General features: G+C 42.4%; 8 protein-coding genes, 4 long non-coding RNA genes, 2 other non-coding genes and 3 pseudogenes across 32 annotated transcripts; 7 read left to right on the forward strand and 10 right to left on the reverse strand.

Annotated features, from left to right (window-relative positions):
• Positions 1–5,658: 5,658 nt before the first annotated feature.
• Positions 5,659–7,438, reverse strand: Tmem158 (transmembrane protein 158). The gene has a single exon (XM_076575537.1). It carries the CDS (start codon positions 7,165–7,167, stop codon positions 6,310–6,312), a length of 858 nt encoding a protein of 285 aa, XP_076431652.1. The 5' UTR covers positions 7,168–7,438; the 3' UTR covers positions 5,659–6,309.
• A 24,980-nt stretch (positions 7,439–32,418) lies between these two features.
• On the forward strand, positions 32,419–32,609 carry LOC121831273 (U2 spliceosomal RNA). Its single transcript, XR_006074644.1, has one exon. It is a non-coding gene; the product is annotated as a U2 spliceosomal RNA (small nuclear RNA).
• A 12,595-nt stretch (positions 32,610–45,204) lies between these two features.
• On the forward strand, positions 45,205–49,726 carry LOC143274157 (uncharacterized). The gene is made up of 3 exons (XR_013052590.1): positions 45,205–45,878; positions 46,376–46,463; positions 49,450–49,726. It is a non-coding gene; the product is annotated as an uncharacterized LOC143274157 (long non-coding RNA).
• A 3,273-nt stretch (positions 49,727–52,999) lies between these two features.
• On the forward strand, positions 53,000–57,970 carry LOC143274386 (uncharacterized). The gene is made up of 3 exons (XR_013053032.1): positions 53,000–53,268; positions 55,017–55,098; positions 57,724–57,970. It is a non-coding gene; the product is annotated as an uncharacterized LOC143274386 (long non-coding RNA).
• Positions 57,971–79,240: 21,270 nt separating this feature from the next.
• Positions 79,241–227,971, forward strand: Lars2 (leucyl-tRNA synthetase 2, mitochondrial). Of its 9 annotated transcripts, none has more exons than XM_076577447.1 (21): positions 79,241–79,351; positions 119,963–120,214; positions 133,787–133,915; positions 148,562–148,653; positions 150,673–150,733; positions 166,829–166,918; positions 169,248–169,391; positions 175,100–175,207; positions 175,572–175,743; positions 180,857–180,961; positions 184,113–184,228; positions 187,480–187,763; positions 189,411–189,509; positions 193,946–194,083; positions 210,006–210,106; positions 210,540–210,722; positions 211,993–212,162; positions 213,731–213,808; positions 214,915–215,026; positions 224,360–224,487; positions 226,640–227,971. In XM_076577447.1, exons 2-21 carry the CDS (start codon positions 119,981–119,983, stop codon positions 226,817–226,819), a joined length of 2,724 nt encoding a protein of 907 aa, XP_076433562.1. In that variant the 5' UTR covers positions 79,241–79,351; positions 119,963–119,980; the 3' UTR covers positions 226,820–227,971. The 9 variants fall into 9 exon arrangements, with proteins under 9 accessions (XP_076433562.1, XP_042137862.2, XP_076433560.1 ...); XM_042281928.2 differs by lacking the exon at positions 79,241–79,351 and adding an exon at positions 113,096–113,693 and having other exon boundaries at positions 175,572–175,731; XM_076577445.1 differs by lacking the exon at positions 79,241–79,351 and adding an exon at positions 113,164–113,298.
• Positions 152,007–156,721, reverse strand: LOC143274387 (uncharacterized). The gene is made up of 2 exons (XR_013053034.1): positions 156,605–156,721; positions 152,007–153,723 (listed from the first exon to the last, which is right to left on the reverse strand). It is a non-coding gene; the product is annotated as an uncharacterized LOC143274387 (long non-coding RNA).
• Positions 227,972–244,884: 16,913 nt separating the features above from the next.
• On the forward strand, positions 244,885–298,999 carry Limd1 (LIM domain containing 1). The gene is made up of 8 exons (XM_006990792.4): positions 244,885–246,808; positions 273,904–274,005; positions 291,180–291,247; positions 291,965–292,027; positions 293,599–293,729; positions 294,175–294,226; positions 294,878–294,946; positions 296,397–298,999. Exons 1-8 carry the CDS (start codon positions 245,413–245,415, stop codon positions 296,532–296,534), a joined length of 2,019 nt encoding a protein of 672 aa, XP_006990854.3. The 5' UTR covers positions 244,885–245,412; the 3' UTR covers positions 296,535–298,999.
• LOC102926144 (dynein light chain 1, cytoplasmic pseudogene) lies at positions 272,031–272,590 on the reverse strand (annotated as a pseudogene).
• On the reverse strand, positions 291,442–303,662 carry LOC121831012 (uncharacterized). Of its 3 annotated transcripts, XR_013052528.1 has the most exons (3): positions 303,242–303,662; positions 293,447–297,394; positions 291,442–292,506 (listed from the first exon to the last, which is right to left on the reverse strand). It is a non-coding gene; the product is annotated as an uncharacterized LOC121831012 (long non-coding RNA). The 3 variants fall into 3 exon arrangements; XR_013052529.1 differs by having other exon boundaries at positions 291,442–297,408; XR_013052530.1 differs by having other exon boundaries at positions 291,442–297,408; positions 302,846–303,662.
• On the reverse strand, positions 303,334–303,406 carry Trnar-acg (transfer RNA arginine (anticodon ACG)). The gene has a single exon. It is a non-coding gene; the product is annotated as a tRNA-Arg (tRNA).
• Sacm1l (SAC1 like phosphatidylinositide phosphatase) lies at positions 303,615–374,285 on the forward strand. 2 transcript variants are annotated; one of them, XM_042281926.2, is made up of 21 exons: positions 303,704–303,849; positions 306,412–306,479; positions 323,073–323,170; positions 325,994–326,068; positions 327,926–328,053; positions 332,757–332,906; positions 336,125–336,184; positions 337,877–337,910; positions 350,827–350,928; positions 353,167–353,252; positions 354,532–354,618; positions 355,341–355,409; positions 358,126–358,205; positions 361,303–361,401; positions 363,164–363,302; positions 366,661–366,730; positions 367,036–367,108; positions 368,096–368,189; positions 368,300–368,392; positions 369,015–369,072; positions 372,471–374,285. In XM_042281926.2, exons 2-21 carry the CDS (start codon positions 306,433–306,435, stop codon positions 372,605–372,607), a joined length of 1,779 nt encoding a protein of 592 aa, XP_042137860.1. In that variant the 5' UTR covers positions 303,704–303,849; positions 306,412–306,432; the 3' UTR covers positions 372,608–374,285. The 2 variants fall into 2 exon arrangements, with proteins under 2 accessions (XP_006990853.1, XP_042137860.1); XM_006990791.4 differs by lacking the exon at positions 306,412–306,479 and having other exon boundaries at positions 303,615–303,849.
• On the reverse strand, positions 358,628–410,774 carry Slc6a20 (solute carrier family 6 member 20). 5 transcript variants are annotated; one of them, XM_076575539.1, is made up of 12 exons: positions 409,958–410,774; positions 401,806–401,946; positions 398,405–398,496; positions 396,124–396,351; positions 395,006–395,089; positions 394,612–394,722; positions 390,428–390,669; positions 389,456–389,618; positions 384,271–384,475; positions 383,143–383,302; positions 381,953–382,118; positions 358,628–364,669 (listed from the first exon to the last, which is right to left on the reverse strand). In XM_076575539.1, the coding sequence occupies exons 1-12, from the start codon at positions 410,199–410,201 to the stop codon at positions 364,553–364,555; spliced, it is 1,953 nt and encodes a 650-aa protein (XP_076431654.1). In that variant the 5' UTR covers positions 410,202–410,774; the 3' UTR covers positions 358,628–364,552. The 5 variants fall into 5 exon arrangements, with proteins under 5 accessions (XP_076431654.1, XP_076431656.1, XP_076431657.1 ...); XM_076575541.1 differs by lacking the exon at positions 358,628–364,669 and adding an exon at positions 374,282–375,446 and having other exon boundaries at positions 409,958–410,667; XM_076575542.1 differs by lacking the exon at positions 358,628–364,669 and adding an exon at positions 375,453–379,320 and having other exon boundaries at positions 409,958–410,666.
• On the forward strand, positions 385,432–387,643 carry LOC121831010 (Y-box-binding protein 1 pseudogene; annotated as a pseudogene).
• Positions 410,775–413,344: 2,570 nt separating the features above from the next.
• LOC102925207 (large ribosomal subunit protein eL42-like) lies at positions 413,345–425,413 on the reverse strand. Its single transcript, XM_076575546.1, has 2 exons — positions 425,288–425,413; positions 413,345–414,643 (listed from the first exon to the last, which is right to left on the reverse strand). The coding sequence occupies exon 2, from the start codon at positions 414,553–414,555 to the stop codon at positions 414,235–414,237; it is 321 nt and encodes a 106-aa protein (XP_076431661.1). The 5' UTR covers positions 414,556–414,643; positions 425,288–425,413; the 3' UTR covers positions 413,345–414,234.
• On the reverse strand, positions 423,640–463,646 carry LOC102924685 (sodium- and chloride-dependent transporter XTRP3A). Of its 2 annotated transcripts, none has more exons than XM_076575543.1 (11): positions 463,454–463,646; positions 449,198–449,338; positions 447,583–447,674; positions 445,431–445,658; positions 442,446–442,556; positions 441,278–441,519; positions 440,112–440,274; positions 429,525–429,729; positions 427,992–428,151; positions 425,288–425,453; positions 423,640–424,663 (listed from the first exon to the last, which is right to left on the reverse strand). In XM_076575543.1, exons 1-11 carry the CDS (start codon positions 463,644–463,646, stop codon positions 424,514–424,516), a joined length of 1,851 nt encoding a protein of 616 aa, XP_076431658.1. In that variant the 3' UTR covers positions 423,640–424,513. The 2 variants fall into 2 exon arrangements, with proteins under 2 accessions (XP_076431658.1, XP_076431659.1); XM_076575544.1 differs by lacking the exon at positions 463,454–463,646 and adding an exon at positions 462,763–463,215.
• Positions 463,647–465,647: 2,001 nt separating this feature from the next.
• Positions 465,648–467,459, reverse strand: LOC102924371 (nucleophosmin pseudogene; annotated as a pseudogene).
• A 25,710-nt stretch (positions 467,460–493,169) lies between these two features.
• On the reverse strand, positions 493,170–517,602 carry Lztfl1 (leucine zipper transcription factor like 1). 3 transcript variants are annotated; one of them, XR_013052527.1, is made up of 10 exons: positions 517,460–517,602; positions 512,867–512,991; positions 509,281–509,475; positions 507,874–507,934; positions 505,986–506,057; positions 504,575–504,640; positions 504,411–504,488; positions 495,717–495,893; positions 494,312–494,443; positions 493,170–493,627 (listed from the first exon to the last, which is right to left on the reverse strand). XR_013052527.1 is itself a non-coding variant. In XM_006990787.4 (10 exons), the coding sequence occupies exons 1-10, from the start codon at positions 517,586–517,588 to the stop codon at positions 493,609–493,611; spliced, it is 1,026 nt and encodes a 341-aa protein (XP_006990849.2). In that variant the 5' UTR covers positions 517,589–517,601; the 3' UTR covers positions 493,170–493,608. The 3 variants fall into 3 exon arrangements, 2 of the variants coding, with proteins under 2 accessions (XP_006990849.2, XP_076431660.1); XM_006990787.4 differs by having other exon boundaries at positions 494,312–494,415; positions 517,460–517,601; XM_076575545.1 differs by having other exon boundaries at positions 494,312–494,415; positions 512,867–512,987; positions 517,460–517,531.
• Between the last annotated feature and the right edge of the window lie 41,966 nt (positions 517,603–559,568).

Raw genomic sequence — 559,568 nt, forward strand, 5'->3', positions numbered from 1 at the left:
AGGGCTTGCCTAACCTTAAACAAGTTGCTAAAGGTCTCTGAACTTTAATTTCTATGTCCTTGTATGAGGAATAAATGAGTTTCTGCATGGTGTGAGTTTGGGGTCCTGAAAGAAGATCCTCAGAAATTCAATGGAAGACTCAATCCCTGGGGAAACCCTCTTGGGAAGAGGGATGGGAGATGGGGGCAGGGAGAGAACATAGGGAGGGTAACTCAGCAAGGGTGTTGTCCCAGGGGCTCAGTTCCTCTCACAGACACCTTACTTTAAAGCTGGGAGCTTGGGTATTCATCAAACTCAACATGGTTACTGGGAAACAAAACTCAGTCCTCTAGGAGACAAGTGTGCACTCTTAAACATTGAGCCATCTCTCTAGCCCTTCTACTTAGCTTTAAAAATTATACAATTTGGTTATACAATTGATTATAATTAATTATACAGTTAATTATTTCAACAATGCCATGAAACCATCACCACTCTGTCTCCAGAGCCTTTCCACACCCCAGGCAGAAGCTCTACACTTCTTGGTAGCAGGTCATCTTACAGCATGGCCATGAGCTTCACCTGTAGTCTGTGAACCTGAAAAAGTACAGAGAAGTGACCCCTCTGGGGTCAGGTACTGTCTCAGGATGTACGTAGCCCTCCTTTTGTGAAGGAGGGCAGAGGAGTGCTTTGCTCTTGGCTCATCAATGGCAAGGCAGGTGCAGAGCAGGTGTCCTGGTGCCTCATGTCATTACCAGGCTGCTGGTGGCTTTGGCAAACCCCCAAATACTGTGGAGCTTCCTTTATCAAGCAAGTATTGGAGAGCCAGGGCTTTTACTGGAGGCAAAAGGTAGGGGCTTCTGATGCCACTGGGGACAGCTGGTATAACAGGGTCAGCTGAATCTCAGGGTAGGACCCCAGAGCAAGCCTATCACCCCCTGAGGCTGGCGATTGGATAGATGGGGAGATGACATTTCAACAGAACACTTTTGAACCTGGCTTCTAATCTCAGGCTCCCACCCAGTCCTGATGGGAACAGCATATAAGAGCAATGTGAGGCCACAGTGAGTGCTGTGAGAACCCTGTCCATCTAGATGCCTGTTATAGAGGCAAGGGGACTGTAGGCTACCAACAGGCCTCAGGTGCACCTTTCTCTGGAGAGCAGGGCCCTACAGTGGTGAAGGTGTGGCCACTGAGAATGCAAAAGGTCTTGACTTATAGCAAGAAAGCGACACCAACCATGCTTAGGCTGGAATCCACAGTAGCTGAGAGACAGCTCTGATTCACACCATCCATGCAGGGTCCTATTTCCTTCACTCCCCTTCTCCTGACAGTCCTGTTCTATACATAGGACACTCTCCTTTTCAGATTCTACCTCTAAACAACTGAAGCAGTAAGGGTCCATTACAGATGACACCTGGATTGTGGTGAATATCTTGGACCCACAATGGGTCCCATCCATTATGTTATCCCCAAGTCTGGCCTGAACTCACTCCTATTGTAGGTGAGGTTCTGGATGTCCCACCTGCAGCACCCACCCCAACAGCTGGGTCCCAGAACCACAGCTTTTACCCAGCCAGATGGAGCAGAGGCAGGTCTTTGGATGCAATGTCCCTCCTGCATATTGTGTCTCAGAATTCATTTTCATACCCACAACATCAGATAAACTCAGACAATACAAGCTTCTCCGTGGTTATTACTTGAGGAGATGAATCACACTGTTCATTCTCTAGAGTTGTGTTCTGTTCCTTATCAGCCTCATCTGAAATCTCACAAGTGAAAGCTTCTGGCAGGAGCAGGGGGAGTCACTCCTGGTTTGATGTGACTGCTGATGAAACATGAAGGATGTGAAAGATCGTTCATTCTCTCCTCTCCATTTCCCCTGGATCTTTGGCTTTCCATAAGTTTCAGCCCCTTGTGAGGCTGATGCCTGACCTACACATCAGGTATAGACCATTTAAAACTGTGTTTGATAGCACATGCCTGTAATTCCAGTGCTCTGGAGGCTAAGGCTGAAGGAGCAGTTCTAGGTTAGCCTGGGCTACTTGTGTTTTTTTTTTATTTTTGGTTTTTCGAGACAGGGTTTCTCTGTGTAGCTTTGCGCCTTTCCTGGAACTCACTTGGTAGCCCAGGCTGGCCTTGAACTCACAGAGATCCGCCTGGCTCTGCCTCCCGAGTGCTGGGATTAAAGGCGTGGGCCACCACCGCCACCGCCCGGCTTAGCCTGGGCTACTTATGAGACTCTTCTGGGTTGAATGTGAAATGCCTGCCCCACTCACCTACCCAAGCTTATATGTTTGAATGCTTAGTCCCCAGCCAGTGGTGCTGTTTGGGGGAAATTATGGAGCTTTTAGGAGGTGGGACCTGACTGATGGAAGTAGGTCCTGAGAGTATGAAAATATAGCCCAGTTATGGTTCCCTTCCATATCTGCATCCTGCCTGATGCAACATGAGCAGCCACCACAGAACTGTTGGCCATGACTTTCCGTACCACGATGGACTGAAATCTCCTGTGAGCTAAAAATAAATTTGATTGTAAGTCACTTCTGTCAGGTGTTTTCCTCAGAATGACAAGAAAAGTAACCAAGAGAGGCCTTGACTAAAAAAATAAGTAATAATCTTTTTTCCCCCCAGACAGTGTTTCTCTGTGTAGCCCCGGCTGGCTGCCTTGGAACTTGCTCTGTAGATCACGCTGGCCTTGAACTTAGAGATCCACTTACCTCTGCCTCCCAAGTGCTGGGATTAAAGGAGTGCACCTCCACCGCCTGGCCAGAATAAATCTTTGTGTAACACTCATCACAAGAACTCCTCTGCTGTCCTCCACAGACAGAAGGAAACTCCAGAGCTGCTGATGGGAGAAGCGGGTACCCCTTAGGAAAGACCCATCTGAAGAGGAGAACCCAGGAGAGGTCGGAGTGGAGGCTGCGGAAGATTCAGCAGTGAGAGTCATGATGGGGAGGATGGAACAGGCTCCGCCAGGCACCCATGAAGTCTAGCTAAAGGCTCTGTAGACCTGGAGGAGTCTGGGCTGTTAGCATCTGCCACCACCCTCCTTTTCTCTCTCTATCCCTCCCACTATACCAAAATAGACCCTTCCTCAGGTTGCTGCTTGTCAGGTTTTGGTCACAGCCATGAGAAAAGTAATGAATGCCTGATTACAACATGGGTACATGAGGCCTGCATGTCATGAAGACAAGTGCCAGCTGAGACTGGATTTTAGAAGCAGGAGCACGTGAAGACAGAAATTAGCACACAGGAGGCTTGTCAGGCCCTTGGGTTATCACCTGTGAAGGGAAGGAGTGGAAGTCCAGTCTCTGGGCAGTCTCCGTGGAAATGCTGTGGGGAGTCAGTCTTGAGGATCCAGGACCAGGAGGTAAAGGGCTGGGTCTCCATGCCTAAGGTTGGTCACCCATTGGAGGTGGTACCTGAGGTGGGTAGAGTAACTTGGAGCCTAGTAACTGTCTTCAGCTGAGGACACCAGTGCTGCTAACTGGGAGCCTATGTGGCTCTGGTGGTAAATACAGAGAGCTATGTAGTGGCCTATGGACACAGCAGTGGTTATACCACTGGCAACCCAAGCTGTCCTCCGGAGACTGTGAAGCTCTGAATTGGCAAGCTTCATGTGTCCATAGGCTACAGAGATATTACCTCCTTTCCTATCTGGGAGCTACAGAAACATTCCACTAGAGGAAAGCACACACTGAATTTCCCAGGACCTGACCCCCTCTACCCAGTGGGTTTCTACTCAAAGCGCAGAGGGACTTGCAGGCCCTGTCCTCATTCATTCTCTAGGAGAACCAGCTTGTCCGTCAACACTCTTTCTCCCTCCCTCCCTCTCTCTCTAGTCTCCACTAGCAGTTCTTTATTCTTTCCCATTTTAGATTTATTTATATTTGATAGTGAATGAATATTTTGCCTGAATATGTCAGCACACAATGGGCATGTCTGGTGCCTGTGGTCAGAACCCAGAACTGGAGTTACAGATGGTTGTGAGCCGTTATATGGGTGCTGGGAATTGAATCTGGGTCCTTTGTAAGAACAGTGAGGGCTCTTGACCGCTGAGCCATTTCTCCAGCCTCAGATCTTAATATTTTAGACATCTGTATGTGTGTGTATGTGCCACATTTGTGCGAGTGCTTGGGGAGGCCAGAAGAGTATGTCAGACCAACATGGGTGCTGGGAACTCAGATTTTCTCAAAAAGTAGCAAATGCTGTTAATCACTGGGCTATCTCTTCAGCCCCAGATGTTGGTATTTTAAGCCCATCTTTCAAATATATTTATTGGGTATAATAAACTTACACACTTGTTTATGTGTAAATCAACTACATACATAATTTAGAGTTCTATTAAGTGGCTGACTGTCTTATTTAATGCAGTCTGGCTTTTTTGGGGGGTTTGTAGTTATGCAAATTAGCCAATGGCTGGGGTAGGTCAACAGAAAAGCAGACTTTGAGTAGCTAGCTTGGATTCTCCTAGGAAAGGAAGTTGCTAGTAATACAAAATACACCAAGGAGGCAGAAGTCTTGGGTTTCATCTCAGTTCTGTCTTATATAGCTGTGTGATTGTAGGCAAGATGCTAAAGCTCTCTGGAAAAAGAGTGTGTGTGTCGATGCTGATTATTATTGGCCCAGGGACCACATTTTGAGAACTATAGCTCTAGAACAAGTTCAATATTTCAAAAGCAGGGATGAAATGGAACAAGGGAAAGCATCTTTATTTTATTTTATTTTTTTGACAGGGTCTCATTATATAACTGAGGCTAGCCTTCAACTGTGTCAGCCTCCCAAGTGCTGGGATTACAGGTGTGAAATGCCACATCTGTCTTAAAATCTTCTTACATTTACTTTTATATTAAGCTGCTTAAGGACTTTTGTTCTGCTGAAAACACAAAGAATCTGAAACTGCCACAGAACAAGGAGTGAAGAAACACTTGTGATTAGCAACTGGTGACCAGAGGGTTTAACAAAAGCCTTTAAACTTCTCAGAATTTGATACTAGCATTTGAAACATGCCATCTGCTTAAGTTAAGCAATCAAGATGCAATCTACATGTCTTCAATCAGCCATTTCCAGGGCTGGGAAGATGGCTCAGTGAAGTGCCTGGTACTCAGGCATGAGGACCTGCGTTCAGATCCCCAGCATCCATGTGGAAAGCTGGACTTAGTGCTGCATACATGTCATCTTAGTACTGGGAAGACAGAGACAGGAGGATCCCGGGGTTGTGCCAGCTTCCTGTTCAGTGAGAGGCCAACATTAAAAAATAAGTGGAGAGTGACTGGGGAAGACACTTGACATTGACTCCCCCACACAAGTGCATGTAGGAGTGAGTGCATTTGTGGGCACATGAGTGTGCATACACACACACACAAACACACATATACACCACACCCACTGAGGTGGTTCTGTGAAAGACACTTGGCTCACAGAACTATTGATTTTCCTGGAGCACCAAGTTAAAAACAAACTATGCTAAGTGCTGTGAGCCTCTGCAACCTAGGAAAAGTGCATGCATTTTGGGAGTCAGTGAGCCGAGAGGAAATTCCCACTGGAAGCATTCTGAAAGTGATTTCACCTGTCCCAGCCAGGGAGACAGATGGCGTCTCTCCTTTCAGGAATTTCTTCGTGTTTCACTTGCATCGTGGATCCCTTTTTCAAAAACAAATAAAGGAAACATACACATTTCTGGAGGAAAATGTCTGTATTAAAAGCCAGAAAACCACATTAATACAAGAAGAAACGCCCACCAGGCCATGTCACTGAATAGATCGACTTGAAAAAGATTCATAAAGTTATTTTTTTAGCAATAACAATAAATCCGTGTCAAATCCTTCCCTTGCCCTCCCCCCACCCTTTTTTAAAATAAATAAAAAACAAACCAAGAAGCTTCAAGTACAACTATGTTCAAATACAAAGAGCTCCTGTTACTACAGCGATAGCATTGGAATCTTTTTGTTTTGTTATTTTTTTTTTACTAAAACTTTCATTTAAAACAGTTATTAAATATATAAAACAAATACACAGGATCAGGTCACTTTCTGCCATGAATAAAGGGCATGTGGGCGCAGGGAGGGGGTGCCGCAGGGGAAAGGGCCTTTTCCCTGTGTCCTCGAGCCACGCGTGGATCCCACCCTTCAGTCTGAGAGCTTGCCCCTGCTTTTCCGAACCAGGAGCGCAGCACAAACCTCGCTTTCCCACCTCGTTGGGGCCTCTCCGCGGTCCCCTCCCGGGAAAAGGACGAACACTAAGGACAGTACGAAGCGCCCCTGCCGCGTCTCCCTCGAGGAAGGCGCGTGCGAGCGCGTACACAGCGTGGACGCAGGGTAGCGGGGGTCACTTGGGGGCCACTCCTGAGGTCACGGCCGCGGCGGCGGCAGCTGCAGCAGCAGCGGCGGCGGCGGCGGCGGTGGTCCCTGCAGGTACGGCGGCGGGAGCGGCCGCGGGGGCGCCGGCGGTGGTCCGGCGCTGCTCCATACCGTTGGGCAGGAAGCCGGCAATGATGGGCACCGGCCAGATGAGGGCGGCCACGCTCCACACCACGATGACCAGGGTCATGAAGCAGGCCACCAGCGTTGACTCGATGGGCTTGCGGTTCAGCCGCCAGCCCGGCTCGCCCTGCAGCTCCTCCAGGCTGAAGTCCAGGCAGCAGAAGTGACGAGGTTCGCCCTGCAGCCACAGCGGCCCGGGTTCAGCCGCAGGGTAGGCAGGCAGCGCTGTGGGAGCCCCGGCTGGGGCCCGCAGGCGGCCACGCACCCAGCCGCAGCCCACGCACAAGCGCAGGTCTTGCTGCGCGCCGCCGGCCGCCAGCCCCAGATGCTCGATGAGCAGCGGCGGCCCGACGCGGTGGAAGGCGGCTGCGAAGAAGGCGCGGCCGTGCGCGTTGGTAGAGAAGAGCAGCAGGTCGCACTGCAAGCCCCGCGGGCGGCCCCACCGCACGAGTAGCGAGCTCAGCATCTGCCGTTGCACGCTGATGTTGCAGGGCGCTGCCGGAGCCTCCTCTGGGCCCGCGCGCTCGGGGGGCGCGGGTGCCGCCGAGGCCAGCAGGCGCGGGGCGGCGGGTTCGCCCGAGAAGGACGCGTTGGCCGAGGCGTTTGGGGGCGTCCCGGGAAGGTCGGGCGCACCCGTGGCTCCGCCGTGCGCCGGCGGCAGCGGGCAGGCGGCGGCCAGCAGCGCAGCAAGCAGGGGCAGCATGGCCTGTGGCGGGCGCCTACGCGCGCGGGGCGGGCGGCGGCTGCATGGCGCTCGGGCGACTGTCCGGCGAGGGAACCGTGGGGCCGGGAGGGCCGAGGAGGGTCGCTGCCAGCGTGTTGGGGCGACACTGGCTCACGGGCCACGGGGGCTTCTGCAGGATCGGCCCGTCGAGGTTCGGCCGCTCCCCGAGCAGGGGCACCTGGACGGCCGGGTGGCTCTGCGGGCCGGCGGCGAATCGGGAGAGGATTCCCCTGCTCGGCTCCGCCTTCCGCGCGCCCGGCCCCCCGCTCGCCGGGTGCGGGGACTTGGGGAGGGCGGGGCTGCATACGCAGGGGCGGGAACTGGAGACCTGCGGAACGAAGCAGCGCGTGGGGGCGGAGCGAGGGGAGCCCCGGGGGCGGGAAGCCGAGAACACGTCAGGGAGCCCAAGACTGTCGCTTTGTCACGCTGCTGAGGAGAGCCTGAGAGGCCTCTCCTTAGGACTCATCAGCACCCCATTACTGCCTAGGAGAAACTGAGATGGGGAGAATGTCCCTAGGCTACCTCAGGAGCCAGAGACAGAACTCTGCACCATTAGTTCCTTGTACCTTTCTCAGATCTGGATTCTGGCTGGCTTTATTGTGTCTCCTGCACTTGTCTTACTGGAAGAGAACTCTTAAAAAAATTCCAAGAAATCTGAGGAGTCTTGGTGTGGGGTGGGACTATGGGAATGTAAATTCCAGAGATTGAATGTTTGAGGCTCACCACTGAGAGTCCTATTCATAGGTGACATTGTCTTGCAGGATACCTGCAGTCTAGTGAGCACATAGACTACAATTTGTATGTTAAGAGTCCATGAATGTCAGAGTCTTCTGGAATGTGTATTGTGGGGAGAGAGCTGTCAAGAGTAATCCATCAAGATACAATTTATATTAAAAAGCCCACCTGAGTACTGGGTGTGATGGTGCAAGTCTGTAATCCTAGCGCTTGGGAAGTCTGGAGTTCAAAATCCTTGGAGAGGCCAACCTGGGCTCTCAACAAACAAGCAAAATCCCAGTATTGAGATGGTGAGGAGGAGAATTATGAGTTGGAGGACAGCCTGGGCCACAGTGAGACTCTATCTCTAAAGAACAACAACAAACTCTTTTGGGAAGAGGATGCAGCTCAGTTGGTAGAGTGCTTGCCTAGTATCCTAGCATACTTGAAGCCCTGGGTCCAATCCCCAGCCAGCACTGCCTAAACAGCACAGAACAAACTGTCTTTTCCTTGTAGTTTGGCCTCACACTTGGAAACTAAAGTCAACTGACTCCCAAATGGTTTGAAGCCATTGTGGAGAGAGAGAGAGAGAGAGAGAGAGAGAGAGAGAGAGAGAGAGAGAGAGAGAGAGAGAGAGAGAGAGAGAGAGCGCTCCAGCCTCATAACCGGTGACCAAAGTACCAAGTCATTCTCTGTTGGTCTTAGTTCCCTGTCTGACAGTGGGGCACTGGCACCCACCCTGCAAGGGGCTGTGGTAATGAGTGCTTGCAAGCCAGCATTTGCCCTGCCTTCTCAGTGACGCCTAGTAGGTTACACAGTTCCTGTCAGTCCAGCCAATGTGACTGGAGCATCCTTGGTCTCTGTAGAAAAGGTTGACCTCCCTTGAGGACAGGATATACCTCCATTTTCCGTTTTTTACACTTTGTGTACCCAGATGGAGCAATGTGCAGTTTCATGTTTTTATTAAAAATGACTTCTTTTAATCTTGCATATCAGAAACAAAATATATTGCCTGATGTGGCAGAATTGTTTAAATATGAGCCACGTGGCTGATATATGTCTCAAAACAAGGATATTAGGTGATCCCTAGGGTTGAAAGAGGCCTAGTCATCAAGGAGTGAGTCTTGAGCTAGGCCTTCATCCATGACAGCAGGTGACATTTTCTGGGACTTCAGGCAGGAGCATGCTAAGCTCCCTAGGGCTCCCTGTTGTGGGATATTTTGATCACAATCCTGAGACTTGCCAATAAAGTTAAACCTTGAATCCGGGGGTGGAGCCAGCAAGTAGCTGACCAGAATTGGCCATAGAGAAGACAGCAGTTTGAATAGAGAAGACGCACAGGAAGGAAAGGGCAAGGACTTGAGTTTGACACATCCTTTCCGTTCTGGGATGAGGGAAGAGATGCGTCTCTTGCAGTGTCTCTGGTCAAAAAGCAAGGTCAGCAAGTTGCTACTCAACCTCTTTGAGCTAGCAGGTTTTTACCCCAGTCTTTGACTCCTGAGTCTTACTGATAAATAGAATGATAAAGACTTAATTTAAACCTACATATTGAAGCAGGAGCAGAGCTGGGGCCATGGGACCAGAAGCCCTGCCGGGCCGCAGCCTGAGTGGCCAGGCGGGCACTGACTGTGGGGTCGTGGGACTGCAGCCGATTAAAATATCAGTAGATTCACATGCTAAGCTGACAGAAGAATTTCAGCTCCCTTACTGGATCTGTACAACAGGGAGGAACAGCTCGGAAGGGAAACAGACAGATTTATTTGTAGGTGGGCGTGATGGCATGCAACTGTAACAGCACTCAGCAATTTGAAGTAGGACCAGGAGCTCAAAGCCAGGTTGACATTATTCAAGTCTAGCCTGGACTACCTGAGACCCTGTCTCAAAAACCAACCAACCAACCAACCAACCAACCAGCCAACCACAAACAAAGAAACAAACAAGATCTGTTTGGAGAGTCAAGCAGTCACTGTCAGGTTGTTAGCAACATAGCCCTTCATTCCTTCATCCAGACCACATTCCCAGAACCTGGCAAAGGCTGCCACTCTGCCCAACCAGAAGTGTGATTTCCACTCAGAGAATCATATGATTTCCAGTCTCTAGATGGACAAAAAGATGGCAATCTTTTTGGACAATTGAGATTTGAGAATAGGAAATAAGTTACTTTCTGTCTTGGACAGAGGCTCTGCTAATACATGTTGCCTGACAATTTTTAATAGCTGACCAACTGCTATTTTTGTAGCACTCTTGAGGGTCATTTGCTTTACATAGGATACTCATCTTCACAACAGCACCATGATATGATATCTGTGTCATCAGGAGAAAGCAGGCTTTGCCTCTGTTTCCCAAATGCTGGATTTACAGGTGAGTGCCACCATGCCAGGCTCACATTACCTTTCATAGCCATCACCATTGTGTGTGTTCTTCTCTTTAGTTCATTAGGGACATGGGATACAAACTAGGAGTATAGAGTGCCCAAGGCCCAGTTGTTGCTGGGTCCTAAGGGCTCCCTTGTGGGAGAGGGTGAGAAGGCAAGTCAATGACACAGATACCAGGAGTCAGGTGAAAGGCAAACCACAGACTTGTTTATTCAGTAACAGGGAAAGCCTTATATACCCTCCTCCCAGCACCCAGGCTGTGTCCCGATCTGGTGACATTGCGTGGTTGCCCCTCATTGGCTAGGCACAATCAGAACCTCTGACAGCACCTGTTGCTAGGCCCTCAGGCAGACTCCACGTTGACTCATAAGGAAGTACGTTGTGTGCAGGCCTTGACAACTGGTTTGAGCCTTATCTTCCTGCACTCAGTCACTGAGCTGATCTGTCTACTGGTTAAGAACTTGGCCTGAGCTATAGACAGTTCATGGGTTCCTGGCCACCACCTCTGTCCCTTTCCTGCTCTGTTGCAGGTATGCAGGCTTCCTTCTGTCCTAGGAATACATGGAGCACACTCTAGCTTCAAGGCCTTTACCCAGGCTGTTTCCCCTGTTTCCTGAGATCTATCTTGGTTTTGTCCTCACTTCCTCTCAGTCTCTGCTCCACTGTCAGCTCTTCAGAGATCTTTCCTGGCCTTTTACTACAGCAAGTATCTATCTCCATACGCACGTTCCATTTCCACACCACAGCACACCCTCCTCGTGACCTGTCCCACAGCATGCTTTCTGTGTTTGCTTTGTGTCCCTCCTTTCATTTGAATGTCCCTTCTCCCAAGCAATAGACCTGGGCATGGCACACCGTAGGGGTGAACGAATGAGCACAGCTGGGGAGATGACTCATTGGATAACATGCTTTCTGTGCAGCTATGAGGACTTGAATTCAAGTCCCTTGCACCCATATAAAAGCTGCACACAAAGGTGCCCATCTGTAACCCCAGCACTGTGTGCATCCTGGGGTCTTGCTGGGTATCTAGTCTAACTGAATTGGTGTGCACCGTGTTCAGTAAGAGACCCCATTTTGAAATATAAGGAGAGTGATAAAGGAAGATGCCTAATATCAGCTTCTGTCATGAGGCACACTCAGCCACATACATGTATTAACCTCCACACCCATGTGAGCCAAAAAAGCCAGAATGAGTGAGTGAATTCAACAGCCTGGATCAATATGGTAACATCTTAGGGAGTAGAGAAGGTTGGAACAGCCTAGATGTTGTTTATCAGACTGAAGAAATAACAGCTACTGAGACAGGGAGAGGGAGGGAGGGGAACTGTGGTCAGGATGTGATATATGAGGGAAGGAAAAAAAATAGAAGAGCTAATTAGACCACCAGGCGGTGGCGCACGCCTATAATCCCAGCACTCAGGAGGCAGAGGCAGAGGGATCTCTGTGAGTTTGAGGCCAGCCTGGGCTACAAGCCGGGGCTACACAATAAAACCTTGACTCAAAAAACAAACAAACAATGCTAATGAGACCCCCCCCCATCATCTCAAATCGTGGACGAGGTAGGTGCTTTGTCAATAAAACAGGGATGCGCAATTTTGTACAATTATAAAACAATTGAGTACTTCAAAGAAAGTAATTAGTAAAAATGTGCCACAATTTCCTATGTCCCTCTCTGTATTAGCTAATTTTTTCTCCTGATGACTATTGAAGCAATAGCTTTGAAAAAATGATCTGGGTTTTTGAATTCCTCTCATTCACCACCTCAGAGTGCTGCAGGTGCAGTCATGCCTCAGTTCTCTCTCATTCTGGATGGAATTGGCATATGGTTGCCACATATAAACTGGGAAACAGGCAAGAACCATGAAAGACTCCCCGCCCCCCCCCAAAAAAAAAACAAAAACAAAAAGAAAAATTAGATAGAGCAATGAAGAAGGTAGAAACTAAGGCCTACGCCATATCAAAGCCCATTGCAGAAGATGTGGGCTTAGCTCTGGGTGCATGTTTGGGGAAAGGCTTAAAGAAGTGAGAAAAGGACTGGGAATGTGGCTTAATAAAAGAGAACTGGTCTCACATGAATAAGGATTTGGGTTCAAATCCCATGACTGAAAAAGAAAATTACAAAATTCATGTCTTTCTTAGTGGCACACATCTTTAATCCCAGCATTCAGGAGGCAGTGGTAGGTGGATCTCTGAGTTCGAGGGCAGCCTGGTCTACAGAGTGAGTTCCAGGACAGCCAAAGTTGCTTAGAAAAACCCTGCCTCAAAAAGAAAGAAAGAGGCCGGGCAGTGGTGGCGCACGCCTTTAATCCCAGTACTCGGGAGGCAGAGCCAGGAGGATCTCTGTGAGTTTGAGGCCAGCTTGGTCTCCAAAGCAAGTTCCAGGAAAGGTACAAAGCTACACAGAGAAACCCTGTCTCGAAAAACAAAAAAATAAAAAGAAAGAAACGAGAGAGAGAGAGAGAGAGAGAGAGAGAGAGAGAGAGAGAGAGAGAGAAGAAAGAAAGAAAGAAAGAAAGAAAGAAAGAAAGAAAGAAAGAAGAAAGAAAGAAAGAAAGAAAGAAGGAAAGAAAGAAGGAAAGAAGGAAAAAATGGCTTTGCATGCCTGACCCACCTCCTAAGAAATCTCATTCTCATACCATTACTCAGGTCTTGTATTGGAACCTGATACTGGGCACCAGCAGGCCATGGAAACAGATCTGGGAGCTCCTGGAGTTTGGTGGGCTATGGTTGTTTCTTGTCCTGGTTTCTGTTTAGTCTATGATCCCCTAGGGTCTCAGCCAGATCTCCAAGGGTTTGTGGGCATATTTAGCCTTCTGACTCCTGTGGTTTCTGGGGACACTGGCCTCTGAAGAATTCTGGCAGCAATTACAGCATGCACAGTTCATTTGGTAATTAATCATGGGTTCCTGGGGGCAAAGCTACTGTTGTCAGTTTAAGTGGTTACTTGGACTTATTTCGGTCTTGGCATATTACATGGCCATGTGCAAATATTATACCCCTGTAATGGGCAGGGCCACTGTTTTTGTTTTTTGTTTTTTTGTTTTTTTTTTTTCATGTTGGGCATCTAGTGAGATTCTAGCAAGTACTTTCTGAAGCTCCTGCTGATCTGGAGAAGTAGAGGGTGCCTAAGAGAGAGCCAGGAGGAGGATGGTGTTGGAGGAACACATGCCCTGGGCTGGGCATGGTGGTATTGCCTACACCAGATAAAATCTGTCCTCTAATCAACAGTGTGTGTCCGTTACTGGATTAAGAACTTGAAGTGTGTCCTTACCATGGTTCATGAAGAAGAGATCACAAATGAAGTGAACTGAATGCTTTGTTCCCATACAGCAATGTAGTGATAGAGCCAAGATGCAAAATTTGTCTTAACATTGTTCTTAAATGCAGTACTACTGTGTTGCCCTCCCCAGCACTAACAACCTGTGGGGTAGAATTATTCCCCCATTTTCCTGGACAGGGCCACTGGCAGCTCTTCATCCTTCCAGCTGTCTACTGTGTACTCGGTCTCTGTTCATGAATTATGCCAACACTGAAATACTTAAGGATAGTTTCACAGTCTGAGACATTGTGATAGACAAAGTTCTGGGTTATGGCTTTACTGCTAACAGGTCAGTCTCCTGAACTCAGTTCTCCACAGAGACCCAAGCTCTGCACTCATTGTTTTCAGGACCACTGCTGTGTTTTGGGTAAGTGTCCCCCAAAGTCCTGTGTGCTAGAGGCTTATCTTCCAGGTGAAACGGTGGGGGTCTCTGAGGTGGTACCTAGGAGAGGCCCTTAAGTCATTGGGGATGTGCCCTTAAAAGGACTTGTGGGATTCTGGCTCCTTCTTCCTTGGGATGAGATATGAGGTATTTTTTTTTTCTTGGTACATGCTTCCAGCATATGTCTGTGATGTTTAATCTTGATTGTGGACTTGATTGTATCTAGAATCAACTGAGAGACTCACTTCTAGATGAGTCTTTAAGGATATTTCCCAGAAAGATCACCCCCCCCCCCCAGTGAACACAACCAAAATATAAAGTAGTCTGTGGGAGAAGCAGTGCTACTGCTCACCTTCCACCTTTGCTGCTTGCTGGTCAATGCATTACCGCTGCTGTCACTGCCACCAGAGCTCAGCTTCTTTGCTATTCCAACATGGACTAGAAGACCAGCAGCTCTCCAGGTCTCTTCCAGGCTTACACTGACAGATTGCTATTGGAGGGTTTTGTTTTGTTTTTTTTTTGGTCAGGACTACTGGTTCCCAAATAAACGATATGGAGACTTATTGTTAATTATAAATGCTCAGCTGATAGCTTAGGCTTGTTACTAACTAGCTCTTACAACTTAAATTAACCCATCATTCTTATCTATGGTCTACCATGTGGTGGTATCTCTTTTCAGCAGGGCATGTTCATCTCCTGCTTCTGCATCTGGCTGGCAACTCTGCCTTTCTTCTTCCCAGCATTTTACTACTGTGGCTTTCCCACCTAACCTCTCCCTGCCCAGCTATTGGCCAGTTGGCTCTTTATTAAAACAATGGGAGCTATACTTATTCACAGTGTACAAAAGGATTATTCCAGTTTGGAATTGTCGAGGCACCCAGCCTCATGGATTGGGCAGCTATTGAGTTCTCAGACTCTTCAGTATGCAGACAGCCACTGTTGGACTATGTAGCACCTATGGTGTGAGCCTATCTAATAAACTCCTTTTATTACACACACACACACACACACACACACACACACACACACACACACACACACACACACATACACACACAGCTGTGAAACAAAGTAAACATTGCCTCTTTATAAGTTAGTTATCGCAGACATTTTGTGGTAGTGATGTAAAGCTGATGGACACAGTTACCAGGGTGCCTGGGACAGAGTTGGTGCCTGCTTAGTGTTTGTCAGCATCCAGGACTCAGCAGGGACTGCTTAGCTTGCCACCAAACCAGCTTCAAGCTTCCTACATGCCTAAGAGCTTTCCCATGAGCCTCTGATGGGTTTTTAAATGATGACTTTAATGTTTCTTAGAGGTATTGAAGAGAAAGAAAAGACTGGAGCCATATCATGAACCATACCCTCAGGGACAGCGGAAGTGTTTCTGTGAGACATTTGCTGATGAACACTTTTTTTTTTTGTTAAGAATTAATGTCTGTCAGATGAATCAGATAGAATCTGTTTTTAAACACAATTTTGTAATTAGTAATATATGCATTTCTCTAAGTTTGTGTGCTGCTTAAAACAAATCCTATTTTGTGGCTCTTTTATCCACCTCATAGTGAAATTAAATGCCATTTAGCCCTGATGGCTGTGAATTTGGAGGGTTTCAATTTGGCACACCTGGGAGATGGAATTGGCCGTCAAAGACAAAGCAACGGAATGTTCCCCTCTGCCACTAACAAGCATCATAAAAATCTACTTCATGCTGCCTCTAAACAGCACCACATCCCCCTCAAATGGAATAATTGACATTCCATTTATAGGGGTGGAGAGGAGATGGGGGAACAAAAGCCCATTTGGGGGAGCTAGGAACATTGTAGCACAGTTTTTACAGCCTCACGTGCCTTCTGACCTAGGTCTGCATTCTGAATTCAGCGGCAGCCACATGATTTCAGGGGAGCATGGTTTGCTGAGGCATGCTCATTCATGCAGGTTCCTGCTTGGCTTGCTCTTTGTGTTGCAGTCACTTCTCAGTGTCTCCAGTCTCTTTTTCTATTATAGTTTCCCAGAATTTGAAAGAATTGTGACTATTGGCATGACCTTTGAAACCTGGCAAACTTGACTTGTGATAGTATTTTGTCTTTCTGTGTCTCAGTTTTCTTCTGAAATGGGCTTTGATGGCTGCTCTATAATGAGAATTGAATGAAATCTCCCTTGTATCACCGTCAGTTCAGAGGCCAGGGTATTTGGTGAGAGTACTCTTTCATGGGACACAGGCCTGTAGCTCATTGTTTGTCCTTATGCTGCTGTATTTTCACCTGAGGAAAATAGTCACTGCTGAGCTGGATGTGGAGGTGTGTGACTGTACCTGAGTACTGGGGAAGCTTGAGGCAGAGGATCTCAAGTTCAAGACTAGCTGGGGCTACCCACTGAGACCATTTTTGCACATGGATCAGAGAGGGACAGCTTCTGGCTTATAAGAAGTTGGCCTCCTGTCCATGTGGAGCCATCTCTGCCAGTCAAGCAAACCTGGATCCAGCAGCCATGAGATTGGAAAGGATACCAGAAAACCCATTGCCTGAACTCCTTATTTTATATGTGTGGAAACTAAGGCCCAGGATGGAGTATTGCCCTAGCTGAAATGACAATCTGGTTGAACCTAGTCTCCTGCCCAAATGGATGCCTCTTTAAGTCTAGTCCTGTTCTGTGCTTTTACAGCTCACGTGAAAAAAGACTCCTATTGCAAAGTGAAATCAATGAGCCTTTCTAATTTATTTAGGAGAGAATAGGAAAATGATGAACTTGGTGACTGCCGTGATCACACTTCTAACTCGATTTTCAAGGTGAAGAATAGATTACATTGGCTGAAAACATGCTAAACAAACTTCCCTTCTGATACAATTAAGCCTTGCTCCTTCCTGCTGAGGACCTGGACTTACTTGGGGACACAGTTGTGAGAACGATACTCAGGCTGGACAGATCTCAGCTTCAAGTTCCAACAAAGTCTACAGATATGGGCAAGGCCTCAGAGCACCTTGTTTAAGTGAGGGCCATCACTTTGCTGAATAGTGGAGACTATTAGAAAAAGCCTTCTCCCTACAGACTATGAAGGATTCTGGATGACTTGTTTATCAGTTATTCCTCAAAGCTATAAAAAAAGAAAGACAAAGCAAAAAAAAAATGATCTTAAAGCTACAATTGTTGTGACGGGTTGAATAAAGAAACACAGGCAGGTGCGGACATGTGCTGTGGAATATTATTTTAAGGTGTGTTACATTTGTTTATGCTGTGGAATATTTGTTTAATGACACAAAGATGTGTAGCATTCTTTTATGTGGCATTGGTTTAGCTCTGTGAGGCTGTGTTACTTTGTGTGTCTAAAACACCTGACGGTCTAATAAAGAGCTGAAAGGCCAATAGTGAGGCAGTAGAAAGGATAGGCAGGTCTGGCAGGCAGAGAGAATAAATAGAAGGAAAAATCTGGGAGGAGAAAAGAAAGAACAAGAGAAAAAGGAGAGGAGATGCCAGGGGCCAGTCACCCAGCAACACAGCCACGCAGCCACAGAGTAAGAGTGAAAGTAAGATACAAGGAGTAAGAAAAGGAAAAGCCCAGAGGCAAAAGGTAGATGGGGTAATTGAGTTAAGGAAAGCATGCTAGAAATAAACCAAGCAAAGGCCGGGGCATTTATAATTAAGAATAAGTCCCCGTGTGTGTGTGTGTGTGTGTGTGTGTGTGTGTGTGTGTGTGTGTGAGAGAGAGAGAGAGAGAGAGAGAGAGAGAGAGAGAGAGAGAGAGAGAGAGAGAGAGAGAGAGATTTATTTGGGAGCTGGGTGGTGGGCCCCCAAAAGAGAAAGAGCAAAAACAACCAACAACAGACATGGGTCTGTAATTTTTTCAGCTCTATGTCCCTTCTGTACTTTCTTCAGGCAAAAGTACTGCTCTTTCTTAAGTACACTCTGCTCACCCGTCCACATGGCAGGTCTACCAGTGAGAGTATAACTGGATTCAGTGCTGGGCAATCATGGTGCCTCAGTCATGTAGTCTCAGAGATGTGCCTTGAGGATAAGCCTAGCTCCACAGACCAACCTATTAGAAATGAGAAGCCTCGGCATAGCTCCACCCAACTCTCCTCCACCCACCCCTCCCCTTGTCCTGCTCTCCATTCTCCTTTCCTGCTGCTGAGAGCCTGTGTGCAGCAGGAGGGGAAAAGGGCAAACAACAGGAGCTGAGAGATGGAGAAAAATCCACATCACCATTGGAAGCTCTAGCTCTAGGTGCAATTGAGACCTGGCCACCCTAGTTGTGGGCTTTGGAATTTAGTTTCACTTAAGCTCGCTCTTAAATTAATCTTAGCTGTTTTAGAAGTAAGTGCAAATGTGACAGAAAGTGGACAGCAGTGATGTGTTTGTGGCTTACTCTATCTTATGTTGTGGTGGCCACCCAGTGGACATGTCACAGGCTAAAAAAAAAAAAAATCACTAAGAAGGGATATGAGTTACACAAGTAAATTTACCCTCCAATCACAATGCTTTTTTGTTTTGTTTGTTTGTTTTTGTTTTTTCAAGACAAAGTTTCTCTGTGTAACAGTCCTAACTGTCCTGGAACTCGCTTTGTAGACCTTGAACTCACAGAGATCCACCTGCCTCTGTCTCCCAAGTGCTGGGATTAAAGGCGTGAGCCACCACTGCCCAGTGTCATAATGCTTTCGTGTGTGGTGCTAGGGATGGCACTCAGAGCCTTTCATTCCCACCACTGAGCAACATCTTTAGCTCAAATCATAATTTTTGCCAAATAACCCATGTCACTTAATGAAACTTCTTCCTTTTATCCCTTAAAAAAGATTTTGCTCATTTTTTGTTTTTATTATATATGTGTGTGTCTCTCTATTTGTGTATGACATGTATTTGTAGAGACTAGAAGAGGGAGTCCGATCCCCTGGGGTTAGACTTACAAGTGTTTGTGAGTTGCCTGACATGTATGCTGGGAACTGAACTCAGGTCCTCTGGAAGAGCAGTAAACTCTTTTAGCTGCAATGCATCTCTCTAGTTCTCCTTTTACCCTTCAGAAGACCCTCTGCATCCTGCAGTAGAATATACTCTGATCTCTACTGGAATCTGTGCTCCCTGAATTGCAATCAGAGACATCATAAACACCTTTGTGTCTAGCAGATGATTGAGACTCTGTGCTGTTAAGTAAATGTCTTCATTCCCAATGCTCTAATCTTGATTGAGAAGCCCATCTACTTCCTCTCTTCACACTCTCAGAGGTTTCCTCACGCTGCTCATTGAACCCTTTGACTCTAACAACAAGAAAGAAATGTCTTCATAAATTCTCCGATTAATACTTCCTTCGCCTTTCCAAGCTCAGGTTAAACTCCTGTTCTCTATGGTGTTTAGGATTTGAACCCAAATCCCTCAGTTTTTTGTAAATCTGTGCCTCAAGATCCTATTTATGAAGAAAGAAACAGGCTTAGTTCCCTGATGCTTCCCATATATGCTCTATGATGGCAGAACCCTGAAACAAACCAAATGTTCATAAATAAGGGAAGGTCAATGCAGGTGATATGGAATGGTGTATGGTCACCACAATGGCATTGCCAGTATTTGGCTTGACACCACATAGGAACCATTATGTGTATGCATGAGAAGCATAGAGCACAGAACCACAGAACATAGGTGATCAGACAGTCTTTACTGACAGATGTCACCTTCCTAAGACAGTTCACATTGGAGGAGGCCATATTGCAGTAATTCCATTGAAAATCCATCATCTGACTCATGTTTGTCCATGTGCCCTCCAGTGCCTGTAGTGGTCTTCATGAATGCTTCCCAGCCTCACTGTCTTCATTCTCCTCCCACTTCATTTGCTTAAGGAATTTCTAAGTCTTTCAGTTACTTCTATTCTCAGCAATATCCTGAGCAGCAGTTCTGTTCTCAGTCATATCGTATTTCCCAATGCATCTTGGGCCTCTGTGGCCAGAGCCATCAAAGCAACCAGATTTTTCCTCCATAATATATGTGAGTTCTGGGCTTTGGTGCTACAGTGTGTCCTTTGAGAAGATCCCATCTCCACTGAGATACCTTCTTAGACCCAAGGAGTACCAGAATTCTTTGGAGGACCCAGGAATGCATAGATGCTGCCACATCCTCCTTTGTAACAGTTCTCAGATGACTCCCCGGAATGCTGGTGCTCCTAGTCTGTGGACCCCACTTTGAGAACCCCTGGATTGAAACATTTCTTCTTGACACAAACAAGAGGATATAGGGAGAGGATCATCTGGAAGGGGCCTAAGGACAATGTTGTTGACTGTGAAAGAGAGGACTCATGACTTTGCCATCATTGTTTTCCTATAATATTGGTGGGAACTTGAGGATCACTAATGTAGTATTCCCAGAGGCTAGTCAGACGGATTTCAGGATTTCACAGAGGCATTTTCTATCATCAGTGTCTCCTGATGGCTGAACCACCCTCTCGAGGGCAGGGCTAGTTCTCAGGCCAGAGAGGGCTGACATTGAGCCCTGAGAGGCAGGTCCAGGCTGGGCTTGGTTTCCCCCTTTCTCTTCTATGTATCTCTTCTAGGTCTCGTGGGATTCTCTTGGCTGACAGCTAGCTGAGCACTTCACACTTCATTGAAGAGTCACCACAATAATTACCGGATCATTAACTGGGGATTTGAAAAGACACTTCAAAGCATCTCTTCCACAATTGCTAAGACAGGTGTGAAAGTCTATCTGGGCAAAGAGTGTCCAGTTTAAAGGAACTTGAGGACAGAAGGGTAGGTGTTGATTAAACTAGGCCCAGTAGCAGCAGATCAGGGTGACCTTCTAATTAGGGTATGCAGACAACCTGTGCATTGGAGAGGAGGCCCAACAGCTTAAAAGGAAACACAAAATGTGAAGACATTACTTTCATGAGGAATCTGATCTAATTAGGTCTTCCAATCCCTAGTGCATACCTGCTTTGGCAAGAATAAACCAATTTCCTCCACCACAGAGCTCATTTAATGAAAGTTAACAAGGTAATATAACTGCTAATCAGGTGTCCATGTGGCTGGCATTAGGGTGGGGCAGACTTTTTTTGTTAAAAAAAAATCTTACAGCAAGGAAGGTAACAAATGACGATGTCTTAAAGGGGCCGACTACTAAATTGCAGCCACAAACACTCTCCTAAAGCTTTATTATGGATGCACCAAGGAAGTAATCAGTTGTTTAGGTCAGAAGATTTAATCAGGAGCCAGTCACTTCCCAAAAGCCTAGCTGGCAACCAAGTCTCCAGTAGATGAGGTCAGGGGTGGGGTGGGAGGGATTTCTTACTCAGACCATAGCACAGACATCTCCAGTGTTTGCATGGATGTGTGGCCTTTCCTGACTCCTGGACCTTGTATTCAGAGATCCTCGCTACTTGCAGCTGACATCAGGGGAGCCAAAGACTAGAGTGCAGGGCCCCACCCAGCCAATGTCACAGAGATGAAGCCCTGCACTTATAACTTGGGGCCCTGTCAGTAACTCATGGGTCAATCTGGAGGCTCCCAGAGCACTTCCATGTACTGGTCTCAGTTTGTAAAAATCTCCAGAGAGTCTGCCCCATGTACAATAGGTAAACCAATATCTCTCATGAGTTCCTGATATTATTGGTCTCCTTCCTTCCTCTGTTCCTGACTCCTACTGTCATTGGACACCCCCACCTCTACCCCAAGTCTCTACTTGGTGCTGGTGCTGTTCCCATCAGGTATCACCACACCTAACTTGGCTCTGTCCTGTTTTTCTATATAAAGTCCCATCAGCTTCAACTTAGAGTAGAGCAAATTTCCAGACCTGGTTCAGCAGAGCAAAGGACTTAACAAGAATGCTGTGCTATGAGCTGTGTGAGCTCTTTCACAGATACTCACACTGTTCCTCATGGTAAAAGCAAATCTCACATCCCATTCCTGACTAGCTCCTCTCTCATCTAGCTTCTTACTCTCAAAGAGTTTAAAGACTCCATCCATGAGGGCAGCCCCCAGTGGCCCAAAGCTCCTAGTTGGAAGTGGGGCACGAAGAGATCCCCTGAGGCAAAAGAGAAGGGATAACTCCTACTGTGTTTCAATGCTATATATGGCTTTGGCATGAAAATCAATAGCCAGAGATTAGACTGTACAGGCATAGCCAATTACACGCATATTTAGACAAATCATGTGCAAATAACACATGTGACTCTGCCTGCGACAGCACCTGCTTCATTGCATCTCTTAGGAGCCCAGAAGTTTAAGCAGAGATCACTGGTCAAGTGTGGTGAAGGTGGAATCATAGGATGAGAAAGGACAGTAGTGGGTTCTTTACACCACCTGCATTCTGGGGGATTTTGCACATGTCATTTAAAGATTTCCCTGGACTAGGTTCAGTGATGGGGACAGAGGGATTCACTGAGACTCAAACATGTCAATAGAGAGTGTTCATAAGCTCTTGAAAAGCAAAGAGGGTACCACATACAGAATGCTGTGGGGCATGAGTCAGTCACCTACCAGAAAGTTCCTGGAAATAGCAGGCTGGAACTGAGTGTGGAGGGTGAATAAGAAATGCTAAGTTCAGTGGGGCAAAAGATGTTTGGTAGCTGGTGGGGAAGGGGGTATAGTCCCAGCTACTTGGGAGGGTGTGAGGCAGGATGGCCACTAATTCAAGGCCTGTCTGGGCTATTTATTTAGCAAGTTCAAAGCTAGCCTGGGCAGCTTAGTGAGAGCCCCTATCTTAAAACATCAAAAGAGTGCTGGAGATCTAGCTCAGTGGTACAGGCATGCGTGAGGCCCTGGGTTCAATCCCTAATACTGCAAAGTAAATTAATTAATTTTAAAAAGATACTAAGAACTGTCAAGTATTGGGCAATTATGACAGCACTGGGTAGGGTATAGACAGTATGGGTCAGGGGGACCTAAAGATTCAGGAACTAGATAAAAATTGTGGGAGTCTGCGATAGGTCTGCTGTGGCCGTAAAGGGGACTGACATAAGGATGTGGGAAGAAGGTAAACAGGAAGACGAATCTGTTAGGGATTCATCTGGGCATGTGAACTGGTGGTTGTCTAAGACCCTGGGTGTCTGCTGCTATCCTGAGATGAACTCTTCAGCTGTCTGTCTGTAACTTTCTGCAAGAGTCAGTGCTCCTGGAAGAGCCTGAAGGGAGCAGGGAAGGGAAGGAGACAGAATCCTGTGGAGGGTGGCCTGGGCCCAAGCCCGTAGAGGACATTGTACCAAGTCCCCATTCAAAGCCAGAGCACAAAACTTCCTTATTCCTGCCACAGTGCATTATTGGAGAAATTATTTTGGCCACTCCACGTAGTTAAAAGGATATTTATTTAATGGTGTAACTCACAAATTAAGTGAAAGGTAGGTCGCAGGGGTTTGGGAAAGGTGTATCACAATCCAGCGGTGTTCTCTGGAGCTCTGCTCAGTCCACCTCCAATATTCAGTGTCCTGGCACAGAGAGAGCACACAGAGAGAACGCTGGCCCATCCAGCTCTCGGGTCTCCAGGCGCCTCCCCTGGCCCCGCCTCGCAGGCGTGACAGTTGCCAGAGTCTCAATGGGGGTTGGAACTTCCAGATCCAAGCTGGAATGGCTACCCACTACATCTCCCCCTTTTTGTCTAAGTAAGAAGGTTCTAAACTAATACAAGACTATATACAAAGGAATGGTTATCAAATATTGTCCAGGAATAATGAGGGATAATGACCTAGATAAGATGTAACTACAACCAATGCAAACAATATCAAGCAAGAAACACATACTAAAATCCAGAGAAGTATAGAGCATAGGTAAATGGCATGTTAAAAAGATCATTCAAAGATGTCCTTTCCTAAAGAACCTGAATCTAATACTTAATATGTTCTATCTAAGATATTATATATACTAAGTTGTAACTATAACTGCTAGTCTTCAATCCTACCCACTACAGTGCATCTTAAGCGGGGGTGGAGGGAAACAGCAGCCACTTCAGGACTTATAAGAAAGCAAGGAGAAGCCGGGCAGTGGTGGTGTGTGCCTTTAATCCCAGCACTTGGGAGGCAGAGCCAGGTGGATCTCTGTGAGTTCGAGGCCAGCCTGGTCTACAAAGCGAGATCCAGGACAGGTTCCAAAGCTACACAGAGAAACCATGTCTCGAAAAACAAACAAAACAAAACAAAACAAAAAAAAAAAACAAACCAAAACAACAACAACAACAACAAAAGAGCAAGGAAAAGCATGCTCCTTCAAAGAGTGACGCAGGTGATGATCGGAAAGGTGGTGAGAAGGACATGGAAAATAGTCAAAACCCATCTAGAGATGCAAGACCACTCACCAGAGTGTCCACCGACCACATGGAGTCCTTAACCCTCAACACTGACCTAAGTTCAGAGAAGTTAAGTATCTTGGCCACAATTACACAGCTAACATGGTGGTGATCCCTGGAACCTGTGACTGTAGGTGTTCACTCTGTCTTATGAGATCATTTGCCACCAAGGACTATGCGGTACCAGCCACATCCATGTGAAAATGACTTTATTCTGTTACCCAGGAGCTGTTGTTATTCCCAATTTGTAGGTCAGGAAACAGGCATGGAGAATCACCTATCCAAGGAACAGGGTCAGTAAGCAGAGTGTGTACCCAGGTCCATTCCAACTCTCTCCTTTCCCCATTTTAAACCATAGTTCACAGTTCTGGGCTTTCATGGGGAGAAATATTTCCTTGCATTGCACAGACTGTTCCAGAATGTGTGTGGACTGAGGTCAGGGAGGCCAGTTTTGATTTACTGTCAAGATCTGGTATATACACACCACAAAGCAGGCCACCTTGGCCTGCTCTGTGAAGGGTGTGGGTTCTGCCAGTTCTGCTGCCCATGATTCCTGAAAGGGCAGTTTAGCAAACAACATAGAGAAGGTGCTTGTGGCAATAAATTACCATGTTTAAAGGGATTAATTTTATCCTCTGTGTTCTGAGGCCCTGAACAATTCAGCAAACAAAGGCAGGTTGAGTAGGTGCCTCTGTGAGTGGGCCATGAAGGCGCGCGCGCGCGCGCGCACACACACACACACACACACACACACACACACAACATTGACTTTAATAAAATGTATCAAACATAGAATGTGTTGCTACCCTTTAGCACCCCCTGCGATGCTGTGCAAAGCCGGGGTCACCTGGAGCTCTCTTCCTTTCATCCAGTGCAGAGGGACACACATTCTACAGAATGTCTTGGATAAAGCCATGTTGAAGCATGTTATTAATCTGCTTTCTGTTGCTATAATAAAATATCCAAGACTGGGCCATCTGTAAGAGACAGACAATTATTTGACTCATGGTTCTGGAAGCTGGGAAGTCTAAGAACATAGCTGAGATGTCTTCTCTGTACTGATGAAGGCTCTTTCTATACCACAGAGCATCAGAGGGCATTGATGAGACCAGGAAACATGCCAGCTCAGGGTTATTTTCTTACAAAGCCACTAAAACCATCTTAGGGGCCCAGCTTCTCATATCTAATACTTTTTGTTTGATTTGTGTGAAGGTTTTTGTTTGTTTGTTTGTTTTTGTTTTTGTCTACTTGACATAGCTAGACTAATCTGAGAAGAGGGACTACTTCTATCGAATTGTCCTGTAGGCAATCCTGTGGAACATTTTCTTGATTAATGGTTGATGTGGGAGGGCTCAGCCCATTGTAGGGGGTGCCACTCCTAAGCATATGGTCCTGGGTTGTATAAACAAACAAACAAACAAACAAACAAACAAACAAACAAATGTAGGCTGAGCAGGTCGCCAGTCAGCAGCCCTCTTCCATGGCCTCTGCATCAGCTCCTGCCTTCAGGTTTCTGCCATGCTTGGGTTTCTGCCTTGGTGATGCTCAGAGACACTGCTCAGAAGCCTTCATCCCCAGTTCTTGTGTTTTAAGGCCCTTTAGCGGCTTTTCCCTTCTGTGCACTGCTTTTCTGTTACTGGTCATGTGTCTGTGAGAAGCTTTTGTTTTGAAACAGGGTTTCATGGAGCCCAGGCTGGCCTCAAACTCAGTATGTAGGATTTGTATGTAGGATTTCAAAGCAGGATAACTTTGAACTTATGATCCTCCTGTCTCTACCTCCTGAGTTATGGGATTACAGGCATGCACATCATGCCCAATTTTATGAGGCACTAGGGATGAAACCCTGGGTTTCATATACGTTAGGCAGGTACTCTGTAGACTGAGCTCTATCTCCAGTTCAGTTTGTTCTTTGAACTCATACTCAAAATGATCTATACAGCAGACATTTGGCAAATTCTTTGGGATGCTCAGGAAGAGGGGAAAAAGGAGGGGCAGTGGGATGCTTTGGGTCGGACTGGAGAGAGCCATGGGATTAAGTTGTACACTGGCCTCTGGTCACTGACTCAGATGAAATATGATCATATTTAAAGCAATAATTAATCATTTCAATTACATTGCAGATGCTGAGATGTCCAAAGGCATCCAGAAATCCCTTCAAACACTTAGGGCCAAGGTTATGGGTGTCTCGTTCATCCCAGAACATTCAGCTAGGAGTAAACAGGCAAATGTGAACAAGGCATCCTGTCTTAAATACAGCAGCAGAATGTTCCAGGCAAGTTGTCTTCCTCATTGTGGGTCAGAGGAGCTTTAATTGAGAGCCATGTTTTTGGTCTGGCTGTGTTGTTATGAAAATTGAGAGAAACTCCAGTTTTAGCCATACTCTTGGCTTCTAAGAGAGACACTTTAGAAATCTTGACATGGACAGCACTCCTCTCTTGGAGAAATCCCTCCATACTCTGTGCCTTTGGACAGCAGTCCTGTTTGTGTTAAGTGAGGTGGGACTTCAGTAGCTACAACAAATTGATTAAGCCAGGAACTTCAGTATCTCCACTTCTCACTAGGGAACATCAGTGAGGGTCTAAGATGGTAATCAGTCCCTGCTTGTTTTCTGAGCTAAAGACATGTAAGGCAAATACTCAGATAGCTTGGTGCCACAGTGCACGGTTTCAGGGGTACCACTTCTCTCTAAGGCAATCTCTCGCAGTGCTATGGGCCAAGAATTGGGAGAATAGTTTTTCAGATGCTGTAGCTCAGTGTCTCTCACAATGCCACAGTGAAGGGGTCAGCAGGACTGAAGATACCCGAGGCTTTGATCTAGGTGCACATCTGTATTGAGCATTGGGCCATCTCCATGCCCATCCATGTAGGTGATTCTGTGACAGTGTTGGAGCCCCTCCACACTTGGTATTATTTTTTTGCTCACAGGGAAGAATCTAGAGACCAAGGAGTTTGTAAGACATAGATTCAAAAATCATTTCCTTCAGCATCTGCTCTATTCCATCAATCACTCAGGGCAAACCGGATTCAGAATCAGAGATGATTAACAGGCATGAATAGAAGAGCTAAGACTCCCCAAGGGTCCACTAGCGAGTGTGGCCACCATAACTCATCACATTTTCAAACATTCCACGATTTATCAGGATTTCTGATATACACCGACTCCCAATGCTCAGACCCATGCTGAGACCTGGCCTTGCATAACCCTCTTCAGCCCTTCCTTATTTCTACCCACTGTGCTCCCGGCCTGGCTTCTAAAAGCTGGTTAGCTTCCTTAATGCAGCTTTCATTTTCCTTGTCAAATTCTTCCCTCCATACATGCTCTTGCCAATCTAGAATGTTCTTCTTTTATTGTTTTGCCTGTTTTCTGCTCTCCTCAGAGGGGTCTGCATAGATATTGGAGGCTTTCCTTAGTCTCCTCAGAGCTCCCATAGTTTCCTGCATTTCTTCCTTCAAAGAGCAAAAAGACCAATTAAGCAAAACCCATCTTATTTTTCTTATTGGCCTGTCCAATCAGGGAACTCCATCAAGTTCAAGCTGATCTCCCTGCTGTTCTATCTCAGCATGTGGCCCTGGTCTCAATGTTTCAGTAATAAGCACAATAAAGCAGGCATCACTATCCCTCCCTCCTGCCTTTTAAAAGTTTATTTAATTTTATGTGTATGAATATTTGTCTGCATGAACATATACACACCACATGCATTCCTGGTGCCTGACAAGGCTGGATGAGGGGTTGGATCTCCTGGAACTTGAGTTAGAGATGGCTGTGAGCTACCATATGGATGATCAGGATTGAACTTGGCTTTCCAAGAGCTCTTACCCCTCACCCCTTACTATTCCATTTCACAGAAATGGAGAGCAGTGGGTCTCACCCAGAATCAAGGTCAGTTTACAGCATAGCCAAGCACCCCACCCCACCACCTTGTGCATCTTGTATACATGTCACCAGGCAGACTTGCTTCAACCTGCTCCCCACACACTGCTTTGGTGTAGGCTCCGAGAGCTGCATTCTCTTACCAGAGTGGACATGTCAGGCTTCTGAATCTGTGACAAAAAACTCTTGGTTAAGCTTTCTAAGTTCAGTTGCCTGTGAACCTCCAGGAGAGGCAGTATACTATTAATGTGTTTCAATAAGGCACAGTCAGAGACCCAAGCTCTGGTCACATCATTAAGGTTCCTCCATGACTCAGATATTGATCTTAGTTAAGAAGTGATGTCTATGCAGAACTGGAGGTGGCAGAAGGATGTGGCAATACAGGCCTCTGTGAGGAGGGACGATGATGGTAACCTTGTTTATTCAAATTGCCAGCACTTTCCTGTCACACTAGAGTCGTGACTAAGTTTTCTTTTTCTTTTTCAATTGGTAAAATATATCAGCAAATCCTTAGCTCAGGTAAAAAACTCAAACCTAGGAGCCAGACAAATGGCTTACCCTGTCTCTTTAGCAGTTGCTTTTAATGGGTGTTGAATCAATATCATTGAACCCAAGGCTTCCCAGAACAGACACGGCCAGATGCCCAGTTCTGAGGTAGGGGAGAGCTGGAAGGTAATAAGAGATGAACCACACAGCACTGAGCTGTGAGGCAGTAACCAAGCAACCAGCACACTCACTCTGAAAGGCAGGACAATGAGCAGGCAAGACATAGTGGCCATCAAGGCTGAGAAGGATAGAGATGGACACAGGGAGCTTCAAGGGCCAGGGAACACCAGGGGTGACAGGCCCAGACAGCTAAGACTGGGATTTGTAAATTCAGCATCACTAAATGAAACCAAAGATCCTTGATATAGGAGCCAGGCTCTACACTGCAGAGGAGCTTCCCAACACTTTCATTTAAAGTTGTTTGTTTTAAATTTTGTAATTACATTTATTGTGTATTTACACTCAGGCATACATTCATTCAGGACAAGCCACAGGAATTGGTTCTCTCCTTCCACCATGTGGGTCCTGGGGATTGAATTCAGGCCATCAGGCTCAGCAGCAGGCTTCTTTTCAACCTAAGCCATCTTGTGGGCCTCAGGTAAAACTATTTCCATAATTGATAAGTAGCACATGAGAATAATTAGCGAAAGAAGCTACCCCACCATTCTCCTATTGGGTGACAAATGAATAAAAGAAAGTTAGTAGCCAAGCTTTTCTGCCTTAGATCCAAAAGCCTGACCTGCCCCACCTTGGAAGGATGAATGAAAGTGGCTGCCAGGCCTGTGAAAGAGGCCTTCAAATTTTCAGCCATCAGGAAATGAAAATGAAAGCTTAAATGAAATTTCATTCCATGCTCCTAGGATGACTAAAATCAAAATGATGGCAGAGCAGCCGCAGACTGGAACACAGCACGGCACAGGCGTCTTGGGAAATGGGTGGTTTCTTATGAATTAAACATGCATACATCTCCACCATGATCCAGTAGTTCTATCCTCAGATATTCCTGTAAGAGAAATGAAAACACATGCCCACGAGATGGCTTGTGCATTAGTGTTTTTTCTTTTATTATTATTATTATTATTAATTTTACAATACTATTCAGTTCCACATAATAGCCACATATTCCCTTGCTCTCTCCCCCCCTCTTCCCTCCCCTTCCCTCCAGCACACTCCCCATTCCCACCTCCTCCAGATCAAGGCCACCCCCGAGGACTGGGATCAACCCGACAGACTCAGTCCAGGCAGGTCCAGTCCCCTCCTCCCAGACTGAGCCAAGCGTCCCTGTATAAGCCCCAGGCTTCAAACAGCCAACTCGTGCAACGAGCCCAGGACCTGGCACCACTGCCTTAGATGCCTCCCAAACAGATCAAGCCAATCAACTGTCTCACCTATTCAGAGGGCCCGATCCAGTTGGGGGCCCCTCAGCCTTTGGTTCATAGTTCATGTGTTTCCATTCATTTGGTTATCTGTCCCTGTGCTTTATCCAACCCTGGTTTCAACAATTCTCGCTCATATAAACCCTCCTCTTTCTCACTAATTAGACTCCCAGCGCTCCACCCGGGGCCTAGCGTGCATTAGTGTTTATAGGTGACTTTATCCACAATAGTAAACTCAAAGACAACCCAAGTGCCCATTAATAGAAAAAAAGATGAATTTTCCATATAATGAAGAACTTCCATCAAATTATACTGAAGCTATAGTATAGGCAAGCCCATGAATGACACAGATATTCTACAGAGGCAAAGAAGAGTCTATATTCACTTGTATGCTATCGGGAACAGTCAGAAGTTAGGGGATGGTGACAGGGATTAAATGTGGTCGATGATGGGGCAGGTGACTTGGAGGAACTGTGATGCTGAAAATTTTTCTATAGTATATTTTGGGTGATGTTTGAGGGTGAAAATTTGTCAAAATCCGTCAAGCTGGAAAATCTAGGATTTGCACATTCATTAGTACTGGTTATGCCTTCACTTGAAAAATAATAAGCTATAGAGCTGGGTGTGGTGGCTCATATTTGTGTGAGGCAAACGTGATAACCACTACACTATGGAAACAACACAGGTGGCTCATAATTGTAATCTCCACAGGAAGATAATGAGTTTGTGACCAGCCTGGGCAATAATAAGAGCCATTGGCAAATGAATCTAGACATACGTCTGCTCCCAAAGCAGACATTATGGATTGATTTTCTCGTTCTGTGCCTTTGAGCTTCAACAGGACTTAAAAATATATCACAAGATAGCTCCTTATGATTATTAATGCTGCATGTCAGTGTGACAGGACCTAGAATCACCTAGCAGACAAACCCCTGGTCACATCTGTGAGGAATTTTATAGACTGGGTTACTTGAGGTAGAAAGACCCATTCTGAGTGTGAGTGGCATGATCCCATGGAATGGGATCCTGTGTTGAATAAAAAGTAGAAAGTGAGCTCAGCACTAACTCATCTCTTGCAGCCTGACTGTAGATGCAATGTGACCTCATGCTTCTGGTGTCATGTTAGGCATCAAGGGCAGTGTCTCTTTCAACCTGTTTTCTCATTTGGTGAGGCCTGGTAGAATTCAAGTGATCCAAATAAAACCCATTAGAGAAAAGTTATAAAATAATTAAAAATCCTGCCACAAAACCCACTTTGAATATGTTTCCTTCTTGTCAGGAGTAGAGTGCAGGTCTTGGTTTTCACTGTCTTGAGTATTTCTCTAAGTTAATTAACAGTTTTATATTTCTTCTTTTTTAAAGGTGGCATAGCCCTCCAAGGTGCTACATTGTTACTTGACCCTTAACTCATGGTTACCACCGTCCCTCCATACTTTTCATTTATTTACTTGTCTGAGGGAAAGTTTGGGGTTCTGTTCTGTAGCTGACTTCCACTGAGTGCCTGCTCTACATGGATGTCATGATTACCATTTCACAGATATTTTATTTACTCTTTACAAGCTTCCTACAGGACAGCTACTATTTGATGTTTTATAGATAGAGAGACCGAGGTGTGGGGGCATCAGAGAGCCCATTCAAGGTCACACAGCAAGCGTCAGTGTCAGAGGGAACGAGATGGACACCCTTCCAGAGTGGTAAGCAAGGTGGCCTGTGTGTTTCCTATGACATTCTAGAGGGAACCTCAGAAGCCAGCCACAGTGGAAGCTGGCTCTGCAGGCTTCTCACTGCCAGCCAGAATAGCTCAGGCTGGCTAGGTCAAACCCCACCTGCCATTTCCAGCAGGCCTGCCTCAGCACGCACAGGAGCAGAACAACCGAGTCAGAGGCCAGTTTGTTTGTCACAGGAAACGTGCTGTGGCTGCACTTGGTGACTCTGGTGATGGGGGGCAGGTGTTGTTGCACAGTCAGCCTGACAGTCTAGGCTTCCACCCACAGAGATGGATAGACAGGAATGTCCTGTCATCAGGGCCTTTGGCCTTGACTCCTCTGCCTCTGCCTTAGAGGTAATGTTTTGGGTGTCATGTATTATAGATAGAGATGAGTTTTATTTATGTAAGTTATATCTAAAAAAATTGATTTTTAAGCTGGGTGGTGGCAGCAGTGCACGCCTTTAATATCAGCGCTTGGGAGGCAGAGGCAGGTGTATCTCTGTGAGTTTGAGGCCAGCCTGGTCTACAGAGTGAGTTCCAGGACAGGCTCCAAAGTTACACAGTGAAACCCTGTCTCGAAAAACAAAATTGATTTTGAAAACTAAACAAGACTACAGGTGGTATTCTAGTTACTACCCAATCTGCTGCCCCTTGCAGGGTACTCAATAAACAATAAACAAACAGATAGATTCACAACATCGCTTCTCAGCCTTTTGGCTAAGATCAAGTGTAGATTCACAACAGACAGTCCTGGGTTCTTGCCCCCTCAAGGCCTGGCTATTCTTTAAAAAAATTCTCTTTTATTATTTTTATGTGTATGGATGTTATGACTGCATGTATGTCTGTGTACAATGCCTGCAGTGGTTAGAAGAGAGCATTGGATCCCCTGGCACTGAAGTTAGAGATGATGATGAGATTCCATGTGGATCTGGGACTCAAACTCAGGTCTTCTGGGAGAACAGCCAGTACTCTTAAACACTGAGCCATCTCTCCAATACTAGGGCATCTGGAAGATGGAACAAGGTTTTCTTCTACAGCCAAGCATTTGTGAAACCTTTGACCCATTTAAAACTCCACTTTCTTTCTGCTAAAGCCCATTTAGTGGATTATGCCACTTGTCTCTGAAATGTTGGTAAACAAAGTGGAGTTTTACGACAACTGACCCTAGAGAGAAATGTCTAGGGATGGTCACAAGTCAACACTTGGGTTTGTGTAAATTATTTAATAAGTGAACTTGCACCTCCTCAAATGTTACCTTCTAGATCTCTTCCTGGCCATTGGAATCAGGTCACCTGATATCCATAGAGTGAATGGATTCAAGACCCTTTGGAAAAATCACCCAATTGTTATCTTTGGGGACCACCCTTCTCCAGCTCACATTTTCACTTAAGTTATGAGGCTCAGTGAAGGGAGTCCAAGCCCATCTACTGCAACAAGGGTGGATATGACCTACCCCATAAAAGTACCCTGCCCCACCCATACTTAAGCTGGGTCACTTTCCCCATCCATTCCAGAATTCTAAAGAAATTTGAGATTAAAAATCTGCTTTTCCTTTGGGATTGGTTGGGCTGGAGTTGTTTAAAACCCTGGATCACCTAGTGGTTAAAACTCCATATCTGCCCCTAGACTTCAGAGTTGTGGAAACCAATTTCTTTCCCTCTATTCTAAAAAACAAGAGTCTCTATCATGTATACACAACAACAACAACTGAAATCAGAGGATGTATGTGTCTGAGGAGAAGTCTCAGTGAGGAAGGTGCTTACTGCACAGCTTGAGGACCTGAGTCCAGACACCCACGACCTACACAGAAACCAGGCACGAGGTGGATGTGTGTAACCACAGTGCTGGGAGCGCTGAGAATGTGGATCCCTGGAGTTTGATGGCCAGCCAGTCCAGTCAGGTTCAGCGAAGAGATTCTATCAAAAAAACAAGGTGGGCAGTGATTGAGGAAGACACCTAAAGTTGGCCTCTGGCTTCCACATGCACACACACACACACACACACACACACACACACACACACACACACACACACACACAGATGCACATGCCACACACATAAATAAATAAATAAAAATAAATAAATAAAAAGGAAAGAAAGGAAGGGAGGAAGGAAGAAAGAGGAAAGAAAGCCTATATTTAGCACCATGACACTCATAAGGTCATTGACTTAGTTTTTAAACTGTTTTTCAGGCTAACTCTCTGGATCCCTATCCACTTATGTGCATACCACCTCCCCTTTCCCTACTCAGCACATAATTTAACAGGTCCTGGTTAATGAGCATGCCATTTGATTTTGTTATAAACAATTTGCATAATAATTATTGTGATGTGTAAGGAAAATATATGCTTGATAAAGATGAAACTGAACTGCCGGAAAGACCAAAAGCCCTCTGCTGTTGCCCTCTGCGGGGCTCAGTTTTATGCTACAGGGCAGCCCCTTCTAGAAGCTCCCAATGTCCCATCTTCTGGCTGTTTTCCGTAGAGTTAGTTGTTTATTTTGTAACACCCTTTTCATTCCTTAAAAACAATAGTCTTGGGGCTGGAGAGATGGCTCAGTGGATAAGAGCACTGTCTGCTTTTTCAGAGGATCTGGGTTCAATTCCCAGTATGCACATGGCAGCTCACAACTCCAGTTCACACAGACATACATACAGGCAAAAATGCCAATGCTTGTAAAATAAAAAAAAAATACATTATTGAACAAAACAAAAACCAAAAAACAACAGTCTTGCAGAGCAGTGGTGGCGCATGCCTTTAAACTCGGCATTTGGTGTTATTTATTAAGCTGCGCTGTTTGTATGAGAGAAGCCACGAGGCATAACAAAACCCATATAAGAGTTTATTAAGGGAAGGGAATGGAATAGAAAGGGTATGCACAGGCCTATGGAATGATCTAAGGAAGAGAGAGAAGTAATAGGTGGAACTCGCCTTTATAGCCCCCCCCCCCCCCCCCCCCCCCCCCCCCCCCCCCCGCCACGTGCGCATATGGGCTTCTGAAGCTGTGCCACACATGAGCATAGATTATGTGATCACAAAGCACACGAATTACATAGGACATAAGGCCCTAGGATGACTAAGCACCTTGCCTGGCTACTGGACAGCACATGAGAGGTCATGTAGCTGGGGGAGTGGCTAGGAATTCTAATTCTTGGGAGGCAGAGGAAGGACTCTATGAGTTCAAGGCCAGCCTGGTCTACAGAGCTAGTTCCAGGACAGCCAAGGTTATACAAAGAAACCATGTCTTGAAAAATCAAAATCCAAACAAAATTTAAGCATTTACCTAATTATTCTTTATCAATAAAAACTCAGGAGTCAGATATCGGGGGTAAGAACCTGAAAGATCAGAGAAGCAGGGGAGCAGCCACCAGTGACTTTCGTTCCTTCCTCTGAAAGGGCAGGCTGAGATCCTCTCTTAGCCTCGTCTTAGTATTTCCTGTCTCTGATCTGTCCACAGTCCTCCAAACCTCTATGGTTAATTTTGGTCAGCTAGTGTCTAGCTTTGCCCTCTGACTCAAAGCAAGCTTTATTTTCAGAATGAAATCAAAATATTACACAACACAAAATAACAGTCTTCTATGTAAAACCAGTAGGATCATAGCACAACCACTAAATCAAGGGAATACCACATTTACTTGCCCTAAATTATAGCCATTTTAGTTTTATGCCATACTTGGTATTATAGTGAATTTTTGGTTCTGGTCATATTAGAACCTCCATGTCTTACTAAATTCCATGAGGAGGCTTTGGAGCTTTGCCGTCCAGCACACAGGGGCCCTAACTGTATACAGACACTGAACACTTGCAAAGAGGCACTACTCTGCCACTGCCTGCAACAGGGCAGCTGTGGTGGGTCACTGAGATGACCCCACTGTGAAGGTTTATGTGGTAAATGGTGTGAGGGGCCCAGGCAGCCTTGAGGCTCCTTTCCCGTACTGAGGTGACAGGAATTTGCCCTGGGGACACAGCTTGTAAATGAGGTCTGTCCTGGCAAGAGCTCCCTACTCTTGCCCCATCTCTGCTCACTGCCTGACTTGAGTCTGCGTCTTCAACCGGTCTGTTTTACTGTTCCCTTCAGGTCTCCGGCCTGGCCCTGCAAAACCTGTCCTTTAGGGGTTTTGTTTAGGAGCAAGCCACAGCTCTCAGCCACATAAGCTCCTTGAATAACAGGAGGAAAACAAAAAGAGAAAAGAGGTTGACCTAGCCTTGCTGTTGGAAACCTAGTTATTTAAACATGGATTTGATGCTTGCCCTAGGCCTGCACCTGTCTTGTATTAGTTAATTCCAACATGGAAACGTCTCCAGGGTTCCCATGGTAATCGCTATTTTTACCTGTAGTATTTAGGACTATTGTTCTCTGTCCCCTTTTCAAAATCCTTTTTTATTTTTTCCTTTCCTAGAGAATAGAATAATGAATTTATCAATGTAAAAGTCTCATTACTAAGAAATGATCATTGTCAGTGTTGATTGCCTACCTCTAGGACATAAATATCAGTAGTAAAATCTTACCTGATGGAGCATGCAGTGCAAGAAGGCAATACAGCCGAGGAAGCAAAGGACAACTGAAACCTGTGGGAAGTTCTGTGGAGGCTCTGCAGAAAGCTGCATTTGTTCCAGATGGGATCTGGGGCAGCATTCGGGCAAGAGAGGTTTCCTAGAGGAGTAGGTATTTTATTCTTTGGCAAAAAGGGGGTGGAAATAATGATTCAGAGGGGTGTGCTAGGGCAGGGAAAAAAAATCCCTTCCCCTATAAGGTATTTCTTCTTCCATCCCAGACTCTTGCTCTGGGATGCTCTGCTTTCCTTACACCTCTCATTAGTGAGGATATATTGGTGATAAATTTTAGCAACATTAATATTTTTTGAAAAAGTTTGTTTATCTAATTCAGAAATGTGGCTTTGTAGGCTGACAGTTATTCCTGCCACCACTCTGAGGACAACCCTCAGGTCTAACATTGTTCCTTTATGGTGAGTCTGTGTCTTCTTTAAAGATTCCTTACAGGCATGCCCAGCTGTGGTGAGGGCTGTACCCCAGGATATCTGTGAGTGTGGCCCAACATAAAACCATAAGTTTTCTTAAAATATTGTGAGAGTTGTTGGTTTTGAAAAATAATTTTTTTGTTCAGTTCTACTGACTTTCCAATTCTTTTATAAACATTTTAATTTCTATTCATTTCTAGAAGTTTTTTTTCAACTCTTATAAAACAACTGTTTACTTGTGGGTTTTTTTGCCTTTTACTCATTTCTTGCTTTATTGGATCTATGGTTTGATTCATGGAATTTTCTTCTGCTCGTGGGTTGGGTTTTCTTTCAGTACACATTCTTTCAATATCTTTGGTATGCATTGTTTTTTTCTTTCTTTCTGTTCAGAGTCATATGTTTTCACAATGTTCCCATTGATTTGACCATAGTGAATGTTCGACTATATTCTGTGACAAGTTGCCTGTTTTAATTGAATATCTGTGTAGATCACTCCTCTAGTAACTAGGTAAAACACAAAATGGACTGGGTATGGCAATGTACTCCTGTAACCCCAGTGCTTAGGAGGCTGAGCATAACAATCACAGGTTTAAAGCTGACTTTCTCTACACAGTGAGACCTTATTTAAAAATGCAAAATAAACAGAAAATCTTTTATTGTTTTCAGGCCCTGGAGAGTATACAGTCTGCCTGGAGCCCACAGCCAGAGAGGTTGGATAGTGCAAACAGAGAGAGGGAGAGAGAATGAGAGAGATCACGTGTGAGAGATAATGAGGAGAGGGCAGGCAGACTTCTGGGCTACACTTTTCCTGGGCCCAGGGCATTATCCAAACAGGTTTCCCATGGAAAGTTTAATTGGTGTGTTTAAAGCAGGCAGGCACGAATTTTCAGAGGTCACAGTTACTAAAACCAAGTCCCTGTGGTGTATCTGCATAATCCACTTGGATTGCAAGAGCCATTGGAGCCAAACAGGCTACATACACTGAGCTGTCCAATAGGAAGGGTCAGCAGAGAGAGCAGTTATATAAAGCAGATATCTCTGAGTAATTGGAAGGAGGAACCATCACACACACACACACACTACACACACACACACACCTCTACACATATATCCTCTCTTAATTTTCAATGAGATGTCTTAGTCTTCATCTTGAGCTCAAAGCCCTTTGGCTTTTCTTTAAGTTGGAAGAATTATCTCTCCTTTTCTATGATTTTTCCCCCTCTATCTTTCATTTTTATTTTCTGTTTTTGTTTTTTTGTGACAGGGTTTCTCTGTGTAGCCCTGGCTGTTCTGGAACTCACTCTGTAGACCAGGCTGGCCTCCAACTCAGTCATCTGCTTATTGCTACTTCCTGAGTGCTGGGATGAAAGGTGTGCGCCATGTCGAGTTCTCTGTCTTATAGATGCCACTGCTCAGTAACTCATTGTTCCTCATTCTTGGATGCCATCAGGACAAGTTTTTTGTTGTTGTTTTTGTTTTTTGAGATAGGGTTTCTCTGTGTAGCAGTCCTGGCTGTCCTGGAACCTACTTTGTAGACCAGGTTGGCCTCGAACTCACAGAGATCTGTCTGCCTCTGCCTCTCAAGAGCTAGGATTAAAGGCATGGGTCACCAGGGCCCACAAGGACAAATTCTCAGAAATTGTCTACTGGTAGCCTGCCATCCTTTGGTGCTTTAGCATAGTAGACACTAAGGTAGTACATGGTTCTTTCTTTTCTTTTTTTTTTCTTTCTTTTCTTTAGAATAAATATTTCTTCCACACAAGTAGCTTCTGGCATCCTAGGTTTTTATGGCATCATGTATCCCCCAATTTCTTATGTTCCTAAGGTTCAGTTATTGATGCTTTTTGACAGAGAGGTGACTATTTCCTTCAACAAATCAAATTTGGAAATATATGATATATGAGGCATTGTTACACCTCCTACAGTAGCTAACATAATATACTCCTCAATATTTACTGGACAAATTAGCACACAGTGAAAAAGGAGATAAAATTCCCTGCCTTGTGGGTGCTTCTGTCTTATTCTTCACCCACTGAACAAGAAGACAGCAGCAGGTGGAGAGATGGTTGATCCATGACTACAGAAAATGTAGTTGGCAAAGGTCAAAGCTAGAACCTGGATATTTGCTGCCAATCCCTCTGCTCTACCCCAAATTCTTCCATGACACTGGGACATTCCTTGTGCTTTGAGGACTTACCTTGGTTCCTCAGGAGCCTCGTAGAATACTGTAGCCTCCTGCTTACTCATCCAGGTGTCTGTTTGTGCCCTTGGTGGTAGGTAGGTACCAGCCCTAGGATACAGACTCAGTCTGCTGCACAAGTCCTAACCAAGAAAACTACTTTTCTCTTCCCAGTATAAGTCTTTCTGAAGCAGTTCTGGCTAAATATAACATGATGCCCTTTGGCAGATCTCACCAGTATGGCAGGTGATTCACTGACACTCAGTCAAGGTGCCCAGGGGTATGGTCTTTACCATGTAGTTAAAAATAGTCACCGTGCTGGAAGGTGGTATAGATGGATTGTGTGAGTCCATCTGGCTTCCAATCAGAGTTTATCAGGAGCTTGGACCCAGCCTGGCAATGGGTGGGTTTTCCCAAGACCTCCTGAGGCTTCTGGCCTTATCACTTCTCATTATTGAATGTATGGAGTGTCTCCCATACACTCACAGAGTGGGCCAGGCAGAAACAGGAGTTTGGGGTTAATTAGTAGCAAAGGCAGCTCTGTGCCTTGTGCTTGCTCTGTAGAGGCTCTCTTCTCAGAGGCACAAAAACAGAGGTGGGGATTTACTGAGGATTCTCCTAGGAGTAAATAGATTTGTGACAACCTTTAGAAGAATGCCTTATGCTAAGTACTTACTACTATCGTTGGTTATTTTCCTTTTCAATTCATACTGGAAAATTCCCTAATGGAGAGAATAAGGTACCAAGGAGTCTGGATGGAGTGAAGAAGAAGCCAGGCAGACATAGCCATTGAGCTGGTTTAGCCTGGAGAGCTACCTAGGGAACTCAGAAGCACAAGGTGGGTGCTGTGCCTTTTTATTGGTACATACTGTGTACAACTATCTTTTGTTTTAAAGGTATAATTATGTTATATTACAGATTGCTTACAGATGATTGTTGTGGTGGTTTGAATGAAATAAGCCCCACAGGCTCATATGTTTGAATACTTGGTCCCTGTTGTGGGATATGTGTACACTGTGTGAAGATATATTGCTGTGATTGGTTTAATAAAGAGCTGAATGGCCAATAGGAGGTAAGACAGGACTTCCAAGTAGAGAGAGGAAGTATGAGGAGATAATCGAAGTCCATAGCCGACACCAATGATACATGGAGGGAGACATATATACAGAATGAAAGAAAGGTAAAAAGCCACATAGTAAAATGTAGATTAATAATAAAAAAAAGCAGGTTAATTTAAGTTATAAGAGCTAGTGGGACAAGCCTAAGCTAAGGTCGAGCTTTCATAATTAGTAATAAGTCTCCATGTCATTATTTGTGAGCTGGTGGCTCAAAGAAAAATCTGCTTACAGGTCTGTAGTTGGTGGATCTGTTTGGGAAGGATTAGGAGGTGCAGCCTTATTGGAGATGTATCATGGGTGGTGGAGGTGGCAGGGTGGGGGTGGCTGGCTTTGAGGTTTCAAAAGCCAGGCCATTACCAGTTAGCTCTTTCTGCCTTTTGGTTGTTGTTTCAAGATGTGAGCTCTCAGCTACCACTTCAGCACCATGCCTGCCTGCTTCCTGCCATGATGGTCATGATCTCTAACCTTTGGAAACTGTAAGCCCCCAATGTTCTTTCTTCTACGTGTTGTCTTCTTCACAGAATCTTAACACAGCAATAGAAAGGTAATAAGACAATTGTATCTTCAGAAATTTCACCAAGATGCCAGGATCCCATTTTCGTGGGATTTATTTCTTACCTTCTGGCATCTGTGTTTTCCCAAGGCCTTCAGAAGCATCTGCTTCTTTCTCTTGGATTCTACAGGCATGACACCATCAGTATAGCATATGTCTTATGAAATGGCAAGGTGAGCAAGGTCCTTGTAGCATAGCAGAGGAAGAGAGTTGCTATGACTCTGGGCGAACAGTGAGGGTGTACCTCTGTTCCTGTCCAGGAAAAGCAAAATGCTTTCAGTTCTTCTCTGCTTTCCAGGATAGAGACAAAAAACAAAAACAAAAACAAAAACAAAAAAAAAAAAAACCGAAAAAAAAAACCAACCAAACAACAACAACAACAACAACAACAAAAAACCCTGATGGTAAATGTGTTCAGATATGGCTTCTCTCTTTCAGTGTTGCTACTGAGGCCTGCCAAAGGGGAAAGGGCTGACTGTAGCTAGAGTTTTCCGCTTTGCCCACAGTCAAGACAAATCTTTGTCACCCGCCAGTCCCACAGCCGCTCAGACCCAACCAAGTAAACACAGAGACTTATATTGCTTACAAACTGTATGGCCGTGGCAGGCTTCTTGCTAACTGTGCTTATAGCTTAAATTAGTCCATTTCCATAAATCTATACCTTGCCATGTGGCTGGTGGCCTACCAGCATCTTCACATGCTGCTGGTCATGGCGGCATCTGGCAGTCAGTCCTTCTGCCTTCCTGTCCTTTTATTTCTCCTCTCTGTTAGTCCCGCCTATCCTTCCTGCCTAGCCACAGCCGATCAGGTTTTATTTATTGATCAATCAGAACAACTTGACATACAGACCATCCCCCAGCACAGCCAAGTGCAGACCATCTCAGACACCTGCACTCAGGCCCATGGTCCTAATCATCCTCTATGCGGACCTGCTGGGTAACGCCACAAAGAACCCAAGAAGGGCTCCCACAGGACATACAGAACATCCCACAGCAGCTGACTTCTCTTCATCACTTGTGTTTTTAAGTGTAGGCAGCTCAGGCTTTATTGGAAAGAAACTGATGTTCTGTGGTCCCCTTAGTGAGAATGATGGTGAATGCTCTAATTACATTGCACTCCCTACCCATGAGAGCTACAGCTGATTCCACACTAGTTATGTACTTTACCAGGGCAAGCACTGACATGTTTCTGAGAGATAGACCAGTATCACTACATCATTACAAGGAGCATCTTCCTACCATGAGTAACGCTGGCATCTCCCCAGAATAACTGTGCCAAGGAGTGTTTGGCATTCTGCCTTGACAGGTATTGCCAGAGTGGCTGCAAATGGCTTCTTGGCCACTTGCATGGATAGTGCTAGCCTGGATTGGACTCTCCTTGATTCCAGTTTCCTGTCTCATAGTAGCTGATGTATAAGAGACCACACACACACACACACACACACACACACACACACACACACACACACACAGTCTTATTTATGATGGTGTTGGAGTCATCCCACTGAATAATCTTTTATCTATAGCATTTTTCTCTTGCCTTTAAATTTAAATTTAAATCTTGCCTTAAAAAAAAGATTTATCTCATTACTTATTTATTTTTACATATTAGGTAGCTTGTTTCATCAGATATCTTTGCCATTATAGCATCATCTTTACTTAGAGGACTTCCCTCAGACACATGCCTGAGAGTGACAGGATGGTGCACCAGATTAAGTTCCTTCAGTATCCTTCATGTATTTCTCAAAGGCTGGTGAAAACTACCCCACATGCTCCTTTCCCAGAGGGGATCTGTCTTAGATGGCCCTCTTTCACCTTGTTAGCTGGAGACAGGCCCCAGCTGTATGACTGTGTCCTAAGAAATGTGTCCAGGTCATCTTTGGTCAGGGTTTGGGTCAAGGCCCACATTAGGATCTCAAGACCTCAGACCTGGTGACAAGATTTCTGGCTGCACATGTTCTAGATCATGCCCATCAACCACTGCTTTGCCCTGTGATGTCCCACCACAGTGACCCAAGTCTGGCCTGAGGCTGTAAACCATTGTTTTCAGCCAGGTAAAGGTATTGATGTGCACCTCTATGCAGAGAAGTTCTGTAACCCATGGCTAAATATGTGCTGCTCCTGACCATCTTCATGAAGAACCCCATCTGGGCATTGAAGTTCTCAGGCAAGGTTCTCCACACATTCTGTATAAGAGTGTTCATTTCCATCTCATGCCATCTTCCTATTTGCTTCAGAACATGGCAAGTTGCTTCCAAGCAACTGGTTGTAGAATGTCTTGATTTATTTTTAATTCATCTCTCTCTCTCTCTCTCTCTCTCTCTCTCTCTCTCTCTCTCTCTCTCTCTCTCTCTCTCTCTCTGTATGTCTGTGTTTGGGTATGTGTGCACATGCAGGTACCTGTGGAAGCCAGAAGAGGATGTTTGACTCCCTGGAGTTGGAGTTCTAGGTAATTGTGAACTTTCCAATGTCAGTACTGAGAACAAAACTCAAGTCCACTACAAGAGCAGTATGTGCTTTTAGAAGTTGAATTCTCTTCAGCTCCACTCTCTTACCATTTTTTTTTTTTTTTTTGGTTTTTTGAGACAGGGTTTCTCTGTGTAGCTTTGCGCCTTTCCTGGAACTCACCTGGTAGCCCAGGCTGGCCTCATACTCACAGAGATCCGCCCGCCTCTGCCTCCTGTGTGCTGGGATTAAAGGCGTGCGCCACCACTGCCCGGCCTCTTACCATTTTTTTGCTTCCTTTTTTCTTCTTTTGTTCCTGACTTTAACTTTGCTTCTTGACCTCCACCCCGTCATCCTCCTCTTCTTTTTTTGACATATCTATCTATCTATCTATCTATCTATCTATCTATCTATCTATCTATCATCTATCTATCTATCTATCTATCTATCTATCTATCATCTATCATCTATCATCTATCTGTCTCCTTTGTGATTATGAAGTGGAGGTCTTTGGTGATTGCTTCTTAGGAACTTCCTACTGCAGAAGACGTTCAAAGTCTTCTTTCTCATCTCTCCAAAGAACTGTGCTGCTGTTTACATCCCGTGGAGTTGTAATCAGAAAGTACTAACCAGCCTAGATTAATGCTCTAAACAGTTTCTGTGTGGGTGGGCAAGGCAATTAAAAGCTAGACATGCTCAAGTCTTTTAGCAGATGTCTAGGTGGTAAATGTGCTGTCAACACATCCAGGCAGAGTTCTGCCAGCTTTTGTTGGAACAACACAATTCTCATGTCTGCAAAGGAAACTCTCATCATTTTATCAAATCAAATGTCATACTGGAGAAGAGTATTAATGGGAATAGCAGACAGGGAAAGAGCAAAAGCAGCAGGTGGCTTTGTGTTCCAATGACAGGCAAGAAGATACCCTGTTACAGCACGATTATTCTGCAGGACTTTTGAAAACAAATCTCTAAATGAGTCTTAGTTTAGGACGTTGTCTGAGTTAGGGTTTTATTGCTGTGAAGAGACACCATAACCACAGCAGCTCTTACAAAAGATAACATTTAATTGGGATTGGCTTATGCTTCAGAGATTTAGTCCATTATTGTCATGGTGGGGAGCCATGCAGGAAGACATGTTGTTGGAGAGGCAGCTGAAAGTTTTACATTTGCATCGGCAGGATCAGGAAGAGAGAGTGCCACTGGGCCTGGCTTGAGCTTCTGAAACCCCAAAGCCACTCCCAGTGACACACTTCCTCCAGCAAGGCCACACCCCCAATAGTGCCACTCCCTGTGCACTTATGAGGGCCATTTTCATTCGAACCATCACAGATATCTTCAATGCTTCTTCATCAACTTTGAAGGAATCTTCAGAACTGTCAGTTTACAGCTTAGGATCACTTAATGTCATTTCCCTTAAATTGCTTTTGAGCTTCTTTTCTATACTGGGACTGTTACCATGAGCTTTGTGTAGGTTATCTCACTCTTCAGCATAGTGGGCATTGTTTCTACTTTTCAGATGTCTGGACTGGGTCTTGTAGAGAAGCATGATCACAGTCACAGAGGCAGAATTCAAATATGAGATTGAGTAGTACCTCAAGAGCTCTTTCTGGGCTGGAGGGATGGCTCAGTGGTTAAGAGCACTTTCTACTTTTCTAGAAGACCCAAATTCAGTTCCCACCACTTATAATAGGTGGCTCACAATTGTCTGTAACTCCAGTTTCAGGGTATCTGACACTTCTGGTTCTCTCTCTCTCTCTCTCTCTCTCTCTCTCTCTCTCTCTCTCTCTCACACACACACACACACACACACACACACACACACTTACACACAATTAAAGATAATGAAAATAAATCTCTAAAAAATCCTCTGTGTAATTAGGGTTTCTGTATCGTTTCCATTACTTTTTGTTTGGAGCTTGTGTTGGTTAGTTCTCATTGTTAACATGACTAGGCTTAGAATGTCCTAGATGACATATTTGTAGGTGTGTCTGTGAGGGACTTCACATAGAGGTTCAACTGAGGAGAGAAAACCCACCCTGAATAGCATCATTCCATGGACTGTTGTCCCAAGCTGAATAAAATGAAAAAAGAAAAAAAGAAAGAAAGAGAGAGAGAGAGAGAGAGAGAGAGAGAGAGAGAGAGAGAAAGGAAGAAAGAAAGAAAAAAGCCAGCTGAACACCAGCATTCATCTCTCTGCTTCCTGACTGTGGATGTAGTGTGACCAGCCACCTTACTTTTCTGTCACCTGGTGGAGATGGATGATATTCCTTCCCTCAAACCATGAACTAAAATTAATTCTCCTTTTTTTCAGGTGTTTGGTCACAGCAGCAAGAAAAGTAATGAGTACAGAGCCTTTGGATTCATCTTTTCTAATTATTCATAAAATACAAACTATATGAGGAACTATTGTCACCCCCCTGTGCTGTAGAGCGTTGATTTAATCAGTATTTATTGTATACATGCAATGAAATGCCACATGTGCAGTTTTCATATGTAACAAAAATTTTTTACATTGTGGAGATGAAAATGTTAACTATGCACGTCATTCTATATAATGTATATAATTACATAAATTATACTACACCCCATAAATATATAATTAAAATAATTATCAAACAGGATGTGATGGATCACATATCTGTCCCTTGGCCAGGACCAAGCCTACCACAAAGGGTTGAGCAGAAAACAAACTCTATTCCTGTGCCTTCTTGGGCTTGTAGCTCTGTTCTTCCTTACCTATATTGATCAGTCTCACTACCTCCTCCCTTAGCCATCCAGAAAGAGGAGGTTCACATATACCAGCTCATTCAAGTGCCTGTCTTGGGCACCTTGAGATGCCAGTTTGCCCTTAGCAAGGATACGGAGATTTATTTCTATGTTGTGAGGTTGGTATCATGATCTTTGTGTTTTCAATCTTCCTTTTCCACTAAACGTGCTGTGAATGTTCTTCCATATAATTAAATATTCCTAATCAACATGCTTTATTTTACAACTTAATGACATTTGATCTCTTGAATGAATCACTATAACTTATTTAGCCATTCTCTATGGTTGTACATTTAGTCCTTTCTAGAATTTTGCTATATTTACAATGAATTGAATTTACAATGAATTCTCGACAACTTTCCATAGTACTAGAATCTGAATAAGAGCTTCTATGGGTAATTATTTGAAGATCTGAGAATATTTTGATAATTGCTGTCAAACCGTTTTTTCAGAATGCCCATATCAGCTGCAATCCCAACAAGTTTAAGAGTCTAGTTCACTGTACAAATGTCATCATCAACATTTCAGAAAGAATTTTGTCAAGCCTGATGTGGTGGTTCATATCTATAATCCCAGGATTTAGGAGGCTAACCATGAGAATTGCTTTGAGTTGCAGGTCCACCTGTGCTACAGAGACCTTGTCTCAAATAATACATAAAGAAGGAAAGAATCGAAGAAAAAGAGGAAGGGAAAAGGGAAGAAAGGTGGGAAAAAAGACCTTGATTAATTTTTAGCAAAAATGGAAGTGTGGTGTTGTTTTCCTTTGTATATATAAATTGGTGGATTAAATATACTCTGCTGTATTGTCGTTTCTGCATATTCCATGACTTGCCTATTCATGTTCTTCAGTCATTTTTTGTTTTTCCTTTTGTACTGTTGACATTTTATTACTTCTTCCAAAAAACTACTATAGAGCTGGAGGGATGGCTGAAAGTTTACATTGGCTGCTCTTCCAGAAGTCCTGGATTCAGTTCCCAGCATCTACATGATAGCTTACAGCGATCCAGCTCCAGGGGTCCTGAAGCCCTCCTTCGGTCTCCACAGGCACAAAGCACAGGTGGTGTGCAGACACACACTGGCCAAAACACCATCCACATAAAATAAAATAAATAAATCTTTTAAAAATCCATTATACTTTAAACTGTAGGTGATATGTACAAATTCCTCATCCCACTTTGTCATTTACCTTTTTTTTTTCTTTCTGTATTTTGACATCTAAAAGTGAAAAATTGGGGTTAGGAATGCAGCTACGTGGTGTAGCCATTTGCCTAACATGGGGGAACCACAGGATTAACACAACAGCACTAATTTTGATGTGGTCGTGTATCAGTTTAGGAGCTGTTTTCCTTGGTTTTTGATCTAGAAGAGTCTTTGTCTTCACAAAGTGATTCTGAAGGTGTCTGGAATTTTTAAAAACTTGAACATAGTTTAGAGGAAAGAAACAGAAAGTTAAAGGATCCAAGCATTAAGATACTTTTGAACTTTAGGATAGTGTGACAGCTCTCTTCCAAGTGGTGACTTGGGATCCAGGCTCCTTGCCCAGAGTTCTGTCACTTCCAACATGTGGCATCCCCTGAGTCAAGCAGATAAAGGTGACCTCATGTGGCAGGAATTTATGGGCCAGGCCTTAAAACAAAGCCTGTCACATATACTCACATTCTATTGGCAATAAATCAACCAGGCCGTATGTAATTTCAAGGGATACTGAAAAACAAATGAAAAGAATATTTGGAAATGAAGCTCAGCTCTGTGTCCAGAAGAGGAAATGGCATCAGTTAGAATTCTCAGTGCTATCCTGACAGCCCTAATCCTCTCCTCTGGTGTCTATGGTCGTCAACAGCAATAGTGTGGAGGAAAGCATAGGGCCTGGACACAGGTGTCATATGCAAGCTCCTTGCTGGCTCTACAATTCTGAATATGTCATGTTACCATTCTCAAGCTCAGTCTCCACTTCAATGGAACGAGGAGCTCAACTAGCCACTTCTACCACTGCCATTGAAGACATGCCCCCCAGAATCCCAACATACTAAATGGATAAAAAGATGGTTGCTCTGGCCAGAGGCAGGAGAGGGGCTGTCTCCTTCACTTCTCAGGTTAAAGGACCTTTTTAGGCTGCAAGTCCCTACAAAGCATACTTGGAAAACCGATAGTCTACATCCCAATGGGGCTGCCCTAATTATCAACGCTCAGGCCTCTGAATAATACAAGCAACGCTTGAACTGATCCTTCTTCTGTCACCTCCTAGAACTGGGTATCTATCCAAGAGCCTAGTGTGTGCTAGGCAAGTGTTCTACCACTGAGCTACACACTAGGCTTTGACCAAATCTATTGATCACCTATCTGGGGTGTGGAAAAGTACAATGGTTAATTAGGTCTGTGGTGTCAAAAGCTAGGTGTAAATCTCAGATCTGCTACTGTATAACCAAGGGCTTGGATTTTGAGCAAGTTTTTATTTCTAGTTCTATGAAAACTGGGAAAATAATCTCAAGACCTTGCCACACGCCCTTTGCTTGTATTCTTTCTCTTTAACACATAACACTTTACAGTATAGCATATAAGTTATTTTCCACCCTGATTTCTGTGTCTCCCCATTAAAATGAAAGCCACTTTGGTCTGTTTTCTTTCTTGATGTGTGCCTAGCACCTGTTTCCCTGATCATCACAAATCATCACTAGGTAAATTTGTTAAATGATGTGGATACCCTTAAAGCAGCCTGAATGGGGTGAGGAACATTGTAAGCATTTAGAAAATGTTAATTGGTACAATTTTTTATGAAGTGTTATAGATGATGATACTGTGCTGAAAAAGATCAGATATCAGGCTTGGTGGTATATGTGTGTGTGTGTGTGTGTGTGTGTGTGTGTGTGTGTGTGTGTGTGTGTGTGTGTGTAGCCAGCCTAGGCTACACAGAATAAGTCAAAGAGAACAGGGGGTGGGGTGGGGTGGGAGTAAAGGCAGAGGAGGGAATGGAGGAAGGGTTAGCGAGGAAAAGAGAGGGAAGAGAGGAAGGGAATAGGAAGGAGGGAGAGAGGAAACGGTCAGAAGCTGTTGCCACCTTTGTGAACTTTTTAGTTTGGAAGGGAGACAAATATAAGACAAAGAGCAAAAACTATAAATTGTGGTGAGTCCCCTAAAATTTTATGGTGCTATCAAAGGATACGACAGGAAGATATCATTTTCAAGGCATAGGGAATGTTCAAAACTGGCTTCTCTGTAAGGAAAATGTTTAATCTGAGATCTGACAGGTGAACAGAGGTGAGTCAGGCATGGAGGGGCAGCATTCCAAGAATGGGGGCAGCGTGGATCAGGAAGGTACATGGAGCTTCTGAGGTCTGAGGGAAAAGCAGCTAGGCAGGAGGCAGAACAGGAGCTCAGCTGGAGGGTACAGGACCTCCTCATTCCAGAAGGGCTGGGTCTACTCGGCAATGGGTCCTGTAGGCCAAGATGTGACTTAAGCAGAGGAGTGGCATAATCAAGGTCCCAGGACTTGGAGAACAGCTAGGCCAGGAAAAGCAGTGGCAGCTTCCAGGCAGCACTTGGCACATGCTCCTCTTCCTGTCATTTGTTTTCCAGGGTCTCAGGTTGCTTAGTCGAGTTTTCCTCCTTGGTATGCTAATCAAGGTATACTATTTGATCTGGAAACAGTAGGTCTTTCTAACAGACAGTAAATGTTGTCTCTTTCCTTTGCAGTGGAACAAAAGCAGACACTCTCCACATTCCAAATCTGACTTGAAAATGCTTTCTCTGGCAAGGTGCTTTCTAAGGTGCCTGCACTTTGGAGATGGTGGTTCTGCTTTGTAACTGTGGCTTTTAACCTCTAAAATGTCTACATTGCTAATTGTTTGCCCTAATAGGGAAAAATGAAACATCACATTTGTTTTCTATTATTTTTATTTTTTTATTATTTGTATGTGTATGTTGTGGAGGCATTTGCATATGTGTGTGCATGTCTGCAGATTCCCCTGGAGGTGGTATTATAGACAGTTGTGAGCAGCCTGATGTGACTCTGGTCCTTTGCAAGAGCAGTACATGCTCTTAACCTCTGAGCTGCCTCTCCAGACCTGACATTTGTTTTTAATTCAACAGGTATATATGAACTTTCTTCCTTAGCCTGGAGGAGACCACCAACCCTCTCTTCTTCTCTATAAGAAAATATATCCTTTTTGCAATTTTGTTTGTTTCTGTTTTTTAATACAGTGTCTCATGCAGCCCAGGCTGGCCTTAAATTCATTGTATAGCTGAGGATGACTTTCAGCCTCTGATCTTCTTGTCTGCACTTCCCAATCCTGGAATAATAGGCATGGCCGCCATGCCTGGCCTACCTCTGTCATTCTCATTTGAAGAATTTGGAACTTTGGCTTGTTTGAGTTTTGGCAAGAGCAGGTGTGAGGAACTGCCAGCTTACATTAGGGTGCAGGTGGCAGAGATAACAGAATTGGGAACTGGGTGGATCAAGAGAGATCCTGGAGGTAGAATTGATAGGACTTGGTAAAGACTGAATGTGGTAATGAGTTGGCAGCAGAAGGATGGCTCTAGGGGCCTCTATATGAACAGCATGGAGTATTACCCATGTAAAGAAATGGAAGACAGAATGCCCTTGGAAATTGCTTTATCCCACGGCATCAGGAGGTCCCGGGGTGAAACTTAAAGTTCAGGGTTGTGACTGAACAGCCTGGCAGAAGTGGGGGGTGGGGTGAGGATGATATGGGTTCTTCATGACTCAGAGGTGAATTTTCCTCTGTAGACATGTCTGATGATGGATTGGCACATAAATGGTAGAAAAGCTCCATTGCAGAGTCCCCATAGACAGCGTCACTGCAGGAGCTCCATCACTTGTCTCCTCCATGCTGGGAGCGGGGTGGGGGTGGGTACAATGGGAGGGTGGGGATATATTTCATATCACATGGACACTGTGACATCAGGTTGTTTGGTAAAAGTGAGGATCAGGCTGAATAGCTAAGAAGAAATGTGCAGGGAATTGAATTCTCTTTGAAAGATTAAGATGCAAACAGATGATTGCCAGACCTCATATAAAAAGAGGTCTTTGGGCCTGGAAAGATAGCTCAGCTGGTACAGAGTTTGTACAAGGCTGCACAAACCCAAGGCCTTGAGTTCACTCCCCAGAACCTGTGTAAAAAGCCGCAAGTGGTAGCAGACACTTCTATTCCCAGTGCTAGGGAGGCAGACACAGGTAGATCCTTGGGGCTTGCTGGCTGGCAAATCTAGCTGCATTGTGGAGCCCCAGGACTCAGTTAGAGACTTCGTCTTAAAAAACAAGGTTGATAGCCCCCGAGAAATGACACCAGAGATCGACCTCTAGCCTCTATGTGCAAGCACATAGATACAAATCTACCCTGCCTCCTGCTCTGGCCCACACTCTACAACCACCTGTTCAGGAATTCATAGCTCGATGACTGTTTAAATCAGTCCTAAAGAGTGGAGATTTAATTAGTAACTGTCAGCTCCTTTCATTTGTGTCCCCTTCCCCACTTAGGACCTTTTAAAAAATTTTAGTTAGTGAAAACCAAATATGCACTCTTAGATAATCACATGGGCCACCCCACTTTTGCTTCATGTCCACAAACTCTAGTCAGAGATCTTATGAATCCATTTCCTACAGGCCACCCTTCTCACTCTGCTTGCTTTTGAGTTTCTGTCAAATTAGATAGTCTTTGCTGACTCTTTTTTTTATAGCAAGCTCTGAATAAATGGCATTTCTTGGTTCTCACTGAAGTGGCCTTTTATTCTATATGTGACCTCTCATTGAAACTACCTTGCTAGGGAGCTGGAAATCAGGGAAGGCAGTTGTGGGTCTTGATTGCACTCTATTTCCTGGGTTGGTTGTGCATTAAAGGCAATGCAGCTACATCTAGCCATCAGCCCAACACTTCCCGGTGCATCAGAGAAGGATGGGCCATCTGCCAGGACACACTCTCTAGTAAGAAGCTGTCTCACATGCCTACATGAACACTATCCTAAAGTCACTTGCAAGCCATGGGTGCTACTAGTGTATTCATAGAGTCTGGAAATGTACAATGTGAGACTTGCATGTTTTCAGAGTGCATTCAGGGCTGTCTGGAAAGAAGTCTCAGCCTGGTATTTTCACTCTCTAACTGTTACCTTGAACAAGTTACCTGACTCCCGGGAGCTTAGTCTTCTCATGCTCATTTTGCAGTCATGTCTTCTATCAGCTGCATCTATCCCCTAGGTCACTTGTTACATATTCTTTTTCTAGGCTCTATCCCAGAATTAATGAATCTGAATCTCTGGTGATGGGCTTGGAATCAGCATGAATAGCTAGCTCCCCAAATAAGCTTTCTCATTACAGTGTGAGAACCTTGAGAGAGAGAGAGAGACTACAATGACGGTCAAGACCCAGGATCACTCCTCACTGAAGCCTTGAGAACAAATACTTTCAAGGCAAAGCAAAGAGTAATAAACATAGAAATCAAGAAACAAAGAACTGTGGGAAGAAGGGATGGGCTCCATTGTGGGACTCTGAGAAGCAGATATTATAGAATCAGCTTTCAGTTGAGTCTCAAGGGAGAGGTAGAATTCCATTTATCATGTGCACTTGAGAAAAGGAATGGAAAGTGACTGTAGACCACAAGGATTCTGTCTCTGTCCACATTTGCTTTATAAAAATCATTTCAATACTTAGCAGCATAAAATACCCACAATTATTTTACATTCCTGAGTCCAGAGCAGCTGAGTGATTTGATAAATCTGACCTGCTTTACTCAAGTGTCTATAGCCAGCAAGCAGGTCAGCTAGTGTGTCTAGGATGGCCTCATTCATGCTTCTGTAATTGGCTAGTTAACTGGGGTAAGCTAGCCTGGGCTGCTTCAAAATCCAAAGAAGCAGAACTTGCAAGCTGTATTGTGAACTGAAGTTCTGTAGGGGGATGGGTGGAGGGAGGGAGTCACCCTTACATTAAAGATTTTAATGCTCAAATTAAAAATTATACAAGGCTGATTAACAGTTTAAAACTTTATAATGATGGAGACTTAGAATATTGCAGATCCAGAGCCAAATTGTCTTGGACTATCTTTACTCCCTTAATCATCATTCATTACCCACCTTTGTGTCTGACCTCATGATTATCAGTTGAAACCTTCTAGGATATATTGACAGGCTAGCTTTCAGCAACTAAACGAATGTTGTAAGAAAGCATGTGAGACCTTATTAGAGATTTTTCCCACTTTACTGTAACCCACCTTGTAGTTGGAATTGTCTTTGGGCTGCCAACCAGCTCCCAAATAAAGACAGACAGACTTATTATTAATTATGAATTCTTGGCCTTAACTTAGGCTTGTCCCACTATGCTGTGGGATGGTCCTTCTGTACACTGTGAACATGTGTTGCTAACATTAGTGGATAATAAAGCTGTTTGGCCAATGGCCAGGCAGAATAATGTTTGGTGGAAAAATCAAGCTGAGGACTGGGATGAAGAGGATGGAGTCAAGAGATGCAAGTCAGCCACCCAAGGAGCAAGATGCCAAAGAACCAGTAAGCCACAAGTCAGCTACCCAAGGAGCAAGATGCCAAAGAACCAGTAAGCCACAGGCCATGTGGCGAGGCATAGATTAATAGAAATGGGTTAATTTAAATGTAACGGCTAGTTAGTAATAAGCCTGAGCCATGGTCAAGTATTTATAATTGTGATTATTTGGAAATGGCTGTGGGACAGGGCGGACAAAAAACTCCATTTACACCACTAGCTCTTTTAACTTAATTTAAACTGTTTCTTTTTTTGTTTTTTGTTTTGCCCTGGATGTTGGGTCTCCTGGATCTGGAATTACAGACAGTTGTGAGCGGCCATATGGGTGCTAGAAATTGAACCTGGGTCCTCTGGAAGAACAGTCAATGCTGTTAACCACTGAACCATCACTCCAGCCCCAATTTAACCTGTTTCTATTCACCTATATTTTGCCTGGGGCTTTTTACTTTTCTTACATTCTGTATGTCCTACTTTCCTGCTTCCTCTGTGTCTGGCTGGCTGGCCCCTGGAGTCTCTTTTTCTTTCTTCTTTCTTGAGCTTACATTTCTCTTCCTACTTACTCTCCCTGCCCAGAAATCCTGCCTATACCTCCTCCCTCACTATTGGCCATTAAGCTTTTAATTAGCCCAATCAGATGCCTTAGGCAGGCAAGGTAAAACAGCATCACATCCTTACATAGTTAAACAATTGCAACACATCTTTACATAGTTAAACAAATGCAAGACATCTTTGCATAGTTAAACAATTATTCTACAACACCATCTACCTGATGTTTCCACCATTAAGTTTGAAAAATGTCCTGGTTTATGACTGCATTTTTTCCCTGTATATATAAAAAGTTCATGAAAGATTTTCCATATTGAAACATGTTACTCTTGTCAACCCAAGTCTGTGTTCTCAAATTACAGTCACACATATTTGGATCAAGAATAAACTGTCTTAATTCCCTTTGAGATGAGAACTGTGTTTTGTATGTTACCCCACTTCATGGATAGCCCAGGGGCATCCCCTAAGAAAAAAGAAACCTGAGATTTGGAGAGTGTGAATCTGTGGAAAGGAGATGGCCTGTTTCTGTGGTGCTGAGTTACGCTGTGGGAAGCCTGGCCTCAAGCCCAGAGGGGAGAGTAAGAACCTTGGTGTGCAGCTTAGCTTGCCCATTCCTGTGGTATAAATACCCCCACCATGGCCCAACTCAAGCTGTCACATGATGTTACTGAATAGAGTTGAGAAGAGACACATTCTGAGTCTGATGGGCTAGAAAATCCAGCTGCAGCATACGGTGTCTTCACTGGGGAGAAAAGAGCCAGAGTCATCCATGGGGATGAAATGAGTTGCTGGCTGACCATGGCACTCACACACCCCTCCCTTAGTATCACTGACATTTCTTTCTGAAGATTTTGAGCCACCTGCAGCTAAGAAAAACTAGTGGAGTGAAAGGAAGGAGTGAAGAAATCTTATATTCCATCTCAGAGAGAAAGCATCCAAGATTGTGGCAAGTGTGGTGTCTGAGAAATAACAGACTCAACATGGTGGCAGTGACTGTGGGTCTTAGAACAGCCTGAGGGAATGTGGGTTTCTTGGTCATCAGGGCCCTGAGAGGAGAGGTGACTGGGTAGGCAGTGTGAAGTGATTGGGAACTCTGTTCCCACTATATTCTCTCTGAATTCGTCTGTCTAGAACCCAGCTGCCTTATCTGTGTTTTCTGGGTGGTACTGTTTAGGGACGTTTTTTATAGGCATTGTTTTATGTATCCCAGGCTGGACTCAAATTGGCCATGAACCAAGGATGACCTTGAATTTCTGATCTCCTCCTCTACCTCCCAAGTGCTGGGATTGCAGGTATGTGCTTGCCATGCCACTGTTTTGTATTCCTGTTTGCTCTGACACTTGTGGTCTTACTGCCTAAGAGTGACTGTCCATCCCAAATCTATCCTCAGTGACAGCAAGGAACTTCCCTAGCCCTCCTTTTCTGTGCAAACTAACTCGTACAGAGCCAGTTTATCTCTGACCCCTACACAAATCCACGCAGAACTGTGTACCATGTAAAACCCTCTTTCCATTGTGTGCCCACTAGGCTCCAAAGCCCATCAGCATTATTGAAACTGATGACTTTATGCAGTCCACTATCCAGCTTACCTTCCTACAGAGGCCCCTCTCATGGCTCTGGCCACAGACTTTAGTATTTGCTTTTGACTTAAGGACTTTCTAACTAAGAAGTTAGCTGGCCTGATGAGGACTCATGCAGGTGTCATCTGAGAGGAATGTGGTTTCCTGAGTATCACAGACCAGGAGTCTGCTACAGTTTCTAGATAGGCCTGGACCATGGTTTGGGTTAGTAAATAACTGAGGTTAGCAGCCCATCTTCCTCTGAAGGCCCATAGTTTTGGTATATGTGCATGCTAGTGTGTTTGTATAGGGTGCCTGATTATAATCATTCTAAGGCTCAGGACAGCTGATCCTTAGGGACTTGGGAACAGAGAACAGGCAGACATGTAAGCAGGCCTTGCTTCAAGTGGGGTTAACAGAGGCAGAAAGTCAGGTGGTGGTGGTGCATGCCTTTAATACCAGCACTCAGGAGGCAAATCTCTGTGAGTTCAAGGCCAGCCTGGTCTACAGAGTGAGTTACAGGACAGCCAGGATTGTTACACAGAGCAACCCTGTCTCAAAAAACCAAAAACAAAAACAAAAAATCCTCCCAGAGGCAGAATTGTTTGAGCTAGGGGTTTCATTGACTTCACCACTGACCCTAAGCATAGCCCCCTCTCCATTTCCTTGTAAGGTCTCTTTGAGAGCATTTTGTTAAATGCTCTCCCACACATGCACTGCTCCCTGTGCCTTGTGTTCCTGCCGCTTAGCTTGTCACCAGGTCTCCTCCCTGGTGTTGAAACTGAGGCAAAATAAAATGAGGTGTGAACATACTAGGGGAGGGGTGTTGAAGCCCACAGGCTACCAGACCACATCAGGCAGCTCATTTGCTAGTCTGAGAGGTAAGAGGTGGAAGGCCCCTCCCTATACTGTCCATCTCACCCATCTCAGGAAAGAGGCTGGTCTTGAGGGGATCCCTTTCCCTTGTCCTTCTTCTCCCTACATTGATCTGAAGGTGGAAATGCATTATTGTCCGTCCACCATCTGCTTTGGGAAGGAGCCAGAAAGTTGCTAAATTGTTGCTGCTGCTGCTGCTGCTGCTGCTGCTGCTGCTGAAAGATGGCCTGTCTGCCCATTCTGATTGTCTACTGTGTGGGCAGTAGCTGGCATGATGAGACCCTAATTGGAAGAGAATCCTGTGACCTCCAAAACAATGAGCTTATTTCTCAGGTGCTTGGAACAGCGGGCAAGGAAAGTGCATGTGGCTGCTCTGGGAAGCAGGTGATTTTTTTCCTCAACAGAAGTTGCTTCAGCATCTGTAGGAGGTATTGACTGCGGGTGCTGTTCAGGTCCAGAAAATTGGTCTCAGGAGGGGCAAGAGAAGTGACATTAGCAACTTGGGTCTTTCAACAGTGGCTCTAATGAGGCAGAGCAGGGAAATCATCCTTCCACTTCTCAGGAAAGTGGTCTTGACTGCAAACAGATCACATTTAGTGGAGCCTAAATTATGCCACTGGAACTATGTTAAGAGTCCCCTGAGGATATTTTTTGGGTGAGAAAACTGTTACGAATCTTGTTTGTGGGGATGGTCACTCAATCATGTACACCTGTCAAAGTTCATGAAGCTCTAATGTCAAAGGCTCAGCCTTACTGTACATAAAGAACTCTTGTAGCTAGAGTTTTCCTGCCTGGCCCACAGTCAGGACAAATCTCTCTCACCCACCAGTCCCACAGCCACTCAAACCCAACCAAGTAAACACAGAAACTTATATTGCTTACAAACTGTATGGCCATGGCAGGCTTCTTGCTAACTGTTCTTATAGCTTAAATTAATCCATTTCCATAAATCTATACCTTGCCACATGGCTTGTGGCTTACCAGCATCTTCACATGCTGCTTGTCATGGCGGCGGCTGGCAGTGACTCCCTCTGCCTTCCTGTTCTCTCTATTCTCCTCTCTGTTAGTCCCGCCTATACTTCCTGCCAGGCCACTGGCCAATCAGTGTTTTATTTATTGACCAATCAGAGCAATTTGACATACAGACCATCCCCCAGGAAACTCTGGCTTTGGTTCTGATTTTTGACAGTGTTTTGCTAAGCATCCAGGCTACCCTGAAATTCAATATCTAGCCTGGATGGCTTTAAACTCATGATCCTCCTGCCTCAGTCTCCTGAATTTCAAGATTGCAGGTGTGATCCACTATGTCTAACAAGGATTCCTAATTTTAAACATGCACACAAAACACACATTCAGTGTCCTTGGAGCCTCTGTTCTTACACAGACCTTGGCAGTCTCTGCATAGTCTTGTGTGACCTGTGCCCTGCTTAGAATTCCTGGGGTGTCTGTGTCCTTTTTGTTGTTGTTGTTTTGTTTTTTTAGGAGGAACAGTTCATTGGCTCATCATTTGAGAGAACACTGTCTATCAGACAAGGAAAGCATGGCACAGGATGGACTTACATCTATGGCAGCAGGAGCTTGCTCACCTCTGGGTAGGTAAAAAACAGGCAGAACAGGATGTGGGTTAAGGCTATACCTCCTCACTCCCCACCACCACTGATCCATTTCCTTCAGCTAAGTCCCTCCTCCTAATGGTCCTACAACCTCCCCAGAGCAGCACCACAAACTGGGAACCTAGAGCCTGTGGGAACATTGTACATCCAAACATAACATTTCACTCCTGGCCCCATAAACTTATGACCATATGGTAATACTTTCAGCCCAACTTCAAAAGTTCTTGTACACTTAAAATTCTGACATTGTTCAAAGGTCCAAAGTCTCTTCTGAGATTCAAGACAAATTCTTAGCTGTGAGCCTTTGTAAAATAAAACAACTAATACAAGTTGTATACATCTAACATACAATGGTTCAGATCAAACAATCCCATTCCAAAAGGGAAGAATTGGTGGCTTAGCCAGGAAAGATCAGGCCAGACAACACTGAAGCCAACAGGGTGGACACTAAACCGGGAGGATCTATGTCCAGCATATGGATCTTGTGGTTATTGAATGAGAAAAGAAATAAAACGGAGGACATGATTGCTCCTAGGTATGGTGGAGGAGAAGGTTTAATTGTAGATATGAAGAAGAGCAAAGCCAGAGGCAGAGACATCTGGGAGAGTCTAGAGTGAACATGGCTAGACTGAGCTGGGCTATGTGAGGAGAGGAGAGAGGGGAGAGTCAGGAGACTAGGACACGAAGAGGCCAGGAGAGTAAAGGGCAAAAAAGGTAAAAGGGCCAGTATAGCCAAAATGGTTGGATTATATAAGGAAGACCTGCAGGGAGAAGGGCAGCCCAGCCCCTGGGCTGGATAGTTCAGGGTAGGGGGCAGGGTATGGCTGGCATACCCTGTAGCAGGTAGGGACTGAGGGATGCTGGGAGAACCTGACAGTCAGGTTGGCTTTAATATGTTAAATAGGAACCTCAGCCATTTGTCCTGGGTTTGAGACTTAAGAGTTATGACATAATCTCTACTCCAGTGGGCTTCGGCACCCTTGTCCTTCATATTCAGTTGCATATAGCATGTGTGACCATTTTCATGAGCTGACCCCACTCCATGCCTTTTGACTAGCCCACACTTCTGATATTTCCACTATCAGGGAGTCTCCATTGCAACCTAGGCCTTATATTTCTAGATTTATGCACAACTTATTTTTTTTTAAGATTTATTTATTTATTATGTATTCAATGTTCTGCCTGCATGTATGTCTACAGGCCAGAAGAGGGCACCAGGTCTCATTACAGATGGTTGTGAGCCACCATGTGGTTGCTGGGGATTGAACTCAGGACCTCTGGAAGAGCAGCCAGTTATGCACAACTTATTTAGGGGTTCCAAGCAGGGAATCTGAGCTTGCTTTGCATGGCCTCAGGGGCTTTCAGGAACCTTGGTGCAAACCTCTATGACCTCAGAATTCTTGTACTTTGCATGTATGAAAAACTAGCACCATGAAGATGACACCAAGGAAAGTTTGAGTTGTAGCCTGGTCCCCTTGGACAACAGTGCTGTGTCAACTGTGTCCCTTCAAAGATGAACCTAGTGAAACACTTCCCTTAGTGGCCCTGCTCAGGAAGGATGCCCAAGAGGCTCTCTTTACTCAAGTACTCTTTTTTCAATTAAAAAAAAATCCAAATGAGTCTGCATCATTACACCCCCAAGTTCTCTGTGTGTAGTGTTTGCTTTAAGGCACCCTTTCTATCACCCTTTTTTATAGCCCCCATCCTACCTGCAACTTTAACTCTGTTGGCAATTCTTTCCTCATCAAACTGACATTTTTCATATTATTCTGCTCCTTCTCATTGTAAATCTGATGGAGGGCAGTGACCAGTAACCATGCCACAACCATGCCACAACCTGAATGCTGCCCTGTCTCAGAATTTCCTTCCCCAAACAACTTACTCCATTACTTTTGAATGAGCCTCACTTACAGCTTCAGAACAGAGACAGATGCTGTCAGATCCTTTGACTGAATGCAACACAAATGATCTCTAGCTAAATTCCTGATATTGCCCTTTCTGAAACGTCACAAGCCCAGCCTCTGTTGTGCACATTCCTGTCAGCATCCTGGTCTTCCAAGCACCCAAGAACAGTTCATTAAGCTTTGCCTATATCATTCTAAGAATTCTCTAGTCCACAGCTCTGAATTCTTCCATATTTCTCCCCATGTCAGTTCTGAAGGCCTATAAGCCATATGGTTGGGAATAGCATGAGAGTTACAAGCCTCACAAAGCCCTTTCCCAGGGTTATGAAAATGGAAAACAATTGTTGGGAAGAGGATACTCTTCCACGGAGCTTCCAGAAAACTGTGCTTTTCAGTGAGGCAGCTGCCTGTCAGTCACCCATCCTTCTCTAAGTAACCTCTACCCTCAAATCACTGGTTTACTAAACTAGACTTGGGTGCCATAATTTCTTTGGTCATTGGTGCCTATCTGGGGAGGATATATTTGTTCATGTCTTCTCAGGAAGCCACACAGCAGAAATAAACACTGGGGATCAGATTCTTTTTCTTTTTTTCTTATTGGTATCATCCATGCCTCTAGCTCATGGGCTCTATGTACTTTCTTTAAAGCAGGGAGGAGAAATAAATGCCAACATAAGACTGTGAACACAGACATCTCTGAATTCCTGGAGGGCACTGACAGTCCTGATGCATGAACTAAATCTGACTAGTGCAGTCAGAATTGCAGGATTTTTGTCATCCCCACCCCCTTCCTACCCATTCCTCATCACTGAAGCCATGAAGAGTCTTTCCCATCTTTCATTTCTGCATCTTTGGGGACAGTGTTGAAAGAACACATCCAAGATTCTGCACTTTCTCCCCTGCTACATCCCCTAACTCCCGCCTCCTTCCCAGTTCCACAGGCACTGGTGCAGTCTGCAAACCCCCTCCCTCCATGTAAAGATCAACCTGTAAATGTGTCTCAGGGTTTCAACTGTGCCACTGATGCCCCTACTCCACCTCCTAATATGTTTACATGTGAAATCACCAGAGTAAAGACAGGAAACTTGAACCTGAACTCTGGATACAGTCCCTTCATGGGTGAGGCCCAGCAATGTTGGCTAGAGCAGGACGAGCCCTATAGCCTCTGTGAGTCGTGTTGTTTGCAAGAGTGTGGGGGAGGGGAGAAAATGTGAAAGGATTCATTCTGGAAAAAGTGAGAATTCACAATCTAGTTCATATTTTTTTATCAACAGCTCACCAGAGGTGGGACTTTGTGTCCTTCGTATTTTTATTTCCTTACAGGAGTCATTATGGTACTCACACAAGAATTTTTAGTCACTGCTTGCCAGATTAGTTATTTCCAAACCTGTTTCTGACAAGGAAAAGAGCCAAGTCATTTCAGGCCAGGACACCTCTTGGGTCCTAGTACGAAATATGTTGGTTTACTTGGAGCTTGGTGTAGGCCTGGAGACAGCAGCTTGCTCTGGCAGGAGGTTTCTGAATTGACCCAGATTTCTAAGTGCTCCTGTCTTATGGCTGTGACTGTGCCCACCTGCCAGGTTGAAGAATCTTGAACCTTTCTCTTCCCACATGATCTTTCCCAGCACCAGTTCTGCTATTTCCTGGGTAGCTGGTGACGCACAAGGCTGTTCCCTCTGGAGAAGAGAACTGAGAGGTGCAGCAGGTTGCCACATTTCAAAGCTTTCCAGAACTGATTTGGTTAGAGGACATTTTTTTTTTTTCTTAAAGAGCCTCTTCTTGAATGTAGGCCAAATAGACAGCCTACAACAAAAAGCTACAATATAGACACTGTCCCTCTGACTTCATTATATTGCTCCCCCCTTGGCAGCCTTCTGTCTATTCCATCTGGCACCACGATTCCCACCAGAGGCAATAGGTCCAGGCTGTTTATGGCTCGTGACAAGGCTGCCTGCTCAGCTGCCATAACAAAATTCCACAAGTGGGGACTTAAATAAGAAATTAATTCTTCAGTTCCGAAGTTTACAAATTCAGTCAAGGTGTCCCATGTTCTTTACGAAATCTCTGGAGAGTATCTTCCTCCCTCCGCCCTACCTTCAGGCGGTATCTGGCAACCCCAGGTACTGGTATTGTAATTCCATCACTCTCGTTTCTGCCTTCATCAGCTCAAGTCATCTCCCTTGTATTTGTGCCTCTGTGTGCTCACATGGCTGTTGTAGAATATTATTTTAGGATGTGTTACATTTGTTTATACTGATATATTTGTTTAATGATGCAAAGATGTGTTGCATTCTTTTATATTGCATTTGTTTAACTCTGTGAGGCTATGTTACTTTGTCTGTCTAAAAATACCTGATTGGTCTAATAAAGAGCTGAATGGCCAATAGCAGGGCTGGCAGGCAGAGAGAATAAATAGGAGAAATCTGAGAGGAGGAAGGTACATGAGAACAAGGAGAGGAAGACACAAGGGCCAGCCACCCAGCCACACAGCCAGCCACGGAGTAAGAGTGAAAGTAAGATATACAGAAGTAAAAAAAGGAAAAAGCCCAGAGGCAAAAGGTAGATGGAATAATTTAAGTTAAGAAAAGCTGGAAATAAGCCAAGCTATGGCCGGGCATTTCTAAGTAATAATAAGCCTCCGTGTGGGATTTATTTGGGAGCTGGGTGGTGGGTTCTCAAAAGAGCTAAAGAACAAAAGAGTAAAAAGAGTAAAACAACAAACAACACATGGCCTTTTACAGGCACCAGATTTAAGTATAGAGCGCATGCTAATGCAGGATTACTTCTTAATAATTACATAAAACATATACAAAAACCCTATTTCCAAATAAGACCCAAGTAGACCTGAATTTGAGGGAGACCACCACATTGTTAAATTGTGGGACTGCGGGGCTTGGTGGAACCTGGAGAAAAGCTCTCCAGCAACACTGTTCAATCTAACACAATGTGTTGGTTAGTTTTGTGTCAACCTGATGCAAATTAGAGTCATTTGAGAACAGATCTCAATTGAGAAAATGTTCCCATCAGACCAATATGCTGTTGGAATATGAAGCAAGGGCTGGAGATCAAGTTCAGCAGACTCAGCTTCCCATAGATGGGTTGTGGCAGTCACTGCCCTCTGAGAGGGAAGGTACCTACAGCCCTGTCTTAGTTGGAGTTACTATTGCTGTGAAGAGACACCATGACCATGGCAACTCTTACAAGGAGAACATTAGATAAGCTCCCTTACAGTTTCAGAAATTCAGTCCATTTATTGTCATGGCAGGGAGCATGATGGCATGCAGGCAGATGTGCTCAAGGAGCTGAGAGTCCTACATCTTGACTCAGAGGCAACAGGAAGTTGACTGACTCACTGGGTGGTATCCTAAGCATAGGAAACCTCAAAGCCTGCCCCCACAGTAACACATTTCCTCCAACAATGCTATACTTGCTCCAACAAAGCCACATCTAATAATGCCACTCCCTATGAGCTTATGGGGACCAAATACATTCAAACTACCACAGCCCCACATCTTAATAGACTCAAGTACTGGTACTGACTATATTCAAATTATTCCTCTACTTTGCAAGAAATTGCTGCCAAGGAAGATGGATTAACAGATAACTTTACTACTGTTTCATGAACTTGGATTTACTTTTTAATTATTTATTTATTAATTTATTTACTTGTTTATGCACCCATGTGTGTACATGTATATGTGGAGGCCAGATTGCCACATGTTTTTTTGAAACAAGGTCTATCATTGAACCTGAAGTTCACCCGTTCGGTTAGGCTGGCTGGTCAGTGAGCTCCAGGGAGCTTGATGTCTGTTTCTCCAATTTTGCCAGCTCTGTGGGTATCCATTTCTTTTAAAAATGTATTTATTTATTTCACTTCAATGTGTATATGTTTTCCTGCATGAGTTTATGTGCATGCAGGAGCCAGTGGAGGAAAGAAGAAGGCACCAGATCCTTTGGAGCTGGAGTTACAGGAAGCTGTGTCCTACTCTTGGGTTCTAGGAACCAAATTTGGGCCCTTTGCAAGACAAGTAAGTGCTCTCAACCACCAAGACATTCTTCTCTCTTTTTCAGGCACTTAGTAGTTGACACCTTTGTGGATATCAGTCTCCTAAATTTTATATGTTTATTTTGTATCTTTGCAAAATGTAATTATGAAGTAAAATATGTGCTCTCTATACAATATATACTCAACATTTTTATTTTATAAGGTCTACAAAGTGAGAATGACAGTTTATACTTTGCCAACCTTACAGGTATGTGGGTTCCCACAATGGTGGACACTCTAACATTCCCTTCAGCAAGAGGCAGGCTCAGATAGAAAGGAAAATCTTGCCCTCTTGGGAGATGTGGTGTCTCTTCAATATGATGTATCTATAAAATAACACTGTGAAGTGCAGTCTGCTGTTTAAGCCTTAGGGACAGGATTGCCAGTTGGATATTTTTGCACCTCCACTCTTAAACAGAAGCTTTATAATCAAATCACAGAAGTTAGTGAGATAAAATTGGCCACTTATTGAGACATTCTGGGCCCTCCACCAAGATTTTCTTTGTTAATTAGAAACTGACAAACCTCCAATCTCCCCTAGGCTTGGCACTGATCTGGATGGCCTTGTGTAGAGAGAAGAAAGATGCAGTGCTGAATGGCCTCTTGTCTTCCCACAACCCTCTTTCATTGCCTCAGGTTATCCCCATCACCTGGGAGTTGCCTATGCAATTTTTCAAGAAATCAATAATTGATAATTGCGTGTACTGACAGAAGGCTTGGAAAATAAATCTAAACTGATTTTAGATATTTCTGATAGATATTTTCTATAAAAATGAGAAGAAAACTGTTTGGAAGCTGTGCAGATCCCTTTATGTGTAGGAATATGACACAAAGGCTTCTCTGGGTGTGTGGCTCACGGTCCTAAGGGTGGGGGACTTTGCAGATCCAGTCTGCACACTGAGCAGCATATCTTAGAGAACTGAGGGAATATCAAGACAGTTCATATTCAGAGTACTCTAACTCTCCCCCTCAATGACTGTTAGACCTGGTTCTGTGTCAGATTCAGCTCATGGTGTGAGCACTGTATTGGCTGTTGGGCCTCCAGTCTGTGTTATTCTAGAATGGCTCTTCAGCCTGCTTGAGAGAAGAGGACTAGTTTCTTTGTACAATGCTTTGGATTTCCCAAGAGTCTTTCTTCACAGTATCACTTAACTTGTTTTTCTCTTTCATGTATGGCAGATTCAAGTCTTGGCATTTCTCTTTAATCTCTATTTTCTTGTTGACATCTGGAATCTATAGTCCTAGGTCATATGTTAGGAAGTGATCTCAGATGTAACTACTCAGTGGAAGTAGGGCATGACACAGAGTCCCATGCTCAGTAGGGGTGTCCTTTCTCACAATGTCCTTTCTCAAATTTTCCCTGGTGATCCCTTACCTCAGCCATGGCTCCTCTCATGACCACAGAAACAGTGAAATCAGTGAGGATGAAGCTCAGAGTCCTCCCCAGACCTGGCGTCCACGTCTCATACCATTCATTCCTCTTTCTTACTATTCCTAAGGGGCCCAGACTGGCTGAGTCTAGTCTCTTGGTCTTCCTTTGTTGGAGTGATGCTATGCTGCTCACAGTCTCTTCTAACCTGCAGGTGCCCACCCACTCAGCCGAGAGCCATGGTCAGTGTCAGATGCTTGGCTGGGAGGTTGGTACCTCTGAAGTCAGCTGATAAAGAGCTAGGGTAGCTATGGAAAGAGGGGCTGTCCCTAACAGAAGGCCAACCTAGGAACTAAAGCATGGAACATTGTGGACAGGCTCATAATTTGGTGCTAATTCTTTCAAAAATTTGAAATGGGAAATAGAAAGTAATTTTATTTAAAAGATTAAGAAAACTAACCCTGAACACTTTCCCCTTATGTTCCTAGGGTGGCTTCCTGAGGTTTCTTCTGAATTTTTTCCTGTGACAGTCACTGCCAACCTGCCTGTCTCCTCCAATCAGTCCCTAGCACCTGGTGCATCATCTGGCATATAGATGTTTCTGGAAAGGATTACTGACTCTCCTGTAAAGGATTGCAATAGTCACATGGCTTTGAGGGTAGAGCAAGAAGAGCAAACACTGCTGATCTCAGGCCCTTTGAGACACTAATGACCATGCCCCTGATAGCTTAGGCCCATCTCAAAAGACCAAACAAACAAACAAGTGGCCTGAAAAGGTGACTGTTGGCTGGGGTAATCCCAGGGACTTCTGCTTTTCCCCAACTCTCCTGGGATGATCTCTCTACATCCTAAGTTATGTTGTTCATCTCTTGTCTTAGGTTAACATTTAAATCTAACATTTCTACTCTGAGAAAGAGAGGGAGAAGCTGGAGGGGAGATCTGATGTTGTCTGGAACTGGAACATCTAGGAAGAGGAGGAAATTAGATTGGAAACAGAGGCTATGGGTGCAAAGGGCTTCCAGGGATTCTCCTGGCTACCTTGAACAATTTATAGCAGCCAGATCTGGTTATTTCCCACGCACCTGCATATTTTCAATACTTAAAATTAGGTACATACATATAAAGAACAAAATAAAAATAGAAAAAGTGTTTTCCTTGGAAGCATGTGGACTTTAGTTCAATCTGCAGAACCCATGTAAATTTTGAGCATGGTGAACACTTAACTATAGCATGTGGGTCCCTGGGGCTTTCTGGTCAGCCACCTAGCCTACCTGGTGAGCTCCAGAAAAATGAGAAACTCTGCAACTTAATTTTTTTCCCGTTGTTAGAATAAAATACCTTGAAAAAAAAAAAAACAATGTAAAGGAGAAAGTATTTAGTTTAGCTTACAGTCTATCATGGTGGGGAAGTCAAGGCAGCAGAAGGTTGAAGCAGCTGGTCACATGGTAATCACAACCAGAAAATGATGAGTACTTGTGCTTATCTCACTTTCTCCTTTAAATGGTCCACAACACCAGCTCAGGGCACGGTTCTACACACAGTGGACAGGTCTTCCCAACTCAATCAACCTAATGAAGGCAAATCCTACAGGGGTCTGTTTCCTAGGTCATTTTAGATTTCACCAAGTTCACAATTAAGATTAACCATTGAAGAAGAGAAGACTAATTATTAGATATTGGTTTTATTTAATGTTTTACTTAAAACACTGCTTGTACTGCCCATTTACGAAGTATGATTTCACCTGCTACCTGAAACAGAATGACCTGGAGAAATAGCTGAAATAATGGGCTGTTGCCTTAACAACCTACTGACTGCCAGTATGCTTCTGAAAAAACTCTTGCTTGCTTGCCTGCCTCACCTTGTGGTTTTAGAGTATAAAATGAGACTACAAACTAGATCCAAGATCAAAGCCTTTTAGGAGCTGTCCCAGCTTCGGTCCACCCACTGGTGACATCTGTCTTCCACTCTCATTGGTGTCAGAGTGCCTATCCAGAAAGATTCCCACAACACTATCACTGAGTTAGCTCACTAGTTAAGAGCACACACTGCTCTGTTCCCAGCATCCATACCAGGAGGTTCACAATTACCTGTAACTCCAGATCCAGGGTAATCTAATACCTCTGGCTTCTTCAAGCACTGGTACATGTACACACATGTAATTGAAAATAAAATAAATCTTTAAAAAATAGATTCACCATCATACCCTGCCTCAAAAGTAAGAAATGACACCTAAGGTTGTCTTCTAGCCTACACATGCCTACACACACACACACACACACACACACACACACACCCCGAAACACACACATTACCTAGTTGTAGCCTTGGGGACTAGGACCCCATAACACACTGTCCATCACAGTCCAGACTCAGGTCTTTGTCCATGCTGGGCAAGCACTCTGTCAACTGAGCTGCATCTCCAGACTGAGTTCGGTGTTTTATTATCAGATTATAGGATGCTTAGCTTTTACCAGCTGGATTTGCCGTATGGCACAGTCAGAGGAATAAAGGTCTGACTTCTTTACCAGCTGCTTTATAGTCCTTAGAGAGTCAAACTTAACAAGAATAAAATTCATCTCCTGCCCCTACCAGCTGTATGTGATCTCTGGAGATGTTAGAGCATACAGGAAGAGGACAGACAGGGAAATTCTATAATGTGGCTTTCATTATATCATCCATAATGGGGTGGGATTTTGTATTGCTACAACTGTTCTGGGGTCTTCACGCTTCTATAAGTCCAATAAACTCATTGGCTATAATAATAATAATAATAATAATAATAATAATAATAAATTAATAATGATAATGATAAATAAAAAGATTCTAAATGTGTCCCCATCCAAGTTCTTCTGATGACCATCACCAATCTCACAAACTGCTAATTCCTTGCTTTCTTGTTAAAAGTATTTATTTATTTGGGTAGGTGGGTGGGTAGGTATGCATTTTTTCATGATGTGAATATGGAGACCAGAGGACAACTTGAGGGAATTGATTTTCTCCTGCTACCACGTGGGTCCTAAAGTTGAACACAGGGCACCAGGAGTGGAGCCATCTTGCCAGCCCCTCTTCCCTTCTTACTGCTCTACTGCGTCTTTGCTCTAAGTGGCATGTTGAATGGCTTGCCCTGGCAATCAGTCATGACCAGGACTACTCATAGGCTGAACACATACTTACACTTCTACTGGCATCACGCTGTCACCTGGGTTCCAGTGCCAGCTCTCCTGATAGTGACCCTCTGACCTTAAGTCCTGGGTCTTCCTGTCACAGCTGGCGCCGGCCTGAAACCAGGGCATGCTGTGAGAACCTGAGTCCCTTGTCTGTACAAAGTGTTGCATGTTTAACAAAGACAGGTTCCTGTCAACAGGAATCTGGGTGTAGGAAGGACACATGTGTTTGCTTTCATGGTGGTAAGCTTGGAGTAGGCTGGGACTTCATGATAAGATCTCCAGGATATTCTCTGGAGGCCACAGTGAGAATAGAGCCCTGCTATAGAGGTGACCTAGAAGGTCTGTGTTGTGGAATACTGCACTCTGGGCATGAGGTGGCTATTGTCTTCTTGCAGCTGCAATTGCCTACAGTAATCCTGTTCATTAACTTTCTGCCACAATGGGAGGACTCAGAAAGACCTACCCCTCTCTAAGCATTCATAGAGAGTTAATGATTGCTAGGAGGGGGGTCTTGTGGGCTCCAACTCTTCCTACAGATATATACATAATTAACAGTTGTTAAGGAAGAATGAGAGGCATCTTCTTTAGTGGTGTAGTTTTGTAAATTGCCCATGATCCTGTAAGTAACCTTAGTTAATCATACTGGTTTACAAGCTAGACTTTGCTGGAATCATTTCTTTTGTCTGTTGTTGATGCTCTGCCTTGGGGTGAATAGGTATTTATTCCTCTCTCCAGAGAAAGTTCACAAAACAGGGTACTCACTCTGAATAGCTGTTGACTGATATTCTTAGGCTCAGCTTGGCTGGGCTGGGATAGCACTGATATTTGGATCCAGGCAGAAGTACCACAATTCTGAAACATGCATCTGTTACCATGGTACCTGTGCTGGTTAGTGTCAGGACAAAGGGAACTCCAATCCCCAAACTCCAAAAAGCAGTCCATATATCTAGAAATGAGCTCAACCTGGACTATAGGAAGATTTCTGGTGGTTAGATAAAAGCCACCATACCTTAGGAACTTATGAACCTGATTCCCATCTGCCCAAAGGAGTAATTTCCCTTACCTCTGGCCGAAGGGACATATGGTTTCATTTACCTAATATACCTGTGGTTGCATATCAAAGCACATGCTGGCCTCCAGGCTCCCCCAGTATCACAAGTACCTCTTATACATTTCAAAGTTCACTTGAGCATCCTAGCCCTTCTCATCTCCCAGGCCTCCCTCCTCCCAAATACCCATTTGTTCTCTTTATAAACAGCAAGGTTTCCCCTCTGCTCCTGCTATTCTCACTTTGCTCTCTCTGCTCTCTATCTCTGGTTATTCTTCCCTCTCTTGAAGATAGCCCTGGCCATGTTCAGTCTACTTCCTTTTCTCTCTGCTCTGGATTCTTCCAAATGCCTCTGGCTGTTTTTTTCTCTTTCATATCTACAATAAAAACTCTCCCCTTAGACATGCCATGTAGTGGTCATGTCAGAAGTTCCTTTACTCCACCCCTTACATAAATCTGGTGCTGAACCCTTCAAGTACACTTAGTTTTTTTTTTCAATTTGACACAACCTACAGTCACCTGAGAAGAGAGACTCTCAAATGAGGAATTACTTCCATCAGCTTTGGCCTGTGGGCATGTATACTGGCTAGTTTTGTGTCAACTTGACACAAGCTAGAAGAGAGATCATCAGTTGAGAAAAATGTCCCCACCAGATTGATCTGTGAGATATTTTCTTAGTTAGTGATTGACATGGAAGGGTCCAGCCCACTGTGGTTACTGCCACCCCTATGTAAGTGGTCCTATGTTGTATTAGAAAGCACAGTGTATGTATGTTCAAACCATGGGGACCAAGCTAGTAAGGAACAATCCTCCATGGCCTCTGCTTCTATTTCTTACTTCCAGTTCATGCCTTGAGTTTATGTCTTGGCTTTCCTTGGTGATGGATTTATAAACGCTAAGGTAAATAAATCTTTATCTCCCCAAGTTAATTGTGATCATTATATTTTATCATAGCAACAGAAACCTTGACCTATATAGCATGTGTGTGGAACATTCTCATTGTTTATGATTGATACGGGAGGGCCCAGACCACTGTGGGTGGTGCCATTCCTGGGAAGGTAGTCCTGTGTTGTATAAGAAAACAAACTGAGGAGGCCATGGGGAGTAAGCCAGTAAGCAGTGCTCCTCCATGGTCTCTGTTTCAGTTTCTGTTCCTGGTTCCTGCCTTAGCTTCTTTCAGTGATGACTATGATATGGAAGTGAAAGCAAAATAAAGCCCCTCCCCGCCAAGCTGCTTTTGGTCATGATTTTATCACAGCAACAGAAATCTAACTAGGTAGTAACAGACAGTAGGAGGTGACTAGCAAGAGAAACCATCCCCTGATGTCTCTTGTCCCATCATCAGGAGGAAACTTACAGAGCAATAGGCAAACTCCAGGGCAGGATTTAGGTCCAGCTCCAGCCTCAGGAGGACAAGGAAGGTAGGTATCCCCTATTCATATCTGGTCTCAAACAATGAGAGTTCCGGAAAGCAGAGCTTTGTACAGGTGATGAAGATGCAAAGGGCAGCTGAAGTCCCACATTACCATCTGCCATCCTGACAGCCATGGTGGTTGCTATCCTTGATGCTTAGACGTGAATGAGCCTAAGGGCAGATTAAGCTGCCACCTTCACCGCCTTCTCTTGTTGACCCTAGAGACTTGTAAGATGAGAATCCTGTTTTCTTCACAGGGGAATTATAGCAAAGGGAGATGTGGACGGGATTGAAATAGCCAGCCAAGGTAATATGTCTGCAGACACATTTTGTTTGCAAAAAGTAAATTGTCTCATCAATATATGTCCTTTGAAAACTAAGTCTTCACCTTCCAAGCTGGTGATGTGGCTGTGTCCCTCTCATGTCAGGGAAGTGCCACTATTTGGAATCATCCATTAGCCATATTATTATGCTAGTGAGGATGATGACTGTGACCCAGGACCTTGCTAGCAAGTGCTGGCTGAAAGATTTACCCAGCTCACTGAATCCACCCAGCATGAGTTGGTTCTGGAATGTCTCTCCTCCAGACAGGGAAATAAGCCTTGGAAAGGCCAGGATCTGAGGCAAGTCAATATAACTGGAGTGGTGCAGCTTCAGACTTAAACTTGGATGTGTTTGGTGGCAAATCATTCCCTCAGCAATGTTGTAAGACTGTGTCTATCTATATGTAACACATGGAATTCCACTGGCCTGGATGCAAACTCAAAGTGTTTTGCATTCATTTTGTTCAGAGTGTCCTTGGGCACTGGAATGTAGTGACTGGAGGAGTAGTGGGCAGGTTCTGTCTATCATTCTCAGAACTCAGGTGTCTAGCATTCCAGGGTCCCTAGATCCCACCTCTGATGCCAAAGGAGTAAAAGGGATGGAGGCTTTGACTGCTAAAACATGCCAGATGCTCATATGTGCTGTATCCTCAGACTCTAAGCACCCATACCAATGGAGGCCATTTGTGTCATTCTTTATTGTGACATCCTTCCCATCAAGCATGTTTCTTGTACATCTTTCTGCAAGCCCAGATCAAAATTCTCCCAACTGTATGCAGATGCCATCAGACAGTGGTTTCTCTACTGATATGTGATGTGCCTGTGTGGCTCACCCCTACAGAGTAGCCTCTGTTCCCCTGAGGCCCCCCCCACGGCCGCCTACCTTGCTTTCACCACCATTTCCTTCCTGTAAAGAATTATGTATCAAAGCTACTGCATCATCACAGCAGGTTGGAAAGTGTAAAACTGCTGCTCTGGAATGATGCTTCTAGAGTAAAATTAGCACTGAGTATATTTCAGTCCTAGCTTTTTGTTTTAAAGATACAACCATGCATTTCCAAGCCTCATTTGCATATGCCCATTGAAACACTGATTTTTCCATGAGCTCTTGTTGCTACCACCCATGCTCCTATCATGAGATCCCATGAGAGCCGTCTGCATCTCCTCTTATGTCCATTTCACATGGATGGTCTCTCAGAGGCAGGGCCTAGACAGCACATAATCAAAGCCACAGGAATGAAATCCAGTCTATTTATCCCTTCATTACTGGCCAAGCTATCTACTGTGTGTTAGGCATTGTGATGGGGACCCAGTTGTGAATGGACATTCTGTTCAGGGAGCCAGAAGGAAGCAAGCATATAGAATCAGCATATAGCTCCCATTCAGGAAGGAGGGGCCATGAAGGACACTGAAATCACAGAGGAGAGCGGGGAGGGTGGAATGGGCTACTGTGCCCCCACCCACTTTTTAAATGTCCTACTTCATCCTGAGATTGATTGTAAGGCCATTGCTATTTATTACTCTGCCAGCTCCCATCCCAGAACCTTCTCCACGATGAGCACAGCATGGTCTATGAAACACAGAGGTCCAGAGGCTTTGCAATAAGTGGGGAAAGCAGATCTTATGAAGTCATCCAGGGAGGCACTAGGGTGCATCTGATACCTGGGATTCTTCCATGCTACCCAGAGGTGACAGGTTTCCCACATCTTGTCATTTAGCTAACCAAGTCGAGTCCTGATACCAAGTATAATCCAGTCATATGGTTTAGGAGATTTCAGTGGTAGGACTGTTTACAGAGTGTGGGTGGGTTAGGCAAACTCAGAGACCAGCTACAAAATCAAGAGACCAGCCACAGACCTCTTGCTAGCCCTGAAAACTCCAGAAGAGGTGGAGGGTATTCTCTGAGCTCTGTGAGTGCTAGGACTATGAGGAAGCACCCCCAAAGCAGCTATGGTTATGGGGCTACTGTAGTGGTCAGAGCAGGGGCCAAACACTGAAGGACCCCTCTGGCCTCTCTCCTCCACCTCTCTCACTGACTCTCACTGGTAGGCCTAACCAGAACAGAGGGCACCAAGCCCCCTGGCTGTGCCATCCTCAGGATAGGCCTTCTAGCACTCAGAGTAGAGCAGAGAATGAGTGAGGAGAGGAAGAGTGAGTGGTGAGAGCACCCAGGGATGCCTTCCCTCAGGGGAGCTGTGTGCTTAAACCACATTGATTATTCATTGCTGCTTTCTGCAGACCTGTGCTTAAGTGGCAGCTGGAGAAAATCAAGTTCTCCAGAAGCAACGCCCTGGGAAGAATAATGATTAGATACTAAGAGCCAGACTCCATGAAATCCCAATTCTGGAATTAAATGTTCCCTGGCTCTAGGTATTGGAGAGCTTCCAGAAGTCAGAGGGGTCAGCTTTGAGACCCTCTAGGGTGTTCCCAGCTCCAGTATTAGCATAGACTGGCCCATGTTTTCTAAAATGGTCATGGAAATCTCGATGTAATGGAAGGTGTTATAATTTGCCAAGTAAATTTTATACTGTCAGGTAATTCAAATGTTAGCAAGAGGGTCATCACTGGCCCTGGGAAGACATGTGACATCCTGAAATGCTTAGAAGGTCATTAATTGATAATTATTTAAGCCTGATTCCAAGAGCTTATGAGATTACTGCATAGCAGGAGGCTTTCTGATAAAGAACAAAAGCATATCCTTTCCCTCTCACAACAGTCAATCCAAACACACCTGTCAATCACCTGGACAGGATCATACCCATTGGTAAACCGTCTGTTCGAGAGACTTTAAAATAGTACAAAGCCTATCTAAAATGTAGATTAGGACAGTGGTCTCTCTGGGCATTGCTTATTCTCACCCCATTAAAGGTTGCTCTCCAGTGGTCTCTTTGGCCCACTGTCATCCCTTGAGGGTGTCCCACTTTACTCTGTAATAAACTTGTCTGCCTTCTACACCTCGCTCAGTCTATGTGTCACATATGAATTCTTTTGGATGAAATCAGGAGCTGTGAGGAGACCAGAGATCTAGTGATAATGCCAGAGATAAACTGAGAACAGCTGTGTAACCTCTGCCCGAGGAGACTTCTAGGTAACTAATAGGTTAGGTGGGCATTACAGCTCCTGTCAATTCTAGATAATTAAGGTATGTAATGAGTCTTTCTATCCCACCAAATAATGAGAGACTTCTTATTAATTATGAAAGCTTGACTTAGGCTTGTTCCTAACTAGCTTAAATTAACCGATTTATATTAATCTACATTCTATTACGTGGTGTTACCTCTCTTTCATCTTGTACCTCCTCTTTCCTCTCTGTGTCTCCTGGCATCTCCTGTGGACCTGGATTCATCTCCTCTTCCTTTCTCTCTCCTGAAAATCCCACCTATACCTCCTGCCTAGCTATTGGTTGTTCAGCTTTATATTTCTCTAATCATAGCAACACATTTTCACACTGTGTACAAATATCCCACAACAAAGATGTTTTAAAGCCAGAAAGAATTTGTTGTAAACTGTGAATGTTATTTAATTTTGGAATCAGAAAGATGGCTGAGCAGATAAAGACATCTGCCACGAAGCACGACCACCTGAGTGTCTTCCCTGGGACCCCCATGATAGAAAAGAGAAGTGACTCCTGTAAATTGTCTTCTGATATCCACATGTGTGCTGAGGCATGTACATGCCTACACACACACACACACACACACACACACACACACACACTTTTTTAATTAAAAATTTTTAATCTATTTTTTTTTAAAGTCCTCCTTTCCCCCAGCTAAAATCTAGGTTTCCACAGGAGGCCAGCTGGCCTTGTGCTTTGAGCAGAACAGTATAAGAGATTCTAAAGTCAAAGACCAATGTGAACAACAATCAAGTATGCCTGGAAATCTTATCTTTCAGAGCTGAGCTACATAGGGAGCTTTCCTGATAAGGTGCACACAAATCAGGACACTGACAATGGACCAAAGAAGCTATTCCAGCAAATCCAGCTTGGTGAACCAGTGAGTTTACTGGAGTTACTTATAGGGGTATGGGTGAGGGTCTACTTACAGAGCCATAGGAGTGGTGTTATTTGCAAAAGGAGGGGGTGAAGAGTTACTCAGAGGCAAATGGGTGATGTGAAGGCAGTTAAACTACCAGGTACCATAAGGGCAAGGGGTGTAAGACATTGGCGTGATGGACTGTGTCCTCTTTGGCTGCTGTCTTCTCTGCCTGCTTCTTGTCACTACTGTACAGTGTTGCTATCTTTTAAGTCATTTTTTTCTTGTTCTCTGACAAGAAATTTTTAAAGAAAAGATGTTAAATCACAAAAATTGAAATCCTATTCCTTCTAAGAAGGTAACATTTGGGTTTGTGAGACCAGATGTATTTGCTATGTAAAACTCAGAAAAAACGGTACACAGGAAGGGCTAAAATTAGATTTGGATGAATGGATGACTAGATAACATAAAACTAAGAAAGTCAGAGTCTCCGAGTTGATCTATACGGTGAAGCAAAGAGCCAGTGGAAGAGGAAAGAAAGTTGGCAAAGGAGGTGAAGGGAGTGGAGGAGGGAAAAGTGGGGAACAAGATGGGGCAGGTCCTGTGTGGTCTTTGGGAGTCTGAGAGAGAGTAAATGTGTGGAGAGGAGAGTAAGACAACCTTCACTTACTTCCAACAGTTGACCTAACCTTCATTTGGCTACAACCTGCACCATGGCAGGGTTTCATGGAACCCTGTTTTCCTGTCCTTCCTATGAAAGAAGCAGAGTAGCCCTTGTTCTTTCCAATCCTTTAGTGCTGTGCCCCCTGGGGCCTTGGGTTCTGGATCTGAGCCCAGAACATCTGCATGCCAGATAAGCACTCCATCACTGAGACACACCGCAGCTTTGTTCCAATCCTTTAAATCTCTCTTCTTCCTCTGGCTTGGAGACTTGAGTCTGCACTTGCCCATTTCTTATATTCTTCCTATCCCTTACATCCCTAAGCATGCCCGTATTCGACCCTGGAGAGAGATCTTGTTCTGAGAGGACCCTATCAGGGGTTTTTGTGGTGGTATTGTGTTCCCCAAAATGTTATGCACCCTAATAAACTTATCTGGGGTCAGAGAACGGAACAGCCACTAGACAGGCTAGAAAATGGTGGCACTCACACCTTTAATCCAAGCCTCCTGGAGGCATGGATCTCTGTAAGTTCAAAGCCACACTGAAAACAGCCAGGCATGGTGACTCACGCCTTTAATCCCAAGAAGTGAGCCTTTAATCGCAGGGAGTGATGGCAGATCGCAGAAAGGTATATAAGGCATGAAGACCAGGACCTAGAAGCATTTGGCTGGTTAAGCTTTTAGGCTTTGAACAGCAGTTCAACTGAGATTCATTCTGGATGAGGACTCAGAGGCTTCCAGTCTGAGGAAACAAGATCATCTGGGAAGCTGGCCAGGTGAGGTAGTTGTGGCTTATTCTGTCTCTCTGATCTTCCAACATTCACCCAAATAACTGGCCTCAGGTTTGATTTTATTAATAAGACTCTCTAAGATTCCTTCTACAGGTTTTGTCTTGTAACCTTTCTTTTTCTGTAGTTTTTGAAGGTACAGTCCACTGTAGTGAGGAAGGCATGAGGCAGCTGCTCACACTGCATCTACAGTCAGGAAGCAGAGATGAATGCCGCTGTTCTGCACCCTTTCTCTTTTTTCATACAGTGTGGGATCTCAGGCATGGGATAGTGCTGCTCATATTTAGGGTAGGTCGTCCCACCTCAATTAACTCAATCCAGAAAACTCCTCGCAGACACCCAGAGGTTTGTTTCCTGGTGGTTCTAGATCCTGTCAAACTGACAACTGTTAATAATCAGCACTCTCCTAATCCCTTCTTGACCTTAGGACTTAAGAATGTTGAGAGTAAGACACAAACCTAACCTGTTTCTTCTACTCTCCCTGCCTTCTGGGCACCCTGACATCTCTTCTTCTAGCTGCTTTGCTATTTTTGTCTCTACCCCTAGTTTTCTCCCTCTACTAGGCCAACCCTACCTTAGCTCCAACAGGGATTGCAGTAAAACACTCTTACTTGTGAAGAGAAGTCTGTATCCCAGGCCCTACACTGAGAACAGAGGGACAGAAATGAAAAAACTCTTGTCCTGGAACTTAGGGTGGTAGAGAAGAGAAGCAGAGACAGAGGCATGAGAAAAAGGTGTTCAGTGAAGCATCACAGGAGCCTTTGGGTAGCTGCTGGAATCTAATTAGGCTCAAAAGTGTGAGTGTGCCCTTCCCCCTGTCATTCAGCTCACTAGGAGTTCTGGGACTTTCCAAAGGACAGTAAAGATGACCAAATGTCACCATCTCAACACACTCTCATTACCAAAATGCTCATCCAAAGTCCCTTTCCCAGCCTCCTCTGTGTCCCCTCCCACTCCCCACACTCAAGTACTAGGTTATGCCAGGTCCATGGATGAGTGAACAAAGATCCATTGCTCCTGGAAAAGCAAGTTATCTATTGCAAATGTCTACTCTCTCAGCAGCAGTTACCTGAAAACTTCTTAGAAAACCTGGCCTAGGAAAATACCCCAATTAACTTTGTAAGGGCAGTAGTGACCAGATAAGAACCCAGAGGCTGGGAATACTTAGTGCTGGCATGTGTGACTAGCATTCATAAGACCCTGAGTTCAAGTCCCAACATGGAAGTAGCACCCAGTGGCAATGGATGAAGGAAACTGCTGTGCTCTTAAAAGGAGGAAAGCAAAAGCCAAGCACAGGTCATGCTTTGGTGAGATCCCTTTAAAGGAATAGAATATAAAGCTGAATAGAATTCAAACTGAAGCTTGGGATATGACTGTTGATATAGGGCCTCCCTGCATGCAGGAGGCCCTGGGTGCCATTCCCAGAATCTTGTAAAGCAGGTGTGGTGGTGCACACCTGTAATCCCAGCACTGGGGCATTGTAGAGGTGGAGGCTTGAGAATCAAGTTCAAGATCATCCTCAGGAGCTAGTCTGGGCTACTTGAGACTCTCAAAAACAAACTTTTAAAAAGGCAAAATTTACAAAAACATGATCCCATAAGTATTTTGCTGGAGTGTATCACCCATGAGTGGGCCCCCAAGTTTAAGCTTTATTAGATTCCCTGTAATTCTCAGTCTAGGTGGATGTGACCATAGGAAAGCCAGCCACTCATTCCCACATCAGAAATCCTTAGAAATCTTAGAGGGGCTTTGGGGTGTCACAAGGTGCGAGATGAGGGAGATGAAGCCAAACTAACTTGCTGTATAGGTGCTGGCCAGATATGACTGAAAGTCATGTTAGAAAGGTCTTCCTAATCTCAAAGAGCAAGGCTTATATGGGAAGAGAGGTAGCTGAGGGTTTTGCTCAAGGCAGCACTGTCAGAAGCTGTGATGGTGAGCTGGGGAGCCTGTGTTGATGAAGCAGTGGGGCAGGGAATGACCATGGACCTGCAGGGTAACAACAGCCCGCTTTTTAGCTCTTACAGTCTTATTAGAAAATTGCATTGGAGAGATCTCCTGCCCTCTCCTCCCTCTAGAGCAACACGGTCAGCTTTTTCCTCTCTCTGATTACCCTCATTTTGTAGCTCAGAAGTGAACTAATCAGAAGGCTGGCACTGCACAAGCTACTTCAAGTGCAATTTAGAATCCAGCATGATGAAGAGAGTTGTCAGGAGTGTGATTGTAAGGCAGCTTTCAAAGTAAACGGAAGCTCTGAATCCAGGGATGAGAGTACCGAAGGTGGGAGGGGAAGCTGAGACACCACTCACCATCATTATTTCCCACTTCTGCTTACCTGCCACACAGAGAGCTAGCTTCCTTGCCTTTCTGACTTGCCCAGTGGGCACTGTTGCTGCTGTAATAACCCCACATTTAGTGGCCTAAACATCACAAGTTAATTTTGTTTGTTTGAGACAGAGTCTCATACAGCCCAAGCTGATTTGTAACTCACCACTATGTAGCTGAGAATGACCTTGATGATTTTTCTGCATCCACCCTCTTGAGTACTGGGACTACAGGCATGTACCATCATCATCAGCTCTAGGTTAGTTTTCTTAAAGCCCTGGATATCAGAAGTAAGCATGAGTCAGTGGACCCAAAGCAAGTTTTCAACAGAGCTGTGTCCCATTTGTTTTCTTGTCTTTTCCAGGGGCTGTCATACTCCTTTGGGATGTCATCTTCAAAGTGACCAATGACCAGTCTTTTTCATATGTCATCCCTGCGATGCTAACTCCACTGTCACCCTCTTTCCTGTTAAGGACCCTTGTAAGTACATATTGCCCACGCCCGAATATTCTTATCTCCTTATTTTAAAATCAGCTGGTTAGCAACGTTAGAGCCTTTTGCCAATTATATTAACACACATTCTAGGGGTTAGGGCGTTAGGCTGTAGCTATGTTAAGAGTCAGTACTTCCTACTGTGAGTCTGTTATTTTTCTGGAGAGAAGCATGTACTGAGTGTCTGATTTTTGCACATCATGTGTTTTTCTTTGTAAACCAGAGACAAATTAGTCCACTGAGATGACCTGAGAAGGGTTATGGTTTGGAGGGAAGGACTATTCCTCAACCAAGGGAGGAATAGAGGATACTGATCCTCTCACTAAATACTGCTGCTTCTATCTCAGATAGCATCAGAGCACAATAAAGACTGGAAGTTAGATGGTGAAAAAAGCTTCCTGATTTCAAGATTGTAAATAGACATCTATCCCTCTTCCTTCTCCCCAGTGGTAATATTTTGTAGGTAATTGTTATAGAGTCTGGCCACTGGGAGAGCCTCGATTAAATCAGGGAGAAAAAGTATCAGACTTAGCCAACAGAAGAATTAAGCAAGCAAATTCAGGCAGATGTACACAGGTCAGGCCGACTTTGCAGATAGAAGGAGGAGAGTGGAGAGAAGGTGGGAGATGTTATCAGAGGGGGAGGATAGGGAAAATAAACTAGAAATGTCAAATGCTCACATTCTTGCTACCAGGATACAGAGGCAGCCGAGAACCCAGTGGGTGTTCAACTAAACAGGGTTAAGGTTCGGTCAAGGATGGACTTCCCGCCTCCACTCTGTTCCAGACTTCACTCTGTGTTACCCTGACAACCTCCTCCTTCTGGTATTGACATTAGAGTCAGAAAGACGGAAAAGCAAGCAAATGAAGAAAATAGTAATTAGAGGTGGAAGCAGCTGTGTTCTGGCTTGTTTTATCTTGGAGGAAGCTCCAGGGAGGAGCCCGAGGGTTGGGGAACAGGGAGCTTTGGGCTGCTGCTGCAGATAGAAGCATGAGGACTGGAAGGACACACTGGTGATATGGAGTCTACATGCCAGTAATGTTGGAGGTGTCTCGGAGGGAAGCTTAGGTCCAGCCAGGCAGTATAAATTAAGTCTTAGAGGCTGGTGTTCTGATGTCTCTCCTGCTGTCTTTAAGTTAGTCAAGGAGGCCCTCAGAGCCACAGGCTCAGGAAATGGTAGGCACTGGGTCTTGCATGGATTCAGAGTCAACAGATCAGGCCAGGGCTTTCTTGTCTCCTTTTCATCACCTAGAGTAGAGTGTAAGGAAGGGGGAACAGGAAAGGCACAGAGGCAGTTACTGTTCTCCTCTCTCCAAATCAGGAAACTGAGACCATAGGGGATGTTATGTTACCTACTTAAGGTCATAAAACTAAAGTGATCAGGATCCAAAAGCAAATCTGATCAATTCTAAGTATCCTTTTGTACTTCACTCTGACACACAGTAAGGTTCTCAAAATTTAGCCTGTATTAGAATCCCTTGAGAGTCGATCCCACACCTACAATTTTTGATTCAGTGGCTTTAGGGTTTGGTCAGATAATTTGCATTTCCTTTTTTTAAATTAATTTTTACTCTTCTTTCTTTGGTATGGTTGTTTTGCCTGTATGTATGCCTATGCACTACATGTATGCTGTGCCATAAAAGGTCAGAAGAGGGCATCTGATCCCCTGGGACTGGAGTTAACAGCTGGTTGTGCTGACATGTGCATGCTGGGAACCAAACTAGAATCCTCTGGAAGAACAGCCAGGGCTCTTCATGGCTGAACCACCTCTCTAGCCCCCAAGACTTTGCATTCTAACAAGTCTCCAGATAGTATTGATTTTCTGGGTCCTGGGACCATACTTCGAAAACTATTTACATAAAATAAACCATTAACCCTTGGGCTTTTTAGTATTCTCTCTGTAAAGTAAGCATCTGTACTGACTGAGAACTCCTGCTTTTTTCTCAGAGTTACTTTAGCCAGAGGGTAGGTGTAGCAAGAATCTTAGAGAGTCTTATTAATAAAATCAAACCTGTGAGCCAGGTATTGGGGTGAAGCTGGAAGATCAGAGATATAGAACAAGCCACAGCTACCTCACCTCGACGGATCCTCAGCTGGTCTTGTTTCCTCAGACTGGAGGCCTCTGAGTCCTCATCCAGAATGGGTCTCAGCTAAACTGCTGCTCGAAAGCCTGAAGCTTAACCAGCCAAATGCTTAACCAGCCAAAAGCTTCTAGTTTCTGGTCCTTATGCCTTATATACCTTTCTGCTTTCTACCACCACTCCCTGGGATTAAAGACTCACTTTCTGAGATTAAAGGCTGAGTCATCATGCTTGGCTGTATCCTTGAACAGATAGATTTCTGCCTCTGGAATGTAGGATTAAAGGCATGTACTACCACTGCCTATCCTTTATGTTTAATATTGTGGCTGTTCTGTCTCTGACCCCAGATAATATTATGCACAATATTTGGGAGAATACAATACCACAGGTAGGGATAAATTTGAGGAGGTTCAGGCCTACCCTTCTGACTTCAGGTGAAGAAACTTCCCTTGAGTCTCTTCACATATGAAGGCTGCACACAATATTTTACTGGAAAAGAAGTAGCTACCTGCATTAGTTACTATTCTCTTTGATGTGATCAATCATCACAAAAGCAACTTAAGAAAGGAAGGGTTTATTTCAAGGAAATATAGTCTATCGCAGAGGGAAGGCATGGTGGCAGGAGCATGAGGCAGTTGGTCATGTTGTGTCTGCAGTCAGGAAGCAGAGAGAGAGGAATGCGGGTGTGCAGCTCATTTTCTCCTAGTATTCAGTGTGGAACTCCCATCTGAGGGATGGGGCTACCCACATTCAGGGTGAGTCTTCTCTTTTTAGCTAAATATATCTGGAAGCACACTTACAGATACAGCCAGAGGTCTGTTTCCATGATGATTCTAAATCCAGTCAAATCAGCAGTTAGGATTACTCATCACAGCACTATAAAACATAAAACCTTATAAATGGGCCAGATAGATGCGTCAGTGGATAAAAGTGCTTACCTTATAAATCTCAAGATCTGAGTCCAATCCCCAGATCCCATAGTAGAAGGAAAGAACCTCCAAAGTTGTCCTCTGACCTCTATGCACTGGTCCACACACATGTCCATATTCACATATGCATATTATACATACACATACTAATAACAATAAATAATTTTGAAAAGATTTATAAACAATTGAAGTAAAAGCTGTTAGAATACTGTTTGTTCTTCTATATTGCTGTCTCTTACAATAACCATTCATTCATTCATTCATTCATTCATTCATTCATTCATTCATAGACAGGGTCTTATGTATCTAAGGCTGGCCTCATACTTGCTATGTATTGAGGATGCTCTTGAGCTTCTGATCCTTCTGCTTCTACCATCTGAGTTCTGGGATTAGAGGCATGCACCAATACACTTGATCTATGAAGTGCTAGGGATTTAAACTCAAATCCTTATGCTTGCAGAGCAAATACTTTACACACTGAGCCATTTCACCAACTTCTGCCTTGTAAATAAATTTCTAGTCACATGAACCAATTCCTGCTTGTTGTTTCCCTGGGAGCTATGGCTGACACGTAGCTAGAGCAATACTCCTAGAGAAAATGCCATGGAATACAAGCTATGAATACTAGTAAATCTTCAACTATTAAAAAAAATGGTTCTACTGTCAATTATATTTGGGAAACCCTTTGTTTAAAGGATACATTCAGAGATCTCTGCACTGCAGAGCTTACTGTAATCTGGCTGTGGATCTTGCTATACAGGACATCTGGTGCCTTGTTGAAGGCTGCTCAGGGCTTACTGAAAGCTTTCTAAGAGTGAATCTTTATTCTGTTTTGAAAGTTTTCAAAGACCTGTTTGGCCTCTCTTTTGGAGGGCCTTGTTTATTGGAGATAGAGGTCTCCTTGGGAAGGGGATTCTCTGTATTGTACTCTTTCATCACAGCGGTTTTGTGTCTCTCAAGAAAGACTTCCCATATTGTGAGATGGAGCCCTAGACAACCTTCCCTAGCTCTGTCTGCAGGAAACTCAGACTCCTTGGCTCCTCTGGAGCAGAACCGACAAATTATTTACACTCGCCCGCTAGAGGATGCTGACAAGATGCTTGTGCTTCTGTGAGCATATGTTGGTGCAGTTCTTGAGGTCTTCTGCTCAGGACCACTGCCTCTGCCTGCTGTGGGTGGAGCACAGGTGCTAAGGTATTGAAGATACCTCAGCCATCTCTCCAGAACAGCAGGAGTTTACTTTGCTGGTTGCAGGCTACTCATCTGCCTAGACCCCATTTAAGGAACTTGAAGAATAATCAGCCCAAATAAGTAGGAAAATATTGAAACCACCTCTTCCAGGATGCCTTTTCAGATTTTTCCTTCTCCCACTCCAGAGAGATGTATCCTTCCTCTGAGTTCTTCAGTGGCCATGATTGCCACTATCATGGATGATGGGAATTCAGTCATCTGTCTCAACCATTAAACCTTTAGTCCCTGAGAATATACATTTAGTGTCTTCCTTCTCAATCCACAGGACCAGAGATGTTTAACATGAGCTACTCAGATGCTGTTGGATGGAATGATAAATCTGTTCATGTATGACCAGTTCAATTCACAGAAATGCTGTTGTCTTTGCCTCTAGATTTGCTGATCAAAGTTAACATGTAAGAGACAGGTGGAGAGGTGTTAAGCACTCTTTAAAAAAATTCTCTTCCAAGCACTTTGACAACCTTCATTTGAAGAGCAATTGGTTAATTCCAAATGATTTAAATGTATTTATTCAAGTAGATTCAATAGGAACAACCCCTGGTTGGTAAAATTTTGTTAACACTTTGTTTACTATTTGACTTTAGAAATAATTCCCTTCTGTCTTGCTTTCTTAGCCCCCTTCCCTTTGCATTAAGGCAGGGTCTTGCTAGGAGCCCCGGCTGCTCTGAAACTCAAGATTCTTTTGCCTTAGCCCTCTTAGTACTGAGATTACATGCTTTATTTTTTAAGTTTCACTATTCATTCAGATAGACCTTTACCTCAAAAATTCACAGAATGGGTGAGCCATCAGTGGTCAGGCATCTTGACTCTGCTTCTACATTGCTCTAATGTTACCTCCAACTCTCACAGCAGCTATTTGTTATTCATGGTGTGATCCACACATGGGTGGTTGTCCTCAGCATCCTATGGAAGTCATTTAGAAATGCAGAATCTCAACCCCACCCTAGACCATCTGGTCCTTGGGTTATGCATATGAATATTCACATTAGATGTAGATGGTATGGGGACTGAGCCAAGAGAATGTGACTAAGTACATGCTCTGCACAATCTATCATCACTAATAAGTCAAGGCCTTTACTACATCTGTACACTGTATACCTTGGCAGCCCCACTCACAGCCCCAACTAGTATCAGTGTCTGTGAGTATTCAGAGTTTACCTGGTGTCGGCACTGCTTCTATTTTTTCTGTGTCTGCTCTCACTTGACCCTTAAAATAAAGCTCTGCCTGTCCTCTTTTGCAGATAAGAAGTTGAGGGTGACAGAGATAAAATAGCTCCTTGTTCTCAATAGTCCCTGGCCTGTGATAAAGGTTCTACATAAAGAGCTGTCTTTGAGGGACAGATTATTCTATTTTTAAACAGCTACAAAACAATCCTGTTGATGATAGACTGCACTGTGGTGATCACCTGATGTTTCTGACTCATTGTAGGCTCTAGAATGGTTTCTTTGCCTGAGCAGAGAGTCAGAAAGATAACACCTCATTGCCTGTCTCATCCCATAGATGGTTCCCCCTTCTGGCCCATCTCCTCCTCCCCTCCTCCTCCTCCTTCTCCTCCTCTTCCTCCTCTTCTCCCCTTCACTCTCTTCCTCCTCCTCTCATCCTTTCCCTAACCTCTTCTTTTCTGTCTTTCTTTTCCTTTTCTTCCTACCATGAAAACTCAGCTTAGTCACTATTTTTTATCCTTTCCCTTTGGGCTCCATTAGAAATTTTAGATGCTGCTGATGGCAGTGATTTTATTGTTATTGTGTGGTCAGCCAGGAAGTCCTGAAGGTTGCCTTTACTTATTTATTGTTCTTTTGAGACAGAATCTTACCCTGGAGGTCAGGATGGCGAAACTTGTGATCCTCCTGCCTCAGCTCCTGAGTACTAACTAGGATTGAAGATTAAGAACAGAGTACTTGGTCAAATGTGCAAGGCTCTGGGGTTTAATCACCATCACTGGAAAAAAATAGACTTCGGGGTGCTCCTTAGGTATAGATTCTGAAGAATTAGTTTTAAAATAACAAAATACAGCTATGTTTGTCACTGTCTCTGCTTAGAGTGTGTTGGCTATCAGTCCCTGGAAAGTCACAAACATGTAAAGCAATACCATCAAGTCCCTCAGCTACTGAGAGATGACACAGTTGTGTTATTGTCATTAATATCAGCTGATCAGTTCCCACATTCCCTCCAAGTGTCTGGCACTCATTAAATTAAATTCTTTCCATGCATGTACTACTTGTGTTTTCATCACTTTGACAAAATACCTGAGGGAAACATTTATTTTTGGCTCATGGTTTTGCAGGTTTCTGTCCATATTGGGCTACCTCCGTTGTTTGTGGCCTGTGATGAGGCAGAATATCATGGCAGAAAGGCATGGTGGAGCAGAGCCTTGACTGGGAAATGTCCTCTATAGGCTTGGGTTTTGAATATTTGATTCTTAGTTGGTGGCTCTGTTTGGGGAGTTCAGGTGGGTGACCTTGCTGGAGGAAGTATGTAATTAAGAACAGACTCTGAGAGCTTAGCAGCCTCTCAGCACTTCCAGTTCACACTCTGCCTGTATTTGAAGGTATGAGCTCTTATCTCCCTGCTCTTACAGAGCCTGCTGCTTCTTGCTATGCCTCCCCTACATGGTAGACTCCTATCCCTCTGGAACTATAGGACAAAATAAACTCCTTCTTCTAAAAGAAGCCATGGATGACCAAATGCTTTATCATAGCCACAGAAAAGTAATCTATATACATACCTCCTGGAGGCCAGGAAACTGAGATGGGCAGAGGAAGGGGCCTTGAGCAAGGCATAGCTCCGAAGAACCTACATGTATAATTAGGCCTCATCTTCATCACCTCCAATGATGGCTCAATCCATTGGTTAGAACAGAGCCCTGTGGATCCACTAACTGAAAACCAAACCTTCAGCATACGAGACTTAACAACACAGAATCTCTACACCCCACAAACTGGACAGAGTTGGAAACTGAGGCCTTTGTTCTCCTTGCCTGCTGTGTGATTTGAGATGGAAAATAAGACATTGAATCTTTGGGATCTAGCTGAGCACAGGACTGTGTGTAAAACTATATTTGCTAGACAAGGGTCAGGGGAACGTGATCATTTGATTTCTTTCACTTACAGACTACTTAGGAAGACAAGATACATAAACATAGATTTAAGGAACAGTTAGCTTGATGGGCAGCCAAAACGGGAGGATTGCCAAGAATTCTAGGCAAGCCTATTATTGTGGTTTGAATATGAAATGTCCTCCACATGCTCATGTTTTTGAACACTTGGCCCCAACTGGAGGGTGAAAAAGTTTGAAAAGGTTGTGAATCCTTCAGGAGGTAGAACCTTGATGTAGAAGTGGTCACTGGAAATAGACATTGAGATTTTATAGCTCATACACAGTCCCTGTTCACTCTCTGCTTCCTGGTGGAGGATGCAATGTGACCAGTTGCTACCTGCCCATGCCACTGTGCCCTACCCCTTCCTCCCTTAATTTGTATCTCGTCAGGTATTTGGTCACAGCAATGAAAAGAGTGACTAGTACACCTATATGGTAAGTTTCCAGGTCAGCCTGAGCTACATGGTGAGATCTTGTGTCATAATGAATTAATAAAAATACAAGATATCTCAAAACATGTTATGACTAAATGCCAAATTAATGACAGATCTGCAGGAACTCAGTGAAGTTTGTTCACTAAAGTTGTGGATAAATTGCAGATAATCACCAAAATATGGGCAAGATACACTTAAAACACTTGGAAATAAGTGTGTGTTGTCCATAGCCTCTTCTTAGGCTTATAATAACAAATTCTAAATATCTTTAGGCCAAATGTAACTAATACAGTTTTATAAATTCCATCTTTCTTCAAATAAGATTATCTCTTTCTAGAAGCAATCACAGGCCTAAGGAGATTTATAGCACTTGAAAGGATTTTTTCCCTTCCCTTTTAATGAACAGATTAAAACTTAATCCCAAGGTCTGTCTCTGTGTCAAAGTATAATTATGGTATGAGTCATTCCAAGTGGGACATTTTCATGTGCACTTCAAAATCATTAAGCTTTGGGAAGGAAAAAAATACGACGTTTTGGAAGTTAATTAAGGAGGTGATGTTTGGTAATGAATCCTTTGCACTATGGGGCTCTTAGGGAAGAAAGAATTTTACCCCAGGATTTCAAAGCCCAGGTGCATGGCAGCAACTTCAAGAAAAACTCACATTTCATCTCTTCATTGCTACCTCTTAGACAAGGGGATCCTGAGGTTTTGGCCCATAGCCCACAGGTCAGCAAGTACCAAAGTGGAAAAAAAGGCCTGTGGTGGTTTGAATGAGAATGGCCCCCATAGGGTCAGGTGTTTGAATACTTGCTCTCCAGTTGGTGGCCCTGTCTGGGTAGGTTTCAGAGGAAGTATGCTGCTGGGGTTGGGTTTTGAGAGCTTAAAGACTTACACCATTTTGAGTTCTTTCTGTTACCTGTTTGAGGTTAGAGATGTGAGCTCCCAGGTATTCCTGCCACCGTGACTGCTGCCAAGCTTTCCTGAAGTGATTGTGATAGACTCTCATCCTCTGGAACTGTAAAGCCAAAATAAACCCTCCCTTCTACAAGTTGCCTTGCCCATTGTGTTTTATCGCAGCAATAGCAAAGTAACTAATACAAGGACCATCCAGTTCCTAAGCCCTTCCTCAAGGAGCAAAGGTGGCCGTCAATAGGGAACTGTTTTTTTGTTGTAATGCCAAAGAAAGAATAACTAAAACTTCACTGGTACTGGCAAGATTGCTCAGCAGTTAGGAGTACTTGTTGCTCAGTCCTGAGAACCAGAGTTGAGATCCCTGCACTCATGTCAGGCGGCTCACAGACCCCTGTAACTAACTCTAAGGCAGTGGTTCTCAATCTGTGGGTTGTGACCTCTTTGGGGGTTAAATGAGCCTTTCACAGGGGTCATATCTCAGATATCCTGCATATCAGATTTTACATTATGATTCATAACAGTAGCAAAATTACAGCTGTGAAGTAGCAATGAAAATAATTTTATGGTTGGGTGTCACCACAACATGACACCCGACTGTATAAAAAGGTCGCAGCATTAGGAAGGTTGAGAACCACTGCAAGGGATCTGGTACCCTCTTCTGGCTTCTGAGGTATGCACATATACTCACATAGACACATACACACAAATAAATAATCAAATAAAATTTAAAACTTTATTGGTGCTCACAGAGTGAAACACAACCAAGGCCTGTTGGAGCAGCTGAGGCTCCACACCACAGCAATGCCCTTCAGAGTAGGCATCAACACCCCTCTCACTTTTCCTTTTGCTTGTAGAGAGGACAGCCGGTTATAAGGGATGATGGCCAGGTGACATGCTTGTTGCTTTTTCAGACATTTAACTCCCTTTCTTCAAGCAACTCTGTGCAGCAAGTACAAAGGGAAACAGTCTGGCTTTAGTGGGTCAGAGCTTAGACTCTGGAGCTAGACAGCATTGAAACATTTCACAGCTGTGTGGTGTGCTGACTAGTTTTATGTCAACTTGACACAAGCTAGAGTCATTTGGAAAGAGGAAACATCAATTGAGAAAATGCCTCTCATAACACTGGCCCGTTGGCAAGCTTGTGGTGCATTTTCTTTTTTTTCTTTTTCTTTTTTTGTTTGTTTGTTTTTGAGACAGGGTTTCTCTGTGTATCCTTGCACCTTTCCTGTGACTCACTCTGTAGACCAGGCTGTCCTCAAACTCACAGAGATCCACCTGGCTCTGCCTCCTGAGTGCTAGGATTAAAGGCGTACGCCACCACCGCCCAGCACATTTTCTTAATAGTGATGAGCATGGAAGGATCCAACCTATTGTGGATGGGGCCATCCCTCAGCAGGTTGTTCTGGGGTATATAAGAAAGCAGGCTAAACAAGCCTTGGGAAACAAGCCAGTAAGCAGCACTCCTTCACAGATTCTGCTTCACTTCCTGCCTCTGGGTTCCTGCCATGTTTAAGTTCCTGCCCAGACTTTCTTCAGTGATGGACTGTGGTATGTAAGTATAAACCAAATAAACCCTTTCCTCCCCAATTTGCTTTTAGTCATGGTATTTTATCATGGATATAGAAACCCCTGAACACTATTTGTAGTCTCTCAGTTCCCCAATTTCTATAAAATAATGGTGATAGAGCACTGTCCCCAATCAGCTGGATGATGTTTGTTTGTTCTATCCAGAAGAACTCATGGCCGGTCTCAGGTATAACAGGAACTTTATAAGTGTTACAGCCCTCATGCAGACCTGTGGCATGGAGACCCTTAATCTTGCAAGTGTTACAGTTCTTTGTTCAGCCTGTGGCTATTAAGATACTAAGCCTTTGGTGGCAGCCAGTATTAGCTTTCAGCCTCTGGTCTGAGATATTGGCCCTATGACTTGGTATCTCTCTAGAATGCTTCTGGTGACCAGAGCCTGTGGTTCTCTTCTCTGACTCCTTGCATCATTTTTTTCCTTCCTTAGTCATCTCTCCACTCTCTCCTATCATTACTTCCACATCCTTTCTTCCTGGCTTGGTTGCTCTTGAATGGTTCTGATACCCCTTCAGCCATCAGAGAGTGATTGCCTGATCTCTTCTACAATTCAGTGTCTTGCTGTTGAGAGGACTCAGGATACCCATCTCTGCAATTGATAGCTGCCTGGGACCCAGTATGTTGTTCAGGAATTGGGTACCAGGTATGTTTGGGCTCGTTCAGGTGGGGATATCAATTTTTCATCAGTCGCTAGGTGGGTCTGGTACTGGGCTAGTGGGTGGCACCAAACAATCTTAAGTCTAAGGCATACCTACAGGATCTTGATCTACTGGGCTGGCAGTATTTTAGGTGAGAATGTACACTGAAGTGTTTTTGGGCTTTTTCTTTTCTTTTCTTTTTTCTTTCCAATACAGGGTTTCTTTGAGTAGCCTTGGCTGTCCTAGAACTAGCTCTGTAGACCAGGATGGCCTCAAACTCACAGAGATCTGCCTGCCTTAGCCTCCTGAGTGCTGGATTTTCTTTTCTTTTTGGTATCTTTTTGTGCATGTCTATAAGTGACCTCAAAAGAAACATGAATACTACCAATTTTGAAATCACACATCAACTTAGCAAATAGATAGTCACAAATACAGAACCTGTGACTGGCAGGAATCTCTTGTAATTCTATGTGCAAAAAGATCACACTCAGCTAGTATGATGTCCATGCTTATAATCACAGCACTCAGGAGGCTGAAGCTGGAGAATCTGGTGAGTTCTAGAATTCTCTGGGCAACATGGTGAGACTCTCTCTCAAAAATATAAAACAAGGGCCAGTGAGATGGTTCAGTGGATTAAGGTACTTGTTGCCAAATCTGACAAACTGAGTTTAATTCCTAGGACTCACATTGTGGAAAGAAAAAATGAACTCCCAAAATTGTCCTCTAACTATCACACACATGTTATAGCAGGAGCACCCCCTTATACAATAATAAATAAATGTAATAGTGATAAAGCCTAGAGGCTGTTGGAAGATCAGGGGCAGGAAGGAACACCTAGATTGGAGGTTTGTAATAGGTACAGTATTGCTGTGGAGGGACATGGAAGATACTTGAGAGAACAGGCAACATGACTTCTATGTGGAAAGAGGGAAAAGGGCAGAGTCTATGTTAGTATGTGGGATAACAGATGGTTTTACTACAATGAACAGAAAGCTCAAGATTGTAGCTAGAGTTTTCCTGCCTGGCCCACAGTCAAGACAAATCTTTGTCACCTGCCAGTCCCACAGACGCTCAGACCCAACCAAGTAAACACAGAGACTTATATTGCTTTACAAACTATATGGCCACAGCAGGCTTCTTGCTAACTGTTCTTATAGCTTAAATTAATCCATTTCCATAAATCTATACCTTGCCACGTGGCTCGTGGCTTACCGGCATCTACACATGCTGCTTGTTCTGGCGGTGGCTGGCAGTGACTCCTTCTGCCTTCCTGTTCTTTCTTTTCTCCTCTCTGTTAGTCCCACCTATACTTCCTGCCTAGCCACTGGCCAATCAGTGTTTTATTTATTGACCAGTCAGAGCATTTGCCATACAGACCATCCCACAGCACAAGATGTGGCTTAAATGAGTCTGTATTATTAGCTCTTGTGCCTGGGAGCTCTAAGAGCAATGTGGGTTTCAGGCAGAAAGTGATCTGCCAATCATTTTTATGGCAATCTTAGCAGGTTTCCCATTCTGGTTCTAGATGCGGGTGAGGAGGAGAGAGAGATAGGGTGGAATACAGGAGAGACAAGAGACAGGGAGAGAGGCAGGAACACCCAGGTAAGAGAAATTGAGAAGGTGGGTTGGAGGCTGTTGAAGTCTGTCCTGCTATCATTGTGTACCAAATCCCTGCTTCAAAGTCTGGCTGCTGTGATATTCACGGAACAATTTGAATGAACACCACAGCAGAGCAGGAAGTGAAGGATCACAGGACGGTGGGAAGTGAGGATATATGGTTGGGAGGTACACAGTGGTCAAATATCTTAAAAAGAAACATTGGGCCGGGTGATGGTGGTGTATGCCTTTAATCCCAGCACTCGGGAGGCAGAGGAAGGCAGATCTCTGTGAGTTCAAGGCCAGTCTGGTCTACAGAGAGAGTTCCAGGAAAGGCTCCAAAGCTACACAGAGAAACTGTGTCTCAAAAAACAAACAAACAAACAAAAAACAGAAAAAAAGAAAAAGAAACTTTGGAAGAAAAAGGATTTTTTCCCTATTCCTATTCTGTGGATGTCTATTACAATATAGAAAAGGAGGACTGACCCTTGAGAATTGACTCTCAGAAGACCCCTGGCTCTGGTTTAAACCTCTCACTGGGTAGTCATGAATTTTAACAGTGTTGATTAAAGCACCTTGAAGAACTCCACCTCTTTACCTGGGAAAATATGATAAGCATGATGATGATCCATGGTTATAATCAATACATTTCTTGACAGCCAGGTGTGGTAGTTCAAGCCTTTAATCCCAGCATTTGGGAGGCAGAGGCAGGTAGATCTCTGTGAATTCAAAGCCAGACTGGTTTACAGAGCAAATTCCAGCCAGGGCTATACATAGAAACCCTGTCTCAAAAAACCAAACCAAACCAAACAAAAACAAAAAACCAAAACAGCAACAACAAAAACCCAAAACCATGTCTTGACTTCCTTGTGATCTATATGTAGTAAAAATTCCTTTGACTTTTTTCCAATCTATTTTCTTACCTATCAACATTCTTTTCTAATCTGTAAACCTGTACAGTGCCTCTCCTAAGCCACATTATAATCTAATTTTCTTCCTTCCTTCCTTCCTTCCTTCCTTCCTTCCTTCCTTCCTTCCTTCCTTCCTTCCTTCCTTCCTTCCTTCCTTCCTCTCTCTCTCTCTCTCTCTCTCTCTCTCTCTCTCTTTCTTTCTCTCTTCTTCTTCTTCTTCTTCTTCTTCTTCTTCTTCTTCTTCTTCTTCTTCTTCTTCTTCTTCTTCTTCTTCCCTCCCAAGTGCTGGGATTAAAGGTGTGTGCCACCGCCACCTGGCATAATCTAATTTTCTAAGGAAAAGTTCCTTGAGTGAAAATAACTATCCCAGAGACTGGCAAGATGACCTGAGTTTGAGCCTCAAAACCCATGTGAAGGTAGCGGAGAGAACCAAATCCACAAAGTTGTCCTCTGACTTCCACAGCAGTGCTATGGCACATAACCACTTCTCCCCACATCATGACCACCAAAGATAGTGGAGACTACCTGAGGCCCAGTTAGCATCCCTTTCTGGTCAGAAAAAAACCTGTTAACTACGTGAGCTGAGTTTCCAGAAAAAAAGCCACATGAATTTAAAACACTTTATAAGCCTGATTAAATGATTGTGGGAAGCTAGAACATATAGGTTGGAAGCCAAATTATCTTGGGTTGTCTTAGCCCCTGAAACAGTCATTCACTACTTTATGTGTGACCTAACATCCTGTGACTATCACGTGGAATCATTTGGGAATGTACAAGCAGGACCCTTACTTCCAATGTCCAGATGTCATTGGATAACAGGTGAGGCCTGTAGCAGATTTCCTCACTTTACTGTAACCCACCACTAGTGTTCTGGTGTATTTGAAAATTGTGGTTGATATATTGTGCACCCCAATAAGCTTATCTGGGGGTCAGAGAACAGAACAACCACTAGATAGACATAGAGGTCAGAAAATGGTGGCACTTACACCTTTAATCCTAGCATTCCGGAGGCAGAGATCCATCGGATCTCTGTGAGATCAAGGACACACTGGAAACAGCCAGGCATGGTAACACATGCCTTTAATCCCAGGAAGTGATTGCAGGAAGCAGAAAGGTAAATAAGATGAGAGAACCAGGAACTAGATTCCTTTTAAGCTTTTAGGCTTTAAGGAGCAGTTCAGCTGAGATCCATTCGGATGAGGACTCAGAGGCTTCCAGTTTGAGGAAACAAGATCAGCTGAGAAGTTGGCAAGGTGAGGTTGGATGTGGCTTGTTCTGTTTCTCTGATCTTTCAGCGTTCACCTCAATACCTGGCTCTGGGTTTGTTTTAATTAATAAGACCTTTTAAGATTCGTGTTACAGAAAATTGTCTTGGTTACTATGTTGGAATGTAATTTTTGGGATAACCTGAATCTGTGTTCCCTGGCATGGTCATTCATATTTGGCTCTAGAATAAATCACTTCTTATTCCCTTTGAGGTGAGAGGGGTTTTTTTTGTTGTTGTTGTTGCTGTTTTTGTTTTTTGTTTTTTTTTGCATTGACAACTATCTCACAACTCAGTCTACATATTTTCTGGCCTTTGTCTCATGGTTTTCTATATATTCTCTTCAGGCACGGAGGGGAGAAATTAGTAGCAACCTGCTCCCTCTGGCCAAACAATAAATAATTATATTTTCCTTACCAATTTCCACTTCCTAATTTCCCATGGAATACAGGGAAATGAGGTGCTGAATTGAGTCAGGATTCAGATAACAAGCAGAAGAGAAGAGGAGAGGGCTTGGTTCACAGGCAAAGGCAGAAGAGGGAGAAACAAATGAACAAAAGGCAAGTTAGTCATTTCCAACCTGTTTCCTTGTAAGGCATGAGTGGGAGTCAGAGCAGCAGGGAAATAATGGATCAGTTAACACTGGAACATTTCAGGTTACTTCTTTTGTGTGAAGATTAAAGCAGACAGAAGGAACTTTATTATCAGCCCAATTTCCATGGGCCTGTTGGGAAACCTGCCCATTCTCTCTCTAATCCTAATTTCTCAGGTCAACTAAACAGCTTGACTTCAGCTTGGTGTGACGGAACTTTGGTGTGATGACTCCACCTGGCCTGGAACCAACAGCAAGGCTTAGAGCAGGCTAATAGCTTCCTCTAGTTTTTAATTTAACTAGAATCGTTCCCTTTGGAGGATGTAGAGAGAAGCCCTTTCATTTTCCAAATTTTCATAAAATACATATGCATACAATTTACCACTTTAACCATGGGAGGGAAGCAAAGAATTCCACCCCAGCCTTCTTTTTACTTTTTGTTTTGAGACAGGGGCTCATTAAGTTGCCAGGCAGCCTCCTGCCTCAGCTTCCCAAGTATCTAGAATTATAGGCATGTACCACCAATCCTGGCTTATTGTAGTTATTTTTTATTTTGCTTTGTATTTTTCAGAAAAGGTCTTGCTATATAACCCTGGCTGGTTGGTAATAATCCTGCCTTCACCTCAGAACTATTTGAAATACAAATATGTACTACCATGCCCGACTTCTTTTTCTTAAAAAAGAAAAAAAAATGATGTAACACACTCAACACAGCTAGCAGCTTGTCTCTTTTATTTAATAATGCATCTTTGCAGCATGATCTTTAAGAGTGAAAGGATTTGCTTTCATGCCACTGTCTTTGATGTAAAAATAGCTACTTTTCAGAAAAGCAAGTGACTTTTAGGAAAATTCCACTTGAAACAATCTTCTAAAAATGTCAATGTTAACTTTACTTCATAAGAGGACAGAGAGATTTTGAACAAGAATAAGGATGGAGGTTATATGTCCATTTATGAGAAAAAGGGCACTTTGGTTATGTATGAATGCAGGCATTAAGAGTGACAGGTACTAGGTAGGCTGCCCACAGACCTTCTCTTCTCCCTCTATTCCCCCAAATCCAATCCCACAGTCTCCTCCCTGGCACTGCAACAGAAAACCAGATGTAGCCTTCCTTCCCTTTGCCCACATCTCCTGTGGGTCCCACAGACCATCTTTTGCTAACCTCCCTCCCCTGACTCATCACTGTGTCTCAGCCCCCAAACCTAGCAGGCACCCCTTGCTAAACCACAGGCCACCCCTGCCAGAAAACCAGGTAGGCTACCCACAGATCTTCTCCTCTCTCTCTCTCTGTTCTTTCAGACACAATCCCCAGTCTTGTCCCTAGTGCTGAAACAGAACACCAGCTGCAGCCTTTCTTCCCTTTTCCCCATCTTCTGTGGACCCCACAGACCATCCCCTCATAATCTCTCTACCACCCCCACCCACTTGTTGCTTTATTCCAGACTTCAACTCCAGCAGGCAACCTCTGCTAACCCAAAGGCTGCTCCTCCCAGGGCAACAAGTAGGCTAAAGACAGGCCCACACCTCTCTTACTGCTCCAGAGAGCCAATCCCTCAATCTCATCCCCAGATATGTAGCAGAAAACCTGCTGTGGTCTCCCTTTCCTTCCTGACTCATCCCCAAAGAATCACAAAGACCTTCTCCAAACTTTTTTTCCCTAACCCATCCTTGTTAACCAGCCTCTAACACCAGCAGGTGAAAGACCCTAGCCCTTCAGGCTTACACCCCCAAGGCTCAAGAAAGAGAAACTTCAAGCACCAGGAAATGAGAAACTAAAAATCTAGTTCCAAGGGCAACCTAACTCAGCCATTACTCAATCTCCCCTGCAACCATATAACAATATAAAGAGATTTCTATTAAGAGATGTGCTCAACTGTGACTGGGATAGTTGCAGGTGTTCCAGGAAGGACCACTGTGACCTTTGTGTAAATTCCACTCCCGCCCTGATACCTCCCTTGAGGTTTCAGGAAGAATGTATCTGTTGACATAACTGTACCCCCTCTGTGATCACTCTGTAACCAGACCATGATCTTGTGAAACGAAATTGTATGGGAATTGTAATCTTATGGATTTTGTGGGTTTTTCCTTTAAAAGCCCCCATGGGGCTGCAGTAAGATGTGGCTCTTGCTCTTTGGAGCAGAGTTTGCCCTTCTGTACAGAAGCTTCAATTAAAATAAATTCCTCATGCTGTTGCATCAACTGGACTGGAGTCTGGGTTCTTGGGGCACCCACTTGAGACCCTAAACTTTGGGGTCCAACACAGGCATTCCCTGTGAACACATCAGCTTAACAGGCCAGGGAAACAGACAACACACAGCCATCACACTCTCCAAAATTCAGAGAGGAAACAGAAACCAAGGAACACCCACACAACAAACACAAATCCAGAAATCAGCACCTAGACCTATAATCATCCCAAACCCAGATGCACTAGAGTAAAAACACAATCAATAAGAGCCAGGGCAATATGTCTCCACTAAAGCCCAGCTATCCTACCACAGCAGACCCTGAATATTCCAGCATAGCTGAAGCATAAGCAAAAGACTTTAAAACAGCCTTTATGAACATGATTGGGGTCTTTAAAGAGGAAATGAATAAATCCCTTAAAGAAATCCAGGGAAACACAAACAGACACTGTAAGGAAATAAATAAAACTGTTCAGGACCTGAAATGGTTAGTAAAATCAATATAGAAAAACCAAACTGAGGGAATCCTGGAAATGAAAATTTTAGCAATTCAACAGGAAGTACAGAGAAAAGCTTTACCAACAGAATACAAGAGATGGAAGAGAGAATCTCAGGCATTGAAGATATGATAGAAGAAATGGATACATCAGTCAAAGAGAGTGTTAAATCTAAAAAGGTCCTGACACAAAACATCCAGGAAATCTGGGACACTCTGAAAAGATCAAACCTAAGCATAATAGGCATATAGAAAGGAGAAGACTCCCAGCTCAAAGGCCAAGAAAATGTTTTCAACAAAAATTGTAGAAGAAAAATTCTCTAACCTAAAGAAGAAGATGTCTATAAAAGTATAAGAAGCATACAGAACACCAAATAGATTGGACCAGAAGAGAAAATCCCCTTGATCTATAATAATCAAAACACCAAACATAGAGGACAAAGAAAGAGTATTAAAAGCTGCAAGGGGAAAAAATCAAGTACCATATAAAGGCAGATTTATTAGAATTACACCTGACTTCTCAGTGGAGACTAAAAGCTAGAAGGGCCTGGACAGATGTGCTACAGACTCTAAGAGACCACAGACGCCAGTCCAGACTACTATACATAACAAAACTTTTCAATCACCATATATGGAAAATGAATACATAGCATACCCAAACTTATGGAACACAATGAAAGCAGTGGAAAGCTAAGAGGAAAGTTCATAGCACTAAGTGCCTACATAAAAAAATTGGAGAGATCTCATACTAGCAACTTAATAGAGCACCTGAAAGCTCTGGAACAGAAAAGAAGTAATCACACCAAAGAGGAGTAGACAACAAGAAACTGAGTACTGAATTCAATAAAATAGTTACAAAGAGAACAATGCAAAGAATCAATGAAATGAAGAGTTGGTTCTTTGAGAAAATAAACAAGAGAGAATAAACCCTTATCTGAACTAACTAAAAGGCAGAGAGAGAATATCCAAATTAACAAAATCAGAAACAAAAAGGAAGACATAACAACAGACACTGAGGAAATCCAAAGAACCAAAAGGGTATATTTTAAAACCTGTACTCTACCAAATTGGGAAATCTAAAAGAAATAGGTAATTTTCTCAATAGATACCACTTACCTAGTTAAATCAAGATCAGATAAACAATTTAAATAGGCCTATAAACCCTAGTGAAATAGAAGCAGTCATTAGAAGTCTCCCAATGAAAAAAAAAGCCCAGAGCCAGATGGTTTTAGTGTAGAATTCTACCAGACTTTCAAAGAAGATTTAGTACCAGTATTCCTCAAATTATTCTCAAAAAATATAAGCAGAATGAACACTGCTCAATTCATTTTAAGAGGCCACAGTTATGCTGATACCCAACCACATAAAGACTCAATAAAGAGAGAGAATTATGTTGTGCCCAGATCGTGACCCCCAGAGAGACCACCAAAGACGAGCATGCCGGAATGCAAAAGCAAGGTTTAATCCTGGATATCCAAAAGCAATACAAGCCTAGGCAGGGACTTCGTCCAATACATCCAACGCAGTGGAGGCTGGAGGAAGCACCCACCTGTCTGCAAGCTCAGTTTTTAAAGGGAAAAGTCACAAAGTTACATCATTTAGGGGTGCTAGTACAGGTACAATTCTGATTGGCTCGCTTCTAGGGACTTCTAGAAATTACTTCTAAGGGAGTGGTTGCCTGCCACCATTTCTCATTGGCTGCCCTCAGGTGGGGGCATTTCTGTGGTCAGTTACCCTGGAAACCAGGGAGAGGACATTCCATAGTCTGGCAGGCATTACCTCGTGACTATCTTGTGGCTCTGTACTTTTACACTTCCTGGTTTCTGGAATCTGAACTGACTGGTCTCAGTAACTTCTGGCCTGTTCCAGTAACTTCTGGCCTGTAGCTAAAAGGAGCAGTCTTAGGCCTTTAGTTTTGGGGTGAGAGCATTTTGGTCTTATTTTGGTTCCACATTTCCCCCTTCTCATGTGCCTAATGGAACCCAATCATGGGTTTTGGACAGTTAGCTCCTAAGTATCCCTCTCTAATAATGGCCATGTATAGTTAGCCATCTTGTCTCTATGCCAGGGAGTTTTCTTTTGACCCAGCATCTCAGCCTTTTCTGAACAGGGAATATGGGTGATGTATTCTCTTCTGGAACTGCTTCGAGCTGGCATTGGGGCGCCGATATCAGGGGGCCCCAAAAGGCTGAAAAGCTAGTCAAAGACTGGGTAAGGGGGCATTTGTCAGAAGCATGTAGCTGCCTGACCCCATAGGGACAGGGAAGAACCATGTTAGCTGGGCTGGTCCACATCAGCTTTTAGCAAGTTTGGAGCTCACAGTCATCTGGAGCAGTGGAGTCAGCAACTGAAACCTGGAGGTGACTGCCAGCCAAATGGAAATCTGTTGAGACAAATTTAAACTAGGAACAGAAGTTAAAATTTATGAACTTATTTGGAACCCTTAGGTCCATACCCTTAGTAATGGGAAAATTAGTAGTCCCAAGACCAGGAGAGAGGAAAAAATACCATCTTTAGGAATACTTATCTGGGGTCCTTTCAACCTCTGTGAAGTGGGTCTAGGTTTTTATGACTCTTTTGATCCTTTGAGGCCTACTTACAAAATGACATACATTAGTATTACCAATCTATACTGAAATCCATATTGTCTGTAAAACAGCAGAAGTGGACTCATGCCTTTGAGTCCCAACAAGAACTACAGATTTGGGTTAAAAGCTTGTGCATTTTCCTTCTGTCCAGAAAGCCAGGTATAAATTGGACAGAGAATTTTGGCCTGGTGAGAGGCACTTTTAGGTTTACATTTATACATATTTAGATGACATCTAAAACAAATCCAAAATATTGAGCTTGTGACTGAACAGTAAGTAGTCATTGCTCTACCAGCTCATCAGGACTCCTAAATGTTAAGCTCTGAGCCATAGAACAGGAGAGTAATCTGAAACTTATCTCATTTTGGACTCATATCTGAACCTTTATGACTTACTTAAACTTTTATATCTTAGAACATTTTCCTAAAAGTGAGCTAACAAGAAAGCTATAGCCTTGCATGAGGATCTGGTTGATGCTGCCATGCTGACAAAGTTAGAGCTAGCCTAGCCATCAGTACTGTCAGAGATCTGAGAAGGATAAACTATATCTGAGTGCAGACCAAGAAGCTTCCAATCCTGGGTAGGGACCAATCCCTACCCAGGTCTCCATACCGTTGGAGGCACAAGTCAGAACAGCATCAGTCTTCTTCCGCCATCAGGTCCATAAGGCAGAGTATTTTTCCTGTGGAATCGGGACATGGAAGACTGACCTTGATCAGGCAAAAGGGTGCAATCAATTCCAGTGTCCTACTGCTCATCCACAGTCTGGGCTGGGTCCTGGCGGCAGGCGTTTCACCTGGGCATCTTGCCCTGTGGTCAGCGTTGTCATACTTCAGGCAGAGACGTTGTGGTGCCTCGTATGTAATCTTCTTCGGAGACCTTGGGTCACTGCTAGGATCTGGAAGCCTGTCTGATATAGTAAGCTTTTAGATCAACATTTAAATGCCATATTCTGCAGATCTCTGAAGTATGAGGGCTGTCCAGGTATATCTGAATAGACAAACTTTGTTTCTAATTACTTGTTTCAAGCTAAACCCTGAAAACATATGCAAGGGACTAAGTAAATGAGTAAACTTATCCCTGTAATACTTACCCTGACTACAATTAAAAAACTTGATTACTTATGACTGATTATTTATGTTCTCTAACAGTCTACAATAAGTAGCCTAAAAACAATGCTTTTAAGTTGAAGCTCTTCTAGCATCAAATACAGGTTCAGTAAAGAAATCAAAACAAAATATCATTATACAACATTCTTAAGCCTGAATGTACCTTGGGTAAGAAGAAACATTTTTTTTAAGCCATTGGTTTTTAACTATAAAAACTGTTCTTAAAAGACTGAGATCTCTCAAATGTCTTCCACCACTGCAACTAGACTCTTTTTGGAACTCCAGTCCTGCCATACATTTGCAAACCTCAGCTGTTTCCTATGATTCCTTTATGTTGCAAAGTTTGGCTGCCAGAGCAAGGTATATTTCTGTGTATAAAAGCATTGATGTGCAGCTTTAATATTAATTAAATACCTTATTTATTAAACATATGTTGCCATCTATTTAAATTCTCTAGAAACTTGCTGTTGAACACTTGATAAAGACATAAGTATTAGGTGTTAACCTGAGTAGATCTTTATAACCTTAGTAAAAGATGGCTACCAGCCACATGGCTGCCCATGAGGTCACCAGCCAAGATGGAGGGAGCCACATGGTTGCTGTTTAAAGCTCGTTTTTCTAAACAGTAATTACTTGTACACATACACACAGTTGGATCCAAGTTACACACATACATACATACAGTTAAAGCTTGCTTTCATTTTCAAGTCACATGCCTGTATACATACACACATAAGCAGTTTGCAGAATCATTAGCCATTTTTAAGATGAAAACCAATAAGAATTAACTTTCAAATTCAGTGTTTGCAGGTATAAGAAACCATAACAAACAGTTTACATCACATCACCTCTGACCTTCTACGACCTTCCATGTACCTTCAGTTCATTCCTTTGATCCCTCAGACATTTACTCTAGACAAATTGTGCTTTTTCTTTTCCTTTAAAACAGAAACTCTTACCAAAGTCTTTCTTGTGATTTCCCTCAGTACTCTAGATTATATTGTAAAGTTACAATATTTTAAACAAGAACAGAAATACATGCACATACCATAACAAGAATAACTCTCATTTTGCATCAGCACTGTACCTCAGACAAACTGTTGGTGACATTCCATTCTTGGAGCCAGACCTTGATCAAGTTTTAGCCCCAGGGCAGGTCTTGGGAGCCCCACCCAACAGCATGGAAGAGGAGGACGGGAAAAGCAGGGAAAGCATGCACCATGGAGACAAAAGATGACTCCACGCCCTGGCTGGGCCCACAGACCTGTAGGCCACTCCTCAGCTGTGACCCTGGAGGGGCAGTTAGTTCTCCACCAGGCCCCACACTGAGCTCCTTGAGGCTCCTGCTGGCTCCCGCCAGCTCTGCCCCATGTCCACACAGGAGCCCAGCCAGAACCTGCCGGCCATATCTGGGCCCCACAGTGTTCACAGCCCGCTCTAGCACACAGCCATGCCTAGTTCCCATGCAGCCAAGCCTCTACTCCACAGCTTTTTGAGCGAGCTGGGGCCCGAACCCGCTGCATCTAGGCCCCGTGATGCTCACGGGCCGTCTAGCCCTCTCAGCGGCGCCCTGGATCCCCGAAGTAGCAGCTGTGCAGCCGCAAGCTTTCTGCTGCCTGCACTCTGGTCAGAGAAAGCAAGGAAGCAATGTTAGGTTAGTCTGTGCCAGTTCAACCACCGAAGGGGTCTCCATCCCTTCGGCTGGCAATCGGCCCACAAGTCCCAATGCACACACAAGCTCAGGCATAAAACACTCACACATGTGGCCACAGTTCTCACACATTTATACATTTATGAAGGTATAACAAATAACACTGACGAACAAGATAGGCAGACAAAAAGGAAGAACAAGGGCCCTACAGATGGTCCAGGCAGACGAGAGTCCGGAGAGGGAGCCTCGATAATGCCAAAGACCTACAGATGGGACAGGGACAATTCAACAGAGTCTCCCGATCCCCAGATGGATCCAAACAGACGGACCCCTCATGGGCATCTCCCGATCCCCAGACGGATCCAAACAGACGGACCCCTCACGGGCATCCTAACAGACGGACCCCTCTCGGGCGTCCTATGATGGGGGGACCTGTAAGGACCCCCGCGTCCTGATGAGGGGTTGGAACGTCTTCCAACTCCTCCAGCGTCACCTTACAGGCGCGTCCGCCAAGGTGAGCCTGTCAGATTCAACCGCCGGCTTCGGATAAGAGAATGAAAGTAACAGGAAAACAAAGACAAGAAAATGGAGCGCTCTTACCGATCGGTGCAGATGAACCTCCGGAGCTCTTAGGTGTCCCGGCGGGGGGTCTCTGGGGATCCCGGAGAGCCCCCAAATGTTGTGCCCAGATCGTGACCCCCAGAGAGACCACCAAAGACGAGCATGCCGGAATGCAAAAGCAAGGTTTAATCCTGGATATCCAAAAGCAATACAAGCCTAGGCAGGGACTTCGTCCAATACATCCAACGCAGTGGAGGCTGGAGGAAGCACCCACCTGTCTGCAAGCTCAGTTTTTAAAGGGAAAAGTCACAAGGTTACATCATTTAGGGGTGCTAGTACAGGTACAATTCTGATTGGCTCGCTTCTAGGGACTTCTAGAAATTACTTCTAAGGGAGTGGTTGCCTGCCACCATTTCTCATTGGCTGCCCTCAGGTGGGGGCATTTCTGTGGTCAGTTACCCTGGAAACCAGGGAGAGGACATTCCATAGTCTGGCAGGCATTACCTCGTGACTATCTTGTGGCTCTGTACTTTTACACTTCCTGGTTTCTGGAATCTGAACTGACTGGTCTCAGTAACTTCTGGCCTGTTCCAGTAACTTATGGCCTGTAGCTAAAAGGAGCAGTCTTAGGCCTTTAGTTTTGGGGTGAGAGCATTTTGGTCTTATTTTGGTTCCACAATTACAGACCAATTCCCTTCTGAACATAGATGCAAAAGATACTCAATAAAACACTTGCAAGCCAAATACAAGAACACATTAAAAAAAAAAGATCAAGTAAGCTTCATCCCAGAGATGCATGGATGGTTCAACATATGAAAATTAGTAAATGTAATCCACCATATAAACATACTGAAAGCAAAAAATACAATCATCTCATCAGATGCAGAAAAGGCCTTTGACAAAATCCAACATCTCTTCATGATAAAAGTCCTGGAGAGATTAGGGATACAAGGGACATACCTAAACATAGTAAGGGCAATTTACAGCAAGCTGACAGCCAACACCAAATTGGAGAGAAACTCAAAGAAATTCCACTAAAATCAGGAATGAGACAAGGGTATTCACCCTCTCAATATCTGTTATCTGGAGCAAGAAAACAACTGAAGGAGATCAAGGGGGATACAAATTGTAAAGGAAGAAGTCAAAGTATATTATTTGCAGATAATATGATAATATACCTAAGTGACCCTAAATATTCCACCAGGGAACTCCTACAGCTGATAAACACTTTCAGCAAAATGGCTGGGTACAATATTAACTTAAAAAAAAAAATCAGTAGTCCTCCTATACACAAGTGACAAATGGGATGAAAAAGAAATCAGGGAAAAAATACTTTTCATAATAGCCCTAAATAATATAAAATATCTTGGGGGTAACTTTAATCAAGCAAATGAAAGACCTGTATGATAAAAACTTCAAGTCAGCTGGGCAGTGGTGACGTATACCTTTAATCCCAGCACTTGGGAGGCAGAGGCACGCAGATCTCTATGAGTCTGAGGCCAACTTGGTCTACAGAGTGAGTTCCAGGATAGGCTCCAAAGCTACAAAGAGAAACCCTGTTTCAAAACAAAACAAAACAAAAAAAACTTCAAATCTTTGGAGAAAGAAATTGAGGATGATATCAGAAGATGGAAAGATCTTCCATGCTCATGGATAGGTAGAATTAACATAGTAAAAATGGCAATCTTACCAAAAGCAATCTATAGCTTCAATGCAGTCCCCATCAAAATTCTAACACAATTCTTTACAGTCTTTGAAAGGACAATACTCAACTTCATATAGAATCCAGTACAATAAAAGAACTTCTGGAGGTATCATCATCCCTGATTTCAAGCTGTACTACAGAGCTGTAGTAAAAAGAAAATCTGCATAGTACTGGCACAAAAACAGGCACATTTATCAATGGAGTCAAATAAAAAACCCAGACATAAATCCAGACACATATGGACACCTGCTTTTTGATAAAGAAACCAGAATTACACACTGGAAAAAAGACAACATCTTCAACAAATGCTGCTGGTCAAATTGGATGTCTGCATGTAGAAGAATGCAAATAGATTCATATTTTTCACCCTGCACAAAACTCAATTCTCAGTGGATCAAAGACCTCAACATAAAACCAGATGCACTAAACCTGATAGAAGAGAAAGTGGGGAGTAGCCTGAATGCATTGGCACAGGAGATTACTCTCTGAACAGAATGCTGATGGCAGAGGCACTAAGATCAATGGTTAATAAATGGGACCAAATGAAACTGAAAAGCTTCTGTAAAGCAAAGGATACTGTCCATCAGACAAAGTGGCAGCCTACAGAATTGGGAAAGATTTTTTTTTATACCAAATCCACATATGATAGAGGACTAATCTTGAAAATATATAAAGAGCTCAAGAAATTAGATATCAAAAAACCAAATATTCTAATTAAAAATGGGGTACAGATATAAACAGAGAATTCTTAATAGAGGAATCTCAAATGGCTGAGACATGCTTAAAGAAATGTTCAACACCCTTAGCCATTAGGGAAATGCAAATCAGAGTGACTTTGAGATTCCATCTTAAACCTGTCAGAATGGTTAAGATTAAAAACACAAGTGACAGCTCATACTGGTGAGGATGTGGAGCAAGGGGAACCCTCCTTCATTGCTGGTGGGAGTGCAAACTTGTATAGCCACTATAGAAATCAATATGGTGGTTCCTCAGAAAGTTGAGAGTTGATATACTTCAAGACCTAGCTATACCACTGTGGTGGATTGACTAAAAATGGCCCTCATATGCCCACAGGGAGTGGCACTATTAAGAAGTGTGGCCTTGTTGGAGTAAATGTGTCACTGGGGGGTGGGATTTGAGGTTTCAGAAGCTCAAGCCAGGCCTAGTGGCTAACTGTCTCTTCCTGCTGCCTTCAGGTACAGATGTAGAACTCTCAGCTACCTCTCTAGCACCATGTCTGCTTGCATGCCACAATGTTGCCTTGATGATAATGGACTAAACCTATGAACTGGAATCCAGCCTCAATTAAAAGTTTTCCTTTATAAGAGTTGCCTTGGTCATGTCATGGTCATGGTGTCTCTTCACAGCAATAGAAACTCTAACTAAAACAATCACTTTTGGGCATATACCCCAAGGACACTTTAAACTACCAAAGGACACTTGCTCAAACATGTTCATTGCAGCTATATTCACAACAGCCAGAACCTGGAAACAACCTAGATGTCCCTCAGTAGAAGTATAGATAAAGAAAATGTAGTACATTTACACAATGAAGTACCACTCTGTTGTTAAAAAAAAATGACATCATGAAATTTGCAGGCAAATAGATGGAACCAGAAAAAAATCACCCTGAGTGAGGTAACCCAGACCCAGAAAGATAAATATGGTTTGTATTCACTTATAAGGAGATACTTGCCATTAGGCAAATGATAACCAAGCTACAATCCATTGACCCAGAGAGGATAGGTAAAGAGAAAGGGTCTAGGTGGTGCACAGGGATCTCCCTGGGAGAGGGAAATAGAAAAGATTTTCTGAGTGGATTAGGAGCAGGTGGGGACCGGAGGTTGGGCACAAAATAGAGGGAGAGATTGCAGGAAGAGACAGATGGGATTTTGAGGACATTTGGGGGTGATGTGGGAACCTAGTGCAGTGGGAACCTAATGCAAAATATGCCAAGGCAATGGTGGCACAGAACTTGTGGGAGTAGCCAACCAATGTCTGATTTGACTTAAGGTCCACTCCATGAGAAGGCACCCATACTCAACACTGCTTGGGTAATGAAGAACCAGAGACTAGATAGCCCAGAGACCTAGGGTAAAATCAAACACTATTGATAAAAAAAATCAATAATTCCTAATGATATTCTGCTATACTCATAGATCAGTGCCTTATCCAGTCATCATCAGAGAGATTTCCTCTGGCAACACACAGCCAGACATTAAGTGGAGAGAGAGTCTAAGTTGGAGGTCTCCATAAAATACCTCTCCTCAGAGCTCAGGGAATCCACGGAAGAGGAGGAAGAAAGATTGTAAGAGCCAGAGGGTATGGTGGACACCAAGAGAACAAGGCCTTCTGAATCAACTACACAAGGTCCATAAGAGCTCAGAGAGACTGAAGCAGCAAGCACAGGGTCTACACAGGTCTACACCAGGGCCTCTGTGTATATATTATAGCTATTATCTTAGTATTTGTCTTGGGAGTTCCATTGCTATGTGAAGAGACACCATGACCACGGCAACTCTTATAAAGGAAAACATAATTGAGGTAGCGGTTTCAGAGGTTCAGTCCATTATCATCATGGTGGAACATGGTGGCATGCAGGCAGATGTGGTGCTAGAGAAGTAGCTGAGAGTCCTACATCTTGCAGACAATAAGAAGTGGTCTGTGTCACTGGGAGTAGCTTGAGTAAAGGAGACCTCAAAGACCACCCTCACAGTGACACACTTCCTCTAACAAGGCCACACCTCCTCTAACAAAGTCATACCTCCTAATAGTGCCACTCTCTATGAGCTTATGGGGACCAATTACATTCAAACTAATACAGTATTTTTTATGGAACTCCTTATTGTGAGAACAAGTGAGTCTCTGACTCTTGTGCTTGCTCATGGTACTCTTTTCCTTCTGTTGGGGTGCCATGTCCAACTTCTATATAGTTTTTGCATCATCTTGTTATATTTTATTTTGTCATGTTTGGTTGCTATCTCTGAGAAGCCTGTTCTTTTCTAATGAGAGACAGAAAGGGAGTGGATTGAGGGGGGAGGTGGGAAGGAACTGGGAGGAGTAGAGGGAGGGGGTTTCGAGGATTATGGGGATCCAGCCCCTCGATAGTCCCCTCCCAGGGTCCGGGAAGAATCTACAACCAGTTGATAATTAATCTTTGATGATAAGAAATGAATCTATGTACACGAAACTCCTTAGTCCATATACTTTATTATTCTGTGACAGTTATAAGCTTGTATTCTGCTCTCATATTTAGGTCATCTTTAGTCTGATTTCTCTCTACACTTGTCTGCAATCCCCTCTAGTTTCTATCTTAATTCCTTCATCTAGTTCTGCCCCTTCTAGGTTCTCATCCATCTTGTTCCTTCCCATATCATTTCCTCTCCCATCTCCTTCTCTCTCATCTGGCTCTTCCTCATCTTCCATCTCGTTCCTCTAGTACTCTCCTGTAGCCCTTCAATCTACTTCTTCCCCATCTCAGTTTATTCCTCTCAAGTTCTTACCCATCTAGTTCTTCCATTCTCTTCTCTCTTCTCTGTCCTCTCGTGCCCTGGGAATCCTGGTATATATACACTTACAAGCAGTATTCCCTTAGCAGTGCAAAACCAGGCTTCCAGGGTCAAATGGAGGGGTGATAAGAATCACACAGGGAGGCAATAACTGTTAATTATCACTTGCAACCCCAAAGGGAAGTGACCAATGGGGAAATGAATTAACTAAAGGCTAAATTCAGGTAATATCTAAGAAGAGGGTTCTTATGTGTTCAACTATAATCTTAAACGTGGTTGGTAGAAAGTGTTAAGAATCTATAAGTTGGTAGGTCAATGGGAGAAATAAAACTGTCTTCTTTTTTCCTGTAGCTCCTGTCTGTCCAAGCTATCTGCTATTTTTCTGCAGGGTGGGGGAAAGTGTGCTCAGTCACTAGGCAACCTGTGTACAGCTAGATGCCTCTGGTGATAGTTAAAGGGAGATCTGGAACTGGTGGTAAGGTTTGGGAAAAGAGGAAGTAAGGCTTAATTGGCACATCCGCCAGGCCTTCTCAAACAGGTAGCCTGGATGCTTAAGTTTGTTCTTAGAGAGTACAGAGGTATCTCTGATAAGGTACTTTCCTCCATCCGGTGATGGACCTGGCCGGATGCTACCAATAATGATAATTACAGGGAGGCTTGAACTGGGAGTTCTGGCTGAGCATAGCTGTTAGCACAGAAGGTTATCTAAATGTTCCTAGAAGTGGTTAGGTAAGTAGTTAGAGGTCTATAAAGTTAGTAAGGCTGTAAGAAAGGAGGGGTCTGAGCTAAATTGTATAAAACTATTACTTAATGTCTACCTGACCTAGGTGGTGTCCCCTTGTGGAATTTACCTTAAGTCAGGAGACTCGCCTGTGGGTTGTTATCACTGTTAATCCTCGGAAATTGGGTGACCACCTGGGCGATGTCTCCTTTAGTCCTTGAAAGTGGCTAGGGGAGATATCTGATTCCAGAGAAAGCCTTTCCTGAGGCTGTTCTCCAAATACCTGGGATGTGTGTGTCCAGAGAGTGATCAGTCCACACTGTTAGCCCTTCTTAGGGAAAAGTCAATTGGGAAAACTAGGAAGGCACACATGATTTTCATAACAGAATATAGCTGATATATAACAAGCCAAGTAACACCAAAAACTCCTTGGGATTTGGCTTCCTCTGGAGGAATTCCCTGATTCCTCCAGGTAGTGACTTTGCCATAACCAGCTGAGTTCTTATGATATTCCTGCGGCCTGCAGCAAGGGGGAAACTATAATCAGGATCTGTCATATGGAAAAGAATCCATTTTTTAAAATTTTTATTTTATTTGCATCATTGTGTTGCAGAGTATTTGATCACATTGTAAACCCCAAGATTGCATTATTTACTGAAAAAAAAAAACAAAAAACAACCAGCTTCTAGTTGTGGTGTGGCTCAGCCCTAGCACACACCTTTAATCCAAGAGTTTTCTGCTTGAATATTGTCAACAGGATTAAATAAAATCAACCATAGGTCAAGAGGGGGAGCAAGCAATCTGCTGACAGGAAAAAAACATAGAGGGTAGTAGGAAGTCAGGAGGAGAGAGAGAGAGAAGCAGAAGGAAGGGACATTTGGTTAGAGGAGGTTTTCTTCTTTCTTTCTCCTCTTTCTCTTTTTCTTTCTTTCTTTCTTTCTTTCTTTCTTTCTTTCTTTCTTTCTTTCTTTCTTTCTTTCTTTCCTTCCTTCCTTCCTTCCTTCCTTCCTTCCTTCCTTCCTTCCTTCCTTCCTTCCTTCCTTTCTTTTTGATAAGGCAGGAGAAAGCTCTCTTTCTGGGGCAACAGTAGAGGAGGAAGAAGCTGAGTGCTTTCTCTGTCTTTTTGAACTGGTAGGTTTTCACCTCAGTATCTGGCTCTTGAGTCTTTATTGATAAAATAAAATTATAGAGACTTAGTTAAAAACATTGGTGTTTTTGTCTGCTTGTATGTCAAGGAGACACTGCCAGCCGCTGCCATGACAAGCAGCATGTGAAGATGCCGGTAAGCCACGAGCCATGTGGCAAGGTATAGATTTATGGAAATGGATTAATTTAAGCTATAAGAACAGTTAGCAAGAAGCCTTCCACGGCCATACAGTTTGTAAGCAATATAAGTCTCTGTGTTTATTTGGTTGGGTCTGAGCGGCTGTGGGACTGGTGGATGACAGAAATTTGTCCTGACTGTGGGCAAGGCAGGAAAACTCTAACTACAGTGTAAGGGTGTTAGTTACAGACAGTTGTTATAGACAGTTGTTAGCTGCCATATGGGCACTGGGAATTGAACTTGGGTCCTCTGGAAGAGCAGTCAGTGTTCTTAGGTGCTGATCCAGCTCTCCAGCCCAAGAATCTATTTTCAATAAAAGATAAAAAAAAAAAAAGAGTGACAAGTTCATCTCCTGGGCAGTGCTTCCATGGTAACACCTTACATGAAGCACCCCATCTTGGTGGCAGAGAGATCAAAAGATCTGGGTTGGAATCCTGGCTCTTCCATACACTAGGTATAAGACTACAGGCAAGCTGTGTCCCATCATCTTCAAAGTGAGGGGATTAGGTTGCAAGTTATATTCTTTGTAATCTTTCATTTTGCAATTTGGGAACAGATACCCATATGACAGGCTGAAGACTACTTTGAATTTGTTGTTGTTGTTGTTTGCTTTTTTTTTTTTTTTTTTTTTTTGTAGGTGGACATTTTCTGTCCCAACTGTCAGCTCCCAAATCATGACCTGGAGACTTATTATTAATTATAAAAATGTGGTCAATAGTTTAGGCTTGTTTCTAACTAGCTCATAACTTAAATTAACCCATTTCTGTTAATCTATGTATTGCCATGTGGTTCATGGCTTTACCTGTCCTCCACCGTGTCTTGCTTACTCCGTGTCTCCTGGCGACCCTACCTTTCTTCTTTCCAGCATCTTCTGTATCTGACTGTCCTGCCTATATCTCCTTCCTAGCTAATGGCTATTTAGCTTTTTATTAAATCAATAAAAAGGTGCCTTGGCAAAGACACATCTTCACAGTGTACAAAAAGATTATTCCACAACAATTTTTAGGTAAGGTCTTACTATGTAGCCCAAGCTGGCCCGACACTCATTGTGTAACTCAGGCTGGCTTTTAACTCAAGGCAGTCCTCCTGCCTCAGCCTCTTGACTGCTGGGATTTCAAGAGTGAGTAACCAAACTTTGCTTTGTTTTTTGATTTTTGAGACAGGGCCTTGCTTTGTAGCTCAGGCTGGACTTGATTTTCCAGGCTCTCTATCTCAGCTCCCTAAGTGCCGACATTACAGGTGTTTGCCACCATACACTGATCCTAGTTTTGAACCCCAAACCTTTCATTAACTTGCATCATGGCCTTGAGCAAGACAGCCAGCTCCCTTTGGCTTCAATTTTTTCTTGTCCTAATCATTGTTGTTTTGAGAAAGGATCTCATGTAGCCAAGGCTGCCTGGAACTATGTAGGGAAAGATGACATTGTGTTTCTGATCCTCCTGTCTCCACCTCCTGAGTGCTGAGATTATAGGCATGCACCATGTTTTAGGCAGTGCTAGGTATTGATCCCTGGGCTTTGGGCATCTAGGCAAACAACTTCATCAACTGAGCCACATCCTCAGCCCCGTGCCTCAGTTTATATATTTGTAAACTGAGAAAGCTACATTAGTATTCAGAATCTCTCACATTCTAGCATAGTGAATCTCAGACTTGAACTCAGACCTTAACACTTTGGCTCATGTTAAAATGCAGGCTCTGAAGCAGGCTCCCAGAGTGGAGCCTGAGATTCTTATTTGTGCTGATAAGGTTTGATGAGGTTTGATGCTGTTCTAGGATAAAATGGTGTTTCAAGCTTTCAAGTATCAGGAAAAAATTTTTTTTCCCTAAGACTTGGAAATGGATGAAAGGTTTCTGTGTGTCCCTGGGTGGCACACAGAATAGAAAGTTTTATTCTATAGGAGTGTGCACCCTTGCTGGCCTCCCTATGGACTACACTCCTCTATGTAAGAACAGAAGCTAAGATGGAGAGTATGCAGTAATGGGATGGATTGTTTATGGAGGTACAATTGACTTCAGCTCTGCAGGAAAAATGGCTCTCAGACATTGTTTTTTGCTTTACTGGACATCAACCATTTTGCAATATTAGCACATTTTGATATTCTGAACTTCTCACATGTGTTCTTAGGATTCTCTCTTAAAAAAGATAAAGTATAGTTTCACCAACGCTCCTTTGAAATTCCTTAATTTATTATAGGCCAGAAGTACTTGCTCAGATGAGTGCAGGGCGATGGGGCACATTAAACTCCGAAGTGTTTGTTGAGGCAGCTTGTTTTCCTATCTGCCAGTATACTTTACTCCTACTCTCCTCTGGGCGATATGGTGGATGAAAGTGCTTCAACAATCACCAGGCCCATAATAATCAAAAAGTCAGACAAACCAGCCCAGTAGACAGCTTCTGCAGCGCTAAGATTAAACCCTGACCTTGAACCTCTCCAGAGCTCTTTTTATCACTTGCCGCCTTTATTCTTTAGTATCTCTCCGGTTTCTGCTACAACTGTAATAATGAGACTTCCAGGTAACTAGAATTTGTTCAAGTCAAGAAAGCCGCAGGCAGGGCGAGGCCTGGGCGGGGCCGGCCCGAGGCGGGACCGGTCTGGGGGCGGAGTCAGCGCCTCCGCTCAGGCACCTAGCTCCGCCTTCCTGGCTCCGCCCCTCCTGTCTGTGTCCCCGGCCTCCGCTTCTGATAAAGTTGTTGTTCTGCCAATATGGCGGCGCCCAGAGTGACTCGCGGGGTTTCGTTCGTGCAATGCTTTGGGGAATGAGGCAGAAGCGAGCTGCGGGCCAGAGCCTGTGAGCAGGTAACCCCCAGCTGGGGCTCAGGAGGACGAGAGACAGGCCCTGCTTAGCCCCAATCACTAGGGGCAGGAGGTGAAGTTGTGGACTGGCCCCGGCAGTCCCTTGCAGTTTTCCAAACCCGGAAAAGCTCCGAAATTCTAATTTTCAGTTCTTTCTGCCGTGGACCCTGTTGACAGCTCCGAATTCTTGCTCAGAGAAACGCACATCTTCACATAACTTTGAATCCTCCTCTACTCCTCGCCTAACCCCGGTCCCTAAATCTTCACTCCGGAGTTGGGGGTTTGGACCTAGTCAAAGATCATGCAGTAGTACATCTGGATCCACAGTATATTAGGGCCTGTCCGTCCTCAGAAGTCATCTGGATCTACCACCTTACAGGCTCACAGCTTTAGAGAAGGTGGAGTTCCAAACAAGAAATAACTTGCTTGAGGTCCTGCAGGAAATTAGAATTAGCATCGCCTTTTAACATTGTGTTTTGCAAAACATGTTTGTTGGGGTGAGGTGTGTATGTTTACTTATTTGTTTTATTTCTTTGAGACCGGGTCTTGCTGTATATTCCAAGTTGTTCTGAGGTTGATACGTAGCCCAAGCTGGTCATGAACATAGAATCAGTCCACCGGTTCAGCCTTTTGAATGTTGAGATTGGACATGCACCCACCTTCCTGACCTAACTTGATTTTTTTCCCCCTTTTTTGGAAACAGGCTTTTATGAAGCTGGCCTCGAACTCCCTAACCCTCTTGCCTCTGCCTCTAATTAGGTTTCTTGCATATTTTGGGAGCACATGGATGCTTTATGTGCTTCTCCTTTGTGTTCTAGTTCTTCATCTGTTTCCTACTGTTTTCCTATTTATAATCATCATTTGGGCCCATTTCTCAGGTCCGTCATATTCTCAGTTACTTTAACCTTAAGCCCACATAAAGTGAGATCAGGTCAGGGCTGAATTGAAAGAGGAGTACAGGGTGGGGGTTGGTGGGCAATGTTATGGAAAGACAGAAGAGACAATATTTCAGCAAGTAAGGAATTTAAGATGAACCAGAGCTAAGGAAGAAAGGGTCCAAGCTAATTGTAAATGTAAGTTGTGAGACACATCTTTCCCATTTAGTGTATCCACACTACCTTCTGCTAAAATGGCTGCTCTTGATGCCAGGAAGAGGCAATGCCTGTTAGGACTTCCATAGAGAGTTACTTAAAGTGGCCCCAGAATCATGCTTAGGAAGTAGGATGGAAACCCCGAAGTTCTCATAGGCATCAGTGCAGACAGACTGTTTCTTCCTAGCATGTTCTAATAAATAAGAATCTGAGGGTGATTGATCTTGGGCCTATGGTGAAGAGTGTGGGCTTTATTTTTTGCACAGCTGGGAATGGAACCAGTGGCCTCAAACATTGCCAGGAAATTACTCTACCACTAAGCTATATCCCAGGCCTCCATATTTACAGTGTTTATTTGTTTTATTTTGTTTTTGGTGCTGGAGATTAAACCCAAGGATATGCTGAACATCAGTTTTACATGCCTAACCCTTGGATTTTCTTAACAGATTTGTTTTAATTTTATTTACAATTTATTTTTAAGTGTGTGTGTGTGTGTGTGTGTGTGTGTGTGTGTGTGTGTGTGTGTATGTGTGTGGCTCTGGAGGCCAGAGGCATCAGATCTTTCTGAAGCTGGAGTCATAGGCAGTTATGAGTCACCCACTATGGGTAATGGGAATCAAATTGGGATCCTGTGCAAGAGCAGTCTGTTCTCTTAACTGCTGGGCGATCTCTCCTGCCCCTTGCTTGGTTATTTAAAAGCTGGGTCTCATTGTATAGCCCAAGCTTCCCTGCAACTCATGGTAGCCTGCGTTGCCCTGGCACTCTTCGTTTTGTTTTGCTTTTTGGGACAAGGTTTCTCTGTGTAACAACAGTACTAGCTAGTCTGGAACTTGCTTTGTAGACCAGGTTATCCTGGAACTCACAGCGATCTACCTGCCTGCCTCCTGAGTGCTGGGATTAAAGGTGTGCGCCACCATGCTTGGCTTTGTCTTGGGACTCTTGACAGTCATCTTTCCTCAGCCTCCCAAGCTACTGGCATTCCAGGTGTGAGACATCACCGATTCTTAACCACCCTGACATACATACGTTGCTGAATTGTTTCAGAGAAGTCTTCTCAATTTATATTCCTACCAGCAGTATATACAAATAATTATTTTCATTCAAACAATTTTTTGCCAGTATGATAAGCAGGATATTTAATTGTTTTTATTTCTTTGATTAGTTGTAAAGTTGATCTTTTCGTATTTTTTTGGCCTTTGTTCTGTCTTATCAACTCCCCCCACCTCCATTTTCTGGTGCCATGGATTGAATCCAGGGCCTTGGACTTCCTAAGCAAGCACTCTACCACTAACCTGCCTACATCTTTGCCTATTTAAACATGGTTTTGGGTTTCTCTTCTCATATGTCAACTCTTTATGGAGCTGTAGTTTGAGACAAATAATGTCCTTCAGCAAATTGTTTACTCGTTAGCAATTTGTTCATATATTTCTAAAATCTTTCTTTCTTTCTTTCTTTCTTTCTTTCTTTCTTTCTCTCTCTCTCTCTCTCTCTCTCTCTCTCTCTCTCTCTCTTTCTCTCTCTTTCTTTCTTTCTCTCTTTGTCTCTTTCCTCCCTCCTCCTCTTCCTCCTCCTCCTTCTCCTTCTCCTCCTCCTCCTCCTCCTCCTCCTCCTCCTCCTCCTCCTCCTTCTTCTTCTCTCTCTCTCTCTCTCTCTCTCTCTCTCTCTCTCTCTCTCTCTCTCTCTCGACAGGGTTTTGCTATGTAGCTTAGGCTGGTCTTGGACCTAAGATCCTCCTGTCACAGCCTCTCATGCTGAGATTACAAGTATGTTCTACTACACAATTTATATATTTCTGGCATACAGATATTTTATGGTTTTAGAGTAAGACTGATTATCTGTGGCACTTTTAAAAAATTCTTATGGGGCTGGAGAAATGGCTCAGCAGTTAAGAGCACTAGCTGCTCTTCTAGAGGTCCTGAGTTCAATTCCCAGCAACCACATGGTGGCTTACCACCATCTGTAATGAGATCTGTACCCTCTTATGGCCTGCAGGCATGAAAGTAGAACACAGTATACTTAATACATAAATAAATAAAAAAATTCTTATTATCTGAGTTTGATGATGTGTGGTGCCTATAAGCATAACATTTGGGAGGCAGAGGCTATGGGGCCTATTCAAGGTCATCCCTATCTGCAAGACTAGTTCAAGGTCAGCCTGGGCTATATGAAACCCTGTCTCAGATTCCCACTTCCCCCTAAAACATTGTGATTTATGCCAGTTTATGGTTTGAGGTGGAGCTTTAATTTAAAATTTTCTCAAATACATTGAAATTAGTCATTTTCAAAGCGAGCTGTGATGGCACACATGTAATCCCAGCACTGAGGAGGCTGAGTCAAAAGAATAGAGAATTGGAGGACAGCCTGGGCTATAGAGTGAGATCCTGTTATTTTTTATTTTTTTGATGTACAGATGTGCATGCACACATATGGAGTCCAGAGGTCAATATTAGGGTTTTAAAAATTTTAATTATTAATTTTATGTATATTATTTCATTAATGTGTACATGCATGTGCATGAGTATATATCTCTGTATCATACGTGTGCAGGAACCCTTGGAAGTCAGAAGAGACATTGGATCCCTTGAACTGGAGTTGTAGATGGTTGTGAGCTACCCTGTCAGTGCTCTATAGGATCTGTAGGAGCTGTAAGCGCTCTTCTACAACCAGCCATCTCTCCAACCCTCAGTGTTAGGTGTCTTTTATCTCTCTCTACATTAGTTTTTGCAACAGGGTCTCTCACTAAAACTGGAGCTTAGTGATTGGCTAACTTGGCTGGTCAGCAGGCTCTGGGGGTCCTCCTATTTACACAAATCCCATCCCCCAGTGCTGGGGATACAATCATATGTGCTGTCATACCTGTAGGGATTTTTCTATGGGTGCTGGGGATTTGAATTTGGGTTCTCATGCTTATACGGCAAGCACTTTACCCACTGAGCTACCTAAGCCACAGAAATAGTTCCCTATTACTTCCTAATCTGCATGGGATTTTTCTCAATGAACTTTAATTACATTTATTTATTGGTGGGCATGTGTGCCATGGACACAGCTTTCAGGAATTGGTTCTCTTCTCCATCATATGGGTCCCAGGGATTAAACTTGGGTTGTCAGGTTTGGTGGCAGGAGCCTTTACCAGCTGAGCCATTTCACCAGTTCTCATTGTGAGCTTTAAATTGTGGTGATATTATGTTCCCCAAAATATTGTGCACCCTAATAAACTTATCTGGGGTCAGAGAATAGAGCAGCCACTAGATATAGAGGCCAGAAAATGGTGGCACACACATGCCTTTAATTCTAGCATTCCAGAGGCAGAGATCCGCCTGGATCTCTGTGAGTTCAAGGCCACACTGGAAACAGCCAGGAGTGGTAACAACAGCCTTTAATCCCAGGATGTGATGGCAGGAAGCAGAAAGGTATTTAAGGCTTGAGGACGAGGAACTAGAGCCTGGTTAAGCTTGAGGCTTTTGAGTAGCAGTTCAGCTGAGATCCATTTGGATGAGGACTCAGAAGTTTCCAGTCTGAGGAAACAGGATCAGCTGAGGAATTGGCGAGGTGAGGTGGCTGTGGCTTGTTCTCCTTCTCTGATCTTCCAGCATTCACCCCAATACCTGGCTCCCGGATTTGATTTTATTAATAAGAACTTTTAAGATTCATGCTACATTAAATCCTTGTATATACTTAGATCTGTTTTAATGTTTTCTAGTTCATTGATTTAAGCAAAGGAGAAGTTATTAGAGAGCTTGATAGAATGCAAAGCTCATTGTTCATTCAGCAGGGAGTTATTCTGCATTCATATTGTTCCTGTTGGAGATTACTCATTGGCATTTTATCCATCATGATGGGTAATAATCATCAAATCTCAAAATATAGCAAACAGCGGTTCAGGTCAATTTGTATTTTATTATACTATTCCTATTTATGAAAGAGAATAGTCCATATACTCTGCTTATGTGCCATCTAGGAAAGAAATGTCAGTTATCTGTCTAGGTGCCTTCTGTTAATGAGAGTCTTTGGCTTGTAGTGGTTCCAGAATATAAAATAGGGCTGGAGAGATGGCTCAGCTGTTAAAGAATAGGTTCACAACCAAAATTAGAAGAAAACCATAGAATCTCTGACTCACATAGATAGTTCTAATCATATAGAAGTCTAAACCCTAAAAAGAAATGTAATTGTCCTCCTTATATAAAGTTGGCCATATAGAATTGCTAATAGCCAGCTTTATGTAGTTTACTCTGATTCCTAAGTAGTCATATTTACCTATTTTAAAATACCCAAGCCCAACTGATAGAGGAATATTCCCTGCTCCAGTCTGTCACCCATTTCAGCCCTAAAAGAGTAAGAAATATTAAAAATAATGGAAACTGGTATGACAAGAACTTGGGCAGATCAACTTATAACAATGCCAGTGCTATAGTACCATGTTATGTGAGTGTGAATTCCTCTTTTAGAGCCCATAGTAACCTTCCTGGAACATTTGACCCAGTGCCTTCGTGTGACAGTCCAAACCCTAGTAGATACGGGAAGGATTTTGAGAGAATCAGATGATTAACACCAGTTTGGAATGCCAGGTTTCCTTATGTCTCTCTTGTCTTTGAAAGGTCTTTCTATTATACAAAAAGGCATAAAGTTTAGGATGTTTAGTACTAATCTTAAATGTTTGATGAAATCTTACCTCAGCCCCTTAAGAGAGGTAGATTAGGAAAGTTTTTCATCAAAGTCATTTCTGCCATTCACCTGAGGAGGAAACCAGTGATGTATCAGAATTAAAATTTCACACAGTGTTGTAATCCAAAGAGTTATATGACAGCACTGCTGCATGCTATGTTATATGTTTATTTGTGTCTTATCTGATTCTCTGTATGTTTAGTTGCTGTGTAAGACAGCACTTTGTCTTTTGTTTTTGCCTGCTAGGGATGGAACCCAGGGCTTTGCCCATACTAAGCATATACTCTGTCTTTTCTGCCTGAGACTCTTTGTTGCTATGTCTGTAGTGCTTGGAACAGTGTGTGGACATGATCATTCAATACGTTTTTGGCAAATGAAGAAACAAGTAATTACTAGTTTTTGAAATAATGGCTATTTCCTGGCTTAGTCTATAAAGGTCTGTTTAACTCACTATATATATGTGAAAAATGTTAACTTAGTTCAGAATTTCTGGTCCTTCTGGGAGATGTGTTCAGATCCCTTCTGGTATTTGAGTTCAAGGCTAAGACAAGATGTGCTTAGAGCTCTTCTGGGTTCAGACAGACAGCAGTTGATAGGCTAGGTAGACTCTGGAGGGAGGAGCTCCATCACCTCCCATGCTGACTGCAAGTTCTGTAGCAACTGGCCTTTGTGATGGACTCCCTTTGTTTCTGAGAGGGTTTTGTATCTTTGGTATTTGGGGCAGGGATTGCCTTTATGTTTTCCAATAAAAAGTTTGTATCTAATTCAACATAACTTCTAAATTGTTCTGTTAGGAAATGATTATCAAAAGAAGAAGAGAAAGTATATGAACAGGCAATAAATGCTGGGCCTTAAGACTAATCTTGAGAGAGTTCTGAGTGGTGCATATCATGTTCCTCTGGCCTCTTTTCTAGGGTCTTCCCTCCTGAAGAATGGCGTCAGCTTATCAGAGGCTGAGTTTTTATGCCTCTCCTCTGAGAAGGCAGCTCATTTGTGGGCCACCTGTCATCCAATGGGAAAGAAGAATAATTCCAGGGTGTGCCAGAAGTATTTACAGTGCTACAGGGAAGTGGACGAAGGAGTACACACTGCAGACAAGAAAGGATGTTGAGAAGTGGTGGCATCAACAGATAAAAGAGCAGGCGTCCAGAATTTCAGAAGAAGACGTGAGTGTTCCGAGAGGGTTGATGTATCAGTTACTTTCCTTGTTGCTGTTGCCAAGGTGTAACTTATGGGAGGAAGAGTTTATTGTGATTTACAGTTTGAGGGAATAAAGTCCATCATGGCATGTCAGGGAAGGGATGGCAGTCTGGCAGGAATGTGAGGTGGCTGGTCACATTGCTTCCATATGTTAGGAAGGAGAGAGTAGACTGGAAGTAGGGCTGGGCTTTAGAACCTCAAGGCTCACCTCCAGAGAACCATTTCCTCTGGCAAGGCTCTACCTCCTAAAGCTTCCACAACTTTTCAAAATGATACCACCAGCTGGAGACCAAGTGTGCAGACATGTGGTCCTATGGGGGACATTGCACATTCAAACCATATCAATAGAGAAGAGAAACTAAGGACTTAGACTCTGGACTCACACTGTTTGGTTTAGAATAAGTTATTAAGTGTAACACAAATTGCTGAATGACCTTATTAATAATAATAATTAAAAACAAAACAAAACAAAACTCAGAGCCAGATATTGGGGTGAAAGCTGAAAGATCAGAGAAACAGAACAAGCCAGCCACATTCTTACCTCTACGAAATTCTCATCCTCAAAAGAGAGACTTCTTGTTTACTCACGCCTTGTATACCTTTCTGTGCCCTGCCATCTTCCTTCCTTCCTAGTGCTGGATTAAAGGTGTGTGCCACCACACCTGGCTCTGTTCCCAGTGTGACCTTGAACTCACAGAGATCCAGATGGATCTCTGCCTCTCAAATACTAGGATTAAAGTCATGTGTTACCACTGCCTGACCACTATGTTTAATATAGTACCTAGCTTTGTCCTCTGATACCCAGGCAGGTTTTATTGGAGTACACAATATATCACCACATTTCCCCCGTTTTTTTTAATCTAAAATAATAAAAGAAGGTTATAACTAATATAAGAAAAACTAGATACAATAAGTACAATAACTATATTTAATATATACAGTCAAGAATTAGATCAACAATGTCTAGTCCATTTGCATTTGACAAATTCAGTGAAAATACTCCATTATGTATCCTATTTTGGTGAGTCCAAAATGTACCTAATTCACTTTCTATCATAACTTATATTACCGACCCCAAACTATCTTTTGGTGTCTTTCAAACTTATACACTTTATACCTCTTTAATGAGTTTCTGTTCTGAATTTGTTAACAAGGAAAACTATAACTATCTAATCTTCAACTATCTCAGAGACCTGAGAAGGAAGTAATATTGACTGAGTAAGGAGGAAGTGCAAACAAGCGACTTCCAACAAATGTGAGAAATGACAGAAACAGCTGGCTGCCTGGACAGTCACCCAAGGTTCCTCTGCAATGTTGGGGCATCCATCTTCGGCCTATAGGCCTAGCATATCTGACAGATTCATCTGTGAAGCAGGATTTTCTAAAGGGTCTTCCTACCTTGTCTTGGCAAGGATTGGCAGTCCTTTCTTTTGTGTCCTGCTTGTCCATTTTGGACAGCATACTGTCAGCAGTTGAGGTAAGGGCACTTTCTTGCCCAGTGGTTAACTTTTGTCACAATGAAAGTAAACTCCATATTGAGTTTCTTCAATGCCCATCAACTTCTCTGAAGTAGATTGGTGCTGCCAGGAGCAGATATGTCTCATTGTCATAAAAAAAGAAAAAAAAATCTATGTCATTAAAACATCTTAAATGCCATATTCTGTAGATCTCTGAAGTATTTGAAGATGACCTATCTAAAATATATTTCTGTTTGACCTTGAAAACATACCTAATATAACTACAAGTTTGATTGTAATGACTAACTACTAACCTGCATTTAGTTAATAATAACTTTCAAGGACTAGAAAATTGCATTGCCTTGTTAAATGAACTGTATAGGTACAATACCTTGAACGGAATTAGAAATCTATGTATAGTATTTTCTAACAAAATCAATCTGAAATTTATATCAATATACATAATTTATATACAATATACAAAAATCCAATCCAATTTAAAACTAGTAGTTATCTTTTAAAAGTAGATTCAATAATCTACTTTTTTTATCTTATCTATATCCTCTCTTTTTTCTTTTCAGAGTAGATTCAATAATCTACCCTTTTATCCTATTATTTCTATATCTTTATTTTTAAAGACTAGATTCAATAATCTACCTTTTATCTATATCCTCTTTTTCCATGTTTCTTCAAACAAGAACACCGAATCTAATCTCTTTGTTTAGCTTTTTTTCCCTGACCATTATCAATTAACAATTTGTAACCAACCATCCTGAACAATGACAATTATCTATAACCCATTGAGACAAAAAAACCACCCACCCCACCTCTTGGAAATGTGGGTGTCATGTTCTTAAAATTACTTCCTGCTGTCTGGGCGGGGGTGGGGTGGGGTGTGAAGGTATCTTTAGGGGATCCCGAAAAGAAAAATTTTGGGTTAATTGTCAAGTCCTAGGAGAGGTAGTGGTATCATTTGTTGTCCAGTCTCTGCATAATGCAAAAGTGAAGGGCTTGTCTGAAGTCCTTGCTTGAGTAGTCTGTGAGGCTGGATCATCTCAACTAGCCACCTCGAAATTATCCTGAGCAGTTTGTAGTCCAAAGACAATCTTTGGGTGGTGTTTATCATCTTAGTGGTATAATCATCGTCCTGATGGAATCGTCATTGTGGGGCCCCATCATCTTTTTAGAGACTTCAAAGTCTCTGTTAGCCATGGTCATGGTTCACTGCAGAAAACTGATGGAGACTCAAACCCAAAATCATGTACAGGAAGCTAGGTGAAGCCTTTTTTTTTAGGATTAGTTAATATTCTATATGATCACTAATATTATGACAGAAGTTTTATATTTATATATATATATAAATATATATATATATATATATGCCTCTGCCTCCCGAGTGCTGGGATTAAAGGAGTGTGCCACCACTGCCCTGGCTTATAAATTCTGATATACAATTCATACCTTAAGAAAAGTTTTAGCTGGGTGGTGGTGACGCATGCCTTTAATCCCAGCACTCTTGAGGCAGAGCCAGGCGGATCTCTGAGTTTGAAGCCAGGCTGGGCTACAGAGTGAGTTCCAGGAAAGGCGCAAGGCTACACAGAGAAACCCTGTCTTGAAACCCCCCCCCCCCAAATTTATCAATTTTGATGGTATTTATAGCTTTTTTTCTCCTGTAGAAACAAAATCAAGGGTTAGGGATTTAGCTCAGTGGTAGAGTGCTTGCCTAGTAAGCGCAAGGCCCTGGGTTCGATCCTCAGCTGGGGTGTGGGGGGTGGGCAAAAGCAAAACCTCATCCCCAGCGTAGTATATATCTTGGTTTTCATTCTGAGGTCAGTGCATCTTTAAAGTATACAGGCTGATTTAATTCTGTAGGTTTTTTTCTATTATCCAATATCTCTCCACAGCTGTGTTCCTTTGTCATTAGCACTGAGAAAATTCAGAGTTAATAGAGCATTATGTAATCTATTTCTGGGGGTTTTTGTTACCCCTTTCTGTTTATTTAGCATATCCTTTAGAGTTTGAGTTGATCTTTCTATGACTGCTTGGCCTGTAGGATTGTGTGGTATATCTGTAATATGCTTTATAGTGTAATAAGCAAAAAACTGTTTCATTTTACCAGAGACATAATGCTGGAGCATTGTCAGTTTTAATTTGTACAGGTATACCCATGATGGCCATAACTTCTAGCAAATGTGTGATTACAGAATCAGTCTTTTTAGAATTCAGAGCAGTTGCCTATTAAAATCCTGAATAGGTATCAATGGTGTACATATTTCAATTTTCCAAATTCTACAAAATAAAACACACTCATCTGCCAGATTTTGTTCCTCTCAGTACCCTTTGGGTTACATCCTGCTGGTAGTAGAATTCAATTGTAAAAAGAACAAGTAGACAGAAAAGGGGAAGTACTGTGGGATGTCTTTCTGTACACTGTGAATATGTGTTGCTATGATTGGTTAATAAAGAATCTGCTCTGGACTATCACGAATCAGGTTATAGCCAGGCAGGAAATCCAAGAGAGATACAGGAAGACAAAAGGCAGAGGCAGGAGAGACGCCTGCCTGCCACCCAAGGAGCAACATGCCAGCATACTGGTAATATACCACAGCCATGTGGCAAAACATAGATTAATAGAAATGGGTTAATTTAAGATGATAGAGCTAGCCAGAAACTTAAGCCATTGGCCATACAGTTTGTCATTAATGTAAATCTCTGAGTGATTATTTTATAAGCGGCTGTGGGGATGGGCAGGACAGGAGAAAACTTATGGCTACAATTAAGTGTATGGCATTAAACCAAATTATCGAATATCTCTATGCTTTTTTTTTTTTTTTTTTTTTTTCTAAACTGGAGGTGATAATAGCACCCACTTGGCTCCAAGGAGGATTGTTGGGAGGAGCAAAGGAGGTGATGCAAAATTAGGACGCAAAAAACTTTGCAGTGTGGTGTTGTGTTCATGTTAGTGTTGTACATGGTTGTGTGACAGACAGCCCTATGGTAGATATTCTGGTATGCTTTGATTGGGGGAAACTGAACAAAACCGAAGTATTAGCAGGTCTGGGTCCTTTTTGGCCCTGTATGGTAAGATGGCATCCATGGATTTAACAGGTCATATGTGAAATTACAGGAGAGGCCTGTGAATCTATCAGAAGGTTGTATGAGCTGAGAATATCTGTCTCTTTTTGCTGTAGACTTGGCCTATGCTCTGCCACTTGAGCATCATGGTCTGAGGAGGGAGGCCAGCCTGTTCTTTAATGTGATCTGAAGTTGGGCATCTCAGTGGATCAGTGGACCTTGGCTTCTGGTCCCAGTCGTCTGCCCATATCAGTTGTATCATGCATTTGGCTGTCATTAATTTCTTTTGAGTATTCTATGTCTCCTGTTACAATTGGATCAGAGAAAATACTAGAAGACTTTTATATTTATATCTTGACTATCCCTTTGTAATAGTAGCAACCCAATAGTAGAAATGTTTGTGGAATTAATTAGGTGAGGCCAGAGACAAAACGTTGAGTTGTCCTTGCAGCTAACACTGTACTGGACTTCCTTTTCCTGTCTCCTGACTCCCACTGTAGTCACACTCATTCCTTCTGTGAGGGTGAGAGCTGTTCATATTCACCTGAAAAATCGTTTTGGCATTGCTTGGAAAGAAGATCTGGAGTTAGAGAGATATAGTATATAACAAATAAAATGAACACTAAAAAGGAAAGTTGAGTAATTTACAGAGAAAACTTGGCCATTCCCTTAACTCCTACAATTCTCAGCTCCTCTCATTGTTTATCTTACAAGTTTGTTTTGAAAATCAAATGAGAAAATGTGGCTGAACTTTTTCTAAACTGAAGTGTCAAACAAACAAACAAACAAACAAACAAATAAATAGATAAAATCACATGCTGTTTTACCAGGGACTGAGAATCTGATTGAACACTGGACTATATGAAGCTTTAGTTTTCACCTCACATTGATATTAAGTACATTTGAAATCCACCTCACATTGATATTAAGTACATTTGAAATCCACCTCACATTGATATTAAGTACATTTAGAAGCCAAGTGTCTTGTCATCATCATCAAACCACTATTAAAAAGAAAAATGAAACAAATCCCAACTTCCATTTAGTGAGCATTTTACCATGTACCATTCCCATTGGTTGAATTTCTTAATATCAGAACAACCTTGAGAATGGGCATTGTTACCTAGGGAGTTAGAACACTGAAGTCCAGGTAATGTGCCAAGCTGGGGTCCACCCAACCTCCTGAGAGCCCTCGCTGTCTGGAAACTCTCTGTATCAGTCATCAAGGGAGAATAAAATGAGCCTAGGTAGACATGGGGATTTTGTCTGAAGCCTCACATCTCATGGCAAAGTGAGGGTCGGAACTGGAGGCCCTGTATGCCAGTGGGGACTGTTACAACTTTAAAGAGTGATTCAGCAGAGAGGCAGAACTCATGTTCTAAATAACAGTCTGATGGAAATATGGGACCAGCTTTTAAAAACCATCCTCTTCTCATTGCTGGCATTAGTATTTTCTCTTAAAGGCTTGAATTCCTGCACTTTTATGTAATTATGAAAATTTCCCTTTCAGTCAGATTCCTACTCAATTATAACACAAATTCCTGTCATTTCTTCTCTCTTTTCCACCTCCAGATGATAGAACTCATTTCATTGTCACAGAGGAAAATGACTTACTTAATTTACACAGAAAAGCACAAGGCAGGGACAGGCAGTAGGCTGGATGTATTTTCTTTAAAAACAAAAATGTTCATGAGTATCAAGACTTGGTAGCATTGCTTTTCTGCCTCTCTCCTATGAACTCAGGTTTGGAGTTCAGCTTGGCTAGTCTTTGATGAATTATTTGATGTTGCCATTAATTTAATCTTCATTGAACAAGCATACAAAAAAGGAGAGGCTAGTGAAGAAGCTGTGTATAGATAATGTTAGAGAAAGAATGATAATTAATATGATATAATAAATAGTACAAGAGGATAGGGCGATTATAATAGAAAATTGCTTTACATAATAACTTGAAAGTCAAAAACTAGAAATGTGGCACAGTCCTGTAGTCCCAGTACTCAGGAAGCCTGAGGCCAGCCTGGGCTACAAAATGACCCTGTCTCAGAAATCAAAAAAACCCTACAAGTAGTATATATCAAGGATTTAATTACTTTTCTAACTCCCAAGGAGCGTGATTACAGTCTTTTCCTGTAGTATTCAAAATTCCCAAAGAAAACCCATGGGGTCTAATGCATTGCAGGTAGGAGAAAGAATTCAGTAAAGGAGACAGTTTTATTTTTGTGTTTAGTGGAAATAGAGCTGTTTCACCTTTCATAAGAGCTTGTTCACAAGGGAAAAGGATTTTCTGTCATTCACCTTTTCTTCTCCCTGATGCGAAGGATGAAGCCCATGAGCTTGCACAGCTAGGCAAGGCAAGTACTGCATCATGGAGCTAAACCACTGGGCTGACATGATCTTCTTAAGAGCAGTGAAGTCTCCTCTCTCATGAGATCTCTATTCCCTGCCTGTCACTCTGCTTATTTAAGTCATTATTCTTCCAGTGATACAGAGGATGCTTTATTTTTGTATTCTCCAGATTCTGAGAAAAACTTAAAAAGTGTTTTTTTCTCTAGGTGGTATTGCTTACCTATTTACCTTTTTCATTTCTGGAGGATGGACAGGACAGAGAAAAGTTGTGCTTTGTGTGTTTTGGGGGGTGGGAGGTGGTTAACTTTTGTTTTTTGTTTTTGCTAACGATTAAAAACCTTTGCTGAAGTTTAAGAACTTGGCAAGAAGCTGGACATGACATGGTGATGTACACCTGTAATCCCAGCACTCTGGAGGCAGAGAGGCATGAGGATTGCTGCATGTTTGAGGCCTGTAGCAAGAATCTTAAATGGTCTTATTAATAAAATCAAACCTGAGGCCAGTTATTGGGGTGAATACTGGAAGATCAGAGAAGCAGAACAAGCCATAGCTTCCTCACCTTGACAGTTCCTCAGCTGATCTTGTTTCCTCAGACTGGAAGCTTCTGTGTCCTCATCCCAATGGCTCTCAGCTGAACTGCTGCTCAAAAGTCCGAAGCTTAACCAGCTAAAAAGCTTCTAGTTTCTGGTCCTCACGCCTTATATACCTTTCTGCTTTCTGCCATCACTCCCTGAGATTAAAGGCTCGCTTTCTGGGATTAAAGGTGTGAGTCACCATGCTTGGCTGTATCCTTGAACACATGGATTTCTGCCTCTGGAATGTTAGGATTAAAGGCGTGTGCTACCACTGCCTATCCTCTATGTTTAATATTGTGGCTGTCCTGTCTCTGACCCCAGACAAGTTTATTAGGGTGCACAATATTTCAGGGAACACAATACCACTACATTTCCCCTTTTTTGTCTAAAATTAAAAAAGGCTTATAACTAATACAAGAAAAATTATATCCAATAAATATATACAATATACACAGTCAAAATTACATTAATAATGCCTAGTCCATTAACATTTGACAGATTCAGATAAAAACTCCATTATATATATTAACAGTCCAGTAACATTTGATAAACTCAGACAAAAAAATTTTCATTACTTATCCTATTTAAAACAAGTAGTTCCTTTTTAAAAGTATTTTTTCTTTTCATAATAGAGTCAGTAATCTACCTTTGTCACTTTTATATCTTCCCCTTTTTTCTTTTTAGTGTAGATTCAATGGTCTACCCATTTATCCTATTATTTCTTTATCTTTTTTTCTCAGAGTAGATTTCGATGATCTACCTCATATCTATATTCTCTTTTTTTTAAACAAAACCTCTGAATCTAATCTCCTTGTTCAGCTTTTTTCCTGACCATTAACAACTTGTAACCAACTATCATAAACAGACAATATCCATAACTCATTAAATGATCAAAAAACCATCCACCCCACCTCTTGGGAATATGGGTGTAGTTTTCTTAAAAATTACTTCCTGCTTTAGGGGGTGAAGACATCTTTAGGGAATCCTGAAAAGAAATTTTTTTGGGTTAATTGTCAAGTCCTGTATGTATCATTTGTCCAGTTGCTGTATAATGAGAAAGTGCAGGGCTTATTTCAAGTCCTTGTTCAAGTAGTCTGTCAGGCTGGATCATCTCAGCTGGCCATCTCAAAATTGTCCTGAGTGGTTTGTAGTCCAAAGTCCGATCTTTCAGCTTAATGGCTTTACCATAGTCCATGTGGATTCGTCATTGCGGGATCCTGTCATCTTTTTGAAAATTTCAAAGTTGCTGTTAGGTATGGTCATGGTTCCCTGCAGATTTTTTTTTTTGTGCCTCCTCTGTGGTTTGGAGCAATCACAGTCTGATAAATGTCTGTCTCTCAGAACCATGAATGTTCTTCCCTAGAAGAGAAAATCTTGACAGCAATTTCTCCCTACCACTTGTCTTGCCAAAGTTTTCCAAACTGACCTTTGCCGATGCTTTCTTGTAACATGATGGTCCTGGCAATTCTTCTCTGAACAAGCAGCAGTAAACCCTTCGTCCCAGGTAGCAGCATCACCGCAGTGACCAACAGGATGAGAAGGAGCCAGCAACTAGGAGCAGCAGCAGCTGCCTCCATGGTCCCTACCACTGTTTGTGGCTCGGCCTGGGCTGAAGCTTCTCCCAAGTCTCCTAGGCCGGCCTCAAACTCGGGATCCTCCTGCCTCTGCCTCCTTCGGTAAATCCAATGGCATGCGCCACCACAACAGGTCAAGTGTAGCTCGGGCCTGAGAATTCGTACCACAAACGTTGGGTGCCAGATGTAGCAGGAATCTTAAATGGTCTTATTAATAAAATCAAACCTGAGGCCAGTTATTGGGGTGATGCTGGAAGATTAGAGAGACAGAACAAGCCACAGCTTCCTCAGAGGCCAACCTGTGCTACATAGCAAAATTCTACCTCAAAAAAACCAACCAATCAACCAATCAAACAAACAAAAAACCCCACTTGGCTGGAATCTGATTTTTTGTTCTGCTTCCCTGATTCAAGTTGTGTATTAGTTATTTTTGTTGTAATGAAATATCAGGTAGAAGCAACATAAGAAGAGTTTATTTTGGCTCACAGTTTTGGAGAATCCAGTCTAGATGAGGGGAAGGCAGTTGGTCATACTGTATCTACAAAAAGCAAGCAGAGACAGAGGAATGCCGCTGCTCATCTTTCTCTTTTTCAGTTCAAGTCCTGAGCCCATGGAACGGTACTAATTACATTTAGGCTGGGTCCTTAGTTAACCTATGTTGACTAACATGCCTTAACTTTGCTATTCTTGGTGCTTCTAGAACCTAACAGGTTAATAGATGGGTTTGTTTGTTTTGTTTTTTTTGAGACAGATGTTCTCAGTATAGCCCTGGCTGTCCTGGAACTCACTCTGTGGACCAGACGGGCCTCGACCTTACAGAGATTTGCCTGTCTTTGTCTCCTGAATGCTGGGATTAAAGGCTACCACTGCCTGGCAACAATTGGTATTAACCATTGCAAGTAGGCTCTGTCCATCATCAGTCATGCAAATACTAGCCAACAATGTTTAAAACATTCCCTCCCACACATGCACAGGAAGGGCTATGAATTTCTGTCTGTGTTTATATTCATTGCTTTGGGAGAGCCTTGATGCTTGGCTAAGCTCTAGGAAGAAGCAGGGACCAAAAAGAGAGACCTTGAAGGCCAAAATTAACAATAGTGTGACAGTAGATGGCCCATTCTCATTGACCACCAGCAGCAGTTACCTGTCACTCTTCTAGATGCCCCATTGTATTACAAATTCTAATTGGTCTTATTAATAAAAACCTACAGTCAGTTTCATGGTGAAAGCTGAAAGAACAGAGCAGCCAGCCACTAGTTCTTACTATAAGTAAATTTGTTGCAACTCTGTGGGTTTGGTCCTGGATTTTGGCACCAGAACATGAGTTTTCCAACTCTGGGAAGAGGTAGCCTGACCACTTGGGAGTCAGGTGATGGCTGGGCTGTGATGAGACAGCAGCCCTGGAGGGCTAGGTATCCTGGGAAGCTAGGAGCTGGGAGCTACTTAACCTCAAGCCACTTGGGGCAGCTCTGCTCTGGAGGGGAAGTTTTTCTGACTGGGAGAGTCAGACCTGGAACTGCTTCAGCAGGGAAGGGTATCCTGACTGGTCAGGAAAGTCAGGCCTGGAGCTGCTAGGACAGCTCTACAGGGAAGGGTATCCTGACTGTTAGAGAGAGTCAAGCTATACCTTGTGATGGGGGGTGGTCTCCCTGCAGGATATAGCAGTCCTGCTCCTCTCTTGGAGAGCCACTACAGCTGAACTTTGCTCAGCCCCCATTTAAGGGGGCTTCCTAGCAGATCTCTGCTTCTCCAGCCTAAGAAATTGCAGAAATTCAGCTCTGGAGAAAAGTGTTGCTTTTTCAGCTCTTTCAGCTCTCCCTTGCTTTGTCCACTGAGGGTCGTTTTAGCAAGGATCTTCTCTACACCAGTGAATGAAGATTTTCACACCCAAAACTCTTGAGAAAGAGATTTATTTGGGAAGGAGTAGTTCAGGAAAGTAGCAGCCTCTACCTGCCTAAACCAGGCAGAGTGGTTTATATAGGATGGCTTGGGGGTGGAGTCAACCAGTGATTGGTTAGTTTTTTTTTTTTTTCTGCCCAGGGATTGGCCAGTTTTGTGGGATAGGGACAGAGATGGCCCTGATTTCAGAGCCAAACTGTGTTTCTTTCACTGGCCTTTTTTGGCCTTTTGACACTGCTTCCAAGGCCAGGACACATTTATTTCACTGACTCTGATTCTAGGGACCAAGATTGTTTCTTTGGTACTAGTTTCAGAGTCAGGGCATGTTTCCTTGGTTCTGGGTTTGGGGATAAAGTGTTCACTTCTCTGGCTCAGGTCCCAAACCCAGGCTGTGTTTCTTTCCATGGTCCTGGGCCCCAGGGCCAGGGTTCTACCTTCCTGCTCTATGATTGGTTGGTTTCACAAGTCAGTTGGCCAGGGGCAGAGATAGCTCTGATCTGAGCCAAACTGTGTTTCTTTCACTGGCACATTTCTTTTGCTGACTTTGATTCTAGGAACCAAAAGTGTTTCTTTGGTACTTGTTTCAGAGTCAGGGCATATTTCCTTGGTTCTGGGTTTGGGGATAAAGTGTTCATTTCTCTGGCTCAGGTCCCTAACCCAGGCTGTATTTCTTTTCTTGGTCCTGGGCCCCAGGACTAGGGTGCTACTGTCCTGCTCTGTGATTGGTTGGTTTCACAAGTCAGTTTGCCAGGGGCAGAGATGGCTCTGATTTAAGCCAAACTGTTTCACTGGCCTTATCTGAGCCATCTTTCCCTAGTTCTGGGCTCCAGGGTCAGGGTGGATTTCTTTAGTCAGCCCCTTTTCCCTACACTTACCTCTATGAAATCCTTAGCAGAAAGAGGGAGATCCTGTCTCTATGAATCCTGAGACTAAATGCCATGCTATCCTGTCTCCTCCTGCCTTATATTCCTCTCTCTGCCCAGCCATATTGCTTCCTGTCTCCACCTTCCTTGTACTGGGATTGAAGGCGTGAGATCCCAAGTGCTGGGATCAAAGGTGAATGCCACTACTGCCTGGCTCTGTTTCTCTTTTAGACTGGATCAGCTTTGTGTAGCCCAGGGTAGCCTTGAACATCACAGAGATCCTTCTGCCTTTGCCTCCCCTAGTGCTGAGATTAAAGGTGTGTACCACTACTGCCTGGCCTCTATGGCTAACTGGTGGCTTAGCTCTTCTCTCTGATCTTCAGGCAAGTTTTATTTGTTAGATCTCACACACACACACACACACACACACACACACACACACACACACACACACATCACCATACCCCATGGCAGAATTTGAGGTTTAGTTAGGGGAGCCTCCGGTTACCTGGACAGGATTTGTAAAGTCTGCTATGGGGAACAGCTGTGTCTTTGCTAGAAGGTGCTTCCCCAAAGGCCAACAAGCATTCATTTAAGAGTTATTGCAGTCCTTTGGGTGGCAAGATGTGAATGTAGAGATGACACATAATCTTTGGAGCTATACATGAAGTACAGTGATACAGCACTCACCTAGTATGTATGAGGCCCTCAGTTCTGTCCTCAGCACTGCAGAATTTTCTACAAGCACCAGAAGTATCAGGTCTCCCATAAGTAATCAGCTCCATGACTAGACCCATTTTTTTGGGACCTTGTCCCAAAAGACATGCACAAACTCTTGACAACATTTGCCATCCCGCCAGTGGAAGACTGAGGGTGCCCAAAGGTGGTGAGTGAACTGTCATCATTCTAGTCAGATGTGTAGATTTCCTATGTTTTTCATGCTGCTGCTGCTGGAAGCTGGAGAATCATATGACCCTGATCTGTGTTCACGTATTTATCACTTCTGGGAAACAACCAGTGGTGTTCCTTTTGTGGTTGATTTCATCGTGGTTTTTCCACTTTAGCCTTTTCTGTGAAAAGAGAAACTCCAGTGCCCAGGAGAGACTTCACGACCCATCTAGTGCCTGGAGACCCTGTTGTCCACAGTGGATCTCAGGTGGATGCAGTCAGGGGAGCTGGGGAAGAGACTAGTTATGGAGATCTCTTTGTAATTCAACCTCTTCTACTTGAATAAAGTGGATCTCTGTGTTAGAGGCTCATTTGGAAAAACAGTCCTTCAAAACTTAGATAGAAACTCCTTTAGGAGAGTAGCTTTTAAAAGAGGGAGAAAAATTAAAAGACATTAAGGCTAATTAGCACTTACACATTGTTTTGAATTATTGTGGACATTCTTTAGCTTAAACCAGGACCTTTAGATTTTGGAGATGTTAACATTTTTGTCAATTTACATAATGAGAACAGGTTCCCCCCCCCCTTTGTTTTTTTGTTTCCTGTGTGCTGCCCTGGTTGTCTTGGAACTAACTCTGTAGACCAGGCTGGCTTCAAACTCAGAGATCTGCCTGCCTCTGACTCTCAAGTGCTGGGATTAAAGATGTATGTTACCACTGCCTAGCAGGTTTTTTTTCTTTAAAGAAGTTTTTAAAATGTTAAATTATTACCTTGAGTAAAGTGCCAAAATATTAATGTATGCAGAGCTTCCAGAAAATATGTAATAAACACTTTCTGTCATCCTTTGTCACTCTTTCCTAGAAATCAAAGCCCAAATTCTACGTGCTCTCCATGTTCCCATACCCTTCTGGCAAGCTGCACATGGGCCATGTACGAGTCTACACCCTCAGTGACACCATTGCACGGTTCCAGAAAATGAGAGGCATGCAGGTAAGGACAAGTGCCTGCCTTGCTCCAGATGGGAGTGTGGTAATATGTGTTTAGGAAAATGAAGAAAGCCAACTCTGAAGTGTGAACATGAACAGCTCAGTTTCCTTATGTGTAGAGAAGCTTGCAATGAAGCATCTGGGTGAACTGGGACAGCTACAAGGTGGATGTTATTTTGGGGGTGGACCTTGGGTAGGCTTGGGGAAGGCAGGAACAGATGTTGCTAATACTGCTCTTTTCTCAGGAGGAGCTCCACCATAAGCAGTCATTGTACAGGGCAGTGAAGCCAGTGATACAAAGATGGATAAGTGCTGCATTCTGGTCAACTTTTCACCTCTATAGCAAATACCTGAGATGCTTATCAAGAAAAAAAAAGAAGGCTTATTATGGCTCCTGGTCTTACATGCATGATTAGAGGGACCCAGTGCATTTTGGTTTCTGCTGAGGATACTGGATAGCCATGGTGAAGAGCACGTCAGAGCACTGCTGCTAATCCCATGGCTAGGAAGCAATAATGAAGGGTTGGGGTTCCCAGGATTTTCTTCAAGGGCATAATCCTCAGTTATCCAAAGACCTCTGTTAGACACACCTCTTTTGGTGAGTGCTACAGAGGAGCAAACCCAGAGCTTCACACATACCAGGCAAATGTTCTACCACTGAGCCATATCCTTAGCTCCTCTTCCTAATTTTCTTTATTTTATTCATTAAGTTGCTCAGATAGGCCTTGAACTTAGGATCCTTCTGCCTCAGCTTCTGGAGTAGCTGGGGGCTTTTGCCACCAGGCCCATCTAGTCCCTACCTCTTGATGATCCCACCATTGTTCAGTAGCACCACCCTGGGGACAAGACCTCTCGGTACATTTGTGATCCAAGCTATAAAGCTTTGTGTGGTAACATACTCCTGTAATCCCTGCACTTGAAAGGTTGAGGAGGAGAACCAGGAGTTCGAGACCAGCCTAGGCTACATTGTAATTCTGGACATCACAAGAGTTTTGTTTTTGTTTTTACCCCTTGTTATTGGATGTTTTTTATATTCTTTGATGAAAACTTTTATTTTATAGTAGGAAAAATAAAATTTTATAAGAAACAATACTGGGGGATTAATAACTGTGAGGAATGGGGAAGAATTCCCTAAAGAGGGAACATCTTATTACATTTATGTATTGGTAGGGGGCACATGCCTGCCTAAGCCCGTTTTCTTACACCACTTGGGTACTGGGGATCAAATTCAGCGTTGGTGGCAAGAATCTTTATTTTGCTGAGCCAAGCCACTGGCCCTAATAGGAACCACCTGCTAATGACCTTGAAAGACAAATAGGACTTAAAAGAAAAAAGAAGATATGCCCTTTCCTTGGCTGATGTGAGTTTGTCCCAGTATAGTTAGTTTTTCTTCTTCCTTTTTAAGATTTATTATTTTTTTTTGCAATTACATCTATGTGTATGTTGGTATAGGCATGTGAATGCAGGTGATTAAGGAGGTCGGATGCATCAGATCCTCCTGGATCTGGAGTTACAAATGTGGATGCTGAGAACTGAACTCAGGCCCTCTGCAAGATCAGTAAGTGCTCTCAACCACTGAACCCTCGATGGTTAGCTTTAGTTAACTTGACACAATCTAGAATCACTTGGGAGAAGAGTCTCAATGAGTGGCTCTCAGGTTAGGTTGTCCTGCGGGCACATCTCTGGGGGATTATCTTAATTATATTAGTTGAGGTGGAAGACCTGCCCACTGCTATTGGCATCACTCTCTAGGCAGGGGATCCTGGACTGTACAAGAGTAGGAAAAGAGAGATGAGCACAAAATATATTTTGTTTGATACAGGGTCTCACATAACCCAGACTGACTTCATACTTGCTAGGTAATCAATGATGATCTTGACTTTCTGATCCTCTGTCTTTACTTTCTGAATTCTAGGGTTAGAGGGATATGCCGCTATGCCTGGCACCAAACTGGGGCGTTTCAAGTGAGAGCCAATTGTTACATTTGCTAGTCCACCATTGGCCATTGCTTTTCTGAACCTATAAGGCCCTATGCAGGTGGCATCTGGTACTTCCTACGCCTTTAGGGAAGGTTAAGTCTATCTCTTGAGACAATTGGTTGGAAATTTTTTGTTGGCAGAAAGCAGCCCATAAAAATGAGGTCATGTTTTCATGTTTCTGTCACTTGAGGATTAATAGGTTTATATTGCTAAACTCAGAGGTTCCATTGGAATTTAAAGTTGCCACAGTTATTTGTCATCCTGGTTTAGGAAAGATATTTTTCTTAGACACTATTTTACAGTATTCCTTTAAAAGAGGCAGGACAGAGGGTAGAAAGATGCTCAGCAGTTCAGAATACTGACTGTTCTTGTAGGAAATCTGAATTCAGTTCTCAGAACTTGTATGGCTCACTGTAACTCCAGTTCTAGGGTATCTGTACTTCTGGCCTCCACTAGTTCCTGCACCGGGTGTACATATATTCACACATATACATATAAATAAAAATAAAGTTTAAAGAAAAGAAATAAAAAGCAAGATAGGATTAATTGGCTCTTTGTCTAAAGTACAATCTTTTTCTTTTTCTTTTCATTCCTAAGGATATAACCTTGCACGTGCTAAGAATGTGGGCTGTCACTGTGCTATACCTCTGGACATCCTTAAAGTATAATTCTGTAACTAACCTTCAACTGTATTTATCTTTTAAAAAATTAAGCCACATTAATTTGATCAGTGCATGCTGGCTGCAGGCATGTTCCTAAGCTGGAACATTTAAGCAAACACATGTTATTGGTGAGAGAATGTCAGGAAGCCTGCTAGTAAATAGGTAAGTGAAGGGATGTATGTGAGAGTCTAGTTGTCTTGGGTAGGATGAAATATTAGCAAAGATGCACATGAGGAATCAGGACTTTGCAGGTAGCTCATGGCCAAAGCAAGGGGGTGGGGGTGGGGCACTGTCTACTACCATAGCTGAAGTCCAAAGTCAGAGTGCACAACATTGGTCTGACCCTGTTCTGCTGCTTCCTAACTGGGGCACCTTGCATAGTCACTTAGCGCCTCTGACTCCCACTTCCCTAATTTGATCTAAAGGAAGAGATTTGGATCTAGCAGCAGTGGAGTAGTTCATAGGTGAGCACCTAGACCCTGGATTTGGTATCCAAGGAAAAGAGAAGGAGGGATGCAGAGAGGGAGGGAGGGAAGGAGGGGGAGAGAAGAGAGAGGGAGAAAGATACTGAGACTGATTTCTCCTCAGGTTTCTATGAGGTCAGATTAGGTAGTGTGGTATGCCACGTGTCTGGTGCATAATACATCCCTTAATAAGTGATAGCTGTAATTATGATTTATACTGATTGATTTGCTCTGAGCTACTCAGAAAAGTGACTCAGCTCCATTTAATCAAGGCGTCCCTACAGTCTTCTGCTGGGAGCAGGCTACAGGGCTGCTCTGGTGAAGCTGCTACTGTTCATTGTTGCCAGTGATTCCTTCTGTTTGTCCACTGGCTGAGTCTGCGCCTTGGATTTGAACCTATTACTTGTTATTAGAATAAATATCAGAGTATTAGTCGGGGTTCTTTAGAGGATCAGAAACAGAACTGATATAATATATATATATATATATATATATATATATATATATAATGTACACACACACACACACACACACACACACACACACACACACACACTCACTTTCACTGCACTGTGAGCTGGTCCTCTTGCCCATGCCTGGGTGAAAGGCACTGACATGTGGCTCAGGGTTGTTACAGCCCAGGGTGTGAGGACTTAGGCCCATCTTAGAAAACAGTGATTCCCTTGATTGGGAAGCTATTACTTAGGCCCAGATTTCAAGTCTTGACATTTTTCCTCCACCAGACACATTTTTTCCTGTGTCTGTGCCTGTGACCAGCTAACCTGTATGACTGTCTGATTGTAGTCCTCCAGAGGTAATCCAGAACCCTTAAACTATAACTTACATACTACCTTTAAATATGTTTAAGTCCAGAGTTATTTTGCATTTGTTTTCTTTCTCAACATGTTTTCCTTTGTTTTATTTTATATGTATGGGTGTTTTGAGTGCATGTATGTCTGTGCACTAGTGTGCTTGCCTGGTGTCCAGGGATACCAGAAGAGGATGACAGATCCTCTGGGACTGGACTTATGGGTGGTTATTAGCCACCATGTGGGTGTTAGTAACCAAACCTACTGGGTTCTCTGGAAGAGTGGCTAGTGCACTTAACCACTGAGACAACTTTCCAGCCCCTTTATAATGTTTTTTTCTGCCCTGCTGTCCCAAGCCTCCTGCATCCACAGTCCTTAATGATCCACAGTCCTTAATGATGTACATAGTTTTTCATAGGAATATCCTTGTTCTCATCTTTGTGTTTTTCACCCAGGTGTCTCCTTCTTAGAGTACTTCTCACTCTCCCCTATAAGTAAGTCCTTATTATTCTTCAAGATCTACTTAATCTTCCTTGCACTGTAACCTGCCTTCAATTTTGTAGCTCACATTTATCAGCACTTACGGGTAAAACCATAGACTACCCTGGCTAAGCTCATAGTTCTCTGATACTGTCTTCTGCCTAATACTGTTTTAACTGTTTGGGACAGAGAAGGTCCCTGACTCTCTGTTAGTAGCATTTCAACTGTTTAATGGTTACTTGGAACACACTTTTTTTTTTTTTTTTTTTTTTTAAATGCAGCTTACAAGATCCTTTGTTTCCAGCCAGACATGGTGGTGCATACCTATAATCACAGTGCTGGGGAGCTAGTGGCAAGAGGAATGCTAGTTTTGAGGTCAATGTAGGCAACGCAGTAAGACCTTGCCTCAAATTAAACAAACCAAACAGCATCAAATAAAAGCAGTGTGCTCCTACTGTGAGCTGATTTGATTCATGGCCTCTACAGAAGGTGACAATGCAGATAATCATAGTGTCCTTGACTTAGCGGTCTTTTTAAGATTATCACTGAGTGTGAAAACTAAACATTTGAAAACCAGATAGAGGCACTTTGCAAATAAGCTTGATGTCCTGAGTTTAATCCTCAGAACCCACATGAAGGTGGAAAGTGAGAATCAACTTAATAAGGTTGTCCTGTGACCTCCAAATGCACTCCATGGTGTGTGCCCTGTACCCTCACAGTAAAAACTTTAAGCACTTGAAAGCCGTCAAGGAAACAGTGGATCCCCGAGTTTGGGCCCAAATGTGAAGCTTTCACCACCATGGCAGCACTCAAGCTTGCATGTTCTGTAAGCTCTTCGGAATGGCAGTTTCTCTTGAGTTTGCTAGGGGTGGAGGTAGGACTGGGAGTGACCACATTTTGAAAAATCAGTCTAGGTAGCTGGGCCAGGTTTCAAACAGGATGGATGGGTGGCATCTCTGCTGAGCCAAATAGATATGGCTGTCTAGGTTTGAGACCAAGTCACACTGACATCAGAAGAGAGCTAAAGGTCTTTAGCAGCTGACCTTAGCCATAGAAATGTGTAGACTGAGTGAGTACTGTGCGAGTGAGTAAGTACTAGGTGGTTTGGGGGAGGTAAATCAGGGCAGTGATGATGCCTGCTTTACCCAGAGGTGATGAGCAAGAAAACCCTTCAAACATGTAGTGCATCTATGTGTGATGCACACCCCAGAAATTCCAGAACTTAAGAGGGAGAGGCAGGAGGGTCAAGAAAGTAAAGCCAGCCTGGACTGTGTGAGACTGTCTCAAAAGACAAACAAAACAGTGTAATGCAGTTTTGAGTGTAACCCAATTTCAGTGGCCACAATAAAGCATTCCTGAGACTTGCATGTTTACTCAAGGGCCATTTGAAGCCAGAATTAAATTCTTCTTTTTCTGCAGTCAGAGAAGGCTCTGCTGTAAATTGGTTGGTTGCTCCTTAAACTCAAAGGCTGCCTGATGATATACATAAAGCTTAGCTCCATATGGTGCTTTTGTTGTGTTTTCATATATTATATGCACAGATGGTTGGAAAATAAATTTTCTGCCTCCTACCTCAGCTGGTATCCCCAGCATTCTGGCCCAGGAGTAGGGTGATGGAAGTATCAGAGTACTCATTCTCCTTACAGTGGGCTTGGACTAATTAGTTTCAGGCAGAGAGCTCATAGCCTTGTCCAAGTGTAGGAAGAAGTTGGGGATCAGTGACTAACAGCTGTCTAATCACTGTGCAGTCACCCACAAAGGCTAGGTGCCAGGGACATTCTCAGCAAACAAGTGGTTGTGGATGTTTCCTCAGTTTTCAGCTAGTTGATGGATGTCTGTGATGTGCCCATAGTGCATGGTGTGGCATTTAGTTCCAGACTTTCAAATCTCTATGGCATCAGGAGGTAGGCAGTGGATTTCCAGGCTTATGCTCTCAGATGTGGTTTGAAGAAGCGAAGGCATGTCCACCTAGCACCTTGATTGGAAAGTGCCTGACTCGCCTGCCAGTCAGGTTCTTCTGCATTTCCACAGGAGGCATGCCCTTTGGGTATAGGTGTTTTTTCTTATTCTGAAGTAGTCACTTGATTTTTACATCTAATCTGTAATAATGGTTGTGTATTACACTGGCTAAATGAAATTAAACACTGCATTTTTCATTTCTTGGAAATATAGTGCTGAATCCACTCCAGAGAAGCCAAGACACTGAAAATAGCATTTCTTTGTGAAACAGTAACCATGGTGCCTGCATCGGAAGCTGAATTGGTTTCAAATATAAAGCTTTGTTTTATGGGTGAGGGAGAGAAGCTGGCCATTGCTACCAGCTGGCTGGCCCTGTTCTGGAGGCATGCTCCTGTCTCTGGGGGAAAGGCAGGGAATCAGATGCCTCAGTCTCCTTCCTGCCCACATTTAAACCCCTCTGCTCAGCTCACTCTTGCTTCCTGTGTTAGAAGGACAAATGACCTCTTGCTTATTCCCTACCCTCTTCTTAAAGTATTTTAAAATTGTACATAAAATTCCACTTTCCCTCTTTTGTAAAAGAAATACAAGATAGATAAGGCTGTAGCCTTGACTCCCTCAGCACCATGTCCCTTTTGCTGAGTAAGCTTGCCACTAGCCTACCTGCCCACCCTGAAATGTCTAGGTTCTCAGATCTGGAGGACAGGACTGTACACTAGATGTTAGCCAAGACCCAGCTCCCAGTCCTCACTCTCTTTCCAGCTCTGGTCTGACTTGCAGAGCTCTGACATTCATTTAACTATATTCTGGGTAGCAACTTCTGGTCTGCCATGATGCTAGCTGGTCTGACTCCTACTTGGGACCTCACACGGAGATGTTCCATCTGCCATCATATCCAGTTCTGACCCTCCTTTGAGAACTCACATCAGGGTAGCCCATCTTCCATGATAGTAGTCAGCTCTGATTCCTCTTTGAGACTTCACCTAGAGATGGGTTCCTACACTCCCATCCCTGATTGCTTTGTATTAAACTGTGTTTCTCAAGCTGCCTGCCTAGTCTTTTGTTGTGATTGACTTTGTGATCCAGTGAATTTAATTAGGTTTAATTACTAGTAGCTATTGCCACTGAAGAAAATCATTATCTCTGTCTCTGCCATCCACCCCCAGTAAACACTGACTGCTCTAGCGGGAGGGGGATCATGGGCCTTCCATCCTACTGTGGCTGGTTTTGAGGCATAGGCAAGCTAGGTGCAATCGGAGGGCAGGTAAATGGAGAAACCAGGGAATCTCCTCCCTGGCTCTTGCCTCAGGCACTGCCCAGCTCCTTGTGGCTCCATCTGGTAAGATGAGCACATTTACATGCCTGCTCTCACATCAGCCATGGGCACTGCCCACTGCTGCTTTAGTCTCTTAGGTTCTAGGTGGCCATGGTGTCTCTGTCAGCTTTGAGGTAGTGATGCTGTCCTGCCTTTCTGAATTTTGGGGTGGCTTTACTGTCTTTGTAGCTTCTCATCCAACTTACACACTTAGAGGATTTGTTCTAAGAACTAGATTGTGTGGTTTTTCAACTTTCTTGTTCTTCTTTCTCCTCCTCTTTTCTTCATTCCTCCCCCACCTCTCCCTACCCCGACAGGGTTTCTCTGTGTAGCTCTAGCTGTCCTGGAACTCATTCTGTAGACCAGGCTGGCCTCAAACTCAGAGATCTGCCTGCCTCTGCCTCCTGAGTGATGGGATTAAAGGCATGTGCCGCTGCTGCCTGGCTAGAGTGTACTGATTGCTAATTTAAGTAACTGGGACTTCTTGATTCAGCCTCTGAATAATTTTACATTTATTATCTTAAAATTATCACTTTTTATCTTCTGCCACCTTCCATGATGTCACATTCCCACTGTTCTGAAATTGACATGATGGATTTTTAAAGTATATCTTAAGTAGGTTTATAAAAATAGATCAAATATCTGGAAAAAATGAAGCTATAGGAAGCATTCACACCTAAGAAGAGGTTAGCTTAGGGAATAAAAAGAGGTCAGCTTAAATCAAGAATGCTCAGGGTCTGCCATGTATTACTTTATTTCAAGAAGGGGCCTTGTTATGTTGCCCAGGCTGGCTTCAAATTCTCAGTACTTCTTCAGCTTTTCAAATAGCTGGGATTATAGGTGTGTATCACCACAACTACCTGGGCCCTAGCATATCAATGCAGATGCCCATTTTTCTTTATGGTAGATTGGCATGTTGGTACATGTACGCTATAGGTGCAATAACTTACTTTAACTGTGGAAGTTCATTGATATAAAGGGAAATGTCATTTTAAAACTAACCAGAAGAGGAGTTGGAGAGATGACTCTGGTTAAGAGCCCTGGCTGCTCTTCCAGAGGACCAGGTTCAATTCCCAGCACCCACATGGCAGCTCAAAATTGTAACTCCAGTTCTAGAGGACCTGACACCCTCACACCAATGTACATAAAAAAATGGAAAAAAAATCTAACCAAAAGAGTGTAAAGTTCTTCTAGTGAATGGTTTGGACAATTTTTGCACAGAGAAGCCAAGGGTAAGAAACTATAGCTATCTTTTTTGTTTTGTGGTATTTGAGATTAAATCTAATGCTTTGTACATTCTAAGCATGCCTTCTACCACTCAAAGCCCAGAGATAATATCATGTGCTTGGAATGTGTTACACGATGGCTGAGTTTTATTTTGTTTTTGAAGCAGGGGCTTACTGTGTAGCCCAGGCTAACCCTGAATTCATGATCCTCCTACCTGAACTTCCTGATGCTGGAATTACAGGTGCATGCTATTGACTAGGATACAGTCTGCCGCCAGAGGGACAGAGACACTTGGGTCTATTGCAGTGATGCTTAGATCTTTACTTCCTATTTCTCCCACATTGGGAGTGAGACATCCTACAGCAAGGAAATGCGCTCTACATGTGGCCCCAGGGCTTATGAGCAGGGACCCTTCCTGGTTTAAAGAAATTTAACTTGCAGGGACATTTAGTCCAGTGACCTGGTGGATGGTGGAAGGAACGCTCCTGACTTTGAGTTATAGGAAAGACTTCCCAGAGTGGGTTAGACAGTTGAATTTGTTAATTTTTGTGAAGAATTTGAAATATTAAGATTTTCTGACTTTATGTTCATAGACAGCTTGGATAACATGTGATCTAAAAATATCTTCTCATGTTAATTCTATCTGAAAATGAAAATAGAAATGAATAAATTTGTTATATAAATGCAGACTCTGTGTGTGTGTGTGTGTGTGTGTGTGTGTGTGCGCACATGTGTATGAGATGTGTGATATATGACAGTCTCTTGCTGTATTGACTTTATCTAAAAATCCAGATAGCACCTAACAGAATGTTAATGGGCAGAAACATTGGACCAGTGCCATTGGTGGTTCTGACAAAGACTCCAAGTGATGACTAAGTTTCCTTTTCTGTAGAACAGTTACACAACAGCTACCCTGTTCTTCCAAGGAAGCAACCTGGGAGAATTCAGTGCAGCTCAAGCATAACTTAAGTGCAGGCCTGGCAGTGTGGAAGAATTCCTGAATAACCCAGAACCAGGGATTTTAGTTCCTGAAAAAGAGGGGGGAAAAAAAGCAAACACAGGAAGACGGTCTTCTATGGATACAGCAGTGTTCCAGAGCAGGCTATGTGCCAAGGATGCTTGTTTAATGAGGCTTCCTGGCTCCTGGGTACTGAAACTTAGGTTAGACCAACTTCAGCAAAAAGGGAGGTTTCGTTTTGATAGATGATAGTAAAACTCACAGGATCCAAGGAAATGTTGCAGGGGCTTAGGCACTCTGGGTACTGGGACCAGGTCCTTGAGGCTCATCTGGGTCTGGACCTGCTTCAGCTTCCATTCTGCTTTCTCAGATGTCACCACGAGGTTGTCCTACCACTGGGAATCCTTGTGAGGAGAGTCCCTACCATTGCAGTAGCTAGTCTGTCTTCAGAAAAGCCTGGGGAAGGGTCCAAACTCATGGGTCCTTCTCTATTATGGAAGAGTTTTGAAATTAGCCATCTATACCAGAGCTGTGTGAAGATTAAGAGGAAGCAGTTTCTGAGATGGGGGATGCTTTTAGGGAGGATGGAACACCCCATATTTCATGGAAGGAAAGAGACTTCATGTCCCAACTGTGTTGGGATATATCTAGTCAAGTTCCCAAAGCTGAACAGAATAGATTTACTCAGCAAATGTTAGAATTTTGGTTTTAGAGATTTGTATACATGCTGAGGCAAGAGCTAGCTCACAGTAGGCAGTAAGGGAAAAGGACCCATGCTGAAAACTATACATCTCCTATATATGCTACTGTGGGAGTGGGTGTTAAGGTAAAAAGAGAATATAAGGGTTAAAAAAAATGAAGCCAAGAGCACTAAAGATAGAGACAAAGATACTTGCATCTGTATATGAGATATCCAAGTGGACCATAAAAGACAAATAGGCTCCAGGAAACAAGACCAGTGATAACAGGCTAGCTGGCTAGCTTCCAAAAGACCTTTCCCTTTTGGGAGATACTTGCTAGGTACTGTTGCTTATTACATATTCTTGCTTTTAATGCAGCTAATTATAATAGTCTGAGATGTAGTAAGGATGGCTGATAACATGCCAGCACATTATCAGGAAAGAGATCCCAGACAGTACTGTAGACAAGGCAATAATCAAGAACACGGCAGTGAGAATGAAGAGAGCTCCATATAATTAACAGTACTTGGGACACCCTAAAGGTCAGGAGATAACAACAACAGCAGTGACTGTAGATAGTCAGGATGAAGACTAACAAAGCCAGGGCACTCAGTGCAATTAACATTAAGCAAGACACCTACAAATGGGAAGGAAGTAACCCTAGCCAAATAACTGACAGCTTGCATATAGTCATGGCCAGTAAGCCAGAGTCAGAGGTGGACAGAAGGGCCTTCAGCTAACCTTAACTAGGGGAGCAGTGCATGAACATCAGATGATTGTCTTATTGTTTGGACCAGGGGAACATGTTGAATGTATGTGGGCCTTCCTTTGGCTTCACCCATGAGAACCCCAAGAATTAATTACCTCGGTCTTTTGTCCAATATCTGCCATTGCCCTATAAAAACCTGGACAAAGGAAATGTTTCTTCTGTCTTGGAAACTCCACCCTCTCTCAAGAGTTTCTTCTCACTTTTTCTTTTTCTTTTTTTTTTTTTTTTTTTAAGATTTATTTATTATGTGTACTGTGCTCTGCCTGCATGTATGCCTGCAGGCCAGAAGAGGGCACCAGATCTCATTACAGATGGTTGTGAGCCACCATGTGGTTGCTGGGAACTGAACTCAGAACCTCTGGAAGAACAGCCAGTGCTCTTAACCTCTGAGCCATCTCTCCAGCCCTTCTATGATAATTCTTAATAAGGCCTGTTTCCATCTTGCATACTCCCATGAGAATCCGTGTCATTAATCTTCATTGGTGTGAGACAGCATTACTCAGCACCACTGTCCCAGGTTGATTTTCTTATAAACCTGAACATCCAGCATCTTAAGTCCTTAGGTCATGCATAACTTGACTGTGAAAGGTCCCATCACACTCAGAAACTCTGCATCAGTGCTTTTGTATTCTGTACAGATGCCTATGATATAATGTTAAATGAAAAAGGCAGGTCACAAAATACTTTGTGTAACAGGTTCTGTTCCCATAGAAACTACGTATTCCTGTATATGTTTGGATGAGTATTTTGTCTGCATGTATGTCTATATACCATGTGCATGCAGTGCCCACAGAGACCAGAAGAGGGCATCGGATGCCATGGGACTGGAGTTATAACAGTTTTGAACTGCTGTGTGGGTGTTGGGAATCAAATCTGGGTCCTTTGGAAGAGCAGCCAGTGCTCTTAACCATTGAGCCATCTTTCCAGCTCCAGCTGTATTATGTTTTTAATTTGCAAAACATCAGTGAAGAAAAAAAAAGAATAGGAATCTATTTCCAGTTGACTACAGAAGATTTGGGGACTTTTTGCTCTTGTGCACACAGATAAGCACTAGAGAAGCCAGAAAAGTTAAACCCACAGGCATCCTTCAAAGGAAGGAGATGCTTACCTGTCTTTCTGGAATGCTTGGAATGGATATAGTTTACAACCTGGTGATCCTTTGCTATCTGTTGAGCCAACCTCCACCCACATCCCCCAGAATTTATGCTTTACTTATCCTAGACCCTTTTACCTAAATCTTGAGCATTGCTTCTAGGCCATGAAACCCATCCTTATGAGTGATGTCATTTCTGCCTTATATCAGTCTAAATGACTTCAATGTTAACACCCACAGTCATTATGTTTACCTCAGTCATTCTCCTTAAATCCTAAATCTTGGGCTCCATTTCTAAGTCAACAGTACCCATCTTCTCTGTGAAAGAAACTTAAACACATCTTAAACTTTGCTATACTCAGGGGACTGAGTTAACTGTTATCAAAAAACTTTTTATTTCCCAAAATTGCTGTGCTTAAATATGGCTAAAATAAACCAACTGATGTTAGACTCTCAAAGTTTGGCTGAGCACCAGTTACCTAAGTTGGACTGATCGAGTTTCATTCTTCTCTTACCTGGATTATTTCCCTACTGCCTGCAAGGACTCTGTTGTGGAATATTTGTTTAACCAGCCAAAGATGTGTTAACATTTGTTCATGCTGCATTTGTTAACTATGTAAAGACGTGTTGCATTTGCGTAAATTAAATAAAATTAACCTGGGCCCAGAGAGGCGGGGTTAGCAACTGGTTGATAGGAAGTAAGAGAGGGGAGCTTAGCTTTTTTTTTTTTTTTTTTTTTCCAGTTGGGAGTACAGTACAGAAGGGAGTGCCTTCTGGGATGCCAGTAAAGAGAGAAAGTTAGCCAGTGCTCTCTCTCTCTCTCTCTCTCTCTCTCTCTCTCTCTCTCTCTCTCTCACTCACTCACTCACTCTCACTCTCAAGTTTTCGAGACAGGGTTTCTCTGTAGCTTTGGAGTCTGTCCTAGAACTTGCTCTGTAGATCAGGCTGGCCTGGAGCTCACAGAGATCTATCTGCCTGCCCCTGCCTCCCGAGTGCTGGGATTAAAGGTGTGCACCACCACCTCCCAGCTGCTACTCTCTCCTAAGCGCGAAGGTTTTCACCCTAGCCTTTGAGACTTTTATTAGAACGATAGAGATTTGGTTAGAACTACCTTTAGCATCAGCAACAGAGCCATTGCCTGGGGGAACAGAATTCCCTCAAGGCTAAAGTGCAGCCACTGTAGAGAAGGTAAAACAACAGACCTACCCTCCATCCCCAAGGAAATGACCTACTACCCAGTTCTTAGTCTTAAATGTGGCTGGTGGCTGCTGCATTGGAGAACACAGTTCCATAACTGGAAAATTCTAGCATGAGACAAACATTTTGAAAGCCTAGACATTTTATTTTTCCAAGACAAACAATCTGGGTTTTGGTGGTCTCGTTAGACATGGTCTCACTATGTAGACCAGGCTGGTCTGGAACTCATGGGGATCTGTCTGTCTCTGCTTGCAGAGTGCTGGGATTAAAGATGTACAAACCTATTGAGGCAGGATATCTTAAACCTAGGTCTCTAGCCCGCTTGTTCCTAGGGTTCCCTGTTTCCACCTTCAGAAGAAGCGGCAATTAGAGATGGACTGCCATGTCCACTGGCATTTATGTAGACCCTGGGGATCCAAACTCCCATTCTCTTGCTTTGTGGCAAGCACTTTAATCACTCTCATCTCCCCTGCCCTGTTCTGGTTTTTTAATGAGCCATGGTTTACTTTGGAGTGCCTCTTCCTGAGCCAGTGATCTGTTTTAGTTAGGGGGGCAGTGTTCTAGCCTTTCTCTTGGCCAACTATTTTTTCATACTGAATTTTGTAAGGCTTTATATGAAGCTTTCTGGATATCACTCTTAACCCTTTACTCCCACCTCACTGTCCAGTTATGAAGATGGTCTCAGGTTTTATGGGATGATTGGTAGAGGTTCTGCATCTGTACTTGGAACATATTCTTTATTCTTCAATGGACATGTTCTTTGAAGAGACTTGCTTTATCATTTTCTTTGAAAAAAAAATTTTTTTTTTAGACCAGAAACCTGAATCCCTGTTCACAAGGCTCTGTTAAAAAAGAAAAACAGTGATAGGCGAAGGAAGGAGGGATCATGACAAACGTCCCTCCTGGAACTCAGATACCGTGTGAAAAGGGCAGCCTGTTAGAGTCAGTGGAAAAGAGCAAGGTAGCAGAAGGAAAGGTGGTCTTCCTGGTAAGGCATGACTCCTTTTTATAAATCCATGGTCATGTTTTCTCTGTCATTTCCACTTTGTTCTTTATACCAGGTTATCAACCCCATGGGGTGGGATGCATTTGGATTGCCTGCCGAAAATGCTGCCATCGAGAGGAATTTGCACCCAGAAAGCTGGACTCAAAGGTAAATGTTTAATGCATACTCAAACACTTGTATATGGGAACCTTTTTAAAATATTTTTAAGTCTATGCATGAGAGAAACCAGGAAGCAAAAAAGAACAAACACAAAAACCACCACAACATTGGCAGATTGCCAAGAGGAAAATAAACAGGAAGGTGTGCACTGGTGTTTGTCTAATTAGTTAGTTAGTTAGGGGGCAAGGTGCATGTGTCACAGTGGCACATATGGAGGTTATGGGACAATTTATGGGAGTAAGTTCTCTTCTCCCATTTTGTGGGTTGTGGAGATCAAACTTGGGCTGTGAGGCTTGGAAGAAAACACCTTTACCCACTGAGCCATTGTGCAGCTCCTGATGTTTGCCTTTTAATACTCTGTATTCCTAAGAAATACCAAGGAAGGTTGGTGTTTGTTTATTCAGAGGTTGTTTGGATGCTTGTTATTTACCAAGCTATTCTTTCTTGGAGCACTTACCTTTATGAAGAAAGCAAAGTGGAGAGAATTGCATTTGTTCAGTTTCAACAGGCTTCTTGTCTTTTAGACCTGAGTTTGACTATATCATTCTCATTTTCTGTGAAAATTTAATTTTTGTTTTCATCATTTATGAGCAAGGAACAACTTAGTGTAGCTAAGTGAGGCTAGGTATGGCTTTTTCTTAACGCCCCATGGCTCAGACTTCCCAGCCTCTCCCTGCTGGTAAAGTACAGAACACCTTATACTAGAATCTTCTCACCCTTCAGATGCAGAAGGGCAGTTCAAGGGCCTGTCTTTGGAGCCTCCACTGACTCTTCTCTTCTCCTTTCCCCTCCTCTCCCTTTACCATCTGCCCCCCTTTCTTTAAGAAGAATATACATGAATGTATAGGTATGGGACCCCATACATGTGCTCAGCTGAACATGTCCACTGGGAATCCAAAGCAGGATGTCAAGTGTCTTCCTGTATCACTTTACTGTTCTGAAACAGGGTCTGTCATTGAGCTGGAAGCTTACTGTTTTAGCTAGTCTGGCTGGTCGGTAAGCTCTCAAGACCTGCCTGGCTCTATCTGCTCCAAGGCAAGGATTACAGCATGCAAGCCATGCTTGGCATTTTACATGGATTGTGGGGATTTGAATTCAGGTCCTTGTGCTTGTAAACCGAGCACTCTTATCTCCCCCCGCCCCCACTATCCCCCACAACACATACACACAAAGTCTCCCCAGCCCCTTCACCAGTCTTATTTCTACCCAAGGCTGCATGGCAGGAAACTCACTGTGTTCTCTTTCCATCATATAATTAATTCTAGATTAATGGAAGTGATATAAAAGGATAAAAGGATAAAATGACAACTCTAATAAAGTAGATCAAATGTGGCATAAGTTGATTCCCAGCAACAAGAACTAAATTGACTAGTGCACTTCTCTGTTATCCAATCTCGGGGCAGGTTTAGGTTCTGATTGACAGAACACTGTGTGGTTTCTTTTGAATTTCCCAAGTTTGTACATTAAGAGTGGTGTGTGTGTGTGTTTTGTGTGTGTAGGTGTAACATTCACACACACAGTTCTGGGGATTGAATCCAGACCTTACACATGCCAGGCAAGAGCTTCTTCCACTGAGCTCCAAGCCAGTCTGGACATAAAGGTTTTTATTTGTTCATTTGTTTATTTATTTATATTTTAGATCTCTTTAAAACTTGCTTGCTTGACTTAACTCTATATAGAACATAGACATATGGAGAGTCCAGGATCATACATTCTAGAGGTTGCTTGTCGGAGTGGCCAGGGGAAGGAGCTGCCTTCAGGGCCAAGACCAAGGTGACATCTAGTGATGAGCAGGTCCAGATCCTGTATGTCTGCTTGCATATTGCATATTGATATTTTACTGACTCTTACGGTTTGGCCTTTTGTTTTTCTGCCAGGGCAAAGCAACAGTTAAGGCTTCCTTGACTGAGCTAGACTTTTTAAGTTTTCTAAAACATCCTTAAAATGTAGTTCATCTATGGCCCTGACTTCCTCTCAAAGTCAAACTTGCTTCCCTTTGTTCCACAGCAATATTAAATACATGAAGAAACAGCTTGACCGCCTCGGCCTGTGCTTCAGCTGGGACAGGGTGAGTTGGCCTTTCTTCCTGGGGGCTCGGCTCTGTTCAGGGAAAGGCCTGATTGTGTGGGGCTCTTCCTCCTGTTCGTGTTGGGAGAAGGAGGGGAGTTGAGAGGTCACAGGAGGGAAGGCTTAGTACTCCACAAACACAACAGAACCTGAGTGGGTATTTTGCCTGTGAATAAGTAATTTTCTGTGGGATTAAGCTAAGAGAGTTAACTTATTTGACTTCATAATGGGCTGTGCTGTGTGTAGCAAAGGCTTTGCACAAGGATTTCTGGCTCATAGAAAGAATTTAAAGGGGTTATTGGAATCCACATTAAAGTGATTAAATATTAACCTGCTGGTCCTCTGGGTGATTAACTGGCCATATATTTATATTTTATTCTGTGCTCAGAATCAGTAAACACACAGTTCTGCCACATACAGTCTTTGGTCTGTATCTCTATCAAAAAGTTACACACCTAGGGGCTGGAGAGATGGCTCAGTGGTTAAGAGCACTAACTGCTCTTCCAGAGGACCTGGGTTCAGTTCCCAGCACCACATGTCAGCTAACAACTGTCTCTAACTCCAAGATCTGGCACCCTCACACAGACATACATGCAGGCAAAATACCAATGCAAATGAAATAAAAGTACCTAAGTTATTATTATTTTTTTTTAAAGTTACACACAAAAGCCATTGGGAAATACCAGACTCAGGAGGGTTCACAGAGGATCATGCCAGCTGTGAAAAAGACCTTTAGAGTCCCAGGCATTAGAGGAGTAAGCTGCTGGGTAAAAGCTGCTGTTTGTCCTTCAGTGAAAGGCCCCATCCATGCTATGATCCCTCTTATCACCCACTCACTCTGCAGACTGAGTGGGGTTTTACTGAAGCATTGGGATAAATGTAAATTCAAGTCCCTTCCCTTCCTAGCAACCTCTTGAATGATTGATACAAGATGAGTATGGTGGAAAAAGACAAAGGCCGTGCTGCTAAAAAGAACAACTGTCCATTTAAATTTGTTTAAAAAAATTGTTTTGTTTTGGGGCTCTCCCATAGGAAATTGTGGGGGTCTGCCAAGGGAAAAACTGGTTGTGACTTTTTATTAGGGGTGAGGGTGAGGGACTTGGACTTGGGAGTGAGGATATTGTTGTAGCAGTAGGGGGCTACATGTCTCTCCTTCCTGAAATTGTTTGCCCAAGGTGGAATAATTTTTTTAAACAAATTTAAATGGACAGTTGTACTCTAAAGGATCTATTGACTATTTAGTGTCTTGATTGTAAAACAGGATTCCTACAAGATTACACATGACCATGTTCAGTCTTTATTGGTCAGCCCCAAGCCCCAGTGACACACTTTCTCCAAGGCCATGCCTACTCCAATAAGTTCACACTTTTTAATCCTTTCAAATAGTGCTGCTCTCTAAGCATTCAAATACATGTGCCCTTGGGGTCCATTCTTACACAAACCACCACACCATCCCTTGTCTTAAAAAACCAAAAATAGCAAAACTTTTAGGACACACCTAGAAGTTGGCAGGGCACTGCAGATGTTTTGCATATTATAAGATCACAATCAGGAATTGACACCAGTATGATACTGTTAGCTAGAGCTTAGCTCTTACTCAGATCCCCTCCCACATCTGCAGTATTGTGCTGTTTAGTCACTTGCAGGTTTGTGTGACCACCAGCTGCTCCATTGTCTGTTTGATAGGAATGTCTAAGGTCAGCCAGAGTCATCTCTACCTGCGGTCCACTTTACATGCCCATTTTGATGCTTCCTGGAATTGTAGGGGTGGTGGTGGTGGTGGTGAGGTATTGTGGCTCTCTGTTTCAGAAGTTTCATTTTGGTAGGATGGTTTGAATTTCTGGGCCATGGTGAGGTAGAGCATCATGTTCAAGCAGAGCTGTTCCCTCATGGCAGACAGGAAGCTGAGACAGTTTTCTAGGAGTCTCTTTCTCTGCCCTGGCAACTTAACACTGTCCTCAGCATCTATTCCAGTGTGGATCCTTTGGTTTTAGTTTTGCCTGCTGTTTAGTATATGAATGCTCTTGCCCAGGATCCTTCTCAAGAGCTGACTTTCTCTAAGCTCAGGGCCTATGCAGCCCTCGGTCCCACCTTGGTCACCAGTCTTTGAATCTTTTTTCTTCTACTTTCTGGAAAACTTGTTGTTTTTATGTAGAACCAATGTTGTTTTTAGTATTGGTACTAATTTGTTTTTGTATTTTTAGATTTTTTATTATTTTCTTTAATTCATCCAGCCCCATTTTTCTTCTCAAGAAAAGAAATGCCTTTTCTTAGCTAGGTGCCTTTTCCTTATTTTGCTGTTATGTTCATCATAGACCATATATGTTCAGAAGTTTTCTGGAGTACAAACAGATATTTAATGAAAATTCATTTTTGCTACCTACAATGTCTTTCACAGTTTAGAATGTTGCATCCTCCTTGTTTGTTTCAGAATCTCTCCTGGACTGAGTTTTCTGCTGTTTTCTTCCTTAAGACAGAGGTGGGATAGTGTGTGATTGAAGAGACCCATCAGTCCGAGGGGAGGAGAAGGGACAAAATGAGGAGGCCAAGGGCCACTTTATTTAATTGACGAGATAAAGCTGTGCTCTTTGCAAGCCATAGTCCCAAAGTCTCATAGAAACCAGCAGATGGCTAAGGGACAAGTAGCCACATATTTGAAAAATAAGATAGCTCGGCAGTGCTAGCTTGTCCCCAGACAGAAAAGACATCGCCTTGTAGTCAGGTCACAGCTTCGTTCTCCCTGACTCCCTGGGTAAGAAGGCCTATAGGAGGGCCCAGCTCTTGAGCTATGTGCTCATTGTCCTTACAGCAAAAGATGAATTCTCTGGATTGTGAAGCATACGTTCCTAGAATTAATGTGTTTCTAGTGAGCCAAGATGATTGTGAAGTGTTCTCAGGACCTCCTGTGCTTCACTCTTTCAGATGTTATTCCCAGAGCAGTGTGTGCCGTGTTGAGAAGAAACTGAAAGCTGAATGCAACTAGCTCAGCATCTATTAAAGGGAGAGGAGAGAGGGAGAAAGAAGAGAGAAAGGAGTGGGGAGAGAGGGCTTTTATTTGTGAAGCACTTACTTTCTGGAATAATTGGTAGACTTTCTGAAAAGGTGTAGACTGTGTTTATGTTAGTCAACTTACCATTACTAACAAATACCGAGATTATCGATTCACAGAGAGAAAAAGACCATCCTGGCTCACAGCCTAGGAGGATCCATGATTGATTAAGTCTGTGGAGAGGAATTAGCATATCATGGCAAAGAGCATGCCAAAGAGCAGAGCTGTTCACTTCATAGGCAGGAATGGATGGCAGAAAAGGGAGAGGAAGAGACTGAGGATATGGCCCCTGAATGAAAAAAAGAAATAATGTCTGAGTGAGGTAACCCAGAGCCAGAAAGACAAACACGTTATGTACTCACTCATAACAGGCTACAATCCACAGCCCCAGAGAAGCTAGGTAACGAGGAGGACTCTAAGAGGAACACATGGATTTCCCTGGGAAGGGGAAATAGATGAGATTTCCTGGGTAAACTGGGGATGGGTGGAGGGAGTGGAGTGGAGGGGAACATGAGAGATTGGGTTGATCGAGTTGAGGTGAGACAGAGTGGGAGAGTAATGAAAGAGATCTTGATAGAGGGGGTCATTTTGGGGTTAGGGAGAAACCTAGTGCCAGGGAAACTCCCAGGAGTCCACAGAGATGACCCCAGCTAGGACTCCTAGTAATAGTGGAGAGGGCCTGAACTGGCCTTCTCCTGTGATCAGATTGGTGGCTGCCTATTGTAATCAGAGAGACTTCATCCAATAACTGATGGAAGCAGATGCAGAGATCCACAGCCAAGCACTGGGCTTAGCTCTGGGAGTCCAGTTGAAGAAAGGGAAGAGGGATTGTATGAGCAAGGGGAGTGGGGGAAGATCATGATGGGGGGAACCCACAGAGACAGCTGATCTAAGCTAGAGGGAGCTCACTGACTCTGGACTGACAGCCAGGGAACTTGCATGGGACTGACCTAGGTTCTCTGCTTGTGGTGACAGTTGTGTAGCTTGGTCTGTTTCCCCCAGCAGTGGGATCAGGACCTGTCCCTGGCACATGAACTGGCTTTTTGGAACCTGTTCCCCATGCTGGGATGCCTTGTCCAGCCTTGATGCAAGGGGAGGAGCTTGGTTCTGCCTCAACTTGATGTGCCATGCTTTGTTGATGCCCATGGCAGGCGTGCCCCTTCTGAACGGAGGAAGAGTGGATGGGGTGATAAATGGGAGGTGAGGGGAGGGAACAGGAAGAGAGAAGAGAGGAAACTGTGGTTGATATGTAAAATAAATGAAAAATTTAATAGAAAAAAGAAATAAAAAGGAAAGAAATAAAAAAAAATGACTGCTCCTAGATATGGTGAAGGAGGAGGTTTATTATACATATGAGGGAGAGCATAGCCAGAGGCAGGGACATCTGGGAGAGTCCAGAGTGGACATGGCTAGACTGAGCTGGGCCATATGAAGAGAAGGGGGAAGGGAGAGGGGTGAGGAGTCGCTGACCAAGAGGTGGTCTGGGCTAAGAGACTGGCCAAGAGAGTCAAGGGTAGACGAAAAGAGAAAGGGGGATTGGAATAGCAAAATAGCTGGATTATAGGGAAGGGCAGCTGGGAAAAGGGCAGCCCAGACCCTGGGCTGGAGAAGTGGGGGGTAGGGGGTCTGTATGCCATCTAGGAGGGCCCTTAACAGATAGGGACTGAGGGATGCCGTGAGAACCTGGCAGCCAGATCCACTTTGATGTGATAAATAGGCACATCAGCTGATATTCAGGAGAATGGGTCATTGGTTGAAATCTGAAATTTCTTGGGTTTGGATGAGGACAGGTATTGCCTTCTGCCTCTCAAGCTCAGAAGGAAGAAGTAATCTTTGAAGGAAATGATATTGAGCTTGTTTCAGATTCAGTGGCCTAATTTAGCAAGCCACAACAGGTAAAAACAGTGATATCAGAAAGTTTTTGAATGGTATCTTTGTGTCTGAAAAGGGAATAGTGCGGCAGGCTAATGAGTAAGACCTAAGTTACCCAGCTCCAGAAACAAGACCCTGAATTATAAGTATGATTTGGGGTGTCTTTTGGGACAATGAAAGACTTGTATTGAGAAAAAAAAAGTGATCTCATGCCCTGTACTTAGCCTGTGTTTGTACTAGATTAGACCTTTTGTTGGCTGTGAGTTTTCCAAATTTTTCTCACCAGTCTGGATAAGGCTGGGTGTCTACTATGGATAGCACTGATGCTTTACATCTTGCATAACGGTAAACAGCTATTAAGAGTGCCTTCTATACCTTACAACCTGAATAAGACCCAGTCGGCACTGAGGGCTTTGTGGCATCCCCTTTGTCTATACAAGTATTTTTGTTTCCATCTCTCTTGCTTTCTCATCATGGTGTAATTTCATCTGTAAAGAATTCAGGGCTGGAGAGATGACTCCATAGGTCAGACTGCTTCCTGTGTAGTCATGAGGTCTAGAGTTCAGATCCAGCACTCATATAACAAGCCATGTGTCCCACACACACCTGGAACCCCAGCTTAGAGTGGGGTGGAGACAGCAGGACCATTTTGGCTTGCTGTATTCCAGCCTGGCTTGTAAAACGAGTTCCAGGTTCAAGGAGAGACCTTGCCTTAAAGGACAGGTAGGAAGTGATAGAGGATGGTAGTGTTTTCTTCTGGCATCATATAAATGTACAAGTGTGTACACACGTACACACACACACTGACAGAGGGAGGAGGGGAGGGGAAGGAGAGGGAATGAGAGGAAGCGAGCCTGAGAGCAGCTAACATGCTTTAGCATCGTGGATTAGCAGCTCACACATTTCACATTTTCAGGGCTATGTTGGGATTTCTTTCTGCCTCGGGCTTACCTGTTTCGGTCTTTCCTTCCCCACCTTGGATGGTGAATACAGTTCAGGAATAGTGTCCTCTTCATCCCAAACACACAGGCCCTGCATCCTTTCTGCCTGAGTTCACTTTCAGATACCATGGTTACAATTACAAAACGAAAAGTCATTATTGCTTCAAGGTCCTGGCACCTTATTTACATATGTGACTAAACATTGAATTGGAATGGTTGAACCACTAGAAATAGCTAGCCCTACGGGGTAGCAGATATATTTTTAAATGAAGTTTTTAATTTTAAAGGAATCAAAAGCATCTTAAAACAAAAAGTACTTAGAGGTAGGCGAGTGCCTGACAACCAGGTTGGGGAGAAGCTTCCATTGTGAGAGCTCAGAGCCAGTTGCCTTGACAACATGTGGCAGACACTCCAAGTATTTGACTAAGCCAGTCTCCTTTTAGGTCCTTCCTTACAAGCAAAGCTGTTTGTCTGGCCAGTCTCTAGCTCTGGGTTTCTGGTGCTCCCTCAGAAAAATGAGTGTTTCCTTTGGGTGTTCCCTGTAGAAGAAACTCACTTTTAAGAGGGAAAGGTGGAGCTTTGTTTTTGCCAAAGTGATTTTTGCCTTCCTCCACTTGAACCCTAGCCTAAAATAAATAAGTTAATTAATTAAAATTTAGAAAAGAAATCACGGGGTTAGGAGCTGGGAAATGGTTCAGTCACTAAAATGCCTGCTGTACACGCACAAACACCTACATAAAGGCTGGGCGAGGACTGGGAGTGTGGAGCTGGGGGATCCCTGGAGCTTGCTTTCTAGCCAGCCTGGCCACACTGGTAAGCTCCAGGTTAGTAAGAGAACTCCCCCACCCCCACCCAAAAAAAATAAAATAAAATAGAGAGTGACAGAAGATGCCTGTTGTTTACCTCTGGCTTCTACGTGCACATATGTGAACACACACATGAACATGTGTGACCCCCCCTCTTCACTCCCCCTCACCTCACACCCCTGCATACTTTCTGCTGGGCCATCAAGGTACTTTTCTGTGACTTTTTCTAACTTTATGGTTTCATTTCTTGGTCTTTGTCTCAGGTGAAATTGCTCACACTGTGGCAAGTTTCTCCAACTCATTCTTAGTGGGGCTGCAGATGGCTCTGTGGTCACCAGTTTGAATTGTGGGTTATAAAGAAGGTGTTTTCTTCTGTCTCCGGGCCCTCATCTATGTCTAAGAAATTGCCTTTACATTGTCAGGAAACCTGCCCTGTTGAACTTGAATGTTTGAGCATGTTTCAGATTACATAAATTGCATCAGTATGCCTTTTAGGCTGAAAAGAAATCGCAACTCAAACTAGTGAACTTCCTCTGTAGCTTTATGGAGAGTGTTCTGTCCCTAAATGTCAAGGTAGCAAAGCTGTCCATTTGTTAGATTGCCTTGATGAAGTTCTTGTCAGTTGGCAAAGAATAATTACCAAGAAATTTAGCAAATTGTTGCTTTTTGTCTGCATATAAGTAGCTCCTAGGAGCTTGAGTAGTATGGGCAGGAGAAATTGTCAAGATACCAGGTACATGGTAAAACTCAAATACACACACACACACACACACACACACACACACACACACACACACTTCTAAAGAAGAGCTATTTTCAGTAAGAAAGATGGTGTCTTCAAAACTGCAGGCCTTGATTTTCCTCCTGTTAATATTCTAAATTTTCTTTAAGAAATGTAGAATTCAAACCTTTCAAATAACTTAAGAACTTAGTTTGTGACCCCAGATTTGGAAAGGAAGACCTTTAAGAAAAAAACACACACTATAAAAGTGCACTGTCTAGCATTTGTCAGTTTTGGTTTTCTTTAAATGTTCGTTTTCAATCTAAAGATAGTACCGCATGGAAAAAACATAGTTGCATAAAAAAATGCATAGTGCTTAGTCAAATGTAGGTTCAAGATTAATTAATTACACAGATATTAACACCTTTTCCTTCAATTCTGCAAAGAGGTGAGCAAAGAAGGAATAGGAGGTTTGATGCAGAACTGTGGCAAAATGGAAACTGACAGATGGAAAGAAGAGGAACAAAGGAAAGAGGCCAGGAGAAAGCTGCAGTGAGGTCTCAGTAAGCTTGGCTAAGGGAATCATGGGGATCATGGTTCAGAAAGAAGGAGGGAGAAGGGAGGCCACATACATGGCCAAATGTGGTCCTGAAGATGTCAAGGAGTCACCAGGAAAGATGTAGCTTAGATGGAATGTAGCAGGACCTTGAGAGGAGAGACAGCCCTGGTCTGGGAAGCTGGTCAAGGTAAAGGTGCCAGCAGCCTTACTTTGCTTCTCCCAAGGGGACACATGGAAAGGGGTGAGGTAGACAGACATGGAATGAGATGCTTACAAACTTCTCTGAAGAGTGGTGAGACTGACTGTAAAGTTCTCAGGCTTCTCAGAGGTGGAAAAAAGGTCATCTTCCTGGACCTGAGTCCTGATGTGTAGATGAATCTGGAATGGCATCTCCCTGTCATTCTCTGTTGTGGACAGTACTCTGTGAGTCTGTAGAGCTGAGTCATGAGTGAATGCATGTGCAGATCCATTTTTTTTTTCTTCTCTAACCCCCCTGTCCACTGGTGTGTCTTAGGATATAGCTGACCCCATGTCACTGTCTTCTCATTGGTGAATTAAAGAGAGCAGAAGTATAAATGCTAAGCCAGCATGACAAGAGACCACTGAGCGTAGGACCTCATTGTGAAGCCTTCTGAAAGGCTACTGTTCTGTGTTTCAGGTCTGGAAATTGCTAATGATAAACAGTTCTCCATTTGTCTTTGGAGTTTTGGAGACTCTGCACACAGACTTCTTAAATCCCTGTGTTGTGTGTTGGGGAGGCATTTCTCAAATGAGGTGCTGTGAATAAGCCAGACTAGGATTCCAGGAACAATAGTACACTCATTTTTTTAAAAACCTGTTGTATTTATAAAATTATCTAGAAGTCTTCCTCAGGCCAGAATTGCTTTGCTTTGCTTTGTTTTGGAAAAGGGCATCATGCTGTAGCCCAGGCTACCCTGAAACTCACTGTGTAGCTCAGACTGGCCTCATATTCATGGGGATTCTCCTGCCTCAGCCTCCTGAGTATGAGATTATAGGTGTTTATTACCACATTAGCTTTGGCCTTGTCTGTTTTATAAATATGATGACCCTTAACTCTTGGAATGAATGTTTTGTTTTATGAAGATTCATGAACCTTCGGTACACCCCTGAGGGGTTGGCAGATTTGGAAAAGCAGGCCGGTGCTCCTCAGATCTCTTCATCCTTACAGTGGTTGCAGCATCTGTGTCGGAACACACTAGTAAGGTCAGAGGAAGTTGTCTGACCTGCAGTGTCCCAGGTCATCCAGGGCTTGGGGCCCTAATTCTGTCCTGTGCTCCTCTATTCATCTTCATAATCTGACAGCCTGCTTGAGAAGTCAATATAATTTAGGGGCATAAATAACAAGGCTAGACAGCCTGCTATGTCATAAATGAGGGAAGGGCACTTGGCCTTTAGGATTCATCCTAGTTTGATAGTGAACTGCTGTCCCCCATTTGTTCTTGTCACCTTCCAGTCATTAGTCTCTCTTACTAACAACCTTTCTTGAGATTTACTTATCGTTTGGACTTAGGTGGCTTAGCTGTGTCTCCGGTGCAGGGTCCGTCATAAGACTGTCATCTAGGCCAAGGCTGAGGTATATGTCTGGTGAGCTATCTTGCTGACCTTCGCTCTTTCCTCCCTTGTACTAAGGATCGACCCCAGAGCCTCTTGTGTGCTTCACAACATTCTACCACTGAGCTGTGTGGTACTTAGCCTACCTTTCTAACACTACTCCCAGCTCCTTGCCCTTGGACTATCCTGCTGCTTCCATCTTCTGAGTAGCTGGGATTACAGTCCTGTGCCACTCCCCTTCTCATCATTACACTAAGGAGTGATGCCTAGAACTCACTATGTAACCTAGGCTGGCCTCAAACTTTCAATCCTCCTGCCACAGTCTCCTACTACTAGCTTTCTCTAGAGAAAAAGAAAAAGCTCTAGACAAAAACAACAGGAAGAGCTGATTCAGACCCAAACCAGGACTGTGCTAAGCTATCAATCACCCTCTATGTCCCTCTTCTGCATAGGGATTGCTAAAGGGCCTCTGAGTGTCCTTTCCTGACATCAGACCCACCTAGATGTTTCTTGAGCAAGGAGTAGCTGCCTGAGGCCACACCATTGGAGCACCAGGTGGATCCTGAATGCCATGATTCTAAAATACAGTGCAAATGTTCTGTATCACAGACATAACCTCAACCTCCTGGACATCATCAATGCCAAATCACTGGGCCTGAAATCACTGTCACACTGGCTTAATTGTTAGGTTAAATTATTCAAGGTTATTAGGTGGGAGTGGTTGGTTTCCAAGAGGTTGTTTTGAGCCTCTTTTTTTTGTTTGTTTGTTTGTTTTTCAAGACAGGTTTCTCTGTGTATCCCTGGTTGTCCTGGAACTCACTTTGTAGATCAGACTGGCCTGGAATTCAGAGATCTGCCTGCCTCTGCTTCCTGAATGCTGGGATTAAAGGCATGTGTGACCACCGCACAGTTGTTTTGAGCTGCTTTGTGTTCTGAGAGAGTATATCTTCTGCCTTGGGTTCTATGTTTACCTATAAATCTGTGAAATATTTTTTACACCAATCCCAGGCAGTGTAAAGTGTAGGATCACAATGTGGAGGAGTCACTTCACTGAGATCCCAGATAGACAGCTAGATGGTGCTCTCTAGAGCTCACAGAGTATAAAAGCTGACATCTTGATAGAGAGCTATGTGGAGTGAAGCCAAATTGTAGCTGCTTTCAGAGCTATGCATTTGAATTACCTGACTATTTGTGTTGAAACCAATAATACATTAATGCAGGTGTGGGCTTGTTTGTGTTTGAGTGATTTTCACACATGTATGTATGTGCATGCCTGAAGAGGGTGTTGGATCTCTTGGAACTGGACTTACAGACAGGTGTGGGTTGCCAAATGTATGCTGGAACCAGTCCTTTGCAAGTGCAGCAAGTGCTCTTGACTGATGGGCCAGCTCTCCAGCTGTGTGAACTCATTTAAGCAGGGAAAAGTAAGGTACAGAAATGTTGGGGGACATGGGGACAGTCAGCCCTGTTTGCTTTTTCTGTGGTCTCATCAAGAAGTCTTACCAAACTGTGCCTTCTATGCCTGTGGGCAGATGAGGATGGAAGGGAGCCCCACCCCACAGATAGAAGGTGTCTGAGTGGGTCCTGCAGATGTGGTTGAATCTGAATATTTGGGTTCATGGGCTAGATTCCAAGGGTGATCTTTAAATACTTCTGTGTGTTGATAACTGTTTTATTGGGGGACAAACCAGTATATCCCATATGTCTCTCTGACTTCAAAATAGAAACATTTATTACATCAACTTATTACATGAGATTTTCTAAGTCAGACCACCACTTGGGGGCATATTCAGTCATTTAAACTCTAGATGCTAAAATACATCAATTGTTCCTAGCAGACAAAGGTTTCTGGCGCTTTGCCAGCTGTGTTCAGCGGAGGGACCAAATCTGACAGAGGAGGGAAACTAAGTAAATAGACTAGCCCCAGGAGATGATATTTAATTTCCTTTGTTACTTCTTATGGACCACCTACTAGAGAGTTGCCTCGTTAATGTTCCTGTGATCTGCTTGTGGCTTCAGACTTAAATTGAAATAATATAAAAACTTGGATCAAGATTGCTCTATTAGCGTTTAAAGTTAAAAAGAGTGTATGGTGCCTCACCTCTGTAAACCTAACACTTGAGAGGGTGAGACAGGAAGATTGCCCTGAGTGTAAGACCAGCCTGGGTTACATACAAGATTCTATCTCAAAACACAGAAAATGCAACCCATGTATAGCTGAATAAGTTGAAGGGACTGTCTTTTTTTTTGGGGGGGGGGATTCTTTTTTTCCTTTTTTTTTTTTTTTTTTTTCTTTTGGTTTTTCGAAACAGGGTTTCTCTGTGTAGTTTTGGTGCCTGTCCTGGATCTCACTTGGTAGTCCAGGCTGGCCTGGAATTCACAGAGATCTGCCTGGTTCTGCCTCCCGAGTGCTGGGATTAAAGGTGTGTGCCACCACCGCCCGGCCAGGGGACTGTCTTTTATGTTAACTCTGTAGTGTTAAAACATACGCCCACTAGATGGTAGGCACCTAAGCTCACTCAAGGTGCGCGCGCGCGCGCGCGCGCGCGCGCGCTAACACACACACACACACACACACACACACACACACACACACACACGAGCGCACATGTGAACACTCAGTGGTGACAAAGAATTGTTTCTAGCCAAGTAATCATCAGGGAGCAGAGTTTCTGCCTTAGAGAGAGGGGAGACTGTTAATATTTTCATGGGTGTTAAGTCCTATGGTCTCTTGACTGAAGAACTATGTTTTGAATAAGTAGTTCACAGTGAACACATGAAAAGAGGGTTTTGTTTTTTAATCATTTGGCTAAACTAAAAGCTTTTAAGTGATGTAATTTCAAAAAATGCCTTTGATGACTTTAGAAGACTAGAATTCACTGTTTTCATTTTATTCTGTTCCTAATGGGCTGATCATGGAAGGTTCCAGAAAGGATGTGTGACTCTCAAAATGTACATTACTTGACTTAGTAAGAAAGCTGGACTATCATGGTAGGTAGGTTTAGCATGGAGAACACAGTACTCTCCTCAGGCCTAGCCTCCTTGGGTACAGCAGTGGCCCTGACCATCAGCAGCTAACATTATGTTTCCTACAGATGGAAACAGACGCAGAAGCAACAGTAGAACAGGTCAAGTCCAGATGTGAAGTTAGGGAAAAAAGTGGGGCCCAAACTCCACACCCCTCTTTCACCTTAGCTGATGATGCCCAAAAGGAATATAGGTGAATGGTTGGCTAGGTAAAGATCTCTCTCTCTCCACTTACTCTACCCTTGCTTTTCTACTTCAGGTAAAACTGATTTCTAAAACCACAAACCTAGTTGAAGATAATGCTGTTCTATTGCTATGTGACTTTTATTCAGTGTCTGGAAGCAGATCCAGGGGCGTAGAGAGTGTATTATAAAACAATTCATTATAAAATACTCTCATTATAATGCATATTCTTTATAATTCATGTTATATTTTATTATAATGTATTCATTGGAAAGATTTTGATATTTTATTATGAGCAACTCAAATACACACAAAATAAGCTGTTAATGGGTCCCATCGCTAGTTTCATTTTTTCTTATTTGCTTTACATACTTCTTTAAAACTACAGTGGATAGCCGGGCAGTGGTGGCACACGCCTTTAATCCCAGCACTAGGGAGGCAGAGCCAGGTGGATCTCTGTGAGTTCGAGGCCAGCCTGGACTACCAAGGGAGTCCCAGGAAAGGCGCAAAGCTACACAGAGAAACCCTGTCTCGAAAAACCAAAAAAAAAAAAAAAAAAAAAAAAAAAAAAAACTATAGTGGATAAAGATTTTTTTTAAAAAAGATATTTCTACAATAGCAAGGTCTAAGAAAATTTTCCCATAATCCTCACCCACCCTACCCTTCAATTCAATCTATTTTCTTTGTGTATTTGTGACCTCGATGCAATGAGAATTTAACTATGAAACTTAAATGAGGTATACAAATTTGCATACAGACTTTTACATGTCTAACTTATTCTTAATTCAGCAGCATTTTTGGGGTACCTCAGTGTTAGAGAGCATAAAATGATGAGTAAAACAAAATAGAAGATGGCTCCTGACATGTTTGTTAAAAATGGAAATTTTAAAGATACTTGACTAGAAAACTAAAGAGAATGATTCTGTGCCATGCTAGCAGGTCAAGGTTGAAAAGTCAGCATTAGTATTGATAAAGTTGATTTGGAGAGGCAAGCTACTCCTTGTCAGTTAGTCTGATTCTTGAGCTGGTAGAGTTCCTCATGCCTGGCACCCCTGTATACCAGGTGTCTATGGAGTCCCTGGGAGCTGGTGATTCATGTATGTGGCAGAGAAACCACAGCTTAGGTATTGTGGGGGTCAGGCTGCTGGGGACCACCATTTGATTGGCTAGTCAGTATGTCTTATCATGAGGAGATGGAAATGGTGGTCAGAGTTGAGTTATTCTGCACCTTTAAAAAAGATTCATTTATTTATTTTATGTATATGTGTATTTTGTTTGCATTTATGTCCGCACACTACTCAAGGGCATCGGATTCCCTGAGACTACAGATATAAACAGTTCTGAGCTGCCATGTGGGTGCTGGGAATTGAACTCAGGACCTGGAAGAACAGACAGTTCTCTTACTGAGCTGATTCTCTCTAATCCCTGTTCTGCATTTTAAAAAACTGTTTTCTGGGCTGGGGTTATAGCTCCATGTTAGAGCACTTATTAGCATGCCTGAGTCGTTGGGTTTGATTTCTATTACCACGCCAAAGTTTTGTTTTTTCATATTAGCACTCTGTTATTTAAAACAACAATAACAAAACAGCATATAAAACAACCAAGGAAAGCTAGGAATGCAACTCAGTTGGTAAAATGCTTGCCTAACATGCAGGAAGCCCTGGGTTGGATCTCCAGCAGCACACAGTTCAGGTGTAGTAACTGGCATGTGCCTGTGATCTCTGCACTCAAGAGATAGAAGCAGGTAGATCAGAAATTCAGAGTTTGAGGCTAACCTGGAATACATGAGATCCTGTCTCAAAAGGAGTGAGCGAATAAATCTAGCATAAGAAAGGCAACCCTTTTAGATTACTGCTTCCTACTATACCTGTCTTCCACCTGGGTTTGAAGCTTTCCTCACTTGTTCATCTTAAGGAATACAGAAGTGCTCTGCATTTGGGATAAAGTATACCTACCTTTCCTTGAAAGTCAACTACAAATGGAGCCATTTGAGACACACTTTCCTGTTATCCCCTGTAGGCGGACTTTTCCTTCCCACCCTCCAGTTCCCAAATAACTGACAGGGAGACTCAATATTAATTATAAACACTCAGCCGATAGCTCGGGCTTATTACAAACTAGCTCTTATAACTTAAATGAACCCATATCTCTTATCTAAGTTCTACCACGTGGCTCATGGCTTATTACCTCGTTGTGTACATGTCCTGTTTCCTCTGTGTCTAGCTGTCAACTCTCAAGACTCCTCTCTTTTTCTTTTCAGCATCCTCCTTGTCTGGCTTGCTTGTCCTGCTATAGGCCATTCAGCTTTTTATTAACCAATGCGAGTAATACATATTTACAGTGTACGAAGATTGCTTCACAGCAACCCCTTTTCTCTTTTTCCACCTATGGCAGTGCTGAGGATTAACTTCAAGGCCTCGGGGTTGCTAGGGAAGCACTCTACTACTAAGGGACACACAGCCCTGTATCCACTTCATTTATGCTTTTTAAAGTTCAATAGAAAAAAGAAGTACATGGCGGTTATAATCTGGTTTGACTTTACCAACTTCAAACCTCGTCAGTTTGTCAAGGTCCATTTTAAAAATTCTATATTAAATGTGTTTTTCAGGCAGAAAGTAAACTTTAGGAACTTTTGATTAATCTCCCCATATTTGATTCATATTATACAATAAAGGGAAAATAATGAGGCTATGAAAACTATCAGACCCTAGGTTCTATGTAGACACAGGATTTAGTTTGAAATGAGAATTACATCACACTGAACAAATACTCTTGACATTTATAATTGCTTTTCAGATGAGCTATATTCTTGGTCCCCAGCATGTGTTTATCCTGGCCAAAATGTTCAATAGGTAGATTGGAAAGCTCAGTAGTTAAGAGCACTTGCTGCTGTTCTTGAGGACCCAAGTTCAGTTTCCAACACCCGTATCTGACATCTCACAGCTATCTGTTAACTCTAGTTCCAGGGGATTTGACAACCTCTTCTGGCCTCTGTCAACAATGGCACTCATGTGCATATACCCCATACCCACACATACAATTTAAAGTAAAAATAAAATCTTTTTTAAAAAAAGTTCATAGCTGTTTTCTGTACTGTAACTTGTTAGTCATGGGTGATAGGCAAATGACTTGAGAGTCTGTTATCATTGAACATGTCTAGGAAAGGTGGGGAAGACATTCCAATAACATCAGCTCTTTCTTCCCAGAATAAATGGCTGTTCCCTCACTTTGAGAGTTAGTGGAAATAGGTTGGTAAATACTGTGCAATTTAATTGCTTTTAAGAACTGAGTCTCAAAGCTGTGGTATGTGTGGTGGAGTGCTTCAGGGCCGGACTGTGTATTTATTGCCTCTTCCTTTTTTGGCAGGAAATCACTACCTGTTTGCCAGATTACTACAAATGGACTCAATACCTGTTTATCAAACTCTACGAAGCTGGTCTGGCCTATCAAAGGGAGGTAAATTCATGTTAGCTACCCTTTTGAATTTTTATAAATTCTCTCCATCTTAGAATCATCACTTTTAGCCAGGTGTGGTGGCACACACCTTTAATGCTAACACTGGAAAGGTAGAGGCAGGTGAATCTTGGTGAGTTCAAGTTCCAGGCCAGCCAGAGCTACATACTGAGACCCTGTCCCAAAAATACTAAGAGAGAGAGAGAGAGAGAGAGAGAGAGAGAGAGAGAGAGGGAGGGAGGGAGGGAGGGAGGGAGGGAGGGAGGGAGGGAGGGAGGGAGGGAGGGAGGGAGAGAGAGAGAGAGAGAGAGAGAGAGAGAGAGAGAGAGAGAGAGAGAGAGAGAGAGAGAATATCATAACTTTTACATGAGAAAGAAAGAAAATCCTGTTTGTTTGCATATACTGGTAAAGATGAGTGCAGTCTCAAGTTCATAGACTCATCTGCAGAAGACCTAGCACTATCAAAAATAAAACTATTTTTTATACCTACTAAGTAAAACTTTTCCTTCAATCTGTCTGATATTAGTGATAATAATAGATGGGCCAATCTTCTTTGGTTTATGAACCTAAAAATTTTAGGTCCTAGTTACTTAATATCTTGGTCATCTCTATAAAATTATGAGGGGAAGACTTGGGGACCCTGTGTTAGAGGAGATAAACTGTTCCATGCTCCTCTTTCTGTCTAATTCCAGATGGCATAGCTTCAAGTTTTTGGTTAACTATACTACTTACTATTTAGTATATTAGTAACTTACTACTTACTAATATAATAGTATATTTATACTATTATAAAATCATAATCTAGATTATAACTCATGGATTAGCTAACCTCTCACCACCCTGATTTTTATGCTGATGTGGAAAATATCCAGAACTAGTCAGGTTCCAGCATATCTTGAAGGAGCCACTGAAGAGACTATAATAAAGGGCTAACTGTGCTGACTTTAGCCCTGTCTCAAAGGGGTGGAAAGTAAGGATACCTCTAGCACAGGCTAGAGGGCAGTGTTGGGTCCCTGACCAAGCAGGAGAGGCTGTCTGACAGTGTTGTAGCCTTTAGTAGCACCTCCCACAGCCCACCAGAGTTCCTTACAGAAGGCAAACCAGCCTGCAGACCAGACTTGAGGTGGATGCAGACTGTAAACAGGAAGGAAGAAGGATCTGTGAGGCAGTTGCTAGCACAATCTCTGATGGGAATTACTAGGAATACTTTTTGGTACTGAGGAATTGCACATAGTCTACCATTAAATTTTTAAGCAAAATATCTTAAATCAGGTAGTACAACCCTTAGACTCCTCTGTACTCAGTCCTTTTACCAGGAGGTACCTGAATGTTCACTGTAGTAAGTGTAGGCAGAAGTATTTGTTTTAAACCAAGACAGAAACTATCAGGAACTCTAGAGAGTCTTCCTCATGGTTAGGACCATGTGTTTTTCCAGCCAAGTGAATCTATGGAGTAGGACTCAGAGTGATTACCTTGGGGTACAGTGCTGAAGGCAAAAAGCAAAGCAGTTTTCTTGAGGTGCTGAAAATGTTCTTTATTTTGACATGGATAGTGGTTACATGTTTACTCATTTAAAAATTCATTAATTGTTCACTTAAGACTTGTCTACTTTCTATATAATACACATTAATTTAAACTGCAGTCTTTAAACATAGACGAGTTCCTCCCCTTTCTGTCAGTGTCTCTGAGACCTTAGGTATGCTATATTGCTTCTTTACTCCTCATATTCATTCTCTGTGATATGATTCTCTGAGGGTAAGAGTCTTCTTACCACAAAGCTGGTTGTGAGAATTAAAGGGCCACATATAAGCCAAGGGTGATGGCACACAACTGTAATCCTGGCTCTCAGAAGACTGAGGCAGGAGTACTCAAGCTAAGCCTGAGCTAGACAACCACTTAGCTGTAAACCACTTAACGTGGGAACCATCACCTGGTTACCACTCAGTAAAAGTTAGTGTTGTTAGTAAAATCAGTATATTTATTTCTTCTGCAGTAACCCTTTTCTTCTAAACTTCAAATAGATACCATTTTTTTCTTCTTTTCCAAAGTGTTCTAAAATTTCAAATCCTGAATGTCCATCCTGTCATTCAAGAAAAACCTAAAGTTGAGTTAAGACATATGCTCAAAGACTTCCATCTTCCTCAAGTCTACTCTAACAAGGGCATTTCATGTGTCCTTGTCACAGCTTGCTAGTGGCCCATTCACCAGGCAGCCCACCCTAAAGATGCCCTCAGGCTTGGAGCCACACTGTTCCATTACAACTTTGTTTTCCAGGGGCACCTCCACAGGGCATTCACCACAGTGTACCCCTCTGTCTCCTGTGTCCTAACAGGCTTTGGTTAACTGGGATCCAGTGGATCAAACAGTGCTGGCCAATGAGCAAGTGAATGAATTTGGCTGTTCATGGCGTTCTGGAGCCAAGGTGGAGAAGAAATACCTCCGACAGTGGTTCATTAAGACAACTGCATATGCAAAGGTAAGTGGTGGTAAGAGACTCTCAGTAATGCCCAATATGTGGGCAGTTCTGTTGAAGGAGCCTAAGCAGAGCCTTTAGAGATAGGAGGCAGAGAGCCTCAGTGTTCACATACAGGGTGGTGGGCAAGGGTCTTGAAGTTTTAACAAGAAAGGCACCTAGAGCTCATTCCAGGTCATTGTTTGCTGAGCTGTCACAAAGCAACAGTAACTCTGTAATTATGCATCCAAGAAGGAAAAGAGTAATGAGTCTTTGTGATGCTACAGAGGGCTTGAGTTCTAGTTTCACTGCACTATTGCTTATAGTGACCTAGAAGTGAAGAGCTGGCTGGTCTCTAGGAGGGAAGGCCAGGGTAGGAATGAGCTGGGCCAAGTCCAGAGCTCCAGAGGTGACTCTGATATATCTCTGATCAATTGTGAAGGCTACCCTAGGTCTCAGTTTCCTGGTGAGCGAGATGAGTGATTAGACCTGATGATGGTTCAAGTACCTTCTGGCTGATTTCTGTATTCAGAGATTCAAGACAAAGCCAACAGTAGAAGCAGAATTGCTTACTAAGTCATAGTGGCCTGGACAAAGTCATGAGTTCTATATGTGTGTAATACTCAGTGCTTCTATGTAATACTCAGTGCTTCTATTTTGACTTAAGTCTCAAAGGCAACCCATGGCATGCCCAGACAAAGTCTATGACTTATCTGCAGATAACTGGGGTTGGATATTATGTACAGGGCTCATGTACAGAGAAAGCACAGAGTTCTAGGCAACTTCTGATTTCCACATTCTGGGCCAAACCCAAACCATGTCCCATCAGCTCAGCAGACCCTCATTGTCCTCCATCTAAAGACTGTCTGCAGTGAGGCTCATTTTTTTTTTTTTTTTTTTTTTTTTAGTTCATTTTTATACAGCTGATCCTGGGCATGGATCTGGAAAAGGTTCAAAGGAGCTTATTAGTCAATGCCTGGAGGAAAGCAAAGCTGAGTGTAGCTCTCTGCATAGGTCCTCTCTGCTAGCCTCAGATCCACCTTGTCCCTCCAGCCCTCCAGAAACTCTCTGATGGCATATTGGAAAGGAGGGGTGCCATTCCCTTCCCTGACCTGCCATGCAACTCTAATGGCAGTGTTGGAAGGCCACCTGGTTAGCGCCTGTGTTTTGACCTCTGCTTTGAGTTGGTAATGTAATAACCTGGCACCAGAGGCATTGTTCTTTAAACTGTCAGCTGTGAATTTTCAACTGTTCAGCAGAAATGCTGAGTTGCCATGGTAACTCTTGGTTCTTGCTGAACTCCTGTGCAGATTTATTGAAAAAGCTCTTAGGAGGTCGGCACTGAAAATTGGGAGAAGAGGGAGAGTCCATGATGCTGGCCCAGGCAGTGGCTCTGGTAGGAGAGCAGAGCAGACCCAGGGCTGTGTGGCACATGGAAACCCTTGGATTATGCCTGGCTAAGAGAGGCATTGAATCTCCAAAGGCCATGTTTGAAAGCATGGAAAACACCCTAGGACTGAGGATAAAAACAGACTAGAGTGGCCTTACTGAAGATTAAAAGTAAGCCTCTGAGAGACTCAAATAGAACTTCTAGAACAAAATAGACCCAAAGGGGGTCAAGCATGATCCAGTGCCCTTGTAGGGTATCATCTGCAGTACCCAGCATGTAATAAAAATTACTACATCTTTTTTTTTTTTTTAAAAGCAGAATACTGTGACCTTTAATTAAAAAAAAAAAAATTTAGACATGGACCAAGTTAGTTTATAAAACCAAGGCATTTGTTATATAAATGAACAGGACTTAAAAAGAAAAGATGATCACTGAATTTCAGGAGAACAGAAACCACCCATAACAGTGAACCAACTGGAAATGAAAGCTTCAGTGTTTGGGCTGCAGAGAGACAAGCAAGAGTGGAACAGATCATAAAGCCAACATTGTGTTGTGAGGACACTCCCTCATGACAGCCCCACCTTGTATTGGGAACACATATTGAATGGCACTAGCAGATAGATGTGTGCTGGGGGTTGAGAAGCTAAGAGATGAACATTGCCAGTTAAACTTGAGAGTCACATGGGAGAACTCAAAGTAGGTCTGGAGAGGTGATTAGGGGCTGGATCAAGTCTGACAAATTTTGGCTTCAGCACAGGAACCATATGAAATAATGAAATATTGTAAAGAAGGGAGTAATGTCAGAACCATAAGGTAGTTCTTTTGTTTTTTGTTTTAAGATTTACATATAGTTTTAAAATCATGTGCATGTGAGTACAAGTGCCTGGGGAGGCCAGAAGTTCTGGGTCTCATGGAACTGACGTTACAGATGGTTGTGAGCCACCCAGAGTCAAGAGCAGAAAGCACTCTTAACCATGGAGCCATCTCGGTAGTCCCCAGAATTTTGTTTTCATAAGAACATTATGGAGTAGATAGTTGTGGCTTCAGGCACCAGTCCAAATGCTTTTGCAGTGGTCCCAACATGCAGAATCTAGACTTAGCTAGAAGAAGTAGGGGATTAGAAAAGTACTCAGAGGCAGAATCCCCCGAGCTTGGTGATCTATTGGATGAGAGGATGCAGGTAGCGGTAGCATCCAGGAAGACCTGACTTGATGGAACATTCAGGGTTAGACCACTCTCTTGGATAGAGGTAGTCTTCCTGGGTAGAGGTAATCCCAATAGGAAGAGGTAGTCCTCATGGGAAGAGGTAGTTCTTTGAGTCTGAGATGGCCATCAGACACTTGAGTGGAGAGGGAAAAATATAGGAGCTTGGAAAATTTGGTCCAGATTCCTAAAGATCCAATGAAATAGGAAGGACCCTTGAAAACCTGGTATAATTGTCATGAATTAGTGAAGAAGCCCAGCTGTGTGGCTAAGGATGAGACATTGGACCAACTAAGAATGCTTTCAGCTGCAAGCAACTGAAAACCCAAGTTGTGGTGGTTTAAACAAGAGGAAGTTACTTTTCCCACATAATGGGAACCAGTTGCTGGGACCAAACTGGTACAAGAGCTCTGACAGCATCTCAGTGCTTCTCTTGGCCTTTTCTTCCTGCTTGTGATCTTATGGTTGCTAGATGGCTACTGCGTCTTCCTTCAGATCTACATCTCCATTCAAGACAGAAGCAACAGGAGCAGCACAAATGAGTCCTTTTATCTGGAAAGCAAGAAATTTCCCAGAACCCCCCCCCCAATAGAATTCCATTCATGTTTTGTGTCACATGGCCATCCCCAGCATTAAGGGGGAGAGCAAAGTGGACGTGGGCTTTTCAGCTTCTGCAGTCCAAGTGGAGGAGGATTGAGCAGTGGGTGCTGGCTTGGCCTGAGGTCTGTCTGGCACAGGATCTTTAGAGCTCTGTGTTTGCTCCAAGGCTGTCCATATGGTCAACTTAGGAGCTAGGCTATGTCCAGGAGCCCTCTCATTCACTTGTGTTCCAGAGTCTAAAGGGGACTCTGAAACAGAAAACCATTTTATTAAAAGCTGTTGTGCAGTGTGTTATATTCCTTCCTTTCACCACTGCCCAGCCCTTCAGAGTTGATGATCGCAGCCACTGACTGACACAGAGAGTTGAGGTAGGAGAGCAGACAGTGTGGGGTGGTGTCTCATGGGCAGCTGTGCTGCCTTACCCGTGAGGGAGGAGGGTGGATGGTGTTTTCCATGCAGGAGACATGGGGTTTGGCTGTATTAGATGTCTCATTCCCATTAGCAGTTTTAGCTAACTGTTCTTATTCAATGGTAGTTTCTGAATTGTGCCCTGCTTGGGAGTCTATGGAACAGGGCAGAGGGAGATGCATTCTTCCAACTTGTGACATATCTGCTTCCTCACATTTACTTTTGTGAATGAAAGCTGCTGAAAAGAACTCTATTTCCACTGAACCTTCTACAAGGCAGGTTCACTGATTAGAACTTCAGACGTGTGGAGAGGTTAGAATGTTGCAAATCCATACCCACATTTTCTTGGAGCCACTGTAGCCCTCTTAGTAGCCATTTGTTGCCCCCTCTGTACTTAACCTAAAGTCTTTGTGACCATTAGCTAAATCCTTGGCATTGTATAAACAGAATTCTAGTTTTTCTTTGGAATGTATAAACAGACCACTAGTTTCCAGCCAATCAAAGTGCTAAGAATGCTGTCAAGTGGGCTCCGAGGCCCCGGTAGAGGTTTCTCACGTTGCTGTAGCTGCCTGCCTGCTGCTCTCACCAGTGTCTTTACAGAGTGCCTTGATTTATGGCTTTCCTTGTTCTGTTACTATAAAAACTTCGTCAAAGTTTTACCATGTTAGAACATGGAATTTGGTGTAAACTAAATCTCTGTTCTTGGGCTATAGTCACTCATATTTGACTCCAAAATAAAGCCATTTCTTCTCCCTTGGGAGGTGAGAGCTATATTTTTGTTTGTTTGTTTTTGGTTTTTGTGGACACTTTTATTTGTGTATGTTTGTGCACAGGGTCTCTTGCTGGCCTTGAACGCCAGATCATCCGGCCTCAGCCTACCAAGTGCCAGGATTGTGTGTTCCACCAAGCCTGACTCTTCTGGATTTCATACCTCATATACATATAAAAGTCTAAAATTTTTGTATTCTGTGAGCCAACTGGATTTCTATACCTGTTATTTACGTGATGGGAAGAGGAAGTACTTGCCAAGGGTAGAGATGTGAGATGAGATGAGGACTGCTCCCACAAAAAGGGGATGGAGAGCTGTGGCCAAGAAAAGCTGCGTGTTGCTGCTCTGTCATCTGCTGTGTTGTGGGGTGAGGCATTCCCTAAAGACCTGCTTATCCAAAATTAGCCTTGAATAAATGCATTTTTTTTTTTATACAGGGAACTGAAAAGAGCTTGTTTGGTGCTTCAAAATATTGATTTCCTTTGGCCAATTTAAAAAATTATTTCACTTTGTAAAAATATTCATAAGTTTACTTAGATTTGAGGCCAGCATCTTTCCAGAATTAGCACATGAAAACATTCACATTTCTTCCTATTTGAGTGTTTGGGCCTCATTTCCATCTGAATATTTTAAGCCTAAGCCCCTCCACCAGGAGTTTTCCCACCCTTGACCTGCAATCTGGGAAGAAAACAAAACAAAACCACTGACTGCTAAACATGTAACCTCAACACTCTGGAGGAGGGGGCAAGAGGGTTGGAAACTCAAAGTCAGCCTGGGCTAAGACTCTATATCAAAACAAACAAAAAGAACTAGCAAAAGTAGAGGAGGAACAGGAAGAGGAGGGAGAGGAGGAGGAGGAAATGATCACAAGGTGAGGTTCTGTTGGTGTGGCCCAGCGGTGCTGGGGAGGGCCATACAGAATTGTGTGGGAATTAGCAGCAGTCAACAGGAATATTCTGTGGAGGGGAAGGTGGGGAGGGGTGGAGGAAAATGTGGAGGGAACAGTGGAGGGGTGGAGCTCATCAACAGATTGTGAACTTCTTCTGACCCCCAAACTGGGGAAGAGAACACTGCAAACACTTTCAGCAGTGATGTGAACTGGGGTCCTTGTCCATTGGCTCTCTTTCTTCCATGAAACCTTGAACCTTGAGCAGAGGTAGGTTAGGTTGATCTCACTCATATGGGCCTGTGAATTGAGTGCCTCTGTTGTCTTTTGCTACCTCTCCTGAGGCATGAGAATGAGGGAGTCTGATGTCCAGAACTTTCTTCCATGTCCCCACTTTTCCTACCTCAAGCCCCACACCACTTGTTCTTGTGTGAGCTTTGCACTGCTACGTTCCTGTTCTTTTCTTATTTCCCCAGGCCATGCAGGATGCGTTGGCAGACCTCCCAGAGTGGTATGGAATAAAAGGCATGCAGGCCCACTGGATTGGAGACTGTGTAGGCTGCCACCTGGACTTCACATTAAAGGTAATAACACACTGGCACCCCCCAGCATTCTTGTCCACAGATCTCTCTTGCATTTTGGAGCTCTTTGAATAATGCACAGCAGCTCTGCACCTAACTGCAGCACTGCCCAGCAAAAAGAGAACCAGGAGGGCATCTTTCTGAGCAAGCTTTCTCTACTTTATCTTGCGATGCCTGATGCTGAGTGCAGAAGGGGAACTAACCAAGGAGCCCCCCTTCTGTTCTTCTGCCTGGCCCCTCTTATACATTCCTGGTCCTGTGGTCAGAAGCTGCCCTGGCTGTTTGGAAATGAGGGAAGGGGTGGAATGAGGAGCCACATAGCTCAGGAGGAGGACTGAAAATGAAATGTCATATTTTATCCTGCCAGGTTGATGGACAAGACACAGGAGAGAAACTGACGGCATACACAGCCACCCCTGAGGCCATTTATGGCATTTCTCATGTGGCCATTTCTCCTAACCACAGGCTTCTACATGGCTGCAGTTCTCTGAAGAAAGCCTTGCAGAAGGCAGTAGTCTCTGGCAGAGGTGAGCTAAGTGGTGAGCACAGGCTTATGGAGTTACATCCTTCATCTGGGTAGCAGTTCCCAAGACCCATACACTTCCCACATGTCTGCCATTTTTCATCCTCTGTTCTTCATCTTAGCTGTAATTTTTACTTTTTTATCTCAAAACCTGAGGCTAAAACAACTCGAGCAACATTAAGTTGTCTGTCCTGAGTTTCCCCAAGTCTCAGCCTTTCTGCATCTAGAATTTTCCCAGAAGCTCAGTTCTTTACCTTTTGATTCAGTATTAGTTTAAATCTGTCTTCTGATAGAGAATCATCTCTCGAATTTTTAATTCCTCCAGCAAATAAAACTTTACTGAAAAAGGGCTGGAGAGATGGCTCAGTGGATAAAGGTACTTAATAACATCATCAAGCCTGATGACCTCAGTTTAGTCCTCATGACCCACATGGTAGAAGGAGAGGGCAGACTCCTGTAAGTCCTTTGACCTACACACACAGACAGACACACACAGACACACACACAGACAGACACACAGACACACACACACACACACACACAGACACACAGACACACACACTGACGCACACACAGACAGACACACAGACACACACAGATACAGACAGACAGACAGACACACACACACACATACACGCACACACGCACATGCACATATTGTGGCACACGCTCCCACTCTTCACCTCCCATAAATAAATAAATGCACTAAAATTTTAAAACATGAGGATAAAAATTGGCAACATTCAGTTGCCTGTTCTGGATTTCCCTGAGTGATTGCTGTCACTGGGACTTCTGGCCTTTTCTTTGGCAAAGAGAAGACCACATACCTTTGATTAGACACAAAACTGCAGCCAGCCAGAGGGGATGTGGGTGAAAGGACACCCTTGTTGGTTAGAAGTAGGTCTCTGGAGAAGGATTAAATGTCTCTGCAGAAATCTCATCTTTATGATTTCTTGTACACCATGAACTTTAACCTGTAGCTCACATCTGAATTATTGGGTTGTCAAACTGTTTAGGATGATGTAAACTGGAGAGACAGGGTCATGACAATTCACTTCTGCTTCAGACAGTGGTTGTTTCCTAAGTGCAATGAGAACAACTCTAGTCACCCGCCCTGCCTAGGAGCCTGCTATGGGCCCCCGTCTCCTGGGTCAGAGACAGGTTTTTACAATCCTGACTATAGGTTCCTCTGGGCTTAGGACAGAAGACACCCAACACAAGGCAGCACACAGTTATCTCTGTCTCTCTGCCTGTAGATTAGGGTGTAGCTCTCAGTTACTCCTCCAGCACCATGCCTGCCTGCCACCGTGCTCCGTCTCTGTGCTCCTGCCGTGATGACAATGAACTAACCCTCTGAACTGTAAGCAAGCGCCAATTAAATGCTTTCTTTATAAGAGTTGCTGTGGTCATGGTGTCTCCTCACAGCAATAGAACACTGACTGAGACGGCTGGGAAGCAGAGAGAGAGGTGAATGCTGCTGTTTAGCTCACTTTCTCCCTTTTATTTAGTCTAAGACCCACACATTCAGGGTTGGTCTTCCCCCTATCTCAGTTAATTCTTTCTGGAAACTCCTTACAGATATACCCAGAGATATATTTTCATGGTGATTCTAAAATCCAGGAATGTTGACAATGAAGGTTAATCATCTTGGATTTTTTTACTCTGCTTAAAAAAAAGAAAAAAAGAAAGAATTAATTTCAACTGTTGGAAGGGAGAGCTCCCTTTTGCATAATTTGAGATTCCTTGAAGCTGTGATGGTTGAAAAGTAACATTAAGAGCCGGGCGGTGGTGGTGCACGCCTTTAATCCCAGCACTTGGGAGGCAGAGGCAGGCGGATATCTGTGAGTTCGAGGCCAGCCTGGGCTACCAAGTGAGTTCCAGGAAAGGCGCAAAGCTACACAGAGAAACCCTGTTTCGAAAAACCAAAAAAAAAAAAAAGAAAAAGAAAAAGAAAAGTAACATTAAAAAGCTAAATACTGTAAGTATCCAGGTCATACATTATCCCCCTCATAGTTCATTTGGGCCCACAAAATGAAGTAATTTTAATAATTAATGAGCTAATAAATTATAAAAGATTACAATCTCTGAGTTGAAGACACCATAAATTCAAAGCACCTTCACATGATAAGCTGAGGAATTATCTTAGTTGCTTTTCTTATGCTGTTTTAAGACACTATGGCCAAAGCAACTCTTAGAATAATTTGTTTATTGGGCTTATAGTTTCAGATGATGAATCCATGACCATCATGGCAGGGAATATGACGCTGGAGCAGTAGCTGAGAGCTTATGTCCTGATCCACAGGCACAAGGCAGAGAGAGAGAGAGAGCTAACTGATAATGGCCTGGGCTTTTGAAACCTCAAAACCCACCCTCAGTGACGTATCTCCTCCAACAAGGCCGTACCTACTAATCCTTCCCAAACAGTTCCACCAACTGAGGACCAAGTATTTAAACCATCCGCATTTAAACCACGGTAGTATCTACGTACGTATGACCAACAGCATGTTTGAGACCACTTGTGTGCTAGTGTACCAGACTGGCTTGGTCATTTCATTTTGGCAAATTGAAAGCCATATGTAACATTCTATTTGGAAGAGCTACTTAGTTGCTTTCCCCTCCTCTCAATAATCCTAAAGTCATTCCAGATGGAAGATTATGCTTGGCACTGAGTTTTTCCAGTTCTGATCTTCAGAATAGAAACATCCCTTTTCAGTTCATTCAGTCTGAATCAATTCGTTCAGTCTATAGATCAGTTAGTAATCAAGACTCTGGTTTTGTTTTGTGATACTGTATGTCCACAAGACCAGTATGATGTGTTGAGTACAGTGCAATTTTCTCATTCCTGTTATGAACCCATCTCTGCTGTGAGCCCATGCTACTACATGCTGTCTATATCCAGTAAAAAGGAACAGTTCTTGGGGAAAAGAGCTTACCTTTTTCTACTTTTAGGTAGTGTCTCATTATATAGTGCTGGGTGGCCTGGTACTCACTAGGCAACCCAGTCTGTAATGACCTAGCCTTCCGAATGCTAGGAATACAAGGGTGCAGTTCCAGGCCGAGCTTGCCTTTTCCCTGTGAGAGCCTGACTTAGAAGTTGCTTCTGCATACAGCCCATGGCCAGACCTAGCTACAGAGGAAGCTGGGCAGTGCTGTTGCTTTCTCTGTAGCCAACTAAACATTCTGTTGCTGAGCCATTGGAGGAGGTGAATGTAGGGGTCAGCTGGTAGCCAATGACAAGAGCTGTTTCTCTGACAGGCCTGTGTCTGCATTCTGTGCCTGTACTGCTGTTTCTCCATTCTCCACATTAGTTATCACCTAATGACTTTTGCTCTTATTTTGTCCTCTCATTGCCCCACTTTCTAATGTCACATCATAATTGTAGAATTTGCAAAAACGTATTTCCTCTTTAAGGAAAGACAATATAGAGTTAGAAATATGGATCCCTGCTTGGAGATGTGGGGCTCAACTGGCTCTGGCAACAAAGGTTTAGCAAATGGATCAGGAGTGCAGGCTGTACCCCAACTTCCAAGGCCCATGTTGAATTCCACTCTGCCATACCTTTCTCCTGGATCCTGCCTTTACCTTTTTGAAATAGAAATCCTGATTCTTGGCCAATTTTAATTTGAGGGCGTATAGAATCTGTTCTAGATAACTATATGAATGTTTAAAACAAGTGTTGTTAAGTATGTTGTTAAGCCAGTCAGTGATGGCTCTTACCAATGGTGATGTTGTAAATAAATGCAAGCAAATTACAGCATTTGTCAGTTACCGTTCTTTCCTCTGGACTTTGGGTATTTATGCTTCTAGTCCACATATTCATGGAGGATGTCAAAATGTATGGCTCTTTCCCTGCTACTGTTCATTCATGATAATAAATGATCGGGTAAATTGCGAGTCATTTGCCTCATAAATATTTGTAACTGGGTCATGTATACTGTGATTACATTGTTCTGTTTGTTTACTTGTTTATTTTAGAGACAGGTTCTTTCTGTGTAGCCCAGGTTAGTCTAGAAGTCACTGTGTAGCTCAGGATACCCTTAAACTCACAATCCTGCCCCAGCCTCCAGAGGGCTGGGATTATGGACATAAACCACCAGGCCCAGCCTTACTTTCTCATTCTTATATAACTTTTTTTTTTTCTCTAAAATTCATAGTCTTTCTCTGTGTGTGTCTCTACCTTTCTCTCATTGTGTTCTTTGAATTTCTGGCAGAATCTCACCACATTCTGTCAGCTCTTTAAAACTCTAGATAGAGTTTTCTCCAAACTCAAACAATCTTATTAGTTCCTTCATTTTCCCAAAGATACTCAGGATGCTGTTTGGTTCAGGTCTGACTTGGTCACCCTTCAGGCCTTAGCTATATGTCTAAAGTTCCTCTGACTCTGTGTGTGTGTGTGTGTGTGTGTGTGTGTGTGTGTGTGTGTGTGTGTGTGTGTGTGTGTGTGTGTGTGTTTGTGTGTGTGTGTTTCCAGACAGGGTTTCTCTATAGCTTTGGAGCCTGTCCTGGACTAGCTCTCCTGCCTCCGCCTCCCGAGTGCGCCACCACCGCCCAGCTGACTTCTTTCTTGAATGTTCTTGTGTCTTTTCTTTTGTTGGGTCCTTGTCTCCTGGACCCTACACCTGTCTCTTTCTTCATTTAGCCTTTTATCTTGCAAGAACACCCATATCGCACTATCTCCTATGAAAAGGGTCCATGGGAAGGAACTGTTCTGTCTCTGCATGTCTGGAAATCTCTTTTCCTGCTTTCTGTTCCGCTGTTTTTTGCTTGCTGGCCACATTATCCATTTGCTTTAGAAGTTTATGTCTCCTCTTTTCACTACAGGAAGGTTTTGTGTGTTTTATTATTCTCGCTGCTGGAGATAATTTTGAAAAGTAAAAGGTGGTAATGAGATGGCTTTTCCGCCTGGAACTCTGAAACATCCTTCTCACTTCTTCGTGTATATGGGTGGACAACACTTTTCTCCCATGCTTGTTTAGTCTTCTTATTTCTACTGGTGTAAATTATCTGCTAATATCCTTCAATGGACCAGCTTGTTAGCAATTAGCACACAGCATGGGAGATGTTGGCTGCTTTTTCTCACTTGTCTGCTCTAGGATGTGTCTAGCTGATGGATCTGCCCTTGTTTCCAGATTGCCTCACACCAGTGGTGGCTGTGAACATCCTCACCCTGCAGGAGGTCCCCATCGTTATCAAGGCCAAGGATGACTTAGAAGGTTCTCTAGATTCAAAAATAGGTATGTTGCTGTTTAGATGTCATCTCATGCTAATGCATTATGCGGGTTTAAGGGCAAAGGGCTCACAGTTCTTGCTGTCACTTAGAGGAGTTTACCATTGATTCTGTGATGGGTTTTACCTCTTAATGAAACTTGTGTCCCTTTTTCTTCATTCTCTTTGGAGCTGAGGATCAAATCTAGGGCTTCACACATATCTAGCAAAGCAATTTACCATGAGCTGCAACTCCAGTCACTTATCTTCTATGTAATCATTATTTAGTTAAGAACTACGAATTCAAAAGCATGGTGGTACACACTTGAATTCCTAGCATTCAGGAGCCTAAGGTGGGACAATCACAAGCTTAAGGTTTTTTTTTTTTTTTAAATATATTTTATGTGTATGAGTATTTTGCCTGCACGTGTGTCTGTGTACCATTTATATGCCTTCTGCCTTTGGAGGTCAGAAAAAGGAATCAGATCTCCTGGAACTGGAGTTACAAATTGTTGTGAGCTGTCATGTGGGTGCTAAGAACTGAACCCAGGTCCTCTATAAGAACAACAAGTTCTTTTAAACTGCTGAGCCATCTCTCCAATCTCGTATTACAAGTTTTAAGCCATACAACATGGTAAAACACATCTTTAAAAGGCAAAAGCAAGCATACAAACAACAACAACAAGAAACCCTGTGTATTTGAAAGCATATTGTGGGGATGGTGAGACAGCTCAGTGTGTAAAAGTGCTTGCCACTCAAGCCTGTCAACCTGAGTATAGTTACCAGAACCTGATCAGGGAAGTTGTCTTCCAGGTGTTCCCATGTGCCTGCACACAAACATATACACACACTCATAATAATAAATAAAACAATTTTTAATTTTTTAAAGCATATTAGGTATATCATGCCTTCCTGGTTGCTATTGAGTATTTAAAAAGCCCAGGCTCATGGATCATGAGTTAGTTTTGAAGACTTGGACACATGATATGGGAGATAAAACAACACAGACTAAAAATCTAATTTCAAAATCCAAGTCAGGTTTAGTGACTCAGTCCCAGTGCTAAGAAGCCTGAGGCAGGAGAATCTTGCATCTGCAAATGGTTATAGGATACCATAAGATCCTGTCTCACAAAACCAATCCAAACCAAACAAAATAAAACTCACAAAACTACCAGCAAGTGTAGAGACAGGAGTTCCAAGTACATCTGATCCATATAGGCTAGGCTTTAGCATTGTGGAGGAGGCTAATCTGAACTACCCAAGAAAGAGTCATGAAGCAGTAGACAGAGGCATAGTTAGAAGCAGTCTTATTCGTAAGTAATCCTCATCCATTGTCCTGGAACAGGAAGGGGACCTAATGAAAGTGCTATCTAAAATCTGCCTTCAGAACATACCGATGCTCCTCTCACCTGTTTCCTGTGGGAGATCACAGCTATGCTGCAGAGTAGCAGGCCTTTGTTATGATGTTACTATAGATCGATAGATAGATCGTGTTTTCCATGTTGCTACAAACATGCAGAGCAAGTAACATTTCGTATTGGAATGACCTCAGGTCAGTTTGTGAAGTGTTTTTAAGAGGTTTCAAAGCAGAAAGCCGCCACTGAGCATTCGGGTCACTTCTGACCATTGTAACCATGCATTTTATAACTAGTAAGATGTTTTAAACAGCCAGCCAGAGTAAACAGGGAAGAGAATCTTGATATGGCTGTTTGGGGCAGACAAGGGGGTGTTTGACATTTTGGGCTAAATCACTGATGCAGTATTAAAGTTCTAAGGATTTGGATGTTTTTAAGTGAGCATGGGAAGTTGTTTTTCTGTTGTCTTGATTTCCCTTAGTTGTGTAATTAGTATTTTCTAAAGTGTTGTTTCTGAAACCTTCTAAGGACAGAAGCAGAAACACGTAAAAAATAAAGCAGAATTTTCACCATCCAACCTGCACAGTTAGAATATGTCATATTTTAGAGTTCTCTTCTTTTGTTGTTGTTTTTTGTTTTTCTAGACAAGGTTTCTCCATGTAACAGCTCTGGCTGTCCTGGAACTCACTTTGTAGACTAGATTGGCTTTGAACTCACAGGGATCCACCTGCCTCTGCCTCCCAAGTGCTGGGATTAAAGGTGTGTACCACCAGCACCTGGCCTAGAGTACTCTTTGGACTGTCACTGAGTCACCCTAAGCTGGACAATGAAAATTTGGTGAATGACCATCATCTTCCCTGTGACTGTAAACACTTGTTGATACTTTTTGCCCTGCATCCTCACCCCTCAGTCCATTGACATTCATTCACTTGACTTGGTGCTTCTTGTCACAACTCAGTTGGAAATGACACAGCTTTGCACCATACTGTGGAGCTTTAGACATGTCTCTGGACCTTAAGCCCCCCCTCTGGAACTCTTTTGCAGAAGAGCTAGCTTAGCCTTTTTGTGTGACCCTTCACTGGTGGGTCATGTCCAGCATTCTCCATGAGAGAGGTGTCAGCACCAGGAGACATTGGGCAAATTTGGGAGATATTTTGTTTGTCCCTGCTGAAGAAGTGGTCTGGGAAGGGGCCAGGATGGTGTAGAATGCTCCCTGTACTACTGTGCTCAGAATAATCCATCATGTCAGCAGTGCCACATTCGGAACCCTGTCCCACAGAACCACCAAAGCCTGCTTCTGTGACAGCTGAAGACAGAACAGCAGGTTTTCCTCCTCTGAGTGAGTGGTTTTCTTGTGTCCCACCTCATTTCCTCAAGAATATATGCGGTTGAAGAATAAATGCCTGTTCAGAATGTTCTTCTGATCTCAGGGACGCAGCTTTCAGTGTCCAGACTTGGGGGATCTTTTTAGGGTGTTAAAGTGCTCAGCACTGCTTCCCAACAGGAAGCCACTGAGGAGATTCAAGAGGCTCCCCTCACACCTTTAATGTAAAGTTTCAGTAGCATATATGGTAGATTTTTAGGCTTGCAACTATGTTTTTAAGAACCAGAAAAACCAGAGAAAAAGACCTAAAGGAAATAACCCCAGCATGGTGAACAGCTGAGCTAGTGTCAGGCTCTCTGAGGCCGAGTCCCATTACCCTGTGTGGTGGGGCTTCCTGGCTTCTCTTCCAAGAAGCTAAGACCATGCATCAGTGCTTGCCTGATTCTTTGCTCTGAGCACTTAAGAGGAGATGATGTTTTGTGTTTTTTTCCCTCTGAACAGGAATCCCCAGCACCAGCTCAGATGATACCAGGATAGCCCAAACCCTGGGCCTGCCCTACTCCAACGTCATTGAAATTTCATCAGATGGCACAGAGAGACTGATCAGATCTGCTGAGGTTGGTGCCCCCGGCCTGTGCCTGAGAATTAACTTGTGAATCAAGACCCTGAGATTGGTGTGAAGACATGCTCTTACGGTCATAGCGCAGCCTGCCCCTTTACCCTCTCACCCCAGCAGCCTTGTAGCCTTGCTTGGCTTCTCAGAACAAAAAATGATTCTTCAACACCTAGAAGTTTCTTAGCTTGAAATCTAGTCCAACCCTAGAACAACTTCATTTGAGAAATTTTGCTTGAGCATGATATTTCCAAAAGAATCTTTAGCTTCTTGGAGAGGTGACTGGTGCTGACTCTTCTTCCTGGGGAAGATGATGCCCACTCCAGATTATCTGTTGTTCCCACCTAAAGTTTAACTCAATTACAGAAAGTTGTGAGTTGTGTTGGCTTAGTCAAGGTTATCTCTTGTTTGATTTGGTACATTTGGCAGGATGCGAACCCCACCAGTGCTGAACTGAACCAGAAAGTATGGTGGAAGAGGCAGTTTTGGGGTAGGAGGCTAAAGTGGGAGGTGGCCTAGGTGAGTCTCAGACTTGAGCATATAGATCAGCATCATGCTGGCCTTGTTAAAACACTGACTAGCAATACATATTCAGAGATCCTGACTCTTCCCAAGAGTTCTGTTTTCAGCAAATTTGCATAGTGCTGGTGCTGCTGCTGGTAGTGCTGATGGTCCAGGGACCACTGTTGAGAATCACTGGGTTTTTTTTTTTTTAGCCTTGCTGCTAAAAGTCTGGTTCCTAGATCAGTGACTCAGGCCCCAACCTTAACATGAGATCCCTGAGTGATTTGTATGCACATTAAAACTTGAGGGCACTGGCTTAGAGGGTCATTTTTAAACTTGGCTACACAGTGGAAACACTAGGAAAGTGTTTTCAGATATTGGTGCTTGACAGAAGAGCATGGTGGTGCATACCTATAATCCTAACATTTGGGAAGTAAGGCAGGAAGGTTAAGAGTTCATGTCTATCCTGGCTACATAGAGTTTGAAATCGGCCTAAGCTATGTGAGACACTGTCTCAAGAAACAAAACAAATAAAATAACAATCTGATGGTTGAGTCTCGACCCAGATATTTCAACCTAATGATCAATGATAGTGAGGACATGAGTAGTAGACATCAGGAGTAGTTATAGTTGCCCAGGAGATTTGAACATAAGCCCTAATCTGGGAACTGCTGGCTCAGCATGTTAGTCCCACACCTGGCCAATGATGAATCACTGGAGAAGCATCTACTGGTTGTCTCCCTGATTCTGGTTCTGGTTCTGTTATACCTAAAGATCCAAGTGTTTCAGGTTTGGGACCACTTAGCTATAAAGGTGTTCTGTATTTCTGTCTTCCTTTCTGTTTCTATCTGTCTGTCTGTCTTAGGGTTTCTATTGCTGTGAAGAGACACCATGACCACTGCAACTCTTATAAAGGAAAACATTTAATTGAGGTGGCAGCTTGCAGTTTCAGAGGTTCAGTCCATTATCATCATGGCAGAGAGCATGGCAGCCTGCATGCAGTCATGGTTCTGGCAACATCTTGATCAGAAGGCAACAGGAAGTACACTGTGACACTGAGCAAAACTTAAGCAAAAGAGACCTCAAAGCCTGTCTCCATAGTGATACACTTTCTCCAACAAGACCACACCTCCCAATAGTGCCACTCCCTATGAGCTTATGGGGGCCAATTATATTCAAACTACCACACTGTCTATCATTTTGTCTATCTATCTGTCTGTCTGTCTGTCTGTCTGTCATCTATCTATCATACATCTACAAGAGAATAATGACCAGCCTTCCCCTTTAAAAAGAGAGACAGTGCCTAACTTCATGTTTGTATCTCCAAACATAGATCATGTTCTAAGATATTAATGCCTTTTATTCTTGGCCCTCATTTATGCAGCCTACAGGAGGTACGGCAGAGCCAAGCCTGGGTGGTTACAAGGGATCCCCAGCTCTAGGAAGTGAGGAAGGGGATATCTGTGGCCCAAATGAGGCTGTCTCTCTGGGGCCCAGAGAGACCCCCATTCCTCTGGATGGGACCCTGAGCATTAGTTATCCTCTTTGTCTGCTTTCAGATAGCTATAGGTAGTCTTTGAGTCATCTCCTAGCTCTTTGCTGAATACTCAGCCAAATTCTGTCAACGAGGGATGGAGAAGGATGGTGGTGCAAAGCTGATTTCCTTCATGAACTTCTGGAGCAGAGCACAGTGGTACATGAAAAGATAAACTTTAAAGAGAGCATGTCATGCTTTGTATCACAACTACATGATGTCAATAGTACAGACTCGGGAATCTCTCCCCTAGAGCATAGCCACCGCTTTACAATAAACTCTTTGAGAAAACTCTTCCTATCAGCAGTAAGAGAGGTTACTTTGGTAAACATGGCTGGACTCTCTTTCCATGACATGTCTTGTGACCGTGAGCTCCTTAAGAACATGAGCAGATTACATTTATCTTTGTGTCTCTGATGCCTGGCATACGACAGGACTGATCCCAGGTGCCCACATTCTGAATATTAGTCTTATGGCTCACTTGATCCAATTAGTTTGGCCTCTGGAGAGCATCTGTGAAGAGAGAACTCTACCTTTGAACTAGTAATGTTCAGCTCGGTTGTCTATGAAACGGGAGTATTTAAATACAGAGAATGATTTGTCTCTTCAAGCTGAGGCAGTTAGGGCCCCTTGCTTGCCTTAAGATATAACACTGAATTTTTATTCTCTAAGAAGAAAGAGTCATTAAAATGCATATTGTACAGCTCTTCACTGGTAGTTAGACACTGATAGTGATTCTCTCTTCAGGTATTACAGGGCATGGCAGAATGGGAGGGCCACAGAACCAGGGCCAGCTGCCCACCACAGTGGGCACAGTGCCCATAGCCAACTTTGCTTCTCAAGGCTATTGGAAATATTTTAATATCTTCAAAATTTGGAGGTAGAGCTGGAGAAATGGCTCAACAGTTGAGAATACTGTTCTTCCAGGTGACTCAGGTTCAATACCCAGCACCCACATGGCAGCTCAACAGCCATTTGTAACTCCAGTTCCAGGATCTATCACCCTTCTTCTGACCTCCATAGGCATCGGGTACAAATGTGATGCACAGACATACATGAAGATAAATACTGGAAGAACAGAAATGCATCCAGGGCTCAGGGGAGTCCTGATGTGGCTCTGCCCAGAACCAGACCCTTATGAGAGTCACGAATTGATGCAGTGGTTACAGGGTGCTGAGCAGGGGCAGAGATTTTCTTACATTTGTCTCTCATCTCAGTTCACAGGTATGACCCGGCAGGATGCCTTTCTAGCCCTGACTGAGAAAGCCCGTAGGATGAGAGTGGGTGGAGACGTGACAAGTGATAAACTGAAAGACTGGCTGATCTCAAGGCAACGCTACTGGGGCACACCGATCCCCATTGTCCACTGCCCGTCCTGTGGCCCCGTGCCTGTGCCGCTGGAAGACTTGCCTGTGACTTTGCCCAGCATCACATCTTTCACTGGCAGAGGAGGCTCCCCACTGGCCTCAGCTTTGGAGTGGGTGAACTGTCCCTGCCCAAGGTGAGGAGCCAGAGCCAGCACCCTGAGGTATCTAGGACACCCTCCTCTCACTGGGTGCTAAATGTTGCCTTCTTTATGGGCCTAAAGGGAATATCAAAGGTGTTTTGGAACCTTTGAGACAGCAGTCTAGAACCTGGCCCTGAAACACTGAGTCAATGGAGGGAAGACCATAGGTTTTCATTATATTGCACTGTCTGTCATTTCTATTCCACAGACCTTCCTCAAAGTAAGAAAGGGTGTTTCTCTCCTGCCGTGTTCCCAGTACAGAGCCTCTGATAGCCATGGAGGTCTTAGTACCAGTCATGGAGTACAGGAAAGACAGCCTCTGTGTTCATTCTTTACTTTGCTGAAATACACCAGCTTTCTTTCCTTTCTCCTCATTTTGAAGTAGGATTGGGTTTTTCTAAGATCAGTAGAGTTCTTCTAGTGTGATTTTTATGATGCTGTTATCAGCTGACTAAACAACAATAACAGACATCAAGCCATGTTTTTCCTCTTTCCCTTTGTAAAGGAGTGCTCACATTCAGTACAGCATTGCAGCCTTGTGTGGTAATATGGCTTCTTAATAGGACCACAGAATTTCTGAAGGGCAAAGCCCAGGCCTCAGAGTTGACCTCACTCTCTGAGTGAATTTGATGAGCACCCAGGGCTGTGAGCAACCAAGCAGGACAGCACAGAGATATAGACAGTAACCTTGGGACCAGCAGCTGAGGCTTCTTCATATATTTACTTTTGAGTTCTAAGGCCTTGGACCTGTTCCTTTGAAACCTCACTACTCTCCTGCACAGTAGGATTTGGGGTAGTCTGTCTCATAATTCCCTGGTGTTCTGGGAACCTGATGAGATAGCATCTGTGACACCTTTGGCCTAGTTCTACTGCACCCAGACCAACCTGGTGACCTTGTGCCCATCATCTGCCCAAGCGCCTCTTCCTTACCAATGTGGGCTTGGTATCAGTGATAACATCTAGTTGTCTTCAAGCCCAAGGAGACATTAATTGAAGTGAGCATCATGAGTGCCAGCCAGATGTGATTGCTTCTGCGTAGTGGGCCTCTTTTTTCCTTAGTGTTTTCTCAGGTTGGGCAAGGAAGAGAAGGTACCTTTCTCTTGCAGTTACTTCCCAAACTATTGTCTGTGGTCAAAAACAAGATTCAATCCAAATAAAGACCTGGGTTTACTTTAGAGAATCACTGTGGAGATTGGTACCCCTCTCTGGGGACACACAGGATTCCCTAGGAACTTCTCTGACAACTTCTGCCCTGAGGGACCCCACCATACCCAGGCCTCCTGTGCAGTTGAGGCCTGGTTTGATCATCTCACCTGAGGTGGGGGTAGGAGACCTGATTCCTTCTGTAATATTCATAAAGCCAATGTGGACTACTTAACAAATATGGGATGTAAAATGCAACCCTTCTTTTCATTTTTAAATTGAAAATAGACTCAAGCTCTTGTGTGCTTAGTGAATGGAAGGTTCCTCTGTTCCTCTTGGAGACTCCATCCCTCTTCTCCTAGCTCTCCTAGAATACTCTCACTCAAACTTATGCTGCTTGAAGTGAAATATTAGGAGGCCCAACACCTCAGAAGGACAGCTGGTGGGAAACTGCACTGAAATCTAGAAAAAAACCAATTGATAAATTTCTTTTCTCAGGTGCAAGAGATTAGCTAGGAGAGAGACGGACACCATGGACACCTTTGTGGACTCTGCATGGTACTACTTCAGATACACTGACCCTCACAACACTCATAGGTAATGTCCCTACTGTGTGACAGATAGCACTTTGCTTCCTCCACGAAGCAAAACCAAGATGGAATTAGATATGCAAGGGAGGTGCTAGGGACATGCCTGAGAGGATAGAGAGAGGAGCTGAGCTGGCAGAGAGAATACCCGCATCATATGTATGTATAGCTGGTACCCAGAGACAGTAGAAGGTATGGAGAATTCAGAGGAGCCCTGGACCACAGCAAAGTTCCAGATGCCCCAGTAAGTCCTGTGGAAAGAATGCCCAGTATACATGTCCATTTAGAACACAGGGTGGGCAGATGAGCCCTTGTACTGATGCCCTCCTTTTCTTCTCTTAGAAGTAACTGGATACCAAGGCTGGACCAGAGTAGTTTGTTCCATAGACACAGTGGTGGATATTGTTGGTCAGCTGTGCACCTCATGCCAGGCTCTTAGCTTGGGGAAACTTAGGGACAGAGCCTTTGCCTAGCATGGAAAAGCCTGGGGTTCCATCCCTAATAGCAGAGGTGAAGGCTTTTTAAAAGTATGTTAAGTTATTATTAATTTAGATTTCTTAGCCTAGTAAATTTCAACTATAATACAGATTGAAAAAACAGCTAAAGGAAGAAGATGTGAACAACCTGCACTTATGGGACTGGAGGGATGCCTGGTCATGGACTGCAGGAAGACAGGGCAAAGTATTGAGGAGAGCTAAACAGCTTAGACTCTTACCATACATGATCAATAAATCTCCTGAATTAGAAATCAATAACAAATACAAACATTTTTAAATAATTAAAGTAAAAGTAGAACCCAAAAGTGTTGGCACATGTGTATAATCCCAGAAATCAGGAGGCAGGAACAAGGAAACCAAGAATTCAGAGCCAGCCAGGGCTTCACAAGACCCTTTGTCAAAAAAAAAAAAAAAAAAAAAAGTGACTAGATTGGCCAGATGTGGTGATGTCTGTAGGAGGAAGTTTCTGTCCCATCAGAAGCTCCCAAATAACCACACCAAGGCTTATATTAATTGGAAATGCTCGGCCAATAGCTCAGGCTTAGTACTAGCTAACTTTTTTTTTTTCTGAGACAGGATTTCTTCATGTAGTTTTGGTGCCTGTCCTGGATCTCACTCTGTAGACCAGGCTGGCCTTGAACTCACAGAGATCTGCCTGGCTCTGCCTCCTGAGTGCTGGGATTAAAGGTGTGTGCCACCACCACCCAGCTACTAGCTAACTCTTACATTAATGTTAACTTGTATCTCTTACCTATGCCACATGGGTTGGTACCTTTTCTCAGTATGCCCACCTTGCTTCTCTCTGTGTCTACTGGTGACTCCTCTCACTCTTCCCTTCTTCCTCCCAGCATTCTCAGTTTGGCTCTCCTACCTAACCTTACCCTGTTCAGCTATTGGCCAGTCAACTTCTTTATTAAACCAATCTCCTGTGAGTATCTGTATGCTATGAGTGTGTTGCTCTGATTGGTTAATAAATAAAACACTGATTGGCCAGTAGCCAGGCAGTAAGTATAGGCAGGACAAAGAGAGAGGAAAATTCTGGGAAGTGGAAGGCTGAGTCAGGAGACGCCATGAGAAGTATGATGTAAAGTACCAGTAAGCCACAAGCCACATTTCAAGGTATAGATTTATAGAAATGGGTTGATTTAAGATATAAGAACTAAATAGCAAGAAGCCTGAGCCATTAGGCCAAACAGTTTAAATAATGTAAGCGTCTGTGCGTTTATTTGGGTCTGAGTGGCTGCAGGCCTGGAGATAACTCCAGCTACACCAGTCACAGTAACATATATTCATACAGTGTAAAGGAATATTCTACAGATATCTTTAATCCCAGTACTTAGGAGACAGACAGATGGGTATGTATGAGTTCAAGGTCATTTGTTCTACATAGTGAGTTCCAGGCCTCTATCTAGTACAGAGTGAGACCATGACTTTAAATTAAAAAGTGCCAAGTTTCAGGCCTGGGGTTCAGGGAGAACTGAGACTAAGACCACTCTTTTTCGTGATGTACTTTCAAGTGCTGTTCGATTTTTCAGCTCTGTTTGTTTCTTTGACGAGGCAGAAACAAAGAAAAAAGAGCAGTAAGTAACCAAGCAGAGCTGGAATGGGAGCTAACGGGAGCTAACGGAAACTGTTCCAGAACCAGGAAAACCTTGACAGGTTGCTCTTGAGCATGGTAGAAATGTCCTGGAACTGTATTGTCCACATATGAAGGGCTTCCATTCTGGACGTGGTGATACATGCCTGTAGTTCCAGCACCGGAGGTTGAGGCAGGGTGGTGTAAGGGGATCTTGTTCTACAGAATGGCATCTTATGTTGAAAATAGGCAAAGAAAGTACTCCCTATCCTAGACTAGCAGCAGAGTGGCATATTTCTGTTTAAACAAATGCTCAAGCTACATTCTGAATAGCAGAGTTATGGCTCCATGATTTGTGTTCATTTCAGAAATGAGTGGGATCCTGAGTAAGTGGAAGGATACAAGGAGACCGGGAACTTCAAAGCAGCTCTGCGTGAGCCATAGAGGAATGTGAAGGAGGCTTTGCCTTTCCTGGCTGCTTCCCAGCTGTCCTGAGCCCTGCATGGCTCCTCTGTGAACAGCACAGGGATTCACACCTCTCCTGGCATGCTGTGCCTAGATTCAGCAGAGAGGTGTCCTAGGTAGAACGTAAACTGAACACTTAACCTCATTTATCCCAAACTTGTTTGTTAGATAAATACCAAACTTAACTTTGGCTTTACTATTGTGTGAAACATCAAGTTAAATTTATTTACTTACTTTTAATTTTTTTGAGACAGGACTTCACTGTGTAGCCTTGAATGTCCTGGAACTTAGCATGTAGACCAGGCTGGTCTTCAATTTGGAGATCAGCCTGCCTCTATTTTCCAAGTTTTGGGGTTAAAGGTCTATGCCCAGCAGTGTTGAATTTCTTTAAGAAACCATTGTAATTGGAGGTTTATTTGTTTGTTTGTTTGGTGATTTGGGTGGCTTTGTTTTGCTTTTTTTCTTATTTTTAATTTTATGAGATGCTGGCACAGTATTAACTGCAAAAGCGCCCTGTGCTGACCTGCCACCTGCAGTCTCTGTCCAGTCTCAGAACTAGCCAGCCAAGAGCATGCTAGGGGAAAAATACTTTGCGGCACTGAGGAGAAAACTCTGAAATTTTGAAACCAGGGATCACAGATCCTCCAAAGCAAAAGTTCCTGATAAGTATTGGATCTCTGGTTATTGCCAATGCAGTAAGCCAGTGAAATAAGCCAAATCAAACCAAATTAATAAGACCAGATTTAATAAACAGAGCAAAGCAATTCTCAGATGACTCTTGGAAAGGCAGGAGAGAAATCACGTGGCAGGGCTGGCGACCAGGTCTTAAATACCAGGTCTTAAATACTCAAGTCATGGTCTTGAGCATCCCCCAGGGAGGAGCTGACCCTTGGCAGGCTTTCTGAGGGGTGGGGTCTGGAATGGGAGGAGTGAAACCAGAGTGGAGATTCCCAACAGTTCCCTTGGTTGACTTAACAAAGGGTTGCCTTGGGAACAGAGAGGTCTGTTCCCAGCCACAATGTTCCCAAGGCAGCAGCCAGCAAATAGAAGACCTGGAGAGTCCTTCCCCTCTGTGTACATTAGGAGTAGGAAGAAGCTTGACCTTTGGTAAAACCCTGTTGGTCAAGAAGTAGTAGATGAGGAAGTGACTGGAATATTTTGACAGGCCCCATATTAGTTTCATTCCTTCAGTGAACTGTATTTGAACTCTTGCTGCCCATTTCAAAGCACTTTTAAAAATAAGACTGAATTTCTGTTTTAGAATGAGCATTTACTACCATGCTTTCTATTATAAATGCTACTATTGCCCTCTATTGGTGAGAATTAAAATTTCTATTGTCTAGTCATAATAAAAATTAAAGCTAACTATTCACATAAGCATCCCTTGGAGATGTCTTGTTGCCGGTATCTTTTTCTTTTGTTCTTGTTTTATTACAAAAATTACTGGTTTGGTTTTTTTTTGTTTGTTTGTTTGTTGGGTTGGTTTTGTTTTTTGGTTTTTTTGAGACAGGGTTTCTCTGAATAGCGCTGGCTGTCCTGGAACTCACTGTGTAGACCAGGCTGGCCTTGAACTCAGAGATCCGACTGCCTCTGCCTCTGAGTACTGGGATTAAAGGTATGCACCACCATCATTACTACCGGCTCAAAAATTACATCTTTATTACATTTATTTATTGTGTGTGTGAATGTGCATGTGCCACGAGCCATGCATAGAGGTAAGTGGATGACTCGTAGATCCAGTCAACACTGGTTCTTTTCTCACTTATTGTATATGTTTTTCTCTTATTAAAAGAAAGCCACTGTTTTTTCTGACATTAATTCTTTTCAAGGCATATGCAGATTACAGTAGGTCTAGTTTATGCAGTGTGGCAGATAAGGTTTTTAGATGCCCATTTATTTTTCTCCTAGTCCTTTCAGCCCAGCACTGGCAGACTTCTGGATGCCCGTGGATTTGTACATCGGAGGAAAAGAGCATGCTGTCATGCACTTGTTCTATGCAAGATTTTTTAGTCATTTTTGCCATGACCAAAAGATGGTAAAGCACAGGTGAGCATTTCTGTTTTTTTTTAACGTTCTTTTAAATTATTCTTTGTGTCTTTCACATCATGCATCTTGATCCTATTCATGTCCTGTCCTGTGTATCCGCCCTCTGCCCTTGCAGTCCCCCTCCCCAATAAAATTTAAGAGAAAAAAAGAAAAGAAAAAAAGGAAAAAAAAAATCTCGTCATGGAAGCTGTAGTTTGACACAGTGAGTAAATGCAGTAAACCCTTTTGTCCATATATCTTTACTTGTAAATGTTCATTGCAAAGATTCATTGGTTGGTTAGAGGCCTCTGGTTTCTGCTACACTATTGATGCTGTGCCCTCACTGGAACTCCTCTTGGCTGTCCTGCTGGTGTCCTGTGTTGTGGAGATCCTGGAGCTTTGGGTATGCCGGACCGGTCCCTTCACATACTCCAGCAGATCACAGATGGGGTGAACAATGGGGTGGGCCAACCTATAACCCTGGTTCTGGGCCTGGTAGCGGCAGGGTTGGTCAGCCTGTCAGCTCTCCCTTGTCCTCACCACCAGGGTGAGCTCTCCTGCATTGCCCTGGCATGTTCAGCCCTTGCAGTGATAAGTGAGGGGTGGGGCAGTTCTCCTGCCTTCATGCCCTTAGGGTCAGCTCTTCCACACCTACATCAGCAGAGCCAGCCTTACTGTGCTGTCCAGAGTAGGGGCCATTGTCCCGAATGCTGGGAGCAGATGAGGGGCAGGGCTAGCTCTCCTGCTCTTAGGACCTCAGGACCAGCTCTCCCAACTGCCTCGGGTTGATGGGGGGTATGGGAAGGAGAGGACAGGGACATCTCTCTCCTGCCCATGCCACCACATAACAGATGAATAATGGGACAGCTCTTCTGTGCTTACAGTATTGGCACTGGCTTGCCCACACCTCTGCCAATGGGGTTGGCTCTGTTGTGCTGCCCACGCAAGGTGCAGGGCCTGCACAAGTAAACGTTTGTAATACTTTGCAAAAGAATTCTGTTTATAAGCAGTGACTGGAAACAGGTATCTGTTCTGAATCAAAGTAAATATGTGTGTAAAAATAATTCTGCTTTTCAGATATACTTTAGAAGCCATCGTAGGCCTTTACAATGTAAGGTCATTTATACAACAAACCTCTTAATCATTTGTGTTAGGTTTCAAATCTGAGACAAATGGCTGACGTGCCTCTTTAACATATCAAAGTAGACCTTGCTGCTATGTTCTTCCTGCCTTCCCTCAGTCCCTGCCTGTTACAGAGCCCTCCTGACTGGCATACCACCCCACCCCCACCACCCCACCCCACACACTCCTCAGCCCAGGGAGCTGGGCTGCTCTTCCCTATATAATCTGACCATTTTGGTTACCCACTCTTTTTTGTACCTTTGGGCCTCCTAGCTCCTGCATCTGGTTTACTCCCCCCCACCCCCACCCCCATGGGGCAACTCAGTCTGGTAATGTCTACTCTGGACTCTCACAAATGTCTCTGCCCCTGGCTGTGCTCTCCCACCTGTCTATAACAAACTTTCTCCTCCACCATACCAGGAACAGTCATGTTCCTTTCCTTTTTTTATTTCCTTTTTTCATTCAGTTTGGTGTGGAATGTTTTGGGCTTACATGAAATCCAGCTTTCAGTGCATCTGATTTTTGCTTGTGAATGAAAAAGGAGTGTTGTGATGTTATGTGGCTTTTTGTAGTAACGCACACATTTGTCACTCCATAAATTGTGCTTCTAAGCTTGGCTGAATCCTTCTTTTATGTCACCCTGATACTTGTGTATCAGAGCAGAGGATAGCATTGTAAATCCGTTGATTTTTTTTCCTGTTGGCCTATAATGTTCCTCGTAACATTCAAAAGATGTGTGAAAGGGTGGCATACTTTTGTAGTCCTAGAACTCAGGGGGCAAAGGCAGGAGGATGGCTACGAGCTTGAGGCTGGCTAAGGCTGTATAGTAAATTTTAGGTCATATAGAGAAACTATCTCAAAGATATATGTGCATGCTTTTCCTTCATGGAATATGTTTAATATATTATTACAATACATTTGGGAATCTGAAGCAAGAAGATCATGATTTGAAGCCAGCTTGGCCTACATAGAAAGACCCCTTCTCTAAGAACCAAAAAAATAAAAAGTAAAATGGAAATCCATGCTTCCAAGGTCAATATGGGAAGTAAAATGTTATATTACTGATATACCAAGGTGTACACAAGATGCCCCTTCCCAGTCACATCACCCCTTTCCCACCACCCCTCCCCCAGATAACTCCTGTAGAACATTTTTGATTACTTATTTTCTTTACACATGTATCACTTCTGACATTATTGCATTATTATTATTATTATTGTTGTTGTTGTTGTTGTTGTTGTATGTATGTATGTATGATTGTGGGGGGTGGTGCTTGTGTCACAGCATGCATGCAGAGGTCAAATGACAACTCTGTGGAATCAGTTCTCTCTTTCCATCTTTAGGTCATGAGGCTTGTATGAGAAGCACCTTTATCTACAGAGACATCCCACTGCCCAATTCTACTTCTCTGTGTGTTTTAAAACAACATACATGGTTTGGCTTTTCTGCATTTGACCCTTCAGTGATTAGAATTATATTACACATATTCTATAATACTTTCCTCACCCAACATGTTTTGAGGTTCAGCATGGTTGATACATGGAACTACCTTTTTGTTTCATTGCTGAGTGGCATTCCATTGTATGGACTGGAATTTCCATTGCAGAACTTGGGTGATATAGCCATGGCTGCACAGTAGCTCTCCACCTTTGAAAATTTTTCATGTAATCCTTTTTTGTTGTATATATTGCAAATATTTCCTTATTCTTGGCTTATCTTTTACTTATGGCATCTTTCAATGAGCAGAAATCCTTAATCTAATATAATAAAACTTAATACTTGGGGTTGAAGATGGGGTTCAGTGGTAGAGTACTTGCTTAGTATGTACTTGACCCTGGATTCAATCCCCAACACCACAATAAAATAAAATAAAAATTAATCTTCCCCTTGTGACTATTGCTTCTCATACCTCCGTTCCATCATTGAGCAACTTGGACCTCTTTCCACTGATCTTTGGTGTCTTTACCATAAGTCAGTGTATTACATCCACTAGGGTCTGCTGGTGGGATCGCTATTCACCTACTGGTGGCTTGCTGTAAGTTGTCACGTTCCCTAGATAGAGATCCCTAGCCTGGTGATAGACTCTCTACTCCATACATTAGTGGCTTGCTCTCTGTTGTGCTGGTTAGTTATTTACAGCCTTTGTTATTTTAATATACAAATCTTGATGTCCTTTGAGGAAAGTCCTCTTCTTTTTCCTTCTTCTTCAAGAGAATTTGGCTTTTATCACACCCTTGTTTTTCTTTATCAGTTTTGGACTCAGCCTGTCAAATTTCAGGGCTGGGCATGTTTTTTTTGGTATTGCACTGGAACTGTGTTTGCCAGTGCCTTTCCTCACCATCCCTCCTGCCATCTCTAATCTTAACATCTGAAATAATCTTTTTGTCTGAAATGTATCCTTCAGTTTGTCTTTTTGTTTCCTTTATTAATGGTCCATGTATTTGTTCTTTTCTCTAAAAGTTCATTTCAACTTTATATTTTCAAATATCTTTTTACTTATCATACTGAATATTAAACTCAGAGCTTCATGTGCACTAAACATTGAACTATAATGAGCTCCTTTTTCAGCCCTAAACATCATCTATAGAGGATTCCTCCTTAACACAGGGCTCTGAGCTAGCACTAGCCCTCAGCCTCAGCTGATTTTCCTTGTTGCAATGGGCCAGGTGTGGTGGTGCATGCCTATAATCCCAGCACACTGAAAGCAGAAGCAGGTGGATTTCTGTGAATTTGAGGCCAGCCTGGTCTATATAGTGAGTTCTAACCCAGCCAGGGTTACATAGTAAGATGGGAGTCTGGTCTACAAACGTTCATGGTTCCCTTTGAGTGACATCTCTCTGTTTGCTATGAACACACCCTCATTGTCTTTGGCATTTTGAAGTTCATTTGCTTTCTATAGGTGTGGACTTCTTTATTCTGATTTGGATTTGGGACTTCTTAATGGTCTCTTCTTCATCCCATCTGTAATGATTTAAGTGGTGGAAGACATCTTGGCAATTGAACCCAAGGAACACCACAAAGTCACACCATGCAACAAATCTCATGTGAGAGGTTTATTGGCGGGGGTGGGAGTATGTAGAGGCTGCCTCTGAGCGAAGGTGGAAGGGAAAGAGGGTGGGGAGAGAAGGCACTTGCTTTTTATAAGGGGATATAGTACATGTCCATAGGGAGGATATGTGACAGGAATGTGTCTCTGTTAGGACATTAATTTACATTCTCCTGTGCATGCTGCTAGCAGGATGATCCCAGGCCATCCTATTGAATACTCATTAGCAGTGTACATCTCCCTTCCCGTCCCCCACCTTCCATCGTTTCCTGGGCTTTTGTTTCTTTTCATATTCCAAAACAAAAAATATTTTGCTTATCCGCCCCTTATGTGTGTGTCCTTTGTTTGTTTGTTTGTTTGTTTTTGTTTTTCAAGACAGGGTTCTCCATGTAGTTTTGGTACCTGTCCTAGATCTCGCTTTGTAGACCAGGCTGGCCTTGAACTCCCAGAGATCGACCTGGCTCTGCCTCCTCAGCGCTGGGATTAAAGGCATGTGCCACTGCCGCCTGGCTTATATGTGTGTTTTAATGGTCTGTTTTTTGGGGGAGGAGAAAGGTTGGCTATGTTTAAACTTACTGTGTGATAGAAGATGACCTTGAACTAATCCTCTTGCCTCCATCTCTCAAGTGCTGGGATTACAGGCATGTACCACTGGGCCCAGCTTGGCTACTCATTTATAAATATTACATATATTACATGTGTCTTTTGCTTTTTTGATTTAATGGAATATTTTGATGTTTTTCCCCATCAGAGCATACATATTTCCCATTCTTTTTTATTTCTGTATAGTGTATCAATTATTAAAGCACTCACTTATTTTTCTAATTTATTATTTTTTAAAAGAGTGATGCTTTATTTCTTGACAGGATAGGGGAGTTTATCTTTGTTTTGTTTTGATTTTGTTCGTTTGTTTGTTTTTTTTGAGACAGGGTTTCTCTGTGTAGCCCTAACTATCCTGGAATTCATTCTGTAGAATAGGTTGGTGTTGTTCAAATCTTAGATAGTCTTTTATAGAAAAAAAACATGGAGCCACATAGAAAAACAAAACAGCCAGCCACTAGTTCTTACCTCTACGAAATCCTCAGTCTAAGGAGAGCGAGTTCCTGTTTCCTCACGCCTTATATACCTTTCTGTGTCCTGCCACATTACTTCCTGGGATAAAAGGCATGTGTCACCACTGCCTGGTTCTGTTTCTCTCATGTAGCCCAGTGTGGCCTTTAACTCACAGAGAACCAGACGGATCTCTGCCTCCTGGGTGATAGAATTAAAAGTGTGTGCCATCACTGCCTGACCTCTGTCTAATTTAGTGGTTGGCTCTGTCCTCTGATCCCTAGACAAGCTTTATTGGGGTACACAGTAAATCACCACAGCTTGGCCTTGAACTCAGAGATCTATCTGCCTCTGCCTCCCAAGTGCTGGGATTAAGGGCATGCGCCACCATGCCCTTAAGTGTATCTTAAGGATCAGTCAGTCCTAACACTGAAATCTTGGGTCAACAGCTATATATGTATTTTTTTTTCTTTTCCTAATTTTTTAACTGGGAGTGGTGGCACATGGCAGCACTTGGGACAGAGGCAGGTGAATCTCTGAGTTCTAGGCCATCCAGGGCTGCATAGTGAGAACCTATTTAAAATGCTTTTATTACATTAGTTAGTTTATGTGTGCACACATGTGGGTGGGTGTGTGCTTGCCGCAGTGTATATATGGAGCTCAGAAGACGACTTGCAGGTGTTGGTTCTCTTCTTTCACCATGTGGGTCCCAGAGATTGAATTTGCCACCTCAGGCTTGGTGGCAAGTGTCTTTACTTACTGAGCCATCTTGTCTATCCCTATTTTAAAATCTTTGATAGATAAAAGCGTATGACTTAGGCACATGCCACTACTTGGAGGGCAAAGGCAAGAGGATTAGCCTTGTCTCAAACAAAAGATTATTTATCTATTACTTTCAGATTATCTGTAAAGCAGACAGAAGTTAAGCTTCATTAGAATGAGGTGCTGGGAGCTCCGCCCTTAACCCATTCTGCCAGCTCTATAGTTAGAGCTCTACTGTACAAAAAAATACGCTGCATGTAATTGAGTGCTGAAACTGGCTTTCTGCTCCTTACCCCAGAGACCTTGATGTGTGAAAAACAACTAACTTGCATCAGAAAGACACTGAACGTATTGATGTCACTGGGCCCCATCAGATAATTAGTTAAAATGCTTGTGGTTTCGATTATGTAACTCAGTCTACTTTGCATTTTGTATCTGTGAAAACAGATTTGCCATTTGTAAATTGTGTCCTGCTACTGTCACAGTCTCATGGAAATTTTGTGTATGTGTTTGTGTTTTTATTTTATTTATTTATTTTAAAAACTGACCATCTGGCCCAGGCCAGCCTGGAACTCTTACTCATCCTCTCTCAGGGCTGGGATTATTTATAGGTGTGCACCACCACACCCAGCTCAGGTTTTTGCAAGTGATTACATAATAATAATAATGTTGTTGTTTTATTATTATTATTATTATTTTATTATTATTATTATTATTTTTGAGACAGGGTTTCTCTGTGTAAACAGCCCTGGCTGTCCTGGAACTTGCTTTGTAGACCAGGCTGGCCTGGAACTCACGGAGATCCACCTCCCTCCACCTACCAAGTACTGGGATTAAAGGCATGCACTATCACAGCCTGGCCATAATAATTTTTAAAAACCATCATTTACAATATGTAGTCTGCAAAAGGGAGACCCAGGGAGGCTTCTGGTAATTCTGGGTGAGGCTGGCCTCAACTTGGTTTCTTTCTTGTTCTGCATAAGCAGCCACCTGGCCCAGTCAGGGGAGTGAGCAGCTAAATCTGTCCAGGTCTTCAGTTTTCATAGAAATGATACCTATTTTAGCCTGTCAATCTATGCTTGGAGTTTCTTGAGCTTGCTTCCCCTCTTCCTTCTTTCTGCCCTTTAGAGGTAGGACAAAGGTGGCCCTCAATGCCCAGCAGGTATCAGTTATTCTAATTTCTGAAATTAGTGGAGGAGCCTGGCCTAACCTGGAAATTGAAGGTTCCAGCACTTGTCTTCCTGCTTACACAGACTATGCTTCAGTGTAGATGAAAATAATCTGCCCCAGGGGTGCAGTTGAAGTGGTCAGGAGACGACTGAGGCAGAAGAATCAGAGCTTTTCAGGTAGAGAGGTCCAACACGGTGGCCAGTTCTGACAGACTTCACTGGCAATATAGAGTTTCAGATTTTCATTTTTACAAGTCTTTTCTGTGCAGTCACTGAGATTAATGAACAATGCAGTTGTTTATGCTGGTTTATCCCTGAGTACCATCTGTTGGGCAAGTGAATGAATGAACATATGGAGATACTATGCTAGTTATGAATCTGAGTAATGAACTTGGTGATGTGCTGTCATCTCCAAGACTGGGTTCCAAGTCCAGCAGCATCCCTTATCTTTGTGTCCCTTGCACCTTCTGTCACCTAGTGCCCCTGCCTTATGATATTGGTACTTATTTATGAGCATGTCTTACGTGGCCTGTTGGAGACTGTAAGCACGCCAGTTCATTGCAGACTGCTCTGCCCAGTCATCATGCAAATAGTATTGAATGAATAAGTAAGTGAATCCCTATGAAGGCAGGCGTGACCTCCCTCAGCCACAGAATGAGGTCCAGATGCTTTCATCCCTGTGCGGCCTTCCCTAGAGTCCTGTAAGAGCAGGAGGGTGGCAAGGATCCCTGGGTCTGGGAAGGGCCCTCCTCTGTGACATCCCTGTGAGCACGCAGGTACTCCTGCTGACCTGTGCTCCAGTGTGAAGTAGATACCTCCCAGCAGACCCCCTTCCACAACCATGGCATCCAGTGCCTCCCCTTCATCCTCCTCTTGCTTCCTTTATCTTTTGCCTCCACTTTGCCTCACCCTGCCATGTTGTCCCTACCTCTGCTGCTGGGAAGTTTCTTCATTCATTGAAACAAGCTTAATTTAGTTCAAACCCGTTAATATTATTCAATACTTATTGTGAGGTAGGCACCAAAGTTGTCTTCAAGGACTTTCTTGCTGCTCCTTGGAGGAAGGCAATTGGCAGGTCAATCACTGGCCTGAACACAAAATAGTGTTTCCTGTCCACCACTTACAGTTACTGGTACCACATAACACAGCGACCACGAGAAAGCTGAGGAGGCTAACAGGGTGCTGGCTCTGTAGTGGGGCTGGAAGCATCAGTTTGGGGAACAATGTTGATAAGGAAGTAGAAGTATGTTGTCTGGGCAACTCTTGGAAGGAACAGAGGAGGGGAGAGAGGACATTCTTGATGGCAATTAGATGGGATTTGGAAGAAGGCACTCCAAACACGGCCACATTCTTTTTCTTCCTTATACTTGGGAGGGGTCTAGTACAGTTTGGGTCAGTGGTGGCAAACAAACTAGCTTCCCACCAATTACAACTCAGTGCCCAGTTCTGCACCAGGCCATAGAAGGCACCCAGTAAATACATGTTGAATGGATAGATGATACACTTTCCATAATAACTCTGAATCTTCTAGTACAATTGTACTTGTACTTAGATTAAATTTAGTGTCTGTTCTCATTTCTGAATTAGTGGGGGAGCCTGGACTAACCTGGAGATGGCGAAGATCCCAGCACCTGTCTTCCTCCTTCCTCCTTGTATGCTTCAGTGCAGATGGAAATAATCTGCCCCCAGGGTTACAGGGTTGAAGGGGCCAGGAAAAGGCAGAGGCAGAAGAATCAGAGCCTTTCAGGCACAGAGGCCCAACCCACCCTCCTGCTCTTAGAAGGCACCACAAGAATGCAGGAGTCTCTCACTCTCCTGGCTGAAGTAGGCCATATCTGCCTTTATGGGAGAGTCACATTGATTCCATTTGGATTTGCATGTGTGATTGGTGCAGAGAAACCTGCAGAAGTGCTGCTGAGGCTTGGGAGCCTGGGAGACCATAGCCAGGCCATTGACATTCATGCTTTTTTTTTAGAAATTTTATGTATATAAGTATTTTGCCTGCATGTGTGTCTGTTCACCATAATGTACAGTGCCCTGGAGACCAGAAGAGGGCCTTAGATCCCCTGGAACTAGAGTTAAAGACAGTGAGGTACTGTATGGGTGCCAGAAATTGAACCTGGGTCCTCTGGAAGGGCAAACAGTGTTAATTGCTGAGCCATCTTCTCCAGCTCCCGTGCCTTTCCCATGCCAAGTTTTATCATCCCTATGCTAAATTGTTTGTCTGAGACAGTGCCTGATGCACTAGAAGCTACAGTCTAGATGGGTTTCAGAGGTAATTGAGAAACATTCATTATCAGAGCCTTGGTCCTGGAACACTCCTGTTCTACAGGACACCTGCCAATTATGGGGAAAGGGCCAGTGTGACACCCTGGAGGCCTCATTCAGAAACTCTTTGAAGTCGTTTTGAAACAGAAAAGTGAATGATTCTGCTAGTCATCAAGCTAGTCAGGTGGCAGTGGAGACAGAGTGCCTGGAGGTGGGGCCACACTAGGTGCTGTTTCGTGTCTGTTTGCATAGGTGTCTATTTCATGAAGCTTTATCAAATTGTACCCACCCCAGGACTAGTGTACTTTCCAATGTGAGTGCTAATTGTCATTTTGACAGTTTGCTTTAAACAGAGAGAGGATAGGGGAAGAGAGACAGTGAGAGGGAGAGGCTTAAGGAGAGAGACAGAGAGAGGAGAGGGAGTGAGAGAGAGGAGTTTTAAAAGATGAGGCAGAGGAGTAGTCTTAAGCTTGCTGGTGAGTTGCAATTCTACACATTCCCAGAAGGTGGCAGTGGTGGGCCACTTGATTATATAGGAAAACAAAACCCCAATAATAATAATAAATAACAAGATCCCAACTCCCTACCTTTAAGTCTTTTTTTCCATTCAGAAACAGTCATGCTGTATAGCCTAGGCTGGCCTCAAACTCAGGACTGTCCCGTCTCAGCCTTCTGAGTAGCTGGGGTTGTAGGTATGCAGCCAAATGCCCAGTTCCCTGAGTCTTTTTTTTTTTTCTTTCTTTCTTCAAATGAGGTTTCTCTGTGTAGCACTGGCTGTCTTAGAACTTGCTCTGTAGACCAGGCTGACCTCGAACTCAGAGAGATCCACCTGCCTCTCTCTGCTTTCTGAGTGCTGGGATTAAAACTGTGTGCTACCACTGCCTGGCCTGGTCCCTTTAGTTTTAATGCTACTGACTTTAATTACTCTAGACATGTTTTTGGAGTGCTGGGTATAAATCCATGGCTTTGTGTGTGGTTTTGTACCACTGAGCCACACTTCCACATGCCTGAGTTTCTTTCTTCTTTCTTTTTTTTTTCCTGTTTGTTTGTTTGTTTTGAGACAAGGTTTCTCTGTGTAGCCCGGCTGTCCTGGAACTCATTCTGTAGACCAGAGTGGCCTCAAAGTCACAGAGTTCCACCTACTTCTGCCTCCCTAGTGCTAGGATTAAAGACATGTACCACCATGCTCAGCTCCTGAGTTTCTCTTAAGTGTGACTAAAACCAGTGCCTGGTGTGAGAGAAGAGTGAGGAAACCTCATTGTCCATTGAAGGGGGCTGGCACCTGAGACGGTAACAGAACACTGAATAAGCACAAGGTAAACTTGGCCTAACAACATGCAGTTGGGTGTCCTCAGATCACCAGCTCACTGGAGGCACTTCTTGGTGCTGAGAACAGTGCCCCTGCTTTGTAGGGTACTACCTCGATTTGCTGTTGGTTTTAAATGTATCTGCATCTAGCTTTTCCCTGCTCAGCAACAAGTGACTGGACTGGTTGGTTCTTGTCAACTTGACACAAACCTTGATATACCTGAGAAGAGGAGACCTTTTTTCTTTTTTAAGATTTATTTAATGTGCATCGGTGTTTTGCCTGTATGTATGTCTGTGTGACCATGTAGGATCCCCTGGAACTGGAGTTACAGACAGTTGTGAGCTGGCATGTGGGTGCTGGGAATTGAATCGGGATCCTTTGGAAGAACAGCCAGTGCTTTTAACCACTGAGCCATATCTCCTTTTAACCACTGAGCCTTCTCTCCGGCCCTGGAAGAGGGAATCTTAATTGATAAAATGCTTCTGTAAGATTGGTCCATAGGCAGGTAAATAGGGCATTTTTTTGAGTAATGATTGATATGGAAGGGTCCCACCCCTTGTGAGTAGTGCCATCCCTGGGCAGGGGGGTCCTAGATGGTATTAGAGAGCAGGCTGACAAGTCAATAATCAACATTCCTCCATGGTGTCTGCTTCAGTTTCTGCCTCCAGGTTCCTTCCTTTACTTCCTTCAATGATGGGCTGTGATGTGGATGTGTAAGTGAAATAAACTCTTCCTTTGAAAGTTGCTTTTGGCCATGGTGTTTTATCACAGCAATAAGAAGCTAACTAAGGCCGGGCGTCGATGGCACATGCCTTTAATCCTAGCACTTGGTAGGCAGAGCCAGGTGGATCTCTGTGAGTTTGAGACCAGCCTGGTCTACAGAGTGAGATCCGGGACAGGCACCAAAATTACACGGAGAAGCCCTATCTCAATAAAGAAGCTAAGATAATACCTGTTTACCTCTCTAGTTGACAGCGTGAACTTAAGGAGAGTGGAGGGGGGCTAAAAATGAGGCGAACTAAAGTCTCATGCAATATCCAACTTTCTTCAGATCATCAGACCATACCTAGAAAGTTAAGAGTCACCTGAATAAAGTGTATAATCACAAGGACAAGGTGCATGTGGCAATAATACTTTTTTCTACAGAGGCTGTGGTAGTTTGAATATAATTGTCCCCATAATCTCATAGGGAGTGACACTATTGGGAGGTATAGCTTTGTTGGAGTGTGTATGGGCCTTGTTGGAGGAAGTGTGTCACTGTGGAGGTGGGCTTTGAGGTGTCCTATGCTCAGGACAGATACCTCCCAGTGTCTGAGTCGACTCCCTGTTGCCTGCAAGATGTAGGACTCTTCTCCTCCAGTACCACGTCCGCCTGCATGCCGCCATGCTCCCCACCATGATGATAATGGACTGACTCTCTGAACTGTAAGCTATCACCTCAGTTAAATGTTTTTCTTTATAAGAGTTTACATGGACGTGTCTCTTCACAACAATAAAAACCCTAACTAAGACAGAAGCATATGAATAACAACAGCTGAAGTAAATTCACTCCTATCCACTGCACCTGGGAGAAGCATGAAAGCACATTCCAAGAACAATTCTGTGTTTTTCTAAGAGTTTTCTCCAAGCACTCAGAATTCTCCTCACACAGCTCCATCCTGGACTGTGTTCCAACAAGTAGCCATGCATTTTCCCCCTCTGTTTTAAATCTTCCCGTGATTATTTTGTAATTAGCTTCAAGTGTAGGTGCACCAACAGTTTGCTGGGAGGCAAGGATGGCTTAGGGGCTGAGCAACAGTGCATGTTCAGTCCGTCCATCTTCCGTCCCACTGTCCATCCCACCATCCCTCTGGGCACTCACGTCTTTGTCCATGAGATGAATGTTTTAAAGCAGGCTACCAGCCACTGGGCTCAGTACCCCGGGAGCAGAGAAAAGAGTAAGACTGGTCCTTACTATAAGAGGCTGAAGCAGAGGATGGGTGTTCTCTGTGTATAGTCACACAATAGGCTAACCACGTGCTTTCAGTGAGGTATACTACATGCTGTGGATACAAAGGAATTTAAAGCCAACTGGGCTACATGAGTTTGAGGCTAGCCTGGGATACATGGTGAGACTCTTTCTCAAAAAGCAAACAGATTGGTTGGAGAGATGGCTTAGTGGTTAAGAGCACTGGTTGCTCTTGCAGAGGACCTGGATTTGATTCCCAGCACCCACCTCATGGCTTACAACCACTTGTGACTCAGTTCCAGGGAATCCGTTGCCCTCTTCTAATCTCCCTGGGCACCAGGCATGCATGTGGTACATATACATACATGTAGCCAAAACTTTCACACACAAAAACAAAATAAATAAATCTTTAAAAAGTTTTAAACTGCTGTACGACAGTGGCAATGCCTTTAATCCCAGCACTCAGGAGGCAGAGCCAGGCCAGCCTGGTCTACAAAGTGAGATCCAGGAAAGACACTAAAACTATACAGAAAAACCCTATCTCGAAAAAACAAAAACAAAACAAAAAAAAGTTTTAAACCTAACAGACAAAAATTTATTAAGATATGTTTTTGAGCTTGATCACTCTTGTGCACACATAGAGGAATCTTCTATTTTGACACAGTAGCATGTTCATTTGGCTTCTGTGACATCAACTAATACGCTCATTTGCTGAATGGAGCCTCACAAAACATGATCCTCAGCATTTCTATTTGAATGTTAACTACTGGATTTTTCCCACCTTTGTAAATGGGCCGCATCTCTCACCATCGCTTGCGGACACCCCTGCGCGTGCACACACACACACTCAATCAACATTTATCAAAGGTTCTATAACAGGAAAGTGGGCTGCGTCTCAGGCAGAGCACATATTTAGCATTTGAACCTTGAGATTGTGGTGCAGTATGGATTGACATACACAAAAGTCAGGAATCTTTTGTTTCTGGCCCTTATCTCTCTCAATCTCTTGGCTGCCTGGTCTACCCTCTTGAATCTACTAGAAAACATACTCCTTGTAACTGCCCACCCACAACTGTTGGACAGGGACCTTTGTGGGACTTACTGGGATCACTACTCACCTAAATCAGATGACCTTGAACATAATATAAAGGATCTTACGGGATTAACTTGCAAGTCTAACAAGGCTGTAGCTTGTTGGGCCCATTTAGATTGCTGGATTTCTGATTCCCTGAGTAGAGACTCCCCCACCTATCCCCTCCATATTAGTGAACTTGCACTCCAGAACTGGGATGTTAGAAGGCATGAACAACATCTTGCTGTCCAGAGCAACATTAGATACTTAGATGGGATGGTATCTGGAATTACTTGCTAAAATGCATCAAAATAGAATTGGGCAGATTCTTACAAAACAAAATGAAATAGGAAAAAAAAAGAATTAAATGGTTCTTAGGAATAAACTATTGTAAATATGGTGGTGCATGTCTTTAATCTCAGTATCCAGGGGGAAGAGGCAGACAGATCTCTGTGAGTTCAACACCAGTCTAATATACATAGAGAGTTCAAGTCCAGCCATTGCTTCATAGTGAGACTTTGCCAGAAAAGGTGTGTGTGTGAGGACAAGGCTGGAGCAATGGATGGCTCAGCAGTTAGAGCCCTGGCTGCTCCTCTGGAGGACCCACCATGCCTGCCTGCCTGCCACCCTGTTCCCCACTGTGATGTTGTGGACTCTGACCTCTAGAATCATGAGCCCCAAATTAAATGCTTTCTTTTATAAGTTGCTTTGGTCATGTTGTTTTGTCATGGTAATAGAAAAGTAACTAAGACACATTAGCCATTGATAGCTGCCTCTGCAGAGTGAAATGGGCCAGGAAGAAGAGTGTCTTTTTTTTTTTTTTTGGTTTTTCGAGACAGGGTTTCTCTGTGTAGTTTTGTGCCTTTCCTGGCTCTCACTTGTAGATCAGGCTGGCCTTGAACTCACAGAGATTCACCTGCCTCTGCCTCCCGAGTGCTGGGATTAAAGGCGTGCGCCACCACCGCCCGGCTCGGAAGAACATTGTCTTAGTTAGGGATTCTATTGCTGTGAAGAGACACCATAACCATAAAGGAAAACATCTAGTTGCGATGTTTAGTCCATTATTGTCATGATGTGAAGCGTGGTGACATGTAGGTAGACATGGTGCTGGAGAAGGAACTGAGAGTTCTACTATAGTCAGACTTTCTTTTGGGCCACCAGCTCACAAAAATGACATGTAGACTTGTAATTTTGAAAGCTCAGCCTTAGCTTATACTTGTTCCTAACATGTTCTTATAACTTAAATTAACCCCTATCTATTCATCTACGCGTTGCCACATGGCTGGTGGCTTTTACCTCTCCTCCTGCATGCCTTGTTCTCTCTCTCCACCCAGCTAGTGACTCCTCATTTCTTTTTCCCAGAGCTCTCTGTCTCCAGAAGTCCCACCTAATCTCTTCCTGCCTAGCTAATGGCTACTCAGCTCTTTATTAAACCACTCACAATGACACATCTTTACACAGTATAAGGGGATATTCCACAACATTCTACATCTGGATTGGAGGACAGCAGGAAGTGAAAATGAATCACTGGCCTAGCATGAGCTTCTGAAACCTCAAAGCCTGATCTCAGTGACACACCTCCAAAAAGGCCACACCTACTTAAACAAGGCCACATCTCCTAATAGGACCACTCCTTATGGGCCTATGGGGGCCATTTTTACCCAAATTACCACAAACAGGTAGATAACACTTAGATTTTTAACAGAAATGATCTATTCCTATGCAACTTGTCAGATTTAAACTTTAAAAGAGTCTAAGCATGTATGTACTATGTGAAGGACCCTTTACAAAGATGGCCTTTAGTACTCTCTCTAGGCCCTCTGTGCTGGACCTGATGGGCAGCTGACACTGTGTGACGCTTATATTTTCATGCAGTCATTTGATTCCTCTTCCCATTAACATTTTGAGGCAAGTTTCTCTTGCTATCATGTTATAGGTTGGCATACTGAACACCCAGAGCAAGCAAGTGACTTTTGTGGCTCATAGGCTTTCCAGATCTGAGGCCAGTGCTCTTCCACTTCACCTCTGGAAAGTGGACTTGAGCTTAACCTTGGCTGCTGCTATGATTTAGTATTACCACTGTATCCAAGGAGCCTGCTTTCAGGTGTATCTGTAGAAATGATTTCTGCATACCTTGTGTCCTTACCTCTCTACCTTCCTCCCCTGCTCCTTTTATTTTCCTGTGATCTTTCCTCAGGGAGCCTTTCCATAAATTGCTAGCCCAAGGCCTCATCAAGGGACAGACATTCCGCCTTCCATCTGGACTGTGTCTGCAGAGGGAGGATATAGACTTCACAGGTAAGGTGGGCCCAACCTGGGTGGAGCGGGTAAGAACCAAGGCCAGGTCCAGGAGCTCTTAAGAAGCTAGCATCTGCTATTGGGTTCTGGCTGGGTGCAGAGGCCAAGACAGATCCTGGTCATGCCTCTGCAGGCTGCTCCTGGGACTGGTTGTCGCCTCCTACCCAGCCCCATCCTGTGTAACATAATGTTTGTTTGGGCATCCCCCCTTGTCCAGCCTTATTTGACAGTCTATTGCTGGACAGAGCTTCAGACTCAGAACATGGAGTCTTCAAGGACCTTTTCCCACAAGGCCTCAAAGTACAGCTCAAAATATGGGACCTCCACCCTGCCCACTTCCTTGGCCCCTAAGAGAAGTTCTGCTTCCCTGACCTCCCTGTTCAGGACCAATTCAGAATCATGCATTGTTCCTAAGTATTCTTTTGGCATCTAGGTCCTGCTCCTGTTTGTGCAAAAACAAAAGAGAAGTTAGAGGTGACGTGGGAGAAGATGAGCAAGTCCAAACACAATGGGGTAGACCCTGAGGAGATTGTGGCACAGTATGGGATTGACACAATCCGACTCTACATCCTCTTTGCAGCCCCTCCTGAGAAGGACATCTTGTGGGATGTAAAGAGTGAGTCTTCTTCCTTCTCCTGCTTGCTTCCTCTGCAGTCTGCCCTGATCTCTGAAAGAACTGGGGAAGGAAATGTCTTACTGGAAACAGTAATGGAGACTTCTAGAAGTCATCTTGTCCAGCTTTGGGTCCCTTTGGTGGGGAAGGGAAGGGGGGTTCCCACTACATATGCACATTCCCAGTCCTCACCCTATACTTGCTGGCAATAGGGCCCATTGCACACTCCGTGCTGATTATAATGTGAGGGCTCTGGACAACTGTTACCTTGAAGACGGAGCACCTCTGTAACCCTAGGCTTGCTGAGCTGCAAAGAGGCAAGTCTTCTTTCCATGTTCCCTGAAAGTTTTTTTCTAGAACAGAGTCCTCCTCCCTCACCAAGATGATGCCTGAGTCCTGGGATCACATGCAAACCATTAGCCACTTCCTGCTAGCCTTACTTCCCCTCAGGAGATTTGTCTTTCTAAAGCTTTCATTTTGCCCTTGAGATGTGCATGGAAGTGGGTGTGGGAAGTGAAAGCTAGCGCCTGTGGAAGGAGTCTGTTTTATCTCAGGATTGGCTGGTTTTCTCACTATGTCTTATGGCAGTGGGTCTGGACAGTGGTGACAGATACCAGTCCTAACAAACTGCCTTGAAGTAACAAAGGCAAGACATGCAGAACAGTGTAGGCACTAGCTCAGCTTCCTCCTTTCTACATGAGCAAGTCCCCATATCTCCTTCTCACAAGCCTCCAGCGGTCCCTGCTGTGTCCTCACTCTTGAGAATACCCAACCCAGTGGCCACAGGTTCAGGCAGATAAGTGACCCACACTTACTTGGTCAGCTGTATGACCCAGGATCACCAGGTGGGCTGTTCTGCTTTCCCGGGTCAGAACAACTACTGTCTAACCACAAGACTTGGTGAACATGTTTGGAATACATTACGACATATCTGGCAGGGTTGTTAGCTAACCTCGCACTGTGCCATAAGGCTGTTCCCAAGCATGCAGCCATTGCCACTGTTACCTGTGCTCATGAGACCCCAGCTTACTCTTATGTCTTCAGCACTTTGTTGACCCCAAGGCATGTCTGTCAGAGTAAGCTTGCTGACCAGAAGGTAGTGTGCTGATGCTCATCCCAGGGCAGGTGGCAACTGTTAAGCAGCTCTGCTGCCCATGCTCAGAATATCAGGGATACCAAAAGGGGTTAGGGAGGACTCTGGAAAGACCATGGGGCTTTTCTCATTCCTTCTTATCCGTGCTCTTTCTTTGTCCTTGATTGCCACAAATTGCAGCCGATGCACTTCCTGGAGTGCTGAGATGGCAGCAGCGGCTTTGGTCCCTGACAACACGATTCATCGAGGCAAGGACTTCCGGGTCAGTCCCCCAACCTCAGCTATTGAACAACAAGGAGAAAACCAAAGCCCGAAGCCTCTGGGAGTACAAAAACTCAGTCATAACTCAGGTCAGAAGCCACAGTCCAGGGGCAACTGTGTCCCTCACTCCGAGGGAACCTTTGCCCAATGGTCTATGCAGCCTTCATGTCCTGAGGGCCACAGTGGATCTTCTTTCTTTGTGAGGTGGCCCTGCTGCCTTGATTAATTGCTGTCATTGTTTTGGCTGTTTACTGAGACTTCCTGATGGAAAGAGATGCTCTCAAAAAATGGCTGTCCCTCCCTCCTTGTCACCTTCTTCCACCTAGACCTCAGGAAGCCACCTATTTCCTGTGTCTCTGGACTTGACCTGCAGGAGGAACCAATCTCTGATGAGACATTGCACATTGTATTAACAGGGGTGCAGAGCTGAAAGAAACTTCCTCATTTTATACATGAGTTTAAGACCCAGACAGGTCAGATGTCTTGCTTAAAAGGCTAAAGCTAACGAGGAACTGAGCACAGATTGGGATCCAAGCTCCCTTGTACTTATCAGGAGTTCTTCCACTTGGTTACTTTGGTACACAGTGTCCAAAGCACTTGTTTTAGGTTAATTTCCCCAAATATGAGATTTTTGTTGTTGTTGTTTGTTTTTCGAGACAAGGTTTCTCCATATATTTTGTGGTGCCTTTCCTGGATCTTGCTCTGTAGACCAGGCTGGCCCCGAACTCACAGCCTGGCTCTGCCTCTTGAGTGCTGGGATTAAAGGCTTGTGCCACCACCGCCTGGCTGAGGTTATTTTTAATAAGTATCTGATAACCCTAATTCTTATGCTAATTTTTTTTCACTTGCTAATTCAGGGATTGGTGTAGGTTGGTGGTAGACTGTGCCAGGGCCTGGGTTCCATTCCCTCAACTAAAAAGGGAAAGGTGCTAATTCAAGCCTGTGAAGTCATCCAAGGCCACTTCTTGCCAGGACTGTAGCTCAGATGACATTAATGACATGGCAGGATTTTTGTTTGTTTGTTTTCATGACCTGAGTGAGTGGCTCTGGTTCTAGCATGCTCATCTAATGGCATTTCTTCCACTTTATTTCTATTCTCTGTGTAGAGGGAGTCACCAAGGTAATCTGGGGATCTGAGTGCTGCTAAGTGGTTGCTCTCATACCGTGCATTTTCTTTCTGGAGCATAGGTCAGATAATTGATGAACTGTTTCAACAGCTGTGAACTCTTGATATCTTAAAGGTTCAGTGGTGGGGAATCCAACTCCAGGCCTCACTCGTGATAGATGAGCGACTTACACTGATCTGCATCACCTGCCTCTCATGTCTTTATCCACTCTTGTCTTTTTATGCTGCTCATCAGCAGCTCCTGCCTCCTGTTCAAGCAGCTAACATTGTCTTCTTAATTGTAGGAAGCAACATTGTCTCAGATGTGGAAAGAAAGTCATAAGCAGTAGAAACAGCATTGACTTTGAATTTAAAAGTCTTTGAGCTCATGAAATCTAGTCATTATTCAAGATAGTAAATATATTTATAAGTATCTTTTATTATATTCGGTTAGCTTCTTGTTTTTTTAATTATTCACTTTTCTTCTGGAAAGCTAAAAAGAATTTCTGAAGAAAGTGAGTAAAAAAAAAAAAATCAATTTTTTACCAACAGGTAACCACCCATTTCACAGAGGACTTTGCTTTGAATTCTGCAGTTTCTCAGCTGATGGGACTCAGCAGTGCCCTCTTGGTAAGTAGCTGGGCCTCAGTAGCTAAGGAGGGAGGGTGAACATGTCGGGAACATTTCTTCCATAGACGCAATTCTAGCATACTACTTCAAGGTTTTTTGTTTTTTTAAAGATTTATTTATTTATTACGTATACAGTGTTCTGTCGGCATGCATGCATGCCTGCAAACCTGAAGAGGGCATTAGATCTCATTACAGATGGTTGAAAGCTAGCATGTGGCTACTGGGATTTGAACTCAGGATTTCTGAAAGAACAGCCTGTGCTCTTAATCTCTGAGCCTTCTCTCCAACCCCAAGATTTTAAAGGTTATCTGAGCAAAGCCGTTTACTTTTTCTGAGACAGGGTCTTACTATGTAGCCAAGGCTGGCCTTTGACTTATGATGGTCTTTCTGCTTCTGCCTCCCAGCTTAAAGCCTTTTTATTTCCAGTCTTTTGTAAGAAGACATGGAGGCCCAGGAGGTTAGATGCCATGTCTGAATGAGTACTTGCAAAGCCAGGGCCAGGCTTAGGCCTCTGTCTGTTCTAACCTTCATCCACTACTGCCTGATTTCCTGAATGAATTGGGCTGTTTCCTTGGCATTGTGGCATTGTTAATGTTTGTATTTGCTTAACCTAGATAGAGCAAAGTTGTTACTCCCATTGACAAAAAGAGCCATCAATTTCAATGCCACTCATCTTTTTGCTACATGTGACTCCAGTTTTTCTTGACAAGGGAAGAATTTGTCAATAATTGGTGGATAGAGAGGAGCCACACCCTGGTATTCCACAGTGGAAAATCTTAGGAGACAGTTCTCTGCATTTTTCCCTGGGCCACAACACACAGGAAACCTTGCAGAGTGCTTACAAGTTTTGACTTTGTTCCCAGAGCAGATTTTCCTCCCTCGATGAAGTTTAGCCTCTTCCTCTGTCAGATGAGGTACAAATCCTGCCCTTGAAGGGCAGTTGTGAGCACTGAGTATATGGTTCTGTGAGGAATCCTTTGGCCTAAGCAAGGAGGTAATGAAGAATATTTCTCCCACCTGCTGGACTTCTGGATTCTATTTCATTCATGGCCTGTCTTACTCCTTATGTTGTACCTCTGTCTTAAATGTTCCTTCCTCTCCCTTAGCAAGCCTCTCAGAGAGTGGTTCTCCACAGCCCTGAGTTTGAGGATGCTCTGTGTGCCCTGCTGGTGATGGCTGCCCCCATGGCTCCTCACATAACCTCAGAACTCTGGGCAGGTATGTAAAAGGGTCCTTGTCTACCTTGTTTTGAGACGGGGTATTAGCCACTGTGTAAGTCATGTTAGCTGGCCTAAGAGCCACTGGAGATGCTCATGTCTCTGCTTTCTGTCTCCCCATAGCAGCACTCTTGGACTACAGATGCTTGGACTCCTGTGTCCAACTTTTACATTGGTTCTGGGCATCCAAACTCAGATCAACAAACTTGCTTGACAAGTGCTTTTACCCGCTCATCCTTGACCTGTCTTCATTGTGAACTCATGAGTTAAGTTCAGATTTTAACTTAACTGTTTTGGTATCCAAGCCACTTCTACAAATATTCATCCAGACACCAAGTCTGCATCCCACCAGGCCCTCTGACAGTCTTTGTTTTGTTTTGTTTTTTGTATTTTGCTTGTTGTTAGTTTCTGCTGTTAGATATTGAGTCCAGCTTTGTGTGTGCTAAGTACATGCTCTACCACTGAGCCACACCCCAGCCTCTGATGCAATGTGGGTGTTGTTCTTTTCAAAGCATGTGAGCAAATTCATTTCTCTGGGAAAGGTCAACATGAAGTGGCCTTGCTTCCTGTGCATTTTCTTTGAATTGCCAGGGCCACTGTCAGCACAGACCCAGGCTCTCCTGGCATACTCAGTGGAATTAGCTAGCACAGACAAAGATGGAGAGATGAGGGCAGAGACAGGCCCAGCAATGCCACCAGGAGAGGTCTGCCTTCACAGAAACCGTGACCACCACCCCCAACTTCCCAGCAATCACTGTGGGCCACCAAGGCATCCTGGCAGCCTGTGCTCAGGGAGAGATGGGAGAGGTTTAGTTTTGTTTTCTGCAAGAAGGTCAGCTCTCCAAAGGTGGGGATGGAAGGGGTGCAGCTGGCCCCGTGGTAGCCCTGCATGCCAGAGCTTTGGCACTTACCTTCTGCATTCAGACTTCCCAGTGGACCTGTCACCTTGGCTATGTCGTTGTCTTTGCCATGCACGTGTTGGGTATTTTCACTTAAAAGAGCCAAGTGGCAAAAACCTGCGCATATGCTCCACACCACACCCTCGCCACCCCACCCCTGCAGCCAAGCCACATCATCCAGGGAAAGCCTGGTGAGGCACCATACCTATAAATAAGCATCCTGATTACACCAGGAAGTCTGGGCTTCCTTGTTTTTTAGTGGAATGTATGACAGCTTCTGTCCAGAACATTCTCATCCAAGGCCCTTTCATCTCCTAGGCATCCTGTATGACTTCCATACAGAGGTTTTGGAAACCTTCCCACTACATCTGGGTCACAGGACAAGCCACCACCAGCTCAGCAAATAAAGACATGGTTATCTGTTTTCTGTGACCTCCATCTCACTTTCAGAGAAGGAAGAAGTTGGAATATTTTCTACATTTGCCAAAAGGCCATTAAGACCATTGCGAAGTACAACAGCTCAGACCAGGACCAGCTGGGCACCAGGGGGAGGTCATGTCCTATACTTGGGCTGTAAGGAGCCTTCACTTCTCTGCCAGTAACTGGCAACAGGGTCACCAGAGTGTCAGATAGGAAGACTTAAAAGCTACAATACAATGAATGAATATACCAGAGAGTCAGAGGCCAGTGGAGTAGAATGCATCAGCACTGCTCAGTGGCTTACCCACAACTCAGGCTTACTTAAAGACTTGGTTTCAGTTGGTGAGAAGAAGGGTGTGGGAGCCCGTTCTGGGGTTCCTCGTGGCTTTACCCAGCAGGTCCGAATAGAGGATGATCAGGACCACGGGCCTGAGTGCAGGTGTCTAAGATGGTCTGCACTTGGCTGTGCTGGGGGAGGAGGTCTTTTGCTCCACCCCTTGGCGTCTCTATAAAAACCCTGGACCAGAGACAGTCGGGGCCCGTTGGAATAGGTTCCAGGCCCTCTCGAGGCTATCCTTTATTTTCTATCTGTTTATCTCCGCAAGATTCTCCGCTATAAATCCTTCTATCTAATATTTCCTGCTGCTGGCACTCAAGAAAACTCTGGGAAGCTGTGGGGGTGGTGGGTAAACGCCCCACAGAATGGCGCCTGAACAGGGACTAAAGAAAAAAAGGGACTAAAGAAAAAAAGGGACTAAAGAAAGGGGAAAAAAGGGACTAAAGAAAAAAAGGGACAAAAAAAAGGGGGGACTAAAGACAAATGAACAGGGACTAAAGACAAAGTAATAGGGACTAAGGATAAAGGAAAATAATAGTTTTATTACAGAGTTTTTGGTGAAAGTGCTGAGTCAGCCCTGCCAGTGGAAAGGCATGCCGGTGTTATGGAATATATATATTTTATATATATATTTTTTGGTGAGGCAGGGGTTTTATCCTCGAGAGAAAAGGAAAGCGGACTGGAAGGATGTCCGATGCTGCAGCGAAATTCTCTTCTGTCAAAATTTTCTTTCTATCCCTTTCTCAATTTCTATCTGTGATAAGTATAAGGTATAGGGTAGTAATATAGTTTAGGAAAAACTTAGAAGTGTAAGATTGTGTAGGAAAAAATAAGTAAGGCAACTAGACAGAAAAACTCGTCAATTTTCTAACTTTGGGGGCTTTGAAAGCAAACTGGGGAAAAAAATCTTTCTTTGGGCTTTACGGGAAGTAAATAAGCTCTTCTTTGAGCTTATCGGGAAGAAAAAGTTTCCTATGGAAGCTTTTGACCTGGGGACAGCTGAAATGCTAAGTCCAAGCGGCAGGAGAAAGTAATTTCTCCCTGAGGCAAAAATGGGGGTGTAAGAAGTCAAAGTTTAAAGGTGGGAAGTTTTGGGAAAAGTTGGTCTTTCTCCTGGGGTAAAAAATCTTTCTCTTAAACTATAAAGCTTTTCTTGGAAAATTCGGGGAAAAAAAAAATCTCTCTAAAAAGCCTTAATCTTTCTCTCTTAAGAAACTTAGAAACTAAAGCCTTTAACTTTCTCAGAAGGACAAAAATTAGAATCACCTGAAGATATTAGTATGGGGACCACCTGTGATTAGCTCTAAGGGAAAACAACAAATTTAAGACAGCAAAACCTCTCTAAGTTTTCAAGCTTTAACAATCCTCCCTGCAATGCAGGAGGCTGGAACAAATTTCTAAAAGCGTCTTCTAAGCTCTGTCTCTTCAAGCTAGTAAAAGACAGTGGGTCAGAGTACCCTGAGGGAAACGCTTGGGAGAGTGTGGGTAAAGAGCTACAGAGAGCCCAAAAGGGCAGGAAACTACCTGAGAAAAGCAAAAAGCCAAGCTTTTCAGTTACAGCCTGGCTGAGGCATCAAGTGCTTTGTTTCTGAGTGAGCATTTCAGAATGAAAAGGTGCTCCTAATCTTCCTAATGCAAAGATCCCCCGAAGCAATGCAAACTGTTAGCATTGTATCCTGGCTTCTGAGCAAAAACCCAGAGGCGACTGGCCAGCGTCTCTGAGTGGAGTGCATTTCGGGGATACTAGGGTTCCTGCGTTGTAAACTTCCTGGAGCACAGAGCTGAGGCAGGAAGGTGCAGGACCCAGGGGAAGATTGCTAATGAACAAACAAAGCTAAAGCCGGTGGGAACGGCACAGTTGTCCACTTTCCTACAAGTCCCGGGTTGAAAGGTCCACAACTACAAAAAGAAACCTGAGAAAAAGCTTTCCTATCAGAGAAAAGGACCTTTCTGGGAAAACAGTAAAGCTGAACTGGGTCTGAAGAAGTTGTGCTGCCGAGTCAGAATGCTGTCTGGGGAAAGAGCCCAGCCAGGACAGAACAGAACTATCCAGGAGTAAAGCTTTCTTTTCTGTCAGAGAAAGCACCTCTTTGAGAAAAGCTTTGTTTCAACTGACTCCCTATGAGATGAGGGAGTTGTAGCCCTGAGGGGTGATTGCCTCTGGCATAAGCTCTGTCCTTGAGCACCCAGACAAGCAAATGCAACCCACTGGGGGACTGGGCCAGGTGAAGGCCTGATGAGGCAAAGCACCTGTCCTAATGGGAGTTTAGAGATGGTGAAAACCTCCCTTGCTAAGCTTGATTTATGAACACAAACCTCAGACCCCGAAAAATAGAAACGGACAAAAGCCCCTACCTTCAGTAGCAGGGAAAGCCGCCGCTCTAGTGTTGGAAACTGTTTCTGGGGTAGAGGGGATAAACGGAGACCAAACTGGGAACTGTCTGGGAGAAAGACTCTGAAGAAACAGAGAAGGGACATAATCCTCCCCAGAAAATATGTGACCTGAAAAAGCTGCTAGAATTTGAGGCAGATTCGGGGAGAGAAAAAAAAAAAAGCCCTACCTCCAAAGGCAGCTAGCAGAGGTACAGAGCTGCAGACAGATACCTGAAGCTCTGCATCTGGGGGGTAAGGAACAAGCAAAATGAAAATAAGATCAGTGGGAGAAAATCTCTCTGAAAGAGCTATGGAAAAGCTGTTGTACATGATCTTGTTTTTCACTGACTGGCTAAGGCAAGCACAAGCCCCGAGGAAAGTTGCTATCAGAAATGCCAGCCTCAATGCCGGCTAATGAGGCAGGTGTGGTTCTGATTCGGGGGCCAGTGTCAAAAGAAGGAGAGACACCTGTTAAAGCCAGCTGAGGAGAGACCAGAAACCTCCCAATGTCCCATAATTGAAAATGTAAAATGCTTGTTCAAATCTCCCATTGCAAAAGCAAAAAACTTTGTTCAAACCTCCTGGGCAAGAATTTGTAAGCAAGTCTGGTTAAAAGAGAACCAGTTTTGACTCTCAGACCCAAAAAGAACTATGGGAAATGATATAAGAGACTGATATGGGACTGATATTATTATGGACTGATATAAGGGAAATGCATTCTGGGAAAGGTAGTTTTTCTGCTAAAGATGGCGACATTGTCCTGAAACACTTTTGTCAGCTCGAAAATACGTTCATGGTAAACTTAAAATACAGCTTTTAAAAAAGTAAGGAGGAAAATCGTCTAAGAGTTGAAGTGTCAGTTCCAATGAAAAATTGAAAGGATACGGAACTAGGTGCTTCGCGGTTTGGGGCTCCATTGGTAAAATGCCTTATTTACCCTAATAGCTGTGCAAAGTTTTTACGGCAGTTGGATGACAAAAAGCTACCTATAAGAGCAAACAAGTCACTTTAAAATCCTTAGAATACCACCTAATAGCTGTGCAGTTTTTGGTGAAGAGTTTTACAGCAGCTAAATATGGTAATTTCACCCTCAGTGTGAAGTGAAGTTTTTCAGTAGAGCAAACCAAAAGTACTGCTGTGATAGAAATGTTTGTTTGAATTGAAGTTCTTAGGGGAGCCATTATGAATTTGGGTGAAGGGACAGCCTCTAGTTAAAAACTGTGTACCGCTGACAGTGCATCTCTGCCGGTCCGGAACGGCTGAGAGAACTGGCAACTTTGGGGTGTGGCTTCGTCCCGAGAATGTTACAATCCCCTAGCAACAAGTATCACAACTCTATAATGACAACACTCACTAAATCCTAGTGCTTTATAACAAAGCTGACTATGAACTCTAAACTTTAGAAATGATGTACGTACTTCCTGTCTAGTTAAGAGAATCTTTCAAATAGAGATAGTGATGATAATTAAGAGTAAGAAGTAGAAAAATAAGATATGTGAGTTTGTAGAAATTCTGTCTTGTTATATCTGTGTTAAGAAATCTTTAGGTGTTTGCTAAGTTAGATATATGCTAATGGTAGCCTATATAAGTTTGTAAAATAGATCTATAGAGTTCCTTTAAGAATATAAGCTTGTAAGAAGTATCTAAGGTAGTCTTAAGACATGTAGTAATAAACTTGTAAGATGCTAGTTGTAAATGTAAGTTTAAATAAGAAATAAGATGGAATGAATATAAGTATATAAGAATTAATAAGAAATATATTTGCTAAAGTAGTTCTATAGTTTCCTTAAAGTATAAATAAGTAGATGTTATGTTGCATGTGAGTTTGTAAAAACGTGTAAATGTTGAATATGAGTCTAAATGCTTTGCAAGGCAAAAAATGTTATATGTGAGTTTGTGAAAAAGTGTATGTAAATGTTAAGTGTGAGTCTATTCTTAATGTATATGGTGAAAACACCTGAGACACAGGAGATAGTGTCCTAGTAGACTGCAAAGTAGGCAGTCTGAATGGTTTCAAAAGCTCCAGAAGCTGCTAGGAAGCTAAGAATGGCAAACGCCAGAACCAGCACAAGGCATCCACAGCTGAGATCCGTGAAATATCAACGCAGCACAGAAAAACGTAAGCTAACAGCAAAAACGGTGCGGTTTAAAATATTACTGTAACTAAAAAGGTCTGTCAGTGAGAACAAAAGTTGCAGAGACACTTGTTGGAACAAAAATTAACTGCAAAAAGTTTTGGTTGTAAAACGTCTCTTCATATTTGGAAGTGAAAGCCTGATACCAGAATTTATTTCTTGTTTGAACTTTTTGAACTTAAAATGAGATAAAATTACAAAAAGATTTTGGTTATGGATTTCTTCAAATTTGGAAGGCTAGTACCAATATATATCATTTGAATTTTGGTACTTAAATGAAATGAACAATAGAGATTTCATTGCAATGGGACAGTTTTGAGTAATGACCTAGGAATGGTTTTCTGGAATTGGGTTAAAAATGGAACTGTTTAAAGAAGAAATGTATTTCTACTTAGAATCAAGATGCAATTTTGTGTATGCATATATGCTTTATTAATTGGAGATTTATGAATTGTTTTGTGGAACTGTTTATGTAAAAATGGAATTACTTATGGAACTGGTTTTATGTTACAAATGGAACTGTTTAAACAGAAAAGTTTGGGTTTTCTAACTAGGCTTGAGATTTTGCTTAAAAATTATAAAGAAAAGGAGGAGCTATGAGATTGAATTATGTTCACAGAAACCTATTGATATTAATGCACCCTGGTTTTGTGGAGTTGAGGAAATGTTTAAATTGATGTGAATACATCGAAGTTTTTCCTATGTTCTGTTAACAAGAAAATTCAAATGACTGAGTTAAAGTTGTAAGATGGAGAAAATTAACTATATATAGCACCATATATGCTAATTCTAATGGTTCTGTTAAGAGTTTGTTTTGAGTTGTAAGATTGAGAGAATTGTGACTATGTATAGCAATATTTATGTTAACCTGTTAATGGTAATGATGAAGCTAAGGGATTCTTTAAGTTTGTAGTCGCCTTAAGAGTTTTGGTTTAGAAAGGGCTTGAGGTAGCTAAGACTGCTGTAGTCACCTTGGACCTAATTCAAAAGAGAAATGCCATCTATATCATCCTCTACTCCCATACTGGGAGGTGTAACAGCTATGGAGATTGCTGTAAGCCATTAATAGTTATTTTTTTATATATTAAGAAGGGGGGACCTGTGGGAGCCCGTTCTGGGGTTCCTCGTGGCTTTACCCAGCAGGTCCGAATAGAGGATGATCAGGACCACGGGCCTGAGTGCAGGTGTCTAAGATGGTCTGCACTTGGCTGTGCTGGGGGAGGAGGTCTTTTGCTCCACCCCTTGGCGTCTCTATAAAAACCCTGGACCAGAGACAGTCGGGGCCCGTTGGAATAGGTTCCAGGCCCTCTCGAGGCTATCCTTTATTTTCTATCTGTTTATCTCCGCAAGATTCTCCGCTATAAATCCTTCTATCTAATATTTCCTGCTGCTGGCACTCAAGAAAACTCTGGGAAGCTGTGGGGGTGGTGGGTAAACGCCCCACAGAAGGGGAGCTTGTGGTAGGCATAACGAAGAATAAGGCTGTTCCTGTGTGTGTATGCACACACATGCACACGTGTTTGCAATGCTGGTGTCAGACTCAGGACAGTGTTCATGCTAACAAACATTTCTTCATTTCCTCACTGAGCTGCATCCCTGGCTTTTTTTTTTTTTTTTTTTTTTTCCCCCCGGTAAAGGAAGCAGTATGTGTTGACTCATATTCTGACCCTGGATTTCTACCTCCTTGCATACATATATTTTGAATATCTGAAGCTAATGGTACCAAACAAATCCCAGTATAATAATATTTCGAAGGAAAACCCACAAATCAATAGGGAAGGATACTTTATGTAAACAAACTGGGTTTGGAAAGTTTATTTTGTGATTTTGAAGATAGTTTCTTTATATTATAAACAAAATAGATTGCTACTAAATTTGAAAGTTAAATGGGGGGGAAGGGATGAAACCTTTCAAAGAAACCAAAAGAAAATTCTTGAACTGACTTCACAGTATGGAAAAACTCTATACTTAAATGTATTTTCAAACTATGAAAGAGCTGTGAGTGTCGCTGGGTGGTAGAGTACTTAGTCCCAGTGTCCATCACCAGCACAGCTGTAATATATACATACATCTGTATGTATAAAAGCAATGACTGCTCCTTGTGGAAACCCTATAAAACGGTGTTTTTAAAAGAGGGGACAGGGGCTGGAGAGATGGCTCAGCAGGTAAGAGCACTGACTGCTCTTCCAGAGGACCTGGGTTCAGTTCCCAGAAACCACGTGAAAGCTCACAACTGTCTGTGACTCCAGTTCCAGAGGCTCAGAAACCCTCACAGACACACATGAAGGCAAAACCACCAATGCATATTAAATAAAAATAAATTATTTTAAAAAAGAAAGAAAGGGGGGTCTTGAGGTACAAAGTAGTAGTGGAGCATATACTTAGCATGCTTGAGGCAATGGGTTCCATTCCTAGCCCTGTCTTTGGAAGAAGACTGGAGAGGGTTTATACCTTACCACCTTCATGTGGCCTACCCTAAGCCAAGGGTCCATTCCTCAGAGAGAGCCTGTGAGGCTAGAATATGTAGTAGGGTGAGAGAGTTCCCAAGAGGGCTGAGAACATCCTTCCGTCCAATGCACTTATGTGAAAAAGGACTGGGGACAAGATTTTGAGACCAAAGGCCAAGATACTCATGGCAGGAAAAGCTGTGAGGACAGCCTGTACTTGGGGACCAGTTCCCAGGAAGGCATTCCTTCCCCAGGAAAGGGGTAACCCTAGAACACTGGCAGCCTTGCTTTTCCACTAATTTCAGAGCACCATGTCCATCTATCCGCACATCTCTGCTTGCTTTTTATAGAAAGGCTGCCTGAAACATGGGGTCACAGACTAGCTGTGGGAAAAGGTCAGCTCCTCCCTGTGCACCAGTATACCACTTGATCCTCAGGCCCTAAGAAACCTTCATTTCTACCCCAGCCGTATAGTCATAAGAGTGTCAAATAGGAGAAGGTTTTAAAATTTACAAGAAATCTCTGATACTGGCACAAGAACCCAAGACAGAAGCCAACAAAACAAAGCATCAGCACTACTCAGAGTGGCCAGTCCACAACCTCGTGGAAAAACTCATGTTATGGCATCACTAGCTTCCTTAAAAGGCTCTAAGCCAGGGCACCCTGTTCATGAACCCCCTGTGTGTTCAGAGTGGCCTGATCTTCTGTGCCTTTGTGTTGTAGGCCTGGCGCTAGTACCAAGCAAGCTCTGTGACCATTATGCCTGGGATACTGGTGTGATGCTTCAGGCCTGGCCCACTGTGGACTCTCAGTTCCTTCAGCCACCGGATATGGTGCAGATGGCCATTCTGGTGAGTGCCACCCACAGCCGTAGTGCTAGACTGTGGTCTGCAGACTATCCCTCTCCTACCAGTGACCCATCAACCCAGCCCCCAAGCCAGCCCTTCTATTTGACCAAGCCCACAGCACAGAGGTCTGTGCTCCCTTCTCTGTTCCTTCACTAGATCCCAAGAGCATGCATGTAAGCTTCCGCTCTCAGGGCCTGGAAGGACCAGAAAGGGGAAATACAAGCCTCATCAGCCTTACTGGTGCCAGCGTCTTCCAGCTGCAGTTAGCAGCACCTGGGTAGGGTTAAAGGGGCGGGGTCGGGGAGGACACATGGAAGGTAACAGACATCTGTCAGTAAAAAATACTTCTGTTGGGCTGGAGAAATGGCTTGGGAGCCCTGGATGCTCTTCCAGGGGACCTGAGTTTGAGTCCTAGCACTCGCATGGTAGCTCACAACCATCTGTAACTACAGTTCCAGGGGCTCTGCTGCTGTCTTCTAGCCTCCACTGGTTCCAGGCATGCATGTAGTGCACAGATATACATGCAGGCAAACCACCCACTTACATAAAATAAAATTTTAAAAAAATTTAATGCCTCTGTCAAACATATTTCAGTAAAGTTATATAAAACTCTTTTTCCCCTTTTATTTATTTATTTTTGGGGGGATAAACTGGACCATTTTCAATATATAAGAGTAATATAAGAGCAGAAGTTCAAGGTTCAAGTTTTTTGGTTTTTTTTAGGTTCTGGGGTTGAACCTAGAGCCCAAGGCATTCTAGGCAAGTGGTGTCTTGCTAAGCTGCATCCCAGCCCTCTTCTTTTTTTTTTGTTTGTTTTTTTTTGTTTTTTACAAATGAAATATCACCATAGTTGTTTATTGTGTGTTGTTCATTTCTGAGAAAGACACACACAGAAGAAAAACATGAATTTGGGTGAATAGAGAGGTGGGGAGGTGCTGTGGGATAATGGTTTTGTACACTGATTTAATAAAACACTGCTTAGCCAGTAGCCAGGCAGGATAAGTAGACAAGGAGAATTCTAGGAAGAGAAGGCCCAGCCCTCTTCTTACTTTTTGCTTTAAGACAGGGTCTCAGAAAGTTGCCCAAACTGGGGCTGGAGAGATGGCTCAGAGATTAAGAGCACTGACTGCTCTTCCAGAGGTCCTGAGTTCAATTCCCAGCAACCGCATGGTGGCTCACAACCATCTGTAATGAGATCTGGCACACCAATATTAAAAAAAAAAAAGAAAAGAAAGTTGCCCAAACTGACCTTGAGCTTGATCTGTAACTCAGGCTGGCCTTGAACTTTGACCCTATTGCCTCAGCCTCCAAGGTATCCAGAATTACAGGCCTGTGCCACCAGGTCCAGCAAGAGTAGTTTGTTTTGTTTTGTTTTGTTTTTCCCTTAAACCTTTTATGCAAAAACTAGATCCCTGTAGGTTCCCCTCTATGCAGATTCAATTTGTTTAATATGAGACACATTTCTAGGGACATCTGTTAATGGCTTAAGTGGCAAAAGGTAAAGAGACCAGGATAGGCTTTTTACCTGATCCTCTGGATGGCAGATGGAGTGGAACTAGGTCATTTACATCCAAATGTGATTTTACTTGCTTATCAGAGGCTACACCATTCTTAGTTAAGAACACAGGCTCAAAGAAGTGACTTACCTCATCCAGGTCTGTCCTGACTCCAGGCCAGGCATGGGCTAGGTTGTAGGGATGCAAAATCAAACAAAAGCCAGGCACAGTGGTTTACTCTGATCTCAGCACTTGAGAATCTAAGGCAGGAGGACCACTGTAAGTTTGATACTAGCCAGGGATTTATGATAAGACTTTGTCTTGACAAAAACAAAAAATTCAGTGGGACAACAGGGTCCCTATCCTCATAGAGCTTAAAGCCCAGAGAGATAGAAAAGCATAAAAGAAGGAAAAGAATAAACAAAAGGAACATGTATCATGGAAAGTGCCAGCATCACATCACCCTGGAGCTGAGAAGCAGCACATCCTCTGAAGCCTGGCCAGCAAGCCTGGCCCCACTGTACTTGCACCACACCTAGACCACAGGAAACCCGTGTTTAGAAAGAGTACTTAGCTCAGGAGTTGGAGCACCCTCACAGCCTGCCTCCGTGTGGACGGACTCTCTCCCTCCTCACTCTCTCTGCTCTTTTCCCTCTCAGATCAACAACAAGGCCTATGGCAAGATCTCTGTGCCCCAGCAAGTTGCTCTGGACCAGGACAAAGTCCATGAACTTGTTCTCAAGAGTGAGCTGGGCATCAGGCTACTGCAGGGGAGAAGCATCAAGAAGGCCTTCCTCTCCCCCAGGACTGCCCTCATCAATTTCCTGGTGCAGGAGTGACCAGGGCTGCAAGGACCCTCCTTTTCTGCCCAGATCAAGGAAAGGAATGTTAGCTTAAGAAAAGAGAAAAGATAAACATCAGGGGCATTGGCTTCTGTGCCAGGACAGACTGGAGTCAGCAGGGGCCCATGTGCTGAGGCCTGAACTTGGATGAGAATGGATGTGGACAAAGAGGAAAGAGGGGAAGAAAATTCATTTCGTTGTCCCATGACCCTCCACTCCCACTCAGGGTGTGAAGCTACCAGAGATGCTGCTGGGTGGGGGCAAGGAGAAAAGCAAGGCTGGCAGGTAGCCAGGAGCATCTGCACCTACCTCAGGTACTGTCCAGTACCTCTCAAGGAGTCATGTAGACTAGAGGAGCCATTTAAGAGCCTCACAAAGGTCAGGTGTACAGATGGTGCTGGCTGGGCTTTTGACTGACAGGATAGTAAAAACCCTTCATTATATGCTCAGTGTCTCACTTGTAGAACTGGACGTGGACACTGGCACCTCTACAAATTGTTCTGCATATGTCTCCAGCACCTTTCAACAGTGTTACACAGGTCTCTTCCACTCCAGCTGGATGGCCTGTTCTGAGATTGATGTACGTGCTCTGGGATAGGACTCCACTTCAGAGCCTGAACAAAAGGACTGTGTCATTGCCATTGTTTCAGTGTGTAGAGTGTGCTCTGTAGTGAGTGAAACTGTTCTGAGCCCCACCAGAGCCCCATCACAGACCAGCAGGGGTTTGAACCCCAGATGGCTCACGTGGGCCTCAGATAGTGATACCACTTGTCATCAGTTTGGCCCCAAGAGTGTCACTAGCAAAAGCAAAGTTCATCAGAGAGGAGTAGAATTGTTGCTTCCTGGGTGTTAACCTACTGTGTGTCCAAGCTGCTATGATTTAGCTGTTTAGGAGACAGCCAGGAGTAGAGCCAGCTCACCAGTAAGTTAGACAAAGCTGATTTTATGGGAGTCATTAGTAAAGTGCTCTTACAGACATGGCCTGAGCAAGGGCTTAATACTTAGTTTTGGGGAGGAGAGAAGAACCTAGCCATGTTAGGATGCTGAAGCTCTGTATCTGTAATCTGATGTCACCCAGAGGTGGCTGTCATTGTTGCCTACCATTCAGATGGCCTTTAGTGTCATAAACATATATTATTTTGAGACATATCTGTGATCTTGGAACAGCCCTTTATTCCAGTTCTAAGGGTTTATTGGGAGCAGACCAATGTCCTCCACCATCACAGGCTCTGGCTCTGTGCCACTTCCCTGGAATACCTATGGTCTGTCACCTTGAACCCACACTCCATACAGACGTGCTCATCCGGGCCCATGAGCAATAGAGGCTCATGCACAGGGTCTTGAGCTTGGTACTGTGCCTGGTCTCCACACCTAGAAATTATAGTTTAATTGTAGCCATCATAAAGGATTTGAAAATGTTTATAAGTGAGGCTGCTGAGGGTATAGTTCAGTGGCAGAGTGTGAACCTAACATGGCAATGTCCTATGTTTCATCCCCAACACAAAAAAGCAAAGCAACTCTATCAAAGAAACTATGTGGTAGCACACTTGTAATCCAGCGTGTGAGAGACATGAGGACCATGGTTTAAAGATGTCCTTGCTACATTAGACTCTGTCTCAAAGACAAACCACCAGTGATCCTAATAGACAGCAAAGTTTGCAAGCACTGGATTAATGAATGTTTCTGAACCATAATTTCTGCCCAGTCCTTTCTCCTTCATTTTCATCTTACCTGGGATGAGTTTGGCCCAGTACCATGAGGAAGTAGAGTCAGGAGAGATTGGGGCCAGAAGGGAAGGCAGACTCTGGAGAGGCGTTTTAAGAGGATCTCCAAGCTGATACAGGTGATGGTCCCATGACACACAGGAGCATGTGAAGGTAGGGTGAGGGTTTGTGGCTGTTTTGTGTTCTCCAGGAATGAGATCAGTGGTCTTGATGAACTAAGGGTAAGATGTCCTTTGTTGGGCGTTATGTGCCCCAAGCAGTCGACTAGTAAATTCTGTAGGCTGCTGGGCTGACACACTGGGCGTTGGAGAACATTCTCTCCAAGAAGATGAAACTTGGAAACATGAGCTCATTGGTACTTCCTAGGAGACAGTAAATATGATGGAACAATTGGACAGAAAATTGCTCCCTGTGTGTGAGTGCATGGGGTGGGGTGTGATCTGAGTCAGAAACTCATTATCTCAGTTTCCACAAAACCCTGGAGGGTAGGAATTATTCTTCATGAATATGAAACAAAACAAAGCAAAAAAAAAAAAAAAAAAAAAAAAAGACCTACAACAGGCTCAGAGAGAGGCTCAGTAATTTGCCTAGTTTTCAAAGCTAATATGTAGAGGTGGCAGGGTGTAAACTCACATCTGGCTTCTCTTAATGCTGTCCTACTGTGTCACCGGGCCTTCACTTACATGCCCATCTCGATTGATGTGTGGCATGATGCAGTGTCAGCCTTCTCAGAAGTCCGGGAAGTTACAGCAGTGGTGCCTGCTCCACTGGGACAGATGGCTGGTTGGTTAAGAGGCCAAGAGCCTGGGCTGGGTCCTGTAGGGCTAGCATAAAGGCTGCTAACTCCTGGGAGATAAGGCTACAAGTGGATGAAGGTTATTTCTTTTGGAGAAGTGGATGAAGAGAATTTGTGAGCAAGAATTGTGCCCTACATGAATCCTGCCAGAGTGCACATCTGCCAAAGAAAATGAAATTGACTCCCAAGACCAAAACACTAACTGAGGTGGTACACTGCCCACGCAGTCCTCACCCAGCCAGAATACACTCCTTCAGAGAACAGGTCAGTACAAATATGAGCATCTAGTCAGTGGAAGAGAAGGCAGCCAAATAAAGACAGCTTTTTTAAATCATGACATGGAAATTTTCTCAAACTAAAAGCAAGATATCTTAGACAATGTGATCCTAGCCATTTGTTTTGAGTCAGGCTCACTCTATAGCCCAAGCTGTTTTGGAACTGACAGATCTTCCTTCCTGCCTCATCCTCCTGAGTACTGGGATTCCAGACATGCATCACCATAATTTTAAATTTTTATTTATGTGTATGTGTGTGTGTGCCAACTTGTCTGTTTGTATGCTGTATGCCTGAAGGTAGCTGCAGAATCCAGAAGAGGAGATTGGATCCCCTAGAACTAGAGTTACAGGAGGTTGTGAGCCACCCTGTGTGGGTGCTGGAAACTGAACCTGAGTCCACTATAAGAGCAGCAAGTTCTTTTAAATACTGATCCATCTCTCCAGCCCCACAAATCATTTGATGAAGGCCTTTTCTTCTGTTTATGATTTTGTATTTCCTTATTTTTTTTTTTTGGTCATCAAGTATTTCAAAAATAGAAAGATATCAGTATGTGTAATGTCAGCCCAGTGTGTTGGTGTATACCTATAATCCCAGCATTGGGGAGCTTAGGCAGGAAGATGGTGACTCTGAAACCTCCTGGGATACAAAGTGAATGAAGAAAAACATCAGTATGATGTTGTGAAGATACACACAAATCAGGAGCTTGGCCCCTTGTATTACTTTTTCTTCTAAGTCAGGGTGTCCAGCTCTCTGGGAATATGGGTACAGTTAGGGAATGTTTCTTCCTGTGTGTGGAACTAAATCCAGAGAGTCACAGCAGAACTTGAAGTCAGCATTGGCCTAGGTACTAGGTCTGAGTAGGAAGGAGTTTTCTCCCAGGCTAACCTTGGGATCTTGTAGAAGGTGCTCCTGTTTCCCTAGTGAGCAAGGCCCTTCTGACCATCTGCTATCGATCAAGACTGTAGATGAGATCAGAGAAAGCCCTTAGCCTGTGCCAAGACCTATTCCCATAGCTTGAGACAATATGGTGAGTTATCTTGAACTCCACTCCACAAATATCCCAGTTACAGCACCTTTGGCAGAAGCCTGGTGCTGCTTCAAGATTGTGAGTAGAAGTGCTTCTGAGTAGAAATTAGTCACACCCTGTAGCTCATGAGAAGGTGGAGGGGAAGCCAGAGAAAGCAAGCAGAAAAGAGCTGCTTGCTTCGTGGGCGGCCAAAGGCTCATATCCAGGTTGATGAGTTTGGAAATGGAATCTGAGGTGACCAGCAGTGACCAAGGGGGATTCCCCTGGAGTGTAGTGGGTGGGGATGACCCTGACAGGATAGCTGAGGGCAGCACAGGCTTGAGACAAAGGCCTCAGATCCACATCTGAGGCCAGTGACCTCCTAGAGTTGACCCTCACCCTTGTCTACACCCTTGGAGAAGGAAGGTAGTTACAGAAATAATGATCACCCCTAAGGGATGAGGCCAGGCCTGCTGGAACTCAACACCTATGACTCACCTCCCTAACCCTCACACCCTGAACCTGAATTCCAGTTTTTGTTCAACCTCTGGAAGAACACAGCTTAGCCAACAAGCACTTAGCGTCAAAGTGCTGTGGGCTGTGAACTCTGCCGACAGCAGCAGCAGTAATTTCTGTCTGTTACTGTGTACTGTGTGCCAGGTTCTTTTTTTAATCACATAAGGGGCCTTGCTCAAGACCATACAGAGAAGAGGGAGAGCCATGTTCCAACTCTGCTCCAATGCTTTATTAGAGCCAGCTCTGCACCTGGATGTCTCAAGGCATGCCTGATGTCTAGATTCTGTCATGTCCCTGAGCTACCCCAGGGCTTGTGAGTGTACATTTCACAACCTATGACTGAGAAAGTTGGTCACTGTTGATTAATAACCTAGCCAAGCACACATGAACCTGAGACTCACAGTCTGAGGAGTCATTATCCCTGGCAGACTGAGTTTCCCCTGGGCAGTGTTGCTAGGACTCAGACATCAGGAAGTCACCCTGGCTTGGCTGCACATGCTACTGTGAAAAGGGGAATTGGAAAAGTTGGATGGGGCTTGCTAGCAGTGCTTCTAGAAATTTCACCAGGACATCCTTTCCACGGACACTGGGATTCCTAAAGCATGGCCTGCCCCAGAATCAGGAGACTGGGTCCTAAGAGAGGGATCCCCTTCCACAGGCATATTGAGAAGGGTGTGTCGGGGTGAGTGTTGGTGGCACTGCACTGGAAAGAGGCAGGCTACACTGGGTAATGCCACTCCTCAAGGGTAAAGGCAAGTCCTTTCCACTAGAAAAGGCCAGAGGGATTTTGTCAAGTGGCACTGGGCAGGACTCCCCACCATAGTAAAGGTCACAAACATGCTAGGCTGAGCATTGGGAGCATAAGTGTCACCCAGTGTCCCCATCATTAGTGATCAAGTCAGTTGTCAGTAAGTATTGTTTCCAGGAAATAGCTTAGTTTAGGCATCAGTTAGTCATCAGCTCCTGGTTACTGCATTAGTACCCATGAATCCTTAGCTCCACTAACACCTAGCACCTAGCACTCTGCTCATGCCTTCATTGTCAGTCATCCTCAGATTCAAAATGTTGGCCTCTGTGGGCTAGAGAGATGGCTCTGTGGTTACAAGAGCTTGCTGCTCTTGGAGTTAACCTGTGTTCGATTCCTAACACTCATGTCAAATGACTCACAACTACCTGTAACTTCAGCTCCAGGGGATCCAGGACGTCTGTACTTAACTACACACACACACACACACACACACACACACACACACACACACACACACACAAATAAAGAAGGAAAGAAAAAGAAGGAAGGAAAGAAAGAAGAAAGAAAGCATTGGCATCATCAGCCAATACTTATTCCAGTGTCTCACACAGCAAACATCACTCCTGTCAGTCTCTATGGAGGAGGGAATGGGATGAGGGACTCCGTTTTATGAATTCCAGCATGCCAGAGGGTGTGGAGTCCTAGCAGCTACCATCTGTAACCTCTGGCTTTTGAGGTTGCCAAAGATATTCCAGTGGTCTACAGAGAAGGGGAAGTGGAGAGCCAGAAGGAGATAGATTGAGAACTAGATCTCAAATTGCACATGGCCCTTTTGCCTACTTCCTCTTGGCAAGCATCCAGTCATAAAGAGATCAGCCAGTTTCACTGCTCCAGTAATAGGGCTGCACAGGAGGGGGAGACCCCAGGCCTACCACATGACCATTCTTACTTTTCTAAGTCTTGTTCATCAATGTCTTTAGTTATCTTGTAAATACCTAAAGAATCTGCTGACACTGCTTAACCAACACCTCCTGAGTGACAGCCATGTACCAAATGTCTAAATCTGTGAGAGCTGCTGAGTGTGGTCTGAAATAGCTGTATAATCAGAGACCTTTGGTGTCTGCCAAGCTGGACTACCCGCCCTCCCCTCTGGCTTAGACCCCATTCTCTATCCCACAGAGATGTGTGACATAGACGTTCTTTGTGCTGATCTTGGCACCAAGGGTTTGCTCTTTGGTCCCCAGTCCTCCCACTTTCTGTCTTTCATGAGACTCACATAGTGGTTTGTGGAGATAATAATGTGGAGTGCTAGGACTTTGAAAGGTATGGAGACACCCTTCAGGAAAACTGGGAAATCTTTCATATTTTTACTTCAGAAGGGGTGTGACTGTTTCTGCAAGGTAGAAGTGGTTCACTTCTTTGAATGCCTCTATGTGTTCTAGTCCTCGTTGCACTCCAACACATACATGTGGCATACAACACTCATTATATATATATATATATACACACACACACACACACACACACACACACACAGCGCCACCTACACATTGTATATTACAGACCACATATGAACACACCATATACATCTAATCATACATGTCCCTCCACACCAGACACACACACACACACACACACACACACACACACACACACACACAGAGAGAGAGAGAGAGAGAGAGAGAGAGAGAGAGAGAATACCACATACACACATACATTCCCCCAATCCCCCTTCCCATATAGCACACCATACACAGATCAGATCACATATACGACACACAGCAACAGACCTGCTTTGGGGGAAGGTATATGGTGATTGGGTTTTGTTTCTCAAAGAAATGCACCTCCCACCATGTTCCTGGTGTGGGAGGGCAGTTAACTTTTGAGAATTAATGGAGTCACAGCTGTGAGGTAAGTGCCCAGTCCAGGGCCTGAGGGATGATGAAACAGACTGCTCCCCGTATCCCCATGTGTTCAGATAGAACAGTACTCCTGCAGTGTTTGTATACAGGTGCTCCCATCATCTGAGAGTGGCTGGACCTGACCCTCACCTTAAGGGTAGTTAGTTCTGTCTATAGGCTCAAACCCTGAGTGTCTGAAGATGACCTGGATACTACTAAAACTCTCTCCCTTGGATAGAGAATTAAAATGCTAATGAGACCTGTAATGCATGAAGTTTTTTGTACAAGGACATGCACAGATCATGCACAGATAAAGCATCTGAGGAGAAGCCCACACTATACCTATGAGCCAAAAGGGACATGTTCTATTACATGAGAACCCAAATGTTCAGTGGGATTGTTTGAGCTACTAACTCTATTGTGGAGTATTATTTTAAGATGTGTTACATTTGTTTATTCTGTGGAACATTTGTTTAATGATGCAAAGATGTGTTGCATTCTTTAATGTTGCATTTGTTTAATTCTGTGCCTGTCTAAAACACCTGATGGTGTAATAAAGAGCTAAATGACCAATAGCAAGGCAGGAGAAAAGATAAGAAGGGCTGGCAGGCAGAGAGAATAAATAGGAGTAGAAATCTGAGAAGAAGGAGCAAGAAAAGGAAGAGGACACCAAGGGTCAGCCACCCAGCTACAGCCAGCCACGGAGTAAGAAGAAAGGTATAGAGAATAGAGATAGTTAAAAGCCCAGAGGCAAGAGGTAGATGGGATAATTTAAGTTAAGAAAAGCTTGCTAGAAATAAGCCAGGTTAAGGCCAGGTATTCATAAAAAAGAGTAAGCCATCTTGTGTTTATTTGGGAGCTGGGTGGCAGGCCCCCAAAAGAGTAAAGAGTAAAAAACCAAACAACAAACTCTGCTCCTCCCTGAAGTGTCTGTTTCTGTTACAGTTATGTCCATATATAATCTTTTATCTGGCTACACAAGAACCTGGAACCCCCTCCCTGCAGGTACACCGTCGAACCACATATTTGCTGATACCACTCCCCCTGCCTTTGCTCTTCCTTGTTTGTCTCTAGCATGCTCCAGGTTTAAATGTCACCTCCACAGAGTTCTTCCTCAACTGTATGCTCCTCGGCCTTGCCTTGTTTCTCCTTCTTGTTGTCCCTGAGAAGTATATCCTTTCTTCCTTGACACAGCCAGAGAGTGACACCTCATCCACTCAGCAGTTTGATGTGTATCTGTCTGCTTCTGTTATCTGGGTATGCCACGAGGCAGCAGCAGTCTGCCTTGCTGTGGTGGCAGATGCAGATCCGAGGAGATGCTGGATAAATGCTTGGAAGTGAAATGCTGTCCTGTTCCCAGTTCTGCCTTCTGGGGCTCTGAATACTCACAATGAGATTGGTTAAAGCAGAGTTAAACCACTGCCATGAACCAACTGGCTCCTGGGCTAGGAATTTATATTCTTTTTTTCTAAGGCTGCCTTGAAGAGTACTACAAACTGGGTGATATAAACAGCCATCCTCTCATACTGGCTGAGGCCGTGAGTCCAAGGCAGGGTGTGGTGAGCCACCAGCATGAAGTGTTTTCTGTCCAGCTGTTGTCCCCCTTAGCTTGAAGTTACATCCCTCCAGTTCAAGTATCACCTCATACACAAATGAGAAAGAATGACTTTCTGAGGTAAGTTAGACCTCAGCCCATAGGGGGGAAAGTCACATTGTGCAATAGCTTGACTTTTTGGTATCCATATAGCTGGCAGGGCCATCCAAGAGCAGTTAGGAGCAATATGGCCAACCAAGAAGACCACCAACTGACCATCACAGTGGCATTCCACATCTACCTTGCAGAATTGACTGCTCTCATCATGTACATGTGCCCGACACCATAACACATCCAGAAAACTGTATAAAACAGAAAAAGGAAGTAAAACCTCATTCCAGGTAACCCAGATCCACTCCTGGAATTCCCTGTCTTTTTTTTTTTTTTCTTGCTTGAACTCCTAAACAATTCTCTCCCAGATGAGCTATCCAAAATCCTGGGGGCAGTGACCTTTTCTTGAAGAGTGTGCACTTACTTCTGAGTGGGCACTTTTGTCCTATAATAAAACTCCCCCATGATTTGTCTCAATTCTTAATTCTTTCTCAGCTGTAACAAGGACCTCTCTTCGCATCCCTCCTCTCTTTCCTCTCTCTTAGACAGGGTCTCACTTGCATCCCACCCTAATCTCCACTTCTGGTCCTTCTGCTTTACCTCCTAAATGCTGGGATTAAGTAAGGTCCACCGTGTTTCATTTACCTTTGATAATTATTTTTTATTTTTTATTTTTATTTTTGAGACAGGGTCTCTCTCTCTGTAAACTTGGCTCTCCTGGAACTCACTGTATAGACCTTCCATAATTATTTGTGTATGAGTGTTTTGTCTGTGCTCATAGAAGTCTGAAGATCCCCTGAAACTGGACTGACAGATGGTTGTGAATCACTGTGAGGATGCTGGTAATTTAACCGGGATTCTCTGTAAGAGCAATCTGTGTTCTTAACCACCAAGCTATCTCTCCAGCTCTCTTTCGTAATTTTAGCTGGAATGTTCTATAAGAAAAGTCAGGTCAGAAGCCAGGTCTGGTGGATCATGGCCTTTTGTCCCAGCACTCTGGAGGATCTCTATGAGTTATAGGTCAGCCAATGAGCTTAGACTTCTGTTTTAGAAATCCTAGGTCAAAGTTGCTGGGAGCAACAGGCAACTTGTAGCTCTCTACAGGGGCCAGCTGTAGAATCCTCAGATTGGGACCACCCAAAGGCACTGACTCAGCACAGCTCTACCGGCTAGGTCTATAACAGTGTAGCAAGGATCCTAATGAATTAAATTTCTCCAGGAACTCCTATGCTGGCAGTGAGAAAGCCTTTAGCCCTGGATCCAGTGGAGGAACTGAAGAGAACCCTGTCTCCTGGGAGTTTAGGAGATCTGGTCTCATAGCTGATCTACAGGCTTTTATTCCTTTTCCATAAATTGTAATATTTCTAAGGGCAAAGCCAAGAGAAGCTGAAAATTCTTCCATGTTTTGTCCTAAAGTAAGTCCATTCCTCTTTAATTCCTGTCCCCCAGGTTTGTAGCTAGCAGTAGACCCCAGATTCTTATTACAGGTCCAAATACAGTAGCCAGGCATCAAGGGTTTATCCCACAGTGGGACCAAGACCTGCAGTTGGGCCAATGGTTCTGTCTGTTTTGGCCCTAACCTACTTCAGGTATATCAGTTCTCTATTAGGTACGGGCCATAGGAAGGAGTCTGTCAGTCAACTGGAGCAAAGGTCAGTCAGGACAGCTGACCCCACAGCTCAGAGAGGACCGATGAGATCAAGGGGGGTTGGGTGGCCTCTGAAAAATTAAACCTTTTTCAACACAGTCTGGAGGCAAGTGTGTGTGTGTGTGTGAGAGAGAGAGAGAGAGAGAGAGAGAGAGAGAGAGAGAGAGAGAGAGAGAGAGAGAGAGAGGCTTCCATAGCCACTCAGATTATTACATTTTGAGAGATGGGGTAGCATAGAACCAGTCTAATTGGATTCAAGTTCCAGATTCACTACTTCCAGGCTATGGACTTGAGCAAGTACCTTTTCTTTCAACACTGTTTCCTTATCAAAGAAGTAGGCCATGAGGCTTCTGGGCTGGGCTGGTTGGAGTACAGTAGGTGCCAGTGGCGTGTTAGCAGTTAAGATCCATGATTCTTACACTGACCATGACTAGGGGGTTTTGAGGGAAAACAAAGAAGACTTATATGTTCAGAAAGATTCTAAATCCTTTCTGATGCATCATGGGGTTGCTGAGAACATAGCACTCCTCTGCCAATGGTAGGATTATATTCCCAACAAAGCCTGTATGGAAAGGGTCAGAAGTTGAAAACATATTTACTGCCTCAATAAACCCACTATAAAGTGAAAAATCATAAAGCTGTTGAATGCTGTCTGTGTGCCTAAATGGTAGGTGTCTATCCCATAGATAGCTTGGCTTGGCTTGTACAGGGTGTCTTAATTAGGGTTACTATCACTGTGATGAATACCATGACCAAAAGCAAGTTGGGGAGGAAAGGATTTATTTGGCTTACACGTCCACATCATAGTCTGTCAGTGAAGGAAGCCAGAACAGGAACTCAAACAGGGCAGAAACCTGGAGGCAGGAGCTGATGCAGAGGCTCATGAATGGGTGCTGTCTACTGGCTCAATCAGCATGGCTGCTCAGCCTGCTTTATTATAGAGCCTAGGACCACCAGTCTAAGAATAGCACTATCCACAATGGCTGGGGCCTTCCCTATCAATCACTAATTAAGAAAATGTCAACCCTGTCTTGAAAAACCAAATCAAACAAACAAAAGAAAGAAAATGTTCTACATCTGGGTCTTATGGAGACATTTTCTCAATTGAGGTTCCCTCTCTTTAGATGACTCTAGCTTGTGTCGAGTTGACATAAGACTTGCCAGGACACAGGGAGACCTCATTGTAAATCATCCACCTGTGTCTATGAGGAAGCGACTACTGAGGGATTCCTAAGTCAGCCAAGAAGAGAAATGACAACTGCACATGGGGCAATGAGATTTCTAAAGTTATTGTTCAGTGCAAAGAGCCAGAAGCAAGAAACTTATAAAACCTTATTTTTAAAGGATGAACATATCTCCACATACTTTGGGAAGGTGTTTTGTGCTGGTTCTGCAGAGGGCACTGTTGACTTGGCTTGGAGTAGAAAGGATGTCTTCTTTGCTACTGTGGCTCATTTGTACCTTTTGACTTTGAAGTCATACTGGTATATTACTATTTTGTGTGTTCATATGTGCATGTGTGTATGGAGGCCAGAGTTCAACCTTATGAGCCATCTACCTAGCTTTTTGAGACAGAGTCTTTAATTGACCTGGAGCTCATCAAGTAGACTAGCCTGACTGGACATAGCCTCAGGGATCTACTGCTTCATAGTTGGACCACAAGTATGCACCACCATGCCTGGCTTTTTTTTTTTTAATTTTTTTTTTATTTTACAATACTATTCAGTTCTACATAATAGCCACGGATTCCCTTGTTCTCTCCCTTCCTGTCCCCCTCCTCTTCCCCCCAGCCCACCCCCCATTCCCACCTCCTCCAGATCAAGGTCTCCCCCGAGGACTGGATCGACCTGATAGACTCAGTCTAGGCAGGTCCAGTCCCCTCCTCCCAGATTGAGGCAAGCGTCCCTGCATAAGTCCCAGGTTTCAAACAGCTAACTCATGCAACGAGCCCAGGACCTGGTACCACTGCCTAGATGCCTCCCAAACAGATCAAGCCAATCGACTGTCTCACCTATTCAGAGGGCCTGATCCAGTTGGAGGCCCCTCAGCCTTTGGTTCATAGTTCATGTGTTTCCATTCATTTGGCTATTTGTCCCTGTGCTTTATCCAACCTTGGTTTCAACAATTCTCCATGCCTGGCTTTTTAACATGGGTTTGGGAGTGAAAACTCAGGTCCTCGTGCCAACTGAGTCAACTCCCCAGCCATGGTGAGTGTTATCTTAAAAAACAAAGAAAGCCCGAGACCAGGGCCAACTCAGAGCCAGCTAATTGTGTTTTGCTCAATACCTGCTGTTGCTCTTTGAGAGGGTTGATGGATGTTAGGCATTCTCACCCCTGTGAACATGTGGCCAGGCACATGGCTTTAACCAGGTTGTCTGAGTGCTGCAGTACTGGAGGCAGGCAGGACTAGGTAGGAGTAGAGTTTTGCTGGCCTGGCATAGGCCACACACACAGAGATAGAACAAGGTCACAATCCTGAATTCTGAGTCTGACCTGGCAGCATTCCAGGGCAGAGAATGATGAAACAAAGGCTCATTACAGGCAGCAGGAAAGGGCCTTCAAGGCAGCTGCTTCTCTCCATTCATGGGGCTGTTCCTCAGGGAGGCTTGGGGCCAGAGAGGCCTGAGGTTCAGGAAGCAGATTTGGAGCAGCCAGCACTTCCTGGCCTGCTCTGGGCATCAGTAGGATGGAAAGAGCTCAAAGGAACCCTAATGGCTAATTCTCCATCCGTCTCCTCAGCTGAACTATAAAGGTTCCATTCAGAGCTGTCCCTGCAGTGGAACATACTTTGGGACACATACAGCATTGTTCACGGGGGCATTTCCTATAGCCAGGAAAAAGCCATAGAAAGGCCCTTTCAGTTCACTGCAAAGTAAGCAGGACTCTATTCAAGCCAGAGGATCTTTGCCACATGGGTCTGGTAGCTCCATGGACCTAGTGACCTGCCTAGAGGTTACAAGACATGAGTTTTCAGATGCCCTTGAGTCCATAATTCTTTACACATGCCTATATTAAATATATATATGCCTGCATGTAAACAGTTTTTTTTCAAGTGTAGTGCTCAAACCAAGAGTCATACATGCCACTGAACTACACCCTAAGCCTTTCTACGTTTTTTGAGACAGTGTCTTACTCCATAGCCCAGACTGATCTGGAACTCACTAGGAATGAAGCTCAGGCTAGCCTCAAAACTTACAGATTGTTCTAAAATTATGTATGTGAGCCATCATGCTCAGTTTGTAAACAGATATTCCTAAATATATTTTATACATTTAAATGCACACACACATACTTATATGAAATCACACTATTTCTAACTTTTCTTTTTTGTTGTTCCTTTTGTTTTGTAAGACAGTCTCATGTAGCCCAGTAGGACTCAAATGCTCTTATGTAGTAGGGGATGGCCTTCAATTCCTGATCTTCCTCTTCTACCTCCCAAATTCTGGATTACAGGCATGGACCATCACATCTGGTTGAAGTCATACTCCTGACTAAACTATGCATCACTAATATTCATGAAATATGTTTTGGATCAAATATTTGGTTACAGATAACAAGTTAAGACTTACAGAAGGGTTGCAGAGACATGTGGTTATAAGGATAGCAATATGGCTTCCATTTGTTTGTTTGTTTCTACAAGTTTAAGTCACCAATTAAGTTTTTCTGCCTGTAAGTGGCAACACCTGTGATCCCTTTTGTAGTATGAATACCCATTTTTTCACCTTTTTTTGTTGGGAGGAGTAACTCTGTCCTGTGTCAAGTACTATTCTGAGTTCCTGGGTTACAGAATGAATCAAATAGTCAAAGGTCCATGGTTTGGCGAGGTATGTACTTTAGTGAGGAGACTAATGGGAACAATCAACAAGGAAGAAGTTCCCTGTGTGTTTGGGAGAAATGGTGATGGAGAGGGGTATTGGGAAGGGTTTCCCCAGGAAATGGGTTTGAGTGGGAACTGGGAGTTGCATATCTTGGAGAGGGATTTCTAGGCAAAGCAAATGCTTAGAATGCTTTTGTTACACTGCTACTAGCTGACCAAAACTGGCACTGATTAGACCCAGCTTTCCCTCTCAATACCTACATCTGCTCAGATGGACTTGAACGAGAGAAACACAAGCTACCATGGTGAATTCACTGTCTTAGTTAGGGTTTTTATATTGCTGTGAAGAGACACCATAACCACAGCAACTCTTATAAAGAAAACATTTAATTGGAGTGGCTCACTTACAGTTTCAGAGGTTCAGTCCATTATCATGACAGGAGCATGACAGCATGCAAGAAGATGTGTTGCTGGAGGAATAGCTGAGAGTCCTACATCTTGCAGGCAACAGGAAGTTAATTGAAACACTGGGCGATATCCTGAGCATGGGAATCTTCAATCCCATTCCTCCACAGTGACACACTTCCTTCAACAAGGCCATACCCACTCCAACAAATCTATACCTCCTAATAGTGCCATTTCTTATGAGATTATGGGGGCCAATTACATTCAAACTACCACATTCACTTTGATGAATTTTATGCCCAGAGACTCCAGGTGGGGCTGGACAGCTCAGAGGACTTTCCTGTCTCCTGGGTCACTTACACTCTTACTTCACAAGATGGCCAATTTCCAACAGGCACTTTGCTGATTTCAGCTACCCACTCACTTCCTATTTCACTGAAAAAAAAAAAATCCAGGCCATTAGACTGGCTTCCATTCTATTAATAAGCTCTCAGTATCATTGTCTTTACTGACCCATTGCTTACTCAAAAACCTTCCTCTCTGTTATCATGCATAAGAGTGCACTGAAGTTCAGGCCCCTGTCTCTGCAGGATGCCGCTCCACATACTCTTCTTTCCAGTGCTTTCTCACAGGCCCTACTACCTCCAATATGTTTTCAGTTTCTAGTTTTTGTGGTACTGAGGATCAAACTCAGGTCCTTGCTTATGCTAGGCAAATAATCTCCTATTGAGATACATCTCCAGCCCTCTTTATTTTTAATTTTGAGACAGGATCTCACTAGTTGTTTTTGCTAGCCTTGAACTTACTTTGTAGCCCAGACAGGCTTTGGACTTAAGACTCTGCTGACTTACTCTCTTGAGTAGCTGGGATTACACCACTAGATCTAGCAGTATTTTGCTTTTTAAACAACTGATAGGCAAGAATGAACATATCTTTTAAGAATATCCATCCATCATTTATCTATTAATTCATCCCTTCATTTAATGTATATGTGTTGTAGGAGTTGGGTCTACCATATAGTTTCTGGAAATCAAACCCAAGTTACCAGGCTTGGCAGCAAGTGCCTTTACTCATTGAACCATCTCAGTAGCCCTAAACACATCTTCTGAGATACCAGTCAACAGATGTTTTCAAATAGATGAAACAGACAAAACTGGCATACATTAAATAATTGTGTTTGGGGTTCTAAAATGTTGTGAGCAGAATTGGCATAATCTTGGTCTCTTCAGCATTAAACAGCAACAGTAAAACATTCATAGCTTACTGACCATTTTGGGCATTGTGTGTGGGTGTTTTGCTTACAGTATGTCTGTGCATCACATGCATGCAGTGTCTAGAGAGGCCAGAAGAGGGAGTTGGAGACATTTGTGAGCTACCATGTGGATGCTGGGAATCAAGCCCAGGTGCTCTGGAATAGCAGCTAGTGCTCTTAACTACTGACCCACCTCTCCAGCCCATTTCCAGTAAGGATTACAGACATGATGGTGTATAGAGATGCCATCTTCATAAGCTGCTGTTATTATTTTTGTTGTTGTTTTGAGGGTGGAACCCAGGTCCTCATGTATGCCCAAAGGTGTTCTACCACTGAGTTGTAACTCCAGGTATGGGAGATTTTTTTAAAATAAGAATATTTAATTCTGGGCAAGAGAGATGACTCAGCAGTTAAAGCGCATCTCACTCTTGCACAGGAGTGGAGTTTAGTACCCAATACTCACACAAGGTGTATACAACCACCTATTACTCCAGCTCTGGGGTATCTGGTTCCCTCTCTGGCCTCCAAGGACATCTGTACTCACCACCACCACTACACCCCTCCCCCCACACGCACATAATATAAAAACTAAAATAAATCTTTAAAACCTAATTCTGGTATACTGCTTTATAGCAGTGCTCATATTTTGTGTACACACGCACGCACGCAAATAGTCTTCCCACCCCAGAAATGCTGTTAAAATGCAGATTTCGGGTCAGTAGGTTGGGGCTGGAGCCTGGGACTCTTCATTTTCAACAAACATCCTGGATGGACATTCAGAGTACAGGTCAGCGAACCATTCTTTGTGTTTACAGAATATAAAGCACTATATATTATTACCTTACATGTTCCTTGTCACAGTCCTATAGATATTCACCAAGACACACATGTTCATCCAAACCCCGAGCATATACTGATACGGTGTAATGAAGTGGATAACTGACCAGCTGGCAAACAAAAGGACATACAGATAATTAAACAGCTGGAGTTAACCCTTCATATCTAGAGTTCCGAATCTGCCCAACAAGGGTGGAAAATACTCAGAAAAGAAGTGTATTTGTGCCAAACACGCACAGATTTCATTTCCTTGTCATGATTCCTGAAACACACACACACACACACACACACACACACACACACACACACACACACACACACACAAGCCAACAACTATTTACATCGCATTTACATCTCATTAGGTAGTATAAGTGATCTGGAGACACTGAGTAGATGGAAGGAAGCCTGCAGGTTAGTGACTGCAGCATACCCGGGATTTATATAACGTTCAAAATCAAGCAGGAAATAAAGGGGTTGTGAGGTGGGGGTAACTGTATGGAGAGGTGATTTTAGCTGGGAAGGAAAGAGCTACCAGAAGTTCATCCGCAGGTGCTAGGCAGGCACTAGGAAGGTCCATTGGCCAGAGCTCAGGGAAGACTCCAAATCGGGAAAGTGGGCAGGGTGGCCAGGAGAAGTGAAGTCACGTTTTCTAAACAAGTCCCAAGGGGTGAAGTTCACGAATGACAGACCCGGGATTTGCTTTAGATCACTGTGGCTGCTGTAATGTAAAAAAAAATGTAAAATATCCTGGGTCAACTGGAAGCTGTGTAGGGTATCTGGACCTTGGGGGCGGGGAGGGGGCGAGGGAGAGGGGGAACAGGAAAGCCAGACCTGGCACCCTGGATCAGCTTGGCATTCAAGAGTCCGCACATGGACAACAAGCCTCTCTGGGCCCACGTAGGACGTCCAACACAAGTGTGTTCCAAGGAATCACTTCAACTACAACCACTCCCCCTTTTCTTTCTTTCAGAGGACCTGGGCCTCTTTCTATGCTTTGCTGATTATTCGGACCTCTGAGACTCTTGTCCTTATCTGCCTCAGCCTCTCTGTCAAACGGGACCCGCCACAACAACACCCTAGGTTTGCAGTTGTGTTCCTGAGACAAGCCTGGCGTCCGGCCCTCTGGAGAAGCGGCGGCCTCGAGCAGCCAGAGGCCTGGACACCGGACTCCAGTCATCAGCGACTCCAGCACACTTGTCTCATCCCTGGATACTGCCCCAGCCCTGCCATACACCAGGCCGTGGGGCACACGCGAGAGGACGGTAGGGAGGCTCGGCTCGGCTCGTCCCTGACTCTCAGGCGGCGGCGCTGGCAAGCTCTAAACCGTCCACAGGAGAGCTCGGTGCGAACTGCGGGGCCCTCTCGGTGCCCAGTGCGGGACGCCAAGGCTCGGCGTACGCACCGCAGGCCTGCAGGGGGCGCCCGCGCCCCGCGCCATCCCGCCCTCCGCGCCTCCGCCGGCGCCCCTGCGCGGCCCGGGGCGGGCGCAGCGGGCCAGCAAACTCCGGGGATTGACTACCCGCGCGCTCACTTCCGCGTCCCGCCGCCGGCCGCCGCCATCGGACAATGGGCCGCGCGCCGCGGCTGCAGTGAGCTCCTCTGGACGCGGCCGCCGCCGGCCCCTGGCCAGCCTCCGCCCAGTGGGTTCGCAAGTTCGGTTGCCCGACGTGGATGTGGGTTTGCTTTTTTTATTTACATTCTCTGTCTTCTTCCGTCTGTTTTTGGTTTTATGTCTTAGAAAAAAGAACTTTCCAAAGCAGGCCGGGCACAGCTGAAGGCTGCTCTGCCCCCACGTGGACGCTCCCCAGGGGAAAAGAAGTCTGGAAGTAAACTTAGCACCGCTGGCCTGAAGGCCTCAACTTTGGTTGGACTGTAAGTTTTGGAGTCATGACCTTCTTGCTGGGCAGGTGGGAGTCTTTATCTTCCTTCGGCTGGACCTGAACCTCGGCCGGCACCCAGATCACCCCACCCTATTCACACCTTGTACCGGAGTTAGGACCCCGGACACTGATCTGCAACATGGATAAATATGACGACCTGGGCCTGGAGGCCAGTAAGTTCATCGAGGACCTGAACATGTATGAGGCCTCCAAGGATGGACTCTTCCGTGTGGACAAAGGTGCCGGCAACAACCCTGAATTTGAGGAAACTAGAAGGGTGTTCGCGACCAAGATGGCCAAAATCCACCTCCAGCAGCAGCAGCAGCAACAACAACAACAACAACAGCAGCTCTTACAGGAGGAGGCCCTGTCTAGGGCGGGCAGAAGCCCTGTCAACGGCGGGAGCCGGCAGGGTGTGAGCAGCAAGCTGGCTGCAGATGGTGCCGCCAAGCCCCCTCTGGCTGCACCAACAGTGGCACCTGGATTAGCTACCACCACTGTGGCTGTGCAGCCCTCATACCCATCTCAGGAGCAGAGGACCAGGCCATCTGCCCATGGTGCAAGGCCTGGCAGTCAGAACTGTGGTTCCAGGGAGGGGGCTGTGAGTTCCCAGAGGCCTGCTTTACACGGTCTGGTTCCCTGTGAAGACCCTTCCTGCCTCACTCATGGAGACTATTATGACAATTTCTCTTTGGCAAACTCACAGTGGGGTGATAAATCAGAAGTGTCCCCCAGCATGAATCTGAGTGTAAGGAGTGGGTGGCCTGGTTGCCCAGGGAATGATTCCCCGTTGCCCAGATCCTGCGGGGACCATCACCCTTACCAGTCACAGCTCCCCATGTGCTCTGGCAGGTCTTTTGAGAGTGGCATCAGTGGCCAGGATGGTGGCATTAGTGGTCATAGCAATGTGAAGCCAACGGGCCTTTGGTCTACTGCTTCCTCTCAGCGAGTTAATCTCGGCTTTTCTTCTCCGGGCTTGGAGAATGGGGCCCCAGCTCAACCCAGGAGCACAACTGTTTCGGCACCTCTGGTCGCTACCAGCGCTAGCCAAGGAGCTCGTCTGAGAGGAGATTCAGGTCTGGGATATGAGGCTTCAGGCAGGGTCTTCAAACCTACTGTGGACGCTCAGCCTTGGCTCCAGGATGGGCCCAAGTCTTACCTCTCTGTTTCTGCTCCATTATCCTCAACAACTGGCAAGGACAGTACCCAGCCAGGTATGGCCCCTGGGCTGGGTCCTAAGCCTGGATGCATGGACTCTGGCACTGGTCCCCAGCCCAGCCCCACCAGCCTTGTCCATCCGGTGATGTCCACCTCATCTGAGTTATCTTGTAAAGAGGGTCCTCCCAGCTGGTCCACCGACAGTAGCCTGGGACCTGTGCGCTCAGAAAGCCCCACCCCCACCAAGGTGAGGTTGCCCTGCCAGACCCTCACACCAGGCCCTGAGCTTGGACCCTCCACTGCAGAACTGAAATTAGAAGCCCTTACCCAGCGTCTGGAGCAAGAGATGGACGCTCATCCCAAAGCTGATTACTTCGGTAAGTGAGATACTTTGTGGAATTGCCCGGGGTGGGGTGATGGGGTTCCCACCAGAATGCCATGGCTCCTCTTGAAGTAGTCTGCTATTATTTTTTTCTTCCTCTTTCAAGTGCTTCTGCTCGTTTAGAGACTTGAAAGCGACTGTGGGCAGAAAGCAGCCCTCGTATTTGGGAGTTACCCATGTGTGCAGGGCGAAGCAGGGTGGGATAGTTCACAACTGCTCTCAAGAAAAGAGAAATGCTGTGGCTTTGGGTTTCAGGGGTTTGAGGTGTCACTTCAAGCCTCGAAAGGCTCGGACTGGACTTGAATGGGGTGTTTTCCCCAGGGCCAGATATGTGGCTGTTCTACTCACAGTCACCGTGTGTGAATGTGTGGAATGCGTGGCTTTTGGTACTTGTCTGCTGTTCAGTATTGTGGCTCTGCGGCTACACCTGGACCAGCATCATCCCTTTTCCTTGATGCTGGTCAGAAATGGAAATTTGTAGCTCCTCCTTGGACCTGCTGCAGCAGGAACTCTGCAGGGTCACTAGAGCCACTGTGCCTCTTGACTCAGCCCACACACAGGTACCAGCCAGCAGCAGGTGACCCTGCTGTGCAGAGACACTAGAGCCCACTTTATCAGGTGCCTCCTGACTAAGTCCTTGCCCAAGGTACTAGCCAGCAGCTAGGTGATACCCAGAGGTGTGTTTTGAAATAGAATGAAGATGCTTCTTGAGGCTTTTACACAAACTTGGCAGATTTCTTTCTTTCATCTAAAAAAACCACAGGCTGTTTTGAGACTGCTGGCTTCAACTTTTTTCTCTGCATGGGGTTTGGAGGCAGCAAGAAAGTATCTGTGTTCCTCTGTTGAAAACAATTGCCTGTCTCATGGGAGAGTGCCTTGGAAAGACAGCCTGTGCTTAGAAGTCTGTGGCTTTTTTCATCTTTTTAATTTTTTCTCTTTCCATTTTTGGCCTCATGATTTCTCCATAGTTCAAGTCCTACCAAGTAGCAGCTTTCCCAGCTAGAGGAGTGCTGGGACAGGGAAGGCCCTTTGAGGGAAAGATGCTGGCTTTCTCCCACTCTCTGAATGAACAGGTGTCCTGAGGTCCCAGCACTGAGGGTCCAAGGAGCTGGGCCATGGGCCTGTATGTAGTCCATAGTAGCGCTGGGGTTTGTTCATCATAAGCAGCTCTAGGAACTGTGCCCAGGACACTCAGCATTCAGAGGTTATGGTTGTTGTTAACTGGTTTCTTCTTAGATTTATTTATTTTATCATTTTATGTATTTGGGTGGTTTGTCTGTGTGTATGCCTGTACACCACATGTGTGTGTGTTGCTGGCAGAAGTCAGAAGAGGGCTCAGATTGGAGTTACAAATGGTTGAGTCTCCATGCGGGTGCTGGGAATTGAACCATGGCCCTCTGCAAGAGTAACAAGTGCTCCTAGCTGCTGGACTAACTCTCTAGCTCCTGGTTTGTTTTTAAAGTTACACAGTACTATCCTGCTGTGAACTGCCCCATCTTGTTTGCAAAGCATGGTCTTGAAAAATAATATTTAGCTGGAGATGCTGTGGGTCTTTTAATTTAAACTTATTTAGTTTTTTTATTTAAAGCTTGTGGAACAAAAACATTTTATTTATTCAGGGGTGCTAGTTTATGCTCATCATCAGAGCAATGACCTATACTGTTTATTCATTCAGCCCCCAACCCCTGATCACCTGTCTGGGGTTGTGTCTGGGCTAGGCATTGGGAATACACAGTAGGTCAACAGTCAATACAGTACAAGCAGAAGGAAATAATCAAGTACTAGGGAGATAAATACTAGGTAGAGGGCTGGGACGAAGCCTTGTTCTGTGGGTGACATTACTTGTTTTGAATTGGGTCATAACGCGAAGTCTCAGCTGGCATTTGGGCAAGAGCCTGAAGGAGGCAAGGGATGACAGGACCACTATGTACCTTTGTAGGAAAAGGGCTGAGGCTTGAGTTTGTGGAGCTCATTCCAGGCAGAGTCTGCTCTGTGGCAGCTTTGATGGTGGAGTGTCTTTCTAATTTCTCTTGAATGATCATGTGGCAGAAAAATTCCTCCCTTTAAGGAATCAGTAAGCAAGTTTTAACAGACCATGTGCTTTCCTAAGCAGCACCTCCCTTGCTTATAAAACCAGTTATCTGGGCCTTTCCTCTTCCCTAGGTCTCATAGCACTTGCAAGATTTGCTATATATTAAATAATGGTTAACTTTTACTTCCAGGTAGAATATTATTTCATGGCATAGCACTTTTGCCAGAGGGGCTGAAGTATTCTCTATCAGTTAGTAGCACTCTAGTTAGAAGCAAAAAAGACTACCATGTGGGCCTTGTGGGCATCAAGTGCCTATACCTTTTGAGCCATCTTTCTGGCCCTAGTTTTTGGTTATTTATTAGCTCAGCATGGATGTCTTTGTATATATGTGTGTGTGTTTTTGTTTTTAGTTTATTTTGGTTTTTTGAGACAAGGTCTCACTCTATGGTTTAGATTGTAGCTCTCAATTACCTTCCTGTTTCAGATTCCTGAGCCCTGGGATTATAGATATCAGCTACTGCACCTGGCTCCTTTATGTGCCTAGACAGGCCATGTTTCTCTCCACTCTTCCTATTTTTCATTTTGATTTGACACCCAAATGACTTTGCATATTTATGAGGTAATGAGCATGCCATTTCAGCAGAGAGTACAGGGAGCATGTGAAGGCGCTTGGCATTGCCATACCTCAGACCCTTATTGTTTCTTTATGTTTCACACAAAGAATTTTCAGTCATTTGTCCTCAGCTATTGTTACCATCTCCCTGTTTGTCAGTCTTGAGAAGCTGTCCCTCCTGTGCAGCCTTGGTCCCATCCTCTCTCTACCCTCCTCACTGTTCCGCTCTGGTAACACTGGTCTATTCTTGGCTTCTTTGAGATCAACCCTTAAACTTTTATGTCTGAATGACAGTATGTGGTATTCATTTTTCTCTGCCTGATTTACTTTATTTCCCATGGTGAAAGAAGCTGTTGATATTATATCAGAGATGGTTCCCCGATGCTCATTGCTCTTGGAAGAGAATGTTCTCCCAGTGCAGCTCTGTCCTCATGAAGCTGCTCATGCCACAGAGAGGAGGTGAAGAGTGTGCCATGCGCTTGTTTAGTAGGCCCCACCTTTTCCTCCTCACGCTGGTCCTTTCCTCCCTTACTAAGGAAAAGGGACACAAAGACCCATATCAGCCTGGCTTTCTTGGAATCTCTGAAACTTTATTTTGGAGGGTGCTTGCTAAGTGATAATCTTGGGGTCCACATCTGACCCCATAGGGAGGTAGCAAAGTCCAATGTCTTTCTGACCTGGCTTTCACACGCTTCCCCCAGGGATCAGCCACTGTGTGTAGGCCACTCTGGGAGTAGGTGACCTTGGGTGGAGTGTCCTCCTAGGGACTGATGACAGGTGGTGGCTGTCTACCAGCCTCACACTAGCATCTAGGGTCACTGCTCCATCAGTGAAGCAACTACCACAGCCCCACTTTTGGTGCCGGAAAGAACATGTGACCTTAGGTATCCTGGCTCTGATAATAGATGCTGTCCATTGAAGGCCAGGCATTGGGTTAAGTGCTTGGGATACACTATTGCCAGCTGATCATCACAGTTAGTCCTGGCGCAGGCACCTTTGTCCTCTGTCATAAACAAGGAACTGTGGTGAAAAGGTTCAGTGGCTTGTCCACAGACCACCCTAGCCACTGCTTTTTCTTCTGGGGTGGGACTAATTGGTCTCCCAGTTCTGGCTTAGATGTCCTCTATCCATCTACCCAGGAGAATGCATGCTCTGCGGCCCCTCCCCCCACCCTCCCCCCCATCCCCCATCCCCGGCCCCTCCATCCCTCCACCCCTGGTACCTGAGTGAGGTACTAAAGGTAAGTACCTTCTTTCTTGAAGGTAAGAAATATAAGCTGTAGAGTCTCCTTTCAGCATTAGTAGAGAATGGACCTCTCTACCTATAAAGACCCAGAGCGACTGACTCTGGCTTCAGCTTTTTAGTGTTTGACCCAGAATCTGTAGTAGCACAGGCACCAGGACACAGGATGTGCTTTCCCCTGGGAATGGCTTTGTCCCTGCCTGGGCCCAGCAGGCCCCACTGCTTTTATTTTAATGTCTCTGTAGGAGGTGAATTGAACAAGAAGCTGGCACAAGCTGTCCTGTCAGGTCCTCCATGTGACATTTTTCTTGTCTTCTACTGTTTTGAGACAGGGTCTTATGAAGCCCAGGGTAGCCTTGAGCTCTATATGTAGCTGAGGATAACCTTGGACTGCTGATCCTCCTGTCTCCACCCCCTGAGTGCTAGAATTACAGGCACCCAGTCCAACCTCTCTGTCTTATAACCTTTTAAGCACATCTTATCTGACTTTGTGGCAGGTATGAAGTGAGGGGCTGATTTCCAGCCTGGGTGGAAATAATAGGCAAGAACATGACATAGGCTAGATCTGCAGTAGAGGAGCACCTCCAGGTTTCTAGAACAGGGCAACTATCCACAGAACAAGCACAGCCTATCCTTAGCACCAGACGACTACAGAGCACAGCATCAGCCCAGAGGCCTCTGGAGCCCTTCAGTCATTGTTGTCCTCTGGAATTCACAGCAGAAAATGTGATTTGAAGTAGAACATCATGACAGGGAAATATGTAAAACGTATCATGGTGTGTTTGGGGGTGAGGAAGTTCCATGGGTCAGCTGAGTGAAGTAGTCTGGGGATGGCCAGGGGTTGGTGACGTTGGCACAAAGGAAGCCCTATTGCAGCCTCTTACAAGTAGAAGGGACAGAGGTGCTTTCTGTGTGGTCAGTGGTCAGGACTCAGACAACATTTTGATCCTCTGTGTCTTCTGCAAGGATGTGACTTCTCACCCAAGCTTCAGCCCCTTGCCTGCCCAGAAGCTCTTTCATGGCACCTCCCTTCAGAGATGTCAGGGGCACATAACCAGGCAGTTCCAGGCTTTATTCAGAGCTGCATGCCCCTTCAATCAATCTGTAGTTGCATTGGGCATCTGGGGCAATCCCTGCTGGGCCCTCTGCACTTGGCTGAGTTGATAGCGAAGGACACAGGGCCCAGGTCTGGCACCCGTGGTAAAATTTGTGCTTCCTCTAAGGCCCTTGAGTACTTTGGCTTTGCTCACTCTGCTTGAGAATCCCACCCTCATTTGTGGTCTTCCAGCTGCTGTTCCCAGCAAACACCTGTCTGCTGATCTCCCTCTAGGTGTCCTGCTTTTCTGGAGATAGAGCTCTGAGTCCCCCACCAGCAGTTGCCTGTCCTATCATGCCTTCTCTCTGAGGTCCTCTCCTCCCTGGGAGGGAGGGTGTGTACCTACTCTTTTCCTTTGTGACCAGGAAACACCCCTACCCCCCACCCCTGCCGCCACGTCCCACTTTTCAGAGCAAGAAGCTGATCTTTGAACATGACCATTCTTTCCAGAGCTCCTAGAAAATTTGTTCCTTTCTGTCTGCTGCCTACTTGCTGCTACCTAGGAGGCAGAACTGTGGAAGACAGGACTCACTTGGAAGTCAGGAAGCCAGGAAGCCAGGTGTTTTGGGCTTAATGCTACCAGTAGCCCAAGGGTTGATGCTGGGCAAGTCCTTGTCTTTGCTGAGCCAGCATAGCCTCTGAGTGTCTTGTCAAGTCCAGAGGCTTAAGGTGTGGCACTGTGTATGATCAACATCTGGATTTTAGTTTGTCAGTCAACAGGGTCTGAGCAACATCATCTGTCACTATGGACAGTGGCAGCCACCAGGAGAGAGCTGGATCTGGTTGCCTAGACCCATCTCCTTTCCAAATAGCTACAGAATTAGTGAAAGCTTTGTTTTTAGTTCCATTTTCAGTGACAAGTAGTAGCCATTTTTGCTGTGTATATTCTGGAAAGCATAATTATTTTTGTTCTTTTTTTGTGACAGGGTCTCATTCTATAGGTCTGGCTGTCCTGGAACTCACTATATAGACTAGGTTGGCCTCAAATTCACAGAGATCCACCCACTCCTGCCTCCACAGTGCTGGGATTAAAGCAATGATTCTCAAACTTCCTAATACTGTGGCCCTTTAATACAGTTCCTCATGTTGTGGTGACTTCCAACCATGAAATTATTTTGTTGCTATTTCATAACTGTAATTCTACTACTGTTATGAATTGTAATGTAAATATATGATATGTGACCCCGTGGGGGTTGCAACCCACAGGTTAAGAACCACTGGATTAAAGGAATGAGCCACTACACCTGGCTGGAAAACACATAATTTAAAAGAGGAAGTGGGGGATATTAAACACCTATAATTCTAGTACTCTGTAGGAGGATTACTCAAAATTCAAGGCCAGCCTGGGCTACATCATGAGACCTTGTCTCAAAAAAAAAAAAAATTAAACAAAACACAATTACAAGTGCATTGGGGGCCAGGGGGACGGCTTAGCAGATACAGATGCTTGCTGCCATGCCTAGAGACCTGAGTTTAATCCCTGGGACCTACATAGTGGAAATGGAGAACTGACTCCGGTAAATTGTCCTTGGACCTCCATATGCATGCTGTGACAGGAGCAATATGTGTGCATGTGTGTTTGTATGTGCGTCTGCACATTAATTAGATAATTATAAAAAATTAACTGCCTTAGAAAGGATTCAGGGTCTATTTTAAGAATATTCCTTGGTTTAGGAACAGCTGGGGCCACCAGTTTGTGGTGCTTTCTGTCCTTGGTTTTTACTGTCATGTCCCTGGATGCCCATAGCACTCTAGACAGTGCTGGGCCTCGGCCTAATCATCTGACACAAGATGATGAATGGCCTGAGGCCTTACACTGTCTGATCTTTCCTTCTCTGTCCCAGTGCCTCACATCAAGTAGGCTCAGTGGATTTGAGCTGAAGAAATGGAGGGATGTTCTTTAGCATGGGGAGGGGGAAGGACTAGGCTTTTTTACCAGAGTTAGCACACTTAATAGTTGGGTAAAATTTGTCAGGAAGTTACTTTTTATTGCTTCCCACATGTATTACTGTTTAAACCTCTCTAGAACCCTACTACCTCTCCTTTTACAGATGGGGAAAGTGAGGCACACAGGGAGTTCAGTGGTCTGTCTAACCTGCTGACAAAGCAACTCTGGTGGGCTTCCATACTGAGCTTCAGAACTTGACCTCCATCTAGCGTTTCTGAAAGTACAGGCGGTCCCTGAAGGAGCTTACTGTAGCCTCGTTCTTCTCTGGCAACCACACTGTCTACAGCAGCTGGATCCTTGTCTTTCATCCCTGCCCAGCATCCATGTCCTCTTCTGCCCAGGATCCTGTTCCCCTAGGAGTGCTTCCCTACAGTGCTGTGATAGGGTCCCCAGTGCAGGGAACATGACTATCCAATGGCCAGACTCTCACTCAAGCATGTGGGTCATGATGAGCAGGCCACACCACTGGGAGTGCTTATGTGACTTCCCGCACTAGAGTGTTCTAGCCCACGATTTCCTTGGCAGCATTTTGTATACTTGTCCCCAGGCAGTGCCCAGAGAGACATGAACCAAACTTAGATGAAACTATGCTGAGTATATCTGGCAAGCTGAACAGAAAGCTTTATCTTTAGATGAAATAGATCACCAAAATTTCCAAAGCAGGGACTATTGGCCAGAGATTATTTATATCTACTCCAGAGTTTGTTTTTTCATTTTATCCCTCATGGGGAAACCAGTTGGACATGGGATCTGAGAATCATGTTGTAGGAGACTTTCTGCTTAACCATTTCAAGTAGATGACTTTAAGATCTACAGCTGGGTTCTTTTTAAGTTTTATAAGCTGTGAGTGTAGACTTGGTCAATTTCCTTCCTCATCTTTCCTGTTCTATGTGACTTATCTCTGTGTCTCAGGAGAGGGAGAACAGTTACTTTTGGTTATTGGAGGTTTGTAGAAAATATATCAGGAGCCTGTTGCACATAAAAAGTTCTGGAAGCCTGCCATGATGCTGCTTGTCTTTTAAATTTTGGTAGGTATAATGACCAAGGTCCTTGGAGGACCTAGTGGACAAGTTCCCCACCCCCATCCCGCAGACCCTGAGTCAGGGGTGATTGTATTACAGCAGCCCTGTGCTGGACAACAGGTGGTGGCGTTTTAAACAATGTCAGCAGTAGATTTGCTTCTGTTGCCTTCTGACCTTAACTGCAGCTTCCATATTCTCTTCAGCCTCCAGGCTTTCAGCAGGGTGGGACCACGCTGGCTCTCAAGATGGTCAGGCCACACCCTGAGGTTTTTGAATCTGCTGAAGTGTATCCTGCTCTCCTTCCACCACAGTTAGCTTCCTGGTGACTCAGTACAATGGTGATTTTAGAAAGAGCTGGAACTCAGGGGCAGCTGTGGCTGACCCCAGGAAGTTTGCTGACAGAGCTCTCCCTGGTATTAACCAACTGCTTGGGGAGCAGGACCTACGTGTGCTGATTTTGGACTGTGTGAGCTTGAGCATTTTGCTTCAGTTTTTGCTCTTAAGTTGTTCATCTTCTGGGGACTGGATGACATGGCTTTTTAATCGGGTTTCTTTTCCTAGGCTGTGAGCTTCACATTCCTGCTGTTGACTAGGAGGACATTTCCATCTCTGAGAATGACAGTGGTTCAGGCAAAATCTTCGTGTGTGTGTGTGTGTGTGTGTGTGTGTGTGTGTGTGTGTGTGTGTGTACACATGTTGGTTAACTTGGGCAGAAATTTTAGACACTGTGTATATATATATTTTACATAGAAAAGAGGAGCAAATTTGTGTGTTGGTGCGCTTCAGAGTTTTCCCCCTTCTGCTTGCAGAGAAGCTGGTAACAGTGGAGCAGCCTGGTAGGGAAGGTGTGAAACACATGTGTGCACAGTGCCCTGACAAATTTGCTTATACCCATGAAATCACACAGGGGGTGGGATTCCCTGTGAGGTTTGTGCTGTGTCTATTTTGGCCTGCTCTGGACCAGATTCAGGTCACTGGCTGAGTGAGACTTCCCTGAAGTACCAGGAGCCACCTTTCTAACTTCTCTAGTTCCTTGGGGGTATCCTTTGGATGGTTGACGTCTTATAGTGAGGTATCGTGTTCCTGAAAGATTTAGAGGACTAGCCAAGAGTCCTACAGTGAAACTGGGAGGTAGAGATAGGGTGAAGTGAAGAGCAGTTGAAGCCTCCCCCATGCTACCCTAAGATTCTCTCTTCCCATCATCTCCAAAGCCTCCCAACAGTCCAGGCCAGGTTCCTGAGGCTATGTGTATGGGTTGGCTGTCCAGAAATAGATGTGTAACAGAAAGTCATTTCTAAAGACTGCTCTGGGTAGGGAAAAGAATGACTCAGGATGTGGGGTAACTGGACAGAGAAGGAAGAAGTCAAGGAAGTTATAGGCAACTTAGGCACTCACACAGGGTGGGGGTAGGATAGCTTTTGCCTGATCCCTTAGAGAGCACCAAAGAGCCCCAGAGACAAGCTCACCAAATCCTACGAAGGTTGGAATGAAGCAGAGCTACGTGTTGGCCGGCACATGTGGTCCTCTCTGAGGAGACATTCCTATTGCAGCAAGTCAGGCTTGGAGCTGTTTGTGGGAATACAGAGTCTCACAAGCATGTGGGCCTTACATCTGTCTGCTCTGCGCCTCCGTTTCCCATAAGTAAAGTGAGCATCTGGTTGTAGTAAAAACTAAGTTAGTTGGCTAGTGTAGGTCTGAACTGTCTAGCATGGGAGACTGAGGACGTGTAGCTGGTAAGCACATCACAAGGTGGAGTGTCTGAGGCAGGATGTGCTTTAAGCATGAAATGTTAAAGTTTTGGTGGATTTTGAAGATTTGGTGGGAAGAAAGGAAGGTTATTAGTATTTCTATATGAGCTGGGTGTGGTGGCTCATACTTGTGATCCCAGCACTTTGGAAATAGAAGTAGGAAGATACCAGAGTTCAAGGTCAATTTAGGCTACATAACCTGCTGTCATATATATGTATATATGTATATATTCTATGTTAAAAGGAGACTTTTGGACACGACGGGCTAAGTAAAATGTTATTCAAAATAATTTCACTTGGTTTTACTCTTTAAAGTATGGCTATTTGAAAATGTGAGTTCATGCCTTGCTTTTCTCACTTTTTTGGAAGCATTCAGGACAGAATATGGCAGATAGGGGGATGGGTCCCTTGCTGTTTAAGATACATTACTGTATTGTCAGAAGTACCAAACCATTCGTTACCTTATCTCATCTGAAAGATGGTGCCAGCTAATATGTTCAGAGACACAGATTCTTAAAGATTCCGGGACTGCTGCCCACCTGAGCCAAGGAAGGGAGGAGTTCAGCTGCTTCCCTGGGAAAAGGTGTAGGGGTCTGAAGCTGCTGCCTGCACAGAGCAGGCTGGAGACGGTGGTGATTACGGCTGAGATAACTTGATGGTTCTTTCAATGCGCTCTTCTGTTTAATGAGTGAAGGCAGAGCACCTAGGACTGCTCATTCCACAGTGTCAAGTATGTCAAAGCTAGCACTTCCTGTCCAGAAAAGAGGATGATTTGGAAATTGGCTCACTAGCTGCTGCAGGCTAACAGTCTGCTTGTCTATGCTATGACCTCTGTAGCTAGTTTTGCCTAGGCTTAAGACTCCCTAGAGGCCTGCAGGGCGGGAAGGTGGCAGGTAGCCAGGTTGGGGCACAGGCTGGGAGGTGTTGTTCCAGGCAGCTTCTACAGGCCTGTTGTCTATGGCTTGGCCTGACAGAGCTGGGGCTGTGCTCTCAGGTGGCAAGGGTTTAACAGAGGCCCCTTGTTGGCCAACCCGAGGTCAGTGTGGGAAATTGAATAGGCTGGATCTGGCAGCAACCCCTCTTCTGCTTGTGGCCCATAACAGCAGTTCTCTGTCTGACCTATGCCTGGAGGTGGGTGTGTGCTGTGTGTAAAAGACAGCTTTGCTCAAGTTCATAGCCACAGAGCAAAGAAATAAAGGTGGGGGTAGGAGGAATGGAGATGGTACTTTGGGAGGTCTTTGCATGCATTGAATGCTCGAGGGCAAGCATATGCCTTCAGTTCCCTCACTTTTCTAGCCCAGCTCTGGAGGTTCCTTTGTGTCAGCTCACTTCTGATAAGCTCTGTCCACTCTCAGCAGTCACAGCCTCCCACACACCCATCCTCCATGGGAGGAGAGTCTAGGAATTTGTGACTGTGGTTTTTAAGTGCCTTGTTCCCGTGCAGCACATGTGTATATTTTGACACTTGCATACTCCCAACAAGACAGAAAATAATTCTGTTCCTCAGGAAGTTACCTCTTGCCTCTTCCAAGTGCCCATTCACAGGCAATCACTCTTCTGATTTCTTATTTTAACATAATTTAAGAGTTAAGATTTTTTAAAAATTACTTTTAATTATATGTATGGGTATGTGTGTGCATATGGGTATATGCACATGACTGCAGGTCCTCAAGGAGACCAGAGGCCAGAAGAATTGGATCCCTTGGACCTGGTGTTACCGCATTTGTGAGTCACTTGATGTGGGTGCTGGGAACTAACCTCAGGTCCTCTGGAAGAACAGTACATGCTCTTAACCATTGAGTCATCTCTCCAGCTCCCATTTAATAGTTTTATTATTATTTACTTATTTATGTGTTTGGAAGCACACAGACTGCAGCATGCACTTGGAAGTCAAAGAACAACTTTCAGAATTCATTTCTCTCCTTCTATCATATAGGCTATGGGGATCAAATTCAGGCTGTCAGGTGTATATTAGTTAGGGTTCTCTAGAGAAACAGAATTGATAAAATGAGTCAGTCTATCTATCTATCATCTATCTATCTATCTATCTATCTATCTATCTATCTATCTATCCATCTATCTGTCATCTATCTGTCAATCATCTATCTATCTATCTATCTATCTATCTATCTATCTATCTATCTATCTATCTATCTATCTATCCATCTATCTGTCAATCATCATCTATCTATCTAGAAAGGGGATTTATTAGAGTGGCTTATCAGCTGTTGTTCAGCTAGTCCAACAATGGCTGTCTACCAACAGAAGGTCCCAGAATCCAGTAGTTGTTCAGTCCATGAGGCTAGATGTCTTAGCTGGTCTTAAGTACATACTAGAACTCTCAAATCAGTAGGCTCTAATGCCAGTGAAGGAATGCACTTGCTAGTGAGAGCAAGCAGGCAAAGTGAGCATGCTTCCTTTTCCCGTCTTTTCTATAGGCTGCCAGTAGAAGGTGTGGGCCAGATTAAAGGTGTATATTCCCACCCCAGAAGATCTGGATTAAAGGTGTATCTTCCCACCTCAAAGATCTGGATTAGAAGTGGCTCTTTCCACTTCAAATGATTTAATTAAGAAAAAAAAAATCCCTCAGCCAGGCAGTGGCCAAGTGGTGGCCGGGTGGTGGTGGTGGTGGTGGTGGTGGTGGTGGTGGTGGTGGTGATGCATGCCTTTAATCCCAGTACTCGGGAGGCAGAGGCAGGTGGATCTCAGTGAGTTTGAGGCCAGCCTGTTCTACAAAGCAAGTTACAGGACAGCCAGGACTGTTACACAGAGAAACCCTGTCTTGAAAAAAAAAAAAAAAGAAAGAAAGAAAGAAAGAAAGAAAGAAAGAAAGAAAGAAAGAAAGGAAGAAAGGAAGAAAGAAAGAAAGAAAGAAAGAAAGAAAAAATCCCCAGCCATTTGGGTTTTAGTTAATTCCAGATATAGTCAAGATGACAATCAAGAACAGCCATCACATCAGGCTTGGGAAGCAAGCACTTTACCTCGATGAGCCACCTTACTGGCTCCCATTTAGTAGTTTTGCTTGTTCTAAACCATAATGTAAATGAATTCATATAGTGTTTACATGTGGTTCAATGCTAGCGATCAATACTATATATATTAGATAAGGTATCTTTGAACAGAAAGCACAAGTCAGAGTGAAGCAAAGTGAGCAGCTTATTAAATTTTTAGACAGAGAGACATTAGGCTGGGGAGATGGCACAGCAGTTTTGAGTGTTTCTTGCTTTTACAGAGGACCCAGGTTTGGTTCCTAGCATGCACATTAAGTGGCTTACAACTTCCTGTAACTCCAGCTTCAGTGGATCCCACCTTTTCTGACCCAAGGCCACACATACACTCACACATCCATATCTCACACACAATTAAAATAATAAATCTTTAGATCAGTGATTCTCAACCTGTGAGTTGCAACCCCTTTGAGGTCGAATGACCCTTGCGCAGGGGTTGCATATCAGACATCCTGCATGTAAGATAGTCACAGCATGATCCATAGCAGTAGCAAAATTACAGTTATGAAATAGCAACAAAAATAATTTTGTGGCTGGGGGTCACCACAACACACAGGGAGGTTGAGAACCACTGCTCTAGACAAAGAGACATGTATTTAATGGAGAGTACACACTCCCAAAACATGGATGCTAGCTTCTTGAGAGAGAATCGCACTCAGGTATTTTTACAGTGGCTGTATGTCTGACCCCGAGGCTTTCTGAGTTAAATTGTTCAGTGTCTAATTACAACACAGTTTAGAGATTAAGCAAAGCTTAACATCTGAGTAAAGTTTAAAAAAATAAGTAAAAGTATATAAACTGGCTTACTTATTTCTCTTAAAGAGTTTCTAGATAGCTCACTGGGTAAAAGTGCTTGCCGTCAAGCCCAAAGACTCAAGTTTGATCCCTAGGACCCATAGGAGGAGAAAACTGTCCTCTGCAAATTGTCTCCTGGATTCCACATATGTGGCACATATGCCACACAACCCACATAAATAAATGTAAAAATATAATTTCCTTTGTAAATGAAATTAAAAGGTGGCTTTATGAAGTACATTTAAGGATGAGAGAGGAGTATTAACACAGTTAAATTGAGTGACAGACATTCTGGCCCTAAGTGAAAATAGTTCATGTGTTAACACCCTTCTTTGAAATGTCTTTAGGAAAGCACGCACCATCTTTGTAGGCATTATGAGCACACCATGCCAGAAACAGACAGATTCATCTGTCTTTCCACAGTGAGAATAAGTAATAATGAACCCAATAGCTCCGTCAGTTCTGTTTGTTACAATTTGCCAAATGTTCTGCTTTTCCTCCATAGCTGGCACTGGCAAACACAGTCTTTCATTCCTTTTTATTATTATTATGATTATTATATTTTGGGGACTTTTGAAATAGGATTTCTGTGGTGATATTGTGTTCCCCAAAATATTGTGCACCCTAATAAACTTCTCTGGGGTCAGAGAACAGAACAGCCACTAGATAGAGAGGCCAGAAAATAGTGGCACTTACACCTTTAATCCTAGCATTCCAGAGGCAGGGATCTGTCTGGATCTCTGTGAGTTCAAAGCCACATTGGAAACAGCCAGGTATGGTGACTCACGTCTTTAATCCCAGGAAGTGATGGCAGGCAGCAGAAAGATATATAAGGCGTGAGGACCGGGAACTAGTGCTGGTTAAGTTTTGAGGCTTTTGAGCAGGAGTTCAGCTGAGATTCATTTGGATGAGGACTCAGAGGTTTCCAGTCTGAGGAAAGAGGATCCGCTGAGGAACTGGCGAGGTGAGGTGGCTGTGGCTTGTTCTGCTTCTCTGATTTTCCAGCATTCACCCAATAACTGGCACCAGGTTTGTTTGTATTAATAAGACCTTTTAAGATTCCTGCTACAGGTTTCTCTGTGTAGCCTTAGCTGTCTGGAAGCTCACTCTGTAGACCAGGCTGGCCTTGCCCTCACAGAGATTCTCCTGCCTCTGCCTCCCGAGAGCTGGGATTAAAGGCATGTGCCTCTATCACCTGGCTCTTTCATTCCTTTTTAATTTATGAATTATTAACTCACACACTTCATGTAGTAATTCTCTCTCTCTCCCTCCTCCCATTCCCCTCCCCCTTGTGTGTGGATGCTCATGGTAGGTATGTGTGGAGGTCAGAAGATACCATTGTGTGGTCAGTTCTCTTCTTCCGTCTTTATGTGGATTCTGGGGCTGGAGCTCAGGTCATCATGCTTACATTATTAGATTTCAAGTGCCGCTACCCACTGTGCCCTTTGACAGGTTTTTTGTTGTTGTTGTTGTTATCCTTTTCAACTGTGCACACATGTACGTGTGTGTGTGTGTGTGTGTGTGTGTGTGTGTGTGTGTGTGTGTGTTCATGTGTGTTCTAGTGCTGGGATGCCAAGCTGGACAAACACTGTACCCCAACAAGCTACATCCTCAGCTCCTACTTGTGTGTTTTCAAATGCCTTTAGCTCACAGTAATCCTATATCAGAGGGACCTATTTGAGGGAACATACTCTTCTACCCTTCAAAAGACTCTAGGGTTGGAGACCTGTGAATGAAGTAATTTTTTCCAGTTGCTTGTTGGAAAAACCATTTCCATCTGGTTTCTGAGATTTCCTGGGAGACTCATTGAGTCACTTTTTCTTTCAGGGATAGCCAGATCCTAATTTTATGCAAGTAACCAGAAATTCAGACTTCACTAGAGTAGAATGTCTGACCTTCCCACACAACAATGACTCATGGGGTGGCCAGGGCCAGTGTCAGACATTTTCATTGTTAGGAAGAGTCCCCTGTCTATCCGTCAGTCTTTCTAAAAGCTCTGACCAATAAGTACTTGGATATACCCTGTTAAAATCTGAAACCAGGTCCTCTACTGCCTTCAGACCCTTGTCCCCTTTCTGCCTGGGAACCCATCTCTGTTCCCGTTTCCTTCCTGGACAGGGTTGCTTCTGACTCTTCCTGAAAGATGGAATGGCATTATGTCTGTGCATGGTATATGCTCTACTGGTTTTAAACTAGGCAGTCTTAGTAAGCAATATTTTCCCAAGAAAAAAAGCTTTAAGATTTGCCCTGTATTCTACTCTAGGTTATATAAAAACCTGACCTTAAAGTTTCATTATTGGGGTCTGTGGAAATGGCTCAGTGGTTAAAGTACTTGTCCCATAGGCAAGTGCAAGGATTGGAGTTTAGCTCCCTGGAACTCACATAAATTCTGGGTGGGAGTGGTGGTCTGCCTTTAATTTCAGCTCTGGAAAGTGGAAATGAGATCCTCAGAGCAGGTCTAACCATATTGGTAACCTCTGTGTTTGATGAGAGACTTTATCTCAGTGAATAAGGTGGAAAAGAGAGGGAGGATGATTCCAGTATCAGCCTTGAACCTCCACACGCATGTGCATAGAAGCTGGTCCAATTGGGGTCCAAGCAGCAGGACTCTTTGTTCTAAGAAGAAACTTAGGGGGAGACCCATGCTTGTTGTTAGTGCTCCCCACCCCAGATTTGCATCCATGAATCTCCTGTCTCTATAGGTTTGGGGGATGTTTTTGTTTGTTTGTTTTTTGTTTTTTGTTTTGTTTTGTTGTTACTGTTTTCAAGACATGGTTTCTCTGTGTAGCCATGGTGTGGTTGTCCTGGAACTTGCTCTGTAGAGCAGGCTGGCTTCCAACTCACAGAGATCTGCTTGCCTCTGCCTCCAGAGTGCTGAGATTAAAGGTGTGTGCCACTACTGCCCAGCCGTCTCTGTAATTTTTTAAAAGTTTATTTTATTTTAAATTGTGTGTGTGTGTGTGTGTGTGCGCGCGCGCGCGCGCGCGCGCGCGTGAATGCATGTATACACATGGACATTGAAGGACTCTAGCCAGCTCGAGCATGGCAAGCATGGCTCTGGCAGGCCTTGCCCTTCTCCCCCACTCCCTCTGCCTTACTAAAAACCATTAGATTACATTCCTAAAGCTAGCCACCAAGGTCTATTCCTTATTTGGCCACTTCCTCCTCCTGAGGCTGACTACCAAGGTCCAGCTATCGAAGAATGGAAGTCCAGCAATCAAAATCCTCCTTTGATTCACCTAGTTAACGTGCCCAATCAAAATATACCACCACATCCTCGCTCATTCTAACACAGAGCTCCCCTTTCTCTCTTCTTAAAAATTACATCTTCAACGTCATTTGCTGCTGTTTTTCTGCCTGAGTCAGAAAGCAGCCACTTTAACTTTTCTTCCCTGCTTAATAAAGGACCTCTCTGTTAAAACAGGTGTTGGTGTGGTTTGTGCCTAATCTGGGGGTCCAGGAGGGAGTCTCTGCTGTGCAGGGTGGGGGTAGGGTCTCCTTCACACATGTGTGTGCAGGAGCGTGAGGAGTCCAAAGAGGGCAAGAGATCCCCTTGGCACAGGAGTTACAGGCAGTTGTAAACTGTCAGATGTAGGTGCTGGGAATGAAACTCTGGTCCTCTGCAAGAGCAGTACATGCTCTTTACCTCTGAGTTACCTCTCCAACGTTGTTGGTATTGTTTTTATGAGCATCTTGTATTTCTTTCCTCCTCAGGAAGAATTCAGTGAAATTATTGGGTTGTATAGTGTGAGTTTAAAAGAAAATAATGTATCAAATTGTCCTCTAGAAATGTTAATTATCCTTTTTGTTCCCTTAGAAGAGTGGTGCAGAAGTTCAAGGGGTTGCCTGACAGTGGGCTGTGAGAGGGCTTAGTGGAAGAAATGAGGTGGAGTGTATTAAACCCCTCTTCCTTTGAGTAGGGGAAAACATTGACGCTAGTAGCTGGAGAGCAAGAACAAATCCACAGTGATTGAGAAGTTGCCATCTGAACTTCCTTTCTCACTGAGTAAAGTGAGGCCTTTGCTGGGTTTGAGATCATGTGCTTGGTGGCAGCTGAGGAAAGCAGACTGGTGCAATGATTGTAGCCCCAAGTGGCCTAAAGTACTTCCTTTGTGGGTTAGTGATGGCCTCACAAATTGACTCAGGGACTGCGAGTGCATGGGAGAGGGTAGAAGCAGGGGCACCCATAGAATCAGGCAATGTTATGTTGTGTTGTCACGTATTCAGAGGATCAGTTGGTAAACTCTGATTGTGGACTCTCTGGAGGTGATCTTGGGCATCAATTGGCACCTTGCATGAACAACTGCCCTTGAGGGGAGGTGATGTGCTCAGTGTGTTAGGTAGACATCCAACACCAGTTGCCTCTGGGGAAATTTCATAACCTTTAGTGTGGCAGGGAAGGAGTGTTAGGATCATTGGTCCAGCCTTGATCCAATGGTGTGGCCCATTTCTAGAACCTGTTGACATTCAGAACTTCCCAGAGCTGCCCAGGACCACAGGCTACAGCTTTTAGCTATCCACTCTAGGTTTTGTATCCTATTCTAGCATTCTCGTATCCCATCTCTCTTAGTCAATGTCCTATTGCTGTGAAAAGATGCCATGACCACAGCAACTCATATGAAGGAAAGCATTTAATTGGGCCTGACTTACAGTTCAGAGGTTTAGTCCATTGTTATCATGGCTGGAAACATGGAGGCACACAAGCAGACATGGTGCTGGAGGGTAGCTGAAAGTTCAACATCTAGATCAGCAGGCAGCAGGAAGAGAGAGAGCCATTGGGCCTGGCTTGGGCATTTGAAACCCCAAAGCCCACACCCAGTGACACACTTCCTCCAACAAGATCACACCTGCTCCAACAAGGCCATACCCCCTAGTCTCTGTCAAGTAGCACCATTCCCTAATGACTAAACATTCAAATATATGAACCTATGGGGGCCATTCCTATTCAAACCACAATACCAGCCTTGACTGGGTGCCCTGACCCTCACATCATCCCCTTTTTAGCATACAATAGGGTTCATGGCTGTGTGATATCCAGTGGTAGGAACAGAGAGTACAGCTCCAAGAGACTGCCCTTCCTTACTGACCAAGAAGCCAAGGTGTGACAGACTGGAGAGCTGGACTGAGGACACCTCTGGTTTTTTGTTTTTGCATGCTTGCTTGTTTTGGGGATGGTCACACTGTATAGCCCAGCCTAGGTTGGCCATGAGCTCAAGATCCTTTGCCTTAGCTTCTCCTGATAGCATCATTTTATTTAAAGCCTTCCCATCACAAGTTGCCACCCACGTTGACCCTAGAGTAGGCCAAGGAAACTTTTAGGGTCCACCTAAGCCAGCGATGGACAGGGAGGAGGTGAGGATTCTGTTTTAACTGAACTTGGTAAAGCTGCTTTGCGGCCTTGCTGTAGCTTCCACCTTCACAGAGAGTAGGGAAGGTACCAGGGCCAGAAACCAAATCTGGTTTTTTGCTTTGAGAGTTGGGGAGATAACTTAATATCATTTTGAAGCAACTGCTTTCACAAGGAATGTTGAAGACCAGGCATTCGGTCTGTTATACTCTGTTACTGGCTTTTAGTTATCTTCCTGGAACTGCTGCAGGGGCTGAGACACTAGCCTACCACAAACCGTATCTGTAACTTTTGTCAGTTATGTATTTAAGAAATATTTATTTTACTTTATGTGTATGTGCTTGAGTATTTGTATGTATACCACATGTAAGTAGGAGTCCAAAGAGGTCAGAAGAGGTGTTAAATCCCTTGGAACTGGAGTTACAGATGGTTCTGAGCTGCCATGTGAGTACTGGGAACCAAATCCAGGTCTTCTGCAAAAGCAGTAAATGCCCTTAATTGCTGAGCCATCTTCCAGCCTGTTAAGTATTTTTGAGGTTCCATTAATACTTTTTTTATTTTGAGAAATATATGCCATATATGAAGAGAGTTAGGCCCATGTGACCTGTATATCACAGTGCTATTGTATTAGTTACTTTTCTTGTTGCCGAGACAAAATGCCAGACAGAAGCAATTTAAGGAGAAGGGGCTTATTTTGGCTCAGTTTGAGGGTACAGTCTATCATGGTGGGGAAGTCACAGCAGTAGGAACTTGAGGCAGCTGTTCACATCACATCCACACTCAGGAAGCAGAGGTGAGGGTGCTTAGCTCTTTCTCCTTTTCATTCATCTGGGACCGTAGCCTATAGGATGATGCTGTCCACAGTTAGAATGAATGTTTTACCTCACTTTACCTAGTCTTCCCTACAGACATGTCCAGACATTTGTCCCTTGAGGGATTCTAGCTCTTGTGACATTGACAGTACTAATCATCATAACCATTAGCATGAAGATCAAATGTGGCATCAGCAATGATAACAACAGAGATGACCAAATATCAGGTTTCCTTAGTGGAGAACTTTCTGTTTACTTAAGACACTGCTGGTGGCTTCTATGCTTGGCACCCAGTTTTTCTTCTCCGTCACATGGAAACTCCTGGCCAACTAACTGCCTGAGGCCCTGGCCACCAACTGTGGCCTCTCAGATGAGAGGTGCATGCAGGGTGAAGCAGGGTAGGATCTTTGTTTTGCAGAGGTTCAGTGAGTGGATTACCCCAGTAGACCTAGGCCTCATCAGTCAGTGACAGTTGTATAGCCTCCTAGGGAAGCCTCACCTTCTGGAGTCTTAGCTAAATGGTAAATTCTATTGGCAAGATCCTAGAAGAAAACAAACCAAAATGAAGAATGGCATATTAATGTCTACTGACTGAACTAATGCTCTTTCAACAACTTATTCAGTGCTCAAATTCCTAGATGGTCCAATGAAGCAGAGACCTGAGCACACATTTTATTTAGAGTCCCTCCATGTCCAAGATGCCATGAGGAGAGAGGTGGACTTGGGCTCTTCCTCAAAGCTTCAGGAAAGGGCTTTGCTATTATCTGTGGATTTGTTGTATCCTAAATGTGCAAACAGCATTTGGGTTGAACAGAGTGCCTTTGGCCTTTGTTGTGTGACAATACTTTTCCTGGGGAAGTGAAACACATATCTATTCACCTCAGACAGGGAGCCCGTGACAGACCAAAGTACCAACAAAGTCCAACTTGAACCAATGAGTTTTATTGGGGTTATGTATAGTAGTATGAGTGAGGGGTTACTTACAGGATTAGAAATGACTCAAAGACAGCTGCATCTCCAAAAGCCCACCCATCATAGGTGACAGCTCATAAATCTGGGAACCTGGAGCATGTACTGCACAGCCTGCAGGCAGCTCAGCAGGTTGGAAAGCATCCTTTCCAGTTGCCTCAGTTGGTCTAAACCTCTTCCAGGTAGCTCAGCTGGTGTCTGCTTCTCCCAGGCAGTGGGTCTTGTCTAAGAGCCTTCTTTGCCTCCAGCTTGTCAGAGAGTATTTACAGCATTTATTGCTTTCTCTGGCAGGGAGGGGCCTGGTGAATCTGGTCAGTTTCAGGGACTTCCCGAAGCTATTTTGAGTTGTTTATCTTCCCATTTAAGGAGTTTCTTTACAGAATATTATGTCACTCTTACAGGAAACTTACACAACCTTTTTTTTAATCTCTTACTTCCCTTATGAGGCCTGTATAGTGGCCTGATTCATCTTTGAACTTCAATTTTTCATTTGTCAAGTGATGATCGTATCTAGGGTGTCAGATTATTATTAAATATATATTAATAATATGTTAAGATAACATATTTAATAATGATATTAAAAATAGTGCAGAGCTTGGCACATGTTTAATGGATGCTCATTCAGAGAATGAACCCCAGAGACTGGATTGATCTTTGGCTTAAAACAGCCCAAAATTTAAAAAAGAAAATAAATAGATAAAACATAGGAACCAAAGATTTTCATGAGACCCAGGCATAACAGTAGTTGCTAGAGAAATGCAGCTGGAAGCCACAGTGAGGTTCCACCTTATACCTGTTGAAATGGATAGCATTAAAAGGTATCTATACCGGGGCTGGAGAGATGGCTCAGAGGTTAAGAGCACTGCCTGTTCTTCCAGAGGTCCTGAGTTCAATTCCCAGCAACCACATGGTGGCTCACAACCATTTACAATGAGATCTGGCTCCCTCTTCTGGCCTGCAGACAGAGCACTCACTGTATACATAATATATAAATCTTTAAAAAAAAAAAAAAAAAAAAAAAAAAAGGTATCTATACCAAGTATTGCCAATTATGTGGAGAAACCAAGTCACCTAAACTGCTGGTGGAATGTCAGATGATCTCCCTTCAGAAAACAGTTGGGCAGGGATTGAGGATGTGGTTCAGTTGATAGAGTGCTTGCCTAGCATGTAGGACGTTCTAAGAGGCCCTAGGTCCCATCCCCAGCACACATAGATGTGTGATCTCAATATGTGGGAGTTGGTGGAAGCAGGAGGTGCAGAAGTTCAAAGTCATTCCTGGGCACATGTGTAGTGTGAGGCTTGCCTGGGGTATGTGAGACCCTGGTTTGTTTGCTTGCTTTTTTTTTTTTTTTTTTTTTTTTTTTTTAAAGGAAATGGTTGAACCGTTTCTTAGGAAGTTGACCACACACCAGCTGTGAGATCTGATCACAGCTGATCTGCTTCTAGGGCTTTACTCCAGAGACAAAGAAGTCTAGATCTAGCTCTGTACAAAAATTCATGCCCAAATGTTGATAGAAGCAATGTGGAAAGCCCCCAAGTGGGAACATATCTCCATGATTGGATGAGTGGGCAAGTGCAGTGATACTACATGGCAACAAATAGGAACTGTCGATATCCACTAGGACAGAGTAAATCTCAAAATAATTATGCTGTGACAGAAACCAGATAAAGAGTTATAGACCAGGTGTCATTTATATAAACTCTTGACAAAAACTAGTCTATGATGATAACAAACACCTCCATGTTGCCTAGGGAAAGGAGCTCAAGAGAGTGGATTACATAAGGAGGGGAGGACATGGGACTCACTGGGGTGGCAGACATATTTGCTTTCTTTATTGTGCTGTTTCTGTAGGCATTTGTCAATGTCAACATGTATCAAATCACACTTTAAATGTAGACAGACTGACAAGATGCTCAGTGAGTAACGGCATTTACCACTAAATCTGGTGACCTGAAGTTCTATCACCAGAACCCACATGATGAAAGTAGAGAACAGACTCCCAAAAGTTCTTCTCTGACCTCTGTATGTGTGCCATGCTATGTACACACACACACACACACACACACACACACACACACACACACACCACATGAAATAACAAATGTGGACAGTTCACTGAATGGCACACCTCACAAAAGCTGTTCTTATACACAGCAATTATAGTTCACACCTGTGAACCTAGCACTCAGGAGGCTGAGACAGGAGTATTGATAAGAATTTGAGGTCAGCCCATGCTATACAGTGAGATTTTTTTTCTCAAAAAACAGAAATAAATTAGTAAATTAATTAGTCTCTCAGTTTGGAGACTGGATTAAAGGGTAGCTAGTTTGCGAGGGGGGGGGGAAGCATCCACCTTTCCCTCTTATCTCCTAAAAGCTTATTCCTCACTCATTTTCCTCTTGACTCAGTAATAGCTGTTGACATTTCCTTTCTTTTCGGGTGTTTGTGTAAATCCAGTGGCCACAGGATTGCATAAAGTCAGGAAAGTCAACAGCTTGCTCTTTTTCTCTTCTGTTGAGCTCCAGCCCCCATACAGCACCCCGGGGGCCCCTTTGCCCACTGTGGGAGATCAGTTTCCCCTAGGGTAGGCTGAATCCAGTCATCTTTGTTCTTCATCCCATTGCAGCATCTGGAAAGCCTGCCTCCAAGTGATAGAGAAGTGTTTATAGTTGAACAGATGCTGTGTAGACTACTGGGCAAAAGGACAGGGTGCAGAGCTGCACTGTCACTTGCAGAAGCATTCGTTTTTATGGGAAGGGCCTTGTGGTTGAGGTTTTGGGAAGAAATGGCCTTTGGGATGGGCGTGGGGGCAACAAGGCAAAATGGGGGGTAGGCCAGGCTGGCAGTGGGAGGACAGGAACATGGCTGTTTTGGGGTCTGAATCCTGAGCAGGACAGATGATCAAGGTGAGGAAGGAGCCCCATCTCTTCATGAGGTGTGGTGATATATTGTGTACCCTAATAAAATTTGCCTGAAGATCAGAGGACAGAACAAGCCAGGATTAAACATAGAGGCCAGACAGTGGTAGCACACACCTTTAACCCTAGCACTCAGGAGACAGAGATCAAAGCCACCCTGGACTACATGAGATTGACTCAGTCTAGGAGAGAAAACAGAGCCAGGCAGTGTAGCAGGAGTCTTAAAAGTTCTTATTGATAAAATCAAACCCAGAGCCAGGTATTGGGGTGAACTGGAAGATCAGAGAACAAGCCACAGCTAACCTCACCTGGTCAACTTCTCAGCTGGTCTTTTTTCCTCAGACTGGAAGCTTCTGTGTCCTCATCCCAATGGCTCTCAGCTGAACTGCTGCTTCAAAGCTTGAAGGCTTAACCAGCCAAATGCTTAACCAGCCAAATGCTTCTAGTTTCTGGTCCTCACACCTTATATATCTTTCTGCTTTCTACCACCACTCTCTGGGATTAAATGCTGGCTTTCTGGGATTAAAGGCTGTATGTCACCATGCTTTGCTGTTTCCAATGTGGCCTTGAACTCACAGAGATCCAGAGGGATTTCTGCCTCTGGAATGCTATGATTAAAGGCGTGTGCTATCACTGCCTAACTAGTGGCTTTTCTGTTCTCTGACCCCAGATAAGTTTATTAAGGTACACAATATTTTGGGGAACACAATACCACCACAAGGCAGTGGTGGCACACACCTTTAATCCCAGGAAGTGATGGCTGGGCTGAGAAAGGTACATAAGGCATGAGGAGACAGGAACTAAAGACTTTTTGACAGAAGCGTCCCTTTCAACTAAAGGCTTGTTCATTTGTCTCTCTGATCTTTCAGCTTTCACCCCAATCTCAGGCTCCAGGTCTTTTAACTATAAGACCGTTTAGAATTCATATAACAATGAGGTGCCCACATACATAGCATGAATAGCCACACAGAGTATAAGATGGGTTCAGATTCCATATTTCAAACCTACCAGCAGTGTGACCTTTCTAGAAATTTGCTTGTGGGGAGGAGGTTGTAAGGCCTCTTTTATGAAGGTCTGTGTGATAGGCACAGGTTTCCCAGAGTGTGAATCACAGCTCACTTGTTTTTTTCCTACCTTTTCTCTCCAAGAGGAACTTTTTTATCCATTTGCCACTCATCATCCACACCAAATACTTGTCCTACTAATGTGGCTTTGTATGGGATGTTCCTTACTCCATGAACAACAGTTTGAACATGGCGTTTCCTTCCTTGATTTGTGTCTGTGCTTGGCAGTCCACATGGTGAGGAACGATGCTTGCAGCCCAAAGCAATAGAGTCAGGACCTGAGAGGGAGACAGGAGGCTGGAGGCAGTAGGAAACAGGCCTCAGATAAGGAAGAATTAGAAGAGGGCATTTCTGGGCAGGGTACAGAAAGTGGGTAAGGCCTGCTGTCCAGCCAGTCCTGGAAGGCTGCTGGTCATGAGGGTCCCCTTGGAGATGTCATCCAATTTTCCCTAAATCTTATGAGCAAGATTTAATGGCTCTGGCCTTTCTCCATCTGAGCCTTAATGAGACAAGTTCACTTCTTGGGTCTGGGCTGGCAGATGTATGTAATATGTAATGCCTGTGTACATGTAATGTTTTCTCTTTGCCTGAGTGGTTGATGGTTTTTTTTTTTTTACACATCTCCAACAGATTTATTTTTAAAGGAATGACCTAGAGGAGAAAAAAATGGGGTACAGAAGTATGGACTAGAAAATAAATACAAATGTAAGCTGTTTTACTAATTATTTTATAACCACAAACTCGTACAGAGGATGATGCCCTGTACAAAACACAATAGATTCAAATGAGGTGTTCCCTCAGCAAGGCTGAAGAGTCAGTCTCTGTTATTTGGCATTTAGGATGCAGTCCTTGTTTTTGGATGGATCACTGGGTGTTTGGCACAGTCCATGCTTTTAATCAGATTTGAACAGAAGATTGGCCATCTGACCCAGATAGAAGTAGATGAAGTGTTTGGTTTCCTGTGTCACATGACTACTGAAGTTCCACCCCACAATGCAGTGCCAGGTGGGGTTGCTCTTCTTGTCAAACTCCTTCTTGATACGGGTGGCAGTATCCTTCTCTGTGTTATACTGCTCCAGCGCCTGAGTAGTGTGCTCCACCAAGTCCTGTTGCATCTCTTCTGACATGCCTGCATTTTGATCACCACCTTCTGGTTGCACATGGTTGCGGTGGAGCAGGGGCCAGCGGGCTGCAGCGAGCTCCTGGGGAAGGTGCTGGTGCTGCTCAGGCAGCTGGGGAAAGCCGGTCGCTACCGAAGCCATGGCGCATCTGGGGACATTTTATAAAGAGTGTTGTAGCTTAGACTTTCTTGGTAGTAATTGGTTAGTCAATTTAAAATGGGAAATCTGGCTGGATATAGTGGCACATGCCTTTTATCCCAGCATGTGTAAAGCAGAGGCAGGCAGATTTCTCTGAGTTCAAGGCCAGCCTCATTTACATAGTGAGTTTCAGGGCAGCCAGGGCTACTTAAGACCCTGTCTTGAAAAAAAAAAAAAAGGAACTTTGAAGCAGAGGCAAGTGGATCTCTGTGAGTTTAAGGTCAGCCTGGTATAGATAGAGAATTCCCACATAGTCAGGCCTACATAGAGAGATTTTTCTCTCAATCAATCAATCAATCAACCAATCAATCAATCAGTAAATAAGTTGGTTATCTGCTGAGTGCTTGGGAGAGCTCTGAAACACATACATATAATTCACATAAAATTAAAATTTCAGCTAGTCATGCTGATATATACCTGTAATCCCAATACTTAGGAGGCTGAGGTAGAAGGATTGTTATGAGTTTGAAGCCATTGTGAATTACATAATGAGTTCCAGGCCAGGCTGGGCTACAGGGTAAGACCCTGTCTCAATATACTTAAACATATTCAAACACTTTTGAGATTAGATTTTTTTTCCCTGAGCTATGTTATAGTCATGGTTTGGTAAATCGAGAAATCCATGGAGTCTGCTTAAAGGGCAAGGAAATTTATTAGGGGAGAAAAACTCACCGTACAGATCAGAATTGTTGCAGGTTCTGGAATGCTGGGGCATAGTCTCATGCTGTTTCAGCCATGTGAATCAGTCCCACATCCAAGTCCCACGAGGGAGTGAAGAGAGCAGCGCTGTGCATCTCAGGTCTTAAGGGCATGTACTTCAAGGTCATAGGCAGGTAGAGTAGTTACCTGCTTTGTCTCTAGGGCTGTGCTTCAGGGTCATAGAACAGGTATCCACTACAGTTTGGTTAGGATTTGGTTTTCTGAATGGTGGGAGTCTTTCAAAGCTCTGGGTAGGTGTGGGGGCAGTGTGTGTGTATGTGTGTTTGTGGAGAGTGTTGATGATGGCTGCTTTCTGTACTTGTAAGGACTGAGCACTGAGAAATCCATGGATGTGATATTGTGGTAGGGGAAGGTGTTCTGTTTTGTTCATTGACTTTTTCATGACTTTTTAATCCCGGTTCTCTGCTGAACTTAGTGTTGTCTTCTTGCCTTGTAGGAGCCTGTGTGAAATGCAGCAAAGGGGTGTTTGGAGCCGGCCAGGCCTGTCAGGCCATGGGGGACCTCTACCACGATGCATGCTTCACCTGTGCAGCCTGCAGTAAGTGTGCAGCAGTGGGGGTGGAAAGAGGAATACAGAACTGAGCGAGTGGGGAGAGGTAAAACTATAGGGATGGAACCCGCAGCTTCCCACATCCTATGCGGTTGCTCCATCATGGAGTCACACTCCAACTGGACAGTATTCTTTAGATCAAGGATTCTCTTTAATACAAGGCTAATGAAGTAAGGCGACTTATCTCTAAGTATTTAAGATGGTGAAGGTAATTTGAGTGGTTTCAAACTTAATAATATTAGGTTTGTAACGTACCGTGGAGACCTTGGCAACAGGTCAACAGGGAAGAGGTGCTCAGTGCCATGTCTTAGGGGTCACCCAACTAGTGCCGTCAGTCAGTCACAGCAGCTAGGGTGAGGTGTCTGCTTTATGACCCTTTTGATTTCAAGGATGCTGCTTTAGCATGAGCTGTGAATGTGCATGTATCAGACGAACACCCTGGAACCTTCCCTGCACCTGAGGCCATAGTTGTTTCTAGTTCTTTGTAAAAACAGACATTGGCTGGGTTGAGCTGGTGGCAGCTGGTCACTGCAGGGTTTGTCAGGCAGGATGTTTGCATATATCTGACTGAATCAGGGATTATATTGATTCTGGCCTCTGCTGAAGATTAGGGGAGATTTTTGTAAAAGAAGTTCTCTCTTTCTCCCTCCCCTTTTCCTGCCTTTCCTTTATGTTCTGAAAGTCATCTCTTAGCCCTGGTGGCACACAGCATGCCTCTAATCCCAGCACTCAGCACTTGGTGTGGGGGTAGGAGTGGGGGTGGGGTGGGGGTGGGAGTGGAGTGGATCTCAGTTTAGCCAGCCTGGTCTACAGAGTTCCAGGACAACCAGGGCTATTCAGAGAAACATTGTCTTAGAGAGGGAGGGAGGAAGAGGGAGAGGGGGAGGGAGGGAGGGAGGGAGGGAGGGAGGGAGGGAGAGAGAGAGAGAGAGAGAGAGAGAGAGAGAGAGATACTTAAGACATGTGTGGGCTTCCTAAGAGTCACTCTTAGAACACTGGCTGCCCTCTTTCTCTCTCCTTCTCTCCACCTCATGTATATGTATGCATGTGAGTGAGTGTGTGTGTGTGTGTGTGTGTGTATGCATGTGTGTGATGAATCTATGGTTAAGTTACTTTGCTCAAAAGATGTAATTTTTAAGGGTTAAAGATGTAGTTTGAATGTAAAACATTGATTCAGTACCTTATTATTTGCCTTTTTCATTGTTGTAACGAAACCCTTGGTAAGGGAGCTCACAGAAGGAAAGGCTTATTTGGGCATGAAGTTGGAGAGTATCATCCATAATGGCAGAGTATGGCTCAGCTGGTCACATTGCATCTATACTCAGGAAGCAGCGAGAAATGAACACTGGTAAGAAGCTCTCTATTAGCCAGGTGGTGGCGGCGGCGGCCATTAATCCCAGCACTTGGTAGGCAGAGCCAGGCGGATCTCTGTGAGTTCGAGGCCAGCCTGGGCTACAGAGTGAGTTCCAGGAAAGGTGCAAAGCTACACAGAGAAACAAAACAAAACAAAACAAACAAACAAACAAAACAAAACAAAAAAAAAGCTCTCTGTTTTGTTCAGTCCAGGACCCCAACACACAGAATGCTGCTGCTCACATTTAGAGTATGTCTTCCCACCTCAGTTACCCTAATCTAGGAACTCCCTCACTGATGTGGTAAGAGGTGTATATCCTAGGTGGTATATCCTAGGTGGTTCTGTATCTTGTCAAGTTGATAACCAAATTTAATTATAAATGCCATGTGTTTCATTTCAAAAGCTTCCTGGGATGAGGTGGGGCAGAGAGAAAGACCCTGCTTACCACTGTCTGGCCTGGCAGACTTCCCTCAGGTTCCCTGGCTAATGCTGGTTATGACACACTAACCTGCCTCTATACTGCCAGTCCCCAAGAGTTCTTACCCTCACACTTCCATTCCACTGCAGTTTCCCCTAAAACATACTTGAGAGTTCAAGGTCATCATTGTTCAGTTTTTAGGGGACAATTGGGAAAAACTGAGATGGGTCAGGAAGTCTCCAGCATGTCCTGAGTTGTCAGGTCTCTGAGTCTTCCTGCCTTCCTTGTCTCTGAGAGCTGTTACACTCTGAGATGGGTCAGGGAATCTCCTGTGTTTCTTGAGTCATGAGATCTCCTGGTCCCCGGGCTTTCTTGTATCTGAGCTCTAAGGTTGTACATGTGACTTACACACAGCAATATGAGCTGTGTCTGCTAGAAGTGCAGATATTTCTTACTGCTGTGGAGACTGACCAGTTTTGTATCTATTAAGCAATTTTCTTTTTGTTTAGCATTCTTAATGTCTGTGATGTACATGGTTTTTGCATTCTCCCAGTAGCATCTTACCAATGCTCTCATTAGTGGAATTAAATTTTTGACCTGTGTTTGTGGTTTGTCTATAAGGACATTGTAACTGGGTCTCTTTAAAATTTATCTTTGAGGGGCTAAGAGCATAGCTCAGTTGGTAGAGTACTTGCCTAGCATGCATTGAAACCCTGGGTTCAATTCCCAGCACCACATAAATCAGGCATGATGTGAACACCTATAATCAATCCCAGCATGCAGATCAAGAGTTCAAGGTCATCCTTAGCTACATAGTAAGTTCAAGGATAACCTGGGCAACATGTTCAAAAGAAAAATTATCTTTGGTCTTTGGCTCTTCCAAGTGTTTTTCTTTTCTTCTTGAAATTATAATATAATCATTTCATATACTTTTACATTTTATATTTTACATTTTACATTTATTCACATCATTTCTCCCTTCCCTTTCTTCCCTCCAAACCTTTCCATATACTCCTCCTTACCCTCTTTCAATTCATGGCCTCTTTTTTAGTCATTAAATACTTTTACATGCATGTGTGGTGTATGAGTGTGTATTCCTAAATACAACCTGATGCAGCCTGTATAATGTTATAAAGTTCTTTGTATTTTGTATTTTTGTTTTTAGCACTGACCATTTGCTGTTGGGTAACCAATTGGTGTGTTCTTCCCTGAGAAGACTAATAACTGTTTATTAATTTTTGCTCTGTTTACCAGGGCAAAGAAAATACCAAGTAGAGACTTTCCCTCCCCCCCCCCTTTTTTTTCTTCAAATCTCAGGCAGTTATTGTTTGAAGCTGTTAGCAGGTAGAAGCTTACTGATGACTATTGGGGGCCTGCTGTATCAAAACACCATGGGCCAAGTGGCTGGTAAACAGCTGCATTGACTGCTCACAGTGGAGGCTGGGAAGCCAAGGTCAGGCACCAGCATATTTAGTATTTGAATGGGCCCGCTTCCTGGTTCATAGATGACCTTTCTGGAGTCCTTGCAGAAGGGGGATGAAAGTTCTCAGAAAGGAGCTTCTCTGAGTCATCCCAGAGCTCTGGCCTCCTTCACAATGCCTGCCTCCTAGTATGAGTACCTTGGCATCTCAGCATAAGAAATTTAGGTGAACACAGACATTCAGTCCTTTGTAGATGCATCAGCCATTTTTTACCTGTGGCTGTTTGAACAGTATCTATTCCTTATTGGACTATTTAGACTGCCTCAAATGATGGCACACAAGCACTTGTGGACTTAGGTGGACATTGGCTCTTTTAAGTTTTGAATATAGCTTACATTGTATTTTAACATTGTATGTTGACATGCAATGGCCAGAGTCATAGTTGATAGTATTCAGAGGTAGGGGCTCTTGGATGGTGATTAGGATTAGTTGGGGTTATAAGGATGGAGCTCCCTGATTGCTTTATAACAAGAGGGCAGATCTCTATCATTTTAAATGCCTTGTGTTACCTTTAACCTCTGCAAAGTCCCCTTTAGCAAAAAGACCCTCATTAGATGTGGTCTTTCCACTTGGGACAATTAGAACTGTGAGCTGAATAAATTTTTTTTATATAAATTATCCAGACAGTGGTATTCAGTTATAGCATAGAAAACAGACTAAGACACACTGACAACTGAAAAGAATATGTTAAAGTTTCACCCTGCTGAGTCCTTGTCCCAACATTAAAGGAATGACACATGTAAAAGGAGTCAGATGACTGCAGAGATAGTTGGAGGACACGGAGAAGCAATCTTGCACTGTGGTCAAGGAGCCTCAGTGCGCATACTCTATTCTGAGCATTGGTCAAAAGGTCTCAAATCTCCATAGAAATGAGAGGTTGACAGCAGCTTCCCTCTCACCTACTCTGTGTTTAGGAAGCTACATACAAAGTGTCCCACTAAGACTCAGGCAGACCTTTGTCTTTCTAGGTATGGGCAATGTGGCAGGTTCTCACGCACAAGTTTGCACATTCACCCACCCCTTGATGAGTAACTGTGCTTAGTTCATTTTTAGATATGAGAACCACATAGTAACCACAGAGAACAATTTAAAGACAGAAGAAGCCTGTTGCTTTAGCCTTGTAGTGCATCTGTTTTCACTTTGGTGTTTCCCCTCCAGTTTTTATCCAAATTTGCACACTTTTTAGAGTTGTGACCAAAATATATCCATAGTGCATTTTTATTTAGCAGCTGTAATTGCACCAGTACTCACATAGTAACCCACTTAGTCATACCACAGTCTTACGGCATTTAGCTCCTTTTGGCTTATGAGTTATTAGACGTTGCTTTTTTTTTCCCTCCATTGAGCTATTTACTTGGAGTTCCTTCCCAGAAGTAGGTATTCAGGGAGTGGAAGTATGAGCATCTGTGTGGGTTATTCAAGTTCTGTTGTTTCTTGATGAGGTCTTCAGCCCCTGAGTGTTTGGTTGTCATGGAGATATGTACTGCAGTTTTACTTCTCCTTTCTTGTGCCCTACCCACCCACCTATGGTTGCTGTGGCCCCAACAGGAGGCTCTTAGGGAACTATTGATTCACCCTGGAGGAGAAAATAAGTGGCCTAGGCAGTGCTGGCTCACACTATCTAGAAACTTGGCTAGGGAGATGCTAGCACTCATCTCTGGTGGTGGTGGGCTTGGATGAGAAGAAAGAGAATGCTGACTTGTGGGGATCACATCGAGTTCCCTTTGGTACTTTCTGGAATAGGCTATAAGGGAAGAAAGTGGTCAAGGCCTTATATAATTACCCTAGCCAGGTTGGGTCAGAAAAAGTTTTTATTGTTGTCAGGGTTGGAGTGTATGCGCACATTTGTGTGACAGATGTAGAGGCCAAAGAACTGTGACTGTTTTGTCAGGAAGTATCTACCTTGATTTTTCCCCCTTTTATTACATTTATTTTGTATGGGTGAGTGGGTGGGCTTAACATGCCACAGTACAGTTGTAGAATAACTTGTAGGAGTTGGTTCTCTTTTTTCACCACGTGACTTGGGGATCAAACTCAAGCCATCGAGTTTGGTGGCAGCATTGTTTACTGCCATCTCGTCTTTTGAGACAAGATTTCTCATTAACCTAGGGATTACCAATTAAGCTAGGCTGCTGGCCAGTGAGTACCCTGGATTATCTGTCCCCAACTCCCCAGCATTGGGATTACAACACACTCTATAGTACCTGCTTTCTTATGTGGATTTGGGGATCAGACTTAGGTCTTACTGTTACACAGCAATTACTTCCCAATTGAATCATCTCCCTAGCCCAAGAAGGTTCTTGTCAGTCATTTTCATTTCCTTACAAAGTCTCAAGCTGCCTCTGGGATCCAGGACCGTTTCTTTGATTTTGTAAGTGCTTGCCAAGCCAGCTTTGGAAACACTCACATACTCTGAGTTTGTGGAGGTTGAACCTATTAATTGTGGCAATCCTGCTTCTCAACAGAGGCACTGTGATATTCCTAAATAATTCTGAGGTGTCACTTCTAGTTTACCATGGGTGTGATGCCCCAAGGGCCTCACCAAGTCCTTGTCATAGTCCAGGGAGTTCTGCTGTTGCCCTTATTTTATAACCCAGCCTGGCTTGTTGATTGTATCATCCCAAACAGCTTGATTGGCTCTTAATCCAGAACCTTGTGAATCCTCAGCACTTCCTCCTCACTCCTGAGCGCAATTCCTTTTGCTGAGAGAGTATACTAGCTGAAGGAGGAGGCTGGCACTGGGTAACCATCTTGCCTTGACTTTTTGGAAAAGCTGCTGACTCAGGCAGGGCCTTGTGACAACAGGCTTAGTGTGCAGCCCCTCTTTAGGGAGTGAGGAAAGTGGCCTGGACTAGAACTAGGGCAGTGGTACTCAGGAGTTAGAAGATCTTCCTGTAGGAGAAGGAAGGACTCAGCTCCAATGGCAGGTCTGATCTTTGTGGCCTTTGATCCCCACTTGTCCCAGTATTCTTCATTGTGCTTAGTTAGCACTTAAGTGTGAGCCGAGTGAGTCAGATAGATTTGAGAACACTATAGGTCAAGAATATGAGAAAGGAAGAGTAGGGTGAGGAAGCAGTAAATGAGGGAGTAGGCTGGAAGGAACCAAAATAGGCTAGAGCTGGGCAGAAAGTGTGCAGGGCAGGAGACACAAGAGGGGTGACCAGAAACTAGTGTATTCACTACACTTGTGGAGACAATTGTTTTTCCCTTGTCAATATCATGATGTGTGCTTGCTTTTAGACCATTTTTTCCCCCTTAGAAGGATGTCCCACATCCTTTCTCTCTTGCTTCATCATCCCCAGAGCCACCTGCTGCATGAGATCCTGTTGACTTGATGACTCAAAATCAACACAGCCTCTGGCCAGTTAAAAACTAGAGGGGAAGAGATCTTTCTATGTGTACTCCAGCCATCAGGAGGGCCGGAGCTCAGCATCCAGGAACTAGATATGCTTTCAGGACACTGAATAGCTTACGAGTCTGGCAAGTACACCTCCTGGACAGAGGCCATAGGAGTGGCTCAGCAACACTCCCTGTAGTGGTCACTGCCCAGCCCTGCACCACGTGGACACTGAGAAGGGATTAGAGACATGGAGCATATAGACAAAGAGGAAAATAGTGGTGGGTATGATTATTCCTCAGGTAGGTTTCATTTAAAGAAATTGAAGATCACTAAAGGACCTGGCCTTGGTAACTTATGACAGTAGCCTAACAGGAGCTGGCACTGTGCTGGGCTTCCTGTCATAGTTTTGTCATTTTCTAGCTATCTACTAAGGAGCCCAGAGGATAGATAATGGATTAGTGTCTCTTTCCTGGAACGAGACAAGGACAAAGGCAAGACAAATCCAGGCAAGACCTAAATGTCTATGTTTTCCACCTTTCTGCCCTGGACCTTGGCTTACCAGGGCCAGGTGAGCCCATGAAGTGCAAGTGAGATCTGCTCATTTGAGCTTAATCAATATGGTTGATTTGCCAGGCATCATGGCACATACTTGTTATCCCACCAATCAGAAGACTGAGACAGGAAGATTGAGAGTTCTAGGCTAGCTGAGTAACATGGTATCTCCAACAATAGCAAAACCAAATAAAGTATTTTCCCTGTCTTACTTTGTTATTAGCAGTATGCTTTAAGAGCTAACCTGTTCTGGAAAAAGCTGTTTGAAGTAGATCAGACTGAGTTTTGTGATAACTCAATACCCTTCTCCCCACTAGTCACAGGTGACCACCAAGTCCTTGGAATGTACTTGTTCAAGACCTAGAACTCAAGTAACTAACTTACTTTCTATTTGTCTATCTTTCTTTTCTAAAGACAGGGTCTTACTCTTAGCCCAAACTGGCTTGAGTTGAATTTGCTATATAAGGCTGGTCTCAAAGTTGTGGCCATCCCTCTGTCTCAGCCTCCTGAATGCTAGAATTATAGGTGTGGACCACCACAGTTGTATTGGAACTGAGTTGTTTTAAAGATTTATTCATTTATTTCCCCCCCCAGTTCCCCCCCCCCCCAGACAGGATTTCTCTGTGTAACAGCCCTGGCTGTCCTGGCACTCGCTTTGTAGACCAGGCTGGCCTTGAACTCACAGAGATTCACCCTACCTCTGCTGAGATTAAAGGTGTGCATCACCATGCCCAGCCCAGAACTGAACTTTTAATGTTACTTTATTTTGATTACATTTACATAGCCACATGTGTCTATTTGCCACTGTGGACAACAGACATAAACTAATCTAAATGACTGCTAGATTTTTACTTCCTTTGCTCAGGAACTCATTTCCTTGCTGGGGGACCTTTGTGTTTTTACCCATCAAGGAGGCATTTGCAGCGAAGTCTTAGCTAATGACCAACTGCTTTTTCCGATTCTGTTATCTCACTCCTATTTCTAGAAGGGAGACTGGTGTCACTGCAAGCCTAGTTTTACTTGTCAGATTAAATGGCTGGCCTCTGTGTGACACTGTTGATGCTGTCCCTGTCACTCATCCACACTGCTTTTTTCTATTGAAGTACCCTGAAGGCAAATTTCTTTACCCTATGTACAGAAAGTGGTTTGGAACGACTTTTCTGTACATACAGGATTTCATCTAATCCAGGCTGACCCTAAACTTTTGAAGTAGCTGAGACTGGCCTTGAATTCCTGATCTGTCTCTATCTCCTAAGTGCTTGGATTACAGGAATGCATCACCACAGCTGGCTGGAAATAGGAGACTCTGAGTCTAGAATTCTAAAGTTGTAGCACTGACACCCATCCTGACATGTGTGCTTGATGCTCATTATCCAATCCTGTGATTTGACCACAACACATTGCACCTGGTGGAGTCCTGGTTTAGAGAAAGGTCAAAGACATCCTCTGGCCCAGTGGTTTTCAGTGGTCCTTGGATTAGTCCATCGTTGGTAGCTGGAATTTACTAGGAATGTGGGTCCTCAGCACCTTCCCATCCATACTAAAACCAGAAACTCTGAGATGGGGCCAGCACTAACAGATCCACAGGTGATATGTGGGGCTGGAGGGATGTATGTACATGTATGTTGTTTACAGGTGTGGCTCCGTGTGTCTGCACAGAAGACATTTGATGTCCTTTCTATTGTGTCCTGCCTTATTTTCTTGAGATAGGGTCTCTCACCGAGTCTGGAGCTAGATTTACCCAACAAGCTATTTCTCCTGTCTTCACCCCACTTCACCCCTTCTATTACCAGTGTGTGCATAGTAGCACCCAGCTTTTAATGTGAGTTCTGGAGACGGGAACTCATGTCTTTATGCTTGTACAGTGAGTAATATTTCTGAGTCACCTTCATAGCCCCCACATAGGTTGTTTTAAATCACGCTGAAGCTTGCTCACCATGCTGTTTGTTAGCAGTCATGCTCCTTGATGACATGCCTCTAAGGATGAGCTTCTGTAAGAGAAAAACAGTGGCATAATTTCACTGCCTAGATGAACAGAGTGGGGATGAGATTTCACTGGCAACACTAAGAAATCCAACATCTTCCCTGTAATGGAATAGAAGTGTGTGATCTTCCAAATTTTATGTCCCACCCTTAATCCCAGTGCGATGGTGTTTCAAGGTAGTATACTGGGGAAGTGGTGTCCTTAGACGAGAATAGAAAGAGAGGTAGTTTTCTTGGCACCACATGAGGACAAAGCAAGAAGACAGCTTTCAACAAACTAGGAAAAGGTCCTTACTGGGACCCCAACTCTTCTGATGTTTGATTCCCACCCCAGAACTGGGGAAAATGTTCCTGGCAAAGGCTGCTTGAAGAAGTAGATCAGGGTACATTTTGTGTGACAATACAGATGTTCTATAACCTTGTGGTCTCAGTGCCCATCAAGTACTTGGAATACACTTTTTACTGTTAAAGTTACTTTAATTAAATTCATGTGTAGATAGCCTATTCCTCCTCTATGTCTCATACTCAGAGAGAATCCTTACAGAACAGAAACAAGAGAGATTGTGTAGTGTGATGAGATCGTTATATTTGCCCTAGGAAGACCGTTATCTTTGCCCTGTATTTGAATCTCAACTCTAGTATTTTCAGCTCTAGGCTTTAAGTTTGACTTCTTTAGTGTTTATTTACTCATCAGCAAAGGAAGACACAGTAAAAATGCAGTAAGTTAGACTCAAATGCCTAAAGTAGGGCGTTGCATTATTGCAAGATTAATGAAATAATCTGTTACCTCCTAACACCCCTGCCAGTTTGGGGCTCTCGTTGAGATGGATTGCCTCAGTCTGTCCTGCTCCTGTCTGGGTTTAGCACCATCTAGTGGTAGCTATGTGCTCTAACTGTGAGTGCCTATAAACCTGAATCTCTAGTTGAGTTGGTGTCTGTCTTTCTGGCCAGATCTGGAGTGACTGAGCCTGGATCAAGCATTCTCTCCTCCTTGCTCTCAAAACTGGTTGCTTGATGTTTCCTAACTTGCCTGGCTCCCTTCATGCCTCCCTTCTCTAAACAGGTAGCAGTTTTAGCTTGCCTTCAGGTATGAGTTAGAGCCAGTCTTGTTCTATGCAAGTATGTGTTATTGGAGAATTCTGATTACACTTACCTGTGACAGAACTGGTAAAGAGTACTGCAAATAGTGAAAGCTTCATTTGCTCTCACTGAGGAAGGGAGAATGTGGATTTGTGTTCTACAAGAACTAGGAGTGTGGGGTGGCTGAAAGAAGCAGCTGGTCAGGCACCTTCAGAATCAAATGGAGCTGCTCACTTGCTACTTGGATGAGCCTAGAATTCCTCATTTATGACACGAAGACCATAGCATTTAACTAGATCATCGTGCTTTTGGATGGGGGCATAGCTCAGTGGTAGAGCTCTTATCTGTCATATACAAGGCTCTGGGTTCTATACCATTACTGGAGGTAAAGTGTGTTTTTATGAGAAGAAAAGGAAACCCCCAAAGTTGAGCGTGATCTTGAGGTATAGTTTCATGTTACTCCCAGAAGTGATCAATTCTGGTATTACAGCTCTGTTCAGTGATAAATAGGCATGTGTTTTATTTCTGCTTCACTCTAGTGAAGCATTTCCCCAATCTGAAACCTGGAGTAGAAGGTGACTTTGAGCAGAAAATGACTGTTAGATCCCTGAAAGGCAGGTGACAAGACAGAGTCAGCAGTGTGTTCCTTAAAATATACAAAGCTTATGCTAAAGAGATGTATCAGAGATTAAGAGCACTCACTGATCTTCTGAGAACTCGAGTTCAGTCCTAGCACCCATGTTAGGCAGCTCACAACTGCCTCCACATCCAGATCTAATATCCTTTGGCCTCCCTGGGCCCTTGCACATGGCATACACACACACACACACACACACACACACACACACACACACACACACACACAAGAGACACACACATGTACATAAAAATTTTAAAAATAAAAGACAAATCTTTAAAAATTAGAAAGACTATATAAAGGCTCCAAACAAACCTTGACACATAAAAGATAATAGGCAGGTGGTATTTTTTTTCCTCACTCTGACAAAATACAAGCAAATAAATTTGAAGGCTGTATCTAGTTTCTGTAGCAGGAATCTTAAAAGTTTTTATTAATAAAATCAAACCCGAGGCCAGTTATTGGGGTGAATACTGGAAGGACAGAACAAGCCACAGCTATCTCACCTCACCAGTTCCTCAGCTGGCCCTGTTTCCTCAGACTGGAAGCCTCTGAGTCCTCATCCAGAATGAATCCCAGCTGAACTGTGCTGCTTCAAAGCCTGAAAGCTTAACCAGCTGAATGCTTAACCAGCCACATGCTTAACCAACCAAATGCTTCTAGTTTCTGGTCCTCACGCCTTATATACCTTTCTGCTTCCTACCATGACTCCCTAGGATTAAAGGCTTGCTTCCTGGGATTAAAGGCGTGAGTCACCATGCCTGGCTGTTTCCAATGTGGCCTTGAACTCACAGAGATCCCAGATGGATTTCTGCCTCTGGAATGCTAGGATTAAAGGCGTGTGCTATCACTGCCTAACTAGTGGCTTTTCTGTTCTCTGACCCCAGATAAGTTTATTAAGGTACACAATATTTTGGGGAACACAATACCACCACAAGTTTCTATTCTGAAGTGAGGACTAAAGTTCAAGTTCTTTGGCACAGGCCCATTTCCACTCTCTTGGGTCTCTGGGGGTGCTTAACATTTAAACTGAGAATAGAGGAAAACCAGACATAGAGAAAAAACTAGCCTCTGGGCTCCTCCCTGACTCTTCCTGTCTGGGCCCAAGACTTTTCAGCTCAAGGCTAGCAGGAAGAGCAGTTGTCTAGCAAGCTGGTGATTTTTAAGATGATCAGTGCTTAATATTCAAGGTCATCCGAGGCTACCTGGTGAGTTCAGGACCAACTTGAGCTACATGTCAAGACCTTGTCTTTAAAAAAGAAATCAAAGCAATGCCTGCATTTGGTGAAACATGGGAAAGAAGAAAGAGCAAGCCTCCCTCCATTCTGCAGGTGCTCAGGGACTGCCTTCTTTACAAGGTTGGGACATTTAAATCTTACTTTTCTTTTTCTTTTCACGTCATAATAGGATTTTTTTTAAAAATGAATAGCATGGCCTTTTAAAAAATAAGTGTATTATGTTTTACATAATTCTAAAAACAAAACAAAAATGCATGAAGTGAAAAACTGAAATTTATAATACCATTTGTCAGGTATTTTAGAAGTACATAGAGTAGCATTTCCATGTAACTTTTCCACCACTGTGGCCACTATTCCACTTCTTCCTGCCATGTATCAATGGAGTATGTGATACTTACAAAAGAATTGTGCTATGAATACACGTGTCCAGCTTGCTTTCTTCACTCACTAATGTATTCTGACTATCTTTTTATAGCATAAACATTTTCTGGTTCTATTAAAACACTATTCATCTGGTATTTTAAAAGGCTACATAACAGTTCATCAGTTAGATGTACTCTGTTTTATGTAATCCTTCCTTTGAGTAAATATTTATCGACATTTTTTATTCTGTCCCAAAGCCAAGTCTCAGCCTCATAGAATCAAGATAAACATCTTAAAGTTTCCTTTCCAGGAAGAGTTTGTCATTTTACACCTATTCAGTAGCTCAGGAAAACATGCAGTGACAGGGATCATGAACACTTCACAGCCCCCCACCCTCATCTGTGTTTGTTTCCATGCTAGGAGATTTACTACTTTTGCATATTAATAGTCTTTTGTGGATTTTAGAATAGAGCTATTCTTTCCTCTGTTAAGATTTAAAAAAATGTGTATGGGTGTTTTGCCTACATGTATGTAAGTATCTGTATGTGCACCACCTTCATGCTTGGTACACATGGAGGCCAGAAGAGGGTGTTAGATTCCCTGGGACTGGAGTTACTGCTCACTGTGAGCCACCACCTGAGTCCTGGGAATGGAACCTAGGCCCTCTGCAAGAGCATTAAGTTCTCTTAACTGCTAAGTCCTCTCCCCAGTTCCTCTACCCCTATTAAATCCAAGTATTGGTTTCTAGCTCAGGTTCCTTAGCACTTCTAGCCCCTACTCCTGGAGGCAGAGCTGGTGTTTGAGATGAAGTCCTGTTTCCTGGTGGTACCCTTGCTCCCTCTAGTGCTCTACCTACAACCACAGCCCCTATGACCTTTGGTTCCATCTCTGACTGGTTCATCCTCTGGGAAGTCTAAGCACAAATCAGGGAAATATGGGTGCTCCATAGATAAGACTGGACCAGGACTTAGTGATCAGTGTGTGACCTGATGGAAGGACACATTTCAAACTCTGGACACTGTGTGGTCGTGTAGCACAGATCCTAATTGTTCTTATTAATAAAAATCTGTAGTAAGATATCGGGGGAAGCCGGGTGGCGGTGGTGGTGCACGCCTTTAATCCCAGCACTCGGGAGGCAGAGGCAGGTGGATCTCTGTGAGTTTGAGGCCAGCCTGGGCTAACAAGTGAGTTCCAGGAAAGGCACAAAGCTACACAGAGAAACCCTGTCTCGAAAAAACAAAACAAGATATGGGGCGGGGGTGGGGGGTGGGGGTGGTGGTGGAGCTGAAAGATCAGAGAAGCAGAGTAGCCAGCCATTACCTCTATGAAATCCTTAGCCAAAAGAGAGCTGAGCCCCCATCTCCTCCTGCCTTATATTCCTCTCTCTGCCCAGCCATATCACTTCCTGTCTCCATCTCCCTAGTGCTGGGATTAAAGGCATGAGATTCTAAGGGCTGGGATCAAAGATGTGTGCCACCACTGCCTGGCTCTGTTTCTCTTTTAGACTGGACAATCTTGTGTAGCCCAGGGTGGCCTTGAACTCCTCCCAAGTGCTGGGATTAAAGGCATGTGCCACCACTGCCTGGCCTCTATGGTTATCTAGTGGCTAGCTCTACCCTCTGATCTTCAGGCAAACTTAATTTGTTAAAGCACAAACAAAATATCACCACGTTTAATTAATGATATTATGTATAAATCCTTTAACTTTGATCCATGCTTAGTGTCACATCCATTGAATATAATTCTAGGTTCTTCTTTGGTTTATCAGTTCTTCCAGCTTCAGAGCATTGAAGATGCTTCTGTTTTACCTGTAGAGCATATTGTGACCTTGTGCACATGGATTTCAGGGCTCTTGGCTCCTGACAGATGACTCTCGGATGGTTACTTCTTGGATACTTCTGCAGTGGTTACCAGATGTGGTAAAATTTCTTTTGTTGCTGGGTATGTTGGCCCACTACTTTAATCCCAGTACCCAGGAGGCAGAGGCTGGAGAATGTTTGTAAGTTGGAGACCAACCTAGTTTACAAACTGAGTTCCAGGCCAGCTGGGGCTACATAGTAAGACCTTGTCTCAAAATCTTTTTTCTTCTTTTGTTGTGATTTTGTTTTTTAAGATTTTGCTGGGTAGCTTGGATTGAACCTGAACTCCTGATCCTCTTGCCTCTGCCTCCTGAGTGCTGGGATTACCGGTATACTTCACCATGTCCAGACAGATTAATTACTTAGCCAATTATTGAGCTAAAGAAAATTTTATTGTGGTTCTAATGTACATTCTCTTAATTACAGGTGGAATTGACATCTTTATATTATATGGTAATATTAGGTTGCTATTAATAACCATGATTATTGTGAAGATAATGTAACAGGCTTGTGCTGCTGCTGCTGTTGCTTCTCATTCTCCTTCCTTAGCCTCCTAAGTGCTGGGATGACAGGCCTGTGCCATCATGCTTTGTGACACTTGACCCCAGGATCTTGATTCCATCCAATGCCAAGAATTCATTGGGCTTTTGGGACTTCCAGAGGCCTGTGGGTTGTCTGCAGTTGGACACTAGAAGCACATGGAGTCCCCAGTACTATAGAGGCCCATTTGCATTCCCCATGGAGGTGCTGTGTTTGAACTTGCCCCATCATATGTCCTGGCTCTTCACTCATTTACAATAAAAAGTGTTGATTTCTTTCTTTCTTTCTTTCTTTCTTTCTTTCTTTCTTTCTTTCTTTCTTTCTTTCTTTCTTTCTTTCTTTCTTTCTTTCTTTCCTTCTCTCTCTCTCTCTCTCTCTCTCTCTCTCTCCCTCCCTCCCTCCCTCCCTCCCTTCCCTCCCTCCCTCCCTCCCTCTCCCCCCCTCTCTTCTTCTTTCTTGTTTTTCAAGACTGACTTTCTCTGTGTAACATCCCTGGCTGTTCTGGAACTTGCTTTGCAGACCAGGCTGACCAAAGAGATCTGCCTGCCTCTGCCTCCTGAGTGTTGGGATCAAAGTCGTGCGCCACCATACCCAACTGAGACTGTCTTTCTAATCAGTGTTTCAGTCTTATAGAGTCAGAAGTCTAATCTAGGAGTTGATGCTTTGAAGTCCTGTTGCAGGATGTCTTTCTGTGTGCTGTGAATATGTGATGCTCCGGTTGGTTAATAAATAAAGCTGCATTGGCCTATGGCAGGGCAGAATGGAGCCAGGCATGAGATCCAAGAGAGATAGAGAAAGGAAAAAGGCAGGGTCAGGGGAGACACAGTGAGTCGCCACCAGGAGAAGCAAGATGTGAGAGAGCAGTTAACGCTGTGGTCATGTGGCAAAACATAGATTAATAAAAATGGGTTAATTTAATATGAAAGAGCTAGCTAGCAAGAAGCCTGAGTCATAGGCTATACAGTTTGTAATTAATATTAAGCCTCTGATTATTTTATAAGTGGCTGCAGGACCTTGGGCAGGAGGGATTCGTCCAGACTGCAGGGCTGGGCAGGCCTGGAGAAACTTCCGGCTACAAAGTCCCATACACCAGACCACACCATTTATATCAAGAGAAAATACAACACATCCTTCCCTTGTGGCTTTTTATAGTTAACCACTTTTTTTTTTTTTTTTTTTTTTTTTTTTTTTTTTTTTTTTTTGGTTTTTTCGAGACAGGGTTTCTCTGTGTAGCTTTGCGCCTTTCCTGGAACTCACTTGGTAGCCCAGGCTGGCCTCGAACTCACAGAGATCCGCCTGCCTCTGCCTCCCGAGTGCTGGGATTAAAGGCGTGCGCCACCAACGCCCGGCTTATAGTTAACCACTTTATAGCACTCTGGTAGGTTGTCATGGGTGACTGCCCTTAGTGCCTCAGGAGAGACTGCTGCCAGTGCCCTGTGCTGGTGTGTGCCTCCTCTGTCCTGTCACCAAGGTTCACTGACATTTTTCTAAGCAGAGAGGAAGTCCTAGAAGAAAATATATCGTTATGGTGATATTGTGTTCCCCAATATATTGTGTACCCTAATAAATTTATCTGGGGTTAGAGAACAGAACAGCCACTAGATAGACATAGAGGCCAGAAAATGGTGGCACTCACACCTTTAATCCTAGCCTTCTGGAGGCAGAGATCCATCCTGATCTCTGTGAGTTCAAAGCCACACTGGAAACAGCCAGGCATGGTGACTCACGCCTTTAATCCCAGGAAGTGATGGCAGAAAGGTATTAAGGTGTGAGGACCAGGAACGAGAGCTGGTTAAACTTTTAGGCTTTTGAGCAGCACAGTTCAGCTGAGAGGCTTCCAGTCTGAAATAACAGGATCAGCTGAGGAATTGGCAAGGTGAGGTGGCTGTGGCTTGTTCTGCCTCTCTGATCTTCCAGCATTCACCCTAATACCCAGCTCCAGGTTTGTTTTTATTAATAAGACCTTTTAAGATTCATGCTACATATCATGAACCCTAAGTTAGCTTTAAGTCTTTCTGTTAAACAGCAACAGCCAGGGGACCCTTTTCCTGGACTTGGTCTGTTCTATGCTGAGGATCACACTGTTATTCACCATGTAGCATAGGCTGGCCTCAAACTTGTGGTGATCCTCCTGTCTTTGCCTCTCAAATGCTAGGATAGAGATGACCAGCACCACACCCAGCTAATATCATCCTTTAATAACAAAACTGTCATCAACAGTTGGCATCCCTTGTGTGGTTAGAGTTAGGGGCTGTTTCTTTAAAACTATCTTCATTATGTGTTAACCTTTTACCCCATCTTCCTGTTTTTACTTCAGGCAGGAAGTTAAGAGGAAAAGCCTTCTATTTTGTCAATGGCAAAGTATTCTGTGAGGAAGACTTTTTGGTGAGTATATCACCCAGACTGCATACGGTGAGGGGTGGGTTAGGGCAGGAGCCTGAGAGGACCAGATGGCAGGATATTGTTTCTCTGTGTTCCTAATACTACTGGGAGAGAGGGCCATTCCCTCCTTGTGAGTGCCTGGGTAATCTGAGTCCTGAAGCAGAAGACAAGCCACAAGGCTTTATGGCATGTACAAATGTGCCCTCCCCACCTACCCCCTGCTTCTGTGTGTGTGTGTGTGTGTGTGTGTGTGTGTATGTGTGTGTGTGTGTGTGTGTGTGTGAGAGAGAGAGAGAGAGAGAGAGAGAGAGAGAGAGAGAGAGAGAGAGAGAGAGAGAGAGAGAGAGACCATGTGCTGTCTTCAGAGCCCTGAAAGAGCTTGTTAGGACACAGATACCAGGCCCCAGCCCTGTATCCAGCTTAGTAAATCTGAGGTGGGGCCCATAAATTTAATTTGTTCCAAGTTTCCAAGTGATTCTGAGGATCTTGTTTTGGGAATCTTTTGAGATGAGGAATTAAAGACTTTCTGTGTTCGTCTGTCATGTAGAGCTTGACACAGTGTGGGGCCCAGGTACAATAACTAGGATGGGTGGCCCAGGACTACCATGACTCAACACACAGCTGCACACCTTCAGGGTAACCACAGGTTTCTCAGAAATCCTCCTCATTCGCTGCTGATGGGGAGGTGGCTGACTCATCTTTCTCTTCTCTTCTCTGCAGTACTCTGGCTTTCAGCAGTCTGCCGACAGGTGTTTTCTTTGCGGACATCTGATCATGGACATGGTGAGTATTGCTCAGCAAGATCAGAACACCTTGGAAGAAGGCTAAAAAGAAGTTAATAATTGAACACAGTGTTTCCTTTCTGGTTTGTGGTCACTGCTGGTTTTATGTAAAGACGTCCTTGCCCACTGTAGCCACTTCTCTAATAGACGCTGTTGTTGGCTTGGACCAATGCAGTTTTTATCATGCACACTGGAGTGATTCTGCTCACACTGGTCTCCCTCTGGTTTCTCTGTGGTCCTTGGCTTTCCCAGTGAGGTGCTAGGAGAGGCCAGTTTTACTTGCAGAAATATCAGCTACCTGGGAATTGGGTACAATCAGATGAATGTATTTTTTCCTTCCAGTACAAGCCATTCCTGAGAAAGCTTTTGGCATTCAGATAGACAGAGTCCAGGTTTTCATATCCCATTCTGTGCTCAGCCACTGGCTCTTTTAGATTGTCCAGGTCTCAGTCTTTGTTTCATAAGTAAGAATAATGTTCCCTGTGGAATCAGGTAGTGAGGTCAACAAATTGTTTACCATTGGAAACTGGCCTTTAAGAATTTAAGAGCTGGGGGTATAATTCAGTGTCAGAATGCTTGCCTACCATGTACATGCCTCTAGGATCCATCCTTACTACTGGGTGAAAAATAATAACAAAAAATGGTCAGCTGTGCTGGTTGCTCAAAGGCCAACAACTGGTTTAAGTCACTCCCTGGGTCCTTGACTTGTGTCTTAAAAACACTTCTAGAGTGTCACACTATAGAATCAAAGCCACATGGAAAGGGTCCCAGGAGTCAGTGTGAGGAGCTTTTGTCCAAGTTCTCATAGTTCCATCTAGAATTTCCCTTCATTCTTCTATATGCTTGCTGCCTTCCATATGAGGGGTAGATTCTTTTTAACTGGTTTACTCAGAGGTTCTGTCCCAGGACAGGGCTAGCCCTAACTAGTATTGCTTTTTAGGAGAAAACAAGTTTCTGCTATGAGAGGATCAGACAGGAGTCTATTTCCTCTCACTCAACAACTGAGAGTTTGCATAGGTCCCTGTGCAGGTGGAAGTTTCTGTCCTGCCAGCAGCTCCCAAATAAACATACTGTGGTTATATCAATTACAAATGCTCAGCCATAGCTCAGACTTGTTACCAGCTAACTCTTACATTTAAATTAACCCATATTTCTTATCTATGCTTTGCCCTGTGGCTTGGTACCTTTTCTCAGTATGGTACATTCATCTTGCTTTTCCCCATGTCTGCTCGTGACCTCTTACTCCGCCCTTCTTCATCTCAGCATCCTTAGTTTGGTTGTTCCGCCTATACTTCCTGTCTGGCTGCTCACCAATAAGTTTTTTATTAGCAATTAGAGCAACACACTTTCATACTGTACAGGATTATTCCACAGCATCCCTGTTTGATCCTCTCCTGTCTACAAGTCTGAGCAGACTCACCTCTCTTGACCTTTGTTTGGGTGAAACTCTGGGCCAGGCAGAGCCTGTGCCATGGTGCAGCTGTGCATGTGGCTCTTCAACCCACATGTTCCTCTTTCTTCATGGTCCTTCCTTCCCTTCATCTCTGTGAGTCTTTTCCTGTGTGTCCTCAGATCCTACAGGCCCTGGGGAAGTCCTATCACCCTGGCTGTTTCCGCTGTGTCATCTGTAATGAATGTCTGGATGGAGTGCCTTTCACCGTGGACTCAGAGAACAAGATCTACTGTGTCCGAGATTACCACAAGTAAGGAGAAACGAAGAGAGTAAATGGCAACCTTACACAGGCCCCGCTGAGCTCAGCAGAATGGAAAGTATATAGGAACTCTTTTAAGGTTTGTTTGGTGATAAAGCAGAACACAAAATCAGAGGAATCCAACAAGCCTGTGGCTTCAGATTTACCCAATTTCACCAAGCACCAAGTCACGCTCAGCACCTACCACTCTCTGCTTTTGGACCATCCCAGCTAGCTGTGAAGGGAGAAAACAGCCAGCTTCATCTTTATACTTAGGGGAGCAGGAAGCAGTCAGATTTCCCTGTAGCAGCCAGGAATAATGTTTCTATTCCAAAAAGTGAATCTAGGTCCACATAATCCTGAGTGCTGGCCATGGAGGGCTCTGGCAGGCCCTGGTTGCCATTCATATTCTGGTAATAACACAATGTGCACTGTGTTCCCTTTGTTTTTCCCGCAGGGTGCTGGCCCCAAAGTGTGCAGCCTGTGGGCTTCCCATCCTTCCACCAGAGGTAAGATGCTTATCTGCTCATAGGTCTTCTGAAGACTGGGATGTCTCCCTTGAGTCACTCAGAAGATCTATAACTGTTCTTATACCTTTCAACATAATTCTCCAATGCCCAGTACTGTCCCTTTTTCCTGTGCTGGCTTCCTAGCCCCATGTCCTGCTTGTGCCATTTTGTCTAAGAGCCAAATCAAACTGTCTTAGATTAGAGGGACAGAAAGCTTGTCTTTTATTCATCTTTAAAAAATAAATATCCCTGAAACCCTGCCTCAGTGAATAAAATAGAAAGTGAAGGAGGAAGATACCAGACACAAACCTCTGGCTTTTACATGCATGTGCACACATGTGTGTGCCTATGCACATGCAGTCATGCATACATACATATGCAAAAAAAATAAAGAAAAAAAATGTTGTCATTGGTGTTTCTTTCAGTATTGTCTCTGACATCCCAGAAGATCACACTGCCCCTACCTACTCTCACATCCACTGAATCTGGTCTTTTTCCTACAAGTGTTTAGTATTCACTCTTGATTTATATCTCTCCCCCAAGGCCTCCTACTATTACCCCACAATCTCCTCCCACCCTATCCCATTGCTGGTGTTATTCCATGGACTTCTAACTGGCCTCTTTGCATGTCTTGCTTTTCTTTCATCCCAGGGTTCAGATGAGACCATCCGTGTTGTGTCCATGGACAGAGACTACCATGTGGAATGCTACCACTGTGAGGTAAGCCCCTCCCTGTCCAGCCCCAAAGCCTACCTTAAAAAGGCCTCCTGGGTCATGGGACTAGGGTAGTCACCAGATTCTTTCTGAGGTCTGTCCTCCAATAACTGATTGTATGAGGGTAATAACAGATGTTTGGGATGAAGCTCTATGTCATTTTCTGAAAATTCAAAACTAGAAAGTTCTGAAACTTGCAGTTGCTATCCCTGAAGCTACAGAACCAGAGAATTATGTGTAGGGAGGGGCTAAAATCAGACTGTCACTTAGGTGTATAATGAGGGTGGGAGAGATGTTTTTCCCTTCTGGGTACAGAATGTTCTGTCAGAAGCTTCTGTCTGAACTGAGACCTGGAAATCATGGAGAAACCTCTTTTGGAAATAGGTACATCAATTGGTGGGTATAAAGGTTGTGTGGCGTGCTGCCCTGTGTGATATCCGGCACTGAAGGAACCATAAGTGCCAGAGATCACTCCCCATCAGTCTTCCAGCCATACTGAGTGGACTCATCCCCAGAAATAGACTAGATTCACTTGTGGTCTTATAGGTAGGGAAAGCAGGGAGTATTGGTAACATGTAGATGGGTCTCACTGCTCGCACTGAAGAAGTAGGTGGGACTCATGGCTGGTGGTACTTCATGAATCTGGAGGAGAGAATGAAGACTTAACAGTCTTCTCTGCACATTCATGACCCTGGTTGACCATTAAAAATGCAAGTGCCTCACCTAGTGGTGGTGACAGAGGCAGGCAAATCTCTTGAGGTCAAGGCCAGCCTGGTCTACAGAGCAAGTTCTAGGATGGCCAGGGCTGTACAGAGAAACCTTGTCTCAAAAAACAAAAAAACAAACAACAACAATAACAAAAAATACGAGTGCCACAATTGAAATTATGTGTCTCTTCATTTTCTAGTAGTCACATCCAAATAGTTGAAAGAAACAGGTGGAGATGCTGGTGGTGCTGTTCTCTTGGTAGAGGGCTTGCCTACCATGTAAGTCCTGAGTTCAGAAGGAAGCATCACAAAAACTAGGAGTGATGGTGCACACCTGTAATCCCATCACTTAGAATGCTGAGACAGGAGGATCAAAAGTTCGAGGTCATTCTTGACTACAGATGACATAGCAGGCCTGGACTACACGAGACACTATCTCAAAAGAGTAGGGATATGTGGGATTAAGATGCACAATGTTACAATGTTATTTCAACTTGTAAAAGCTATCTATATTTTCTATCTTCTTTGGGTCTTCTGTCTGGGAAGCCTGGTGTATATTTCTTCTGAAGCCACCTCTTAGTTCCCATCAGTCCCATTTGAGCCTTATGGTAGCAGGTAGCCACTGGTTCTTTCACTGGACAGGAGCTGCCCACAGGCATGAAGTGCCCTTTGCTGATTGGGTGGATTGTGGTTTCATGTTACTCTTGCAGTCTGTTTTGTTTTCATGGGACATTCTTGCCTCCTTGTAGGACTGTGGCCTAGAGCTCAATGATGAGGATGGTCACCGCTGCTACCCACTGGAAGACCACCTGTTCTGTCACTCCTGCCATGTCAAGAGGCTGGAGAAAGGACCCTCACCTGCAGCCCTCCACCAGCACCACTTCTAGCCAGAGACACAGTGGGGAGGCAGGGCCAGGGCTGCCCAGGGAGGTGTCTGTGGGGTACTTTTGGGGGCCTCCAGAAGAGGAGGGGCAGGAGGTCAAGTTCCTGCTTGTGTGTGAAGGGTACCTTTCTTTTCACCATAGCAGTGTGCACTCCCCATCAAGTACATGTATTTTCCAAGTGCTTTTCCCCATTGCCATACCCTCACCAAATCACTCAGGAAGATGCTCTAACTTGCACATGGCACATGACACAAGGTTGGGCCTGTGTAACTGGACACATCCTAGTCCCTGAAAATAGTTCATGTTTCATGGGGACAGGTTTTCAGATTGTGTTAAGCACATTTCACAATGTTCCCAAAGAGAAGCAGTGATGGAGACAAGCGGCACTTCCCTCCTCTAGGAAAATACCTGCAGCCAGATAACCCTCACACACCCTGTGGTGTGATTTACAGTTCTTTCCACCTCAGAACTTTAGTTCTTCTGAGAATGCCGCAAACTCTAACTGCATTGCGACAAGAAAGAAGTATTGCATATGCTTTGTATCCTTGGAGTTTGCTTGGTAAACCAGAGCCAAGCTTTGACATCTGGGAGGCTGGGTCTCCTGTTGTGCCTCTGCCTTTCCTCCCATTCCGAAGGCAGCTGAGCTGTGGCAGAGGCCTGTCGTGTCCTACACAGCCAGCTTTGAGAGAACTGGTGCAGGCACCAGGCTTCTTGTCCACTGCTTTGTGGTGTTTTTTCTTTGTTTCCTCTAGTCTGTGATGATGGAGTTGCTTCCTTAAGGTGAGTCTGAGGATCTCAAGTGCTCACACCCCTGACACCTCTTTCTGATTATTTGCTCATGGGCTTGAATCTCAATCCATATCCTGGGAGAGAGCTCCTTTTGAAAGGAGAGAGAGAGAGAGAGAGAGAGAGAGAGAGAGAGAGAGAGAGAGAGAGAGAGAGAGAGAGAGAATGTGTGTGTGTGTGTGTGAGAGAGAGAGAGAGAGAGAGAGAGAATGTGTGTGTGTGAGAGAGAGAGAGAGAGAGGGGAGAGAGAGAGAGAGAGAGAGAGAGAGAGAGAGAGAGAGAGAGAGAGAGGTTACTGAGCTTGTTTCAGAGGTATCTCTCCTGCCCACTTCTCAGCACATTCGTTCGGTTTGAAGAAACCAATATAAGGTACACTGCTTTTGACTTTTTTTCTTCATTATTTCTCTCCACCTGTTTTCCACAGACAAAACATACCTCACAGATAGTTTTCACTAAATCACAGATCAAGGAGGAATTAGCCCTTCGTATTGGAGACTGTTGGTGTAATGCAGTGGCTAATTTCCACTCTTGATTGCAACTAATCAGTATAGTTGCAAAGCAAGGTAATCAGAGACTAGATGCACCTGAAATCAGCACTCTGGCCCCATGTGCATCTGCATGCTGGCTCCTGGGGTAGCCGGGCTGAGGGAGACCACATGCTGACAAAATGTTACGACCACTTCTGAGCTGGGTAGTGGGCACCTGTCCTTACAACATTTGGGAGACTGAAGTTTGTGAAGTAGGAGTTTAAGGCTGTCCTCAACTATATGAGGTCCTGGCTCCACTCAAAAAAATTTAAAAAAGATAAAATAAAAATTCACCCAGCACTAAAGAACATAATTAACTCTGCCTAACACTTCCTGAGGTCAGAGGTCAGTGTCTCCTTGGTAGTTCAAATGGGAGAAACTGGAAAAACAAAAACAAAATGGCTTTCCAGTTGCCCTCTTATCTTTAGGGAGTGCCCCAGGATTTGTGGCAGGAAGGCTGCAATTTCTCACTTCTGCCAGTCAGGCTGTGCACCCCGCAGCTGGTTTGGGTGATGAAGCATGGTCAGTGGAACCCCACCACATGTGAATGTGGACTCGTGACTGGGTCCCAGCTCTACCTGTAGGCCAGCTATTTCAATCCTGCTGGCCTCCTTTGCCTGTGAGAAGTTCAGAACTGGCACTGGCAACCAAGACCATCTTTTTCATTTTTATAAGGTTCATTCTGTTGGGATCCTTTGACCAGATGTTACTTGTTTTCTGTCCTAGACAGAGCCCCCTTAAAAACAACAACAGCAGCAGCAGCAGCAGCAGCAGCAACAACAACAAAACAACCATGAATATACTGGGTTATGGAGATAAACTCTAAAGCCAGGCTTCTTTCTTCCCTTCAAGTTATCTAGCTTGGCTTTGGCAAGGCTGACAGGGAAAGGAAATGAGCCAGTAAGTCTTTGCCATTCTTGAGGTGCTGGTCTAGTTGACATACTTTACTTCAATTTTGAGTCAAGATGATTAAGAAAGTTGCATTGGAATCAATGTCTGAAGTAGAGGGCATTTGCTTGCAAATTGAATAACTAGTTTAAAACTCTGATTAAGTTTTTTAAATGAAATTCCTGATTGAGGTGATTCAGATGTGTTTGCAAATAAATTTTATATTACTGAAAAAGAACAATAAAGGAATTTGCAGACTTCCTAGAACCCTTAGGATTGTCTTCTCTGATTGTTTTCTGGAGAAAGTACCGCTAGGGATCTCTTATTCATTGTTTCTTTCCATCTCAGGCCCGGGCATAGAAAACATGAAGAGATGTTTGCTTATCTGGGGTTTTAAATGTGCTATAAATTTTGGCCAAATAGAGCTGTAGGGAGATTATATTTATAAGCATGTAGGAAGGGACTTAGAATACTCTGTCTTAAAAGTTAGAGAAATAGCTTTTTCAAGATTCCTGTACAACTCTTGTATTTTGGATAAAACTAAGGAGATGGAGGCTGATCCCAGACCCAGGACTAGCGTCTGTGCTCCCTTTTCTCATTCTGCCCCATAGGTTTCAGAAGAGCCTTCAGCCCTAACTGACTTACTGGCTACCTGTTACAGCATAACAGAACTTTCCATTCCCCTGACTAGTGCCTAAGTGAACCCCCTTTCAGCTGAGTCCTGTGAAGATCCAATGTTGAATACCAACTGGTTGATAGAAGAATCAAAACATTCTGAACACCTTCAAGTACTGCTATGGCTTGTTTTGCATGGCCTTCAATCACACAAAATACAAAACAGGACTGTTAGGAAGATTCAGAATCTACAGTCCTTTGCATGCATTAAATTCTGTAATACCCTTTTCTCACTCAGTGAAAGTGCTGCCTACTAGCTAGGTTCCTTGCAAAGAACAGTGCAAGAATTGACTACAAACTATGGTTGCACAATACACTTGTAAAAGCTCTTAGGACTGGGCAGTGGTAGTGCACACCTTTATCCCAGCATTTCGGAGGCAGAGGAAGATGAATTTCTGTGAGTTTGAGGCCAGCCTGGTCTACAGAGTGAATTCCAGGACAGCCAAAGCTATACAGAGAAACCTTGTCTGACAAAACCAAACCAAACCAAACCAAACCAAACCATAACAACAACAAAAAATTCTCCTAAAAGGAAAGAAAACCCAGTCAGTAAAGTGCTTGCATGAAGACTTGAGTTCAGTTCTCATAATTTGTATAAGAATGCCAGATGCAGTGGTGTGCTCTTATAGTCCCACTTCAGAGGAGATGATGACAGACAGATCTCAGGGGCTTGATGGTCAGCTAGTCTAGCCCAGTTAGTGAGCTTCAGGCTGACAGACCTTGTTTGAAAGGATGTGGATACCTGAGGTTGCCCTTTGGACATTACATATTAAGAAAACTGCCAGGAAACTTTTTTTTAAAAAATACTTTGCTTTGCCAAGAATCAGTCCTAATTTTGTTTTCAGGTAGCCTCTGAAGTAACTTTAACAGAAAAAAATGAGTAAAATGTACTAAGTGATCTTTTGTTCTGAGTACAAACAGGAGAGATATGGTCAATCTCTCCAGAGTGTTTTATGAAAATCTCACTGCAAAAGGAAAGAAAAGGTGGACAGCAACTGAGAAAGTCACCTGAGGTTGAGCTCTGACCTTCACATGCATATGTATATATGTGCTCATGCACACATATGCACATACAAGAATGTCTAATTCTGTATAATTTACTCTGCCATCTCTCAGTCTCATTAGTGTTCACAAAGGCCTTAATTTATATTCCTAACTAGTGAAGAAAGGCCAGACTTTGAGTCTTTACCTGTTTAGAGAGCCTGAGCAGGCGTTCTCTGCAGGTCAGTGCAGTGGCTAACCAACTCGAAGTGTTCTTTTACTAAAGCCTTATGAAGCAGGGTACAAATTAAATCCCCATTTTATTAAAAGGGAGGAAATGTTCATTGAACTCAGAGCTGGTGAGTTGAAGGATAATCAGAGATAGAAATAAGATGGCATACTAAAAAACATGTGACCTCAGTTCTCTGGGGTTCACTCAGCTCTTATCTGGCTGGCTTTGGACTCAAGAACTCATGACCTTAAGCAAGTTTAGGTTTGTTTTTTTTTTTTTTCTAGAAAAAATAGGATAACTTTGTATGATTTTTTTTTTTAAAGACAGGGTTTCTCTTTGTAGTCCTGGCTGTCCTGGAACTGGGACTAAAGGCCTGGACCACCACCTCCTGGTGCTTTTATTTGTCTAAATAAAATGTTTAGAGAAACATTAAGTAATTGATCAGTTAAGTTTTAAGACTTATTAAAGACTTAGTTATATCAGAATAATCAACAAGATAAAATATAAGCAGATTACAGTAAAAAAAAGTAATAAAAGCACAAAACAAAATTTAAAAAGCGTCTATATAATATATATGAGTGAACAATATATTAGAGTGAAAATTAAATAAGAATAAACTGGCAGAAAGACTGTAATGCTTAACAACAAAAGAGCTAATATGCTCTTGCAGAGGACCTGAATTCTGTTCCAAGCACCTGCCTTGGGTGAGTGTAACCCAGCTCCAGAGGGATCTCATATCTCTAGCCTTGAGGAGCACTTGCACTCAAGTGCATGTGCATGCACACATGCGCGCACACACACACACACACACACACACACACACACACGAGAAGAGAGAGAGAGAGAGAGAGAGAGAGAGAGAGAGAGAGAGAGAGAGAGGAGAGAGAGAGAGAGAGAGAGAGAGAGAGAGAGAGAGAGAGGAGAGAGAGAGAGAGAGAGAATAAATATTTTTAAAGGTCAAGTTTGTGAGAAAAAAAATTGAATACACCAAGAGAAAATAACCAACAGGTCAAGAAATAGAAGTAAAAAGGAAGTAGTGTTTTTCCACTTATAACTGAAAAGAAACTACAATTTATATCTGTATTTGTATGTAGATGCCCTATTTATTTAGTTATAGACAGGACCCAAAAATAATACCTCTCTCCAATTTTAGGATTATAGGTATATGCCACCACATCAGACCTGGATATCTAATTTATATGTATATAAAAATGTCTAATGTTGATTAGCATGTGTAGAAACATGCTGATGACATAAAGTATATTGTTTTAAATTCTTCCACAAAGCAATTTGAAAATATGTACCAAAAATCTAAATGCCCATGAAATGGATCTTTAAAATGTCTGCCTGACCAAATAGAACATCTTAAAGCAAGAACATTTCAGCCAGGTGTGGTGGTACATGCTTGTAATCTCAACATTTGGGAGTGTGGAGAATCTAGAGTTCCAAGTCCACCTTCCATAGCTAGGTAAAGGCCCTTTGTCTTATATAAGACACACACACACACACACACACACACACACACACACACACACACACACACACGCCCCTTTAAAACATCCAAATATTTTTGCATATACGGTTTCTCTATGTAACACCCCTGGCTGTCCTGGAACTCTCTCTGTAGACCAGGCTGGCCTTGAACTCAGAGATCCGCCTGCCTCTGCCTCCAGAGTGCTGAGATTAAAGACGTGGGCTACCACCATCTGGCCAGTGTCATTTTTTAAGTGTTAAAACTGGCATCAACTCATATTTCCAAGATAAAATTTATGTTTAAAATACCTAGTTTTTTAATGTAATTAATATCTTCAAGGAATATTTAATGACCTTAAATCTCAGACACAAAAGAAAGGACAAACAAAAACAAAAAACACCATAAATTCATTTAAAAACACCCTCCTCCCCACACACATCCCAAATATAGAAGCCAGTTATGCTGTCTTGCTCTGGAAGCAGAAGTGGGCAGGTCTCTAAGTTCCAGACTAGCCAGGTCTACATTCAGGTCAGTCAGGGCTGCAAGAGTGAGTCAGAGCCCTTGCCCTGCCTCTAATTCTGCTCCTAACGTTTCCTAATAAACGTTTTTAATAAACTCTTGGGGAGTGAAGTTTGTTAACTAGGATAAGTTAATCGAATTAAATGAATAGGCTGAACCCCCTTTCTGTCGCATCTGTCTCTGGTCTTACGTAAAATGAATGGTCATGCGCTCGCTTTTCTGGGCCTCTTACTGTGAAATCCCTGAAGTTTTAAAGTTTCCTTGTGGAATGGAGGCCAGGTTGGCTTTGCAAGCGGAACTAGCCAAGGCCTCCTGTAGCGTTCCGGGGTCCGCTGCCCGGCCACTGTGCTGTAGAGCAGAAGCTGCGCCCTTCTCGCGTCAGTGCCCCCGAGTTCCTCCTGCTAGGAGCCTTCGCTTTTCCGTCATCGGGTGGAAAGACACTGGCCACGAACGGCCCTAATTGCGAACCTCCTCTTTCAGGAGTGTTTTCTTAAGTGTACTGGTTTACAGGCTCTGCGCAGCTTTAAGAACAGGGGCGCTAGGAAATTTGCAAACCGTTTTAGACAACTTTGGGTTTCAAATACGGCTAAAAAGGCGCAAAGCAGCATTAAAATTCAAGATACTTGACCTTGACATTCTAGCTAAGATCCTTTTCGAGGCGGCCTTGTAACATTCAATTCAAATATGTAGAGAGGAAAAAAAAAAATAATCTGCACGTATCGAGCCAGCCAGGAGTCGAACCTAGAATCTTCTGATCCGTAGTCAGACGCGTTATCCATTGCGCCACTGGCCCGGTGCTGCTAGGGCCCCTTCCGTGATGGCTGATCTCTGATTACGCAGTTAAAACAGGCTTCCTCCCTCCAGTCCTCCTTTCTTGTCGGTTCGTTGAGCGTCTCGACTCAGAGCAACGCTACCGGGATTCCACCTTTCACCGCAGCGCGTTGCACCAATCTCCGGCGGCGACGTCACGGCGTCCTTTGGCTTGCTCCAATCCGTGCATCGGAGGCGTGTCTCGCAGGTACCGGCTGGCGCACTGGTTTGTCCGCCGCCGGCTCCCGTGCTCTCCCGAGAGGCGGTCCCGGGAGGGGGTGGGACCAGGCCAAGGCTCCTTGACCACCGCACCTAGAGAGCGGCCGTGCCGGAGCCGAGGTGGCGTCGGGGTCCGCTGCGGGCGGAGAGAAAAGGAAGGAGGTGCTAGTGCACGATGGCGGCGGCGGCCTACGAGCAGCTGAAGCTGTGAGTCCCATGGGCTGCGGCCGCTGACAGGAAAGGGCCGAGGGTCGAACGGGCGCCGAGGCCCGGAGCGTGTGCGGCCCGCACTGCCCAGGCTAGCGGGCTCGGCTTTCTCCGTCCGGCCTGGCCACAGCGTAGGCCCGCTGGGCCTAGCGCGGTGAGCCGAGCCCGAGCCCGTAGCGTTAGGAGAGCTCCCGGTGTGGCTTCTCGGAGAGGCCTTATTGACTGGACCTCGGGAGTGCTCTGGCGTTCGTCGGCAGAGCAGACCTTTCTCTTGGTTTCTGGCTTTCCGGGCCTGGGAGCCGCTAAGACTAGTCCTTAGGGTGCAACACAAATCCAGTCAGTCGTCCGAAGGGCCGGACGAATTTACTGTGCTTATTTCAGCTCTCTGTGCTGACAGCTAGAGGCTTGCTTCCAGTTTTTGCACAGTAAAATTGGCTTTTTAGCAAAGCCAGGTGCTTGAGGTTTTGAGACCTAGCCTTTGGTTCTTTAGAGATGCACAAATAGACTTTTATAAGATCTTTGGCTCGTCCTGAGCTTTAAAAAAAGGGAGATATTTCTCATGCTGTTACTATCCACACCTGCACTCTTTCTTGGGCGAATAACTTCGCCCTAATCGCTTTAATTATTTACCTTGAGATTGTTTAAAAGTCACAGACCATAGTCTGGGAATGCCTTTAGCAGCAGAAGCAAATATAACTTTGAAAAGCTAAGTTAAAAATATCCTGTTACTTAGACCTAGGCATTCTAATTCTTTTGCAAAGAAGCAAATGTAGTTTGGGTGCTCCTTATGAATAACTGAAAAGTTAGGTGTAAAGTTAGGAGGGGCCGTCTGCTCAACACTGGTGTTTATTGAAAAAAGGTGGTAATTGGTTTTCTTCAACCTTTGTTCCTCTTCCACTTGCTACAGTTCTCTTTGAAAACCTCAGCTGCACACTCTCCATTTCTTTTAACTCTCCTTTACAAAGTGAACAATCACCCTGGTGACAGTTGAAGCAAAGTGTATTGGTTTATGTTGGGCCAGAGTCACATGTACTTTATTGGCAAATTAGGTTATTGTCCACCTGATAGTTGTTGAAGGGCTGAATATGATCCTGTACTAGGTCTCAGGTGTGTTTAAGCTATTTGGAGCCTTGGCTTGAAGCAGCTCCGCTTTAGATTACAGGATATCATTGAGTTTTCCTGCAACTAAGAATGACTGAGATGGATAATTTGAGAATTAGGAGGATTATTTTTGAGTTGCCCAGGCATTAAGTCTCACCAGTTCAGACCTCAATACAGGCAGACATCCTCTTTATACATAAAAGAGAAGGGAAATTTATTCTTTAGTGGTGGGAGCAATGGTTTTGTATTGAAGTAGAAACGATGGATTTGAGTTATGTATTGTATTGCAGTGGAAACAATCTAGGGTTATATGGAAGTCACTATCAGTCTTTAGGTTTTGGATGTTTCTATAATGTGAAGGTAGAACTTCACTGAAAGTTTTTCTTGGGCAAAGGGTTTGTGAGTTAGAATCTGTTTCCACCCCTTTTTGACCCTCCTATTTAAACTTTTAAATATGGACCTTGAGCAAAGAATATTCAGTTTTAGAGGTATTTGTATGTTGAATTAGTTGCTGATCTAAGAATTGGTGGGACATAGTAGCCACTTTTTAAAAACGCCTAAAAAGAGCCATATGAAAAGTTACTTATTGCCGGGCAGTGGTGGTGCACGCCTTTAATCCCAGCACTCTGGAGACAGAGGCAGGCAGATCTCTGTGAGTTCGAGGCCAGCCTGGTTACAAAGCGAGTTGTAGGACAGGCACCAAAACTACACAGAGAAACCCTGTCTCAAAAACCAAAAAAGAAAAAAAGAAAAAGAAAAGTTACTTATTATAGATGTACTGGTATATAACTTGTAACTTATCTAAATGTTGAAGTGTGTGGATATTAAATAATAACCTTTTGTACATTATGTCATACATTTTCTTCAGCCCTTCTCTGCCTTGTTAAACTTATCGCCTTCCAGATGTGTTTTGTTCATCCTCTAGTTCTCAGCTTACAATTTCCACTTCCATTTTATTGACCTACAAGATCAAGCCCACATTTCTTAGCCACCTGAATTCTAATCTCTTTATAATCTTCTAACTTTATTTCCTGTGAGTCATGCTAAAGTTTGCTACTTCTCTTCTAGCTTCATGTCGGGTTTATTTTGATCTTTCTGCCAGAGCGCTTTCTTCATCTGTCCTGTCTACATGTTGGTCAGTCACATTTGCAGTGAAAAGAGATCTCAGGTGGTTTAGTCAGACCAGACAATGGATAAACTTCTAAAACTTTCTACTAGCTTTGCATCCTGGGCAGGTTATTCAGCCTCTGAATAATTTTTTTCTGAAAATATGAGTGTTTATATTTCATTATGTTGAGTTTGTAGATAAAGGACTCAAGGTGCCTCATAGAAACCTGAGAATCTGGTTTCCCTTCATTGAGCTCCTGTATCATTTTTGAAGCCAAAAGTGAGGATTTATTGTCACAGGGTTTGGGCACCAAATATTTGTATGATTTACACATTCTGTTTTCTCTCTCATAGACAAGAGGACTGAAAAGTAGAATGACCAAAGTACTGTTTGAACCACTTATTTTGCCATGTGAAATACAGTATGTATACTTTGTTTTTCCAACAAGGCTAAATGTATCTAAAGTGTGATCAGTACCTTAATGTTGATTTCTTCTCTAATTCTTTGCAATACTTACTTAGCATGAACCTTTGAAGAGCATCTACTCTGTAAATCTCCAGAGTAAATGAACTTATCTAGTATAGATTACTTCAAGAAGAACAGTCTGGGATAATTTGGCATGTGTTCTTTTGAAGCATCAGAATCTTAAGTCCTTTCATGTCTATTATTGTCAGTGCCTCTGTGAGGTCATAGGTTAACATATAGTTTGCCCTCATTAAAGAATGTCACATGGTGTCCTGGTCACATAGGTCACACACTAAGCCATGGCAGAGTCAACCTTGAAACACAGTTGGCCAAGAGTCCAGTGATCTTTCCATTACACTACATTATTCAAATGACCCTTATCAGATTGCTCTCTCTTTAGTCTGTGGACAGCTAGGCATAAAACTGAGTTACTTGTAAGAGAAAATAGTTGACATGTGCATGTGGGCTTTTCATATAGAAAACAGAATCTATGTTGTTTGTTTTAAAAGACATAGTCCTCTGTATAGCCCAGGCTGGCCTTGAATTCATGATTCTTTTGCCTCACCATTCCCAGTACTAGGATTATTGATATCGGTCAACATGCCTAGCTTTTTAGGCTACTTACATAGCATGAGTAATGTCAGATACAGTAAATTTGAAATTGCAAAAATATAAAAATGCATTATTGGATAATATTAAAGCCACCCTGCACCACCCTTTTTCTTTTTAAATGTCAGCCAAAATAAAACATAAGGCAAAGAATCCTTTTAGGTGTTTCTAGCTTTTTGACATTGTAAAATGACTTTATCATCTATAGTGTACACACTTAAGAACCATGCTGTCAAGTTACAGGAAAAAAAGCACACACACCCCCATCCAAAATTGTTTTTAAACAAAAAATGTGCTAGGTAAGTTTATGATTGTGTATCAGGTCGCATTCATAGCTATTCTCAGCCACATGTAGATCACATGCTGAATATGTTTGTTAGATACTGAATCAGGTGGTAGTTTGCTCCCGAAAAAAATTCTCTTTCCTGAGCTGGAGAGATGATTCATTGGCTAAAAGCACTTGCTGTTATTCCAGAGGACCTGAGTTCATTTCCCATCACCTCCATAGGGTGGTTCACAACTGCCTTTATCTCTAGTTCCAAGGGATTCAAAGCTGCCTTCTGGACTCCACAAACACCCTCCCTTCCTTCCTTCCTTCTTCCCTCCCTCCCTCCCTCCCTCCCTCCCTCCCTTCCTTCCTTATCTCTATCTCTATCATACAAGTGTGCACATACACATGTATGTATATATTTGAATAATAATTATAAAGCAAAAGTCTAAATTTAAAAGTCTTTAAAAAGTATTTATACCTTTAGGGGAAAAAGAAAGAAATACTATTTCCTCAGGAATTTGCTGTTCTTAAACACTCTCATTTACATAGCTATGCAATTAGGAGAAATGTGATGAAGCCCAGAGAGCAAATGCCATCTAAGCTCACTGCAGTGAACATAAGAATAGTGTGTCTAGTACAGTGAACACTCAGCATATTTACACAGCTTTGCATGAAGGGAAGGGTGTGGCTCAGCTGAAGTTTTCTTAATGAAATTAGGCACAGATGATAAAGGTTTGTGTCCAGAGGTGTAGCTGGAGAATTTCTCTCCAGCTCCCACCAAGTCTCCCCAGTCCTGGAGCCCACTTATAAAATAAACACACAGACTCTTACATTATTTAAACTGCGTGGCCATTGGCTCAGGTCTATCATAATCAAGCTCTTACTCTTATATTTAGCCCATTTCTATTAATGTATACTTTGCCACGTGGCTTATTAGTACCTTACATCTTCCTTGTCCTGGCGGCAGCTGTAGGCAGTGTGTCCCTCTGCCTTCCTGTTCCCTCAATTCTCTTCTCTGTTAGTCCCGCCTATACTTCCTGTCTGGCTATTGGCCAGTGTTTATTTATACAGAGCGATATCCACAGCACAGAGGAGGCATTAGTTGTATAGAAGAAGTTCATAATAGAGAGTCCTGCTTGAGAAAGAACCTCTTGAGCCCAGGTTGGTCTTGAACTCAAAGATGACTTGAACTCCTTCCTCATCTTTCTGTTTCTTTCTCAAAAGTGCTAGGATTATTGGATGCACCAGTACACTGACTACCACAGTGGGCTTGGGGAGTTGATCTGTTTGTGGGAGTCTATTAGTGGATTTTAAGGTAGATAAGGAATAGATAGGATCCAGGAGTTTTGAAGAAGATGGAATTGAAATGAATTAGCTTCCTAGAGATATCAGTTGATTTGGGCATTGTATTGGGCCCCTGGTGAACCTGTGCAGTAAGGAGAAGCACCCAAAGAGAGACTGAGATGATACTGCTGGAATCCAAAGGGAGGTTGGGCCCAGAGGACCCTTCTTTATGTCTTAAGTTCTTTTTCCTAATTAAATCTAGTCAATTATTACGTCTGTTTTTCCAACCAGAGATATGTTAAACATTTTAAGACCTTAATTTAATTCTTTTAAGGTTTCAGAGGAAGTTTGTTGTTAACAGTTTTATGACAACAGTCATGTTTCTATGCAAATAGTTTTTAATTGTGGTAATATACTTTAAAAATGTACCCTCTTAACTATATGCATTCAGTTTCATGATATTAAGTACTTTTACATTGCTGTATGCCATTGCTACAGTTTATGTCAAGAATTCTTTTCATCTTGCAAAACTACAACTCTGTGTTCATTAAATGACTCTTCCTCCATTCCTTCCCACACCTGGCAACCACTATTCTCCTATTCCTATGGATTTGAATAGTCATTCCAGTGCCTCATTTAAGTGGACTCAGTATTTTTCTTTCTGTAACTGGTTTATTTCCTTCCTATAATGCTTCAAAGTTCAACTGTAATACAAATTCCTAAAAAGTGATGGACATCAAGGAAACTCCATATGGAGTTTACTTTGTGGAAGAAGTTAGCCACTGGGCAAGAAAGTGCCCTTGCCTCAACTGGTGACAGTATGCTGTCCAAATGGGCAAGCAGGACACAAAAGAAAGGACTGTGGAACCTTGCCAAGGCAAGGTAGGAAGGCCCTTTAGAAAATCCTGCTTCACAGAGAATCTGTCAGATATGCTAGGCCTGGAGGCCGAAGATGGATGCCCCAACATTGCAGAGGAACCTTGGGTGACTGTCCAGGCAGCCAGCTGTTTCTGTCATTTCTCACATTTTTTGGAAGTCTCTTGCTTGCACTTCCTGCTTACTTAGGTAATATTTCCTTCTTGGGTCTCTGAGGGAGTTAAGACTAGATAGTTATAGTTTTCCTTGTTAACCAATTCATAAAAGAAACTCATTAAAGAGGTGTAAAGTGTACAGGTTTGAAAGACATCAAAAGATAGTATTCGGTTGGTAATGCAAGTTAGAATAGAAAGTGAATTAGGTAGAACATTTTGGATTTACCAAAATAGGATAGATAATGGAGTATTTTCTCTGAATTTGTCAAATGTTTATGGACTGGACATTGTTAATGTAATTCTTGACTATATATTGTATATACTTATTGTACTTATTGTATATAGTTTTTCTTATACTAGTTATAACCTTTTATTATTTTAGATGAAAAAGGGGAAATGTGGTGATATATTGTGTACCCTAATAAGATTTTCCTGAAGATCAGAGAACAGAAGAAAAAGCCACTAGATTAAACATAGAGGCCAGGCAGTGGTGGCATACACCCTTAATCCTAGCAATTGGGAGGTAGAGATCTGTCTGGATCTCTGTGAGTTCAAAGCTACCCTGTGTAGCTGAAGGTTTTCCTGTGCTCACCCAGCACCAAGGACCCCGCAGCTGCTTATAAAATCACTCAGAAGCTTATATTAATTAAAACTGCTCAGCCATTAGCTCAGGCTTAGTACTATCTAGCTCTTACACTTAAACTCAGCCCATTTCTGTTAATCTATATGTTGCCATGTGTTCCATGGCTTTACCTCTATGTCATTACATGCTGCTCCCTGGACAGCAGGCTGGCATCTCCTGACTCAGCCTTCCTGTTCCCAGAATTCTCCTTGTCTGTTTCTCCTGCCTATACTTCCTGCCTGGCTACTGGCCAGTCAGCTTTTTATTTATCAACCAATCAGAGCAACACATTCACAGCATACAGAACATCCCACAGCAACCCTGGACTACATGAGATTGACTCAATCTAGGAGAGAAAACAGAGGCAGACAGTGGTGGCATGCATCTTTATTTAATCCCAGTACTGGGAAGCACATACACCTTTAATCCCAGGAAGTGATGGCTGGGCAGAGAAAGTTATATAAGGAGTGAGGAGACAGGAACTAAAGGCTTTTTGGCAGAAGCATCCCTTTCAGCTAGAGGCTTTTTCAGCTAGAGGCTTTTTCAGCTGAAGCCCTTTTAGCTGGAGCTCTTTCAGGCTGAGGAGTTGGTGAGGTAAGAGGTGGTGGCTGTGGTTTGTTCTGCTTCTTTGATCTATCAGCTTTTGCCCCAATATCAGGCTATGGATTTTTTATTAAGACCATTTAGAAATTTGTGTTATATTCAACCTTCTCATAGCATGTGTCAGAATTTTCTTTGTAAGGCTGACTAACATACCATTAATGGATAGTCTTATATTGCTCATCAATGGGAACATGTTCTATGAAATGCATCCTCATCCAAGTTTCATTTTTCTGTGAATATCAGAATGTGCATCTACCAGACCAAATGGTATAACCTTATTACACTCTTAGCCTGTAGGGTATCTACTATGTACATAGAGTTCATAGTTGACCAGAATGTTATGCAGTATACCCATATGACACGTGCTTATAATCCCAGTACTTCAGAGGAGGAAGCAGAAGTATTGGTAGTGCAAGGTCAGCCTCAGTTATTTAATCATATTGAGACTGTCTCGAAATAACAGTAGCAAATAAATAAAAAATGTTATGCAGTGCATGTCTGCAGTGTACCACATTTTGTTTATCCAAAGATGGATATTTAGATTGCTTCTGTATTTTTTGGCTATTGTGATTTATGCTGTTTTAAATGTGGGTATAGCAAATAATCTCGTCTAGATACTTCTCTCAGTTATTTTTAATACATACACAAAAGTAGAATTCTGCCAGGCATTTTGGCCATGCCTTTAATCCCAACACTGGTGAGGCAGAGGCAGACATATCTTTATGAGTTAGAGGCAAGCTTGGTCTACATAGCAAGTTCCAGAAAGTCAGGGCTCCTTAGTGCGACTCTTGTCTCCAAAAAAATAAAAGGGGTGGGTGCTTGGGATTGCTAGGTTGTATAACAGTTCTAATTTTAGATTTTGAAAGACTGACATTGGCTACACCATTTTATCCTGCCACTAGGAAGCACTAGTGTTCAATTTTGTGACATAATTGCCACCTCTTATCCCCTACCCCCCTTCAAGACAGGGACCTCACTCTGTAGACCATGCTGGCCTCGAACTCACAGAGATCTGCCTGCTTTTGCTTCCTGAGTGCTGGGATTAAAGGCATGTGCTCCCACCGCCTAGCTAAGTTTTTTTTTTTTTTTTTTTTTTAATTATTGCCACAATCAATCAATCCCAGTGTAAGTTACAGTCTTTGTGTTGGGTCACACTTGTAGCTATCTTGGGATACATGTGAGCCACAGACCTGATAGATCCTTTATCTTAGTTTCCATGAAGTCTAGTCTGTGTATTTGTTAGTTGAGAGTGCGATATGACCTGTTGATGGGTTAATTTTGAAAATTTCCTGGCAGAATGTGGCCTCCATGATACTTCATTAAAATTAAATTTCTCATCAGAGAACATACTATGCTCTCTTCTTAAATCAGGTTTAAAATTTGACCTGTCAGAAATTAGGGCACTAAAAGGGAGGAAGGTATATAGAGGAAGGAAAGGGAAAAGAAAAGAAGGGGGAGTAGATTGTCTCAGACCTGAAGCTCACTGTTAGCTTTGTCCTAGATGTCCTAGAAGTTTACCTTTATCCACAATTTGATTTCTGAGAATATATATTAAATGGCCATTGTTACATTACTAGTAATATTTTCTTGGCTAGGATAAAAGAATGTTTAAAATGTTTACTCTGTCACTAAGTCAATGAAAACATCCAGTGGATTAAAGCCAGTACCTTTGTCTACAGAGTGGCCACTGGTGAAGATTTAAAAGCAAACATAGCAGTAAAACCATACACACCAGCAACAATTGCATCATAGAATATTTACTCAGTTATTTTTGACTATAAGTACTTATTTTTAAAAAATCTCATCAGCTTTTGAAATGAAGTCTAGGGAACCTAAAAATTCACAGGACAGAATTTAGTATGTAAGGCAGCTATATTTCAGATCAGGGTTAAGGCCAGTTAATGAGTGGTGGGGAATGAACAGAGAGAAAGAGGACAGCAAGAGCAAATGACACTGTGCTTCTGTGAGTAGTAGGATTCTAAGTCATAGTTACCAACCATAGAAATGTCAGCTGATATCATTGTTCATGTTTTCAATCCAAGCCTAGAATAGCATTTTTAATTAAGCAAACTTTATTGATAAATTTCACCTGATTAAAGTCCAACATCAATGAAAGAAATCATGGCACTGAATCCTCTCACATAGAGTAAATTACTGTTCATTCTCCAGTTTTTGTTGTAACCAGGCTTTCTTCCATACAAATTTGTGTAAGTTTTCAGTACTAGAATTATATTTTTTGAGGCAGGATCTTATCGTGTGTAGCCCTGGCTGGTCTGGCACTCACTATGCAGTTCAGGCTGGCCTCAAACTCATAGAGATCCTCCTGCCTCTGCCTTCTGAGTGCTGGGATTAAAGGCATTTACAATCATACTGGGCCCTGCCTTACTTGATTTAAACCAGGTAGATTTTGTGTTCCAAACCCTAAAAATGTATTTTGTTTATAAATATGGAAGAAATAAGAGAGAACACTTTAATTGCATTATCAGAATAGTGATAGGGCAGTATCTGCAACTTAGGGTCTAGCAGCATCTCTCTGAGAGTTAAGAACAAGAAAAGGCCCAAGGGCTCTTGGGCTAAAACTCTGCGTTAGTCTATCATTTGCTCTCTGAGATTATATATTGAATAATCATTGCTATATTACTAATGATAAGAAAATGCCACTTGGAGACAATTTTGGGGGGCCTAATGTTGGCAACAGTAGGGGGCGAGCGCAGCAGCATGGGGTGTTTCTTATTCACCTCACCGAGGGAACTCAAAAACCTACCTGTAGAGCCAGAGAATGGGCATTTGCATCAACCACAGACCTTTGTATACATGGTCTCTGTTCACATCTATTCTGAACTGGCCACTTTGCATGGATCACAACAGCAGCCCTCTGCTAGTTACTAAAGAAGTGCTGCCTTCTACTCTGGATGAAAGTAATACAGGAAAAGTCTCATGCAAGTTGCTTGAAACCAACTTGGCTGGCGCTGTACTCTTGGTAGAGCAAGCAGTTGTAGGCCTTCTGTAGCTTCCCTAAAATGTCCATGGTGTATTCACAATGGTCAGTGTTTTTCTGATGGCTGCTTAACTGGCATGGCAGGATTTTTTTTTTTTCTTTCTTTCCTCCCCTCCTCTCCCCACCCCTTCCTCCCGCTTCCTTTTGCTCAAGACATTCAAGAGTAGCAAGTGAGAGTTCCAGAGCCAGCAATTAGAAAGTCAGATTACCTCATTACTCCAACATCTTTGCTTATTTACAGGAAGGTGTGCTTAGAATAAGAACTTAAAGAACTTACCATCAACACTGAGTGTAAGAGATTGTGCTTTAATAATGCTTAGCATATCTGTAGTGTCCCAGGGTGAGGTACCCTAACCCTCATCTTGTGGACACATTCTGGCCAAGAGTTAAGGTGAATGTTACTTGGCTCTGTAGGAAGTTATGTAATAGTGTTGGTGTTCTCCTGTTGCTCTGCCTATTACTATAAACTACAAATATCTTGGTTAGTTTTTTTGGTCAACTTGACACAAGCTAGAGTCATTGGGAAGATGGAAATTCAATTCAGAATATGCTTCCATCAAAATCTCATGTAGGTAAGTCTGTGGGGCATTTTCTTGATTAATGGTTGATGTGGGAAACTCAGTCAGTGCTGCTCCTGGGCAGGTGGTTCTGAGTAGTATATGAAAGCAGGCTGAGCAAGCCAGTAAGCACCATTTTAGTTTTAGTTTCTACCTCCAAATTCCTGCTTAGTTTCCTCTGATGGACTGCAACCTATAAACCAGATAAATCTTTTCCTCCTTAAGTTGCTTTTGGTCATGTTGTTTTGTCACAGCAGTAGAAAGCAAACATAACATATTATCTCACAGCTAAGGTATTAACAGAGTGTTCAGGACTGAAGACTGAAGGAAGAATTCATTTCCAAGCTCATTCACATTGTTGGCTGAGACTCGCTACTTGTGGTAGAGGAGCCAATGTCGTCATTTCTTCAGGCTGTCAGCTTGAGATTAGTTTTAGCTTCTGAAGGCGTCTCTTTTGTCCTTGTACCCTAGCTATTATACCTTAGCCATTAGTAGCTGGTTTAATGATTCTAAGGATGAAACTCTTTCCCCTCTGCCTGACTGACATGATCATATTGAGTCTACCCTTACCATCTGAGACTTACCTCCCTCTTTTTTTAGTTTTTCAAGACAGAGTTTCTCTGTGAGAAAATCACCTGCCTCTGCCTCCCAAGTGCTGGGATTAAAGGCATGTACCACCACTGCTTATCTCCCTTTTTAAGAAGTCAATAAGTAAACTTAATTCCATCTTTAGGACAGTGCCTACATAATTAGAAAATAAGAATGTTGGGGGAACTTTTTGGAATTCTGCCTACCACAGTTACTTCTGTAAATAATTTTTCCATTAAACTCTTATTCATCATATTTTGTCTGTGGATTAATTGTTCAAACTTTTAGTTGTAAAGATGGTTGCCAAAAAAAGTAGCAGAGTATTATCCACATCTGCTGTCTTTTAAAGCTAACTCTGCTATGTTATTAGAATTAGGGGCCTTTTATTTTTCATATACTCATAGCTTTATAAATAAGAAAAACATTCAGAATTTTTAAGCTCTTAAATTCTTTTCAACATTTATTGATTGATTGTGTGAGTGTACTTGCATGTTATGGTGAGCATATGGAGTCCAGAGGACAACTTGTGAGAGGTGATTGTCTCCTTCCACCATGCTGATTCCAGAGTGTTAGTTAGGGTTTCTATTGTTGTGAAGAGACACCATCACCACAACAACTCTTATAAAGGAAAGTATTTAATTGAGGCGGCGGCTTACAATTTCAGAGGTTCATCCATTATCATCATGGCGGGAGCATGGCAGCATTTAATTCAAGCAGACATGGTGCTGGCTACATCTTGATCAGAAGGCAACTGGAAGATGGCCTAAGTGTCACACTGAGTGAAGCTTGAGCAAAGGAGAACTTAAAGCCTACCCCCACAATGACACACTTCCTGCAACAGGCCACACCTACTTCAACTAGGCCACACCTCCTAATAGTGCCATTCCCTTCAGGATTAAGGGGCCAGTTACATTCAAACTACCACACATATCATCATACTTGATGACAGGCACTTTAACAGCTGAGCCAAACAAGTTTTTAATACTCTAGAACAGTAGTTCTCAACCTGTGGGGCTGCAACATATCAGATATCCTGTATATCAGAACATTGGTTGTTAATAAATCAGAGCATTGTTTTGTGTAACCTTGGTATTTTAGGTTGGTGTTTACTCCTAAAAAATGGCTCTGGTTTCTTATTTTGAAGTGTAGCTTCTTTTATGTTCTGATTTGAAGAATGTTTCTTGGAAATGTGTATGTTTCTATTGGTATAAGTTTGATACAAATAAGTTGGAAGACAGTATTTGGGGCCTTTATTAATGAGAGTAGGACAGCTTTTTTTTTAAACTCTAGGGTTAAAATGTGAGGTGTAGGTATTTTTTTCTTTTAGAACTATCATTGGAGTAATTATATGTATAACAAAAACACAATTAGAGATAGATATAAATTAAAGCTTAGATATGTAGCCAATATATTACTGTTTTTGTGTCTTAGTTTTATGTTCAGATGATATTTGAATTGGACATAACTTGATTCCAGTGTTATTCTTTTTTTTGGCGGGTGGTGGTGGTGGTGGTTGGGTTTCGAGACAGGGTTTCTCTGTGTAAGCCCTGGCAGTCTTGGAACTTGCTTTGTAGATCAGGCTGCCATTGAATTCAAAGAGATCCACCCACCTGCCTCTGTCTCCTGAGTGCTGGTATTAAAAGAGTGTACCACCACCCCATGGGCAGTGTTATTCCTTCATACTTAAATTATTTAGATATTTTCTGTGTGACAAAAAAAAAAAATCAATATCGGCTACTTAATATTTCTTTAAAGGATTAGTTGAATAACTTTTTGGTCTTAATGTTAGGAGTCCTATGAATGTGCAGGTTTTTTCTTATGTTAAATTATGTTACTTTGGGGCTTGAATTGGCTGAGTGGGTAAACTGCTTGCTGTATGTCTTAGGGTTTCTATTGCTGATGAGATACCATGGCCACAGCAACTCTTATAAAGGAAAGCATATAAGTGGGGTAGCTCATTTATAGTTTCAGAGGTTCAGCCCATTATGGTGGGGAGCATGGTGGCATGCAGGCAGACGTGGTGCTGGCTACAGGATCAGAAGGCAACAGGAAGTGGACTCAGTGTCACACTGAAGGAAGCTTGAGCAAAAAGAGACCTCAAAACCTGCCCCCACAGTAACACAATTCCTCCAACAAGATCACATCTACCTCAGCAAAGCCACACCTCCTAATGGTACCACTCCCTTTGGGGGGCATTTTCTTTCAAACCACCACACTGTACAAGAGTGAGAAATTGGGTTCAGACCCTAAGAACCCATGAAAAGCCACGCACAGCAGTGTATGTCTATAATTCCAGTGCTCCTTTTGTGAAATGGGGACGCAAAGACAGGAGGACATCCAGAAGCTTAAAGACCAGTTAAATGGCTTGTGGAATGGCAACAACAGGAAACCCTGTTCTAACAAGGTGGAAGGTTAGGACTGACATTTGAGGTTATCCTCTTACCTACACATGAATGTTGTGGCAGAGGTATACCCACATGTAAGATTTTTAAAAGATGTAGTGATTATTAACAGCTTCTTTAGCTTCAGGAGAATCACAAATTCAAGGTCAGCTTGGCTTGAACAGCATACTGTCTCAAAAAGAAAGTTACCATTCCTATGTGTCAGCCTTTACTACCCACAAAAGTGTGATTTAGAAAAATGCTTGTGTGACTCCAACTGTTCTGTTAGATGTGAGCATTGGCTTAATTAAGAACACAGATATCTTTTTCTTATGCCCAAGAGCTTTTACATATTGTTTTGCTTAACCCTTAAACAATATTGGTATCCTCTATCACCAGTTTCTCCAGCCTACCTTTATTTTCTTCACAGTGTTTTCCCCTGTCTAAAATTATTGAATTACTTCCTTGTGTAGTGTTTGCCTCCCACTAGAAAGTAAGCTCTGTGATCCAGGAACTTTTCAGATAAGCCTGGCACTGAGTAGATATTCATAACCCAGCCAGCATTATGGAGCTAGTAACTAGCATAGTCAAGATAAGAACATCTGTATTTTTTTGTTGCTCATTGCTAAGCCTTTTTAGGGTGACTACTTCTAAAGTAGTATTCTTAAGACTTTGTTGAAATAGTGTTTTTGTTAGATGCTGTCTTAGTTAAGGTTGTTATTGTGATGATGAAATACCATGACCAAAAGCAACTTGGGGAGGAAAGTTTATTTCACTCACAGTCCCATATAACAGTTCATCTTCAAAAACAGTGAGGGCAGGAACTCAAGAGGATAGGAACCCAGAGGCAGGACTAATGCAGAGGCCATGGAGAGGAGGTGCTGCTTACTGACTCACTCAGTCTGCTTTCTTACAGAACCCAGTGCTGTAGAATAATCCTTCTGTACACTATGAAGATGTGTTGCTCTCATTGTTAATAAAAAGCTGATTGGCTAATGGCTAGGCAGGATTTTCGGGGCAGAGAGAATTCTGGGGAGAAGGGCAGTATTGGAGGAGACACGAGCAAGATGGTATGTACGTATATGAGGTAAACGAGCCTCTGAGCAGCACATAGATTAATAGGGATGAAGCATGATCCTAATTAATTAGTCTTATCAATAAAAATCAGGAGTCAAATATCAGGGTAATAACCTGAAAGATCAGAGAAGCAAAGGAGCAGCCACTAGTGACTTCTTACTTTTCTGAATCCTTGACCAAAAAGAGGCTGAGATTCTGTCTCCACCTGCCTTATATTCTTGTCTCTACCTCCCCAGTGCTAAGATTAAAGGCCTTAGCCTCCCAAGCACTGGGATTAAAGGTGTGTGCCACCACTGCCTGGCCTCTATGGTTAACTAGTGGCTAACTCCACCCTCTTATCTCCAGGCAAGTTTTATTTGTCAGAAACACAAACAAAATATCACACAACATAGAGATGGGTTAAGTTATAAGAGCTAGCTAAAAATGAGCCCAAGCTATTGGCCAAGCATTTATAATTAATATTAAGTCTCTGTGTAGTTATTTGGGGAGCAGCTGGTGGGACAGAAAAGTCTGCCTACGACCCAGGACCACTAGCCCAGGGATGGTACCACCCGTTATGGTATCAATCCCCCATCAATCACTAATTAAAATACCTTATAGCCAGATCTTATGGAGGCATTTTCTCAATTAAAGTTCCCTCCTTTCAGATAACCCTAGCTTGTGTCAAGTTGACATAAAACTAGCCAGCACAATGCCATTGATCTAGTTTGTAAGTTTGTCATGTAAATAGGGCTATAAGGGTACTTTGGTTGATTGATTCTGGATGTTTGCTTTGCTAGTACTGGACTGGAATAAATCATTCATTGTTGGTTTTCTAAAGCAGCATTGGTAATGAGCCATATCTTCTCACTGTACTTGCTTAAAAGTCAGGTGGGGAAAGCTTCTTTTTTAAAGATTTTTTTATTTATTATGTATACAAATGTTCTGTGTGCATGTATGCTTGAACACCAGAAAAGAGCACCAGATCTCATTATAGATCATTGTGAGCCACCATATGGTTGCTGGGAACAGAATTTGGGACCTCTAGAAGGACAGTCAGTGCTCTTAACCTCTGAGCCATCTTTCCAGCCCTGAGGAAAGCTTCTTTGTTAATTGGTGTAAACCTTATTTAAAACAAAACAAAACAAACTTCATGGTGTATATTAGGACACTCAAAGTGGGACAAAATGCTCAGTGATAGCACTGGCCACACATGAAAGCATTTCACATGGCCTTTTTAAATCCTAAGTTTGCGTAAGCCTCAGAGAATGCAGAAAAAGATGTTTGTTCTGTAGCACATGTGTTTAAAACCTTGAAAGACATTGTGGCATGGATAGACTCTAAATGATGAGGCTTTTCAAAATGTCATCTTTGTTTATAGACAATGATTTTTTCAAAAAGCTTTATAAAGTTTGGTTTTCAGACTTGATTTTTACTTAAAATTTCTTTTTGTGTTATGTATATTATTACTTGTCTTCTAGTCCCTAGACTGGTGTAATGCTTAGCCCATAACTTTTTAAATAAATGTTACGCAGTAAATGTTACAGTAGGAATATGGCTTATGAATACATAAAATGCCTTCTGCAGATGTGGGCTGAAATTGGGGGAGGTGAGCAGGATCTTACTGTGTGGCTTAGGCTGGACTTGAATGTAACGATATTCTTGTCTCAGCCCCTAAGTGCTAGGATCACAGGCATCTGCCACCTTGCCCTGGATCCTGAAAACCAATGTTTGAAATGATTTAGAACTAGTTAGAGGTAATGCTCTGTGCTGACTAGTTTTATGTTGATGTGATACAAGCTAGAGTCATTTGGGAAGAGGACCTTCAATTAGGAAAATTCCTCCATAACTTTGATTTGTAGTCAAGCCTGTAGTGTATTTTCTTCGTGATTGATGTGGGAGGGCCCAGCCTGTTGTGCACCACCTCTTGGTTGGTGGTCCTGGGTGCTATAACGAACTAGCCTCGGCAAGCTAGTAAAGAAAACTCTGCATGTCCTCTGTATCAGCTTCTACCTCCAGGTTCCTGCCCTGTTTGAGTTCCTGCCCTGCCTTCCCTGGATGATGGACTACAAGCTGTAAGATGAAATAAACCTATTCTTCAAGTTGTTTTTGGTCATGGTATTTCATCAGAGCAATAGAAACCATAACTAAGATACTTTCTTACAATTAAAAAAAAAAAACTGGAAGTCAGTTAGGGTTTCTATTGCTGTGAAGAGACACCATGACTACAGCAACTCTTATAAGGAAAACATTTAGTTGGGATGGCTTGCTTACAGTTCAGAGGTTCGGTTCATTATCATTATGGTGGGACATCGCAACATACAGGCAGACATTGCACTGGAGGAGTAGCTGAGAGTCCTACATCTTGCAGGCAACAGGAAGTGGTCTGTGTCACAGTGAGTGAAGCTTGAGCAAAAGAGACCTCAAAGCCTACCTCCACAGTGACACCTGTCCTCCAATAAGGCCACACCTACTTCAATAAAGCTACACTTTCTAATAGTGCTACTCCCTATGAGCTTATAGGGGCCAATTACATTCAAACTACCACAAAGTCCTTTGTTTTGCTTTAGGACTAATAACTTTGTTTTCTTTTTTATTATATTTCTTTTTATTATAAATATTCATTAAATATTGACATTTAGTTCATGTAGCCAGTGGCATATATTTAAAATACACAGTTTGGTAAATGTTGAGATTTTTATATCATCACTGCTGGGGTTAAGATATGGAACACATCCACCACCACAGAAAGTTTTCTTGTGCACACAGTCTTTCATTTTTCTCCTTCCTCAGCACAAGTTAAACACACATGTACTGTTTTGACCATGGTACTCTGAGTAGTTAGTTACTCATAGATAGAAGGAGTACATTGACTGATGTTTGTTCAAGATTATTTATGGCACCTTCATTACTAATAACCCCAAAGCCAAAAATCAGCCCAAATACCTATCAAAAGGGAATGAAGAAATGGTGATGTGTCCATTCAGTGAAGTAGATCAGGTGATAAAAGGGAACAAATGACTAAATATTGACATTTGAAACAGATTTACATTCTTTGTTGTACAGTGTTTTGCTTGATATTCATTCTCTTAGAATACTCCTTAAAATGAAGGAACTTAGTCTACTATTAACAATTTAGTTACTGATAACCCATAAATGGATGTTAGTTATATTTGAATAATCAAGGATTGTCTATTGCTCAGAAAATTCAGAGTTAGAAACAGTAAGTATACTTTATATTCTGTTATAAGACACATCTCTGTAACACTAGATAACTTACTAGGTAAATAGGAAATTAATGTCAGTGATGGCTGTGTAAGATTTTTCATAGACAAAGTGTGGCAGAGTCATGGGAGTAGAAAAGCTAAGTGGGAAGAGAAGGCCTGAGATTGCTCTCACACACAAACTTTGAAGTCTGGTGAGTCAACAAGAAAGACTGGGTGGGGTGGGTACTCAGCCTGTAGTGGCTGTGGTCTCACTAAGTTATGGTCTGCTTTATCTGCACTGTTTGCCCACCTTTTTACTTTGTTGTTTGGCAGCTCTTCACATTTCCTGAGTTAGTCCTTAATTATGCTGAGTTGTTTGACAGATCTGTCCAGTTGATCTCTTGAGGAATCAACTGTTTTTGTTTTGTTTGTTAGACTAGGGCTACAAAGTTGTGTACCAAAGTGGGTTCCCATTTTTTGTCCCTCTTATTTTATTTCATTGTCTTTTTTTATGAAATGAGAATTTTTTTCAGAAAGGTATAAATAAAGCAATTGTTTAAGTAATTTACTTTAAACAATTTAATATTTTTAGCTAATGCTAATCTGTTTTAGCTACGTACTTAAAAAATTTAGTCCTGAGCTGAACGGTGGTGGCACACGCCTTTAATCCCAGCACTCGGGAGGCAGAGGCAGGTGTATCTCTGTGAGTTCGAGGCCAGCCTGGTCTACAGAGTGAGTTCTAGGACAGGCTTCAAAGCTACACAGAGAAACCCTATCTCAAAAGACCAAAAATAAAATAAAATAAAATTTAGTCCTGGGGATCAAAGTTGGGGCCTTTCATATACAAGACAAGTGCTCGTCCACTGAACTGTATCCACAGCTCTTAATACAACATCTTATTTACTGTGTGTTGAATAAGCACTGAGTACCAAAAACTGGCTTACTTATTCATGCTGTACATGTGGTGATTCCCTTATTATAAGGGAATTGTGAAGAACAGAAAAAGATGAATTATTTGCCTATGGTCCCACAGCACATCGTCTGGCTTTATACATTGTGCCGTTATTATGCTATATTGCCTTTTCCATGATGCTTAATGTAATACATTAGAGAAGATTATTATTTTCTTAAATGATTTAACTTAATGGCTTTATAGCAAATTAAAATCTTAACAGCATTCAATACACAAGTGGAAAGAATTGCAGTAAATTCATAAGGATAGTGAACCTAACAGTGCCTTCTGTTTAGAAGTAGGGACTTAATGCTGCATTAAAACCCTGTTGTAATCATTTTTTAAGTCCTGGTTTTATTTGACTTCTTTATGCCTGTCAATTTCTTCTTAGGCATATTACACCTGAAAAATTTTATGTGGAAGCTTGCGATGATGGAGCAGATGATGTACTCACCATTGACCGAGTGTCCACAGAGGTCACCCTTGCAGGTATGTATAGCTAGTTTCAGAGATTCCCAGAAAGATTCAGTACTGAGATTGCAGTAATAAAAGACTGTCAGTGGTGTATCATTATGAAGCTCTTTGAGTGCCTTCTTATTAGAAAACTTAATTCTTGCTACCTTAGTTAACTTGGGGGTAGGTATTTTTTGAGAAGGGGTTTTGCTGCATAGTTCAGGCTGTCTTAGAACTCATTTCATAGCTTAGGCTGACCCAGAACTCGGGGTCCTCCCGCCTTTACCTCCTGAGTGCTGAGATTATAGGTGTGTGTCACCAGGTCTAGGCCAGAATTATTTCTGTGTTTCCTTATCTATATTCTGATAGGTTTGATTTCTATGTCTAAACTCATTTCTAGAGCTGACAGTTGAATGTGAAGAAGGGGTTTCTGCTTTAAGTTTAAGGAGCTTTCACAGATGCGTTGTTTTGTTTTGAAAAGTTTCATAACTATGAGAGTACTTTAAACATGAAAAAAGAAAATGTACTTCACTGACTAAAAGTTGTAAATATTTCAAGCAATGCTTTTTTTTTTTTAAATCAATCTAATTTATTTTTTGCTTTCCTTGGGTGTGAAAAATATTCTTTCTCCACTTGTGTGTATGGAGCTATCTGAGTTCTGAAGAAATTAATGTTAAATAATTTTGATGACAAAGTAATGTACCAGGTATTAGCACATTAGAACTTTTAATTTCATTGGTTAAACACCAAGTAATAGCACATTAGGATTTCATATTTCATTGGTTTAGTACAAGGATACTCACTAGAATGTCATATTTCATAGATTTAAAATTTCTAGTTCACTTCCAGGCAGTATGTTTCTTATTTTTAAGAACATTTTTGAAGGTTTACTCTTTTAATCCTAGCACTTGGGAGGCAAGGCAGGCCGATCTCGGTGAATTCAAGGTCAGCCTGAATTGAACTGAATGAATACATAATAAGTTCCTGGCCAGGGCTATGTATTGAGACCCTATCTTAAAGAAAAGATTTGAATTACCAGAGTAGATATTTAGTAAATATTGTTTGAGTAGGTAAAGTAAAACATAAAAATATTTTCAGTAGATTAATAAAGTATAAGAAAAAGATGACTAAACTTTCCATTTGTATGGGTAACTCGTTATTTCTCTGTAAGCACCTTAGACAGTTTTTCTTTGACAAATGTCATTAAAGTTCTGCTTTAGGTTGATAATTAACATATTCTGCCTCTTGCTTGATGGTTTCTCTTCAAGGTAGCTGATTAGTTTTAACTATTAATTAATATACTTTCAGAGAAGTATTATACCATTCAACACTATTATTTCTTTATGCATAAGTGATGAGCTAGTGCTTTTGTAAGTGTTATTGTAAAGTGTATTCTCATTTATTTTTAGACTACAGTGACTTTACATGTAGGTAGAGATTGCAGCTCCATTTTAGTAGACTGAAATATTAATGGTCAAGATAGGTGTGATGTAAGGTGATGATACCAACAGTCTTTAATCAAGTAAAATACTTGGATACAAAGTCAGTGATAATAAGAGGCTAACTTACCAGCTGTTTCTCAGCCAGTTTCTCTTTACCATTAAGAATGCAAACTATGGCCATAGAAAATAGATTATTTTGCTACCATGAAAAACTAACATACATTTTGAGAATTGCTACAATTTTATTACTACTGTGCATAAATCTTACTGTTCTACCATAGTAGTATATTTGAATTTGTCAATAATCTCAGTATATTCAGAACAAAATGTTCTCTTGAGCTGTTTTTTGCTCACTCTTTTTTTGCTCTTTCTTTATTTGTGGATACAATCTTGCTATGTAGCCCAGGCTACCCTTGAACTTGCTATTTAACTCATTTCTAGTTTTCATACTAGGTAATTACAAAATATTATTATTAAATCAGTTGATTTATTAGAGACCAACATAAATGGATCTTGACCTTTTTTTAGCATTTTATTTAGAATTATTTAGAATAATAGAATTACTACTATGACTGATTTTTAAGGATCAGGACTTGAGTTTACACTAATGAGATTCAGGCTGATAATAAGTTGAAAGAAAACTGGGGGAAAAAAAGCTTAATAAAATAAATTTTTCTAGCCACATGAGTTTGGAGAACCTTGTGTTAGAGAGCGACTGCTTTCTTTTACTGTCAGTTCCTCAGAGTTCTGTTTTCATGTGACTGTGGGAGATGGAATAGTGGTATTTGAATTTGAATCAAACAAAGCAAGCTTGTTTGATCTGGAATTCTCCCATCTGCTTTTGAGGCATTATTTTCTAAACAAGAGTACTACAAAATAAGTTCTGTGAAACATATTGACTGAAAGTTCAACAGTTGTGAAATGCATTCTTTAAGGTACAATTTTATTGATAATGGACATCATTGATCGAAATCAGGGGTAGCAATTTGCCTTCTTGCCTACCAGTGTACATTGTTGATAGACACAGGAGAAGAATGCTTTTTCTTCCTTTCTTTTGAATCTCTAACATGGATGGACAGTTCTAGTTTCATATTGTTAGTAGTATGTGAGATGGAACTCTTTTCTCAGATCCTTACTCCTACTTACTCTTAAAGGGATAGATATAGTATTTAGTCTTCTGGCAACATTAGAAATTACCTACAATTTACCTGATGAGGAAGCTGAAGAGTGTTGTTTCTTAAACCATCTTCTTTTAATATCACGTGGACACCTATATTTTATGTTCTGCAGAAATGGAGGTCTGATATTAATGGAAAATGCTAGTTTTTTAGAATAAATTGTGCAAATTAATTTAGTTGAAGTTACTCAAATTTCTATTTTGTTGGTGAGCTTTTCTATTATTTTCTTCTTTTTTAAGTCAAAAAAGATGTCCCCCCTTCAGCTGTTACAAGACCAATATTTGGGATACTGGGCACAATCCATCTGGTGGCAGGTAAGAGAGAATAAGCAAAGATGAGCAAAGAAGGTAATTAAATTGATAACATTAGATAATGAGAAAAGATATTCTTCCTGTCATTTTGTAGGTAAATCCCTAGGTCATGTATTTGTGTAGTTTCTAAAAATAATATTCTCTAAACAGTTATATTTATCACCCTGATTTTTTTTCTTTTTCTTTTTCTTTTTTTTTTTTGGTTTAGTTTGGTTTTCTGAGACAAGGTTTCTCTGTGTAGCCCTGACTGTCCTGGAACTTACTCTGTAGACCAGGCTGGTCTCAAACTCACAGAGATCCACCTTCCTCTGCCTTCCAAGTCCTGGGATTAAAGGCATAAGCCACCACTGCTCAGCCTGAATTATTCTTTTTAAAAGAAAATTTTCATGTTTGATTTTATTCTAACTAGATTTGAAACCTCCTAAATTTTCATAAATTCTAAGAACATTTAATTTTTGTTTGTTTGAGACAGGGTTTCATTGTATAGTACTGACTATCCTGGAAGTTGCTGTATATATCAGCTCACAGATCCTCCTACCTCTGCCTCCCAAGTGCTGGGATTAAAAGCATATACCACCGTGCCCAGCCCATATAAAAATTTTTTAATGCGTTGATTTATCAGTGTATTCTATACCTTTAACCTTACACTGATATGATAACATATGTTACCATGTGATACTTTGTTTGAATTATTAAGAAGGTATTTATTTGTTTATTTGACATGTGATTGGAATCTATATTTATAGCTGGCTTTGAACTCATTGTATATTCAAGGCTGGCCTCCAACTCACTATCCTGCCTCTGCCTCCCAAGTGCTGGGATTGTAGACATGTGCAAGAAGGTGAAATTTCATTTGAATTTCATTTTATTGAGCTTTTACAAAGTTCTTACTTCGTTTTATTTTTACTTAAGTCACTATGCTAGATGCAAGTTATAAAAGATTTTAAATGTTACATTTTCTTGCAATTCACAGTCTCATGATAGAGGTATACAAGTAATAAGATATTGTAACAGTGTTACAGCTTCTAGGAAAGATTTATATACAAAAAAACCTCTAGGCAGGGCAGTTGAAGGTAGAACATTGAACAGATCTTAATATAACAAGAGCTGGGACTATAGGTTGGTGGTTGTGTGTACCTATCATGTGTAAGATCCCAGTTTCTGTCCTCAGTTTCTCAGAAGAAAGGGTGAGGGAGGGAACTATATTTAATGATCACGGAAGGGGGTTAGGGTCTAACCAGGGTAAAGATTGGTATATTGTGCATATGTTGTCATGGTGTTGATTTCTAACTACTAGTCATTTGTAGATTCACAGTATCTGGTTAGGTATACTGCCCAGCACATTGTCCATCATGAGAGTGATCAGAAGGACAAAGGAAAGGTGTAGAGAGGGCTACCCTCCACTGATCTTGTGACCTCTGGTGTTTCAAGGCACAAGCTTAGAAAAAAAAAATTTTTTTTTGTCTCTACTCTCTATCTGCTAAGCTCAATTCTTTGGTTATCAAAAGGTTTGGTTTTATCTTCTTGAGAAATAATTTGGTCTTTTAATAGGAATTTTTCTAAATAATATATTACTGTTTATATTCATAAATTTTAAGAATGCTTTTAAAAAAATGGGCCTTTTATCTGAATAGCTCAATGCAGTCTCATTTTGCCAGGCTTCTACGTTTACAGATAAGGACTATTACTTTGTGTTTTCTGTTTGTTGGTTTTTGAGATATTCTAGGACTCCAGACCAGGGCCGCCTCATACATGCTGAGCATAGGCTCTATCACTGATCTAAATCCCTAGCCCCACTTCTTTCTTTATTTTTTAATATTTACATTTGGCTGTTTTTTTTGTTTTTTTGTTTTTTTGCAGGTAATTATCTTGTTGTCATTACCAAAAAGATCAAAGTAGGTGAATTTTTTAATCATGCAATCTGGAAAGCTACAGATTTTGATGTTCTCTCTTATAAGAAGACAATGTTGCACTTGACTGATATTCAGGTAAGAATATTTAGAAGCAGTTATTAATTACAAAACTCAAAAGTTCCATGGAGTGCGGGTTGTAAAATATAGATGGATTTCTTATAAACCTAGTTATTAAACAACTTGTAAATGAAATTGTTCTACTAACCTTATACCTATCCATGAAAATATTTTTTAAAGAGCTAGAGAGATGTCTCAGTGGTTAAGAGTACTGGCTGATTTTCCAGAGGACCCAAGTTAAATTCTTAGCACCTACATGGCAGCTCACAACTATCTGTAACTCCAAATCCAGGGGATCTGACACTTTGACATCGACACATATGCAGACAAAACACCAATGCACATTTAAATAAATCATTAAAAATATTTTTTTAAAGTTCATATATTTTGTTGGTTTTATTTTTAAATAGTGAATAATTTAAATTATGAAGTTCTTATGGAGAAAAAAAAGGACAAATAGAATGACCAAGAACTCAATACTCAGCCTTAGCTTCATATTCTCTATAGAAAAATAAAATATTAGATATGTTTGAAATTGTTTTTCATTCCTTTTTTCTTCTAGAAGAAAGTTTTCTCCACTGTTAATCACATGGGACACACACAGTGTGTGTGTGTGGTGTGTGTACGTGTGTGTACAGAACATGTGCATATTACCTGGTTTAGTTAACACTAGACCCCTAACAATACATAGTAAATGTTAGTGACTATAGTGTATTAACTGAAGAAGTAACTTAGCAAGGATGAAAGTGCCACCAAACAAATGGCAACTCTGATTTGAAATGGACATAATAAATGGAGCTATAGAGTGGCTTGGCTATGGGAACGTAAGCGGCCACCAGTCTAGAGACTGGGTGCAAAGCCAGAGGTGGTGGTAGAGTTTCCATCACAGTGAAGGGGCTGTGACAGAAAGGAAGAGCAAGTGGTAACTGCAGCACACCCTTTATTAAAGAAACTACCAGAAGTATTATATAACAGAGTATAAAGAATAAAAGGCTAAAAACTCATTTAGACTCATAAGAGTTTGTAACATTTACCAATGTCAGAGTAGATATTCCCAATCATAAATTATATGATAAGGAGCTGTGCTGCTCAGTTTCCTGATAAATTTTTAACAAAATAAAATGTTTTCAATTTTCATGTTTATGATAATTTTATTATAATGTACATACTACTGGGTATAGTGGCACATGCTTGTAATTCTAGCACTTAGAGACTGAAGTAGAAGGATTAATGAGCTGTGTATGGGACTGCCAGAGATATGAACACATTCATTAAATACAGTGCTAACATTAGTTTCACCATTCATTTCTCAATTCATTTATAACATAATAAGAATGTCTTTATAATGTACATGAATGTTTTGCCTGCATGTGTATATGTCTGCACTATATGTGTTCTTGGTGGCTGCAGAGGTCAGAAAAATGCATTGAATTCCTTGGAACTAGCTAGAGTCATTGATTGTGTCACCATGTAGGTGCTGATAACTAAACCCCAGTCCTCTGGAAGAGCTCTTAACCACTGAGCCAACTCTTTAACCCCAAGAACATTATATTTTCACAAAATTGTTCAAGGTTATAGAACAATCAATTTTTCAAGTGACTTATATAAATTAGTTTCTGTTATTAAGTTTTAAGATAAAATGGTCATTTTTTTTATACTGTACAAAGTGAAGATGAACAATACTTACTTTCCAAAGGTATTTTTTACTTGAAATATGTTGACATTTTCACAGATTGCACTGCCTTATTCTGATTTGTGTGTGCATGCATGTATGTGTTTGTGTGTGAGTATTTAGACTGGTGGGCATTTGAATGGTCCACATGTGGTCAGAGGACAATTTTAGGCATTGGTCATCGCCTTCTACTTTGTTTGAGACAGATTCCTAGTTGTTTGTCTCCACATACACTCATCCATGAGCTTCCAGGTATTCTCCTGTTTCTACCTCCCACCTTACTGTACGAGCACTGGGATCACTGTGACCAGGCTTAGGTTGGTTTTAGGAATCTGAACTCAGGTCCTCATACTTGCATGATAAGCCTTGTAACCCACTGAGCAATCTACCAATCCCCCTTTCAGATTTTGGAACTTACTTTTTTTCTAGAAGTGATTATTGGGTGTATAAAGTTACACCTCTCCAGAATGCTTGTTTCCAAAGTAATTTACAAGGTTTTTTTGTTTTTTGTTTCGCGAGCGCACACACAACCTTACTATGTAGCTCTGGCTATCCTGGGACTCACTGTGTAGACCAGTCTGCCTCAACCTCACAAAGATCCACCTGCCTCTGCCTTCTGAGTGCTGGGATTAAAGACATGCCTTTAAAAATGTTTTACACCTGAGTTTTTGTTTGTTTTGTTTTTTGTTATTGTTTTTTGTTGTTCTGTTGAGATGGAGCTGTAGCACGAATCTTAAAAGGTCTTATTAATAAAATCAAACCCGGAGCCAGGTATTGGGTTAAAGCTGGAAGATAAGAGAAGCAGAACAAGCCACAGCCACTTCACCTCGCCAATTCCTCAGCTGATCCTGTTTCCTCAGACTGGATGCTTCTCAGCTGAACTGTGCTGCTCAAAAGCCTAAAAGCTTAACCAGCTCTAGTTCCTGGTCCTCATGTCTTATATACCTTTTTGTCATCACTTCCTGGGATTAAAGGTGTGAGTTACCATGCCTGGCTGTTTTCAGTGTGGCTTTGAACTCACAGAGATCCAAATGGATCTCTGCCTCTAGAATGCTAGGATTAAAGGCATGTGCTACCACTCCTAACCTCTATGTTTAATATTATGGTTGTTTTGTTCTCTGACCCCCAGATAAGTTTATTGGGGTGTACAATATATCAACCACATTGAGCCTCTCTATGTATCCCTGGCAGGCCTAGAACTCATAGAGGTACAACTTGCTCTGCCTTCTGAGTGCTAGGATTAAAGGCATGTACCACTGTTCTTGGCTCCCAAGATTATTTTTTTAAGGGTTTTGATTTCTTTGTGTGTGTGAACCAATGTGTTTAATTAGGGTTACTTATATAGGAAAATAGGCAGCTTACTAGAAAATATCTCTCCCACTCCCAGCAACCATCTTATCTTCAGGGAGGATCATGCCTTCTTTGTCTCTACAAGACTTGTTTTCCCAAAACATATACCTTACCTGTAAAAATGTCAAATTGTAACACTGTCTTAGCAAGTAAAGCTGTAATATATGCTTTTTATACTTAGAATTTCCCTTTTCCTAATATATTAGTATATTCATTCTCCATGAGAAATAATATTTTAAACAAAAATGAAGCTTAGTGCTCAGTCTTTAAAGCACTTGCCTTGCCAACATGAGGCCCTTGAGTTGAACCTTAGAACGCCAATAAAAATCCAGACATGGTTACACTTGTAATCCCAGTGATGATAGGGAGATAGACACAGTTGAATGCCTAGGCCTTGCTGACCAGCCAAGCTCTACTAGTCTACGAGTTCCAGGGTTCTGAGAAATCTTGACTCAACAAAGATAGATGATAGATCTGGAGAGCTGTCTTAGTGGTTAAGACGTGTGGCTCTTACAGAAGGTGGCTTACAACCATCTGTAACTTCAGTTCCAGGGGATCTGATGCCTTTTTCTGGCACTAGACTCATATGTGGTACACATACATATATAGGCAAAGCACTCATACACATAAATAAAAGTTATAAAAAAGGTAGATGGTGTCCTGAGTAATAACAACACCTAGGGTCATTCTCTGGCTTTCATACTCACCCTCACACACATATGCAATGCCATGTACACCAACACATATATATACACACACACATGAAATAAAAGTAGCTGTATTCATTTTAACTACCCAGGAATATTTTCTTGGATTTGTCATCAAGCCATAAAGCTCATTTTGTGCTGTTTACTACTTTTTTTTTTTACTTTTGCTAGTCTGTGCTTAAATTTAAAAATGTATAGTATATACATTTGTAAAGTATTAAGTTTACATGTTATTTAATAACTACTAAACATCATCAAACTTTGACAGTTTTTTGGAACAAATTTTTTTTAATGTCAATATTGTTTTTAACTGGGAAAGCCAGATAAAATTATTGTTCCAAAATAAAGGAAATACTTTTACTAGGCTTTCTGATTTTGTTTTAATGAAAAATGATTATTTCCTATCCAGTCCAAACCAGTGAAATTTTTTGAAAGTGAGGATAATGCTAATCTCTTGATTTGTGTGTTTGATTTGCTAATGAGGATAATGATAGTAAATCCAAGCACGCTAGTAAAGGACAGAGAGAATCTGGGAAGTATTGGCACACTACAGGTTGTGCTGTAACCTAAGGTGGTGGTGTTTTTTTAAACAACTCTTCTGGCCAGGGGGTGGTGCACACTTTTAATCCCAGCACTCAGGAGGCAGAGGGAGAAGGATCTCTGTGAGTTCAAGGCCAGCCTGGTCTACAGCATTAGTTCCAGGATAGCCAAGGATACACAGAGAAACCCTGTCTCGAAAAACAAAAACCTAACTCTTCTGCTTTAGAGTGATAGTTGTGGATGATACTGAAGGGAGGAAGGAGGCTGTACCTAAATCAAGTGAGTTTAATGCCTATACTGTTTATATAGAGTATTCCCCATCTCTGGCCAGCTGTGTCAGTCATACTTAATGGGGCTAACATAAATGTTTTTAATTTTGCTGTCCTCTCGTGCTGACAATTTTTTCTTTTCAATTGTGACTAGTATTGAACTCTCCCTTTTCTTTTTTGCAGTTACAAGATAATAAAACTTTCCTAGCAATGCTAAACCATGTGTTGAGTATGGATGGATTTTACTTTTCAACAACATATGACTTGACCCATACTTTGCAACGGCTGTCTAACACAAGTCCAGAATTTCAAGAAATGAGTCTCTTGGAAAGGGTAAGCTAGATCTTCAGGTAGCTTAATTTATTTTTAGTTGTTTTTAAAAGAGGCGTGTCTCTTTCACCTATAAAAATTTTTTTCCCTACCCGCCACTCCCCAGTCCTGGAGATAAACTCAGGGCCTCGTGTGCTAGGGAAGCATCCTCCTGTTGAACCATATCTCCAGTCCTATTTTGATTTTTCATACTCTTGACTGTATTAGAATCATATGTGAAGCTTTGAACACATACCATGTTTTAAATGTCTATCATAGGCCTCACTGAGGGCCCTGCCTTGTGTATATACCCAGCCAAGATTGAGATATATTGGGGTAGATACTCAAATATCTAGTAGAAACTGACACAGGTGATTAGATGAAAACCTTTCAGAATGTGTGTGTACACGTACGCATAATACAGTGATAGAGTTTGAACCCAGGGCTTTGCCTGTAGTAGGCAAATACTCTATCACTGAACTACATCCCAACCTGAGTTTGTAATTTTGCATAAATATTCCAGGCTATTAACTGTAAACTTGGGGGACAAGTCTTCAAACTAGCCTTGTATTGTATTAGTTTATGATTTCATTGCTCTTAATTTAGCACTATTAGCAACATAATTAAGCTTATAAAAAAAAAAGTCAGTGTTTTAATAGGTAATGGCCAGTCATTTGTGATGTTGTTTTCTAAGTAGAAGAGACAGCAATTTGTTGATTTAAGAATCTGAGCCAGTTACGAAGGTAGAGGCATGCTCTCACTCTCATTCTCACTCTTGCTCTGGCTGTCATGCTCTCACACCGGGATCTCACTGAGTTTCCCAGGATGGCCTTGAACTCACTATGTAGCCCAAGAAGGCCTTGGATCCTTTGCCTCAGCCTTCTGGTGTAATTACAAGGCCTTTGCCACAGGCCTAATATGAGTGTACTTTTAATACTAGGTTTTAAATGTCCTCAACTGGGTTTCTGCTGCTCCGGGACATGGCTTTTTGCTGCCTTGGTTTTATTTATCTGTTTTTATTTTATTTTGTGTGTGTGGTGCTAGAGCTTAAACCAAGTAGTTCATGAATACTAGGAAGCATTCTACCACTGAGTCATGCCCCCTATTCCTGCCTTTATTGTTTTTCTTCTTTAATTAATAAAGCATAGACATGTTTAAAGGGCATACAGAATTTTAAAGGTTGCTATCTGTATGACATTGCCAGTATAGACCATTTTGACTAGTGAAAATGATAAATTTCACTAATTTAGTATTTTAGTTGTATAGCTGTTTAGAGTTAGGATTTTACATTCTAATCAAGTAAAATTGTATGTTAATTTACAGATATGCTAAGTAATCAAGACATTTAGCTTTAAAACAAGAGACTGATGCTTTTAAAACCAATTGCTGTACTTCTTACATGTTCATCAAACTTCTCTCCTATGCCTGTTGTATGCCAGGCATGTAATACTTAGTGGGGACTTAAAATGAAAACCTGAAGCCCCTGTGCTATGAGAAGAGCCTTCAGTATACTTAGAGAGGTAATAATAGTACAAGCATTCACAAGCAGAGATGACTCCCACTGGAGAGAGGGAGGGGTCAAAATTTAGTGGGCTCCTATAGGAAGGAGAGCATAATTCTCCTGGGAGTGCCAGGGACAGCTGTACCAAGGAAGGCTGCTTTGGAGCTGAGGCTTATCAGTTAGGTGATAATGGGAGAGGGAGGCTTTTGGCAAAGGAGTAGGAAGAGTAGTTGTAGAAACTAGAAGCTGTCTCTTCTGTAACAGAAAGGGATTTTTTAAAAAATATTTTTGTTTTTCTTTTGAGATAGGATCTCACTATGTAACTCTGGCTGTCCTGGAACTCACTATGTTGATGAGGCTGACCTTGAACTCACAGAGAAATCTGCTTGCCTCTGCTTCATGAGTACTGAGATTAAAAGTGTGCACTGCTATGCCCAGCTAGGGAATTTTTTTTAAAGCTAAATAAAAATGTCACTTATAGAGAAGCATAAAACTGATTAATGAAACCTTATCTTTTTTTTTTTTTTTTTTTGGTTTTTCAAGACAGGGTCTCTCTGTGTAGCTTTGCGCCTTCCCTGGAACTCACTTGGTAGCCTAGGCTGGCCTCAAACTCACAGAGATCCACCTGGCTCTGCCTCCCGAGTGCTGGGATTAAAGGCGTGCGTCACCACTGCCTGGCTGAAACCTTATCTTAAGACAAAAAAAAATGGACATTGAATGGTCAGTGTTTTTGCATAGAATTAAGGACTTTTTTTTTTTATTCTTTGATTCTATTTTTCCAGATGTTATTTTATTCTTAAAGGTTTCCATTTCAGCTTTTTAAAGACTCTGACACTTATAAAGCCATGTGGCAGAATCCTCTAACCTTTTTTAGTTGCTGCTTCCACTCGTAATTCAACAGTGATTTGTTTTAGCACTATGCTTTTTTATCAAGTTGTATTCCAAATAATTCAACATTTAGAAACAGCACATTATTATTTACATTTCCCTGACTTGTAAAATATTTAGTTACATAATCGCACCCATTGTGCAATGATAACTACTAAGTATGAGTAACATACTGGGAAACACAGACTAAAAGATGTGATATTCCCCTGGCCATGACACCATAGGTCATTTCCTATGACCTTAGGTGTGAGGAGGGAGGGAGTCAGGTTCAGCACTGTGCTATCTACTTAGCCCATGTGCTAAGCTGAAGAAACCCGGGTTCCTCTGTGTTTGTGATGGATTATCAGCCTGGCAGAGGGGAGATCAGACCTTTAAATAGCAGCTGCCAGATCTCCAGGGAGACCAAGCAAGGATTTGGCTCTGAGATGGCAGTCACTGAAGAACTAAGGAGACAGCAGAAAGGATGTGTAGAATTCCTTTGTCCTTGAGTAGGCCAGTCAGGTGTGGGGACAAGATGGAGGCCAAGTATCTGTGCAATAGCTATACTGGATCAGGTGTTGTCCTTGGTGGTGGTGGTAGAGATGGAGAAATGTGTGTAGACTCTGAAAGAGATTTAGTTCTTTGCCAGTGATTACCTAGAAAAATGGAAGAGGATACCTGGAGTTTCTATGTGTGATAAGGCAGACAGGAATGGGAAGAAGAGGAGCAGATTTGAAGTGAGGTGTATTCTGTTGGGACATGTCAGAGAAACTCATATTAGCCATCAGGAGGAGGCATTGATGAGTGCAGTTTTCCATTTGGGGACACTTACTGTGGCTGGAGATATTTCATTAAGTTTCAAAACTTCTCTCAGGCAGATCAGCGGTTTGTATGGAACGGGCATCTGCTCAGAGAACTGTCTGCTCAGCCAGAGGTAATGTACTCCATTTCGAATATGCTTTCTTGTCATAATACATGTTATGTATTATGTTAAAATGACTAACCACTCATTAGGGAGTGGGTAAATAATTCTAACTATAACACACACACACACACACACACACACACACACACACACACAGACACACACACACAGACACACACACACACACACACACACACACACACACACACACACGACCATTCTTGCCCTCTCTTACTGATATATGTAGAAATCTAATCTCCTATTGTGTTAACTTCCTGACATGGTGACAGGATGTCTGAGAGAACTTAGGAGAGAGTGTTTAGGCTTAGGGGTTTCGGAATTTTCATTCCACTGTCTGATGACTCCCTTGCCTTTGGGTCTTTAGTCAAGAGAACGTGCCAGGGAGTACACTGATGGAGCAAACTGCTCACCTAATGGTAGTCAGTCAACAAAGGGAAATAGGCTTAGGGTACAGTGCCTTTATAAAGGTTGGTTTTTAATGACCATCATTCTTTCCACTAGGCTATACATTCTAAAGTCCAAGAGCTTCTCTGTCCAGTTCCCAAGCCTTTGAAAACATAAGCTTTTAGGGACACTTAAGGTACAAACTGTAATACTTATGAATGGAAAGCTTTAAATGAAAAACATTAACTTTCTCTAAGACAGCTAGAATGAATTGTACTGATGAATAATGTAGAAGGGATAGCGGCTCAGTCCTGTTAGTGCAAAAACCACAGTTCTCATCTTAAAAGGAGTAAGAGATTTATTTTATTCTGGAGCCATTTTGAATGACCATGGCCTAGGAACACAGATTTAGGTTAACTCCAAATTCCATGTTTCAATGTGGAAGAAATTTGAGATTTTTATAGTTTTATAAAACAATGAAAGTCATAAATCAAGGCAAGTTTAAAATACGTTGGTGTGTACATCAAAGAGGCAGTTATAGCAAGATGGGAAAGAAGATTTTCTATAGGCCCAGGATACTATCTGATGACATTCTTAGCTTTTCAGTTTAATGGAAGCTAATGATCTGCTAATTTAATAGATTCCAAAAGTTTTTTTTTTTTTTTTTAATCTATTAATCACAGAATGTCAGTTCTGACACAGCTAGGGAAGGAATGGCTGTTTTAGAGGCTAGGATTAGCCTAAGACAAGGTAACTAGCTTCTGGACCTGCAACATTTCCAGTCTCTCCACAGGGCTGCAGTTCTAATTAGTCACCTCTGCAAATGTGGCTTCTGTCCAAGAGTTCTTGTTCTCAGTCTTCAGGCCAGGTGGAAACTCCCCTAACTCACCACCAGCCTCATCCTGTGTTGTACAAAATGAGGTGTAAGCTAAGGCACTTAGATTTATAGAAGTGATTTGTTTTTTGCTGTTTGCAGAATATTTTATTTATTTTTGGTAGTTGAGATTGCAAATCATTAGCCTATAACTTTTCTAGAAGTAGAAGAATTATAGGCAAAGACTAAGAAGGAGTATTCAGCTTCGTGTAGTTTTACTGGTGTTTATCTGTGGCTATTTAAACCCTAAGGATTACACTGCCTTTTTACCTGCAACATTATAGACATTTCCCTAACATTAGAAATTACATGAACTCTCACTGTATGGTTATATTTGTATATTACTGCCTGTGTGTAAATATGTCTTACATGGTTTATTATTTAAGGAGTGCTGATTCTAAATACATTGTATATCTTTTTAGGTCCATCGGTTTGCTCTTCCAGTGTTACATGGCTGTATCCTTATCTGAAATTTTTGTACCTTAGTTTCTACAGTCTTTGTTTAAATTTTATTTTACATGTTTAAATGTTAGAAAGTTTAAATTTTAAGACAGGTGCAGAGTCTCAAATGTGATGTGAGATGAGTGTTTCAGTATTAGAAATTGCTGTTAATGTGTAAATGTAAAATCTTAGCACAGACTGTAAACAAACTCTCTCCCCTTTTTAGAGTATGTCTTCTACAGAGCATATTTTTGCTCAAGAGTTTGATGGCTGGTGGCTTTTAAGGAAAGATGTATAACTGTATCTTGCCCTTTTTGAGTTATCTTGTAGCAGTGAATTACACAAGAGTAGAGTGAACCTATTTCTTTCTTTCTTTCTTTTTTTTTTTTTTTTTTGGTTTTTCGAGACAGGGTTTCTCTGTGTAGCTTTGCGCCTTTCCTGGAACTCACTTGGTAGCCCAGGCTGGCCTCGAACTCACAGAGATCCGCCTGCCTCTGCCTCCCGAGTGCTGGGATTAAAGGCGTGCGCCACCACCGCCCGGCGAGTGAACCTATTTAAATGATGCTTTTCCTTAGTGTTAAATCAGACTTAAGAACAACAGTGATCAAAAACTTGAAGAGAAGTAAATTATTTAAATTATTATAAATTTTAATTATCATTTCAAGAGTGATAGAAATATGAAAATAGAATACAAAGAATAACACTTGGGGAAAAATCAAAGTGTAAATACAAAACAAGTGTTGGTTATCTAATTGTAGATTCATTTCAAGAATACATTCTTATCAGAGATACCATAATAAAGTAGGAACTCACAGTGAATGGGCTACTGAAGGAACGTGCAGTAAGTGCTAATGAGTGTTGCAGTCAGGACCCTGTATATGAATTGGCATCTTTGTGTCAAATACAGTGATGAAGTTTATTGACCTAGTAGTCGGGTTTATTTGTTCATTATGTTAGCATAAAATTTTTGTATTATTAAGTAGTGGAGTGTAAGATGAATTGCTAAATGGTCTTATTAATAAAAAACTCGGAGCCAAATGAAATAGATCAAAGGAATAGGACAAGCCACAGCCAAGCCACAGCCAAGCTCACCTTACCAACTTCTCAGCCTCCAGAGAGAGCTATTTCCTCTATATTTACGCCTATATCCTTTCTGGGCCCTGCCATCTCACTTCCTCTTTCTGCCCAGCTCTATCACTTCCTGTCTGTCTGTATAGACCCCCAGGCCTCTATGGTTAACTAGTGCTGGAAATAAAGGCGTGTGCCACCATGCCTGGCTCTGTTCTCAGTGTGGCCTTGAACTCAACAGAGATCCGAATGAATCTCTGCCTCCCGAATGCTAGGATTAAAGGTATAAAGGCATTTGCTACCATTGCCTGACTTCTATGTTTAATATAGTGGCTGGCTTTTTCCTGTGATCCTCAGATAAGCTTTATTGGGGTGCACAAATACAATATCACTACATTTCCCCTTTTTTGTCTAAAATTTTAAAAAAAAGTTATAACTAATATAAAAAAAACTATATACAATAACTATAATATATACAGGCAATAAATACATCAACAATGTCTAGTCCATTTGTTATTATCTCATATTTTGGTGAGTCCAAAATGTACCTAATTCACTTTCTATCCTAACTTGTCTTACCAACCAAAAACTATCTTTTGATATCTTTCAAACAAATAAAATATATTTTATACCTCTTAGTTTCTTTTCTGAAATTGTTAACAAGGAAAACTGTAACTACAACTATCTAATCTTTAGCTCCCTCAGAGACTCGAGAAGGAAATAATGTTAACTAGTTAAACAAGAAGTGCAAACAAATGCCTTCCAAAAAATATGAGTTATGACAAACATCTGGCTGCTTGGACAATCACCTTAGGTTTCTCTGCAACATTGGGGCACCCATCTTTGGCCCACAGGCTTAGCATATCTGACAGACTGATCTGTGAAGCAGGATTTTCTAAAGAGCCATCCTACCTTGCCTTGGCAAGGATCGACAGTTCTTTCTTTTTGTGTCCTGCTTGTCCATTCTGGACAACATACTGTCAGCAGTCGATGTGAGGGCAATTTCTTGCCCAGTGGCTACCTTTTGCCACAATGAAAGTAAACTCCATATGGAGTTTCTTCAACACCCATCAACTTCTCTGAAGTAGATTGGTGCTGCCAGGAGCAGACATGTTTCATAGTCATAAAAGAGAAAAGATCTATGTTATTAAAACATCTTAAATGCCATATTCTGTAAATCTCTGAAGGGTTTGAAGATGACCTGTCTATCTAAAATAAATCTTTGACCTTGAAAACATACCTAATATGACTACAAGTTCGATTGTAATTGTTGGACCCCAAAATCTGGGGGTCTCTAGTGGGCACCCCAAGAACCCAGACTCCAGTCCAGTTGATGCAATAGCAGGAGGATTTATTAAGCTTCTGTACAGAAGGGCTCCTCTGCTCCCAAGAGCAAGAGTCGCATCTTACTGCAGCCCCATAAGGGCTTATAAAGGAAAAACCTACAAAACCCACAAGATTACAATTCCCATACAATTTCATTTCATAAGATCATGGTCTGATCACAGAGTGATCACAGAGGGGGTACAGTTACGTCATCAGGTATGTCAACAGGTACATTCTTCCTGAAACCTCAAGGGCGGATATCAAGGCGGGAGTGGAGTTTACACACAGGTCTGGAACATCTGCAACTATCCCAGTCACAGTTGAGCACATCTCTTAACAGAAATCTTTTTACATTGTTATATGGTTGCAGGGGAGATTGAACATTGGCTAAGTCAGGTTGCCCTTGGAACTAGATTTTTAGTTTCTCATTTCCTGGTGCTTGAAGTTTTTCTTTTCCTGAGGCTTGGGGGTGTAAGCCTGAAAGGCTAGGGTCTTTCAGTAATGACTAACTACTTTCATTTCTTTATATCTTAATTAGTTGGTAATAATAACTTTCAAGGACTAGCAATTTGCATTACATTGTTAAATGAACTGTATAGGTACAATACCTTGAACAAAATTAGAAATATATGTATAGTATTTTCTAGCAAAATCAATCTCAAATTTGTATCAATATACATAATTTGTATACAGTATACAAAAATCCAATCCAATGTAAAATATTTAAAATTGAAATATTGCTTTTTAAAAGTAGATACAGTAATCTACCTTTTTATCTCATCATATATCCATATTCTTTCTTCTTTTCAGAGTAGATTGAATAATTTACCTCTTATCTATATCCTTTTTTTCCCAAACAAGAACCTTAAATCTAATTTACTTTGTTTAGCCTTTATCCTGACCATTAACAATAACAACTTGTAACCAACCATCCTAAACAATGACAGTTATGGAGACTTTAAATTTGCTGTTAGGCATGGTCATGATTCCCTGCAGAAAACTGGTAGAAACTCAAACACGAAAATATGTACAGGCAGCTAGATGAAACCTTTTTTTCTAGAATGTTAGTACTCTATATGACCATTAATATCATGACAAAAGTTTAATATATATTAATGTTATAAGTTTTGATATAAAATTCCATACCTTAAGAAAAGTTTTAAAGAGTCAAAACCAAAGAATTATGAGATTAGTGGCAATAGAATAGTCCCTTAGTTTTGGTTTTCTTCTGTCTTATATCAGATGGCTCTTCTGACATGATAATAAAAATTTTACATTTTCTTTTAACAAGCATGCTTGGATTTAGAGAAGGAGAGAGCCTCCAACTCCAAAGCCAGCTTTACCTTTTAATTGAGCTGGGACGACAAAAAGACCATTTGTGTTAAGTGTTTGTAGAGAACAGCAGAAACAAACATTTAGGAGACTTATGAAATTTTATATATGATATACCAATAGGCCAATTTACTCTTTTTTCTGGGACATTCTTTTCTGGATGATTTATTCTTTTTCTTCTGATGTCTCATTTGTCCAGTGTTCTTCAGATTCCTTAGCCTTCATTCTCCTGAAAGACAAAAACAGAATCCCTTCCCCACCTTCCCCAAGCCTAACTTTGGGGAGGTTCCCTTTTGGCAAGTTATATCTGATTAAATGAAAAGCATTTGTTGTTAGTTGTATAAGTTAATTTAAATTGAATGGTCATGCTAGCCGATGAACTATCACCTTTTCTAATTGAGAGGTCTCTCGTTGAAATTGAACCTTTACCAATTTTGATGGTATCTATAGCTTTTTTTTTTTTCTCCTGTAGAAACAAAAGCAAAACCTCATCCCTAACATCCTGGTTTCCATTCTGAGGTTAGCACATCTTTAAAGTATACAGGTTCATTTGATTCTGTAGTTTGTTCGTTTGTTTGTTTTTTCTATTAGCCAGTGTCTCTCCACAGCTATTGTTCCTTTCTCATTAGCACTGAGAAAATTCAAAGTTAATGGAGCATTATGTAATCTATTTCTGGGAGTTGTTGCTACCCCTTTCTGTTTATTTGGCATGTCCTTCAGAGTTCGATTTGATCTCTCTATGACTGCTTGGCCCGTAGGAAACTGTTTCATTTTAGCAGAGAAATATGTTGGAGCATTGTCAGTTTTAATTTGTACAGGTATACTCATGATGGCCATAACTTCTAGCAAATGTGTTGTTATAGAATCAGCCTTTTCGGAACTCAGAATAGTTGCCCATTGAAAGCCTGAGTAGGTATCAATGTTATGGTGTACATATTTCAGTTTTCCAAATTTTACAAAATGAACTACATCCATCTGCCAGATTTCATTCCTCTAAAGTACCCTTTGGGTTACATTCTGCTGGTAGTGGAGTTTGATTGTAAAAAGAACAAATGGGACATTTCCTTGGCTTGTTGCCAGATTATGGAAAAATCCTTTTTTCTTTTCTTTTTTCTTTCTTTTTTTTTTTTTTTTTTGATTTTTCGAGACAGGGTTTCTCTGTATAGCTTTGCGCCTTTCCTGGAACTCCCTTGGTAGCCCAGGCTGGCCTCGAACTCACAAAGATCCGCCTGCCTCTGCCTCCCGAGTGCTGGGATTAAAGGCGTGCGCCACCACCGCCCGGCGGAAAAATCTTTTTTAAAATCTTTACTATTGACATGTTTTTTATGAAATTCTGAGACCTCCAGCACATTTCCTATCAATAGCTGATCGATCTCATCATTTCTTGTGTTAGAGGTCCTAGCAGACCCGAATGGGATTGAATGTGAGTTATATATAAGAGATAATTCCTATTCCAGATTGTATCTTGTAACTGAATAAATAAGTTAATTCTGACTCATAAGGGATAAATTCCGCTGTTTCAATATGTAAGACCACTCTTTCAGCATACTGAGAGTCAGTAACTATGGTGAGAGGTTCCAAAAAATCTATTAATACCATCAGAATAGCATATAATTCTGACTTTTGAACTGAACTATAAGGACTTTGAACTACTTTACTTAAATTCTGATTTGTAACCTCCCTTTCCTTGTTTTTTGTTGTTGTTGTTGTTTTGTTTTGTTTTGTTTGCATCTGTATAAAATGTAGGGGCTCCAGGTATTGGTGTTTCCCATACAATGTGATGCAGGATCCAGTTAGCTCTCTTTATAAGTTTAATTCTATCACTTTTGAGATATTCTTAATCTTTCCCAGAAAATTACTGCAAGCTCTCTGCCAAGGTTCATGTTTTGCCTATAATTTGTCAATTTCATCATTAGTTAATTTCCGCTGGGTCTATTCCTGTTAATTAATGAAGTCTCAATTTTCCCTTTAAAATCAACTCAGAGATTTTTTTCCACATAAGTTTTTAATTTTTTACTCTGTTTGGTAGAAATATCCATTCCAATATAATTCCTGTAGGAGAATGCTTAGATGGTAAAATAAGCAAAATGCAATCAAGCTTTGGATCCACATGATCCACATGTTCATTCTGTATTTTCTTTTCTACCCAAGCCCATTCTCTCTCAGCTTTGGCTGATAATTCTCTTGGTCCTTTTCAGCCTCTAAGGTTTTGAACAAATTACTCAGTTCATCATTTTTTACCCCAACAGTAGCCCATAGATAGGAAATGTCTCCAAATAATCTTTGAAAATCATTAAGAGTCTATAATCGATCTCTCCTAATTTGCACTTCTTGGGATCTAATTTTTTATAGACCTATTTTATATCCTAAATAATTAATAGAATCTCCTCTTTGTATCTTTTCAGAAGCAATTTGTAATCCCCAACAAGGCAACATTTTCTTTAGTTCTTCAAACATTCTTTCTAAATTATCTTCATTTGAATCATCTAGTAAAATATTGTCCATGTAAGGATAAATTATATATTTAGGAAATTGTTTACATGTATCACCACAATGGAGGAAATATTTTTTATAGTTATGGGGAAATAAGAAAAATCTCAAGGTAAAGCTCTTACTTAGTTTGTTGTCTTCATCCTCTGTCTAGCTCTCCTCTTTTTTCTGCCCTCTCCCCTCCCCTGCTCCTCTCTCCTCTCCTATCTCCTGTAGATGGATTTTTCTTTGGGCCACCGCTCACAAAAAAAAAAAAAAAAAATGACATGGAGACTTATTAATTATGGAAGCTCGGCTTTAGCTTATGCTTTTTTTTCTAACTAGCTTTTACAACTTAACCCATTTCTACTCATCTAGTGGCTTTTGGATTTTCCCTCTCCTGCATGTCCTCTTCCTCTGTATCTGGCTGATTACTCCCCCTTTCTTCTTCGTAGAGCCCTCTTAGTCTGGAAGTCCTGCCTGTACCTGCTGCCTAGCTATTGGCCATTTAGCTTTTTATTAAGCCTAGTCACAGTGACATATCTTTACACAGTGTAATCAAATATTTTGTAACACCTTCCCTTCTCTTACATAGGTGTCATGTATCCTAGACTGGCCCCAAACTCAATATGTAGCAAAAAAAAAAAAACTTGAGCTTTTGATCTTTGTGCCTCTACCTCCCAAGTGCTAGGATTTCAAGCCTTCTGCATGCTAGACATGTGTACTCTACATCTTCAGCTCTGCTGCTACCCCTACCCTCCACCAAGTTTTTAAAAGTTCTTCGAAGAATAAAATAAGAACAGATATGTTTTAAGTAGTTTTCAAGGATTTGGGCCAATTGTTTCTATTTTGTTTTGTTTTCAAAATGAGATTATGAATGGACAAATAATCTATAGTAGGACTTTCTTTTGGGGATTGCCAGCTCCCAAATAATAACACGAAGACTTAATTATGAAAGCTTTGCCTTTTGCTTAGGCTTATTCCCACCTAGCTCTTATAACTTAATTAACCTGCTTCTTTTAATGTATGTTCTGTCATGTGGCCTTTTACCTCTCCTCCATTCTGTATGTCCAACTCCCTCTTTGTTTCTCTGGCATCTCCTATGTGCCTAGATTCATCCTGACTTCCTTTCTCTGCCCAGAAGTCCTACCTAACCTCTCATGCTTAGCTATTGGCCCTTTGGCTCTTTATTAAGCAGGCAAGGTAAAACAGAGACACACCTTCACACAGTAGGATAAAAGATCCTGCAACATTAATCAAATACAATCATAGACTCGTTTTCTAAGCAGCTTTATAACTAACTTACCTGTTTAGTATTGGATTTAAAGCTTGAAATGGACTTTTATTTAGTGTAGTTTCTTAACTAGGAATGTATTTCTAGGTTTCATATTTACAGAGATCAATAAGTATATGTTAGTGTAGTATACTGTAGGTGGGGAGAGATGTGTAGATGTAACCAACCGTTTTATTAAATAAGAAACACAGAACCAATGTAAAAGAGAAAGCTGAGAGGTCAGAGCTCAGAGCTAAAATCTCACCCTTCCTCCTGCGGTGGTCCTAGCTTTCCGAAAGAGCACTACTTCCTGTCTGTACGTCTTTTCATAGTCTTTTTGTTCTGCTTTCTCATTGGTTGTAAACCCAAATACGTGACTGCCTTGTCACTGTCTGTATGTACAGCCCCCCAAGTCTTAAAGGCATTTGTCTCCAATGCTGGCTGTATCCCTGAACACACAGAGATCTACCTAGCTCTTCTACCAAGTGCTGGGATTAAAGGCGTGTGCCACCACCGCCACACTCTTGCTATGGCTCTAATAGCTCTGACCCCCGGGCAACTTTATTTATTAACATACAATCAAAATCACATTTCAGTACAATTAGAATACCACCACAGAGATGTGTTCATGAGGTTCTTAATCCAAATTATTCAGGGCTCAATAGTCCATGGGAGGGTTGTGACTTTTACTTTACATATGATGAAAAAGTTCTTTGAGAGAGTAGAGGTTGAACAGAGGATTGGCATAATAAGACAGCACCCCTCTGTTACAGCAGTAGGCCAGGTGTGAGCAAGGTGGAGACAAAGTCATGCCAATGAGAGGTGATTTTTCCAAGAAACAGGAAGGTATCAATGTGGTCGGGTAGGTAACTTTGGAAAAATTGAGCTAACTAGGTTTTCCGATTATATACGGAATATGAAAGAGATTGGTAGAAATGTAAAGTTCTTGTCATGTTACGTGAAAGGAAGCCATCCATTGAGATGGGGAAGTCTTGAAGGTAGGAGGGAAGGAGAAAAGTATCATTAATTTGTGAAGCTCAGCATTTCAATAGATAGGCGAAAGAAGATGTGAGGGAGGAGCCAGATTAATAGAATTGGAGTTGAGGGGAGAGTTCACACTAGAGACATAATTTCTTTTTGTTTTGAATGTGTGAGATGGCATACTCCTCATGATGCATGTGTAGAGTTCAAAGGACAGCTTCAGGGGCCAGATTCTTTGTTTTGCCATGTGGGTCCTGGAGATTGAGCTGCTTGTAGGCTTGGTAGCAAGTAACCCATTTGAGTCATCTTTCTGGCCTTATAGATGTGGTGGTCAGGGTAGATGGCATTTCTTTCTTTCTTACAACATCTGTTTAGTTTTTGTGTGAATGTGCATACTTGTGGAGGTCAGAGGACAACTTTTAGGAGTCTGAGATCTCCTTCCACCTTGTGGGTTCTAGGGATTGATTGAACTCAGATCTTCGGGCTTGGTGACAGGTGACTTGATTATCCACTGAGCCATCTCATCAGTGCTAGGATGCCATTTCAATCCATGAAATGGGATAAGATTATTAAAGGGAGAAATGGAGATATACACTCTAAAGAGAGAGAGAGATGTACTGTTGGAAAGAGTTTCTACATCGTGAGAAAATGCTAGAGCCGTGTACTGTAGGCAGTAGGCTACATAAAAGACTTCTAAAAATGAACCACAGGGAGTGAACTGAAAGGGCAGATTATAGGGTTGCTCCAAGCTTTATGCAGATACTAACATAGACCAGTGAGGAAAGGCAAAGCAAGTGAAAGGAATGTCCTGGAAACCAGTGAAGATATTGTTTCCAAGAAGAGGGTGTCAACAGCTGAGACATGCTAGTGGTTAGATATGACAATTTAGGAAGGAGGTTATGTACCTGCTCCTGTCCTCCCTCCCCAAATGAGGAAATTAACGAAGTCTGCTACGAAAGGTTTTAGAGAAGTTGGGGGTGGTAAGGGTGCATACTGGAGTGAGGCTTTGAGTGTATGAGCTAAGAGGGAATTCTGGCCTGGAGCATATAGGCCTTTTCAGTGAAATATGAAGCAACATTGTTAGCCATTAGTGGTGGAAATTGAGGAGTGTGTGGAGTGGGCCTCCTGGGGAGTAGGGTTAGGTGGGCCTGGGTCTAACTGTGGATAAAGGGTAGTGAATTCATTCATTTTTCTAAAGTTATCTCATTTTGGTGGTTAGTGTGTCTTTGCATGCACACGTACTCTTTCTGTAATCAGAGGAAAATGAGTCATAAAGGCAGTCGTATTTTCTACCAGATTTAACTCTCTAGCAGCAGGGTAATGTATTACTTTATCTTTGTGTCCAGTCTCAAAATAGTTAATTTGGGCAAGCAAGTGAAATAATACTGCCTTGGAATCTTTTCTGGTGCTATGACTTTTGAAAGAAGTAATTTGGGAGCTTAAGGAACCATCAGTGAATTTTGTGGTGATAGGCATCAGTGATCGTTAGTACTTCCCGTTGATCTCTTGAAAATTTGCCAGTACTTCTTGTTTGAATTCCTAATGCATTCATACCAGGAATTATTTAAAAGAATGTTCATAGCAGCATTTTATAACAAAATAGTGAGGCCCATAGAATAGAGGAACTAGGTCTCTGTGGTCTGGTCCTTTTCAGATTACACACAATTCTGAAGAGGAATAAATTGCTCTGGGATAACTCTGGGAACTTATGGGGAGGAATGACAGGTTTAGAAGGCTGTAGTGTAGTGTCCTTTTCATAAAGCTCAAATGCAAGTTTTTGTTTTTTAAGTGATGATTATAGGTATAGAAACTAGAAAGAAAGATTGGTTGCCACAAACTTGTTAAAAGTCGTTATTTCTGGACATAAATTCAGCTGGCTAGAAAGGAGAAGAAATGGGTAAGTTGGGACTTGGTTGTATTCTGAAGTTGGATGGCAGGCTCATGGATTATTTTATTATGCTTTATGATGAGTGAATAAAATTATATTAAGAAAAATGTTACATATAGCAAACAGGGCAAACCTAAACAAATTAGCAAAAATAAACAATATGGCCAGTGAAACAATAAAACTTGTTATCCTCTTGATTCTTCCATGAGTTGGATAAGCTTGACAATATCAAGAGTGGGTAAAGAGAATAAGCTAAAATAATTCTAAAGTCCATTGACATTTTCTGATAGTATCAGATGGTGGATATGATTTGATCCATGTCCACAGGCTCACACAAAGAAGTGTTTGTTGCAACTGGTTATGACAGCAGAATCCAGAAACAACTTGCATGTCTATCAACAGTAGACTGGACAAATAAACTAGTATATCCTTTCTGATGTGGTGGTGCATCCCTCTAATTTCAGCCCCATGTAAAGCTGAGGCAGGAAGGTTAACAGTTTGATACTCCCTACCCTAACAGTACAAAACACCAACCAGTAGTATGTTTATGCAGAGGATAATTAAATAATTGTAGTAGTTAATGAGTCTCAAACATACAGAGCATGCAAGGCTTCAGGAATGCTTACATTGTAATGCCTTTCATGCAAAAAAAAAAAAAAAGTAAAAAGCTGTTCAGAATAAATACATTGTTTAGTGGCAAAACTAGAAAGCCAAGCAAAGGAATGAAATGAGTGGTCCCTGTTGGCAGACTTTTCTTTCCCACCCACCAGTTCCTGAATAACTGACATGGAGGCATAATATTATCAATGCTTGGCTGATAGCTCAGACTTAGTACTAACTAGCTCTTAAATTAACCCATTTCTATTAATCTGTGTGCTGCCATGTGGCTTTACCTGTCTTCCAGCATGTCTTGCTTCCTCTGCATCTCCTGGCAACTTCTCTAACTCCACCCTTCCTGGAATTTTCCCACCCAATCTCTTACTGCCCAGCTATAGACCAATGAGAGTAATACATGTTTACAGTGTACAAAGATTGTTACACCACAGTAGGTCCCTTTCTCAGTGGCAGTTATAGAGCCAGATGGAGCAAGCTCAGCATGCTTCAGAGATGCACTTGTGTACATAGGTTTTATTTTGATCAAATAGATTTGACTAGAAGCCTCCTTTTTAGTCAGTTTTAATTGTACAATTCAGTGACTAGTATTGAAGGAAAGGTTTGGAGAAATCCCAGGCTGACCTTGAACTCTGTACATCTGAATATGATCTTGAACCTTCTACTTTTGAGTGCTGAAATTACATTCATGTGTTATTACATCTGTCATAACATTTATTTCATGCTGGGTATTATATCCAGAGCTTCATGCATGCTAGAATGATCTCTACCATTTTACATATTCTTTACATTAAATTTTTTCCACTTTTAGGTTTATTTTTTTACATTCCAGAGAAAAAGCACTTAATTTGTTTCAATCTGTAAATCTTCATATCAACTATTGCGATTAATTTACATGTATAAATTATACGTATGATTTTTTTCTTTTTCTTTCTTTCTCTTTCTTTCTTTCTCTTTCTTCTTCCTTTCTTCCTTCTTTCTTCCTTTCTTCCTTTCTTCCTTTCTTCTTCCTTTCTTCTTCCTTTCTTCCTTTCTTCTTTCTTCTTTCTTCTTTCTTTCTTCCTTCCTTCCTTCCTTCCTTCCTTCCTTCCTTTCTTTCTTTTTTTTTTTAAGAGACAGGGTTTCTCTATGTAGCCCTAACTGTCTGGAACTAACTCACTCTGTAGATCAGGCTGTCCTCGAATTTATGGAGCTCTGACTGCCTCTGCCTCCCAAGCCCTGGGATTAAAGACATACACCACAACTGCCCGGCTATATTTCATTTTTTTCTTTAACTACAATAGCATTTTTTCTTCATTTAATTTTTATTTTCTTTTATGTGTATGTTTTACTTTCATGTACATGTGTGCATTACATATGTGCCTGATGCTCAAGGAGGCTAGAGGAGAGTTCAAATCCCCTGGAACTGGAGTTCCAGAGAGTTGTGAGCTGCCATGTGAGTGCTGGGAACTGAGCCCGGGTCCTCTGGTAGAGCAGTCAATGCTCTTAACCACTAAGCCATCTCTCCAGCCCTTCTTCATTTAATTTTTAAGTAGTTACTTTTTGCAGTACAAGGGATCGAACCCATGACTGAGCTATGTTCCTAGCTCCTACTCTGTTTTCCATTTCTTAACTTGAAGGTTAATTTTTTTCAGATTTCTGGTTTTCATTCAGAATAGGGTTTTTGGTGATATCATTGACACCTAGTTCTATACTTTTAGAAGGTAATTGAAGATATCATGGAAAGGAAAAAATTAAATAGAAACACTAGCAAAGTTCTTAAATATTCTGTACATGTGTCACTGTAGGAGAACTGACTTGACAGACTTCACAGTTGGAAATGAAGATACTAAAGATTTGGGAATAATCATGAAGAACCAGAAAGACTTGCATATTCTGTCTTTTTTTTTCTTCCTAAAGACAATTCATTCCTATTATAGTAAATAGATTTGTATTGAATCTAGAACTCTTCCTACATTAGATTTTTTCTTAACGTAGTTAAGTTATTACTATGCACTCATGTTCTATTAATGGAAAATACTTTGATTGGATTCTCATCTCCAGAAGGAGTTGTTTCAGAGCTGGTGTGCGATATTATGTAAGAGGTAAGAATCATTTCATGTCAGCATAACTGGGCCATATCTTCCATTGTTTAACACTTAACCTAAATGACTTAACTGTGACCTTTTATGTATTGTTATTTGATACCCTTTCTAATGATTTTTGTCCTCATTATAATAATTATAGGTCTTCTGTGCTTTTCTCTAGCTACTGTAATTAATAGCCTTTAACTGTTTAAGAACAGCTACATGTTTATTGGGTGTCTGAACATATGCTTAATTCAGTGTGGTCTTCAGTAATTTACACTCATATCAGATAGTATTTCTCTTATTACTCTTGGTCTCTTTGCAAGTATAAAAGTAACCATTTTACTTCATGACTTCAGTTTGTAGATTGTTTAAATTTTGAGCATTCTGTAGGCTTTGCACTAGAAATATGCTAATTTGCTCCAACCAAACTGTTAAGATGTGTATTATAGTTATTGTGAATATGAAGATTCTCCAACATTTATTTTGCTTTCAACCATAATATATTAGAATAAAATCCTGCTAAACAAATAACTGTAATTTTGAGCCCAGAGAGTTATATAGAGAATATCTGACTAATGTTATTACAGATGCTATAGCATTGGGAAAAAGCCACTAAGAATGGCCTCAACCAAATTATAGTTAGCATCTCCTTAACTATATTTTCCATATATTAATATATGGATTGTTAAGCATTGAGTACATATTTTAAATATGAATTTTATTTTTAGAATTATAGAAATTTCCCATTTAATCTGCTTGGTTCTTACTCCTTTGCTAGATAACCAGATATTAGTTTCTTACTTATCCTGCACTGTAACTTTATATTAATATAGGTATTTTTTCTTCCTTTTATAGACAGTGGTTATATTTTATACATGTTTTTCTACATCTTGGTTTATTAAAAAATTAATATGTTTGGAAGTCTTTTCATAATGATATCTCCCTCTTTCCTGCTTTCCCTTCTTCCATGTCTTTTCTCTTTGTAAAATAACTGCATTTTGTTCCTTAATGGGAATTATGGAAGGTGTCTTAGTGTTCTGTTGCTGTGAAGAGACACCATGACCACAGCAACTCTTATAAAAAGAAAGCATTCAGTTGGGGCTTGCTTACAGTTTCAAAGGTTTAGTCCATTACATCATGATGGCACACAGACATGGTACTGGAGTAGTAGTTGAGAGTTCTACATCCCAATCTGCAGACAGCAGGAAGAAAAGAGACACTGGGACTGGCTTGGGCTTTTGAAACCCCAAAAGCCCATCCTCCCAGTGACACATTTCCTCCAACAAGGCCACACCTACTTCAGCAAGGTCACACCTAATCCCTCTCAAGTAGTGCATTCCCTAATATGAGCCCATGGTGGTGGGGGCATTCCTATTCAAACCACCACAGAAAGAAACAAATGTAGCCTGTGCTTCTGAAAGTAATTTAGCTTTGAGAAGTGATACCATTGCTAGTGTAGCTCAGTAAATTTGCTTCCTTCTGATTATCTACTAATGTATAGTTACAGACATCCTGATAACAACTCAAAATGCTTTATTTTAGAAATATGTCAGAAAAAGAGTGTTTTAAATATTGGGGAGTTAAAAATCCATGTATTTCTTTCTGATAATCTTTCTGGTAATCTGGATCAGAGCTACCTTGGAAATTGCTTTTGCTTAGCAGACTTTTCTTAGTAACAAAAAAAAATCATGTAAACAAGCTAAAAGGGAAGTACTTCAGATACTAGAAAGACCTAACCAGTGTAGAGTCTCTGGTAAGTACATTACACTGTGCTTTCAAACTAGGTTTCATGGACATGTTCATGGTCATGGATGTTTAGGATCAGACACAATTATTTTATTTGATAATTAAATATCTTTTTAGAGATTCTTTGCATCGAAACTAAGTACTATTGATGCAATGAACCACATTTTTATTTAGTGTTATTACCAACTATAATCACAAAAAATGATAGTTTTAACTTCAAAATAGGATTTGTAGGCATGCTTGACTTTTTCTTTTCTTCAAAGGGGACTGTTTTTTGAGGATGTTTTTAGTATGAAAAATATCTACTAGCTTCATGTTTATATAAATAAATCTTAACTATTTAAGCCTATTTAGGCTAGCTTCTTTTAATTTTATAATAATGTATTATCCATTTGTTTGAACTTAATATTATGAGTACTTATCCATTAATGTGAACTGAGTTGGTAATTCTTAAGTTATCTTGAGTTAATGATTTTTTTTATACATGTCTTTTGTACCAAATGTTAGGAATTGATTCTGAAGGCCATGCAGCTAACTTTGTAGAAACAGAACAGATCGTGCACTACAATGGGAACAGGGCTTCATTTGTACAGGCAAGTGTATATGTTTGGTGGTTATCCAGTTGGCCCTTTCTACTTGATCTTCCATTTTCCGTCATGTTGAAATTTTCCTCTTTGCCTTACTTTTCTTTTCTCTCTCTCTCTCTCTCTCTCTCTCTCTCTCTCTCTCTCTCTCTCTCTCTCTCTCCCTCCCTCCCTCCCTCCCTCTCTCTCCCTCTCTCTCCCCCTCCCTCCCTCCCTTCCTTCCTTTCTTTCTTTCTTCCTTTCTCTCTCTCTCTCTCTCTCTCTCTCTCTCTCTCTCCCCCTCCCTCCCTCTCTCTCTCCCCCTCCCTCCCTTCCTTCCTTTCTCTTTCTCTCTCTCTCTCTCTCTCTCTCTCTCTCTCTCTCTCTCTCTCTCTCTCTCTTTCTTCTCTTCCTCTTCAGGTTTTTTGAAACAGGGTCTCGTGTAGCACTGGCTGACCTTAAAATCCTCCTGTCTTCATATCCCCAATGCTAGGATTACATGTGATTACTGCCAGACCAATCTTTCCTTTTTTAAATACTATCTTTGTGTACAATGTGGAAAATTTTCAGCTAATAAAGGATTATTAATCTGGTGTTGTCTTATGAATACTTCCTGCCCTTAAATCCCCCCAAAAAGAAGAGGGAGGCAGGTGTGAGGTTTATGGAAGTCTAGCAGTTCACCAGTGTAAGCCTTAGACCCTACCTAAGGTGATGATGATAGCACAAGCTGATAGCGTATACTTGGTTCTACCTGCCTTACTCAGTCCTGCTCATCTATTGCCTCTGGTGGAGTTGTGCAGTATTTCCTACTCCAGAGTATCAGTAGCTAAACAAATTCAGGTGCTCATAAATACATTCCTTTGAGAATGAGTAAAGCAATTTTCTATTTTTTTCATATTGCCATATATATATATTTAGAACTCAGGGAGATCACAGAACTTTGTTATACAGGTGCCATGTGTGTAACACTGGGAAGGGAAAGTGCTTTTTAAGCATATTTCCATAAACCAAGAACTTTTATTTATTGAGACCAGGTCTCTATGTAGTCCTGGCTGTCCTGGAGTTCATTATGTAGATCACGCTATCCTTAAACTTGGATCTGCCTTCCAGTGCTGGGATTAAAAGTGTATGCTACCACACCTGGCAAAACAGGTAATTTAAGAAGGTGCATATAGACTTTTGTAGCTGGTAGATTATTTTTGTTTTGTTTTTCTTTGCAAAGTTGTTAATATCTGTACTACTTACAATAATTAGGTTGAGGAAACTAGTTTGTGTATCTTTCTTTTCATATTTCTCTCTTTTCTTTTAGACTCGAGGATCAATACCTGTTTTCTGGTCACAAAGACCAAATCTAAAGTACAAACCACAACCACAGATCAACAAAGTAGCAAATCATGTATGTATCTCCCTGAATTTTTCACTGGTTAAAATAGAACCTATTTTGTGTGAAGGGTAGAGGTGATATGAGAGCCTACCTTGCCTGGGGAGGGCCCTGGTCACACAGAACCCAAGATGCTTTTAGATTTGCCTATAGAATACATATTTGTTCCCCACAAGACAAAATTCAGTATCTTCAAGCCCCTTCTGGGCTGTAATAACAAATTGCCTCCAATAACATGTTACAAGTATTAGAACAAAGATTTACTGAATGGAATGGCAGATGAGCACTTGGGAGATCTCAGTGAGGTTTATAGAATGTAGTGTATTTGTCAAAAGTTGCATTCAGATTTCAAATAGTGATACTGTAATGGCTGCATTACAACCATTTGCCTCACGGTGTTTCCAATATCCAGAAAGCATAGTCCTCCTCCTGGCACTTTGTTAAGCATAAAAATGGGATAGTTCGGGCTTGGAGAGATGGCTTGGCAATTAAGGGCACTGGCTGCTCTTCCAGAGGTCTGAGTTCAATTTCTGGCAATCACATGGTGTCTTACAACCATCCTTAGTGGGATCTGATGCCCTCTTCTGGCATGCAGTTGTCCATGCAGACAGAGCACTCATACATAAAATAAATAATCTTTTTAAAAAAATGGAATAGTTAAGGAGGTACTTTAAGAATTATGGTAAATAATCATATTATGTAGTTGAATAAACTATATGCTTTTGTCTCTCTTCTAGATGGATGGTTTCCAAAGGCATTTTGATTCACAAGTGATTATTTATGGAAAGCAAGTCATAATTAATCTGGTAGGTTTGAATGTTTTTTGGAGAGGAACAACAAAACAAAAGCAATTTAATTAATAGGAAAATTGATTTTTAAATTAACGTTTCTACAACTTTTCACCAGACCAAACAGAAACTGTGATCCTACTAAATGGTCTTTTTTTTTTTTTAAATCACCTTCCCCTTGCTCCTAGTGATTCTGTTTTACTCTCTGATTCTTCTAAATTTGTCTATTTTTATGCTCCTCATATATGTAGACTCATACAATATTTGTCCTCTGTGTTTTACTTGTTTAATTTAGTATAATGTTTTAAAGAGCCATCTATGTCTATCAGAATTGCATTACTTTTAAAGACTGAATAATATCTTACTGGAGGAATGTAAGACATTTTGTTTTTCTATTCATGAATTAATAGACATTTGGATTATTTCTACCTTTTGGTTATGATGAATGAATTAAAGAGCATACCTACCCTCTTAGTTTTGAAGGAGTTTAAAGAAAGGTGGTACTGCCGGGCGATGGTGGCACACGCCTTTAATCCCAGCACTCGGGAGGCAGAGCCAGGCGGATCTCTGTGAGTTCGAGGCCAGCCTGGGCTACCAAGTGAGCTCCAGGAAAGGCGCAAAGCTACACAAAGAAACCCTGTCTCGAAAAACAAACAAAAAAAAACAAAACAAAAACAAAAAAAAAAAAAAAAAAGAAAGGTGGTACTAATTTTTATTTAATCCTTAACCTTTTGGTTAAATTGATAAGTGAAGATCTGGTCTGGGGCTTTTCTTTAATAACAGTTCAGTCTCTTTCCTACTTACTGATCTGTTTAGATTTTCCTTTTGTGGAGGGGGAGATGGTGAGGTTGAGGCAAGGCTCTAACTGTTAGCCCAGGCTACCCTTGAACTCTTACATTTTTTCTGTTTTCACTTCTCAAGTGTGAGTATTACATGTGTGAGCTACCACATCCAACTTCCTGTTCTGGTTTTCTGTTTCTTCATGGCTCAGTTTTAGTAGATTATATTTTTTTAGAAATTTGTTCAACTCTAAGTTGCACCTTTTTTTGGGGAGGTTTTTTTTTTTTGTATTTTTTTTGGTATGAATATCCATCATATTCTGTTATAATTTTTATTTTTCTAAAAATTATTAGCAGTGTCCTCATTACTGTTACTGGTTTTAATAATTTGAATCTTCTTGTTCATTGTAACCCAGCTCGTCAGTGTGTTTCAGGACCAGTGTTTGGTCTTCTCTACGTTAATCATGTCATTCCTTTTCTTCTGCCAGCTTTGGGTTTACTTTGTTTTTCTAGCTCTTTAATGTGTAAAGTTAGATTATTAATTTGAAGCTTTTTCTTCTTTCCTTCCTTTATTTTTAAATATTTATTTCTTTTTATTTTCATGTGTATAGGTATGTCATCTGTATTTACTTATGTGTATAATATCTGTGTATGGTGCCCACAGGAGCTAGACGCTATCATCAGATCCCCTGGAACTGTTGTTATAGTTGGTTATGAGCTACTATGTGGATGCTGGGAATTGAACCTGTGTCCTCCTTGAACTCATAGAGCTCTGCTTGCCTCTGCCTCCTGAATGCTAGAATTAAAAGCATGTTGCTACCACCACTAGCTAGTTTTGTTTGTTTTAATATATGCATTTGCAGTAAATTCCCTCTTATCACTGTAATTGTTTTATCTCTTAAATTCTGGTATGCTGGATAAGCCATTTTTCCTGTTTCCTTGTATGACTGATTTTCTTTAAAAATTATGTCATTGATTATTATAATGTTGCAACAATGGAGTCAGTTTTCTTCCCAGAGCTAGTTGTGCTTTGTTTTGTTGTTTTGGTTTTTTGAGTGTTAAAAATTATAGTGATGCACTTGTTACACTTTTCCAGACTCTTTTGCAAGATTTTCCTCACTGTGCATGCTCACTGAAGACTCTCTTTTAATATGTTCAGCTAATGTTTTGGCAGAATTCATTGAACTCTAGGAATTGAAAAAAGACAAAATAACAAAATAAAACAAAAGAACAACCCATCCTCTATTCTTTGTAAACTGGTTCTATACTGGGCACAGTTTACCAGTTAGCCAGCCAGGCATATTTGAAGGCTAAAGAGCAACAGGTGGTGATGTTTGTAGTAGTCGGGATTTTTCTGGATATGTTTCCTGCCTGAGTCTGGAAGTAGCTTTCTGAATTCTTTCTTATATACTGCTGCTTTTGAATGTCCCTATTTTTTAAAGAGCATCACTTGGTTTGTTCAGGCTTTAGGTGGTCTATTTTATGTCTCTATCCAGAAAGAAGCTCTTGCCCCAGGTATCCATTGGCTAATAGTTCAGTTGTAGCTTTTACAATGAGTCCAATGTTTTTTTTTACCTTTGTGCAGTTACACCGTACAGAGATAGTTTAGTTCTTCAGATGTGTGTAGTTACATGTACATCGGGTCTTGTCTGCTTCTACTGGTTTGATGAAGGGAGCTAAAAACAAAGCTCCTATTGTTTACAACAAAATTCATCATCCTTATGTTGGAAGAGGAAGGTCAAAATGCTGCAGAGGTTTCTTGCAGCTTAGAAGGTGGCTTTTTCTTGATGGATATTTTGTTGGTTGCTGTAAATTTTGATTACTTTTCCATAGGTCCTACAAAGTTGGTTCAGATGACTTCCTTTTAAAGCTTAGCATTTCCTTGTTAATTTCCTGGTATCACTCTCTATCTAAATAAAAAGTCATGCTGTTTTATTTATTTATTTTTTTTACAGGTGAACCACAAGGGATCAGAGAAACCACTTGAGCAGACATTTGCGAAAATGGTGTCATCCTTGGGTAGTGGGATGATCAGGTATCTTACTAGGTGTCTGTTGTAGAGCCTTTCAAGTCACATGTGCACTTATGTATATAAATACAAAGAGTAAGCTATTATATTTCAACTTGCATTTTAAAACAGTGTGTATGTGTGTGCATGTGGAGTGCTCATGGAGGCTGGATGTAAGCAACCCAATATGGATGCAGGTTATTGAACATGGGTCATCCTCTAGAAGAGCAGCAAGTACTTTTAATTGCTCAACCATCTCTCTAACCCCCAGCTTGCATATTTTCAGTACCAGATGCAAGTGTAATTTTCCTTTTGGTTGGTTTGAAATTTTCTCTGATGTAATTTATATTACAGAGTAACTTTAAGGTCAAGTTTTGAATTTAATCTCTAGTTAAAATCTTTTCATCAAGGTTTTGCAAAACAGTGGCCTATTAGGTCACAAATACAGGTTTGTTTTTTTTTTTAAGGTTTTTAAACTTTTATGTGTATGTGTGTTTTGCCTACATGTGTGTCTGCATCACACACATGCGGTGCCTACTGAGGCCAGAAGCAAACTGGAGTTACAGATGGTTGTGAGCTGCCATATGGGTACTGGAAATCAAACCTGGGTCTTCTAGAAAAGCAGCCAATGCTTGTAACTGCTGAGCCAACTTTGAAGCCTCTTAAATTTCAGTACTTTAAGATTGCTTGATGTGGTTTTTACCACTGCATGAGCTGGACCAGTTTAACACTGTGTAGTGACCTCATCTGGAGCAGTATCTTTGCCTGTCCAATTAATCATAGGTGGTGGTTTTAGATACTCTGTGATGGTCTGCTTAAAGCTGGGCTACGGCTGATAATTCTGGTCAGAGCACTCAAAATAACTTACAGTGTTGCTTTTTTATAAAGATTTATTTATTTATTATGTATACAGTGTTCTGTCTGCATGTATGCTTGCATGCCAGAAGAGGGCACCAGATCATTGTAGATGGTTGTGAGCCACCTAGTGGTTGCTGGGAACTGAACTCAGAACCTCTGAGCAGCCAGTGCTCTTAACTTTTGAGCCATCTCCCCAGACCAATGTTACTTTTTTGAAGCCTTTTAAAATGCCATTCTTGCTTCCTGTCATCGGCCCACATGTATTTTAGTGCTAATTTCCGAGGGTTACCATTCTCTCTTGAGATAAACATTGAGGTAATAGATCTCTTACATACTAGAAGCCACACTGTGTGGATGGAGCAAGGGAGTCACACAGTAGTGGATGCTTTATCTGCATTTTCACTCTTCAGATGGGAGCACAGTCCCATCTGGAACCGTGTCCTTCCAGTCATTCTACTTGTGATTCCTGAGCAGAAAGTAGAATTAGTTATATGCCATACTTCATGTAGCCAGTCTTCTCCACTGACTGTCAGAGCTCGACTAATGAGTTTTCCCCCCTCTCAAGGGAAAGATGACAAATGGTAGGACACCTTCACATTTAGAGATTAACTAACTTTGAGTTGGATATAGCACAAATCTTAAAAGGTCTTATTAATAAAAAAAGAAAACCGGAGCCAGATATTGGGGTGAAAGCTGAAAGATCAGAGAAACAGAACAAGTCAGCCACATTCTTACCATCTCTGAATCCTCAGCCTCCAGACAGTGGGTTCCTGTTTCCTCACGCCTTATATACCTTTTTCTGCCCTGCCATCTTACTTCCTGGGATTAAAGGCATGTGTGCTTCCCAAGCAAAGGCATGAGATCTCAAGTGTTGGGATTAAAGGTATGTGCCACCATGCCTGACTCTGTTCCCAGTGTGGCCTTGAACTCATAGAGATCCAGACAGCTCTCTGTCTCCCGAGTGATAGGATTAAGGGCATGTGCCATCACTGTCTGGCCTGTGTCTAATCTAGTAGCTGGCTCTGTCCTCTGATCCCTATATAAGTTTTATTGGGGTACATAATATATCACCACAGTTGTACTTCTTAAATATTAGGTAATTGTAAAGGGTTCATTATAGATTGACAGAATTTTCTCTGCATATATGTGTGTGATGTATAGATGTTGGTAAAGGAAAGTGATGCGGGGACAGGAGTGGGTGGGTAGGCTGGGCAGTAGCTAATACTATAGAGACTGTCTTGTGGCCCTGTACTTCTTACAGTCTCTAGTACACAACAGACACCCAGCCTAATCCACCATAGACTGTGCTGAGTTTCAATACTTTGAGCGTATTGATCTGGAAAATAGCAAGAAGAAACCATATTCTTTGCACACAGGGATAGGAAATAAATATATATTAGGTATTCAGTTGGATTGTGCCTCTTGAAGTGTATATGTCAGTACTGTAAGTCTGATCTGCTTTACTAGTATTTGCTGTGCTTATCTGCTTTTATCTGCAGGCCCCTAGAATAACATGTGAAAATAAAATTTATCTTATAATTTTAATTAATTTGTCTTCCACTGTTGATAGGAGCATGGGAGATGTGTGTGTGAGTAATAGTAGTAGTAGTTGTGTGTGTGTAGAGGAGGAGGAGTAGTCGTGTGTATGTAGTAGTAGTAGGAAGGTGGATGTGAGTAGTAGTAGTTGTGTGTGTGTAGTAGTAGTAGTAGTAGGGAGGTGTGTGTGTGAGTAGTAGTAGTAGTCTTAGTGTGTGTGTGGTAGTTGTGTGTGTAGTAGTAGTTGTGTATGTTTAGTAGTAGTAGTATGTGTAAGTAGTAGTAATAGTAAGGAGGCATGTGTGTAGTAGTAGTTGTGTATGTGTGTAATAGTAGTAAGGTGTGTGTGTATGAGTAGTAGTAGTTGTGCATGTATAGTGGTGGTTGGTGTATGTGTAGTAGTAGTGTCTATGGTAGTAGTTGTGTATGTAGTAGTAGTGTGTATGAGTAGTAGTGTTATGTGTGTATAGTAGTACTTGGTTTGTGTGTGGTAGTAGTAGCAGTAGTAGGGAGGTGTGTGTTTGTGAGTAGTAGTAAGTAGTAGGGAGATGTGTGTATGTGTAGTAGTAGTAATAATTGTTGTTTTAATAAGCCCAGAATAAAGGAGGCTCTATATTCCTAAGTATTATGCATATTCACATATAGAGAAAAATCATCTTAATAGGAATTATTAATAGAAGGAAATTGAATGGTCTCCTCAGTTTCTGAGTATGTGGGATTTTTTTGGTAGGTATTTTGCCTTTGATTTCCATAAGGAGTGTAAAAATATGAGATGGGACCGACTAAGTATTTTATTGGATCAAGTAGCAGAAATACAGGATGAATTAAGGTAAGCCATATTACTTCTTTACAGAGATAAGGGGGAGAGATATCTGTTTGTGCCAATCTTATTAATTATATATTATTTAGCAGATTTGTAAAGCTGTTTCACTGGGTTATCAGTGCTTATATATGCTGTTTTATCTTAATATTTTTGTATTGGAAGAGTGTTGTTGGTTAAAGAATAACTCTGAATTTTTACAATTGGGCTGATGTCAGGAATATTCATATATTTTCCAACTTTTACAAAATTGCAGTTGGTTTATTACTATTTTGGTTTCAGGTGTCTGTCATTTTATCACAGCATTCTATTAGGAGCCTTTGTAATGACAATTTTCAGTGTCTTCTCTGCAGCCTGTTAGGTCACAACATAGCTTTAATTAGATGCTTCCTATCACATGGAGTGTCTGGGTCCTCTCCTTACTTCTGACACAGTGTGCTATAAGTGGTTCTCTTTAAATGAGTATTGTGTATCTTTGTGTGTGTGTTAAAATTTTGCTTGCAAAAAGATTCTTTAGCATAAGATTAGTGGAGCAAAAGATTGGAACATCTTTATGGTGCTTTTTGAAATGTTTGCTAAATGTTTTAGTGTGCTGGTTCACAGGTTTGTTTTAAAGCCAAAATAATCTATTCACCATGCTATTGTTTTACCTCTGTGATAGTTCTAACCTAGTACTCCACATGTACTTTTTTGTTTAATTTTTAAATTTTTGACAGTTTTTTTTTTACTTGTATACAGGATGCCAAATGTACTTTTAAGTTTCAATTATGTCTCTGATGAGCATTATTCTGTTCAATTAAAAATATATTAGTATACATAGCTATGAACTACAGTTACTTTGTTTTCCTGTGACATTCTATCATGAACACAGATAGTAAAGGATGATAGGGTTGTACTGTGGCTGGCTATTGAGAAGAGATTGGCTAGGTTTGGCATTGTTGGTGGAGGGGATGGTGCCTTAGGTTCACCATTAATTGCTGTCATGCAGGAATTTTGAGGGGGCTAGTGTAGTAGCACACAGCTTTAATCCCAGCACTTGGAGGCAGAGGCAGGCGGCTCTCTGTAAGTTCAAGGCCAGCCTGGTCTACAAAGCTAGTTCCAGGATAGCTAGGACTGTTACACAGAGAACCTTGTCTTGAAAAACCAAAAATAAATAATTGAATGAATAAATAAATAAATACACTCAGAAGTTTGCCATCATGTTTGGCTACTGTATACATATTTGCGTGATCAAAGGGAAAGGAAAATTGAGTTTTCAAAAATGTACTTTTCCTATTTTGTTCTATTTGCATGGTTATTCATTTTAAAAGAGAGAAAAAAAACATTTTAAGTGCATTTTCCAACCTTTGCTTCAGAGATTGTGGTTCCATTGATTCTCAAGGCTAAGAATTTTTATTTGTAACTCGGGAGATTCTGATAGGGATTTTGGAGAAGCCATTAGCCCTGATGTGTTGGGACATGGCTGAAATCATGTTAAAGCGACCTTAAGAAGCATGGTTTCCATATCAATTGTTTCCTTCACTGTTCTCCCTATGTTTGACTTCTGTGAAAGCTGTGTTTTGAAAAAAACAAAAAACAAACCTGTGTTGCCTCAGCCATTCAGATTCTCATTTGGTCTAGAAAAATGAAATATGCCTACTGTGCACTCCATCTGGCCTTGTAATTTATGGTTTTAACTAAGATCACCCCATAAAACCTGTCTTCTAAGAGTTGTGTTGCTGGTATGTTTAGTGTACTTTGGTATAAGAGTGCTCACATAAATGTGTTTCAGTTATTTTTTAGTAGACTCTGCTGGCAAGGTGGTAACAAACCAAGAAGGAGTTTTCCGCAGCAACTGCATGGATTGTCTTGATAGAACTAATGTGATCCAGAGTTTATTAGCTCGACGTTCCCTTCAGGCCCAGCTGCAGGTGAATATTACTTTCTTGAATCTTTTATTGACAAAAAAAAATACATATTTTAAAAAAGAAGAAAAGAACCTTTGAAAACCAACAAAAAGTACTCACATTGTCTGCGCCCTAACTTGATGTTTTTATTTTTGTATCTTGCCATCACTGGTATATGTAAGTTTTCCATAACTCATCAGAGCACATGTGTGGTCCCTAGTTTGCCATTTTCCTTTAGTATTTATGTAATCATAGTTTTAAATAGTATATATTTAACTATAATTTATTAAGCCATTTACATTACTGCATTTTGGGGCCTTTATGTAATACTATGGAGAATGTATCTGTTTTTAATATCATTAACTTGAATTACTTCCTTTGGGTTTTAGTTTCCTTTCCAAATGCTTTGATTAATTAAGCTTGACCAAATCAATTTAGGGAGCAAAGATTTATTCTAGCTCACAATTCTGGGTTGTAGTCCATCACTCTGAAGTGCCATGTGAGAGCATTCCTGGGGAGACATGAACAAATGTATGTTCATTCCTGATAGGGAATCCACAACACTATTCTTACCAAAGTAAGAATAATCATTGAAGTCCAACTTAGTCAATCAGTGAGTTCATTGGGGTTACTTAGAGGAGCAAAAATAACTCAAATACGTATTACCTACAGCCTACACTAAGAGGTGATGGCTCATGAAACTGGAAACCTGGAGGGTACTGCATGACTTGCAGGCAGCTTGAAAGGTTGAAGAGTCACTTTCAGGCATCTTGGTGGTTTTGAGGGTGTCTCGGTAGTCTTTAGTATTTTCATAAGTTGGGAAATAAGGGAGGGACCTAGAGTTATCTAGTCAGTTTCAGGGACTTGCTAAGCTTCTGAGTTCTTTAGTTTATAGTCATGAGTTTTCCTGCAAGATAGAATGTTTTATCTTGGAAGAAATTGTTAAACAACATGGAGATGTCAAAGAATCAAGATTCTGAAGCAGCCAGTTACATCTACAGTCAAGTGCAGAGAGAGTGAATGTATGCATTCTTGCTAGTGCTCAGCTCATTTTTACCTCTTTTCATAATTCAGGACATGTCTAGTTAGGGTTTCTGTTGCTGTGAAGAGACACCATGACGATGACAACTCTTTTAAAGGAAAACATTTCATTGAGGTGGAGGCTTATAGTTTTGAAGGTTTAGTCCATTATCATCATGGCAGGGAGCATGGTGGCTGGGAATCGGGCAGCATGCAGGCAGACAGACATGGTGCTGAAGAAGGAGCTGAGGATTCTACATCTTGATCCAAGGGCAACAGGAAGTGAATTGAGATACTGGGTGTGGCTTGAGCATATATGAGACCTCAAAGCCCATCTTCACAGTGACACACTTCCTCCAGCAAGGCCATACCTGTTCCAACAAAGCCACACCTCCCAATAATGCCATTCTCTATGAGCTTATGGGCGCCAGTTACATTCAAATTCCCACAGGACACAAAGGAGTGGTATTGCTCACCATCAAGTTGGGTTGCCCGCATCAGTAATGAAATCAAGACAATCGATTAGCCCATCTTAATCTACACAACCCCTCATTGAGACTCTTCCCAAGTGACTCTAGGTTGTGTCAAGTTGATGATTAAACTAAACTTAGTTGGGCTAATTCCTAGAAGTGAAATTACAAAATTAAGGAGAATAAATATATTACTTTCTAAGAGGTCCCATATCGGTTTATTTTGATGTCAGCAATGAATAAGTGAATCCATTCTATGGAACTCTAGCTGCATTAGATATTTTTGTTTTAAGATATGTCTTATTTGTTTTGTTTTGCTTTTTGTTTCTGAAGCAGGGTCACTCTGTAGCACATGTAGGTTTTTAACTCTTGTTTCCCATGCCTCAACCTCCTAAATTCTAGGATTACAGACCTATGCTACCATATCCAACTCCTTTTTTTCTAATTTAGTGGTATATGAAGATTGTTTTGAAGGGTATAGCTCAGTTGGTAGAATGCTTGCTTAGTATGGATGAAGCACTGGATTTGATCCTACATAAACTGTGTATGGTGGCACATAGCTATAATCACAGCATTTGAAAGTGGAAGCAGAAGATTCAGGCCACCCTGAGCTATATGAGACCCTGTCTCAAAAACAAACAAACAAAAAATTATTTTTATTTGAATCTCTTGTTCTGACAAAGGACATTAGCTTCTTGATTAAACGTTTCTGGCATAATTTCTTTTTAAATAGGATTGTGCTAAGGAGAACAAATAGATGCAAACGGCTTCTTCTATATGTATATTCAATTTTAAATATGAACAAAGCCTATACTTCTAAATCACATTGGCATTTGTTGTGAAGGACAAAGTATGTTCCAAATGTCTAGATAATTTATAATTATTAAACTTTGCTTTTGACAATTTTTTGACACTCAGGAAATTTTGGTGTCTGCTTTAGAAGGAATTATTCCTGAGTCATAAAGTAACTGTGTCAAAGGAGTGATGAGCAGTCTAGTTTGTGCTGTGTCAATCTATTGAAGATACTTCAGCTATAGTTTTCAGTAGAAAAGGATTAGGAATGGTTTGGTCCCATGGCTACTCAGAGCCTGCTGAATTAGGTTCTATGATCTATTTCATGTGCTAAATACAGTTTGCTGAAACATAATGAACTTCAGAGCATCTTTGGGCAGGAGTCTGTGAGGTGGCCTTGTCAGATGGTGTGGGAACTCTCCCACTGAGCTTTTCCCTCCAGTAGGGGCAGTTTTGCGCAGCTAAAAGCCACTGAGGCGTTCTGACTCATTCTTGGCAAGAGATGGTGAGGTGTTATCTGAAGTGGTTCAGAAAGTTGATGATTTGAAACAAAGTCCAAGATAGGGCTTCCTAATATGTGGTTGGTAGACTCCAAAGAGTAGTCCATAGAGAATCCAGGGGCTCAGCCACCCTGGAAATTTTATAAAAAGAGCTGTGTGTGTGCACTTGTATATAAGCTCATGTGTGGGTGCAGTTTTGGGGAAGATGAATATGTATAATTCATCAGATTCTTAGAGGTCCTTGGGGAAAGTAAGACTTCAGTGACTTAGATGTGGAAGCCTGGGATGATGAATGGTGAGGAAGGCAGAAGGGTAAAGGGTACAGAAGGGAAGGAGGAGTAAGTCTCGTAGTAGGTTTCCCTCTACCTTTTTTTTCCTCCTTCTAATACCATTCAGCTATTATCCCTGTTGTCCTGGGTTTAAGGGAGTGTGGGTAGAGGAACTTCTACAGTCTGTGGTGGGTGGACAAGAGCTCTAAAAGCTGAAGCACACCTGTGCTTTGCACCGGCAGGAAAAGAACCCCCATGATAGGATTTTCTTCCTAAGTCAGGTCTGCTAAAATCTTATCACTCATAAATGCTGGTGTGATTCTTTTTCTAGAGACTAGGAGTTTTGCATGTGGGACAGAAGCTTGAAGAACAAGATGAATTTGAAAAGATTTATAAAAATGGTAGGTAATTTCTTTTTTTTTTTTTTTTTTTTTTTTTTTTTTTTTTTTTTTTTTTTTTTTTTTGGTTTTTCGAGACAGGGTTTCTCTGTGTAGCTTTGCGCCTTTCCTGGAGCTCACTTGGTAGCCCAGGCTGGCCTCGAACTCACAGAGATCCGCCTGGCTCTGCCTCCCGAGTGCTGGGATTAAAGGCGTGCGCCACCACCGCCCGGCTTAGGTAATTTCTTAATAGAGCAAAGTTGTTCAAATTTTGAAATCAGTATTTTATATAAGAACTTTAATTGGCTGTTATTTTATTTTTCCCAAAGCCTGGGCTGATAATGCTAATGCTTGTGCCAAACAGTATGCAGGAACTGGTGCCTTGAAGACTGACTTTACAAGGTAACCCACACTTTTCATTTGTATTCCACATCAGTGGCTTGTAGTCCTAATGCTTTCTGGAGTTCTGTGGTTAGCTTTCAGGAAACAGTTTTACAGACCAAGCTCCTGGGCTTCACTAGGACTGTCAAGATTGCTGAAAGATGAAGCTCGGGCACTGGTGGGTTCCTATCCTCCTTGGGACAGTCTGATGCACAGAGGGTTAAGGGTTCTATGGTGCTTCTCTGACATCACTGTGCATCCAAATCACCAGTCTGACTTCACAGGTGTGTGGGCACAGCCTGTGAGCTGTACCTCTGCCAAGCTTCCAGACAATACTCCTGCTCTTTTTATTTGTTCTAGGTGCCTTTAGATCTTTTCTATAACACTGTAAAGATTTCTGAGAGCAAATGTTATTGCTAGTTGCTGTGTTCTTTTATATTTCTTAACATGGGCTGTACTTCTTTTCATAGTTCTTTGTTTTTGTAGCTAAAACTGTTTCACTTTCTTGCATCTTCTTGGTAATGTTTTAGGGAACAAATACAATTGATCCTCTTATCCATGAATTGTATCAATGGATTTAGCCAGCCACTAATCAAAGTGTATTTGTGTCTGTACTGAGCATGTGCACATTTTTTTCAATATCATCATTTCCTGAAAAATACAGGCTAATGGCTATTTGCCTCACACTTACATTGTATTAGACATCATAAGTAATTTAGAAAGAATAAGGGAGTATGAATAGGATACGTGGAAACACTATACCTTTTTATATGAGGGACTTGAACATCTGTAGACAAGTGTCTAGTAGGGTTCCTTGTTGATACAAGGGGACAACTATATATATTTCTTGGGCCTGCTAGTGACTTCTTTGTGAAATGTCTATATTTTCAGGGATATTTTTTAATGTCTTTACTGATCATGTATTTTTATAAAAAAAGAGTCACTGTTCATAAAACTTAGAATTTAGTATGCATGCATATAATTTAAAATTGGACCTCTCTTAACCAGAACTGGAAAAAGAACTCGGTTGGGACTTATAATGGATGGTTGCAACTCATTATTACGGTATTACAAGAACAACTTTTCTGATGGATTTAGACAAGTAAGTTTGTATTTGATGATTTTTGGCATTGAATGGTTATATCTTTGCATTATTGCTCAGTATAGTCAAATCAAATTGGAAAGTTCACAATTTCCTTCTTTCTTTTCTAGGATTCCATAGACTTATTTCTTGGAAACTATTCAGTGGATGAATTAGAATCTCACAGTCCTTTAAGTGTTCCAAGGGACTGGAAATTCCTGGCAGTAAGAAAATTATGATTTTTCAAGATTGAAAGTATTGTGTCTGAAAGTGTAGAAAACACCTCTGTTGACAAGATTGCATGCTGCTTCCCCCACAAAGATAAGACCAGAGTACAGAGAAAATAACTGAGTATTTGCTTTCTTTCCTGACTCTACCATACTTCCTTTTTGTGTAAGAACACATAAGGAACTGTAGAGGAGTCCTTTTTTTCAGGAGAACTTCAGTCTTATTGTGATCAGAGAATTGCTAGAGATAAATTTGTAAATGAAAGGCAAAGTGTGTTTGGAATACTTTTCTTTCCTCCTCTGTTCACAATACTTTGCAGCTTTTCTGGGGCCTTATGCCAGATGGCAAGGTGCCCTGGATGGAAGAGAGGTCTGTTGTCCTGGACAGTTATTTCTCAGGTTTGGAGCAGAAGCATGTTTCCTTAGATCTCATAACTTTACCAGTTTGAAGATTTAGGTCACTGTGCTTAAACCCATAAATAATGGTGTTTGATTAAAAAAATATCTTGTGTATATGAGCTTGCAGAAGTTTTGCTCTTTTCCAAGCTTGATGGACATACATTATTTTATAGCCACTGCTTATTCCTAAACATCTGTGTCTTTCAATCGTATTTTTCAGTTGCCTATCATCATGGTTGTTGCCTTTTCAATGTGTATCATCTGTTTGCTTATGGCTGGTAAGTGTATTCTTGTGTCATATTCTTTTTATCACTCTTGAGGCAGGGTCTTACTGTTTAGCTCTGGCTGGCGTGGAATTCGCTATGTAGACCAAGCTGACCTTGAACTAAGAAAGATCTGCCTACCTCTGCCTCCTGAGTTCTGGGAGTGTGTGCCATAATGCTTGCCTTCTTACATTTATCTTTTAGAATGTTGAATTGGTTGTTCATCTTGAGTTTTGAGTCCACTCAGTACTTGATGTTTACTTACTAAGTTTAATGAGTAGTTTGATAATTGGGTTTTATTTTTGTATGTGTGTGTAGTGCTAAGCAGCACTCTGCCACTAGGACACACCTCTAATTCCTAGCAGTTTTCTCTTGTTGTTATTAGTGGTAGTGGTGATTCTTTGTTTAAAATCTCATTTTATTTTAAATTAGTATACAGGCTATTTGATATCATTATAGCATTTTCAAACAGTGTTTTAGTGATTCTCCTTCTCCCTTATCTCCCCCACCCCCTTCTGCTTTAATTACTATTATTATCACCTGAGGGGTGCACATGTAGAAGTCAGAGGACAACTTTGGAATTAGTTCTCCTTCCACTTTTATATCCAAGGATCAAACTCAGGTTGCCAGGCTTGCAAAACAAGTACCTTTACCTACTAAGCTATTTGGCTAGCCCTATTTTTTTAACTTAAGCTATATATATATATATATATATTTTCTTGTTACCAAACTAACACATAATAATTATAGAGAATATAATTAGGTAAAAAGAAAAATAAAAGTTGTTACTCTGCCTTCTAGAGATAAGCTAACCCTTCATAATTATTTTAAAATTATTGTGTATATAAGTATGTTGCTTGTGTAAGGCAAAGTGTGTGTGCAATGGTGCATTTGTAGAGGTCAGAGAACAACTTGGAGGAGTTGCTTCTCTCCTTGCACTGTGGGCTCTAGGGATTAGACTCAGATTACCATGTCTGTATGACAAGAGCCTTTACCCACTGAGTAACTTTGCTGGCCCTTATTCATATTTTGATGTTTGTTTTGTTTCTTGAGACAGGGCTAACCTGAAACTTCTATGTAGATGGCTTTCTGGATGGCATCCTCCTGATGCTCCTCCCCAGCCTCCCATGTCCTTTGGTGCCTGGCTTTCCATAGCACTCTCTGTACTTGTCTTCTGGCATGTTCCTCATTAAACTCATGAATATGAAGAAATTTGTTTTTTAGAGGTGGAATATTCTCCTGGTGCATCTGATAGAACCACCATGTATTTTTCTGCACAGAATGATTTTCTCACTGTTTTTACCACCCAGTTATCAGATTTTTGAGGGAGAGACTATTTTGTTCATTGTTTTGTCTGCTGTGTCTGGGCTATAGTAAACTCCCAGGTGCTTTCTGAATTAGGGATTGGCATCCTACCACCACCACCTTAGTCTCTAATATCATCAGTATGCACTTTTTAGGAGGAGGATCAGTGCCATGCATCTCTGTCCTCAACGGAGTTTAGCACTGTGAACAGTCACCACATAGTTTGATACAGTACTAGAGTTTGTTGACTAGAGGGAAGAAGCCATAGTAACTTGCCAAACTAGTTAGCAAACTTCTGTAAAGAGCCAGACAGTAAATATTTTTGTCTTTATCTATTTCATGTTGTCTCTGTAGTATATTCTTTGACCTTCTAAAAATGTAAAACCCATTCTTACCTTCAGTGAAAACAGGAAAAGCGTATAGGAATTGCTTACAGTAATGATTGTGATTCTCTGTCAGGTTTTATAGCAGGAAGGAAAAGGGGATAAATCTAGTCAGCATGTGCTGGTTGCTCAGAGGCTAATAGCTGGTTTCATTCACTCCCTGGATCCTCTGACTTAAGAAACACTGCCCAGTGGGTGCCCATTTCCTGAAAGTCACTCCCATTAGATCAAAGTTTACTAACTTTTGTTTTGTTTCCTATGCTTATGACTGGTTAAAGAACTTCTAGAGGGATAAGAAAAGTTAATCTCAAGATCTTGACCTGAGTGAAGTAGTGGATTCCTCTGGGAAGTGTGCAATAGCTTATAGGAAGCTTCATTCTTGACCTGGGAAGGAGCACAGGGGCACAGTTCTTACCTAGCATGCTTAAGGTCCTGGTTCAGTCCTGTCCTGGTTAGGGTTTTTTTTTCCCCTTCCCAACTTGATGCAGGCTAGAGGCATCTGGGAAGAGGGAACGTTACTTGAGAAAATGCCTCCATAAGATTGACCTATAGGCAAGTCTGTAGGGCATTTTCTGCATTAATGATTGATATGGGATAGCCTAGCACACTGTAGACAGTGCCATCCCTGGGCAGGCAGTCCTGGGTTATATAATAATGCAAACTGAGCAAGCCATGGAGAGCAGTCTATTAAGGACCATTCCTCCATGGTGTCTGTTTCAGTTCCTGCCTCTAGGTTTTACCTTGAGTTCTGTCCTGGCTTCCTTCAGTGATGGACTGTAGAGTGTAGGCCAGATAAAGCCTTTGCTTTCCCAGGTTCTTTTGGTTATGATATTTATCACAGCAGTAGAAATCAAACTAGGACAAATCCCCAAACAAACAATAACTTGCCTTCTGTACAACAACTTTTAAGACTCAGCTATGAAAATTGATAATGTCGCAGATTTAGGAATATTTTTAAGTAAAAAAAAAAAAAAATTGAATGCTGTGGATAGTACCTGTTAGGTAATACATGGTGATAGGGGTAACTGATTTCTAGCCCTTGCTGTGGTTTTCTAGAGGGAACGTAAATGCACTATAACCTCTGATGTGGTAGAAAGTCTAGAAGTGACATTCTTCTCTTGAATGATCTTACTGCCATTTGACTACATGTATTTCTCTACAGTTGAGGCCAGCAGATGTAGCAGGGAAGTGAGCCAAGGCTCAGCTCTTCAAAGAGAAAAACAAAATAGGCCTTTGCTCCATGGGTGCTGCTATCCTTTATAAACTCAACCAGCAGAGTTGTGTTAAATGCAGTTAAAATATGTTATGATTTATACAGTTAACTTAAATATGTAACTTTATTAAAATACACATTCTGTAGCATGTGTTTTTATAGGTATTTGATAATATCACATTGATCATAGAACTATGATTAAGCTGTTAGTAGTTTCTTGTGCTAGTAAAGCATTTAGTCTCAATGATAATTATGAAAGAGAGTAGTCCAGTTCTAACAATGTAGCCTCAGTATTGCTGGGAACTTGTCATAGAGGCAACAAGTTCTTAGGGTTTCACAGCTGATGGTTCATCAAGCCTTGAAGAGTTAAGACCAATGGTTTAAACCTTAAGAGGTTCTTATATTTTTTCCTGTGGACATGTTAGTAAACTTTAGTGTGAAGTTGTGCTATACAGCTAACAACTAGATCTGGCATCAACAAATGATGCATTATCTCTTTTTAATATCAACAGGTGACACTTGGACAGAAACACTGGCGTATGTCCTCTTCTGGGGAGTTGCAAGCATTGGAACATTTTTTATTATTCTTTACAATGGCAAAGATTTTGTTGATGCTCCTAGATTGGTCCAGAAAGAAAAGATAGACTGAATTTGTGTTTGTGGAAAGCGGCTTGGCTTGGAAGACTCCATGATGCAGAACTGGAGTCTTTACTGACCTGCTTTCCACATCAGTCCCAAGGTCTTCTTAAAGCATTTATCCAAAAGCACCTCTTGCGGTCTAGGCTGGGTGATGGCTTAGGATTGATCTATATTACTGCTTCGATGATCTCTTTACTGTTGGGATGGTTATATTTATAATTTGAAGCTGTACTGTAATTCAAATGTAGCTTAAATTCAGCTCACAGATCAGAAGAAATCTATTCACTGTCAAGTTAATCAGAAGTTCACAGATAAGTAATATATTTTAAAAATTTAACTTCTTTCATTATTTAAGACAGTAAAATTATTTTTCTAGCTCTGTTTCATTATTGTCATTGTAAAGCAGCCACTGTTAGCAAACATATTTTCCATATATCTTTGGACTTTTCTTAGAAGTTTAATAATATGCTAATCCTACTATGTTTATAGAATGTCTCTTACAGGTATCAAGTAGTTTGATAAGTTGTAATTTCACAGGAAGGAAGAGGAGAATGGGATCTAGTTGTTTGAAGTTTCTAGTAGCTGCCTTTTGGCTTCAGCCAGCTTGAGCTGCTTTAATGCCCCAGCAGCTTAAATGTCATGAAAAGTTCAGATATATTTTATCTTTTTTAAAAGGTATAAATGAAATCAAAGAATGTAAAGTCTGTCTCTTATGCTAAGGGTCCAAAGTTGCCTCTTTTTAAGAACTGCTCTATTGTGGAACGTACACTAGACTGGCCGGCTGCTTCCTCCCATATCTTGTGGGAACCCCTCCCCCCCTTTTTTGGTTACTCATTGAGACATGCAGACCTCAGAGAAGGTCTTGTGCTAGATTTGATTCACACTTGGGGTAGCAACTGCTTTTCCATGCATGGTACTCTTGCTTTATCACTTTGTCAAGGTTTTTGTTGGCTGTCAATAAGTGTCTGAAATTTAGTGCTTCCAGGTAGCCATAGTTCTCCAAATCAAGGACCAACTTTAATTTATGCATAAAACAGACAGAAAACTGCGCTTCAGAAGCTGTGCATAGTTTTAAGGCAGGTTATATATTAAAATTGTAATTATGAGGTTTAGATATTAGAACAGTATATAAGGTAGTATCATTACACTATCTTAAAACAATTCAGTTAAACACTGCAATGGTACATCAGTGTTTTGCTTAAAAATATGTAAAGTTTTTTTCTAATAGTAATACCTTATGTTGTCCTTAAATATTTCTAAAAGCGCCTTTATTTTAACATTACCTTTTTTCAACATTATCTTTTATAAACAAGAGTTATTGCTTTTAGAAACTCGGGGAAAATCCTGTGTAGCTTAAAATCAGTCATTAAAACTCACAGTAGGATAAGTAAATAGAGCCACCTATTCTGACATGTAAATAAGCATAATTTGTTCCAAAGATGGAATATTGAAGCCCAGCCTATGTCTACTATAGTGTATTATTCAATTGTTACTGGGCATTTCACAGTAAGCACTTCATGTCAACAGCTACAGCAGACACCAAATCTGAACCACTAATGTGGCTACTTTACAAAGACTAATGTCAGTGGGTTAGGCTGCAAATGATCAATGTTTCAGAGCCCTGCAGTGATTTTAATTCATGTACTGTACATCCATATGCAAAAATAAAATGCCATATTCTTTTCTAATTACTGTTGGTGTTGTTTCTGTATTTTTATCAGAAGTGGTATTTTTCTGTCTTAAAGCAATGTTTGATTATTATAGAAATACTAGTCATAAGTAAACAAGAAAACCAATAGCATCTAAACTTTACCAGTGATGATCACCTAAGACATTTTTATATATTTAACATTATTTTTTATAGCTAAAGCTAAGGCAACATTTAGTAATATATAACATTTACTGAGGTTTAATGTCCATAGAGCATCTCCACTTCCAAATTATAATTTGTTTCAAAGTGATATAGGTTGTAGGGTGATAAGGAAGTATGGGTGGATAAATATGCAGGTTGCAACTGATGAATGGGAAAATAGTACATACTGAAAAGTATTTTCAGGGCTGGGGATGTAGCCCTGTTGATAGAGCGCTTACCTAGTATACATGAAACCCTGGGCGCGATCCCCAGTACTCTAAGACCTGGCATGGTGGCCCACACCTGTAATCCCAGCCCATGAGAGGTGGAGGCAGGAAAATCAGATCGTTATCCTCAGCTACACAGTGAGTTTGAAGCCTGCTTGTGATACATGAGCCTAAGGAAATAATGAGTAAACACCTTGATTTAGGAAGTCCTTGCTTATGGGGGAAGTGAGATGAATTTCCTTGAAAATGGCATCCAAGATATGTACACACAATGTACATATGTTTACACATCTACATATATGTGTGTATGCTTTGTACATATGTACAATATTTTCATATCTACATAATATGTGTGTATGCTTTAATGCTTTAAAGATTTATTTCCATATTTCCTTAATTTCCCCAGGTTCTTAGTGAAGTAACTTCAACAAATTGTGGTAGGTAATTTGAATGTACTGTTGGTTCACTGTGAGAGGAGAGAGACCAATTCTGAATAGCCTCCTCATGTTAGTTAACCTATCACTGTAACAAGTTGTTTCCACACTTAGTGACTTGAAGTAGTCCATGATTGCTTGTACTTATTGTCTCAGTTTCTCTGCTTCAGGGCATTCCACAAGGCCACACTTAAGATTCTACTGAAAGCAGGCAGGATCCGCTTTCATGATTCAGTTCCTCCTATGCTTGTTGGGTTGAACATCCATGCTGACTCTGGACTGAAAGCCATTCATTCTCTTCAGACAATTTTTACATCATAGCCAACAATATTGACTCTGCAATCAAGATGGAAGTGTTACCCTTCACTTTTACTGTATCCTTTGCACTAGAAGTCAGTGGCTCCAGCTCATTCAAGGGGAAGAGATTACACATAAAATTGGTACCAGGAGGTGGTGATCTTTTTTTTGTTTGTTTGTTTTTTGTTTTTTGTTTTTCGAGACAGGGTTTCTCTGTGTAGCTTTGCGCCTTTCCTGGAACTCACTTGGTAGTCCAGGCTGGCCTCAAACTCACAGAGATCCGCCTGCCTCTGCCTCCCGAGTGCTGGGATTAAAGGCGTGTGCCACCACCGCCCGGCTGGAGGTGGTGATCTTTTGGGAAGGTATAGGAAGCATATAACTTGTGGTCAGTATAACACTAGGGAAGTAGAGGGCTAGTAAGTTGGAAGTAATTGGGGCTTTTTGAAGAAGGTGGAACTTAACCAGGACAGAGGTGAGCTGATTTAGTGCTGCTTAGCAGGTTAGCTCATAAAGGAAATTTAAGAGAATGGAAAAAGAGGGTTTGCTGGCCATATGCTTCTGGCTGTGACTTGCCATGGCCTTCTCAACAATATGAGCACTAGTGCACTCCCTCCCCCCCAATTTATTTTTATTTTGTGTGTTACCTGCATGTATGTGCTCCGTATGCATGCCTGGTACCTACAGAGGCTAAAAGAGTGTGTTGGATGGAGTACCTGGAGTTAGGGACTGTTGTGACCATGTGGGTGCTGGGAACTAAATCTGGATCCATTGCAAGAGTAGCAAGTATCCTTACCCACTGAGTCATCTGTCCAGCTCTAGCTTCCCTTTGTGTGTGATTGTGTATATGTGTGCATGTACCTTATGTGTGTACAGAAGGGTATGGTGCTGTGGGATGTTCTGTAGGTCCTGTGGGAGCCCATTCTCAGGTTCTTTGTGGCGTTACCCAGCAGGTCCGTATGGAGGATGATTGGGACCATGGGCCTGAGTGCAGGTGTTTGAGATGGTCTGCACTTGGCTGTGCTGGGGGATGGTCTGTATGTCAAGTTGCTCTGATTGGTTAATAAATAAAACCTGATCGGCCGTGGCTAGGCAGGAAAGATAGGTGGGACTAACAGAGAGGAGATATAAAAGGACAGAAAGGCAGAAGGAGACGCTGCAGCCGCCGCAATGACCAGAGAGGCTGCAGCCGCCGCCATGACCAGCAGCATGTGAAGACGCCAGTAAGCCACCAGCCACATGGCAAGGTATAGATGTATGGAAATGGATCAATTTAAGATAAAAGCACAGTTAGCAAGATAAGGACAGTTGGCAAGAGGCCTGCCACGGCCATACAGTTTGTAAGCAATATAAGTGTCTGTGTTTATTTGGTTGGGTCTGAGCGGCTGTGGGACTGGCGGGTGACAGAGATTTGTCCTGACTGTGGGCAAGGCGAAAAAATCAAGCTACAGTATGGTGGTATTGTGTTCCCCAAAATATTGTGTACCCTAATAAACTTATCTGGGGTCACAGAACAGAACAGCCACAATATTAAACATACAGGATAGGCAGTGGTAGCATACGCCTTTAATCCTAGCATTCCAGAGGCAGAGATCTACCTGGATCTCTGTGTGTTCAAGGATACAGCCAAGCACGGTGATCACATCTTTAATCCCAGAAAGTGAGCCTTTAATCCCAGGGAGTGATGGCAGAAAGCAGAAAGGTATATAAGGCATGAGGACCAGAAACTAGGAGCTTTAGCTGGTGAAGCATTCAGGCTTTTGAGCACAACAGTTCACCTGAGAGGCATCCAGTCTGAGGAAACAAGATCAGCTGAGGACCTGGCGAGGTGAGGTAGCTGTGGCTTGTTCTGCTTCTCTGATCTTCCAGCTTTCACTGCAATATCTGGCTCCAGGTTTGTTTTTATTAATAAGAACTTTTAAGATTCCTGCTACAGAAGGGGGCCAGAGAAGGATGTGAGGTGGCCTGCTATCACCTTCCACTTTCTTCCTGAGACAGGGCCTCTCACTGAAGTGACAGTTACATGTATGACCACTGGGATGCAGTCTCTGGGCCTCATGCTTGCATAGTAAGTGTTATCACTCATGAGCCATTGCTCCAGCCCTCCACCCCTTTTTACTTTTGTAGTTCTTGTTTAAGACAATGTCTCACTATGTAGTCCAGATTGTCTCCAAACCTGTTATTCTCCTGCCTCCTAAGTGCTGGGATTATGAACCTATTCCAGCATATCTGTTTTTCTTTCATCTTTTTGTTGTGGGTGGTTGTTTTTTTGTTTATTTGAATTTTATAAAATTTTTGTGTAGGTATATTTATGGATCCTTTGAACTCAGACTTTATATCAGTGGTTATATCTGGAACCCATGTCTCTCTTAATTGTTTGTGTTACAGTACATATATTCCTGGGATGCTATCATAATATACTTTTTGTCAATGCAGTATGAAATAGCATCTCATTCTGGTATTTCTCTGAGAATTGAACATCTTTTCATGGTTTTGGTTTTAATTGTCTGTGGGTCTTGTTTGGAGCCTGTTGTGGTCTTTTGTTTCCTATGGATCTGTTGAAATTGTGTTCTGGAAGGGAATCATTTGTTAGTTGTAGCTTGTCTTCCTGTTCTCTGATACAGTGAATGACCATATTGCTTTCCTAGCACCTTTTGTGCTCACCTCCAAGGGCAAGTTTTGACAGCTGTCACTTTTAGATCGCATTCTATCCATAGTCAATTTGGGGTTATAGACTGACAATTGAGAGGCCAACTGGTTTTTGTTTGTTCATTAATTTAAAAGGTTTCTTTTTCCTCTTTCCTGTGCACTCTGCTCCTTGGCTCTACTTTGGCTCTCACAGTGATGACACTAGCCTCTTTTCAGACAGAAGGAAGAGAAGCCTCTGCTCAGAAATGACAGCCTCTCTTGCTCATATTTCATTGGTCAAAAGTGATAAAAATGACCAAATCAGAAGTTACTGAGGCCAGGGAATGTTCTCCTACCCTTGAGGGGCAGTGCAGAATGTCATTAAGCTTAGCTGCTTGCTGAGAATGTTGTAGCCCTCCCCTGCTGATTTGAATGCCAGGTTTTCCTCTCTTTGTAGGTTCGTGTATGTTGTCATTGCTGAGAGCCTTTCTTGGTGTAGCCACATCTTGGGCCTCTCATATGAGTCTTCCAGCTTCCTCAGACTGTTGAGCGAAACCCTTGTCAGAATTCACTTTTCCTAAGTGCATTGGATTAATATGAACTTTCTTACACATTTTTTTCTTTTTAAATCCAGGGATCTTGACAAGAATTGTCGGAGACATTGGTTTAAATAAAGTTAAAATGTTGTCTAAACTGTAGGACTTTGAGAGGTTTGAAAAGGGGCTTCTAGCGAGGGTATATGCTGTACAACAGCGGCACCAGGTCTTTCAGCCAGTGTAATCTTACTCATTGAACATACATGATTTTCCTGGGGAATTCATTGTGGGCAAGGCTAGGGTAGTGTGAGTACTCTAGAGTTTGATTTTCAACTCCAAGGCCAGTCTATTCAATTCTCAATTAAGAGTTGTGTACACACACATGAGTGTGCATGTGCTTGAAGAATGCCAGCTAAATGCAGATATGACAAGTAACTAAAAGTTTTAATGCCTTCTGACATTTCATTCATCACCTCATGTACCTGAAAACTTTAACAGATTAAAAGCAGTCACCCTGTAACATGTGGGTGTCTTGTCAGTAAGAAAGAGAGTGCACAGATTTGATCTCCTAAGAAAGACAGTTACATTGAAATGCAAGTCTTCTAAGACATACAATTATCTTCAAGACTGACCTTTAAAGCTAGTATCCAGTGATGAAAAGAAGGGTGCACATGGAGGAAGGTCCTTATGAGGGATGTATATGTTTCCAAGGACTTCATCTCCTCACACCTGTAGCGCAAATCCTAATTGGTCTTAATAATAAAAACCTGGAGTCAGATATGGGGGTAAATGCTGAAAGATCAGAGAAGTTAAGTAGCTAGTCACAGTCACTACTACTTAACTTGCCAACTCCTCAGCCTGAAAAGGGGTTGAGCTCTTGTCTCCTCCCACATTATAGTCTTCTCTCTGCCCAGCCATATCACTTCCTGTCTCCACCTCCTTATTGCAGGGATTAGAAGCATGGCATCAATCTCATGTAGCCAGGATGGCCTTGAACTCCTGATCTTTCTGCTTCCTCCTCCCAAGTGCTGGGATTAAAGGTGTGTGCCACCACTGCCTGGCTCTGTTTCTCTTTTAGACTGGATCAGTTTTGTGTAGCCCAGGGTGGCCTTGAACTCACACAGATCCCTCTGCCTCTACCTCCTGAGTGCTGGGATTAAAGGTGTGTGCCAACCACTGCCTGGCCTCTATGGCTAACTAGTGGCTTAGCTCTGATCTTCAGACAAGCTTTATTTTTTAGATCACAAACAAAACATCACCACACATACCTAATTTTTTTTAAAATAAAATTTATCATATTTGAGGTTTACAACATAGTATTAGGGAATATGCAGTAAAAGTAAAGTACACTAGAGCAGATTACTGCATCATCTCACACAGTTTGTTAAGACTAAAATCAGATTCAGTTAAAAAAATCTCAATATGGTTTTATTGTTACATATTGTGCTTTCTATATTTTCATGCTACACTTCTGTTTCATATTGCTTGTTCCACAGCTCATTATTTCCCCCCTCTTCTATTACCAAGGAGCAAGAGTCAAGTCACATATAAGGGGATATCCATTAGACTATAAATAAATGGAATTATCAGTACATTCAAACTGCTAAAAGAAGGAAACCCGCCAGTCAAGAATACCATATCCAGTAAAGTTACACTTAAGTTATGAAGCAAAACACTTTTCTAGACAAGAAAAAGCAGAGGAAATTAATCATTAAAATAGCCTTCAAGAAATATTGAAAGGTCAGGTGTGGTAGGCCATGCCTGTAATCCAAGCACTGGTGTGGAGGTGAAGTAAGAGGATTGTGTATTTGAGCCCAGTCTAGCACTGACTGCCCCTTGAGACTCCTACCTACTCCCTCCCCACTCACTAAGGAATGGTTCAAACAGAAACAAGAAGATAATTACTGTTATAAAAAGTATATGCCTGGCTTGGTGGCACATGGCCATTTGTATCAGCATGGGGAGGCTGTGACTGGAGGATTGGATTCTAGCCTATTCTAAGATACATAGGTGCAGACTCAACCTAGGGTACATACAGACCAAGACTCTGTCACAACAAAAAAAAGCAATGATAGAGGTAAATTTGTAATCCAGTATCTCATTACTGTAATGGTGGTATGTAAATATTTGATATCTCTAGAATGAAAGCTAAAGGTCTAAGTGATGAAAATACTATGAGTTGAATATATAATACAAAAGGGTATAAATTCTGGCAACAAAAGTATATATTATGGAAGATAGAAAATAAAGCCTGTAGTATTTATGGCCAAAGTTAGGTTTATAACAGCCTGTGATACAGAGAATTAAATTTTCTTTGCAGATTCAGGAAGCAGAAAGTACTCCTGGCTTTAAAAAGTAACTGAATAATGTCTACTGTAGGAGTAGCTATGAAACAATGAGTGACTAACAGTGGGTCTATGAGGTTCACTTTTCAGGCCATAGGAAAGTTTGCTCTGCTCTTGAAGTGGCGTGTGACAAAAGTCCCCAGGGCCACCAGAGGGATGCACATGGTAGAGGAAGCTACCAGAAGCCCAATGACAGCTAGTGCATATGTGGGGTAATCCTTGGTCACCACGTGGCCCTACAAGAGAGAGAGGAGAAACCTTCACTAGTCTTAAGACTTACCCCAGCCTCCATTCCAAAATAGGAAGAGAAACTGTGTGAGTTGATGTTTAGGTTTGAACATTTGAACATGAAATACTTCCCCCACAAACTCAGGTGCCTACCTTCTCTAGCTATGTGGTTCTACTTGAAGAAGTAGGAGCTAGCTGAGGAAGTAGGAAATTGGGGGCAGGGGCTGTTCCTTGGGTTATCCGGTCGGTCTCTGGAGGTCCACTCTGTTTTCTAGCCATCAGGGAGTGAAGAAAAACCTCTACCTCATACTCCTTTTACAGTGATATTCTGCCCAAGCCAAAAAAGTAACCCCTCTGAAACTATGGCCCAAGTCTTTCCTCCCTGCATTATGCCTGGGTTTTGGTCAGTGTTATAATACAGTAAGATTTGGATAAATGGGCCTGTAGGCCAGCACTTCACGTGACAGCAAGCCTGCACTGAAACGACTCTTACCTTCTCTTTTACCCCTAGAGCCATTTCAACATGTAAAGTTCCTTTGAAGGAAGAACCAGCACCTCGACAAGGGTGTCCTCACCATCAAGGAAAAGATCCACTGGGATGCTGTGGGTGACTCTTACTCTCTCCATGCATCATGGTTAAAAACTCATAGCCCAGTTCTGCTGTACTAGACTGAGCATCTGTGAAACATCTTGATGAAGTTCCCATGCTATCACCTGTAACCTCCCCACACTACAGCAATGATTTCCTGTGTTCTGAAGTGACCTCATAGGCTCTGCCCTTATTCCCCATCCCCTCAGGAACATCAGGTACCTGAGTGGCATCCCAGGCTTGATACTGTAGCGTTCCCGTGAGGATATAGTCACTCAGGTAAAAGGCAAAGAGGCTGATGATGAGCAGTGGATTCACAAACGCCCACATGGCCTTCCAGTACCAGTTGAGGGTGCGGCCAGTCATGGCCTGAAGGTCACTTTCAAATCTGTTTGGACCACAAGGAGAGAGCCTAGGTTTACTCATGCTATGGAGGGAGGGGCTCCAGCTTGCATACCCTCTGCCCTTGGGAAGATGCTGTTCTGGTTATTAATGATATTTGAATGTGCCCCTGAACCCATCTGATCTTTCCTAGGGGAGGTATTGAGGTGAAGAGAAATGGGCTGAAGCTGCCTGAGGGAGGATGACCAATAAAGAATGGGTCATGGGATACCTCCCTGGTGTTGGCCTTCAGAGGTCCCCAGATGTGGACCAGAGGCTAGTTCCCAGAGAAGGTGGGATCAGGGTGCATGGCGGAGGGGAATGCCAGTCCTCTCAGTCCACAAGGCTAGGGTGACATTGTCTTTCTGCATGCCCACTCTGTCCATTAGTGATGGTTCCAAGTATTCTCTTCTGCCTCCTAGAGATGGTCTCAGAGTAGTCACTTTGTGCTTGGAAGGGCTTGGCCTTGGCATGGGAGAGCAGGTAAGTTTTAAAGGGCTCTTTCATCCCCTCCTTGCAGGATGAATAGAAAAGCAAGGTCCTAGACTGGTGGTCCTCAGAACACCAAGGAAAGTGCTAGAAATATCAATTATTGCACTTTGTCCCAGACTTTAGCCAGATACCAAATGAAGGAGGTCCTGTAATCCTCATTTCATTGGGCCCCAGATGCACATTCCATTACTTGGAAGGCTGATGGACAGTGTTGGACCAGGGAACTAGGGTAGAAATCTGACATCTACTAAGCCAAACCCTAGACTCTGACCAGGGTTCTTGGAAACCCTAATGCTGGTGGATGATCAGAGTATCTAGGCGTGGAGGCTGAGTCCTTGACCAGAAAATATGCCATAATAATAAGTGGAAAATGGAAAGAAGCTGTTGGATACAGGCAAACAGAAAGCAAAAGACAGCTGAAGTCTGAGGGCAAAGAAGCCTCTATAAGGAATGTGCCTATTAAAGAGGGATTGTTTTCTTATGTGTGGCCCTGCAGCTTATCTGCCCCACGTAGAAGGCAGGGTCTGGGGTTTCCTTACCTCTTTAGCCCATATACATAGCATACAGCTATGGTCTCCACCAGCACAATGAACAACAAGGACAGCGTGGCTGCATAGTCATTGAATATGTCAAACCAATAGTTCCCAGCCTCCATGGTGAACACCATGCCAATGGCACAGTTGATGAGGCACACCAGACCTGGAACACAAGATTACTGTTGATCTCCCAATCTCTCATCCCATGTTATATTGAGCAGGAGCCACAGGTCCTATGTGTACTTTGAAGGATTGGCTCGCTCACATGAGCTGTAGGAGCTGCTCCGCAGGGGATGTCAGCTCAGGGAGGATGCCAAGTGCTGAGTTAAGAGGGTGGCTATAGCTTCCAGTGGGTTGTCAGAACATGAAGACTAGATGGAGCTTTGTTTTACTCATCCTGGATGTGGAGTTAGGAAATTATCAGAGGTAGAGGTGGCTGGCTATAGAGTCCTTATGACCCCCGGGTAGGATGATAGTGAAGTTAATGAGTAGCTGTTATGGGAAAGGCTAGTTCCTTTGCTAATAGCCTTATAGTCAAAATGCATAAAGAAGTGGTATGTGCTCTTTCAGTGATGTATCAGACAGGACCAGGGACTGACAACCGCTGCTAACAGCCGCATAGTGCTGCTCACTGACAGGTTTTGAATGTCAACAGCAGGTCCAGATTATCCTTTCCATTGACTTTCAGGAACAGACAAAAACTAGTAGCATTAGAAGTCAGAACAGGGTGATCTATTGGGTACTTATTGCCTGGAGAGTATGTGGAAGGAGCTCTTTCTGGTGTGGAAACAGGTCATACGCTCACCTTAGGAAATGGACAATTGATAACCATTATCCTTCGATTAAAACAAAGACAGCTGTAGGCTCTCAAAGACTGGAGACCTTTATGTGCAGGCTGGGGAGTTGTCACCCCTTCCCAAGGGTAGGCTGACTGCCTCATTTTCCTGGGATGGTGAGTTCTTAGTCTAGCTCCTAGGACCGAGTAGCACATTGTAGCAGGAACACAGCTAGACTCCTCCAGCCCTTCTGGAGTTTCCTTAGAAGCACATGGCTCCCGAGGAAGCCTCTCCACTATTTGTTTTGTATTTACCTACCCACCCAAGCCCTGCCTCCACTGCCTGGTGTCCTGACCTGAAATTGCCTCCTTGGGCAGGTAGCTAGAGATGACCTTGCTGTCAGTCAGAGCGGTGAGGATGGCCGTTCCTGTCCCTACCATGCTTCCCATACCCATCAGCAGCAGCATGAAGAAGTAGAGCACTGACCACAGCTGGGACACGTCCATGTTTTTAATGGCCTCAGTGTAGACAATAAAGGCCAGGCCTGTGCCTTGGACAGCCTGCAAGTGGTAAAATGATACTAGTTACATACCTTGATAGTCTTTTTACACATGTTCAATGTTGCAACCTTGAAGCTGGCCACATAATGAATCTGTTCTTTACCTCAGCTCCTAAGGCTTACCTGGACTGTGATGAACGTAAAGAACCTTGCATTCCCCTTCCTGCCCCAACTTACATTTTAGATAAAATATTACAAAATCAAAATCGTATTTGAATCTTTGTTTCCAATACCAGGAATGAGGAAATGTGGGGATACTTTGGCAGGGTTGCTTGGTGGTCACATGCCTGTGTTGGTGATCTGCTTTTTATTTATATTTTATATGTGAGTTCTCTGCATGTATACCTGCATGCCAGAAGAGAGCATCAGATTCTATTATAGATAGTTGTAAGTCATCATGTGGTTGCTGGGAATTGAACTCAGAACCTCTGGCAGAGCAAGCAGCCAGTGCTCTTAACCTCTGAGCCATCTCTCAGCCCCAAGCCTACTAGTTCTGCTTAAAGTCAAATCCCTTTTTGACACCAGTGAAGGCTCCCGAGTGGGTGAGACTCAGGTGGGTTTAGACTACCCACAGGACTGTTAGAATGAAGCCATGAATTCACATATAAGGGTTTACAACGCCTCAGGCAGGTGAGTCACCATGAGCAAGAATGGCAAACATCTAGAACATCCCTCTTCAAGGATGGCATATATTTGTCAGATTCAGAAGTGCTATGGATTTTTTTGTTTGGTTTGGTTTTTGAGCTGGGGTTTCTCTCTGTAACAGCCCTGGCTGTCTTGGAACTCACTCTGTAGACCATGCTGGTCTTGAACTCAGAGATCTGCCTGCCTCCTGAGTGCTGGGATTTAAGGCATGAGCCACCACCACTGGCTGGAATGAATTCTTACTGTTGAAACTTCTACCCTCAAAGTGACTGCATTCAAACAAGGCCTTTACCGGGGGGGGGGGGGGGGGGTCACTAAGTAAGGCTTAAAAAGTAGCATCCTAGTCCTGTAAGACAACAGAGTGATAATCGCTGATCTGGAAGCAAACCTTCACTAGAAACCAATCTTCAGAAGTATGAGAAATAAGTATCTGTTGGCTTAGCCACCCAAAACCAACATTTTGTTATAGTAACCTGATTGATATAATACAGATCAGCTTAATGGCATGCCAATGGTGCTGATTATAAGAATGCATACAACTTTAAATAATAAAAGATGTGTGTGTCATTCTTACTATTGCAGAGTTTTTGAAAGTGAGGGGACCTTTTTCACCCAGTTGAGATTTACCCAGGGTCCCAAAGGGCTGGACATTCAGAGTCATTAAAGATTGGCCTGAGGCAGTGACTCTTGAGTTCATTGTCTCTTGCAAATAAAAAAAGATATAACCTTTATTAAGAATTATTTCAGAGGGCTCTATGGGTGGGGAGTGGCGGCCGGGGCAGCCACATGAAGGTTATCACAACCAAGGTTTTGGGAAGAGTAAAATGGTTCAATGTAAGGAACGGATATGGTTTCATCAACAGGAATGACAAGGAAGATGTATTTGTACACCAAATGTTACAGGCCCTGGTGGAGTTGCAGTTCAAGGCAGTAAATATGCAGCAGACCATAAGCATTATAGATGTTATCCATGTCGTAGGGGTCCTCCACACAATTACCAGCAAAATTATCAGAATATTGAGAGTGGGGGAAAGAACGAGGGATTAGAAAGCGCTCCTGAAGGCCAAGCCCAACACTCCAGCAGGCAAAGGTTCCCACCTTACTACTTGAGGAGACCCTATGGGCATCGGCCACAGTATTCCAACCCTCCTGTGCAAGAAGTGATGGAGGGTGCTGACAACCGGGGTATGAGAGAGCAAGGTAGAACAGTGAGACAGGGTTACAGACCACTATTCTGCAGGGGCCTTCCTCGCCAAAGACAGCCTAGAGAGGATGGCAATGAAGAGGACAAGGAATATCAAGGAGATGAGACCCAAGGTCAGCAGACACCTCAATGTCGGTACCGCTGCAACTTCATCCACTCCTGAGGCTGAGCAGGGTGGGGCTGAGTAAGTGCTGGCTTACCATCTCTACCATCAGGTTTGGTCATCCAACAAGAAATGAATATGAAATTCCAGCAATAAGATAAAGATTGGAGCTGAAGACCTTAAGTGCTTGCTTTTTGCCCGTTAGCCAGATACTCGAGAACTGTCTGCATTATCTATGCAGCATGGGGTTTTTATTATTTTTACCTAAAGTTGTCTCTTTGGTAATGGCAAATGTGTGCGTGTGTTTTTTTAAAGTCTAGTTTTTCTCAATATACCTTTGATGGTTTTTAAATTGCTTCATATCTGGTCAAGTTGAGATTTTTAAGAACTTCATTTTTATTTTTTAATAAAAGTTTACAACTTGGAAAAAAAAAAAAGAATGGTCTCTAGCCCAGTTACTAATACTGTTCCCTTCTGAAACCTCTTGAGCTGGGTTTCCGTGGACCACATTGATCTCAGCACTATTTGTCCTTCAAGCTCCAATTGGGATGGCCCTTTGAGCCCCACTTTCTTACAAAGTTCAACCATTTTAGTCCAAAGTTCCACAGTTTTCCACATTCCTCAAAAAACAAAAAACCACCATGGCCAATCCTTTCACAACAGCCTACTCCATAGTACCAAAAGTCTTAGTTACTTTTCTATTGTGACATAACACCATGATCAAGGCATCTTATAAAAGAAAGTGTTTAACCCACCCATAGCCAGTAGGCTGAAGGCAACTGAGCCATTCCCTTCCTTAATGAGCCTTACTGCAAATTGGAGTCCTTGTAAGGGTGGTTTAGGACTTCTGTTGGTCTTTTCTGTGTCGAACACACAGATTGCAAGCCCAGCACCACTTTGAGATCTTTGGCAACAGTTAACTCTGCAGCTCACACCGATTGAGCCTGTATAATAATGAGTATTCGGAGATGGGTAATACCTGGGGGGTGCTCACCAACCTAAGAGTGCCTGTGTGGCCTGGGCAGGCATCTCCATGATGGGTAAGGTGACCTGCTGACGTCCTACGCAACCTAAGTCAGAAGCTCATTTTTTACTAAAAGGGGGACCTGTAGGGTCCTGGCCCCCGTTTTGGGTAACTGTTGCCTTGCTTGCTAACCTTGACCTTGATATCCTCCCTATGCTATTTCCCTGCCAGGTTCCACCCTCCTAAATGCTTAAGGAAAGAGCCTTGTCTGTGTATCCTGCATAATGGTTATTAACAGCTTAGATGCACAATTGTAAAACATCGGTAGCAAACTACTACCCTCCAGGAGTTCTCCCGTTGTGCTGTAAGCCTGTATTTAAGACCTTTTCCCTCCTTCAATAAATGACATTGGGGGGGGGGGGAGCAGAGAAAGTGTTTAATTTGGAGTTTACAGTTCCAGAGAGTTAGGGTTTATGATGATCATGGCAGCAAGCAGGCAGGCATAGTGCTGGAGCAGTAGCTGACAGCTAACATCTTGATCCAGAAGGACTTAGCAGACAGCAAACTGTAGCTGGAGAGTTTCTCCACATCCCACCAACACCCCCCTCCCCCTGCAGTCCCACAGCCCACTTATAAAATAATCACTCAGATGCTTATATTACTTATAAACTGGCCATGGCAGGCTTCTTGTTATCTAGTTCTTATATCTTAACCCATTTCTATAAATCTATACGTGGCTCGTGGCTTACCGATATCTTACATGTTGGCAGCTGGCGACTCCTGACTCTGCCTTCTTTCACCCAGCATTCTCCTCTCTCCTTGTCTCACCTACACTATTTCTTCCTGCCTGGCTACTGGCCAATCAGCATTTTATTTATCAATCAATCATAGCAACAGCAAACTGGGAATGACATGCAGTTTTGAAACCTCAAAGCCTGCTCCCAGTGACACACCTCCAATAAAACCATACCTACCTCTCAAGCAGTTCCACCAACTGGAGCTAAACATTCAAATATGTGAGCCTATGAGGGCCATTCTCATTCTACTACTATATTATAAATATGTTTTGTTTGTTCTGTTTATGGGAACTACTATGTTACTTTTATTATCAGTGTGAGCAAAATCACTGACAGAACTGAAGGGAGTGAAGATTTACTTTGCCTTACAGATTGGAAGGGTTCACAGTCCATGGTTGTTTGGGCCCCATGTAAATGAAAGAAAACTCTTCAATCAAAAGCCACAAATCAAGTGATATTAAGCGCCCCCCCCCACACACACACCTGCAGTTACCTTACAGAATTAACACAATTCTAATAAAAAATCTCTTAAGAATCCCTTAAGGAATTTCAACCCAATGAAACTTATGAAAGTAATGCTAAATTTAAAGTAAAATAATTGAAAGCCCCTAGCATAACAGAAATAGTTCTGTGGAAAATAAGAGTGATTTGAATGACAAATCTTTTAAAAAGTTTTTAGTAAGAGCGGTGAGTATATTTATATGAAAACAATTAAGATATTACACAGAATGAGTGCGATCGCACCCACATTATTTAGAAACTTTCTCAAAATTAAACTGTTAACTGAGAAACTATCTTCCAAAACCACTGCTAAGATAGATGCCACTTAGCCTATGTATGGTAGTAAGAATCAAGGTTCCTACCTATGAGTAGAGAATGTTGGGAAGGTAGCATAGGAGACTTTGACTTTCATTTTTTCCTTTAAAAATCTCACCATATCTCCCAGGGTGACCTCATATTGAACTCCTCCTGCCTCAACCAACTATAGGAATCATGGGAATGCAACTCAATGAGGACTATAGCATTTATTTTTAATGTGTGTGTGTGTGTGTGTGTGTGTGTGTGTGTGAGAGAGAGAGAGAGAGAGAGAGAGAGAGAGAGAGAGTGTTCTCTGCCTTTCCCTAGTTTTTAAAACTTCAAAAGAGATGGTACCACTGCTGCAGGGAAAACAATCCAGTTTCCTGTCTTCATGGACTGTGTGAAGGCTCTTGCAGGTCATTATGAACTGTGTGGAGAGAGGCAGTCCCCACCCTTTCCAGGCCTCTTACCGTGTTCAGCTCTGATTCCAAGCTGCAGTTTCTAATGTGCGGGAACACTTCACTGTACTTGCTTGGGTAGGTAGATGCCAGGTAGTCCTTCATCTCCTCCAGGTTACTGGCTGTCAGAAAGCCATCTTCAAGGTCAAAAGAATTGGTCAACAGCAGAATCACCCTGCAGAGCAGACCGCCATCTTGACCTTCATGATTAAGGGGCCACTGGCCCTAACAACTCTGAGAATCTCAGTGAGGAGAGGGACTCTGGACTAATAATCCTTTGTAAGGAAGGGCAACTATGAGTGTCTGTGCAGAAACTTCAGATCTGAACAGAGATGAGGACAGCCCTACAGTGAGGCTGTTTAATATCTGGGCCAGTGATGTCTGATGAAACTGAATGGGGTGGTAGAAATGTAACATTGTACTTAAATATGACTTGTGCCACTGAGTAACCAATTAACCTTAGAATCACTTCAATTTAAATTCATATCAATATACAAGTTATTTGAATGTATACTGACTTCCATGAATTTCAGTCCTAGTTTAGAGATAGCTACTTGTGTAAGTGACTGCCCTACTGGACATCTTAGCATCTTTGAGGGAAGCCAAAGACAGTAAACTGTAGTCTCTGAGACTTGGCTAGAGAGGTCCTGGTTACACTTGAGATGGGGAATGGGACCAAAGACATTGGGATTTTTTGCTGAAAGCCCCTTTCTACTAAGTGCAATGACCACTTTAAACTGCCTATTCCCTGCAAGGCAGGCCCTAACTTTTTGGACCGTCAGTTCTAGTGCTGGTAAAAGGCAGCAATTATGTAGTTGAGAGAAGAGAACCTCACTTCAAACTGTAGACCTCAACACTGGAGTCTTTAGTCTACCCCTTGACTTCTGGGAACCCAGTCCTTCCCAGTCACCCTTCCAGCTCAGAGCTTTGGAGCCTTGCCTTCCCACTTGAGGCCCAAGGTTCTGAGGGACAACTTAGACTCACTTGTTTAAGCAGTTTTCATAGTTGAAGGTGGCCTTGAAGCCATAGATGGAGAAGGTCACAATACTGGAGAATATGGCAGTAGTACTATTGATGATGGACACAATGATGGCATGCTTCTGGCAGTTGTTGGAGGGTTCATTGTAGCTGGCAAAGGCAATCAGGCCACCACACCCTAAGCCCAGTGAGAAGAAGATCTGCGTGGCTGCATTGATCCAGGCCTTGGGGTTGGCTAGCTGCTCAATCTAGAAGGTCAATAAGGATAGGACTGAGGAATCCCTGGTCCCAATCTAAGACTCCTCCTCCCAGGAGAAATAGGCCCAGAGAGGGAGAAAATTACCTCCCAACTTCCCCAGCTCTCCAGAACTGGCCTATGTGCAGTATATTTCTTGGCAAGTAAACCACATTACTAAACCTCAGGTAAAGTTACCCAAGGGAGTTTAAGAGTAAAGTTAACATTGTCAAAGCACTAACTAATGTACGTTTAAATCACTTAATGTTAGTGAGAAACTTTTGTCATAGGTACTCTTTAATGTTTACTATTTGCTTAAATAAGCTAATATGTTAAGAGACTGGAGTGATCTAATTCCTGATTTAAAAGATACTAGGCCATTCCCAAATTTCTCACTCTCTTTAGTAAAGACAATCAGCCAACTGTAGCATGAATCCTAATTGGTCTTAATAAAAACCCAGAGCCAGATATCAGGGTCAACGCTGAAAGATCAGAAAGACAAAGGAATAAGCCACAACAACCTCCCACTTCATCAACTCCTCAGCCGAAAAGAGAGGGAGCTCCTGTCTTCTCCCACCTTATATTCCTCTCTCTGCCCAGCCATATCACTTCCTGTCTCCACCTCCCTAGTGCTGGGATTAAAGGCATGAGATCCCAAGTGCTGGGATCAAAGGTGTGTGCCATCACTGCCTGGGTCTATTTCTCTTTTAGACTAGATCAATCTTATATAGCCCAGGATGGCCTTGAACTCAAAGAGATCTGTCTGCCTCCACCTCTGCCTCTGAAGTGCTAGGATTAAAGGTGTGTGCCACCACTGCCTGGCCTCTGTGGCTAACTAGTGGCTGACTGCTCTGCTTCTCCGATCTTCAGGCAAGCTTTATTTGTTTTTTAATTATTTATTTGTATTTTATATACATTGGTGCTCTACCTATATGTATGTCTGTGTGAGGGTGTCAGATTTCCTGAAACAGGAGTTATAGACTATGGTGATATTTTATTTGTACTAAAATGTGATTTGTATGTTAATAAATAAAGTTGTCCGGGGGTCAGAGCTAATAGCAAGCCATTGCAGAAGCTGGGCGGTGGTGGTGCATGCCTTTAATCCCAGCACTTGGTAGGCAGAGCTAGGCAGATCTCTGTGTGTTCAAGGATACAGCCAGCATTGGAGACACACGTCTTTAATCTCAATACCAACCATAGTAGACCTGGAGGTCTGTACAGACAGGCAGTGACGAGGCAGTCATGTGGTTGGGTTTACAACCAATGAGAAGGCAGAACAGAAAGTCTTTATAAAGACAAACACACAGGAAGTAGCTCTCTTTCAGAGAGGTAGGACCACCGTGAGAGGAAGGGTAAGGTTTTTAGTTCTTAGCTCTGACCTCTTGGCTTTCTTCTTTGCATTGGTTCTGTGTTTCTTATTGAATAAGACGGTTACTTCTACAATAGACAGTTGTGAGCTGCCATGTGGGTGCTGGGACTTGAACACAGATTCTCTGGAAGAGCAACCAGCACTCCCAACCACTGAGCCATCTCTCCAGCCCCTGCAAGCTTTATTTGTTAGAGTATATACAAAATATCACCCCAGCCAACAAACCAGCCAGATTCCTCTCCTGCTAGCTCACCTGCTGTGTACACTATAAGGAAGCTCTAAGGAGGCTATGCGGCCTCAAAACCACTGCAGCTAAAACATATCACTAACCTAGAAGGGACTGTTCAAATGTTGACTGATTTAAAACAGTTTCCAATGAACAGTTTTCCATTACAACCTTGGCTAAATTCTAACAGTCATTTTTATCCATGCCAGAGGGAAAATACTTGCCCTGTTGGCCAAGAAGGCGGCCTGTTGGGGCTGGAGAGATGGCTCTGCAGTTAAGAACGTTGGCTGCTCTTCCAGAGGACCTGGGTTCAATTTCCTGAACCCACATGGAAGTTCACAACTGTAACTCCAGTTCCAGGGGATCCAACACCCTCACACAGACACACATACAGGCAAAACACCAATGCATATAAAATAAAGATTAATTGTGGGATGACTCATCCCTAACAGGCTTGTGGGCCATCTGGCCCAAACAAGTAAAAAAGATACTTTTTGAGAGCCAGCCTGGGTCTGCCTGATGGTCTTAGCAACAGCAGCTGAAACATGATCTAGAGATAACCTGGACCAATGAGAGGCAGCCAGGTCACACCAGCCGATACATATCAGACCTCCCCCCAGGGTGGGGTGGAGGGTATATAAGGCTTGCCTTGTCCTGAATAAATTAAGCGTTTCTACATTCTGCCTGAGTCTGTGTGGTTTGACACTGTGCCTACTTGGGCCAGTCCCCCAAAGGGAACAACAGCACAGGATCCTACTACAATTAATCATTAAAAAAGTTTACTCCTTTGTTGCGGGGAGGCAGCCTGTTATTAGTGCAAACACAGTACTTCAATTGTACAATAACTATCAGGATTGATGCAAACATACATTCTTTCTCTGGATATATAAGCAGGTGCTTGGCTTAATTTTTGAATTAGCTGTGTTGTTCTCTGGTTATGCAACGTTAGACCTAGTAAAAGTCTTCTCTTGTATGTTTTCTTGCCAATTGTTATATAGCTATTCCCTCCCAATGAAACATTTCCTCCTGGAGGGTGGCTTGTTAAGATTCAGGAAGTTAGCTGGGCAGTGGTGGAGCACGTCTTTAATCCCAGCACTCAGGAGACAGAGGCAGGTGGATCTATGTGAGTTCAAGGCCAGCCTGGTCTACAGAATGAGTTCCAGGACATCAATGGTCAAACAGAGAAACCTTGTCTCAACCAAAAAAGATTCAGGAAGTTAATGAAACTGACACATTTCAAGAGGCTCCTGAAATTTACCAGATTCATAAGGCCATGCCCCAAGACTATTTAAGTGGGAACAACTTCTAAAGATAAGAGATAAGTAGTGCAGGATGCTCTGGGAATGCAGTCTTTGTGTGTCATTGCCCATGCCAGAGTGGGCTTTTCTGTGATATAACTGCCTTTGAATCATCTATGCCCCTGTAACTGACCCTAATAAACTCATTGCTTCACTAAGCTAGGCTTGGGCAGACTTGGTGTGTTTTTGGTGCCCTCTCTAGGAGGAACAGCATTTGTTCAGTTTTTCCTGAAAAGGTCATGGAATATCTGCTTCGTCATTATTAGAGTGGGTTGGAGGGGAAACAGGAAGAAGAGATTGTGGACGGAAAGGTGACAACATCATTACCACCACCACCACCACCAATCTTTAAAGCAGCAGCAGAGAAGTTCCAAAGAGTAAGAAAGAGTAGGGAGCAGAGGTCACAAAGACAGCAAAGGCTATGAAGAATTGAAGACTACAGATTGCCTCTGTTGCTGGATAAATTCTAAAACCCCCACAAAGCTAGGGGCTAATGATTTAAGATGCCTAAGCCTGAGAGCTGTCACACTAAGGGAGTCCATAGAAGAGCTCTACAGACATTTGTCTCCAGGCACAAAATTTGCTAAATGAATAATGTGACCTATTTTCCATTGAAGAACATTGGCCTGGAGAGAGAAGGTTAAGGAAGGGATCATCACAACCTGGAGGGAAAGGGTCTAAGGAAGCATGGGGACAGATAAGGGAAATGACTGGAGTGGCATCTGTGGTCATCAGCTCAGTGGAGCATCTAGACAGGACTTTGGGTGAGATGTGGAGCAGAAAGGGTAGAAAGGAGGGACTGGCATCAGTCATTAGGAGTAGTGAAAGTGTAGGAGGGAATGGACAGGGGATTTAATGTTCTAGAATGCACAGGGTTGAGAATGACCTGTCTGAGGATGGGTCCATGTGCCATAAGGCATCCACAGCCCTTGGCCCAGCCTTGGGCTCACACCATCCTCCTTGGTTACTTACAGCTTTTCCTTCCTCGTACTATTTTTTTTTTCCAGGCATACCAAAAGGGACCAAAATGGGTAGCGGCACCCTTGAGACTTCTTCCCATACCTTAGGTGTGAACATGTACACCAGGCCATTGTTGGCTCCGTGGAGTGTGAGGCCCCGAACCAGGTAGATAATGAGCACAAAGCAAGGCATCGATGCAGTGAAATAGACCACCTGTGGGAACCCAGGAATGGAGTCAGCCTCAAATTTTAGGAAATAGCTATGCAACAGTATGTAAATAGTTCACTCAAAATTATCAATGTATATCTTTATTGAAATGAAGATACTGTCTTTACAAAATGTTTAATTTAAAATATGTGAAATTAAATCAATAATATAAATGCTGTGAGCTCTTAAAAATTAAGAGATAAAATAAAACCTCATTCAAGGGAGCCTAATGGTGCCCTACCAGAGAACAGCAGAGCTAACATGGAAACAGAACAAAGCACCTGCTTACATCACCACGAAGATGGCAGTTGCATGGATCATGGCACAATCTTTGGGTCAGATGTCTTAGGAGTTTGCCCATAGCTGGTAACATCTGGAAAAGGCACTAAAATTCTTTTACAAGGTCTGAAAGTTTTCAGGATAAAAATGGGGTCACTTTTATCAACTCTAATATAAAAGTAAATAAAGCCAGGAGGCTAGGAAGAAGGGTAATTATATATGACCACTTGATTGTCACCATCACAAAAGATACCAGAAACAAAAAGGACCCTGAAACTTTCAAGAAGGTCTGCCTAGTAACTATGTTCAGTCAGGGATTAAAGTGTCCCTTACTGTCGGTCCTTATGTTCAAGGACTTTAGTCTCAAAACATCTTGCATAATCCTCCCCATATTTGCCTTTAAAATTTTCCCCTCAGCCTCTGTGAATATATCCTTAGTCTACGATGGCATCCATTTCTCCATAGCTTTCTGTAAATCTCATAGTTTATTATGGCGCCATGCTAGTTTCCTTTCTGTGCTGTAGTAAACCATTTTAAACAAAAGCAACTTAGGGAAGAAAAGGGTTTATTTGGCTGACACTTCTAGGTCATGGTGCATCACTGAAGAAAGTCAGCAGGAACACAAGAAGGAATTTGAAGCAGAAGTCAATAAGAAATACTGTTTGCTGGTTTGTTCACAGGATCAGGCTTAGCTAGCTTTCTTATACTGTGTAGGACCACCTACCCAGGGAATGGTGCCATCCACAGTGGGCTGGGCCCCCTTACATCAGTTAATAAGGCCTTCATCAGCTTGTCGACATAATGATATATAAATTAGAGATTTTTGGACATTAGCATGTTTATACTGATGATAAAATAATCAAGTGAAGAAACTTGATTCAAAATAAACATTATAATAAGGCAATCTCCTACAGACATGCCCATAGGCCAATGGGATCTGGGCAACCCCTCAACTGTGACTCCCTTCTTAGGTGACTCTGGGCTGTGTCAAGTTGACAGTTAAAGGTAATTAGGGCAGGCACTTTTCTCTCCATGGCCCTCTGTGAATACTTGCATAGCTCACTGCAGCACCCATCTGTCCATGGCCAAATCCATCCAGGCACAGCACTATCATGCTCCCCAGCCTACCTTGCCAGTTGATTCAGTGCCTCTCAGGATGCACAGATAGACAATCAGCCAGGCCAGGGTGAGGCACAGTGCTGGCTCCCACTGCACTCCTCCGTTCTCTTGGATGGATGGTGAAATGTTGAGTGTTTTCCTGTACCAGAAGTACTGTGTTGATGAAGCCTTTTCACACTCCTCATCATAGCCTGTGCGGTTACCATTCAGTGGGCAGACAGACCATGGCAGGGGGTCCTTTGGAATGAATTGAGAATCAACAGAAAAGTAAGGGGAAGGTCAAGGGCTTGGTGGGATGATCGGATATAGTCTTTGCAGAGGGATCTTAGAAGAGAAGGAAGCTGGTCCCTCAATGACAAATGGCTGCAGCCTTTGAGGCTGACAAGGGCTTAGGTCTTCAGGGGATATGGATGGCATGGAGGATGACTGGTTTTGTTTGGATGTTGGGCATTCCCCCCAAAGATCCACTCCCAGAGGCTGTGTTCCTTTGGATGGGGAAGTGCGGTGGATCTTTAGGAAGTAGGGCCAAATAAGAAAGTATTGGGGTGTACTTTCCAAGGAGCTAAGGGGAACCCTGTTTCTTGCTTTCTATTCTGGTTTCATTGTGGCTGTTTCCTCCCATATGTATGTAGGACATGATATTCTGCTAAACTTAATCTTCACTAGAGGACAAGTTGTGAATTAACAAATTTTTCCTCTTTATAAATTAGTGCCTAGGATATTTTGATCTAGTAAAGCTGACTAATAAGATTTGCTTCTTATTGAAATTCTGCATGTGTTTTTTGAGGACTGCTACATTCTCTTATGGGTTTAGAAAACTGTTACTAGTATCTGGATAGTGACCAGACCAGCTACAATAAGAGAACACTGATCCAGCATCACTGCAGCAGCCAAATCAGGAGCTTAAACTCTAAGCTCTTGCACCACTGCTGGGATGGTCAGAACTTGTTAATGACAGGGCTGGAGAGATGGCTCAGCAGTTAAGAACACTGACTTCTAGATGACCTAGGTTCAATTCCTAGCACCCACATAGCACCCACATGGCACTAACAACCATTTGTAACTCCAGTTCCAGAAGATCTGATGCCCTTTTCTGACCATAGGCAGAAGAAAGTCAGGGCAGGATCACAAGAAGGAATTTGAAGCAAAAGTCAATTAAGAAATACTGTTTGCTGGTTTGTTCACAGGATTATAATTAGCTAGCTTTCTTACACAGTGTAGTAGTATTACATACTATTATACTAATGTAGTACACAGTTATACATGCAGAAAAAACACCCATAGACAAAAATTTTTAACTGAAAAAAAAAAGACTTGTTAATGACTCGTGAACTCTCCTCCCTCCCCTCAACTTAGAACAAGCCAGAGAAAGCAACAGTTAAACAGCTCACTTCCAACTTCTCCAAGCCAACTCATCATTAGGACACCTTTAAGAATATAGACAGATATTTCATCCCATGGGTGTGGAACAAGAAGGAGGTGAGGTCCAGTGCCATGAAGCTACTGAAGCCCTTGAGTTAGAGACCCTGGCATTAGTGACTTCCTCTGAGCAGTAATTAGCAGTACATGAGCTTGGCAGTTAAGACTCCTTGACCATGTAGGGTAGAGACAGTGAAACCCTCTTCTGCTTTAGGTAGTTTTAACTGGGTTCTTTGGCACTTAAAAACAAATTAACTCAAATAATGTCTGTCTGATCATAATCCAAGGCCAGCTGCTCAAAGAAGTTCTAAAGGGGATTGAAGGAAAGAAAGAAATCTGATCAGAGTTGTGGGTGGTGTGGGAGTAAGTCTGCTCTAAGATAAGTGCCTTGTTGAACAGGTCTGAGTTCTATGAGGTCAGATTTATAGGACAAAAATGTTCCACTAATAGAAACACGTCTGAGCAACCTATTGGCTTCAAGGCTACAGTTCACAGGACACAGCTCAGGGCCCAGTGGCCTTATCTAATGTGCAAGGCTACTCAACATCAGGAGCCAGGCCTGCACTCTGGGGTACTCATTTCGTGAGACCCTGGCTCCAAGCAGGCCTTACTAGTGTGTATGAGAGAGGTTTTGCAGGTCTTACCTGGATATTCCCACAGACAGCTACCAACTGCTCCCATATCCTTTGTTTTTAGAGTAGTTTCTCTCCCTTTAGTGCGGAACATCAGAATCAGAAGTCCAATGAATGATTGGTAGTATGACTTCCCCTCAGGCTCCCTTCAGGTTATAAACCCATAAACTTCTCCATTCCTCCTGGAGGCCTGAATCCTCTCCCCTTATTGTTCCTGCTATGACTAGGCCTCTGCTCACCTGGAAGGAGTGGAAGAGGTACCAGATAGCCCAGGTGTTGATGACATTGTAATACACAGAGATCAAGAAGGAAACCACCAAGCTAGCAATGCCTGAAAGGAATAAGAAGGCCATGCTGAAAATCAAGTGTGGTAGCCTAACCTGTAAGCATCCCAAGACAGACATGATGGGACCACCCAGGGCAGAAATACTCGCCCCCTACATATTTTTTAAAACATGACTTTACATTTGTGACCTGTTTCCAAGGCTTCCTTCCCCAACTTCTCATATATTTTTTAACATCTAAGTGCTAGGTCCTGGGCTCCATGCTTGATATGTGTCTTAGTGTTCTATTGCTGAAAAGTGATCCTGACCATGGTAACTTGTATAAAAGAAAGCATTTAATTGTGGCTTGCATACAGTTTCAGAGGTTTAGTCCATTATTATCATGGAAGGAAGTAGGGTGGCATACAGGCAGACATGGTAGCTGAGAGTTCTACCTCTGGATCTGAAGGCAGCATGAAGAGAAAGACACTGGGACTGGCTTGGGCTTTTGAAACCCTAAAGCTCATCCCCAGTGACACACTTCCTCCAACAAGGCCGCACCTTCTAATTCTTTCAAATAGTGCCCCCTATAAACCTATGGGGGCCATTTTCATTCAAACCACCACAATGCGTCTGATTTTCATAACAGTATTTTTCCCATTTCACAGTAGAGAAGACCACCCAGCAGAAACAGAATACAAACCTCATGAGAAAAATGTCACCCATGTGCCTCATATGACAATTATTCCCTTTAGACTAGGTCACTGTGGCCAAACTCACACCTCTGTTATCAGGAGGGATGGAGAATGGCAGAGGCATGAAGTGTGGAGACCAGCCCCACTGCCTTAGACCTGTGAAGGGCCTAGGGTAGCACTGTGGACAGAGAGTACGATACCAGGTTGCTCTGCAGTGATCTGACATTGGCCTTTAGGAGCACTGTTCCCAGCTCTTGCCATTCCACATGTACTCAGGTGCTGGTGGCCATGTAAAAGGAGCAGCAGGTGGCACTTGAATTCATGCGTTCAGTGCACCAGCATGCAAAGCACTGATGGGTGAGTCTTGAATAGGCAAGGCCCTGAGGGGTTTAGCTCCAGAATGTCTCTTGCTACTGCTGTGCCTTTACATGTTTGCCAATGCCATTTTTCTTTTGTATCTGGCACAGTGTGAATGATATGGGGGGGGGGGGGAAGGATGCCCACTCCCTCTAATGTAGTGTGATTATTCATGGAAATATCCCATTCTACTGAGCATTTTTGTGGATTATTAAGACGATTTCCTCTTAAGCTGTGCTGTTTAACTGAAGCAGTGATTTTATACAATAATAGTGTTAGTTTAAATAGAATTTTGATGATTAAGGGTTTTTAAACAAATATAATAAGGGATTATGATAGAGGTTAGTTGAGTGGGAAAATTAATATAGGCAAAGGCAGGATATAGTGTTGCTCTTGCCCATGATAAAGCAGGGGCTGCAGAGGATAGAAAAATAAGAACAAGGAAGTGTTATGCAGCTAGGACTTATGAGTTTCTCTTGAGGAGTCATGTACACTGTGGCTTATATTCATGATTAAGGAAAACAATTAAGTTCTAGAAGCTAGGCTAGCTCAAGTTCTTTTAATATTAATGTTGGGAGATGTGTTCTTGGGTTCATAGCTAAAACAAAGCTTTAAATAATGACTAAGGTTAGGTTAAGGCATTTCTATTAATGGTTTGGGGAACAATTTAAAGTTTAGGAAGACACAGTTTTGATAGTTGAGGGAGGGGCACATTGAGGTCAGGGAACAAAAGCAATGGTAGCCTGGCTGTATACCTTTCTTGCTAGGATGGGTTGGTGATCAAAGGTGGTGATTAATTCCTTCTATCCATTTCTTCCGTCAGCTTCCTGATATAAAAAAACTGTTGATGGATAGGTATGTACCATGAGGATTTAAAGTAGAGCTGACTGATTGTTTTTCAGCTGTAAAAGTTTATATTTGAGATCCTTTTAAGATTTTTTTATAAAATTACTTTTTAAGATAAATTATAAAGTGATCGATTCTTTCTTTGTAACCACAAAAATATAGCCTGCCAGTAAAAGAACTGGCTGAGAAAAATACCTTGCTTTCTTATACTCTGTTAATCTGTAGCAAGTTGCTTGGACATGAATGTATGTGGGTTCTTGGGGATAATTTGTTTTTCACCTGTAACATGTAAAATGTTTAATCATGTAAGGGATACGGAAAACATGTTATTTTTTACTTGTATTCATTCACTTAAAAATAGAATGTAACAACATTGTAATTTTTATATTGCTTGAAAGATTCTGCTGGGGTATATAAGCTGTAAGGGGAAAAATAAGGACATAGAAGGGATACAGCCGGGTAGAGGTAAGAAAAGAAATAAAGGAAAGAGAGATGATAGAGAGACCCTAAAGGTAGGTGTAGGTGTGTGTGTGTGTGTGTGTGTGTGTGTGTGTGTGTGTGTGTGTGTGTGTGTGTTTCACTGGCCCCAGAGAATTAAGTCTTACTCCCTCAGACAGAAAAGTCAAATTGAGTGAATAGTCCACCAACTCTGTGGCTCCCCTTCAATTCCTGAGCTGCTGAAGACTGGTCCCCACAGCAGCACTCAGGACTGTTTTTAAGTTGCTGACCTTGGTCTTGGTGGGAGTACATCAGCATCACCACCAGCAGCACAGGGAAATGGGCCAGTAAGTGGGTGTCAGCGCTCCTTAAGGACTCAGCTGCTTTTCTTCCTAAACAGAGCTGACCCTTCCTTACTCCTGAACAATTGCTCCCCTTTATGGGTTGGGAAGGTACCCAGAATAATTGTGGTCATTGATGGCCCTGGATCCTGGGCTTTTACAGAGGAGGTGAATGAACCATGTCTTGGAGATAGCAGAGGATAGCAAGTGAAGGTCACTTTGAAAAGCTATGGTGGGAAGTGAAGCCACCTACTATGCACAGATGCCTTGGCTTCTGCATACAGGTATCACTGTGGTGTCCCAAAGCCCCGAAGTGGTGTGGTGAGGATGAAATGAGCTCACACAGTCATAGGCCATGCTCAGCATCAGGCATATAGTAAGCAGGAGGCAGTTGTGTACATCCCTAGATGGTAGGTGGTTGGGACTGAATGAATGCTGTTGTGCCAGGCAGCTGTGTCCAGTCATTCACAGAATCTCAAGCTGAGGTCCAGAGTGGAGATGCCCTGAGGTGGAGTTTCCTTGGGGGGCTGCACGTGGGGGTCAGAATTCAGGGCCCTCTCTGCCCAAGTTCCATGGTAGCCCTCCCTAGGCTGTCAGTTAACCCAGTTACAGGCCTTGCTTATGGACAGCAACCCTCACACCTGTGATGCCCAGAAACACGTGAGTCTCTGTTAGAGGAACTGAAAAGGATCCCACATACCGACACCACTGAGGTAGGGGCTGATGGTCCTCCAGGCACCGATGCTGCCCTGCCGCATGCGTTGTCCCACAGCCAGCTCCAGGTACAAGAGTGGCATCCCCTCTACAATGAGCATGATGACATAGGGGACCAGGAAACTCCCTGTGGGATGCCAGGGCGGAACATCAGGTCAGTGTGCCGAGATGGGATTTGCCCTGCCCTACCTCTGTGCAACTATGCTTCTATCACCTTACCTTTCCCCATCCAGTCCTTTCCCCATCCATCTCCCCTCAGACCTTTCCACTCAAAATGGAAAGGTCTTTTCTGCCTTTTTCCTTCTACCTTCCATGTCCATCCTTCTGTCACCCCTCTCACCATCTATCTTCTATTCATCCTATCAATCCAACCTTTCATTCATCAGCTCACCCATTCATGTCTCTCCACCCATTCATTTATCTGTTCACCTATCCATGGATGACACACAGCCATGTCAATTGTGTAAATCTTTGAATACTTCCATCCTGGGAGGCAAACTGCCACTGGCTCCAGCTTCTTGGGCATCATTCTCCATGGCTCCATTGGCTCAGCTTCTGCCAGCAAAGCTTCTACCCTCTTTTTTAAAAAAATTGTGTTGGGGAGGTTGGGAGGTTAGAGGACAACTTTGGGAAGTTGGCTTTCTCCTACCTTTATGTAGGTTCTGGAGATTGAACTCAGGTTCACCTGGCTTGTGTGCTAAGCAAGCACCTTCATCCACTGGGTCATCTTACTAACCCCTATCTTTTCATTCAGCACTTAAGGACTGGTGAAACACTAAGTTTCTAAATACTTCTCTCTTGAGTGTTTCTGTCTGTTTTCCTACAGCTCTGATGGGATCTATGTGATATGGTTGTCTGAAACTGACCTTTTCCAAGCTCTTGTCACACCTGGTCTGTGGGTGAAGTGGAAAAATCAGCAAACATGCTTCCTGCCCTGAAGGGTTCACCTAGGTAGAGAATTTCAGATGCTTTAGAGTTGCCTGGGCTATAGAATGTTCCTTCAGGCCTGATATTTTTCAGAGTGCTTAGTGGCTTAGTTGGATTCCTCCAGTACACAGAGCTTCATACCACATCCTCCTTTTAAAGAGTTCTCTATGTATCTGTTTTAAATATGCACCTTCAGTCTAAAATTTCATTTTGGTAACGGTAACTTTAAAAAGACCTTCAAATCCACAAATTCCTAAGGAGTGGTCTGTGAATGGAGTTGTAAACATCTTCCCACTACCAGACAAATTACAAGGCTGCCTACCAAGTCTGCTGCATGGAGAAATGACCCAAGACTACTTTGGAATATTCTCTTTTCCATCCTAGCTCATGGCTTCTTGGCTTGGACCTGAGAAACTCCAATGGAAGCAGGGCATACAAAAGCAAAAGTGTGACAACAGTGGCATGGATTAAGGGTAGCTTGTAGAGGGAACTGGCTCCTTGGCATTAAGGAAAACAGAAGCATAGGCATACACAAATCCTAATAGTCATGAAATGCCTCCATGGAACACAGGGGTTGCCTGTGTAACTGGAGTGTTGATGGTCATCTATGGAACTACAGACCAAGAATGAAACTTCCACGAAGAAGACCCAACTGCAAAGAAAGGGAAAGTAACAGCTTTAATCCTTCAGATTGGGTGGGGCCCTAAGACCAGTAGTCTTGACTTGGGTGTTTTATAGGGGCCCTGGGTCCTCCCCCCCCCAGTTCTGTTTAGATACCTGCCCTCATACCTTCCTGCCACTCCTCCCCACAATGATTTCTGGGAACAAGAAGCTGGCATCTTAGGAAGTCTACCTATGTTCCTCCAACTTTCCCTTCATTACTCCCCCAATCCCACTTAGAAGGTGTAGATGAACAGTCTTGTTAAATAGGAAACACAGAGCCAATGCAGAGATGAAAGCCCAAGAGGTCAGAGCTAAGAGCTAAAAACCTTACCCTTCACTGCTGCTGCTGTCCTCTTCAGCAAGAGAGCTACTTCCTGTCTGTCTTTTTTATAGACTTTTTATTCTGCCTTCTCATTGGTTGTAAACCCAACCACATGACATCCTCATCACTGCCTGTCTGTACAGACCTCCAGGTCTTCTCTGGTTGGTATTGAGATTAAAGGCGTGTGTCTCCATGCTGGCTGTATCCTTGAACACACAGAGATCTGCCTAGCTCTGCCTCCCAAGTGCTGGGATTAAAGGCGTGTGCCACCAACGCCCAGCTTCTGCTATGGCTTGCTATTAGCTCTGACTCCCAGGCAACTTTATTTATTAACATACAAATAAAATCACATTTCAGTACAATTAAAATATCACCCTAAGAGGGCAACACCGACTGCTGTTAGCGGAAGGGGCTCTGACAACTCTAGCTGCTTCTTGTTGAGCGGGGCAGAATCTGGGCTTGTGCTAGCTTGAGAGAGGGGGACGCTCACAAGTCAGCTCTTGGAGCCTGTCCAGTGGGCTGCAGCCCACATCTTCAAGAATAGCCCAAGGTCCTCCACTAGGTTCTTTCAGAACACAAGTTGCACCTTTCGAGAGACCGTATTTTCAAAGACCTTATATTCCCTTTGTGATGGCTAAGTTTGATTGTTGAATTGATTACATATAGAATCAACTAAGGCCCAAAGAACTGGGCACAGCTGTGGGGAATTTTTCTTGATTGGCTCATTTGAGGTGGGAACACCCACCCTAAGTCAAGGCCATACCTTTGGCAGCTTAAATAAAAGGATATGGAAGGAGGAAGCTTTTTTGCCTGGTTGCCCTCATTCTTAATGGAAGTTCTGATGATGAGGCATTCCTTTGCTGGCACTAGAACCTACTTCTTTTAACAGACTGAAACAACCAGCCTTGTGGACTGAACAACTACAGGATTTTGGGTTTGTTGTTGTTGCTGGCAGATAACCATTTCTAGACTATCTGATCACAGAATATAAGTTGCTAGCTCTCTCCCCGTATTCCCTCTGTCTTCCTCACAGTCTCTCTCCCTCCCTCTCCCTCCCTCTCTCCCTCCCTCTCAATTTCATTCATATATATATATGTATATGTATATATATATTCATATTATCATTTCTGTTTCTTTAGAGGACTCTGACTAATAGACCCTTACAGCTCAGGGACTCAGAGCCCTGAGAGAAAATCTCTTTAGATGCACCACAGAATAACAGGCAAAAAACAAAAGCTCTGATTAGACATACATTTTTCTTAAGCCAGTCCTTGTAATTGCCATGGAGTGCAGACTAATGACCTCATTTCTTTAAGCAAAAATTCTAAATTCTTTTTTTTATTTTTATTTATTTATTTTTATTTTTTTTGAGTAAAACCGAAATTTATTATAAGCCACAGTCGTCCTAGGGACCTCCATGCTATATATATAGCCTCCATGGTGTGCGCAGGTGTGAGCTGGCCCTTAAAAGACAGGCCCCATGTTCCCCTCCCCCTGTTACATGTGTCCTTCTGTAGGCCTGATCATATCTCTCCCTTTCTCCTAGTCTTAATAAAACTCTTGTTAGTGGATTCTATTGTGTTTCGTGACTTTTCTTCGGAGGGTAAGAGCACCGCTAAAAAAAATCATACACCTCCGCTTTCTCTCCCTTCTCTTTCTTCCTTTTTTCTATCGTTCCCTTTATCTCTCCATTATAATAAACTCCACGTGGACTGAGCGCCTGGGTGTGAATGACTTCCCATGCTCTGCCGCCCCCCTGCATCTGCCCAGCATGTTTCCCTGCATGCAGGGGATACCCTCAGCAATGCCCCCTCCTTGTGCATATATCATAACAGTTTCGACCCTGGGAATGGAAACCTGGGCCTCATGGCTGTTTAAGATGTCAGCAGCCCTACCCACAGCCCTCAGCTAAGTGCTCTTACCACTTTCTTCCTCATTCACCCACCCAACAGCTTGGAGATGTCCACAGCCCAGTGTCTTTTGTAAGGCCAGCAGAGAGCTTTACTCTTCACCAGGGACATGGGGGAGCCTGGGCTAAGGAAGGGGCATGTGTTTGGAGGGGGTCATTTGTTCCACCACCCCAGTCACTATGTGAGTTCTGGGCAAACAGCTAAAGTCCCTTAGGGCGCCAGCGCCCAACAAGGATTTCCTGCACAGCGACAGAACCTGCCCTGCTAGCTCACTCACCAGCTCCATTTGAATTCCAGATACTTCCCACCTCAAACTCAAAAGCAAGCTTGGTATCACTTTCTTTCCTCTACACTGGAAAACTTCAGGACTACTTCAGGTTTTGCCTATGTGCTAGAACAGCTCAAGAAAAAGCTGAGCAAATCTTCCCTACCCAAGACAGCCTACCTCCAGGTGCATACACTTGGCTATTCATAGCTCAAGAGCTGGGCATGGGTTAAGGAAGCAATCAAGAAGAGGAGGGAGGAAATCTACCCCTCCCACCCTTCCTCCTCTGGAAGATATTTGGTTCCTTGGAGTCCAATGTCTCTTGGCTTAGGAGTTGTGGCTTAACTCTCTACCCTAACTATCACGGATAGCCAAATGAGATCAACCACCTTGCACCACCAGAAGCCCTACTTCCCTTACTCTTGGTGGAGGTGGGAGCTGTCTAGGTTTCTCACCATGCTAGTTGGGGAGGGTTCCTTCACTTGAGGGGCCCTCAGAGTGCCAGGACAGTCAATAGACACTTTCATGTCCTTCTCCACAATTTTGAGTCAGGTATATGCCCTTTGTAGAGGTATTCTCAAGTCATGGATGAGAGATGCCAATAAATGTAATAAGGGTGCTGGCAGTCATCTAGGGTATCATGGAGCTTGGTTCCCAGGGAGAGAAAACCAAGCTGCAGGGAAAGGAAAAGCAATCGCTTTATCCCTTTGGGATGGGAGTGGCCCTAAGGCTGTCAGTCTCCACTCACTTGGGTATTTGATAGAGTACCTGGGATCCTCCCTTTTCCCCTATTCTGACTGTTTAGATGCTCCCCCCTCCACCCCACCTTCCTGCCATTTTTCCTCACAATGTCTTCCAGGAACAGGAAACAGTCATCTCAGAGCCGGCTTTGCAGAGGAACCCTAGCACAATCTTAAACTGTCATAAGACATTCTGCTCTTAATGCACTGCTCAGTCTATTGTGGGCCTTGGGTGGTAACCAGTGTCCTTTCCTAAACCAAGATGTGGAATTCAGGTGGCCCATAGATCCCAGAAGTGGAACAGCTGGCACAGAGGTCATGCAGAGCCCTGTAGCCACATGAGGAAGAGAACAGTGAAAGCCTTAGAGGGGACAGCACATACCTCATGTAAGGATTATGTCCTTATTACATCATCAGCCTGCTATGGCGTCCAGCCTAAAAAGAGGGTGTGCCCTTCCACAGCTCACGCTGTCTTCCTCACGGTCTCTCTCCCTCCCTCCCTCCCTCCCTCCCTCCCCCTCTCCTCCTTGTAGATGTAACCAACCGTCTTATTAAATAAGAAACACAGAAACAATGTAAAAGAGAAAGCCGAGAAGTCAGAGCTCAGAGCTAAAATCTCACCCTTCCTCCTGCTGTCCCAGCTTCGCGAAAAGAGACCTACTTCCTGTCGGTTCGTATTTTTAAAGTATGTTGTTCTGCCTTCTCATTGGTTGTAAACCCAAACACATGACTGCCTCGTCACTGTCTGAATGTACAGCTCCCTAGGTCTTAAAGGCATATGTCTCCAATGCTGGCTGTATCCCTGAACACACAGAGATCTTATGGGATTAAAGGCGTGTGCCACCACCGCCACACTCTTGCTATGGCTCTAATAGCTCTGACCCTGAACACACAGATATCTATGGGATTAAAGGCGTGTGCCACCACCACCACCACACTCTTGCTGTGGGACGGTCTGTATGTCAAATTGCTCTGATTGGTCAATAAATAAAACACTGGTTGGCCAGTGGCCAGGCAGGAAGTAGGTGGGACAAGGAGAGAGGAGAATTCTGGGAAGTGGAAGGCTGAGGCGGAGAGACACTGCAGCCGCCGCCATGACCAGCAGCATGTGAAGACGCTGGTAAGCCACCAGCCACGTGGCAAGGTATAGATTTATGGAAATGGATTAATTTAAGCTATAAACACAGTTAGCAAGAAGCCTGCCACGGCCATACAGTTTATAAGCAATATAAGTCTCTGTGTTTACTTGGTTGGGTCTGAGCGGCTGTGGGACTGGTGGGTGACAAAGATTTGTCCTGACTGTGGGCAAGGCGGAAAACTCTAGCTACACCTCCTCTCCTCCTCCTCCCTTCTCTCCCTCTCTCCTCCTCCTCCCCTCTCCCTCTCTCCTCCTCCTCCCCTCTCTCTCCTCCTCCTCCTCCTCCCCTCTCCTCCTCTCCTCCTCCTCCCCTCTCTCCTCCTCCTCCTCCCCCTCTCTCCTCCTCCTCCCCTCTCTCTCCTCCTCCTCCCCTCTCTCTCCTCCTCCTCCCCTCTCTCTCCTCCTCCTCCCCTCTCTCTCTCTCTCCTCCTCCTCCCCTCTCTCTCCTCCTCCTCCACCTCCTCTCTCTCTCCTCCTCCTCTCTCTCTCCTCCTCCTCTCCTCTCTCTCTCCTCCTCCTCCCCTCTCTCCTCCTCCTCTCCTCTCTCTCCTCCTCCTCCCCTCTCTCCTCCTCCTCTCTCTCCTCCTCCTCCCCTCTCTCTCCTCCTCCTCCCCTCTCTCTCCTCCTCCTCCCCTCTCTCTCCTCCTCCCCTCTCTCTCCTCCTCCCCCCTCTCTCCTCCTCCTCTCTCTCCTCCTCCTCCCCTCTCTCTCCTCCTCCTCCCCTCTCTCTCCTCCTCCTCCCCTCTCTCTCCTCCTCCCCTCTCCCTCTCCTCCTCCCCTCTCCCTCTCCTCCTCCCCTCTCCCTCTCCTCCTCCCCTCTCCCTCTCCTCCTCCCCTCTCCCTCTCCTCCTCCCCTCTCCCTCTCCTCCTCCCCTCTCCCTCTCCTCCTCCCCTCTCTCCTCCTCCCCTCTCTCCTCCTCCTCTCCTCTCTCCTCCTCCTCCCCTCTCTCCTCCTCCTCCCCTCTCTCTCTCCTCCTCCTCCTCTCTCCTCCTCCTCCCCTCTCTCCTCCTCCTCCCCTCTCTCTCTCCTCCTCTCCTCTCTCCTCCTCCCCTCTCTCCTCCTCCTCCCCTCTCCACCCCTCCTCTCCCCCCTCCTCTCTCCCCCTCCTCCTCTTCCCCCTCCCTCCCCCTCCCCCCTCCCCTCTCCCCCCTCTCCTCTCCCTCTCTCCCTCCCTCTCTCTCTCTCCTAATAAAGTCCTAAAAGGTAACCATGGCTCGTGATTCTTCTGCCACCTGTAACATCAAGCCCTCTCTTATGTCAGCATGGCTGCCACGGGCGGCGGCCAGCGGCTACCGCTGCCAATGCATTACCAACACCTCACACTAATGGATGGAGGCTGCCCAGCTTGTCCTGTGTGCAGATAGGATCTGAACACTGCCTTCTCACTCAGAAGGCTTTTCAAGGCTAAATCCTCTCCCTACTCTGAAAAGGCTTGGTTTTAACCCTTTAGCAGCTTGATGTCAAAGGAGGGTGAGGCCTGTGTGGTTTATTCTTAGAGACACCTGACAGCAGAAGCCATATTCCCTCAGCTGTTTGGAGTTATGCTCTAACACTCAAGGGTCATAAGCAGTCTAATTTTAACCCAAAGTATCAAGCAGTAACTACAGCAGATCTGGTGTGGCCCATGGTCAACCTATCTCTGTAACAGCCTGCTTGCTTGTCTGCTGCCTAGGGCCAGAAAAAAACTCAAAGCTCATACTAAGATGGGAGTGTGGGCTTTCAGTTCCTTTCAGTTCCTCCCAGCAATTGTTTCCATCATTTCCTCCAACCTCAATAATATCATTCAAGCAAAAGAGCTCTGTAATCTTTTCATCAAGAAAACAACAATATAACAACTAAATATAATGAACCTTAGTTGGTATCACATTTTATACACACACAAAAAAGGAAAGGAAGTAGATCATAGATCCATATGCACAACCCAGAGTTTAAAAACTTAGAGAAGAAACAGAAAACCTTTGAAACTTCGGGTTAGGCAAAGATGTTAGATAGCACAGCAGAAGCGCTGCATGTGGAAACAAAGCCCAAACCTTCCTTCTTGGCTGGACTGTGGGTCAGCTCTTTGGAGGTGACATCTAGTAGTCCTATAATTTGCGCATATTCCAGGAAGGTGAAAATTTTAGATGTGAAGCACTCAGTGACGGAGACATGCTGTACCGCACATGCACTCACCTCCACCGTACATCTGGCACAAGTAGGGGAAGCGCCAGACATTGCCCAGGCCCACAGCATAGGAGACACAAACGAGTAAGAACTGCAGGGGGGTGCCCCACTTTGGCCGCACTTTCTCCACAACTCCAGGCTGGGCATACTCTGTTGACCCCAGTCTTCCTGGGTGCTGGCACACAGAGCCTCCGCAGGGCTGTAGCTCCTCATCCTCTGTCAGGGAGACCACGTGTGCTGAAGGTGATTCCATCTTCTGAGACAGCTCTCAGCGTAGAATGGGCAACTCCTGTGCTTTCTTCTGGATTCCAGGCCCCTATGTTTTCTGTTGTCTGTCTCCAGGACCCTGGAGTCAGCTTTCTACCCTATCAGTCCCTGGTGTGGGTCTTCCCTGCTTGTCCAGTGCTGCCCTCTCTGCCTCAACCTCACAGGTGGCCAGTGCACACCCTCCCACTGACCTTTGGCCACATTCTTTTCTCTGTCTCATGTCTCTCAAACTCCAGGATTTCTGGGCTCCTCAGACTGCTATTAAGGGTGTCTGCAAAAAAATTTCACAAAGATATGATTGCATCTGCTGGAGGCTGATGGTGAATGGGGAAGTGTTTAGCTATAAACTGTAGAAAAACTCTGATCGATGTGTGTGTCAATTTCCATAGTATAAACACTCCCACTAGGGCACATTCTGAGCTACCAATACAACAGGACACCCTTATGTTGGGTTCCCACCTTGTACATACAATGACACGGGTAGCCTTAAGAGCATAAGTGACAGTAAGGGACAGCAAGTAATCAGAAATGGTGAGTTTTGAATATTGTGTCTGATTTATAATTTACACATCACTCAGACCTCAGTAATAACTGTATTTAAGGATTGCCTCACCAAAGGGGATGAAGCTCAGTTCTCTGGGGTGTCCAGATTCCCAGTGCAAGTGATTCAGTCCAGCTTAACCCCACCTGAGTATTCCCAGAAAGCCGTTCTGGCTAATGGATGACTGCCTGTGGGTGGGAACTTCACTGTGCCTACCAGAAACAGAATACAAAAGACTTATCAAACTGTGTCACCAGAATTCTGGAGGAAGCAGAGAAAGGGAGGACAGCTCTAGCCAGGGTTCTATAGTCTTACTCTGCCAACTAAGAAGGTTATACAATTTTCAATCATTTGCTCATCCTGGTGAGTCCACTGTTAATTAATCATCGAAGTTTCTAGTTTCCTGGTATGAGAAAGTCCAAATTCCTTAGCTCTGTTTGCAAGGCCTTGAGTTTTTGTTGTTGTTGCAGTTCTTTTCTTAAAAAAAAAAAAAAGATTTATTTTTATTTTATGTGTGTGTTTTGCCTTCATGTAGGTGTATAGTTATGTCATCTCTATCATATATGTACCTGGAACTGGAGTTATGGGTGGATGTGAACCACTATTTGGGTGCTGGAAACTGGATCCAGGTTATCTGCAAGAACAGCCAGAGCTTTTAACTGCTGAGCCATTGCTCCCCCCACCCCCACACACCCCTTTTGAGATGGGGTTTAGCTAAGTTGCTTGCTTAGGTTAGGTCTTCAGCCTCCCTTCTTCAGCCTCTCTTAGGTGGGCTAAGGCTACAGCCCACCTGGCTCATGTTGACTTCTAAGTACAATTATATTATTTGAGATTTGTTTTGTGCCCTAAGATATGGTCTATTTGGGGGAAGCTCAATGTGCTGATGAGAATGTATGTTCTACAGCTGTTGTATGAATAATCTTTTTAAAATAATTGATCTTTTATCATTAAACAATGATCTTCCTTTATCTTTTTACAGGATTTTGTTGTTTGTTTTTTGAAACAGGATTCCACTATGTAGCCTAGTCCTGGAATTCACAGAGCTATAGTCCATTTGCCTTAGCCTCCCAAATAGTGGGAATTCAGGCACACACTGCTACCACATGTGCCTCATTTTACTGTTTTTGATGTGAAGTCTGTTTGGTATTATCTTTTCATTTTCTAAATTAGTCTGTTCACAAAGCAAGGAGAAGTCTTATGTAGAGAGAGGCCTGTAATTGCAACCAGAAAATGAGAGAAAAGCCCAGCCACAGACACTTGCTTTAAGTTTATCTACAGTGACAACTGAGAAAAACCAAATGCTTCTTCTTATATCTCAGATTGGAGTTAAAGGTGGCTATGTTTCTGGAATAAACAGAAAGTTTTGTGGTTGTAGCATGAATTTTAAAGAGTCTTATTAATAAAAGCAAACCCAGAGCTAGGTATTGGGGTGAACGCTGAAGGATCAGAGAAACAGAGCCAGCCACAGCTAACCTCACCTCACCAATTCCTCAGCTGATCTCATTTCCTCAAATCAGAAGCCTCTGAGTCCTCATCATCTGAATGAGTCTCAGCTGAACTGCTGCTAAAAGCCTCAGCTCTAGTTCCTGGTCCTCACGCCTTATATACCTTTCTGCTTTTTGCCATCACTTCCTGGGATTAAAGGTGTGTGTCACCATGCCTGGCTATTTCCAGTGTGGTCTTGAACTCACCGAGATCAGTATGGATCTCTGCCTCCTGAATGCTAGGATTAAAGGCATGTGGGCCACCATTTTCTGGCCTCTATGTCTGTTTAGCAGCTGTTCTGTTCTCTGACCCCAAATAAGTTTATTAAGGTGCACAGTATATTGGGGAACACAATATCACCACACATGGTTAATGTCAAGTGTACAAAGATGGAATGTCCCTTTCTCTCCAGCCTATTGTTGAGAAAGTGGACACCTTCCATAATCACCACTGTTGTGCCTAGAAACAGCAAAAGATTTGTCTGAGATATAACTTAGTACCAGCTCAAGAGAATTATTGAGAAACATCTTGCTTTACATGAAATCCACAGAAACCAAAGTAAAGCTATGTCAACGTGGAAAAACTGGCATTCAACTGTATGTAGACAGCTCCCTGGCTGACCTGTACAGCTTAGGGTCTTCTGACTCTACAATGGTGTGAAAGCAAATGAATTCTGTAGAAGCTATAGCTTGAGTTCTAAGATTTTGTGGGCAAGCAATCTAAAGCAGGATACTCTCTGGAGATGAGGGGCACCCATTTGTCACATGGCCTCTGGGATGATCAGTGACCTGCTACTCTGACTGTGATGGTCAGGAAGGTAGGTGTAACAAATGCATTTCAATTTAGGGTTTTCTTCAGTTTACAGTGGGTTCAGCAGGATGTAACCAAAATGTGGGTGGAGGAGTGTAGGAGCACAGTCCAAGAATGGAGTTGTGTTAGAATTCTGAGTGTTGGAGCTGGAGAGATGGCTTAGTAGTTAAGAGCACTGACTGCACTTCCAGAGGATCTAGGTTCAATTCCCAGCACCCACATGGCAGCTCACAACTGTTTGTAATTCTAGTTTCAGGGGACCTGATACCCATGGCAAACACCCATGGCAAACACCAATGCACATAAAATAAATAAACAAAAGAAGAAATATTCTCAAAAAAAAATTCTGAGTTTTTGTGAGGAAACTCCAAGAAAACGACAAGAGTCTTGTGACCTCAGTTTCTTCAAAACACAGAATTGTTCTTGGATTGTGCTTTTGTGCCCCTCCCAGGTGTATCGAATAGGAGTGAGTTTACTTCAGATTATTCATTCCAACTGGCTATTGTTATTTGTTTACATGCTTCTATGGAAAAATATATTTTTTGCCACATGCAGCTTATCCTTGTATTACTTACAGCTTGAACTCATAAGAGCTTTCCTCGTGTGATCTTTCTTTCTTTTTTAAAGATTTATTTATTATGTATACAGTGTTCGCCTGCATGTCTGCCTGCATACCAGAAAAGAGCACCAGATCTCATTACAGATGATTGTGAGCCACCCTGTGGTTGTTGGGAACTGAACTCAGGTCCTCTGAAAGAGCAGCCAGTGCTCTTAACCTCTGAGCCATCTCCTGCCCTCATGTGATCTTTCTTAACACACAAAGCACAAATTGTCTGATGTTCTGAATAAAGTTGCCTGTTGGTGAGACTTTAGTCAGCCTCATTTTTAGGCTCCTTTCTCCCAAGTTCCACTGCCTTTAGAGTAAACAGGAGCATCTACATTTTATGACAGCATTACTTCACCTGTCTGATTTCCATAAGCAAAACTGTTCCATAGATGTGACTTCCCCTCATAACTAAAAATGCTCAATAATGTATTTAAAGTTTTACAAGTTGTTCTGGATATAACTATTTCTTTATTTTTATTTTTATTTATTTACTTATTTTTTATAAGTAACAATAACTATTTTCTAACAGGCAATTTTCCTACTGCTTCAGTATTTTCCTCTCAGAAAACACAAGTTTTAGAACTGGATCACTTGGCCCTTTCTCTTCTTGTCTCCTCCCAGTTCAAAATGCTTGCACCCCTTAATGGCCAGCATCCTCTTGGATCTGCAGTTGGGCTCGACACACTCAAGCCTGAGCACAATCTTCTTTGTGGTTTTGGCCTTCTTTCGGAAAATTGGCTTTGTCTGCCCATCGTAACCACTCTGCTTCTGATCGTAGCGCCGCTTTCCTTGGGCGTACAGGGAATCCTTGCTCTTCTTATACTGGGTCACTTTGTGAGGCTGATGCTTGCCACATTTCTTACAGAAAGTCCTCCGGGTTTTAGATACGTTGACCATCTTTGCAGTAGAGGTGTCTATGTGATGAAGACGAGAGACCTGGCGTCCGAGATCGCCGCTTCAGACGCAGGAGCCGAACAGGAGAGGCCTATTTTAATATTTTTAATTAAGAATTTTTCTACTCACTCTACCTACCACCCACAGATCCCACCTCCTCCCTCCTCTCATCTCCCAGCCCTCCCTCCCAAGCCACCCCACATCCCCACATGCCCCAAATCAAGGTCTCCCATGGGGAGTCAGCAGAGCCCGGCACACTGAGCCTAGGCAGGTCCAAGCCCCTTCCCACTGTACCAAGGCTGCACAAGGTGCCACACCACAGGCACCGGATTCCCAAAAGCCTGCCCATGCACCAGGGACGGATCCTGATCCCCTTGCCTGGGTGTCCCCCAAACAATCCAAGCCAAACAACCATCTTCTGTATCCAGAGGGCCTAGTCCAGTCCCCTGGGGGCTTCACAGCCACCAATCCACAGTTCATGGGCTTTCACTAGTGTAGCCAGTCATCTCTGCACTTCTTCCTATCATGATCTCAACATGCCTCGCCTGCAGAATTCCCTCCTCTCTCTCATCGATTGGATTCCCAGAGCTCAACCTGTCACCTGGCGGTGGATCTCAGCATCTGCCTCCATCAGCCACTGGACAAAGGCTCTATGATGATAGGGTATTTGTTAGACCCGTTACCAGAGTAGACCAGTCCAGGCACCCTCTGGACCACTGCCAGCAGTCCAAGGTGGTGTCATCTTTGTGGGTTCCTGAGAGCATCCCCAGCACCCTGCCTCTTCCTTTTCCCATGATGTCCTCATCTATCATGGTATCTCCTCCCTGCCCTCCCACTCTGTCCCTGTTGTAGCTCGACCCTCCCATTTCCCTATGTTCTCATTCCCCACGCCTCTCCCTCTGCCACACACCCCCACACCCAGTCAGCTCATGTAGATTTCATCCACTTCTCTTTTTCTTTTATTTTTATTGTTTAAAATTAATTAATTTATTTATTTTTCTATTATCAGCTTGATAGAGTATGTATTCTTATCTTAATAGTGAGATATTTCATTGAGGCTTGCTTAGTAATTGAGTAAAAGCGAAATTTATTATAAGCCACAGTTGTCTTAGGGACCTCCATGCTATATATATAGTCTCCATGGTTCTGTGGGTTGTAGTCTGATTGTTCTTTATTTTATATCTAGAATCCACTTATGAGTGAGTACATACCATGATTGTCTTTCTGGGTTTGGGTTACCTCACTCAGGATGATTTTTTCTAGTTCCATCCATTTGCCTGCAAATTTCATGCTTTCACTGTTTTTCTCTGCTGAGTAGTACTCCATTGTGTATATGTACCACATTTTTTAAATCCATTCTTCAGTTGATGGGCATCCAGGTTTTTTCCAGGTTTTGGCTATTACAAATAGTGCTGCTATGAACATAGTTGAGTATGTATCTTTATGGTATAAATCAGCATTCCTTGGGTATATACCCAAGAGAGGTATGGCTGGGTCTTGAGGTAGTTCGATTGCTAATTTTCTGAGAAACTGCCATACTTATTTCCACAGTGGTTGTACAAGCTTGCATTCCCACCAACAGTGGAGGAGTGTTCCCTTTGCTCCACATCCTCTCCAACATTGACTGTCATTGGTGTTTTTGATCGTAGCCATTCTGACAGGTGTAAGGTGGTATCCTCAGAGTCGTTTTGATTTGCATTTCTCTGATGATTAAGGATGTTGAGCATTTCTTTAAATGTCTTTCAGCCATTTGTGATTCTTGTTTTGTGAATTCTCTGTTTAGCTCTTCAGCCCATTTTTAAATTGGACTGTTTAGTATTTTGATGTCTAGTTTCTTGAGTTCTTTATATACTTTGGAGATCAATCCTCTGTCAGATGTGGGGTTGGTGAAGATCTTTTCCCATTCTGTTGGCTGTCTTTTTGTCTTATTGACCGTGTCTTTTGCCCTGCAAAAGCTTCTCAGTTTCGAGAGGTCCCATTTATTAATTGTTGTGCTCAGGGTCTGTGCTGTTGGTGTTTTATTTAGGAAATGGTCTCTGGTGCCAATGTGTTCAAGAGTGCTTCCTACTTTCTTTTCTATTAAGTTTAGTGTAACTGGATTTATGTTCAGGTCTTTGATCCACTTGAACTTGAGTTTTGTGCATGGCGACGGATATGGATCTATTTGCAATCTTCTGCATGTTGGCATCCAGTTATGCCAGCACCATTTGTTGAAGATGCTTTCTTTTTTCCATGATACAGTTTTGGCTTCTTTGTTAAAAATCATATGTTCATAGGTGTATGGATTAATGTCAGGGTCTTCAAATCAATTCCATTGATCCATGTGTCAGTTTTTATGCCAGTACCAAGCTGTTTTTATTACTATGGCTCTATAGTAGAGTTTGAGGTCAGCGATCATAATGCCTCCAGAGGTTGCTTTATTATACAGGATTCTTTTAGCTATCCTAGGTTTTTTGTTTTTCCATATAAAGTTAAGTATTTTTCTTTCCAAGTCTGTGAAGAATTGTGTTGGGATTTTGATGGGGATTGCATTGAATCTGTAGATTGCTTTTGGTAAGATTGCCATTTTTACTATGTTGATTCTACCTATCCATGAGCATGGGAGATTCTTCCATTTTCTGATATCTTCTTCGATTTCTTTCTTCAGAGACTTAAAGTTTTTTATCATACAGGTCTTTCACTTGCTTAGTTAGAATTACCCCAAGCTATTTTATATTATTTGTGGCTATTGTAAAGAGTGATGTTTCTCTGATTTCTTTCTCAGCCCATTTACCATTTGTATATAAAAGGGCTACTGATTTTTTTTGAGTTAATCTTGTATCCTGCCACTCATTGAAGGAGTTTATCAGCTGTAGGAGTTCCCTGGTAGAAGTTTTGGAGTCACTAATGTATACTATCATATCGTCTGCAAATAGTGAAAGTTTGACTTCTTCCTTTCCAATTTGTATCCCCTTGATCTCCTTTTGTTGTCTTATTGCTCTAGCTAGAACTTGAAGAACTATGTTGAATAATTATGGGGAGAGTGGACAGTCTTGTCTTGTTCCTGATTTTAGTGGAATCGCTTTGAGTTTCTCTCCATTTAACTTGATTTTGGCTGTTGGCTTGCCCTAAATTGCCTTTATTATGTGTAGGTATGTTCCTTGTATTCCTGATCTCTCTAAACCTTTATCATGAAGGGATGTTAGATTTTGTCAAAGGCTTTTTCAGCATTCAATGAGATGATCATGTGGTTTTTTTCTTTCAGTTTTTTTTAACGACTTCTCTGACTTTATTTTTGACATTAGATAATAGATTTCTCAGTTTAATTTAAGGGTGGTTTAAAATTACTATTTCAACACACTATAGATATCAAAGACTTGTATCCTAAAAGACTGATTAGAAAGGACAGAATTCAAAGTTTATTTCCTTACTTTACTAGGAACACCAAATTAAAGACTTATATTAAAAGAAAAATAAAATGGAACATCAACAATGTCAGAAAAAATGTTACACTACTTAGCTAGTATTTGAGAATACTCATATAATTTGACTAACTAAAATAAATAAGACATTGTTTCCATGAAAAAGTTTTACTTGAGATATAAGGAAACAGTTCAAGATTATTAAATTTGGAAAATAACCAGAACAGCAGAATGTTATTTTCTTTGTTGTGGGATAAGATTCACTTATACTTTAGTATAATTTCATAAAAATTTTATTGAATACTTACTGCCTTTCACACTCTTTGCTAATAACTGGGGTCTCATAATATTTAAATCAAGTTAATGATGCAAAGGCAATTTTCAATTTCATACTAGTTGATTAAGCTTAAAGATGGCAAAAAAATTTGTCTCTTATGATAACTCTGCCACCAATGAGATCACACTTACCCTCTTCATCACCCTGGAACACCTGAGGTTATCCTAGTATGATCTAGATTCACCAAGTGACAAGAATCTATTATCATTTCCCCTCCCCTTGAAAGAAATTCTGTAGGCTATATGAGCTGAGATTGTTAATAGGGGTTTTGGTTGTAGAACAATGTCAATAATTAAACCCACAACCAAACACTGATGCACATATGATTTAAAAAGGAGGCAGATACAGCTTATTTTCTGTTGCAAAGATTAAAGGCCATGCAGTGGTCTACACTGTATACATGCACATTATAATAATCTTGCTTCTCCTGGAGCACCACAGCTACTGACCCTTCCCAAGCACACTTTCCACTTAACATTTTCAATAGCTTCTCCTCTGACATGAATGCAGGGAATAGTGTTGCTGGAGAGCTTCTCTCCAGCTTCCACCAAGCCCCACAGTCCCACAATCCATGTATAAAATAATCACTCAGACGCTTATAATACTTATAAACTGTATGGCCGTGGCAGGCTTCTTGCTAACTGTTCTTTTATCTTAAATTAACCCATTTTTATAAATCTATACCTTGCCATGTGGCTCATGGCTTACCAGAGTCTTTACATGCTGCTTGTCCTGGCGGTGGCTGCAGTGTCTCCCCTCAGTTTTTTTATATGGTGTATTACATTGACTGATTTTTGTATGTTGAACCATCTTTGCATCCCTAGGATGAAGCGTACTTGGTCATGGTGGATAATTTTTTGATGTGTTCCTGGATTCGGTGAGCCAGTATTTTATTGAGTGTTTTTGTAGCAATGTTCATCAGAGAGATTGGTCTGTAATTCTCTTTCTTTGTTGCATTTTTGTATGGTTTGGGTATCAGGGTGACTGTAGCCTCATAAAAGGAATTTGGTAATGTTCTTTCTGTTTCTATTGTGTGGAACAATTTGAAGAGTATTGGTATTAACTCTTCTTTGAATGTCTGGTAGAATTCTGTGCTGAAACCATCTGGTCCTGGGCTTTCAATGACCATTTCTATTTCCTTAGGGGTTATTGGTCTATTTAAATGGTTTATCTGGTCTTGATTTAACTTTGGTATGTGGACCTATCCAGAAAACCATCCATTTCTTTCAGATTTTCCAATTTTGTGGAGTACAGGTTTTTGAAGTATGACCTGATGATTCTCTGGATTTCCTCGTTATCTGTTGTTATATCTCCCTTTTCATTTTTGATTTTGTTAATTTGGATATTCTCTCTCTGCTTTTTGGTTAATTTGGATAAGGGTTTGTCTATCTTGTTGATTTTCTCAAAGAACTAACTCTTTATTTCATTAATTCTTTGTTTTGCTCTCTTTGTTTCTATTTTATTGATTTCATCCCTCAATTTTATTATTTCCTGGCATCTGTTTCTCCTGGGTGAGTTTGCTTCTTCTTGTTCTAGAACTTTCAGGTATGCTGTTTAGTCACTAGTGTGAGATTTCTCCAACTTCTTTATGTAGGCATTTAGAGCTATGAATTTTCCTCTTAGCACTGCTTTCATGGTGTCCCATAAGTTTGGGTATGTTGTACATTCATTTTCATTGAATTCTAGGAAATCTTTAATTTCTTTCTTTCTTTTTTCCTTGACCCATTGGGAATTCAATTGGGCATTATTCAGTTTCCATGAGACTGTAGGCTTTCTGTAATTTTTGTTATTGTTGAAATCTAACTTTAAGCCATGGTGTTTTAATAAGATGCAGGAGGTTATTTCAATTTTTTTGGTATCTCTTGAGATTTGCTTTGTGACCAAGCATGTGGTCGATTTTGGAGAAGGTTCCATGGGGTGCTGAAAAGAAGGTATATTCTTTTGTGTTAGGGTGGAATATTCTGTAAATATCTATTAAGTCCATTTGAGTCATTATGTCTGTTAGTTCCCTTATTTCTCTGTTAAGTTTCTGTCTGGCAAACCTGTCCATTGGTGAGAGTGGGGTGTTGAAATCTCCCACTACTAGTGTATGGGGTTTGATGTGTATTTTAAGCTTTAGTAATGTTTCTTTTATGAATGTAGGTACCCTTGTATTTGGGGCATAAATATTCAGAATTGAAACTTCATCTTTTCGGATTTTCTCTGTGATAAATATGTAATGTCCTTCCCAATCTCTTTCAATGGATTTTAGTTTGAAGTCTATTTCATTAGATATTAGGATAGCTACACCAGCTTGCTTCTTAAATCCATTTGATTGGAAAGTCTTTTCCCAACCTTTTATTCTGAGGTAGTATCTGTCTTTGAAGTTGAGGTGTGTTTCTTGTATGGAACAAATGGATGGATCTTGTTTTCGTATCCATTCTGTTAGCCTGTGTCTTTTTATAGGTGAATTGAGACCATTGATATTAATGGATATTAATGACCAGTTATTGTTAATTCCTGTTATTTTTTGGTGGTAGTGTTGTGTGTTTCCCTTCTTTGGTATTTGTTGGTGTGGGACTGTCTCTTGCCTGTGTTTCATGGGTGTATCTAACTTCCTTAGGTTGGATTTTTCATTCAAGTGCTTTCTGTAGAGTTGGGTTTGTGGAGAGATATTATTTAAATCTTGTTTTATTGTGGAATATTTTGTTTACTCCGTCTATGTTGATTGAGAGTTTTGTTGGGTATAATAGTCTGGGTTGGCATCCGTGGTCTCTTAGTGTCTTCATAACGTCTATCCAGGAACTTCTGGCTTTTAGAGTCTCCATTGAGAAGTCAGGTGTTATTCTTATGGGTCTGCCTTTATATGTAACTTGGCCTTTTTCCTTTGCAGCTCTTAATATTTTTTCTTTATTCTGTATGTTTGGTAGTTTGATTATTATGTGGCAAGGGGAGATGTTTTTTTTTTTTTGTTTTTTTTTGTTTTTTGTTTTTTGTTTTTTTGATCCAGCCTATTTGGTGTTCTGTAAGCTTCTTGTATCTTTATAGGCATTTCCTTCTTTAGGTTGGGAAAGTTTTCTTCTATGATTTTGTTGAATACATTTTATGTGCCTTTGAGTTGGTATTCTTCCCCTTCTTCTATCCCTATTATTCTTAGGTTTGGTCTTTTCATGGTGTCTCAAATTTCCTGGACATTTTGGGTCATGACTTTGTTGGCTTTATTGTTTTCTTTGACTGATGAATCTATTTCCTCTACTGTATCTTCAACACCAGAGATCCGCTCTTCCATCTCTTGCATTCTGTTGGTTGTGCTTGCATCTGTAGTTCCTGTTGGTTTACTCAGATTTTCCACTTCAAGCATTACCTTAGTTTGTGTCTTCTTTATTGTCTTGATTTCAGAATTCAAATCTTGAGCTGTTTCCCTCATTTGTTTAATTGCTTTCTCTTGGCTTTCAAAAGATTTACTGATTGCTTCCCATTTTTTGTTTGACTTTTCCTCTAATTCTTTAAGGAAATTTTTCATTTCCTCTTTAAAGATCTCTATCATCTTCTTAAGGTCATTTTTAAGGTCGATCTCTTCTTTTTCTTTTGTGTTGGGATGTTCATGTTCTGATGGAGCCAGAGTGGGTTTTTTGTTGTTGTTGACTGTATTTTTGCACTGGCATCTACCCATCTCTTTCTCCACTTGGTGCAAGTGGTGTCTGTGTCTGAGGAAGGCTCTCTGGGTCTGATCAATACTCTTGGTTCAGTGGGAGCTCTTGGTTTAGTCAGTGCTGATGGACTGTTTGTCTCAGGGAGAAGCTCTTATTCCAATTGGCCCTTGTGAGCTCTGTCTCAGGGAGTAGTTGTAATCTTGGTGCGATGGGAGGGGTGGGGCTTGTGGGTTACAAAGTCTGGTGGGGGATGGTGGTAGTCTGACCTGTCTGCAGTAGGTCTGCCTGCCCAACTGGCCTGAAACTGGGACTGCAATGGGTAGTGGTGTAGGGGCACAGGGTTGTGCCCCGGGGCCCAAAGCCTAGGGGCTAGAGTATTCAGGTTTGAGGATAAAGACTCACCTCTTAGTCCAATGGGGTGCTGGAGGTCTCTTTCTCAGGGAACAGTTGCAGTCTCAGAGGGTGGGTGGGATTTGGAGGAGGTGGGGTTTGGGTTACAGGGTCTGGCGGGGGATGGTGGTAGTCTGACCTGTCTGCAGGAAGTCTGCCTGCCCAACTGGCCTGAAACTGGGACTGCAATGGGTAGTGGTGTAGGGGGGCAGGGCTGTGCCCCTGGGCCCAAAGCCTAGGGGCTGGGGTATTCAGGTTTGAGGATAAAGACTCACCTCTGATATAACTATTTCTAAACACACCACATACATTTCTTCCTTCTCAAATAGGCTCTACTCCGGTTCTCAGATTTGATTGCACATTGGATTCATCTGAGAGCCTGGGTCTCACTCCCAAGATTTTCTGATGGATGCCCCTTGGATCCAGTAGCATGGACACTGGACATTTTCAATGCTCCCAGGTGTTTGGAATGGAATTACTGAAAAAGTAATAGAATAATGATATGGGAAAACCTTCCTCTTTTTACCTTTGAGGGTACATGAGACCTTGACTGTGACTGACCCTAAGAAGGCAAGACAAGTGCAAAAAGGCAGTGACTATGCCTGAAGGTTGAGAGGAGGGGACAGAGACTTAAGAATTCAGGAACAGACTTTGCTGTATTATCATGGGATGCACTCACCCTTCAAACCTAAAAACTATCTGATGAGAAATCAGGAGTAAATGTTTATGTAAATATGCTCCTTCTTACATTTTAATGACAGTGATCATTTGAAACCATGTCTAAAGAAAAGATGGAAATGTTGATAAGATGGCAGCTAAGATAGTAAAAGATTTTTTTTTTTTTGTAAGTTACAGACCTATACTAAAAGACTCACTGTTGGAAAGACATCATCATTATCTACCATTTTCAATTTACATATGTATTATTTTAATTTATGTGTATGTGTTTTGTGTATGTCTGTATATGTTAATGCTGGTGAAGACAAGGACAGAAAAGGATGTTGGATTCCCCAGAACTGGAATTATCAGAGGTTGTAGGCTTCCCAACATGGATGCTGGGAACCAAATTTTGGTCCTCTGTAAATATAGTGAGCATTTAGGCAGAACATTTTCTCTTCACCACCCACAATACATATACATCAAAGACCTTTCTAGTGCCTACTCTTGCCATTGGAAAAAAGAGAGAGAAATAAAAGACTTGTTGATGTTCCAAGTGATGTCTAAGTGTCTTCAAAAGTGTCTGCACAGATAGACCCAAAGAAATCCTCCAATTTTATGAGCTCTGCAGAGCAAAGATTGTTAGTACAGTAAGGACTCTCAGTCTAGATAACCTTGATCCATTTTATTATGATAAAAAAGAAAAAAGACAAATTCACATGATGGATGAATAACAACCATAAATATGGAGTGTTTTCAGCTACACACTACTCTGTGTGATTTATATACATTTTAGAAAACATTATTATGTAGAGGTGAATGAAGGTGGTTGTGACATTTGTAGGAAAGTTAAAATTACTTGTACCTTTATGGATACATCTGACACTGAAATCCTAGAGACTGATGTATCTGTTCAGATTCCTTGTACAGTCTAGAGTTGTAGAGAGGTTAGTCCTGGCCCACTGTGAGGAACCTTAGATTCTGAGAAAGGTGACCTCCTTTGGAGTCCCAGCAAAACTCTCCCTTAGTGGCCACTAAATCCTGGTAGTATTTAGAGAGTAGCCAGGGAACACAAAAATTATATATTCACTGTGACTTTAAAGAAAAGAATTCTACTGTGTCACCTTTGGTGCTACAAAAACCTCTGACACTGGTTGAAAAGCAATTGCTCTCTAGAATATTGTTTTCTTTTAAGCAAAAAACTGAAGTGCTTGTTTGGCTCCTAAGAGTTACAGTCAAGTTTCTAATGACCGTTTACCTTAAATTCTAGGACTTTCTAGAATCAAGGAAACAATGATCTCCAGTACTGGCCTTAACTCCTGATGACAAGGAGGCTACAAGGTCTGACTTTTAGATGGCAAAGCATGGAGGGCCCCCTAAAGGATGTGGTCCCTCCCCAAGGCAGTCTTCTTTCTCTAAGCTCCCTAATCCTCCTTACAGACTCAGGAGGCCCCCAAACCAGCACTCCAGCCATGGAGTTCCCACCAGCAGGCAGTAACTGTGAAACAGAGAGTGGCTGATTTCGGTCTCTGGGAGGTCCATTCTTAGGCCACTGGGGCCGAGCCTCCCATCTTGAGGCGATTCCTGATGAAAGTCCCCAGGGCCACCAGGGGGATGCACATGGTAGATGAAGCCACCAGCAAACCGATGACAGCTAATGCATGTGGGGGGTAATCCTTGGTCACCAGCTGCCCCTGGGAGAAGAGACTGAGAATCAGGGGAAGGTCCCCCCTATCAAGTCCAAGAGAACTGTTTACCTAAGGCTTCTATGAAGGGGAAGATGCTGAACAGTGAGAAGAGGACTGTGGTACTCCATTTACCCTGCAATTCACAGCAAGCCTTCAGAGAAACCATGCCCATTTTCTCTATATTCTATAAAGAAAGATAATTTTGACTTTTTCAAATGTATGTGAGAGATTGTATGTGATGCTCTCCAAGAAGAATGCCATAGAAACAATCCTTCTAGTACCTTATTCTGAGGCCCTAAATGTAATGTAACCTTTAGCACAGACTAGAACTTTCTGTGGTGGTAGAAATGCTCTGTATAAACATATCTAGTGTGGCACACTAGAGGGACCAGTACTTCTGGGGAAAGATCCACTGGGATGCCATAGGTGACTCTTACTCTCTCCATGCATCATGGTTAAAAACTCACAGCCCAGTTCTGCTGTACTAGACTGAGCATCTGTGAAACATCTTGATGAAGTTCCCATGCTATCACCTGTAACCTTCCCACACTACAGCAATGATTTCCTGTGTTCTGAAGTGACCTCATAGGCTCTGCCCTTATTCCCCATCCCCTCAGGAACATCAGGTACCTGAGTGGCATCCCAGGCTTGGTACTGTAGCGTTCCCGTGAGGATATAGTCACTCAGGTAAAAGGCAAAGAGGCTGATGATGAGCAGTGGACTCACAAACGCCCACATGGCCTTCCAGTACCAGTTGAGGGTGCGGCCAGTCATGGCCTGAAGGTCACTTTCAAATCTGTTTGGACCACAAGGAGAGAGCCTAAGTTTACTCATGCTATGGAGGGAGGGGCTCCAGCTTGCATACCCTCTGCCCTTGGGAAGATGCTGTTCTGGTTATTAATGATATTTGAATGTGCCCCTGAACCCATGTGATCCTTTCCTGGGTGAGGTATTGAGGTGAAGAGAAATGGGCTGAAGCTGCCTGAGGGAGGATGACCAATAAAGAATGGGTCATGGGATACCTCCCTGGTGTTGGCCTTCAGAGGTCCCCAGATGTGGACCAGAGGCTAGTTCCCAGAGAAGGTGGGATCAGGGTGCATGGCGGAGGGAAATGCCAGTCCTCTCAGTCCACAAGGCTAGGGTGACATTGTCTTTCTGCGTGCCCACTCTGTCCATTAGTGATGGTTCCAAGTATTCTCTACTGCCTCCTAGAGATGGTCTCAGAGTAGTCACTTTGTGCTTGGAAGGGCTTGGCCTTGGCATGGAAGAGCAGGTAGAGTGGAGCAAGAGCAAAGCTTCTAGGCTGAAACCCGAAGACCACCCTCTGTACTCTCTTATCTTGGCCATATTCTAGCTTTCTCTTTTTTTTTTTCTTTCTTGGCTCTCTTGCCTACACATAACAGTACTGCAGCATTCCTTTACCATGGATTTGATGGGTCAGTCCTATAGGTTACAATACTCATGTGTAAGTTTGAAAGCATTTCAGCACTTAGGGAACTAAGCAACCTCTCTATCTTTCAGGAGAGAGGCTGGAGGCCAGGGCTCTGATGGAATTTGATGAGGGCTCTCAGAGCCTGGGTGGCCAGGTAACCTCAGACCAGGACCTTGAAATCTGCTCCCTGGGCTGGGGCCAGGTCAGATGCTATTGTCAGCAATTGCAGTCTCAGCCACCTGCCTCCTCACACATGTCTGTTTTACTGAGTTCATGTATGGTTGTGCAGAACTCTGCTTACTACTTTCTATTGCTGACTGAGCTGGATTCTAGCTCTCCACTGTGAATGTGCAATGCGAACACCAGGACAAACGTCAGAAAGGGCTGTATGCTTCTTGTTCCTCCCCTGTTCACTTTGGAATAGAGAAAGGTAGGGGAGCCGTGGGCAACAGAATGAGGAGCCTGTTACTGGAGGCCACTAGATGGCGACGTCTCCTGAATGAGCAAAAAGTTCCTCCTGGCCATGGTCTGGATCACCAGCAGAACTGCCAGACTCCCTTTGTTTCTCTTTCCTTCCCATCACTTGCCACCACTTTTGGGATATAACTTTGTCCCCTCTTCAGTTACTCCAGAGAGCTGAGGTTTAGGCCTCTCTTTAACTTTCTTCTACTCTGAAACACCCACTTCATGGCCAGGTCCCTTTCTCCTGAAAACTGGAATTTTTTTAGGTGACCATTTATACCTCTTCACATTGGGTAATTCAGAAATTGGTTACCCATCCTTTAAGGACATAAGCTGATGGAGTGGATAAGAGGAAAGGATAAAAATCCCAAGTCGGTTTGGGAATGCTACAAAGTATAATCCCTCTTTTAGGTTCCCAAGCATTTTCAAGACTCTGAGTCCTTGGGGGAAAGCCACCAATCTGATTACCTAACTTATCTACTGAACAGTTGGTCACTAGAGATGCTTCAGTATGTCATGGAACCCTGGCTCTTCAAGAGACAGTGGGGAATGCTTCTTAATAGACAGCCTGCCAGTTAGAGTGTTATGGCTGGTTTTACCTAAGCCCAAACCAGTTTAGATCATCAGAAAGAATCCAAGGAAGAAGGAGGGATGACACAGCATAGCTCTTTGACCCAGATCACATTCAAACAGCACCTGTAGTATCCTCTGAATCCCCTTCCACAACCTCACTCAGCAAGACTGAGTGACTGGAGGGCCTTAGGTTCTCAAGGGTTCCTTGTTGCTCCTGCTGCTGCTTGACAGAAAACTGGAAAGTCAAATCCTACACTAGTAGGTCTCAGCATGTAGTCCCAAGAACACCAAGGAATGTCTGAGTTCTTGGACTTCGACCCAGATCTCCTCAACCAGAACCTCTTATAGGCAGTAGTCTGGTTTTTACAAGATCCCCAAATGATAAGATAATTCCCAGGCTTGAAACCTGTCTTGTTCAGTAATATTGGTCCCAGATATACATCCCATCACTTGGGAGGCCAAAAACATCCCAGTGTTGGCCAGGGTACCAAGGTAGAAATCCGACCACATTCATAGGCTGAGTTTTCAAACTGGATTCTGGTCAGCTTTCTTGAAAAGTTCTGATGTTGGTGGAAGATTACATAATCTAGTCATGGAGACTGAGTCCCTGCCCAGAATGCCATGAGTATATCAGGGCCAACAGGGAAACATGCCACAATACAAAACAGAAAACAGGAAATGGAAAGAAGCTGTTGGATGCAGGCAAACTGAGGAAGCAAGAGATAGCCGAGATCTGAGGGCAAAGAACAAACTGACAATTCTGGTATCTAAAACAGGAATTCCCACTGAGGAAAGATGGTTTTCTTATGAGTGTGGCCCTGCAGCTTATCTGCCCCACGTATAAGGCAGGGTCTGGGGTCTCCTTACCTCTTTAGCCCATATATATAGCATACAGCTATGGTCTCCACCAGCACAATGAGCAGCAGGGACAGTGTGGCTGCATAGTCGTTGAATATGTCAAACCAATAGTTCCCAGCCTCCATGGTGAACACCATGCCAATGGCACAGCTGATGAGACACACCAGACCTGGAACACAAGATCACTGCTCATCTCTTTGAGTCTCCCTGGCTTTCATCCCACATTCAATGTCAACAAGAGCCATAGATCCCTAGATGTGCTTTGGAGGGTGGGTTCAAACCCACATGAGCTATAGGAGCTGTTCTGCAGGGGATTACAGAGCAGGAAAAAAACAACAGTCAGGTGTTGCTCTTTGGGTGACATCATGATGGCGGAGAGTCTGGGGATGCTGAAGATCCCAACAACTTAGCCACAGAGATAATGGGAAGTAGACCAAGGATAAGGCTTAAATATGGTGTATGGGCCCAGATAAGGATTGGCTTGGGAAGAAAATACAGTTTGTGTAAGTCCTATCTAATGCCAGACTCTGGTCATGTATCAGATTAAGCCTCCAAGGTAGCAGCCAGGAATCCCTTTTATAACAGGATGCCAAGGATTAGTTATGTCAAGTAACTGCCTATAGCACAACATGGCAGAGTCAATATTTGAGCTCTTGTCTTTAACCACCAATCTCTCCAAGTTTTCTTCTGACTCCTTAGGTCTTTCCATGATGTGTTTGAATTTATAGTAGCTGTGCCCTTTCCACTGCCACACCACACAGCCTCAGTCACTGAATGCCCTGAGATGCTCACTTAAAGGAGAAAGGAACTATATGCACATCTAATCTGGAGCACAAAGACCCAATTTCAGAAAAGATACCAAGTGCTAGGAGGCTCTGAGGAAAGAGGAAGAGGACATATCCCACTGGATGGCCAGAACATGTGATCTGATGTAACACTTTTTCACCTACCCTGGACATAGAAGCATCAGAGGCAGAGGTTTTGAATGTCAAGCCCAGATTATCCTTTTCAATGACTTTCAGGAACAAAGACAAAAACTAGTAGCATTAGTAGTCAGAACAGGATGATCTATTGGGTGTTTATTGCCTGGAGAGTATGTGGAAGGAGCTCCTTCTAGTGTGGAAACAGATCATATGCTCACCTTAGGAAATGGACAGTTGATAACCATTATCCTTTGATTAAAACAGAGACAGATGTAGGCTCTCAAAGGACTGGAGACCTTTGAATGTGGGCTGGGGAGTTGTCACCTTTTCTCCTTCCCTTGGAGCCTCCAAGTACTTGTTATCTTTTCTGAAATTGGGTCTCTGCAGTCCACTTTACATGTGCATACAGCTCCTAGGCCAGTCTACCCAAGTGAAGCTGTGGTGGGTTCTTAGCTGGCTCCTAGGGCTGAGTATCACACTGTATCAGGAACACAGCTAGACTCCTGAAGCCCTCCTGGAGTTTCCTTAGAAGCACATGGCTCCCGAGGAAGCCCCTCCACTGATTGCCTTGCATTTCCCCACCCACCCATGCCCTGCCTCCACTGCCTGGTGTCCTGACCTGAAATGGCCTCCTTGGGCAGGTAGCTGGAGATGACCTTGCTGTCAGTCAGAGGGGTAAGGATGGCCGCTGTGTTTCCAAGCATGCTTCCTATACCCAGCATCAGCAGCATGAAGAAGTAGAGCACTGACCACAGCTGGGACACTTCCATGTTTTTAATGGCCTCAGTATAGACAATGAAGGCCAGGCCTGTGCCCTGGACAGCCTGAGAATAATTAAAAGACACCAGTTACACATCTGAGTCAAAGGGAACAAGAGGTAGAATGCCATAGTTTGAATGTGAAATGTCCTCCATAGGTTCATGTGTTTGAACAGTATGTCCTCAGCTGTTGTACCTTTGGAGGTGTGTATAACTTTAGGAGTTGAACTCTCACTGGAGAAAGTAGGTCATTGGGTAAATGTCTTGAGATTTTATAGTCTGCCCCAACTTCCTGTCTGTTTTTTGCTTCTTGGTCCATCAATAGTTAAGAGTCTCAGCCTCATGATCCTATTGTCATGAACTCTACAATCATTCTCCACCATGATAGATTGCATTCTCTCACTCTGGGAAGCAAAATAAGCACCCCCACACCCTGTTAGTTTCTTCTTGTTACGTATTTGGTTACAGCAAAAATATTTTGTATTGACTAATACAAAAATATAAGTAAGCTCAATGGCATAACACAATGGGAACAATCAGCCTTAGGAACAGATAAGGATATGATGACACTTGTGGAAAATTCTAAATGAATATTAAATATTACAAAGCAATGATTTCACTGTTATTATTATCAGGAGCCATCAATTCTAAACAATGTCAGTGTTGAAATACTCCCTACTGGGGTGGTCTGAACTCACTTCCCTGCCCATGGCTACCACTGAAAGCATCACATCATAAACAATTGGAATAAATAACTTTGAAAAAATAGTGTTTTCAATAATAAATATAACTATTGGTTTAAAAGGTCACTGTAATATGAATATTAGATTAGATATTGATGAAGAGAGAATTAGTGGACAGAGAGGTATGTCTCAGGGTAAATTCTATTCAATTGAATGTAGTTTGACCTAAAGATGCACTTAAATTGGACTAATGGTGCCTTTGTACATAGTGAATTGTAACCTAATTTGATGTGTAACAGACTTCAATCTTTATAACAAGTGCTGAATCTCAGACAATCATTTCAGCTCAGCTTCTGCAAACCAGACAGCCAACTGCTTAAAACAAGGATCAAATAAGACAAATATAAGTTTTACCCAACTAAGCAGTCTGTATACTTCACTTCCATTTTCTTTTTTTACATTTTATTTTATGTATGTTGGTGTTTTGCCTACATGTATCTCCACATGTGTGTGTCATATCCTCTGGAACTGGAGTTACAAACAATTGTGAACTGCCATGTGGGCAGCACCCACATGGAATTGAATTCAGGTCCTCTGGAAGAGCAGCTAGTACTCTAAATTGCTGAGCCATCTCTCCAGCCCCCTCATTTCCATTTTTTATATATTCTTTTCTTTTTTCTTTTTTACTATATATACAGCCTGTGCATGTGAGTGTAGAACGTTCTGAACTTCTTTTTGCCCAGTATGCTTTCCAATTACAGAATCAAGCCAATTAAGAGCTATAAAAGTGACTTGCTATTAGATTCTGTCTTACTTTTCTGTTGTTGTGACAAAATGCCATGACCAAGGCAACATAAAAGAAGGTGTTTAATTTGGGGCTCCTGGTTGCAGAGGGTTGGAGTCCATGACCATCATGGGGGGGAGCATGGCTGCAGGCAGACAGGCATGGTATTAGAGCATGAGAGCTTACATCCCTTTCTGCAAATATGAGGCAGAGGGGATAACTGGGATTGGCCTAGGCTTTTGAAACCTCAAAGCCCATCACCAGTGACATACCTCCTCCAATGAGGCCACACCTCTTAATCCTTCCCAAACAGCTCCACCAACTGGGGACCAATTATTCAAACATATGAGCTTATGGGGCCATTCTCATTCAAACGACCACATTCTACTCCTTGACTGTCATAGGCTTGTGGCCATATCATAATGTGAAATGACTTTAGTCCAACTCTAAAAGTTTCCATAGTCTTTCATAGTCTGAACATTGTTTTAAAGTCCAAAATCAAAGTCTCTTCAGAAACTCAAGGCAACTTCTTAACTAAAACTTCTTGTAAAATCAAAAAGCAAATTGCATACTTTCAATATACAATGGCACAGAATATACATTACCTCCCTACAAAAAGGGAGGAATGAGAATATAGTGAGAAAATACTGGACCAAGGCAAGACAGAAATTCAGCAGGGTAAACTTCAAATCCTATTGCTCTATATCTGCTGTCAATGGGCTTAGATAGCTCTTCCCTTCCATGTCTTTCTCTCTTGGTTTGGTTCCACTCTTCTTGGCAGGCATCTCCTGTGACTCTGGCATCGTCAACATCTTGGGGTCTCCAACACAATCCAGATTTCATTTTTATAACTACATGTATGGTTTCGCTGGGCTTCCATACAGGGATTTTCCTGCCATACACCTGGCCTCAGAGACTTTTCTTAACTGCAGAGGAAGATTCCACAACTCCTTTACTCCTGTATCCTTCAGGACTCTAAAGCCAGAATCCACATTGTTCTCAGCACTGCTGTCCTCCAAGCTCCTATTAGGATGGTCTGTTCAGCCCCACTTATAGTATTCAACAACTTTCCTAATCCAATGTCCCAAAGTCTTCCATATTCCTTCAAAAAACAGCATGGTCAGGCTTGTCCTAGCAATAGCCCACTTCTTAGTACCAACTCTTGTCTTACTTTTCTGTTGTCATGACAAAAACACTATGACCAAGGCAACTTATAAAAAACAAAGTGCTTAATTTGGGGCTCCTGGTTGCAGAGGGTTGGAGTCCATGACCATCATGGGGGAAGCACAGCAGGCAGGCAGGCATGGTGCTAGAGCAGCAGCTAAGACCTTACATCCCTATCCTCAAGTAGAAAGCAGAGAGAGCACTGGGAATGGCCCGGACTTTTGAAACCTCAAAGCCCACCCCTAGTGACACCCTTCTCCAACAAGGCCACACCTCTTAATCCTTCCCAAACAGTTCTACCAACTGAGGACCAAGTAGTCAAACATATGAGCTTATGGGAAACATTCTCATTAAACCACCACAGATTCCCTTTTAATAACATAGAAAGAAGTAGAAAGAAAACTAGCCAACCAGTCATACAAATAAAATGATGATATGGAGATTGTAATATGTAAACACAAAGTTATGGGATAGGAGGAAAAAAAGTAACATAGATCTAAATACAGATCTTCAAGGAGAAAAGACAGAAACAGAAGCAACAGTTAAGAAATAATATATATGAACTTGCCAAAACTGAAAAGGAATTATGCATGTATTCATAAATCCAGCAGGTTAATATTATTTAGGCTCAGGCCTGGATTAGACAATAAAAACACATCCATACTAAATTCACCAAAGCTACCAAAGACAAAGGGACATATTTAGTGAAGTTAGAGAAAGGACTATTCACTTACAAAAATAAAAGATGGGCAGACAAGACAGTTCAGCCAGGAAAGATACTTGCAGTGCAGGCCTGAACTTACATTCAACTTCTGGACCCATGTAATGGTAGAAGGAGAGAACTGACTTCACAGAGTTGTCCTCTGAACTCCACACAAGTGTTTCAGCATCCATCCATACATAAACACACATACTAGTAATTAATTTAAAATAAAATAATGAAAGAAAAATTCAGCAGCAACAACTGAAACCAGAATTATAAGGCAAATATTATTAAAATATTGAGAGAAAATCACTGTTAACCTACAAAACTCTACTCTGGGGACAAGTTCTTTAAGAAATGGGGTCAGGGGGTGTAGAAGTGGCTCAGTGGTTAAGTGCACTCACTGGCTGCTCTTCCAAAGGACCTGGGTTCAATTCCCAGTACCAACAGTGGCTTACACATGTTTGTAACTCTTGTTCCAGAGATCTGATACCCTTTTCTGACTTCTATGGGCACTGGGCATGCACATGATGCATGTCCATACATGTAGACAAAATACACATAAAATAAAATAATTTTTAAAAAGACTATGATAATATATTGCTGGGTAGGTATGGCACATGCCTTTAATCCCAGCACTTGGGAGGCAAAGGCAGATATCTGAGTTTGAGGACAGCCTGGTCTACAGAGTGAGTTCCAGGAGAGCCAGGGCTACACAGAGAAACCTGTCTCGAAAAACAAACAAACAAACAAACAAAAAACAAACAACAATAAGAAAGGAAGGAAGGAAGGAAGGGAGGGAGGGAGGGAGGGAGGGAGGGAGGGAGGGAGGGAGGAAGAAAGAAAGAAAGAAAGAAAGAAAGAAAGAAAGAAAGAAAGAAAGAAAGAAAGAAAGAAGTGGGACAAATATAGGTGTTTATATAGAAGCAAAATCTAACAAAGTTTATTGTTCTTAATACTTGCTCTGCCAGGCATGGTGGCACACACCTTTTATCCCAGCACTCCAGAGGTAGAGGCCAGCCTGGTCTACAAAGCAAGTTCCAGGACAGTCAGTGCTGATACACAGAGAAATCCTGTCTTGAGCCACACACCCTGCACCCCCTCCCCCAAAAAGAAACCAAATGAACTTTCCTTATAAGACAATATTTTTTGAAAAGATTTATTTAGTTTTGCGTACGTGTACATGTACATGTGTGTTTGTGTGCCCACAAGGCCAGAAGAAAACACTGGATTCTCTGGAGGTGACTTTGAACTACTTGACAATGTGAGTGCTGGGAACTAGATTGAAATCTGCCAGAACACCAAGCTTTTCTAACTGCCAAACTATCTCTTCAGCCCTACAGGAAGGTATTTTAAAGTTAACTCTTCTCTCCCAAAGACAGTTGGAATGCAAGAAAGAGCACGGAACAAATAAAATCCTGTGTGTGTGTGTGTGGGGGGGGGGGCTCGAAGGACTGAACTCATGGCTTTGTGCATGCTAAGTATGCAGTATTTGGTAAGTTATGGGTTTAAAAGGCTTGAACTGCATGACAATCATATTCAAAACAGAAGAGTGGAACCAGATCTGTCCTACACCTGTGATCCCAGCATTCAGGAGGCAGAAGTGGGAAGATCAGGATTTTAATATCATTCCTCTGTTTAAAAAAAAGCAAAAACAGGAAAATAAGAGAAAGTGTTCTAAAATTCTTACATTGTTTGAAAGGGAAGCAAAGATATTCTGTAAGATTAAGCTGTGTTAAGTTAAACATTAATGAGAAATTTCAGGGAGAAGACATACAAGTCCAAATTTCAAACAGTAGAGAATAGGGTAGAAAGGAAAGAAAATAAGAATCAGAGAATGGAAGAAACAGGGGAAAGTCAGTCTAAAAAATCGGTTATTATAACATTCTTGGACATAGAGCCAATCTCAAAAATAAGTGAGGAAAAACTAAGTGCCAGAACCGAAAGAAGGGAACTGAATGTCAAAGCTTAGAATGGGTGTTACATGTCCAAGTGAGATCTAGATCTTGAAGCCTGGGTGTTAGGGTCTTGGTGTCTGAGCTATGCAGGGATGGAGAGGGTCAGGACATAGACCCTGTAGGCAGGGAGCTGGGCTGAACAACTGTGCTGACTAGTTGTATGTCAACTTGATACAAGTTAGGCTTATCTGAAAGGAGGAGACCTCAATTGAGAAAATGCCTCCATAAGCTACAGGGCATTTTCTCAACTAGTGACAGGAGAGAAGAGGATGCAGCCCATTGTAGGTGATATCATTCCTGGCCTCGTGGTCCTGAGTTCTACAAGAAAGCAGGCTGAATACATCATGGGGAACAAGCCAGTAAGCAGCACCCCTCCATGGCCTCTGCATCAACTCCTGCCTCTATGATTCTACCTTGTTTGAGTTCCTGACTTCCTTCAGTGATGAACAGCAATATGGAAGTGTAAGCCAAATAAACCCTTTCCTCCCTACTTGCTTTGGGTCATGGTATTTCATCAAGCAATTATAACTCTAACTAAAACAACAAACAACAGGAAGAAAGTCTTGTGTCTCTCCCTGGGCTGACTTAGAATGATGCACCCAGAAAACAAAATAACCAAACCAACCAACTATTCCACATCCTCACTGATAAGCCAATGTCATGGAACATCTTCTCTAGAAGTAGTCAGCAAAAGTCTTTATAGCAAATCTAAGAACTGGTCAGTGTTAGATTTCACTTTGAATTTCACCATGCTCAAATTACAGGAAAACAATTGTGCTTGAGACTCCAATAAAAACAATAATAGTGAAACAACAATAAAAAGGACTAAAATACAAATATTGAAAAGAAATGTGCAAAATTGTGTCTTCAGGTAATAGGATAGTTTATACAGAAAACAGAAGCAGTCATGGCAGCCTGTGGATCAGATATAAGCTCTCAGGCACTGCTCTAGCACCCTGACTGCCCACCTGTTGCCATGTTTCCTGCCATGATGATCATGGACTCACTCTTGAAACTGCAAGCAAACCTTCGATTAAATGCTTTATTTGATAAGTTGCTTTGGCCATAGTGTCTCTTCATAGCAACAGAAAATTAACTAAAACATCTTCTGTTCCATGAGCATAGAATATCTTCTCTTTCCTGGTGCCATCCTGAACTTCTTTCATAAGCATTTCACATTTTTATTGTAAATATTTCTCATTTTCTTAATTCTATTTACTTAGAGCTCAAACAACTTAATAGCAAAGAGCCCAATTTAAAAATGGACAAATAAATGGCATATATAGACATTTCTTTAAAAAGACACAAGGAGGCTGCAGAGATTGCTCAGTGGTTAAGAGTGCCTGCTACTCTTGCAGAGGACCTGGGTTCAGTTCCTGGCACCCACATGGCAATTCATAACCACTGGCAACTGCTGTGGGATGTTCTGTATGTCCTGTGGGAGCCCTTCTTGGGTTCTTTGTGGCGTTACCCAGCAGGTCCGCATAGAGGATGATTAGGACCATGGGCCTGAGTGCAGGTGTCTGAGATGGTCTGCACTTGGCTGTGCTGGGGGATGGTCTGTATGTCAAGTTGTTCTGATTGATCAATAAATAAAACCTGATCGGCTGTGGCTAGGCAGGAAGGATAGGCGGGACTAACAGAGAGGAGAAATAAAAGGACAGGAAGGCAGAAGGACTGACTGCCAGATGCCACCATGACCAGCAGCATGTGAAGATGCCGGTAGGTCACCAGCCACATGGCAAGGTATAGATTTATGGAAATGGACTAATTTAAGCTATAAGCACAGTTAGCAAGAAGCCTGCCATGGCCATACAGTTTGTAAGCAATATAAGTCTCTGTGTTTACTTGGTTGGGTCTGAGCGGCTGTGGGACTGGCGGGTGACAAAGATTTGTCCTGACTGTGGGCAAGGCGGAAAACTCTAGCAACAAATGGCGCCCAATGAGAGGGCAAGAGTTTCCACCTAAAACCTGAGAAAAGAATCTAAAACGGAGCTACAAACAGCTTCCTAATTGTCTCCCTCAAATGAGCAGCAGCTGCCGGTTTGAGTTACTGGCGGGTTCCTGGCGTGTGCGCTTGACCTGCAGTATGGCGGGAATGAGGCCTCTGCAAATGGAACATTAAGCTGCGTGGCGGATTTAGCCTTTGCTAGTACAAAACAAAAAAAGAGGTTTCTGGGCTACACGCTGCTTGGATAAAAGTGTAGACCCACTATTTCTGAGACTTGATGGCTCCCAGAGCTGGTGGCAAACGTACCACCGCCAAGTTGGGAAATTGAAGGGGGCGGAGCCAGCAGCCACAGAGCCGTTTCAGGCTTAGAAGGCTACAGTTTAAAGCAATAAGTTCGCAATAAGACAGATTCAGATGGAACAAGACTTTAAATGCTTTACAATGTGTGTAAAAATGTACATAGGCTTGGAAGAGAGAGGAAAAGGAACATAGACAGTTATATAAAGAAATAGAAAGTTTAAAAAAATAAAGTCTTTAAAGAGAAAGTAAAAGTAATATAAAAAATAAGCCACATAAAGATGGCTATCACACAGAGAATCTGGATTATGTTCTCTTTGATATTTGTAGCTGAAGAAAAACATTTGATTGCAAAAGCTGTTGAGTTATGTCAAAATGTATATTTTAAAGGTACCTTGACTTCAAAATTTAGATGTAAGGATATGTTGCTTTGGAAAAGAGGCTCTGTTTTTGTCTCTACAGAAAGCCAGAGGCTATGGATTTGTTCCAGATTAAGATACATCAGGTTTGACCAGCCAAGACCTCCTGAAAGGTCTCCGATGACACCATGGCCCAGATGATCCAACATCCAGAATCGTTTCAAGGCAACTGGCTCAGACGATACGGTCTCACGGACTACTCCATGAACCTAAAATTTTCTTTGTATCCCCATAAGATACTGCGCCCCCCTCCAGCAGGAAGTAGTAAGAGAAGCTACGCCCAAATTCCCAAATATACCAAGCTGGCTTTAAAGATGTGTAAAAGTTAAAACCTTCCTTTTTAAAAAAAGAAAAGGGGAAGTGCTGTGGGATGTTCTGTATGTCCTGTGGGAGCCCTTCTTGGGTTCTTTGTGGCGTTACCCAGCAGGTCCGCATAGAGGATGATTAGGACCATGGGCCTGAGTGCAGGTGTCTGAGATGGTCTGCACTTGGCTGTGCTGGGGGATGGTCTGTATGTCAAGTTGTTCTGATTGATCAATAAATAAAACCTGATCGGCTGTGGCTGGGCAGGAAGGATAGGCGGGACTAACAGAGAGGAGAAATAAAAGGACAGGAAGGCAGAAGGACTGACTGCCAGATGCCACCATGACCAGCAGCATGTGAAGATGCCGGTAGGCTACCAGCCACATGGCAAGGTATAGATTTATGGAAATGGACTAATTTAAGCTATAAGCACAGTTTGCAAGAAGCCTGCCATGGCCATACAGTTTGTAAGCAATATAAGTCTCTGTGTTTACTTGGTTGGGTCTGAGCGGCTGTGGGACTGGCGGGTGACAAAGATTTGTCCTGACTGTGGGCAAGGCGGAAAACTCTAGCAACAGGCAACAGCCCTCTTCTTACCTCTGTGAGTACCCGACACACATGCAGTATACATGCATACATGCAAGCAAAATACTCATACATGTAAAATAAAGTAAATACATCTAAAACATTTTTAAACAGACACAAATAGTCAGCAAATATATTAACAAAAAGTCAGCATTATTAATCTTCAAGAAAATTCAAATAAAAATCACAATTAGATATTATTGCAAAGGAAATGGAAAAAGTCATTGTGCCAAGGATACAGCAGCACTCTCATCTTTACTGCAATAAAAAAATCCAGGATATGAAAACAACCATGGAAGAATGAATATAGAGAATGCGAGGTGTATATCCACAAAGGAATACTATTTAACCATAAAAAGAATGAAATCTTGTCGTGTGTCAGTAGAGAGAAGTGTAGGCATCATGTTAAACAAAACAAATCAGACATAGACAAATACTGCATTTTTGCATTCATTTGTAGAAATTGATAAATGAATTTCAAAGGAGATAGGGAAAGTGGCAGAGAGTGAAGACAGAGTTAGACAAGAGTCACCAAAACACAAGAATTAGAAGCAGAAATTATTGCTGCTGTGCCCAGCACTGTAGACTCTAATCTACAAAAATCCTTGATACTTAAAAATAACTAGGAGAGTCAAAAAATCATTAATGTCTGAGGAGACGGAAATGTTAACAGCATTGATTTGGTTGCTGTGTGTTTCATACTTGTACCAAATCATAAGGCCCATCATAAGTATAGATGAATACTATGTTGATAAATAAATTTTAAAAACAATGTATCATGGGCAAAAAATGTAAAGATTTTGTTTACAATGAGGAGGGAAAACTTGATATTAATTTCAGACCTTTAATTGTGTCCTTAAAAAGTTTCTTTGTTCTATATAAAAAAAATCCACATATTAAATGACAAAAGGTTTGCAGTGTTCATTTGAGAAATGGAAATATTGGTGTTTGTGTGCTGGATAGTTTAATGGCAACTTGACACAAGCTAGAGTTATCTGAAATGAGGGAACCTCAGTCAAGAAATGCTTCCATAAGATCTGGCTGTAGGGCATTTTCTTGATTAATGCTCTTGGGGGAGGATCCAGCCCATTGTGGGTGGTGCCATCCCTGGGCTGTTGGTGCTAGGCTCTATATAAAAGCAGGTTGAACAAGCCATAAACAACACACCTCCTTGGTCTCTGCATCAGCTCCTGCCTCCAGGTTTTTACCGTTTGAATTCCTGTCCTGACTTCAGTGATGAATAGCAATATAAAAGTGTAAGCTAGATAAACCCTTTCCTGCCCAAGTTGCTTTGGTGATGATGTTTCATCTTAGCAATAGTAACCCTAACTAAGACAGTATGTTAACTTATACTCTGCCTTTCCCAAGTTTTTAAAACTTCAAAAGAGAAGAGGAAAAGGAGGGAAAACTCAGACGCTAGGGGAGCTTTCCAATGAAAAGGATTCCTAGTAGCAGCTGGAAGAGCAGGAGTCCAGTCTCTTGTACCACTGCTGCAGGGAAAACAATCCAGTTTCCTGTCTTCATGGACTGTGTGAAGGTTCTTGCAGGTCATTATGAACTGTGTGGAGAGAGGCAGTCCCCACCCTTTCCAGGCCTCTTACCGTGTTCAGCTCTGATTCCAAGCTGCAGTTTCTAATGTGCGGGAACACTTCATTGTACTTGCTTGGGTAGGTAGATGCCAGGTAGTCCTTCATCTCCTCCAGGTTACTGGCTGTCAGAAAGCCATCTTCAAGGTCAAAAGAATTGGTCAGCAGCAGAATCACCCTGCAGAGCAGACCATCATCTTGACCTTCATGACTAAAAAGACCACTGGCTCTAAAACCTGGGAGGAATGTGGGTATAGGGCAGCCTTTTCCCCCCTGCCCAGTGAGGGAAGTTGATAGGAAGAGCAACTCTGGATGCCTGTGCAGAAGCCTCAGATCTGAGCAGAGATGAAGTCAGAGACTACCTCACAAAAGATAAGTGGCCTCTGATGAGACTGGGTGGGATGCTGGAAGTATTCAGTACTTCATAACCAGATTAATACCCATTGGTGGTAACAGCATCTGAATGTGGCTAATGCCATTGAGGAACTAAATTTATAAATAAATTTAGAATCACTTAAATATATTTACCTATTTTTAGACAGGGTCTCACTATACATCCTTGGCTGTCCTGGAATTCGTTGTGTATACCAGGCTACTCTCAAACTTAGAGATCCACTTGCCTCTGCCTCCAGAATGGTGAGATTAAAGGCATACACCACTACATTTGGCTTAGAATTCTTAAACATAATTTTATATCACTGTGCAAATTAAATTATTTGAATGTATACTGACTTCTATTAGTTTCAGTCCTAGTTTAGAGATAGCTACTTGTGTAAGTGACTGCCCTACTGGACATCTTAGCATCTTTGAGGGAAGCCAAAGACAGTAAACTGTAGTCTCTGAGACTTGGTAGAGAGGTCCTGGTTACACTTGAGATGGGGAATGGGACCAAAGACATTGGCATTTTTTGCTGAAAGCCCCTTTCTACTAAGTGCAATGACCACTTTAAACTGCCTATTCCCTGCAAGGCAGGCCCTAACTTTTTGGACCGTCAGTTCTAGTGCTGGTAAAAGGCAGCAATTATGTAGTTGAGAGAAGATGTTGACTGCAACACTGGAGTCTTTAGTCTACCCCTTGACTTCTGGGAACCCAGTCCTTCCCAGTCACCCTTCCAGCTCAGAGCTTTGGAGCTTTGCCTTCCCACTTGAGGCCCAAGGTTCTGAGGGACAACTTAGACTCACTTGTTTAAGCAGTTTTCATAGTTGAAGGTGGCCTTGAAGCCATAGATGGAGAAGGTCACAATGCTGGCAAATATGGAGGTGGAACTGTTGATGATGGACACAATGATGGCATGCTTCTGGCAGTTGTTGGAGGGTTCATTGTAGCTGGCAAAAGCAATCAGACTGCCAAACCCCAAGCCCAGTGAGAAGAAGATCTGCGTGGCTGCATTGATCCAGGCCTTGGGGTTGGCTAGCTGTTCCATCTAAAAGGCCAGTAGGGACAGGGCTGAGGAATCCTGGGCTCTAATCCCAAACTCTCCCTCCCAGAAGATGGAGGCACAGAGATGGAGAAGAAATTACTTCTAATATACAGGAAGTCAGGGTGGCTTGGGGCTGGAGTCCAGGTCCCTGTCCCAGACTGTCTCCAGTGTATTCCTTGGCAGGTAAACTACTCAGCACTCTTCCTCTCATACCCTCTATGGCACCCTACCCATGGGAGTGCAATTGAATATTGTCTAGTCTAATAGTCCGAAGCCCATGAAACCTCTGAATCACCAGCCAGGCACTGCATTGGTCTTAATGCACAGAAATTTAGATGATGTGATCTGGATGTGGAGTCAAGTCTGAGGTGACCCTAATACTGATACTTGAGGTTTTGCAACAAGGGTGTATATTTTGAAAGGTGCTACAGTGATCTGAGTCCAGCCACAAGGTTTGTTAAGCAAAGAATGTGCCTTACTAAAATGGCATCCCCACTGAAGAACACTGGCTAGGGTGACTGGAAAGGAAAAGTTAAAGAGAGGATCATGGCAACCTAGAGGGAAAGGGTCTAGGGAAATATGGGGATAGATAAGGGAGATGACTGGAGTGGTGCCCATGGTCCCTAGCTCAGTGGAGTGTCTGGACAGGGCTTTGGGTTAGAACTGGAGCAGGAAGACCAGAAAGAAGGCACAGGCATTAGTCATCAGGGCAGTGAGGGCAGCAGGAGGGGATGGGCAGAGGATTTAACTTCCAGAGTGTACAAGACTTGGGATGACCTGTCTGAGGAGGAAGTTTGGGCCCCCAGGATACCCATTGTCTTTGGCCCAGTCTTGGGCTCATATCAGCCCTGCTGATTACAGATCTTACCCCTTCTCTTTCCTCCCAGGCATCCCAGAAAGGGACAGTCCCCTTCCCTTGCAGCCCATACCTTGGGTGTGAACATGTACATCAGGCCATTGGTGGCTCCATGGAGTGTAAGGCCACGGACCAGGTAGATAATAAGTACACAGTAAGGCATTGATGCGGTGAAGTAGACCACCTGTGGGCATCCAGGAACAGAATAAGACTGCTGGAGAGGTAGGGATGGAAGGGCAGACAACCATCCCCACAAGGATGCAGCTGCAGCTGCTGACAGCTGCAGGTGGCACTGATCCTGAGTAGGACACAGGGTCTGAGTGTGGTTTGGAGAAAGGCAGTATGGGACATTGCTACCCATATCTGTTGCTACCATGAAATTTCTGCTTTCCACACTCCTCCAGCCCCTCTGTCTCTAAAAAGGGCTGGAGGAGCCCACAAAACATGTGAGTCTCTCTGTTCAGTATTTGAGCCAAATTTGGCTCTGAGCTTTCTGGGGTTCCAAGAAAAGCAGGAAGACCAATCACTTACAAAATCTATATTGTCTCTAAAAGGGAAATTAATTCAATAACTGGGGGAAGAGCCGGCTTTCCAGGATGGGATCTGAGAGAAGCCTGACTAGGCATGCCCGTGGGTAGAAAGCAATGTATGAAACGAAGTTCCTACAATAAATGCAATAGATATTGCTGGTGGGATTTTGTACATTCTTCATGAAAAGTCACTATTTGGTTAAGCCAATCTTCTTTCCCTATTGATATGCATCATAATTTAAAGATGTGTTCTTGGTTGCTTTGGCAGGGGCATCCCAGACTTGGGGTCATCCTGACTTTTGAAAACCCTCAAAGTATAAGGACTTTCAGGTGCATGTCTGCTTAGCCTGGGTGAGAAATTTTGGGTAAATCACTTCCTATGTATGCATAGGTTCATGGATAAAAGCAAAAAAAAATTTGGCAAGGTTGTTTTTGTTTTATCAATCTTCTTTTAGGTTGGATCCACCTCTAAGAAACACAGCTAGAGAACCATGTCTTGATATGTTTGAATTATGCTCAGTTTTCCATTTCATCATTGGCATGGCACCATATTTCATGAATTTCTAAAACTGTCAGTGGGAGACTGAGAAGAATGTGGGCTATGTGTTTACCATGGCATCTTATACATTTAGGGAACTAACAAACATACCCAAGTATCTAATATATCAGACCAGATAGAGATACAGATGGATAGGGTCCTTCAGTCAGTGACGTGAAAGAAATTCAGGGATATGGGGAAGGGCTGATCCAGGTCCATAACACTGGGCACTTAGAGGACACTCATAGAAAGCTCTGAATTTCCTCCCCCCACCCAGTAGACCATGTTTCTTACAGGCTTTCTGGAGTCTCCACAAAAATGACTCCTTCTTTTCCCTTGTGGGAAGGATGGCTGGACATGTGATGTAGCTTAACCTATCATAAGTAATAACTTCTGATCAACAAGTAAAAATTCAGAGGAGAATAAGAGAGATTTCAACAGAAAAGGAAGAGGCAGCATCTTTCCCTATACATGGAACTGCTGGGACATTTCTGTCAGGGAGGGGGTCATAGCATCCGCAGAGAAAATAGATGGTGAGGATTGATATGGTACCATGTCCAGGCTCTTCTTAATTTCACAATTGTAAGAGGCCTCGAGAGGAAAGGACTGCTTTAATATTCAAGAGTACAGACATCACCTTTAGATCTTTTGGATCATGCTTGGTCTAGGTTGGGACAGAGCAGATGCTGCAAGGTCTGAGTTCACTTGAGAAAGCACCCTGATTCTTCTGCTCAACTGTGAGGCAAAGTGCTCTGGGGCTAAGGTGCTGGTCACTATGGGGATTTAGAAACCAATGTAAAATGTCATACAAAGCACAGCACTGGGGTTGTCATGCAATAGCTTGATGACGTAGGTTGTTCTAAGCTTGATACCTCATGGGAAAAAAATGTCAGTGCTGGAGAAGGCAGCTCAGGTGATCAGGAGAGTGAGATTCTCAGAAGAAAGATGGGAAGTGGCTAAGTCACAAAAGACATGAAAACATTCATGGGGCATGTCACCAATAGGATGGGAAGTCCTTGGAGTAAATCTGGGCTCTGTCCTGACTCTGCTGTCCCTACCTATGATCTTGGGAAGATCACTTTACCTATCCAAGCCTTTTGGGAGTGTCATCATGTATCTACTCTGAGGGGCTTACATAATAAGACACTGTGGGCATGTGGTCAACTATGGATTTGCTTTGCAGAGTAGTTGAGTATGGAACATTCACTCCAGCTTGAAACAGGTGCAGCTGATGGAAACACAGCAGCTATTTCGGCCCTAGGAGGAATGGAAACCTGAGGACCCAACAGGAAGAAAGGACTTAGGCAGATAAAAGGCCTAATCCAGGTATTGTGGCACATCTGTGGTCTGCAATCCTAACACTCAGAAGGCTGAATCAGGAGGATCACTATGAGTTTGAGGCCAGGTTGGGCTGTATAGTGAGTTTCAGGCTAGCCTGATCTACATAAGGAGAAACTTTCAAAGTAAAAGCCAAAACAAAAACTAAAACCCCAAACTGTAGAACAAAACAACAACAACGACAACAACAACAAACAAACCAAGGAAGAATCCAACAGTTCTGGGTCTCATTGATTCCCTAAAAGCACTTTGAAATGGGACCCCAGGTCCAGTCACACAATAAAGTCACTGGAAGCTGGCTCATCTGTCCATGTTGAAGTCCCTCCCCAGAATAACAGCTCTGGCATTTGAGGGGGAAGGACTGAATTGTCAGATGTTTAAAGATCTCCATGAAATGCCCTGGTATAGCTGAGTTTGGGAGCTGGCTCGGGGGGGATCTCATTTCAGATTCAGTGTTACAACTTCAACCCTTCTGTCAACCTTCACTGTCAGCTAGTAGAGGAACATGCCAATAATACCATCCATGCCTTCTGATCCAAGAAGCCTCTACTTATGGACTGGAAGAGACAGCCCCTGGCACTGATCAAGGCCAGGGCTGAGGTGCTACTCATCCACCCACCCAGATGCATCACCATCATATTCCCCAGTCCACCTTGCCAGTTGATTCGGTGCCTCTCAGGATGCACAGATAGACCATCAGCCAGGCCAGGGTGAGGCACAGTGCTGGCTCCCACTGCACTCCTCCGTTCTCCTGGATGGATGGTGAAATGTTGAGTGTTTTCCTGTACCAGAAGTACTGTGTTGATGAAGCCTTTTCACACTCCTCATCATAGCCTGTGCGGTTACCATTCAGTGGGCAAATAGACCACGGCAGGGGATCCTTTGGAATGAAGTGAGAATCAACAGAAAGGTAAGGGGAAGGCCAAGGTCTGGGTAGGATGATAGGAAGTGGCTTTGACAGGAGGCTTTATTTATACCTTGTCCTGTACATATAGGCTAGCGTGGCTTGCTTTAAGCAACAGGGTACAGTGGAGCAGAGGCTTTCTGGCCTAGACTTTCCAGATCCTTGTAGCTACCTTTTGTCCCTATTCAAAACCAGTTGTAGGGCTAGAGAAATAGCTCACTAATTAAGAGTCCTGGTTGTTTTTCCAGAGAATCCAGGTTAGAGTCCCAGCACCCATATGATGGCTCACAACCATCTGTAACCCTAGTCCTGGGGGATTTGACACCCTCTCCAGGCCTCTGCAGGCACCAGGTATGCATGTGGTACACAGACATGCAGACAAAACACCATACACATAAAATAAATAAGATAAAAATTTAAAACAAGCAAAAAAATTCAAGCAGTGAAGGTACTTGAATTAGAATCTTGGAATGGTGAGTCTATTTGGATGGAGAGGCCACAGGAGGGAGACATTGGTGCCTGGTGAAAACCAGCAGTAGGTTCCAGCCAAGAAACAGAAACCCTCATAAACTCAGTTGCCTCGCCTAGTCCATTCTCTGATCTCTCTGCTGAGGCCACTCTAACTCACTCTGTTTCACATATTTGGCTGCAAACCTGAGGATACCTTGGCTGTACACAGGATCTCTGGGATCTTTTGCTTGAGATGAGGTGGACCTCAGGGTTTATTTTTAAATGTTCCTGTCAATGTACATGCTGCATGAAGTAGCTCTAGGGCATGTAAGAACAGGTTCAATAGAACAACTGAGAAATTTTCAGTTCTCTTCTCTCTTCATCTGCATCAGAAGGTAAAGATAGGGTTCCTACATTTGCTTGGCTAAAGAAGGACCCCCACCCCCACCCCATGAAGTAGAGTCTTGTAGAGTAGCTTGTCACTTGTGGGATTGGGCAAAAGCCCTCATGTGGTGTGTATGATGATGTGAATGTAAATTTTTATGTTCCAGGGACATGCCTGGCCCATAGAAGTGTAAGTGAAGATCTGCTGTGTCATTATCCTGTGACCTTGGAAGGGGATTTAGTGCAGGGTAAGGGGAAGTCCAACAACCTGTGAAGTATGAAATGCATGGATATTAAAGCAGTACTTCCTAGATCCTTTGCTCTTTCCATCTGGAAAGAGGTTGAGATGGAGGCAGTGAGATTAGAGTCTCTGAGAGTGAAAGGCTGAAGATGGGGGAAATGGAACATGAGTGGTGGAGAGATGGTCCACATGAGACCATCTCTCAGTGTGGAATAGTGGATCTTCTATTTATTTTCCACAATGCCTAGACCCTTCCAGAATATCAGTAACAAGAATTTGGATAATGCATTGTTTAAATTGTTTGTCATTGAAAATAGCCCCTACAATGTTAAAGAGTATCATTGCTCCTTTTAGGTGAACTTTTGGGATCTTCAGGGTCAGCCTAGAATCAGGAAGATGGAAGGACAAATGGCAATGGCAAGGGGAGGAGGTAGAAACAGGACAGGAGGAGAAATAACCGTTTCAGACTTGCTGGAATGGTGAAGTCATCCCCATAAGTCCTTGCCACATATTTTCTCCTGAGTTTGTCATAAAATGGTTTGTGATATTTTCAGGACACTCTCTGTAGATATTCCATTGAGTGCTGTGGACCTGCTCCTCAGAAATGTGCACACACATAGAGTTGCACAGCATAGCTCACATTGTGACGAGTAAAGGATTCTGATGTCTCTGCTTGGTTTGAGATGTGTGGCATACCTCACCCTCTCCCCTCATTTAGAGGGTTCCTATAGGCTGGTGTTCTCATCCTCCACCAACTCCCCACTTGGTGAATGGCTCTGCATCTTCTACCCTTTTTGCTTCTGCTCTGGATAGAGGTCAGCTCACCTGGAAGGAGTGGAAGAAATACCAGAAGCCCCAGGCATTGATGACATTGTAGTACATGGCAAGGAAGAAGGAGACCACCACACTAGCAACACCTGTGAGCAAGCAGAGGGCCATGCTAAAGATCAGATGTATGTGATTTAACCAGTGGCACTGGAATGACAGAACTATGGTGACATCCCAAAACAGGAACACTTTTCCTTCAGGTTTTCGACAGACCTGATACAACTACAACCTCTTCCTAAGGGTTATTACCCCTAACTGCTGATCATTTGAGATGGGAGACTAATGACAGTTTTTTGACATCTAAATGTCAAGTCCTGGGCTCAGTATTCTATGTGCCATTAGTTCTCACAACAGTATTGTCCTTCTTTCGAAGAGTAAACTGAAGCTCAGAGCTTGCCCAAAACTACCCAGGAGAGCTATGGAGAAGTGCCAATCACATGCCTGACATGATGCTTGCTCCTTTTGGAGGATGAGTCACTGGAGCCAACCCCATCCATGTGGCAGGAGTGTGAGAGGTGAAGCAGACAGATAACCCCTACCTCCAGCCTGGTCTGACCTATGAGGGTCCCACAGTAGCACTGTGAAAAAGAGAGAGTTTGCAATCAGGTTGCTCTCAAGTGGACTCACACTGGCCCTCAGGAGTACTGCCAAACTCTTGTCATCCCACATGACAGGAGAGCTATAAGTTGTTGACCATGGGCGTGGTAGACTATACCAGTATAAGTATCATTACATAGCAGCAGCTCCCTCTGCTGCTGAATTCCCACTGGGAATTCAGGTCAGTAAGTGGGTGTCAGTGGCCAAGGTGCCAGGCAGCCTTCCCTGTCTTTCCAATGTGCAGCATACGTTACTGCCTCAGCAGACTCTGTGATGTCCTTCATAGCTCTTCACAGTTAGGAGGCAGTTTGAAGATGACTCCTAATGCCCCGACACACTTCTTCTAAAGCTGTGCTAGGTCACATCAAATTGACCCTTCTTCATTCATGAACCATTACTCAGCATTCCTGTCTGCTCCCCTTTCTGGGGCATGAAGGTGCATAGAATATCTATGGCCACTGATGGCCCTGGACCCTGGACTTTTACAAAGTAGGAGAACCACACCCTGGAGGTGCCAGGGGACAGTGACTGAAGATCACTCTGGAAGGGTGCAGTGGACTACACCTGGTATGCACAGATGCCTTGGCTTCTGCATACAGGTATCACTGTGGTGTCCCAAAGCCCCGAAGTGGTGTGGTGAGGATGAAATGAGCTCACACAGTCATAGGCCATGCTCAGCATCAGGCATATAGTAAGCAGGAGGCAGTTGTGTACATCCCTAGATGGTAGGTGGTTGGGACTGAATGAATGCTGTTGTGCCAGGCAGCTGTGTCCAGTCATTCACAGAATCTCAAGCTGAGGTCCAGAGTGGAGATGCCCTGAGGTGGAGTTTCCTTGGGGGGCTGCACGTGGGGGTCAGAATTCAGGGCCCTCTCTGCCCAAGTTCCATGGTAGCCCTCCCTAGGCTGTCAGTTAACCCAGTCACAGGCCTTGCTTATGGACAGCAACCCTCACACCTGTGATGCCCAGAAACACGTGAGTCTCTGTCAGAGGAACTGAAAAGGATCCCACATACCGACACCACTGAGGTAGGGGCTGATGGTCCTCCAGGCACCGATGCTGCCCTGCCGCATGCGTTGTCCCACAGCCAGCTCCAGGTACAAGAGTGGCATCCCCTCTACAATGAGCATGATGACATAGGGGACCAGGAAACTCCCTGTGGGATGCCAGGGCGGAACATCAGGTCAGTGTGCCGAGATGGGATTTGCCCTGCCCTACCTCTGTGCAACTATGCTTCTATCACCTTACCTTTCCCCATCCAGTCCTTTCCCCATCCATCTCCCCTCAGACCTTTCCACTCAAAATGGAAAGGTCTTTTCTGCCTTTGTTCCTTCTACCTTCCACACACCCTCCCTTCTACAATTTCTCTCACTATACATCAGCCCACCCATCTATCTGACCATCCTTTGATTTATTTATTCATCCATCTATCCACCATCCTTTTCTTCCTTCTGTCCCTCTATTTGTCTATCCATAAATCTATTTATCTATTTCTAGTAAAGGCTATGTTTCCATAAGCTTTATAGAATAGTAGTCCAAGCCTCAGAGGTTATAAAATAATCTCATTTTTTTAAAACCCAAAGTGTCAAACAGTAACCACAGCAGACCTAGTGAGTCCCATGGTCAGCTTGTCTCTGTGACAGGACCTACTCACTTGACTGCTATTTGGGGTCAGGTGAAATCCGAGGCCTGGTGCCAAGTGGGAATGGGGATATTTTTAGCACTGCTCAGCAGTCATTTGCATCATTCTGCCAACCCCCAATTACACAGTTCAGGCAAATGAGCTCTGTCACCCTTTTGACAAAGACACTAAAACAACTGAAAATGCATGTACAGATAAATTAAATGTAATCCATATTACAAATTTTATATAAAACTATGAAAATAGATCATAGGCCTGTACTTACTACCTAGAGCTTAAAACTTAAAGAAGCAACAGGGAAAATCTTTATAACTTCAGGTTAGGCAAAGATGTTTTAGATTCAAAAGTAAAAGCACCATCTATAGAAGAAAATGTTGATAAACTGAACTATACTACATTTCCCCCCCTTGAACAACACTTAGCAGAACAAAAAGAACAACTGCAGACTTGGAAAAAATGCATATAAAACACGTTCCTGAGAAAGCGTTATATGAGGCATTTATAGAGGAATCTCAAAACTGAAAGATGTTCCATAAGTAACACATCTTAGTACACTTACGTTGCATCTTGGAATGCATGAGATCAGGTCTGTTATAAAGAATGGAAATGCACTGGCTCTTGGTTCTGGAGGAGGCACCATGCAGAGCACAGTGCTGGCTTTGAGTCCTTTCTTACTGAAGACAAGTGCAGCAGAGGGCAAGAGTGAGATGTGAACTAAATTTTTATAGCAAACTTCACTTCTCTGATTATAACAATCTATCCTCAATGCCAAAACCCTAATGATCTAATCACTTTTGAAATATGCTACCTCTAAACATTATTGAGTGAGGACCAAGTTTCTAAAAGCAAGATTCTCTGACAGACTCCCAATGCAGTTAACAAAACCAGAATATTTACTATACAGATTTATTGAAATTTTACCAGTTTCCCAGAGTAGGATCCAGCTTACAGTCAGATTCTCAGATCTGGTCTTAAAGTTTCCTCAGTTTTTTTTTTTTTTTGACACTTTAGAAGTTTACCAGAGAGTTTATTTTGTGGAATGTCTCTCATTTGAGCTTCTGGCAGAAACATTAAAGTGACCTGATGTCCTCCTTCAGAGGTACAGGATGCCTGCCCATTGGCCCCTTCTTGGCAATGCTGACTTTGCTCATGTGGCTTAAGTGGCTTAAGATTTCTCTGCTGAAACTTAACTCTTCCCTTTGAAACATTAAGTAATTTGGAGGGGGTACTTTTTGTTTTTGTTTTAGAACATGGTCTCATTGTATGGCTTAGGCTGGCAATCTTCCTGCCTTTGTCTCCCAAATGCTGCATTATAGGCATATTTGGCCACTGCATTAGACTTGGAGAATTTGATTCTTACTCTTTTGTGTGGTCGTTTTACATGAACTAATAATTCTTACCTAAAACAATGATTAGTGCATTAGTTGTGTTTATAATTCCTCTGCCTGTAACATACTCTATCACTTTCAAGTGGTTTGTCATGCACAACAGATAACTACAGCATATATGAGCATTTTTTGTTAGCATCCATGCCACCTGTATGTCTGTGTAAGCTTGGATGACTGGGAGGAAGTGACATGGTTCTTATTCCTTAATTCCCTGAAATCTGCCAATATATCTCTACCAGCATTGTGTCATGCACCATTCCATCTCCATGCTGGTCTTCTGGCTCCCAGTTTATAAGTGTCTCCCTGGTTTTGTGGTACTCGGTCTACTTTACCTCTCTGTCTCTTCCCTGGTTAAACCCTCTTTTCTTGCTCCTTATACTTGAGCTAAAATTTACACTTTCCCTCTGTGGCCACTGTTCCCTGGCTAGGAGGCCTTATCACCTTCACTTTTGTCTTCCCCTTTCCATTTTCTGCACATATTTGGCTTCCTTACAGGCTTCCCTCTCTGCCCTATACTCTGTATGACTTACTTTTTGAGTAATGAACTATGTGAAAATGCAGAAACCACCATTTTCTCCTGGTATGTCTCCTTACCACTGAGGAAGCTTTTGTCCTTACTCAGCTCTGCATGGTACTGGACAAAGCTGGAGCCCAGGGAGTACTTGGTGACTACAGGTTAGTATCTTTCAGGTCTTACTGGACCTTTTACGCATACCATTTTTTCCAATAACTTCTTCAAATACTGAGGTAGGGTCTTCATCTTTGGTCTCATAGTTCCTGATTTTGAGGCAATTGTCTGTTGTGGAATAATCCTCTTGCACATTGTAAAGATTTATTACTCGAATTGGTTTAATAAAACACTGATTGGCCAGTATCCAGGCAGAAAGTATAGGCAGGACAACCAAACTAAGAATGATGGGAAGGAGAAGGGTGGTGTCAGGAGTGGCCAGCCAGAGGGAGCAGGAAATGAATGTGCCATGCTAATAAAGGTACCACCATGTGGCAGACCGTAAATATGGAATATGGGTTAACTCAAAATGTAAGAGCTAGATAGTAATAGGCCTCAGCTATTGGCTGAGCATTTATAATTCATATAAGCCTCTGTGTGTTTATTTGGGACTGGGTAGTCAGGACAGGACTTCCATTTACAATTGTCCCTGTACTATTTACAGCTATGCTACTCCCAGACTTCTTTTAAGTCACCCACTGAGGACAGAAGAAGACTCTATCTGGCTCACCACTGCCCTTTAATTCTTTTTGTTTGTTTGTTTTTCAAGACAGGGTTTCTCTTTGTAGTTTTGGTGCCTGTCTTGGATCTCACTCTGTAGACCAGGCTGGCCTCAAACTCACAGAGATCTGCCTGGGTCTGCCTCCTGAGTGCTGGGATTAAAAGTATGCGCCACTGCCACCCAGCCCTTTAATTCTCAACAAAGGGTCTGACAAGGAGCATGTCCTCCACAGACTGTTGGTGATAATGGTTCTACAATAGTGGTTCTATAGGAGGGTAGGTAATAAAGATATTACTGGAGGATAGTGATGGAAATGTCTTGAAAGTCACTCATGTTGCTAATAACAGAGCACCTAAAAATTCACATGGGGCCCAGTAAGATGGCTTAGCAGGTGAAGGTGCTTTCCACCAAGCCTGATGACCTGAGTTTGATTCCTGGGACACAAACGGTAGAAGGGGAGAACTGACTCTCAAAGTTGTCCTCTGACCACTACACAAACAAAATAAATAGATTTAAAAAAACAGCCTAAGAATTCACATAGAACTATTTTAACTTCCTTTGACTTTACTTGTGTGTACACTAGATAAGACAGGAGAAAGTCTATCCATAAGGATGGGCAATGAGAAGTATTCTTTGAACTCATAAGACACTGTAGATAAACACACACACATACACAAACCCTTCAGTGTGTGCATTAGATAAGACAGGAGAAAGTCTATCCATAAGGATGGGCAATGAGAAGTATTCTTTGAACTTATGATAAGACACTGTAGATAAACACAAAAAATACCTTGAATGTTAGAACAAATGTCTTCCTCTAAAATAGACTTGCTGTGAAAAAGAAAAGAAAGCAGAGAGGATTTATGTTTATTGTATATCATCAGGCAATGATGATGAACAGTGCAGAAGAAAACAGGTTTTTTAAAGATGAAAAAATATGACTGTTAAATTTAAAGCCCAGTGGGAGCAAAAAGTAGAGCATAGTCACAAACACAGAAAAGAATCAAGAGGTGGACAAGGCATGGCCAGCAAGCTTAAGCCCTTGCTCTATCTAGAACTGAGAGGGAGAGAACACCACAGACACAACAGTTGGAACATGTGCAGTAATGAGATTTGTAAGACAATTTCCTGATCGTGTGATTGTGAACATCACATTATATAGAACATCACATATATTTCCATGATACTTTAAGTGCCTAGGGTACCTAAGAATTAATAAAATTAGCTACAGAATTCTCCATCACAGAATTAAACATCTGAAAACAATAGAAAAAATTTATAGATTTTGAGCAAAGGAGATTGCAACCCATTCATAGTGCTACAAAGGAAAGATAGTCTTAACATTGAGTCCTTTATTTTTTTGTTCCTGAAAGAATTGTTGATGAGCTGCAGTGTGGGATCAGAAGAAAGAACTTAAGTATGGAGTTGTGTTATAAAATAAGTAATCAACAGTAAATAAGTAAGCAAAACAAATCAAGTGTAAAAATAATACTGGTGATTTCATTGGAAAAATAATATAAAAGAGAAAAGGAATTTATGAATAGGGAAACATGATTATTAATAATAAAATAATCATTGTCACATATATGAAATCCCAGATTATATTTTTAAAATGTGCTATATAGAATGGTGTAAGGAAAGGAGCAAGAAGTAGAAGTATGCTGTGGTTTGAAGGTGTCCCTCAAGTTTCATGTGTTGGAAACTCAAGTCCTTAATTCATATGGTAATGATATGTGGAGGTGGGACCTATGAGAGATGATTGGATCATGGGAACTCTGGATTAATGAATTAATGAAACATAGAGATGGAGTGGCTTTGGAATAAAAGCAAGCTTTTCTAGGCAGAGCTGCTCTGTTTCAGCATGTGAGATCCTTTGTCATGTTATAATACAGCATAATGCAGAGCAAATATTGGCTCTGGTGAGCAGTCTTCATTGTTAACTTGACTAGATTTAGTCAAGTTAGTCACTGAAGGAACACACCTGTGGATGTGTCAGTGAGGATGTTTCCAGAAAGATTTAACTGAAAAGGGAAGAACTACCTTAAATATGGGTGGTACCGTTCAATGGGCTAGGGTCCAGGACTGAATAAAAAGGACAAAGAGGGGTTGAGGAGATTGTTCAGTCAGTAAAAGGCTTCTCCTACAAATATGAAGACCTGAGTTTTGATTCCCAACATCCACAGAAAAAATTGAGTATGCCTTCCATCCCAGCACTGAGGAGACAGAGACATTAAGTCCTTGGGACTTGCTGACCAGCCAGCCTAGCAGAACTCCAGGTTCAGTGAGTTCAGTCTCAAAAAATAAAGTACAAGGGCTGGCTGGAGATATGACTCAGTGGTTGAGAGCTTTGGCTGCTCTTGCAGATGACATGGGTTCAATTCCCAGCACTTACCTGGTAGCTAACAACTATCCATAACTCCTGTTCCAGGGGATCCAACACCCACTCTGGCCTTCACGGGCACCAGGCTTGTACATGGTACACAGACATACATGTAGACAAAACTCTCATAGACATAAAATAAAAATAAATGTTTTAAAAATTTTAAAAATAAGGTGGAGAACAATTGAGGAAGATACAATGTTGACCTCTGGCATAACACACGTGTGTAGATAACATGTGAACATGCACCCACACACCTGTGTGTATGCATAGACATGCTAGCAGATGTGAGAGTAGTGGTGACAGCAGGGAAAGCAGCAGCTTTCACGCTCCTGCTACCATTGCTTCCTTCCCAGGATGGATGCTACCCTAAAGCTGTGAGCCAAATTCTTCTTTCCTTAAGTTACTGTAGTCAGGTACCACGTCATAGCAATGAGAAAAGCAGCCTATGCAGGCATCATACTCTTAGACCGTTTCAGCCTTCAGATTCGTGAGCTAAACACATGCCTATGCTTTAAATTACTCACTTGGTGCTATTCAGTTATAACAACATAAAATGGAATGCCAATGTGTTAAGTTTCAACTCCACAGGGTGATATCAAAGATAACATTTCATTCATGATACTGATGGAGGAAATACATTTTTTTTCCAAAAAATTGAATTAACTATTGGTAGGGTAAAATCAGAACTTAAAACTTGTAACCATTTGAGAGAAAAAAGCAAATATATTTTATATTATAAGAGATCAAAATGCAACAATCAAACAGCAAGATAGCATAAAACAGCCAATAGCCAGTAGATGGTGGCACACACCTTTAATCCCAGCTCTTGGGAGGCAGAGGCAGGCAGGTCTTTGAGTTTGAGGCCAGTCTGGTCTACAGAGTGAGTTCCAGGACAGCCAAGGCTACAAAGAGAAACCCTGTCTCAATAATAATAATGATAATAATAATAACAGTGAATATAGTCTGATAATGATTATAAATGGATTGAACTCTTTCACTAAAAGATTATGACAATTCAATAATAAAGTGTCAAATCTTAAGGTGATTAAGTTCCACAACTGGAAAATGTTTAAATGTATTGTTACCTCTATAAATGACATGCTATAGAGCTATTTAAGTTTATATTTTTAAAGAATATGACATGACTTTGAAAATGATTACAAAAGTTTTTTTCCCATTTTTTTGTCTCTTCCTTTCTTTCCTCCTTCCTTCCTTTCTTTTCTTTCTTTCTAGGCAGGGTCCCACTACATACCATAAACTGATCTTGAGCCCAAAATCTCTCTGCCTCAGTTACTTGAGTGCTATTAGTCATCGTGTCTGACCAGGTGCTTTCTTACATATGTCAAATCATGTGTACAGAAGTCAAATGCAAAGGTCAGAGGACAATGTGCAGGAGTTGGTTCTCTCTGTCATTTAGTTCTGGATTTGAACTCAAGTCATCAGGTTTGGAAGCAAGAGCCTTTACTCACTGAGCCATTTTGCTGGCCCTACTAGGTTAGGTTAATTTTAAGAGCAAAACATCAAATGACATGTAAAATGTAGTTCTAACATTAAACAAAAAATAGGAACAGTTATTATCTCTGGGTGGTGGAATTTCAAGGGTTTTTTGTTGTTTGTTAGTTATTTTGTGTGTGTGTGTGTGTGTGTGTGTGTGTGTGTGTGTGTGTGTGTGTGTGTGTGTACTAAGGATTCAACCTAGGGCCTCACTCATGCTAGGTGAATGTCTTACTACTAAGCCTCATCTCTAGACCCTGATTTTGTATTTTATTCTTCATATATTTCTCTGTTTTCCAGAGTTCCTACTCAAATAATAGGTTATTCTGGAGCATGCAATTACTTACCTTTATAATTACCATAGCAGTACCCTGTTTGCTGAACCCAAGGATCTCATTGGTAGATAAATTCTTTTCTGTGTGACATTTATCCCTAGGGCCAAGCCCTTACATTGAGTTCTACCTCTTTGAGACTCAAAAAAGAGAAAACCCAAAGTTAGCAACTTACAGAAAGTCAACTCATGTCATGTTTTCTGACTCTTGGTCTCCCTCCACTTACATACCTTTGTCCTCTACAAAACCCACAGCAGGTATCCATTAACCTGATTTCCTTCTTGAGGCATGCACTTTCTTGATTTAAGAAGCAACATCCTAGATGACCCTGCAGCCTGTTGTGATGAGGACCACTTAAAGAACCACTATTATGCTCAATGCAGGACTCCATCCGACTCCTTCATTCTTTTCATTTATCCTCCTTCCCACTTCAGTTTACACTATAGGTTCCCATGGGGGGGCGGGTTGACTCAGATCCATGTTTTAGGAACAAAGCAGAAGCACAGGTGAGGAAAACTGAAACCATTCTTATTGTCTCTGACCACCTGATCTAAAACTTCAAGAATTTCTCTCCTAGTCCTTTCTCTGCACCTATCTTGTAACATCCTTCCTTCACCCACCACCCAGTTTATCTCCGGCCATCATCCTGCTGTGCTTCATGACCACACCACTCTCCCACTTAACCTGGCCTTGCCCTTAAGAGTAAAAATTGAAGTTTTTCTTCAGCCCATGAACAAGGCCCTTTGAAGACATACTGACTACCTCTTCACCCCCTCTCACCTCTCCAACCATTGCCTTGATCTCTGCTTCATGTATCACAGTCACCTGGAGTTTCTAGCTATTTTCCTCAAATGTATGCTCTCTATGCCTTTTGCACAGTTTACTCTGCTTGGAGTATTCTAAGTATTTTTAACTCTCTCTGGTGCACTCATTTAATGATGCCATTGCTAGAGGCTTTCTAGACTCCATCATACATCAAGTCCTTCTTCCATTGTTTCAGTAAACAGCCTTCTGTGAAAGCTCCACCTGCTCTGTGTGTAGAATGTTTATACATTTGCCCCTTCTTGCCCCAAAGTAGTATCCATCTCTGCTAGCTCCCCCATAATATAAGTCCTGCCTTGTAGCTGATACTCAGTAAATATTTATGGAATGACTTAAGTTCCTAGAAGGTTTACATTATTCATTTTTGTTTTATGCCCCTTACTTCTTAGAACAAACTATAAGACAGTGATTACAGACTGCAAAGAATCCCATAGGGAGTTTTTAAAACTCTCTAGGTTCATACCTAGACCAACCACCTCAGGACTTCTAGGGGTGGGGCACTGGGAAAGCATACATATATAATTTTTTTTTTTTTTTTACAATTACTGGTAATTCTATCATGCAGGTGAATGGAGACTTCTCTAACACATGGGCATTGAGTCTTGTCACTTTCTTCTCTACCATGAGGTGAGACACATTATCACAGAGAGGAGAGATGGCTTAGCCTAGATGCCTAAGAGGAGTGCATGGGATACTTTTGATTTGGGGAGGAGGAGGTTGCTGTGGGATGTTCTGTTTTTCCTGTGGGAGCCCGTTCTTGGGTTCCTCGTGGCTTTACCCAGCAGGTCCGCATAGAGGATGATTAGGACCACGGGCCTGAGTGCAGGTGTCTGAGATGGTCTGCACTTGGCTGTGCTGTATGTCTGTATGTCAAGTTGCTCTGATTGGTCAATAAATAAAACACTGATTGGCCCGTGGCTAGGCAGGAAGTATAGGCGGGACTAACAGAGAGGAGAAATAAAAGAACAGGAAGGCAGAAGGAGTCACTGCCAGCCATCGCCAGGACAAGCAGCATGTGAAGATGCCGGTAAGCCACGAGCCACGTGGCAAGGTATAGATTTGTGGGAAATGGATTAATTTAAGATATAAGTACAGTTAGTAAGAAGCCTGCCACGGCCATACAGTTTGTAAGCAATATAAGTCTCTGTGTTCAGGTGGTTGGGTCTGAGTGGCTGTGGGACCTGGCGGGTGACAAAGATTTGTCCTGACTGTGGGCAAGGCAGGAAAACTCTAGCTACAGGAGGTTTCCAGGGGAGGGTGAAGGGATGGAATGCACAGAGGACATCAGGCATTGCAACGTGTACGCAGAGAAGGGCAGAAATGGAGAAAAGGCTGGAACAAAAAGTACATGGGACCTTTAAAGGAGAACACAGAGGACACCCAAGCTCTTGGCCAGGCCCCTCCAATGTCCATCTGAAGCCCTGACTGAGAGAACCACAAGAGGAGCTCCTGCCTTCATCACATTAAATACAGAAGCTACAGAGTGCTGTAGAAAAAGTCCCATTTGCAGACAGATGGTGGAAGCCTCATTATTCCTCCTGAGGCCATCTTTGCTCCTCTGGGCATGTTTTCCCTCTGTAACAGACAGGCTCAACCCTGGGAGTGCTGTGAAGACTGACTTGAACATCTGTAGAAAATGCTCTACAGCATGACTGACTGATATGTCAGAAGCCCAGTGGAGTACATTGTCACTAGGACTGATGCTGAAAATACCAGGGAAGGGCAGCAGAGGGATCTTCTATGGCCTAGACCACAACTTTAGGGCCTAATACTGGAAGTTCGTTTTGGCTAGAGTCTTTTTCTTTCCTTTTTTTTTTTTTTTTTTTTTTTTGAGACATGGTTTCTCTATGTAGCTTTGTGTCTTTCCTGGAACCCACTCTGTAGCTCAGGTGGGCCTCGAACTCATAGAGATCTGCCTGCCTCTGCCTCCTAAGTGCTGGGATTAAAGGCATGCGCCACCACCACCTGGCTTTTGGCTAGAGTCTTAATGTCTGACCTCTGACACTCAGGTTCTGTTCTACCCAGAACTATAGAAACAGCACAAGACACAGCCTGAATGTGCATGCATACACTCGAAGTAAACACCCTGTCTATTCCTGGACACTTTGATGTGCATCATGCCTAGGCTAGATGCTCATTTGAGCTATGTTCACCATAACAGCTGACTCCAGTGGTATATACAAACCTTCCCAGAGCACCTCACACACCTAGCCATCCTCACATCTTTTCAGTCTTGCACCTTGGAACTGTGTGGCATTCTGAAGCCATCCATAGTGGGAATGTTTATACCAGGATGCAAAGCAAATGCTATGACTTAGGACCCAGTATGGCAAGCCAAGCCCCCAGCAGCTGATAGAATGGGGACATTTGAACAACCCTGACTCTTCTTCCAAGGTATGGTCTGTGAACTAGTAGTAGTATCAGTCTCAACAGGCCCTGTTTAAAAATGTCAAATCCTGGCTGGGCAGTTTGAGGCCAGCCTGGTCTACAGGGTGAGTTCCAGGACAGCCAGGGCTGTTACACAGAGAAACCCTGCCTCAAACCTCCCAACCCCCCAAAAAGTCAGATCTGTCCTCTCTATGGGTCTCTGAGAGGGGTTCCATTTGAGGTGCAATATGTTGATCAATTTGGGTTATCAAAATTAAGGGGGCTAAAAGAACTTAGTTCCTATCCCAGAAGGAAATGAGAGCTTTGAAGAGGAATGGAACATTAACTCTGAGAATGACTTGACCTTCTATAAAGTCAGATGCCCTCTAATTTTTTCCTTGTTCAAATATCATGTAGAGAATAATTAAGACAGGGAAAATGCATAATCCATATTTTCTCCAGCCACACAACTGCTCTTTCTTCCACACATTTTTCATGCATTCAAATCCACCTCGTGCACACGCACATTTATGTAAGCTGCTAGTGCATGTGTGTTATCACACATTTGTGCTCAGCACATTTGCAGCCTTGAAGTAATTAATGCCTTGGACTTTGGTCTGCTGACTTTTTTGAAAATGGGATTTTGTAAAGTTCCTTCATCATCCTTGTTGGTTTTGTTTTTTGTCTTTGGAGTAGCAGAGTTGTGCCGAGAAGAGGGACACCTGGAACATAATCCTCAGAATTAACATTCCTTATTCAGGGCTGGCTGAAGGGAACAGTTACAATCTGTTTGATTCTGGAGGTTTTTTTTTTGGCAGTTTATAAACAAGTTCCTTGTTGATTGGCATGATTGCATCTGTGTCAGAAGACTTTTTACATCTTTTAGAGAGCAGTGATTCTCAAGCTTCCTATAGTTCATGTTGTAGTGACCTCCAACCATAAAATTATTCTCATTGCTACTTCATAACTGTAATTTTGCTACTGTTATGAATCATAATATAAATATTTTTGGAGATAGAGGTTTGCCAAAGGGGTTGTGACCCACAGGTTGAGAACCACTGCTCTAGAGTCCAGAGTTTTTCTCATGTTGTAGCTGGTCCATCCTTACCCTGGAGGCTAAGAATGAGTTGAAACCACCTGGTTTGGGGTGATGTTAATAACTTGTTGTCAGTTGACCTATATGGAGTGGGGTGGGAGTGCCACCAGCATTCTTCATTGTTGACTTTGTGTGTGTATGTATACAAGTGCACATATTTAGTGTAAGTCTGAAGTTGATGGTGGGTGTCTTCCTTCATCAGTCTCCATTTTGTTTACTGAGGTAAGGTCTCTTAATTGAACTCAGAGTTTTCTAACGGGCTAGTCTAGCTACCCAGCTTGCTCTAAGGATCTTGATTCTGCTTCCTGAGTGCAGACTCCTACATCTGCCAGATGTTTACTTGGGTCCTGGATATCCAAACTTTGATCCTCATGATTGCACTACATGTACTTTAATCCACTGAGCCATTTTCTCAGCCCGAATTTATAGCTTTTCATTGCAAGTCTTGCTTATTCATTCAGTACATTTTTATGGGTACTCCCTCCACCCTCACTGCACTGGGGGATTGGATGGGCAGGGTGAGAGAAAAATTCTAAAGCCCCGAGTGTTTGTGACCAAGTGTTCATTTGATTTTACAGGTAAGGAGAGTCAGAAAGACCAGCAGGGGAGGGTGACATGGAAGTTCTCCAAGTAAAGAACAGCCAAGGTAGGGGGAGGAGCTACATAGTGGGAAGTTAGATACCCAACTTGTGGGTAGTTGAGGCAGGAAAGAGCTTGGGGATTGGGATGAAGATGAATTGCATAGGATAAAGTGGAACTATCAGGCAAGAGATAGTCAAATGTCTACTGTGCTGGGACAAACAATTTAATTTTTATTCTGGACACATTTGTTATCTGTCTAACCTACAATTTTCCCCTCTCACCTGCTGCTCCACATGAATCCACTCATCTACACATGAATTCTCAGTCCCAGCTAAACATCCACTGTACCAGGCCTAGAATTTCTTTTGCTCTCTTCTTCCAGTAATTTGAAGGTCTCCCCACACATATTCAACTTCAGAGCCATTTAGCATCACTTGTACCCACCTAAAGACTATAAACAAGAAATCAAGCAGTCATGTGACAGTGTGGTTTACCTGGCCTGGTGGCTGGGAACTATGGAGCCAGATAAAGGTATTAAGGAAGGTGTACTAAAAATGTGAAAATAATTCTTTCCAACACCAGTTATGAAGCATTAGAAGCATGTGATGGCATATGTCCTCTACATATGGATTATTTGAATAATTCAAATTAAAATAAAGGAGCAAGAGAATCATGAATACACTCTTCTTAATCTATAGATTAACCTTTTGTTAAGTTGATTTTGATCTGGCTAGAGTGACAGGAGGAGGGAGGGCTAGATTTTCTTAAACAGGTTAAATTTTGTAATACACTAATTTAACATCTTTAACTGTTCTGATAGTGAGAAAAGCAATGCTGATTAGACCCCCATGTGTATAGACACACATGCCGTCAGGTAAACAAGAACCCCCAGAGAACCACTCTAAATACTGGAATGTTTCTCTTAGTTTTCTTTTCTCTCATTTTAAGCACAACTGCTTAAAAATGTTAGTTTTGAATCAGACTTCTTCTCCCTCCACTTAACATATGATAAAATATTAAGAGAAAATCTTATTAAAACTTTACCTTTATGGCTATCAAGCACACTGTTAGGCGAGTGTTCCACAATTTATTGAAGGGCTTAAAAAGTTTCTAACATTTTGATCTTATTAAAAGACAGTGACCATGCCATTTTCTGCCTCAGTTAGAATGCTGACTTTTCCTTTAGACAAGGTTTTAGAAAATGGAATTGAAGAGGATTTTTAAAAAATATATGCCGAGACTTACTTCCTCCATGCCGTACAGATTTCAGTCCAGAAGTTCCCCACTCCTTGCTCCCCTAAGGAATTCGGGGTGAGGGTGCTGCTGTCTGTCCCACACCTCACCCTCAGTCCCTTCTCCCCTCCCATCCTCGGGTCAGAGAAAACAAAACAAAACAACAGCAGAACCAAGAAACAAATTATCCGGGTATGGAATTATTTGTTTTTCCTGCCTTCTATGATTCCAAGCCCAAACCAAGTCTCCACATCCACAAACCAATCTTTTTTATTAAGAAAAATTAAAGAAATAACTCACGATCCTTTTGATTTGTGTTTCAACTTGTGGTCAGGGACTTAAATTTCGGATCTGTAAGATGTATGGCAAGTTCCTGTTAAACAATTTACTGCTCACTTTTGCACCTCAGTAGAGGGGTGACGCACTTGTGCCGGGACAGCAAGTTCCCCGCCGCTGCCCCGCACCTGCACCTGCTGGACCTGCAGCTCTGGTTCAGGACTCGAGGCTCAGTATCTTAGAGCAAAAGGCCCTGCGCCTTCGCGTTCTGAGCTGTCATAAGAGCCACTCGCCCTTGAAGCGCTTAGGACTTTCCTGAGCTGGGGCGCTCGGGACAGAATGCCACCCCCAGCTGGGGAGCGCAGGATTGAACGCCACCGCCACCCGGTATCCAGGCACCTGCCGCGACTTGCCTGTCCGCACTCACCTCCGCCGTACATCTGGCACAGGTAGGGGAAGCGCCACACGTTGCCTAAGCCCACAGCATAGGAGATGCAGGCGAACACAAACTGTAGCGGGTTGCCCCACTGAGGCCGTGCTTTCTCCATGGCCCGCGCTGGGTGTCTGTCAGGGCTTGGTCTCTGGCCGCTGCTTGCCCGCCTTTTAATTGCTAATCTCATTAACTCGCGCCAGAGGGGCGAGGCCCGTAAGCGGAGATAGGCGAGCCCCACCCAGCAGAGCCACGGCAGGGAAGGCGCCCCTGCTTGGCACCGGGTGTGGACTTCAGAGCGCAGGGAAAGGATCACATTTCCTCAACTTCTTACTGATTCATCGATGCCAATATGCCAAGCACTACTCCAGAGCAGACATTCAGTTGGCGGGAATATTTAAATACCGCGGGATGATTTGTTCTTGACTTCTTTTGACCTACCGAGGCAGTCTCATTTCATACCACCTAGTTCACGTAAATCGAGGATGCAGGGACAATGCAAAGGATAAGCCCTAAATCCAGGTAGACAAGACCCAGGGCGTTTCAGAGGAGAGATGACTTTTGCACAGAGAGGGTACGTGTGGAGGCTCAGTGGCAGAGTACACTTGTGAGGCCGAGTTTGATTCTAGCACACATGGAATACCTATGCTTCTCCATCTACTGACTCTTCCCTATACCCGAACTGTGGCAGAATCAGGTTTTGAACAACTACTGTGAGGCCAGTGGGAGCTAGAGAGTCTCATTCCCCAGGTTAGGTGGAAACCTAAGATTTCTCATGCTTTGCCAGTCCAACAAGGAAATGTAGTTGAACCTGACTCCACAAAGTTTGGTGCAGTGATGCCAAATAGGGTCTGTTGTTTGTGTCTCTACTCCACCACTGACTAAGCTCTGTCACTTGGGCAAGTCATTTAACACCTTTGGCCCTGTTTCATATGTAATAGAAAACAAAACAAAAACAAACCCCTGCCCCCTCTCGCCCAACAAGCTTAAACTACCTATCTTGGAACTTTTAACCTTAAAACAGTAAAGAAGAAAACAAAGTCACGATACAGCAGAAGGAACTCTGGATACTTAAGCAGCTTCAGATTATAGATTTTTCCCCCTTTCCTGCTTCCTTCCACGCCTAATTCCAGTCTATTGTTGATGGACATTTGTGTTGTTCCAGTTTGTGGCTTTAATAAACAGAACTAGTGTGAACATTCTACCATCCTCCTCTGATGGGTGCACTCACTGCAGGGAACTTTGGGACTATGGGTGGCATTAGGAAATGCCAGTTCACATTCTCATTAGCCTCAGCTGCTTTGTATCCTATCACTCGACATTCTGTTTAAAAAAAAAAAAAAAAGAAGCAGTTATTGGGGGCAGGTGCCACAGCACGAATGAAGTTAAGAGAACAATCTGTGGGAGTCAGAGCCCTGCCATTCGGTTTATAAAGATCTGTCTAGACTTATGACTGTGTGCTGATGGTTCAATTTGCCTTTTGATTTCTCTGACAACTGACAAGTCTGCAACTTTCCATATACTCACCAGGCCATCAAAAGAGCCCTGGGTTTCTGAAATGTCTGCATAAGCCTTTGGTCAGTTTTTACTGGGTTGTCTTTTTCTACTGATTTGCATTCATTTCCGTACTCTGGCTATGGGGCCTGTCTGTGTTACATGCCAACAGTTTCATTTCTTACTCTGTGTTGCCTTTCTGGCCTGTCATAAGTGTCTTCTAATGAAGAGAATTCTCAACTTCAAGAAAGCCCAATTTGGGCTGGAGATGTATGTGGCTCATTTTGTAGAGTGCTTGCCTAACATGAATGAGACTTTGGGCTCTATTCCCAGCTCTCCATAAACTGGGTATGTATGGTGGTGTATACGTGTAATCTCAGCACTTGGGAGGTAGAGGCAGGAGGATCAGAAGTTCAAGGTTAGCCTGTTATAGAACACCCTATCTCAAAAATAAGCAAGTAGGCTGGAGGATTGGAATTCAGTTTCCAGCACCCACAAGGTTAGCTCACTACCACCTGTAACTCCAGCACTAGGGGATCCAATACCTTCTTTTGGTTTTTGAGGGCACCTACATGCATCTACATGTATATACACAAAGACACATATACACATAAAATATAAATATTAAAAAAATTATCAATTTTTTAAAAGTTGTCTTTGTGGTCATTTTTTCCCTCGTGTCTTACTTTATTTTATTTATTTATTTATTTATTTTTACTTTATTAAAATACGGAGTTTATTTTACATGTATATTTGTCTCCTACCATTTCCACATCTGACCACCACTATTACTATGTCCTATCATAACATTCCATACATACTTAAAAATAAGTAAAGGGTAGAGTTCCATCCTTGAAAACTAAACAGGCATTTTAGACAACACATTCTTGGCAATGGAACCTGGACAACATTTATCAAACACAGTAGGGAAAATTCTCACTTTGCATTATAAAAAGGACAGCCAGATATATCAACTGTTACAGAAATTAAGTAAGACAGAATATTTCAAACTGTTTAAACCATTTTCTTAAAGAGATTTCCTCCACTGCCAGAGATCTTGAATAACCTCTTGGTCAGTGATCTGGAAGCAATTCTTCACATAATTAATGAACTTGGCTTCTACTTTGGGAAGAGAATCATCTTTTTCTATACTTGCTTGCATTTTTGCCTTAATGTCTTCTACAGAACTAGGTCCTTTTGGTGTTTTAGGAGTTTTTTCTTTTTGAAAGACTCTTGACCCTTTGATCATGATGTTGATGGTTTTAAGTCTTTTCCATTTTGGTTTGATTTTGGTGCATTTTTGGCTGGGGTATCTCATACGGATTTCTTCACTGGAACTTTTTCTTCAGCTTCCTTATCATCAAAATCATCATCATCATCATCATCATCACCATCCTCATCCTCACCATCTTCGTCAAGTTTTACTTTTTTCTGCAGGACCTTGTTACCTCCTCCAGGAGCAGATCGTTTTCCAGACAAGAGTTTACATCCTCCTCATCTTCATCTCCTGACTCGGCGTCTTCCTCTACAGCTACCAGGTGCTGTCCACTGATGTGCACAGGCCCTGACCCACACTTCAACCTTAAGACCACAGGTGGTGTAATTTCAAAGCCCCCAAGAGAAACTGTTGGTTGTACAGACATTTTCAAAGTTGCCAGTGTTACTTTAATTGGACTGCCTTCGTAGTTCATTGCTTCTGCCTCTATGATGTGTAATTTGTCTTTTGCCCCGCCCCTAAACTAACCGTTCTTAGTGATAACTGGTGCTCATTCTCATCATTATCCACCTTAAAGTGATAATCCTTGTCAGCTTTTAGTTCACAACCAAAAAGGCAGTTCTGAGGCCCAAGAGGGCTCATGTCCATGCCCATCGAGTCTTCCATGAGGTGGAGGCGCGCACTTCGGTGTCAGAGAAGTTGGACAGAGGAAACCGCCTGCTGCTCCTCAGAACAGACATGCAGGACGGAATCATGCCAGGTCGTGTCTTACTTTAAACAACCTTTTCTTGCCAGGATTATGGAACATGCCTTTAATACTAGCACTTGTGAGACAGGAGGATCTGTCAGTTCAAGGCCAGCCTGGTTTAACATAGTGAGTCCAGGATAGGCAGGACTACATAGAGACCTTGTCTCAACAAAACAAAAACAAACAAACAAAAAAACGCCCAAAAAACTGAAAACAATAATAACAAGAAAAAGCCCAACCTCTTCCTTACCAACTCCAAGGTCATGAAGATATCCCTGAGCATTCAATCCCTTAGCAAAGCAAATCTCAGCAGTGAATAAGTTACTGCCTATTGAAACTCCTGGATCTCAATGATTCTGCTAGGCTGGCTGTTTAATGCACTCCAGGAATTCTCCTGTCTCCACATTCCCCCTCTCCTCAGTATTTGGAGAAATAGTCATGTGCCACTGTCCCTGGCTTTTTATGTGGGTGCCAGAGATTGAAACTCAGATCCTTATGCCTATTCACCACCATGCCTATAGGCAGACCCTTTACCAAATAAGCCATCTCCTCAGCCCCAGCAGTCCTGGTAAAGGGTCTACCTATAGGCATGGTGGTGAATAGTTTGGACAAGAGACCTGTTGCTGCCTCCAGCTATGTACTTATGCTTTGAGTATCACATATTAGTTTTTCTGAGAAACCGCCATACTGATTTCCAAAGTGGCTGTACAAGTTTGCATTCTCACCAACAGTGGAGGAGTGTTCCCCTTGCTCCACATCCTCTCCAACATAAGCTGTCTTCAGTGTTTTTGATCTTAGCCATTCTGACGGGTGTAAGATGGTATCTCAGAGTCATTTTGATATGCATTTCCCTTTTGATGTCTAGTCTTTCTTGAGTTCTTTATATATTCTGGAGATCAACTCTCTGTCAGATCTGGTGGTTTCTCAGAAAATTGGGAATCAATCTTCCTCAAGACCCAGCTACAGCACTCTTGGTTGTATAACCAAGGAATGCTCAATCATACCACAAGGACACATGCTCAACTATGTTCATAGCAGCATTATTTGTAACAGTCAGAACCTGGAAACAACCTAGATGCCCCTCAACTGAAGAATGGATAAAGAAAATGTGATACATATACACAGCGGAGTACTACTTTCAGAGAAAAACAATGACATCATGAGGTTTGCAGGCAAATGGATGGAACTAGAAAAATATCATCCTGAGTGAGGTAACCCAGACTCAGAAAGACAAACATGGTATGTACTCATTCATAAGTGGATACTAGATGTAAATCAAAGGATAACCAGACTGCAACCCACAGCTCCAGGGAGGCTAGCTAGTAAGGAGGACCCCAGGAAAGACACAGGGATCGCCCAATGATGGAGAAATGGATGAGATCTATATGAGCAAACCTGGGGAATAGAGGGGGTAATTGAGGGCAAGGGACGGGGGAATGAAAGCTTAGGGGAGCAGGAGGTTTGAGCTGGACCAGGAACAGACTGGGAGAACAAGGAAAGAGATACCATGATAAGTGAAGGCACCATGGGAATAGGGAGAAGCAGAGTGCTAGGGAGGTTCCCAGGAATCCACAAAGATGACTCCACCATAGACTCCTGGCAATGGTCAAGAGGGTGCCCGAGCTGACCTACTCTGGTGATCAGATGGCTGAATAACCTAACTGTCATCATAGAACCCTCATCCAGTGAGTTATGGAAGCAGATGCAGAGATCCATGCCCGGGTCCCAGGCAGAGCTCCAGGAGTCCAATCGATGAGAGAGAGGAGGGATTCTATAATCAAGAGATATGGAGATGATGATTGGAAAAAGTACAAAGACAAACTAACCAAACTAGTGGAAATACATGAACTGTGGACCAATACCTGAGGAGCCCCCATGGTACTAGACTAGGCCCTCTGGATAAGCAAGACAGTTGTTTAGCTTGAACTGTTTAGGGGGCCCCCAGGCAGTGGGATTGGAACCTGTCCCTAGTGCATGAGCCAGCTTTTTGAAGCCTAGTGCCTATGGTGAGACACTTTGCACAGCCTTGGTGTAGGGAGGAGGGGTTTGGACCTGCCTCAATTGAATGCACCAGGCTCTGCTGACTCCCCATGGGAGACCTTGCCTTGGAGGAGGTGGGAATGGGGGAAGGCTGGGGGGTGGGAGGAGGGAGGACAGGGGAATCTGTGGTTGGTATGTAAAATGAATAGAAAAATCTCTTAATAAAAAAAGGAAAAAAAACCCAAATTAGTTTTTCTATAGGATTCTTGGCTACATAGTGACATTTAGGAACTGGGCACCTCAGAAAGATACCCAGAGCAGTTATGAGCCACTAGAAACAGAAGTTAACATGGAATTTGTTGGTTCAATGGTGGCAATCCCTTCTTTTATACCTTGCCCCAGGGAACAGACCAGCATCTGGTCTTAGCTACCTTGGGAAGCCAGGCCAATACATGAGAAAGTGAGAATCTCTGTTCCCATCTCTCTGTTCTCTCCATGGTGTGTGTGTGTAGCACAAAAAAAATCACCCAGACTGAGTAAAAGCAAATAAAGTAGTCAGATCACCATGCCACTCTAAAAATCCATTTGATAACTAATCTGAGAAGATCCATTGAGTGATGGGCTGCTACAATCACAAAGAGTGTGGTGGTGAGGGAAATTCACATGGAGAGAGTAATGCAATGTGTGGATATTGATGGTAGATTGACAAATGTTTATCCACTTTTTGCAGAAAAATCTCTCATCTGTTTGTTAATTTCTATGGTGTACATACAACTTTGGGCCATTTTGAGCTTCCAACATGATATCACTGGGGTTGGGGAGAAGATATTCAGTGGTACAGTGTTATGTTGAGTTCTCACCATGCATGTACAGTGACATAGATAGCCTCAAAAGCTTAGCTGATAGTGAAGAATAGTAAATAATTGGAAATGATGATTTTTAAGTATTACTTCTTCTTTAGATAACATATAATAACTTAGTCCCCAATAATGGTTGTATTTAATAAAACAAGTCCTCAAAATTCCTGTACATGCCCCAATTGGTCACTCAGCACCCATAGAGGATTGAGCAGTAGAGCAAGCTCAGCTCTTTGAGGTGTTCCCCTTTGGGGTGTTTGGTGTCCCAGAAGCAGAATTTTCAGACAGCTTTAGTGCTCAGAGTAGCCTATGCTGGCTTATAGGAGAACACCTTCTTCAGACTTTACCTTCAGTGCATCGAAATCAGTCAGGACACAAAGGCCTGAAATCCATGCTATCCACTTTCCTGAAGAGGAGAAGAGGGGGCATGGCTTGAGTGCATGGGTGTAGGCCACTAAGTGCACCCTAGGATTCTATATTCTTTTTAAAAAAATTATTTATTTTTATTTTATGTGCATTGGTATTGTGCCTGTATGCATGTCTGTGTGAGGGTATCAGATCCTGTAGTTACAGACAGTTGTTAGCTGCCACGTGGGTGCTGGGAATTGAACTCATGGCCTCTGGAAGAGCAGTCAGTGCTCTTAACCACTGAGCCATTTCTCCAGTCCCAGGATTCTATATTCTTACCCAATCAACTATGTAGCTTTCAAAGTCATGTAGCTTTCAATCATTTGCTCATCTTGGTGATTTCCATTGTTACCTAACCACCATCTAGAGCTTCCAGTTCCCCACAAGATAAAGTCCAAACTCCTTAGTTTTGTTTGCAAAGCTTTGAGGATTTTTTTTTTTAAATTGAGTCCTGAGGAATTTGACCCTTGCATACCTGGGTTCTAGAAAACAGAGTTTAACTCTTAAGTATAAAAATACACAGCATTTTGATGCAGGTGAAAAAACTTACCTTCTACGGATGAATAGGACATAATATCAGCCACAGCCCAGAAGGGTTACATACAATGCACATTTCTGAACAAATGCAGCTGTGTGGGGCTTGGGCACCAAGAGCTGGCTCAGTGGCTAAATGCAGTTAAGAGGACCCAGGTTCAATTCCTAGTACCCACAAGGTGGTTCACAATTATCTGTAATTCCTTTAACAGGGGATCTGATACCCTCTTCTGACTTCTGAGTGCTCCTGCCACTCAGGAACGAACAAACATACACATTTAATAAATAAATATTTTTTAAAAGTAAAAATGAAACTTTATGATACTACCATGCATATGAAACTATTGTTTTTCTTATGTATTTATAGATAAGTATTAAACATTTTAGAATGGCTCTTTTCCTTCTGTATTCCCAGGGTCAGACTCACACTAGGTACTATGACCTTTTCAGAAACTAGCCATAACCTTAAGAGTCTCCTGGATTTTGATATTATGCCCAGGGTAGCCTCACCATAGCAACCTGTGTATGTTGCATTTCCATGTGGAATTTAATTTGTCAAGTGTTAAGGTTCCTCAATACCAGAAACTTGCAGCTAAGCCTATTCTTGTAAAGAAAGAACCTGGAATTTGCTGTCCATATGGCAATCATTTAGCCACTGGTGGCTTCTGTGTGGGGACTGGAAAGACAAAGAACACAATTGTACAACTTTCACTAGGCAGTCCTGAAGTTCAATGATAATACCTGCTATGCAGCATCCCTCTCTGTGCTTAGACTGTAGGCAGCTGTGTGGGACAGAGCCATATGTTGCTCGCTGTACTGTCTCCTCAGGAGAGGATATGATTTTCTTCTTGCCTCTGCTCCCTCTCTGGGTGCTTGCTGTGGGATGTTCTGTATGTCCTGTGGGAGCCCGTTCTTGGGTTCCTCATGGCTTTACCCAGCAGGTCTGCATAGAGGATGATTAGGACCACGGGCCTGAGTGCAGGTGTCTGAGATGGTCTGCACTTGGCTGTGCTGGGGGATGGTCTGTATGTCAAGTTGCTCTGATTGGTCAATAAATAAAACACTGATTGGCCCGTGGCTAGGCAGGAAGTATAGGCAGGACTAACAGAGAGGAGAAATAAAAGAACAGGAAGGCAGAAGGAGTCACTGCCAGCCATCGCCAGGACAAGCAGCATGTAAAGATGCCGGTAAGCCACGAGCTATGTGGCAAGGTATAGATTTGTGGAAATGGATTAATTTAAGATATAAGAACAATTAGCAAGAAGCCTGCCACGGCCATACAGTTTGTAAGCAAAATAAGTCTTTGTGTTTACTTGGTTGGGTTTGAGCGGTTGTGGGACCTGGCAGGTGACAGAGATTTGTCCTGACTGTGGGCCAGGCAGGAAAACTCTAGCTACAGGTGCTGACCAAGGCCATCTCAGACTTCTTCAGAGCTACAGCTCCTCATCCTATGGCAGGGAGGTCACATGTGCCAAAGGTGACTCCATCCCTTGAGGTAACTCTCACTCCAGGATGGGAAATTCCTGTGACCTGGACCCCTGTTCTGCCTGTCTCATGGACTCCAGATTCTACTCTCTGTCTCACCAAGCCCCAGCTCTGGCTCTCCCTATTTTTCCAAAGTTTCCCTCTCTGCCTGGACCTCACAGATGGTTGATCAGTTTACACATCTTGCTCCTACCCACATTTTCCCCATTCCTTCTGTTTTTTATTCCTGTGCAAGACAAATCCCAAGAGTTCTGGACTCTTGGGCTGCTGTTAGGAGCTTCTGGAAATGTTTCACAAGGCTGTGGCTGCCTATGTGGCAAGCACAGGTGCAAGATGTCAGCAGGGCCTTGCTCCTTTATCAATCATCTCTGGTTGAGGTGTTGACCTGTGGCTCTGGGTCGCATTATCTCTGTGTGCCTCAAATCTTTCTTCCCACATCTCTTATCTCACTGATGATTTAACAAAGGTCCTAATAATTAGATAGATAGCTAAGAGGAAATTCTCTCATAATCTGAAATTCACTTTCCTTTCTAGTTATCTTCAGCATGGGTTCTCACTCCTTTCTTGGGCTTCAGGAACTCCCTAACAGTCACCTCTTTTTTCATGGCATTACTTACAGATCTCCTTTTCCTCCACTTTCCTTTCCTTCCTCTGCTTATAGTCTCAAGGTCTACTAACATCTTTTAAAACTTTTCAGGTCGACAAGTCACCAATTCTTTATCTAAATCTGTAGCCTACATTTGTAGCCTCTGTTCATCACTCTATTTACGGCTTTACCTTTCACAAAGGAGTACAGTGGCAGTCATGCCTAGGTCAGAATTACAATGAATCTACTCTCAAACACACTCAGAAACAAAGGTACCCTTTTTTCGTTCTGTTACTGGGAAAGGTAGAGGAGTGCCCTTTTTCCCAGCTAAGCCTCCTCTCACACCAGGACCACAATGTATCCTCAACTTCTCTTTGTATACCCACACTGTTACTACTAGGCAAGATGATTTAACCTAATGATGATTTCATTTATCTCAGGAAGGGGTTGCCAGCACCCCTTCCTGTCCTGCCTTCTATCTTTCAGAAACCAGACAGGGTTTCTCTGAGTAGCTTTTTTTTTTTTTTTTTTTTTTTGAGCCTGTCCTGGAACTTGCTCTCTAGGCCAGGCTGGCCTCAAACTCACAGAGATCTGCCTGCCTCTGCCTCCTGAGTGCTGGTATTAAAGGTGTGTGATACCACTGCCCTGCTAGTAGCATTTTTCATAACAGCACAAAACTGTAAATAACATGGATATATATCAACGGCAAAGTATATACATAATTTATAATTGTATAAGTACAGGGAAAAAAAAGAAAAAAAGAAAAAGAAAAAACACCCTAAAACTATAGTTGAAAATGACCTCTGTTGTTGGTTCTGCTCTTTTTGGGGGCCCACCACCCAGCTCCCAAATAAATCACACATGGAGGCCTATTCCTACTTATGAATGCCTGGCCTTAGCTTGGCTTAGTTTCTTGTCAGCTTTACTTAAATCATCCCGTCTGCCTTTTACCTCTGGGCTTTCCCCATTCTCTTACTTCTGTAAATCTTGCTTTGACTCTGTGGCTTGATGTGTAGCTGGTGGCTGACCCTGGAGTCCTCCTCCTTCTCTGCCTGCTCGCTCCTTTCACTCCTCCATCTCTTCTTCCTCCCAGAGTTCTCTCTCTCTGCCTGCCAGCCCTGCCTGTCCTTTCTCCTGACTCGCTATTGGTTCAGCTCTTTATTAGAACATCAGGTGTTTTTGACAGGCAGAGTAATACAGCTTCACAGAGTTAAACATAAACAAAACTAACACACCTTAAAATAATATTCCCAACAGACCTCTCTACAGATCCTTCCTTACTTTTTTGTATATCCACTAAGCACAAATCTCTGAAAACTGCTTAATTTTATCTATGTTCAAGGTTCATATTATGGGAAAATACAGTGGTTTTTCTTTGGCATCTGACTTCTGCCTCACTTACATTGGTATTATAGCTATAGTTTTAGGGTGTTTTCTTTTGCCAGTACCTACACAATTATAAATTATTTATATACTTTGCTGTTGATATATATCTGGGCTTACAATTTTTTTTAATTTACAGTTTTGTGCTGTTATGAAAAATGCTGCTAGCTAGGCAGTAGTGGCACACACCTTTAATACCAGCACTCAGGAGGCAGAAGCAGGCAGATCTCTGTGAGTCTGAGGCCAGCCTGATCTACAGAGCAAGTTCCAGGATAGGCTAAAAAAAAAAAAAAAAGCTTCACAGAGAAACGCTGTCTCAGGGGAAAAAAAAGATAAGAAAGAAAAATGCTTCTACTTATGTTCTGGTAGATACATATTAATACAAGTATTTCTATGGGCAGAAATGAAACATACCAAGACCTCTTACAGATGATCCATGCAGTGGTTATAAAAATTCACATATATGAATAATCATGAATACAGGTAAACATAAATTCATGTATATGTGTTTGTATAACATTACTCCCATATTTACCTTAGAATTGAGTTGCTCATATTCTTACATAGTCTGGTGAAGGAAAACATTATTTAAAAATTCATCACCAATATGAAGAACAAAGAAAGGTTGAGTGTGATGGAATGCCTGTAATCCCAGCACTCATCAAGGCAAAGGAACAAGGATCATTCCAAATTTGAGGCCAGCCTAGGATCTGATTGTTTTATTGTGAGATCATATTGTTCTTTCTAGATTTTCCTATGGTTATTCATAGAGAATTGCTTAACTTAATCTTTATATGGCACACACATGTGCACAGACAGTGATAGAATAGATAGAATTCATTTATATAATAGTTGTATTTGCTATTGATGGAATTTTGGGGAAAATGCATACTTTTTGAAAAGTATATAACCTTTCTCAGTCTACATTTTGCACTTTTAAAAATGGGGACAGTCCTGACTCTTCAATGAACACTTCCAAGCAGTTTAAATTATGTAACAAATTTAGCAAGAGACAGCCAGCCCTCAGGACAGCAAGAAATGGCCAGAACTGAAGACAAGGTGACAATTAGAGAACTGGATCTGGGATGGAAGCTACAGGCTCTGGTTGTTTCCTGCCCCATTTCTGCTGTGAGACTGACAAAGATGAGAAAAAAATCAAACAAGTGTGAGGTTTGAAAACAAAGAGGCCTCAATCTAAAAACAATGTAAGGAAAATGCTACACTAAATGTCTATTTTTATTAACACATGATGATAAAAATGCAGGGCTTCCTAAGACTTCAACTAAGATAAATTCAGCATAGTGTGTCCTTTGTGCATATACCCACCTCCAAAGGACAACTGGGCCAAGAGTGCAAAAAACCTGGATCATTTTCTGTGAACTGATGCTGTGGAATCTGAAATAATTAGGTGGTGTACACAACACAAAGTGGACATTGTTTGCTCAGAAAGTCCCAAATGGAACAAATACATTTTTCAGGTCAGTTCAAACAGATGCAGAAATCAGCTTATTTAGAAAACACTCTGGCTTCTCACCATGACCACTCAGCTGATCACGGTAGGTTAAGCAAGACCCAGCCACGTGTTATGGAAACAGAGGACCGAGAGAACAGTGGTGAAGCCTTCAGAGATTTTGTTAGTCTTGGCTGAATTTATTCCTTCACCTCAAATATTTTTGATGGGAACAAGAATCAAGACTAACTAGAAGGCATAATCTGGTGGGGAAAACAGCTGGAACACCGTGGAAATATTTTCCAGGGTCAAAATGTGGTTGGGGCCATGCTGTCTCCACTAGTGACCCCTAAGGAATCTCACTGTGTCCTGCTGGGCTGTTTTGTGTTTGTTCTTTCATCTCACAACAGCAGAAGCTCTATGAGTCCCACATTGCCAGGAAATACATATGCTTTGTTTCACAAGCTCAAGGTTCAAAGTATATTTGATTTCTTTCACCTCTGGATCCTCTAAATGTGGTCACAGAATGTGGGCATCTTGGGAGAGAACTTGTGAGGCATGCAGACTCTCAGGCCCACTTTAAAGAATTCCAGGAGTTTTGTAGGCATGTTGAGATCTTAAAAACATACTGGGTTAAAAAAACTTTTATTTTTTGAGATTACAATATATTTACATCATTTTCCTCTTCCCTTTCCTCCCTCCAAACGCTCCCATAGACCCCTCCTTGAGCTTTCAAATTCATGGCCTCTTTTTTTTTTTTTATCAATTGTTACATTCACACACACACACACACACAACACACACACACACAAATAAATATACACATACATATATATTCTTACATACAGCCTGCTTAGTCTGTATAATGTTACTGGCAGTATGTTTTCAGGATTGACCATTTAGTATTGGATAACCAATTGGTGTGCTCTTCCCTGGGGAAGACTATTTCTTCCACTCTCAGAATTCCTTAGTTGCCTGGAGTTGTATAGGGTTGAGGCCTTATGAGCTTCCTCATCCAGTGTAGCATGTTTTCTGTTGATGTCCTTGTTCAGTTCATGCTTAGGCAGTCATGTTGATAAGACTCTGTAGGTGTAGCTTCAGCACCTGACTCTTACAATCTCTACTTCTGCAATGTGCCCTAAAGCCCTACTTTCAGGAATTGTTTTGTAGATGAATCCGTTGGGACTGGGTTCCACAATTCAGCATTTTGATTAGTTGTGGTTTTCTGTAGTGGTATCTGTTTATTGCAAAAAGAAGTTTCTTTGATGAGAGTGAGGACTATACTTATATGTGAGTATATGGACAAATATTTATAATGTAGTTATGGATTATGTTATTTTAGTAGAGTGGTGGTTGTAGGTTATCTTCCAAGATCCACAACTTCACTAGGCTTGGGTAGTTGGCTAGGTTTCCAGTACCAGATATGCATTATCTCTTGTTGAGCAGGCCTTAAGTCCAATTAGAGAGCTTTTGGTTACTGCCAAGGTGTGTGTGCTGCTTCTGCACCCTTAAGGTGATTGTGTGATGGTAGCCATTTTTTTTTTTTTTTGGTGGTTCATAGGCATCATAGCTGGGCATACTGGATTTTGTACTTGACTGCACATAGAATCATTTGTGAGACTTTGAAAAAAATAAAAGCAAACCAGATGTGATGGCACACACCTGCTATCTCAGCATTCAGGAAGCTGAGGTAGGAAAATCAAGAGTTCATATTCAAATTGGATTAAACAGCAAAGTCTTGTCTCAAAAACAAAACAAAACAAAACAAAAAACCAATAACCTCAACATCCCAAATTTACAGATGCTTGTCTCAAGCGGGGGAAATGAAGTTGACAGGGTTATCTCTGAGTATCTGGCATCTAAAAGGTGTCAATGGCAACTGGTATATACTACCCTTTTCAGGGAGCAAGAGTCCTACCAGTACTTCCTTACCACTCATTCTATTTTATTTACTTTTGTTTTTTCGAGATGGGGTTTCTCTGTATAAGCTTTGGCTGTCTGGAACTCACTCTGTAGATCAGGTTGGCCTCCATCTCAGAGATCCACCTGCCTCTCCTCCTGAGTGCTGGGATTAAAGGCATGTTGCTACCACCTGGCATCATTCCTTTTATTAACACACACACACACACACACACACACACACACACACACACACACACACACACACACCATTGAACATTTCCCTTCTGAATCCCTCCTCCATTTTCTATTCTCCCCCAAACCATCATTGCCATCATTTTATTGTCAACTTCTGAACTTTCTACTTTTAAAATGTCTTCTGTTGCCGGGCGGTGGTGGCGCATGCCTTTAATCCCAGCACTCGGGAGGCAGAGGCAGGTGGATCTCTGTGAGTTCGAGGCCAGCCTGGTCTCCAAAGTGAGTTCCAGGAAAGGCGCAAAGCTACACAGAGAAACCCTGTCTCGAAAAACCAAAAAAAAAAAAAAAATGTCTTCTGTAAAGTAAATTCAGATCAAGTAAGGGGGGAAGGAGGGAAAGAGGGAGAGAGAGGGAGGGAGGGAGGGAGGGGAGAGAGAGAGAGAGAGAGAGAGAGAGAGAGAGAGAGAGAGAGAGAGAGAGAGAGAGAGAGAAAGAAATCACATATCCTGCTTCTCCTGGGAGTGCTAGGATTATAGGTGTGCATCATCACTCTCAGGTATGTTGAAGATAGTTTTGCCATACATGCCACACAAATTTCTTCTTATGCATTCAAGGAACCCTAAATTTCCCCTGCTTGCCAAGATGCCACATTGCCTGGAAATAGCTTAAGAACTACCTAGGAACAGTTTTGCTAAATCTACTTCCTGCAGTATTACAAGGAATGACATCCTTCCATAATTTTTCTCCTGATTTTTGTTTCCATTTCTTTATATATAACCTACCCAGTTTCATATTTTTTATTGGTGTCTACAGTTTTGTTTTCATTTATGCAGTACTTTTGTGTTATGGCATGTCACAACATCTAAAAAGTCATATGAAGGTGAACAGCTTAACAAAGCAAGTGTCCACATAGTTACCACCTAAGTAATAAAATAAGCTCCAGGGTTCAAGAATACAGTTCTGTCCACTTCTTCAATTTTCATTCCATCCTCCAGAGATTAGACAATCTAACTTTTTAAAATATAGATTTTATAATTTATTACCTTTCTTCATGATTCTATTATTCTGTTGTGGTTTGAATGTGAACTATCCCCCATAGACTCATGTGATGAACAGTTGGTCCTCAGTACTCTGTTTTGGAAGGTTGTTGAACCCTTAGGAGTTGGAGCCTTGCTGGAGGAAGAGGACCACCAGGGTCAGGCTTTGAGGTTTTATACTCTGGCCCCACTTGCTTCCTGACCAAAGATGGAATGAGAAGGCTTCACACTCCTGTCACCAGGCCTTTCCTGACAGACTATATCCAAAATAAACCCTCTTTCCCTTAAGTGTTTTTGTTGTTTTTGTTTTGTTTTCTCAGGTAATTTGGTCACAGGAACAAGGCAAGGAACTACTACACCTTTCCACATATTCTGAAAAAGACATGCTTTTGAACTTTATAATGACATCTTTTTCATGTTTTACTTTCTTTACTGTCTAGACATTCTGTATGTAGCTATAACCTGTACATTTTCATTACTTTGGATATAACATTTGAGAATTTTCTAAAACTAGTCTGTTTTAGAACAACCCATTGGGCTTTAAGACACAGAACGGTATAAGGCTGATTTCTACAACATACCAATGCCATCCTTAAGAAGAAGGTGGGATGCAGTGTGAAGAGGAATATGCATGCTGTATTTACTGGGTCCAATGTGCTACTTTACTCGATGTTCCTATGTTCCACTCTTACTGATTCTTTTGTTAGTTTGATCTGCCAGTCACAAAGAGAACTGTATAATGTCATCTACAATGACTGTGGACTTCTTTCAGTTGTGTCAACTGTTGCTGTATAGAACTTGAAGCTATAAAGGCCAATACAATTAAATTGTTGTATTTTTCTTACAGATGAAAACTTTCACAATATTGTATGGTAGGCCCCAGTAGCCTCATATTCTCCTTTCATAATCCTGCAGAGCGCTGTTTTCAACACGCACAATCATGTTATTTCCTAATCATATCATCTATAGACACTGGCCATATTGCTTTCTAGCCTTCTGTTTTGGTTTAGTCCTCCAGCACAATATTGACATGACTTAGGGATAACAGAACTCACTGTGTTCTGGAGATTAAAGGGGAAGCATGTGACATATCACTGTTAATCATGACATTGAAGCTTCTTAAGTTAAGACAAACTATGTCACTCTTTCACCCCAAACCTCTGAGTAACTTCCCCATTTCAGCACAAAAGACAAAAAGTACTTGCAGTGACTTCTGAGGGACCATGTGACCTGACCCTTCATTGCTTTCACGACCAACTTTCCCACTGTTTTCCCTGTTCAAGGTTCCAGGCACAGCATGCCATCTGCTGTTCCATCAATACTTCATCTCTACACTGCTGTGTCCTCTTCACAGACACCCCATGGTGAGCTCCCTTACTTCCTTCACGTCCTTGCTTAGATTACATTTTCATTGTGTCCCTAGTGGCAGCCCTATCTCTCTTAATAATACTTCCTGTAGTTACTCAGGCCAATTCTCACTGGCAAAAATGAACAGCAAAACTAGTATGATCTCAAGCAATTCCCTGCCCCCAATGTCTAATTGAAATGGTGCCTTGTCAGTCTTCTTATGGAGCTGTCTGACCCAGATAGATCTCGCCTTCCTGATTTGCTTTCCTGAGTCTGTCTCTAAGGACACTCGAGGCTTTTCTGTGGCTTTACAGGCTTCTGCTATTTAGTTTCCTTGTGGATTCTCTCCTCTCTAAGACTTCATAGTGATAGGGCATCCTGTGTTCTCATCGATACTTACTTCCTTGGTAGAATTGCCTCTGTCATGGCTTAAAACTCCCTCCATGGATACTCCTATTGCTTTGTTTCTAATCTAGACCAAGCTGTTGAGGTTGGGACTTGAATGTCTACCCCTTTGTCAATACCCCCATTTGGCATCTCAGGATTATATAAAACAAAATTCTTGTCTTTCTCTCCTTTTCACCTACACCCCTAAATCCCTGCTTCTAATCTAGCTGATACAGAGCCTTACCTAGCAGTGGGCCAACTGCAAACACCTGGAGTCAACCCTTGAGGTCTCTTGTTCATCTTCTGTGAATCAGGACTGATATGCTGTTTTACCTCTAAAACATACCCAGAAAGACTTTGAGCAATATCCACAACTGCTGAATATTCACACGTGCTGTGACCCAGGAATGACACCACACTTTGTTATATAATTCTTTGTACTATCCCAAACTGGTAACCTCCAAATGTGCATCAATAGTAAGATGATTAAATGATAGGCTATTCACATAAGATAATGTCATATAGCAATGAGAACAAGCAAATGATTGCTATATACAATAGCAGAGATGAATTCTCTGAAATCTCACCCCAGTGTTAGATGGAGCAGGACACAGTGGAGTCTATAGAGCATACGATTCCATTATATAGTTAACAACAACAACAAAAATAGACAGGCCAGATGAACCATAGTGCTAAAAGTCAGGAGAGTGCTTTTGGAGAAAGAAAGTATGTGGGAGAGAGACCAGGGGGCTCTGTAGGTGATTCTTCATCTTGGCTCCAGAGGAATCCTGTGGCAGGATCTCTGAGCTATACGCTTATGGTCTGTGTACTTTGCAGTCTGCTGAGTCTCAGACACTCTTCCCACCTGAACACTTCTAGTCTATTTCGCCACTTCTTACCTGTATTACCCTGCTCTCAAATGGCTCAGAAATCACAGGATGACTCTTTTAATGTTATTGTCATGTTTTTAGTATTCTAAGGTTAGCAATCTTGTGAAAGCTTTCCATGTTCTTAAGCATAAAATCCTGAATTCATGGGGCTGGAGAGACAGCTCAGTAGTTAGGAGCACTTGCTCTTGCAGAGGACCTGGGTTCTATTCCTAGCACCACATGGCAGCTCACAGCTATCTGTAACTTCAGTTCCAGAGGATTCATTACCCTCTTCTGGCCCCCTGAGAGCACCAGGCACACATGTGGTACACACACACACACACACACACACACACACACACACACACACACACACAATGCATGCAAAAACACTCACACATATAAAATAAATAACAAATAACACTCTTTAAAAATTCTAATCCCAGCACTTGGGAGGCAGAGGCAAATGGATCTCTGTGAGTTTAAGGTCAACCTCGTTGACAAAGCAGGTTCCCAGACAGCCAGGACTACACAGTTAGGCCCTGTTCCAAATCAATCAATCAATCAATCAATCAGCCTTGAATTCTTACAACAGTCCCACCAGCAGGCTTCAGCCACATGATTCTTCACTGCCTTTTAATGTACGAGGGTCATTCCCAGGCAGTGCTTATGACTTGCTGTTCTCTTGACTTCAGATAGTTTTACTAGCTGACGTCTCATGTGGTGGTATTGTGTTCCCCCAAAATATTGTGCACCCTAATAAACTTATCTGGGGTCAGAGAACAGAACAGCCACTAGATACAGAGGCCAGAAATTCGTGGCACACATACCTTTAATCCTAGCATTCCAGAGGCAGAGATCCACCTGGATCTTTGTGAGTTCAAAGCCACACTAGAAATAGTCACTAGGTATAGTGACTCATGCCTTTAATCCCAGGAAGTGATGGCAGAAAGCAAAAAGGTATATAAGGCATGAAAACCAGAAACTAGAAGCTTTTTGGCCTGGTTAAGCTTTCAGGCTTTCAAGAAGCAGTTCAGCTGAGATCCATTTGGATAAGGACACCGAGGCTTCCAGTCTGAGGAAACAGGATCAGCTGAGGAATTGCGAGGTGAGGAAGCTGTGGCTTGTTCTGCTTCTCTGATCTTCCAGCATTGACCCCAATAACTGGCCTCAGGTTTGATTTTATTAATAAAACCTTTTAAGATTCCTGCTACAGTCTCACTTGCTTTTGTTTACTGCCCCTTTATTGGCTTGTCCTGACCACATTACTGAAGTTACATCTATACTCCTCCAGCACTCTGCCTCTAATTATTCTACTTCTCTGTTATCACTAACACTTGGTGGGAGTTTCCATAGTAGCCCCAAAAACATATGTCCACCTAGAACCTAAAGGTTTTTTTTTTTTTCTAGATGTAATTAAGGGTCTCAAGATGAGACCATATTGGATTAGTATGGACACTAAATTCAATTACAAGTGTCCTTAGAAAAGAAAACACAGAAAAAGAAGGTGATATGAGGGTAGGGCAAAGCTCGAAGTGATATGTTTATAAGTCACTGGACAGACAGGTACTCAGCAACCACCAGAAGACCCAGCAAAGGCCCATGGGGTGCTCTCACAGCATACAGCATAAACTAACTTACCAAATCTTGACTTAGGATTTTGGCTTCTGTAATTAAGAACACATTTCTGCTATCTTAAGCCACCAACTGTGCAATTTGTTAGAGCAGCCATAGGAACTAATGCACATAATCATATAGTTTAGTTACTATTTGTTTTTTAGATCCTCTTTAAGCTCCATGAAGGCACATATTATTTTTTTCATGCTGCCTCTCAAATGACACACAACAGGCACTCAAGCAAAAAGTAAAATTGATTTTATGCATGAAGTTTTATAAATGTTAGTAAAAATACTCTTGAGATTTGGTTGAATAAATAAACTATGATAGACCACACACTGGGATACTTCTAAACAGTGAAAGGGATATATTACCGGAATCCACACAGATCTTAAATATTAAATAAACTTTGTTATATTGTTAAAGAAGCCATTTAGCAATTAACTTATGATTCTATCATATGAATTATAAAAAAAGGCACATTAAGCTATCAAGAAAAAGCAGATCAGTGGTTGCTAAGGTACCAGGATCAGGGAGAGTGATGAGGGGCTGAGAAGGATAAATATGCTGTCTCCCAGTTGTGGTAGTTGTCATGTGGGGATTCACATTTGCCAGAACTCATCAGATATTCCCTTAAAATGGATACACATTACTTAAAAGATCTGATAAAATAAAGCAATTAAAAACTTAGGATAATGTATAATCATCTAAAGCCTAAAATGTTATTTTGAGGTCCAAAATGTGGTAAGAACATCCAGCACAAGGAAAACAAAGATATAAAACCAAAACAATAGCAGATAGTTGCTGACTATAAGGAACTTTACCCACAAGACAACACAGATAACTGAATCCATACTGTAGACCTTGAAGACACTCCTCCATTGCTGTACAGAGACCCAGCACAAAAAGCAGCAAGCTCAGTCATGCAAGACCTCTGCTGGGTTGATGGGAGCTATCCTAAGAGATACAGATAGTTTTTATTATTCCTACTACCTCACTCCTACTCTTTCCTCTCTATTGTCCTTTTCTTCAAAATGGGCTTACTTCAGATCACAGTTTGCATTTAAAAACACTGGTTGAAGTGTTTAAAGGGTTTTGCTGAATATGATCAGAGATCAAACTTTTTTAAACAAAGTTAATCATTTATGGACTCAGAAACATTGTTGGCAGCTTTCAAGTAACAGATGTTTACCAAGGAAGGAAAATTCCAGACTAGTTTTGATGTGAATATTGTAAAACTGTTCAATACATAAGACCCAGCAATACATAAAAGAACATGTCATAACTGAAGTCATAACCCAGGGGAGGCAGGCTGAGAAAAAGATTCGGTGGCATCACCTATGGAGTAGCCCGAGGGCTAAGGGAAGGGAATCGGCAGGACCCTCAGTGCAACAGAAGGACTATAGACTCTGGGAAGACGAGGCACACTGAGCCTGAGAGCAACATTTTTGTATTTCAGATGACTGCTGTTGGGTTCAGTCTCCCTCTCCTTGCCTCCTGAAGGGAGCATAAACTTGGGGAGGCGTTTCTTCAGCAGCACAGCCGCTTTCGCGGCAGTTGCTGTTGTCGTCCTTGATTCCTGGGAGGTTCCTAGGCACACAGCCGCAGCCAAAAGTGAGATCAAGCTCAGACTAAGACAGATGCATGATGCGTTGTTTTTTAGATTCAGGCAGTTTATTACTTACATCAATAAAAAAAGAGAGTAAGCCAAAGGTGCCAGCTTCTTGGGTCTTCTTCCCACACACCAAGAAGGACAACAGCTCATCAAAACAGGCAGGATAACAGCAACAAGAGTTGTGAGATAACTATTATTGGGAAGTCAAGACTAGACCCCCTAGTAAGTGTTTTTGTATTTTACATGTCAATCTATTCTGAGCTCACTGGAAGCCTCCCAAGGGAGAAGGGTGTGAGTGGGAGACGGCTTCAGATGGCTTCCCATACTCTTATGTTCTGGAGAATAAGAAGGCATTCTGCCGAGTCTAAGATTAGCAACAGTTAACATTTGCCTGTAAGAGCCACTCTCCTACAGCACCCACCCATTGCCATGGCTAAGGGAAGTACTTACTATTAACAACTGAGGGTAGTTTAACATTAAAAAACAAACAAACAAACAAACCAAAAAAAAAACCCAAGAAACATAAAAACAAAAAGCACCCGGGAAATGAAGGCATTAAGATCAAGATTTCAAGGTCAGCCTGGGCTATATAGTAAGACCTTGTCTTTAAAAAATAAATAAAACATGCCAGGCGGTGGTGGCACATGCCTTTAATCCCAGCACTTGGGAGGCAGAGGGAGGCGGATCTCTGTGAGTTTGAGGCCTGCCTGGGCTACAGAGTGAGTTCCAGGAATGGTGCAAAGCTACACAGAGAAACCCTGTCTCTTGGCTCAAACTGTTTGTGGGGAACCCAGGCAGGGGGATCAGGATCCATCCCTGGTGCATGGGCAGGCTTTTGGGAGTCCGGTGTCTATGATGCAGTGCCTTGGTGCAGTGGGAAGGGGCTTGGACCTGCCTAGGCTCAGTGTGCCGGGCCCTGCTGACTCCCCATGGGAGACCTTGATTTGGGGGATGTGGGGATGTGGGGTGGCTTGGGAGAGAGGGCTGGGGGTGGGAGGAGGGAGGAGGTGGGACCTGTGGGTAGTATGTAGAGTGAGCAGAAAATTTATTAATAAAGAAAAATGAAAATAAAAAGAAAGAAACCCTGTCTCGAAAAGCCTATCTATCTATCTATCTATCTATCTATCTATCTATCTATCTATCTATCTATCTATCTATCTATCTATCTTTTGGCCAGTTGGTGGTGGCACATACCTTTAATCCCAGCACTCAGGAGGCAGAGGTACGTAGATCTCTGTGAGTTGAAGGCCAGCCTGGTCTACAGAGCTAGTTCCAAGGCAGCCAAGGTTATACAAAGAAACCCTGTCTTGAAAAATCAAAATAAATAAATAAATAAAAAATGAACAAAACTTTTAAAACATTAAGTATTATAATTTACAACATTAAGAGAGAAAAAATGCATTACCATCTCAGTACATGCAGAAAAGGAATTTTGAACAATTTAATATCTGTTTATGTTATTTAGCAAACTAGGAAAGAACTTCCTTAGCTGATATAGAATATTAGGCATATAATTCTTGTTAAAATCTTTAAAGCATTTCCTGAGACTGCGAATGAAGCATGAATGTCTTCTACAATCATTTCTAGTTAACCAGAAATCCTAGTTGATATATCCTAGGTGATATATCCAGAGAGAGAAATAGAGCACATATAGTATCTATTTATCCAGAATCAGTTACCTATATACTTCAAGTATCTAAAACAAAGCTGATAACCTGAAGGATTGGCAATATGATGCAAAGCAATTTAGGAAGTCTTGAGGTTACCAAGATGCTGAATACCCTATATACTTCACTTTTTGGAAGCGTTCCTTAAGCCCCCATTCTTGATGTACATGTAAAAAGCTTGTCTGTTTTCCAAGGCCACATTAGAAACTAAAACAGAGATTTACACATTTGGTAAAACCACTTTGTTAGAACCCAGCTTAATAGGACAGGCCATAGGTAAACCATAAAAGGGAGATACAGCAATTCAGAGAACTGCTTTTGTGCTTACAAACTTATTAAAGGGTCAAACAGTTCTCCTTGAAGTATATGGTAGTCATTGACATTTATGTTAGTAACTATGAAGGAATAAAATGATGCATGACTTGCTTCTCCAAGACTATAGACATGAGTTCTATTGTTTTAGTGGCCAGGCCACATGGAGAAATTCAATATTAAGCAATTAATTTATAGGAAATATTTGATTTTTATAACCTAGATGAGGTTTTTTTTTTTTTTTTTTTTTTTGTGGCTTTAGTCAGCACTTCTGCTTTGAAAGCAGTTCAATTTCATTAACATCTGTACTGAAAAGGTATAGCAGGGTGGTGGTGGTGCACACCTTTAGTCCCAGCACTCAGGAGGCAGAGGCAGGTAGATCTCTGTGAGTTCTAGGTCAGCTGGGTCTACAAAGTGAGGTCCAGGGCAGCTGGGGACACACAGAGAAACTCTGTAAATAAAACAACAACAACAAGAAATCATGTATAATGAATGGGCTTGACACTGAATCACAAAGACAGGCTAGCCTAGGTACAGGAATGTTTGTTTTTGTTTAGCCCAGGCCCAATTAGTGTTGAGGTTTAGCAATCCAGGGACAATTCTCATACTCATACATTCCCAGTATCCTAACTCCTCAGTGTGATCAAGAATGGTATTTCCCAGTGGGGTAACATTCTTCTTTCCCACCCCTCACCCTATGCCTTCATCCTTCCTGGGATCACCTTCCAAGTAGACTACTTAAACCCAAATCTCAAGGATTTGCAGGAAGTTCAAATAGCAAAGCTGATCCAGAAATATCCCTAGAAAAGAACTTTGTGGGCACCAGCATTTACAATTACAAAACTGGAATGAAGCCAGGCAATGATAGCAGACGCCTTTAATCCCAGCACTTGGGAGGCAGAGGCAGGTCAATCTCTTGTGAGTTCAAGCCCAGCCTGGTCAACAGAGCAAGTTCCAGGACAGCCAGGACTACACAGAGAAACCAGTCTTGAACCCCACTCTGCTGCCCCCCCCAAAAAAAAATTAGAATGAAGAAAAAGGCAGATTCTAACTAGCCTCTATTACCTCAGATGTCCCAGAAATATTTAGATGCAACAAAATGTGCTCAGAATCAGGTCCAGGGACTGTAAAGGTTATAATGAAGACGAAATTCTCAAATATCATGCCTGGGAGTCCTTGTCTGATCCAGTGCTCTAGTTGGGAAGAAACGACCTATCTGGGTGGACCTTGATTTCCAAAATTCCCCTCAACTCTAGGGTCACACAGATGTAGCTGACATTCCCTTCACCTCTCATCACCTGGAACATGTCTTCTTTTGAAAGAGGCCTAGCAAGGCTTGTTGGTTGTTCTAGAGACCTGTGTCTACCCACCTCCAAATCAGTATGAAAAGTAGTGTTCCTGGGTCCCCGTGACTCCACTTAATGTAATAGCTGCTGCTTTCTTGCTTTGGATTCTTCAAGTCACTAAACAAGCAGTGCAGGAGAGGAGTGGCCACACCAAAGAGGGTGACAACTCAATTATCACACAGAGCTGGGACCAGTGTGCTATGTTAGGGGCAAGAAGTATTCAGAGGAATGCTTGGTGCGGACAAGGTGAGCAGGGCTGACCAACAAAAGGGATAGTTGAAGGGGAAATCTAGAATAAAGAAAAGGAGGGAGATAAAAAAAAAATTCCTTGTGGCTTCAGTACAGTTTCTAACAGTAAAGAATATAGCTTGTCCTTCTAACCTTCTAGTTGTTGGTATTTTTGTCTATTTTATTGTTTAAAAAAAGACTACCATACACTGTCCTCAGAGAGAAGAGTCTAACATGGTGCACATAATGATAAAGGCTGAATGGGGTGTACTGTAGGAGATGCCTACAGGTTGCTTTAACATATTATCCAGATGTACTTTGAGATATAATTTACATATCAAATCAACCCCTTTGAAATGTTTGACTCAGTGGATTTTAGTATATATACAATATTGTATAGCCACTACTACTAATTCCCAAACACCTAAACTAAAAAACAAATCCATTTAGAGTCACCCCGTCTCTTAGATTTGCTTATAGTCAGTCCCAACATGTGGCTTCCAGACTGTCTGCGGGTAACCTGACTAGAGGGAGAACTGATCCTCATTTAGAGCAGGCTAGACACAGCAAGGAATTAGTATCTCAGATTTGTCACACTTCAGTAGAAGTATTCTGAGTTGTTTCTATAAGTGTTTCAGGTTCCAGCAGGGCAGTCTTGGTTGCTTGTGTGGTAATTTAACCTATCTCAATTCCTGCCTCCTGAAGGAATCCCTAAATAAGCCACCTGTACCCAGACCCTTAAGGCTTTCCTCAATAAGGTTATTGTGGGATCTTTGTCACGTGCTTTGCTCAATCCTGATGTAATATGTCTTTTACCTTAAACATCACAAGGGGCCAGGGAGATGGTTCAGCAGATAAAGGTGCTTACTGCTGTCTAGTTGCAAGAAATCCCTTTATCCAAAGTCTGGCATTTAGACAAAGCCAACATCCCCTCAGGGACTTGAGAAAAATAGTCCCTATCTGATAAAAGGAAGCATTCTCCTTATCTCTGGCAAATGGGACCCCTGGCTCTTCCATTAACTGTGGTACCTATTAGCTATCAAGGTCTGTGCTATCTTCTAGGTTCCTTCAATCCCTACTCACAAGTACCTGTTATAAACTTTAAAGTCTTCCACCTCAGTTTACAGGTTCTCCTCCTTCCGGGTATCTGTTCCCTTAAAACCCTGTAAATCCCATCCATTAATCCTCCAGCCCTGCCTGCCGGGGCCCCCCCCCCCCGCCCCCACTTTTCCGAGAGACAGCCTTGGTGGTTTGGAATAAAATTTTCCCTTTTAAAAAACCCATGGAGCAGTTATTTTGGTTTCTTTACGGTACCCATTTCATTCATCTGGTAGCGACCCTAACCCTAACCCTTTTTTCATTTCTTTTTTTTCATTCAGCTGCCAAGTCTGATGACCTGAGTTAGATCCCTGGAATCATGGGGAGAAAACCAACTCCCACAGGGGAGAGAACCAACTCTGACTTCCACATAAACACTGTGGTGGGGGTTGGGAATTTAGCTAAATGGTAGAGTGCTTGCCTAGCAAGCACAAGACCCTGGATATGGTCCTCAGCTCCGGGGGTTGGGGGGACAAATAACATAAACACTGTGGCATTCACACCCCACACACATACACAGAGAATAAATACACATAAAAAAATTCCATGCTGGGCGGTAGTGGCACACACCTTTAATCCCAGAACTTGGGAGGCAGAGGCAGGTGGATCTCTGAGTTCGAAGTCAGCCTAGGTTACAGAGCGAGTACCAGGACAGCCAGGGCTACACAGAGAAACCCTGTCTTGAAAAACAAAAACAAAAACAGAACAAAACAAGAAACTCCTCAAATTTACTGTATTTCTCAATTTAACCCCTTAAGGATTTATTTTATGAGTATATATGTGCACCATGTACACATGTACACATGTACACATGTACCTGTGGAGGCCAGAAGTGAGCATCAGATCTGGAATTGAAGTTATAGTTTGTTGTAAGCTGTGGAGGCCCACAAAGGTTTCCTAGTGAAATCTGAGTTTGCTTTACCCAGCAGGGATGCATTAGAGGACTGCTTGACCATGTGCATGGTTACTAGGTGACTGGAAGGGTCTACACTTGGCTGAGCTAGGGGGAGGTTTTTACTCCACCTCTTGGCATTCCTATAAATAGTGTTGTTCGAATGTTAAATGTCCTTATAATGAAAAACCCAGAGCCAGATATTGAGGTGAAAGCTGAAAGATCAGAGAAGCAGAGCAAACCACAGCCACCATCTATTACCTCACCAATTCCACAAATCCTCTGACTGAAATCCTTTGAGTCCTTACCTGAAAGGGTCTCAGCTGAACTGCTTTAGTTCCTGTTTCTTCACACCTTATATACCTTTCTCTGCCCTGCCGTTACTTCCTGGGATTAAAGGCCTGTGCCTCAAAAAATAAAGAATTGGTAGAAGACACTCTACATTGATCTGTGTACACCCCCCCCCACACACTCTCTCACACCCACACCCACACCCACGCTCGCAAGGGTATGTATATCCCCCCCCCACATCAATAAACACACATACACAGATACCATATATATTATAAAGGATTTCCAAAGCTTTTTTTTTTTTTTTTTTTTGCTTAGTCTCATAATTAGTAATTTTTAAAGTATAAAAGTTAAGCTGAGCAGTGGTGGTGCATGCCTTTAATTCAAGTACTCGGGAGGCAGAGGTAGGTGGATCTCTGTGAGTTCAAGGCCAGCCTGGGCTCAGAGTGAGTTCTAGGAAAGGCACAAAGCTACACAGAGAATCCCTGTCTCGAAAAACCAAAAAGAAAAAAGTTAAATGACAGTTATAAGTACAAAAAAAGAGGAAGTTATATGATGACTTTCACTTTTCTTTCTTTTCTCTTATTTTATGAGTATGAGTGTTTTGCATGCATGTATGTCTTAGTACCACACAAGTGCCTGGTGCTTATGGAAGTCAGAAGAGGGTGTCAGAACCCTTGGGACTAGAGTTACAGATGGTTGTGAACCATCACAAAGGTGCTGAGAATTGAACCTGGGTCCTCTGCAAGATCAATAAGTGCTTTTAAGGAATAAGCCAGCACTCCAGCTCTATCTATATTTTCATTAGGTGATTCTGTAACAAGATACTCCTTTAATGGTTGACCCGACGACAGTATGAAAGATGCCAGGGCCACTGCAACATCTTTCTTTATGATTTTCCTTCAGGAAATATTGAATGCTTTTTGTTTGGTTTGGTTCTGAGAAAGAATCATCATCAAATACTTGCTTACAGAGATAAATCATGTCTTAAATTTCTAATGGCAAAGCTTAGAACACAGGCACTTTGGTGTAAGTGGAAGGCAAATAATACCAAAGTTTTACAATCTAATATATTAAAAATGTAAGCACTTAAAATGTAAAGATCTATAGGAATCTCATTCAGTTTATCAAAATGGAAATAATAGTAAAGGCTTTATCAAATATGATTACTTATTTCAAAGAGCAAATATACTCTATATAATTAGATTTACAAGACATAAACAAATGATTAAATATTTATTTAACACAGGCATACAAATGTAAGATAAGAACAAATAAACATTTAACTGTCAAATCGAAGATATTAATAACAAACCCTTTACATTTTATTTTTGTTAACAAAATGTCTAAATCATAATTTTCGGTTTTGTTTTTGTTTTATAGTGTGGAAACTGATCCCAGGGTCTCATGTATAGTAGGTTAAGTGCTGCACCTTGGCCAGGAGCTTCGTTAAGATGACTTACCAGCTCAGACTGTCCACAGTTACCAGTATACTAACAGCTCACTCAAGGCTGAACTAGTTTCCTAAAGGGCCAAAATGTACTGATGAAACAGGCTTTTAAGTCAGTTAAATGAGGTAAATCTTAAAATTGGGAAACCAAGTGAAATAAATATTTAAAACTGCATTTTGCTGAGCAGTATGAGTTTAAAAGCAAAACAGAAGAGTGACAAAACCAGAAGCAGTAAGTGGTGTGAGAGAAGTCTCACATTGGTTTATGCAGCCAATTGTTTATCTTACTGCTTAAGAGATTTTAAGGTTTCAGAAATACTTTTGAATTTATTATTCAACAAGTAGAACACACTACACAGAATATTCAAAGCCACTACCAACAAAAATAAATAAATAAACAAATAAACTTCTACCCAGTAATGTATTACAGGTTTCTTAAAAAATCTTTTCTTTCTGTCACGAAACAGAGAAAGGGTGTAGGGAGAATACAACAAATGGTTTCTGAAAGAAAGACTTTTCACTTAGAAGTTCTGCTTTCTGACTTATACAGAACATCCTGGTCCACAAATGATGGAATGGACTTTTTGAGAGGGAATTATATTGGGCTAAAGAAGTACAGGGTAAAACTAGAGTCCTCAATGAAAGCCTACAAGAAACTGGTGAGTGACCCAAATACAAATAAATGGATGAGGAAAATGTGTAGGAAATGCTGGCTTGTTGCTGTATTTTTTCTTCTCTTCCTCCTTTTTTCCTTCTTTCTGTGTACTTTTTTTTTTCCAGATACCACATCACTGCACCACATACTCTAGGTATGTGTCCTGTTTCTAATACTTTATATATGGTCAGCCAAGGAAAAGAACACCAATAGAAATATTAAAATCTCTTGAAAATGCCATTTCTCTATACATATACAAACCACAACCCAAAGTCCAACCTGGAACCTAGTCACTGACTTTCTGTTGAGTCAAAGTTTGAAAGAGTTCTAATTCACATATAGGCTAAACAGATATTCTGGAAATAAATCTAGAGACTGCATGTACTCTGAGTCCATCTGCTTTCTAAACTATGAAAGCAAAGGATGAATATGACTTCTCCATCCATAACACAAACCCATAAGAAGTCAGGATGCAAAAAATGACTGCATCTCCTTTGATAGGCAGCACTCATGATAGAGAGATGCAAAGGTTAACTGAGTCTTCACATTCACTGCAGCTTACTTTCCCTTATAAATGATTAAAAATGGTGACTATAGAAAACAGTAAACATATTTTCCATGAGTTTATACATTTTGATTATCAGATAGAGTAAATTAATTAGAATTTCATTATTAAAAATAAGAGATTTATTTGTAAACTTAATAACTTTACTATGTATCTTTACATTCAGAGACTGTACAAGTATTGATGGTACTGGCTTATCTAACATTAAAATGTTCACTCTTCTTACTAATACAAAAGGATGGCTCTTCTTCCCACTCTAAACTCTTTTCTACCATGAAGAAATCTCACTGTACTTGCACAGCGACTGGAGCACTTGACAGACAGGTGTTTGGGACAACAAAAAAGAATCATTACTTTCTTTTTTCTCTTCTCAATTAGAGAACTGAAGATAAGAATACTAATTCTAGTATTACAAGCAAAGCCTAAACATTAGAAAAAGGAGAGAATATGACAAAATGCTTCAAAATACATGCCTGAGGTGAATGGAGATAACTTGTATGTTCATGTGTGGCAGGTTCTGGAGAAAACCTTTCAGTCTTTAATCTTCAGATTCATATCTGGAGATAAAATTAAGAGCATATGGTCATGATCTTTTTTGTTCTTGTTGCTGTCATAACTGAAATACCTCCAGTAACTAGCCCAGGAATGCCATTACTGCTCACTTTCCACGCCTATTGTAACAAAAGTCAGTTATATTCAAGACTAGTGTTATGATGGTGAGTTGGAGTCTATTATCACATCACCTAAGATGTCTTCAGATTCCAGACCAGCATTTGGCATTTAGATCCATGATAGCTTAGTGTAATTATGACAACTCTCGGATCATCAAGAACAGCTGACATGATTATGAGTTAAGGGCTAACAAACCCCTTCCCATTACAAATCTGATCTTGAATTCACTTTACATATATATGTCTTCCCTGAGAACTCTGACAAAGGCAAATGCTAGCTTCAGCTGGATTTCTATGCAAAGCCATTGACCCAACAAGCAAAGGACATTAGCACCAGGAGAACTCATGGAGCATAAATGCCTAGTGCTCCCTTGCTAGCTGCTATTTTTGTGCCATTACCTGCTAATGATCCACTGCCAAGAGCAACCGAGTACAGAGTGGTGAAGAAAATGTCTAGCTGAGCCTAAAAGCAACCCTGGGGACTAAACAATGGGCATACCCAGAGCTTGACTTATTGGTGCCAGCAGGCAAGTGGGGAGAGGAACTCCAAGGCAGGATCAGCCAGCTTACTTTGCCAGTCTTTTCCGTAGGTCTTTGATTTGGTCATTCTTTTTGGTGAGAATCTCTTTCATGTTTCGATAAGCTGCTGTTTGTTGAAATTTCTTTTCTAACTCCTGCTTTGTGAAAAATGTCAGCCCATTACTAAGAAATGTTAAGGAAAGAATAACAAATGTGATAAAAATGTACACTGCCAATTTTCTTATTTCCTTAAAAACATTCTTGTATAAAATTAAAATCGTCTGAACTTTAAAAATATTTTAAAGGAGAAGCCAATAAAACAGTACTATTTTCCAAGGTAACATCATGTTAGCAAGTAACAAGTACACTATGCCCTAGATATGGGATTCTGTATGACATACAAACTAACTTTCATGTAAGATATGTCCAATATTTTTCTAAATCCCCCAATTCTAAAAACCCAAGGAGGAGGATTTTTAATTTGAATGTCTTAACAAGTATTCATTTTTTATTTATGTGTATGTGTACATGAGTTTATGTAAACTACATTCATGCAGAGAACAAGAATTATACGTAGTTGTAAGCCATCTGATGTGAGTGCTGGAAGCCAAATCCTCTCCAAGAGCCTTAACAACTAAGCCATATTTCTAGCCCTTAATTTGAAGTTTTTTAATTTTAGTTCCTAGGACTGGACTGTAGCACAGCTGGTAGAACATTTACCTAGCATGCATGAGTCCTGGATTCCATCCCTAGCACCCATAATACTTTTTTAAAAAATACATATGATTGAAAAAGATTACTTATTTATTTTATGTATGTGAGTGTTTCACCTGCAAGTATATATGTATAACACATGAATGCTTGGTGCCCATGGAAGTCAGAAGAGGGCACTGGATCCCTTGGAACTGGAGTTACAGATGGTTATGAGCTACCATGTGGGTGCTGGGAACTAAACTTGGGTCCTCTGTAAAAATAGCATATGCTTTTAACTGCTGAGATATCTCTCATGCCCCACAACCACATTTTTAAGTGTCTACACCCTAAAGTAAAGAATCTACTCTCTATGTATTTCTCATATAAAACATTTTGGAAAAGGTCACACACACACACACACACACACACACACACACACACACACACACACACACACACACACACACACCAGCCATCCAGGTCTCTGTCAGGCAGTGGGAAGAACCAGCAGAGAGCAACACAAGGGTGTAGAGTGCAGGGAGCACATGGAGGAAGAAGAGAGCAGTTTGCTTATTATCACAAAGATAGAAGAACATAAGTACCCAGAAATGATACCTCTTCAGAACATACATTGACTAAAACTCAGAGTAAAAATAATCTGACAACTGTCTAGCATTTATCTAGTCAAATTTGTTCCTCTCTGCTGTATGCATTAGGTAATCAGACATGAACAGGTGAAAGCCTTCTGTATGTGTCTCCTGACCTTTTCAGCCATGCTCAGCTGCTCCTGTACTCTGAGGAGGTCATGTTTGGCTGCTGCTAGGTTCTCCTCCAAAGACTTTTGGTTTTCTGTCTTGTCATTAAGTGTTTTCTGAAATTCATTCTTAAGAGCTGCAACTGTGTTTTCCAAGTCATCCAAGTCATGGGCCTTTATAAAATCCTATGAAAAATAAATACATGAATAAAATTTCCCTTGATGTATTAAATAACAGATGTTTTAAAATAGTGATCCAACATCCAAGGAGACAAAGGGTAATGCCGTGTTGTGTGTGCACATAGTTTTTCTCACCCGTTTGGGTAAGTGCCAGTCCCAGCAGGGTTGCCAGCAGGCTCAATCCAGGCTCAGCCTTGGTATACACACAGCAGATACTCAGTAGTCACTGCATTCCAAATATAGAAAATATCATTTCTGAACTGCTAGGATTTCAGTCAAAAATGAACAAGAGAGAAATGAGATCTTAATTTGACCAAGTTGTGTGTACCAGGGTTGGAATGGCAAGTCATTTAGAGAAGGGGGTAGGAAGGTGGGAGGGGGTGTGGCGTGCGTGTGCACCAGAGTTTCTTATAAATCAAGCTGGCCTCAAATTTGCTTTGTAACCAAAGATGACCTCAAACACCTACCCTGCTTTCACCCTCCCAAGTGCTGGGATTACAGGCATGCACCGACATGCCTGGTTTATGTGGTACTAGGGATCATATCCAGGGCTTTGTGTTTGCTTAAGCAAGCATTTAGTTAACTGAGCTATATCCTAGTCCCCTGACAAATCATTCTGAAAAGTCAAATTAAAAATCAAACAGAACAACTCTTCTTTTTTGTCTCCATTCCAACCTCTCTAGACTTATTCTTTGTTCTCGCAGCAGCCTACTTGCATGTGCCTCTCACCACACCTATATTTCTTGGATTCTTCCTTTTGGGGTGGACCCCAGCCCCCTAGCTCTTTCATGCTGCCCTTCTCAGCCTTTCTTCCTAGTCCATCTCCATTCCTTTGTGTTACTCTCAACCTGCAGAAACACTCTTTATTAGGGACTCCACTTGCCTAGAACCCAGAGTGGGCAACAGCAAACAAAGACACAGCTAGATATCTACACCAAGAAACACTTCAAACATCTTAACTCCAGATGCCTAAATCTCAGCACAAAAATACAAAAATCAACAGCCAGTACAACATGCCTCTTCTAGAGGCCAGGAACCTGTAGTAATCGGACCCAAGAAATGCAATCTAGCTGAAGCACCAGACAAGGACTTCAAAATAGCAATTATGAATATGTTCAAGGACCTTAAAGAGGATATAAACAAATGTCTTTATGAAGACAGTGAAAACACAAACAGTTGGATGAAATAATGAAAACATTGCAAAGCATGAAAGTAGAAACCACTGAAGAAAATCCAAACTAAAAACCTTGGAAGTAAGCCCCACCAACAAATTACAAAAGATGGGAGAGAGAATTTCAGGTCTTGAAGACAAGGTAGAAGAAATAGATAGCTCAGTCAAAGCAAATGCTAAATCTTAAAACACACAAACAAAAAATCCACGCCCCAAAATAAATATACAGGAAATCTAGGACACTATGAAAAAAACCAATCTGCAATAATAGGGTTAGAGTAAAAAGAAGAAACTCAGGCTAGAGAGATGGTTCATCAGGTAAGAGCACTAACTGCTCTTCTAGAGGACCCGGGTCCTAGCACCCACATGGCAGTTCACACCTGTCTGCTACTCCAGTTCCGGGGCTTCTGACACCCGCACACAGACATACATGGAGGCAAAACATCAATGAACATTAAATAAAAAGAAATTAAAAAGAAACTTAGGTCAAAGGCACAGAAACTATTTTTAACAAAATCATGGATGAAAATTTACCCAGTCTAAAGAAGGAGGTACCTATCAAGGTACAAGAAGCATATAGAACACCAAACACATAGAACTAGAAAAGAAATTTCCCACAACACATCAAGATAAAAACACTCAATGTATAGAACAAAGAAAGGATGTTAAATACTGCAAGGGAAAAAGACCAAGTCACATATAAAGGCAAGCCCATTTGATAACACCTGACTTTTCAATGGAGACTCTGAAAGTCAGAAGGGCCTGTACAGAGATGTTCTACAAACTCTGAGAGACAACAGATGCCAGCCAAACTATCAATTACAATTGAGAGAAAAAGAAAAATATTCCACAATAGAGCCAAATTTAAGCAATCTACCAATCCAACTCTACAGAAGGCACTACAAGGAAAACTTGAATCTGGAGATGTTAACTACACCCAAAGAGGCACAAATAAACAATTCCAGACAATAAATCAAAAAAGGGGAAAACCCATATCACAACAAAATAACAGGAATCAATAAATATTGCTCATTAATAACTCAGTATTAATGGTCTCAATTCCCCCAATAAAAAGACAGAGATTAACAGATTGGATTAGAAAACAGGATCCATCTTTCTGCTGCATCCAAAAACCACACCTCATCATCAAGGATAGACACCATCTCAGGACAAAAGCATGGAAAAGGGTATTCTAAACAAATGGACCCAAGAAGCTAGCAGGTATAGCCATTTTAATATCTGACAAAATAGATTCAAACCAAAAATAATCAGAAGTGATAAGGAAGGACACTACATACTCATTAAAGGAAAAATCCACCAAGAAGATATTAAAATTCTAAACATTTATGCTCCAAACACAAAGGCATTCAAACTCACAAAAGAAACACAATTACAGCCAAAATCCATATAAACCCTCACATTGTGATAGTGGATGACTTTAATACCCCACTTCGTCCACTCTTGCCAATAGACAGGTCATTCAGACAAAAAATAAACAGAGCAATTCTGGAGTTAAATTACATCACAAATCAAATGGACCCAGTAGACATCTAGTGAAATACTAAACTTTATTCTCAGCAGCTCAAGGAACTTTCTTCAAAATTGACCACATATTCCGATACAAAACAAATCTCAACAGATATACGAAAATTGAAATAACATCCTGCATCCTATCTGACCACCATGGATTAAAGCTGGATATCAATAACAACAGAAACAGCAGAAAGTATACAAACTCATGGGAACTGTGAAACTCACTACTGCATGAAAAATGAGTCAAGACAGAAATCAAGAAGGAAATAAAAACTTTAAAATGGAATGAAATGAAAACATAACATACCCAACCCTATGGGATACAATGAAGGCAGTTCTATGGGCAAGTTCATATTACTAAATGCCTACATAAGACTTAAAGAGGGATGCGTGGATGGCCCTGGGAAGGGGAAATAGATAAGATCTCCATGAGTAAACTGGGGATGAGGGGTGGGCAATGGAGGGTAGGTGATGAGAACATAAGGGAATGGGATGGTTGAGCTGGAACAGGGAGGGAGGGGGGATGCAATGAAAGAGACACCATGATAGAGAGAGACCTCATGGGGATAGAGAGAAACCTGGTGCTAGGAAAGTTGCCAGGAATCCCCAAGGATGACCCCAGCCTGGGCAAGTAGCAATAGTGGAGAGGGTGCCTGAACTGAACTGGCTTGCCCCAGAGATCAGACTGGTGAATACCCCAACTGTCATCACAGAACTTTTCTCCAATGACTGATGGAAGCAGTTGCAGAGATCCACAGCCAATCACCAGGCAGAGCTCTAGGAATCCAGTCAAAGAGAGAGAAGAGGGATTCTATGAGCAAGTTCATCAGGATCATGATGGGGAAACATGCAGGGAAGACCAAACCAAACTAAAGGGGAACTCATGAAAGTTGGATCAATTGCTGTGGAGCCTACATGGGACTAGACTAGGTCCTCTGCATGGTAAAACAGTTATGTAGCTTGATCTGCTTGGGGGTCCCCTGGTGGTAGGATCAGAATCCATCTCCAGTGCATGAGCAGACTTTGTGAAGCCCATTACCTATGATGGGACAACTCATGTGGACTTGCTTCTACTGAATGTGCCTCCCCATGGGAGGCCTTGCCTTCTTGTGGGTGGGAGTGGAGGGGGTAGGTTGGGAGGGGGAAGCTAGGGGGGCAGTGTAGCATGAATCTTAGAAGGTCTTATTAATAAAATCAAACCCGGAGCCAGGAATTGGGGTGAACACTGGAAGATCAGAGAGACAGAACAAGCCACAGCTACCTCACCCGGCCAGCTTCTCAGCTGATCTTGTTTCCTCAGACTGGAAGCCTCTGAGTCCTCATCCAGAATGAATCTCAGCTGAACTGCTGCTTGAAAGCCTGAAAGCTTAACCAGCCAAATGCTTCTAATTTCTGGTCCTCACATCTTATATACTTTTCTGCTTTCTACTACCACTCCCTGGGATTAAAGGCTTGCTTTCTGGGATTAAAGGCGTGAGTCACCAAGTTTGACTGTATCCTTGAACACATGGATTTCTGCCTCTGGAATGCTAAGATTAAAGGTGTGAGTGCCACCATTTTCTGGCCTTTGTATCTAGCGGCTGTTCTGTCTCTGATCCCAGATAAGTTTATTTGGGTGCACAATATTTTGGGGAACACAATACCACCACAGGGCAGGAGGAGGGAACAGGGGGATCTTTGGTGTGTAAACTGAATGAAAAAAATTTTCTTAATAAAAAATTAAAGTTAATAAAATACTGTGTAGGGGGCTGGAGAGATGGCTCAGAGGTTAAGAGCACTGCTTGTTCTTCCAAAGGTCCTGAGTTCAATTCCCAGCAACCACATGGTGGCTCACAACCATCTGTAATGAGATCTGGTGCCCTCTTCTGGCCTGCAGGGATATGTGCAGACAGAACACTGTATATATAATAAATAAATAGATCTTTTAAAAAAATATATTTATAAAAAAAATAAAAAAATAAAACACTGTGTAATCTAAAAAAAACTAAAGAGATCTCATATTACTAACTTATTGAAACATTTGAAAGCACTAGATCAACAAGAATAAATAATATTAAAAAAGAACATATGTGCACAGGGACAAATAGCCAAATGAATGGAAAAACATGAACTATGAACCAATAGCTGAGGAGCCCCCAACTGGATCAGGCCCTCTGGATAAGTGAAACAGTTGATTAGCTTGATCTGTTTGGGAGGCACCCAGGCAGTGGGACCAGGTCCTGTAGTCAGTGCATGAGTTGGCTGTTCGAAACCTGGGGCTTATACAGGGACACTTGGCTCAGCCTGGGAGGAGGGGACTGGACCTGCCTGGACTGAATCTATCAGGTTGAACTCAATCCTCAGGGGAGTCTTTGCCCTGGAGGAGATGGGAATGGGAGGTGGGTTAGGGGGAAGGCGGGGTGGGGGTGGGGTGGGAGGGGGAAGAACGAGGGAATCCGTGGCTGATATGTAAAATTAAATTAAATTATAAAATTTAAAAAAAAGAACAAATGGCAAGAAATAAACTCAGGGCTGAAATCAAGGAATAGAAACAAAACAAAAAATATAATACAAATAGTTGGTTTGTGGTGATGTATTGTGTCCCCCAATATACTGTGTCCCCCAGTACAATTTATCTGAGGATCAGGGGAAAAAGCCAGCCACTATATTAGACATAGAAGTCAGGCAATGGTAGCACACACCTTTAATTCTATCATTCAGGGATCCATTTGTATCTCTGAGAGTTCAAGGCCTGCCTAGTTATTGGCTATTCAGCTCTTATTACACCAATCATAGCAATATATCTTCACACAGTATACAGATATCCCACAACACTAGACATCTTATGCTACTGAGTAAAACCTCCAGTGTCAGGAATGAGTTACATCTTGTTGAGTTGTTGGCTAAAGCAGCCCCATGGAAACTCAAGCACCACAGCTATTGCTCAAGCTCTTACTTACTCTCTAGAATCTAATGTTAAGGCCCTATTGATGAAAACAACACTTACTCATGTCATTGAACATGAATGAAGTTGAGATGGTGCCTAACTAGAAGCTTCATCCCTACTGACTAGCACTCATAGTACTAGAAGGTACTCTGCACCCTACTGGAGGAGAAAAATAATTATCAGTATGATGCAGGTATAAACCCTGTGACCTACAACAGTGACCTGGTTGTAAGACATACAGGTGTAATAGTCACACAATAGTTGACTATGGAGTAATCAACCACTTTTTGATTAGACTTAAGGCCCACTCCACGAGATGGAACACACACCAGATACTGCTAAGGTGGCCAAAGAACACAAGACTAGCTAGATCACAGGCCTAGGGAAAACATACTAGTATTATTCTGCTACAGGAACACAGCAATAAAATGACATTCTGCAATACCCAAAAATTAGTACCTTGTTCAACCCACATCAGAGAAGCTTCCTGCAGTTCATGGGAACTAACACAGCGATCCACAACTGGACAATGTGCAGAGAGAGAGACTTTGGGGATCTCTGTCCTAAATGATATTTTCATCAAAACTCTCTCCTTAAAGCTCAGAGAGCTATGTAGAAGAGTAGGAAGACAGATTGTACAAGCCAGAAGTGAGGAATGACTCCAAGCAAAGTGTCTTCTGGACACAACAGGCTTGATAAACATATCAATTCACAGAGACTATGGCATCATATGTAAGGCCTGTACAGGTTCAAGACAGGTAGAGTCCTAGCAATGAGAGGGGGAAGTGGACATGGGGTTTGACCTAAAAGGGACCTATAATTGATACCCTCTGGCAAAGGGAAAATCAGTTTTCTCTACTGGAGCCTCACTGGCTCAACCACACACTTCAAGGCAGGTCCCATGCCGAGGAATAATTGCCTAACACAAAATAAACAGAATGGTATTTTTGTGGACCCTTTCTTTCATTTTGGCATATTTTTGTCTTATTGTTCTTTTGCTTTTTTACTTTAATTTTTCCTTTTTGTGTTTTGTGGGAGTTTTTTTTGGTATGTATGTTTCTTTTTGTTTTGAAAGAGATAAGTTGAGAGAATGGGGAGGAGTTGGGAGGAATTGGAGAAAGGGAAACACAATCAAAGTATTTTGTCTAGAGTTTTATAATTAAGAACAAGCAAAAAAAATTTGGATAAAGGGGGAAAACATAGTAAAGATTTTGAATTATGTGGGCTAGCCTGGGCTACATATAGCAAGTTCCAAGCCAAGCTGGAAACAGTGAGATTTTTCTCTCAAAGAACAAGTAGTATAGGTGTAATAGTTAGATTAGTCACATTCATAAAAAATTTAATAGAAATGTTTTAATTATTATTCAAGAAACTATGGAGAACATTACTAATGATTATTGATTATAAGAGTGTCTAAATTTACAAGGTTTTATGTTTTTCCTGTTGAGTTATATACACTTCTGCAGAATTTGACAACTGCATTACCAATCTTACATCTGAATCTTGCTTTTGACTGGGTAAAACTTTTGACAGAAAAAAAGATCTGCATTGGTGCAACAGAAAATTGCCTATAATTGCTTGATATGAGGATGAAGTAGTGTCTTCAACAAAATGAAACAATACTTGAATTTTAAAATATTTAGTCTTTAAAGAGACCTTCCAACTAGTAAAAGCATGTATCCACTTTGCTTTTGAATCAAATAGTAAACAAATGGCTTTTAAATAAATTCATCACCCAAAAATGTTTGTAAATGTTTAACTTACCCAAAAATGTTTGTAAATGTTTAACATTTGAACACTGAAGTTATAAAGCTGTTCTGGAACACTCTCCCCCCTCCCCTTCACACACACACACATACACACACACTTTTTTCCCCTTAGTCATATAAGAAATATTGTATCAATAAGTAGTTACAGAAAAATAATGTCTGAGACTTGCTTCACACAGACATGGATGAAGGGAAGAAGGCACAAGTAGGAATGAAGCCAGACTGGCCACGCCGGGTGATTGTAAGGCTGAGCAGTGCGCTCATGGGGGTTCATTACACTACTCTAGGTAGTTTTGCATGTTTGAATTTTTTTCATAGAAAAAAGTTTAATAAAACCTAATGAAGTCTGGGGATAAAGCTCAGTATGGGAGTGTTGACCTAGCATGTATAGCTCTGGGCACAATACCCATTCCATAAAAAAGAAAAAAAATTATGTTTGAAATGAAAAAAAGAAAAACATACAGAGGTAGATTTGAAGATTGTTTAGCAGACACTTACAATGACAACCACAGAAAAGACAATTCTACAATGAAAATTCACCACATGGCCTTGTTCATATGAAATCGAAATACCATGTCACACTCAGTGGGAGGACCACAGGAGAGGCAATGCTATACTAATGGACTCCAAGCAGGTGGAGCAACATTCAGTTATTATTCTCAGGTAGGCTTGCAGAGCTACCCTCTGGATATCGCTGTATCCCACAGCATGCTAGATACAAATGAAGCTCATAACCAATAAGTCTCTCTCACTGTCATCTCATCCAAGGAAAACTCAAGTAACATTCAGAATAATAAAATCCAAATGTAAATTTTCCTCAACTTCTCCCACTCCCCAACTCTAATTAGGTATAGGTGGGAAAGGAGAAAAAATTAATAATAAATTTAAGAACATCTTGCTTGTTATTAAAATTTCTAATGTATGCTAGTCCTGTGAGCTATGACTCTTCCTTGAAAAATGGACAAAGGATGGAGTTTCTGAGCCAGGGAATCTCAATGTAAGATAGCAATAGCATTCAGCAGAGAGAATGGCAGGGGTAGACAGAGCATGAGAACAGTGATTATAACTAAAGATTCTAACTATTTTTTTAGAAGATGTGGAAAAGATAGATAAAATTGTTTTACCTGTTGATTTCCTTGATCAAGCTGTAAATCTTGAAGTGTTCTTTCCAATTTTGACTTTTCATCCAAAGCATTTGTAGCCTAAAATCAAATGTAAACAGGATACACTCAACTTTTACTCTCTAGTTTAATTTTTCAGTAACTGTATTGAAGGATTTCTCAGTTACCTGTATTTCAATGGTCTTCAGTCTTGACTTTAATTTCTCATTCTCTTGTTGAAGTCTTAAAATTTCCTTTGTGAGTAAATTCAAATTTTATTATTATTTTAAAGATTTATTTTTATTTTATGTCCATGAGTGTTTTGCTTATGTGTGTGTATATATATAATGTGCATGCCAGTGGAGACCAGATGAAGGCATAAGACACCCTGGTAATGGAGTTACAGATGGACGTGAATTACCATGTGGGTGTTTGGAACTAAGCCAGGGTTTTCTACAAAAGTAGCAAGTGCTCTTAACCACTGGACCCTTTCTCCAGCTTCCAAATTTTATTATTTTAACCAAAATATGTTTAACACTTGAAATGATAACTGCTTGTTTTATTTAAAAAATAACCAAAATTATGCAATGGTTCAAAAATCCAAATGCTCTGGTTAGGAGTAAAATCCTACTTTCACAAAGCCTGTCCCAACCCCATAGCTGTGAGTCAAGTTTAGCTCAAAGACTTAGTTACTTTTTGCTCAGAAACACCTTTTCTCTGTATGTTCTCTGTATTCAGCCATTCTCTCTCACCTAGCTTTCTGATTCTGCAACTTGGCTACACTGCTGCCACTTAACCCTGAAAACACACTACCTTCATCATTTTAGTACCCAGTACTCCAGCTTCTGTATGGCTCTGAGGGGAGGCCAAACACCTTTATTCATATGCAGTTCTGATGAGATGCAACGACCTGACCAGTCTGATTTTGTATTTTACTCCAATGTACATGCTGGACTGCTCAGAGGCCCCTGTGCTCTGTTATTCTAAGTCATGCCAACCTTTTGTTTGCTTCTGGCCAGTACCCATTCTGCTCCTTTGCCCAACATGCCCCCTTTAACTTAACCTGTCTTCATCTTTAAGACCCAGCTCAGAGGCTACATCATTCAAACATCTGTTCTTATCTCTTCCCACCCACACAGAACTATGTCACCCATAGGACCCTTTAGTTCTCTCATCTCTGCTTCTGTAAATGTTAGTTCCAACTTCCCAATGAAATGATAACAGTTTGGAGGGTGTACTAGGTACTGTACTGCTTTTTAAGTGTAACAAAATCTGACATGCATAATGCCAAGAATATGGAGTTGAGAAAAAATTTTTATGCTGATAACTTCTATAAGCATTAAAAAAACTTAACATTTTTGTGGATCACAAATTTCAAATACACACCCAGAAAAACGTAGTTCAAAATTCCATGCTGTACACTTTACTATGAAAAGATCTATCAGTCACTTTAGACTCTACAAAGTAGGTATACCCTCTTCTGGTCACTGAGTTCCATTCAGTAAAACTGTGACAGACTATTTCTCTTACCCTAGCATTACTCAGGAAATGGGGGCAGAACCAAGGTTTTCCCTTTTCCCAAAATAATGAGAATATTACCTTGTTTAGCAGTTCTGTTGTTCCACCTTCATTAATTGGAACAAGTTTAGGCTTTGTGATATCTATGATGGGCTGTAACAAATGAAGAAACCAATCTAAAATCACCACAGAGTAAAGCAAGAATCATTAAACATTTGCACTTTCTAAGTGGAAGACATATCTATAAACAATCCACCAGGACTTCAGTTCCACAGATGTAATGATTCTTGTTGGGTTCATTCTGTTATGTTCAGCGCCTATGATGTGCCAATATATGACAGAGATAAAAATGAAACCCAGCCAGGCATTGTGGCGCATGCCTTTAATCCCAGCACTCAAGAGGCAGAAGCAGGAGGATCTCTTTGAGTTCTAGGTCAGCCTGGTCTACAAAGCAAGTTCCAGAACAGCCAGGGACACATAGAGAAACTCTGTCTTAAAAAAAAAAACCAAACCAAAACCAAAACCTAAACCAAACCAAACCAAACCACAACAAAATACCCTTTCAAAAGAAACCCAACTTCCCTGTACCTTTTTTTTTTTTTTTTTTTTTTTTTTTTTTTTGGTTTTTCGAGACAGGGTTTCTCTGTGTAGCTTTGCGCCTTTCCTGGAGCTCACTTGGTAGACCAGGCTGGCCTCGAACTCACAGAGATCCGCCTGGCTCTGCCTCCCAAGTGCTGGGATTAAAGGCGTGCGCCACCACCGCCCGGCGTTTCCCTGTACCTTTTTATCCATACAGATGGAAAGGAAGGAGACAAGGAGCTCATAGCCAGACTTGATAAAAAAAATCTCTAGCTTCTAGGACTAGAATTTTCATCTGTGGTAGCTGAAAATAATTTCTGTATGAACCTTATACCATGAAGTTGTAATGGCTAAGGAATTACAGATGAACAATAACTTAGCACAAATATTTGGGTATTTTAATAGCCCTCTGACCCAAAATTTTTTTAGTCAGAAATATGTTACAAAGAGTTATTAGAAAATGTTTTCTGTTTGTCTATACATGGATTCACCTCAGTAGTGTTTAGCTATCTGGCAAGAGGGACTATTAATAATTTATGGTGTATCTAGTAAGTGACACCACAGCACATAATTGTTTAGAAAGACAACCAGGCTGTCTCCACCTCCTGTCTTGGGTAACCTGCCTATGGCACACAGATAAGAAGCAGAGTCAGGATATAACCATAGGTCTGATCACCATAAAGAATATGCACTGCATCAGTTGAATGAAGGGTTTACAAGGCCTGGGATTCAGACTAGACTGCAGGGAGTGTGTGCGTGCGCATGTGCATGAGTGTGTGTGTGTGTGTGTGTGTGTGTGTGTGTGTGTGTGTGTGTGTGTGTGTGTGTGTATCATAACAGACAGAAATAGTTCTTCAGTTACTTCGAAAACGTTTCATCTTTGGTTTGCAAGTGTGAGTAGCAATTGAATTCTACTCCCAACTTGAATGCTTTTCCTTTAAAGGTCTCACTTCCACCTCCACTAGTTATATCATGAGGATTTTAGAGACCAGCTATTAAGAAATATGGGAAGCTGAGGAAATGCCTCAACTTATCACACAAACATGAGGACTTAAGTTTGGATTCTCAGTACCCACATAAAAACCAGGCAGGCATGGTGACCTACCTGTAATTTCTGGGCTCTATAGGCAGAGACAAGGGATTCCTAGGGAAAGCTGACTAGCTGATAAATTGGTGACCTCTAAGTTTAGTAAAAGTCTGTGCCTCAGTAAATAAAGTAGGAAGTGATCAAAGAAGATACTGCATCAATATCTGGCCTCCATATGCAAGGACAAACATGTGCACAAGCAGCTGTGCACATGGGCATCCATATATACACAAACAGGCATGCAAATGAATGCATAACCACACATGTAAAAATAAATACAGATTTAGAAATAATAAAAATTACCTTTTTATTTGAAGATGTAAATTCTGCCTTTTCAAATTCAGCAACTTGTTCTAATAATTCTCTGGAGAATAAAAGCAAATTTAAGAGAATATTCATTGACATTAGACTTCTAGCACACAAAAGAATAAAAAAAAAATCACAAGAACCAACCTATCACATGCTCATGAGAAGAGCATAAGATTGTACAAAACTGATATTTAATTACAAGTGGTTGGGAATCTCACACCCCTGTAAGCAAATCTGAATCATCTATAGCTCTTGGTACTTTGTACTTGGTAGGTATATGATATATATAGTAAGACATAAAAGTCAATACATATATGAATGACAGTTGTATTTCTGAGTTGCATCATGATTTCTCTATTGCAATAATATTCACTGTTACCTAAGAGTCTGATTTGTAACAGAGTTATCTTGGATATGAAAGTAGTCCACAGCATCTACTGAGCAAGAATACCGGCATATTCTATGGAAATACAGATGGTGTGACCAAGTCCCCAATGATCCACCAAGACTGATGTGTTGGCTATACTCTTGCTTAGAGACCATTCTTCTACCTTCTTCAAACATCAACACTCAGCATGTTCTCACCAGTCACTGACAGTTGCAGAAGTCAAATGAGTTTCCATCCTTGCTTGGGGGACTGTTCTTAGCATTTGCTCATAATTTTCCACTTGAGGCGAGATTGGAGAACAATTTCTAGAGCTTGGCAGTGAGTCCTTCTTGACTTCTGGCATGTATTTTTTTTTTTTTTTTTTTGAGACAGAGTCTTATTGTATAGCCCTAGCAGTCATGAACTCCCAGAGACTGCCTGCCTCTGCCTCTCAAGTGTTGGAAAAGGTATGAACCATGATGCCCAATTGGCATGCTATTTCTCAGGACAAGCTTCAACTTCACTGATCTTACTAGAGGTTTTTCAATTTATGAGCTTTTCAATATTGTAAAGCTTTTAAGCCTTTTATAGTTTACATTTCCTAAGGTAAGTGTATGATTTCAAATGCAGTTATCTAGAAACAAATTTGCAGTGCTATAGTCTGAATAAATGGAAATGATACTCCGACATATTTTTAAAGGTTCCAATCTTTATTACTTAGTAGATCTATGCATCAAGACCACTGTAATACTAATTATGCTACCAAAGATGCTGTAAGGAATCATTACTTTAAATAGATTGAAAAGCAGTTTCATTTGGCTCAAATGCTTTTTTAGTACCTAAGGATGGTGGAATCAGTATCTTTAAGAGGACTTTGAGTGCTACTCAAGGGAATTATCTAGTGACTGTGCCTTACTGCCACCCTACCCATATTGTCTCACACCCTAGCCCAAGAAATGCACTAGCAAAGTTATTTGCTAACTTTTAAGATCATGCCTGGGTCTCTATATCTCAACTATAGGTACAAATTTTACCTGTTTTCAAGTTCAGAGATGTCTGTCTGTAGCTTTAGGTACCACTTCTCAGCTTGTGAGAACAGCTGCCGCAGGAGTAGCACATTGGTGTAGGCTGTATTGATGAGCTCAGACTCCACCTCACTGTGTACCACAGCCTGCAGCCCATTCAGGACTTCTGTGACCTCATCCATGGTGAAAGTCTCCTCCACCAGCCTGAAAACATTATGACTCCAATGGCTAGCTTATCACAGGAGCAACTTACAAAATGAAACCGAAATCAAGAAACCTACACTTTGACATTTAAAGAATCAAAGATTACAGGAAAAACTCTCTGGGAGAGATTTATTAAAATGATTAGATTGTGGATAATTCTTCAAATGTGTTTATTTTAAAATACAACTACATGCTGAGAAACACCCTCTAAACCTTCATCTATCCTTTTAACTTTTCAATATTATTATTTTTTTACTTTATACTCCTCTAAATTAGTCTTAACACATTTAGAAACTTAAAAAGTCACCTAGAACATGTTGCTTCTCCATTTTCTGTCACTTTTCTAACATTTTAATAACAGTGTGAATCACTTAAATGTTAGTAAATGCCCATGAGACATAAAATGCACTTGTATGCTGTCCCCCCATGTGAGAACTTACGCTTTTGGAGGAGGAGATGAGGTAGGGGCTGGGGGGGTTAGATGGGGAGAGGCAGGAGGAAGGGTGAGAGCGGGATCTGTGGTTGGTATGTGAAATGAATAGAAAAATTTCTTTAAATAAAAAAATTTCTTAGCGGTTTAGAGACACAAAATAAAATAAAATCTAATGTCTTAAAGTACCACTATGACATCACAAAAGTTAATGTCTCCATCAATAGCAGCGTTAAAAACTACTCTCATTGGAGATACTTGGGTTTGAAAGGAATTTCAGGGGATGGGCCATCATCTTCAATACCGTAACTGTACACAGGGCTTAGAGAGTGGAAGAGATTTGCCTGTGAGTCCACTGTGGGTGACTAAGCCCAACAATGTCAGCAACATGACCAAGAGTTAGAGTCCTTAACATACCCTGTGCACACCTCCTACTCTCAATGATATTGTCACAGTAACAAAATTTTTGTCTCTCCCAGCTTTGCCTCTCCAGTCTCTCACCCTCAGACTCTTAGCTCACCTTTGTCTTTTACTTTTCTTCCAAACAGACAAAATCAAGCAAGAGTTGGTTATACTTAGTCTTACAACAATTATACTCAAATTAATAGTAAACACTTCTAGCAGTTAAATTCCACTAAGTAGTATTTAATGGATGATTCTTTAACATCATTTGACTAAAAGAATATAGCCATTTAAAAAATATAGTACTTTAATTTCATAGTCCTTGTAGTGGGTAGCCATTCCAGCTTCGATCTGGAAGTTCCAACCCCCATTGAGACTCTGGCAACTGTCACGCCTACGAGGCGGGACCAGGGGAGGCGCACAGAGAGAGCGCTGGCCCATCCAGCTCTCCGGTCTCCAGGCGCCTCCCCTGGTCCCGCCTCGTAGGTGTGACAGTTGCCAGAGTCTCAATGGGGGTTGGAACTTCCAGATCCAAGCTGGAATGGCTACCCACTACATCTCCTTATTAAAATATTAGTGTTTTCTTTATTATTTAATAGACTATACCATATTTTTGCCAGTTACATTGTTTTCATCCACTGGAGTTAAAGAACCAGATCACCAGATTAGGTTAATTGGTTGAACAGACAGTAGTTCAAGGCTGATGACCTCCACAACAGCTATAGACAACCCGGAGACCTTTACTTTTTGTACTTACATCTCACTTGACATTTAACATTTACTTTCCATTGTTGGTCCAACAAAACTTAACAACTTTTGCTTCAAATCAACTAACAATTTTGGTACTACCAAGTAAGTGTTTCATAATATCTTTCCCTCTCCTAATTCTTCTAAATGAACAGCACAGGTTCATAACTGCCATGTCATATGTCTCTGCTCTTTTAAGATATCATTCAAGAAATTAAAGTTATGGAAGATTTGATACATAAGTCCTTCACAATTTTTATCTGAAACTTTCCAGTACACAATGATTACCACGTACATGTCTGACAATGTACTGGTACTGTCACACCACAAGTATTTCTTTTTTTTTTTTTTTTTTTTTTTTTTTTTTTTTTTTTTTTTTTTTTTTTGGTTTTTCGAGACAGGGTTTCTCTGTGTAGCTTTGCGCCTTTCCTGGAACTCACTTGGTAGTCCAGGCTGGCCTCGAACTCACAGAGATCCGCCTGCCTCTGCCTCCCGAGTGCTGGGATTAAAGGCGTGCGCCACCACCGCCCGGCGCCACAAGTATTTCTTAATTTCACAAATCCATGGAACATAGTGGAGCCTGTCTCAGTGACTGCTATGGTTGTTATCCTGGTATCCCCATACTAGCTACCAGGAAGAATCCATATTTTTCTCTGATTTCCTAATCAGAGTTTAACTTTATCTACTCAGTACCCTTTCTTTTTTGAGAAATTTTTACATGACCAGATACACAGGTATTTAAAGTAAGCAAGTAGACAGATAAAACATTTGCTAATTAAAAATCATAATTTGTTTTCTTAAAACAAACCAGGTGTCATGGCACATGCCTTTAACCCCAGCACTTGGGGAGGCAGAAGCAGAACTTTCTATGAGTTCAAGGCCAGCCTGGTCTACAAAGTGAGTTCCAGGACAGCCATAGCTGTTAACAGAGAAACCCTGGCTTGAAAAACTGAAAATAAAAAAATAAAAAAAAAAAAAACCCAAAAAACAAAGAAAAAAACCAACAATTCCTTGTTATATATAAAATTTGCCATTTACTAAAGCTGAAAGCTAATTTTTTATATAATCAGATAATGTGCTTATTTTTCTAGCAACAATTAAATCTTATTTGAGTATTTGATAAAACAAAGCAGAGCACACCTTCAACATTTTTCGGAGTTGATTGATAATTTGACTTTATAACCATTAATATTGAGAATACTGCTCTGCATAAATATACAGTACAAAATGGCAAAATATATTTATGGCCATTTCAGAAATGGTTGGAAATTCTATCTTAATCCCACACCAAAATTCACTTTATGGTTTTTTAATGAAACACAACAACTCAAATAACAATTTTTAAAATCAAAGACTCTAACACAATAGACTCCAGAGATACACTAATTTGATACTTACATGCTGAAGAATGATGGTAAGAAAATATTGTGTTTGTCATAATTAAAACATTATGTTTCTATAAGAGCAGGTTACTTATATGTACAGTAAAATCACTGAAATTCAAAGTATACAATAGTCTAAGCCAAAGAGTTCCAGGCAGCTTCCATTTGAGCTGGGTGGCATGATGGCCTGGGCAGTGCAGAATGTGCCTGTAGTGTTTAGAGCCAAGGCTGCAGTGACGTCATCACATGATAAAACATTGGCAAATGCTATATGAATACTTCAGATACATTATGAATTTGATTATGAACTAATTTTTAGTGATGGCATTTTCAGAAATCTTTTACTACTGTCAAATTTTCAAGGAATACACATTCATTCAGTTATATGACCCACAGTTTTAAGAAGCAAGGCCTTAAACTCTCTTGATACCTGCTCTCCTTGAGGTCTTCAAAGCAGGAATCTACTGTTTTAAGTCTCAAGCCTCTTTTTGAACGAGCAAAACGCATGTAATTAATAATCTCATTTTGATGGTGCTCATTTAGGCCCAACTCTGCCTGAAAAAGAGAGAATTTGTTAGTCCTGAGGAGCAGACAAAAAAACTAACAATGAAAATAAGTAAGATACTTTGTTGGGCCCGGTGTGGTGGCACACACCTTTAATCTCAGCACTTGGGAGGCAGAGGCAGATCTCTGTGAGTTTGGGACCAGTCTGATCTACATAGTAAGCTTCAGACCAGCCAGGGCTACACAAAAGCCCCTGTATCCAGAAAAGAAAAAGAAGAAGGAGAAGGAGGAGGAGGAGGAGGAGGAGGAGGAGGAGGAGGAGGAGGAGGAGGAGGAGGAGGAGGAGGACAGTAATGATGATACTGTGTTGTAGAACTGCTAGATGTATTATCAGGTTGCCTTCTTCTCTTCCTCCTACCTATCCAGCTAGAACTTCCTTGAAATCAAATATACAGTCATATGACTACTTCTCAGGAACAGAAATAATCCAAAGAGGCATGGGGTACTTTTAAAGACTTAAGATATGGGGTATACCTTAAACCTCTGTCATCTCCAATTTCTCTGAAAGTTGGCAGAGGGGGGTGACTAGGATGAGCCATGCTAGCCATTTTTATGTCCCAGAAAGATAAAAGACCTTGCTCCTTACCTCACGGAGCAGCACTGACCCACTCACTAAATGAGAGACTGTAGCAGGCTTTATTTATTTATTTGGACTACCAACCAGCTCCCAAATCATGACATGGCAACTTAATATTAGTTATGAATGTTTGGCCTTATCTGATGCTTGTCCCACTAGCTCTTATAAATTAAATTAACCTGTTTCTTTTCATCTACATGTTGCCTCAGAGCTTTTTACCTTTCTCTCATTTTATATGTCCTACTTTCCTGCGTGTCTGTCTGTTTGGCTGCCTGGCCTCAGGTATCTCCCCCTCTTCTTCTCTTTCCTCCTCGTTCTCTTCTCTCCTCTCAAGCCTAGATTCCTCCTCCTACTTTATTCTCTCTGCCTGCCAGCCCTGCCCATCCCTCTACTGCCTAGCTATTGGCTTTTTACTAGACCAATCAGGTGCCTTAGGTAGGCAAGGTAAAACAAATGTAACACATCTTTACCTAATTAAACAAATGCAGCATAAACAAATGTAACACACTTTTACATAAATATCCTACAACATAAACAAATGTAACACATCTTTACATAAAATAACATTCCACAACAGAGATGACTGCAATGTGAGAGGGAATTAAACATCTGCATTCTTTAATACACTGATCTTCAGATTTCTATCACAGAAACTTCACCTTACCAAATACAGCCTTAAAAAGGATATTTGGTTTGAAAATAGCCCCTAGCTTTTGTTATAAACCAGATGCTGTTTTTAAAATAACCAAATCAAGAAGCTGCACGGGTAAATGAAGCTCTCAGACCTGATCAGAGAAATTTCTTTGTACAACAGATGGTGGTTAATGCAGAAACTCACAACTGGTCAAAGTGCAGAGAATAAGTAGACTTTGGCCACAACTGGGATATCTCTGTCACACCCCTCTTCCAAGGAACAGAAACTATCTCTGAAGAGGGACAGGATCAGATCAAAACAGTGTCTTCTAGACCTGATAGGACTGCTCTGCTCGGAACTCACAACTGTGGTTGCCTGCACAAAGCCAGGCCAATCAACAATCTAGCATGGAGGCAGGAGGGATTTATGGGATCTGGAGAGTCAGTTTCTTTTAAGAGTATGGCCCATGGTAGGTTGGTCATTCCCCAGTGGATGGTCCCACACCCATGAGTAAATGGGCAGCATATACTAGGTAGGTACAGAAACTGCAAGATTAATCTGGGAGGAGCTGGGGGAGGAGTAAATATGATTTTAATTACATTGTATGCATGTATGAAATCTTTAAAGCATTTTTTTTTTTTGGAGACAGCGTTTCTTTGTGTAGCCCTGGGTGTCCTGAAACTTGCTCTGTAGATGGGCTGACCTTGAACTCAGAGATCCACCTGCCTCTGCCTCCTCCCCCACTTTTTTTTTTTTTTTTTTTTTTGAGACAAGGTTTCTCTGTGTAACCACCTTGACGTCTTTGAACTCACTCTGTAGATCAGGCAGACCTCAAACTTACAGAGATCTACCTGTCTCTGCCTCCGGAATGCTGGGATTAAAGCTGAACGCCACCACTATCTGGCAATAAAAATATTTTTTTAAAAAAAGCCAAACAGAGGCTGGGTGGTGGTGGTGGCGGCGGCGGCGGCTGCCGCCGCCGCCTTTAATCCCAGCACTCGGGAGGCAGAGCCAGGCAGATCTTTGTGAGTTCGAGGCCAGCCTGGGCTACCAAGTGAGTTCCAGGAAAGGCGCAAAGCTACACAGAGAAACCCTGTCTCGAAAAACCAAAAAAAAAAAAAAAAAAAAAAGAATCCAAACAGGAGAGTGAGCCTATTGCTAAAAAATTTTTATTTCATGTGCATTATTTGATGAGTCATTTTCCAACCCTTTCAATTTACTAATGAACTATCTATGCCCAATTCCCAAGTATTAATTGTCAAACTGACAGAAAAGAGTAAGAACACAAACAAGTACTGAAGGGACTTTGGTCAGCTCAAGTGTGGCAAGCATGGCTCTGGCAGGACTTGCCCTTCTCCCCAGTTCCTTCTGCCTTGCTATTACATTCCCAAAGCTAGCCACCAAAGTCTATTCCCTTATTTGACTACTTCCTCCTCCTAAGGCTGACTACCAAGGTCCAAATATTCAAGTATTAAAGTCCAGCAATCAGGGGCAGGAGAGATGGCTCAGAGATAAAGAGCACTGCCTGCTCTTGCAGAAGTCCTGAGTTCAATTCCCAGTAACCACAAGGTGGCTCAAAGCCATCTATAATGAGATCTGGTGCCCTCTTCTGGAGTGAAGACATACATGCAGGCAGAAGTCAGTATCCATAATAAATAAATTAAAAAAAAAAAAAGTCAAAAAATCAAAATCAAAATATACCACCGCGATTCTAGATATAAAATGAACAATCAGACCACAACCCATAGAACCATAGAGGCTATATATATATAGCATGGAGGTCCGTAGGACGACTGTGGCATATAATAAATTTCAGTTTTACTCAATTATTGAAAAAAAAATAGCCAAATGAATGGAAACACATGAACTATGAACCAAAGACTGAGGGGCTCCCAGCTGGATCAGGCCCTCTGAATAGGTGAGACAGTTGATTGGCTTGATCAGTTTGGGAGGCATTTAGACAGTGGGACCAAGTCCTGTGCTCATTCCATGAGTTGGCTGTTTGAAACCAGGAACTTATGCAGGGACACTTGGCTCAGTCTGGGAGGAAGGGACTGGACCTCCCTGTACTGAGTCTACCAAGTCGATCACAGTCCTCGGGGGAGGACTTGTCCTGGAGGAGATGGGAATGGAGGGTGGGCTGGGGGTAAGGGGAGGGTGTGGGAGGGGGGAGAATAGGGGAACCCATGGCTGATATGTAGAACTGAATGGTATTGTAAAATAAAAAATATATATCACACAAAAAAAAAAAAAAAAAAAAAAAAAAAAGAAAAGCTGGCAAGAAACAAGCCAAGCTAAAGCCGGGCATTTATAATTAAAAAAAAAAAAAAAAAAAAAAAAAAAAAAAATATACCACCGCATCCTAGCTCACTGTATCACAGAGCTCCCCTTTCTCTCTTCTTAAAAATTACATCTGCAACGTCATTTGCTGCTGTTTTCTGCCTGAGTCAAAAAGCAGCCACTTTAACTTTTGTTCTCCGCTTAATAAAGGACCTCTCTGTTAAAACAGGGGTTTGGGTGTGGTTCGTGCCCAATCTGGATGGGGGGGGGGGAAACCTCCGCTGCACTGGGGTCTCCTTTAAGCACTAGCCCCCTCCCCCTCCGTGACACCACTAGCATCATTTTCTCGTTTTTGAAATCAAGAGAAGCAGAACTAGTTCTAAGCTCGGGACTGGTTAAGGAGTGGTCTGTTTTGTTCAGATGTATACAAGGTGAGGGCTTACTAGGAATTCTGATTGCTGGGATTTGCTGGCAGCCCGTTTCAGCCGCACTCTCAATAACTTCACCACCCCTTCAACTTCATTTTCGTGCTTTTATCCATATACAACCATTTAAACTGGTAAGCTGATGAGTGAACTGGTGTATTCTTTCCCGTCTTACCTGTTTCAAGCTAAGCCCGAACTCGAATACAGAGCTACATTCTAGCCTAATGGTCTTCACAAGTCCAAACAAAGGAAATACCACCCATATTTAATCAGCTATAAAATAAGGCGCTTCAGAAAGTTAGACTCAATCAAGTTCACACAGAAAGTTGGAACCAGCCTGTAAACTGTGCACAAAGGCCTTCGCTGACGGCCAGGGCGTCCCAGACCACGGCTAAGGATGAGGTGAGCAGGCCGGAGAAAGGCTTCAGCAAGGATGATCTCACCGAGGTGATGCTAGCCTCCCTTCCCCACCGAGGCCCAGCCTGCGCGGCCCGGCCCGTCGTTCTTTCCCTAGCCGGACCCTCTCCTGACGCTGATACTCACCATGGCGGTGGCGGGACCAGACAGGAAACACGGAGGCCTGAGCTGCGGCCTGAGGAAAGTAGGTTGTTTAGAAGCCACGGGTTGCCAATGGGAACGGAGGCACGTGGGCCCTCGGCTGTACATTGTCATTGGCCCTCAGTATCACGTGATAGAAAGCGCTGCGTAACTGGCTGATTTCCGCATGTACATTGGCTTCGAGATCCGGAAGTCCCACCTTTTCGCGTCACGCTAACTTGGGGCGGTGCATGCCATTGCCAATGGTAACAGAGAGGCGGTGTCGCGTGGAATTCCAGTGTGTTTGAGTACTCCGAATCCCGACAGAAGTTGGGGTCGGCTGGTTGCGCCTTGGCACCAGGAACCAGAGCGTGGTTCCAGACCTTTCGACCGCTTCTGATAAAAACAGGAGTGATTACCTGGGCTTCAGCGTGACAGCATCAGGCCGACAAGCCAATGCTGGAAATGATGCGCGCCCTTCCTCCATCTACGTTATATTATAATGCTGGCAGAAGTGACTAATTAAACTTTACCTTTGAAAAATGTGCAAACACATAGGTTTACATACAGCAGTTCATTAGACAGAGACAGACACTAGATTCTCCAGAACGTTGTGGAATAACGTCCTGGTCTCCCTGGCGGAAAATTTCACTTATGAAGTCTAACTTGAGTCATTGGAATCTGCAAGTTTAACCGTTGTTCCAAAGCGATAGACACTGTCCTTGGCTGGCATGGTGAGCTTTGCCTTTAATCCCAGCACTTGTAAAGCAGGCAGGGGCAGATGGATCTCTGTGATCTGTGAGTTCAAGGCCATCCCGGGCTACTTAATGAGACCCTGTCTTTAAAAACAACAACAAAACCACTGTCCTATGAAAGGCAAGTATAGGAAGAGATTATCACAAATACTGGGTTCCAGTGAACACACCCCATATTTTATGAGGAGGCACTTGGGTAAGCCAACATCGTGTAGAGCTGCCAGCCTTTTGAAACTGAGAGACTTAAAGCAGGAAGGAACGAACATTGAGGATTAATTTTGGTGGTCCATTTTGGGATTATCTATCACAGCCCAACACTAAGTACAATTTAAAGTGAATCACAATTGGGTGTTTTTGATGCAGAAGGATTTTAGAGACCTGGTTCCAGGACTGAGAATCTACAGACTCCCACGCTAGATGGGCACTCTGAAGCTTGACTCTGAAACCAATATAAGTATGTTTTCAAGGCAAAAATCAAAAGACTATTGTCAAGTTTTCTAATACAGTGGATGTTAAATAAGATTCTGGTTTCAAGGATTTTATCTTTAATTTTTTTGCCATTTTATTCCATCTAAATGATACTAAGTTAGGTAGAAAATTAGTAGCTGTCACAGGAGCTAAGCTTAATAACTTAAAAGTCAAATAGAGGGCTGGTGGGATGGCTCACCTGATTCAATTTTCTGAATCCACATGGTAGAAGAAGAGAGTCAACTCAGGAATATTGTCCTCTGACCTCCACCTGAACACTAAGCCATACCTGTGTTCCCCTTCCACATACACATGTACATGAGCATGCACGCATGCACACACCCACATCCCTTCCACATACACATGTACATGAGCATGCACACACCCACATCCCTTCCACATACACATGTACATGAGCATGCACTCACCCACATGCATAATTTAATTTTTTTTTTTTTTTTTTGGTTTTTCAAGACAGAGTTTCTCTGTATAACAGCTCTGTCTGTCCTGGAACTCACTTTGTAGACCAGGCTGGCCTTGAACTCACAAAGATCTACCTGCCTCTGCCTCCCAAGTCCTGGTCTGTACCACCACTTCCTGGCTAAAAATTTCTTAAATGGCCGGGCGGTGGTGGTGGTGCACGCCTTTAATCCCAGCACTCAGGAGGCAGAGGCAGGCGGATCTCTGTGAGTTCAAGGCCAGCCTGGGCTACCAAGTGAGCTCCAGGAAAGGCGCAAAGCTACACAGAGAAACCCTGTCTTGAAAAAACCAAAAAAAAAAAAAAAAAAAAAAAAGAAAAGAAAATTTCTTAAATGAACTTGAAACTTTTGTCGTTAAAACAAAGTGCTAACAGATAAATCCTTTAGAATAGAGTTAATTTATAAAGACATGATATCTATAGGAAAAGGTACAATAATGAGAGCATATTTATTAGTTAAGTGGTCAGGACATCAAAACGGAAATAGTTAAATGGATAAGAGTTAGAAGGAAAACTATTTTCAGATGAGAAAAATATGTTCACAAAAAAGCCACATGCCATCATCAGTTAGGGAAGGCAGATCTGGAATATAATCATGTGATCACTGCCAAGGGTTTTAAGTTTCATTCTAGTACAGATAACAACAGGGTTTTCTTGTCCACAATTACCCCCACCCCTGCCTGCCCCAGAGGAAATCCTCTGTTTTCTGTTCTGGGGAGTGTCATGAGCAAGCTGTATCAGAAACAGGCACATTTGCATATTTTCACAATATCAGAATTTGCTTAAGAACAATAGATTAACAAGCTGCTTCAATTTTATTGGCTGCAATTTGCCAAGTAGTCTTCCTTCTTTCCCAGATTTTTATTAATATTAATTTTTAGGTCACACACTACACATCATTCACTATATCTGTCTATAATATATAGATGTATATATATATATGTATGTATGTATATGTTACAGCATAGCTATAAAAGAGTTAAAGAGGTGTGGTATTGTATTCCCCCAAATATTGTGCATGCTAATAAACTTATCTGGGGTCAGAGACAGAGCAGCCACAATATTAAACATAAAGGATAGGCAGTGGTAGCACACTGCCTGGAATCCTAGCATTCCAGAGGCAGAAATCCATGTGTTCAAGGATACAGACAGGCATGGTGACTCATCACACCTTTAATCCCAGAAAGCAAGCCTTTAATCCCAGGGAGTGAGGCAGAAAGCAGAAAGATATATAAGGCGTGAGGACCAGAAACAAGAAGCATTTGGCTGGTTAAGCATTTGGCTGGTTAAGCTTTCAGGCTTCTAGCAGCACAGTTCAGCTGAGACCCATTCTGGATGAGGACTCAGAGGCCTCCAGTCTGAGGAAACAAGACCAGCTGAGGATCCGGCGAGGTGAGCTAGCTGTGGCTTTTTCTGTCTCTCTCAGCTTCACCCCAATACTTGGCTCTGGGTTTGTTTTATTAATAAGACTCCCTAAAATTCCTGCTACAAAGAGGCTATAGCAGAGTTCCAGGAAACCTAACTGAAAGGAAGTAGCAAGAAGCTGATATGAATGCAAAGTTCCCTTTGCAAGGATGGGAGTGAGGTTGGAGGGTGGAATAACAAACCTTGTTGGAGATTGGTTGGAGATGTACTACAGAGTCAAGCCACAGAGTCAGACTGGAAGGATCTTCAGGGTTGAGCTATGTAGGTGAGATGCAGGATAGTGATGGCCATGGAGCTGAGGCACAGAACCAGGTCTTGATGGATGAATGGCAAGTGGGCAGACAGACTGATGGTAATTAAAGTAGGCTGCATTAGCAGTGGAAGCGCAACTAAGATGAATTCCCTGGGACATCTGGTAGTTCATTGCCAGTCACTTTGATTTACATTCTGGGTGCTCAGATGTCAGGTCAACAGGGCTGTCACTATTGCTATGTTAAGTATCTTTCTCTCTATGGGGTCCAGGTGAAGGTATTGCACCCTTTCCTTGGTTTGATGTTTTGATGTTCCCTGGTGTTCCTGGCATGCTTGTATGATCCCAAATATATAAGTTGATACTTATTGTCTAAGACTTTCATATATACATGCTGTGTGTTTTGATAAATTCCAACTTCCACCCCTGTAATCAGACTTTCCTTTGGACTTCCAGCCCAAAATAATGACATGGAGACTTAATATTAATTACGAAAGCTCAGCCTTAGCTTAGGCTTGTTCCACTAGTCCCTTTAACTTAAATTAACCCATATTTTTATATCTTTGTTCCATTGTGTGGCTTTTTACCTTTCTTTCATTCTGTATGTCTGATTCCTTCCATGTCTCAGTAGTATCTCCTCCATGCCTCAGTTATCTCATCCTCCTTCCTCTCTCTGCCAGGAAATCCCGCCTATACCTCCTGCCTAGTTACTGACTGTTCAGCTCTTTATTAAACCAATCACAGCAATATATCTTCATACAGTGAAAATATCCCACAACACACTCCAATCCCTTCTGGTCCAATTTCAACAAGGATTTCATGAGTATCCCAAAACTCCTGAAAAGCAGGAAACCCAGCAGTTTGCTGCCTTCAGTGGGGCTTGGTACAGTACTGTTTCACAGGAATAATTCACTTAGGTGATGCAGAGATGACATATAGATGGTTGCCCATGAGTGTAACAGTGGCAGTGTTCTCATAAGTGTAAGCTGAAGCACTCCATGGCGTTGGAGGTAGTCTGGAGGTACTAATTTGGCTGTGCCCAATTTCACCTTTGTCCAGGCTTTTCGGTTTTTTTTTTTTTTTTTTTTTTTTTTGCTTTCCTCTCCTCTGGAGGCATGGGAACAGAATCTGTCTCCTCACAAAGTCCATAAGGATAGATTCAATCATCCATAATGAACCTCTTCAAGCCCAGTTAAACTTCCAGTTTATCATGCTATGTCTCACAATTCTGGTCAGTGATTATTGAATTTCATAACAACAGCTACCATTATTTAGTATCTACTATGAACTAGACACATTCCATCTTAGTAGTAATCCTCAAATGTGGTTATTTCTTACATTAATAGACATTGGGTTTGCATATGGAGAAAATAGTTTTACTATGTATTGTGTTTTCAAATACATTAACAAGGTTTTTCATCAGTCTGCACTGCTGAGGAATAAGTGTTTCCCCAGGAGCAAACTCCTGTCATGCTGTGTCATTAACACAGGAGTTCAAAGAGGAAGTACACAGTGCAAATATTTCATCTGTAAAGTTGTTTGTGACTTATGGATTTTTGAAGTAAGAGCTACAGGCAATTAATAGCTGCTAAGAGAAGCTAGAATCAGTCTTCTCCAGGAACAAGCCCCCTGATAGGTTATCTAATCCTAAGTGATCAGCCCTAAACACATACACATAAGAGCAACACTAAAAGACTCACAGACTTTATTTATATATTAGTAAGTATATATAATAATAATAATTAAAGAAGAGGTGATGAATTCAAAAGGGAGTTGTGGGGCATGGAAGGAGTTGGAGGAAGGAGAAGTAATGATGGAAATGATGTAAATACAGTCCTTATGTATGGAAATAAAAAAATCATAAAATTTTAAATTAAGAAGGAAGGAAAAATGATAAAAAATGACAATGCACAAGAAAATCCAGGTTAACATGAAAAAAAGCAGAACTCAGGGCTTGGAAGATGGCTGAGCAGTCAAGAGCACTTGAAGAAAGTTTAAGAAGTTGAACAGGAAGATGGGATAGTTTAGAGAAAACCACTTTGGGGAATCATCTTAAAGCAGAGGCTTTGCAGTATGACTTCTTACATGAAATTCTCCCCAAAGATCTATCTGACTTCTCCAGATAGTCCCCCAAGACTTTAAAGAAGGAAAGGTCCAGGGTGGAAGGTGTTCTGGTTAGTTTTTACTATCTATTAGACACAACCAACAGTTACCAAGGAAGAAGAAGTCTCACTTGAAGGATTTCTCAGATCATATTGGTCTGTGGCCATGCCTGTGGGGAATTGTCTAACTGCACCCACCCAAGACAGGGTTTCTCTGTGTAACAGCTCTGGCTGTCCTGAAACTCATTTTGTAGACCAGGCTGTCCTCAGACTCACAGAGACCTGTCTCCCTCTGCCTCCCTAGTGCTGGGATTAAAGGTGTGTATCACCATGCCTGGTTTGTCTTAATTTTTTATTGGTATGGGAGGGTCCATCCCACTGTGGGTGATGCCACTCCTGGGAAAGTGTTGCTGGAGGGCTTCTCTCCAGGTTCCACCAATCCCCGCAGTCCCACAATCCATGTATAAAATAATCACTCAGACAGTTATATTACTTATAAACTGTATGGCCGTGGCAGGCTTCTTGCTAACTGTTCTTATATCTTAAATTAACCCATTTCTATAAATCTATACCTTGCCACGTGTCTGGTGGCTTACTGGTGTCTTTACATGCTGCTTGTCCTGGCGGTGGCTGCAGTGTCTCCCCCTCCCTCTTTCCCCAATTCTCCTCCCTCCTTTTCCCGCCTCTACTTCCTGTCTGGTCACTGGCCATCAGTGTTTTATTTATATAGAGTAATATCCACAGCAGGAAAGTGGTCCTGGGAGGGGACTGGACCTGCCTCAACTGAATATACCAGGCTCTGCTGACTCCCCAGGGGAGACCTTGCCTTGGAGGAGTGTGGGAGCCCATTTTCAGGTTCCTCGTGGCTTTACCCAGCAGGTCCACATAGAGAGGATGATTAGGACCACGGGCTTGAGTGCAGGTGTCTGCACTTGGCTGTGCTGGTGGGGAGGTGTAGATGTAACCAACCATCTTATTAAATAAGAAACACAGAACCAATGCAAAGAAGAAAGCCAAGAGATCAGAGCTAAGAGCCTTACCTGCCTGCTGCAGCTAGCTTCTTAAGCCAAGAGACCTCTCCTAAAGAGAGCTACTTCCTGTCTGGTTGTGTTTATATAGACTTTCTGTTCTGCTTTCTCATTGGTTGTAAAACCAACCACATGACTGCCTCATCACTGTCTGTTGTACAGCCCTCCAGGTCTTCTATGGTATTGAGATTAAAGGCGTGTATCTCCAACGCCCAGCTTTTGCTATGGCTCTAATAGCTCTGACCCCTGGGCAACTTTATTTATTAACATACAATTAAAATCACATTTCAGTACAAATAAAATACCACCATAGGGAGGTCTTTTGCTCCACCCCTTGGTGTCTCTAAAATACCCTGGGGCAGAGACAGGTCATTGGAAAAGGTTCCAGGCCCTCTCGAGGCTATCCTTTATTTTCTGTTTATCTCTGCAATATAAATCCTTCTAATATTTCCTGCTGCTCACACTCAAGAAAACTCTGGGGAGCTGTGGGGTTGATGGGTAAACGCCCCACAGAGGAGGTGGGAATGGGGGATGGGTTGCGGCGGAACACTGGGGGGTGGGAGGAGGGAGGACAGGACAATCAGTGGTTAAATATGTAAAATGAATAGAAAATCTCTTAATAAAAAGAAAAGAAAAAAGAAAGAAAGAAAACTAGCTGAGCATGAGTTAAGGCCAGAATGAGTCAGTAAGCAGCTTCCCACCATGGTTCCTACCTCAGCTCTTACTTGAGTTCTACCTAGACTTTCCTCCATGATAGACTGTTACCTGGAAATGCAACCTGAAACAATCCTTTCCTTTCCAAATTGCTTTTGATCAAAATGTTGTATCCCAGCAACAGAAGGAAAATAAGGGCAGAAGGGCTCTGTGAGGAGCCATGGCACATCATTGCTCTCCTGGTTGCAGGCTATTGTCAGTCAGTTTCAAAATTTGCTAGGGACAGGCAGAGTATGGAAGAGTGCTGACGAATTAGATTAATGAAATATGCATTGCACGCATTAAAGGTCAGGCAAGGAAGTGGTTCACCATAAAATACAACTCCCTTTAAGATGGTGTGGATCGTGGCAAGACTTAGCACAAATTATAGATTAGTTTCACTGATAAATCTCCATATGTTGACAACACCCCTAAAAGGAAATAAACACCAAAACCATCACACAGGGAAGCTTATCTTAAGAAAAATATAAAGAATTAGTTGTAGAGAACACTTTTTGGGGAAGTAAAAAAAAGTTTCTTACAAAGACAATCTCCAGCAAATCTTTATTTTATACCTCATGTACACATATTCATTTGATTAACCTGCTGGCTCGGCCTTGGGCTCAGCAATTGTTTACGCAAAACTAGATACATGAAAGACACTGTGGGGAGGGGGACAGCAAGTAAGATGGGATTAATCTCTTTCAAAACTGGCCCTGGAATGAATCAAGGGGAAACATGAGCTTGGAAAAGAATCTCAAAGCAGACAGCAAGTATTAAGGCACTTAGAAGAGAGCATGAATGATTGTTTTTATGATCTGGGAGAGGAGAATTTTAGAAATGTATCCCAGACAGCAGTAGAATTCCGATGAGGCCTCAGAAGTATGGAGAGGTGTGGGAGATTGATGACTGTGGATGAGAGGGTTGTCCCAAATGAGGAATTAGATTTTCATTAGATCCAGGGACATGTATTTATATCTCTTAAATTGTTTTGGGAAGAAAATAAATTTCGAATGAATTCCTCTCATTCAGAAATATGGGCCTGCTCATGGCTATGGTCTTGTCTGTTTGCCAAGATTATTGACAAACCAATTTTGCATCTCATCTCATAAAATGGAACAGAACACTTCAGTTTACTAAGAAAGTTTTGCCTACAAAGCCAAGGTTATGTGATCTGAATAGCCCTGCACTGTGTTCATAAATGTAAGTTTTCTCCATGAAATAGGGGTGGGAGGGCTAAAGTATGATGAAGGTAAAAAGGAAATTCCATTCTCAGCCAGTTGATACAGGGTTGTCTTCTCCACTATTATAATTTAAGTTGGTTGAAGGAAACATCTTCATTTCATGGCCAACCTGAGCATCCCAGCCAGGCTGGTTTGTACTCAGCTCTAAGCTATACTTGCAGAATTGAGCAGAAGAGAAGCAGCAACATCTCAACAGATATTTGTGAGTTTCTGCTGTACCTAAAAACTATGTCTATGGGTTGCTTTTTGATCCTGAGCAAACCCTACTATCTCTTGAGAAACATATTATACTATTTCAAACATACCCGGCTATTCCTATTTTCCATGCTAAATAAGAATTTGAGCTAATCTATATAATTTTTTGCAATTATGAGTGTTTTGTTTGATATGGGTTCTTTATTACCAATCCTCTGAACCACACTCCAACTCTCTCATTCCCCTAAACCTGGACCCTGACATCATTGTCCCCTACCTGTGGTCTTTGACCCTTTCATTTCCTTCTGGTGCATCTGCCCTCCTCCTTGACTTACTTTACTTGGTCTCAAGACTTTGATGAAATCATTCAACCACTAGCTGTTCCACTGAATGACCCTGCTGTAATGTCAAGTTGATGGAATCTAACCTTGAGTTCTCTCATGGACATTTTTGTTTGTTTGTTTTGGCTTCATAGAACCATCTTGATACTTATTTTACATTTTCTTCTGGACGTTACAGCATTTTAAAATTCATTATTGGTCAAACTTTAACCCCAGTGGCTGTCTTCTAAAGGCTTTTCTGGTCCCCAAATACTCATTGTCCTTTTTAATCCCACTGCAATTGCTTTTCTACTTTTCTAGAAAGCTAAGCTCCCTTAGGAGCTCTGAACTACTGCTTAAAGCAAATCATGCTATAAGTGAGGAAATATTTAAAGATTTTCAACACCCAGTACTGGGACTTACTTGAGGACAAAATGCACTTTAATAACCCTAATAAGGCTTGGTGGTGGTGGTGGTGGTGGTGGTGCACACCTTTAATCTCAGCGCTTGGGAGGCAGAGGCAGGTGGATCTCTGTGAGTTTGAGGCTAGCCTGGGAATTTATTTTCTAGAGCAATAACAAAGTCAAGAGACTGAGAGATCTATGCTCTGTGCCTCCAGATACCACAGTTCTCAGCACAGCCAATATTCCTGGAGTTCAGTTTTATTGCAGATGAGTTGAGATGGATTTGCTAGTGCTGCCCAAAGACTTGACACACAGGAGCTACTTGTTTTCAGTTCTTGTCTCTGATGTATAAATAAAATAATTATTTTGTGATTTTCAAGTTGTTTAATCATGATGATTAGTGTTTTTTTTTTTTTAAGTCTCTCATACATTACATCCCAACTGCAGCTTACCCACTCCCTCCATTCCTTCCCATAGCGTATTCTGTGGTGAGATGCCTTTCTGTACTCTGTGAATATGTGTTGCTCTGATTGGTTAATAAAGAAGCTGCTCTGGCCTATGGTGAGTCAGGTTATAGCCAGGCAGGAAATCCAAGAGACAGATGGGAAGAGAAAGGAAAAGAGGGAGAGACCTAGCCACCACTGAAGGAGAAGCAAGATGCCAGCAGACTGATAACACCATGTCCATGTGGCAAAACATAGATTAATAGAAATGGGTTAATTTAAGATGAAAGAGCTAGCTAGCAAGAAGCCTGCCATAGGCTATACAGTTTGTAAATAATATTAAGCCTCTGAGTGATTATTTTATAAGTGGCTCTGGGACTGTGGGGGCTGGGTGGGACCAGAGGAGAAACCTTCTGGCTACAGTACTCCTCCCTCCTTCTCTCCTCTGAGTACTCCACCCCTCTCCTCTACTCCCCCCCACCCCCCCACCCCCCGCGCCAGAGCCATTTCTTCTCTGTTTCCCTTCAGAAAAGAGCAGGCCTCCCAGGGATATCAACCTAATATGGCATAACATGTGACAGTAAGATTAGGCACAAACCATCATATCAGGGTTGAATGAGGCAACCCAGTAGAAGGAAAAGGGTCCTAAGATGAGGCAAAAGAGTCAGCGATACCCATCACTCCCACTATTAGGAATCCCACAAGAGCACCAAGCTACATAACCTATAACATATATGCAGAGGACCTAGTGCAATCCCATGAGGGCTCTGTGATTGTCTCTTCAGTCCCTGTGAGCCCTTATGAGCCTTGCTTAATTGATTCTGTGGGCCATGTTCTCCTGGTCTCCTAGACCCCTCTGGGTCCTACAAGCCTCTCCTTCTGAGGGCTTCCCTGAGCTCTGCCTAATGTTTGACTGTGAGTCTCTGTATGTGCTCCCACCTGTTGCTGGATGAAGCTTCTCTGATGACTTTTAGGCTAGGTGCTGATCTATAACTATAGTAGAATACCATTAAGAATCATTTCATTGACTTTTTTTTGCCAGTAGTGTTTGGTTCTATCCTAGGTCTCTGGGATATCCACACCATGACTTAAGCTGGACAAAACATTGGTTGGCTACTCCCGCAAGTTCTGTGCCACCATTGCCCAAACACATTTTGCAGACAGGACAGATTGTATGTTGAAGGTTTTATGGATTGGTTGGTATCCCAGTCCCACCACTGGAATACTTGTCTGATTATAGAAGATGGCCAGTTCAGGCTCCATATCCTCGACTACTATGAGTCTTCACTAGGGACACCCTATCAATTCCAGGGAGCTTCCACTGCACTAGGTTTCCCCCATCATCCTCCAAATGCCCCCCCCAATTCCAGTCATCTCTCCCTCTAGCTCTCTGCCTCTACATCCCCCCTCACCTGATCCCATCCCTACCCACCACCAGTCTACCCACAAATTCTATGGTATTTCCCCTACATGGGGAGGTCCATGCATCACTCCCCTCTTAGCCTCTCTGGGTCTGTGGTTTGTAACATGATTATCTTTTACTTAACAGCTAATATCCACTTATAAGTTAGTACATACCATGTTTGTCTTTCTGGGTCTGGGTTACCTCACTCAGGATGATTTTTTTTATAGCTTTATCCATTTGTCTTCAAATTTGATGATGTCATTTTTTTAACAGCTGAGTAATACCCCATTGTGTAAATATATCACATTTTCTTTATCTACTCTTCAGTTGAAGAACGTGTAGGTTGTTTCCAGTTTCTGGCTGTCATGAATAAAGCTGCTATGAAAGAGTTGTGCGAGTGTCCTTGAGGTATGATTGAGTATTCTTTGGGTATATGCCCAAGAGTGATGTAGATGGGTCTTGAGGTAGAGCATTCCCAATTTTCTGAGGAATCACCATATTGATTTCCATAGTGTCTGTACAAGTTTGTACTCCCACCAGCAATGGATGAGTGTCCCCCATGCCCCACATCCTTACCAGCATGAGCTGTCACTTGTGTTTGTCTTGGCCATCCTGAGAGGTATTAGATGGAATCTCAAAATCATTTTGGTTTCCATTTCTCTGATGACTAAGGATGTTGAACATTTCTTTAAGTATTTCTCAACCATTTGAGATTCATCTGTTAAGAATTCTCTGTTTAGATCTGTATCCCATTCTTCAATTTGATTTTTTTTATATCTAGTTTCTTGAGTTTCTCATATATTTTGGATATTAACCCTTTGTCAGATGTCGAGTTGGTGAAAATCTTTTTTCCATTCTGCAGGCTGCCATTTTGTCCTTTTGATGATGTTGTTTGCCTTACAGAACCTTTTCAGTTTCATGAAGTCTCGTTAAACTTATTGCCTGCACTATTAGTGTTTTGTTCAGGAAGTTGTCTCTTGTGCTGATTAGTTCAAGGCTATTCCCCACTTTCTCTTCTATCAGGTTCAGTGTATGCTGGTGCCCATGTAAGAGGAGCAGCAGGTGGCAATTGACTTCAGGGGATTGGCTCACCAGGAAGTAAAGCTTTGATGGGTGAATTTTGGATAAACAAGGCAAGGCCCCAAGGACTTCGGGCCCCAGAAGGTCTCTTGCTACTGCTGTTCCTTTATATGTTTGCTGCTGCCATTTTCCTCTGATATCTGGAATAGTGTGAATGGGCATGGGGAGATTCCCCACTGACCTTAATGTAATGTGATTATCTCATGGAAATATATCTTTCTATTGGACATTTTTACCTGTGGATTATTATGAGGATGATTTCCTTCTAAGCTGCATATGACATTTAAAATGTTTAAGTTTTCTGCAATGGACCATGACCATGCCTAACAGCTGCCTTTGAAGTCTCCAAAAGGATGATGGGGCCCCACAAGGAGGATTCCACATGGACTATGATAACTTCAGTAAGCTGACAACTACCACACAAAGAATGACTTTGGACTACAAACTGCTCAGGGCAGTTTCGAGGTGGCTAGCTGAGACGATCCAGCCTCACAGACTACTCTAGCCAGGAATTGAGACAAACCCTGCACTTTTCCATTACACAGAGACTGAACAACAAATAATGCTGCTACCTCTCCCAGGACTTCACAATTAACCAAAATTTTTCTTTTCAAGATCCCCTAAAGATACCTTTGCCCCCAGACAGTAGGAAGTAAATTTAAAAACACAACACCCACAGTCCCAAGAGGTGGGGTGGGTGGTTTTCAGTTGTTCAATGAGTTATGAATATTTTTCATTGTTTGGGGTGGTTAGTTACAAGTTGTATTGGTAATGGTCAGGAAAAAACCTGAACAAAGAAGATTAGATTCAGAGTTCTTGTTTGAAAAAAAAAAAGAAAGAAAAAAGGAGGATTCAGATATGATAGGATAAAAGGGTAGATTATTGAATCTTCTCTGGAAAAAAAGATATAGAAATGATAAGATAAAGGGTAGATTATTGAATCTACTCTGAAAAGAAAAAGGAAGGATATAGAGGATATAGCTATGATAAGATAAAAAGGTAGATTATTGAATCTACTTTTAAAAAGCAACTACTAGTTTTAAATATTTTACATTGAGTTGGATTTTTGTATATTGTATACAAATTTTATATATTGATACAAAGTTGAAATTATTTGTGTTAGAACATACTGTACATACATTTTTAATCTTATTCAATGTATTGTACCTATACAGCTCATTTAACAATGTAATGAAAATTTCTAGCCCTTGAAAATTATTATTGCTAACTATTTAGAATAATAAGAAAATGCAGGTTAGTAATTAGTTACCTATTAAAATTGAACTTGTCATACCAGATATGTTTTCAGGGTCAAACAGAGATATATTTTAGATAGACAGGTAATCTTCAAGTACTTCCAAGACCTACACAATGTGGCATTTAAGATGTTTTAATAACATAGGTTCTTTTTTTATGACAATGAGACATGTCTGTTCCTGGCAGCACCAATCTACTGAGAGAAGATGATGGTCATCGAAGAAACTCCACATGGAGGTTACTTTCTTCCACTGGGCAAAAAAATGTCCTTGCCTTGACTGCTGACAGTATGCTGTCCAAATGAGACAAGCAAGACACAAAAGAAAGGACTGCTGAATTTTGCCAAGACAAGATAGGACAACTCTTCAAAAAAATCCTGTTTCACAGATATGTCACAGTCTGTCAGATATGCTAAACCTGTAGGCTGAAGATGGATGCCCCAACGTTGCAGAAGAACCTTGGATGACTGTCAAGGCAGCTAGCTGTTTCTGTCATTTCTCACAATTTTTGGAAGTCACTTGTTTGCACTTCCTGATTACTCAGTTAATATTATTTCCTTCTCTGTCCCTGGAGTTGAAGACTAGCTTGTTATAGTTATAGTTTCCTTGCTAACAAATTCAGAAAAGAAACTCAATAAAAAGGTGTAAAGTATGTAAGTTTGAGAGACATCAAAAGATAGTTTTTGGTTGGTAATACAAATTAGGATAAAAAGTTAATTAGGTACAACACTTTGGATTCACCAAGGTAGGATAAATAATGGAATATTTTCTCTAAATTTGTCAAATGTTAATGGACTAGACATTATTGATCTAATTATTGCCTATATATTGTATATAGTTATTGTACTCATATTATATAGGTTTTCTTTTTTTTTTTTGGTTTTTTCGAGACAGGGTTTCTCTGTGTAGCTTTGCGCCTTTCCTGGAGCTCACTTGGTAGCCCAGGCTGGCCTCGAACTCACAGAGATCCGCCTGCCTCTGCCTCCCGAGTGCTGGGATTAAAGGCGTGCGCCACCAACGCCCGGCTATATAGGTTTTCTTATATTAGTTATAATCTTTTTTATTTTAGACAAAATGGGGAAATGTGGTGATATCTTGTGTATGCTCTAACAAATAAAGCTTGCCTGAAGATCAGAGGGCAAAGCTAGCCACTAGTCAGCCATAGAGGCCAGGTAGTGGTGGCACACACCTTTAATTCCAGCACTTGGGATCTCATGCCTTTGCTCCCAGTACTTGGGAGGCACACATGCCTGTAATTCCAGCACTAGGGAGGTTGAGATAGGAATTGATATGGCTGAGAAAAGGAAATAAGGTGCGAGGAGAGAGGAGCTCAGTTCTTTCAGCTGAGGAGTTGGCGAGGTGAGAGGTGGCTGTGGCTTGTTCCTTTGTCTCTCTGACTTTTCAGCGTTTACCCCATTATCTGGCTCCGGGATTTTATTAAGACCTGCTAGGATTCATGCAATGCCTTGTGCCCATTTCTGCCCTCAGCTTCCTGTTATAAAAATTGTTGATAAGTGAGTATGCACCCTGAGGGTTTAAAATAGAACTGACTAGTTCTTTTCCAAATATAAAAGTTTAGATTTGTGATTATTTAATATTTTTAAAAAGATTACCTTTTGAGATAAATAATAAAATAATTGATCCTTTTTTTCTAACAGCAAAAATGCAGGCTGCCAGTAAAAGAACTGGCTGAGGAAAATACCTGGCTTGCTTTCAATCTGTTAATGTATAATAAGTTGCTTGGTGGTGAATGTATGTGGGTTCTTGGGACAACTTGTTTTTCACCTGTAATATGTAAAATGTTTAATTATGTAAGGGATATAGAAAACATGCTGTTTTTCACTTGTATTTATTGTAATCATTCACTTGAAAAATAGAATGTAACCACATTGTAATTTTTATATTGCTTAAAGCTTCTCTTGGGGTATATAAACTGTAAGGAAAAAATAAAGACATGAGGAAGATGTAGAAGGAAAGTTAGAAGGAAGACATCAAGAGAAACAGAAGGGATACATCTAGATAGAGGTAAGAAAAGAAATAAAGAACAAAGTAAGACCCAGAGAGAGAGAGAGAGAGAGAGAGAGAGAGAGAGAGAGAGAGAGAGAGAGAGAATGTGTGTGTTTTCTCCTTTTTTGCCAGCCCCAGAGAATTAAGTTTTGCCCCCCTTGCTGGCCCCAGAGAATTAAGTTTTACTCCCTCAGATAGAAAAGTTGAGTGATGGTCACTGCGAGCCGCCGCCATGACAAGCAGCATGTGAAGATGCCGGTAAGCCACGAGCCACATGGCAAGGTATAGATTTGTGGAAATTGATTAATTTAAGATATAAGAACAGTTAGCAAGAAGCCTACCATGGCCATACAGTTTGTAAGCAATATAAGTCTCTGTGTTTACTTGGTTGGGTCTGAGCAGCTGTGGGACTGGCAGGTGACAGAGATTTGTCCTGACTGTGGGCAAGGCAGGAAAACTCTAGCTACAAATGGCACCCAACGTGTTGGCAAGAGTTTCCACCTAAAACCTGACCAAAAAAAGATTCTAAAATGGAGCTAAAAACAGTTCTTAGTTGTTTCTCTCAAGTTAGTGGCAGCCTGTGTGTTTGAGCTACTATGGCGGGTTCCTGGCATGTGCGCTGGACCTGCAGTATGGTGGGAATGAGGCCTCTGCAAGTGGCACATTAAACTGCATCGTGGATTTAGTCTTTGCTAGTACAAAACATAAAAAGAGGTTTCTGGGCTACACGCTGCTTTGATAGAAGCATAGACCCACTATTTCTGAGAGTTGATGGCTCCCAGAGCTGGCAGAAAATGTACCACTGCCATGTTGGGAAGCTGAAGTGGGCGGAGCCAGCAGCCACAGCCACAGCGCTGGTTCAGTCTTAGGATGCTGCAGTTTAAAGCAATAGGCTCAAGGTAATATAAAAAATAAGCCACGTAAAAATGGCTACCACACAGAGAATCTGGATTATGTTCTTTGATATTTGTAACTGAAGAAAAACATTTGATTGCAAAAGCTGTTGAGTTATGCCAAAATGTATATTTTAAAGGTACCTTGACTTCAAAATTTGGATGTAAGGATATGTTGCTTTGGAAAGGAGGGTCTGTTTTTGTTTCTACAGAAAGCCAGAGGCTATAGATTTGTTCCAGATTAAGATACATCAGGTTTGACCAGCCAAGACTCCCTGAAAGGTCTCCAATGACACCAAGGCTCAGATGATCCAACATCCAGAACCTTTTCAAGGCAACTGGCTCAGACAATACACCCTCATGGACTACTCCATAATCCTAAAATTTTCTTTGTGTCCCCATAAGATACAGCACCACCACCCCCCAGCAGGAAGTAATAAGGGAAGCTATGCCCAAATTCCCAAATACACCAAGCTGGCTTTGGAGATGTGTAAAAGTTAAAACCTTCCTCTTAAAAAAAAAAAAAAAAAAGAAGAAATAGAAAAGGGGAAGTGCTGTGGGATGGTCTGTATGTCAAATTGCTCTGATTGGTCAATAAATAAGACACTGATTGGCCAGTGGCCAGGCAGGAAGTATAGGTGGGACTAACAGAGAGGAGAATCAAGAGAACAGGAAGGTGAAGGGAGTTATGCCAGCTGCTGCCATGACAAGCAGCATGTGAAGATATTGGTAAGCCACAAGCCACGTGGCAAGGTACAAATTTATGGAAATGGATTAATTTAAGTTATAAGAACAGTTAGCAAGAAGCCTGCTACTGCCATACAGTTAGTAGGCAAAAAAAAAAAAAAAAAAAAAAAAAGAAAGAAAAGAAAAGGAAAGTCGAGTGATTAATTCACCAACTCTGTGGCTCCCCCTCAAACTCTGAGTTGCTAGAGGCTGGTACTCAGGGCAGCGGTAAGTGTATCTGATTTTATGTTGAGGTCTTTAATCCACTTGGACTGGAGTTTTGTGCAGGGTGATTGATAGAATTGGATATATTTGCATTCTTCTACATATAGACATCCATTTGTAGAAGATGCTTTTTTTTTTCATTGTGTATTTCTAACTTCTTTATCAACAATCAGGTGTTCATAGGTATGTGGATTTATATCTGGGTCTTTGATTTGACTTCATTGATCAATATGTCTGTTTTTATGATAATGCTATGAGGTTTTCATTACTATAGCTCTGTAGTACAGCTTGAAATCAGGAATAATGATACTTCTGGAAGTTCTTTTATTGTATAGGATTGTATTAGTTCTCCTGGTTTTTCATTTTAACATATGAAGTTGAGTATTGCCCTTTCAAAGTCTATAAATAATTGTATTGGAATTTTGATGGTTATTGAGTTGAATCTGTAGATTGCTTATGGTAAGATGGCCATTTTTACTATTTTAATCCTACTAATGCATAAGCATGGGAGATCTTTCCATCTTCTGATATCTTCTTCAGTTTCTTTCTTCAAAGACTTGGAGTTTTTGTCATACAAGTCTTTCACTTGCTTGGTTAGAGTTATATTTTATATAATTTGTGACTATTTGTGAAGGGTGTTGTTTCTCTGATTTCTTTCTCAGCCCATTTGTCATTTGTATATAGGAAGGCTACTGATTTTTTTCAAGTTAATCTTGTAGCCATCCACTTCTGTAAAGGTATTTATCAGCTGTAGGAATTCCCTGGTAGAATTTTTGGGGTAGCTCATCTGCAAATAATGATACTTTGACTTTTACCTTTCCAATTTGTATCCCCTTGATCTCCTTTTGTTATCAGGTTGTGCTAGGTAGAACTTCAAGTACTATAATGAATAGATGTAGAAAGTGTGGGCAGCTTCATCTTCTTCCTGATTTTAGTATAATTGCTTTGAGTTTCTCTCCATTTAATTTGCTTTTAGCTATAGGCTTGCTGTAAGTTGCCTTTATTATATTTAGGTATGCCCCATGTATTCCTGATTTCTCCAAGACTTTTTTCTTCTTTCTTTCTTTCTTTCTTTCTTTCTTTCTTTCTTTCTTTCTTTCTTTCTTTCTTTCTTTCTTTCTTTCTTTCTTCCTTCCTTCCTTCCTTCCTTCCTTCCTTCCTTTCTTTTTTTTTTTTGAGACAGGGTTTCTCTGTGTAGCTTTGTGCCTTTCCTGGGACTCACTTGGTAGCCCAGGGTGGCCTCGAACTCACAGAGATCCACCTGGCTCTGCCTCCTGAGTACTGTGATTAAAGGCATGCGCCACCACCGCCTGGCTCTCCAAGACTTTTATCATGAAGGAGTGTTGGATATTGTGATATTGTCCAAGGCCTTTCCTGCATCTAATGAGATGATCAGGTTTGTTTTTTTTTTTCCTTTCAGTTTGTTTATATGGTGAATTACATTGTCTGATTTTCATATGTTGAACCATCCCTACGTCTCTGGGATGAAGCCTACTTGTAGCTAGAGTTTTCCTGCCCGCCCCCCCCCCCAAGTCAGGAAAAATCTTTGTCACCTACCATTCCCACAGCCGCTCAGACCCAACCAAGTAAACACAGAGACTTATATTGCTTACAAACTGTATGGCCGTGGCAGGCTTCTTCCTAACTGTTCTTATAGCTTAAATTAATCCATTTCCATAAATCTATACCTTGCCACGTGGCTCGTGGCTTACCGGCATCTTCACATGCTGCTTGTCATGGTGGCGGCTGGCAGTGACTCCTTCTGCCTTCCTGTTCTTTCTTTTCTCCTCTCTGTTATTCCCGCCTATACTTCCTGCTTAGCCACTGGCCAATCAGTATTTTATTTACTGACCAATCAGAGCAACACATTTGCCATGCAGAACATCCCACAGCACCTACTTGATAATGGTGGCTGGTCGTTTTGTGTTCTTGGATTTGGCTTGTGAGTATTTTATTGAGGATTTTTGCAACTATGTTCATAAGAGAAATTAGTCTGTACTTCTCCTTATTGAATCTTTGTGTGGTTGGGTATCAGGGTGACTGTGGCCTTATAAAATGAATTTGGCAATGTTCCTTCTGTTTCTATTTTGTGGAATAATTTGAGGAGTATTGGCACTAGCTCTTCTTTGAAATTCTGGTAGAGGGGGCTGGAGAGATGGCTCAGCAGTGAAGAGCACTGGCTGCTCTTCCAGAGGTCCTGAGTTCAACCCCAGCACTCACATGGCAGCTCACAATCTGATGCCCTCTTCTGGTCTGCTGACAGCCGGCATACATGCATACAAAGCATCTGTATATATCAAATAGATAGATAGATAGATAGATAGATAGATAGATAGATAGATAGATAGATAGATAGATAGATAGATATTGAAATTCTGGTAGAATTCAGCATAAAAACTGGCCCTGGGCTTTTTTGGTTTGGGGTGACTGCTTCTATTTCCTAAGGGGTTCAGATCTATTTCGATTGTTTATCTGTTCTTGATTTAACCTTGGTAAGAGAGATAGATAATAGATACTTTGGTATCTATTGAGAAAATTTTCCATTTCCTTTAAATTTTCCAATTTTGTGGAGTATAGGTTCTTAAAATATGACCTAATGAATTTTTTAGATTTCCTCTGTTGTTATGTCCCCTTTTTCTTTCTGATTTTGTTAATTTGGATATTCTCTTTGTATCTTTTAGTTAATTTGGATAAGAGCTTGTCTATCTTTGATTTTCTCAAAGAACCAACTCTTTGTTTCATTTATTCTTTTAATTATTCTCTTTGTTTCTATTTTATTGATTTCAGCCCTCAGTTTATTTCCTTCCATCTACTCCTCTTGGGTATGCTTACTTCTTTTCGTTATAGAGCTTTTAGGTGTGCTGCTGTAAATTTACTGGTATGAGATCTCTCCAATTTTTTATGTAAGCACTTAGTGTCATGAACTTTCCTCTTAGCACTGCTTTCATTGCGTCCCTTAAGTTTGGGTGTGTTGTGTATTCATTTTCATTGAATTCTAGAAAGACTTTAACTTCTTTTTTATTTCTGTCTTGACTCAGTTGTCATTCAGTAGACAAAGTTGTTTAGTTTCCATGTGTTTGTAGGCTTTCTATTGTTGTTGAAATACAGCTTTAAAAACCATGGTGGTCTGATAAAATAAAGGGGATGTTTCAATTTCCTTGTATCTGTTGAGATTTACTTTGTGACTGAGTATGTGGTCAATTTTGGAGAAAGTTCTGTGAGGTGCTGAAAAAAAGGTATACTCTTATATTATGAAATGTCCTAGAGATATCTGTTAGGTCCATTTGGTTTCTAACGTTTGTTAGCTTCAGTACTTGTCTGTTCAGGTTTTGTTTGGATGACCTGTCTATTGGTGAGAGTGGGATATTGAAGTCTCCCACTATCAATGTGTGAGAGTCAATGTGTGAGGGTCAATATGTGTTTTTAGCTTATTTTTAAGTTTCTTTTACAAATGTGAGTGCACTTGTATTTGGGGCAGAGATGTTAAGAATTGAAATGTCATCTTGAAGGATTTCTCCTTTGATGAGTATGAAGTATCTTTTCCTGTCTCTTTTGATTAATTTTTGGTTTGAAGTTTATTTTGTTAGCTCTTAGAATGGCTATACCAGTTTGCTTTTTAGGTCCATTTGCTTGGAAAATCTTTTCCAACACTTTACTCTAAGTTAATGTTCATCTTTGATGCTGAGGTGTGTTTTTTGTATGCAGCAGTAGGATGGATCCTGTTTTCAAGTTCATTCTGTTAGTCTGTCTTTTCAATGGGGAGTTGAGTCCTTTGATAATGAGAGATATCAATGACCAATGATTGTTAATTTCTGTTATTTTGTTGTTGTTTGTAGTATGAATCTTAAAAGTTCTTACTAATAAAATCAAACCTGAGGCCAGTTATTGGGGTGAATACTGGAAGATCAGAGAGACAGAACAAGCCACAGCTAACCTCATCTGGCCAACTTCTCAGCTGGTCTTGTTTCCTCAGACTGGAAGCCTCTGAGTCCTCATCCAGAATGAATCTCAGCTGAACTGCTGCTAGAAGCCTGAAAGCTTAACCAGCCAAATGCTTAACCAGGCCAAATGCTTCTAGTTTTTGGTCCTCACGCCTTATATATCTTTCTGCTTTCTGCCTCACTTCCTGGGATTAAAGGCTTGCTTTCTGGGATTAAAGGCGTGAGTCACCATGCTTGGCTGTATCCTTGAACACATGGATTTCTGCCTCTGGAATGCTAGCATTCCAGGCAGTGTGCTACTACTGCCTATCCTCTATGTTTAATATTGTGGTTGCTCTGTCTCTGACCCCAGATAAGTTTATTAGGGTGCACATTATTTTGGGGAACACAATACCACCTCAGTTGTCATTGTTGGTGTGTGCAAGTTTCCCTTCTTTTGGTTGTGCTGGTATGGGATTATTTATTTCCTGTGTTTTCATGGGTGTAGTTAATCTCCTTGGGTTGGAGTTTTCTTTGTAGTGCCTTCTTTGGGCTGAATCTATAGATAGATATTGTTTAAATTTGACTTTATCATGGAATATCTTGTTTTCTCCATCTACGGTGATTCAAAGTTTTTCTGGGTGTGGTAGTATGGGCTAGCATCTGTGGTCTCTTAGAGTCTGCAGGACAACTGTCCAGGCCCTCTGGCTTTTAGAGTCTCCATTGAAATGTCAGTTGCAATTCTAACAGGTCTGCCTTTATATGTTACTTGCTTCCCCCCCCCCGCCCGCCCCCTTGCAGCTTTTAATAGTTGTTCTTTGTTCTGTATGTTTAGTATTTTGATTATTATGTGGCCATGGGATTTTGTTTTCTGGCCCAATCTGTTTGGTGTTCTCTATTCTTCTTGTACTTTTATAGGTATCTCTTTCTTTAGGTTAGGAAAATTTTCTTCTATGATTTTTATTGAAAATATTTTCTGGGCTTTTGAGCTGTGATTCTCTTCCTTCTTCTATTCCTATTATTCTAAGGTTTGATTTTTTTTCACAGTGTCCCAGATTTCTTGGATGTTTTGTGTCAGGAATTTTTTAGATTTAACTTTTCCTTTGACCAATGCATCTATTCCTTCTATTGAATCTTCAATGCCTGAGATTCTCTCTTCCATCTCTTGTATTCTGTTGGTGAAGCTTGACTTCTGTAGTTCCTGCTTGCTTAACTAGATTTTTCATTTCCAGAATTGAAATGCAGTGTGTCAATGTTCCAACACTTTTTCTTAAATTTTTCTTTTCAGGGAATCCCACAATTTTACACATTCAATTTTCAAGAAAAAAAGAAATACTGGCTAATTTACATCCATTTCCAAGAACAGCAAACAAGTAATAAATAGATTAAAATAACTACTGTCTTTTGTGGGTCTTTTAACAAAAGTCAGAGGGTATTGCCAAGAAGAAGAAAACTTGTGTTTCTCTTCTTTATTTTATTTCTTTATTTGTCCATATATTTGTGTTTTTTCAAGACAGAATTTCTCTGTGTAGCCTTGACTTTTCTGGAACTTGCTCTGTAGATTAGGCTGACCTCAAACTCACAGAGACCTGCCTGCCTCTGCCTTCCAAGTGATGGGACTAAGGGTGTGTGCCACCACTGCTTGGACCTCTTCTTTATTTTTTAAAAGGTTCTGTAAGATTAGTACATTGTAAGTGCTTTTCCCCAGATGGGAAATAGCCTCCTAACCTAACCTCTAAGTCAAGGAAGATTTGGGGGATGCCAGTGTACAGGACTGTTACAGTAAATATTATGACAGAGAAGCGTTCAAAGTGACAGATGGTGAGCTGAATAATATGCTTTCTTACATCTTTGCTTAGTATCATGGATATAATTTACCAGTACCCCTAATTTATTTTTATCTCTTGTTAAAGTCATGTGCCACATTTTATAAACTGTATCTACATGCTTCTACATGCTGTGGAATCTACAAACACAAAAACTGAAAGTAAGTGAACACTCACCTTAATCTTTTTGTTAATACTGTGTAGCTGCTCTATTGTCTATTTTGGAATCCTGAAAGAAAGGTGAACAAAACCAGCAGAAGAAAGGTTGAGTCTGACTTAAAAAAAAAAAAAAAAAAGATATGAAGAACGTAATGTCAGCATTTAAAAAATAATTCTAAGAACTGTTGTCATGAATCTTGAGGTCACGAATGTTTGGTTATGTTTACCACAGAAGTTGGTGTTTGTTCACTTAAAGTTGTAGTTGTGGTTTTTCAGAGGCCAATTCTTTGCTTGGTGACTATGGACTCACTGGCCTCTGAGCTCCTTAAGAAGTTGGGAAACTTTTGGAGGTATTACTCCATGTAAATACTATTTTATAGGTGAAGATACACACACACACACACACACACACACACACACACACACGTATGCATGCATGCACATACACTAGCTCTAAGTGAGAATTTAAAGCTAATCCGCAGGCTCTTGATTCCCCTGAATATAACTCTACAATGGTATATGTGAGGCTGTTATAGGAAGCAAACTCTTCCCTCCTTGCTACTGCTGTTGATGCTCTGCAGAGATAATGTATTGTGTTCTGATTAGCATAAAAGTCTAGTAAAAAATTCTGATTTATTCATACTGATCAAAAGTGGCACCCTACTTTCCCTAGGCCTTTCATTTATGCCGACAGTATTATCTTTAATCAAGTTGAAAGTTGTCAGATTCAAAATGGAGCTACCTGCGTCAAATTCTTCCAGGGAAGGCTATGGAGAAGGGCTGTCAGCATGCCTCACCTGTCTGAAACTATCCCAGGACAGTGAGCAGAACAAAGACCTCTAACTGCTTATCTGAGAACACTGTTTCACTGTTTCTTGAGCCCCATTCAGTGAGACAGCAGGCTATGAGGAGACTGAGTCTACCTTGTTACTATAACTTTGGCCAGCCAGAACTCCTGGCTCTCCTCCAAACATTGCAAGAGCCAATAGGCTTTCTTTTAAAACACTGTAAGCAACTTTTCTTTTTTCCTTAATAAACTTAAATCTTACCTTTGTTCCTTGGGTTTAACAGGAGTCACTTAGCCTGTATGTGCCTCTGTTTTAATCCTTTTGTTGTTGTTGTTTGCCAAATAAAATCTCTTTGCCTTGAGTGTTGTCTCTGAATTTTTTTTTACTTTTATAAAATCAATTGGGGTAATTTTCTCATTGACAGATGACAAAAAACAGCAAATGATTATGGGTCTTACACAGAGAACATTACACAATATACATAAAATCCTGTAAAGGACTGTACTAAAACTCATTCTTGGAAAAGAATTTCAGAAATTTGAAATAAAATGACATTCATTTTAAAATAATAATAAAATATGGCTCTGATATGCTCTAATAATCACAATATCATGAAGAATTTTATTTTTGATCGGTAGTGCTAGAAATTAAATCTGGGGCTTTGTGCATGTTAAGCATACACTCTACCTCTGAATTATACTCCCAGTCCTTAGCTGCTGTTATTATAATAGAAAGAAAATAAAGATTCATTGTAGATTCTAAAATTTGCAACTGATAGTAAATGTTTTTATGAGAAATTATAACAATAGAATGACTAAAAAAGTCTATCTGCAATATAGTGAGTGTGCATAAATATATATGCATGTATATGTGTGTGTGTGTATGTGTGTGTAATGAACAATATATATTGCTCTTTGTATGGACTGCCCAACCTCAAATCAAACATATTTGAAAAATTATGTCTATAGTGAACAAATACATACTTTTCTTTCTATTATTATTCCCTAAACAATGCAGTATAGTGACTATTTCCATGGCATTTATGTTGTCTTAGGTAGTGTGTAAATGTTATGGAAAGAGTTAGGTATTGTAGGTATTATAAGTAAAAACCCTCTGGAGAGGGATTAAAATGCTCAAGGGACATTGTGTATGCTTTATGCAACTGCTACATCATTTTATATGAGGGCTTTGAGAACCTGCTGATCTGGATATCTAAGATCCTGGAACCAAATCCCATAGATATAAAAGGAAAACTGTATATGTATGTGTGTTAGTATCTGTGGGTGTGAGTGTGAGTATGTGAGAGAGCATGTGAGGACGTGAATGCCTATGTGTAAGAGCATGTGTTAGTAGGAAGAGCACAAATGAAAAAATCTTGGACTCCTATGGTTATTCAGCCCATCTTAATGGATTTCTTTTCTTTTTTTTTTCCTTTTCCATACAGGGGTTCTCTGTGTATCCCTGGCTGTCTTGTAACTAGCTTTGTAGACCAGGCTTGCCTCAGAGATCCACCTGCCTCTTCTTCCCAAGTGCTGGGAATCAAGGTGTGCACCACCACTGCCCAGCTGCTTTTTTTTTTATGATTATAAATCATCATATAAAATGAAGGGTTTCACAGTAACATGTAGTACACTTACTTGTTTATATCCCCATTATCTTCTCATGGCCCTCCTTCTCCTTTCCTATCCTCTTTCTCTTCTTTTAATACTTTCTACTTCAATGTCCATTTTTAAAAGTCTGCTATGCTTATGAGAGAAAATGTGATGCAAGTTTCTGTGAGTCGTCTGTATTTTGATGGGCTCCAGTTTCACCCATTTTCCTGCAAACAACATATACGATTCTGTTCTTCTTCTTTAGGGTAGGGGTTGACACAAGATCTTGCTATGTAGTTTACATTGCTGTGTGAATGAAATGTTTGCAGTAAAGAAACCCAAATAGCCACTCCGTGGATAAAAGGGAAAAGTTTGTTCCAAACCACCAAGGCTGTCACTCAGGAAAGCAGAGTTGGCAAAGCAGAGAGAACTGAGCGTGTGGAGTGTGGGGGTGTGGGGTATGGGAGTGGGGTGTGGGCTGGGGGTTGTGGGGGGTCGGGGTGAAGGGATTCCAGGGCTTTAAGGGGGAGAGGTACCTGGGAGGAGGGGAATCTGTAAGCTTGGGTTGAGGACTTTGAAGTGTCTAACAGTACTTGAGTAGAGGCTGAAAGAGCCTAGAAGCTAGCACAGACCTTGATATGCTAATAGGCACCACAGGCATATGCTAATGTAGAAGCCAGAGGTCCCTTTTGCCAGATATCAGGAGAATTCTTCCTTTTAGCAGGTAGGGACTATTTTCCCCATGTCTCTGAGGGGGTCCTGGCTTTTGTTTTAAATGCCAGACTTTGGGAAGAGGGATTTCTTGGGACCAGACACTGTGGAGCTCACTATGTAGCACACACAGGTTGGCCTTGAATTCTCAGCAATTCTTCTGCTTCAGCCTTTCTAGTGCTGAGATCATAAACCTGTGCTACCAAACCTGACTTTGTTGTTTATGGCTAAATATAACACCACTGTGGGTGCACATTTTGTTTATCCATTTATCTTTGATGGAATAAATGCTTCTTTCATAGGTAATGAAATAATACCATGGGAAATGTGAAAAACCTACTTTTCTCTTAATAGGGTTGTAATGTTTTCTTCAGAAGGCATGTTTCTCCTCCTGACAATAGTCTTTTATTATTCTATATTTTGTCAGAACAATTAGGCCAGAATCAGACATTTCACTGAAAGATCCCACTATTATTTTCAGAGCATATGAAACAGTCTATTGAGAGTAGGTCACATGACCTGCTGGGTCATGCTTGACTTGTAGGAAATGCCAGGTCTCATGCAATGTCATAACAAGGAGACTCAGTTTTCAGGGTCTGTACAGTAAACGTGGGGTGGCTGAATTTCTCAGTCCATAGGAACCAATGACACTTTTCTCACCTTAATCTTGAAAATCACTTGCTGTTAGGAGAGATTTTCAGGTCTCCCTAACCAATTCTGGAGGAATCCATCACCAGCACATTTTTACTTGACTCTTTGAGCATATTTCTTCTGTGCTTTTACTGGAGATTATTTTTAGAGATAAGATATGAAAGAAAGAGACAAATCTGAACAGAGCCCAGCACGCAGCAGTGTGTGAAGTATTCTCAGTGTGGAGGCAGGGGCAGCTTCCAGGAAATTAGAGCAGACATGAGTAGTGGGGCTTACCCCTGGCCTAATGTCAGCACCGAGACTGCTTGTGGGCACTGTAGTTATTTTGAAAGAAACAAAATGAAAGGACAAAACCGTATAAGAGATAAAAGCTTCAGAGGGCAAAAGTTTAAAAAGGGATTTATTTTTAATGTTAAGAGAGAGGGTGAATTATGAGTAAAACTGAAAACAATGGTTCAGATATAAACCTCCAGGAAGCCCCAAAGTGCTCTTTGCTTTGGTGCATGTTTGCATTTTCTGGGTTAGAAGTCAGCCAAGTGTACCTGCCTGATTCATAAAAGCTGTTCTGACAGCCTAAGGGAAAGATCATTCAATGCATGCAGAGAAAAGGTGAAGGATAGATTAAAATTTTTAAAGTCTGATAAGCAAGCTGTCATTGATGGAGTTTATATGACTGTTCTGTATATAAAAGGTATGTTTATGCATGTGTTTTTATACTGATGCCAGAGGCAAAATCACAGTTCAGTAAGCACATTGCTGATAACAAAGACTCTCACCTTGGCTTTTAGTGCAAACTAAAACAGACAACTGGTTTGAGGTTCAGGATTTTCTAAGGCTTTGTGAATCTCACCTTTCTGTATAACCAACTGAAAGAATTTACTCATTTCTTATCTAAAAAAGAAATATACTCATAGAAGCTGAAAGCTGTGAGGTACCATGCCACTGTCAAAATACTTCTTAATTTATTTTTATTGTATGCATATGAGTGTTTGCCTGCATGTATGTATTTGTACCATATACCTAGTCCCCTCAGAGGCCAGAAGAAGACATTGGATACCCTGAAACTGGAGTTACAGATGGTTCTAACAACCAAATCTGGATCCTCTGCAAGAGCAGCAAATGTTCCTAACTGCTGATCCCTATTGCCATCCCCTGTCAAAATATTTTATTTCTCACTTGGTGATTATTATCTTTGTTATGAAGCTCACTTTTTGACTGAAGAAATAAAAAACCACACATGGCTAGTTATGGAGTTTAGGTGACCAGGTTTGTTAATTTGTCCACCAAATGTACACTGCATACCTGATATACATGCCAAGCACCATCTGAGGCTTGGTGTCACAATGGTGGGCAGATAGGTGCCTGCTCTTGAGAGGTAAAGTGAGTTGCACACTGATTCTATACTTTGCTTTTCCTTTGAAGAACCTCACAAATACACTTTGGCCTCCAAGTCCCCATCTGTAATACCAGAAACATATGGAAGAGCCAGAGAATGCTTCAACCTTGCTTCAGAATGACAGAAGAACAGACCTGAGCTATGCACAAGCAGAGGTGCTCTGGTGCTGTGGCTTTCTTTGGCATACCTCCTTAGAGAAGGGAGCAGGGGTAATACAAGCAGTCAAACTGAAACCCATCAGAATATGCAGGGTGTGGAAGAGATGGGATTCTGGTATTTTAACGACAGTGTTGGGGCTCTGTGGTGTTTTTCCCTCAAGCCACAGTGAGGAAACAATGTCTTACTAGAGAAATCATCTAGAAGGGACACTGTTTCTCTGGTTCTACTATTTGATTTATGGGAAAGAAGAAGGGAAAGACTGGGCCAAACTGCAACTTAGGAAAAAAAAATGGTTTCTGTGGCTTGGAACTTCTTAAAGTATGGGCCAACCAAGTACCTTTGAACTTGGACTTGAGTTTCTCTACTCACTGTCTCTACAGTCACTGGCGGTTAGGGAAGATCCAGCATGGTTTGCAGCCTTCCTTCAGATGGGGAAATCTTTTGTATCTTGATGCAGGCAGAACAGAGTAAAAAGTAATGATATCCCTCAGGGCTGCTCAACTGTTTGGCTTCTCTGGTCCACATTGGAATAAGAAGAATTTTATTGAGGCACACATGAAATACATAAACACTATTGAAATGCTGATATATACATGTATAAAGTTTTTATGATGTCTGTGACCAGAGATAACAAAAAATGTTCTTACAAAATAAGGGCTGATACTCTGCTAAATGGTTTGACTATTGTTCTCTGAGAAAGGCATGCTTCCTCTTTCTAGAATGCCTCCTGTTTTACTTGGAACCTCTCTTGTTGTGAAACTCAATGTTCTCTGCACTGGCTTCTGGTGAGAAAAGTATCATCATGAGATCCAGGAATAATTGAATAAAAGGACATTCACTGAGTGTATAATTCATAAGTCCACAATGATACTCATAAAAAAAAAAGAAACTCATTTGAGGCAGCTCATATCAACTCTGACAGTATATAATGCACATGAAAGTATATTTAATGCCCTTTGAGTGGGAACTACATTTAAAGTGATTGAAAAGCCCCAGTGGACAAGATCAAGCTTTGTTCTGCCAGAATGCCAGCTAAAAAAGAAAGATAACTGACTTAGAGCATCAGGACCTTGTACTGGCTAATAGGAAGGTAGACCCAGGCAAGGACTATCAAATTGTTTGGGATCTGGACACATATATGGTGCCAAAGTAACATAAGCATGATATGAAACAGAATCATAGAACAGGTGGACCAGGCTGCATTCACCCTAATGTAGTGGTGGAGTGATACATTCTGTGCCGAGCATCATTTGTGATTCAGTTTCATTAAAGATGCATAACGAGGGGATAATTAACCTGTAGGTGAAACATCTAGGAAATATAGGAAGAGAGAAATGTACTAAAGGGCAACACCAGCCAGCCATGCAGGGCCTCCATAGCTGCAATAAAGATATGTTTTTAGGAAAGATACTAGAGTCTGGACTAAAAGATGAGAGAGAGTGCCTGGGAATATAGTTCAGTCGTAGAGAGTTTGCTTAGTATATGCAAGGCCCTGGATTCAATCTCCACTGCTGAAAAAAAATAAAATGGAATGAAGGAAGGAAAGAAGAGATAAAGAACAGACAAAACAGCTAGGAGCAATGGATTGGGGCTTGGTTCCTTAGTTTGGATGAAAAAGCTGGAAAGGACATTTGAAAGATATCTGGAGACATTGAATATGCTGGCTATTAGATGATGATTAAATATAATTATTAATTTACATGAGAAAGTTGTTTTGCTAAATAATAAAGTTGTTTTTATAAATGCATTTTAAGGCATTAGAGGGTAATAACACAATATGTCTAGGTTATTTTTTTGCATACATCACATGGCTATACATTACATGTGCAGTAAATAGACCGTGACATCCAAGCCACCTTGGGAATGAGCTGTGCACAGATGTTCAATCTGCTACAGTTGTCAGTTACCAGCAGACAATACGAGTTTAAGTACTGAGCATAAAGTCTGTATGTTTTCTGAGGGTTGAAGTCTGAGAGTAAGAGTAAGAGCGAAAAGAGAATGGCATAGAGTATTGAGTTCAAAATAGCTAGGAAGATGTTATTGTAGGAAGATAAGTTAAAGGGGGGACAACGCATGACACCATTGTAATGTTGCCATCAGAACCTAATTTCTACCTATTACCATAAATGCTGTATGGAAATAACTTTTCCACTAGTGCTACCCCAAATCTTCATTTACTAGTATAAATCTGTCACCAAGAGGAAATGGTTAAACAAATCATATGTCTATGTGAAGTACTGTGAGTCATTGGCAGTTAAAATTTGGGTTGAAGTTATCGTTTGAGTTACTATCCAGTAACGCAAAACGGTGTTCATGATAAAATGTTCAATGTGGGACATACAACCCTGTCGTATCACAGTCCCAATTTTATGCAAGGCAGGTGATTTAGCCTTGTGACTTGCTGAAGGATGGAGTGCCATTTTCTGTGGCCCTAGCAGCTGCTAATTTTAAAAAATGAGAAAAATGAATATGGGGGGGAGGGGGACAGGAAAAAGCTGTTGGGCTGACTGAGTGGGTGATATTGTTGTCAGTTTAACATAAGGTAGAAGGTTCTCTCACCACATTGGCACATGTGGTAAGTTTTCTGACACAATGATAAGGACTTTTAAGTTTACTCATCTTCAAAGCTGAAAGTTGAAGAGTTGAAGCCCTTTTGCCCTTTTCAGAATGACTAATCCCCCGAGAGCCTCCTCCTCACCAAGGGAGGGACTTACAGTTGACCTGAAACGGTGACTTTGTTCTCACTGATGGGACTCGCAGAATGAAGCCCAGCCCTCAGGCCGAGCGTCTGGCTGTTTTCTGTGGCTTACCCAGCAAAGTCTTCTGTTTACACACACACACACACACACACACACACACACACACACACACACACACACACACGCAGTGACCAGAGCATACAAAGAAAAGGGGGACACACACCAAACTTTAAAGAATATGAGGAACTAGAAGGGAGCTGGAATAAAAGGGACTTAACATTTTTCTTACTCTGTATATTCCTGTATTTGGGGATTCCTTTTACAGTTTTATGTATTCATTTAGTCCCTATGTAAAAAAAAAAATTAAAAGCAGAAAGAAATCCATCCACTCCTGGTAGAAATATAAAAATGATAGTTATTTGAAAACAGCAGTCTTTCAAAAAGTTAAACAAGATCCACATAGGCCCCAGCTTCTCCATTAATTTTTTTAACCCAGAAAAGAAACACATGTCCACACAAAGACTTGAACAGATGTCAGACATGTAGTGAGATCTGTCTCAAAAAAAAAACCAAATAAAACATAAACATTAAAAAGTGAATAAATAAAAATAAGTCAGACAGAAGAATAAGCACTATATATTTCAACTAATAGAAACTGAGCTATGATAGGAAGAAATCGGTAGCTGAATGGACATAGAAGTCAGGAGGGGGAGTACAGGAAGAGTGATACATATTTAGTGTAGAAAAGTTTGAAATAATATGATAATGAATAAAAATAAAAAGACTCCTTACTTCTTTGAAAAGGTAGCTGCTAACAATCCCTCTAAAATGTCCCTATTCAAGATTTTCCCTCTGGGAACCTGCTGTGTCAGTTTGTCTGTCAGCTGCACCTGCACCCAGACAGGTTGAAATTAAATAAGATTTGAAGGTTAGTGTTGTTCAGATTGCTTTAGAAAACATAGCCAAAGATAAATGTCAACCCTCAGAGCGGACTGCACACAGTGCCCTGGAGAGCTGTGGTGTTGAAGGACGGAGAGGGGCAGTTTTTTCTCAAGTGGATTTTCCCCAGCTTTCTGCTGAAGTTCAGAGCTGTACAAGTGAAACTTGCTGGAAACCACTATCTTCACAGCGTGGTGGTGGCAAACCATAAATCATTCTGGTTCCCTGAGAAGTTCTGACAGCCTTAGAAAACATCTGAATTAGCAGCCAAGTTCCGATTCTCACACTTACCAAAAATGTTGTGTGAGACACACACACACACACACACACACACACACACTCACACACAGACTGAGACAGAGACAGAGAGAATCAGAGAAGGACCAAGACAAAGAGACAGAGAGACAGAGACAGAGGGACAGAGGTGGGGAGAACCTTTGCTCATTAACAAGAAGAAAAATGAATATGAATATATAAATATATGCATAGATTCAGAAAAGTTCCAAATACAGCTTTACTTAAATGTAAAATTCCCTTTTACAGGTGAAAAAGGAGCAACTTGCCCAAACCCCTAGTTAGTTAATGCTGAGAAGAATACACCTGGTTCTCTCTAATTCCACAGTACATAATATAGACAACATAAATAATACCAACAGACAACATTTCCTTGTGCACTACAGAACAGCAGGGCATTGTGTTTTGGTCTCATGGAGTCCTATAGCATCTGTTCAGGAGGGCTACCTAAAGGGAGGCCTCATTCCCGTACATCCAGCTGTCTTGCTGATCAGCATGGTTCTAGTCCAGCATCATGGACATTGCCTAGATGCTTATTGGAAAGGGAGACTCAGGTTCCGCCCAACACTGGTCATCTCAGAATTTGTTTTTTTGTTTTGTTTTTTGTTTTTTTGAGACAGGGTTTTGTTGTATAGCCCTGGCAGTCCAGGAGCTCTATAGACCAGGCTGACCTCGAACTCAGAGAGATGTACCTACCTCTGCCTCCTGAGTGCTGGGATTAAAGGCATATGCCACCATTCCTGGCTAGAATTTGTATTTTAATAAGATCCTCCCATTAAAGTTTGATCAGTCACCAAATGCACAGGAGACCAGGGCAAAGAGACATAGCCACTGAGAAGAGACAAAGGGCTCAGGAGATAAGGTCTTGTGTGACACTGGTTAAGGAGCTAAAGAAAGTGTGTGGGAAGAGAGATATGCAGGAAGTGGGGACTGGACACAGGCCACTGCTGGCAGGTAATGCCAGCACTACTTAGGATGGAGGATTAATGCCAAACTGTCCTATGGCTCACCAGGCCTCCAGGCATCTCTCACAGTATATTTGTCCTGGGGAGTTCTATCTCAATAATGTGACATGCACATTGTCACCCATCTGTCTTGTTGGGGCCTCTTGACCTTTCTCAAAAATAGGATATTGAGGAAGCCATGTCTGCAATGCTAAATCCAAAGGGCCTCTTGGTCCTTGTTTTTGTACTCTTGCGTTCCTCTTAGAAAATGCAGTCAATGTCTCAATGAAGTAAGTGGTTGTATGCTATCTTGGACCTCCAAGTTCTGCCTGACGTATGACACAGCCTCCACTTGACATTTAATAGAAATGCTACTTATGTTGAGTTGGCAATTGCCTAATCTTTGATAAACACTTATTTTGGAGACGGTGCCAGAAAGCAATGTGCGTAAAGTCTGGGGATAGCTTGGCAGAGAATATGTAATTTCTCTCACTTGGGAGCCTCTAAGTCTCCATCTTATTGAAAAAAAAGGTCTATCCCAGATAAAAGAGATCACTTTGAGGTCTGGGAGAACTTGAGGTGACATTTATGTTATCATATAACCAGTGGCTGAGGCTGTTTCCTCCAGAGTTGTCATCTGGTTCTTCTCAACTCATTAAGAGTATGGTTATGCCAACAATTCTCCAGCCCTCCTTTGTGCTTTCCTTCAAATCTCTCTGTCTTTGTATCAAGCAGCAGTGAGGTGTATGAATTAGGAAGCTGTAACAAGCTTGTTCCTTGAGATGGCTTCTACTGGATCAGCCTTCTTCTGGGTGCTCCACTGGTCACCAGCACCTGCTCTGAAGCTCAGCCTGGCAGCAGTGACAAGATGGCATGTGGCTAGGATACTCACAAGGCCACACGGAAGCTTTGTGGTTTTGGGGTCAGGAAGCCAAGTTCCTGGCTGTCAGGTGACACCCACAGTCCAGGCCCCACCATCAAGTCAGGTGTCTCTGGGTTTCATCAGCTCTAAAATTATGAGTTGACAGTCAGGTGGCACGGAAGTTTGGAAACTCAGCTATCAACAAATCATCCAGGCCTGCTTGGATGTGGTTTAGACATCCTGAAAGGCAGCACAGTGGGGCAACAGGTGGAAATCACATCACCAGGATGAGTTATGGTCTCTGTGTCATATGTATGTATGTGTCTGTGTCTATAGTTAGGTGCAGAGAACTGATCTTTGTTCTTAAGCATCTGATGAATAAGGACAGATTAACAAACAGGATTATTTTTATAACAACTTTCTAAAGAACAAAGTCTACTTAATATTTAAAACAAATTCCAGATTTTGTGATATCCAGATAGAAAACTTATTAGACTCTTAAAATGCTCAGTGTTATTGTATTGAACACCCCATACTGCAAACACAGTTATGTAATTTATTTCTCAGAATACTCTCATAGTAAAATATCGATGATTACAAAGCCAAACTCTTCCTTACTGCCTCTCACCACCACTCTGACTTCTTCCTAGAGGTAAGCATTGTAGTTATTTGGTTTGAAGCCTTCTCAAAGCCTTTTGTGTACCATTATAAACAAACTTTGTATTAACGTGAACTTGACAAGATCTAGAATCACTTGGGAGGTGGTCTTCTGTATGTTGGGGAGGTATGCTAACTGATGTGAGAAGACCTATCTGAATAGTTTGTGGGACTATTCCCTGAGTGGGGAATCCTAGACTGTATAAATGAGGAATGTGACCTGCTCATTAACAGAGTAGGTATTCATTCATTGCTGTCTCCTATTCATAGTGAATTTGATGGGACCAACCAGATGTTTCAAGTTCTTGCTACCTTTACATTTCCATCATGATGGACCTTGAACTGTGATTCAGAAAAAAATACTTTCTCTTTTAAGTAGCCTTTGTCAGGGTATTTGATTATAGCAAGAAGAAAAGAAACCCTAACACATATATTCCCAGGCAGGTTGATTTGCTACTGAGAATGCCAGTACATTGAGCATATGATAGACAAGATGTTTTGATCATTCAAAACCATAGGGGTATTTCCATGTTTGTACAAATTGACTCATCATCTTGTTACTGGTGCATGGTATTCCACAGAATTAACGTACTATGATCTATGTGATCCTCTTCTGGTGATTTTCAATCAGCAGCAACATGTGCAAGTTTGCTGTCATACATGGGACATTAGAAAAATGCTGTGAGCCAATGGTAGACAACTTCAAATTTTAACAGATGTAGTCAAGGTCCTTCCCAATGTGGCAGGGCTAATTTTCACATTCTCAGGAGTTGGTGATCATACTTGATTCCCTACCCCACAATATTTGCTACTAAACTCAAAACAAGTTATTTGAAAGATAAAAATACTATCCTTGTTGAACATGCATTTCTACTTTCATGATTACTACTTTTGTGTGTGTCCTGAGTGTGTGCATGTTCACATGTGTGTGTACAGGTGCACATATGTAACTAGAGTTTTCCTGCCTTGCCCACAGTCAGGACAAATCTTTGTCACCCACCAGTCCCACAGCCGCTCAGACCTAACCAAGTAAACACAGAGACTTATATTGCTTACAAACTGTATGGCCGTGGCAGGCTTCTTGCTAACTGTTCTTACAGCTTAAATTAATCCATTTCCATAAATCTGTACCTTGCCACGTGGCTTGTGGCTTACCGGCATCTTCACATGCTGCTTGTCATGGTGGCGGCTGGCAGTGACTCCCTCCACCTTCCTGTTCTCTCAATTCTCCTCTCTGTTAGTCCCGCCTATACTTCCTGCCTAGCCACTGGCCAATCAGTATTTTATTTATTGACCAATCAGAGTAATTTGACATACAGACCATGCCACAGCACACATATATGTATTCGTGTGGATATGGAAGCCAGAAATTGACATGAATGTCTTCCTTGATCACTCTTAACATTATATATTGAGGTAAGATCCTTCATTTGAACCCAAAACTTATTGATTCAGCTAAACAGCTAGCCAGCTTGCCCTGAGATCCCCTGTTTCTGACTCCTGAGTACTGAAATTACAGGAGAGCCACCACACCTCTGCCATATATGGGAGTTAGGGATTTGATCTCAGGTTCACTTGTGTGTAAAGCAGTTTATTCACTAGTTCATCTCCCCAGACCCACAATTATACTTTTCAGATCTTTTTCTTTTCTCATTAAAAAACTGTTCATATTTTTTCACATTTTAAAATTTAGGTATTCTTCTATTTTTGGTTGGTGGGAATTGAGTTTCTTTTCTAATAGACATTGCAAAAAGCAGGCAGGGACCTATAGAACTAGAAAGTCACAAAAACATTGCTCACATAGAAGGATAAAAAAAAAAGCTGTGGTGTGTGTTTGCGCATATTTTGTTTCCATAGCGTGACTTTAACACCCACACACCTTTAGCAAGTGGAATGAAGCCCCCAAGACTGCAAGGGCAAAGATGAAAGAGGGAAGTCAGTAAGTCTACCACATGCTTGAGTACCAGTGGGTAGGTTTCTGCCTCTGATAGCCACCCTCGTGTCCTGCACAAAGCTTTAGTTCAATCTAAGGGGGACTCTCCCATAGGAATCTTTCCGTATCTGGAGTTTGGAATTTAGGTTAGTGTTTGTTGCCCATCTAAGGAAATGGTGTAAGCTCATGGCCCCCTCCTGGAGTTATCTGAGGGGCTCATCATGCTCTGGTACAGAGCAGAAAAGCAGCCAGGTGGTAGCGGGGGCCCAGGGCCTGCGTGAACTGCGCTCAACCACAGCACAACTTATCTCAGCATCACATCTCTCAGGGAGAAGATGAAGGCTGGGGGCTTGAGAGAATTGTGGCATGGTGCTGAGGGGCGAAGGAGAAAGGAGAAAGGGTAGCTGTGACAGGAGAGTCATTATTTCTGTGATAGTTCTGATATGTGTTGACAGGGCCCTGGAGACAAGAGGGATATAAGATGGATAAAAGAGATCTATGTGTGACATAACCAATTTAAAATTCTGTTTTATATAGAAAACAGCTCTGGCTTAGGTGATGTCTGCACCTTCATGGAAGCAGCTAGCAGGCTGAACCTATCCCTTAAGAGAGCCAGGTGAGATCTGTCCCATACTCACTTAACACAGGGACAGACATCCAGACATCACTTTTCTGAAGAGGTTGTGAAAGCCTGGGCCACCAGTGTCTGATTGGGAAGGTCTGAGGCATCACAGCTGTGGCAAGTTTCTGGGTGATGGTTCTTGGGTTGCTGCTGTCCCAGGGAATATGCTTTGAGGACTGTTGGGTTAGTGATAACTTGCCTGAGAAACTTTTAATTTGAGAGAAAAAAGATGGTGGGAGCTTGTGAAGGCAGCTGTGGCCATGGTCTCTCCTCTCCTGTTGTTGAGAGAGGGGAAACAGACTCAGAACAAATCCTTTGACAGCTACATTTGCAGATGAGATGGGGAGCAGTGTCTGTACTGCTCTAAAAGCATGCAAGGCAAGCTGGGATGCCCTTGAAAGGCCACTCTAACCTAAGCTAAGGGCCCATGCAGGGAAAGTAGACACTGTGAAGCACCTGTGGGCCATGCTTTATATTCTTTACATCAGAAAGTTTTGGTCATTTTAAGACATTTTGGAGATGGAATCGCATTCTATTTCCCAGGCTTATCTTAAACTCCAGGACTTGAGTGATCGATCCTTCTACTTCAGCCTCCCAGGCACATGGGACTACAGATAGGTTCCTCCAAGCCTGGCTCAATTTTAGACAGTTTTCAGTTACTTCCTGTGATAACAAATGAGGATCTCATTCCTACTCTAGCCTCACTTCTCATCTTTACAATGTAGTATTAGCATTGTTATCAATACTAATAAACAGTTTATAGTGACTGTATAGTTGTTTACTGCAGAACCATGTAGCAAGTTGTTATAACAATTCATTGCTTATACAGCCTTTTGTTTTTACTGGCATTTCTAATGTTTTTTCTTTTCTTTCTGCAATATCTTATTTCCTAAAGTATTATTTCTGGGGCTAGAAAGATGAGTCAGCCCTTAAGAACACTGGCTGCTCTTCCAGAGCACCAGGGTTCAGTTCCCATCACACAAACAGCAGCTCACAGCCATTTGTAACTCGAGTTCTAGAGAATAAGATATCCTTCTGGCCTCTGTGGGCACCAGGCACTTACATGGTATACAGATATACATGTAGACAAAACACTCATACACACAAAATAAAAGTAGATAATTCTTTTTCTTTCTTTTTTAAAATCTTCTTTTAAAAACACCATATTTCGGGCTGGAGAGATGGCTCAGTGGTTCAGAGCACTGGTTGCTCTTCCAGGGTCCTGAGTTCAGTTCCCAGCAACCACATGGTGGCTCACAACCATCTATAATGGGATCTGATGGCCTGTTCTATAATGCAGGCATACATGCAGACAGAACACTCATATATAAAAATAAAATAAAAAAAGCATTTCTAAAAAAAAAATAAAAATAATGAAACTCCTAGGAAACCACAAGGATGACCATAGTTAAGATTCCTAACAATAGTGGAGAGTGTGCCTGAACTGGCCTTCCCCTGTAATCAGATTGGTGATTACCTAATTGTCATCATAAATCCTTCATCCAGTAACTGATGGAAACAGATGCAGAGATCCACAGCCAAGCCCTGGGCTGAGCTCCAGGAGTCCAGTTGTTCCTGAGGCATGAGCTGGCTCTTTGAAACCTATTCCCTATGGTGGGTTGCCTTGTTCAGGAGGAGCTTGGTCCTGCCACAACTTGATGTGCCATGCTTTGTGGATTCCCAAGGGAGGTCTTACATCATCTGAATGGAGAGGGAGAAGGAGTGGATGGGGGTTTTAGGGGAGGTGTGTGGAGGGAATGAGAGGAGAGGAGGGAGGGGAAACTGTGGTTGGTATGTAAAATAAAATAAAGAAAAAATATAGATAAAAATATTATTTCTCCATGTCCCTCCAAAGTTCACTGTAACAGACATCTATGATGTCTTCTTTCCTTTGGAAGGATTTCCACCTCTATTTCCTTTACATCTTCCCCTAAATTTGTCAATCAATCAAAACATATAAGCAAACAAAAAGTCCTTACTTCTATATCTCTCTTTTTAAAGATTTATTTTTATTAATTTTTTTGCATGCATGCATGCATGTATATAGACCACATGTAAGCTTGTCGGGTTCCCTGTAACTAGGGTCATGGATGGTTGTGAGCTACCATGTTAGTCTGGGAATCAAACTTCAGTCCTTTGCAAGAGCTCTTAACCACAGAGTCATCTCTCCAGTCATTCCTTATCTCTTACACTTCTATTTTAGAAGCCATACTTATTTAAGGATCCAAAATCACTTTGGAGTTCCAGGAGGTGCAAGACTGAACAGTTTGAATGTGTACATTGTTATCTTGTGTGACTTCCATGTAGTCCTTTCCTGGTCCTACAGTTGGGTATGCAGAAGTTTTTTTGCTATAAAAAATGTGTCTTTTATAATAACTTAATCCTAGGAGATGCTCCTTTTTGTTCTTTCTTGTCATGGTGCTTCCTTCTCATACTTCAATTCTATCCCTGTTCTCCATCTGAAGCAGCTTTTTCCCACCACTCATCCATCCACCTTCTGTCATGTCACCCAATGTGCTACACTTACGTCATTAATAACTCCAATTAGTAGCCTCCTTATTGTTAGAACATAACTTGAACAAACTCTGCCAGACCCTGACCAAGGCCCTTACCTATCACTGTCATTGCCAAACACAATTGCCCCAAATGACCCATATCCTGATAGCTGGGACAAGGCAGTTTCTAAAGATAAATGGCCTTTTCTGAACAAACAACTCCAGGAGGGAGAAAGTGCAGACTTGCATGTAACCCCAGCAGTTGCATTGCTCAACCTCCTCTATAAACCCTTCAGCAGACACCCCCACTGCCTGCTGTGTCTGCCTCTCCCTATCTGAAATAAACAGTCCCTTCTGCTGAAGTCATACAGGTCTTTTTTTCTGCTTTCTGTCTCTTTAAGCTGCCTCAGAAATCTAACATCATGTTGCCTCACAGATGTAACACTTATATCCAAACTCTTTACCTTACAATTTTCCTTTTGAGATGTAGTCATTTCCCTATGCTTGAATCTGGACTAATCTTGTGACTTGCATTGACCAATAGTATCTGACAAAAGAGATGGTGTGCCAATTCAGAGCCCATGTTGAGTTTTTTTTTTTTTTGTATTTCTATTTCCTCCAGAACCTACTTATCACTATGTGTAAAAGCACAGGCCAGCAAGCTGGCAGATAGGAGACAGGCTGAACCAGAGTGAAGGCTGTCTTAAACAATTATCATTAGTCAGCTTTGTAGATGACCATAAACACCTGGGATAGCAAGACCAAAAGAGCAGTCCAGTTGAACCCAGCTTAGGTTTCAGTTACTTATAGGACTGTGAGTGAAATTAGTAATTATTATTTTAAGTGAGTTGTTTTGTTTTTAGAGTAGTTTGTTATGCAGCAAGAACTTACTGATATACCCTGCTTCCTTCTTTCAGAGTATTTATCACTACGTTATATTGCTTATTTTCTCCTTTTTCCATCACCCCTTTGAATGTGAGCTGTATTAGGATATGCTCCTGTCTGTTTTGTTCCTATGTTCTTAGAATTTACAATAGAGACTGAGCATAGTAACTTCTCAACCAGTCTTGTTTAGTGAGTGAATGAACACACTTATAAATGCTAATGTGTTGCTGTATGTTGGGAAGGGGTGGATCTGACATCAAGGTGACAGAGGGGGAGCAGGGTATTGAATTAGGTTTAGATTCAAACCTGGCTCTACCACTCACTATCTGAATGAACTTCCACAGAGCCCTTCACTTCTTCAAGTGTCAATTTCATTATCTTTTGGGTGTGAGTATAGGTTTTCTACTTTCCATGATTGTTATGAAGATTACATACATGTGAAGATTATATAACAAGTTGTGAGATAAGGCTAATGTTGCTTGCTGTTTCTAATTTGACCCAGAGAAGAGGGCTTTTTATTCTTCTTCTCTTTGGGTCAGTGGGTGAAGAAATGCCCTAACATAAACATTTAAATTTGTGGAACAGTATTCTTGAGGGTCTGAATTACAGATAGGAAGGAAAGGGGGGAGACTGAGACTTTTAAAATTGGTCACACTTAGATTTTAATCCAAGTTGCCACTCTTATGTGAATTTAGGAAACTTGGTGAGTTGCTCAGAGACTCCTGCCATCAATCCTAACCTCCTAACCCTACAATCCTGTTGTAGAACTCAATTTAGGAAGTCTGCTTGATATTTTTATGGCACAGTTACTCCAAATCTGGTTAATAAGAAAACTGGGTTATTTTTAACATCATGAGCAAGATGAATCCCATGATGGGGTCTTTCTTTTTTAAGCATAGTTTATTTTATTTATCTCTCTATATTATATATATAATTTTTGACTAACAACAATTGTAGGCATTTGTGGAGTGGGATGTGATGCTTAAATATATGAATGAATTTTATATATATTTACATATATATTTATATTTTATATGTTTTATATATATATACACACAAAGATCAAATCTAACTAGTTAAATACCTTACCTTTTCTGATTTGTGTGTGTGTGTGTGTGTGTGTGTGTGTGTGTGTTGAGCAGTTGAAATTTACTCACTAATTTTGAAATGTAGAGGTATTATCAAC

Source organism: Peromyscus maniculatus, chromosome 7 (assembly GCF_049852395.1).
Source record: "Peromyscus maniculatus bairdii isolate BWxNUB_F1_BW_parent chromosome 7, HU_Pman_BW_mat_3.1, whole genome shotgun sequence".
Classification (NCBI taxonomy): domain Eukaryota; kingdom Metazoa; phylum Chordata; class Mammalia; order Rodentia; family Cricetidae; genus Peromyscus; species Peromyscus maniculatus.

Coding starts and splice junctions, on each gene's coding strand:
- Tmem158 (XM_076575537.1), bottom strand. CDS start 7,167: ATGCTGCCCCTGCTTGCTGCGCTGCTGGCCGCCGCCTGCCCGCTGCCG.
- Lars2 (XM_076577447.1), top strand. CDS start 119,981: ATGGCGTCAGCTTATCAGAGGCTGAGTTTTTATGCCTCTCCTCTGAGA. Junction 175,208..175,571: donor ACCTGGACTTCACATTAAAG/GTAATAACACAC, acceptor TTATCCTGCCAG/GTTGATGGACAAGACACAGG. Junction 215,027..224,359: donor AACCTCAGAACTCTGGGCAG/GTATGTAAAAGG, acceptor TTTGTGTTGTAG/GCCTGGCGCTAGTACCAAGC.
- Limd1 (XM_006990792.4), top strand. CDS start 245,413: ATGGATAAATATGACGACCTGGGCCTGGAGGCCAGTAAGTTCATCGAG. Junction 294,227..294,877: donor TTCCCATCCTTCCACCAGAG/GTAAGATGCTTA, acceptor CTTTCATCCCAG/GGTTCAGATGAGACCATCCG. Junction 294,947..296,396: donor TGGAATGCTACCACTGTGAG/GTAAGCCCCTCC, acceptor GCCTCCTTGTAG/GACTGTGGCCTAGAGCTCAA.
- Sacm1l (XM_042281926.2), top strand. CDS start 306,433: ATGACCAAAGTACTGTTTGAACCACTTATTTTGCCATGTGAAATACA. Junction 306,480..323,072: donor ATTTTGCCATGTGAAATACA/GTATGTATACTT, acceptor ATTTCTTCTTAG/GCATATTACACCTGAAAAAT. Junction 326,069..327,925: donor CACAATCCATCTGGTGGCAG/GTAAGAGAGAAT, acceptor GTTTTTTTGCAG/GTAATTATCTTGTTGTCATT.
- Slc6a20 (XM_076575538.1), bottom strand. CDS start 410,201: ATGGAATCACCTTCAGCACACGTGGTCTCCCTGACAGAGGATGAGGAG. Junction 401,947..409,957: donor GTGCCAGATGTACGGTGGAG/GTGAGTGCATGT, acceptor GGCATCCCACAG/GGAGTTTCCTGGTCCCCTAT. Junction 396,352..398,404: donor ACCTCTTCCACTCCTTCCAG/GTGAGCAGAGGC, acceptor TTCATTCCAAAG/GACCCCCTGCCATGGTCTGT.
- LOC102925207 (XM_076575546.1), bottom strand. CDS start 414,555: ATGGTCAACGTATCTAAAACCCGGAGGACTTTCTGTAAGAAATGTGGC.
- LOC102924685 (XM_076575543.1), bottom strand. CDS start 463,646: ATGAGATTAGCAATTAAAAGGCGGGCAAGCAGCGGCCAGAGACCAAGC. Junction 428,152..429,524: donor GCCCAAGGAGGCCATTTCAG/GTCAGGACACCA, acceptor CTTGTGTTCCAG/GTCTGGTGTGTCTCATCAGC. Junction 424,664..425,287: donor AAGCCTGGGATGCCACTCAG/GTACCTGATGTT, acceptor CTCTTCTCCCAG/GGGCAGCTGGTGACCAAGGA.
- Lztfl1 (XM_006990787.4), bottom strand. CDS start 517,588: ATGACAATGTACAGCCGAGGGCCCACGTGCCTCCGTTCCCATTGGCAA. Junction 506,058..507,873: donor TTACATCTTCAAATAAAAAG/GTAATTTTTATT, acceptor CATTTGTTACAG/CCCATCATAGATATCACAAA. Junction 494,416..495,716: donor AGCTGAGCATGGCTGAAAAG/GTCAGGAGACAC, acceptor TTCACAAAGCAG/GAGTTAGAAAAGAAATTTCA.